Here is a 576,716-nt window from a genome sequence, read left to right as displayed (position 1 = left end):
AAAAAAGAGCACTAAACAAAACCAATGCAGCTCCCATTCAAAGAATGATAAACTAGTGAACTGAGAGATTGAAAAAAATTGGAAATAGGGAAGGGTAATCCCATACAGAGTGGTTGTAGTGGAGTCTGATGGGAGCCTATTCTTGATCTAATGCTATTTAATATAGGTTTTATAACCTGGACAGAAAGATCTGCATCTCTGGTGACGACGGCTGATGTAAACCACATGCATTTTCATATAGGCGTAGGTGCAGTTATGAATTTAGAAATAAATGGAGCGGATCAGGAGTGTAAGATGGGGGGTTGTACTCTGGAAAGCAGTGACCCCAAAAGAGGCCTGGCAGTCATTTCAGATAAATTACCTAATAAGTTGCTTTCAGTATAACGATTTAGCCAGAGGAATAAGCAGATTTCAAGAGCATCTGAACAAGTAGAAACAGAGAAATGGTATCATCCCTGCATACAATGAAATTATCTTTCTGTAAGTAAGTGTATTACCATAACACTGCATCCACTTCTGGTGTCCAGACCTCAGCAGGGGTTAGGAGGAGTTGGAAAGGTCCAGGAACGAGCCGCGTGCTTTCCCAGTGCAGGCTGCAGCAGCACGACCTGGTTAGTGTACACATGAGAAGTTTAAGATATGGCTGGACAAGAGCCTTTACATCCTGTTTAAGAAGAGCTTTCTGATGGCAGTGAGCTCCTTAAGACGACAGAAAAGCACAGGAGCTCCGGTGCTTCATCTTTATTAGAGAATTGGATGGGCCTGAAAACAGTGGGAGAAAAGTAAGGTGGGTAAATGGTTTTCTCTCTGCAGCCGGCTTAGGATGGACATGCAAGCGGTTGTGTAAACTCCAGGTAACTCTGAAATGGGCGTTTCCCATGATGGAGCCAGAAGGTTCGGAAACAATTGGGAGAGGTGTGTTCTGCCTCTCCACCCTCCCACCCACCCACATATACACATTCAAAGTAAAAGCCACTCTGTAGAATAGTGCTTGAGAGCAATGGCCACATTTCCATAACTCTGGGTAGGTAAACTGTACTGCCTTGAAAGAAATTCACCACAAAGTGTGATGCTTTTGCTACACAAAATATTTTTACTCAGTTTGTAATGTGCTGATGTAATACCAATACACCTGGGGATGTACAACAAGTGCTCTGGACCTGAAGAAACGTGCCTCAAAATTTCTCATGACACAGCCCAGCAAAACATTGCTAGTGTGGCGTTAATGGGATCCATACCAGACGGGCTCATTCATACCATCAGTGGTTTGCAGAGCTGCTTCTCGAATGACTAGTTAGTTGCTTTTCACAAAATAAAAATTCTTGGTTCTACAAGTTATTGTCTTATGTAAATGCAATAGAAGAATGGGCAAGAAATATGCTGCAGAAAGTAACAGCAAACAGACGTGGTGCCACGTGAGACATGCAGCTCATTTTAAACACCCTGGTCTTAAAGTACATTCGTTGTTTTTAATGATTATTTTGATGTGCAAAGGATGAAGCCACAGAACTTTGTTTTCTCTGGAGACAGAAAATCCCCTAAAAACTCTTGCCGAGAGCCCGGGCTTATTGCTCAGCAGCCATGGCCATGGGGAGGGACACACTGGACTCGCTATAGTGAAACAACCAAGGTACCGACCCCAGCAAAGACAGTGGCAGCCCCCGAGCCCTGCAAAGGGCTGGTGTCCCAAGCACACGCAAACTGATGGGTTACACCAAGCAGCCAGGATTTTCCCTCTGCTGCTAATAAAATAGGCAAATCGTGATTCCTCCGGGCTAATTTCTGTGTGATTCAAGAGCTGTAGAAACACGTAACACTGGAGCAGACAGAGAGGAGAACATATATGGCTGCAACCAAAGAGCATCTCCACTCAACCAGTCCCCATCAAACTGGAGCTAACAGCTTCTCTATTTTAAAAACAAACTGGGTTTTTTTCTGCATATGTATTGTGTCAGATGATAATAAAATATAGGTGTAAACAAGCCTGCATTGTCTTATTGTCCATAAATAAACACACAATAAGTTCAAAGTAGGGCTGGATTCATAAAGCAACACTCTGCTAATCTGTATTCGGGTCTCAAGCGTATTATCTGTAATTTACAACCAATTTAAATGGTATTAACAGTCTTCCCCTTATGGGAATTTAAATTTGCATCCTACCATTGAATTAAACACTGATTGCATATTTTCTATAGGGGACGTAATGCTCTTTGAAGCTTGTTTTGAATAATAAAGCATCTATTCATGCACATGGTGCAATGTGTTTCTTTGTCCTCCACGTAATTGAAGTAAAATGTGAGTTAAAGGGATTTTTCCTCTAGCCACAGGTTTGTTGATTACCATCTATTTTCATCTATTCAAGGTTTTAAAAAGGAAAAGAAAAATACAGTAATCTCTTCCTGCATTTGGAACCTCATTTACCACTCAGAGCTTTCCTGAGAGCGTCTGGGATGAACAAGCAAGAGGTCAAGTTTCAGCCCATCTTTGGAGGAGAAGAGGAGAAAGGAAAAAAACAGTCCCCCACCCTTCTGAAAAGACAACAAAAGAAAAAATAAATACCACAAACAAAAAGCAGAGGGAAGCAGACAACACCACATCTAACCTCCAGGAGAAAGATCTTGGCTACCTGTCAGGTAGCTGTTCTGCATACTGCCAGTCATTGCAGGCCAGGGAAGCTGTGGCGAGGATGACTTCAATGTTAAGGAAGCAAATAGGGTGAAATAACATTGTTGACCTTTTTTTGTTTTATTTGTAAGGGAGGAATAACTGAAATAAATAAAAAACATGACTTACTCCTTCCTGGATGTGAAAAACAAGCACAACGAAGGCCTGAAGAAAAGGATGCTGGCTCGCGGCTGTGTGGTTTGCAGGCAGCATGGCTGGCTCCTCCGGCCACAGCAACCCCGCCGAGGAAAGGCAGCCCGGGAGGACTTTGCCAGGAGTGGGTGACCTGGTGCCAGGGGTGGGTGACCAGCTGCAACAGGAACGGTGGAAATGTTACCCAGTGTGGCCATCCCCACCACCTTCTCCTGTCCCATCCCGCGCGGTGCCCGTGCACCCTGCCAGCCCCGGGGCAGCCAGGCGGGCTGCAAAGCTCTGCTCGCTGATGGTGCTCTGTACACTCAGCAAAGCGTCTACAGAAATCAAGTTCTCCACTAATTCTCCTGTACTAGGGTGCAGCTGCAACCGAGGCAGGGAAAAACCTCACCCACAGATTTTAGGAGATTTTTTTTTTTTTTTTTTTCCCTAAATGTGATGTTCATTTTCAGATGCAGGCAGGCCTGTGTCTAACCAAGCTGTAGCGGCGTTAATAGTTCTGATATTCATGATCCTGGCATTTATCCAGAAATGACAGAGAAGACAAAACATAGTTGATGTATTTGGCATTTGTGCAGTGATATAAGTAATGGTTTAGAGTGATGGTTTTTATTTTTCAGCATTGTCTGGTTTCTACATTCTTGAAAAAGCAGGGGCCGCTTGTGCTGAAACCCTAGTTTTCCTTTGATTCTTAGGATTTTCCGAAGGCTTCAAAAAATACAGAAACTACTGGAAACCAGAACTTCATGATGATTTGTGTAGTTCTCCTTCTTAAAAGGTGATTTTATGGGTCCTTGAGGAACAAACACTGCTTAAAAACTGCCAACTACATGTTAGGAAGAGGCAGGGAGAATTGCAGACCATGGCCTTGATCCCATTAGGACAAAGTGTCAGACAGCAACGATAACCGTATCTCTAGACTTAAACAGTTGCGCAAGATTTCTTTACAGGCTATCTTAAATTACTGCAGTTAATATTGTATTGGTGCTATAAAAGCAAGCACCACCAATGCTGCTGTTGCATACGTGGCAAACATCAAAGATCTCCATAGCCATGCCGCCTGGACATAGTGAGGAGGCATAGAGATAGCGAGGGACATAAACACTCTCTTTTTTTTTTTTGCTTTCCAAAACAGTTTCGTCATATCATGTGCACATGAGAGACAGCGGATGGTCCCTGGACACCTTGAGGGTAATTGCTATGTTGTTCAATTTGCCTCAAACGAATGGCTCAGGAATGATAAATGCTCTTTCATAATCAGCTGGGTACTGCCGGTAGGTAATACAGGTAGGGTACCCCGGATCGTGACCCTCTGCCAAAAAGTCATCCCCCCTCCTTGTATTTGCAGAGGCAGGGAGTCGCAGGGGGGAAGAAAGTCTATTAGAGGCAGGCACATACCCATCTGTGGGCTGCAGCCCCAAGGGCACCTTGTGCTAGCGCCGTGCCCTCGCTGTTATCTGCTCCGATAGCATGACACGGAGAGCCGGAGCAAGAAACAATGCCAACGGGAAGGTCCCGTCGTTGGGGAGTCTGCATGGTTCAGAAGAAAACATTGGCAATTCCTGGCACAAAACAAAGCTTAAAGTGAATTAGGGTTTCATGACTTCTAACCCCAGCTCAGGGAGAGTATGGGTGATGCTGGTTGCTCCTGTAGAGCTATTCACCCTCCCACCGCTGGAGGCTAATTGCAGCCTGCAGATGCCCTGGAGCTGCGTGGCTGCAAGCTGGCACGGCTGCCAAAAGCCCCCCTCCTTCTGCCTGCAAGGGGAACCAGGGTCTGTCCTTCCCTCAAAACAGGACGGGTTCATCATTTTTCAGAGAGCAGGCTCAGAAGGTTTTTGGAAGGCCTGGGGTGGATATGCCATATTCCTTCATTAAAGGCCAAGCTCTGGTTTGCTTCCCTCACCACATGTACTGCCCTGGCCCCGGAGGAGGGAGGTGTGTGTGCCAGGCACTCGGGGCAGCTGAGCAGTCCAGCTCACCTTCACCATTTCTCCCTGTTTTTCCTCTAGAAATCAAACAAGAAGTCAGGCCTGATTTGCTTCACACGTATGGTAAGTCCAAGCTGGGAATGATGGAGTGTTGTCCATCCGCCGGTGGTCCAGGACAGTGTGCAGTAAGTCCACTAGAGATTCACATTTTAAAATAGTTTAAACTCAGCAATCCTAAAAGAGCTGGCTGAGGAGCCTGTGCCTTGCGTCATGTTTGATACACTTTGCCATACTGGGAAAATGCCGGCATAGAGTGACAAGGTGGAAAAAATAAGATGTATCCTCAGGTGCAGGAGTTGCTGTTGGAGCTTCTTAGAGATCTATGCACAGCCGCTCCCCAGCGTCTTCGTTAGTGATGTGGAAATAAATATGAAATCACTGCTGATAAAATACCCGAAGAAAGGCGGCAGGGTAAATAAAGCTGAAAGGCTGGCTGAATCACACGGCCAGCTGCACCCAAACAAGCAAAATGGGCTTTACTGCAGGGAAATGGGAAGGAAAAGCACAGTCCCGAGGGTGATACTTGGGGACAGGGGAACGTGGCACAAAACACGGCGACCTTGAAAAAGCACTGGAGGTCATGGTGGAGCTGATAAAAATCTGGTAGACTTTTTCTCTTTCTAAACCATGGAGAATTTCTAAAACCCTGGATGAAACTGCGCAGGACGATGATGGACCGATAGTTACAGGTCTCTTCTAACTAAGATGGGATGCCTTGTGGTATTTCCCAACCAGGATGTCTGGACTGCCGTACAGCGATAACTCGGTAACGTTTATATGGGAGGTTGGCTTCAGCAGATCTGATGAGCTCTGCTGGCTTTAAACTTTATTCATCTATGAAATTGCCACACTGCTTTATAATCTATTATAAATAAATAAACAAGAGACAGGGCTAAGCTCCTGTAGCAAACCCTCCGCCTGCTTTTCAGGCCTCTGCAGCATGAATTTGTGTTTAAAAAAAAATAGCAGGACAAAGGTGACAAAGCAGACTCAAACATCACCATTACCATAGCAACAGTGGCATTAGCCTGACACAGCAGCAGAAACCAAAATACACCCTTGCACAGAATATCATGCAAGTTAGGAAATTGCTAGCCCTATATGGCACACAACATAAACAACCAAAATATAAATGGCCATAGCTTGCTCAATAAAATGACTCACCGCTATTTAAAAATAGGTTTTCTGTAAATAAATAGAATCTTAATAATCTGTAAAATCAATTTCCCTTGGCAGTAACAGCAGAAGAAAAAACAATCACAAGTTGTGTATATACCGAGAGTATGGAATAGCATCTTTGCCTGGAACCTGAAACTATTAAGGCAGCAATATTGTAGGGGTTCTCTGACTGCCCTTTCACCATGGCTCCTGCCAGCGGTGCATTCGGCAACGTGACTAACATCTGTCACATGTGGTTTGCTCTTTCTCTCGTCTGCTCTCCGGGGAAGAACAACGTGTGCAGGAGAGTATTTTGCATTGGGCTTCCCCCCCCGGCCCTTTTTAATGTACACGCTGGGCTGCGTTCAAATGAGGAAAGTTCAGGCCAAAGAAATACACTGTGCGCATGAAGAAAAAAAGATGTCTTAGTCCCCTGTGGGATTTGGTACTGCAGTCTCAGACACAAAAGGATGGAGGAAAGTCTCTCTCTTGCCCAGATAAGTTTAGAAGAGACAAGCTCGCTCAGCTCTGCGGAGTGCATCATGTTTGACAACTGTCCTTATCTTGGTGCTTTATGGGTGGGTTGAAGGGATGGGTGACAGGAGTACCTCCCAGCCGCATGGCCGGTGTGGCAAAGGGGGCGCAAAGGCAGGCAGCCGAGCCCTGGTGTCTGCACCACGCTGCAGTGGCTCCTCTGCTTGGGGAGATAAGGGGACCGACATCGCTGGGTGCAATTCCCACACAGCTGTGGTCATGTCCTGGGCACACTGGGCCAAGGCACTAGAGATTAGTACGGAGACCTTGAGGCTGACTGTTTTGTCTTTGGGATGCCAGGACGGAGGGCAGAGGAGAGAGCCTGATGGGCTTGCAGCAGGCTGGTTTCTGAGGCAATGCTGAGCTGCAGCCCCCTCTGTCTAGAGAGCTTCCTGCAACCCATTGCCACGTCCAGCTGGAAGCTGCATGTACAGGATGGGCCCTCAGAGAGAAAAAAGAAGGAAAAAACCCAACCCAGTGAAAACCAGTGTGAAATGAAATGACTTTCCACCACCTCTTCTGGAGGCAGACCCTAGGGGTTGCTGTAGGAGCCCCGGGGATGCGGTCCCCTCATCCCAGTAGGCAAGCCAATGGCACTGCTATCGCTCAGTGCTGGCAGGGCGACCCAGAGAGCAGCTCCCGTGAGCCCGCAGTGCCGCCTGGCCTCCTGCCTGCGTTTTCCCTGCCTGTGTTTCCTCCCTGCCTGACCACCCCTGAGCCCAGGTGCCGCTTGCATCGGTGCAACCCAACGGCTGCCCGCGGCGGAGGCCGAGCACGCGCGAGCAGCGCGGCAGGGTGCTCCCAGGAGGATGCGGTGAGCGTACTGGGGAGAGAGGTGGGTCCCGTCTCCCTGTACCATCGAGTGAGCCCAGAGCTGGAGCAGCTAGCCAGTCAAAAAGCAGCAGTCCCACCGACAAAACAAAAGGAAAAGTGGTAGTAAAGGTGGATTTCTTTCCATTTCAAATTATAAAATTGTCAGCCATCTTTAGGTGCTATTAATCACGCAGTGCCATCTGAGACGCTTTCAGATATGGTGGAATAGCAGTGACTTGGTCTGCAGAGCAGCCAGCCACCCAGCCAGAGCTCCCTGGGGGAAGAGGGCTCTCCTAATTACTTTAAAGGGATGAATAACAGTTATGCTGGTCCCAAACTGCTGAAAGCCAGACTCTGCCGGTGAGGCGCGGGGTGGGCAACTCCATTACCTTCACTAGGATAATGCAGACAGTACTGGGATAAATCCAGATGGGAAGAGGAGATATTATCCAGCTGTATCTGGCTGTTATACATCCTCTTTCACAGGATCCTTTTTTCCCATGTTACACACGTGCATATTTAAGTTGGTTACAAAACAACAAATGCTCTTTCATTTTATTTAAGTTCTGCTTCATAACCAGAGATCATTCCACTTCGTGTGTCTGACGGAGGCGGATCAAACGGGATTCAGCCCGCACAGACAGGGATTTATGCTGCCAGAAAGCGATGCTGAGAACAAGCCTGGCAGTGTTTGATGGAGGCAACACACACAACTTCTGCAAAAGGGCAATAAATTCATAACATATAAATCCCAAAGACATTTTTCTGACATAGCTATAGCTTCCATATACAGATAGGACTTTTTTTTAAAAAGTGTTAGCTTGACATGTATTTTTATTGTAATGAGATTGCAACTTATCACTTTTATTTGCAGTTACATCCTAATGTTGGTCAGATGCTCTTAGAAGCCAGCAGCAAAATGGAGAAAAGCAGGTCGCGAAAGTTGACCTGTAATATTTGCAGTAAGCTCCCATTGGTCACCAAACCAGTATCTTCAATGCTTCAAACAATTTCCATAATCAATTAATTCTGTGAAATGACTTTTTTTAGAAAGTAGATAAACCAGAAGCATCGTCCCTCAGGGGATATAAATTCTTTCAAAGACTCAGCCCTGCTCAGGGGCTTATTGCAGAGTGCTGCCTGCCCAGGGAGACAAATGCCATGTCCTCTTCAAAGTTACATGAAGATAATTTCGGCTCTCGGTCAGGGAATTAGGAATCAGCCCATCATAGATATTTAAGCTGCTTCCATCTCCTTTAAGAAACATCTGTTTCTCAAGCAGATTACCACAGCTGGTGGAAATACTATTTTATTTTAATCATCTAGAATAAAAAAGGAACATGAGCTGCCAGGGAAGGGAAGACGGTTGTTCTTCCCCTCCTCTGCATGGAGCACAGGAACGCCTGGAAGGGCTGACTGGGAGAAGGCAGCCAGCCTTTCCCAGAGGAGCGAGATCTGCTCCACAGGGATGCGGCTGCAGCACAAGCTTCCCTGTCAGCCACGGGTGGTCAGAGCCACTTGGAAGTGGAAAGACTTCCAAATGGAGAGTTATTTAAATCCCTTACAATTGCCTATTTCCTCTTTTTTTCTCCTCCGTCATGTCAGAGGTTGCCCACTTGTGCTCATCTGAATTGCCCTTTAATAGGCGCAGAGAGCACCACGGTTGGTGCTGCAGGCAGGCAGGCAGGGAAGGAGCCAGGGTAATGCCTGCCTGGAGAAGCAGATGATTTCCACCGGCAGCTGGTTAATGCCAAGCACCTCCTTGGGTCCCACAAGCCGAGGTCGCTTTTGTTCCAGTTGGCACTACAGCCACGGATGTAGGAGCTTCTGCGTCGCCTTTCCAATTACCAGGCCAGAAAAGTGACCTGAAAACCCAGGTTTAATTGACTTCCCTTTTTGCGGATCGGATGGTCGGTCGGTCTAACAAAGCCGATGCTATCGTGGCGGTTTCGGGGCTGCAGCTGTGGGCCCTCCAGGCTGTGAGCGTGGAGCTGTGCACAAGGAGAGGGTGGAAGAGAAACGTCACATTTTGGTATTGCTGCGGCTGTTTCCAACCGAGCCTGTGAAAACCAGAGCCCACATCGAGGTGCTTCAGTCGGGGCAGTGAAGTGGAGTGGTGGCAGGAGCATCTCCCCGTCCTGGGCCCTGGGATGCCTTTGGGGGCCCTGGGCATCACTGGGATGGAGGGAAGATGCTCGTTTCCCATTCAAGCCTTGGGAAATCCTTTCCCCAGATGTCTCAAATCTAAACCAAACCAGTACCTCGCTTGAAAACTGGGAGCACAAAGAAAGCCAGGCCCACTGCTCTCCACCTTCATACTTCCGATACAGGAGTTCAACATCACCTCTGATGTGAGAGTTTAGATTAGGATGCAGAAATCCACCTAAAAGGCTTTCTTCTGGTGTTGCATTGTGCTCCCTACCCTAGGAATAGTTTATTTGGTACTAAAACCATTTTTTTTACTGATAGGGGGAACAAAAGGTATTCCTTGAGCTCCAGACAGCGAAATGCGGGAGTTTGACAGGCTGGATATACAGCAATGGTGTAGTACCCAGCTTGCCCTGCAAAGAAATAGGTGAAGAACTTTCTAAATATTCCTGGTTCCTCATTCCTCTGCCAGAAATGACAAAAAAGGAAGCAGACACATAATTTATCCATTGCATACCTTTCCTTGGGGTTTTCCTTAGTTTAATATTTTTGAACATTTTTGCATTAATGTGCTCAGAATGTGGGGGGAATTTGCCACAGAGTTTATTTTCCAATTATTTTCTCCCTTTTTGTGGCTATTCACAGCTTTTTAAATGTATAATACGTTGAAAGGGTGCATGGCCTTGTAGAAAGGTGGCTGAGAAAGGAAGGGACAAGAGGACGTTCCCTCTTACCCACAAGCTACCACTATGGGGTGAAACACCTTTCCTTTCCACTCTGCTCCTTTACAGAGAAGAGAGACAGGGGAGCAGTTATCTCCAGTTTTTCCCCCACATCCCTCCTTGAGGAAGGTCATGTTCGGTGGCATGACAGCAAAGAAGCCGGCAGGGCTCAGCCACCCCCTGCACCATGGCAGCTCCTCACCCCAGCCAAGCAGGCACGCTAGCCTGCCTCCAGGCATCTTTCGGTGCCCGGTAGCACACTGCTGCCTCCCCATCCCCAGCTTGGGGTACATGGAGGCAGGGACAGAGCTGATGCCGAGAGACGAGTGGCACCCAGCCCCTCACTGCCCTTACCACCTTGAAACTGCAGCAAGTGGCCCGCCTGGTGTCTGGATCCCAGTTAAACCGAGTGTTTCATTTCTCATAGGGCCATGGAATAATTATTCAGGCTGGCAGGGACCTCAAGAGGTCTCTACCCCAAAGCCGGACCAGCTCTGGGGTCACACCAGGCTGCTCAGGGCTTGGTCTTCAAAACCTCCAAGGACGGAGACAGCACAACCTCGCAGGGCAACCTGCTCCACTGCCTGGCTATCCTCACGAGTGAAAGGCTTCTCCTTACACCCAGCCTGACCCTCTTGTTTCAACTCTTGTCCTCCTACCATGCACCACCACAGAGAGCCCAGCTTCATCCTTGTGACCTTCCTGTAGGCACCGGGGAGCTGTTGGATCCTCCTGAAGCCATCTCTCCTCCAGGCTGAACAAGTCCAACTCCCTCAGCCTTCACTTAAAACAATGCAGGGATGCAAAATACCAGCAAAAATAAAATCCAACCTATCTACAGAAACCCAATGGTTATCCTCTGGCATCTCCATCAGTGTTTTTCTAAACTATCACAGTTACAGGTATATTTTCAGCCTTCCTCAACCTGAAATCCTATGCTCCACCTTTGGATCTGTAGCCCCCACCTCCAACTTTCCCACCCAGCTAAGAACCATCTTCCTTTGAGGCTGTACAGCGAAGGGAGCACACTCCTGACTCTATTGCCTGCCAGACCCCATGGAGTAAGAACTGCAGAGGGGATCATATAATGCAATGCCTTAACGATTTTACATTTTTCATTGAGCAAATGTGTCTCAAAACTCAATTTTAGCCTGGGAATTACCAAGGCAGCCTTAAATGGTTGGCTTTTTGAACATATGTAATGACAATCAATCTGTTCTCAATCCAGTCATTATAATCTCATAGAGATAAGGAGGATAACACACGTAAGGAGGATGGAGTAAAGAAAGTATATTGGAAATAATCTTTAATTAAAAAAATAACCACCAACAACTGAAGTCATGTCAAGTGAACCTTTGGAAATGTATGCAAATAGATGAAAGAAGGAAAATGAGACATAGCTCTGGTAAGTGAACGAAGGGAAGTCTTTAAATGGCTTAATAATAGGAACAGGTTGGGAAGCAGTGAGGTTAATACAGAAATGACATAAAGCAGTGGGGGGTCTTGGACTAGATTTACTGTGCATACTAATTGGAGGACATTGAATACCAGATAATAGCTGAAGGATGGGGCTGCGGCTCTGTCAACATCCTCTTGTTCACAAAGGATGATCCGGCAGAATTTAATAGCTTCACAATATCGCTGAGAGTGACACTTTAATAGGTAACAAAATGCTGTATTTCAGCACCATGCAGAGGGAAACCACAAGAAAGAGAGAGTGGAAGGGGATGTCACTAGAGGCCTAGCTGACAGCCTCCAGATCTGAAAGCCGCACAATTTCCCCAGCCTTTCTCAGCCTAAAAAAGATCCCAAGCGTTTATCTGAGGTGATATTAAAGCAAGCTTTAAAATAACAGCACCAACAATTGAGACCACAAATGTCTTGTAAGTCTTTTAATCCTCATAACCTTGCGCTGACTGAGCTCAAGCACTAGCTCATTAAAACCTGGAAGTTAATTGGAGCAGGAAAAGCAAGCACTTTTTACTGGTCCTTACTGCCCAAGCTGAGGTAAGTGCAGAAATTACCCAAAGCAAATAGATTTGCTTTTTCTGTGGTAGCACTTTATTAACAATTCACACAAAAAATCACATAACAATCAGTGATGTAGGAGAAGTCACGGTGTGTGAGTGTAAGCCTCAGCTTTGCAATACTTAAGCTCTGAGTTACAAGGCAGACTGCTGAGTAAGGAAACCATTTGCTAGGAAAAGCACTTCATGAATTTTTTTTCATGTAGCTTTTAACATGCCAACACAGGAATACTGTTTATAGAGGTCAAGTGGCAGTCTCCAACCAGAAGCTTGATAGTCTTATGAAATCTCATTCCTTAAAATCAAAGTGTGGTGGCTAAGGCAAGGTTTGCACGGCTGAGGTCAGGCACCGGAGACGGGAGGCAGGGTGTGCGGAGGAGCGGCTGCCCCACTGCTGGCACTGGGGATGGTCGGTGGGCTCTGCTGGGCTGGCAGCTATGCCACAGGGTCAGGGGAAAAGCAGTGCCCACGGGGACTTGGTGGGACGTCCTGCTGAATCTCTGACCGCTCCAGTTGCCTGCAGACAGGCAAGAGATCATCACTGACCCCAGAAGCTTGTGCAGAAACACCCACATTTTATCAGCTGAATACGCCACTGGGCTCCACGGTGGTATTCACTAGATGTACGCTGACTGCCATGGGAGCTTAAACTCCAGGCTCACCTGTTGCCACCCACACCATGAGCAACTTCTGGACATCTAAGTCGGAAACCGAATCCCATCTTACCCTCCTCTCCTTGGCACCTTTGTTACACCGACAGTGAATTAATGCACTAGATACTCTTCCTGCCACAGCTCCCACTTCAGTGTCAAAGAACACGGTATACTGTTCGCCGTGTGGTGTTTATTTTTTTAAGACACAAAGCAGGGAGGCATGAGAGCACGTGTGCCTGTTGGCCTGACCTCAACAGAGCTCGGAGGTGTGCAGGGTGAGGTGTCACACAAGTCACCATAAATAAAGAGAAGGCATGAGTCAGCACCCGTCTTAAGAGGCCAAAGCACTTGCATCTCTCCCCATCCGCCTAAGAGGGAAAATAATCTTTTAAGTGATTTTTCCAGGTGGCCGCACACAGTGGGTCAGAGGGAGGAAGGCAACTCAGGTGGCTTGGCACCATGAGCCCCTGGCCCCTCACTCATCCTACTTCCTCTGCGCAGGATCGCCCTCAGATCTCTGTTACCTGCTGATTTTGAGGCATCCCTTGCTCAACAGGTGCACAGTGTTTTACTCATGAGGGGCATCGGTGAACTGGATGCACTCAGGGCAGCAAAGAGGAATGTTTATAAAAAGTAAATTTACTGGTGAAGGATGTGTCAGGATCGTGTAAAACACACTTGGTAAGGTACTTTGCCATGCAACTAGAAACCATCCAGCTAAAGAAGATCAGATATTTATCTGCCAAGGCACATTACTAGGATAAGGTGAGCATGTAATCTAAGCAGAATACCCCACACAATACTTGTTCAACCGGCTCCATTTGTGTGAAAGTGCCAGAGTCAGATAATAAAAGAAATGTTTCCTCTCAGCTTGGGTACAATTCCCTTGACATTCAGAGCACATCACCAAAACAGTTTTCCTCTCGGGTTTCTGACTGAGCATTGACTTTTCTTAGGTAACTGCAGCTGTGCCCAGACCTGTAAACACAAGCAGGGAGGACAGGACGGGCCAGGGAGGAATTTTTTCGAGGACATGGAAGGAACAAAACAAACACTAGAGGAGCAGACTGAATGAAACCCAAGCCCTCAGCCGTACCCCACAGCCTGAGGCTGGTTCAGCTGGGAGCATCACTGGGGGTGTGTAACCCCCCGGGGCAGCCCCACGCCCCCGGGGGACTTGAGGCACGTGGGTGTTGGGTGCCCTCTGCCAGTGACACAGGTTTTGTTCCTCAGGTCTGAGCTCTGTGGCCTCACCAGGATCTTCGGGTTTGATGTAAATTTTGGGGGTGCAGTAGCTGACAACCTCCAGGAAGCTGGACTGGATGATTTAACAGTTCCTTCAAGCCTTACACCCCACACAACTGGAAGACATCCCACAAAATCCTTATCACAGGCTTGTCGTGGGCTGGTACATTTACTGCTTATTACGGAAATGGCAGTGCTGATAAACTGTACTAGTTTTGGCGCCTGAAGCCGTCTTCTATCTGTGGCAAGATCTCATTTGTAGTTTCTGTAGCTGGGATCCATCCCAAGGGCTAAGCCCTGGGAGACAAGAGCAATACAGGGAGGGAACTGGGCCCAAAGTTTGGCTTTTCTCCCCCAATCTGAGATGCTGACACACTGTGCCCTTTGCAAGGTGCCCGACCTTCTCGTTTCTCGGTCAGCCCAGCTGCCAAACCGTGTAATAGCAGGATCTCACTGAGAGCCATATGTTGCTGCTGGGCTGTTTGGGGGAAAATTAAATTAAAACAACCCACGACAGTTGTTTTAATGCCATTTCTTGTTTGGTTGAAGTCTCGGTCCTCAATTACCATTACACAATGGGAAGGTACAAGCCTATGGTTTCCAGTAACTTGAGGGACATGCTGGACACGCAGGAACCGCCGCCGATGGGCAGCACAGAGACTCCCAGCCCTAGGAGAGCTCTTGAGAGCAAAACTGGAACAAGGCAGAAAAATTCAGGAAGAATAAACAGCAGCTTCACTTGCTTCAAAATTCAGCTAAAAGCAAAAATTGCAATGCACAACGTTACCGTAAACCTTCTTTTTCTCCAGAAAAACATCTTCAAGCCGGTGGTTAACTTCATTCCACAGATTTTTTTGCTCCCTCCCTCCCACTCCCAACCTTTCTCTGCATGTGCGGTTATCGCAATAGAGGAACATTCAATCTACAAGATTAAGCCTCACCCTCAGAAACCCTAATGCGCTGGTTATCACTGCTGTAGGACACGGAGAGCTGTCAGATTAGGGATTGAATTGAAAGCACAGACCAAAATTCCCGTGGAGGAACAGGTTTCTCCTCATAATGAGAAAGTGGGCAGAGCTCTGGGGTGTTTGTCAGTCTGAGCAACAGTGTGGACGAGGTGCGCAAAGTGCCCTGCACCACTGCCTCCAGCAGCCTCGACCTCCCGATCCTGCGCTTGGCACAGGCGAGGGGGACAGGCATGCTCAGTCCTTTGCTGAGAGTTAAGGCTTGAGAGCAGCTAATATACTAAAATATGTTTAAGGCAAAAGGAGAAAAAACATGTTTATTTGTTTTATGGAGACTGTGAGAACTAGGCTTTTATTTCCTGATAAAATTGGGGAATCCTGAGAGTACAAAGCCCTTTCCAGGCTGGGTAAGAGACCTTCACTTTAAAAACAAACCCCAATATCATAGTGGTGCCTCACACACATACATTTTCCTCCCATGTTTTTACACTGAATAATTAAGAGACACAACAGGAAGAACCCTACAGCACACACAGAAGCAGCTAATATAGCCAGAGCGATGCTTTCTCTCTAACGCTGTTTTACATACATCAGTCGTTTGTTTGCAGCCATTAATGTTAAGATCTCATTTGTATGACACTGTTTTATCTCTTCCCTTTTATTAGTACTGAAGCTGGATTTCTACGTGAAAGCACTCTCCCCTGTCGTTATTCTTGCAAGGCCCAATAATAACAATGATTTATGCAGCAGCGGAGGCATGGGGCTCCAGTGGCGGTGGTGCGGGTCCCATGCAGAGCAGAGCAGAGCAGAGCTGACGGTGCCCCAGACAACACAGCTTCTGCCCCAGAGGAGACCTAAATCTGCTCAGGCAGGTGTGCTTATTTGCAGACACTCGTCTGGGGCCGCCCTGGGGTGTAGGCGTGGGAAGGGCCCACAGCAGCCTCAAACTCCCCGGTGCAATGGGGGATGGTGGGCAGGTCTCCAGCATGTCTCGGGGACACTGGCAGGGCTTGCCTGGCTCCTCGCCTCCCTCCTGCCAGGCTGCAGGCGGGGAGTGCCAGGGGTCGAAGGGGGTACCCCTATGCTCCCCTCTCAGGCTGCCCCAGGTGAAGAGATGCTGCTTACGCTTGGGTCATGTCTCTTTAGCATCTGGGAAGGTTAGAAAGGTCATTCTTTTACTTTTTTTTTTTCCTTTCCCCCCCCCAAGATTCCATCCCTGCTAGAAGCTCCAGGCCAGGGAGGAGACACCTCTGCACGTCTAGTTCAGAGGCCCTTCATCTCGGAGCTGCTTTCTCAACAGTGCTCCATCAAGGGCAGCCTTTGTCTGGGCTGGGATAAAGGCACTTCCCTAATTAAGTTAGCTTAACCACCACTCGGGAAATACAATGTTCGCTAAACTCATCCACGGCCAGGCAGTGACGAGGATCGCAGCTATTCTGTGGGAATGGAGCACACGTCAATTATCCCCAGAATTTCAAAGCTGCAAAACCCAATAGTTTCCTTGGCAAAATCTGCCAGGCATGACATGACTGCTACTCGCGCTCCACACATTTCCTAATGCAAAGGATTGGACAACCTCAAATACCGTTTCCAAGAATAGCAAGGGCAAATGAACTGCAAATTACTAAATTCCTTTTATTGCTGGGAGCTACAAAGTAATTTAAATTAGTTTCAGTCTAAAGTGAACTGTGGGGCAAGCTGGGAAAATAAAATAAGTGGTGACATTTTAGGAACACCTTTTATGATCATTTAAAGAAAATATTTCATCTCACACCAAGGTATTTGGTAGTCTTAGGAAAGATACGTTTGTAAAACATAGCTGCTTTGTGTACATGCATACAGATAGCACATTTAAATACACACGTATACACATATGTATGCATTAACGTATAACGTAAACTGAATATTTTTCATTCACTTAGCACCTAGCCTTTGCAGAGAAAGGGATAGCAACTGAACCTGAGTGAGCATATGTTTTTACGGAAAACCACTATTAACATTAGGGTTTGATTACATAATGGTCTTTTCCTCTTTCCTAAGTTCTTGTCTGTAGGTGGGTTTACTGAGCGCATATAGGTAAAATAATGATCTTGTACACTCTTCGAACAGTTTCCTGCTCCAGGAACTACTTTTGGATCCCTGCTGTGGTTTTGATTAATGTCCTACCTGTGACTTCTGCAGATCTGAGCTGGTTTGCTTCTGCAGGCAAAGGAAAGAGAGGGGAATAAGCTACAGCACCTGGCACCGCATCATTGCAGCTAGAGCGGAGAAGTCATAAAATGCTCTGCCTTTTAATGAAATAGGATACAGGGACTAGACGCTTCCCCCTCTTGCAGCATCACTGTGAAAATAACTCGGTCATGCCGAGTGGTGTTAGCTGCACAAGCTTTGCATGTCACAGCTAGAGCAGACAGATAACAACAACGATAAGGATAGTAATAATAATAAAAAAAAAATAAGAAAATGGTTGGAAATCTTTCATGCCATCATGTTTTCTTTCAGTGAAGGGAGGTTAAGTCTTCAGCCAGCCAAAAAGCAAAGGATGGGATTTGTCCCCTTTACAAATAATGGATCAGTGGCCGCAAACACTGGATGCAATATGCAGTTGCAGAAAGCTTTCAGTCAAGTGGAGATAACTTCTTCATGGTACAAAGCACTTTGTGTGACCTCAATGTCCTAAATGTAAAGCAATACAGTGCTAGTGTCATAGAAATCAGACTGCTGTGGGGTGAACGGGTGAAGGGAGCGAGGATGTAATTTCAAAGGGGAACATTTGGGGTGATGGAGGTGGCAAGGACAAGCCCGTGCTTTGTTGGCTGGGGGGTGGGGGGGGGTGGGGGTGGGGTGGGGGGCACGTATGTTCGTTCATTTCACTGTTCCTGGAGCTTTAAACTGTGCAGTTTCTGTGCTGCTTCTTCCAGTGTAACAACTCACACGTTCCCCCTGTCTGGTACTTGGACTGCAAGCAGATAAAGATGGAGATGGGTGGGAGGAGGTGGACCGGTGCCTCCAGGGACTCTCCCTTGGAGGGGAACTGGCACAATATCCCTCTCTGGAAGCAAATTTGAAACAAGTAGAGGTGATATCAGGAGGGAAATGTTAGCACCTGAATAAGGCACAGGATGACCTCCACAGCTGTCCAGGAGGCGATGGTGGGGGTGTGAGGCAGCTTGTTCTAAGCCATCTCTTCTGAGAGGTTAGACAGAGTTCTGGATCGTGACATTAGGGGACATCCTAGTGGAGAGGGTCACAGCTTTGGTCCATGTCGCAGGCCTGGGGCTGCTGAGCATCCAGAGGAACTATGGACAGGGAGTTTCCTTCCAGCTAGTCCTTAAAGCCCAAGGGGGCCAAAGAAAGCCCTGCAGATCTTAATGGCCTAGGAGGAGGGTTTGGAGCTCTGAAAAACCATCTTCCCACCACAGGTACATTCCTGACAGACGGAGGTGCAAAGGGAGAACAGCAGCATGTGCAACAGCCTGACCGTATCCCCTTCGCCTGACCTCCTGTGGGGTGTTCTCACTCTCTGACACAGCACCGAGACTCCCAGTCCTGCCTCCTCTCTGCCTGTGTCGGCTCGTTGGAAGATTATTTCTTGATCTGTGTGCCTGAAGAAGCCTTGCTATTAGCCTACAAGCACATCAGCAGTGCTTCAGATGGGCAGGCCATGGGTGGAAAATGAATGGAGTCAGGAACGGGGGATCATAAAATATGCAGCTGAAGAGCACAGAGGCATGGCATCCCTCATTCCAGCTGAGGAGCGTGCTGGGAGTATTAAGGGGGCACAATGACCCCTCAGGTGGGGTGTTTTTCCTTCAACACCTCCAGGTGTGACTGACCCTGCGAACACAGCAGCCATTGATGGCTACAGAGAGACCAAGAGGGAGAGCTCCAATGTTTCCTCTGCTTTCCTTGGCTAGTGCCCGGTGACAGGCCAGGTGTCGTCAAAACGGGACATTTCGGGAAGAAGTAAGACTAGAAGAGCACAGGCTCTGTAGCAACCTTCTGGCCAGGCAGGAGGGAGTTTGCTTTCCCGTAATGCCATACGGTGCACGGGGCAGCCTGGACAGCCTGGACATTTTCAGCTGTGAGCTACGAGTCCCACTCTGCATGGCTCCTCTCTTCGCCCTCCTCCCTTCGGGCATGGGGACAGCACAGAAGCCAGCCTCACAGCTGACACCAGCAGATGTTGCAATGACAAAGCCTGGCCAAAAGCTTAAGAAATTGTGAGGAGCAACAAAACCAGAAGCTTTTCGAGTTAAGACCAAACAAAGGAAGACAGCAGAGGGCAATATGCTCTGGACCCATCATCAGGAGGCAGAGGAGGCCTTGGCTCATTGTATTATTACAATGTATTATTACATAATAATAATAATAGTAATACACAGAGAGTCAAAGCCTCAACTTTTGCCCAGGCATGTGTCTTGAGTGAGAAGTTCATGAGGAAGCCCAGCCCAAGAGATGAAAGAGCTATGGGACAGATGAATGGGGAAACTGGGAGAAAGGTATGAGGAACCAGGAAGCCCATGTGAAGAGGAAGAGTCACTGGGATTAATTTTAGGAAAAGGAGCTTAATTTTATTTTAGATGGAAAGGAAAATAGGGGATATTTGGATAGGAGTACAATTTTTTCAAGTATACATCAGTCTTGTGTATCAACTGCTGTAGAGCTGGGGTGAGAGGGATAGAAAAACAATATAAAAGAGTCTTTTTCCTTCTCTCTGAATGGGCCTGGTGCGCATGCAGAACATAGAATCATAGAATCATTTAGGTTGGAAAAGATCTTTAAGATCATAGAGTCCAACCGTAAACCTAACACTGCCAAGTCCACCACTAAAACATCATCTGAGCTACCTGTACCATGGGGGTAATGTTAACCCAGCTGAGTTACAGGCAGTCTTCACGTCCGAAATAGAGCAGACAGATGCTGCGATAAGAGATAAGCAGGAAAAACTGAAAAGAAATGTATTGGGATGTCCTCAGGGCACAGCACATGTCCTAAACCTGCCCTAACCTCTACCCTGACCCCAGAGTCACTGTGCTTGATGCTGTACTTGCAGGCGATACCCTGCTTGCAGGTTTGCAAAGCAGCAGCTTTATTTTGCTCATTTAAGGCTAACAAGGAGACAGGAAGGAGAGAAAAAGATTATGTGTATTTTGTCTCAAAAAATATTACTGATAGATAATGTAGACCAAAGTGCTTCTGATTTCTTACCAGATGAGTGGAAATACCAAATTCTTTCTGTTTTTCTGCCAGCCCTGGCCAGAAACACAGCGCCTTTGAACTCCCCCAAAACTGACTGCCCAGACAATCTTGCCTCTAAAGGAGTCAAATTGCACCTTACTAAAGCTTGGACTGAGCTCAATGACCTATGAAAAATTGGGCTCATAGGAGGGAGCTATTTCATAGAGCAGCCAGTTTTCGCTAACGCAAGTTGAATTTGTGGTAGCGACAGCAGAGATGGAAAATGCCACATTACAACTTCGGTGTCCAAATCCATCTCTCTGCTGCACATTACATTATTTGAATTTAGGCTGTCGTTCTTTTTTCAAAACCTGAGGATACAAGTTTGCTTTGGGAGTGTCTACGCATGATACTCCTAATTTAAATTCTAGTACCAAAAGTCAGTCAAGAGATACAGTGGAATGATGGTGTGTTTAGTGCTGAAGAAAATTATTCTACGGAGGGTAAATCCAGCTGCACATCAGGAGAGGATGCAATCAGAGAGAGCCACTTCCAGCCGAAACAGACCCTTCAGAGTTGAGAAGAGCGAGTGGCTGGCAATGAATAATTTGTCTGATGGATTGAGTCTTCTGTTACTACCTGTGGGCAGCAAAAGAGTGGGCTGCAGGTCCTTCAGATATACTTGATTATCTGAATGATATTGCAAATCTTAAATTCAGAGGCTCAATTGATTCCAAACACTGTTCTGCAGGTGTTCAATATTTGAAAGCTGCAAGCTGGTTGTCGTTAGGCAGAGATCATTGGACACCGTTTCTGATCCTCTGATTTCTGCCACGTTGATATTTCAGCAGGAATTATCATTCCTGCAAATGTAAGATTCATTTTTCACTACTCCTCAGGCACATTTTTGAAAGTCAGTTTCCACAAATGTCCATGCAAAAAAACCCCTACTGTATGAATATGCAACAGGGCAAACACAAGAGAAACCATGACTTATGTGATTCTGTTTGAAGTATTCAGGGTGTTATTCCTAGAAATTCTTTTCATAGTATGTACAACATTTCACATTAAAACATTTTGTTTATATTTTCATAGTGTTATGCTGGTTTACTGCTCTGTAGTAACGCTTATGCACTGAGGACAGGTAATTTTGGAAAGCAGGACAGTAAGGGAAAGTCAAACAGCCTGGAAAGAGTTAATGCTCTTAACTAATGTTCATTTATTGCTATTGTGCTTGATAGAAATGCTGCTTGCTTGCTTCCCGTAACCATTACGGTGCACTTGTACCTGTTTGGGTTATTGCGCCTGCAGGCCAGGTAGAGGCAGGTATTTGTAGTGTAGCTCGGTGACATGATCAGTGGTCCAGACTGATTTGGGAGGCTGAGCCTTCTGCCAACAGCCCTTTTTGATGAAATCTTGTTCTTCCTATTCAGGATTTTATTTTCATGCTCACTCTGCCCCTGTGGAGGACGCAGATCAGTGTGGGGGAGCCTGCATGCCAGTTCCCGCAGCCAGGAGGGGTGGTGGGGATGGGATGCTCGGCCAGCCAGGCTGGGCTGGGGTGCCCAGCGCGGGGGCAAAGCCGTGGTCTGGTCGGGCTGCCGCACGTGCCTTGGTGGGGTTAGTTAGTATTAGACAAAACCAAGAGGTAGCAATGAGAGGGCAGTCTCGAAAGGTTGCAAATGGAGGTCTCTCGAGTCAGTGCTGCCCTCCTGAGCTCCTGTGCTCTGCTTCTGAATTTGAATGTCATGATAAGATAAAAGCAAAAGCAGGTTTGTGTTAGCCTGAGCAAACAAAAAGAGAGCAGGTCTTTTCCATTTAAAATCCCAGCCAATGCAAAGTGTCTAATTTCCCCTACCCTTTTCGGGCTGCAGCACAAACCAAGCTATCTCAGCACGGTTGTTGACACCTACTGAAATAAAAATGCATGAAGTAATCTTTGCGAAGGTCACAGTGACCTCAGTGCTTAGCACAAAATTCTCACTTAAGCTGGGGTTTCTGGCACATCCTTGTTTGTAGCTAGGGAACCAGGCATTTTGCTCGATAGAGACATGATCTTCCGTTGGCTTTGCTCATTCCCAGCCTGACTTGGCTGTGCCAGAAGTACAGTTGGGCTGAAAAATGGCTGCTGATCAGACAAAGTGAATTCAAGGACACGACTCAACGCGAACGCTGAGAAACTGCTGCATCACTTTCGAACAAGGGGAACCAACTCGCGCTTTCCTCTTTGCCAAATTAAATAAGGAGCAGTTGCAAAGAAATGAATGAATCGCATTTTTGCTAGAGTGAAGAAAGTGGGGCAGCAAATAAAGGGTGATTTCTAAAAGAGTCTGGAGATTTTGAATTGCAGCAAGACTCCGGGAACCTAACCTCACTGCAGGTCGTTTCAAAAACTTCGTTGTAATATGTTCCTCCAACTGTGGTAGAAGTGGGAACAGCTACAAAATTTGACATCTCAAAACTTGGCTTCAGCACGGATTTTCCTTTAAAAATAAAGATTCATTTTGAATGGAGTGCAATAACTCTAATATTAGCGTTACCAGAACACTTAGGGCTAGTCTGAAATATAAAGTATTACGTGATGAGGATTGAAGTGGGTTTCTCCACCGACATGTTTTTCCACTCTTCTGAATATTGTGCTGCCATTGATACTAAGACCCAATACTACCAAAAAAGCCCCAAACTTACTTTGCAGCACTGCAAAAAGACAGTGTTTTAGGGCAACAGGGAAGGGAGCCCATGCTCACGTGCATGTTACGAAACTGCCCTTTGCTGCGTCCCACACACATCCCTGCCCTTGGTTGCCCAAGTGCAGGGTGCTCAGGGAAGAGGGCTGAAAGATGGTAAAAGAAGTGCACAGCCTTTCCTGCATCCCAAACAACAGGACCTGAGAGGTGAGGGACAGCTTTTCTATTGGATTTTAACCCTTTAAAAGTAGATGAAGTATGATGAAAAATGCATACAACACCTTCTTCAAACTAGGGTTTTTTTTTAACTTATTTAAAAAATACTATGTGGAAATTAGAAAAAAATACCCCCCCCAAATCTCTGTTTCTCTTGATATGTGCTCTGAATAATGAGCCCTGGATCATGTCTGCAGCTCTTCACCTTAGAAAGGAAGCGTTTAAGAAAGTCACATACAAAATATAGGATATTGTGTGCTGTTCCTCATTGTGATAAAATCCCATTAGAGTGACAAGCCAATACAATGTAACAGGAGGGTGTACAGTTATTTAACACAGCCAAATAACACCGAAGCAAAAGCAAAACAGGCTCGCAAAAGGGAGCATGGCACGAACGGACACAAACAATAAATGTGGTGATGAAAGCCACGCATGGACCTTCATGAAAAGGTGTCTCTTCCCCAGGTGCAGAAATGCTGTGCTGCAGCAGCAAGCCAAGAGCCACCTCACGGACAGGCCAGGCCTCCTGAGGGGCAGAGACAGCCTTGGCTGCACTGCATCTACCAGGGTCCTGGGTCAAGGCAGGGGCGTCACGTCTGGGGACCTGGCCAAAATATTGATTCTGCTAATCAAATTGTTATTTTCCAAATCACCAGCATCAGTGCAGAGAGGTCTGCAGCCCATGGGTGCAAACACCACCTGATAGCACCTTGGGATCATCTTCATCAGGATGAAACAAATACCTTCTCAGACCAGGTGAGGTTTCTTCATGGAGTTTGATGAGCTCTAGTTAAGACATGAACATCCAGGAAAAAATATGCCATATAGACTAATTACAAGGAGTGGCTAAGAAACAAAAACCCAGTCATTTTCAGAATGCATCACCTGGTGCTGAAGTGCTCAAAAGACCTGACTTTTTTTCAGTGTGTGAATTATTTCATCAAACTGATGGTTAATGCAATTCATTGACCAAAGCCATTCCTTCTGGTGAACGTAGAGCCATACTACTGAGGTAAACTAAACTGTTAAGATGACATTGTTTTCACAGAAAAAGGAGACTTTCCACAATTACAGCCAAAACCTATATTGGAAGGGAGCTGAGGCACCTTGTCAGCAAAATTCTCCTTTTTTTGGTTAAAAAAAATATATCTTACCAGCTACACTAATTAACATGCAATGAAGCTCGAAAGGCTGCCAAAGCATCTACAGCAGCACAGTGAACGGTCAGAAAACTCAGACAAGAACTTAGTGTTCCTGCCTCGTCATGCTTCTTTCCTCCACGTAGGTGGACAGGCTGAAATGGGCTGTGTGACCTCCTTCTGTCAGAAACTATTATTCATGTTATGCCACTAATGCCCCTGGCTAGCTCGTCTGCCAAATCTTACATTTAAAAAAAAAAAAAGTCATCGGGTCCCTTTCATCTCTGAGGACTGGCCGCTGCCACGGGCCCTGCCAAGGCTGAGATAAACACCATGCTCGGTGATGGGCCAGCAGGGCCAGCCCTGAGGTCCTTCTGGGGCTTGCAGTGGGAATTGCAAAGGGAATCACAGTGGGAATCGCACTGGGAATTGCAAAGTGAATTACAATAGGAATCACGGTGGGAATAGCACTGGGAATTGCAAAGGGAATCACAGTGGGAATTGCCCAGCTGCAGCAGGGGTGCGGGGGTCCCACCAAAACAGCAAGTGTAACTGCTGGTCCGTTGTGGCGACAAGGCTGGGCAGGCACAGATGCACCACTGCATCCCCTCTGGACACCTCCACACTGCCTCTTGCCAGTGTGTTTCCCACGTCGTGTGTCTCTCACCCTCTCACGCTGCTGGTGCGGCGCTGTCTCTTCTAGCACACCTACAGTAAGTCGAGCCATCAGGTATGGAGAGAGGGGCCCTCAGGGGGGCATTCTGGCTGGATGGTGAGCTGAGGGGCTTGCGTGTGATTTGATCCTTCTTCAGGAACCTCTGGGGAGCCCATAAAATTCGTTAGCATGGCTCTGAGCCTTTGCCTCCTCAGGGAAGGGGGTAGCATATGACTTACTGCAGCATCTTTGGTCCTGAGTTGGTGAAATTGGAGGGTAGCAGGCACTGCGATGAGCACCCATCATTGCCAGGGCTGGCAAGGCAGCGGGACGGCGTTGTACAGCACCAGGGAAGCCCTCTGAGCGGGGACCCTGCAGGAGCCGGAGGGCAGGCAGTGCTGCCCCATGGCCGGGCCACCCCGGGGAGGTGAGGGACCCCCCTGCACAGGGGCTGGCAGCCCTCGTTGGGACGATGCTCACAGCCAGCCCTGCACGCGCGACCCCACTTTAGCTACTGTCGGATCATCTGCATAAGCAATAATAAATCATTTAAAATTCAGGCTGGATACAGTTAAGCCTCCCACTAAGCACTGTATGTGTGGGAAGCGGGGTCAGGGCGGCCTTTTAAAAGGTGGTTGGGCTGGTTACGCTACCCTTTGGTGAAGATACATATTCTGAGCAGGAGTTAAAAGCAGACTTTGCTCAACGGCGAGGAAGTTTATGGTCTGCCATGGCATTTTGTGAAATGAAATAGAGGCCTACGTGCAGGGAAGAGATAACTTCAGGTGTCGCAGCCATCCAGGCTAGCAGAGGACTCCCACCTTGAGAGGTTAGCTTGCTCCCAGTGTTCCCAGTAAGGACACGTTTATCTTGTTTTCATTTGGGCTCTGAGTCAGGAAGGTAATAAAAAAATAACTCTTCTGAGTGTTCTTGCACTTTGTGTGTGTTTTTACAGGAATTTACAGACACCTGAAAAGGATATTTGCAAAATGACCTATGATCCTTAACCTGCGGTACACACAATAAATCTGCCACCCTAACCATTGCCAGCCTTTTTGAATGAATGGCTGCATTATAACAGCACATGTGTATGGCTACGGGGCTTTATATCTTATTGGACCTCATACTCCAATCAACATTTAAAAATAAAAGAAAACCTACATACAACTATCTACACATAAATTCTCTCTCAGTGATTTGGCTCTCCCTTCTCCCTCACCCCTTTCCACCCTGACTGATGGCTTTATTATACAAGGGACAGTAATAAACATCCTAGCTAAGCCAATGAACTTCTCTCACATGTAAATACCTCCTTGGAGGATACTAGGTATGACCAACAGAAGAGTAATGACTTTTTTTGCCCAGTTATTCAGTGTTAATGAAATAACTGGTCATCAAAATGTAGGCTTGGATGTGATAGATTCCCGGTTTGTATCATCTGGACAGCAAAACAGACTTTCAGTGGGAGAAGAAACCAGTTAGCATCTTTAAAGGGAAGGATGTTGCCAACCTCTTTGGGCTTAGGGTAGCACTACATGAGTAACTAACTAACTGCCTTTTGGATCATCAGATGGCCTGAAGAAGAATCTAAACATACGGTCAGATCAACCTGAAATAATTTTTACTTGTTTTGCCTCACCAAAGTAAAAACAAGAGAAGGTAATTTTCAATTCCAGTCAAACAAAGTAAAATATGCTGATTTCTGTTCACATCATAAAAGCCAAGGGAATGAAGGCTGGATTCACAAAACTGCCTGCAAAATTTCCTTTTGCCCAGTCCAGCTCAGGGAGCAGCCAATATATATTAGAAACTCAGCCTCACATCCACCTTCTGCCTGAGAGGATTCAACCTAGCTCTTAGGACCACGATCCAACCACGGGGCCCTGGGGTGCTCCAGGATGAGCTCAGCCTTTTCTGCTAAAGTTGTTTTTCATTGGTGACATAAATAATCATTAATCCAGAAAATTAAGAACTTCCTAACTCATTGGTTAGGCTCCTCTGAGAAGGAGAAGACCTTAGCAGGTTGGCCAGGAAGCAGGTCCTCCATTAATAATAATCTATTTGCTGATGGGACTGTTACTGACTTTCACTGTCTTACTCAATACATTTATTTCTTCCAATTATTCAACAAAATGAGCAATACAGTGTGCCTCTGTTTCCCTTGGCTGAGCTGAGGTCCCTTTCATAAACTCTCATTTCCTAAATTTGGCTATATATCTGATGAGTTAACGCACATACACAGCTATGCCCATACTCTTCTCACACGTATGCAGTGATACGCTGGATGCCCTGAAATCAAGTGCTATAAAACTACAGTGAAGAACATAAATAGGCAAAGAGAAGCCCTGCACCATCTGATTTTGTTTCACCTCACAGGGCTGTTACACTGACATTTTTTATTCAAGCACAATTTTGACATAATATTTTAATTTTAAAAACTAATAAACAGATGAATATTGTAAATAGCCTATGGAATTTTTTGAAACATTCAAACCATTTTTCTTGGAGACCACTGACGATTTTGTTTTGACTATCTACATATTTTGCATATTTTAGTATTAAAAATAATCACCTTGTAGGGGGAGGCTTTACCACGGCGAAAGGACTGACAATTGACCGCAAACGGTCACAGTTTTTCAAAACACAATGTTTCAACATTTCCCTGTCAAAAAACTTGGTGGCAATAGTCAATGTTTCCTATGAAACAGTCTGCTTTAGACAAAATCTGTATGTTGTGCCAAGAAACCATGCAACCAAATTTTTCAGCCAGCTGTCAAGGTCAGGCATACTATTTCCCAGCAAAGTATGTGAAGGAAGAAATCAAAAAACCAAGCATGCAAACAACTGCTGCCCATACTGAGCTGTACCTTCAGAAGGTTTGGCCATAGGACTGAAGAGACATCCTTATGCTCTGTCTGGGCTTCTGGTGCAGCAAAGGTATACTGGTCCACTGGTATACGCTGAAAAAAATTCAGGGGTTTAGTGTAATTTGTGCTGTCATATGGAGGCGAAAGCTGGCAGCTGCCCTGCCCAGCTTCAGGGCGCTGCCTCGGGTCCCTGTGCAGAGGAGCTCCCAGGGGAACAACGCACCCATCTCACCTCCAGCCTTTACCACCCCGTGCATTGCCTATGCCCCAGCATTTGCCGTAGTGCACAAGTGCATAAAAGGGTGGATGCAGTGCAACCCCCCCCCTCTTGAATTTGAGATATATACCTTGAGATGCGACAGCTTTCGTGCCCGTCCTCCTTCCACACAGGGTTGTAAGGGGATCCCCTTTCCGGCACAGAAATTAAACTCCGTTTTTAAGACATTCTCTCTGAACTTTAGGGAGGTGAGGAAGGGGAAAGCAGGGGAGGGGATGGGTGGTCTTGCAGCACTCGCTGCGGGGACACAGCGTGGGGGCCGGGCTGAGCACAGGGATGCTCCCAGCCTTCGACAGCGCCTTGCTCACTTTCCCGCTTTAAGAGAGGGGAAGCAGATGAAGAAACGTTTGCTGGGAAATAAGACTGAAGAAGAGATTTCCAGTTTCCTCTCAGCTTCCCTGCAGAGTGAGACTCTGAACACTGGGCCAGCGAGGCCAGCAGTGTGGAGGGGGCTGCGTGTGTGCGGCCCCTGGGGAGGGAGTGCTTCTGGCCTGGGTTTCCCAGCATGCGCTGCCCAGATGTGCTGCATCGGGCACGTCAGGATGGGGCTGATTTACTGCATCTGTACAGGCCATCTGTAGGGTAGGAGAGCGCCTGTGTGATAAACATCCCAGCCATGCTGGGCTCACTGCACGTGCACCGCAGAGATGATTTATTTGCAGGCAGTGGCCCTTTGTCCAGCATTTTTGGATGTCCGGCAGAGACATAATGCCAGTTGGGCTGCCAGAAAAATACCCCAAATCCTCAATCCTATCTATGCAACATTTCCAGGCAGAAAAACAGCCATATGCATGGAAAGCCACTGCAGTACTGCTGTCACCTTCATGCTGAGGGTGTATTGCTGGGACCCACTCCGGCAGCTCCTGCTTGCATAAATGGCTTGCCGAAACCACTGAGGAACCTCACTGGAGTCCCTGACTGCCGGATTTACATCCCATGTGTTTTTTCTTTCCTGGCTCAAGGCATGCATAACTCACTAGCAAACGTGGCTTGACAATGGCAGACAGAAGAAACAGCTATCGGCCAGCTGTTATTCGGCAGGGCCTCTGCTTCCCTCCCTAATTGGGATGAGGTAACACCCCAAGGTAACGAAGCAATCCGGGGGAGCTGTAGCAGGCAGCGACGGCCATACAGATCCCTCATCCCGCCTGCAGCACTGAAAGGCTTTTTAAAGCAAGCATTTTAAAATGCTGCGGGGTCCTGGCTCTGAGTGGCCGAGGATGTATTGCTATTTATAATCGTCAGGCGGATGATTCACGGCTTCGCACTTACACCATTAAAGGTAGCATTAGCACCAGGACCCTTTATACAGCAACATTAGCGAAGGCTGAAAAACACTCCTCTGAAAGGGCTTTGTCACCTTCCCTTGATCGTGAAACGGTCTTTTACACCAATCCCGTACATTTCAATTACCATACGCCGGCGTTTCTACCTCTTTCCCCAACTCATAAAAATCACAGCCAATAAACACAAATCACCACCTGAAGGAGTTGGTGCTTTCCTCCCACTTTAATATACTTGCCCATACTTCAAAGAAACCCGGAGAGATTCTCATATCAGCGGTGCCCAGGCTGCCTAGTTCTAGGCAAGGATTAGCCATGTGCGCGCTTGGAACAATCTGCTCTTAGTTTGCTTTAACATGGTTTTTATCCCTCTAAATCATGCTCAGCCATTTGACCTGACAGCAGGCTAATACATGACCTGTTTTGGGGGCGGAGGGTGGGGAAGGGCAGGAGATTTGCTCTTTTCTTGTTCAAAACAGAAAAACCCTGCCTGCATCTTCCCAGGTGAGCTCTTTTTTTTTTGCAGGGAAATTTTCTTTGTGTTTGCTCCATTCTTTCCCAATGGTAGCTATATTTTAAGATGCCAAGATAATGGCATGACTTCAAGGCTCCATGACAAGAAGCTTTAGCGGGAACTATCAGGGGAGAGACAGACGCCGCTGGAAACACATGTAACCCTGCAAAACAGAGGGAAGGTAACTGGCAGGCACTAGTAACAGGAGAGGGGATGTAAATATCTCGGTGCCAGACGTATCTTCAGCCTGCCCCTGTTTTTTGGGGGGCTCTGGCAGGGCTTCCTAGGTGTTGATGCAGCATCGATTTTGCCTGCCATGCTAGCAGGTGGGGAGAGCGGGCAGGCAGGAGGCAGGGGCGCCTGGCAGCAGCGCCGGCTCCCCGGCTGGGTTTTTCCTGCCCTGTCCCGGCATATTCCCACTGGAGGGCTGGGATTTGGACAATGCCAGTGCTGTGGAGCAGGAAAACAAAAGTTGCTTTTCATTCGGGGCTCTTGCGCAAAGCAGTGGCGTGGCGCTGTAAAACTTTCCAAGTGTTGCACGGGAGTTTAGCGTGTGACTCCCATTAAAGTCAATATGAGTCATGTGGCAAACAACCCCCCGAACACTTTGAAGATATACTGCAATTTATGTTTTTCTGATCCCCACTTAAAAAAAAAAAAAAAAAAGGAAAACTATTGTAGACCAGGACTTCAAGGACAGCTTTTCAAGAGCAGTTCTCTTTCCTTGTTTGCTCCTAGACATAAATCACGGCGGGAGGGAGTGCAATCAGTTAGGCTGTTAGTTGGTGATGGCACACCAATGACTGGGCAAGGGTGAAAAAAAAAAAGGGGTGTGAAAAAGAAGTGTTGGTGAAAACTATATATTGATTACTTAAGACTTGCACAAAAGTACTGACGGCAAAGAAACTTGGGTGGATTTCAGTACAATGTAAAAGCTTTCCGTGGAAAAGCTGAAGTGTTTAACAGAAACTGGGGGGAAACCGTGCTCCTGGGTCTGCGTCAGTGCCAAACCTCCCCGGGGAGATGGGTGATCAGGGGAGCCAAAGGCATGTGGATCTTGCTGCCCCCTTCCCGGATGATCTGATCTAGCAGGGCCACTTAGCTTCAGTGCCATGTTTGGGACTGGTGGTACCCGCCGTGTGTGCATCCCCCCAGTGAGGATGAAACCCAGCCCAGCTGGTGTGGCTACCTGAGAGCTCCTCTTTCCAGAAGTCCAGGCTTGAAGTTCGACTTGAAATCAGTGGGAATTTCCACCCCCCCCTTGCAAGGAAGAGCCCAAATGTCATTTTCCTCCCCCAGACTTGTGCCCAAAGCCCACCAGTGAAGACAGCAACCAAAAGACAAAGACACCTGAAGCTGTGGTTTAGGTCTCCAGCTGCTTTTCCCAGGGATCCAGATTTTTAAGTGACCAGCTGTAATGCTTACCAAAATGGAGATTTCTCCTTTACAGGAAATGTCAGTGTTCCAGCACTGGTTCCAGACCATATTTCTTAAAATATTCTGCAACTGAAAGAACCTAACAAAAAATTCCCCTTCATTTCAGCAACAGGGGCATCCAGCTGCTTATAGGTCCCTGTCCCAGCATCAGGCAGACTGGGGCATCAGAAACTCTGCGACCCTTGGCCCAGCATCCTCAGCCCCTTATCCAAAAATGGGGTCCAGGATCTTTCACAGGCCTGCTGTTGGATCATACAGGGCCCCTGAAACCTTTCCCAAAGAAAATGGTCCAAATCCAGTCATTTCCTTGAAAAGAAAAATAAAACAGCGTCTTCCAGCAGGAATAAAACATGATCAGAAATTGTTATGGTTTTTAGATATGGCCACTGAAACAGTCCCACAAACTCTCACTCTGACAGTGAAAAACTCTCTAAGGATGAGGTCTTCATCACAGACTCTGACTGCCTCTGGTTTCCCTGTGTTTCAATGCTCCTGACTGCCACTGAAAGCCACATTTTTGAGGGGAAACCTTTCAGTTCCGTACTGTACAGCCTGTGCCATAGCAAACAGGATACTGGACCTGAGCATCCCTGAAAATCAAGCCTGGTCATATCCACGCATCAGATTTGCAGACACTCAGCCCAGGATCACCCGTACCCCTGCTCCCGTAGCTGTGACTCAAGGTCCCCTCGGGCTCTTCCTCCTGGCTCCCTGCTGTCACCAGCGGGCCGAGGGACAATGCCTCAGCCAGAAGAGTGCCTGGGACATCACTTCCACATGTCCCATGCTGCAAAACCCTCCCTAGAGCCATAAATCCTGCCCCCCCAGCTCCGCCGTTACAGGGTGCCAGGAGAGGCAGGCAGCCGATGCTGCCGGTCCCCCCAGTGATGCCATGCCAAGGTTGCTGCTACTGACCAGTGCTCCCAGGTGAACATCACCTAAGTGACCTCAGCCTCCACGTCTTGGCACCCTGCAAGAAGTTCACCTCATAATGCTCCTCAAAAAAAATGTTTTTGCATCTCGCTAGCCCCTAAGGAGCCGCCATAAAAGGGGATGAAAGATTTATCACTGCAGCGGCAGAACGGCAGCTCAGTGAGTATTAAATAACTACAATAGAAGTAGACAGGATTTGTTTTGATGAATACTAAGGAGAACAAATGAAAAATTCAGTTTCCAGTGAGAACTATGCACTGACTGGAGTTAGATTAAATGGATAAATTAAATAGATTAAATGGAGAAAAATGGAGGAGTGAGAAGTTTATTGATATTTCCTTGATATTTTGTTTTGACAGTTTCAGAATAAATTGTTTCAGCGCATTATTTTGAGAGGATGTTTTTATTCTAAAATTCACCTGAATTGAGAAATACTGAAACAACAAATTGAGAAATACTGAAACAACACATCATATATCATCCTGAACCAAAGTGTGATTTTTTTTTTCTTTTTTTAATTTAGTTACTGAATTATTGAAAAAATAATCCATTCAGGTAAGACTGAGCAAAATCAACATTGATAAGAGGCCTGATAACGCAATTGCTTTCCACTCCTGTCCCCGCCTGGCCTAAATAAAATGTTTTCAGGAAATTAAAAACCTCCATAATAGCCTAAGTGGAATATGCTTCTCTGCACTCACCTCCTCTAACATTTATTCTTCATTTTATCTCTGCTTGTCCTTGTCTCACTTTTCATCTTGTGTGGGATTTTTTATAAAAGATAATTTTATTCCCAGGACAGAAAGCACAAGACTTTAATGATCAGCAGGTGAGAGATAACATCCAAGAGAAAATGCAGTGCTGCACTACAGTGGATTCACAGGGATGCCTGGGATTAGGTTGAATGTGGTTTTCTTGGCTAGTGAAATGCATCTGTCCAGAAAGTAAATGCATTTCCCTTAGTCTTCAGTGTAGCCTCTACCTTTATTTCCAGATTAGAAAATTCCAAGAGGCAAAATCAAGAGGAGCACACTTGTATTTTCCCATCCCAGTTACATACCTTTGCACATTGAACTTCCCAACTATTTCCATGACAACGGATTATAGACTGACACTTTTTTCCTCCATTGGCAGTGAATTTATAAACCAGGGATTTATGAAGTATCATTGTTAAGAGATGCATCAGGATCAGACAGACATGCCACGCGTTTCTGAAATAACTCACGCCTGGCTGTCGGAAGGGTTGGGGCGCTTTGTGAAACACTGTGCTTAACATTCACGCTGCCACTGCCGCGTCACTAAATATCGCCCGCTTGTGCTGGAGCCCCGGTAAGTGGCAAGCAGATACAGCGTGCCGTAAATCACTCGCTGTATCCTCGCTTTTATGCTTTTGTAGTTTTATTGCTTTACTTTAGACGCTAGCTGTTGTAACCGAATCAATTAAAAATTTACTTATCACGTATCACCCTTGGGCAGGGAACATGTGGGTACTCCCCTCCCTCCCCAATGCTGGGATGTGGGGCCGGCTGTGGGGACCATCTCCCAGCCCCATCCCGAAGCAGGGCCGACGGCATCCTCACCTGTGGCTCTCCCATCAAGGTGCTGAGCTGGCACATGGGGTCCTCGGGGCTACCCTGGGCCCTGAATACAGCCTGGAGCCCCTTTCTAGCTCCTGCCGCCTTGCCAGAGCAAGCAGAAGGCAAAGCCCAGCAAGCAAATAAGGAGCAGCAGCTGGAAATGAGCCCCATAGACCCCTGGTGAGCAGAGTCGTGGCCCCGATAGTGAAGCTGCATGGTGGCACGGGGGAGCCCCAGGACACAGGGAGCCCAGGGATGGAGGGACTAAAGTGCTGTTAGCCTGATGCTTCTCCACAAGTCACCTTGGTCCCAGCTCGGCTACACAGAGAAACAGTTCAAAGCACGAAGGGAGGGTACAACAGACGTCGGGAGGAAGGGCCTCCTTTAAAAGCCCTGGTTTGATTTGTAGTTCAGCAAGTTCACAAGAATGATTGTTCAAAGCAGAAGGAAAGGTTAACGTGTGAATGCTTCACCCCTGAAAACCTGGGTACCGCTCCTGATTATGTCACAAGTAAAAAATTAGATTTTTTCCAATACACAGAAAAATTAATAAGACCTTTAATGAGTCCATAAAAACATTAAGATAGCTTTAGTCACTTTCTTTTTAGTAACTATTAGGCTTGTACATTTTCTTAATGGAAGTGCAGAGCAAGAAAAGTGCTTCCTCATGAAGAAAAACGAGGAAATGGCTGCTAGAAGTGGAATAGTCAAGGATGTGGAAATGTTGCTGGCTCCTCCATCCATGTGAAGGGAGAGTTGGAGGAGAGTGAACTGCCAGGCAAAGGAGACTTGAATAGTGCAGGCACAGCTGAGACATGTACAAGACACTTTGGGAGGATTACTGGATGTTTCTGTATTACAATTTTCCTTTAAAAAATGGCAAACCTAACTAATGTAAGGAAAAACCATTTTTGTAGGATTTTCTCTTACTTGCCAATGAATGCTTATTATCTTTGCTAGGTTTATTTCTGTCTGGTTACATTAATGTTAGCGATGCAGATTCTCTCTTCAGAATGATTTGAGAGATGGAGGTAACAATCTTATTGCTAAAATCAAAGGGGTTTTTTAATACCGCAACAGCCTCCCTTGGAAAGAGCTCTTTGAGTCCAGAAATATCACACTAAGGGAGATCCTTTAAACTGCTTTCTGCATTTTTTTTTTTTCCCTCCCTTTTATATTAATTTTCAAAGTACTTTCAACAATGCTGACTAATAAGTTAGGATGCAATTCCTAGTGGTGGCATGCCACTCATCTGTACTGCTTGCTACCCTCTGCCTCCTGCTTTCCTTGCTATCTGCTAACCTGTTAAGCAGCAAGTCTCCAAGAAGCGTTTCCAGCCCTGTTGTGGGCAGCTAAATCCCCCCTGAGGCTTATCTGCTCTGTAGTGGAGCAGCCCTTACAACTCACTCCCTGTGCAAAGAAGGGCACTGGCAAGTAAGGGCTGGCTGCCACTGAAGCCAGGGGCAGAGCACTGCACTCTTGGGGACAGTTCGGGTGGCAGCAGGGGGTACGCAGGCTGTCCAGCTCCCCTGGATGTCCGGCTGGGAGGCGGACAGAAGGAGCAACATGACCTAGGGGCAAACCACCAGCTTCACTAGCAATTCAACAACACAGGAGGAGGAAACATCATCAGGTCTTTTCCTTCCTTGTGCCTTAGGAAAGGTGCTGACAGTGTTTCACAGTGCTCTGGGGACACAGTGACATTTCCAGATCTGCTGTTCAATTGTCACCTGAGCCCCCTAGGTGCTCTCCAGAGGCATTCCCATAGGGTCCCTCTGGGGCATTTCCACAGGCTCTCAGGTGCTTTTGCTGGGCATCGCTGTTGGGTCTGAACTACACATCCACAGCAGAGGCACCTGCCACTTTCCAGGGCATTTTCCTAGCCCAAAGCCTCCCAGTGGCCCAGTCAAACATGGGGAGCTGCACAGTGCGTGGGGAGCACAGCACCTCCCCTGAAAGCCACACCGGGGCTACGCTTTCCATGATCAGGGCTGGAGGGCTGTTCATGGGAGATGAGGAGGGATCAGGGACTCTTAAGAAAGCAAGAAAAAAAGGAGAGGCAGAAGTAGTCAAGGCCACCCAGGCAGGACAGAAACAGGTGGAGGGCTGAATGGTCCCTGCTGCCCCCCAGCCCAGCTGCCCTGCTCTCTGGGCACCCCAGTTCAGCTGCCCCCAGCCACAGGTCTCAGTGCCCTCTGGCTCAGCCTGCCAGAGGGGCAGGAGTGCGGCCGGCTGGGGCCCCAGGGACATGTTGCATGAGGAAAGTGACTACGCTCAGGGCAAAAGAAGGGGGTTGCTTTTGGGGGACGAGGTGAAATGGCTCCCCTGAGCACGCAGGCAATTGCTGGGGTCAATTGCATCAGGCACGCGTACGTGTGCTGGTGTGCCCTGCGGTGTCGGGCACTAACCGTGGCAGCGGGCTCGCCAGCCCTGGGTGCAGGAGGCAGCGGCATCCAGCAGCAGCAAGGGCACCTCGCGCCCACAGAGCTCTCACCCCATGTGCACGCCTCCTAGAGAAAGCTGCAGCTTCACTGGCAAGGCTGATCAGCCTCTCCCTCCAAAATTTTCACTGTTTCCATCCATTACAGGAGTTATTTAAGCAGCAGGAGCCCTGGTGCAGACATTCAGCCCCACACAACACCCCAGCAGAGCCTGCAGTGCTACACGTGGCCCAGGATACTGTGGAAGCCAAGTTTCTGTATCAAACCTTGTTTTCTCCACATATCCAGGAATCAGGGATACAACAACTCTGCACACATTTACAGGGCACCCCCTTCCTTACACCCAGTCCCTAGGAATTACCAGCATGGGCTTTCTAATGAGCAGGGTACAACAGTTCACCGTTGCTTTAGCCTGTGGCTCACACCTCCAGAGCCTGCTGACCACGTCCCACCCAGTCTGACAGAAGTGGGTGGAAGGGTGACCAGCAAGGTCAATCAGCAAACACCTAGCTCCGCCAGCACTTTACATGGGTCATGCCTTCACAGAGATGGCAAAGCCTGGCATTGGGCACTGCCAGCGGCACTCGGTTCAGATGTGCCACTTGCTATGCACCAAAGCGACCCTTGCTTCCTCACATTTGCCCTGCAGAGGTCACGTTAGCCCGTAAGGCCCTACCACGTTCAAGACCCCAGACATCAGAGCCTGCCTCCCCATGCAGCATCCTTTACCCCCTTGAGACAAGCAGCCCACCGCCACCACCCCATGCCGAGGACGACAGGCAGCGAGGCACTCAGGCCTTGCAAAGCGCAGCACCTGCAAGACTTTCAAACTTTGGCCCCAGGTCCTTGCACTGCCGCAGAGAGGTGGGATAAGCCCAGCACGCCACAAACAATTACAGCGAGGTGGAGGAGAGACAAGCACCGCTCGGCTCTGTAGCAGTCAGCAAGCAGATGGCTCTCTCAGCTTGCTTCAGAACTGAGCTCCAAGGCACGGAGGAAGGCCAAAACCCATCCACTTTCCTGGGGGCTGGGCTTTTAAAACCTGTGCTTTATGCACTACTGTAGTATAAATCTTAGACTTGTTCACTTTCCCGCTTCCAGGCCAAGACCCCTGAGCGGAGCTGAGGCAGCCCCCTGCACCCCCCTGGTACGCAAAGCCTGGCTAACACATCCCATCTGCCGCAGTGAATCAGCAAAATCCATCAGTATTTCCCGGCAGGATTTTGGCACCTGCTCACAGAGTGAGTCGACAGCCGAACCTGTTATTCCCCGCCGCAAGAATAATAAGCTTGCGTTTTCACAATGCTTTTCAGTGGAAAGTTTCCCAAAGCATTTCACAAACAGCACGAAGCATAGAAAAAGGGGCCGTTCCTGCCAAAACCTGAAGCGCAGCCGTTCTGTTCTGGAAAACAGCAACTGCTAAATAATGAAGAGAAACAACACAGAGCTTTTTAGGAAGCAAAAACAAATGGCTGGAGGAGTGTGGAAAGACATTCTGGAAACTTAGCTAGAATTAATTTGAAAAAAAAGCTGTGGATATGTAACTGTCTTGGCTTTAATTTTCATTTCAAAAGGCTTCCTTTTGTTATTTGTGTGCCAGTCATAACCAGGCTCCTGCTTCTTTGGAAGACAATCAGCAAAGCAATTTCTGCCTTTATTGAAAAAAACAATGCTGAAGAACATTTAGATCACTTAGATGTCCTCCAGTCAGCAGAGCAGCGGAGTCTGACGAGTGCTGCTCGAGGTACAGAAGGGAGTTGCTGGGGTAATCTCAGAAGCGATAGCAATTATCTTTGAGTGCTCACACAGGAACAGGGAAATTTTGGAGGCACAGCTGGGATTCAGGTCCAGGTTAAGGTCTCTGACAGTAGGTCTCCATGTCAGAGTCGGGTGCCTAAATTTCCATTTTCATCAGTAGAGACCCCGTCAATGGAGGGTGGGAAGTAATGTGCCTCATCCCAAAGTAGACACCAATGGGCAGCTCAGCTGAATTCCTCTCCAGATTATACACTAGCATCTAAACTTGCATACCTTGTGCCATTTGGGACTCCCTGGGGTGTCCAGAGCGTTCAGATGCGGCTGACATATGAGACATGGCCAAGGGTGCCTTTCTGGAGTGGCAGCTGGAGGCCAGGGCTGGACCTCAGGCATCTCAGGAGGCACAGGACAGCCATGCTTACCAAACCCCCTCCCACCTTGGATCCCTCCCATCTGCAATGGGAGTGCAGAAACCTCAAGCCCATGCAGACACCAAGGTGTGCACACCTACAGTTCACTGCCTTTGGCTCAAACTGCCTTCTGCCACTCAGCGCTGTTAAAGCTAGAAACAGAAGGACCTCAGAGGATTTTAAATGAAAGGCCCTCCCAGCAGGAAAGGGCAAGGAATATCTGAACTTCAAATATTCACGTGTGCTTGACAGCTTGAGCTCCAAGTAGGTAGTCGCAATGGTCTGACACTTACACACTTGGTGCCTACAGAATAGAGGCACCGATGAGACACGATGGAACAGCGATTACTGAAAATATTGCTGGGTTTGCAAGCGGTGCCTTCAATTCCAGTAGAACGTATTCAATCATTCTATCATTATATATTTTCCAGTGAATTTAATGTCAATAATATCTCATTGCACCTTGTAGGAATTGTGGATTTTTTTTTTATTTTAGGAAGAACGCTGCACCTGGATCTGTAACACTGCAGGAACAGCCATGTGAGAACACATATTGAATGCATTTTTGCATTTCCTAGAGATTATCAGATTATGGTTATCAAATCACAGGTTATGATTTAATTACTTTTCATTATCTGAGCTGCAGAGTTCTTGAACCTGAGAAACCCACTCCTTCAAAGACTAAACAAAAATAAATTGTTAAAAAATAGTATCCTCTGTAAGCATTTCTATAAGCCCTTCTGGAAAAATTCCCTGCACACCCCCAGGGCTACAAAAGAAACAAGTTTTACTGTTCAAGAAAAAACTAACATAACTTTCTGAAATGAAATTCTGAGTTCCATTCTGAGGCAGGAGCTTTATCCTGAAATGCAGAAGTGGGTTTCCACACTTCTGTGTAAATTTTTCTTATTTCAATAAGACCTTGCCTCCAATACTGCAGTAGATAAAGTACCTAGGAAAAGCTGTTTAATAACTGACAAAATGTCAAAGTACATTTCTGCCAAACAAAGAGATTTATAACGAAATGTGTGTTCTAGCTTTTATTTCAAATTCTTTATTAACATGTTCAAATATTTAAACTAATCCCAGGGAAAAAGGGGAACAGAGATTAGATGCCAAATTAATTGATTGGCTTAAAACAAAGACTACACTGAAAAAAATCCCCATCACGTGCCGCTTTGTATGTCTGCTTAACTTGTGTAAATAATTGCAGATGCAACTAATTGGCCTAAAATATTACCAACCAATAGCAACAGTGGAATAGCAGGATTCCTCAGAGATACTGGTTTGAGATGACCTCTCTTTTGCAAACTGCCTGTTTTTTGTTTTGTAGAATCATACATATGTAGGCTTAGCTTAAACCTCAGGAGGTCACCTAATTTTAATCCATCCTCCTGTTCTCAGGCAGGAGTGAACATCCATTACTGAGAGATGTGTGTCTTGTGTAGCCCTAAACCACTCCACAGTCAGTCTCAGTAGCCCATGCCAATTCTTAACAATCACTGCATTTAACCTAAATCTCTCATGTTGCAATTTAAGCTGATAATTTCTTGTTTTGCCTTCGGTCATGATGAAGAAATGAGCAACATCCTACTTGTAGCAAGTTTATACACATTTTAAGACACTCTTGAGATCCCTGTCTTCCCTTCAGTATTCCCTTTCAGGAAACAAACAACTCAATCCCTCTCTCCTGTCCTCCATCCTTCCCTCACTCCCTTCCTGCCTGCCATCCATCCATCCATCCATCCATCCATCCACTCACCCACCCATGCTGAATTTCCCAGACGTCTCACAACTTTCTTTTTTGTCCTTTGTGTTCTCTGTAATGTATCTGTATCTTTCTTTACCTGAGGCTCCCAGGCTTGGAGACAGTAACCAGCTGAGGCCTTGGCACAGTCAGATAGAAAGCTATAATGGCCTCCTCTGTCATGTATTAACAGGACACAGGACAAGGACTGTCACAGCTAAAGAGTTGTGTTGGTTTTTTTTTCACAACAGCATCACTTGCTAATGCACAGATCACTTATCAATAATTTAATTTGTTTTCATTTGATATAGAAGCTGCAGGTTTCTCCTGCAGGTGTGATATTTTTCATTGTCTTGGTTCAGTGCTATCTATTGATTTGAAGTGAGTTTGCTGGCCAGATATGTATCCCCTTTTCAAGGGTACCATTTAGCTCATGTCTCCCTAGTATTCTTATGAATGTAGCATGTAGAAATACAGGGAAAACTGTAAAATCCACACCTGCTACAGCTATTGTGCATCTGCTGTGCCAGTCACCCTGCCACAGAAAACCACCAGGTGGGTTTCACGTGTTTCATTTTGAAGAGAGGTATGATGGCTTGCCATTCATCCCCTAGTTTTCCTCTATTCTAGCATCATGAAGTGCTCCAGAGGAAAACTATCTGTGTGTTGGCTTTAAAGGCACTCACAAACGATGATGAAGAGCTGGGTTTATTAAGTCCTTGTTCTCGATCAGCAAGATTGAGGATCTTAATGCTGTTTTCCTACACCCAAGCTAGATGCTTCCACATTGAGGCTCTTGGCTGTTTTGGAGGGGAGACTGACTGCTGTTTTCCTTCAGAGGCAGGTGGTCCGATCCAGCCTGCAGACCTAACTCCACGCTGACAGAAAGGTCAGGACTGATCAAGACACAGTGAGGTCAGCCATCTTCCCCGTGTGCTGGCTGGAGGAAACATGTACCTCCATTCTAGATGCCTGGGGTACTTTATAATACTACAGGACTCAGCAAAACACAAACATCCGTTTGACAGTCTTGTCAGACCCACTTCAAATCCCACTTCAAATGCCTTGAAGAAGTTAATGCTGGAAATAGGAAAGTATGAAAAAGCTTAATCCAGAAACATGGGAATACAATGACGCTTTGGCAAAGAACCACACAACACATCTGGGGAAAAGCAAAGTCCTAGGCAAGATCAATAATTGTGCATTGTGTACCTACTGTAATTTCTAATGGTTTACAATGTTTTGACTCAGGTGGATTTTTGCTAAAGAGACGGGTTTAAAAAGTGATTCCTGAAGAGAGCCTGCTGGGTTATCTAGGCCAGTTTCTGCTGAGTTAGGAAACCTTGGACCTTATGAGAATATCAAAAGCTGGGTGTATGTGGATCTGAGATGGGAACCACAGTGAACGTGAGGCAGTGGGTTTACACCTTTTGGGAAGTGCAGAAGTGACAAAATGAGTCTTTAGCACAAGTGTCTAAGGAAAAGTGTAATTCCTTTATCACCTTCTCGAGGTCAGTGTAATCCCTGGAGTGTTCAGCTTGACCCATTAAATTTCAAATTAATCTTTCTTTGTTTTGGATTTTAAAATGCACTCTCTTAGGAAGAAGACATTCACCAAGTACTCAAAAACAGAGGCAAGCTCTGAAGTACAGTTTTGTATCGCAGTCTTGTAGGACTCAAATCTGTCTCCTATGAAAGTCAAGCGAGAATTGAATCCTGATCGTACAAAATAAGCATCATGAAGTGTGGGCTGTTCAGTGTTGCTGAGCAGTTTGGCTTTAGCAGGCTCAAGGGCAGCCTTCGCTTGCACTGGGGTGGTGAGGCATTAGATGGAAAAGCCGCAGGCTTGCTGCTATAGTAGGGCAGGGAATTATCCTACCCAGCCCATTAGATCTGAGATGTCTGTTTCAAATGAACTTTCCCATCACCTGCCTTTTTCCCCTCCCCTGAAACAGATAGCCATATAAGCATAAAAAATAATGTAAGGGAGAGAGAAACATTATGATTTAACCCCTGGAGGCACTTATCTTCCCATATGGTATAAAGTGCCTTGACAGTCACTTACACTAGACACCCACTAAAATCAGGCGATGTCAATCCTCTCCTTTGTGCTTTCTTTCGCATTTCCAATTGAAAACCTGATGGAATTCCACAGCCTGATAAATTTTAATGGATCCTTTCCACTGACTCCAGAGGCTCGAGACAGACTGACCCGTCCCACTGAGATGGCACACAACACCTCGGGCTGGAGCCACCGGACAGCTGTTCACTGTAGAAGTGGCCAGTGGAGTTTAGGACTGTACCTCCTGAGTGCTAGAGGTGAATTCCCTCTCTAGAGAGCCTGCAGAAGCAAAGATGTGAGAGTGCGGGTAGTGCCGGGGATAAGGGAGCCCAAAGTTCAGGGCCTCGCTTCACTTGATTCAAACAAGAGGCTTGAAACAAAGGAGTCATCTATGCTGTGCTGTGAAAAGTGGGGCGGAGAGCCCCAGCCCAACAGGATCTACCTCACTGCCAGTACGGGTGGGTTTTACAGCTGTGTCAATAGAAAGCTGCACCCAAACTGCTAGCCCTGCTGCACGGCGGGGCTTGCCAAGATAGGCACATCAAACGGGCTTGTGTTTGAGAGGAAGGTGTGCCCACAGCAGCGTTTCAGACCGAGATGGTCTAACTTCAAGTGTCCTTATCAAAGTGTCTAAAAGGCAGCAAAAGGTTCCACTCTTATCTAAACATTAGTGTTTATTACCAGCTGAGATGCTATAGGGACAGCAGGACCCCAGCTGGGCACAAGTCACCCACAGATGTGTTGCCACATCTGCCAGTCTCACGTGGATGTCTCAGACAACCTATGATATTGCAAACGGCTTTAGACACCCATGGTTAGGCAACTGTACCAAGCCCTGGATCGCCATTGATTGCAAATGGGAGCTTAAATATCCAGCTCACATAGGTCTATGTGACAATTTCAAAACAAATCACACCTATTGTCTCTACAGGTACTCTGGATTAGCCCCTTTAGGCTGGCTTTGGTACAGTCTGTAGCTCACTCCTTCGTACCAGCTAGAAATTACCTCAGTCTCACAGGCCATTGCCCTGAGTAGGGCTTTTGGCTGCTCTGGAGCCCCTCCATGGTTTGGGCAGAAATTCCATCTCAGAAGTGGCAGATTTCACCTCGAGATCTTTTGTTTCAGCAAAGCAACATTTTCTAACAGAAACTCCTATGTTGGAAAACTGCCATCTGGATTTCCTTGGAGATGCTTGAGAATGGCACTGATCTTTTAATGCAATCACTATGTTAGCTGTTACCTTTTTAATTGAGGGATAGAGGCTTGGCTTTTAATAGCTTTTAGAGGTTACTGCCCATGTTGAGATTGCCATCAGGACCAGTGCTCCATCCCTCAATTGCTCCCTTTACCATGTTGTTTCAGAGGGACACAGGAGCTGGCCACACACCCGGGTCTAATCTTTCCAACAGCCCCTTTGCATCCCCCATGGAGGTAGGGGTGGGGGAGAATACGCAGAGGCACTGGCTGCTTCAGTGGGCAGGGGCCTCCTGGAGGACTCGGGGGGGGGCTTGGGCAGAGGACACAGCCAAGGGACTTGTTTGACCAAGAGCTGCTCGGAAGGGATGACGCTCATACTGGCGTCCTTACTGAAACACCCAAGAAGTTTCCTTTTTCCTTTCAGCTGTAACCTGAGTGTTAACGTTGTTGTCTGCTAATGAACTGTATCTTTTTTTATCTTGCAGATGCCCAGAGATGTAAAGTTGCTCCTTAAACTGCTCTCGGATGAATAGGTTGGTAAGTGGTTACTTCCTTAGCACTTTACATTCCTCAGAAATCAATTATTTTTATTTCAGAAGCTGTGAATCCTAGAAAGCCTGTTCCTAGCTCAGAATTGTAGCTGAAAGCATCAGTACTCTAAATTAGGAGCATGATCTAATTGATTAGTTTTACAAAAATATGAGTTCCAAATTGAAGCAAGGTGGAAGCTTTCATTGCCTTGACTGCTTTAAAGCATGAATGTTTCCTTTTTAACATTGCTTCTCAATAAATATTATTTTTAATGAATTCCAGTGATGTCTTGTGCATCGCTATAATTTTATCAGACTACGCTGAGACATTTTTGTTTTTCTCCTTGAGAGGCTTGCATGGGTGTTCAAGGTATTTGATCTTCAGGAAGGGTGATTTGGGAGGCCATCTGATCTAATGGGCTGGGCACTAGACTGGGACTGTAAAGACCCAGGTGCTAATCTCCATTCTGTGACCTTGGGCAAATAATTTCATCTTCCTGCATTTCTCTCCTACCTTTTATCTTTCTTTAACACTCTTAATTAAGCCGGAGTGCTACAGATAATACAGATAATAACCAATTCTACCCTTTCATGAATTAGACATGCTCCTCTTAAAATGCCACAGAGGTTGGACTGTGGTGAATGTGTGCAATTACTTGTAGTAAAGACAGTGGTTGTTGCACACAACCTCCCTGGATTCGTATGAGCATCTGGATTAATTATATCCTGTCTTCAGTAATCCTCCAGAGAATGAAAATAATGAAGGGTAAATACCTTTTATTAATACAATTATGGAGTGTAATACAAAAAAAGCTGAATGCATCATACATTTCAGTAACTACTTAGTGGAACAGGAGGACACAACTGGAACAAATACCCTGTCCTCAGACACGCTCCCTGCTGGGCTTCAGCCGATGAGCCATCTTACAGGGAGGCAGAGCTGCCAAGCTTCCCACACCACCAGCAGCACATCACCAAACCCCGCAGGTTTTGATGTGGAGACACGACCGGGTAGCAATCTGTGGGCCCTGTGATACTGGGAATGTGCAGCGAGGAGCTCGAGCTGCATGCCAAGAGAGGTCATCCCTCGCCTGCCGTGATGCTTCAGACGGGGGGAGGACTGAGGTCTGCGGGCATCCCAGAGGACCACGAAGTCTCCATGAGCAGCCACGGCAGGCTGCATATTTTGGAGGGATGGAGGCAACTGCCAAGCTGCTGAGCCACGATTCAGTGGCTGAGGATGTGTCTGTGAAAGTCACTCAGCCATGATTAGGAAAGTAAAACCTTCAGCAGAAAATAATATCCCGGTTAAGCACTCTTAGTGCCTAAAGTAAACAGTGACATCTTTGTATTGAAAAAAAATCAGTGGGAGAAATCTAACCTGTGAAAGCCATCTGGATGCACACAGTGGAAAATGGATCACAACAGTCTGAGTGCAAGAGGATGTGATGAAAGGTATATTTTGCGTTCAAACAGATAAGGTAGACGAAATGTAAAATATCCAGAGCCCTCTTAATGCAGCGCCAGCATGTTTAGTTAAAGATCACAGCAGTCAGGCATTCAAGCACTCTGAGCCCCTCAGCAATGTCAATGCAGCCTCCTTGCAGAGCCACACCACCAATGGTCAGGGTGGTCTTTCCATAAAGTCAGCTCTCAGATGGACAACGTACAATGCATGGTTATTACCCGAGAACAGCTGTAGCAGCACCTTAAGGAGCCACTTATGTAGAACATTATTATCCAGGAAAGAATTGAAAAAAAGAGGCAGTGTCTATATAAAAGACTCTGGAGCAGAGAGACAGTTCTGCCCCCTGTCTTGAGTGCGGCGCTGCTCTGCTCTTTCATTCACTGAATACAATTTGCTGCATACAGTTCACTAGGAATATGTACGGTTTACAATATTTTAAGGAATGGCTAGAATTTCACCCTCAGAGGAATCTTTAGGACATAATAAGTTTTTCAGATTACAAAATGGGCTCTGTCTGCTTCTCATCCTTCTGGTAGAAAGAGAGAAAAATTAATGTATTTTGCAAATTGGAGGGGGGTGTCTTTCTTTTCTCCCTCTCAGCTTGTGTATTGCTAGAGCTTAAAGCCTGCAAGGTGAGAAATACACACTTAGTATCTAAAAAGCCATTTGAACAAAAGGGTTGGGCTAGACAAACTCCAGAGGTGCTGTCGAACCTCAACTATCCCATGATCCTGTGAAGAAGTGCACACTCTTGCTGCCAAATAGGTCCTACAGCTTTGCTATCCAAATGCCACTAATGTCAGCGAACCACATCAGACCCCTAGTCCAGTCATCTCTGGGGGAAAATATAGTGCATCAATACCACAGAACCTGTTGTGCTGTTCGTTGCTTATTTTTTGGCTTCCTATTATCTGAGCAGCAATTAAGGGAAAAGGAATTAGCTTCAAGCCAGAATTGGCTTAAATACTTTATAAGGGAATCAAACAGACCTTCAAAGTCACGCTGACATGTCTAGCTCCAGCCATTGCAATGCGTGCCAATATTTTACACCGTGAGCACTGGATGTAGCAACGGGACTGCTGGCTTTTATTTTTTAAGAAGCACACGTCCCCCCCATCTCCGCATTGTTATAAACCCTCCATGTCCGTGTAATTTTTATTTTCTGCTCAATTAAGTAAAACGTAGTCCCCAGCAAAATATTCAGAGTGTTTGGACTGATAACTCCTTACAGAGGCAATCACAGTCTTCTGAAGATAGGGAAGGAGGGGTGTCCCTGCACGTGCTTCACCCCCCTCTGAAGCAGACAGGTCTGCCTAGTGCTAGTCCTCAACTGTCTGCTTCCCAGCCCACGTCTAGGCATTCAGCCCCTTTCAGTTATCCCTCCTGGTCTCTGTAGCCCTCCAATGCAAAATTTCCAGGTATCTCACTCTCTAAATGCCTAAGGCCGACATGACCCTCAGGGGCAAGTCATTTCCCTGCCGGGAGGATAATGCGTGTTCACACACTATCATTTTCTTCCTTAGCCTATGCTGCTATCCTCGTCAAACACACACACACATGTGCGCGCGCGCATGCACGCATGAAGCTTTTAAAAGCAAAGTCAAGAATGAACCCTGCATTCACATCAAAGAACATAAAATACCTCGGGTTTAAAAAGCTATCAAAATTAGCATTAAACTGAACTGAATATGCATCAAGGAACAGCTAAGGTACCCAAATAATCCTAATTCTTATCCTGCTGAGAGACCAACCATCTGCCATCTCTGATTTTGTGGGCAGACTGCTGAAAATACATGCCACAAAACACTAGGTCTGTTTTTGTTTACATATATATACACACATATATATGTCTAGTCTACAGTACTAAATGTAGTGCTTTGTCATCATGCCAACCTTTGTATTTTTCATGTAAGTACTATAATTTTATCATCTGGGCCCATGAGATCGGTATATAGTAGAGCAGAGCTGGCGATGCATCTAATGGCACTGGGTAGTTCCCAGGAACAGGCCAGGTGCTTGGCAGCCTGGAGAAGCAGACGACGAGGAGGAGAAAGTAGTACCTGCCTCCTGAAGGACGGGTGAGGCTTTAAGCCACTGGCTGGCCTCATGAAGAATAAATGCCACAGGTCCGTGCTCCCTCGTAACGTTTCTGAGTTCTCCAACAACCTCCACCTTTTCGATCAGACCAATCCGAGCACGGCAAACTGCACATATGGCTTCAATGAAGCTGTGTCTGAAACGTTTTTCAGAGTCGAGGCGGCAGTGGCAGAGAGAAAAGATCCAGAATGACAAGACAGAGGCGGTAAAGAAAAGGAATCTGAAGGGTAAGGATGAGGCAATGGCATATCAGAGACTCAGGATCAAACTCTTGTCCTCCACATGAGTGAGGTGACATGTCTGCAATCATCCGCACCTGTGCCCAAGAGCCGTGCCTGAGGCCAAGTGCATCTCCCATCTTCATTGCTAACCTCCACGAAGACTTTTTGGCCTTGTCCTCTGGTGAGGAAGCCCTGCTGCACTGGTGCTGCAGAGTGTAAGAGGGCTGTGCCCAGAGGGCCAGGTCCTTGGACCCCCATGTTGTAAAGGCCTTTTACCAGTATGCAGCAGGTCTGACACCAGATACACCTCACTGCCTGTGCAACCTCACATAGCTGATGTGAAAGCACACAGAGAAACTTTATACCAAAGGCACAAGAAGAGCAGACTCGCCGCATGTCCCAGGGAAGGCTGCTCTGTGCATCGCAGCAGTGCCTAGGGGCCTCCACCGCTTGTAAGAAAGCCCTGTGCAGGCACGCACCTGACGACTGCATGGAGAGGCCCTGGACTCTCCGGCGACTATTTCTTACCCAGGTTTGCCTTGCTAAAGAAAGACCAAAACCTCCCTCTCCTCTTTCCTAGCTCATCACCAACCGAGCTGTGCTCACCCCACCTCCAAACCCCACTCCTAGAGCAGATGAAGCCTTCACTAACCTTTCTGCTTGGCCGCATATGCCGTTAAAGCCCCTGTGTGCTCACGTTGCTCACCCGGGCTTCCTTCTGTGACTCCAGGCTCACAAATGTTTTGTCTGCCAAGAAACTTGAAAAGGCTTTTCTGATAACACACACCCCGAGGGAAGCGCTGGGGCATCAGAGAGGGCCTGGCCTGAGGCTTGTCCGTAGCTTGGTGTTCCCGGGAGGCTGCAACCACCCTTTCAGGTGCAGGGGATCAGTGCTCTTGTAGTGCTCCCTGAGTGGCACGTGCCATCTCATGGGGAAATTCACAGTCCACAGTGGACAAATGGACCAAACCTTGTTCATGCTGCTATCTGCCGCCCCTAGCTCGCATCTATGCCTCTCTGCAGCATCGCTGTAGGACTCTCAGACAGCTGCTCCCACAGCTTAACACCAGGGACTGGTCAGCAGCGAAGCACAACACCCTCACACAACTCATACAGGGGCAAGCATCACCTCACAACAGACCCCTATCTCAGCAGCGAAGCTGGGAGGTACTAACAAACCGTGTTGGACACGTGTGTCACAGCCCTCACTGAATGTCCTGAGGCCATTTCCCTGCTGACTACCAGTTTCTGTGACATCCCCGACAGGGTTCAAAGAGCTGTCAGTGGGTGCGAGCCCTGCTACAAACTGACAGGAGCAAATTTTCTCAACCACAATCCACTTGGCCATCTGGGTTAGCTACTTCAGTGAAACAGGGTTACACAGGACATGGTTAAGAGGAGTCACAGGCTTTTGCTGGATTTCACTGCACTGCTCAGCCTCTGCTGTAATGACCTTCCATGCAGCCCCTCAGGGGTTCCCTCTGGCAGATGACACCCTTGCTTGGCCTCTTGGTGAATAGGAGGCTACTGTGACTGTCAGAAATGCCATTATCATTGAAAATTTTGGTAAGTGGCACCTTCAGCCAAGTGCAACAGAACAGCGACAAGTGTCTTCCATACTCAGATCCCTTCTGCTTCTCAAAAACTACACATGATGCTCAAACAACAGGGCCTAAAACATGCCCCACGGCGAGAGCACCTGCGCTGAACTCTGGTATTTTGGAATCACTAGGAAGTAGTGAGTAACACCATAGTGAGTAAGGTAGCTGATTAAGCTAACACCCCCTTCTTCAAAATAACCGTGAACTCTAGGCTGATGCTGTTCCAGACACACAAAGCCAGCCAAGTGTCAGCTGTCCTCAGCAAAATATGAAACCCGCTCACTCTTCTGCTATGCCCAGCGCATTGCCATATACCTGCCATGAATTTTCCATACCCAAACTCGTCAAGCAAAATCCATGCCAGCTTCAAAGCTGCTTCAAAGCCACTTCAAAGCCACCCTTGTGACTTGCATTCAATCTGTTTGTCATCAAGTTGTCCCCTGTCGCATGGCAAGCCGCTCATAGATGTGACGGTGCATTCAGGATGTCTGGTGAGAAAGGAATAGCCTCTGTTAGTAGGAACAAAGAAATATGCGATGTCAAGCCTCTTGTTTGTCCCCCAGATATCAGTCCACTCTGCATCATGTTGCTTTTGCTGAGCAGACTCCGGACTACCTGAGGCCAATACTGGCAGCCCGCATGGAGGAAAAGAGGCAGAAAGAGCCACCTAAATATGTGGCCAAATGCAGATGCTGACACCTATCGTCAGTAAATCGTTTCCGTCCAGACCCTGGAGGCCTGAAGACACCCAACACGGCAAATGCAGAAGCCCCATTCTTGCTCAGTGAAATTCACGTCCTCTGGAAAAGGAGGCCTCAGCAGTCAGCATAAATTGCAGCAGCCTGCGCAGCCTGCATCAGCTCACACCAGGGAATAAGACCAAAGCATCTTGGCATAAATCTTCCCTGAGATACGCTCCATTGCTTTTCGCTTGCCAACAAGGACGAGGGCATGGCCGTTTTGTTATCTGTCATTATCTGTTTTCATGTTCTCACAAACAAATGGGTAATATTCCCCCAGCAGGTAGCACTCTCCAAGGCTGGCCCCCGGGAATAGATGAATGCATTCATTGCGAGGACCTTTGCATTGAAACTGAACCCAGCTGATCTCTGTGGCGCTGGGCTGTAAAGACAGGCTAACAAGCACAAAAGGGGTCAGTGAAGTTATGCCAAACATACGCTGTGTAATTGATTTCCAGATTTGGTTCGCTATCTGTATTACCAAAGAACAAAGGAGGAGAAAGACTTAAAATATGATGCAAGACATAAATATTTCTCAATGCGATGTTTTAAAAAGTTTTCTGTAAGGCGTCATCTGCTCTTTAAGCCTTGACTATTATTCCATTTTCAGAATTTATAGCACAAATAATAACCACATTTTCTTTCTTTTAGAAGAATCCATGCAGGTCCTCAAATAGTTGGCTATCAATCTGAGGAACAAACATCTTGGAGATGGCTTTCCCAGCCAAGGCCTCAAGAGATAAGAGGATAATAACACTACGCATTAGCCCTAACCATTCCTGAAAGCCACGATCCCCCCGCAGACCCAGTTACTTCCCAGCATAGGGTTAGTTTCTTGGTAGCTGGCAAAGTTCGCTCCAGCAACTTGCGCAGCATTTCCTTCCGTCCCTTTCCCACTTTCTCAAGAAAACCGGGATGGAACAAAATAGCTTTTGAGGCCAGAGTCGATTGCCATCCCCAGATGCTTTACATTCAACATGCCATCTGTGTTTTGTTTTCTTGTTAAGAGGGTTTTGTAACAGTTTTTATTATCTACTGTAACTAGAAACAACAGCAGGAAATCGTGTAGTGCAAAGCAAGTATAGCGAGTGATTTGGCTTCACAATCACCGGCCATCAATCCTCCACTTGAAACCTCTCCATTGCGAGCCTTTTCCATCCTCACTTGTGCGTGTAAATGTGAGAGAGAGGGTGCAAGTGTGGGGCAAAAGCACGCGTTTGGCAGAAAGGCAGGAGATGGGTAAAAAGACCCCCCAAAAACTAAGGCATAGCAGGATTTAATGCTGCTGCAAACAGACATCATTTGCAGGCAGCATGCAAACTAGTTAGCTCATTGCACATTTTTCTGAGGGGGACAAACTTTTCTGCGTCTTTCGTCAGCCCAAGAGATTATCTGACTGTCCAATTTACTCGGTCCTGTACTCTCAGCAATTTGATTAACAGCTTCATTGATTAATAGTGATTAGTTTAACCAACGGAGTTAACCTCAGAATTAATGTGTGGTCAGTAATTTAAGTGACTTGTAAAAAAAATCATCCTGATTGCTGTTTTGCAGCCCATTTCCCATTAAATCTTTCTTTTCATTTGTAACCTTCTGCTTTCTGTACAAACCCACCATCTCACACAAACTCCGGTTTCAGTGTTTGTACTCCTCTGTATACGCTAAGTGGAGGAAAAAGGAGGAAGCAACATGGATTATGATATCCTAGTATAGGGTTATTGTAAAATTGCACTCGCTGCATACCAGGGAATAGGAAATTTCATTTTCAAGGGCTCCCTGGGGGGCTGAGATAAACTACAAAAGTCACAACTTGTCATAATTAAACACTCATGCCCATTACACACAAAGGAAATTATGCACATTTATCTAGGTCATTGAAACATTCATATGGCAATACTATACATGAATGTCCATTAATATCCTGTAAGAATTTAGTGAAAGTGTTCTCCCAGAAGCGATGCAAGGCTGTCTCGGATGAAGGTGCTGTAATAGCATGGAGGAGAGGGGGGGAGGGATGGGAACGGTTAATATATTTCCAGCAGGAATGCAAAAGTGCTTAGATGGGTATACCCACCATTCCCTCTCTGCCAAGGAAAGCATAAATATGTTAATTGGATAAGCTTTTCATATCATTATTCTATATGGTTATCAAGCAACAGTAATGGGAGTGGTTTAAAAACTGATAAACAACAAGTGTTGTGCCGTTTGGAAGTCGGCTTGGTTTGTCTAATGAAATTTGGTTTATTGGAAGTTGGTAGCTCTGAAAATATCTCCCACTTTTTCTCTCAGATTTGTATTTTGAAGATCTACTTGCTGTGGGAGTGTGTGTGTGGGCTGACAAATAAAATATTTTCCTATAGACACCGTTGTAGTAATCCATATTCCCTTTATTCTTGTCATCTCCTCGATGGTAAACTGTAGTAACCTCACCTGCTCTCCGGTACTTTCCAAAAGTCAAAAATGTATTTTTCCCCATTAAAAAAGCAGCAAGGATTGTTAGAAACAGCCCTGATGAGTTTGGCACTAGCATCTCCTGGGGAATTGATGGCCAGGTGTCACTAATGGCTCTCAGCTGTGCGTCAACACTCCAAGTCACTCCTAATCCCCAGGACCGGCTCTGCTCCTTATTGCTTAATTAGAACACAAACAGCTCTATGAAAATAACACTGATGGTCTGACTCAAACCCACAAAAGAAGATAAAATGCAGGAGTTAAGGGTTAAAAAAAAAAAAAAAAAATCCCAGAAGGACTAACACACAGCCATCTGTGTAAGTAGGTTTTGTTTTACAGCAAACACAGTTAATAGAAATGGCTGAAAATATATTTTTTCGGAATCGGATCTGTAGATGTTTTGCAGCTAAAAGACCTGCATTCAGTTGCTTTTATTCCTAGATTATGTTTTATGCTATTTGGACCACTGCCAAGTATGTGACAACCCTTGTGTGGGAAAGTGGCATGAATTTTAAGAATGAATGAGTAGTCCTCCAAGTGTTTGTGCCAGAAGCACCTCATTCACTAGTGGTGTTTGGCTTTTTCTTATATAAGATGTTTTATTCATCCAATCAGGAAAAAAAAATCTTACCATATGACCCATGAAATTAGTGCAACACAAAGAGTCATCAGGTAGAAGAACCCACAATTTTGATATTCCATCAAAATACTGGGCAAAATTCTCAGCCAATAAACATGTTCATAGGAAATGAGTAGTAAGTCATGAAGCAGTTTTTAATCCGAAAGGAAGTGAGTTTGTGATAGCATTTGAAGCGATTCCACTTTCTTTTGCTTTCAAAATGCTTTTCAAGCTCTGACATGTACAATAGTTTGCTGTTTGAAGAAGTGTCCCATCCCCAGCTCTAGAGGTAGAAATGTCTGCCTATAGAAGGGGGCTCCGAGAAAGCCAAATCAAATTAGCCATGTGAGTTTATTCTTCTAGATTCAAACTTTATTGTCAGAATTATCCAAGGGTCATTTTTGTGATTATCTATAATTTTTTCTGTGCGGACAAAGCAATCCAAATTAAGCCCAGTGCTCTGTTTAAAATACAGGGCTTGCAATGTATGTCTGACTGTAGGAGAAATTTCCAGACCTGTACTAGTAAGACCCATGTCTGAATGTAAATTCAAACACATGATTTTGCTTAAGACACTTTGTTCCAGCTGCCAAAGAAAGAATTTTTATTCTTTAGCTATTTGTGAATCTGGATATACACCAGATACAGTCCTACAGTAAGTAGGAACATGACCTTTAGACTTTTACAGAAAACCAATGCTAAAACGCAATTCAAATGATTGGTTTACAATGCATTAAAACAACCTTTCTCTCCCAAATTAGCAGATAACTCCAGACTAAGCCACATTTCCTTCAAGAGGATGCTAGTGAAAATAAAGTATTATTTTATAGGTTTTCATGGGTGTTTGTCACTTGAAAAAAAAAAGAGATGCAGCCATCAGTATTTTGAATGCTTTTGGAAGACGTGCCATACCTATTAGCAGTGCTATTATCCCCGTCAGCAGCGCTGCTGTGCTTCTGCTAAGCTGCCTCAGAAGGCTCACATACATACAATGCATCCTGTTTCCTCTAAAAAAAAAAATCACTTAAGCTGACTTCTGCTAATCCCCCTGGCCACACAGAGTGGGCTCAGTCAGGCTGGGGAGCAGAGCCAATTTATAATGTGAGCTATAGTACCTCTTGCAAGATAGAAATTCAGCTTCGCGTTTGGAAAGTGAGAGAGGGGGAGAGAAGGTCGGAAGGTGTTCACAGCTATCCTGGTAACAAAATCTGTGTAAGCTCCATACCGGCAATGACAGTAATAACACAGAGCGTCTACTGAGCAACATTAGTTACTCTGCTTTTTGTGTCTGTATGTGTAGCAAACTGGAAGTACAAGTTTTATCAATTCATGTGTATTAAAGACTAATGACTTTGTACATGCAGATTCAGAACTTTTGAGATGTGTTGCTTCATTTCTTTCAGCCAGTTCTAACTTTAGCCTTTTTTTAGCCTGAGACATACATTTTATATATTGTAAAGTACACCACAGGCTTGCATTATAAATTATTTCCCTAGGGTTTCCCTAGGGTAGAAGGGTTGCTTTTAACAAGATACTTATCCAAATGTGGCCATGTGCATTTATCAGTGGAGTGTTCAATTAATTGGAAACTCTTAATAGCCACGTAGAACCTGAAGCTTTTGTCCAGCTTAGCCTGTTTGGCTACATTTCATGTGCTGGCAAATAATTACTCTTTTGCACAAGTGGTACTGTGTGAGGAAAATTTCCCCAAGTGAGGGAAAAAAAATTAGTGTCCTCAATTTATGCACTGTATTGTCACCATTTGCTAAGCATGATGTGTTGTTAGGTGTTGATCTTGCAGTATGTCTCCACCGCAAAATGAAGTTCTGAATGTAGCATGGCTGGGCATATCTATGCCTCATTGAATCTACTTAGCCCGGGTAACAAGGGGAGTGAAAGGATGGTGTACGGGAATCAGAACGCTCAGCAACCCAATTGCCCTCCCAAGCGAGGCCTGAAGCCTGTTCCACTGCATCTTTGCTGCTCTGGTACATCTTTATAAGCACACCTTCATCTTGTTATGGAGACAAAGCCCTAGAAAGGGAGAGAAGGCATGACTTGTTTCTCTCCTAAGGGATTAAGGAAACGCCACCTCCTTCTTCTTCGCCTTTCTTTTAAATCGATATATGTACGGATGGGATTCCCTGGAGGAAACGTGACAGAAGCAGGTCTTCAGGAAGGAAGGCATCAAAACAGGTAAGTAGTAACAGCATGGTAGCTTTCCGCAGGAAAACTGCACCACATCCTAAGGGCCGTGGACAGAAATGGTGCAGGGGTGACACCCAGGCAGCTGAGTTGGGACGTGCCTGCAGGGTGGAGGCCACAGGTGGGCAACATAACTCAGAAATACAACATGTGGGAAAGGGCAAGGCTGTGCAGTGCTTCAAAAGTGAGTATAAGGCAACTCCAGCTGAGAGGAGTCCAGAGAGAGTGGCGAGGGCTGAGGCGACAAGCAAAGAGGACAAGCTTCACCACAGCACGTTTCCTAGGCTGGAAGGTGCAGTGCCTGAGCTGCAAGGCAGTTGGCACTGGGACTGGGATGGCCCTAGGATGAGCCGGCAGCTCTTGAGCACGGATCTGTGGGTTGCCAAAGAAGTGACTCCCGTCCCCCTGCGTGTCTGTTTTCCAAGAGCGTTCCCTGAGAGTTAAGATGCAGTTATAACACATACACTTATGCGCTTTAATACATCGTCGATTGTTTAAGTTATATCTGCATAAAATGAGTGTTCAAAATACTGAGTGGCTGTGTAACCAAGAGTTGAGCAGACCTAAACACTTCATGAAATACCAACAAAATAGCTGTAAATCGCAAGCTTAAAATGCCCTGCTCAATACGAGCACAATATTTAATCTTACTTTTTCTTCAGGACACACATCATTAACTGTTAATCAACTCAAGCTTCAGAAATCCCTGGGCAGTCTTCTCAGTTTTCAAAAATGCAGTCAAGAAACAAAGTACTTTTTATCCCACCCTCAGCAATGGTAACAGGTCCCAGAGGTGTCCAGGTGCAGACGACATCACTGCGCTGCACACCGAACCACGCTGCGCTGGATATACTTTGCCTGCGTTTTTACAGGACTTGCACAAAGCCCTCCAGGTTGACAAACACAACTGCTCCGCGGCACATGGCGTTACACGCACCTTGGCTGTCAATTAGGCAGGGCCTGGGAAGCTGAGCCAAGAAGCCGGCGGAGCTCGCCTGCTCCCATGAAGTCAGGGCAGGCGGATGCAGGCTCGGTGGGGGCAGCACGCCGCGCAGCTGCTCCGGCGGGGTGGGAGGCGGAGGAGGGTTTGCTTTGCAGAGTGAGCTGAGCTGTGGCATCAGGCGCAGAGCAGATCCCTGTTGCTGGAATTTTTTATTTCCCTGCTGGAATCTGACCTGGGAACGGTCGCCCTTTGTGCGCAGGGGCTGAACTCCTGCACCCCCACTGCAGCACCCTTATTTGTAAGGGAGGGGTTGCTGGGGTTGCTATTTAATTAGCCCGGCAGGATGTGCTGTGCGTTTCCACAGAGTGAGAGAATGCTGCTTTGTTAAAAAGTATGCTTGCAGGTGCTAACAGGAGTAATTGGTGGATTCCCCCCAGCATAATGTTTCTGCTGGGGAATTTCTGCCCTGGATCCTAGAGCCTCTCACATCCCTAAGTAAGTGCACTGTACGTGTCCCTGCAGCCTTGATTCTGCAGGCTCTTGCTCCAGAGTCTTTTCCCCATCTCTCTGATTTGTTGGGGATATTTATACAGCATGAACACAGTCCAGAAAGTAGGCTGCCTTCATCTGAGTTCGTGTTGTGTGCCAGAGACCTTGGCCACTTCCTTCCTCTTCATCTTCCTCCTCCTGCCTTTTCTCCCCGCTGTGTTTTCATTCCACAACTGTTATTGCAGGAGACTGCTGATAAATGTGCAGGCTCGGGAGTCAAAATATGGCAGAGTCTGCTCCACCAGGTGCAAGGAGCCCCAAACTGTCTGTGTGGGAGATACGAAGGCACAGGATTAGATATGCAGGAGGGGCACATACAGGGACACTCATGCTGGACTCCCCCAGCTCCAGAATTAAGCTTGGAGGAACTGCCTGGGCAGCACGTGGGTCTCAGCTGGCAAACCTGTGCTTCACCATATGGATGGACTAGCTCAGGTCTCCGTGACCTCAGACAACTCTGTACCAGGCTAACACTCGGAGTAGATGTGCCTGCCCGCCCTCTGCCCGTCATTCTGCTCTTGGAGGGATCTCCCATGCCCAGGGTCCCACCTGGTATATCCTCTCTCCAAATCCATAATGAAGGTGGAACTGCACTGCTAAGGGCACCTGCCCTGCCAGTGGCCCCTGGCCTCCAGGCCAAGCATGATGCAGCATCTTCTGCCCACGCTGCTCCAGGTTGGCTCTGTCTGCAGCAAAATGGCTGAACCCACACTATACGACACACCGACCTGTTCATCATCATTACGGGCATTGCTGGGGAGGAGGGGGCCAGTCTGAAGTGCACAAATCGATGAGAGAGTTGTGTTGCAGCCCTCCAGAGCAGTTGCTTTGTAGCCTGGCTCCAAAGGGATGTGAGGGGTAGGGATGTGGATGTGGCCTGAGGTGCCAGGCCTGCTGGGATAGCACTGGAGGACTGTGCAGCAGGGTCAGACCCGTTACGGTCTGGTCCACACATACTGTATGGCACTACCCCGGCATGTTACTCAAGTTTTGTCCCAGAAAGTTCAGGGCTGGCTCATTCCAAATGAGTGTCAGGCAGCAAACTAGCAGGAACCCCACGATGTCCTGGGCACCTGGCTGTGGGTTCAAATGAAGGAGCCAGGCTATGGAGCCAGCCATCTCTGCACCAAATGCTTCCATAGTAATGGCTGCTGTGTTGCTCAGTGTGGAGGGGGGAGCTGGTTTTGAGGTAAATTGGATCCAAAAAATTAATGACCTGGATGATTAGTACCAGGTACTTGTACTGAACCCTCATCTGAAGAAGGAGCTAGTGGAGGGCTCTGGAGGGCTGTGCTAGTTCTGCTGAAGAGAGGTGCCTGGTGTGTAGCTTATTTCTGTGTTGGTCCATGCCTCCTAGCTGCAGGCTAGAGGACATTACCATAGCTGGCTTTTATTTTTCCATTCTGGAGGGACCTTTTAATGAGGAGGCTTTGCCTCACAGACGTCCCCTCCTCTGAGTCAGTCTGGTGTAAGAGAAATAAGGATATGGCCCAGAGGGACTAATCATATAAATAAGATTTTAGGATCTGACTCAAGTAATAAATGAAAGACTAGCAATTCCGTATTATGAAACCCCAGCTGCATGAACTCTCAACTTCAGCCTAGCGCCTCTGCCAGCTTGCAGCTGGCTATCAGAAATCATTTCCACTTCAGTGAGACCAATGTTAAAATGTTCCCTTAATCCTTTTCCAAACTGTGCCCACACATTCTAGCTGTATTTATTTTTACTACAATTTGAACAGAAAAGGTGGCCTGACGTCACTCTAGGAAAAGCACAGTGTTCATTTGAACACTTCAGCCTGATGTCTGCCCTCCTTCCCACCCTGCAAGGCACGAGGCTCTGCCCGGCCCTGCCACAGCCTTGTCCTCGCAGCCCTGACCCGCTCGGGCATGCTGCACAGGGGCAGGGAGCCCAAAAGCAAGAACAAAAAATAAAAACAGAATGGAAAACAAAAAAGCCTATTTCACAGGTTTTAACCACCCATTTTGCCGAGGTTTGCGAGATACGGGTATGGCTGGACCTTCTCACCTTTTGAGTGTGTTGCAGCTCATTCATCAGGGGAAGATGGTGGGTGGCCAGGGGGTGGGTTTTGCTGAGCTGTGTTGGCTCACGTTCACCAGCTGGCCCACGCTTTCCGGAGAGGGGGAACAAAATTCTCCACCACCCCCGTCCTGCGAGCCCTAATCAGCGACATTTCAGCTTTCCAGCTGAGTGTGGCTTGAAGCGAGGAAGGTGGCGGAGGCTGGGTGCACAGGCACCCTGCTGTGGCTCCGTACCCCAGGCAAGTGCTGCTGGAAACAGCTTTTGGTAGAAATTTCTGGGTAACAGCAGCTGCAGGACAGCTGCTCCAGAGGCGGCTGTATTTCAGTGTGTGGGGGAACCATATCTATGTAGGCACGTGGGGAGAGAAGCCTTGGGGAAACCCTTTGGGGTGGGTGGCAGGGCAGCTCCTACGGCCACCAAGGGTGGCTGCCACTGCCCTGGGGCCCACAGGCCGGCGTGGGCACGAGGCCTGCATGCGTGGGGCGGGGGACGCTGGCACCACTGTTGCTCCTGTCGTTGTTCATAAGAATTTCACATGGCCCTCGGTAATGTGGGGGAAGCGCTGCCATTAGCGGGGTGTGGGGAGACGGCGGAGGCCAGGGGGCATGGGGAGGCCGGCCCCGCAGGCCCCCTTGTATGGCAACTGGCGAGACGGGGGGCCTGTGGGGGGGATGGCTGCCATAGGAACCTGCTGCTGGCTTTATTTTTCAACAACAAAAAAAAAACCTCCTAATTTCTGACGGGGGGTGTCAGTGCTGCAGGGGGAGGCCAGGGGGGTCGCCGCGGCTCCTGCTGGAGGGGGCAGCCGCCGGGCTGGGGGGGTGTGAGTCAGACCGCTCCCCCTCCGCAGCGAGGGCCGGGCTGTTTTGGAGGGACAGGGGTCCAGGCCAAGGTCGGCTCGGTGAGCACAGGGGCAGGAAGGACACCGCTGCCCTGCAGCTGCTGCAGAGGCCCATCGACCCAACCTGTCGGTGGACTGAGGCTGTCCAGAGAGGAGTATGGCTGCACGTGGGGCGCCTGCAGCTCGTTGGGGCACTCTGGGCATGCAGCCCTCTGCAAGCCTGGCTCATTTCAGTTGCTGGGAACCAAGGCACCCGCCATCATTAGTTCACTTTTGAGAAGTTTGGCCATCATGCATGGTCACAAATCAGCATCAGCGTATCCTCAAGTGCCAGTCCTTTCCTTCCCCAAAATCTAGGTTACAAACAGTAGGGTTTTTCAGCTTGTTTTAGTTGGTCCACATTTTCCTTCTTTTTCTTTCTTTTGTTCTTTTTCTTTTTCATTTCTTTCTCTTTCTCCCTCCCTCCCTCCCTTCCTCCCTTCCTTCCTCCCTCCCTCCCTCCCTCCCTCCCTCCCTCCCTTCCTTCCTTCCTTCCTTCCTTCCTTCCTTCCTTTCCTTCTTCTTTGTTTTCCTCCCTTCCTCCCTTCCTTTATTTCCCTCTCTCTCTTTATTTCTTTATTTCTTTTCCCCTTTTTTTGTCAAAATAAGCCGGGTTCCCTTCAGGGGCTATGCAGAACTGGAGACCTATTTGCAAGCCAGAAGTGTGATACACTGGCAAAGTTGCCTGTGGAGAAGAATAAACCATGAACACTCATATCATTGCTGATCTTCTTTCAATGGCTATAAAAAAATCCTTCAGATGATAGATACTGCTTTTTAATAAACCAACAACCCTCTCCCAAAACAACCTGAAAATAATTCAGCCTCTTACTTCTGACAAGCTATCACTGCTGTGCACAGAAACCCAAACATTTGCTGCTCAAGAACGTGCGGGGATGGCAGCACAGTGGCAATGGCTGCATGGCCATGCCACCTGCAGGGTTTTCTGTACTGCTGCTCAGGTTGGCCTAACTTTGCAGTAGAGCTGCCAGCAAGCTCTCCCGCCAGCTGCAGCACAGCCGAGTCCCAAAGCTGTGCTGGAGCTCGCCTTTGAGCACTGTGACAGCTTCCCCCAAAGTCTATCAAAGGATCGACAGCGTTTTAGGAATGGTATTGTTTCCGCTGAAGGGAGCAATCGGCTATTTCCCAGCACTCAGAACAGGTTCTCCTTCACCACCCTCATTATCCATAACGCCGTTAGCTACAAAGCAGTGTCTTGCTAATAACCGGCTTTTGCTTATTACTATGAAATTATTCTTCTGTGCCATATGCCATCTATATTTCTCTTCCAAAAACGTGCTAGGGACTCCATTAGTGGCATCCGCTGTTTATTGGGATCACAGCAAGCAGATAGTGCTTGAAATGTTCCTATTCACATGGGCATATCACGTTAGAATTCAGAATAAACTTCAAAACAACAACAGAGGGGAAAGAACGCTTCCTTTGTGCTTTAATATTCACTCATTTATTGACAAATGCAAATTCATCCACGGTGAGCTACCCCGAGGAGGCACAGCCACCAAACCAAGGGCACTAACACTAAACAGGAATTTCCCCTATGCTTATTTGCCTGTGACTAAGCCCTGCTAAAATGTTTAAAGAGCCACAACCAAAAGCAAAGCCATAACCATTGTGGTGCTGTAAGAGTCAATATCTACTGGGCAATAAGGAGCACAAAGACATTAAAGTGAGTCAATGCCAGGAAGTTTAAAGGGTCAGTACTTGAAAATTGTGACTCGAAGAGAAAGCTTCAGCTCTGATGCTCAACAACCAGCAAGGGAATAGTGAAACCTGGGAACGTTCTTCCTCCTGTGGAGGAGGGTGGGAGCCAGGCTGATTTACACCACAGCCCCCCCTTAAAAACAAAGAAACAGATTAATTCCACTGCAACAGTGTACGGACAGAGCTGTTGTCTGCCCTATTTTTCACTGGCAGATCTCCAGGAGGAAATTATTGTGGGGATCTTTGATGCTATCTGGCATCTATACACGCTCATGCATATGGAGAAAGCAAAAGGATTGCAACCATTAAAGTGGGAACCAAAGCAGGACGAGTCCTGAATAAACCAGGTGGGGGACTGGGAGGAGGATTTGGGTGGCAGACTGAAGTAGCATATGCACTCGTTTTTAAGACATATGCTCACAAGCAGACAGACATACACACACATTTATGAAAAAGGCACACTGAAAGAAGTTTATAAGCTAATGAAGGTTAGGAGGATATGCCACGGTCCTGGTTTTGGCTAGGACAGAGTTAATTTTCTTCCTAGTAGCTGGTATAGTGCTGTGTTTTGGATTTAGTAGGAAAATAATGTTGATAACACACTGATGTTTTTAGTTGTTGCTAAGTAGTGTTTATACTAAGTGAAGGATTTTTTAGCTTCTTGTGCCCAGCCAGCAAGAAGGCTGGAGGGGCACAAGAAGCTGGGAGGGGATGCAGCCAGGACAGCTGACCCAAACTGGCCAGAGAGCTATTCCATACCATATGACATCATGCCCAGTATATAAACTGGGGGGAGCTGGCTGGGAGGGGGAATTGCGGCTCGGGAACTAACTGGGCATCGGTCAACGAGTGGTGAGCAATTGCATTATGCACCACTTGCTTTGTATAGTTTAATTCTTTTAGTATTACTATTGTCATATTATTATTATCATTATCATTATTTTCCTTCCTTTCTGTCCTATTAAACTGTCTTTATCTCAGCTCACGAGGTTTTTTTTCCTGATTCTCTCCCCCATCCCAGGGGTGGGGGGGGCAGCGAGCGAGCGGCTGCGTGGTGCTTAGCTGCCGGCTGGGGTTAAACCACGACAGCCACTCACACACATACCCCAAGTGAAAGTTTCCTGTACTCTAAGCCCTGATGAGGTGGACACACACTTCCTGAACATGTCTCATAGTCAGCACGTACGTCCTCACGCTTGGCACGCACATTTAGACACCACACTTCTTTGCAAACTTCTGCCCACCCAGAGGCAAGTATTGTCTTCTGATGGACAAATAAAGGAGCTGGCTAGTCTTTGGGCTTCTCCCAACTCTTTCTGCACAGCTCACACAGTTCATAGGCAAGGTCTGCCTTAAGCCCTGGTAGAGCTCCACTGCCCAGCCTGCAGTTGGCTGGCCACTGAGCAAGCTTTGGCTACAGCAGAGCAACCTGACAGATGCTTAGTCGCTAACAGAGCCAGAGCAGCCATTTCGGTAGCTAAGTAGGCATAGAGAAGTTTGGATTATGTCTCATTTCTTCCAAATGACTCGTCCACCACCTCCCTATTCCCTTATTCCCAGAGACTACAGGGGTGATGATGAATGGCCAAAACCCTTCCAAGGAGTCCACCATCCTGAAAGAAAATCATGTTGCTGAGCAGCACGAACATAGTCAGAATGGGGATCAGAAGAGAGGCTCTGTTTTTTTACTCATTATCAAGAGTATGGTAGGGGATTTGCAAGTGCGTTTTGTGCCTGGGATGGTAAGCTCTGTGGGAGCCTTCAGTACACATCAGAATGGCAAACTACTTCTTGTGAATGAGTTCTGGGGGCTCATCAGGGTCTAAAGATGAGATATTGTGTCATTTGTTCACACTTTCTATCATCCTGTGCACAAACACAGGAGTACCAGTACCTAGCTTAATCTAAAAACTAGGTATCTAATCTAACTTAAGAGTCTTGGTTCCCTTCCTAGACAGTGAACAGAAACAGACACCTCCAGAAGGTGACTCAGTTCCCCTCAAATAGGTACTCACCAAGAAGCTGCTTTCTCTCCTTCCAGTAACAATAGAGGCTATTAAATATAAATAACCAGCCCAAGTGCCCAGCTTTCAGATGGCTGAAGTGGTCAGGCGAGGTGAATTCCACTCACAATATACAATATTTGTGTTAATTTTCTTGCTTTGTATGAAAACGTGTATCTATTATAGTGAGGGCATGTGAAAGCACACACACACAGGAGAGGAATGGACTTATTGTGCAAAGCTAAGGCATCTCAAACCTCCTTCCTCCACACTAGTGCTGGCCAAGGCACCCATCAGGCATCGAAGGGCTGTGACCACCCTGTACTGTGGTGCAGACTTGGCCGTGGAGGCTGGGGTGTTTTCCTGGTCTGCCTGAAATTAGCTCAGGGCCTGCCACAGAGACTGTAGCATTCTTATTTTGAAATATTTTCTTTCTTCTTATGTCTTGGTTTTGCGATAAATCAAATTATTTGGCTGTTATCTCAATCCTTCAACATTAAACAATTCATTTTAGCGTTAGGCTTTTATGATCAATGGAAAGCTCTTAATCAGAGCTGCCAGCAGTGCTGCTTTTATTTAAGGCTCACAATGATTAATGAAAATGCATATGATCTCAGTTGTGCTAATTTTTGCTAGCTATGCCAAGTACTCCCAACAGCCTGGGAGGGTGACCGGCTCTAGTCCACTTTATGCATCACCGTGGACATGCTGACTGAGCCCCACAGGCAGGGACATATCCCCAGCTCCACACCCACCCACCGCATGAGTGCAAACACCCGCTGAGGACCATGGGCTGTAGGGCTCTAAGTGAACCCAGGATCTGACCCTGAGAGAACCCACGTTACTGAGGGTAAGTCCATAAACAAAAAAAGGAAGCTCAGCTGGCAACCAAAGCCCAGGATGGGTTTGCACATCTGGTGAACGGAGTGGGAGTAAAAAGGAGTAAAAAATTTTTTAAATTGGATTTATCCATATATTCCCATGGAAGCCAGTGAGAGACTAGAAACGTGGGACATCACGTGAGAAAAAGTGCATTGTGTAAGCCCACTTCTGCCAGCTTGTGTGGCAAGCAACACTACTAGTATTAACAAGTAGAGGGTTCACTCACTGTAACCCAAAATAGCAATGACCAAGCAGCTCAAAATAACTTAATACCTCTTCACTGGATTCTTTCAAGTGAAAATTCCAATTTAAATTTCACCTGTTTCTTACTGTCTTTGGGAGTAAGTCGGTGAGGACAGAACCAAGAACAGAGCAAAGATGACCTTACCACTGAGTGAAGACGATGGTGAGCAGGGCTGGTTCTGCGAAGGAGCAACCCAGGATGGGTCAGACCACAAGTTCACATACATATACTGCAGCTGAACTCAACTCCTGATGGTGTTTGATGAATTTTGTCAAAATCTACTCTGGAAAGATGAAAAAATAACCGTGTCCTAAAAAGCCAGTGAACTTTGGGGGGAAAAAAGCACATTTGCAGCTACTGTGTTTGTGGGTACCCTCAGGTCTCTTGAGGCATTATCAGGTTATCAAGTTAAATCTGACCACTTTGGCATGCCAGCACATGGTGTTTTGTACTACTGCTGCTATATTTCCAAGGACACAGACACTGCCATCCATTAGTACGAGTCTATCATCTCCTCTCTGGTGTCATGAGTGTGTGTCTGAGTATGAGTCATATTGGTGTATGAGTCTATTCCTCTGTGGAATTCGAGCCTCATTAAAAAAATTTGAATTTAAAAGACAAAGACACAAGACCCATGAATGGAACAACATTCTGGTTTCCACTTAGACATAATAATAATAATAAACTAAAAATCATACAAGAAATCAAGCAAAATCAGAGGCAAAAAGTTTTAGAAGTAAATGGCTGAGTAGTTACAAGGCATCAGCAGATGTCATGCAGTCATTCAATGAAACTACCACATAGGCTGATCTGAAAAACTGGCAGGTCTTGGAGAAAAAAGCTTCTGAAGAGAGTAACACCAGGTCTGCAAAGTGAGAGAGAAGATGGGGCTGTATAATAGACAATGCTGACAGCAATTTGGGTATTTTTGTTTGTGCCAAAGAAAATTCATTTATTTAGCTGATTCTGTCCACTGACTTCATAGAACAAGGAGAAAAAAATTCACTAGCAATTCCTAGGGAAGATTTTTTCCATCAGGAAAGGTGATGATCAAGCATGTGAGTGGAAGTGTAAGTGGTATCCATGAAGAGCCATCCCTTCTGAAAAAGAGAAATAGTCTAATGTGTATAAAGGATGCCTTGCAATAAAGTTGTTAAAGCAAAGAGACAGGAAAATTATTCTCTTCTTTAAAACAGCTGGGCCACTGACTCGTTGTGTGGCCATGGGCAAGTCCTGGGACTTCTTTGCATCTCAATCACTCCAGCAGTTCAACTGGATGAAAGCAGAATGGATGGCAGTATGCTCCAATATTCAATATGCTGCAGATGCCGCTGCTGAAAGAAGCATTCCTGGCTAAATAAGCTCACAATGCAAACCCAAAAGAAACCAGAGATAGCTGGGGGCACCAGTGTGGACAGCAGCATTTGTGTCTCTTGAAGCCTTTGCACTGATATACGTCTTAATGGTCATACAAGCTTATAGCTCAAAGTGCAATGGATTGGATTAGATGAGATTTAAAATTGCTTCTATCCTGTTTTTCAGGTATTCTTTATAATAAATCCCATATCTCTCTGTGTAAAACAATATGAAACTCTGATTAGTTTACTGTACATGTAGCCCCAGAATGTTCTGATGTATACATAGCCAAACCTGCAAACATGCTGCTGCCTAGAACGGTCTTGAAATGGTTAATCAAGAGATTAACCTTATTTTTTCATATAAGTATACATAAAACCTTATTAATTATTCCTAACACAAAATAATTCTGCAAGCTGGAATCATTAAAATAGCACGTGACATATTTTAGGGTACATCCCTCTTCACGGAAAAATATCTGTTAAAGTAATAAATATTCTCTGCACTAAACTGAGGTGCACAGTAGACAGAAATATAGGTTAAAATCTTGTACAGCAATGTTGGCTTTGGGACCCAGTTCAGCACAGCGTTTAATTGTATGCAGGTACTTAGATCCTAATGCAGCAGAGCACTAATGCACATATTTAATTGCCACGATGACTAAAGACCTAAATAGGAATGGGATTACACATTTTTAGCATTCTTAGTAGTTCTTCATGTTCAGCAGATGTTTAATGCTTAATGTTTTACTGAGCTGGATCTAGGCTAAATTTATTAACAGAAAGGTTTTATATTTGTTCAGGAAATTTCAAGCGCCTTCCTGAGAAAGGTCAGAGTTTTTTAGTTTTTGAAAACACAGTGTAAATCCTGGAGATCCTCTGGGCTATGGCTGGAGAGCAAACTGTTCCACTGATTTTTGATGATGCTTTTGAGGCCAACCTGCGTTGTAGCACACGGAATCACTGCCATCTGATCACCTCCTCAGTGACTTATCAGAACAAATTAAGTGTCCAGGAGCGCGTACCAACATCACAAACTTGCAACTTCTTCTTCCAGGACCAACTTCCCTGAACGACCTCAGTGAGCGAACGGGCACTGGAGGACAGACTACCCACTTATCTCAGAAGATGAGCTTTCAGCAGCCTGAGAAATACACATTGCTAAGGCAGGGCGGAATAATTAGCATGGCTATTGTGCTGTACATGTTCAGGAGGAAAAAAGTAAGCAATGCTGGTGCAGAAATCAATAGAGCACACACATCATGGTTACTGTATGCAGTTCTGGTCAGTCTTTTTGTGCTGGTTTTGGCTGGGATAGAGTTATTCCAAAAGGGATATAGAAGAATTAGCGAAGGTAGAGAGAAGGATGAAGTGGGAGATCAGAAGCACGGGACCTCTTACACATGAAGAAGGACTAAAGAGAGGAAGACTCTTCTGTTCCCCTACAGTGGTATCAGAGATGATGGAGGCTATTTATGCCCGAGGGCTATATAACCACAGATGGCATGGGGAAGGTGGGCAGGGAGCAAATTTTGTTCTCTTACCACAAGAGTTAGGAGGCACTCCATGAAATAAACAGGCAGCAGATTTGAAAACCAACACAGAGAAGAAGCTGGTTTCATACTGTGCATAATTACAGCTGTGCAACTCATTGCCATAAATGGCTCAAAGCAACTGAAAAAGGGATTAGAAAAGTTCCCAGGGGAGAGTCTATCGGTAGTCTATTAAACTGAATCGCAAACACAACCTCCGGCTTCGGAAGTCTTGCAATAGCTGGCAGGTGGAGACTGAAAAGGTGTGCCAGGACAAGGGTGACACTGCACTAGCTTTTTTTTGCATACTTGTCCTAGGTGTCTGCTTCTGGCCACTGTGGAAGATTAGGTCTTGAACTACATAAACCTTTGGTTTGATACAGTATTTCAGGGAGGGGGTGGGAGTTATGTTCTTACACACCTCTTAGGTGAAAAGGGATCCCACCTCCACTCCCCCATTGCGGGACCCTGGGTATGCTGCCCCAAGAAATGGCAAGAGGTGGGGTTAATCTCCACAATCTCCTCTTCTTTAATAAAGCTGCTCCTAAACAAAGGACTGGTTCCTCAGGAAACAATGTCTCCCCACAGGAAAAAACCACTATTGTATGCTCTGTGGCTTCATTGTCTTGTCTTAAGATGGAGGAAAAAGGGAAGGCATGCCAACTCATTGCCATTTTGATGGAAAAACTGAGTTCACACAGACCAAGAGCAACTAAATTAGCATGTTGTAGTCACTAACTATGGTGACTTGGAGGAGGAAGCTGGTGTCACTGATAGGGGGTCCAAGTGTCAGCCCATAGGGGACACAACAGGTCTTCTGCATACCTTTCTGCACACAGTCAGGTCTCAGAAGGACATTATCATTGTAGATGCTTTCTACTCTCCTCATTTTTCTCAGAAAAGGCACCATCTGTCAGTGGTTTTTTTCCTAGCCTCCGAAACACAGGATTTTTGTGTGTATTGAGGAGCATTTTCTTAAAGTTGCAGCAGCAATAGCAACCCACCTATTTGGGCTGGTGCAACTGAGAAACACTGATTTGAAATAGGAAAGTCTATTATGAAATCAGGAGTTAAACTCTTGCCCAGGTAACAATGCGCTAATTTTGGAGGGAAGAGATGTGGCTTCAAGTTTTAAGTCAAGGGAGATTTGGACAGGGGGAGTGTGATGGTGGGAATGACTTACTGGTGCATTGATTTATTTGCAAAGTGCACTAACGTCTGATCTGAAGTCCCCATTCCAGCTTGGTTTCCTGCTCCTGCAACTGCTTCATTACCCCCTTCCTTCATTGAAGAGACGGGTATTTTGTGCTCTGCTGAACTGCTAAAGGACAGGACACGAGTCATCACAACTGAGCAGGTTTTGCCTCTTCCCACTGCTGAGCTTTGCTCCAAAGGAGTGTTACGCCAAGAGCTGTTGACATTAAATCTGAACACATTTTGCTGACCGTTGCAGAGTGCATGGGTGGCTGAAGCAGGCTCATAACTGCAGATTTCAAGAACAAGCTTAAGGGAAACCCTCCTTTGATCAAGAAAGGTGACTGCATACTCTGCATCCGATTCAAGCACATCGCAGGTGATTTACTCTGGCAGCACCGAGGAACCACATTTTCAAGTGCATGGCACCTGCGGTCAGGATGAGACTTTACTCAAGGATCTCAGCTCCCACAGAGGCACCCAAGCAAGTAATGCTCATGCTTTCAGCAGTGCAGGCTTTCATAGGAACTGAGCAGGAGGGGAGCTGGCTCCCCTGACATTTTGCCCCCCAAAAGCGCAAGCCAGGGCCAGAGAAAATTCTCCCGTTTGTTCAAAGGCCTGGGATCAGGTCTGATGGATATGCCTAGAAGGGGCCAGACGTCTTGAATCTCTAGCCATGTCTGTGCAAGCTCTGCCGGTCAGAAACTTCTGTCCTTGTCTAAACCGTGTTTGCTGGCAGTGCAGAGTGAAAGAGGTGTCTCCAATGCATCTGTTGCTGGCCCTGTTACTGTCATGCTTCCTACTCCCACTGCTGGTGTCACCATCTTTTCCCCGAGACCAATGCATGTGTAGTCCTCCCTGTGCCTCCATGAGAAAAAGCCATTTAAATCCTCTGAAGACTGAATGAATAGCACAGGAGCTCACTGAAAAGCTAGCAGTTTTTCTTTGGCAATTACATTAACAGGGTTTGGTAACAGAAAAAGAAAGATGCTGAAACATATTCTGATTAATTACTCTGTCCTTATCTGCAAGGGCAACAACAAAACCTTTCCATGCTGTGGGGCTTGTGCTCCTCGGGCTGTGACATGCCCAGACGATGCCACTTGCAATAGGGAAGAAGGGTCTTAACTTTGCTGGTGGGCCTAGAGGGAAAGCCATGTTTCAGGAAGCGTTACGGCAGGCATCCCGGCTTGAGGAACGCATGGTAAGGCTCTCAAGCTCACGACACTGTATTTAACAGCCTGCATTCTTTCCCAGCTTCGCCTTTCATTTTAACAGGAGATATTTTCTGTCCAAATAACATTGCTGAAGAGAGGCATAACAGATGAGAGAATGCTGTAGTGGTCTTGTCCTCCTGGGCAAAAATAAAGTGCAAAAGGCTTAGAAACCAACAAACAAATGAGAAAGAGGAACCTCCCTCTTCCGTTTCAAATAAGCAAACACCAGCAGTGCCATGAAAAACCAGCAATTTGAGGGTCAGCAGGAGAGAAAAAGGAAACCCTTCCTACCCAGAGATCTGAGGGTGATATGGAAATAGGTCAGAGCTTATTGGTATTCCTCCACGGACACACAGCGTGTACATTATCGAGCAGAAAGGCACTGCAGGGCTGGGGAGGGCAGCATGATCATGGCGCTCTGGGTGAGCTTGCTGTGCGCTAGCAAGTGGGAACAGGGAGGGAGCACACAGCAGCTCCTGGCTCTAAATCTGTTTTCAGGGGATGGAAAATCTGTCTGCCTGAGTCAGGCACAAGCAGCGCAGCTCCCAGGAGGAGCAAACAGAGAGCAAAGCTTGCTGGAGGCAGGATTTTGAAGCAGCCAGGCTGCGATTTTAACAGTGCTTTCTGCTCAACTAGGCGAACCCACCTCCGTCACAGCCCTGAATGGCAACATTTATAAGCATGGCATGAGAAGGGGAAGGTCACTGAAATGGCTGCTGGGCTGCATAGCGGTGTTGGTACCGGAGGTGCCAGGACTGCACTGGGACTTCATCTTTCCCTGTGTGGCTGTGGTCACATCCCTCCCCTGCTGACTTGTCGTGTGGCCATGGCCAAGCCCCATTGGCTTCCCTGGGCCCCCAAGAGCTTCCCAGCTGAGCTGAGCATGCCCCCTGCCACCAGCAGATGTTGTGACTTAGTGGGTTATCATGATAAAGGTCTTCAGGCAGAAAGACCTATCTGCTGCCACTGGGCTTTGGGTCCCAAAGGCAAGGGATATAAATCCCAGAAGAGAAGGTAGCTGTCTTCTGCAGGACTGCTTTTATGGCCGATGATAGCAGTCACTGGACCTGTAAGGCGTTGGCTTAGCATGAAATGCAGAGACCTGCTCCAGTCCAACACAGGCTTGTTCAGTTGCAGCATTTCTCACCACAGAAGGTCAGGGAGGCCTTAAAGTTGGCGAATATTTTTTCTCTTCAAAGCACACATTCACTTGAAAACAGCTCCCCCCCCACCCCCCAGCACACTTTAAAAGGAGTACACAAAGGGAATACACACCCTCCTGGTTTTTGTTCTGCGTGTAAATCCCACTCCCTTGTATGGCATTTTGTCCATCTGATCTGGATAGACTGGCAGCGCTTTCAGACAGGACCATCATACACCCTATACCTTGTAGTACCTAATTTGCTCACTCTCTGTGTGTAATGCTATGAAGAACAAAGGGGCATCCCAGCCTTACTTTGAACTCTTCATTCCCTTGTAGAGCTACAAGTAACGGCAGAATTCACACAGCCACAAGAGATGTGGGAGGGGACATTCCCTATGTGACCACACCACCACGGGGAGCTTTTGCTTGTTTGGGTTTCATAAGGTCCAAGAAAAGCATAAAAAGCAAAGCCACGTGTAAATATGCCCAGATGAAACCTGCCTTTTTTGCCCCCAAAGGCCGTGGAGGTGGGAGGCAGGCAGCGGTTCCTTCAAACTTCTTTCCTCCCATGTTTATAGACACCTTGATGCTAAGAGCTATTCAGTGGCCGATGCAACACCTGATCTGACTCCATATGGTTTCTCTTCACCATTTGTGTCGTTCCCTCCTAGATCATGGCCAGAAGGGCTAGACTTCCCTTTGCCAGCGAATGGGCTCCTGGGCAAAGCAGACTCTCAGCTGGAAGGATCATTTTATCCAGCTGTTCCTCTGTCCTTCAGACTGGGCACAGTGGCATGCCTGTCAGTCCCTTACTGGTGCATCCTTCCCTGGCTCAGTGGCATGCATCCAGGTCCTTGTCCTTACACTGCTTCAAACCCACTTCCCTCGAGGTTGGTAAATGCTCCTCTTCTCTTGTGACAACGTTAAAAGTGGGCGCTCCACATCCAAGATGTCTTTCACGAACTACCAAATGGCCTGCTAAAGTCTGACCAGCCCTGCTCACTAGTGTCTTGTCCTGATAACGCGAGAAGCTTTAATTTTGGCTGGTGTTACCTGGCACCTGTGGCCCCATCATTCATCCTAGCACCGCCCTGCTGCTTGGTAGTGACCAGGGTGGCTGCTCTCCTACCATCAGTGTGCTACCCAGGCTTTAAAAGGGGTAGTTCCCCATTCGGGGGCAGGGAGGGGGATCTCAATTGCCCCCATTTTCTCCATCCAGTAAAATCACTAGCTGGATTTCATGAAGAGCATGCTTTTGTGCCTGCGTGTCACCCAGCCGTGCTGTTCAAAGGAGCCAGGTGGGGGGATGCCTGAGCTGGGAGTAAGGGGGCTGCAGCCATGCAGGTGGCGGGCAGGCCCGGCATGGATGCCCGGGCAGAGGCTGCTCCGCTCTGCTGTGCCCCATCCAGGTTTCGGGCGTCTCTCCTTTTTATGAGCTCCACATTCCAGTCTCGCTGGGCTGTTGTTGACCACACACTTCGCTTTGTTTTATTTTTTTCCTCTTCCCAGCACACACAGCTTAGGCAAAAACACTTGAACATTTTGTCTTTAAGTATTTACTTCCTCAGAAGCAGCCAGCCTGGCACCCAGTCAGATTCCCAAAATAATCCAGTAACGACTTAAGTAAACTGCCTGCAGGTGTTGCCCAGCTGCTTCATTGTGAAGAAGCCTTGAACTCTGCACCGGCCCCTTAAAGCCAGGGAGGGATGGTGCAAGACTTGCTTTTTTGCCTGCCCTTACAGCCTGATGCTCTGCTCCTGCTCTGGGGCTGGGACACGGCTGCCTAACCCTCCTCCTCCTCCTCCTCCTCCTCCTCCTCCTCCTCCGACTGCCAGCTGCCACTGCCTTTTTTCCAATTGCACTCTGAGATCATCTTTAGCATTACTGTCTCTAAGATATTTTGCCATTCCCCCCCCACCGCAGACAATGGAAGAGGAAAATGAAGCCATTCACAGTGATTCCCTCCAGCAGCCGCTCCAAGCAGAGGAAGGGGGCACAGGCACAGGGGCCTGCAACAGAAACCTGGGAAGTCCTGTCCCCGTCCAAACCAAGGGGCCCGAAAAGAATGGGGTTTCCTTCCTTGAGCAAAAGGCATACGACCAGACTTGGCGTAGCTGATGGGACAGAGTTTAGCCCCAGGTCTATGCTATCTGTAACATACTCAGGGATACAGCTGAATGGTGCTGTGGACGTACACTTTCTTTAACCTACCTGATCTTTCGGCAGGGCGGTGCGGCGGCACCGGCTCAGGCTCGGTGCAGCTGTACCAGCCTGAACTCTTCCTGGCCTTCAGCTCACATAACCCAGCACCATCCTGCCAGGACTGGCAGTGCAAATTAAATCCAGGTTAAAGGAGCGCTGTAAGCTGCTGCAAACCTGCATTTAGCTACAGCTGAGCTGTAAACCTGCTCCTGCTGATGTTCATGGTAGGGAGCTGGGCCAAGGGAATAGTTTTGAGAGGTCAATCTCCAAATCCAGTGTTTAAAAAGAACTTTTCAACATGAAATTTTACACACGCCTGTTTGTGTGTGTCTGCATGCTATTGAAATAATGCTAACCAGTTGCATTTCTACATGCAAATAATTGATATACATGTTTTCTGTGCCTGTGCACATACACACATGCAGTCACCCACACACTGGGGGAGGGGCATTAGATTAAGCTGACTGCAATAAACATTAAGAAGCAGATTTGATAATGACCCCAAATATGGACCCGAAAGTTCCTTCTGCTGCTACTAATTGATCTAATGGATTTCATATTTGTAACCAGGCAGTGGTTTGTACTGTAAGTTTCTTTTTGTTTGCTGCTTTAGAAAAAATAAGAACTACTAGAACATAACACATACCATATTTGCAGATGTAATTGCCACGAAACGACCCCCCCCAAGCAATTGCCAATAGTGGATTACTAATAGTTTGGAGCAGTTGCACTTTAATTTATGATGGCAAGCTCTGGGGCAGAAATCCTCAGTCACTATGCACACAAATACAATGATATATACGCATATTAATCTATTTTAACAGCAACATGATATTCTAGATCCTCAATCAAATATACACAGCGCTGTCAGAAAGGAAAGCACGATTTACTTTTATTCAGGTGGGGGAAAAAAGATTTTGGGGGAAAAACTGAGACAACAGATTAGTGTCTGAGGTGGGAGTAGATCTGCCATCTCACTGTATGCATCTAGCTGCTGTGCAGTCTTCTCCCTCTTCGGAGGAGCATCCTTGCCTTCCTCAGCAATGCTTCGCTTCATCTCTGTCCATCCACACTCCCCCCCCCGCACACTGCTGTCCCTATTACTCCTCATTTCCTTCTCCCTTTGATCCCACCCAAGTTTCAGTCACTCTGCCACCCTTCCCACTTGAGAGAGAAATTTGAGTGAATCCCTCTCTCTTTTTTTTGAGATTGCCAGGCACAGTGGGGAAGCTAATAACACAGCTGCCTGTGCCACAGTTGTTCTGGCCACTTCAAAAAAAAAAGGGGGGGGGGGGGGAAGGGAAAAAGAAGAGAATTGGATGCTCTACAGCTCTCAAACTGGCACCTTTCAGGAGTGCTAAATGGTCTTAATAAGTAAATAAAATGCAGGCTATTTATCAGAGAAATCAGAACGGTACCTTTGCAGCTGTTCCTGTCTCTGGAGGAAAAAGATATAATTAGGTAGTTTTTTTTTTTTTTAATTAAAAAACCACTTAATTTGGAACCACTCCAGTCTGCTGAGTAAGCGTGTGTCTAGGCAAACTTTAAAATACATTTTCTGCACCAGATAGAAGAAAATCTGAGAAGGAGCCTCCCTGGTTTATTGGATGGGTGTGTATTGGGACAGGTTTAAAAACATTTTAGTGTAGCTGATGGACCATGACCTTTTAGTATCAGTTAAATCCAGATTTATTTTTTTAAGAGGTATGCTATTGAAAGGCACTGGCAGCCAAGTTAGAGAAGTCTGCCATAGTATTTTCACAGGATCATTCCAAGGTATTCTGTTGCTCATGCCAAGCAATAAAAGCTTTCTTTTTGTGCGCATTTCTGGACACCGCTGTGCTCTCAGCACAGGCAAATTATCTCCAAAAGGTACAATTTCACAGCGAAAACTATGTTTTAAACAAGAAAGTTTCACTTTTCTGTATTAAGATAATGAGACAAAAAAAGAGGACGGATTTACATGTGTTGTACATATAAAACGAGAGAACAGGCGTGTACTCAAATATTGTTTTAATTATTTTTCACTTGTAGTCCTCCATATGTTTGCACTGCAGTCACTGAACAATAGAAGAGCTCTCCTGTGGTTCATTTTACACCTGTAAAGTCCCCTGGATACAAATCAAGATTGCGTGGCCAAGTGGATAAAGTATCTGGCTTACCTTGCCAATGAATTCATATGCCCCAGGGGGTTAGAGAAGATGGGGAGAATATGAGGAATTCTATTATTTTCAGTCTTTAGCAGGTTTTCATTACTTTTACCCTTTCTATCTCCAACACCTGAGGAAAGAAACGCCCACAGCTTCAGGTCTTCAATGCAAACACTGCAAAAAATCCCTGCAGTGTCTCTGCTCCGTTCAGGCAAGGGGGGAGGAATCCGGGGCTCCCTCCATGGGTTCCCCCATGCTCCACACTCCGTGTGCAGGAGCAAGCAGGCATGCCTGAGCAATGCCCCAGCAGAGCCTGCTCCCAGCACAGCCTGGCCGAGGCAGTCGCCCCCCCGGCTACACAGCGTCAGGGAAAGCCGCACCTCGGGGACACTTCAGATTTTCGTTCAGCCCTGCCTGTCCCTTTCATACTGCTTCTGATGACCTGCCAGTTATCATCGCTACAGAAGCAATCGAGACGCTCCAGCACTTTTTCCCTACCAGCACACCGGCTGAAGACTCCTGGGTTTCCAGGCCAAGCCTTGCAACAGGCTTCAGAGTGACCTTGGGCACAAGGCACAGCGCCTATGCTGCAGCTCCCTCCCTCCGCAGCCAGGACAGCGATGCTGCCCGGCGCCCGCTTCTTACCCGCTCAGGTTGTGAGGGCTGCCTGGCAAGGACTGGCTCTTCTGTGCGTCCCTCGCCTTCTATAGCAGGCTCAGACCTCCGCTGTAGTCATTACACATTACCGTAATAGAAATAATTAGTGCTTCACAATCATGCAGATTTAATATGCCTGGGAGTCTGACACTAATATATCAATAGCATAGTTTACAGTACATCATTGGTATTCTTTGGGAGCCGTGACCTATATTCTGATATAAAGGATCTTCGAGGTTCCTTTGCAAATAAAAGTAAATGTTAATTAAAGCACTTTTCTTCAAAAGGCTTTCTTTAAAATGACCTACAATTCCAATATTTGTTTTATGGTGCGCACAGATAGGAGGATTCACAGTCTCACAGGAAATGTCATATGAATGTAGGAAGGAAAAAGAAAAAAACCTGTAAGGAGATTAATTCCCTTCTACAGCACATCAGAATCTAGACTTTGGCAATGGGCTACAAGAAGGCTGAAGTGAGAAGGGTACCTATTACAGATGGTTTATGTTTTTAACTGCAGAAAAGGTTTGGATCGGTTTTTGGTTTTAGTGAAAGGGGTGGCTAGGACATACAACAATGAAATGTAGTCTAACATTTGCATTGCTTTCAAGACAGAGGCTTGGAGGTATTTTATTTGCTCTTTCGTAAAATTTTCTCTCTTAAAGAAAATTCTCTTACATAGCTTATTTGAGGTTATATCTTTCTACACAGTCCTTTACAGTGTATTTTCAGTTACATTCACAATGCACTTCAGAACATGAGTTCCCATACAAAATGCAATGCCTTTTGCAGACATAAAAAACGTTCCTCTTTTTGCACAGAACAATTCTTTTTTTGTGCAGTTCTTCCAGTTAGAAGGCCTACTAAAGCTCGGCTAAAATATATGATCTCAGCGTAATATCCTAAGACATTCTGATCACCAACCAATGTTCTTGGTTTTATTAAAAACAAAACAAAAACCAAACCCACAGAGTCCCCAGGGAGTCAGACTCAGCTATTGTTCTTCCATTTTTGATGCAAGTCAGGAGATACCAGACAATACAAATTACTGAGTCACCACTCGCTAAGCTGTATTTGCTTAAACAACAGCTCTCCCAGCTGACCTTTCCAAGTTAGCAGAAAGCACATACAGACAAAAAAGTGCTCAGTGTTCAAAAACCCAAGTGCTTTTATGTAGCCAGGTATGCCGTGGAGCTGGGAAAGAAGGAAATCAGATGGACGTCCCAGTGGGGAACCGCTTGAGTTGGAGCTGACTTGGATGGGTTTGTTCTGCAAGAAAGTGGGGACAGAGAAGGGTGGCTCACGGCTACAGGGTGTAGGCAGAAAAGGGGGAGGCAGACCGATGAGGCCCTAGATAAATAAAGGAAATATCTACATTCTAGCACACAGGATACTTAAGGATAAGCAGGGCTTCCCTAGCAAACAGGCACATAGGACTCGGAAATTGATTCAGGACAAGGCGTACAGCAGCAGTCTGCTTCTTTCAGCACTTTTTCTTTATCCTGGAACTCACCAAACAGAAGATAGATTACACTTTATAATGTAAGCCTCCTGAGGGGATGCTGCTAAAACACTGTCAGCAGAAAGAAAAAAAAGTGTTCAAAGTGTGCATGTAGGGTTAGGGACTCCACATTTCAACTGATCTCCAGCTGGAGATGAGATGCATTTGCATGTGCTCCCCTAGCTGAAGACCTAATATTCATTACAAAAGCTATTTCAAAATAGTTCCAGCTTAATTTTTTTTATTCACACATAACCCATATGAAATTAAAAATTTTATGTAGCTACACTTCAAACAATCTTGCCTACCTCCAGCAAGATCTGCAGAGAGATTACTTTCAGTTTCATTTGGGTTTGAGTCAGGCCTTCAAATAAAGGCCAGAATTTACTTAATTACTGTAGTGCTGACGGGCTGTCTGCTGAGAAACCCTTTTGCACAAAGCATTGTGTATAGAAACAAAAATAAAGTGACCCCTGGCCCAGAAAGCTTACTTGTCATGGTTTCAGCATCCCTCTACTCTGTGAGTGAGTGGCTTTTGTTAATGATCACTGTCATTTTCCTGACATTTAACGGAATGAACTTTCTTTGAAGAAATTAAGACAGACACGGGAAACATCTCCATAATCCAGAGTACTGAAGATTACGTTTCTGCATTTTACAAAGCAGTTTGGATTCACTGGTTGCTATTGTGACCACATTCTTAGATCCCTGTGACAGAGGGGAAGCCGGGGCTTTGGCTCACATTCCCTCAGCAGAGATTTGTGGTAGCCTAAGGCATTGTCACTCCTCTTGGTCTTTCTGCCTTCACAGAAGTCAGCAGAAGAGCATTTGGGCAGGCATCTCAGCCATTGCTGTTCAGAGTCCAGGGTATTCTTGCAAGCTCACGTTCCTGTGCAGTGCAAGCTCCCGTGCCAAATTACGAACTGGAGTGGGTAACTTTCACGTTGAGATGAGGTCAGTAACCCCCAGGAAGAGGATGGAACAGCTAAATTTGCAAAGCTTGTCTGAGTGCCCACAACACCCATTTCCTACATTTGTTCCTTGCGATCATTTGATGAGCTATTACACTTTTTTTTATTTGAATGAAGCTCTCATTTGCTAACCTACACCCTGATCCTTCAACCATGTTTCCATATGTTAATCTTTCCTACCTTGAGGAGTCATAAATAGGATGGAAGTTACACACTCAGATGCTGTTTGCAGAATTGGGCCATAGGCTCAAGTATCAGTGTAATAAATTCAAAGCCAAGCAAAAGCTTGACTAGATTTGCTTCCAGACTAAGCAAGACTAGGTTTTGCCCTCAGTTTCTGAGAAAAGGCTTTCTTAGGACAAGTGCATATTTAAAATGAAATTGAGAACAGCCACAAAAGGTTTCAATGCTTGGGCTGTGGGGTTTTTTTACTTTTATAAAGAATATGCTATATTCGTTGTCTTGTCATAGGAACGGTATCTTTTACTGTTCCTACAGTTATAAGAGGGAAAAAAAAATTACATTCAAAAATAAGATCTCCATATAAAAACATCTCACTGGCTACATGGAGGAAAGTAAAGATTTTTACAGATATTTGCTTTTGTTTATCTCTGTTTCCAGTGAACACTGAAAGTGTAGCTCTATAGAACCACATCCTTAAAAAAAAAAGGGGACAAAATGTGCTCAGCTAGTACCTCCATGAGATCATACAGCAGAAAAATAATCCTCGCTCATAATCCAAATACATGGAAGGATGGAAAGAATGTTCTATGGAAAACTGTCTTACTGGAATTTAAGAAGAGGATTTCTGTAATGTGTGGAAAACAAATATGTTTTAATAGGTTGCTGCTTTAAATGACTGAATTTATTTCCAAGAAGGTCATGACCATAAAGTAGAAAACTAACTCTTCCTTCAGAGCAGTGGCAAAAGGGGAACAGAAAATAGCGACACTGAAATGTTGTCTTTGATCTCTTAGAGGAAGTGGCAGAATGTTGGTGGGGTTTTTGTTGTTGTTGTTGTTTTGTGGTGTCTTTTTTTGGTTTGGTTTTTTTTTTTTAACGGTTTCTTTTAAAAAAACCCTCTGTATTTTTCTCACTTTTCTCAGTTTGGAGTCAATAAATTATCTGTAAAAACATTTAAACAAAACCAATCATGTCAGTAATGCATTACTATTAATTTCTCAGTGTTTTCACCTTTCTCTGACAATTGGGGGAAAAAACATGCCTATGATGTACTTCATTTTCATGTCCCAAGCACCTGACTGCTCTGTTCACTCCTTTCCTATGGCCATTAAAACAAGCATAGTAGTATGCAACAGTCAAGAACTTAAAATACAATTTTTATTTTTTTTTTCCCCCAGTGTCAACTTAAATAGTTTTCCCTTTCCTTCTGAAATTTCCTGCCTGTGTAACTGGTAAGGGAAAGGAATTATCTTGTGGATCAGAAAACTAAGCCAATCCCTTCCAGCACATTTGTTGCCAAATCTGAGTGAAGATTAATACTCTGGGCAATAAGAACCAAAGTAGGATGCGATACAAAAACTGCTCTCAAAATCCAGCTTACTAGACCCATTGCTTGCAGACCCCTAAACATCCTCCAGTGGTAATGCAGACCTCAGAAAGCAAACTGATGCTTAATGAAACAGGCCTGCCTTTCTCATCAGCTTTCATGGTTCGCGCAAGTGAGGCAAAACATGGACTGGGTAAAAGAAGCGAACAAGGTAAATAATGTAATGTTGCATAGAAGCGGGTGTTTCACACAGCCAAGCAGATAGGAAGCTTGGTTGGCTACAAGGGGCCTGCTCCAGACGATCTTATTCTGGGTCCTTTCACCAAACCCTCAAACAGCCTTCAGAGTCAAAACCTCAGAGAGCAACTTGAGTAAGACAACGCTCTGGATTCCTACAGACACTCAGGCTTTGCCTATATGCAGTTTAAAAGGTGTGACATTGGCAGGCATTAACTGGCGTAAGAAGAGTGTACATCAAACAAGCCGTGTTTGCGGCAACCTGAGCTTTAACTCCTTTGGCTTGAACTAACTAGAAGCGTGGACTGCCTTCTGCATACTGAAAGGCACCAGTCAGCAAATATTGGACATCTTATTCTGTATTAGTCCACACAACACCTAAACTAAGCAATTTAGGGCATTCAATAGAAAAGACACGCACAGCATCCTATTAGCAGTATAGTTTTTCATCTTTGGTTAGCAACCTCTGCTCCCAAACAGATCTTGCAGAATTTCACATCTGGTTAGGTCCCTTCCTTTTCTCAAGTCTTTTTGGCACTTACTCAGTATGCTTTCACTGCCACGTCATTCTGAAGTCTTCCCGAAGCTAGAACGCCAGTTTGTTTCAGTAAGTTTCACCTGTCCAAGTACTTTGGGATACAGCCACCTCCCACATCTGAAAACCCCCTCAATTTGGGCTGGTTTGTTACTCTCTGTCATGTAACTGCAACCTTTCCTATCTCAAACTGGGCACCCAATGATATTTTTAAGTGTCTTCTGGCCTACAATACTGTTATACAGCCTTCTGAAACCTGATACTACAAGCAGAAGGATGTCCTTCTGGACAACCTGTGGTCCCTTTGCACAGTTCTGGGAATTTCTCAAGCCTCATGCACTTGCCTGCCTGCTGATGGCTCTGGAGTTCTCTTCTTCGATGGGGCTTACAAAGCAGATGCCACCCTTGGAAAGTTCACGCTAGCAGATTAAATGCCGAAGAATCTGCTAAGGCTGCGAGAAAAGAGGATGCTGATCCTGGTGTTCCATCACCCCCGCATTTTATTACTCATACAAAACTGTATGTGAACAGTTACCCCATGTGTTAAAGATTTACAGATGACATTAAAAGTAACTAAACCAAGAACAGCATCTCACTGAACAAACAAATGCAAACGCAAGTTAGATCGTTTCTAAATGGAAAGACTTAGCTTAAAATGATAAAGCTCAGCTAAAAGTGAAACTTCAGTTGTTCAGTGAGAGCACCAAAATCAAATTCTCAGAATGCATCGTTCTGCCAGACTATTTAATATTTCTTTCAGTCAGGGAGGTTTCCGGTTTCTCAGAAAAACTTCTGGCCCTCAGTAGGTGGTGCTGTAGCCCTTCAATCTACCCAGGAGTAAAACAGCCCTGTTTCCAGCGCAGAAGTGAATTTCATGGAGTAGTATAATCAATGTCACCTCACCACTCAGCAGGGGGGAGGAATCTACGCTGAACTTGTAAGTTAAATACTTACACAAGCTCATAGTTCGGATGGCATTTAAAGTCAGCAGTTCCCGTCTCACTTCATGCACAGATATCATCGTACCATATACTGAACAAAAGAAATCAGTGATTGTACAAGAGAACTGCCAAATTATCAAATTGCCGTATCTATAAAAAAATTAGAAATAAAGAACTGTACAAATATTTAGCCCTTTCTACATCATATTCTAAAATCCTGTGAGCACTTCCATCAAATGATCCAAACAAACACTTGAAGAAAATAGAAAATAATGGTATTGATATTGTTCCAAGGGACGAGTTCTGGCTATTAAAGCTGAACATGTCTGTGAGATGGGTTATTTACAACCACGCTGTGAAACGGGCAAAATTTTCGATCATTGCCCCGAGGGACACCAAGAGGCCTTAGCTGCCCTAGGCAGCCTGCCCCCATCCCTCATGGCCACCCCTGCGCGTGGGCCCAGGACCTCCCTGCAAGCACAGCCCTGACCTCGTCCCGGCAGGGCTACGCCGCAGGTTGGCTGTGCCCGTCCCCGTCCCCTGCAGCCTCCCTTACCAGGCAGGGGCACCAGGGCATCCTGGTCACAGTCCTGTACGAACCTCAAACCCACATCGCAGCTGTGTCTCTGCTGCTGCCGACAGGACTCCAGACCTGACTTGTTACCCTGTCTCCCCTGGGACTGTCGGTGGTCCCTGCCAGTCACCACCCCAGCCCTGATCAGAGCACCCTGTCGGAAAGGGCATGGTGCTGCCCGTGCTGTGGGTGCCCTCGGCCCCGGCTTGCTCTCCCTCATTGGGGGAGCGCCGCTCAAGCTGCTCCCTGACATTACGTGCAATGAACAACTACATTCATTTGTTAAGACAAGACCATGCAGTGATCCGTCTCACAAATGCATAAAAGTCATCCACACTACGACAGACAGGTAAGGAAGAATGGAAGTATTTCATGGAGACCTATCTCCCAGCTCCTACAGAAAACCCTCTGAGACCAATGAATGTTTCTTCTGTTCATCTCACTCGCTCACGTATCAACCTATCTTCTCCAGCAACGTGGGAGCAAGCACTGACAAATCTGCTGGAAAAGTTTCTGATCTGATCAGAAAAGGATCTGACACAGAGAGCTCATCAGTCACCCAATAGCTACTTCAAGGATCTAAACTTTAAAGAACAAAAAACCCCCAACCAACCCCCCACCCTCTTCATGTTGTAGAAGGAAGGGAAAAGCACTCCTTCGCAATTTTTTCCAGCTACTTTGGAAGTGCTATGGTGGAAACAGAATCATCAAGGTGTTGCTCTTGCAGGAGGGTTTATTTATAGGAAACAAGGATCTGACCACTAATACGGCCAGACCCAGTACTGCAGGTCTGACGTACACAAAACCTCTGCTGAAATCCGCAACAGTCGGAAGTGAGAACGGGAGGTTGGGATGGAATTTTGCCATGGTGTTTATTTCCATATCACTGCCCATGTCTAGGGTCAATCCTAAGATGAAAAATCAATGCTAAAGTATTTTAATACTTGTGCAATATATATAAAAAAGATATTTTCTTTTTGCATATCATAGTTATACATGTAATTATTAATATATCGTATGAAAATACTGTACGCACCACCATTCACAAGGCTACAACAGATGCATCAAGAAAGCATAACATTTTACATGTCACCAGGAAACAGGCACCAGAACCTGGACATGAACAGTACTACATGAGAGGGCTGTCAAGTCTGATGCCAGAAGCACCAGGTGAACGATGAAATATCATCTCGAATCCAGAGACGTCAATCATGCATGAATGAAGTGGCCCAGTCCTGCTGTACAGAAGAAGGACTCGTACTGCGTTAGGGACAGATATTAGGGCTACAAAGATGGAGGACAGGTGGCGAACTCTGTGTTTCGAATGAGCAGATTACCTTCCAGCCCTGTTTTATTCCCTGAATAAGGATGAACGCGGAAGCTGATTCCACTGCGTGAATAAGGCCTAGTCTACTAAAAATGCACCGGTTTAAAGGAGTTTCTTAAAGATTTTACTCAACTCCTACCCTTTTGTGGAAATCTCTGGTTCAGATAGCTCACACAAAGCTGTAACTGACAAGTCCAAAAGACTCTGCTTTGGTTTACTGAATCAGTTAAGGCAGTCTAAGTTTGGAAATCATCTCACCTCAATCAGAAGACCTCCTCAAAGCCCCGGTTCTTGAAAGGAGATCAAAAGAATCTTTTCAGATGAAACTACCTGAACTGTGCAAGAAATATTTAAGACACGTGTATGTAGTCAAGGAGCTATATGGTAGTTTTATTTGTAAAATACTTTATTCCTAACAGCAAAATACTGTAATTTTATTTTATAAAAGTTAGCAAAAATTGATACAGTTGAAACAGAAATGAAGAAAACTATTTCTACTTTTATTCAATTATTCAATTCTCTTTTCAATATGGAAGCTATAGGTATGCACCACACTAACAGATTTCAGTGCCAGACAGGTCATTCAATAAATATATCATTCTACCATTAAAATCTGTGAAGGACAGTGAAAAAGTTTCATAAAACTACTGAAAAAATATAAGCATTTTTGGCTTTTTCTGAGGTTTGGAACTACTAATATCTACACACAACAAAGTCCTTGGCATTTACAAGAACGATTGTATAGAACAGTAACAGCAGAATTTGTTAGTAGTAAACCAGAACGAATTTGCAGTACAACATTTCTAGTAAAAAAAAAAAAAAAAAAAATCAGAAATACAGCTTATTTCTTAAATCCTACAGAAGACTTCTGCAAGGAGGTGGTAGGGGAAACTTAAATTACTAATTTCGTATCTGATAAGGCCATTGCATATCCTAACTTGCAATAAAAAAGCTGATCCTATACGGTACATAATAAACACTGCCCATTTGTTATGAACAGAAGTTAAAGTGAGAACAAGTAACTTCACTGTTTTAGCCTATTGCTAACAAAAAACCAAACCATTAAACCTTTGCCTTGGAGAGGACAGATTTAGTTAAAGCTTGTTCTGCTATATACAGGCATAATTTTGGAAGCCACAGTTGCATCAACTTTCAGAGGCAAAATTGGTTCCCTGTGTCAGCCTTCTGAGAAGCTTCTTTCTGTGAAGAAGTTGGGACATCTGAGACTACGCTCAGACATAATGCAAGTGGCAAGGCAAGTTCACACACCAGTCAGCCAATACGCAGACAGTGAGAGGACTTTGTGACTGATGCTGGGAAAACGAGTAACAGAAAGGCATATACCGAACACTTCCTCTTTTGAAAACAAACAAAACAAAAAAAACCCAAACCCAAATAAATCTTAGTGTTGTGTGGATAGAAAGGAAAGGCAAGGGCATGAATATTTATTATTGACAATAACTTCTTCCTCCAACTAACGGAGGAGCCAACAAGGAGAGGTGCTTTGCTGGACCTCATACTCACCTACAACAAGGGGCTTGTTGAGAATGTGAACATCAAAAGCAGCCTGAGCTGCAGTGACCATGAGATGGCGGAGTTCAGGATCCTGAGGGGAGGGTAAAAAGCAGGCTCACAGTCCTGGACTTTAGGAGAGCAGACTTTCATCTCCTCAAAGATCTGCTAGGAAGAGTCCTATGGGATTAGGGCCCTGGAGAGAAGATGGGCCCAAGAAAGTTGGTTAAAATTCAAGGATTGCCTCCTGCACACTCCAGAGAGATCCATCTCAATGAACAAGTACGGCAAAAATGCCCAGAGGCCTGTGCGGATGAACAAGGAGCTTCCGGACAAACTCAAACACAAAAAGGAAGCATACGGAGGGTGGAAGAAAAAAACAAGTAACCTGGGAGGAATGTAGTGACATTGTCTGAGCATCCAGGGATGAAGTTAGGAAAGTTAAAGCCCAACTGGAATTGAATGTGGCCAGGGATGTCAAAGACAACAAGAAGAGCTTCTCTAAGTACATAGGTGACAAAAGGCAGGCTAGGGAAAATGTGGGCCCACTGCTGAATGAGACGGGGGACCTGCTGACACAGGACACGGAAAAGGCTGAGGCACTTTGACTGCTTTGCCTCAGTCTTTATTAGCAAGACTGGCCTTCAGGAACCCCAGGTCCCGGAGACCAGGGGGAAAGGCTGGAGCAAGGAAGACACACTGGGTGGAAGAGGATCTGCTCAGGGAATCCTTAAGCAAACTGGACATACATTAAGTCCAAGGGGCCTGATGGGATGTGCCCATGAGTGCTGAGGGAGCTGGCTGATGTCATAGCGAGGCCACTCTCGATAACCTTTGATCGATCAAGGCGAATGGGAGAAGTGCCCGAAGACTGGATGAAAGCAGATGTCACTCCTATCTCGAAGAAGGGCAAGGAGGAGGACCCAGGGAACTACAGCCCAGTCAGCCACACCTCCATCCCTGGGAAGGTGATGGAGCAGCTATCCTGGAAACCATTTCCAGGCACACGAAGGACAAGAATACCACCAGGAGTAGTCACAGCATGGCTTCACCAAGGGGAGGTCATGCTTGTCCAACTTGATAAACTTCTACAATAAAGCGACTGGCCTGGTAGATGAGGAGAGCAGTGGATATTGTCTGCCTTGACTTGAGGAAGGTCTTCAACACTGTCTTCCATAAGATCCTCACAGACAAGCTGTTGATGTATGGGCTGGATGAGCAGATAGTGAGGTGGACTGGAAACTGGCTGAATGGTTGGGTCCAGAGGGTGCTGATCAGCAGCACAGTCTAGTTGGAGGCCAGTGACTAGTGGTGTACCCCAGGGGTCAATACTAGGTCTGATCCTGTTTAACATCTTCATTAATGATCTGGATGATGAGGCAGAGCGTACCCTGGGATGTCCTAGTGGACACAAAGTTGAACATGAGCTAGCAATGAGCCCTTGCCACAGAGAAGTCTAATGGTACCCTGGGCTGCATTAGGAGGATGTTGCCAGCAGGCCGAGGGAGGTGATCCTTCTCCTCTCCTCAGTACTGGTGAGGCCACACCTGGAGTGCTGGGTCCAGCTCTGGGCTCCTCAGCACAACAGAGGCACAGACATACTGGAGAGAGTCCAGCAAAGGGCCATGAAGATGACGAAGGGACTGGAGCATCTCTCCTGCGAGGGAAGGCTGACAGAGCTGGAACTGTTCGATCTAGAGAAGAGAAAGCTCAGGGGTGAATCTCATCAATGCGTATAAATACCTGAGAGGAGGGTGCAAAGAGGACGGAGCCAAAAGGACAGAACCAGGCTCTTCTCATTGGTGCCCAGTGGCAGGACCAGAGGCAATGGGCACAAACTGAATCACAGGAGGTTCCCTCTGAACATCAGGAAACATTTTTTTACTGCGACAGTGACTGAGCCCTGGCACAGGTTGCCCAGGAAGGTTATGGAGTCTTCATCCTTGGAGATATTCAAAGCTCTCTGGACATGGTGGTGGACAACTGGCTTTAGGTGGCCCTGCTTGACCAGGGGGAGTAGATCAGATGACCTCCAGAGGTGCCTTCCAACCTCAAGCATTCTGTGAGTCCGAGAAGAATCACTGCAGATCTTTCAAGATTTTATGTTAACAAAGGCAGGATGACAAGTCTCTAGAACAGCAGCCTACCCAGACAGTAAAGGAAACATGCCTAGCCTTGTAGACCTGAGTATAACAAGCTACGATTATGAGCCTGAGAAGGCGTACCAGTGATGCTGGTCATCTCTGACTGCACACCACCAGTACAGCATGTGTCCTCAGTTTTAACTTAAGGACCAATGACTTGAAGCTGATGGAAATTATTATTTCTCAAATCTGAATCAGGATCCAAATCCTCTAGATGAAAGTTGCAGCACATCTGCAGCATCCACACCAGCGGATGAGTCATATGCCACTGAACAGCAGACCAAGCCCCTGAAGAAGTATTTTCTTTAATTTTCATAAAGAAAAAACAGAACCAACCATTGGACTGTTTGTTCTGGATGCTTTTCTTGTGCTTTTGCAGAGCTAAATCAGAGCAAAGAAAATATTACCAACTGTACTTACATTGTTGTCTGCCTCTTTCCTTATCCTACAACAAAGACTGCTATAGAAGGCAAAAAAAGTGAGAGATCTATAACAAGTTAGCTAGATGCAATAAAAAAAATATTTTTTTCCTTTCTGCATTAGATATTTTTGCTTAAAATATCCAATTGTCAAAGCAAATTTCATTCCTCACACATAATGAGATAATTTAGCTGGCTATGAGTCTTCCTCCAAGGAGGACCATTCTTTCCTCTCCACATTTCTATCTGCTTCTGCTGACTTGATGCGCAGTGCATCTTTTCAAATCAGTTTAATCTTTCAGAGTCAATGAATCATGAGAAGAAGGTGCTTTTAGGGGAGACCACATTGCAAATGCTACAGGGAACAGTGGAAGTAATTTCTAGGGAGCACAAATGCTACTTATACAAGGAGTGAGGGTTCCCAAGTCTTCTGCTAACTTTGGTCTCATGAAATAATACTATTTAGTGCTGCTGACAACTCAGTATAATAGGACAACTCAATGTAACAGGCTTCTATATGGGATTTACAAAAACGTGCTAAATTAAGATTTGAGACAGATGTTAGAGAGCTTCAGTCCGCGAGATTGATAGTGTCACTTTCAAATGGCTTTACTGAAGTGGGACTCTGTGGAGGACTCTTTGCACTCAGTGATGGCACTGCCAAGACTTTCCGGCGGATTCCAACTGTAGCCTTTTTATGGTCATGTCTGAGACTGCGGATTGTGCTGTTTATGGCAGCCACGCATGCCTTCCAATCATATCCAGTTTCCTTTAGATCAAAGGATGGATAATTCTCTTGAAGAAAGTCTAAAAATAAACAAGTATGTAATAGTGAGTTATCAATTATTTATGCAAGCTATATACTCTTTTTGGATGTAATTAAGCCAAAACAAGTGCATGCTACCAAAACAGGACAGCTATGCATATTATGAGGCTTGAAGAGCAAAGCTAGAGGGCAGATATTTTCCCTCCCCCTTTCTGTTTAATTTCAAAATGAGTAACAAAAGGTCTAAACATAAAAACAAAATATGCACAGAAAGCATGTAACCATGTATGTGGGCTTGATCCCTTGAAGTGCTGACTAACTTCAGCTTCTAATGTGGTCAACCAGAGCAAAGAAATCTCAGGCTCCATTTCAGAATGACCAGTATTTGGCAGGACCAAGCCCTCCTTCAGAGGATCTCTGACAACTATATTCACTAAAATGAAACACAGCAATTCAACATAACACAGCTGTAGAGGAACAACAGTGACAGAAAAACTGCAAAAGCCTGTTCCTTACCATATTGCAACAAGATCAGTAAACAAATACTTGAGTTCAGTAGCAATGGGATAAATAAGGTAACACTACGGCACCTTTCTCCCCTTCAGCAAGTAAAATGAGTTTTAAAAACAGATTTTAATTTTTATTTTTCTTAATTACTGAGGAGTGATTGTCCTTCTGAGCTTAGCTGAACTACATGTTTTCTTTAAGCAAGCCCCTAAAAGACTTAAATAAGCACCAAAAAGGAGTTCTCAGCTGTAATTTCAAATCAAAGGCAATACTATTTCTACTTCTCTGGTTAACATCTAGATTTACCTTAGTAGAATGAAAGGTATAGGTAGTTGATATTATGTCAATTTTGTTTTTCCATTGCTCTCACATCTAGTAGCAAGTAAAAATCTAATATAGTATCATTGTTTACAGTGGGTATTTTAACTTGTAGTTCCAAACCTGGAAACCTATTTTGCCAGAAGAGCATGGGTCTGAAGGAAGAAAATAACAGAGAGAAAAACTTGTGCTCTTGCAGTTAACTCTGCTCAGGGCGGGGGAGGGAGCGGGAGAGCACCTTAGGGTCTTTCATTCCCAGGATGCTCCTGTAATAAACTATGCTGACAAAGGATACACAAGCTGTTGGCTGAAGCAGCAGCCAGGCTCTCTTCCCCTCCATCCCCGACAGCAAATTCAAGAAAATGCTTGGCGTCAGAGCTACAGCACAGAACAGGAATTCCTATTACCAGGCCTACAGAGCCTTTGTACATGGCCCATGAAACAGCTTTCAAATGATGCCTTTTCTTTCACAGAAATTGACCAACTGCTGGGACTACAGTAAGGCTATGCAGGGCCCCTTCCCACTTTGCAGGGTTACATTCAGGGAGCTGATGCTGCCATCCAATCAGGCTCTGTTATAATGTTAAAGAAAACAGGGCCAGGGACTGCCCTCTGGCCCCAGAGCCAAGTGACACGGCCTGGCTGCAACCACAACACGGAGGACTTTGTCTCTTATCTGCTCTGGAGCCTATGTAGTGTTCCTGCAGCCCTAAGACACACTTAATATATCTTTTGAATGCTTCTTAAGCTCAAAATGTCATGACACAAAATATGTGTACTATGGGAGTATGTGGAGACATTTAAAGTGGCAAAACTTCCCAGGCTAGCGGTGAAGGAATATATACAGTTTGGGAAAGCCCACTCTTATGCATAGTCTTGCCATATTGGCACTGGTTTCTGGCATGCTCTGTCCCTCAAGCCATGCCCAGACATCACCCCAGAGAGTGCAAATCCTAGCTCCATTTTATTTAGCGCTATTGCTGTACCCTCAGAGGCAATCTTGCCCCACCTGCGGAGCTGCTAGGCTGCACTGTCCAGATCTTAACAACCCTTTCAATCTCCCTATACTCCAGACATGGAGGAGAAGCAGTTTCAAGATTTGTTAGGAGATGCACGTTGCAAAAAAGTGTGATGAATCACAGAATATCTCAAGTCAGAAGGGACCCATAAGGATCATCAAGTCCAACTCCCTGCTCCTTGCAGGACTACCTAAAACTAAATCATATGACTAAGAGTGTCATCCACACGAGGGTAACTAGTCAAATATGCAACCTTACCAACCCAGTGAGCACTATCCCACAGTGATGTCATAAGGACACAGGAGGAAGTAAAACCCTACATCAAGCCAGTGGTGTCAGGAAATGTTGAAGGCACTCCACTATTACACTGCCTGCAGCCTGGGATCCAGTCCAGTAAATAACATCCCACAAGCAAAACTTAAGAATTCCTGGCAAAGCATTTTGTCTTCAGGTTTCTCATAGAAAAAGCCAACTTTAACAATAAAAATACGACAAGAACACAGAAAGTTAAAGAAAAGGTGGAAAGATTTCTGTATTGCATGACCAAACATTTTCAAATATGTTGAACTGTCTCTTTAAGATACTGTAATAGCCATGGAGCAAATGGCCACCAAAAACTTGATGATCTTTGCCCCAACACCATTGTTTGTGCTGGCCATGCTTAAATCTTACCAGATAATGCCAACTTTTCTTCTGTGTGATAACCCATACACCTTTTCTACCTACAACCTGCTTCACATTCCTCCTCACTTGCTACATAACTGTTATGCTAATTGTACTGTCACAGTTCTGCTTGCTTTATCCAGCCTTGCAGGAGGGACCAAATGAGACTAACAGAAGACTCCCTCTCAGGAAGACACATGGATCAGTGTTCCAAAAGTCTTAATACTGAAGCGAGAACAATGCAGAAGGCAAACTGCTACAACTCCAATCATAACATACCCTCCCTCTGCTTCTGGAACAGTATTTGCAAATAGAATAAATTACACCAATTTCCTGAAGACATCCTGGATTCATGTAAGCTGAGGAAACTGCAAAACTGTCCATATTCCTACAGTGGAATAGGCTGTTACACGTTATTTGAAAAGATACACTTCAGTAAAGATTCGTTATTCAAATAGCTCAAACTGGTCTGTTCAAAATGCTGCCTGTTCACTTGGCAGCAGTCCTTATCCCACCTGTAGCTTCTAAACAACTAAATCATTTGCTGGGACTTTTTCTCTCAATGGAGCCTCTTGGCTGAATAGGGACAGCTGACCTCTGAGCCCTTAGAAGGGCAAGGCACTTGAATCTGTTCCCTTCCGATCACAGTCACTCAGGCTGTGAGGGACCTCGAGAGGTCTCTACTCCAACCTTCTGCCCAAGGAGGGACAACTCTGAGGTCAGACCAGATTGCTCAGGGCTTTGTCCACTGAGGTGTGGAAAAAGGATGGAGATGGCACAACCTCACGGGGCAACATGCTCCGCTGCTTGTTTGTCCTCATGGGGAAAAGGAGCCGGCTCATATACAATCTGAACCTCTCATTTCCATTTATGCCTGTGGTCTCTCATCTTCCCACATTCAATGCTGCAAGTAGCTTGACTCTAGGAGGAGTTTACTGAGAAGATAGATAGTGGCAGGCTGCTACTAGGTCCCCTTGGAGCCTTCTCTTTTCCAGACTAAATAAGCCCAGTTTCCTCACCGGGCAAGTGCTCTAGTTCCCTGTCCCTTTTGGTGGCCTTCCAGCTTTATCGATATCTCTTTCTTGTACTGGGGGACCCAAAATTGGACGCAGTAATCCAAATACAAACTCACGAGTGCTAAACAGAGGGAGATAATCCCTTCCCTTGATCTGCTGGCTGTGCACCTGTTAATACAGTCCCAACTTGCTGTCAAATGCAAATCCCATGAGTGTTCTCCACTGTCTCCAAGTCATAGATAAAGATGTTAAGTTACTCTCCTCTGGGACTGCTTCCATCTCCCACTGTGTTGCCCTTTCAAGCAGATGCCATGGAGACTGAGTTTCCTCATACAAACCAGGTTTGTGATCTGGAGACTTCCTTGAGTTGCTTAAATACAGCTTCATCTACTTTCTCTCAACTTGTTCCACTGCTTGCACTAATACCTGTCAGAACAGTTTCACAGACTTGTTTCTGAAGCTCCATGGTTTGTTCATAGGATACAAAGTTAATCACTCTCGTTAATTTCCCCACATTATCATTTGAACAGATATTTTCTCATTTACCTCTGAGAGCATTAATTCTGTTGCAGTCCAGTGGGCTCATGCCACGTTCAAGATTACCATATACATTGCTTTTTACCAGCACATCTTCAGTGAACATATGACGAATTAGGTAGCGAGCTGACAACTCTGGCCGAGACTTCCCCTTAGCTACATAAATGACTGAGAAAGGCAACTGAACATTGCGCCATGGACTTCCAAGAAGTTCTGGAAAGGATGTCAGAGAGAGAGAGAGAGAGAGACAGAGAGATTTTACTTATCCAATACTGACCATGCTTCAAAGTGGCTGTATTACACTAAAACTAGGACACAAAAAAATTCTCCCCAAAACTACTGTACTTGCTTGGAAAGACCAGAGCAAAACCATAACACTACAGCTAATACTAAAATGCAACATAATGCAGACAAATGTCCAAGTAGCCAAAAAACCCTGTCTGTTTTACAACAATGTAACAGCACTTCTGATATGCTTTCAGCAATGCTAACAGTGTAACCTGCATTATTAATGATTGCTTTCTAAATCGTCTTCATCTCATGTGAAAAGATGATGCTATTCCAATTACATAAGTAAATAAAAGTTCTGCTATTTCAATGGTGCTTAGATCCTGTAAGTGGAAACTGAAAAACAGTGAACAGTTTTTTAACTACTTCAACCTGACTCCACTGCAAACATTAAAACAAAACAAACAAACAAACAAACAAAAAAAAGCAAACTGTGTAGTAAATCAGGAGGTCTGTGGGATCAGACTAACAAATCTTGGGTGCAGGAGCAGATCTGATAGAGCCCCAAAGTGATTCTAATCAAGTAAATTATTTCCAAGGGCAACTAATCTCAGGTCATTTTCCTTGAAGCTCTCTAGAGGCATCACACGCTGTACATGGAATTTTTTCCAATCCTTTTGTATATTGTGCATTTTTATTTAAAAAAAGTATAAAGGCTACTTTAGGATTTTTATTGTCCTAAATTGCCAGTTTTACAGAAAAGTGTGGTTTTCTTCTGAAATTGCAATACCATTCAATAGATATTCTGAGCTAGCTTACTCCATTAAGGTAGAATATCTACCAAATAAAAAAAACCAGGGCAACTGTGAAATAATTCTTGAAAAATAATTATTCAGAGAAACTGAACAGAATATCTTACAGCTGAACTTTCCAGTCTTACAGTGGATAGTCATTATGGGACATGGGTAGATGCAAACATATGTTCTATTAGTCAGATAATGTTCTTGTTTGCCCCCATGAAGACTTACTATATATATACACCGTGACTGCCTTAAGATGGAAAGAAGAGTCACATAGTTCAGCAAATCCCTTTACTACACAGTTTCACCTCCAGTAGCATCTTCTGCCTCTCACTGACCATTTAAAATGTAACACAGAAATACCTAAGATGAAAATTTCTTAGTTTACCCATAGGTTCCAAAGACTGTGGTTTCTTGACCGAAGGTGCGTGGAAAGCCTCCGGAAACTTATCCAATCCTGAATTCTGCAACATGTCAGTTGTGGAGCTGGTCATTTTCTGAGAGTTTTGAGAATTGCCTTCACTATCTTCATTATAATTTAAATCTACACAATGAGATGTATCTGGAGTGTTGGCCACTTTTTCCTTCCCTTCAGCTGTCTCCTGAAACATTAAATGAGGTTAGCACATGCACGGGGAGAGCCTACCAGTTTTCCAATTAGTGTTCCAGTTCATTTCCCATTTAGTATAAATTAGATTCCAGACATTTACAATATAGTTACTCCTGAATTTCAATCATGAAAACCACAGGTGAAACAGATAGTAAATATTCACAGATTTGCACAAAGCTTTTTAGAAGCAGAGGTAAATGGAGTTACAGGTGTTTTGGGAGTGATGTTTCAGTCAATATAAAGTTGAAATGGACGGCTGGATGTATCTGAAGGAAAGCCTGCGAAAACAGTGCTAGCAGCTACATGTTAAAGCTTGCAATCAAATTTGACGCTACTTCTGGGCAACATTTACAGTGCTTTCCTTTTAGTATCCTGTGCTTACACATCTCTTCACTGAATGCTGGACACAGGAGCAGGAAGAGGCAGAGCAAGAGAAAGGGGTATGCTTCCAGTATTCCCCATATGGAACTAGTGCTGCAGTCAGCAGGCCTATGCTGAGCAATGCAAAGACAGAACCCAAGGAATTTCCAATTAGAGCACTCGTATGATGAGGAGTTCAAATAATTAATTTGACAAAGAAGCACAAACTTAGTACTTAATAAATTATCACCTTGAGACAACTTACTGGCTTTATTTTTGTTTCAGAACGTAAACAGCGGATCATAGCATTGACATTTGTGATACAGGTTTTCCAGTCTTTTCCATGCTCGCTCAAATCATAGTTTGGGAAGTTAGTTGCAAGAAATTCTGCATATAAAATGTAGAAAATTTTTTAAGCTTCATGACAAAAAGTGGTATTTAAAAAGTATTCTAATTTAGAAAGAGAGAAAGCTAAGAAATGCTTCACGTTTACTGTTCTCCATTTAGAAGCTTCAGATTTCCTGCTTTAAAGAGAGATAGTACACTCACATTTTGAAGCTAAGCAGCACTATGAATTTAAGACGTGCAGTGATACTTTTTTGAGGTGTTGTGAATAATGCTTTTATTATTACGCATTTCCTGGTAGAATTAGGGGAAAGGTGTCATTTATCATACTAACTTTAAAAAAACCCAAACAACCAAACACCCACAAAAAACCACCCACAAAAATCAGAGACGGGGTAATGCTGATGCTGCAACTACTTCACATGGCTTAAATAATCTCCCACCCTTTGAAGAGGAAGAAGGAGATGTATAGGTTCACACATATGTGCCATGGGATCTGTGTAAATGGCTTGACATTTTAAAAAAAATGCCCTCCCCATCTTCACCATTTCTCAAACCAACAAGAGAAGTGAACTTAAGAGAAAGAGAAGAGTATTTAAGAATTAGCAGTTAATGTTTGTCCCAAGTATACCATGGCCATAAAAAAACCCCCAAACCAAACAAAACCCGAACCAACCAAACAAAACCCACCCACAAAATCCATGCAACACACAAACACAAAATCAGTTGTAATAAAAAATTTAGAAACAATCGGCACGACTGATGAACATGAAGTACACAAAACTAGGAGAAATTAGAATTGTTTTATCCACATTGAAGAAAAACAAACATTGAAATTCCTGCTTTGTAATTCTCAAAACCAAAAGAAACAGCAGAGTGGAGCACATCCACAACCGCATTTAACAGTTCACCAATTGCTAGACAGTGATTAGCAGAAACATACAGAAAAGGACTCCTTGTAAGTTAAAAACTTTGTTAAGTATTAAAGAAGTAAATCTCTGCATTTTGAAAAGTAGCATACCTCTTATTGCAGCAATTTTGTTTGGATCCAATGTTCTGCGCCCTCGTGCACTCACTCCCATAATGCTGCACAACAATGTTTCCTTGGGGAACAAGACACGAACTAAGTAGCGTGCTGCATACTTTGGTTTAGTCTTTTGCCGAGCTTTCATCAAATAGTTTCCAAGAACTTTTACATTTCTCACTGGGTCACCAACAAACTCTTTTGTAAAACAAAAACATATAAAGAAAAAAAAAATTAAAAACCCAAGCAAGCTGTTAAAAACAGAACACTTTTTCAAACTCTTTCTCTTGACCTCTATGGTACTCTCAGTATATGTTCTCTACTACAGCTAATTCTACTATGTATTACTTATCTTTGCTCTTACAAAAGCAGGTTTAAATTGGAATGGTAACAGAAATACCTTTTTGATTCATGTTAACTGCCAATGCAACTAACTGAAATAACACCCCCCAAGAAAATACATTACACACATAAGAGTCCAAAATGTTCAGACTGGCCTATTTTACACACATGCGGATACCATGTATGTTTTCAAGACAACGACCCATGAAGAATGGCATATCCATACATAGCACTGCTGAATTATACACTGTTTACGAATTTGCAGATAGGTATCTGAGTATTTAACCTACTATTCATGCAGCTCTTCAGCTGTATGAACTTATTTTTTTAGACCAAAAGCAACCAAAAACTCATAGCTCAGCCTCCCACATAACTCAGGGCATTTATACTTTAGAAAGAAATGCATTAGTTTTAAAACTTGGTGCTATTTTATATATGCTTGTTTATTATAATGCAATGATCTATGGAATTCTTCATTTTCTGTGGAGTTAAGTATTTTGAAAGAAACCAAACACAGGAGGATTTGAGGACAGAAAAGATTTTTCACTGATAAAATCCTCCATAAGAAGAAAACAGGTATTTCCTTCACGCAAATCAGTTAAGTTGCTTTTTTAAATGCAAAACATGTATACAGGCATATGCCCCACTTAGCTTTACTGGCAATCTCTTTTGTCTTTTTAAACATATGCATAGCATGCATACATTACTTATGACATATACACAGGTTAAAAATAGATTACATCAAGTGTATCAAGAGAGAAAAAGAGGGCCTAGTCTTAAAAGAACCCAAGCACGTACTGTAAATCAAAGGCGTGTCATAGGCTATACAACTGTATATGCACTGCAGAGGTTTTTAAGTGATCCCTGGCATATGAAACATTCCTATGACCTTTGTTTCAAGAGTTTTAAATAGTATTCCATTATAGAAATGCTTGTAAGTCAGCCAGTTCTGCTCCTTTACTTTTGCTAAATAACGATAGATTTCTTTAGGCATATTTTTTTATACTAGCAGCAGTTTTTTAGCCTTCGTTTCTGAGTATTTATTACAAAGGAACTCACCAAAGCTAGGATTGATGGAGACTGAAGAAGATGGTAGTTCTTTACTAACGTTCACACTCCCAGATGCATTTCTGTAGTTCACCACCACAGCATTATTTCCCAGACTGGTCTCAGATGGTGCTGGCATTGATGACGATGCCACTGGTGAAGATGCAATGTTGACAGTACTTTCGACAGTGCTGGCTGCAAGATTTGATCGTGGAGAAAGGTCAGGCATCCTGTTAGTTGCTGTGTATGATGAATGCAATGAATGCGTAGAAACTATAGTGGGGAGTGGTGGGCTCTGCCTACGAACAGGCTGCTGCGATTCAAGCTGAAGACTCTGTTGAACACGTTTTATTGTGGAATCGACCTGAACATGGCCATTTTGTAAAGCAACCCTTATGACTGGGCTATGCCTTCCATGGCCTGGTGAAGAGAGATGAAGACTTGATTCCCTTTCCATGGATTTTTGTACTCTCATTTTTCCTTGGGGCAAATGACTGGAACTTCTGTATGTAAATCCAACTGGTTTCTGCAAATGTGATTCAGAAAACAATTAAAAGGTTAAATTAGACATATCTGGTCATTTTTTTCTTTTGCAAACCAGAAAGACTAGATTTTAGTAATTATGCTATTGGCAACAGACTCTTCATTGAAGTAGTCCTTGTCATGAAGCCAGTGCTATTACTCTTTAGCCTTCCCTCTACTTTCTTTTATTCTCACTTGTAGTTCCAACACTAAGAGTTTATCTGGTCAGCTTCAACGTTTCTTGAGTATTTTCCACCTGGGGTGCTGGCACAATTGCTTTCTAAAAAGCCAGAGAAATATATAATGAGAAAGGCAGCTTTGTAAAGGCTCTTAAAAAAAGCTCTGTAAAAAAACAATAGGCAAAATAAAATCTAAAATTTGTCAGCCGTTAACCCAGTCTGCTGAATTTTCAAGGGATGTCTCCACTGCCATGTTAGCTTCCTTTAAAACAAGAAAAAAACAATTCACTTTCTCTCCTGGCTGCCTTTTCATTCTTAAACATTCTCTTAAACATTCAGACCTCGTCTACAAAGGAAGCTTCCAAAGAGAGTAAGACAGACAAACTGAGAGATGGGCTATCCTTTCCACCACTTGGAGTACTTTTATTAAGAAACATATGCACCCTAAAGCATGCGTTCTAGTTCAAAATACAAGTCACTGAGAAGGAGCTACCAAATGTAGCTGACACGTGTGGGGTTGGGGTTTTGTTTTACTTTTCTTTTTGTGGTGGTTTTTTTTGGTTTTTTTGTTCACAGAAATCTGATTATATTCCACCCTTGTAACCTTTAAAAATCTATGACCTGAAGAAAGGCTTATGTGCCTGAAAGTTTGTCCATTTCTCCAGCTATTGGAGTTGATCTAAATAAAATAAAATAAAAAAAAAAGGTACCTTTACCACCAACCTTTCCTTATTTATATCCTTAGCCCATCACAGATACAACAATGGTACAGCTATAAAAAAATTCTACAGCATTCCTGATGGTTTTAAAAATAACATGCTAGCAGAACCTAAGAAAATGGTCGGCAGGTTGCATTTGCTAGCTTCCCCCTTACACCTTATAGCGATAAAAGCCTTCAAAAAACAAGAAAGCACTGCAGGTCACTTTTAATCTGAAAATTAAAGCAGTTACCATCCCACACAATCAGAAGGGAGAGTAAGAGTGCAGAGGTCACAGGGTCCAAACGTAGCTGACAAGACCAGTTTGTTCCCTGAATCTCACGGTTTTGGATGTGTGGACAGTACAAGCTTGGAGTTGTCAATAAAAACACATTCCCAAATAAAACTTAGTATCCTATTGATAACTGCCATGCACGAGAATGTCATCACTTTTACCCACTCTTAGAGCAAATGGCCTTACTGATGTCTTGACATGTCCTGACAAGCAGGATCACCTCTGCCACGTTAAAAGCTTTGCAGTATTGTTGACAAAGAAAGGTCATTATGGATTTTATGACCTTCTTCAAAAATCATCTGTTATGTTTGCCTTTTGAAGAGCATTGTTACAAGTACTAATGTTCTGTCTCCTTAGTTAACAGTGGATTGACCATATAGAAACAACATGGATAGCATGTACTCAGTATCGAACCTTCTTAAAGATTTTGAAAAAAGGCATTTCATTAAAAAAAACCAAACAATTCTATACCATAATGGATATGACAACAAACTGTTGAGATCTAAAAATCAGTTAGTCAGTTGAACCAGCCTGCGTGAGTGATGCATAAACTCGCTTCTAAATGCAGAAACCAATAAGACAGTACACCACATCTCATAAAGCAGCAACACCAATATACCCAAGTTTAAGACGTAACCTACGCAATTCCTTTCTGTTCCTTCCAATACAAACAGAGTTTTACAGCATCTGTCACATCCTGAATTTGGTGTGGGGCACTGGCCATTCTGTGCCCACTCGTCAATAACAACACAGGAGACTGAAGCAGGTGTATAGTAAGAAATCTAGAATAATTTAATTGAAATGGATTTTAAGTCTACTACTTTGCTACTAATTTTAACCTTAGTGAAAGGAGAGGATTTTTTTTTTAAATAAGCATCAGAGGAAGTGAGTGATTTAAAGGAAAAATAAATGTCTTAGGTCTTTAATACTCACAGGTTTGAGCAACAGTGGCCTTAAACGAGCATGCTGCATTTCTGAGACCTTCCGATGAAGCAGGTCAAATTTTTTATCCAATTTTTGAATGGCATCATACATGGCCTGACAACAAATGTAAGAGTGAAAACAGTATTATTTCACAAGAACCCAATTTAAATCTGAAGAAATCAAGAAAGTTCAATTAAGGGCAAAATTCCCTCCCTAACACTGGGTAAGATCTGTAGATAATACATGCATTCTGTAAGCATATTAAAGATCAACTTAGACACAAAATGCAAATAACAATGGTAAATATCACAGTAAAAAAGAATTCTCAGAGAAGCTTACTCTTGCAACATTAACATGGCTGGCACTTAAAGGCTGTTCTTCCTGCTTCCAGCAGATGTTTTATTTTTACCTATTTGGTATGGTTTTTTTTACATTGAAAAGCTACTGACAAGCTCTAAGGCAACTTAGGTATTATGATATGCTACTTGAAGTCATAATAAGTTTCCAAGTACACAAGTAAAAGGCTTATAGGCAGCCACCAAAATATTGATTTCTATATCACCAATGGGAAATATACTTAGAAAAATATTATCTGTGAAGTAAAAGTCCCAACTGGAATTGAATGTGGCCAGGGATGTCAAAGACAACAAGAAGAGCTTCTCTAAGTACATAGGTGACAAAAGGCAGGCTAGGGAAAATGTGGGCCCACTGCTGAATGAGATGGGGGACCTGCTGACACAGGACACGGAAAAGGCTGAGGCACTTTGACTGCTTTGCCTCAGTCTTTATTAGCAAGACTGGCCTTCAGGAACCCCAGGTCCCAGAGACCAGGGGGAAAGGCTGGAGCAAGGAAGACACACTGGGTGGAAGAGGATCTGCTCAGGGAATCCTTAAGCAAACTGGACATACATTAAGTCCAAGGGGCCTGATGGGATGTGCCCATGAGTGCTGAGGGAGCTGGCTGATGTCATAGCGAGGCCACTCTCGATAACCTTTGATCGATCAAGGCGAATGGGAGAAGTGCCCGAAGACTGGATGAAAGCAGATGTCACTCCTATCTCGAAGAAGGGCAAGGAGGAGGACCCAGGGAACTACAGGCCAGTCAGCCACACCTCCATCCCTGGGAAGGTGATGGAGCAGCTATCCTGGAAACCATTTCCAGGCACACGAAGGACAAGAATACCACCAGGAGTAGTCACAGCATGGCTTCACCAAGGGGAGGTCATGCTTGTCCAACTTGATAAACTTCTACAATAAAGCGACTGGCCTGGTAGATGAGGAGAGCAGTGGATATTGTCTGCCTTGACTTGAGGAAGGTCTTCAACACTGTCTTCCATAAGATCCTCACAGACAAGCTGTTGATGTATGGGCTGGATGAGCAGATAGTGAGGTGGACTGGAAACTGGCTGAATGGTTGGGTCCAGAGGGTGTTGATCAGCAGCACAGTCTAGTTGGAGGCCAGTGACTAGTGGTGTACCCCAGCGGTCAATACTGGGTCCGATCCTGTTTAACATCTTCCATTAATGATCTGTCTGATGGGCAGAGCGTTCCCTCAGCAAGTGTGCATATGACACCAGACCAGCAGGAGCGGCTCATACACCAGAGGGTTGTGCTGCCATCCAGAGGCATGTCAAGAGGTGAGAGAAATGGGCCGACAGAAACCTCATGAAGGTCAACAAGGGGAAGTGCAAAGTCCTACATCTGGGGAGGAACACCCCCAGGCACCAGTACACGCTGGGGGCCACCTAGCTAGAAAGCAGCTTGGCAGAAAAGGACCTGGGATCTCCTGGTGGTTATGAAGTTGAATGTGAGCCAGCAATGTGCCTTTGCCACAAAGAAGTCTAGTGGTACCCTGGGCTGCATTAGGCAAAGTATTGCCAGCAGGTCAAGGGAGGTGATCCTTGCCTCTTCTCAGCACTGGTGAGGCCACACCTGGAGTGCTGGGTCCAGCTCTGAGCTTCCTAGTACAACAGAGACATGGACATACTGCAGAAAGTCCAGCAAAGGGCTGTGAAGGTGATGAAGGGACTGGAGCATCTTTCAGATGAGGAAAGGCTGAGGGAGCTGGGACTGTTCAGTCTGGACAAGAAAAAGCTCAGGGGCGAATTTCATCAATGCATACAAATACCTGAAGGGAGGTGGCAAAGAGGACGGAGCCAGGCTCTTTTCAGAGGTGCCCAGTGGCAGGACCAGAGGCAATGGGCACAAACCAAAACACAGGAGGTTCCCTCTGAACATCAGGAAACACTTTGACTGTGAGGGTGACTAAGCCCTGGCACAGGTTGCCTAGTGAGGTTGTGGAGACTCCCCTCTTGGAGATACTCAAAAGCCATCAGGACATGGCCCTGGGCAACCAGCTCTAGGTGGCCCTGCTTGAGCATGGGGGTTGGACGAAATGACCTCCAGAGGTCCCTTCCAACCTCAACCATCCTGTGATTCTGTGAAAATGAGATGTAAATGGTGTATGGAGAAATCAACTCAGCCATGCCTTTCAGAACAAACATGGCATTGAAATCAATTGCATCCACATTTTTAATAATCACAGAATGAAAAATAAAGAATTTGAAAAAAACTAGTTATTTTATTGAAAGTGTCTGATCTTCAGTCAATCCCCAAGGTCAAGTTTTCTTTCAGATGTTAAAAATTCATGTTGCCTTACTAAAGCAATCAGGTATAAGCTTTTAAAAAGTATTATTGTAAAGGCCCAAGTTTTCAGACATAAAAGCCAGATAAATCAAAGCATTCAAAGTCCATCAGTTATTACTATACGTTATCGTGCAATACAGAAAGTTCCTTCTTCAGTGTTTCCAGGATTTAGCAACTCAAACATGATGTTTACAGACCAATTTAGACATACACTTTGTGCCATAACAGTATAAAGGAATCAGATAATAGAATATTAATCTAGTATTGAAGGGACACTGCCACCTTGAAAATACATATCAGGCACATGTCATGAGCTATTACTGCAAAAAACGCACAAGGACATTATAACTATATGAGTTACAAACAGGAAACGTGTCTTCAACTAACTAAAGCAATTTCTTTTGTTGATCTACAGCATAACTAGACAGGGAAGTTTTTAAAAATACATATGGCTATAAAAAAAAATTGCTAGATGGATTTGTAGTAGATAGAATTTAAAATTATTTTCAATTTTATCGAAATCAACAGTTAGGTTTCTATACGATAGCTATCTTTTCAAAAAATTAAATATCCTTAGACAAAAGAATCTATACATCTTCCCAAACTTTAGAAATCTCTCAAGGAAGCACTAAAAGACCTTAAATCAGTGTGGACAGTACAGGCATTATTAAAAGGCTTCATGTAGCCCTAGGGCAGATTTACTGGGAAGAGGGGATAACAGTGGGGTGAAGGAGATTGAAAGGGGCTTGTAGGCAGCAATAGAGGCTATAGCTTCTCATTAGCGCCACTTGCTACAGCACACATTCCCAGACTAGCAGCAAGAACGTTAGTCACACAATCTTAGTCAATTTTCTTCCACAGCATTGCTGAATATATGCTTAAGCAGACTTACAAGACATTAATACTTGGCTATAAGCCACTCACAAATTATCCTCCCTAAAGCATGGCCTGAATGTCTTTCACTCTATAGAGTACTGTGACTCGAGAGTCACATAAGTGCTCACCTGAAGAAATACGGGATGCTTTTAATTTTCAGTGCAGTGATTTTCAATCTTGCCAGCTACTGCTTCAGAAGTCAAAAGCAAAGAACTCGCCAAAACACCACCACCAGGATTTTGGCACACTCTTGGCAAGTCTCGTGTACTTTCAAAAGCTGGGTGTGTATGACAGTCAGATCTTTCCCATTACTGTGAAGCCCCTTCCCAATAAATCACTGGATTTTACATTTCATATTAAAGCTTAATATTTGAAAAGTATTCTTGCCAGCTATGGTGTGAAAAGTTCAGAGAATGTGAAGGAGATTATTTTTTCATTGAAAATATTGAAGTTAAGTGGGCAACTAACAAAACAACAACCAGAAAGGCTGAAGTCATAGGCTATCAAATATAGAATGCAAATCTTCCTGAAAATAACTAAAATTGTTTAAATGCCATTTCAGAGATAAAGAAAAAAAAAAAAATACCTGGCAATAACTGAGAACCTCCATAAGAGTTTTCTGCTGATCTCCAGTGTAGGAAGCTTCAGTGTAAGAAGCTTCAGATACAATACTCCCCTTTTTCATTAAAACAATAAAAAAAAGAGCGTAAGCTAGTAATATATACACAGTCTTAGGATATCACATTAAGCCAATAAATCCCAACTTCAAACTTCACGTGTTACTTTAGTCTACCCCAAAACATACATCCCCAAAGCAGCTTTTCAAAGTCAGTCAAACAAAAGAAAATTAACTTACACATTCATAGTCTGGTTCATACTCATAAATGACACTGTCACTATCTTCATATTCTCCTTCCCTGGTTCTCATCTGGGAAATAACATAAAGAACTTTATATTTTGAATTCTTTCATTATTCAAAACATTAAAACTACAGAGAGAACCTGCTAGGAACCCAACTTGGACACTTGCAGTCGTAGCTACATTCCCTCCCCTCGCTACAAAAGGGCCCAAGAAAGCAAGACTTAACACAGTCATCTCATTTATGTGCCTGTGGTTAGGTCATATGAATACTCACCTCATTTTTGTTTTAAGAGTATCTTATTCTGGTTTAACATAAACCTTTTGCAAATTTATATAATAATATGTATTTTCATTTGGTTATTCTAAGGCCAGAACTTTCTCATCTAACTATATATATACTATATAGCCAGGCTTATGTAATTATGAGACTCCGTGTAGATTTTTACACTAATTTAAATAAATCAATTTGAAAAAAATGTGTATTTATTTCAATGGGTACAACTCTGCATGCAGAAGCTGTAAAAATGTCTAAAAGACATAATTTTCTCACTGCTTGAAAACTGCTTTTAGACAGGAATCAACAGTGCCACCACCTGGACAATTCTGACATTTTTCTTTTACTGGATGAGAGCAGTTCCTGTCCACCATACATCACAGATTTCATGAGTCTGTTGTTGCTGTGGTTTTGTCTTTGGTGGTGGTTTTTTGTTTGGTTGGTTATTTTTTTTTTAAACCAAGTCATATTTAATCAGGTCTTATTTTAAAAAAGGAATGTTGGGGGTGTGGCGGGTGTTGCTTTTGTTTGTTTTACAACAGGCAGAATTAAACACAGTGGAACTGCTTTTACAGCATTAAAGACATCCCAACTGTTGGAATTTAAGAATTAAATATGGTGACATGAACTAAGCTTCAGACTGCCTCAAGTTAAAAATATATGTAGTCTGTCTTTGGATAGAATTGTTCACGGAGGCAAATCCTTATTCAACATTATGTTTGAACTCTTATTATCCTAAAATGCACAAAGAGATTTTTACTGAAAAAATAAGAGCATCTTGGGAAGAGCACTAACTTCCCAGGCATACATGGGAAATTAGTGCAAGTTACTCTCCATTGTACACTAGCTGTTGTTATACACATGTACAGTATCCAGCACAGCAAGGTTTTACTCTTGGTAGAAGCTTCCATGCACAACATGCATATCCTACCCACACTTCTTCACTGGGATTTCATCAAATGAGCATACAAAAGTGAAGGAAAAATGACATTCCCAATAACATTGAAACTGGCTTCAAAACAAAGGGCTACTGTTTGGTGAAACATACCACATTCTGTCCCACTAAAGTAGGGGCAAGTCGTTTTCTTTTATTATGCGAAAACACAAAATCCATTTTTTCAGGGCTGTGACCATTTCCTCTCTGCATACTTGCAGAATGGCTCATTTGTGATGCCACTCGTTCAGCTAGCACTGATAAGCCTTCGCTTCCTGCAAAAGTGGAGAGAAAGCAAAGCACATCAGCAGGTTTCCCATTGCATTAAACATTTCACTACAAAAAACATGCACAGTCACCCATTTGTTTACTTTCAAACTGCTTGGTTATTTGAATCTGTTTACTAGCATATTATTAAACACTTTTAAATCCAATTTATTTAGACGAGAAATTATAAATTATATAAATTATAAATTCAATTGAATATTCTTTCTTCTAAACTCTCTCCAGCCTCCATTTCATTTGCCTTGCTTTTCACTGTTGATTCTCTGTTCTCATTTCCATGTTTGATTGTATGAAGTCACAGAATTCAAAACCCCAACAAAACCAGTTAACTGAAATTCAGGCAATACACCCACAATGTGAAACACAGTTCCCATTTGTTGAGTCCTCAGCTGTCACTTCCCTACACTTACGGGTCCCCCCTGTTTTGTCACTGAAGCACTGTGCAACAAAAAAGATCTGCTCCAGGTATCTCCTCTGTTGAGCCAGTGTAGGTCAGGGGCTACCAAACATGAACTATCCACAAGTGGTACACAAAATGCCTCCGCTTCTTCACGTGTGGGCCTGGCACACAGTTAAAAAGCCATTACCACAGCTTATCACTGCTCCGTCCTAATTCTTTTGAAGCCCATGCGATTGCCAGACCTACCTTTTGACAAATATTAAAGGATTTTCACAGTTAAGAGAAAAGGCATATCTCTACTGCCAAATCTGCCTGTTCATCACTTAAGTTCCTCCCAAGTAAGAGGGGCTGCATGAGAAAAGTTACAAGGGTACTTCTTACTACTTTTGCAAAATAATGGAACTAGTTTCATGGCCCAACTGGAAAGTAGAACTAATATCTCAGAAGTGATGGAAGAGGAAACAAATCCAATGGGACAGGGACAAGCTAAGAGAAATACTGAAAAGACAACCGTTTTTCTTTTATGCACTAGAAGAGGAAGGGTCAGGGGCAGGACAGAAAAGTAGTAATATATTCAGTATGATGTTAGAAAAAAATTTTCTTTGTATTAAGAGCCCAGACAAATGTTGTAGCAGAGCTGACAAGATGCTACCTAGGCAAGATCTGTGGTAGATGTAGATTAGTGTAGTTAACATCATTTTGAAATCACAATCAATAACTGAGTAATAAAAATACATATGCAATTACGTAATATTTGTTCTCTTAGGTGAAGATTAAAACCTACCCTCCCACCCAGCTCCAGAGTTTGCTTCCTTTCCCAGATCACCTCATCCCTCTGTCCCCACCGCACAGATCAAGCTAGCACTCATCTCCTAGCACTAAGCATGCCCAGAACTGAGAGCCTGGGAGATGGCAGCACTCTGTAGGACTAACACCAATACAGGCAAGAGGACATCTTGAAAGTAGAAGGGCTGCAGGGCAGCAGGACTGACACACTGGCACAATCTAGTCCCTCAAACTTCAGATACTTTCTGCCACCAAACCAGAACGTCACTTCACCTGGAGAAACAAGTCCCTGGTTTAATTACATTTTAAACATATTACACTTATGTTAAACTAATAGTCTTTCTGATTAGCTTCCCAAATTTAGATTTAGGCACAAATATGATGACCTAAAAAAAAGTGCCAGCAAAAGTGATACCGAGTTTGTGGGCATAAATGGATAAGTAAAAAGCATAACAGGAGTGTGCTGCAGCAGGTGGGAAGAGACAAAGACCTACATCTGTATCTTAGTGATGTTGAGCTTACTCTGCAAGCTAAGTATCCGTAGGCAAGAAGGTATGAAACAAAAGTAAAAGAAACTAGTTTGGACAGACAGAACCAGATCTGAAGAAAAGGCACTGCCCTACAAGATACTAGCCTAATATGGTGGTTGAATAAAAACAATCAGAGAGAATTTCAGTTCAAAGAGTTAAGTTCAACAGTTATATTCAAGATAAACTTATGTCATGTTTTGGTCATACATCTTACTACACTCAATTTTAACTAGATGATACCTAATCCTAACAATCTACAACAACAGAAGCTGTAAGCCCAAAGATGACAAAACCATCTTTTACCTTTTAAAAAACAATCAATCATACTCACTCATCACAATTCCTTTGTTGATAATGAAATAATTACTCATGTCCTGAAACCAAGGTCAGCAACTGTCTATGACAGTTTCTTGGGCAGGAATTTTTATTTTTGTTTTTAATTTTTTTTAAAACAGAGACAAAACCCAAAGTAAACCATCCTCCTCCCCCAAATATGTTTTTGGGCAGAGATGTACAAAAAGTTACAGTATACTCTACTGTCAAGTAGAAGACCAAAAAGACTAAAGGTTCTCAGAAGCACCTGACAGCACTAGAAAACAGAGATGTAACTTGACTCTGCTGAAGAGAAATACCGATGAGATTCTCTATAAAGTCAACTGGCTGAATAATAAAAAAAAAAACCCCAAACCTAATAAGTGCCATCACTTAGTTACAGTCATTTTCCTTGCTAACTTGGTAATACTGCTACCGGACTTACTAAATGCTTGTAACGGCTATGATTAATTTTTGTCTGGGCCAATGGAGAATTGGGTAAGATTTCTGAGAGATTTTGATCTTGCATGTTAAAATAAATACAATAAATTAAAGACAATCACCAAAGGCTACTTACAGCTAATAATTTATCACCTTAAACAACCATCTTACTATCATTGCACATCAGTATCCCCAGTGCTCCACTAAATTACGCTGGACAGTTTATCTAAAAACCTCATTTTTTGGGTTAGGTTCTCCCATGCCATTTATTTTCGAAGTTGCTTGCTAATTCACTCCTAGGTATACTTACTTATGAAGTAAGTAAAAAACTGTCTTTTTAAAACATAACATTTCACCAGGTTCACTATTAATAAAGATCTCTAAAGTAATAACTAAAAAGGTCCCTCTTTTTAAATGCATTGCTGAGCGATTTCTATAAAGTAGCTTTCTAATAAAATATGTTTTAAAGATACGGGTAATACAGAAAGCATTCAAGACAGCAGCACTGAACGTACAGCATTAAAACTAGCCATGAACTATTAATCACAATAAAAATGAACGTAATTACCATAGGCAAGTTGAGCCACATGGTGAACAACACTGTTTACGTCAGAGTTTTGTTCCATCGACATGCAGCTTTGTGTGGACAGTCCATTTTCTCCATGGTCAATAATGACTGCTTCCACATCATCCTCAACATTCACAGATACATAATCTATTAGCATATGCAGAAAGAGAAATAGGTAAGACTAGACACCATTCTGCGTGTCAAATGACAACTGTAGTGCTTGTATCACATCTAGCATTATCTGAATTGTACCACAGGCTAACTTAAAACCAGTTTCACTTTAGCATCTAAATGCAAAGTCACTTTTAAACACATGCATTGAGGTTTTAACACACACTAGAAGGGAAGCAGCTTACTACTGCTTAGTTGGCAGGATTCATGAAACTATTCAGTACTCAACTCTTCCTACAGTGTCCAGCTTCAACAGGAACAGTTATGAGCCAGTAACAAGCACTTCCGAGAATTCCACTATTTAGATTCAAGCATATAACAAGACATATCAATTTGGTTTTGAAATCTTACTTTCATAAATAAGAAATGCTTAATACACTTGAAACAAATCAGTCTACAAATCCTAATTGCATATCTGTTATTCAGATCAAACCAAACATCGGCTCCCAATGAGATGCTGTGCAGAAACACTGAATGGCAAATCTCCAGTACCAAATTTTTTCCAATTAAACATACTACATCAAGAAAAATGTCCCCGTTTCAGAATAACTGTATTATAGCTATTATAGCTAGATCTGGTGGTTTTGGGAGGGTAGAGGAGGGAGTGGAATTTATTCTTGATGAAATAGATTAATGGAAGGAATCATACCATGAACCACTGAAGTTAGGAAATAAAACTTAAATTCAGCCAGCACACATGCATATGACACACTAACTATATGAACACATGCCGTATTTTCCACAGGATCTCTACCCTGTTCAGTGCACAGGACAGACTGAGCTCCAGGAATGAATCAGGGCTGTATGAGTGTAACAGTGGTCTGGTTCTTTGCTTTTATACAAACAATTCACAAAATCCTGCTGTCTTCCCTCTGTTCCAATTTCTTAAGAGACCAAAAGGTGGGAAAGAAGCTAAATTCCACAGGTCATAAAGTTTTCCCTCTGGCCAGTACTCCCATCTAATCCAGAAGAAAGAATACAGCAGGGTTTGGATTTGGCTGTCATCAGATTAGGAAAGAATTCACCAAACTGAAGGCGTGCTCAGAAACACCCATCAATTGCCATGCAGTCAAATAGCTGTGTTTATAGTAGTAAATGAAGCCAAAAAGCTAGCTGGGGCATAGTTGCCCTGCAAAAAGGAGTTTAGCTGAGTGGACATGAGCTGGGATATGCCACTTAGGCTCAGAGAACAGTTCTCGGCCAGTTTTAATTAGCTTTATAAAAGTAAGCAACAGGACTACTCATGAACTTAATTTAGGCACAGCTTTTAGCAAAACACTTCAGTGATGTTCACTAACTGAAGTTCACTGCAGGCTAACATGAGTTATTTGCATGTGTTGAATCATTTAACTGCCTCACAGGCACAAATTTTTTTGTTGACAATCATTCAGTATTCTACCTGCTTTGGGACAGAGTTAACTGTGAGTCAGGAAAAGTGCATCTCCAACGAAGCAGGTGGGAACAGAATCCTCTCTGCCAATTTCCCAACCAGTATGCCACGTTACTGTATGGCCTGACAAATGCCCTACTTACAGCTGGGCCTCTGCTGCCCTGCAATTATCTTTCGATCCCCAACTAGAGGAAGTGACACAAGTTGTACATTACCTGTGCAACCCTACAACGCACAGAATTTACCCGTATATTCATAATCTTTGCCACAAATCTCATGCCTCACTTTGGCCCACGGTAAATAAGGCAGGCAAATCAAGCCTACCTGACCAGCAACTATGTCACTCAAATCTACAGTAGACAGAGCAATGGGTATAGAAGAGGGAAAATTCTGTGGAACCAGCACGTAGCAAAGACAAAGCAGCTCCATCCGGACTAGAGGAAGGCAAGTATGATCAGAAGTCAGAAGAATTTCTACAACTGGCTGATACTGAAAGCAAAACTCACGTCTTCCATACCCTCCACCACCCTCCCTTAAATAAGTTTCAAAATCAGAATTTCAACAGTGCAGTGGACTCTGGGCAGAAAGTGTTTCCAAAGTCTGTAGCTACAGCAACTCACAGCTGGAGGATAAACATAAACGAAACAGGAAAATACAGAAAGGGAAAACACCTCACTTCCAAAAAATATCTAATTAATTACAACACATTTCTACAGTGATGTAGAAGCAATGCAGCAACAAGCACTAGTCTCTCAAAACTTTTAGCCTTCAAGATGGCGGTCAGGATCCTCCTCATCCACAGGGCTTCTAACTTCCATCACCCATTGCTGAACATGGCTGCTCTCATACAGGGAAAGGAAATTATTCCCTCTTCAGAATGGCACTCTTACATAGACAGTCAGGAAATTCTGAGATGAGAATACACGACCCATTTCCATGAAGGTTTATCAACATGATTGGTCACTGCAACAATAAGGAAAGCTGCTCCAAGAAACGTAGACCCACCTGCTTTATACCAAGCACTTCTTCCTTTTCCTAATGTATTCTAGTTGCCTTGCCTCTGAAGTCAGTGGACAAACTTAAATGTCTTTGCTTAGATTGACTACATTCATCACCAAGAGAATGTCTGTGCTCAAAAATATTTTGTTTAGAAGACTTGTCAACAAATATTAGCTACTTAAAAAAAAAGGGGGGGGGCGGAGAGAAGTAGTTCTCATCTTATAGTCCTATACATATCTTATTCAGGCAAGGGAAAACAACTCTTAATGTCACTACTGTAGTCATTCTTATACGTGAGGACAACTTCGTTCACTCAACCACAATCTTCGCACCTTCAAAAACTTGTGACAAAAGAACTCCAGCTATTTACTCATAATCTTAAAGAAACTGCAACTTAGTCCCGTAGGCAATTCTAAATATTTCTGATGCTTCTTAGAAGTGCTAGCAATATGGAGTAATACCACATATAGAGCACCAAACAATATTAAATACATATCTGTGTCTCTCAAGTAAAAACCACAAACTGCCAGATTCTGTAATTAATTTGTGCTCCTGAAAAAAAACAAATAAAAATGAAGCCATCAAGATATTTTTTACTTGTGACTTGAATGAAGATGCAACTGCATTTCTTGTGCCAAGTTAATAATTTCATTGCATTAATTAACTCCACTGACACAAAATATCATGGCATAGACAGACATTTCCGGTAAGTCTTGAAAGGAAATTATAAATCTAAAAAGTGTGATTAAGAAAATATTTTAGGTTTATATATTTCAAATAAGGCTTTTACTGTGACATGAATTACACATTATAGTAAGACTTACGAAATAGGCTGGTTTATCCAATCATTGGAAAAAGTTATCAGTTTAAGAGAACTCTGACTTTCTGTTTGAAAACTGAAGTGACAATAATCTAAAATTAGAGAACATCACCAAACTAATTTCCTTCTCAGACTCAAGGCATGCTCTGGGTTATATGGTATAGACTATGACTTATTATTTTCAGGAAGGCAGTAGGATATGCTATAATATAATGTGGAGGTTCATTAAAAAATGCATTGTACAGAAAGACAATTGTACACAGAACAGTGCTGTGAAATGACCAAATTAGAAACCCAAGATTGGAGGTGCTCCTTCTAACTTAAAAGCTGTTTACGTTCACCGTTTAGAATTCTTTCACCAGGAGCTCTTCTTTGCTTCTGCACACAATCATCAGGTAGCAGGTATTTGTAGAAAGTTAAAGGCACTTAAACTTGAGCCCAGCTTTCATAATGATTTACATGCAACAATGTCCAACTGTGTGTCTAACCCTATATCAGAAGTTACATTACTATATTAAATTACAGCTTTTTATGCAGCAAAGTAAAACCAAGTATCATAAAGAATTTATTCCCACTAACCAATAGAGAAATGTACTTAAAAGTAATTATGACTTGAAAATTTTCTCTCTTCTTTGGAAACTCTGTCATTTGATCAACATACTCCAGCAACCAAATGACTGCTTATCTTTCTACTACTGCTTGGTCACCAATCCCCAAATAGGACAGTAGTATAGGCTTTGGTGAAAAGAGCTGAAAACAGAAGAAAAATGTGAAACATAAGAATAAAAGACAAACAGAACCAAACTTGAACATAAAGAAAACTTGGGGGGGGATGACGACACACGGATGGACCACCAAAATAATTTAGAGATGGAAAGATGTTGATATTAAACATCAAGCAATACTAAAAACAAGCAAACAAAAAAACCCCCACAAAAACAAAAATCCAAAACCAAACATGAACTCGTTCAAAGCCAGAGTTAAGACAAACATAAAAGCCCAAAAAACTCTGTAGCAACTACGGATTACATACCGAAGCAAATCAAGCAAAGCAACCCTACCCAAACAAATAAAAGATATGCCAAGGAACTTACCTGGGTTTAAACTAAGTCACAAAAGGAGAGCCAGCTAGCATTAACTTGGACCACAACTAGATCCTGCTCTATTTATGGCCTGACACTTATGCTAACTTACACAAAAAAAGGAACTAACACAAGGGAGAGCACAAGGACACCAGTGTCAGGATGCCTTTCAGGGGTAGTATCATCCCATCCCAGCTTCAAGTAATCATTTGCATATTAACTCAATCTCATTGCAGACGTAACCAAGTTTTAAGCACATTTCTGCATACTATGATAATCAAAGCCACGAGCACAGAAATACAACCAGATCTGACGCATCAGCTGAAGTCTGAAGACAAGCTGACAGACTACTTTTCTTTCCCCAAGTACGTTACTAATTAAATACACCACATAAGCCAGTGGCATAAGGAAGGACTTGTACTGAGTCAGACATTACCTGATGAATGCTCTTGCTTATTGCGGAAACCGCAATGTAGTTAACCATGAGGTATGGAATGGTAAAAGGAGGTGGATGCGAGAGCTGAAAGCACTGAGTAGTACTAAATCCTATCCCAACCTCTACTACAGAGTTCCTGGGGGCTGCTAGCAAAATCACTAAAACTAAATCAAACTTCTCACAGAAATCCAGTGGGTTTTCTTCATTTTCTAAGAGCTCAGTTAGACACATCTCTTTATTTCTGCAAATATGATCTCAACACTCCCAGGTGCAACAGACACCCATGGAAGCTATGTGTAAGATGAACTAGATTTTATAAAGATGCTTAAATACTGCACTTGGAAAAATTGGGTACCATCCACCTCAAGTTGCATCCTTGAATTTAACATACTTCTGATAATTTTGTCCTTAATCTAGATAGGTTGTCACAGATCAGAGACACCAGAATACTCTACCAGAGATAAAATGCTAGCAACAGTCTCTGAACACTGAAATAATAGTTGATTTAGAATGCTGTAGTCAGAATTTGCATGACTGAAATTTGTAACAGATTAAGACAATGGGATCATATATTGAGCCAATACAAGCAGAATAACAAAACCAGATTTCCCTTGGCTTTAGGTCTCATATTTGGATTACCGAGGTGCTAATAAGATCAAAACTCAAGGTAAAACAAGTCTCACAAAGAGGGCTCTGATGTTTAATAAGATTTGAGCTCATACTGTATCTTTTGACTGAGGAATATTATTAATGACACATCTTTTCTATTGCTGAGGAATTTAGAACAGTCTTAATATTGGTTAAGATTACTGAGTTATAGACAAAGTCAATCAGGAGACCAAAAAATTGAGGACAAAGGAGAAGGAATAGACACTCAACGCATTACCCTGTACATCTGCTTAATCAGGAGTATATCAGGACTGCTATGCTCCCACCCTCCTACATCTCAATTCTACCCCTTTGCTTCATGCTGACACTTGTATAATTGCACAGTGAACTGCCCGAAGCCTAACCACACCAAAAATAAAATTATTTTTTATCCAGAAAAGCTCCCTGAACCATGAAGTCATACAAGGATATTGGGCATCTGAGCAAGAGACAACTGGAACCTCTTGAGAGGGTAGAGGTCTGTGACAGCAATGACAAGCCAAATGAACTTGAACTGATGTGCGACTGTATAAACACTACTCCTTGGAAGGGCAAGGTGAAGCATGTAACTGACAGAAATATACCTGTTTTGATCCTAAGTAAATGAAGCCCATATACCTCTAAGATACAGAAGTTGCACTATGCATTATGTCTTCGAATGGAAAGATCATTAGGTCAGGCATCTCACTTTAGGAGCATTACTCATCTCTGCTGGTACTCAGATTTTGCATCTGAGTAACTGCAGCACTCGGGGACCTGCCAGGGCCGAGACACCGCTGTTCCACAGCAAAGTCTTCCCAACGTTTTGCCACTACGCTCACCCACCATTTGAAGACTAAGGAAAGCAAAAGCTTCCCCCACCGCAAACCGTGCAACTGCCACTGTCACCCTCTGGCCCTACGCCATGAGGTAATCCAGCTGTGGCACAGCCACATCACTTCTTCTGAGCAGTAACTTCACTGGGCGAGTCCTGCTTCCAGCGCTAGCCCGGCACAGCCACGCACGGCTGCCCCTCTGCCCTCGGCTCAGCTGCGGAAGGAGCGACGCCGCAGGGGCGCCTCGGCGATACGCGTCCCCGGGGAAAACCCGAGCGCCGCGGAGAACGCGGCAGCCCGCCGGGGCACGTACGCCCGGCCCCGAGCGCCCAGAGGGGGAAGAGCGGCGGCTCCTGCCTGCCTGCCTGCCTGCCCGCCCGCCTGCCCGCGGGGACCCCCGCCCCCTCAGCCCCGCCCGCCCGCCCGCCGGCTCCGCGCCGCGCGCGGAAACCGTTAATGCTGCCGGCCCCGCCACCCCCACCCCACGCAGCACCTCCAACCGCCCGCCCGCGCGCTCTCCGCGCCTCGAGCCCCCACCGCCACTGACGCGGCGGCGACGGGCACTAGCGAAAGCCAATGGCGGCGGCTCGCTGCGCCGGAACCGGCGAATAGCGCAGGGCGCGGTGGGCGTGGCTTGGCCGGCTCGGCAGAGAGCGTTGGGGCTGTTGCGAACGATGAGGGAGCGTTCTCCGCGCTCCGGCGGCTCTCCGCGTCCCGTCTCCCCCTCCCTCGGGGGAGCGGCGGGGCGGGGGCGGCCGGGAGCCTTACCCTCGGCGGACATGGCTTGCTGGGGCGGCGGATCGCGGGGTCGTTCTCGGGCGGGTAGGGCGGCGGAGCGAGCCGCGGCTCCGGCACAGGCAGGTGTGGCCGGAATGCGGCGTTGGAAACGGAAGCGGGTTCTCCGACGTGAGCAACAAACTGTTTTGAACCAGTGCGGCTGCGCGCTGGGCACGGGGGCGCGCCTGGCAAACGGGAGCCGGGGAGGCGGGGGCAGTGCCGCCCTCTCCCTCAGCAGCCCGACCGCGCCCCGGGCCGCTGCCTCGTCCTCGGCGCCGGAGGTGCGATGCCGGGTGCCGGCTCTCGCGTTACGGAAAGTGACCCGGCTTTCTCGGCGCTCGTCTTGGTTCCGTGGTGCTGCCACACTCCCTGCTAGCCGAGGCCTGGCTGAGGGCAGCGAGTTCAGTTTCACGCAGGCTCCTCCATCCCCAGGAGGATGGAGGGCTGCCAAGCTGCTCTCTGAGTCTCTGCGGGAGGGCAAAGCCATGGGTAACGTCAGGTCTGGCCTCCATGGTTCTCAGACTGCAGAGCCTCTTGTGATCGACAGCCCCAGGTTTCAGCATACAATAACGTCTGGTTATCTTACCACACCATCAGATTCGGTTTTGGTTCTTCGCAAACCACTCATAATGGGAGAAATGCAGTTACAGAGGGGTATTAATGGCTGCAAAAGGTTGTCCTCACAGAACTGTACAAAGTCAGGTGTCAGGGCTCCAGTTCATACAGGAACACTGTAGGTCTTTGGGAGGGACAAAATGTAGAAATTTCAGCCTCACCTACCTATATTAACAATTTTGTGCTTTTTGCCCTACCCCACCTCCTTCGTCTCTGTACGCCAACCCCCTTTTTTTTAATTCAGGTTTGGGGATAGGGTGGTTGGGAGGGCCAGGACGCCCTGCCCAGACATCCCCTAGGCATGCTCACGCTCCCCTCTGGAGGCACAGGGACCTCTCTGGGGGAGTATGTTTGTGGAGGGATTGGAAGAAGATCCAGGATGGTGATGGGACCTGGTCTGCTCATGGCCTAGCGCAACGAAGTGCTGTACGACAGCCTGCAGGACCAAAGCGCAGCTTGGCAGCACCATGGAGATACTAAAGCAAGGCAACAGAAGGGCAATCCCTGCAGGTCCAGCCAAGAGCCCTACCAGGAGGTGAAAGAGATGTCTGGGAAGTGCTGTGCAAGGAGAGAAGATGGTGTGATCCTCTCTGGTTGTATCTTTTATCACATAACCTAATATTCCCCCACTAAAAGCTGGTCTGCACACCCACAAAGGAGCACGGAGAGACAATGGCAGGGGGACCCCAATTCGCACCCTGTCCCGGCTACTCCCAGGCCCATCCCAGGGGGCATCGTCCCATCATAGGCCCTTCTCCATGTGCCCAGAGGAGCGCAGGGGCACAAAGGCAGGTGGGAACCCCAATTAAGGACTCAGAGGAACAAACACCTTGTCCGGGCCCCTCCCCGGGCTGCCCTAGCAGAGTCTCATGCCCAGCATCCAGGTGTGAAACCCATCGAATGAGTCGACACTAGAGCAGCTTTCGGACTGAGGGGGGGTTGTTGCCTAGGGGTATGGGGCACATTATGGGGGAAGAGCATTTCAGGATGGCACAGGACTTACTGTGAGATGTTTAGGGGAGGAACCGAAAGCAGGGAAAGGGATGGATTGAAGTGAATTGGGGAGGAACAAGTGTAGTGTCATATTAAATTTCTTTCTGGCTCTTCCCTGGGATGAGAGCTCTCTGTTCTGTGCATATGTGTGTATGGGGGTCTGAGTGCAGCACCAGGAGTCAGACCACACATCGGAGGGCCCGTGTGCCTGTGGTGCAGCAACTGGAGTGAGTGCGGGTGTGCGAGTGAGTGTGTGAGCACTAGTGAAGGTCAAGCTGGACTGTCCAGCCAGTAGGTGAAGTGGCCTGGCAGCCAGGGGTGTCTCTAAGGGTGACACCATGGGGCAGTTGGCTGCTGGGGACCGGGGGAGTCCTGGTCAGCTGCTGGAGAGACCATGGTGTCTGGGGGGTCTCAAGGGGTGAGGGAGGCACGTGTGTGTCTAATGGCGAGACCGAAAGGGTGGTGGCTACTGAGGGATCAGGGTGTCCTGGCCAACACTGGGTCTGTGAGTGGCTCTGTGTCTCTAAGGAGGCAGCCATGGCGGGGGGCCGGCTATTGGGGACCAGGGCAGTCCCAGCCAGCTCTGCATGTTTTGGGGGGGTGGGGGGCTGAGATGGTCGGTGCCAGCAACTGCAGTGGGGCTGCGGCCTCAGGGACTCATATGTGCCAGCAACTAGGCAGACTGAGTGAGCCTAGCTGCTGGAAGGATCCACATTGTTCATTTGCATATGTGCATATAGGTATATATATTCTCGCTAGTGGACCTCCAACCTGCTCAGCTGGAGAGGGAAGCAGGATGAGGCTGTTGGTGCTGTCTCTGTTTGTGTGAGGGATGTGTGTGTCTGTGATCAGTGTGGCTGGTCACATATATATTTACATATGTGGTGTATATGTGGGCTCTTGTGTGTGTGTGCCTGATGGGAATACACCCTCAGACTCACTACTGATTGAACCTGTGGGCATGGAGCTGTGGCGGCCTCGCCTCTCTCAGGTCTTGGATCTGGCATGATATATTTTCCTCCAACATATAATACTCTGTTTTTAAAGTTTAAAGCTTATATCTGAAAGATTCAAGGCAGACAGAGCTACTAAAGATTTAAACACTGATACCTGTATTGGTGAGAAAGGCATAATGGCTATATAGCATGCAGATAATTGCTTATCTGTCAGAAAGCTTGTGTAAGAATTAGACACATATATAAGGACTATTTATAGACTTAGCCTTATTTCCTCATAAGCATTTTGAGAGAACCTGAAGGATTAGTCAATGCTTCATTTATCACTTTCTGATCTTCAGCAGGTTTTAAAAGCCTTTTCTCTCTTTGACATAGATAGCAAGGTGGAAGACCAGCATCTACAAGCCCCATCTGGAACCTAATCAGTGCAGTACATCCAGTTTCTTGCACAAGTTTCTTCACCAGAACACATCAGGATTTTCTGATGCTTTCCAGTTAAAGTACTGGGCTGAAAGAGCATTGAGTAAGTGTCCTGGTTTCGGCTGGGATAGAGTTAATTTTCTTCCTAGTAGCTGGTATAGTGCAGTGTTTCGGATTATAGTAGGAAAATAATGTTGATAACACACTGATGTTTTTAGTTGTTGCTAAGCAGTGTTTATACTAAGTCAAGGATTTTTCAGCTTCTCATGCCCAGCCAGCAAGAAGGCTGGAGGGGCACAAGAAGCTGGGAGGGGACACAGCCAGGACAGCTGACCCAAACTGGCCAAAGGAATATTCCATACCATATGATGTCATGCCCAATATATAAACTGGGGGAGCTGGCCGGGAGGGGCGGATCACTGCTTGGAAACTAACTGGGTATTGGTTGGTGAGTGGTGAGCAATTGTATTGTGCATCACTTGTTTTGTATATTTAATTCTTTTAGTATTATTATTGTCATTTTATTTTTATTATTATTATTTTCCTTCCTTTCTGTCCTATTAAACTGTCTTTATCTGAACCCACGAGGTCTATTTTTTCCAATTCTCTTCCCCATCCCACTGGGTGGGGGGGAGTGAGCGAGGGGCTGCGTGGTGCTTAGTTGCCGGCTGGGGTTAAACCATGACAGTAAGCTAAGAGTTTCCTGTAAAGCTCGAGGTGATGGGAGAATACCTGAGTAATAGGGAGACCAGCCAACAATGCTGTATTCAAAATCAGCTTTTATCTTCCCTTTATTTTTTTCTGCAGAAACAGAGGAACTTTAATCCTTAGAAGCAGGATAGTACAACCTGAGAAAAGCTTGTATATGCAGTGATGCTACTTATAGTATCGAGTTTATGTTATCACTAGATGGGCCTGGTGGTTGTATGCCATGTACACATACCCACAGGTACACACTGAAGCCTGGATTTTACAAAGACTTACAAAAGTCACTGGCTTCACATATGTTGTAAATAGTTACAATAATTTCACCTTGTATATATAAAAAAGCACTGGGTATATTTTATGTAGTCTAATGTTTAATCTTCTCTTCCACTGAGCATGAAAAAAATATGCAGGCAGATGAAAACCAGCTTGTGCCTGCCTCTACAGGCTAAGCTCTTCCTACAGATCTTGCTTATCTGTATTTCTGGCTTGGGAAAGGCACACAATACAACAGGAAATCATCTACATAATCATTAACTGCTTGACTGTCTGGTTAAAACAGATGTTATGCAAACTGATTCCCACTTGGAGACTGCTCTAAGACCACACCCATCGGGGCAATCCTCATATCCTTGCAAAGCATGATTGCAGATAGCCCAGCAGCATTCCCCAAAGCTGATTTTTTTCCACGCGCTCTAAGGCACCAGACCTGCGCATTTCAGCTTTTTTTTCCATACGCATCTTTTAAATACCAAGGACAGTGTTGCAAAGCTATTGACAAAATGACAGCTGAAACCAAAGTCTCATGATGCGCGTCTTCCCCTCCCCTTTTCCTGCAGGTATGCAATTTTCAGAGACATGCAGGGGCTATCATTTAAACACATAGCTTCCATGTCCTGACTTCTCAACCTCCTGATAACCAAACCATTTTAAAATAAAGTAGCGTTTGCACTTCTGCGTTTGTGTTCGTAATTTATGGCCTGCCTTTTGCCCACCGCTTGCTTTATCTGATAAGGTTCAGTCACTGGATTCTCTATGCCTTGGGTCTGAAGTGTTGCAATTTGTTTTGTTTTCCAGCTGAAGATAAAGTAGCCCTTTCCACTATTTTTCATCCCAGCTTCCTTTCTCTTACCTTTTTCTTACCTGTAAAAGACATGAGGCAAATTCAGCAGTCTTTATATTCTGGCAAAATTGTCCTTGTGGGCAAAATTCCACTTAATGACACTTTGGATACAGATTTCCCCTTACTCAGTTTATAAAAAAGTTGAAGAAAAAACACGACTAAATGGTTTGAAACGTGTAATGTGCTGAGGCTCACCTTTGGAAATAACGTAGGCTGTAGATTAGACTTCACATCTTGTTACAAGAAAGCAAAGAGAAGGTGTGATTTAATTGCAGTCACGTTTATTTGCAGTTTCTATACACACTTTCTAGGTAATCAAACTTTTCCGACACATTTTTTGAGAGGGATTCACAATGAAACTGTCACCGTTTTTACTAAAAATAAATACAAGACTTAAAGTGTTGCACAGCTCTAAAATATACAAAGGCTTGGATTTAATGTAAACTTTGAAAACATTTTACAAAAGAAACCATCTTTGCAACAATTTAAAAAGTTCGTATTTACAAATATTACAAAAATACAAAATGGATGCAAGTCCATAAACCATTGTCTTTTCTGCCAGCATGAACTGGTGCTAGTACCAAAATAGTTACACTGTAACCTTCTTAATTTTTTTTTTTAAATTCTTTAAGTCATAACCTACAGTATTTCTCTATCTGCCACCATTGCAGCAAATGCACTCAATCACTGACCTTTGGCAAAAGCAAACATATGCTTTATTTGCTACAACTATTCCATGTCCTCTATGCTGCCACAACAAAAAAAAAAAAGAAAAAAAAAGAAAAAAAAAGAAAAGGGAGAAAATGTTATTTTTTCAGAAAACACAGCTGTATAACTTCAGAAATCATTTCCATAACATCAGTGCAAACAACGGAACAGTAGGTTGAAATGACAGTTCAGCGGTTACCTGATGCATGTACTGCACCCTGTCTCAAGAGGTGAGTGACGTTCCCTTCGCTCTGCAGCTTGTCCTCTGGTGCCTTAATGGCACGCCTGCAACACGACAGGGATCCCCGCCATTTGTCTTCCCCTGACTCCCACGTTTGTTACGAACTCTTTTCTTCATAGTGGATTTAGAATCTATCTCTATTTGGGTTTCAGTCTGCTAAATATAAACTAGGAAATTAAACAAAAGAAGTAAGACTATATTTTAATGGGATTGTTCTGTGGCCATTTTGTATGTGAAGTATTGCCTCACCATGCCAGTCAAAAAAAAGTTTTTTAGTGTATATATATTTATTTATGGTCTCTATGAAATTATTGACTGGTAATAAAAAGTGATATCAAAGTCAATTCAGCTGTATTCTCTTTACCGTTTTGAATGACTATTAAACATGTTGTAAAAGTGCTCCTGGTAAAATTTTTAAGGAAAATAACTGAAGATGACAAACTAAGGATTTTCTGCCCAATATCTAAACTTCCTTTACTCATATTCTCCAGAAACTGGTTTGTTATATGCTAAACGTTTCCTCTTAAAACATTCTCATTCATTCACTTCACTTGTATTCAGACTTATTTTCTTAACTAAGCTACTAAGTGATTAGCCTTTTGTTTCCAAAACCTTGCTCCCATTACCTTTTTGAAAACTATTTTAGACTTTCAGATTATTTAGACTTCCCGATTTGCAGCCCTTCAGCTGATGGACCACCCCTCTTCCCAACGCACATACTACATGCACAGCGACTCTACCTCACACACCGAATGCAACCAGGCTACACAGGAGGACGGTAGGAAACCCTGGATAATATATTCCTTGTGGTAAGCGCTAGACGAAATCATACGTGAACCTTATGGGGAATAACATTTGGGATTTGTTAAACCATTCTGACTTGCTCAGACTCTTTAAAATCGTAACAGTTTTAGGTAGAACCTTCCTCTTTAAAACATGCTCTGCCCGCTTTGAAAAACTCTCAGCTTTATGCATTACATGATTAAAAGCAAAAAAACTGGTAAAAACCGATTTCACACATCCCGCTTCCCTATCATTTACTTATGCTTAAAGCCAGCTTTTAGTTGATTTCTTTAGTACCAAAATACGCTCTTTCTGCCATCCTACCGGACCTGTCCTACTGCACACCACATTCCTCCTCGCACTATTTTCTCTGCACTAACCTTTCTTCTTTTCCAAACCATATCCTACGGCAACCAACACCAACTGCATCAATTTTGGACAAAGAGGGCCTTGTTCTCCGAGTAGCACGGATGGGGCTACATCGATGGAAACCGTGGTGGCCCAAAGGAGAATCAGGCCTGTTGGTTTTATTCTGTTTAAAAATTAAAAGTATAAAGCGACTCACAGGTTAAGTTTTAAAAGTACACGTTCTTGCAGTTTTAACGAGAAAATTCAAGTAAGTTCAAGTAATTCAGCTTTTATTTCCCTGCCTTCATTTGTATCAAAGCAGCTGCTTTGATTTGTCTCCTTTCCCACCCCACCCCAGTCCCCCACCCTGTTCCGCGTTTCTGGTAACCCAGACAAGATCCCAACTGTACGTGGCTGGCACAATGAACCAGAGCTTTCCCCTTCCCAGCTCAGCAATGAATATAAATAATGCATACACATACCTATTTCCCAGCTACATTTTCACAGTGTCATTTTTGTAAATATTTAGGTAGCATGAATCTCATCAGCACAAAGAGAAAGCTTCACTGAAAACTCATCGCGGATATTTACTGATAAATCGAAAGCGCTTCTTGCATGCTTATAATTTATTTGTTTCCTTTACGAACCAGAAACTAATCGTGTTTAAAGATTATAGTTACCAGGTTATGACCGTGTTATGTATCCCAATAGCCTAATAGCAATATGAAAGTTAAGTACTATTTCTTCTCACATCTATCCTCTCTGAAGTGATCCCTGCAAGAATAAAGGCCCAGGGGAGGCTGTGGGATGGGACCCTTTGGGGCTTTGCATCAGACATGACTTTGTTCTGTCGGAAGCACGCTTGCCTTCCCCACCGATCCTCACGGTAACCCTCCCAGCTGCGCTTTCCAGTTAGCTTCTTCGGAGCTGCCTTAGAAAGACAAATGGTTACTTTAATCCCATCGCAGTCAGCCTTTCCATTTCCTTAGCTAAGGCAGAGAATTCCTCCTTTCCACTGCTCAATGTCGTCCTTCAGGCTTGTTGCACTGAAAGTGGTTATCGGTGGCCATGTGAATTTTTTATGTTTGATATGAAAATGGTATTCACAGAATACAGTTATTACATTTGACTTCTTTTGTCTTCTATAAACAAAGTTGTTATGCAGTAAATCGTTTGCCATGTCCACTTTTTGATAATTCTATTTACAAATTTTTATCAAAAATATGGTATTTACATATGTTTTGTTAATTTCTTCTAAATTTTGTTTCAGCTCATTTTAGTGTAGAAAAATACCAATCCTCAAGAGCATTTTCTATTTTTTTTCTCCCTAGGGAAGCACTACAGTGAGGGATTTGTTTCTAGATGGGCAGCTTCTGGGGAAAAAAAAAAAAAGTCACTTTTAACTCTATGGAAAGTGTATGGCCTTGAAATCTACAGTGACAATGGAAATGAGAGTGGGATAAACCAAATGAAGCCAAAAGAAAACAGAACATAGCGTATCTTCCTCCTTTTAGAAAATGTAACGTAATAAATAGCTACAGCTGTAGTCCTCTGTTTCCCCAGCGTCGTACAAACACAAGCATATTTAAGCATCGATATTGCCCTGCAATTTTTTTCTTTTTTTTTTTTTTTTTTGACTGCTACAGCATTGGCCTCTTATATTCACATCCTTACAGAGCCCAAGTGGTGTCGGCAGCCTGGCCGTGGCGCCCGCGCAGCCTATGCTGAGCTCTGAGAAGACCGATCGTCGTGGGGGCTGCCGTCCGAGTTCTCTGTCTCTCCTTCGGAGATGGCCTGCATCGGCGTGTTGTACAGCCTGCAGCGCACGCTGTACCGGCTGCTGCTGGCTGCCGGAGGCGCCCGCGAGCGCCCCACTCTCGAAGACGCCGACATGGGAAAGCTCTTGGAGGAGAATCCTTCCGCGTTGACCCTAGGGGAGCAGGGGGAGAGCGGGGACAACGCATCGGGGCTCACCGCGGGGGGAGACTCCTCCAGGCTTTGGGGGGCATCTGCCGTCAGCTCTCCAGGAGGCTTGGGCAAAATAGGACTTTTCAGAATTTCCGTGGCGGACATCCTGTAGCTGGAATCGGATCGGCTGCCCTTTTTAAGGAGCAGTAGTTTAAACTCCTCATTGGATGTGTTGGACTTTTTGGCATTCCTGTATATGAGCCCGGGGGACCTCTGACTGCTCACGGGAGTGCCCACGCTGCTGGCCGGTGGCACGTTGCCGACAGGCAGCGTGCTGCTGGCGGGGGGCTGGCTGCTAGTCCCAGACGAAGCTCTCAATCTGTTTCTTACAGAAAGGTCTCCAGAATCCTTTCTCCCGAGAACTTTCCTTTTTGATCTGTAAAAACACAAAGGAACACTCTTTCATACATTGTCTTTGTAGAATAACACTTAATGCTGGTCTGGAGTTTCACAGATTGACTGTGCTTTCATATTAGCTAGAGTTCTCATAATCCCTCTGTCAAATATCAGAGGCTAGCAGTGACTGATGGCACGTTAAGCCGTGATAGCTCCTGTGCAATGAATGAGGCACTGAGCCACAGAGTCCCTCTCAATATCACCCAGCTCTTCCAAAACAATGTATGCACAACCAGCTCTTTATAAAGACGACAGTGCATACAGAGTCTTAGGTAATAATAATACTCAGCTTAACCTATTCAATATCAGAAATCTGTAATTTCAGTTGTGATTGCAAATTTCAGCTGAATACAAAATACTCTAAAATTGAAGAGATGCCTTCTCATCATTCTCACTACGACGACTCGCTCACCAGAATAGAGCTGGTGGGCAGAAGGCAGGAACCACTGTGGGTAGTTTTCTTTGGAGACACGTTATGTTTGTTAGAGAGAACGGCCTGATGTTGTTATCTGTAAAGCATCCTACACATGCCATGAAGATACTCAGAGTGCACACCAGACCATAATAAAGCATCTTTTAAAAGCTGCCTTTTTTAGAAAACTAAACTCAATAAACTAAAGAAGGTAGTTTCAGGACAAGACTTAATCATCGAATAACCATCCTGCAGCTATTGTTAGTGGGTGACTGTGCAGGGCTGCATGTTACCATTTCCCATTGCCGCAAGGTTAGGTCACCTGTGAATGACTGCAAACAGATCCTCGGTAGTGCGGGGTTTGTTTGGTGACACAAAGACATCCTCAGCGTCAGCCTGCGACTCCTCGCTCAGCGGAGACATGATGGACTCGTCGCTTGGAGAAGACTCTTAAACAAGGAAAGAGGCCACGCTACGAGTCAGACCCCGCCGCACTTTGCAACAGCACCACCAATGCGAAGCACCAGCTCGGTTCACAACTGAGTGGCCGATACCACCATACAGACTTTATCCTCTAATCTAAACATCGTGTACGTTGCATGTTGGAGCCCATAAAAGGGGCACAGCTAGGGACCGAAACCGGGATCTCCCGTTTACTGTACAGCTGTGATAATAAGGCTCCCCTGTACCCAGGGTTAGTGCTCCTCCCTTTTCTCTTTTCAGCTGAAATGCAGCACAAGGGAGGAAATAAATATCAGAGAAATACGTTCTGAATACATTGAAAAAGCGTAAAATATCTTTGGGTTGGCTGGCCAGCTAACAGATCAGGGGGGCTCTGCGCTTAAACCTACAGAGGCAAGCTGACTTGCAACTCCAGCCTGCTTTTTGACTCCACTACCAGTCACATCCAAAGCCGCATGATCGGGTGTAACGCAGAAAGAGTTCACAACTGACCTTTCAGTGAAGGCTCATCTGCATCGCCCGCCGTCTCGTCCGCCCTGCCGTCATCAGAGGCACTTTTGGTTGGGATACCTGATGCGATATCGTTTTCCTGCTTGCCACTCACTTCGCCGAGTGAAGTCACTGCTGCCATCTCTGCTTCGTAGCCAATATTCCCAGGCACATGGTGGCTTACATCGGGTTGGTGCTTAAGCTGATCACTGACGGCTGCTCCCTCGGCCTGAGCTGGGCTTTCGCCCACAGGCCCAGCTTCCAGCCTCGCCTCGCCGCCTGCGGAGAGCTCTCGCTGAGCCTGCACTTGCTGAAGGTCGTGCTCTGTTTCTGCTCCCTGGCCGGGTTTCTTTGCTTCGTCATCACCTGTGAGGACAGCTGAGCCCTTCTGAAACCCGTCTGTGGAGATGGCACACCTCTGATTCAGAGTGCTTTCTGGCAAGCGCTCAGCGGCCAGGTGCGTTTCGTCCTTCCCAGGTTTGATTTCAACCAGACCCACGCTTGCTGAAGTTACAGCTTCTCGCTCACAGTTATTCTGCCCGCTGAAAGAGGAGCTTTTCTCTAAAGGCAGCTTTCCGGGGCCCGCTTCTGCTGGGGAAGCGTCAATGTACGACATTATGGCCTCCTCTGTGGAGTACTGGCGCAATACTGGTTTCTTAGCTAAGAGCGGCCTCATTTTGCCTGGAGAAACGTCGGTCGCCATCAAGGCGGTCTCCTGTATGCAGAGCAGGTCTGGGGCGCTGCCTTTCTGTTTCCCTCCTTCAGGCTTGTTGACTGCCCGGAGGTGGACAGACTTGAGAACGGAGGGCGTGATGGCGAGGGCGGAGGGAGGGCTGGGATGCAGGGCTTCCCCGACCGCGCTCTGCTTGCTGTGGCTGAAGGCATGCAGCTGGTGCCTGTGAGCGAAGGGCTTGCTCAAGACGTTGTGAAGAGCACTTAGGTCGAGGTGAGTAGGAGGTATAATTGGAAGTTCGAGGTCTTTGCTCACCGAGGCAGTGCTGTCTTTCGACAGCGGCTGCTGCAGCGACGACTTCCTCTCCGGTACTTTTGGCTTCCTCTTGCTTCCCCCTGGAGACAAGGGTCCCGAAAAGAAAGCGGTCGGAAAAGAAGAGGTGGGTGTCTCCGACTGGCTGGAGTACCCGCTGGAGGGTGAGGCTAACCCCGCCAGCTTCTCGGGGGAAGCCAGCTTAAACTCGTTATCGACGGAGGGGAGGGATGGGGTGGTGGCTCGTGACCCGGACTGGGACGTCTGGGATTCGGAGCTCTCCGGTGACTTGATGCACTCTATGACTGTCGTACCCGTAGCGGTGCTCGAATTGGACAAGGACCTGTAAGGATCGCTGGATTTCAAGTCGTTCAGAAGCCAGAGGTCTGCATAGTGAGGTTGTTCAGCACCTTCGTCTTTAAAGGAGGGGATATCGGCGGCGGCGAACGGAGTGTCCTTTAACCCGCCGTCGCTCTGGTTCGCCCAGGGGAGCTCCTGCTTGGCTGGCAGGTTGGGGCCTTCCACTTGGGAAGGTGTGTTTGAAAACTCAAGGGGCAGCTTCATCTCCCTGGCGGTGTGAGAGACGTGCTGCCCGCCACTGATCTTTGGTTCTTTCTTGTCAGGAAGGTCGGTGCTGCCCTCCGATTTCCTCAAAGATGAGCTGCGTTTTGGTGGGGCTGGCTTTGCCTTTGGTTTCTTCAGTGAGATGCTCTGCCGTCCCTGCCTCCTGTGGCTCACGCACTCCTGCCAGGCGCAGTCAGCCAGGCTGGAGGTCACACTCCCGGTCTGGCCGCTCTCGGAGCCCGAGGCTGCATAGTTGCAAATATAGCTTTTATTACCCTTGAGACCGCAGTCAAAGTGCATGGAGGTATAGTATCCTTCGGTATCCACAGAAAAGTGTGAGCTAGTGTCTGCCTTGTCAGAGGGGGTCTTTTCGAGGAAGCTGTCATAGGTGGCCATGCTGGTGAAGCTGGGGCATCCCAGGCTGTCGGCCTTTGGGCGCTCGGGGCTGAAGTCCTGGCGACAGGAGGCGTCGTGGTGATGGTGCAGGTAGTTCCACTCGCTGTCGCTCGTGTTGCTGTTGTTGGGGTCATCCAGTAAATCTGCCACAGTGGAGGTGAAGGAGCTCGCCCTGTGGCCCCTGACCTTGTCCACGTGGTCACCAAACTGCTCCGTGATGAAGACGCTGGAGTCCTCGTTGGCGTTGGGAGCGGTGTTGAGCGACAGCTCGGAGTCACAGTGCGAAGAGCCTGTCAGTGGAGGAGAGGCGGCAGGAGGAATGGTTTCGGACGTCTGGGAGGGACACGTGGAGCTGCTCCCGCTCCAGTTGCCACTGGAGGACTGGTGGTCATCTTTCTGGTCCATGTGGCTGCTGAGCAGGACTCCTGCTGTGGAGATAGAGTGAATGGGGCTCCCAAAGGTGTCTGAGTTGGACGAAATCTCGCAGCTGCCTGAATCGGCCATCCTTGACAGCCGCGATCTCCCCCTCTCACCGATGCTGTGTTCGGGGCTATGCAGGTGCTGAGGACAAGTTAAACCGATGGGCTGGCACTCTTGTGAACCCTGCTTGCTCAAGACCTCCTTCCCCTTTTTCGGGATCCTCTCCTGGCCAGCTAGGAAGTGCTCTGCTTCGTACCCTGCACTCTTGGCGGTGGCATCCTGATGGCCCTCGCTGGCCCGGGCACCCTCGCGAGGAAGGCTCCGCGAGCGGATGCGGTTGCTTACAGCGGCAGCGAAGACGGCATCCCCGTTGTCCGCCAGCACCAAGATGTTGCCGGCGGAGTGGGAGAGGGAGGCGACGACGCTCTGCCCCCTCTGGGCGCGGATCCGCCGCCGGGAGGGAGCGGCTATCAGGATTTCTTCCGTCTGACACTCCGAGTCTCGGGTCCCTGACCTCCTGCTGCCGGAGCCGGAGAAGTCTGGGTTTGCATGCACAATCACATTGCGCTCTCTCGCCACCGGCGACTCGTCTGAATCTAGGACACACGGAAAGCCGGGTGAGCGGGAGACAGCTCCACGTTTCCTGGCGCGAGACGACCCGCGGAGCAACCCAAGAAGCATTATCTGCTGTATTCTTTCTTTTTTAATCTTGCTGAGCATTGGACCAAATTTAACTTTGCTATAAAGAGTATATAAGGCAGACCTCATCCCGGTGAGGTGGGGAAATTCTCCTAGTCCTGCAATGTGATCTCAGTTCTCCTATTTCTGCAATGTGATCTCATGCGGAGCTAATCTTGCTGTAGTAAATATTAAGAGAAATATTAAGTTTTCGGGTTTTGTCACTCTATTTCAACTAATTAAAGACAGTTTTCAGGAGTGGCTGCTGGACAAAACACTCCGTAAGCTTCTAAAAATAATTCTGTTTTGACTACCTGTCTATTCAGAATTTCCATTATCTGCTTCTTTACTACCAAGAATATTTGCAAGGCAACAGGATCTTTCTTTCATAGGTTCTCTGGTTTCTTTTTCCCTATGATAAACACATTCCTTCTGCTTCCCATCAAGTTTCACGGCAACGGACCGAGATACCAGAGCCATCTCCAGGTGCAGATGAACAGTAAGAAATAACGATCCCGTTTGTTAGTTTCGTTTTGGGTTAATACCAATTTTACACTGGATTTGCCCTCAACGGAGTTGCTCCTAATTTACCTGGGACAAAAAGTGAGGTAAGCCGCTCGATTTCAGGCAAATATGCTTGGTAATAAAGAATGAAAGGAAGGAATCGAGGACGAGCGTGATAAATAAAAGGAACGTTAAGCAAAGTTTCCCGTAGGGTACCAGCAGCTGTCTCTAAGGCGGATATCCAACTGCTCATCTGAGTGAGTTATCCGGCTGTTGTGACAGCTCATCATCACTTTGCTGAGCAACATCTGTCAGTTCTTTACCTTAAGCTCCCCTCACGCAAGAAAAAACTTTCACTTAATCTAGTTACTTTTTATGCACATAACTATGGGTTCATAACAGAAACAAAATGGAAAAAAAAAAAGAACTGATTAACATTTACACGATAAGAGCTGAACACGTACATCTATATTACTCAGTAAGGCCCCCGGTCCGTCAAGGCCATATGGAGTAATATAGCTTCGCTTACTGTAGTAAATCAAAAAAACAAACCACATCATTCCCAAACTCCACAAGCATTTACGCTTTCGAGGTTTCGTTTCTTTGGAAGGCTGGCTACCAGCTCATATCACTGCAATTTAAGTTGGTTAGAAAGCTATCTACGGAAGATTTGTATTTATACTACACCTATTTCTTGTTGCACTCTTCTGGGGATGCCAGAGATGGTTTTCCTCCTCCTCAACTTTCGTCTCCGCTGTAGTACAGATTGTGAATGAACAAGAGAGCAGCGTATACTAGCCTCTCTGTCAAAACCAACTCCTGCAACCCATAAATAGGTCTCATTAGCCTTTAGAAATAGTAAACAAATTTTCATGGCTGGAACACAGTGGAGGTATGTGAGCTTGGATTAAGCCTGTGAATAAACATAAGGGAGCCCTTATGTAGCTCTTATGTAAATTATATCACAGTATATCACAGTTTTACATCTAATTCCAGCTCCCCCTCAGCAGCCTGGTCTGCCAAAAATAACAGAAGGCATTTAAAAAAAAAAAAAAAGAAAAGAAAAGAAAAGAAAATCAGGAAGGAAAATAGAGTTGAGAGCTCTTGGTAACAGGGCATCTTTCTTATAGCTATTTATCCATCTGTCATAGGGACAATGACAGTAACTTGTCTGCAAAGAGTAATCTGTTCAGCTATAGCCTGACTTATTTTAAGCAACTAAGCGTAAGAAAACAATTTAAGGTTATAATGCCATATTGCAGTAGTTGGGCGCTTCTTAGGAGACCAATATGCCAAGGGGGCTAACATTTCAAAAAGGAAGGAGACAGCTAAAATGGGGCCAAGTCCCTGTGCAAGTTGAGAGAGCATTCTTCGTGACGATGACACGTGGCCAAGGGTGACATAAATGGGCAGCTGCTATTTATTTGCATATGTCAGTAAGTGGCCTGATTTTCGCAAGTGCTCAGCACATGGCGGGATGCGTGGGAGTCCACTCTGGGAATCGGGTCACACAGTCAATCATGATCCTCAGTTTGGATTTAGGAGCCCAAGTTCACAGCCACATTTATTTATGACCACAGTCATACAGAATAGGCGAGAATTCCTCGTTTTCTTTGTTTCCATGGCATTAGCACAGGCAAGTGCCTTTCACTTTGTTTTTTTACACTGTGTTGTCAAAATAAAGTTAAAAGGAGGCCCCCCAGAAGACCAGTCCCCATCTGCGCTGGCTTTTTGCACAACTGTACACTCATGCTCTCTAAAGTTGACGTGGGACAGGTCGGAAAAAATGTGCCAGGTCCATAAAAACACTAACATAAGGATCGCTGGTACAGTGGTTTGTAATCTTAAGAAAAACGAACAAACTAAACCAAACAAAAGGAAAAAAAAATCCTGATAAGAAGCTCTATTTTAGTAGCGTATAATTATAGAAAACATAATTATACACAGACATACACGTACATATTACACTACATAACAATGTAAAACATTAAAAAGTAACTTTCTTGTAAAAGTTCTTCTTGAAATCTACTACAGTGAAATAGAGGCTTCAGACAGATGTCCTGTAACCACCAATGCCCCTGGAATAAGCAGAGGAAGAACTTTCTTTAATATGGAACAGAAGTGCTGTAAACTCCAACAACAGTCATTTTCAAAAAAGTGAACGTTTCTCAGGGTTGGGAGAAGCTTAAAAAACAAAAACAGAGAACTGAAAGCAAACTCTTTGAAATGAAAAATCAATATCAGCATCATTGCTGGTTTTCCAGCAACTGTGAGTTAGCCAAACATGCTCTGTGCGCCAGACGCATGGGGGTCATCTCTGAGAGGAAAGTGGAAGAGGGTATATCCTCCCCGTGACGCATACAAATTATTCCCATTAGTGCTAATGAGAATGATACACATAAACATCCAGAAGATTACATACCATTCTTGATCTGTAAAACTGATCAGTGGAAATTTGGTTCCAATGTATGGCAGGTGGAGTCTAGGCAAAAATGGCTATTACTGGAAAAGTTAACATTGGTCTCACACCTAACTCTCCTCTCAACTGCATTAGGTGACATTAGCCATGCTAGAAAGCCTACACCAGTTAGGGTCCTATATTGAATCTAGAAAGAGCATCATTTTAACACCAGCTTTACCTCATGGAAACACACCACACTATCTGTGACTTTCCACAGGGATTTCTATCGGCAGTGCCCAACCTGCGATCTCGACCAGCCAGCTCCCAACCTCCAGCCCAGCAGGGCCTATGCAGGCAGCTCTGCCGGCCGGCCGCCTTTCCTCCCGTGGGGCCCCGGCTGGCCAGAAGCACCGTCCCGGTGGCAGGGACACTCGCTCCTGGCTGCCGCCTCCCCGGGTGGGCAGAGCTGGTGGCACTGTGCAGTGTCACCTCTGCTGCTGGGGCGGAAGGGAACCGGGACCGCATTGCCGTCACCAGGAGGATTCATGCAGCTGATGGTGGAGCAGATGGGGACTTGTCACCGTGACACTGTAGGACAGACGTGCTGCAAGCCCAAAAGCCCAGAGCCCCTTGGCTGGGGGGCTGAAGATGGACTGTGGGCATACAGCCCTCCCCAGCACCATGGTGAACCCCGCAGTCTGTCTTGCAGGAAGGCTGGGCACCGCTGATAGACACGGGAAAGAGCAATGGGATGTGAGGGGCTGTGACCTCCCCCCCAACCCCCCAGTTACTGGGAAAATAGAATTAAATACAAATATTTTCTCTGGGGAATGAAGGCTAACTGAAAGCTCCCTGCTTTTTTCCTGATTGTTTATATTCAAGTCTATAACCATGAAAGTCAGCCCACTTTATGCTCTTACGTTAATCAAAACTTGGTGCGAAATATTATTGAGGAAAACTCAGATCAACTTTATGTTTACCATAGCCCTCTGGAAGGAGAGAAAGAGAAAAAGAGAAAGAGAAAAACAGCCTGATTTTTGATGCTGGAAATAAGTCATCTATCACATTTAATAAGTGATATACCTGCTGCTTCTATAAACAAATTCTCCTTCAAATAAATCTAGTCAAATGTATCCAAATGTTATAGAAATAAAAGAAAATGCCATTACTATACCTTCAGCATAGCTGCATGTAAAGAGATCTCAGAGCGATGGTTTGCATGCTACACAGTCATGCCTCGCATGTTTAAAGCACTGCAAATAGTAGCCTACATTCTCTAGTTTCTCTTCTCCTGCTACACATGATAATCATATGATTAATTTTGGTGGCTTTCTGCATTATTTCAGTCAGCTACATTCAAAAAGTTATTTGAGGTCTTTGTAAATACAGACTGTAGGTTATATACACAACAAAAGTACATTGTTTATACAGGGAACCAGTGTTACGTTACACTGTATAACATGACTCTGAAAATACGGGCCAAATTAATCCTAGATGCGGCTTCAGTGACTCCAGCGGTCATGCATGAGGGATGAATTTAGCCCACTGTCTTCCAGAAACTAAATCCTCAAGCTAGGGTCTTTGCCCCCAGACTGCATAATCCTGTGACTTCAAATAAATTAAACAAAATAAGTACTTGACCTCCCTTGAACCATGCAATAAATACAAAAAGAAATAGAAGAGATTTGTACCAGTGACATTGATGGGGATAATGCAAGAAGAAATCACTTGGGCATCTTGTTTCATTTTCTCCTCTGGAGTTGGGAGAGGTAGTGCTTTACTCCAATTGGTTTGTTTATCCAGTGTAGAAGGGATATTATGTATTGGATTTTTCGGCCTCTGCCCTAACATGACATCTGTATCTTCGTCCTCTGGTGGATGGGACTGCAAATGAATACATTCAAAATCAGTGTCTCCCACTCAGGCACACGAGGCTAATTTTGAAACAAAGCAGACACACAGATCAGAAATCAATTACAGGGATGCAAGGAGGAATCGTTCTAGCCAAGTCACACAGCACAAGCTATTCTCCAATGGAAAAGTAACATCCTGCTAATAGGAGGAAACTACCTCAACATACTGGAATTCAGGGTATTTACAGTGACATTTACAAGACATCTCCTCCGTCAGAAGGGGCACGTCTTGCATTCGTGGGCAGCCGTCGCAAGCGTGCCCTCAATTACCATCAGTGTTAGACACATGGGCCCTCATTTGCATCTGCAACCTTTTGAACACCCGAGTCTGCTGATGACTAGCGAGGACTGGCCCCACATAACCATTAGTTTGAGGACAAGCATCAGAAGGCCCAAAGCTTTAAAGAAGACCCCTCCGTACTTCAGAAAACCACTTGCATTTCATTTTTACAAACTCAGACCATGAGCAGACCGAAGTTGCAGCCACCCAGCAGCTATGTGGTGGGAAGCGGCAGGCGTTAACAGTGCCGGGGCGGGGGGACAGTGGCCAAAGAGAAGAGTAGCCACCACCAGAAGAAATTCAAAGGATTATTTAGAAACCATGCACATTTTTACAGCATGCTACGAGAAGCGCTAGGTACGGAAGATAAAGAAACGGAGAGAAAAGTAAACTGCATGGAAGAAACACAGATGGTTTGTTTTCTTTTAGAAGAAATAACAAATCCCCCAACAACACCCTGTCTGGCAAAGCCGCTATAATTTCTTCTAGTAAAAAAGAAATAAATTAAGTGCATTTTCATGTAGTGCTGGCTACCAACTCGGGTTTGGGGGTCTCTCTGTTTACAAAAAAAGGTTTCTGTTTTGTTTGGAAGGGACAGAGCGGAGAAACACTTACCTTTTTCTGCCTAATTTCCCTCCCTTTTTCCATTAATACATTCTTCTATAAGCTGTGACAACTCTTCAACCAGCCCAGGACGTCCATCTGCCTCTCGGTTTTTAAAAATGAAGTGCAATCCCTTTCAGGCCGGCTTTCTCTTCAGTCCTGAATTCCCAGCTGCTTAACTACCAGCCTTCCCCCTCATGCCTGCTGTTTACACTTCATTTGCCAGTTTTAGTTTTGGTAGCAAACACGGTGAAGATAAAATATTGCTCTCCGGCTCCTTGGCAGGGTGTTGAGCCGGCGGGTGTTGAACACGGCAGGATCACGCCTGGGCTGCCATTGTACTTCTGCCATTCCTCCGCCCAGGCTCCTCACAAATCCCAGGGGAATTAACCGTCTCAGGCTTGCCAAACAGCATTTACGCCCCGGCCCCAAAAAGCATTTAAGATCTTAACTCGGCAGCTACTATTTAAACTGTTGGAGGGCACTTACTTACCTCTCCAGTGTCACCTCCCGCAGCACCCCGAGACCCGAGATAACACACGCTTCCTCCTCCTCCCGCCCACAGAAAACCCCCTTTTCCCACGTAGGATTTCAGTCAAACATCGCAGCCTTCTTTCTGCCTGCAGCTTTTGTGCCGATCCCCGGCAGACGTGAATAGCTCATATAAACTTCAAGCACAAAAGACTTTGTTTCCTAGGTAACTCCCTCCCCCAAAAGTTTCATGCATGCATGCAAAAAAAAAAAACCCCTTGCACACACGCATGGACACACGGACGGACACACGCACATGGACACACACACACACACACACGGACACACACACACACGGAGGCTGCATTTGTTGCCGATTCCTCCCCTGGATGACAATGAAGCGCTGGACAAAGCGGGCGAAGTGACCCTGGCTGCCAGAGCTCCTCCTCTCCAAACAGTGGCATCACCAAATGGCCAGAGCATAAATACCCGCTGTCGTGCTGGCATTGCCTGAACAATTTCTTACCATTTAGGAAAAAAAGAAGAAAAGGGGCAGTTTGGCAAAAACATTGCAAGAGAATGAAATGCAGTCGCTAACGCTATCGAGTCTGTCCCCATTCAGGCCTTTTAAAGGAGGCGATAGGAGGAGGTGGCCTTGTGGCCACGAGCTCCTGAAACCCATCCAAGGTGACAAATGAAAGAGTGGGGGGAAAAAAAGGTCATTATTGTGTCTTACTGACATGAGAAAAACAGAAAAGGCTTCTTTTAGCGCAGTAAAGTTAGCAAGTGAAAAGCAAGCAAGAGAAAGGGTTAGGATCTGGAAGGGAGAAGAGTGAGACAGGGCTGTTAGTTGAGGATTGCTTGTTTTTCCAGTACCTTTCTACTCCAGGGGGTCATGTGGCAACACTCAATTGGGGAGGGCGAACGGGTGCTGTTAAACTATAAATGTGAAATGTAAAAAAAAAAAAAAAAAAAAAAAATTTAAAAACATACACAAAACGTTTCTGGTAAAAGCACATCATTTTTGTCTGGATAAATTAGCATCAGAGGCAAAACAAGCTGAGATTTCCACCCTATTTCCTGCTGATGGGTTTGTTCCCCAGAACAGACTACTCCTCTACAAAATGCAGCTCAAGCAACTGTGCCCACAGAGTGGTTTGGACCCCTGTGAAGTCTGTGCTGATTTTGCTTACTCAGATTAGACAAAACTGCAGTGAAATTGGTTCAACCTCCTTGTACAGACATGCTTAAATTGTCCCAAGAATGCCTTGTATTGATTTGGTAACTCAAACTGTGTACTGCCGGGAGCTGAAGCCGTGCAAGCTACATATCCAATTGCATTATAAATGATCTATTTCATAATATAAGGGAAATTTTTTGCATGAGGTATTTAAGCAATGGATATAAATAATGCTGTTCCTGAGGGTGATTTATCAAATACATTGATTGCTAAGGTTTTCTGATGTTATCATTACATCTCTAAGGTTGCGATCATTGTGTCAGGGTGAGAACGGCCAATTGGCTTTTTGTCACTTTTTATAACGCTTGAAAGGACAAACAGTGATGTCCACGATGTCCTGGGTCTCGCTGAATCCCTGCACCTCTGAAATCCTCTTCTGGCAGAAACGCTGGTTTGTTTGTTGCAATGTCCTGTTTTCAGAACCAAAGAGTGAAGGATGACTTCTTTTGAAACAGGAAATAAAACAAAAAAGGAGATAAAGAAAACAGGACTGTTCATCACACTGGAAAGCTCTAGCACGTGTTTCTCAGTGGGGGTTATTATCTCTCCCTGCATTAGTTAGCAGACCTGCCAAATAATCCTATGAATGTTTTTCCTTCCGGTCATTATCAACACCACCGTGATGGATGAACCACAAACCTCAGTTTGAAAGACTTTGCATTATATGGTCTCCTCTCAAAAAAAAAAGCTGTGGTGAGTCTCAAAAGGCCTAATTCTCCTTCTTGTCCTACTCTCTTCCTAGATATGCAACACCTGCTGCTTTGCCCTGGTCCCATGTGCAGGACTAAAACCACGGGAAGCCCCCATATGAGCTGCCCATAAGCCTTACAGGAGAGCAGAGGGGGGGAATCAAAAAAGGACTGTTCCCAGTTAACATTTCCAGTAGGTTAGTTTCTATCCAGGTCAGTGCAAAACCCGTTCTCCCAAGCTGGGAAAAGTCCTGTCACAGGAGAAACACATCTGTTCATGCAGCAAAGGCTGTGGAGATACATCAACCAGTTCAGTCTACTTTTCAGATACCCAAGGATGATTTTACCCTTGGTCCTCCGTCCGAGTTTCCAGTCACCTGCTCTGAGCAGATTGACTGCAGTTAATGGGATCAGGATTTGAACTGAAATTCAGCTTCCCCGTGGAAGGTGTCGGAGGATCTCTGGGGAGGGTCGAGACAGGGGGAGACAAATGCTGCTGAGGTGACAAGAGGATATGAAAATCTTTGCAATGTCCCACAAAGGCCTATGATGGCCCTAGTCAGCACACAAAGAGAAGAGGACAGGAGGGACCTCCCGCCCCGAGCTCCGAGCACAGCTACATGCACAAGCCACTCAGGGACAAACTTTCCCAGGAGAAACAGCAGGACCTCGACTTTGGCCTCAAGCAAGGAGTGGCTACCCGTCTGTCTGTCCTGTCAGTGCGGGGCTTTCCTACTTCCCCCGGGTGCCGCTCTGCCTGACACCTCCAAGAAAACACCCGTCCAGTTACGTGTACCCACAGCCATCATTTGATGTGCCAAAGTCTCAGGTCCCTGTTTAAGCATGGCAGGACAAACTTCCTAGGTAGGTTCCTACCATGAAGAGGTAGGACAAAAATGGAGGTGACCGGCAAAATTTCAGCTCCTGTTGTCACAGCGGTGCTCCTGAGAAAGCCGGTGCCACCACTACCTCACCAAGGGGTCCCGAGGTCACCCACTGCCTGCTCCCGCGTGGTACCCACCGCTGGGCAGCCAAGGCACACTGGCATATAGCAGCAGCCTCAACATTTTGACACCTCCACGCTGGGGGAGAGAGCGAGCTGCCGCTCTTCATATGTTCTCATTCACTCAGAAGACCAGAATATCTCTAAATGTCCTGAGTAAACACGTAATTAAGCAAGAAATTATTATTATATACCCAAGGCTGTTCTGGTCTGATGGGCAAATCTGCAGTTAGGCAGTTTTCAAAGTGAATTTCTTTTGTGTGGGTGTGCTTGGCAAACAGCAACAGTGATAATCAATCTGTTAAATACAAAGCTAGAATACTTTAAATAGGCATTTTTCTTTAATGGGCTAAGATTGCTTTGAAACCAAACTGGTGTGTAATTGCTTGAATAGGGATTTATTCTGCAGTCACTGAGAAATGTGAGCATCTTTATTTTCTGAGCTATCCCATCAACTTCACTTGCAGAGGTGCCATTGTGCTCGTGAAACTGCTTTGCAGTAAAAATCTTGGTTGCATATGCATGTGATCTGATTTCTCAGTGCTCCGCGTCTCTTCGATGTGAAAGTCATTGGTTTCTGTGCACTACAACAAAAAATTCAGATGTTCAAGTCTGAACTAGTCAACAAGGCTTCCCCTATAGAGGAAGAGAAAGCGGCATTGTCGCAGAACAATTCAGCTCACCTTCCTTCAGCACCTAATGCGGGGCGAGATGAAGCGACCCTGAACACTCTCCCCACTGATTTTAGGAAGAGCCTAATGTTACTCGCAGGTACCTAAGTCAGGACACATGATTCACCCTTTTAGCGAATGAAAATCTTAAACCCCATCAGTGCAGTGACAAAGGAGCAATTTGGCAGTCGACAAACTTGCCAGCCTGGCAATTTATGGGCCTGCCCTATTTACTGTCCCAGAGCTGGGATCCGGAGGAGGAAATGAATGGGCCAATAACAGGACAAAAATGCCACTTCAGCCCCTCTTCTGTTTTCCATCCCCCAAAGCTTTGAGATGCCCCTGTTGTTTGGGATCTTCAAGATACAAGGGAAGACTAGTGCAAGAAGCATCATTTGCATTAAATCATGCACCTAGCCTGCCTTACCTATAGTAATACCATTACAGGAGATACTGGGATTTCAAAGTTAGTACAGAGGGCATATTGAACACAGTGCAATGGCGAGGGGAAAAACATAAACGCAAGAATAAAGAACTAATTTTTCTTCAGGTAATTAAAGATGACTTGAGAATGCTAAAGCCTCATCAAGAGCATTTATCCTCAACATGTTTGTCAAATTTAGGCACGGCTGAGTTGATTCCTTCCCCCTCAGCTCTGTTTGGCCATGTAGGCAAGGTGTTGCCTCACAGGAAATCTCGGTGGCTGAGTCACAACCGCCAGCAGCACAGGGCCGGTGCTGGCAGTGCCGACACAGCCTTGGCGAGGGCAGGAGGCGGCTAGCAGCACAGCGCTATTCTCCAGAGGACTATTTTTGACTCCTGCCGCCTAAAGGTTGCAGCTAACAAAAAGCATAAGGGATCAATATTATTTCTGACTTTAGGCTTCTGTAGCACCAGGTGGGGGAAATTTCCTTCCCAGGATGACCTTATGAATAAAGCGGGTGATATTCACCCGAGGAGAGCATTGGCATGTAGCTTCACCATCCACAAGCTTCATATATGGTCCATTTCCAGCAGCAAAGAGAACATACATACAGGATGCTTTCACCCTACGTGAGCACAGAAATAATATGTACTTATTAACAGTACATCCTGGCTTCTTGTTGGAAAGCAATCATTCACGTACTGGGAAGGTAACATGTAGAGTAAGTGTGAAATAGCGTTTAATCCCACGTTCACATGGGTTGAGTACTGACTCCTGCGGCCCTGGATGAAACCTCCCTGTCTCCCTTTCTCTGCCTGTAAAATGGAGAGCCTGCTGCTTCATTAACTTACAGGAGTTAAGGAAAATGGTATTGATTTACATGCTGGAAAAATTAAAGGTCTGGTAAAAGGACAAGAAATACTAATAAAAGGTTAGCAGTTTTCCAGTGTTTTCAGAGCACAGTTGACTACTTAATTAGAAATTAATGTTCCTACCTATACAGCAGCTTTCTTATGCAGTCAACTGATGCTGAAGAGAAAATAACAGGAATATTTCTGACCATGCTATTTCTGCTGCAAAACACAACCCTGCTCACCTGCCTGCTCCCAACATTTATATTTCCATATGTTTCATTCTCCTCAAGTTTTTGTTTTATTTGCTTGTAGGTGTTTCCTTTTCTTTTGGAGCATCACAAATGCGATCTATTAAAGTACTGACAATCCTTTAACGATTAATGTACTTCTCCAATGTTTTGACAAGGTAAAGACAAAAATAAGATGTGTTTTCTGACAGAAGTCATACCACACATGGCATTCCAGCAGACGAAGGTACAAAATAATCATCCCACGATACAGGGCAGTAGGTATTAGGCTCATTGCACAAATAGTGCTATACAGGTTCATTCTGACGAATAATGCCAGGTAGGTTTTATTTCTAATAGCTACAGGCAGGATTTGCACACAGAAAGTGCATAGCCCAACTTGTGCCCGGTCCTCAACTCAGTTATTTTTTACTGAGGCTTCGTATGGCTTCAGCACAAAACTGTGTGAAAGTTAGTACGTTCAGTGGTGCTTCCCTTTGCTATACAAAGCATCCTAAAGCAGAGCATAGGGAATATTTTTGAAATGGTAGGGAGATGGAATAAAATTACCTGACGCATTATTTTCTCTTCACATTTGCTCTAGCTGAGGTCTCAGGGAGAGGTAAAGCCTGGCTGGAAAACAACCTCCTGCTTCTTATCCCTTAGATTTGTGCTCAGATTATAATTATGGACAAACTGACACTGAACTTTGTGCAACTGTGAGTGTGAATTTCCAAATACTGAGTTCCTTGCTCCATCTCCCTTGTTTTATTATAACAGCTGTGCCACGAGGGGTTTGAGCAAGTGTGGTCCCATGACATTCTGAACTTGAACACTGAGATTTCGGAGCCTGGCCGGATGGACTTGGGGAAACCAGAGAAAGAAATAACGCAGAGAAAATGAAAGAGAAGGCTGAAATGCAGTTGGAATGACACAGCATCTTCACACTCAGTGACTGGCCTCAGCAGTGCTACAGGCAGGGTTGTCATGGGAACATGTATAAGAAATATTTCCCTCATTTTAGCAAGTCCATAACTTCCTCATACTCTCTTCAGTTTATTCTTGTTTCTTTTTTTTTTTCTTTCTTCATTGGCAAAAATGCCTGAATGAATGATACTTATAAATGTGTTTGTTTGTATAGTTCTTCTGTGTAAAGAGAGGCTAAGTATGCTAGAGTTTTTCAGCTTTAAAAATGAATGACTGGGATGGATAGAAAAGTAAACTCAAGTCTGCAAAACCAGGAGGGGCATGGAGAAAGGGAATGAGGAAGCAATGCTTACTGTTTCTCACAGTCTAAGAACTAGAAGGGATCTGATGAAATTATGAGGCATCGGGTTTGAAACAAACAAAAGATACATTTTCATACAGATTGTTAAAGTCATTGTCACAAGATGCTGTTGAGGCCAAAGGTGTAAATTTGCTGAAAAAATGGATTAAACAAGTCTCAAAATCAACGCAGACAGGTTCCTTGGTGGCTATTATTCTCTGTTTGATCTCTGGCTCAGGAGCTCTGTAACCAATTTCTGTATGAAACTGGAAGGATAAATCACGGGACAATAAATGGCATAAACCATGCCTTGTTTTTATACTCTTTCCTGAAGGATCCCCTTCTCGCCTCTGGGCTAAGCGGACCTTTCATCAGACAAATCAGGGCAGTTCCTGTAACAAGAGTAGACTATAAAGCTAACTCCAAACTTGTCTTGCCTGGGACAGAAAAGATCCCATGTCATTTCTAGTTCTCTACTCCTTCTCCATGACAAAATGATCGTGTGATGGAACAGCCCAAAACGTCCCTCCAGACCCATTTACACTGGCATTAGTTGCTTTGGACTTGAATTCATTTGGTCTTTCTTGGAATTTGTGGGGCTTTGGCATCTTCCTCCCTGTAAAGACAGTCATGCTTAAAAGTGAATCTTCACCTGTTGTGCTTGATTTTCTCTAGCTTTACTGTGCAATATGCAAGATCTTTGGAAAAGCTCATAGCCACCTAATTGGTAGCAATAAAAACAGCAGCCAAAAGGTACAAATGTGGAAGCCTTGGCTGGTCTCAGACATAGGTGACCTGTTTTGCAGTAGCTTTCAGTAGTGATAGTTCTCACAGGTCTCACAGTGGTAATTTGAACATTTCTCAAAATCAAGCCACTTATTTCAGTACCTTAATGTATGCATTTAACTTAGATGGTCAGTTTGGAAAAGTCAGATCCTGTAACTTTTAAAAATTTTCCAGCTTCTCGTTGATACCTTTCGTAATTTAAAAGAAACAATCCCTTTCCTAATTCATAAGAAACACAGAAAGGGGCTTTTATTGTTGTTTAGTATTGCTTTCACCAGCATCTTTCCAATGCATCAGAAAAGTGGAATACACAATAGACTGCTATGCCATGAATAAAAATTCTTGTGGGATTTAACATCTTTAGTTCATTGTTGAATAGATGATACAATCGACTGGAATCAGATATCAAACATTACTGACAGTCCCTGAAGCAGATACGCATTTGCAGATGTCAAAAAGCTTATGCCAAAAAGGGCAAGCTAGCCAATAACAGCATTCTCAACTTTCTCTTGTAATGATATCATTAAGTCATGAAGGCTGGCACAATATCAATTAGCTATTCATTGTTGCAGTGTCTTGTAAAAATCTCTGATTAACCTTGTGCCAGACAGAGCGTTCATGTGCAGCTTCATCTTCCCTTATTCTCTCTAATTTTTAGGGTTGCCCCACGAACAAGGAGTTCTCTCAGAAATGGGTCAAGGCACTTTGAAGTACTCTGGCCTTGGCCTATTTGCAATTACCAAAGCAGAACATTGCCAGATGCCTTGAAATTGATAGGATGACAACCTCCAAGCAGCTCTTGTTTGCTCCTCCTTAGGGGAACACTGAACCTGGTCAGCTTCCAACAAAAGGCCCAGTATGGGTGGGCACAAAGCTTAATGTTTTCCCTCTTGAAAAGAAAAAGGTGGACTTGGTGATAAAGCCAAGACATCTGCATTCAGCATGACTTAATTTTGCCAACTAATACAGGACTCAGAGGGTTGTTCACTATTTATTATTATTTTGTGTTCCACAGATGGAAGTAATGTCTAAAACACACTGGTTGTTTTCCAAACACAGCAAAGATTCAGGCCTTTCGCCACCGAGTATGCAATTTCAAAAGACATGCCTTGTTCCCCATCTGATACTAACTAAGAGAGCTTTATATTCAATATATTGTCCAAACTATTATCTGTAACTAGTTCTGATCCATAATGTGGGGTCACCTCTCCTTTACGTTTCAATCACCCTACAACAGCAGTAGCTTTGATGATGACTTATAAAGAAGAAACAGGTAAGCCTGTTTCTCCTTTCTGGCTTCCAACTCTTTTCTATGCTGTCCCTTAACATCAGGGTATCTTCTTTCAGTTGAATCATAAGGCCTGCAAATTTAACCAGTTCAAAGCCTGCAGTGATGGTGATGCTTTCCTCAAAATTATCCAGAGAAGCAGCCAAAAAACCAGAATAGTCAAACTAATCAGAACCTTATCATGCAGTTCATGCTTTCAGATGAGAAACACAACTCTTCCTATGGGCTGGCTAGCTGACGTTTTTGTCCCTGGACAGATGCTTTACACTGTGACTCCTTTACCATTATAGTATTTCCATATGGTTAATATAATGGATTAGGATGAATGTACTTGGATTTTTAAGCTAAGTAGGTGACGCTTCAGTAGCTACACACTTATAATATGCTCACGGGTGTAGCATCTCTGTAGATGCCAATGTCCCTGTACCTGCAGATGCAGGACAGATCTATCCCTACACCAAGGGCTGGCATTAGACATATGCATCACTTAAAAGTCAAATTCAGCTCTGACCTGTGGAGTTTAAACTGGTTTGAGGAATGCAATGGCTCTTAGCACAGGGCAGAATGTACCTACTATGGCACTTTCATGGCCAAACACTAGGAGCCACAGAGGTACCGAAGTCCTGCTGAAACCAGTGGGAATTATGGATCCAATCAGAGTTAAATCTGTGGATCTGGTGCATTTCCTTTAACGGTGATAAATACCATATTGTCAACACTAATTTGATTTCAAATTAGCGCAGCAGTGGCAAGTCAGCACAGACATACATGGGCAGATCTTCAGCTGGAGTTCCTGCTTGGCTGGCTGCAAGGACATGTGTGAGACATGAAGCATCTGAAAAAACTGCATGGAGGTGGACACTGCAGAACAGGACCATTGCCCATACATACGTGGAAACTCTAGTTCCTTGTAGCTGGAGAAGTGCTGCTGAGCCTATCTGCACACACACGAGCCTCAAGCCAGCACTCAAAGCCCTTGAGTTCTTGGCTCCTGGCAATGCTAATGCCAGGGCTGAAATTACAGCACTTTCTGAAATTACAGGAGGGTCCTGGAAGTGCTACCTAAAGCAGGAGTGGAGAACATGAAGGACTGTGGAGGAGTGTGTGAATGAGTGCGTACGTGTGCTGGCCATGGGTGAAAAATAAGAGGTTTCTCAATGGAAATGTCCACCCTGGGGCTGGCTGCTGGAAGCTGCGACCTGAGTTACGCTGCTGACAGCCTTTAAGGTCAGCTGTGTTGTACCTGCACAGGCTTGGGTCGGGGCACTTGTGAAGCACTGTCACGCTTAGGTCCCACATTGCTAATAACGTGTTAGTGTGATAGCTGCAGTGAAAGACTTACTGGTAGCAAGTGCCGGTCCTTTATCGCTTGCCTCTTTTGGCTGCAGATTGCAGGGAAGGGAGGAAAGGGGGGAGCCACCACAGCGATGGGGCCTTGGACTTTTTGCTCTCTGTTGTCACCTCGGCTTCGATGTTCTGTTTTGGATGAGAAAGAAGACGTGAGTCTTTCAGAGTGTTAAAAACATATAAATATCTCTATTAACAGCACAACAGAGACACAAACAGGATGTGGACTCCAAAAATGAAGGTCCTCCTCTTCCCCACTGACCAGTATCTATGATCCCGGTTGGAACTGAAGAGGACAAGCAGTTACCAGACATCGAAGCCCCTGGAAGAGCAATGCTCATACAACACACCCCAGCGTGTGCACCGAAGCTGAATTCTCCCCAAATGGGATTTATACCCTTTATCCCAAGTGACAAAGGAGCTACCTTCTAGGTGCTTGGGACCTGAGTCCTGATTCCCAATGGGAACCTGCAGCTCCTGTTGCCTTGAAATGTCGAGCTCCAGTAACGCCTGCACTCTACCCATATAAAATGTACCCCTCTTGAGGAGAAAGAAGGAAATACAGCCCCAGGTAGGATTTCCTTCCCCAGCTGCGTGACAGCACCAGGTCCTGAGCATTGGTTTGACATCATGAAGGTTGTTGCAGCAACAGCTCTGTGTCCCGGCATGGAGGAGATCATCCTGGAAAAGTCAAGATCTCTCCACCCTGGGCCCAGAGGAGTCTTCCTTCACCATGGGCTCACAATATTCAGTCCTCTTCCAGCATCAGTCCCAAGTCTCTGAAACCTTCCAAGTGAATGGGAGAACGCTCATGAACTTCCCTTCTCTAACTTTAGGTGACAGTCAGATAATTACTGTTTGCATGGAATGCTGCTGGAAGGGGATGATGGATTGATCTGATGCACATAGCTACAGTCCAGCCAACAATGTTTGCTGCTAGCATAGCTGTTTTCTGAGCTAATGTTTAGTTTTAATTACTCCTGGTTAAATAGATAAAGAGATAATGAAATTCTGATAGAAGAAGTAGGTGAGACACAATAAACATGTTTAGGGTAAATTTCCGATTATAATTTCACTCCAGTATATGCAGTTATTTGGAAAATAAAATAAAGCAGCACATGCCAAGCTGCCTGCTGAACCTGCACAGCTGCCGTTAAACGTGGAGGACGGGAAGTTGCCAAAACAGAGATTTGTAACTTTAAAACGATGAGGCATTTTCTGACAGCTGCCTTCCCGTGCTGCTGTCAGGATTTCTCCTGCCCACAAGATGGCAGGCGGAGATCAGCCTGGTCCTGGGACAGTTGCAAGGCAGAGCTGCGAAGAGCAGAAAAGCCAGCTTCTGCTCTACTCCAACACTACTACTGTGATTGCAATTCGGCTGTATCGCTCTTTGCAGTGCTATGAAGACATACTGCACCCTCAGTGTGTTATTGAGCTAAAATCTGTAGAGAGGTTCAAATGCGGTAATTAATTGGAACGTTTTATCCAGCTAACAGATGCTCTGCAGATCTGAGTAATCCATTATTATTATAACCTGATAACAATAATAAATGAGCAAGGCAATGATAGCTGTTGGTGCAAAACACTTCCAACACAGGAGGCTGCTGCTGAACGTTTTAGGGGTGACCTGCATGGATTTTCTCCTTCCTTATGGCATAGAAGAAAGACAGGCTTGTTTGCCTACTTTTACGTGCTTCCCAGTAAGAATTTTCCCTTGGTTAGGTTCCCAGTGAAAAATGACCTTTCCCCATCTTTTGCCTTCCCTGTAGTGTGCTGTTGTAGGACCATCCAGACATTTGCACCTAGAAAATTCCCTTCATGGCAGGGATCCAGGAGCCTGGTTATGACCTTGATTGCTCCCGCTTCCTCCCTGTGTTGCATGATTCATTTTTGAGGCTACAGGTCTCCAGTTTGTTAGGCGATGTCAGGAGGTGTTCCCTGGTGTGGGGAGGGGACGCCTGCCCGACCCTTCCAAGCTGTCTGGGGTATCACCTGGCTTTCAGCTGCCACCCTTGAAGGATGCAGGTCTCCTCCAGTATCGTCCTTGGAAATCCCATGCAGACAGCTCAGTTTCTGTGGAGACTCTGTAATACTACTGAGCTCCAGTTTCAGCCCTTGGGAAGTTAAATCTTATCTGTCCTGGAGCTGAGGCATTGTTTAACATCTGTTTAGTGGAGGGAGACAAGATGGCCTTGTTGAAACACTCAGTGCCTCCATCCTTTTGGGGTCAGTGCATGGATTTGCTCACACAATTCAGACATATCCACTTTAATAGAAAAACATACAAAGAAAGAATGTAAAAAGGAAAAGTAAAAAGTCCTTTTCAGCTCTACTCTAGTAATCATAAACAAGCCGAAGAGGGCACAAGCCTTTTCTACTGCTAGAATTTCTTCAGCTTTATTTCTTAGCCTGAGTACCTAAGTCCCAGTGGATACCAGTGCCCACAGCCCTGTGCCTGTGCCTGAGCACCCTGCTGCTGCCTGGAGGGGACCGTGGAGAGGCGTCACGTATGTGGAACTGGAGCCGGAGCGTGCGCGAGCACCTACCTCTGCGCAAGGCTCGCAGGTGCTGCTTGGCGTGGTGGTGCAGCTCCTCCACGCAAGGCGGTCTGGTGGAGGGGAGGAAGATGTTTCTTTGCTGATGCCAAGGTGCTCGGTAATAGACACTCAGTTTGCTCTCTGCATCCAGGTTGGAGACAGCTGAAGGATAAAACCAGAGTGCAAGATAAGACTCCTAGCCTCTCTTACATCAACCTAGCTGAAAAGCAAAGGCTCTCGCTTGGAACAGCAGTGCCAAGAATGAGCACTGGGAACGTTACAGCACCTCTCCTCCCACCAAATAACAGTGACCATGATCTTCTCTGTGTTTCCACACCACGTTATACCACTTAGCATTTAGACAATGCCCTTTTGCCAGATAGCAAATGGCTCTGTGGAGGCAAGTAGGTGCAATGACACTACATCAGTGTTAAATATATGGACTAAAGGGATAAAAATTTTATAGATAGCAAAATGAAAACGCAAAGAAGCTACGCAACCTTCCCACAGTGACATTTTGAGCAACGGCTGAGGGAGGAATGGGTCTTCCATTTACCCATTCTCCTGCCAATATGCTCTTTCACTACATCATGTTACGCACGACTAATTTCTGACACAGGTTGCTAGCTCGTTGCCTTCCAGCGCGCAACGCCTGAGATTAACTGCTCGCCCTGCTGAGCGACTTTAACTGTCACCTATCAAAAGAGGTTCCCTTAATAGACAGGGACTTCTGAGGGACAGGAACACTTCAATTCCTCTACAGAGAAATCCCAGAAGTCTGCCTCTGAAAGTTTAGTGGAACCAGGTCCACTAAAGGCTTGAGAGAATTTCTCAGGAGCGCTGGGACACGGGGGAGATGTGCCCAACCTCAGCATACGCAGTAGCTAGCTTTCCAAGGGCCAAAGCTGGAGAGGAGGGCCATGGGGGATGCCAGCGCTCTGCCCCGGCTGGCCGCATGGAGCAGGCTTGTCCCACCTGTGCTCAGCAGCCCACGTAACGCAGCAGAGCACGTGGCACGTCCTCAGCTATAGCACTGGGCTTGCTCCTTCTTCTACAGGCATCGACACAAACAGTCTCTCCAGTCGTCTCCTCTTGTAACGCCAAGGAGCTGCTCCAGCTGTTTTGCTTACAGGACAGCGCAGCACGACGCAGGCGGGCTCTCTCACGCATGGGAGGAAGGGTGGTGGAGGTACCTCCTGGGGTTGCCTTCCCAGAGAGGAGCCAAACAGCCAGCATGCCTCGGGTTGGTCCCCTCACTGGCCACGTGCTCCTCTCCTTCGCCCTCATCTCTCTCAACCAGTGGGCGTCCAGAGGAGCTGCCACCAGCGGAGCAGAGGTGGCTTCAATCTCAACGCAGTCCCACACAACGCTGATGGCCAGAGCCCACTTCCACAGAGAATACTTCCAGGGATTTGTAACTCTGTGTTAGCGACCCAGCCTGTGTGCCAGCCCCCTTCTCCAGCCTCCGTCTTGCCCTCTGAGATGATGGGTATTTTGTGTCCGGGCTTTTACCACTCCAGGCAAGCGCAGCCCCCAGCCCTTGCCTGGCAGGGCTCTCGCCGCTTCCACAAGAGAAGGAGAAGGGATGTGCCACTGTTGTGGGACACCACTGACGGGGAGGCCAAGCCAGAGAAAGAGGTTGGTGACAGGATGTCCACAGCAGTATGTTATCTCCAGCCAAGGAACTAGCACGTTTCGGGGCTCTCATCTACTTTCTGTGCTTTTGCACTCTGACCTGCAGGAGCAGTTGCCCTTTTCTGTGGGGGAGTCAGTGCAACATGTCAGAGAGCTGCTCTCTGGTGGAGATGCTTTGCTCTTTCTGGCTTTGTTGCTTTCTTTAATGCAAAACAACATTCACTCAGGCTGAAGGCATACCAGTGCTTTGTATAGAGAAAAGAACTGGGAAAGTACAGTAGGAGAACGAGGGAGCAAACACAAGAGGAGAAACGTAGGAACCATGCTGCCACATGCAGGATGCTGACAGACTTTATCAGTTTCTTTGATAAGAAAAAAAACCAGTTCACAAAACTTTGTGGGTGTCATGATGGAAGTGGTGGTATAATATGGTGATAGATCTGCTGAAGTTCAGGTTCTCAGAGCTTCAGCACCGCCAAAGGGACCTCAAACTCTGTGTCCAGTAGGCAGCCTTGCTTTGCTTCTCAGTGGATTTTTGCAGGTGGGATTTCACTCAGTTTACAGTATGTTTGCAGTGCTGCTCCATGCAACTGGCCATGGTGTCAGTCCAAGGAATGGCACCAGGGTGAGAAAAAAAATTATTGATAGTGGGGGGGTTTGTAGGATGAATGACGGCAACCTGTAGGTGTTTGTTCATCATGAGGATTTACTAATTAAATTATCAACATTGTAATAACATAATGTTGCCAAATCGCAAGCAAAGCTTTTGATGGCTTGTCTGTCTGTCACCACTGCAGTAGGTGAATATCTCACTAGCATGAGCTGATTTTGTATGTCCTTTACCCCTTGAGGGTAAGGAAGCACTATGTCTGTTTTACAGACAGGATACCGAGACACAAAGCAACTAGCCGCCATCCTGCTCTGAGCCGCACTGCCTCCTTGGGAAGCTCATCTCAAGACAAAAATTCGTAAGTGATAGTAACGATACCCACCCATTCCTTATATCGCTGAGGATATGTGATATTCATGATCACAAATTGTACCCTGGAGGCTAATGAAATGGCAGGCACAAGCAGTTCCTTCCTACTCCCAGAAAAAAACTGTCTAGACTGAAGCTCTAGTAGTTGTCTCTGATGGAGCTCGGTGAGTGGAAAGTTTTACCTACTTATGAAATGTTCAGACATTTCATTAGACTAGAATAGATTTTGCTGCAAAATTTAACTTGCAGAAAGCTCTTCTGGCTTTAGCAGCAGTGTTTTACAAATAAGAAGAGTAGGAGTTGGGTTAATATACTTTGTGTGAGACTTAAAAATGAAACCAAGCTAATAATACAATTCTGCTATGCACTTGCTGTTGTAGACACACATTGCTGTTCACAGATAAAATAGCACGACCTCTTAGCCATCCAACAAGTCTCCCTAAGCCAGCAAACCTGGCAGAGCTGTGCATAGTGCTGTACCAGAAGAAAAATAAAGCACAAATACATTGCTTACCTTCAAATGATAGGGCACTAAGAAGCTTACAGTACCCTGTGCCATGGCCCCAGCCAGCGCACATCCCTATCTTCTCGCCTTTCCCTGCAGGAACTCTGATTCGCCGTGTGAGGGAATATGCCCCACCGACACCAAGAAAGCAGAAATATTGCACAAGATGCACTGAACTGAACAGTCCTTTAAAATACTCAAAAGCTGGAGTGGATTTTCTAGGCGGTCCAGAAGAGAAACTAAAAGAGCTGGCAAAAAAGCCATGAGGGGATGAATGTTCTCAGCCTGTGGTGGGGGTGAAGCTCAGAGGGAGGGAGAAGCACTGGATAGGGTAGAGGACAATGCTGGCCCAAGGACAAATAAGTGTAAACCCACCACAAATGCAATTAGGCTGGATGTTTGAAGAACGGCATCCCAACCTCAGAGCTGCGAAGCTCTGGAAAAGCCTCCTGGAAAGGGGAAAGAGAGGGAAAAAGCTAACCGGTAAGTGAGAGAGCCTGCATCCTTTCTGAAAGGGATTACCAGATGTGATTGCCTGCCAAAAGAGGGACTGGCTTCCATTTCATTCCTTGCACATCGTCCTTTGCACATGTCTTTCCATGTCCTTTGCACATTGCCTGTGCTCCTGCAACGGCATCTTGCCTAGCCCTCACTGTTTGGGCATGGGCCCCTGGGAGCTGGGCACCATTGCTGGGAGCTGAAGCCAGAGGATGCAACCGCAGGAGTGGACCGTGAGCTTTCAGGACCACTGAACGTCTGATTTTCTGCACAGGGCTGAATCTCTTACTTCCGCTAAAAGAAAAAAGCCAACCCTGTGGCGGGGTAATTCAGCAGTCAAAGACCACTGGGCTGAGATCTAGAAGACCTGTGCAGTCAAAGCTTCGCCATATGCTTCTGCTAAGAGCCTGGGTTAAATATTAACACTCCCTATGCCTCCGTTCTGTAAAATGGGGATAAGGTATCTCTTTCAGCCAGCACTTGCTTTCACTCGGTGTTTTACACTGCAGGCTGTTTTTACAATGCCGAGCCTGCACGTGGCTGTAGCCCCTCAGCATCATCGTAATACGCATAATAAATAAAGCAATACAGAAACTGTAAAGCCACAGTCTTTAAATTATTAACAGCTGGACACCCCAGTGAATGAGAAAAAAAACCTGTACAGATGTAGGAAATGCTGCATTTCAGGCATCATATATAGATTGTTAATATATTTTTAGTGTGCGCTTTGATCAATTTAGAATATACAAGTGAATCATATAAACGATCATGTTCATTTCATTCCCGAGTAAAAGTAATTGGTTTTTTTGTCTTGTGGGATGACAAAACGACAAGAGACCACATAAATGGATTCTCCATTGCATTCTGTGAATCCATTAACGTTGGCTGGTTTCCTGACAACCAATGTCAAACAGACCTACCCTAATGGCTGTTCTCATGACAAGATTTTTGAAGGTTTCCAAATAGCTGTTTTATCGAAGCTGATCATATTTATCATTTATAGACCCTTCTCGTCTTCACATCCTCTCATTCACTCTCCCTCCCTCCTTCAGCAAAGCAGAAAAAGGATCCTGCTATAGCAGAGCTGGATGTGGATGCTTGAAGGTTGTGCGGCTTTAGTGCACTCAGGCGTGGTTGTTCTAATAATAACACCACAAAGGCCAAGCAAGAAAGATTTCTGCTCTATTTATTTGATAGATCCAGGGGTTTCCTCCCCCAACTCCGTCTGCTTCTCTAGACACTTGCCTCCCCCCTCCCCAGCTCCTTCTGTTTCTCAACTTTCTATTATTTCTTTCTGTATTATAGTTGCCATTAGGTGTCGGGGGGGGGAAGATAATTTCCTATGTTTCCTGGTTCAAAGAGAAAACACGATTTGGTGTCAGGTGTGAAAAAGCGTGCAGCCTGGAGGGGATTTGAGCGGTGAGCAAGGAAGGTGCCTACATGCTAAGGGACATAGCCCAGAGCTGTCACGCTGTGAATTCCTGCACAAGCAAAGCTGAACCGGCAGCTGCCGAATCCTTATTAAAGTATCTGGATTACAAAAGACAAAAACCACAATTAAAAAGGATCAGACTAGTGAATAAGCCTATTCCAGAGCCCAATTAGTCTTATGAGAGGCTCTAATGACCCAAGCCCTTTGCAGGAGGCAGAGGAGCTGGGGGCTGTGCACCCAGCAAAACTCCACCGCTTCTCCCTGCGGCGCCGCAGGGGTGCGGGATGCTCTCGAAGGCTGCCGTGGCCAGCAGCACCGTACCAGGCTTTGCTCGGGAAGCCCTTCTTCTCCAGCATTAAGGTGGTTGACCTGTCATTTTAGCAAATGCCATTTTTTCTAGCCATTTCAGGTAAAAATGGTGGCTTTTTTCTTGTGCGATTCAATGTCATAAGAGAGCTGTCTGTTCACCCAGCTTTGCATAAATAGGCCTATGCCAGCAGCAGCAGCAGCAGAGTTCAACCTGATCGAACTCTTGCACACCTACTGCCCAGGTCAGCAGTGAGCTACTGCCTGCTAAGTTTGTGTGCAAAACATCACAAGAAAATTAATTCTGAGGAAGACCAGATTATCTCAAAGACTAGGCAGTCTGGCAACACATCCAACTTCATCATGCATTTTAGTGTGTAAATGTTTCATTGAGGCAAGTGCTGAGTCTGATGTGAATTTTATTTATAGCCCTGAATGTCTCAAATGTATGCTTCCCCCAAGTACTCATGTCTCCACTGTAACACCCAGGGGGTTTAAGCCTACAAGGCTGGTAAAAATCTACAGTCGCTTCTCTGCTGTACATGTCCCACATTTTGTGCAATGCATCAGCAAGCTCGGTACTTTCAAAGCAGCTCCCTCTGCGGCTGCTGTTTCACAGTGATGGCACAGAGGGTGCCGGGGCTTACCCAGCGGGGACACAGGAGCCCAGAGCTCCTTGGAGGTGGGACAGTTGCTCTGTTTTCTACAATTGCGCTTGCTCCCAACCGTGCACACACCCAGACATTTCCCCGAGCCTTGACCTATTTGCCAATGGCAAACCCCACCAACTGGAACCGCAAATAGCTATTTGAATGAGCTACCTTCCCGTCTCATCTTTATTAAGGACTGAAAAATGCCCGTGCAAAGGGAGTGTGTTGGTGGGGCTGCTGTTCCTTGCAACTAAGGCTACTGGCTCTTCAGCATTTTCATCACCCAGCTGAGCAACGGCAACCTTGCCATAACTTCAGTGACCATACCTACAAGCATGGGCAAGCACACAATTTCCCTCACACCTCTAGATAAAAAGTACCACGTGACTGGAGCCAGAAACTCAGACATACCTTGGTGCCCTCGGGAACCCTGTTCACCCTGGCAGGGGCAGGATGCCATGGTCTTTCCCCACCAAGGAGAAGCAATAATTTCTGTCCATGTCAGTGCCAGAGCAGCACCTGACAGTGATGGCTTTCTCTTCTGAAGCCCTTTTGCCAGCGGGGGCGGGGACATCAGATGACAGGAATGGGACAGGCGCTCTGGCCCCTTGGCACCGCAGGGGCTGCTGAGGACACTGCCTGCGCTTCCCTGTCCTCCTCTCCCCTGGGCAGCTGTGTGCGCTCCAGCTCCCCAGGAGATGTGAGAGCTGAGCCAGGTCCTACCTGAGCTTGACAGAGCTTTCTAAGCATGCTTCTCACATAAGGCAAGAGATGCTCAACTCTCAGTGAAATAGAAAACTGCATGCCAAAACATGTCTCCTCTTCCTCGCCCCTCTTGTGCATCTTTGGGATTTGTTCAGGATCTGGATGGGATTCCCCCATCCTTGGTCACACCTTTTGTTCCTGCTTTCCTGGTGCACTCTGACATTTGTGAGGGCACTATTCAGTGTGGACATTTCCCTTTCAGTCCTCGCAGCGCCCACTGTCACAGGGCCGTGGGTGACTGACACCCCATTTTGGGTGGTCTGCTCCTTGGTTCCTTCTCTCTGGGAGCCCATACTGGAAAACATGGTTTGTAATGGCTCTGTGCATCATTGTATCTTATTATTGCTATTATCAGGGTGATTTCTGAGGATTTTTTGCCCTGTGCAACCCGAGTCCAGGATGGATGCGAGGAGCAAATTCCAGCGGTACAGGCCCTGAAACATGGCTTGGGTGACCAGTCTGGACCTGAAGCCTGGATCACCACATCTGTCCTGCCACCGGCACTCGCGCGAGCAAATCAAAGCCAGCACGACTGCGTCTACACGGGCTGCAGCTGCCCTCCAGACAAACAGGAGGGGAGACATGACAAAACAAGTTAAGTCTTTAGCTATGTGTGGGCAACAATATGAGCACAATTATTATTCTGTTCTGCGCTCATGGACGGACAATTTAGCAAATCTTTCAAACTCAAGCAACAAGGCAGAAACCTCACCAACAGCAGAAACTGTTGAGAAAGACCATGATCTTTTATGCTTTTTGTATTGTTTTATTTCTTGCCAATACAGTGAAACTTCTCACGTTTCAACCACGGTTTCTTAGCGCATCTCTGTGACATTTTTCTGCCTTCCATTATGTCACACATGGAAATAACAGCTATTCAGGAGAAAAACGGACAAGTGGACAAAACCCCATCTGTATTTGGCGTTCAGTTATCTGGAAAGATTAAAACACTGGAAAGCATATGATTTGGATGTCATTTCCATGTGCAGATCCTTGAATTTTGCATTTACCTGGTATTCAGTTGACTAGCACAACAACAGACATAATTCAAGAGGGCTGGGAAGTGTGTGGTTCTTATACATGTAAGAAGATTAGGCTGTTAAGCAATATGCACTTATGTGAAGAGTACCACATGCTAATCCCATTCTTGGCTTTGCTGCTTTCAATCACTGCTGGTGGTGTTTGAACATATTTTTAACTGCTTTTCCTAACTCTGTCAAATAAGTTACGGCGGCCAGAATGGGACTTGGTATTTCAAAGTATTTCAAAGCTGTCACTGCAGGATAAACAATAACCTCTCAGAAATACACAGTATTTTATACATTCAAGCCTTCATTCCTGTGAAGTTTCTCTAGCCAGTGATTTCTTCCTCTCCTTTTATTCCTGTTCTCCAGTCTATGTTTTACACGGCTGGGAGAGAAATTTCGTGCTCTCAGCTACAAAATAGCGGCAAACGTAGTCACAGACAGCAGGTTTCCATTGGAGGGTTTCATTAATGGAGTTGCCCTTCTCACCCATGAAAGGTGAATGGCATTTTTATTTTAGGCGCACATGTCTACATATTATACATATCCATGAACATGTGCAATTGTGCATACACCCCCACCCCGTCACAGCCAGCTCTGCAGCAAAGAAATCCCCCCCTGGTGCACATCTCTTCTAATGCATGGTGACAGAAAGCACTGGAGGGAGTGCAACATACTTATCTATTAATAAACATCTGAAATGTTCAATAATGTATGTGTAGCCATGGTGTTTCTATGGTCCTTGTTCAGTCAGAGATAGCACGAAGCCCATCAGGGAAAGCAGGTTAGTAAGCAAAAAAGAAAAACACCAATAAGGTCGGGCTTTATTCCCAGGACAGCTGAAGACATATGACTAGACAAAAGTTTTCCCGGTTGTGTCTGTGTATGCATAAAATTAAACATTTAGTCCAATTCTACAGCTTCAGAGACCACAACCCAGCTGGGAAGTGACTCATGCCCCAGCTAAATGAGTGGAAGTGATACAAAAGGCAGCATTGGTGTTGCCTGCAGGGCAATGGTAAAGACGGAAGACAACATGTGAGTCGTGCCTGGCAAGCTTAAGGTTGCTGTTGGGTCAACTACTCTGCAGGATGAGTACATATTTATTTCAGTTTGCTACCATGCTCCATGAGAAAACAAAAAGCTAATTAGCCAGCAAAATAGTGAAGGTATAAACAGTCTTAAAGAAAACCCAAAACCCCCAAACCTAACTAGTTTAAGGTTACTGGACCTAATGGTAAGGATGGCTTGTTATAGTAGAGATGACATGACATCACACATCTGCACACATATATATGTGTTTGTGTACAGACATACCAGAGCATGTAACTGAAATCAATGTCTCAAGAGAGCTCTTTCAATCCTACATGCTTAATTAGTTGAAAGCACTTCTTTCAATCTGACGCATTGTCAGTGCTTGTCAACACAGATTTCTTCCCATGTTGACCCTTCACATCACTCCCACTCTCGATACGCAGCAAGATAAAGTCTCTTATCTCCGGCAGTGTAGTGTGTGGTCTCTATAAAACACTTCGTAAGCATGCTTTTAGACATCCTTTGCAATTCTCCCTCACTGCTCTGCTATTTTTCTCCTGTACTGGCTCAGCCCAAATCACTACTAAGCTTGCCCGAGTTGCTCCAACAGGTCACCATAATGCTCTCCCTTTATCACACAGAAGTGTGTGATTCACTGTGATGTTGCTCTCAGATCAGTCACCCTGATTTCACACGCCAGCACTCAAGAACAAAGCTTTACAAAATTCATTTACTATTCTACCTGCCTTGGTTAATGCTCACCTTTGGGATCTTGTGAAAAAAACACCCTCACATTCCCCAGCCTATAAACATTTTTGTGATAGGTCAAACAGTGTTTTGGCAGCGGTTTTAATGTATCTTGCCTATTCTCCTACTCAAAACATTAAATTCCCCCGCATATTTCTATCTGAACATTTATATCTAAAGTGGTCATTTCCCAGTCATAGCCTTTTGAATCTATGCTGAGGATAGACTCTCTTTTGAAGAAGAGCAGAGGCTCGCACATTGCAGCACCTATTTCCACATCAGCATCCACGATACAAACAACCTTTTCCACGTTTGTGGACATGCAGCCCAGCTGTAAAACACCGGGAGCCTTGAAAAAGCACACTGGAAGATGACACTCAACACAGAAGATGCTGTGTTTGGCATGTTGGAAGATAAGATTCAGATGACTTATTCCAAGTACAGCAAACATATTTCCGTTTTCCTTGAAATCTTCATAAACAACAAACTTCCATCAAAACTCTAAGAGTTAGTCCCCCTCAATCTCTGTGCCTTCTCCATTCGGCTCTCAGAAGTGGCATTTAGCACCAATTACGGCAGTGGTGCTGTGATGCACGCACCTGTCTCTTGGACTGCAAATTGAGGGCACCAACTTATTTCACGCAGGGCATCAGAAGGCCATCAGCGGGTGACAGCGTTTTGTTTACTACTGACCTACCCTTCATTCAAGATGACAACCTGCAAGAAAAAAAGCCCTATAGCCCCACCGCTTAATCTTGTTAGTCCCTGGTGTGGCTCCCCACGGGTAATGACGAAGTCACTGTGTTGGAAGGGCAATGCATATGCTATAGCGGAAAAACCCTATGAAATGTGAAGAGCAAACCCAAACCAAAGGCACGGGTTACATTTTGTATCTAGTATAAAAGTGTTGAGGATGTTTTTCTGTGAATGGCTTTCCTCACTGGCGTGAGTTTGACCCTCTTGCCTTCAGCAAACTGCATGGGGAAGCCAGTATTTGAGGTCAGAAGCTGCTCCCAAGTGAAAAACAAGACTGAAGAGCTTACACAGAAAATGAACAAGCAGGGCCCCTCTTCCCTTCCACTGGCACCACACGTAGGCTGAGAAATCAAACCCCCAAAAGTCAGGAACAAGCCATGTGTTAATAGTAGAGACGGTGGCTCATATTTCACACTTCTTCCTCCCCATCAGTCTTTTTCAGCATGCTTGGCTAGATGCCCTGAACGCCACTTAACTGCAAGTTGAGGTAAGTAGCAACAGTTTCTTCCAATCATATTTAGTAAATACTATGCTACTATTGCTACACGTGTTCCTCCGAATTACTTACAGGCATCCAGGGGATGACAGAAAGTCAATCATCTCCAAGGGACCAAAGGCAACTCTTTTTTCTTCCCCTGAGGAAATATTCTTGCTGCTCCTGCAGCTCCACCAGTCCTTTCCTGCAGAGGGACTGAGAGACCTGGCTCTGTCTCAGGTCTCTAATTGCTCTTGAGGTCATGCCTGCCCTGTGAAGCTTCCTCCCCATAATGGCAAGGCAGCTTGTTTCTTGGGTCAGGCAACAAAAATCACACGCACGACTCCATGAGGTTACTCCCGTGCCACTCTGATGATGGCCCAGGGTTGGCTGGGCACAGAGGTGTAGTTAAAGATACAACCAGTTCACTGTGTAGCTCCTCCTGGGTCCTTTCAGTAAAATTCTTCCCCAAACTCAGTGAATACCCAAGTCCTCCATCACCAGCCCTCTCAGATGTTCCTTTTGGCCCCAGCCTCCCAAGTGGTTTACCTGAAGCCCAGTTTCGGACAACTGGCTATAAACTGGGCTTGAGGAGCACCCAGCCCACGAAGGGGCTCTGGGCCAGGAGCGGGGTCTTATTCCAACACTGTCAAACAATATTGTTCTCCAGTCCCACTTCTGACAAGATGCTTCTCTAAAACATTAGAGCAAACAGAGCTGTAAGGGTTCAGAGAGCCACATCGAGAAGCCAGCTAGCTTGGCTAGCTGACTTGCTCAGTTTCACTTGTTGAAACAATACTGAACACAGTCCTCGCTGCCTTGTAAGGGGAAGGAGAACTGCCTGAATATATAGATTTTTTTTCCCTCCTTCTTTACTTTCTCAAACGAATTGATTTTAGTGAAGAAACCTGCTTAGGGATGGATTCTTGTTAGCCTTGCAAGGGGGGAGAGAGAGAGAGTATGGTACATTTCCCTCCTTCAAGCCCTTTGCTCCCTATGCAAAGCCCACTGCAATCTGTGGTACGCCGTAATTGCACAAACTGCAGTGCGTGCAGCAGCACCACATGCTCGAAAAGGCACCGCAGGGAAACCGGGGCTGGGGCTGGTCCCCTCCAACCCGCCCTGCGCTGCCAAGGACATGTCCCAGCATCACTCCCCGCTGGGGCTCCAGCTCCTAGCCAGGTATTGCAGCCTCTCCCCTCCAGGTTTTTGGGCTCGAAATTAGCCCTTAATCCGTAAAGCACAGACACATTATGATATATGGAATGGACTGTATTACTTACAGTACTTTCTATACACATGTATACAAAGCCACTGAGATACACTGGATTACTTTTTAGAAAGAACCCATCCAGATAGCGTTTGGAAACTGTCTGTCTTTGTCAGTGATATTGTACACCTAGACTGCAGGATGAATAACTTATGTCAAGATAAGTTATTTTCCCACTGTTATTATTATTTGAATAACATGTTCTCAGCTTGCTCACCTTAGGCACTAATATTTTTTTCTGCGGAGTTGCACTGGTTTTTTCCTACTGTATTTTAGGTCCTTGCTTACCTAAATGGGTCCACAAGCCTCAAATGGTAAACGCTAGCTTGAAAATTTAACCAAGAGGTGAGCATTGTTAGCTGTGTCCCCTTGCATGTCCCTGCAGAGGATGCAAACCTGTTACCATGCCAGCTAGGGAGCCCCTACAGCTCATGCTAACCCGCTAACCCCCACTTCAAATTGAGACATCACAGCCAATGGCAACTAGCACATGAAATGCAGCATGAAAACATTTAAGCTAAAATAAATTTTAAAACAGTTACTTCTTGTAAAGTGTCATAGGGTGTTAATAAAGATCATAACATAGACTATCCTTTATTGTTATGGCTAGTATGGCTTTATGAGCTAAACCCATATCCTATTGTTTGTACTCACATTTATATTATTAAGCCACATACTTATGCAGAAAACCTAATTGAGTTCTGATGGGATTTCTGAAAAGCCACAACTGCTGAAGAGCTACAGGGTTTGTCAGATGCTGCCGGGGTGTGGACCACTCTCTGGCAAGAGCTGTCATCCAGAATATAATAGCAAACAGCAAATTCTTGCACATTTGTAACTCCTCTGCCTTTGTGCTCATCTTGGACTGAGTACAAGGTAGTTTTCAACACATTGACTTCAGCACAGCAAGTACACAGAGTGGCAAACAATTCCTCGCTTAATGTACATATAAAATGGTTACCTTTTAAGTGTGGCAGACATTTTATTATGACCATGTACTGAGTACTGCACATGAAGAAGAAAACCAGAAGACGTGGTGAAATGGCTACGTTTCGCTGCATCCAGTCAAAACCAGAGCAGAAATGTCAGGTGTCAACACCTACTGGTAACTATCAGAAATACCACCACGGAACGACACTGGCTGCAACACTGGACAGGAAGGAAGCCTTCAAACTCTCGATTGGAAGCAGTGATGAAAATGAAATAAAAATACTCTGCAGGAAATAAGCTGCAGGAAAAAAATCCACAGGAAAAGAAATTAACCCAGGAAATACTTTCAGGAAAGGAAAAAGGAAAGGAAAGGAGGAGAGGGGGGAGAAGGGCATTGTCATTAAAATTATCATGCAGAAAGTGTAAGTAAAAAATGGGGCCGTCGAGTAGCAAACAGTGTTTGACCTTAATGTATCACATATCGAGTGGAATGGTGAATCAGGGGAGAGAGCACTCCTGGGACACTTGGATTTGTTCACGAGGAGCAAAGTTGACAACATTTCCAAGCATAAAGAAGCAGACAACGGAAAGTAATCACAAAAGTAACTTTCCCCAGGGGAGATTTGTCTCCCTGGAGAATTTCGGTAGCTAACAGATAGGCTCCTCACTGATTTTGAATACAAATGAGCCTCAGAGAGCTCTGAATAGTCCTCTAGAAGAGCCTGTCCCCCTCTGTTCACTGTCGAAGGACCATGAGAAGACGGACTGTGCTGAGCTGGCATGCCCCAGCACCACCAGGCACCAAGAGGGGAAATGCTGCCTTTACAGGGGAGCAGGATTGCCTGCTCGGAAACAAATGTGAGTCTGCAAAGCTATGGAGGGGTTCCCACATTTACTCGTTGAATATATTTAATGGCAAAGTAAAAAACCAAATTTGGGTCACAGCCAAGCAAGCTAGCAAGGCATAAGGTGTCTTAATTCAAAAGGTGAGGCACTGCCCAAGAAACTGAACAAATACATTCATTTTTATGAAGAGGGGGGTAAACATGCTCAGAAACGTGACACAATAAGCTGGACCAGGTGTCCAATTTTGCTGTCCTTGCTCTGTCCTTTCTGAGTCGCGGCTCTGCCTGACTTCTCTGGACCCTTCGGCTATGCCAGGACATCAGGTCTGGCCCTAATTACCTCCCTCCCACTTTACTGCCTTCTCCTCTCCGCCTCTCTTCTTTCTGTGTGGATTTTCCAAGCGGCGTTAAAAAAAGAAGTGCTGGAAGAGGTGCCAGACTGCTCTAGAGGCTGAGATGCTATACAGGCTGAACAGTGAAAGGCAGATGACACCCACGGATATACCCCAGCCCTGATCTGGCAGGATGCTGTCTGGGGGGAGGTGGCAATCAATCTTCACATCTTATCAACTCCCGTAGCATCTGCCAGCACAGGGGGAGGGGGAGCCACCCCAGCCAACTTTTTTTACAATATGGATATTGTTCGTAAAGTCGGAGACATTTTATATACAAATATAGATCAGTTCACAGCCATCTGCTTATTTTCTATGTAGCATCTGAAGTATCGTAAGGGTGTTACAGAGAATATGAAAACAAGCTCTTACCTCTGCCGCTGAGCTTAAAATAAAAAAAAGAAAAAAAAAAGAGAAAAGAAGAAAATATAGGAGTTGGTATGCAGTGAAAAGCAAAGAACTGAGACGGCATCTTCAAATGCTGGTTGCCTGGGCTGCTGTTGTTTGGAGACGCAATTTGGCCAGGTAGGTGGATATGCTGGCACATCCCTGCTCTGGCTTGGGGCAAGTCACCTCCTGGCCTTCACAGCCATCTCTCATCCTCCCAGGGACCTCCTCGCCTTTTCTACGTTCTTTCTACCTTTGTGTCATAAGGGCAGAAATCATCCTTTACACTAAGCATTTACACACACAATAACAGGCCCCACAGTTCATGTGCTAGTCCAATAATACTTTATTGGTGGGTTTGTTTAGTCTTATATTCTTCCAGATAAAAGTAGGCTTGCTTATTCCCTGCTAGGGCATGCTCTGCACCTTTGCAGATGAGCTGTGGTTTGTATTGCCTGGGCTGTGGTTTTGGACCTACAGGCCCCTGCAGCACAACCAACCTCTGCCATTTACAAGCAGCTCCAAAATGCTGTACTGGATCAGTAATGGGTGGTTCATTATTCAGAATTAACCTGCCATGGCCAGTAAAGAAAAAAGAGCCAGCCTGACGCCCTGGTTGATTCCCACCAGAGCCCAGACCCACAAGGCACGGGGAGATGCACGAATTCAACGATCATCTGCCAGATTCATTACCACTTGAGGTTTTTTAACTACTGCTTTTAAATCACAGCTAATTCTGATCAATCAAGATTGTTCACCTGACTTGCCTGTTTGACAATTTCATCTTCATGTTTGTTCACATTAGTAAGTATTGATTTCCTGTGGGATGCAGTACATCTTCACGTAGTGAGCGAGGGTGAGGTCTGCTTGGCAATGTTTCTGTTATGCAGAGTTATTTCTGAAGTACAGGTATTGACATACTTAACACACTTTGATTTTATCCAAAAAATGGGATTCTATGCAACAGCACAGAAGAAAAAATATCTAAAAAGTGCAGCCACTACTTACCTATGAAAATGGTGTTAGGCAAAGATTAATTTGAATGCTTTTCATTTGGGTTATCCTTTTTCCCTTCTATTAGCATCCTGATTCCTTTTGTCTTTGTAATATTTGTGCAATAGCCACACTTAACAAATACTGTAATACTTCTTCACTCTACAAGGGCCAGAGCAGCCTCCCCACAGTTAGTACAACTCTCCCTATTTTCTGCAAACTTTTACATGTACTTCTAGGATGGAAAAGCTACAACAAAACTTCAGCCTGTCAGAAGAAAATATCTAAACTTTGAAGATCCTCATTTTGACCTAGAAAACAATTTATTTTGCAGATACTTCCACAGGACAGTGGAATAATTTTCAAGCCTTTAAGAAATTCCAGTTCTATCACTACTGAAGTTACAGCCACATCCATGATTACTTAAGACTAAGGGAAATATTTGCTAAAGGGATGGCTAGAAGATACTCATCTTCCTTCCCCTTTGATGCTCTTCTATCTGTGGACACTCAATGAGTGTAGGATGATGTTGCTCCAGAAGCACTGCAGCTAGAACAAAGCAATGATAACCAAAGTGCCACACATCACTCACAGAAATAAGCCTCAAAGCAGGGTCGTGGGCAGAAAACACTTTCTCATCCCATTCATGAAACACTGAGACAAATACGTGCCCAGAGCTGAGCTTATTCAAGTAATCCCCAAGGTAACATTTTGTATTCAGAAATTCTTTTGGGGGGGGCAAACTGAAATGAATTTGTTGCCTACCACAGAAAGCACAGCTTTGCAACAGCACCATCACTGTCTAGTCTGTGACGATTCATCCTAGCAGGAAGAAAAATGTCTCTTCCTCCAGCCAACTCCACACTCAGCCCAGACCCCCATGAGGCAAAGCCCCACCGAACCACAGCTCTAAATTTTCCAGACGTGCCTTTCGGCTGCTGTCATCCCCAGCCACATCAATGGGGGCACAGATCATCAGGTAATTAATCCCACTTTAACGTGATGAAACCAGGGAGACTTGGGGCTAGCTGTCCATTGGGTACACATCTCAGTGTTACCTAAAATTTCCAGCCAGGTGCCTACCTAACGTAACGCTGATTTTACGATTACAGCTGATGACGACCTGAGTTTCATTCTGAATTTTGTACTAGTAATCTTGCATTTGGACTAGATGATCATGGTAGGTCCCTTCCAACTGAAAATATTCCATTCCATTCCATTCCATTCCATTCCATTCCATTCCATTCCATTCCATTCCATTCTACTCTACTCTGTTCTATCCTATCCTATCCTATCCTATCCTATTCTATCCGATTCTTTCTACCAACATGATGCAAAATGGTCATGTTTCATGCTTCTATTTTTATATCTAAGCTTCAAATTCATAATATCTCCCAGCCTGACAACTCACTGCATGCAGGAACTCTACATATAGATGTTGGGAGGTCTTGAGTGGTACAAGGCAGTGTATTGTGCACACGGGCTCATTAACCTCTGGAAATAATTCAGGGTCTAGCTAACTCCAGCTGTGTTATCTGGGGTCATCTTCTGCTCTCAAACTATGAAGGTTCTTTGGGTTTTAACGCAACAAAATGACTTTTGTCTTTCTACCATACATTATACTGGCAAAGCGGCTGCAGCCATGCTGACAGAACTGCGTTTTAGCAGTTAGCCTACTCCTCACACCCCCACATTAATCAAAAAGACACGTTATGCTGATAAATGGTAGTAATAGCTTTGGCTGGCACAGTTTTACTGGTCAAAGATCACACACTTTTCAGCTCTTTGTCCCATACCTTTGCACAAGCAGAAATGAGCAGTGAAGAAAATGAGCTTCAGTGTGTTCATTCAGACTTGTTATGGGGAACACAACCTTTTAGGTTCAGACTACGTGAAAGGGATTTAAAAGTGTGGGACACTGCTGCACTACAGTTTTTACTCCTAGCCTCGTTGACTGCAATTTCCCCCACCTTGATCCTTCCCCACTTGACCTACTGAGTAAATACTTCTTCTGCCCAGGAAGTATGAATTTCCACCCAGCAAAGCTGAAACCCTTTTCCTGGGGTCACAAGCTCTTCAGGGTTGTTTTGTGTACCAAATCCTATTCTGATAGCCCATGGACCACAATTCATAATATAAACAATGTTTATTGCATCTCTTGGAGGTATCACCAACTGCACAGTGCCTCTGTTTAAACAGCAGCTGCCAGAAGATGAAGGCAGGGCTCTGCCTGACTCCAAAAAAGTTTCCGGTAATCCCGAGGAGACTTCACTGTGATGCTGGCACCAGAAACAACGTGGGGCTTGCAAGCTGACTAGGCCATGGAATCACCTTCCTCCAGAGAGGGTCAGAGCCTGCAATGAGGCCAACCCAGGGCAGGATAACTGGTTTGGAAAACGAGCAAGGCTGACTGAAAGGATCAGGGCAGAGAAGATGACTTCCTGAAAAGTTACCAGTAGGTGTAGGTGTTATGAAGAGGCACCATAGAGCACGCTGAAGAAAAACTGTATGAAATGTAAAATTCGCGCATGCAGTAAGTAGAAACCCAATGCAAGCTCAGAGAATGGACTGGAGTAAACCAGACTGACACATCAGCCAGCCTTCGAATAGGCTAAACACTTTTTGGTACGTTTATGCAGTGATGTACAACTTACAAGTTTATTTATTTTTTAATTTTGCCTCATATGAATAGGCACCTGGCGCTGCCAAGGCAGAAAGGGACAGTAGTCAGTCATATGTTGAGATAGAAACAACTCGAGATGAAAGATTTTATCAAACCTGGGAGAACCAGTTTCCTCTCAGGTATTCGTTGGACGAACCCAAAGCTCAAAGAGTGAAAAATTACCAAAGGCAGGTTTAGGCTGTAAGACAGAGGACAGTCCTGGCCTGCTCCAAAGAACCAGGACTGAGCCTTCAGTACATGCCAGAACTGGGGATCCCGAGGCACATTTCCAGGACAAACATTCTTTTCCCAAGGCACTGCAAGAGCCAGGCTGGAGACACTGAGTCAGCAACCGAGCCTCTTCTCTGGCCAGTCTTGAAGCTTACAGCAAATCGCAAGATTTGGACTGGGGCATAACCCTGCAGTTTTGGAGTTGTCTGAGATTGGCATCACATGTCCATGCACATTACGGAAGAAAGAAAGCACATTACTGCGTGTGCAGGTTGAATTTGAGGAGACTAGGAGACTACCATTTAAGTACTGCACACCTCATGTTTAAAAGGCTTTTCAAGGTATTACAGAAGGGGTTCAGTCATTTGTCTCGTATTGCAGCTGCAGCGTCTCCAATGGACTCTGCCTTCCCAAAATGCTCATTAACCCGGGCATCCTGAATCACATCCGCTATATCTGCCATTGAAACTGCACTGCTCTAAGTCAAGTCCCTTTCTTACAGACCATGACAGAACATCTTGAGAATAAAATTTAGTCACCAAAAATCTGGGAGGAATTCAGTTCAGCAGGGAAGTAAAACCATTCGTTTTGATGAAGCTGACATACCACCAGAACTTTTTTTTTTAAATTGTTATATGACACGCTCACTGTTTCACAGTTAATTGAAAAAACCATAAAGTCACAGAATTGTTCTGATCTGTAGTAAAAATACAACCATGTGCTACAATTAAGTCCCTAAACCACTGCTGAACAGGGTATAATAATTATTGCAGGCTTGGCTCAACATTTGGAGTTAGACATGGGGAAAAAAAAGGCTTTGGTAGGGTGGTGCTGAGAGAAAGAGTCTGGGACAAACTAAGTGCAAGGGAAAATAGATCCGTCCCTTACCAGCCTCCCTTACCATGCCCATATTTGAAGCAGGCAGTCTAGAGCAGAGCTGTAGCAAGGTGATAACACAAACCACGCACTGGCCTCGCTGCTGGCCGGTCGCACAGCAGAAACCCTGGGAGACAGGCGTAGGATATCGGCTGGGTCAGGGCAGGGCTCAGGGCTGCAGCATGCCAGAAGCACTGGAGATGAACCCCTCCGAGGTCTGCAAGTGCTACCACAGCACAGGCAGTAAATAATACCTTGTCAGCAGGCCACATTATTGAATAGCAATAACTTTCCATAATAACTAATTAGTGTCACATATAGACCAGACACTTAAAAGAGAGAAAGTGCTATAGCTCTTCTTCCTTCATCGAACTGCAGCGCTGAGGTCGAGCTTTACTCATCTGCTGGACTGGCACAGGAAAGTACCTGCACATGAGCCAGGACCTTCCCTTTGGCAGCTGTGGGTTGAATCAAGCCGTTTGTCACCTCTCCCACCTCTACAGTGCCGTTACTTCTGCGGCCATCCTGCCTGGACAGCAAGTCTGGTGTATTTGGTTATCCCATGCTCATCCCTGAGACATCCTCCAGCTCCCGATCCCCAGTGGGGACCTGGCTCCATGAAAGGAGGCTCCCAGCAGCACCCATCTCGGGCAGGGCTCACACCTCCCAGGAATGGGCTCAATCCTCCCACAAAGGCTCCTTGGCATCCCCGAGACCCTGGGAAACGTCAGGGAGGGTTTATTTTGGCGGGCTCAATAACGTGGGCATGGTCAGCACTCTATTCCCCCACTTTTCTTGTGCATCAAACAGGGGGACATATCTGTGTCGCTCCATGTTGAGCATGTCACCTTTTCATTCATAAAAGGCAGCCTGTATCTTTAATCACTTTGCCAGAATAATAGCAAAGAAACAAGCACTTGATTGCCTGTGTTATCAGACACTATTGGAAAAGTCTAGATAAGGATGCTGAACAACCTTGGCTTATTAGTATTCCACATGCAAACGCTTCTCCATAATCCAGAGTCATCTGTATCCCGGCAACCCTTAAAATTTCATTCTCACTGAATTGCCAGATCTTTATCAAAATATAATTACAGTCTTAATTTGGATGATAAATTTTGATTGCCTGTGCTGTGCCAAAAAAAAAAAAAAAGTCAGGTACCCGAGAGCTGAGATACAACTGTGAAACGTGAATCTGCATATTCTGACATTGGTGCGTCACCTTTCCTCTTATCAAAAGTTGGGCTCTGATAGCTAGCAGTGAGGTTACGTAGGGGTAAATAGGCAGGGACATGAAAAACTAGTCTTCTGATGCCATCAAATGAAATTTGTGCTAAAACCAGGGAGGAATTTGAAATCTGCAGCTGCATACGAAGATTATCACTATTATGAAGATTATATACTATTATCATTATGAGGTGAATGATTTGCAGCACTGCTGTGCAAACCTGGAAGAAAACACTGGTCCTTCCTGAAACAAGAGGAGATTGTGCAGAACATGCCTTTTCTCCCATTCCTTTTTTTTCCCCTTCAAACACTGGCAGAAAACAGCACAGTGTTTTATAGTTATATCCAGAGGGTTCTCAAAACGCAAGGGTCACAAAATGGCTCCAGATTTCAGCAAATTGTTCTAGTGTTCCTCTTAAACCTAACCGACAGCTTTTAAAAGCACTATTAAGAACAGCCTTTGTGGTTGATTCATTCCAGCAAGATCTTCTGGCATTAAGAGCTTGGCTGTTATGAGGCTGAATTAAAGGGGTGCTGTTTTCCAGCAATGATAGCAGAGTCCTATGTATATAGGCTGCCACCACCTAAACACCTTGTGTCTGCACACTTCATAGGGCACAAAATAGCTGTTCCTTCACCTACGTGCTTATGTGAGCCAACATCTTTTATTCCTCGAAATGACTAAAGATATTAGGATTCATGCACATATCACAACAGACCAGAATCATCCGTCTTTACTATGTGCTGTTATAGTGATATATTATATTTGACCCCACTCCCATCTGCAGCAGATGCAGAATCAACCTCTACATACAATCGTATGAGGATACAGTTGGAAATTCCATCACTTCGACTGAGCATTATTACCAAAGACATGCTGCTGGGTGGGGAGGTACTCTTCTACCTTCCAAGAATTGATATGATTACAAAGATTTTTCCAGACTTAAACATGTAGCCTAAAAAAAGTATCCCAGAGGAATATAACCACTGCCTACTCTACCAACAGAGCCCAAAGGAGAGGAGACAGCCCAGCAGGCAAGCCATGCAGGTTACCTAGTTTCTGACTTATCAGACTACAGCAGTCCAAACCCACTTCAGTTTTACCTTGTTGAAATGCCAGGGGGACAAGATAATTACTTGGGTGACAATGGCATAAATGCAATTAGACGCTTGACCTTAGTGTTTCTTGGTCACATGCACAGAATTGAACTAATTGCTAAATTTGGGACTGGGAAGTTCTTCTTGTCCTCCTCCCCTCCATACACACTCACAATAAGTTATTTGCACTTTCTCTGCAGCCCTGATAAGGATCTTTTCCTAGGACAGATGTGATCTCATTCCTTGAAAGCGATTTCCTCACCTCCTGTGGGGGCTTTGGGTACCCAGCCTCAGTCCTCTTTGTTACCTACTTCTGTAACTTTGATCACCATTGCATGCACCATAAAATACCTCCTTGACCCACCTGTTAGCTTGAATTCACTCCCATGGAGCTTATGTTGTCCTCCCCTGAGAATACCATGCAAGGTGAGAACAACTGGAACAGTAAGTAAATTCTACCACATAAACATACAGAAGGATTACACTGTAGATTGAAAGTCATACTGTGTCAGAGTTACAGTATGAAAAATGTGCTTTCTCATGGGCAGCAGTCAACTACATCACTCAAGTGAAGTCTGTTTCCTTCATGCTCCACTGCCCCAGCCCTCTCCAAGAGACCACTCCAAACCAAGTGCAGTTTTGACCAGAGTCTGGTGTAAGCAAACACAGTTGCCAACTAATGATAAGACCCAAAGCCCACTGAAGTCCAGAGAGATACTGCAACCTTTGCAGTCACTTCTGTGCACTGGTTCCCATTCCCTAACAATCATGCCCATCACTGACACATCAGTAATGCTTTTGCTGACAGTAGCAGTAGAAAGTTTTACAGCTGAATGGGCTCAGGCACTGAACCATTCTTGTCCCCTTGGTGGTAGGTCCTCAATGGGGCTAAGTCATCCTGCAGTAGAAATGGAAGGCAGGAAGGAACCATGAGAGAACTGTCTGGTCCATGACTTTTCCAGCCCTGAAACACAGCTAAAATGTTACAAACAGCAAATGAGGCACCCACCCCCAGACACAGAAGATGCTTCCTATAGTGAATTTTGACTGATGTGTGATCGAACCTGTCCTAAAAATGCCAAAATACAAAGCCAAGCGTAATTCCACTGCTCTAAGGTGGACTGAGCATTTCTAGTCCACCCCACCTTTATTCTTACTTCTTCTTAAAAAGCCTAAAAGAAGGACATCCCATAAGCTCCGTAGGATGCCTGTCCCAGTGCTTTATTTCTCTGCACTTGGAAAGGTCTTCCTAACCTTGCCTGCTGCAAAGTCAGCTGGTTCCTAAGGGGGAAGGCTGCAGAAGCGGGCACACCGGCTGCAGTCACATGCAGCTCCCCTCTTCTTTGGGTAGCGGACTCCATCTCTAGTGCCATGAATTTTCAACTTCTCACCTCAGATGAACTGAGCTGAGACAAACAAGCCAGAACGAGTGCCCTGGAATACTCCAGGCAGGGGGCAGGGGGAATATCTGAGCCTCCAAAGGAGGAGGATGAATTGATGCCTACTCCAGATGCACAGTTCTTTGCTCTCCTTTTTAAAATGCATTAATTTCCTGCTGGTGAAGGGTGCCACGCTAAAATCAGAGGAAAACAAAGTTGCCTATCCACAGCAGCAGATTCAGCCTAGCGCTAGAGAGATGGAAAGCTTCCATATGCCATGGTGACTTGTTCAATACAGCCTGTTATCCATTCCCTCCACCTGCCAGGCACACTGCCCTCACATAAGCACCATCAGTGAAGGCAAGCATACATCTGGATGAAAACCACACTGACAGGAACATGTCATTTTTAAAGCCTGGCTTTTGGGTCTGGGTTACATATTCCAACACTAAGGCTAATGTTGGGAGGACTGGCAGAAGAAAGAGGTTACTAGATTTACTCTCCCTCTGCACCATGGCGTGTTGCAGGGGGAGGAGTTCAAAATGGTCCCTGTGATGGCTGCCAGCATCTTCATGACAGCTGGTAAAAGAGAGGCTTATTCCTCCCAGATACTCTTCAGCGAGAGCTTTCTCAAGGGGAGCAATGGATTCCCCAAGCCTTCATAATCATCAGGAACCTCCTGAAGGAACATTTCATATTCAGAAGGTATCACAATGTTCCCATTTCTATTCTGCCTCTTTCATTCTTGAGCCCGGATCTCCCATCTTTGAGCTCACAGTTGCCATGATAGGCTACAAGCAGAAGGTATGTGGCTATCACATGCACGTCCCAAGTTCCTAGTAAGCAAAACTGAGGTCTGGCTTCCTCAGCTATCTCTGATGTTCTCCTGGGTGAGAAGAGAAGCAAGTCTCACCATTGGCAAACAGGAGCCCAGAGAGGAACGTTATGAGCCTTCCACAGCCAACTGGACTCTCGGCATTACAGCCTCTGCCTTTGGACCAAGCAGCATCACAACAACCACAAACCCAAACTGTGCCAGTGATACCAGTAGCTGAATACTTGGAAATACAAACTGGGGATGCTCTTCCCCACCTGCCATTTTGGCTAAGCCACTTTACCCTTGATGGACCTGTCTTGACAACCTTATTTATCTAAAAATGGCTTGACTGCTTCTGCTGATCCCAGGAACCGGCGAGCAGCATAACCCTCTGTGCTGCCGACTGTCCACAGTGCAGCCTGGCAGCCCACTGATTTCTATGAAAGACAGCAACAGGGCAAGTGCAGTGGAGGGAGCAGCACGCAAGTGGTTAATGCATGCCATGAAGAAATATACATGCATATACTGTCTCAAACAGCCAGAATCTCTTATGTTGACATTTTCCATTCAGTTCCACTAGAATTAAAATGCTCATAATAAAAACCTGGCAATCATCAAAAGCAAAGAAATTGTCACCAAAGCAAGATTCATTTCTATCTATATAGTTGACCAGAAGTCTTTCTGCCTCTTACAAGCAACATTAAATGCCATCCATTACAGCAACAAATGCCAGCCGAGTCCCTTTCTTTCCACCTGTGATTTTAAAAGTACATTTCCCGTGCAGAAAGCTGTGTGCTTGGCAACCTCTGCATCTCCCCTCCTGACAAGTAGCAGAAACGCTGCATGCTAAACTCTCTCCTGTAATGACATGGATTCCCACACCAGAGAAAAATTCTCAAACTACCCAGGCAAAACTTCAAATAACCTGCAAGGTATTTAACAAACCAGAGGCAAAAGCGAAAGTCAAACCCTCAAAGCATACAGAGAGAGAGAGAAAAAAAGAAATGCCCTCTGCTTGACCCAAAATAACAGAACAGTTCTGCATAGGAAAGAAAATGAATTACCATTGTGGGGACCCTCAGTCATTTAGTCTCCAGTCAAGGCTGAGAGCCATTCTGAGACTGCAGGTTTTTCCTCTAACTTCACTCCCCGGCTCTGTGAGGAACTAGTTAAAAATGACATCACTGCTCATACTACCCTCCTCCCCCTCCCCATTCACTTGCTAAAAAAGCTGAGGCTGCTCCTCTCCCCCTGCATTGGCTCCAGATTTGGTCCTCGCTCCTCACCAAGTTCCAGGTCTGCAGTTTACCATGCGGGTCGGTGTCAGTGTGGGACGGAGGATGCACCGTCTCTACGCGCTCTTACAGCATCCCTGCTGGCACCCGCTTGAGAAATAAAATAGCCTTTCCCTTAAGAAATCAGAAGAGGTCTAACCTCGCGATGTATAATGCATTACACAGCCAGCTCCATTTACAGAAGGCAATCAAAACAGTCTTCCTCTTGAAGCAGGAGGGAGAGAGACACCCTCCTAGGGGCTCTGCCTTTTGCCTCGTCTTCCTTACAGGAGAGGACCCTCTCTGTGGTTTGCTGCATCCTCCTTGCATTAGGACTGCAATCTATCTTTTTTTTTTTATTTCCCTCCCCCTGAGCGTGACATCATCAGACACCAACTCTACTTCTGTAATAAAAAAGGATCCCGAGCAGAGCTACCTGGGACGAGGTCACCTGGAGGACCCAGGCGATGCTGGCTCCTGAGCAATTGTCGCTTCTTACAAAATACTCTGCTCTTACACAGTGTCATCTGGATTTAATAACCCTGCGCTTGCTGCAGACCAGGACGCCCAGGTGCCGGGCTGAGATCTGTCTCGTTGCTATCCCCGCTGGCTCCACTGGCATCAACAGCGAGCAGGTACCTCTGGAGCGCTCCCCTGGTACCCACGATTCACCTCACAACTCCATTTGTTTCCCTCCCCTAACCGCTGGGAAGGATGCTGCAGCAAAATCCCTTGGCCAGCACTCCCGGCTGCTACAAAGCAGCCAGGCTGCGAGCACCCAGCGCACAGGCTCCCAACGCTCCTCCGCTCTCCGAAGCTCCTCAGCCTAAGCACCGCTGAAGGGAGCCTCCTAAAAACACTGTCATCCCTGACTGATGGCTGCAGGAGCCGGCAGCTCATGGCCGAGCGGGAGGCCAGCCCCAGCGCAGGGCCTGTTTGTTGCCAAGGGCACCCGCCGACTTTATTTTCCCTACCTGCGTTTTCTCTCCCGGGGTAGCGCTGGGGCTTGTGCTGAGCGCTGCCCATCCCCGAGGCGGCCGGCAGGCACCAGGGTGGCCGGGGTGAGCCCCGCCACTGCCACCGGGGTGAAGGACGGACGGCGGCTCCCGGGCTCCGCAGCCTCCCTCGCGCGCTCCCATGCTCAGGGCGGCAGCCGGCAGCGGCGGCGGCAGCCACAGCACTGGCAGGGGAGAGGAGTCTGTGTGTTCGTGCATATGTATGACATATGCCTTCGTATACCTATCATATACACACAGAGCTACATGCAGATATAAACACAGACGTGCGTTCTGCATCTTTTACTGCTAACAGCAATGCTGCAGACGTATCAAATACTGCACAAGTAACAGGACCGATGGGATAAGGCTGCATTTGCAAACGTGCTCAGAGCCATTTGTGCACTACCTGTCTATACAGCCTGCACACAAATACAACCCTTGCCACTCTGTTGATTACAGGTGAGTTTTTGACATAGGGCTGTAAAAGCTTCACGAAACTCATGCAAACTCCTCTAAAAGGTATAGTGGTCTGTCACACACACGTCATGTAATGGTACTTCTTTGCATGCTAGAAATGTCTTACATGGGGTGGGACTGCAAAAGTCTTTCAGCAATGAAACCCCCAGCAGCCCTCTGAATTAGGAACATGCCGGTGCATCAGGTCCCAGAGATAATCCCTGCCAGAGACAGGGAGCCAGCGGGAAGTTGAAGGAAGTCAGTAAAAATCCTGCCTCAGTGTTTATTCATAACTCCCTCCCCCTTCTCTCCTTCTTCAGAGCTGTGTTTTGCATGTGGGCTGGTAACATGTTCCTATCAAACACCAGAGCCCTTCTGAATGAGCCAGGGTTGAAAACCTGACATCTCCTGTCAGCTGGGACAGAAAAACGTTACACACTCAGCAAAGAGCAAGTGGTGTTACCCTGGGATAGGATTTCCACTAAAGAGTCTCCCTCTGCATCTTTTAGCAAGTGCCTGGCCCTGCAGGTCCCCTTCTCCAAATCACAGCCCTGCCAGGCTGCACCCATCTTCTCCGGGCGTGCAGTAGGCACACGCCTCTGGCACGGGCAGGAAACAGCCCGAGACTGAGGAGGGATGACTGTGGTGGATAGGGATGTGGGACCATCTTTGAAGCTCCTCTGGTGTGAACCTTCAGATAAATACAGAAGAGTGTGTCCTCTGCCACCACTCATTAATCAAACCTCAGTTTTCTCACCGCTCTGATAGGGATATCATAGTCATTAGCAAAGGAGGATTCTACGTACACGTAGCAGCATCAATAACATCTCTGGAGTAACATCGATTATACATCATATACTAGATCAAAAGAGAAAAAAGCAGAAAGCGTGCCAATTCACCAGATAAATCTCCATATTTCCCTTCTAAATGAAATGTGTTTAACCCAGCTTCTTAAGGAAAAAAGGCAAACCTGCTGCCTGTCCCCTGCATCCCATCCCCATAATTTTTGAGTTCCCTGCCCAAATTTGCCAGAAAAATTTGATTATGTTCTATATAATTAAGTTCCTACAAATTTTAGGTGGAAAAAAATTTAAAAAAAAACCAGATCAGTGCCACTCTCATTGAGGACAGCCAGGTAAAATTCAACTATTGCACTTTCCACTGGGAACCTACTGGCTGGCTGGCCCTGTGCTAGCGGTGGTCCCCTTGCCCTGGGAGAGGGAAGGGTGTCCTGCGGCTTTTCTGAGAAGGCAGAGAGTGTTTCAGAGACTAAAGGACAAGTCGACAAATCCACATGAAGTCCTTACTTCTTTGTTTTCTTTGGTTAATGGGACAATTTGTTTAGTGTTTATGTTTTCTCTTCCTAAATCTGCTTCTCACGGGTTTATCAGCACTTTGGAGCTCAAATGCCTAGGTATTTTATTCCCTGAAGAAACCTTTGAACACCCCCTTCTCATTTTACTTTGGTTCTCCTAAGCAATGGCATTATTATAATCTGCAGCCAGGAGCGTTCACAGACCGCCGGTTGTAACAGCTCCCAAACCCGACAAGTTCCATGCTCGTTCCCAGTCGTGAGATGTTTTTGCAGGAAAGCAAACAAATCCATTCCTGTAAGAAAGAACAGGCAAACAAAGTGCGGGATTGGGGGGTGGAAAGAACCCAACATAAATAAATGAGGGCTGAAACTACATCCAGAGCTCCCAAAACTCCCAATCAAAGAGGCAGAAATCCTTCCAGCCAGAAGAAAGAGGAGCTTGCCCACCTCTCCCATCATTTCCCCTCATATTATACTGATATTAACTAACAGTTTCACTTGGCGAACACAGATTGTTTCAAGTATTTGGGTGACTGAGTTGAAGATCAGTGCTCAGGTAAATGAGCATCAAGTAGCAGCACTGCCTTAATGTATGCATTTCAGTGTACCTTGGGGTACCTCCAAAGTAAATGGGGTAGAATATGCTCCATATTATATGAATTCTCCACTTGCCTTAGCAAATGCACCTCGTTCAGGTTTTCCACTATCTTCTTTAATCTAGCACTATGCCTCCCACGAGCACAGTTTAACAAATGTATTGTATCGTATAAATGGGTGTTTCCCATTTTGAGAATCATTCAGAGGTGAGCTGAGAGTCCCGATCTACTTTTCTGCTTTGACCAGTCTTTAAATGCAATCAAGTCTGGTAACAGACACGAAGCAGTCAGCAGATGAATGTCACACATCTACATCCTCTGCTATTTTTAACATTACAGAGCGTACTGAAAGGAAGAACTGAAAGTCCTCTTCTTTAATGATGTCCCTGCAATTTTCGAAAAAATCTAAATACTCTTCCATTCAACCCAAACTGTTACAAAGTAAATCAAGGTCACGGCTGTCTGTCACTTTCCCAAATTACTCTTGAGTAAAGACTGCCCTCAGCCAAATAATATCAGTCTAAATAGGAACTCAGCCTCTCCTGTTTCATTATCCCAGGGAGGTTTCAATTTCAAAGCTGACTTGGACTACATAAAAGTTAGCTTTTAAGCAGGAGCAGTGAATATTCCTCCCTCCCCGCTATTTTACCTTCTCAAGGAAAGAAAGAAGAAAATAAGACCCAGTACCAGTTCTGCTGACCTGACGCAAGAGGAGGAGGCAGAACAGCATGGCATTCCTCTGAGAGGAAATCTCAGTGCCATTTTTTCATTGCCTATTTTTCCTCCTGCTCCACTTGACTGCGTGGTACCCTAAAAACAGGCTGCTCCAGCCTGCTGCTCCCGTTTCAGAGGAGCTGGCCGTCCTCAGAGGGGGCAGCTCTGAGCACCTCACCATTTGACAAGTGACGACAACTCGATTGACCCTGGAGATCCTTACTGGGGTTTTGCTGCTTATTCAGTCAGGCCCTCATAAACAGACACAGCCCAGCAAGGTGCAGCTGGAAAGTGAAAAATGGAGACAAAAAGGAGGAAGGAAAGAGAAATTTGGAAGGGAAAGACACGAGAAAGGAAGCTGTGGCGGCTATCGTGATTTTCCACTTTCCATGTACCTGCCATACAGGTCGGATGGCAGGCGTACACTGGGCACACGATACAGCTCATGTGTTCACCACATCACCTTTGCTGCACTTAATTCACCACTGCTGGATTTCATGTCCCCAGCAGGCAGTGGCCTCAGTGACAGTCATACTTTGAATTCCAGCCTCCAAGTCTTCACGCCAGGCTCCTTGCAAAGGCTGGTGTTGACTTTAACATTCCTCTTTTAAGGTTTTAAAACTCTTACGGGAATAGCCTTAGCATAGCTATTCCCTCTTTCTTTTACTTGCATGCCTGAAAGGCCCGGTTGCACCGTGGGCCTGTCCCCGTTTTGGCCTTGACAGCCAGACCAAGGGCACTGCAGCCCTATGCCAGAATCTGGAAGCAGAAGCAGAACAGGGGAGGGTCTGTCTTGCACCTCCCAGTTCCTCTCAACCCTGACCTTTCCCCTCTGTTACTGCACATCCCTGTCTACCCTCGGTTGCACACTCTGGGGCTACGAAGTGAATGTTGCAAATTCAGGTAGCTGTTGACATCAGGGGAGGAGAGGCAAACGGGGGACAAAGAGCAGTAAAAAATAATTATACAGTAAAAAAATAATTGTACTGTAATACAGAAAATGTAGTATATTTTGGACATGCTGGGCTGAACAGTTCTGACGAGGCAGGAGGGGAAGTGTCAGAGTTGGAGCAGTGGGGAGGGATGATGGGACGCAGCAAACACACTTCAGGGTAATAATATCATCTTGAAAGCCTTTCCTCTTTTGCAGTAACTGTACTCTGGGCTAGTCTTCTAGCTGCCATCCATGTGAAATGGGTGTTTCTTTGTCACAAGCAACATAAAACGTATTGCAGATGCTTGTAGCAATGGAAAATATCAAAAGTAAAGTTCCAGAAAATGCAAATGGTAATAACTAATAGCACACTCACGCCTCCAAGTGAGATAATCAAAGCCGTTCTGAAGGGTTCAGATATGCACTGTCCATCAAGAAAACCACTTGGCTTTGAGAATCTCAACTCCCATCTTACTATACTAGGGTAGAGGGAGGTCTCTTGGCATTTGGGAGGCAGGCAAATGGTATTTCTAGGAGACAAAACAGCTCATGTATTATTAAAATAATTAAGAACTAGAAAACAATGTAATACAACAAAGATGCATCTTGAGGTTTTTGAGGACAGCACTCGGAGGATATCGCCACCCAATGGGATTGGATTCCACTATCAGGTTTCAGACCATTCCCCATACCCATCTGCATATGTAGGTACCTTCACGTGGCCACGGACCCACATTCTCACCCTCACTGAATATTATGTTAAAACCAGAAAGCATCAGACTGATCATCTCCTCATTGTGGTTCTGTTTCTTAAAAGGCTGCATCAAATAGCAGGCATTTTTCTCACACAACATAAAAAATCATTTTTCAAGGCTACAACATCATTGACTCAGGGCCCTTTCATAACATCAACTCACAAAGCACAACTCTTCTGCTCTCTACAAGCCAGGCCTTTCTTATATTCAATTGTATGTCCTATATACTGTCATTTCTTAAACCAGAATTAATGACTATCTGATAAAAGACAAGTGCTGTTCCTCCCCAAGTTTTGACATGTGCCTGTCATCGTGGACAAGCACTGCTGCCGGGAGGTAACTTTTGGCTGAAGCACCTGCAAGGTGTGCTGTGAGCCTTGACAACACCTTCACAGCTGTCTGTCCTTCTTGGTGTCTGCTCCTCTTCTCCACCAGCGCTCTCCTTTCCAGAAATGGGGCCATGGCATGCAAACCAGACTGCAAGGCTGGTTTGGGCAATTGTTCTCGTTTTCCCATATTTTTAGTATTGGTTTCACCGCAGCTGTAGCAACTACGCATGTTGGAGCTAACAAGGGAAAAGCTTCCACAGCTGTGTTGGAAGATTTTAAAACTTCCCTGCTGCTCCTTAGGCCAGTTTGTTTTGTTTCTAATGCAGATAATTTTTAAAATTTTAAAATTATATTTGAAAATATCAGGAGGACACAGGGTTAATTTCTGAATTTAAGTTGTCTGCTGTGTGTATTTTGGGGACTCGTGCAAACAGTTAAAGGTACAGCACTTCAAGTGTCACATATATATATACACACGAAGTATACACACATACATATATACGAAGTCACTATGTATATATATGCATGTAAATGTACTATATTTGACTTGGTAGTTCATAGCTCCAACACCAGGTGCGAAAGGACTTAACCTGTGGAAAGCAAAAAGTTAATCTTGGCCGCCATCGCTCCTCCAGCCCCTGGAGCATCCGCTGGAGCTGGGAGCGGGGCTGAGGCAGGGCTGCCCTGGCACCCGCTACTTTGCTCCCACAGCTCCGGGGCACTGGGCTCCCGGGGGGCTGCTCCAGCCCTGCGTTACGTGGTCACCCGAGGGAGAAAGCGGCCCCTTCCTCTGTACAATGCCATCCAAGCATGGGGGAGCTTGGTGGCAGCAGCAACATGAAAGCCAGTGCCTCACTTCTCTAGGGCACTCCTCGCAAACCGGGCTTTCTGTGGGGGGCTTTAAGGAGTGTCTTTTTCTTGCCGCAGAGAGGAGAAGCCCTCCTGGACCCATTTCTCTGTACCTCCAGGCTACCTGGGTGCGCAGCCCCTGGGTGGCCGACGAGGAGAGACTCTCCTTGGGGCTCCCCGCTCTGCCCCGGGCTGCCCAGCTGTGCTGGCACCAGGGGACAGGCACCAAGTGAAGGCCACCAGAACTAGGTCTGCTTGCACCTTGTTTATAAAAGGCCAGGTCCTAAATATGCTGTATGTAGCGGTAGCTACAAATTATCAAGGTACTTGCTGGTGAAGATTATTACAGGTTTCTGCTCTTCTTCCTACCATGATTACAGGGTGCTGCTCAGCCACACACACACACGCACCATACAAGCAGCTTTCAGCCTCGTTTCCTACAGAAACAAGCGGGATGGATTCCCACTGCCTGCTGCCTCCATGGCTGCGCCTATCCCCCTCCCCAGCCACCACAGCCCCGCTGGCCAACCCGGGCCAGATCCGCACAGGGTAGGTGACACCGGGGTGCAAAATAACAATTCAGAAAATTTTTCTCACAGATTGAAGAAATGATGGGATTTTCCACGTCACCCTCACCTAGTGAAAACTGTGTTCCCCCAGGTCTGCAGCAGCGCAGTGACCATAACACTTAACCTAGAGCACAGGAGACACAGGCAAACTCTCATCTCCTTGGAGGGATGCAATGTTGTATTTCCTGCCTACGAGAACAGTGTGTCGTCCACTGTGCGATACACTACTGTGGCATTGGTTTTCAACACTGATCCTGGTTTGTTTTGGAGTCTCATAAACTAAGAAGAGGAGGCAAAACTTTCTACTCACCAGGACATAAAGTTTCTTTCTCCTAGTTTAACTAATACATCAGGCTATGAAATGGAACATGGATTGCCATGGAACCAAAAAATAAAACCTTGAACTGAATCTTGGGTCCTTCCCTGGGTGACAGGGAAACTCTTTACTGTTTACTGTTCCCACTATCCTGTTGCGTTTCCATGCCGCCCCAGGGTGACAGGGTGTGCAACCCATGTTTTGGGAGAATTATGATGTGGTGTACAAGTCTTATAATGATAAAAGATGTTGTGGAAGGATCAGTATATTTGTCTGGTCTTTTATCACCAGAAGCAGAATGAAAGTGTTTCTTAAATAGGAATTGTACTAGTATAAATATTTTGGATTCATAATGTAACTTTCACTCACAACTCATTAATTAAGAGATTTGGATATGTGGCTCCATCCATTTCTACGTAATCCAATAATGCCTCAACTGCCATGCTATTTGGGTACCAGCTGCAAAATAAGGATTGCAGAAAAGGATCCTCTCATTGACCCTTCTTTTGCCCAACAGTGCATCACTCGCTTCATTTGTCTGAAGCCTTTGCTTAGCCACAGGTGATCATGCTGGGGTTCTTAGAAGAACTGAGCTCTGAGTTAGGTGAGTTTAATATTGTAACTATATTACGTTTATTGTCTCTCACTAGCATTTCCAGCCTTCCCCATCCTTTTTCACAAGATTTTCTTCTTGTTTATTTCAGAAGAACTACTGACTGTGTCATAAATATTGATGTTTGACTTAATATATTTTGCTTTTAGCTTGGCAACTCTATATTTCTGCTTGCCAGGGCTTTGCTTTTCAAACAGCTAAAGACACAGTTGTTATAATATAGATTAATAGCTGCTTGGAAAGATGATAAGGTTTTTTAACATGAATAGAAATACAAGTCACATTCAAGTAACCTACTGCCTAAAATAGTAACCATGTCATTGTCCTAGCACAACTTGTATCTGAAAAGCCTGCAAACCATCCAGCAAGAACTGCCCTATTCTGACCTGTTAAAACAAGGCAGAACTGCAATAATCTCATAGCATTTATCGTGCACTTTGCAGCAAGCTCTGCCCACAAACCCAAATAACAACCTAGGGAACTATCACTCTGTACTGACTGCATTGGCACGAATCATTATTACTTATCTAATAATTAATATCACTTGATGGAAAAAGACTGAGGAGTCTGATTTTCAGTGCTATACTTTCAGTGCTGCCTTCTTGCTTTGATATCAAGTTAAACCCTGAAGATACATCTGCTGAATTTTACTGACAAATTACATTCATCATCTATGTGCCTGTCTTGTCAAGAGTCTGAGATGTAATACATATTAAAATACTACACATGATTTTCCTGTTAGAGCACTTAGCACATACCACTTTTACATACCGTGCTTGATTTCCAAAATCCAAAACAGCGTGTTTAGTGACCCCCAGGGAGAAGCCAAGCTACGGGATTAGTGCCCTTTATAAGCAGTGACCACAAAAACAGGAATCCAATGGGAATTATCCCCAAGTGAGTTTGCCATCTGCTGCCCCAGGAGAACCACCCCAATTCCTTTCAATACACACGGAATTTAAGACGATCGTGGGAATTCTATATTTATTCCTCCATATCCGTTTGCTTCATCCGTCAGCTGCGAAGGATTTGATCATCATTTGCCCTGTGAGCTAGGAGTGCTATATTTGTGCTACGACCAGAAAAAACACCAGCCTGCAGCGGTGGGGCTGAGCCGTCCATCTGAAGCTTGTGGCTCTGCTGCAGAGGGCAGCCAAGGAGGTGGCAGGAGGAGCGAGGATGGACACAGTCGTGGCAAAGGCAGGGGAGAAAAGAGCCTGGAAAGGGTACCTGCGACCCCATATTTCTCAATCTTATCGCAGTTGGCTATGTGTCTCTAAAAGCTATGCCTGCTACTGAAATCTCCCTTCCAGACTGAAAGCGGGAGGAAGAAAGCACCTGAGCATGTGTCTTTGATTGAGGGACAAGGTGTCTCTTCTGACAAGCTTTGACCGCCCGCTGCTTTTAGCTAAAAAATAGCTTAAAAGCTCGGTGTCTGGGCTTGCCTCAGTGACAGTGTGAGGGGAGAACAGTTGTATTTCATCCCTGTCCTCGTTGCTGCTGTGGGAAAACGAAGAGAGGGACGTACATAATCAAATGGGAGAGAGAGATGAGTTGAACTGATTCCACGTGCTGCCCCTAACAGCCTCAAACAGCTCAGAGGAGGGAGAAAAAGGAGAAAACCTTGAGCCTTCATGTCCTGGAAATAAATGGCTGCTTTTTTTAGAGATGAGCAGCCCTAAGGCGAACTCCTTCATAGGAAAGGCAGACAGTCTGTGACAAAGGTTTCTCCGTGAGAGGCCACAGTGGTCACCTCCAGCTGGAAAAGGTGCAGTGGTGAAATCCCGTCCCAGCCGGAGCCAACAGCAAGATGCCCGGTTGCACCTGGACAAGGCCAAGGCTGTGGACACCCCAAGTGCCTTCTATATATCAAACGTTTGAATCGGTGCTAAAAATGCTTAGTCTGGAAGACAGCAGCCTATGTGGGCAGGCTGGCAACTGAGGTAGATGTGTGCAACAGCAGTGGCAGGGCTACAGTAAGCAGCGGTGGTAATCCTCTTTGTGAATCAATCTTTAAAAAGCCCCCCCCCCCCCCCCCCAAAAGTTTGCACAGAGCCATGTGACACCATGACAACATGCAAGGGAATGTCATCGTGCAACTATTTTCCCTGAGTTTCATTAGACAGTCCTGAATTTTGTGGAAATATTGATAGGCCAAGGGAAAAGCCCAAGTGCCATTTAATTTTGGCAGATGGAAGAAATAATGCCTTGTACAAAGCATGATAGCTTGATGGTCTGCTGTGTCCCTTTTCATCAAGGACCAGCTCCCAGAGGCAGTAGCCAGGACAAAGCACACGTCAAATACAAGGAACCAGAACAGCAGAGAGATTTTATGATTAAATATGTACAAGGGAGAGTGGAAGTGGGGGGAGGGGGGGATGTACATAAAGTATATGAAGCAAATGGTGCAGAAGAGACAGACACGGCGATACAGAACTGCCTGATGTGAAACTGAAACCCAGGCTGCTGGGGAGGCATGACCTACCTCATTTACTCACCACAGTCTACAATTGGAAGTCATCCCAATAATTTATCTCAATTCCTTACTCAACTACATTGCTATTTGATAGGAAAATAGCTTCTCCCTGCTAGCATCTATGAGACCTGGCTAAACTCCTATTCATAGTAAATCTGGGACTAATTTTATTAAAATCCTTCCTTGGTTGTTGCACTCTTCTTGAAAAATATTGTGCCAACAGCTACATAGATAGTATTAGCTCATACAGACCTAGTGCCTTTTGATTTGGTATTGGCAACGGTGACTGAAGTTGGTTAGACAGATGTGGTTAGGCTTTGCTGTTTGTAAATGAGCAGTGCTGCAGACTGCCTAGTTGCTTTTCCGCTTCTACCCTCCCTCCATTTGCAAACACCCCGGTGTTCAGCCACTTTGGCTGACTTAACATGGGTCAATACCTGCCCTGGGATGGAGACCCGCCGAGCCAAGCCAGTCTTTGGCATGCTGCTCCAGCTGCCTGCTCTATCTGCTGTGCAAGGTTATTGCACAGCGTCCATCAGGTAGGAACACAAGATACCATGAATGGGAATTAAAAAAGGTAAAATCATCTCTCTTTGACAGCATTTAAAATCTGTTTCCTTGGCCCTTTGAAATATGCTTCTCACCAAAGCTCCCTGTTCAAACAAAACCAGTGCCCTGTACAGTGGATTGGTCACAGGCATCTTTGTTCTGCACCCACACAAAATTAGAAGTGACACTTTACTTCCATTGCAGGCCAGACATCAAGCAGAGTCGTGTCCCCACTTAACAGTTTATTTAAAGCCATAGCTGGCTTTTTAGGGATCAAAGAGAAGGGGGTATAGGAGGGGGATGCTGTTCAGGGGAAGACTGGGAACAAAACAGTACAGTTTAGTCATACGTGTCTTTGACTGCTTCATGTTTGCTTTTTAAATTGCTGAAATGTAATGTGGCAAGGAAATTACGTAAAGCACGAGACACCGAGTGGTGGCCTATGAAGCTTTTTCAGTTTGTTAGTACTTTAGCTCTCTGCAGTACCTGTCACAAAGGTAAGGGATTAGACTGGTGTCAATCAGCACTGTCCCACTAAGGGCAGCCGCAGTGGGAAGCCAGGCTAAAGGCTCAGAGGGCTTCACAAGCTGAGGGTACAAAGCACCATTGGGATACAAAGCACGCTGTCAGCATCCGAGCCCTGGGACAGGATGTTTGGAAAGGGCATGTAGGTTTTTTTATCATGACTTGGACTCTCTTTCAAAGGAATCCCATTTAAACCAGAAACAGGGCTCTGTGCATGGCCAGACTCTCCAGAGCCGGCAGCTTGCCTCTCCCCAGATCGGTACGTCTGTGTTGCAACCAGCTGGATGCCCCAGCCCTCTCCCCCTCCCTGTAACTGGGTTTCAAGTTTACAAGTATCACAAATGAGTTCATTTCCCCTCATTAACTCTCACAAGTAGTCGCCGCTCCTCTGAACTCTGTATTTTTCTGCCCCCAAATCCCCTGGGAGCTGCTGGGGCTGAAAAAGCCCTTCCCAACAAGAGCGGTTTCGGACGGCTGCCCAAACGAGAAGAACGAAGGGGGCCTCATTAGACCGGACACGGCACTCACAGAACGGATGAGGAGGGGGATTAAATCAATGGAGAAACTTATAAAGCAGAAATCTGAGCAGCTTCATTTTTTCAGATAATTGTTTTCAGCAGGTTTCCTATTCGATACAAGCCTCAGCCAAAGTGGTTTTACAAACTATTGATCTCATGCTTCCAAATGCAGTTTATTCCTCTCTCCATCCCAGGCCTCTAATTTTCTTGCTTCCTCAGCAGCCCACTAAGTCCTCAGACTGACAGCTGAGATCCTAGGCTCTCCTCACCATCAGTTATTGCTCCAAATATGCATCGTGGCAACCTTTTTGACCCTAGAAAGCCCTGCACTAAATGGCCGGTTTGAAAACCTTACTGCACCCACTGCGTGCCAGATGAACTTTTGGACTGTCTCGGTGACACTTCCATCAGGTCTTCTGCCACGCACAAGGCTGCTTTCCTAAACCCCACCTCCCCTTGTATTTCCTTTCAGTCTGGGGTTTCTCTCCCTCTTGTTCTGTCTCATATGATTTTCATACCGAAGGCTCACATGGACGTTTTCTCGAATAGCAGAACAAACAACCCAAGGCAGCCGCACAGTTAAGGTGAGACTCGGCACAGGGATATTAAAACAGCATGTGCATTTCCCTCCAAAAGGCAGCACTGAAGACGTAATAACGTCGAAGGCTGAAACAAAAATACAGAAAGTATTAGAAGGCTAGGTGAAAGGACTTTCACCGCTTCCCTGTACACGACATACACTGTGGAGAAGCATTTGTCATCCACTGCAAAACTTCCTTTAATGACCCTTGGCTAGTCAAATTATAACAAAATGAGAAAAGCAAAAATAAATCCAACCAAACCCACCATATGGATACGTTCATTCTTGCGACGAGGCACGTTCCAGTGATCGAAATGTGGATAGCACGTGAAGAGGTCTGGGCTTGGGTCCCAGCTCTCACAGAGGCTTTATATATGATCTTGAGCAAACCACTTAGGGTGGGATTCAGTTGCTTAAACAAAGTTGTCCAGTACCATTTGAGATGCCCTAGGGTATCCAACACATCTGTACAGGGCTGGTCGACACAAAATAGGACCCTGGGGCAGCAGCTGGAGGCCAGGAAGGATTTAGACACCTGTACTGCATCCTGTACTGCTTTCTGAGTGTCTGCTAGAGATACCTCATGCAACTTTCCAAGCCTCGCAGCTTCTAAGCTAATGCGCCCATTACCCACCTCTCCTGAACCCTGGTGTCCTGTATCATCAATGACAAGCTATAATAATGACCCATACATTCCATTAGAATATGGCTCTTTTGGTCAGCTTTTTGACTGAAAAAGCGTATTTTCATTCCCCCCTGCCGGCAACAGTCTGGTTTTTGCTCAAAGTGAAGAGTTTAAAGCTGGTTATGCTCTACCAGGATGGGCACAGGCAGTTTATGCCATCTAGTCCACTCACACTTGGCCTTTGGGCTCTATGCTACGGGCCCCTTTGTTGGCCATGAAAGCTGCTGTCACCTCACGCAATGTAACGGCCCATTTCTTGTATTTGTCACTGCAGTCATCCATTGGGCTTTATTAGGAGTGCGAGGCATAAGCTATTAAACCCTGTATGGAGACTGCATCGTGATGTGTGACATTCTGCAGCATTTGCCAATCAGCTGTGATGTCACAGTCTCTCAATATATATAATGTCATAGGCTGACCAGTCACTACATGGAGATGCTGGCCAAGCTCAGTGCGAGGCCCCATTTAAGTATTGGTCTGTTTTGCTGCTTTGGGGAGCAGGGGGGTGGGAGCTCACATAGCCGTTCCCTACAATTCCTGTGCCGGGATCTGGCCATCCTGTGATGTTGGGAGAGCAACTAGGGGCTAATGACCACAAACGCTTTAACGTGGTCCAGTTATTACAGTGCACTGAAAGCCAGCTGCCCAGAAGAGGATGGAGTAGGTTTATGCCCCCACTGCTGAATTTGAAAGAGTAGCAGCAGCCTTGGCCATATCAGATAAAGATTTCTGATATCTGACCAGCTTCATAGCTTAGGGATCCACCATTGCTCCTGCTGCTTGTATATTTGCTGGGATGAGCCTTAGATGTGAAGCCTGCTTTAAGTCTGCCCCACCACAATCTTCACACCTTGACAGGACACCTTTAAAGTTGCTTTTCTTCCAGCAGTGTGTTTTTGGAACAGCTGGTGCCGTATTTAACATGCTAATAATGCCAACAACCATCACAACAGGTCTTATTCCAGTAAGTGATTGCATCTTGGCTACAGACTGCAAAGCAGCCAGAGAAACCCCATCCCCCATCCTGCTGTACTCATAACAGCAGATAACCTACCCCGTTATCTTCCCTTCTCGGTACCACTGCTCTCCCTTGTCACCCCGACCGCCTCATTTGCTCTATTACCCTCATGCCTCAGGACCTGTGCTGTGTGAAGCACAGTTTTATATTCCTCATCGCTGGAATTGCATCACTTGGTAACAGCTGTGCCTGAAGCAGGCTCCAGCCAGGCTCTGTGCTCCCTGGCCCAGGGTAGCCCTCCTACCAGGTGGCAGCCGGCGGGGCTGGGAACACCCTACACCCTGCAGCCCAAAGCCAGGGGACTTCAAGCAGCAGGACTCCCTCTCCCCCAAGGGCAGTGCTGCCCACAGGGTTTGCCCAGGGACTGCACTGGGACCAGAGTCACCGTGCTGGCAGATTTGCATTGGTCTCCCAGTCCCTCCCGTACAATACCTCTGGAGAGGTCCGTGGGCCAGTTTATTTAGTCCAGTGCAGTCAATTCCTCATGACAGAGAGAGCCTCCAAACTCCCCAACACACTCAACAAAGTTGGCATGTCTGTCCCCGGGTGTCTTTACAGCGTTGAGCATACAACCCCCTCCCAAAATATCAAGCCTTCATTCCTTTAGCGCTTTTCCAAGCCCAGCGAGGCACACATGCATGGGTGCCACCAGCCCGCCAGCCATCGCAGGTCGGGCGGCAGTGCCCTTGCTTCTCTACGAGGCCAGGGCTGGCTATCATCTCCTCCGGCCACGGGCTGGCTGTTTGACTGTGTACGCTCCGAGCAGGCTTTACAGCACAATTGCATTTCAAAATTCATCACCCAAGCCCAAATTGCTGGCGAGTCTTTCAGAGACAGAAAACTTTGGCAGTTGCGGTTGTTGGTGGCCAGAGGCCATTCCCGGTGAGTGTAACACAGACAGGGCGTTGGCTCTCACAGTGATTTACTGTGCCCTCAAAACGTAAATCACAATTTCCTCCTGGCTACTTGTGGATGTAATCATGTAAGAAGGGGAACGAAGCATTTCCACGGAGTCCTCCTTTCTCCCAGTTTGCAAAAGCATTTGTTTCCTCCATCTCATCGATGTCTGACATTTGTACTTCACTTGTGCTGTTGAGAAACTGTGACTGGGTTTTGGAGTCCAGCCCAAAGTCAGGGTGACTGCTGCACAGTCCTCTATTTCTGTGCCTCTGCCGTACCATGAGGTGCACATGGGTACCACGTCCTTTTCTGATAGCGTCACAGGGGTAAAGAACATAAGCAGAAGCACTCGGGACGTCCATCCACAGCCACCTCCTCCCAGGTCTGATGCCGCTACTGCCCATGCTTCACCCTCAGGTTCGTGCAACCTGTGCATCCCTGCTTTAGGTGAGTGGAAGCTCTGTCAAACTAGGGGCTGTAAGAGGCATCCAAAGGCCAGACACGAAGATTTCAACAGGGGAGAGGATGAGTCCGTTCCTCATTTACTGCTCGTTTATGAAAGTGAGCGCAGATCTGCCAAGGGCAAAACTGAGAGCATATCTAACACTCACTGGCTGAGATGCCCCGAGCCACCAGCACCAGGATAGGCACCTGGCTTCCTATTCTGCACCTAGCATTAAAAAAGCTCCAGAGGCCACTGTGTAGGGGGTGAGGATACTGCCTCAAAGCCCCAAGGAGTAAGAGGACTGCAGCTGGGGCTCCTGCTGCACAAGGATGGCTATGAAGTGGAGATCTTCCTCCACACTGCCCTTTTCCTCAGACACCAGCCGAGCAAAGTGGTCCCCACTTCGTCCTGCCCATGCCCTGCCAGGCGTTGCACAGGCAGCACAACTGCTGCCCTGCTACCCTGACTGCATTAATACAAAATCCACTGTTACACCAGCTGCTACTAGCTCTCTGCTCCAACAACAACCAAGATAGTTGGCAACAGCAGAGCAAAATATCAGATCAACTGTGTTTTTGAGGGACTTCGTAAGAGGCCAACAAAAGCAAGGACGTTCAAAGCTCTCAGCTAAGCATAGCAAGAGGTCTCGGTGGAGCGTCAGATGACGAGAAACAGATTTGCTGCATTACATAGTCATGTCAAAGGGCTGTGCTGGAGCTTTAGCTGACGGCAAGTCTGAATTTCTTTGCACTCCCTGGCTTGAGCCAGACAGAGGACCCTGCAGCCTTGTGTTTCATATTTTGCCTATCTTTTTTCTTAATTTCATTGATCAAATTCTGATAGCTCTCTTACTTATCTTACTCCAGACTGGCCCCACCATTTTTGCCATGGGGATGACTTTAGCACAACTACTGGACGAGTAAGGCATCTCTTGTCATGATTAAGGGATGGTCCAAATTGCACCAATTAACATAAAGATGCATTATTAAATGGTAGGTAGTCATGGTACAAACCCTTCATGTTAAACCGAGATGCAGTTCTTGCTTGGTTTGGAGCAAACTGATTTTAAAGGCCTTTTTTAATATGGGGAATTTGACGAGCACATGGTATTTCTCTCTTGCCATTTTATGTTGTTTCCCATGAGGACTCTCTATTCCATAACAAAAGTAGATTTATCCAAGAAGCACAATGTTAATAATTTCTAAAATCACTATTTGTTCTGGAAGACAGTCCATAAAGGCAGCTACTCCAGTGTAGCTATCATCAGAGCATGGCTGCGTTCGCTATACATCAGTTCCACTTCCCCAGGAGGACAGAACCTATCCCATTCCTCCTGAACCCAAAATGAGCTGCTAAAGAAAAATATCCCAGTCTGTCTGTCCCAGAGTCTGCATCCCTTTAATTTAATTGTTTTATAATTACATCTTTATTTAGCTGAGAACATATTTTTGACATACACAAAGACTTAGAATTGAGCTCAGTTGAACCAAAAAAGTCCCTATTATACAAAACAAAAGTGGCTTCACAGGCTGTTTCTAGTTAAGGGCGCACCCACAACAGGCTTGCAATGACTTAGCAAGTAATATCGGCAGAGATGCTCCAATGTTTGCGCTACCATACAAATACTCATCCACACGGTAAGTAGTGGTACCTGTAACTCAGGGAAAGCCATTAAAAGTGGAAAGTTTTAAGATGAGGTAAATGGAGACCACTGAACACAGAGGTGGGGGGAGGTGGCTCTACTGATGGTGGGGAACCTGGTAATTTACCATAATTAGACTGTATCTGAATCTCCCCAAATCCTGTTTTTTCCCGATTTAAGAGAGTGAGGCATATTTAAGTTGTATGTTCCAGATCTGTGGAGTTCCTGGACGTTGCTAGCAGGTGTTGCACACCGTTACACCAAGAGACCAGAGAGATTGCTCTCACAACATGAACCCATTAACAACAGCAGCAACATCTGGAACAGGACATTGCTTTCTTGAGCCATAGGACATCATCACGTTTGGGGAACTTGTACCATAATGCCAGATTGTTGAAGACATAATTAGAAAGTACTTATTTGCTTTTCATTACTAATTAATAGGGGGCCCAAATATTCGGGGGAGGGAGGAATGGGACGATTTCTGTAAAGAAGGTACCCACAAAGCTAGATTACATTTTATAAGGCTTCATTTGCACAAATAAAACACTTGGTTTCATAAACCTGTCAAGGAGCAGTTCTGTATGGACTTCAGTGAAATGTTGCAGAGTGCCACTGGGAGGTGTCACTATATAGCAATAGCATCAGGCCAAAGAAAAGAGCTGTGTTGAATACAGCAGAAGGCACATGCATTATTTCCAGGGGGACTATAAAAAGGGGTGGGTAGGTGTGATTAAGTCATTAACACTTGGATGCCTGGCATTTTTGTCATCGGGTGCCATCCATCCACTGACAGTGTTTTAAGACAACCAACCCTGGCCACAGAGTTAAGTGATATATGTTATTGACCTCCCCTTTAATCCGTTAGCATTTGCTAGTAATACAGTCGCACGTGCATACACACACACACAGAGCCCCCAAAGGCTTACGCATTAGCGTAATCTTTACCAAGCATCGATAGATTTGACACTAATGAGGTTTAACAACAAAACCAAACCCTAGCCTGCCGACCCTTCAAGTTATAGACAAAAGTGCTGAAAGAGCTAACTGCCTAGCTAAACACATCAAGCCTCATCCTGCTACTCCCTCTCTAGCCCTCTCTCCTACCATCTCCCTCCCTCCGAGCATTTAGCTGGATCTCCCTTATTAAACTGATCTGATGCAAAAAATGTTTGACTGAATCTGCATTTTGCCCGGGGACTTACTCATTTATTTATTTAATTTGGTGCTTCATTTGACAACAAAAAAATCCTGCTCAGTCTGCAATTTTTTCTGCAAGGAGCAGACAAATAGAGCTATTTCTCCATGGTAGCAGAACTGAACAAATCAGAAAGGGTTTACAACCTTCTTCTACAGATTTTATCACCAAACCAATTAGGTGATATCAGTGCTGTCATTTAAAAAAAATAACGGAGACTCCCACCCGGCTCCCACTGACGCGATGCAAGGAGAGGAGAAAAAATAAATAGAAGTGTATCATCAGCTGGCTTTGAAGGCTGGCTGAATTTCAGATAAGGTTATTACACGAAGACCAGTCCCATCTTTCTCCACTGCCCAGTGAAGCTATCTGTAGTCGGTTAGCAGTGTTTGACAAACGGCTAACATCCACCCATTAACCACCAGCCCTGGGGAGGAGGCACAAAGCCAGCCGAAAGCTGAGTGCGACCCAGCTCTGTGCTCCCGCCCCGCAGCCCGCCGGCTGGCAGGGGAGGGCTCCTGGGACTTCATGAATCCCCCGCTCGGATAAGTCTCTCGGCCATGTGCAAACAAAAAATAAAATCATAAAAATGAAATACTCAGGCAGGCTTGCCAACTCGTAGAAAGCAAGGACAAACACTGAAAAGTCTGAGCACTCTGTAAATCAGGTTTGATAAGAAGTACCTGTTACTGAAAGTTTGACTGCATTCTTTGGCTCTGGAAATGGAAAAAAAAAAGGGAGGAGGCATCCTTAAAATGAGGTGCGACTGTGCAGGAAAGCGAGCTCTGCTCCGCAGGACTTTGGGGAAAACATCTTCCCTCTGCCAGCGGCGCCGGTGGGGAAACCCTGGCAGAAAAAGGACTCTACCTGCACTCTTCAGCCCACAGCAGCTCAGGGCCATAGCTGCATGCTCTGCTAAGCCTCTTAGCAAAGCCACCCGATGCCCAAGGGGCTCCTCTGTCCTCCATGGCACCCACCGAGTCCCAGCCATGCCGGGACGCTGCTATGCTCACCCCAGGGGAGGAAGGGGCACGGGGAAACAACCCACCGGCAGGATGGCAGCCCCGGCCTCTGCACGGCCTCCTCGCTTCCCTTCCAGGCACACAGATGGTCCAGCCCTGGGACTCGGTCCTCCTAATCTCCCCACGGCCCAGCTGGGTGGCAAATGGGAGTGGGGAGCAGTAATCCCCCCGCTCCTGCTGGCCATCATGTGAGGGGGTTAACACTTTCCTGCCCCGGAGAAGCTCAGGTTTCTTACTTGGCTTCTGCTCTGGCTTAACAGCAAAGATATTGGGAAACATTCCTGCCATGGTTGGGAGAGGTGGGAGTGTTTAAGAAATAACACTCAGCAAGGAGAAAAATCACGACTGGTAAAATTTGCTAGGAAGAAAAAGGAAAAAAAACCCACAGATGTGATTAAAACCAGCCGTTTCTCGCCAGCATGCACTCAGCAACTCCTTCTGCCCGAGCCCAGCCGGCTGCGACTCGCTGCGCATCGGGCAGTTCCCAATTACAGCAGACACGTGCCGCTCTCCTGGCCGGGTCAAGGCCAGCAGAAGCTGACCCGACGTTGCTCTGCTCACAAGGCTTGGCATTGCCATGCCAGACACCGAAACTGCAGCAAGGAGGGACAAATGACCTGCGCCTCTCTGCAATACTTCCTTAGGTTTCCTGAGAATTGTCAGCTGCGTACTTCCAGCCTCTTAGCTTCTGATCCCTCCGTCTGGAGGTGATGCTGTGCAGAATAGCAAGGAGGAAAAAGTCATTTTCAGCTAAGGAGCAGTCCCTACCCCAAACCCACCGGCTGTTCAACAGGCTGCTCCATCACGTAATGGCAGCTCTGATGTTTTTATCACTGTGCAGCAGAGAGAAACAGTCTCCGGCAGCATTCCTATTTTCATTTTCTGTGGGTCTCCATTTGTTCTCTTAAAAGTATTTCTAATTAAAAAAAAGTCCTAACTGCCTCTTCTAGTTCACTGCGTATGACTGTTGATAATAGTAACTGGGTTATGACACATGGAAACCAAAAAAAGAGAAAAGGTGGGAAAAGAGATTTAGGGAGAGATTTCAAAGATTTAAAAATAACAACGGCGATGGTAAAATGAGAAATTTTCTTCTCCGCCTGGGGAACCAGAAAGGCTGTGATTAACGCTCGAGCTCCCCTGGTCAGGTTACCCACCTCAGCGATTACAAGAAGAGCTGAGCGGTGCAGCTCGAGTTCAGACGGGGAGCTGAAGCATAGCAGAGGCTCTTTGATGCATTAAGACAGCCCAAGTCAACAGCAGGTCTGGCTGTAAGGCAGGCAGCAGACTTGGAGAACGTGACCTACATAGGGGCTTCAGCCTCCCAAGCAGCAGTGAGGGGAATCAGCGGCTCATACAGCCACGGACATTTCCTAAAATACTTGTAATTGCGGTACTCGCCGGCTGCTCCGTCCCCTCCCTTTGTGTGTAAGTCCTGGCACCGAGAGGGAGCAGACGACAGAAAAACAGATGAAACATTTCTACAGGGTTTTATTGAGGTATGACTTACGAATGAGCGTTTTCATTAAAAAAAAAGAAAAAAGGTAAATTAAGCCATGCATTTATTCAAATCCCCTGCTCTGATCCCAAGTCAGGCACAAAGCAATGTTTCCTTCCCAAGCCAGCAATTTTTCCGTAAAAATAACCTCACAAATGGAAGGAAGAGGTGCTTTACATTTTATTTTCTCTAGGAAGTAATAATAATTTTTAAAGGGGCAATATACCTCCAGCCCTGTTTTTCCCTTAAAATGACCCCAAGCTGCACAGGAAAAATATTTGCTCTCAGTGCTTGAACAAACCTCACTGAATTAAGTTTTTGTTGTTAATGGCAAGGCTGCTGTTTATCTGCAGAGAATCAAACCAGATGTGGAAAATAACTGAGCGTTTGGTGGCTCAGCAGCTCGCCCTTCAACCTCGGGGAGGAAGCCCACTGCCTAAACCTGGTCAAGGTCGCAAACAGCCCTAAAGCCTTGGAGATGGCTGGGTTTGTCTGCCACGGCCATTGGCGCCCAGCCGGTTCCCGGTGGGGGTCGGGGGGTGAGAAGCGGGAGCCCTGGATGGGCTCCAGAGGAAGAGCTGGGTGCTTTGGCACCTCTGCGCCCTCCTCAGGGAAACTTTCACATGGGTACAGCCAGCTTTGAGCTTGTGACATTATTGAGGGTTAACAAAAATTTTAAAAATCTGTCATTTCTTTGCCATCCCAGAGAAAATAATGTGTTCGACCCAGTAAGATCGGTTGTGAAAAGCTTTTTTGTGCCATCAGAAAATTCCCCCAGACTGGAAAGATTCAGTACGTGGAGAGCACTAACGTGGAAACCCAGCAGTGGCCCACAGCAGGAGGTCAGGGCGGCCGCTCCCCGCCACCTCCCTCCCCAGGAGCTGGGCTCCTCCGCCGGGCTGCACCTCCCATGCCACAGGGAGTGGGGCTCTCGCTAACGAACGGGGGGAACGCCAGTACCCCCAGCAAGATGCACAGCAATACGGTTCCCATATGGCCCCACAGCGGCGTTTCCGAATTTTAGCTGATGTGCGTCAGAAAATGTTTGCTTTGTGGCTTTTACATTTGTATTAAGAACTTTTGCAGGAAGAAAAAAAGTAATAAAAACCCACTCGTCACGTTTTCTGACCAATTCTATTAAAACCTTTTAATCGCATTTTTGACCACAGAAGCAAGAGGAAGCTGCACCCTCGAAGCACTTTCCCTATTTTGCACAAGAGCTTTTCAGCCCGTCCCAATGAATACCCGCAGCATTAAGCACAGCCATCTGACAGAGTGTTTGAAGCACAACAAGCAAGCAGGGCGAGAGGCTGAAGAGGCGACTGTGGGCAGTGCGTGCCAAGGGGGGGTACACGACAGCCTGCTTTTCCACTCCACCGCGACCCACCTCGCCTCGCTGGGGACTCGCTTCCCCCTAAAGCAAACCTGAGCCTCGTGAAGGAAACACCTAGGTGGTGGGGAAAGGTGGCTGTGTGGATCCAGTAGCCCTGCTCCCTGCAGGAGATCTAACTGGGCTAATGAACATTAGCCCTCTTCAGGCGTACTGAAACCGGTCCCATGGGAGGCCCAGTGGGAAGCTGTCTGCAGGCACACCCCGGGAGATGCTGGGGAGGCACAAGGCTCTCCAGTGGCTCCGACGGCTTGTTTGTATCTCTCCCTACACACACCTCTGAACGGGATGATCAACTGCAAATTTAGCAAAGGGCAAGTTTAGCAAAGGGCTCACCCATCTCCCGCTCTCTCTTCTTGTAGCTCTTTCCCTATGAACGGATAATACAGCTCTTCATTTTCTTCATGGGATGGCCAACAGGTACTGATGGTTTAACCCCACTGTTCCTTTATCCTTAAATAGCCAGGCTTATATTAAAAAAGTGTAATTTCTTGAAACAAATTATGTGTTTTGGACAAACAGCCAAAATACAGAAAATGGAGAGCGGTATTTCCATGCAGCATCTCTGCGGCTGCTAAGTAGTTTCCACTGGAGTCAGCCTTGCTAGGCTTTCACATGGCTGAGATAAGGAGATGTACACTCTCCAGTGAGGGACCAATCCTATCACATGCACCACAGGAGGCAAGGGCAGCAAAGTCACATTATGTCCCATCTGATAAGGCTGTACTGATGGTCTTGCAAAACTGAATAAACACCCTGTTGATCTAGTCATATTCATCAGAACATACAAGTTAGCATTAAAAAATGCAGGTGGATTAAATATTGCTGCAGCATTGCAAGAAAAGCGCGTGCAGGTGTTATGCAGATTTGCATGGGGCTGTCTCTGTGTGTATGGAAGAACTGCTGACTTATAAAATCAGGTTGCCTTTGTAATGCCATGCACAGATCTCCTTCTCTCCCCTCCCTGGAGAAACCAGGATGTGAAGAAGCAAAGCTTTCTTCCTTGATGTTTCCTAACCAGGCCAGATCACTTTGGAAGATGGCCAAAAGTTAATTTAATATTCACCGCTGACCTGTTTTATTCCTCTGAGGTTTCAGTAAAAAGTTGGGTGAAAGCCTTTTCCTCTGTTTGTCTGAAAGTGCGCCACCGTTAATGCCAATCCCTGAAGCACAGTCTGCAGTGCACACATAAATGATTTATTCAGAGCTACCGCTACTTACTTGCTCCATCAACACACTCCTGCAGAAACTTGCTAGCTGCTGCTCAGGTAATAGTCACTGGCAATCTCAGCAGCATCAGGGAAAAAAAAGAATAAACTGCTTCCCTTTTATTTTAACACCCTTCTTCACGTCTCTTCAGAGTCATGAAAGAGATTTGGAAAACAGGTAAGAAATACCAGACTCCCAGCTCTCCTCCAGCTGACTGCATATCACCGTGCTGCTTAGAAGGGAGATTATGCAGCTGTGTAATCTGCAATGCAAAGCTGAAACCCTCCTGCTAACCAGCAGTACCTGTCTGCGGTTCAAAGGTGCTGTTCTGGCTACTGGAAGTAAGAGAGGATAAGGGGAGGAAACTGCAGAGGCAGAAGAGATTTTTTTTTTCTTTAATAGCACGTGAAAATGTAAAACGAAGTGCAATAAAGAGTGCAAATAAATTTGAAGCAAGTGAAAATGGTGATTTTTTTTTTTTTTTTGCAGGCAGAGGCATTGTGATCAGGTGTTGCTAGACATGCTGATCGCAGCTGCCCCTACAAAAGTCATTTTTTCACTGAATTAGGAATTTATAAATACTATACTCACAAGCGCATGTGTTCACATGCAGGATCACTGATTACCTGTGCAGTAGATTCTGCTAGACAGACAGACAGACATACACAACTAATGGCCATCAGTCCAGAACAGCCCTATTGACTTTGGAAATTGCCCTAAATATCAAGCGTATGTTATGTGTCATTAATCCTCTTAGCTTCCATTTTCTACAGTAGGAGTTGTGAGTGTTCAGCTCCTTCTCAAGCTTGGCTATGGAGGAGAATATATTTCTGTGCTTGCCACTATGTGCTCAGATACCTAATTTAAGTTACTGGTTGTGACAGGGACATTGAATTTAAATTAATGATTCTGGATTCGGTCTTTCTTCAGTGGAGGGACAAACTGCTGTGCTGTAAATGCTGATGTCCCAACCAGCAGTAGTCATTAAAGATCTTGATGATATGTTTCACAAAATGACTACTGGTCCTTTTCTTCAAATCAAGCTGCCTTAGAAGAACATGCCCTTCTCATTTTAATTGGAAAAACTATGCTGAAGTTCCTGGACGTGGTGTTTCCAGTAAGCCCTGGTACGTATGTTAAACAGCTGCACTGCTACTTCTGCCTTGATGGCCTTTCAGACACGGCAGTTTTAGGCAGTGCATCATGCTGGATAAAAGGTGCTGTACAAGGTGATGTGTCATACATAATTTGATACTTGCAAAATTGTATCAGAGGCAGATTTTCAAATGGACTGGAGGTGCATGCTGAAGGGTCCTGATGGATGCTTTATAGGATATGAATATATACGTATCCATATAGATAAATTCCTCTCAAAGGAAGAACACATTTTCAGCTACCCATGATTTCAGTGACACTTAGGTGACACATTACAGCACTTCTGAAAACTCCCAAGAGGTAGATATACCTCCATGGGACTAAACCCTGTTGAAGACCTGCCTAATAGGGTGAAATTCAGCTCATCTAACACCAGTTGTCTGAAAGTGAAGTGCCTACCCCAATCCAGTTGTCCAGACTCCTCTGAGTCAACGGAGAGAGACAGCCACCTTTGGAGGGCAAGTCCGGTGGCTTACCTTGGACGCCTCCATCGCGGTGGAGTGAATACCCACCTGCAAGCGTCTGCCGCTCTGCCGTGACTCTGGAGCGAGCCCGGAGCACCCTAGAGCAGATAACTCACTTTTAGGGAGCTGCTATTAGACAAGATGAATCCCAGCCTTGGAAATTAGCTGCAGTCTTTTCCTCTTTCTCCTTGTTTCCTGGCAGAGATCCCTGTTGGGAAGGCTCTCAAATCCCCAAGTCCTCAATTTAGGCTCCAGGGAGGGAAGTGTCTGTTCCCACACCACTAGCACTGTTCCTCCTCCTCCTCCCAAATCCATTTTGCTCTCTGAAAGATGAATTCAAACAGATATATTCAATATCCAGAACAAGTAGCCAGGCAGCGCATTTCTGTAGGTACAGAAACTTTTGACATTTTGGGGGGGTCTTTTCCTCACAGTAAATAAATAAACTTGCAAGGCAACTTTTGCAGAAAAATTGAAACTGAAAACTGATGATTTGTCTGTTTTTTCCATCTTATGAGACTAACCTCGACTCTGCGTGCCAAACACCACTTACCAAACAGCTCCCCTGCTACCTGCACGAGCTCTGGTCCTTGCGTGAGGGCTCCCAGCGAACACGGCCTCAGCAGCTAACTTGCTGCTGACACAGAGCCCAGCTCTCCTTTGATTTACAACCTCCTTACGCTGCTCCGATGCAAACATCCTGCAGCCCAACATTATTGAATAACTCGTACGATCTGTCTCCTGTGATTTCCATCAAAAACACCTGGCCTAAAAGATTTTCACAGATCATAAATCTGAGGTTTTATCCGGATTTCTCAAGTGATGGTGAGCAAGACATTTGCACCTATGGGAGCCTGTTGAAAACTTCCTTCAGCAAAAGATGGTTTTTGAAAGGAATAAAGATTTTCTTATGATTTCCAAATCAATACCATCACTTTGGAGGCACACTAAAGGGAAGGTGTTTTGTTTCCACAGAAAAAATTCCTTATTAACGAAGACATTTTGCTTTGCTCAAAAATTGCCGTGGATGAGAAACAAATTAAAAATCTCTTATGTCATCATTACCTAACGTTTAATTAAGTAAGCAATCCTTCTTTACCAGAAAGGCAGCAATCTATATATTTTGGACCAAAAAAATGCAGACATTTCAACAAGTACAAAGTCAAAGCAAGAAACTGCAGGCACACAATAGCAGCTAGTGGTTTTTTTCTGCCAGTGGTGGAAACGTTTCCCTTCAAATATCGAACAGTGAATTCACTTCTTAAGGTGAATAGTTCAAGCGATAAAGGCACGTCGGATAAGAAAGCAGAGGACAGAGAATCACGCATGCACACGTTAACCGCAAATTATTTCATGTAGTGTGACTTATTTATACTGTACATCAATAAAATAACAACTTTCAGCCCACTTAGTGACTTTTTGTGTAGGGACAGAAAGCGAGCACACCTAAGTAGGCAAGGAATATTCAGGTTAAACGTACAAATTATTTATACCTTGTAGTTATTTTGGAGGAAGAAGGGTTGGGGGAGGAAAGGGAAGAAGTAGAATGTACTTCAAATAGCATTATTTATCATTTCCTGACTAAATATAGCATGTGTCTCAGGAAAAGATTGACTTGGGCTTTCCAGTCAGTAGTGAAGGGAATTAACCCATGCTGCGTTTGGCATAAATTGGTAAATCCTTCAAATATGATCCACACCTTAAATTAAAATCCAAGCTGAGCTGCTGGAACTGGATGTGAGGAGAAATGTTCCCCTTTTGATGACAGTTTGCCTTGACAAAAAATATGATTTTCCCTTAACATTTGCTAACCTCTGAGCGTGGGGGAGGACGACCCATCCCCTCTTCAGCCATCAGCCAGCTGCAAGCAGGAGACCCACATCCAGATGTGCCAAGGAAACTAGCCCTGGATGATCTAAGTTCGAACAAAAGTGAGCCTCCAAGCTCCAGGAGACCCAGACACAGAGCAGCATGAGGCCCAGGAAAGAAACTAACAATTTCTGAAGCTGTGAGGCCCTGCATTTGTGTAAATCCTGAATTCCCCCATTTTTTTGGTGGTGTCTGACCTTTGCCTTGCCTGCCTCCACAGTCTGAGCGAACAGAGTTGGCAGTGCTGTTCACGGGAAGGATTAAGCAGGAACACTATTTCAGTATTATGTTCCAGCACTTACCTCAAAAGCTGTGCAAATGTGCAAAATAATATGTTCCATTAAGTGATGAAAATTCACATGAAAATTGAAACAATGACCCCTTTGGAAAAGCAACAAATATTTCACAAAGCAAAAGCACACTCGCCTTTGCACTTCCAGCACCAGACTTATTTTACAGCCCTCAGAATCGACTCCGTCATTTATATTTCATCAGCTATAGCACGCTAGGGTACTATAAACATAATCCAAAAGAAGCTGCCAGCTCAGCTTCCAGAAAGCAAAAAAACCCCACCCCACCAAACCCAAGCCCTGCTCCAAAGGGAGACACAGAGCGATCATGGGGTCTGCTCCTAATAGAGGGAGAGGCGAGTGCCTCCCTCCCGCCGGAGACAGCACCCATTTCCAAGGATTTATGGATGGGTTGCTGCAAAGGTCGCAGGACAGGGACTGACATCTCTGTGCTGCAAAGAGAGACAGGCAGACTTCTCAACTGCCTCGACCGAGGATACTTATCTCATTTTAATCCCAAATTTATTCCTGGCCCCAGAAATCACTGCTGTTATCCCACATATGTTATTACAAGTTATATACATCAAGCATGCTGAAATGAAAGCCTAAGGCTCCAGACAATGTTCTTTCCAGTGCAGAAGTTGCTCCCACGTTATCTGAAATAATTTGTACATCTGGTTTTCTGTCTTCTCTCCGTTACCTGTTTGCCCATCAGCGCCATCCATGTTTGCATTGTGATAACTTGACAGATACACAAACAAGTAGCAAAAAAAGGTCTTGAGTATTTATAGTCTTCCTGTTGTTCTGGTGTTACGTTATCTGGTCTGCCTGCCTGGAGAAAAAGGAGGCAAGGAAGGCTGGATGTCTTGGCTAATCCTAACCTGCTATCAAGCTTTTCTTCTAAATCAGCAGTTCAAATGCAAAGTCAGCAGTGACCGGTCATCCTTATGACTTGCTCCAGCTCCCTTGCAGAGCTCCTGAAATGCTGTTAACTCTTACAAAATACATACCTCCTTCAGCAGAAACCCTGTTGCAGCGTGACTTGCAGCCATGGTCCAGAAGCCAGGCACTGAACAGGCATCTGCTACCACATCGCTTCTATGGTTATCACCTGCGTGGGGCACGTGGGCCCTCGGAAAGCTTCCTCTTGGAACTGGTGTTAGTAAGTGGTGCAGGGCAAGAGGAGCTGGTCTGCAGAGCCAAACATTGCTGAGGACCTCACGTCCACAGGACCTGCGGTTTGGGGATTTTTTGCCCCCCCCCCAGCTCTCACCTGCCCCATGGACTGCGTGCCTGCTAGCAGAAACGCGCTGGCCATCCTCCTGGGACACATCTTCTGGTTTGGTTTCACCTGGAGGGTGAACTGCTGTGCCCGGCATGGCTCCACGCCGCAAAGCAAAACCCAAAAGGGGACCATGGGGAGCGCCCTCCTGGACCGACCTCTGGCATCCGGGACGTGGGTCGGGGAGGAGCGGGGCCCCTCGCTGCCCCCTGTGCGGCCCACCCCACCACCTCCTCCCCTCCAAGCATGGGGCACGCGGCGAGACTGCCCGGGCACGCGGCCTCGCTGCAGCCGAACACGCGCCAAACGTGGGCCGTGCGTGCGGCGGGCGAGAGCAGGCAGGTCTCGCCGCTGCTGCTGCAACCGCAGCTCTGCCCGTCCGCTGGAGCAAAGGCAGCTGGCTCCCACCCACCGCCCAAATTTCACACGGAAACACAGTCACGTATACATGGATGCCACTGCTATCCAAAATACGGCCATAAACAGCATGCAGGCTACGGCAGGTGTGGCAGGCTCTTCTGCCATAAATAGCAGAGAAAATGCGTCAAGCTGTGACTCACGCACGTATGCTCACGCAGGGTTTTGTCCATTGAGCCTGGAGCTGCTCTAGTATTTTCAGTGGAGTAAACCAGAGATGGTACTGGCCTAAGAGGCTCTATGCACACTGATTTCCTTCGGTTTGATGTGAACCACTCCAACAATCCTATCTTTACCATTCCATTTGGAAATTATTGCACAGCACAGGAAAAATCAGGACGTTTTTCCCTTTGAAGAGTTGGTGGTTACTACTGTGAGTAATTCTTCTCCTGCCTTAGTCTTTACATGTTCTACAGGTGCAGACTATTGCATCTCCTCCTCGGCTGTGGCACTGCCAAGCAAGCCAGGTTTACTTCTTGCAAAGCACAACTGACAGTCTAGCAACCTTCCAGCTCCATCTTTGTTGCCCTTTACTGAACTGTAGCCAAATTACCTCTATTTTTCAGGCAACTGAGGGATCAGAACCAATCGCAAAATTCCAGTTACAGATTGAGTCTCATGGAGACAGGAATTACTGTCTCCTTCCCTGGGACCTGAAGTCTCTCCATAACACCTTACGTTTTAAACCTTCTTTGAAGCCAGTCAGTGAAGTGCTGCCCACCTTCCCACATGCTCCTTTAGCGCAACTGTGTTCCACTTCAAAACATCAAAACCACGTTTCATGTTTTTCCCTAGAGCTTAAACTTGTGTTTTAACAAGTCAAATCTCACTTTGTTATTTTCTGCTCATTTTTCCAACCTGGCAAGGCCTGCCTGCCTCCCTGTTCAGTACTGCTCATGGTTCTCACTGGCTTTTCCAGTTCTTCCCAAGACAGTGTCACCTCCAAATTCCTTGACTGGTGTTTCAGAAAGGAGCCTTCCTAATAATAAGTAAAAATAGAAAAGGCAAGGCAAGGCAAGGCAAGGCAAGGCAAGGCAAGGAAAGGAAAGGAAAGGAAAAAGAAAAGACCAGATGCAATAAGCCAGCGACGCAAGTTGCAGAGCCAGTCCAAAGTGGCAGACTTTGCCATCTGTGTAAGCACCAACCAGATACAGAATAAAGTGAACACAAAAGGATTATTTTTTGCCTAGAGAAAAAAATTAGTTAAAGATCTCAAAACACATGGTAATGTCTCTGCTCCTCCCAATAGCAGGCATTATTCACTGATCTTTCAGGGAAATTAAGGCACGGAGATTTAAAGGGATTTGCCCAAGTCAGCATGGGAAAAAAAATTTCACACAGAGATGTCCTGAGTTTTGTTCTGCAAAAGCAAAACCCCATTTAATATACAGATATATATAGTTTGATTCTAGACTCTGGTATCAGTGTTCTCAAGAGTGTACTGCAGTTTGATGAATTTCAGCTAAATGTTCAGGAAAAATGAATATCTATATAACATCAGCAATAGAGAACCCACAATCAAACTCAGTTTGGTTTCAGAGACAAGATTTCACTTGCAATGTCTCATCCTATTTCAAGCAATTTCATTTCTCTTTCTAATTGCTGTCTAGTTACACAATCCCCCCTCGTGGTACTAAGTTCTTAGCAAGTGCTTAATTAACAAAAACAAAAATTACGATCTTTCTTCCTTCTCAAATTGTTAGTGAAATCGCTTCACTGACGTATTTTCTAAAAATTAACTATTTCTGGTTGGTTGTGTCTATGCGTAATGAAATTAGTAACTGCAAAGAATGTGAAACAAAGCTAAAGAAAATGAATGAGTTTTGAATTTAATTTAAAAAAACCCTGACATTTCTTTTCATGTATGGAACTAAGAGCAAATAATTTAGTTCTGGTTACCAGGGTTTGACTTAAGCACAATCTCCCATAACAAGTACAGTGTATTTCAAAATAATGTAGCCAGTTAAAAAAAAATAATAAAACAACTACAAAGGAAAGTGTACTTCATTCTCACTGGACAAAATAATCAAGAAGAATGACAGTAAGAGATGATTAATATTCCAGATGGTAGCACGGTCTGTAATTAAAACACGATATGCCAAAAGATTACAGCCAAACAAGAAGCCTGCCCTCATCTGCTTCTTAGTATTACTAATTGTACAGTTATTAGGTCAAACAGTGGCCTTTCCTCATTATACTAATTCCTTTATTTGCTGTGGAGCTCCTGTCTTAAAGCCCTAGACACCAGAAAACCACTTCATGCCACGAATAACCTGGCAGAGGCAGAGAGGGGCACTTGTGAGTGACGGGGACAGAGATGCATGGACGGAGGAAGTGTATGGCATGAAGGAACCCCTCATCTCTCTTCCCTTCAGATCTCTTTCTTACAGCCACCAAGCCAATGCTTGGCCAAAAATTCTTCTCTCGGTCTCTCTCCCACTCCAGGGGTTGCTTCTTCATGCAGACGGGGGTCCTGGACACCAAGTTTCTGGGGGGAATCACAGCCCAAGGTCTCGTAGGGAAGTTCCTCCTGCGAGGAGCGTATGGTCCCAGAGGTGTCTGGGTGCACAGCTAAGGGGCTTGCAGTGCCAAAAGAGCTTCTGTCATCAGACAGGCTGCACCCCACCGTGCTGGTTATCTTCTGTAGTGCTTTGCCGTAGCACTGAACTGGGTCCCATCAGTGCTCAGAGCCTGCAGTTCTGGAGCAACCTCTCCCCTGAAAGTGCACCAAAGTCCCCCATCCGCTGCACAGCAACATAAAGCTGAACATTTCCACTCCACCAAGGCAAGCCTGACCCCGCATAGATGAACCAGCTGGGACCTGCTCACTAAACGTCCTTCCTACATCTGCACAGACACACACTTAGGTTTTCAACAGGCGTCGTATGCATGAGATGAAGGACGTGGGGCAGTTTGTCCACGTGGATAACATGCGTACTACTTGAATACACATTAAAAACATTTCCCCACTGGAACTCGGCATTTTTTAACTTCAAACACATGCTGTACTTAATCTAAACAGAGCTAAAAGAGAATGTGAAGAATTGGATGTCTTTCAAAGTCCCAACAGCCCAGCTTTTCAAATCTCAGACCACCCTTCATCTGATTATTTGTGGGCCTAATGAAGTAATTGCAGAGTGGCAGCCTGATTTCCTCGAATCAAATGTCAACAGTCACCAGTCTCCAGGAGTTTCCGCAGCTTGGTAACACAGTGACTCTGCAGCATGGGGGCCCGTACATGTTTTTCATATTAGGGAGCAGATGGAAGCTGTAATTCCCTCTAGAGCGAAGGGATGCCTTTCAGCAAACAGTAGTAGATGACATGCTCATTTCTGGAAATGTTTTCCGCTTCGATCCAACAGATCAATGGGTTGTGGTGGAGAAGGAGCTGAAACAGTCAGACACGGTTGGACAAAACACTGCAGAGGGGATGGGGAAATACAACGACCATCTCATAACCTGCGAGTCTGTTTATCTGGTGCTCAGCACGGGGACCTGCCACTCCGTAATGCCAACAAACTTGGTTACAGTGCCCAGGCAAAGAGCTCTGCAAAGCTGCTTGGCTTTTAGAAATGGAGACCACATTAGCACTGACAGCATCATGCTGTTTCTCAAGAAATATGCCATTTTTCACTAGGCGGGCTTTATGGGTGATCTAACCTTTCTGTAGAGAAGACGTTAGCACAGCCACTGCAGCGGCAGGATGGCTGCGGTCTCTTTGCAAGTTTGCCTGTATTTAGAAGGTACAGAGTGCTTTTTCTTGAAGTCAGAGGTTTTGCAATCCTGCCTGCAGTAGGGTCAAGCAGCCTGTCAGCTGTCTGACTAAGGGAAGTAAGCTGCAAAATACAAACCCTGATTACTCCTTTAAAATGAAAATACCCAGGCTTACTGTCTTTTAACCCTCTTTCAGGCATGCCTGTTTGTTCTGCCAGCAAGGCAGCCGCTCGGCAAGGCAAGGAGCACAGGGGGCTTAAAGCATCCTCTGAGCTTGACAAGGAGACTCTCTCACAAAGAAAATGCTCGGGACTTTTTAATTCAGCCTTTGCAATGCAGTATCTGCCAAGAGTATTTCCCCACCCCTCTTTCCCTTACTCCTAGCAAGGAGAGACCAAAGCCTGCCCTCAAGAAAATACACAGGTAAAATTTAGAAGAACATGAACTAACAAAGGGAGAATAACTGGAAGACTATGAAAATACAGAATAATGTGGCTTACGGTGGGATCTACACCGCTGTACATGTTTAAAAGGTGTACAGATTTGTTTCTCTTTCATGATGCTGATTATATACATTCCCAAACTCTAAGGGGCTGTTTAAAATCTCATCTACTGCATAACTTGGATATTTCCAACACCCTGAGTTTTCTGGAGTATTAATTTTAGTGCTCGTGCGCGCCAGCTTAGCCCATTTCTGAGCTATACAAGATCCCTCTGGCAAACTCTGCCACTGCTTCAGCTCTGACCTAAATCTTCTCGGTTGCCTAATTCAAAGCTTCTCCTGCCTGAAGATTGCCCATCAAAGCGTAGATGCCAATCTATACACTAAGAGGCAGAGAAGCACCCTGTGACAGATCGAGTTCCTGTTCCCAGAGGTGAAAGGCCACCAGCTGGGAAAGCTGTCTTTCCTTCCTCTCTCCTGACTGACAACCGTCAGCAACCAGCCCTCTAATTCACACTGCACCGCAGGAACTAAATAAACAACTGCATTAGGCAATTACGGCAATAAATGCCTTCTTTCTTCCCTCATTTCCACTACCGATTTGTTGTTGGAGGCAAAAGACCACCTTGTTGGAGTGGCTTAATTTTTTTAATTGCGAAATAACCACCTCACTGACAGGTGGGTTATAGTATGTGTTTAAAAATCCATTTAAATGAACATAAAGTCAGATGGGCTGTAATGTAATGCAAATTTGAAAGTCTGCTTTTAATTCTGCTGAGCTTTTGCCAAGCTCAGGCATCCTCTATGGCAAACAAAAGATCCTTTCCCATGAAGCCAAAGTGTGTGGGGTTTTTCATCCCATTTTTATCCTCAAACATTTAAACTTTGAAATCGAGCTTGCCCAGCGTATTTAAGCAGCCAGGAGTTTGCTGCTGAGGCCAGTCCAGCAAGCCCAGTGGTGAACGCAAGGAAGGGAACCTGTGATAGCAGATGTGCTATTTAACTATGCCCTAGCTATATGCTGTGCCTTTAGACAGAGATTTGCCTTGTACACATAGGTAGATCTTTTCCACGAATGGCATTATCTGATGATAAGGCCCACACCTGATTTGATTAGAGGAATTTCACTTGAAACTGGAAAATTAAATTCTCCTGGCAGTCAAAGGCAAAATAACTCAGTAAGCTGACAACACATTCAAAATTAATTCTGATTTTTAGAAGAGATATCTTTTGGCAAGGTTGATTTTCCTACCAATTTGACTTTTTTTAAACATGCAGCTCACTATTTATTAAGCAATATCAGAGGTTTGAAAATCTACTGAACGCTGTTGAAACAATTGAAACATTCAGATACATGAGGAAAGTGTGACGTGGTACTGATTTATTTAGCGTGAAAACAGATTTGTATCAAAGTAGATGTCTACAGCTGAAAAGCCAAAAGCATCTGCAAATTTACACTCATTTCTCTTCAGTCACCTTTGTGTGCATTATAGCCACATTTAAAAATGGGCTCGTGCATGTATTTTACTTATATTTAATAGATGTATAATTTCTCATTGTAAACGTTTGTTTAGCTGTTTTCTCGTGTGTGTTGAGACACACATGCAACTGAGGGTTGACAACCCCCTGTTTCACAACCCAAGCATTTCTACACACGCCACCTTGAGCTGCAGAGCATCAGCATGCTCTCTGCTTGGAATCCTGAGGGAAATGCAGCTCCCAAATGAGGCGCCTGAGCCACGCAATGCAGCGTGCCCGAGAGGCACAGCCCCGATGCAGTGCCATGAGCTGCCCGCAGCAGTTTCAACGCCTCCTGCTCCTGTCATGGGCTGCTGTTAGCACAGCAAGGAGAGTCAACAACAAGAACAAAGTTTCAAACCAAACCATTTGTACAGAAAGGAAAAGGACAGGCCAGAGACAGATGTTTAAAACCTCATGTCGTATGGCCATGGATCTGTAGGATTGTCAGTCACATCTGCAAAGTCTGCATGGCCCCTCTCCAAAACACTGCCCTCTGCAAGTGGATGGGTATTTGCATGAAGATACAAGGCCTGTCTTTGCCTCCTGTAGCAATTTTCTCTTAGTGTTTTCCACCAAGCTTGGTACATAATACGTGCAAACGCAGGAGCACGGGCAAGTCCCTCAAGGGAAAAAGCAATCCTTGGAGCAGACAGAGGTTTAAAAGTCTCCGGTTTTGAAAGGCACCGCAGCAAAAGCAGGTGCTTCCACTCACACAGACAGGAGCTAATTGTAGGATCGGTTCTGGCCTACAGGCTCTTTTTTTTATGGTTATGTCCATAAAGTCTTTGACTGCTCTCTGTAGTTAGTGACCGCACACACAAAGAGGTCTTTCATTAGCAGCGCTCTATAGGAAGCCAGGGCACCGAGTAAATGATACCTTAATGTTCCCTTTCAAAGCCGGAGTGGTTTGACAATGACGCTTGTTAGCGTACCACCGTACGTTCCTCCTGCCCGCCGTCCTCTAGCTTGCAATTGAGCTTACAAACATCTAATATTTAGCTAGCCCCCAAAACTTTGGCAGTAATTGTTTATGAGCTACTTTGGGAAGATGCAAGGAAACAGCTATGTTTGAAGAGCATGGCTCCAATTCCATGTTACAGCAAGTGCTCATCAACCACACCACCGCTGAGAGAGGCGCGTGCACCCAGCGCCTCCAGGGACCGAGCCCTGCGGCCGTGCAGTCAGCAGGCAGGCAAACCCAGCAAGAACTCAGGGGTTCAGTTTATTTTCAGGGCAAAGAATTACCCTTCTGCTTCTGCAAAGTCCAATGGGATTTTTAATGTTCAGCCTTAGGTGTGATGCTGGTTTAAACCTGAGGTACAAGTCAGCTCTGGCTATAGATCTCTGTTCCCACCTGCAATATCAACATCTGTGACTTTGTGGCCCAACAGAGACAGTGTTATTCACTCCTGTTTAAATGACTACTGCAGCTTGCTACTTCTGTACCAGAGGTTTCTGAGTCTTTGCTCATTAAATGCGAAGCAAAGAGAGAAACACAAACAGCAGCTGTCACAAAACCCTATTTTTTCCATTAAATGTGTACACTAAACTGAACTATCTTACTGACAGCTGATGGTGGAGAAGTTACCAGCATTACAGCTGAAAGTATCAGTAAGTATGAAACTGAGCATTGCCAAAGCCTACAAAGCCCCTTATGAATTCCAATTAGCACATTAAGTGATAGCATGTTAACTGGCAAGGGAAAATGTCCCGTTTCTGAAAGCAGGGGGGTTTCTTCCCCATATGATCTGCTTCCCTCTGGAAAGGAATCTCTGTTTACCCACATTAGTTAGGACAGAGTTGTGTTTCAGTAAGTCAGTCCTATTTTTACAAGGAAGTCCTATTTTTATAAGGCACTGTACTTTTCAGAGACTTCATATCAAAATCCATCTTCTTGGGGGAGCAGAAGCAAAGGACTGCATGAAAAACAGAAGGCAAGAATAACAAAGACTACACTTGCTGAGTCATGTGCAAGGCATGTTTACAACAGCAGACCAAATACACCTCAATATTTTCATCATTATTCAATTTGAGGCTCTGCTGATATTTTACAAAATGCTCTTAGTTTTGACAACTTAGATTATTAAGGGAGATTTTATGTAGCCAGCCTAGTTTGAATGATATGACTACAAATGCTTGAAAACAAAACACCAAAAAAAAGAAAAAAGGGAAAAAGCCCACAAGTGAATACTAAGTAAACATATTTAAGTGAATACTAAGTAAACATATTTAGAACCATTGAAAAAGAAGATAATTCTTCATCACTTCTTCCATGGATTTTAAGTTGCATACTATATAACTGAAATACAGGCTGATGGAAATGTGATATAAATATTTTTATTTTAGTTCTGGGGAAAAATGGTGGGGTTTTGGTTTGTTTTTTTTTTTTTTTAGCTTGCAAAATTAGCATTCACAAAGCCAGACAGCCAGGTGTTTTGTCTGTAAGAGATAAGCATCTCATCTCTCTCCCAGCTTTGTTTGACAGATGAGCACTATCCTATCACTTTCAAGGTATATCAGCCAAATTGAGATCTTCCAGCTGCACCCTTTGGAGCAGATCAGTAAAATGGTGCGTGGGAAGTATACATGAGTAAGGTAGTTGTCTGAAGCATCGTTGGAGATACTTATATTTGGGAAAAGCTAGCTACAAATATATGATACAGATCATCCTAAATAAGGATTGGACTGTAGTTACATGGCCTATTTTCTGTATCAGCGAAGCCAGCTTAGGAAACTCTTGCTTTCCTTTGTCTTCCCCCATGTTCTCAGCTATGTATATGAGGCTTTTTGACATCTTAGAAAGGCAATAGTGACCCTCTGGAAATCCTTCCTTTCCACTGACCACAGAGGAGCCCAGATGATGAGCCTGCACGAGGAGTCAAAGTGTGAGACAGTTAAAACAAGGTGATTATAGGAGTTAAACCCTCAGAGGAGGGAGCAAGTGCTGAGGCTGTGCTCTGTTAGGCTGTGAACTTCTGGTGGGTCCTTCCAGGTAAACTAGTGTTGTATGTCAGGCATTCAGCACTAAGTCCAGACTCTGACCTGAGCTTTAGTACTGCTAGCAGAAGCCAGCTGCCAGCACGCCTTACTTCCTTGCAAAAGCTTTAGCGTGTGCAGCTCTGCTCATGACCTGGCGAGTAGATGGGAAATCTGGGAAATCTACTGAATTTCAATGGGCAACAGGAATGCCTATGAAATCTTTGTGCTCTAAGACCCATCTACAAACCACAGGAGACAGTGCTGTCAGAGTCCAGATGACAGAACTGTGGGTGACCTAAGTCCACGAGAGATTGGCTTTTGATTTCACTAGGACCAGGTTTTAACTGGGCTTTTGTCATGACATAACCAGATCCTATTATATTCCTTATAACTTTCCAACTGGCTGTGCAACATTTGTCCTGTTGAAGATATCCCGGCGCCTCAGCTAGGAGAAGGCATGATGCTCTGGTTCTGCCCTCATTTGCACAGGCTCAACACTGCTCCCTACTATGTCCCATTCCTCTGTCTCACCCTTCATCACTGTCAGGATGTTCCTCAGGCTCTTTTTTTCCATCTTATCATTTCCCTGCAAGCCTTGCCTGAAATCTTTATCATAACACCTCTTGATATATCTGAACCACCATATTCTTGTCAGATGTTCTGGTCATCCAGAATATGGCAACTTGTGCCACACTCCTGTGAAGTGACACATCTTCCATGTCTTGCTTTGACAACTCAGCACTGGCCAACTGAAGTCTATTTTTAAAAGTGCTAAAAATAATTGTTCTTTTTGTTGTGAAAATCAGGATTAAACTGCTCTTCTATGCTCGGAATGTGTAGGGTTTCCTGGAGGGAGTTGGAGACTCGCTCCTGCAAGGCTATTTTTAGAGCATCCAAGACAAGTTCCATAAACATGTACTAAACAGAATTTTTTGCAAGTGGAAAGCAGTGCTTTTTAGCACATTTGGTTCCTTCTTTTTTCTGGGTTAGTGTAATTTGCTGTTGGAACTTTCTCCACAAAAGGGAAGAGACGGTTGGTGGTAACAAGTTCTCCATCACCTCTCCACCTTTTTTCCTCTACCCTTGATGACGAATTAATGACTCCTGCATTTTCAAAGGATATCCCCCCCCCAAAGGTCTGGATATTACGAACTCAGGGCTACTTTATTCTGGAGTATTTCTGACAGTCTGCTTCCCCCTGGGAACATGGGGCAAAAGGCAGTTGCAGACTGGCTGCAGCAGAAGCGATCGTACTGCTCTGCTAATACCCTGCTGAGCAAGGGGATCTGTGAAAAACAGGGGACCAGGCGGATGCCTTTGACAGGCTGATGGGACTTTCTTCTCAAGTTATCGGTGACTGTGAGAGGAATTCCATCTCCTCCTCCTTCCCTACATTTGAACTATACCACTGTACTAAATAAATGTCCTGGGAAAGAGCTGGCGCTGGCCACAAACATCTCTGCTACTCATGGGCTGATGCTCCAAAACTCACTTTTCAGAGAGGTTGCATACAGAGCTCTTCTATTTGCTCTTTCTTAGGGGGATATTTTAAAATTATTCTCCAGGCAGCAGCAAAAGCAGTAGCAGATTATGCTAGCCTCCAACTTAATGAATCCTGTAAAACAGCCAAGTGGTTTGTCTACAAAACATTTTGGAACTAGAAGCATCCAGCAGTACGTGCAGCTTAGAAAAGGACTATTTTCCTAACAAGCTTTCCCACAGCAGTGTTGTCAGTTCTCAGTGCCTTTGTATGCCCATGGACCTCCTTCGGTAACTTTGGCTGCCTCATACTGCCATTCTCCCCCTGATGTTGCAGGCTCCAGCAGGGCATCCTTGAATACCTCAGAACTTGATGATACACAGGATAAAACGCCTTCATGCCTTTCGCTGGTAATTTCCTTCATTACACAAGCTATTTGCCTGGCCAGCTGGGTGTGCTTCCCTCCAACACCTGCGGTGCAATTCTCCTGCTGGTTGCAGGGCACTGAATCACACATTTCGTAAGGGCAATTTCTGCTTTTGCAACTGGCCCAAACTCTTAGGAAGGATGCTGGTTACATCTACAAAGGCAAGCCATGTGGTGTGGAAACTCCCTTCCCATTCAACATTTTCCAGTGTGGACATTTCCCTTCTAAACTGGCCTGCTAACATTAGGAGTGAAAGGTGAACCGCTGCTCCTAAGCAGAGACCTTATGGGTATATCTGTGAAGAGAAGGTTTTGAAAGTTGGTCATCTTCACATCTAGAGTTCCAGTTTAAACAGGTGATGACTGAAGGAGTGGAAAACAGTGGTCAGTAAATATAAAAATAAATAGAGATAGCAGGGTGAAAAGGAGGAACAGAGATTAGAAATGTTCACTAAAAATGTAGTGGCACTAGGAGTTGGGCGCACATGCAGGATTCAGCAAGACGGAGGTGGTGGAATAGTTTGTAATGGATGTTTTGACTTTTGTTACTGACTTTTATATGAATACAGCATCATTAGGAAATTTTGGCCAGTTTTCACATCCCCATGGTGCCATGTGGAAGACCAGAGCTTTGATTGTGAGCACTTGCCCAGCGTTTCTGGAAGGCTCCTGCTCAAGATCTGGTAGAAGTCAGAAACTTTTTCATATAGCTTCAAGGTATGTTAAGGAGTCTAGGGACATCAGGAAGTGATGGGCAGAGAAAGCTGTTGTATGGTTCATGGAACAAGCCACTGAACTCTCAGTCTCCTCCTGTTTATTGATGAGGACCCCAATGACAGCAAGCTGTATGGCAGTACTTTGGAGTACGCCAATAAAAAGATATGCATGAGGGCAGCAGGAGGGCTGTTCTTAATACCTACATTGTTTGCTCTTGCAGTTTTTTTGTCCATTAGTTAAATACCTGAGTCACAAATAAGGCAAGGCTTGGGTTGGGTTTTTTTGGTTTGGTTTTTTTTTTACATGCACACCTTATTTTCATATTCTTTTTTTTTCTATCCAGCTCTGTAAGCTTTTCCTTTTAACACTTCTGCCTCAACTTTTGGCAACACCTGGATCACATATTTAATTTGCTTTTTATCTCATCAGCTTGTTAGCTTTAAACAACTGACACACTCCGTCAAAGGAAAAGAAAAACCAAAATGAGAACCCTATTAACCTCTGCTACCCATATAAACTAATTAACTCTAACCCCTCCCCAATTATCCCTGGAGAGGGGAACTGCTTTTATTAGCTTCCTGCTCTTTTTCACCCCTCCTCTCCGTGGCTGCTTGCCTTGCTCTTCAGGAGCAAGGTGCTGACATGCCCCCATCTGCGGCTGCCCTGGCAGCGCCAAGGCCTCTGCAAGTGCTGGGCTGCTGTGGGATGCTGAGCCCCACATCCCTGCTCGGCCATGGTGCCCTTCGGGTGCCCGGGGGAAGGGGGAGAGGCTGCTTTTCACTACAACTCTTGGTCACACCTGGTTGTTCAGTCCACAGTCAAGGGTGGTGACCCTTAGCTTCTGACCTTGGATTACGTTTCAGGTTTTAAACGGGCTTCCCGTCTGCTGATTAAAGCTTGTTTGTTCAAAGCAAAAGGATTAAAAAGAGTAATTATAATCCTGCTAATTTATGTGATTCTTCATGCTAAACCATGCCTGCATGCATAGACATCTGTGAGCACACGTGCCTGGGACGGTTTTTGTGTGCGTTTGTTTTAAACCCGTGCCAGCAGCGAGGGAGACAAAGATTATTAACTGGCTGCTGTTAGTCCTCTCTGTGCCATATATATGTCAACACATACCATCATTCTTCCTTTTTCATTAAGAACTAACTAAAGGCAGTGAGGTATTTCAGTATGCTAAGCTCTCGCTTCTGAATTGTTATTCAACAAGTAACCTGACGCGAAAGGTGAGAGCAACTGTGGCTATCCTATCCAGCTCCACGTAGCTTTTTGGTCACAATTACACATTTCCAATGCACTGTATACCAAAGAGAGATACTGTGCATGTGGAAGCGAGTAACGTGGACTAGCATCTGATTGTATGCAGCTGAAGGGGCTCTTAGCAAGAGTCTAATAAAGCAGAAGGCAGCAAGTAGGGGCAACACTGTTCCACACTTGCAGAAGAGATTGTCAATAGCAGCTCTGGAGCTGTAACCATCCCAATCAGCATCACGCAAAACAAATGGATCAATTCAGAGCTCAAAGCGAGAGGGAGGTACAGGGCTCCGGTCTCTTGGCACCCCCCCCCTCAGTTATTTTGTGCCAAGGAAGGTGTCAGATGGACAGTCCTGGAAACTAAGCTTCTCTCTGCAGCTGGACAGGGCGGACAGCCCATTGCAGACCCAACTAAAACTCAAGGCGTGACTAATAGTTACCTAGAGGGGCTTTGGACTCAGTCCTAACTTGATCCAAAAGTTGCTTGAGGGACTTCTCAACACGCTTCATGACCTGGACCAGGAGAGTTGTTTGGACTAGGATTTGGCAAAGCCCCAGGTGAGCCAGTGACCAAACTGGGGTCTGTGGTCCCTCTCCAATGAACGCTTACAGTGCACCCAGCGCTGCAGGACACGGATGGGGAGGGCCCAGGCGGCCATGGCCAAAGCATAGGATCCGGTCAACCTCATCCTAACAGTGTCAATCATAAAAATATCCATTTCTCTAAAATATCCAGCTAGCACACTTTGAGGGGAAAGAGGTATTATACTGTTTTTTCTCCTGACAAATACTACAGACAGGAACAGGCATCTGGGCAGGCTCCACAGAGCCCACAAGGTTTTGCTGCTGGTTTTGTTGCCTTCCCATTACCAGCTGAGCAGCAGTGCTGCAGAAACCTGCCTTGCCTTCCTCTCTATAGGGATGACTCAGGTTGATTCCTGAGGTGTGTCTGGATGTATGACGCTCTAGTATTACCACTTAAGTAACTAAAAAAATAAGGAGTGAATCTGACGTGCAGGCATTATAGAAGTGGCCCGCATTACAAGGAGTCTAGCTTTGATGTGCCATCGTGGCTAGAGCAAGTCTCTACCCACTCGATCTGTGTTGGTGAATTTGAGCGCTTTTCTTCTAAGGATGCAAAACTGATCCAAATCCAGGTGGTCCCCCCAGCTCACGTGAGAGCATCCCTTGGAAAAATAACTGCTAGCCTGTCCTCCTCTGCTTTCTTTCTCTCCTGTTCATGTTTCCCCTTTCCTGCCTCTGGGACCAGCCCCATGGTGCTCAGCCCGCTGCCAGCCAGAGGTGCTGTGGGAGGGAGCTGGGTGGCCACCGGCGTGGTGTTACCATGTAGGATGACCCCAACTGCTCCCCATGGTGCCTGCCCACACAAGGCTCAGCACGCTGGTGGTGCCGGGGTCCAGCCAAAGCAGCCCCTCTCCCATCCCCATGGTGGTCTCTCTCGCAATGCATGGGCTTTCCTAGCTTGCGCCCGCAAGATGAGTGTCCCCATCTTTTGCTCCTCGCTGTGACTCCATGTGAGAGTGCAGCAGTAGTGAAATTAAGGCAGCAGATTAGAAATGCTAAAAATTTTCAGTGCTCTCTCCCCATCCTCCTCTTTGGGAAACTGCTTTCAATCACTTTATGTACTGAAAACAAACATGAAAGGAAAACTCTCCTCTGCCTTCAGTTGTCAGAGCCAAAACTAGAATTCCCTGAGCTCTTTTCAGAAGTGCTAATATTCTCCCCTAGGCCTTCATTATATCGCACACAGATCTGCAGTCCTCTGCATACAGACAGTATGGGAGGGAGAGAGGGAGTACAGGGAGGGAACAGCATTGAAAAGTTGGGCCGTTTTATTTATTTATTTATTAAAAATAAAACCAAAAATTTGCCAGCACCAGTGAACAGCAGGTCAGAGACTGGAATAAAAAGGGAGGCTTTGGTTCCAGCGGTAATCGAATGGGCAATGTAAGGTCAGTGTGACGGGGGCCCCTGACCCGGCTCAGAAGGAATATGGCCAATGTGTGGCTGGGCCCTCCTCCTCTAGCCTGGCACTTGCATAGCTCAAAGCAACTGAATTATGTTTCTGTAGGTAACCAGTTCTCCTTCCCTTGTTCCCAGCGGGGGTCTCAAGCTTCTTCTGCCTGCTGCGACAGAGCAAAATGGTGTGCTCCCTGCTCCTTGTGCAAGATGCCCAATGCATAAATTTCCTTGCTGTTCTCCCAGCAAACCATTTTGATCTTGTCAACGGCAGTTCTGCTTCCAGGCTCAGGAATACTGTTTGTTTGAAATTTGAAACTGAAATTTGTTCTAAGGGAACAAATAGTCTTAAAAGTTGAAATTCCAATTGGGGGCCATTTGTGATATTTTTAAAATCTGGGCAAACCCCCAAATCATCACTAAATTTCCCATCAAACAAAAAGGAATAACTTTCGATTTGATCAAAATCCTGTTCTCATTTCAACAACAGTGGAAGTGCTTTGTTCAGGTCGCATTATCTTATATCGCATTACTTCAGAAAAATGTTTCTTCTGAAAGAAAAATTATTTCCAACAGCAAAAGGAAACCATTTGGTAAGATGAAGTTTAGAATGAATTTTTTAAAATTTACTGCACTTCAGATTTATTCTATCCAATAAAATTAAATTGCAATTGACAAATTTTGGGGAGACTCTACAATTTTTAGGAAATCAACACTTTCAACTGGAAAAAATATACTAGGAAATTTCTGAGAGTGCAGGGCCAGCTTCATCCCACAGTTATGGATCCTACTGTCTTGCTCATGCAGTTACAGATCTCATTCTCTTGCTCATCTCCGTTTTTAACCTATTAATAATCTGAACGAATCCAGCCTAGGCCTACCTAAAGTATAACCTGAGACGGGAAAGAGAAACACATTCAACAAACGCTCTTTTCTCCTCAATGAACAGTTTTGACAGCCACGATGACAGCATAATATGCATATGCAATGACTGTAGATAATGGGTTTGAAACAAGAAGAAATGATCTTCTGTGTTTCTTAACCTTTCACAACGTCCGTGGTTTCACTTGTACTGAGCATCCCACCTAACACCACTGTCCGTGCGCTGACGTTGTGCAAGAAAGGAATTTGCTCTGTTGCACAGTATGAGTTTACATTCATAACAAAGGGAGTTGTGAATCTCATCTGTGGCCAAAGGACTTGGAAGTCCAACCTCAGACTTGACAGAGCCCCATTTTATCAATTTGTGAATAAATTTCCAGGCCTACACAAACTGGGTGCTCTTGGCTGGGCCTTTACCAGTGTAGCTCATGCGACCTCAGTGGGAAGATGCCAGCTTTTACCACCTGAGCATCCAGATTAATATCATGCTACGACTACTCCTAGTGAAATGAAATAAAAGTTCAAAGCTAGACCAAGCTTTACAGCGACAGCCGAGAGTGCTCTGATGGCAACTCTGGCAGGTGGAGCCCAGGGAGGTGGGCAGAAGGAGACCTGTGCCTAGGTCCCAGCTGCTGGGGTCCTGTGCCCACCTTGCCCACCTGGGCCAGCCCTCTCTTCCCCAGCACCACTGGAAGGGGTTTGAAGAGGGACCCTCGTTTGAGGAAACCCTCCTTTGGTAGTGAGGTACCCAAAACACAGGGTAATTCAACCCAAATGCCAACCGAGGACCAGTCAATGGGATGAGCAGCCAGCGGGTGAAATTCCTCACTAATTCTCATCTCCTGTCACCCACTTATGAGCCCCTGTATTTTTTTATAGCATATTACAATCATGGGTATTGACTAACAGCAGGACTGGAATAATGCCAGCACAGAAATGACATTTATAACACGCTGCCAGTAGCCATCCACATCAGCCCCCTCAATTTTTAGATCACAGTTTACAGCAGATAGAGCTTTTTTGTCTCTCACTTTATTCACACTGCCTAAAACAGAGAGAGAAAGGGAAAAAAAAGCTCTAAAACATTACTGTATTCAGCCCTTTAAAAAAAAACAACATGAAGCACCATTCTAGTCGGGTTTCTCAAACACCCTGGGAAGGCATTAACCCTACCATACCATTGCAGGCATATGACGTGTATGGAAATGAAGATTCATTTGGATTTCACTTGCTAGCCCAGAACATCTTTTGGCTTTCTCCAAAGTTATGTGAGTAAGATGAGTCTAAAATATCAGTGTCAACACTACAGCACTGGGAACAGAGACAGGAGTATGTGAATTGCTGGCCTGATTTTAGCCAAACTTCTCAAACAAGACACACCATGAAACATACGCCTACGTTCATAGCAAGGCACCTACATCAGGCCAATAACAAAGTTTTCCAAGCGCAGAGCATCTTTCAACTGCCTCTAACAGCCCTGTGGTTAAAAATTAGATCAACTGCTTCAGTGTGCTATATAAATGCTAGGATATCAAACTAGAAGCCTATCTTTAGGATGAACCTTCCACTCTTAAAAGTTGAAAGTATTTTTAGTGTCATGTCTCTTGAATCAGTGGGTTCTACATATTAGAAAGTATTAGGATAAACAAACTACTTTGAAAACTGGTATTTTGCATACTGCTTGCTGCTGAGCATCTAATAAGAAAGCCAAGTTTGTTCACTTACCTCACTGGAGTAATCCTGAGAAAATCAATAACGTAGTCAAGATACAGACATGCCATTCATATGGAAACTGTAGTTCAGCTAGAAGTTGAACATGACATCCCTCAGGCTGTTTTCCAAGGCCAAAGAATTTTTAACCATTATTATAGCACTGAATGCATGCCATGCAACACATGTAATACACCCCTACCCCCCCCCTTTTCTTTTTACTAGAGACAAAAATCTCTCTGAAGCTGAACAAATAATGAACTATATTGTTTTCTGATCTATATTATGCCCAGAATATTAACCCTCCATCCTCGGAATATATTCAAGACATGGGGTGTCAATAAAACAACCTGCTTTTTTTAAAGGCTACTCTTTGGCATGACCACCTACCTAGAGAATTTGCCTCAAATGATCCTAAAGTACTGATTATAATTTTCTCGCTCTTCTGTTAGATCAATTCTGGCAGACAGCTGCTCTCAGCTAGTCTCTTCAGTGTTGATTAAGTTTGCTCTTGTAGCTGAGATACAACAGAGGTAAAGCTCATAAGGAGAAGTAATTTCTTTTCGTAGATGGAGGCTGGCTCCGGACCGAGGTGAAGTGGATGGTCTCCTAGGGCAACACACTGCTTGCAGAAGTGAAATGGCCTCGGTCCTTCTACTGACCTTGCTCACGCCAGAGCCCTGGCAAGGCAGGGTGACTGCTGCTTCAGAAAAGCAATGGGCAAACAGGTAAGGTATTTCCAAGGAAGGGAGCGGGAAGCATCTGCTCCCACTGGTGGAGTTGCTGCTTTCAGCCCTCCAGGGTCCACAGGGGTAGCAGATCTGCAGATCTCCCCATCTCAACTCTTCACCCAGCTTTGGCTCCCCTTTTGCCACAGGCCTTTACTTTTGAAGCAGCAAAAATCATTTTTGCCTGTGCTGCTGAGCAGCTTGAAACAGCAATGTTAATTAGTCCCACAGACCAGATTTAGAAAAAATGGACAAGCTTTCAGGCACTCAAGTGCTTCTTATTTGATTAAGCTATTTTCTGCAAGTAGAACACATTCAAATAACAGAATACCCTTTAAAATGGGCAACAAATCCAATTAACTGACAGGATCTGAAAGGACAGGGCAAGGAAGGGGAGATAAGGTAAAGTAATAAATTGCAAAACTGAAGAAAAGCCCTGCATAAAATGAGCGTTTCTCAGTGTGAAAGGAGGGACACAGGCAACAGGAACGGTTGCTCTACATGTTATGACCTGCTCAGTAAAAGCACTACTTCATATCTGTTTAACAGGTACTAATGGCAACTTATGGCTGTCCAGTGGGTTCCCAACCAGTTGGTATTCAAATTTAGAGGAGTCTACATCATCAAGGGTGGAAGAAGCTGAAGCTGGATCTCAAAGTCAGTCTAGTCTCATAGCTCATACAAACTACCTAATGTGCTATCACATCCCTACTGCAAGATGTGGGCAGCATTGCTGAGGACCCACTAAAAGGAAGCTGTATAAACAGTGCTTCAAATGCTGTTTTTGCAAGGTCAGCATAGGGTAAGCTAGGGTGCAGCATGCACAGACACCCTTATTGAAACAAAAAACAACTCACTTTTTTACTGCACATAGTACACAGCTTGCTACCCAAATGGAAAGGTCAAAAGTCAAGACGTGATTGATACTCTTCAAGGATGCCACAAAGGAAAAGAGGCCCTGCTCTTAACCACGGCACCACGGGCCCAGCAAGAAGGTTTTATTTTCCTGAGGTTGAGGGTAAGATAACTGTGATGCATCCAGCTGGCAAGGCTGTCAGAGAATTTCCCCAAGGCAGAGTCTGAGCCTACAGACTCCACTGGGCAAGATAAACAGATGTACCAAGCACATACTGAGATCTCCATGAGTATACTAATCACGCTTTACACCATGTCTAGGAACAATCCCACTAAGGTTTATTGCATGGATGCAATGACCTAGATAGTTGCAAGCAACACAGTAGAAGGCAGCAGCATTATTCTGCTAGAGTTACCGGCAGGATGCCACAGCCCTATGAAATCACCAGGTGCCAGGTATGATAAATGAGTCTGGCTCTTTACTGTTAGGTATAACCTCAGTAGAGTAAGAAAAGAAGCACACTGAAAGGGGACAGACTCAGGAGAAATACTAAAGAAATCATCTCAGCATATCTTCATGTCCTTATGCCAAAATCTCCTTCACCCTTCAGCATCCTTCTTCTCCTCCCCACAGCCAGCCACTGGCAGGGATAAAATAATCAGGTTTATCACATGAACATTATTGGCAAGAACATCTCTTTGGAAGTATACCTTTTCAGCAAGGCTAATTGACTGTTTCTAGGATTGAGTGCTTTTTAAAAGGAAGATGTGAATCTGCTGCTAAAACTGAAATTAAAATAATTCACCTTTTATCATCTCTTAGTATGACAGCAGATAGGAAAACAACAGGGTCAGCAACTGTCTCCATGCTGAAAAATTCATGTTTCCTGATCTCTCCTTTGCTTTTTACCTTCCATGTACCTGATAATTCTGCTCAGGGTCTGCTGAAGACAGAAGATTATTAATCTGAAAGTTGCAATCCCTTAATTAATGCTAATAGACACCCAAGAGAATCCCATCATAATTAGTGTGGCTCTGTTAAAGTACTGGAGAAAACAGACTACTCTACATGTAGGCTGCTGTACCATCAGATTGACAAGCAAAATGCAAAACTACTTAAAAGCAGCATAGGGCTGAGTCCTGCTCCATTTCCATTCATGTCACTCTAGTGATGCTACCGTGACATACAGTGGTGTAAGCCCCATAATTCAGTGACGAATCTGTTTTAGTTAAGATTCTGATTTAGTTAAGACTCTAGGCCCTGAGAAGGCAGTTGTTCCTAAAACACCCCAACTGTGCTGGTGGGTCTAGTACCAACTCTGGCAATACACTACTGGACCAGAGCAGTGACACAAAAACAACCTGAGTTGTTCAGAGCCAATGTTGCACTTTCGCTTGTCATTGATCTGCCTTTTGCTCATTAAAAGCAATGGTGAAACTCATCCTGGTTTCCATAGAACAAAATCAAGCCCGCGTATGATGTGGCTAAAAAGCCACAACTAGTTGTCAGTGTCTATTAGTGCTGCACAGTATCTACATGTAGGCAGAAATAGATTAAATTTTATTTTATTCTATGATACAAGTGCTATGTAGAGTAACATATTCTCACAACTCAATGGGCTACCCCTTCAGTTCTGCTGCCCAGGGCAATAGTCAAATCAGCACACAGGAGAGACATGCCCGGACATTAGACACCCATGGAGTAAGTTACATATGCTTATATTCTGCAGGGGATTCAGAGCATCAGGAAGAAGGCCATTCAGGATCCCAAGAGAGCCAGCACATTCAGAATTCAGAAAGATTAAACCCAGCAATGACAAACAGCTCCAATGAGTATTTTTAAATGGCAGCTTGCCACGCGAATGGTGAAGTGCGGATTTTATTAACTAACTTTTAGTTAATTTACTGTCCAGTGGGATTCAACAATCAAGAGACTGCTCTTTTCATGTGAGTTAAAATACTGCAGTGGCAAACCCTAGGTAAGCATATTCCCACTGTGTCTTTTAACAGTGTCAAACAGCTTGAGGAAACAAAAAAAGAAAAAAAATAAAGCAGACTCTCTAAGTTGTGTCAACCTTTGACATTGTTCCTGAATCCTCCGTAAATGCTGTGGTGGAAATCCTCGCCCCCGTGGCAGCAAGAAGAAGGCTCTTCATGGACTCCTGGAGCCCAGACTCCACTTGCACTCGGCAATACTTCCACTTTGTTACCCCATCCTTCCTGCTTTTCTTGCTTTCTCCGTCTGCCTCTGTCCTCCCCTTTTAGCTCACACATTAGTGCCATCACTTCCAAATTAAAAATTAAAGACACTAAATCAATACAAACCTCAGAGCTAACAATCTGTGTCCAAGCCTCATTGTTCATTCTTCTGCCTTGCTTCTATTCCTCTGGGCTCTTGCTTTTGTGGTTTCTACTTCTCCCACGTGGGGGATCATTTATGCCAAAGGTGCCAGATTATTACTAGGAACGGTACACCGGCTCTATTGGGAAGAGCTGAAGAACTAGATAACCTGTAAGCAAGTGCCCAAACGAAGTGCAGGACTGAAGAGGCAGCTGAGCTTTCCCTGGTCTGTGGGCAGAAGTTCAGTCTCAAATGAAGAAATGCTGCAGTTGTATCATTCTCAGTCCTGCAGCAAAGATCAGCTTCCAGATAAAACAGCAATTAAGGGGTCTCTCTAACTGGCCAGAGATAAACCTTGTGTTTTTCCTGCCAGAAGAACACAAGCATTGGTTCAGCATTTGGAGGACTTGAGATCTAGGTTCAGTTCTGTGTTTGGACAGATCCTTCCCTAATTCCTTAGGGCAAGTCACAAGGAGAAACTGAAGACTGTTACTTGACTACATATCATATAACAGAAGACACAGAAGGACCTAAGCTAGAGAGAGAAGAGAAAATGTCCAAGAAGAGCTTTGTCAAGCCCAGACAGCAAAGAGAAGCTGAGGCAGTTTGGCTTCTATTAACCAGTTTAGAATGAGTCAATTCTTTCTATAGTATCTATCTATCTATCTATCTATCTATCTATCTATCTATCTATCAGTATATATAGTATATATGTTATAGAAAGGATATATATACACAGTATATATATATGAAACTATTGATGTGTTCTTAAAAAAATTAAGACAGTCAGCAACCCTACAATAATAAGCAGATTATTATTATTATTATTATCCAAACCTCAAACTTCTAAGTTTTTATTACCAAGAGTGAGGAGATATATTTTTTTAAGAAATGAAAGTCACAAAGGGTGTGCCTGTCTCATTTTTCTTCTGCTCCAGTTATATACAATGCACAGCATGCGGCGGTTATCCGACAGAGAGATTCTTCAAGTCCTGTACACCACAATGGTGAGTTTGAAGGAGCATGCTACAAACAGCATGGCCTCAATTCAGACTTGTTTTACTAATGCCTTGTGTCTATTTTTACAGCCTATTTGAGAATTCCTTGCTCTACAATGGTGACATAGTTTTAATTTACAGCAGTCAGACTCCTAGCAACGTTGCTCCCAAGCAACCAGCATTTTGACCTCTGCACTTTCGGATGCTCATAACCTCTTAGAAACTTAAAAAAAAAACCAGCCACAAACCAAAAGGATGATCATCTGCAGAAGGGAAAACTTAGGCAATGTCTGTGGCTCCCTCTCTGCTCTTGTCTCCTAACACATCTAGAAGAGATGCTGTTCTCTCTGGGTGCATCTACATTATTGTTTTAGCTCACATCAAGTGTATGGTTTGGAAGCAAATCTACCAATCATTCTCACTTGCCAGATTTTGGGTCACATCACAGAGTGGGAGATTTTGAACTGGGGATGTTTTCTTACATTGAAATTAAATTTGAAGGGGTGCCCCAAGAGTGCACTCAGTGTTCTCCAGCCACTAATGGACATTCAGCTCCCTGGTACCAAACCAGAGTTAGTCCACAGTAAAATCCCAAAATGTATATGGTGTGAACATCAGTCCTCAGCACCATCTGGTCCTCTCCTCTTGCAGGGTACTTACAACTTGATAATGTAGTCACAGCCTCTGAAACTAGTTTCTGACTTTCCCTAGGGTTTCCTTGGGTAGGGTCTGCTGTGCCACTGCTGGGCAGCAAGCCTAGTGCTCCATCTGCAGGTCCAGGGTGCAAAGCCACCAGCATGCAGAAAGCCTGGCTGGCCTCTTCCTTCCACCTTCCCTCACACTCCATTCCTGGCAAATCTGCCTCTCAAATCATAGCCCTTAAATATGACTTAATGGAAAGAGAAGTTGTGGAGTCTCCATCCTTGGAGATATTCAAAAGCCATCTGGACACAGTTTGGGCAACTGGCTCTAGGTGGCCCTGCTTGAGCCAATCTTAAATGTATAGCTCACACAGAATCAGAGGAACATGTTGTCATCAAGCTCCCCATGGAAAGAGTGTGAGGGTTCCCAGGGCTCGCAGAGTAACCCACCATAACTGTCACGAAAGGATGCTGCTAATCCTGGGAGTAACACTAAGCTTGCTCTTCTACAGCTGAAAACATTTGTCCTTGAGTGGAACATCTCCCAAGTCATAGAAATGCCATTTCCATAGAGATACGGTGCCCAGGGATCTCTCCAGCAGAAAATCAAGTATTGCAGCCACTGGCAAGCAGGGTGACTCCCTGCCTGGAGCTGGGCAGAAGCCTCCGCCAGCTCATGCTTCAGCTACTGCACTGCCCTGGGGGGAAGCCAGGAGGGACGGTCGCACTGACCTTCCCTATCACTAACGCTACAGAAAGCGTGGCGGGAAACGGCACTGTAGAAGTGTACGCACAGCAGGGTACTGAGGGGAAAATGCAGATTAATTAGATCACAGACAAAAAAGAATGGTGAGCCATTTATTCACGGTCAGTATTTTTGAGGAAGGGAAAACAAAACAATTTTGGTTATGGTTCAGAAGAACAGTGTAAAACTTATTGGAGGTTTGAGGCTAAATATCTTCTAAATTCACAATAGGATTTTTACAGAGGTCAAATAAATTTTTTAAAGACAAAAAGAAAACGCAGGCTTAAACATTGCAGAAAACCCATCATTTTGACTAGTTACAGTAACAAGTGCTGGGCTGGCAATATCCTCCAGCCAACTCTTTTTGTCAGAATTCATCATAAAAAGCATTTCAGATGGCCCCTCTGCAGCTTTACAAAGCTTTCAACAGAAGCTCCCTTTTGTGAACTGCATAACCCATAGGACAGCACAGCTGCCCAAGGAGCCTTCTTTATCAGTCACACACTGATACGTGGACATCACAAGATGGAAAGCTCCACATGGCTCAAAAGCATTACAGTGAAAATAAAGGTTCTTTAAATATACGGAGAAGCAGCAGAAATGGTATCTAAACCATGTGTTATAAATAAAAGAAATACAGAAATAAAGCACATCTTACCACATGCTTTCACATGATGACTTTTACTGTCAACCATAAAGTTTTGGTCGGGTTTATTGCATGTAGTCAAGAACCTTCAGCTGGATTTCTAAGTGTGTCAGGATAAGGCCAAGGCCTTCAGAGTGTTTTATTTACTAATTAAATGGATGCTGGTAGGCTGAGTGCCAGCCTGTGCCATTGCACAATTACATTAAAAGGTCTGGATGATGTAGAACTTTCATCACCCATTTGGGATTTTAACAGGCCGTTTCGCTTTCTTTACTAGTACCAGCTTATTACAGTAGGTGCTGTCATTAGCGTTCAGTCAGCCAGAGCTGCATTTGCAGCCAGTTCGACACGAGCATGTGCTGTTGTGTATTAACTAGGGAAGTGCTGAGTGTATCATGTGACCCATTTTCCTCAGCTCTGCAATTAGCAACTTTACAGAAGTGTCTTCTGAAGACCCGAACACAAGTTAATCTTCTGGGGGAAAACAGTAAAAGAAACAATCAGCAAAACATTTCAAATGGGATTTAAGATAATGCTGCCTAAACCTGGAAGGTCTTGCATCTATGCGATCGCTTTTAGGATACTGGCAAAGTACCACGTCTTTGTTTCTGGAATAAAAATTCCAGTGGAGTACATTGCCCTTCATGTTTGCATCTTTCTTTCTACATTTTGGAAGCCGCAAAATCTGACCCAGCATGTCTGCGTGCCTTATTATAGCCTGACATCACCCTCATAGCTATAATTTGAAAGAGAAAACTTGTCATTCCCAGTCAGATACCCACTGCACACACAACATTTGCTTCGTCCATCGTTCAAAGACCTACTGAGAGCCAACTGTCTGAAGTTTCTCCAGAAGAAACTTTTTTTCCACTGTGTTTGTGCAATATTCAAAATGCCTTTGCTGCTCTGATCGGAGTTGGAGAGAAGTGGCCTTCAGACGACTTCCAGTGATGTGCTTATTTCCTATGTCACTAAAGGGCAGACTCAGCGAGTTTGCAGTCCACTTTCCTCCTGCACTTGGTATCTCCTGTGGCTGGGGTGGACCTAGCTGATAGGAGACTGCAGGCTCAGGGACTCCAGCTACACTTAGTCTGGCTGGAATTGAACCTACAAACAACTAGATTTCTCCCAACAAGCTCGTCTATGAAACTGGCTTTTGAAAGTAATTTTCTGTCAATGATGAGGGAAGATGGCGAGGATCAGCTCAGGTAAGCATTACAATTTGGAGTCTATCCAAATGAGATCAAACATTTTGAAGTTCTCCTCTTGTTGAAGTCTCCATCAGTTCCTGAAATTTCTGGCAGTTGCTTAACGCCTTCTGGCAGTCTCCCCTTCAGCCACAAGCACACAATATCCTTGGGGGTTTCATGGAAATTGCTTCTTTCTAGTACACTCCCAGGACTACTATCTTTTAGTCAAATGAGAAATGCTGTGTGATGAACTTCTCCTTCAGTTCCAGCTGAAATCATTGAGCAATGATTGAACATAAAACCAATGCTTAAATCCAAAAGTTAAATAATCTAGCTCAAGTTTTTTGTAACAGTTTGGTGCAAATTAGGTTGGCTCCCAATTGTGTAAAGGCTGGCTCAATTCCTAGATTTTACAGACACCTGTTAGCAGCCATTAGCCACATCTTTGGATTTTACTTCTAATACAATGGCATTATTCCAAAAAAAATCCTCCAGCAGGTAACACAGATGGGCAATCAGCACCTACCAACCAGATCAGTGTCAATACCATGTGCGATAACAGCTAGAATGAGGATTCACTGTGTTTATCTGACATGATATTCTAGCTGACATATAAATTTAGTTAATCTGACACTCGGCTAACATTTCCTGCACGAGACCTGTTTACAGCAGGGATACTCAAATGGCAGAAAACCCTGTCCAGGTCCAGGTGGCAAGTGAATGTCGTAGAATCAAAGAACAGTTTGGGTTGGAAGGGACCTTTAAAGATCACGTAGTCCAACCCTCTGCCATGGGGGGGTCACCCAGCCATTGTAGAGGTAACACAATGTTCCCCAAATTCCTGCAGAAAACTCGCATTTCTCACTGCTCTCCTGCTCTCTGAGGAGCAGCTGCAGTTAGTCCCCACAATCCCAGCCATGAAAGCAGCATGAGCATGGGCAGAGCTAGAACCAGCATGCCGCTTCTCAGCCCCAGCAGAATTAACCAGAGGACTTAAAGTTAACTGTCTTGGGATTAGACAGAGTATGGAGCAGCCTTGATGAACAGCCACACAGTGAAATCTAGGTCCTCTATTCCTTGAGAAGAACTTGTTGATGTCTAATGATATGCAGGAACAAGACCACACAAACTGGTAGTCCACCTGTGTAAAACTCTTCTTCAATCTCAAATTGCTTTACAGATGTTCATTAAGCCTCAACCCCCTCCTCTGACATTGGCTGTATGCCCATTTTGCAGATGCCCCAGATGAGGCATCGGTAACTGCTAGCTGGAGAGCAGTGAGTCAGAGGAAGAATTCAGATTTCAAATCACTACAGTCACTCTGTGATATTCCTTTCCCTAGAAAACCTTTAAACTTGAGCCATACAGAGGTCAGAAACATAAATTATCAGACTTGTTATTACTTCTAGGCATAGCTCCCAAGAAAAGCAACAGGAAAAAATCCTGACATTCCTTTCCTCCTCCCTACCCGCCCTGGAAGCCACTGGCAACATCCTACTGAACTTAATGTAGCCAATACTCTTTGCATTATCGATTATGACTGTCAAAGCTGTGTTGTCATTAGTTACAGGAGTTTTTGTGATGTTCAGATGTGTACTTAAGAAGAGGGACTTCTACAGATCAATCTGTTCAAGACCAAGACATTGATACTCTATGGTCTCCTACATAGTCCAGGTGTTACTAAAAAAACAGATAATGACCGAATAATAAATTATCTAGATCAGGAGTAGAAAAGCTATGGCTGCGGAGCAGCTCCCATACCAACACTGTATCATCTGCCGGGCCATGAGGCTATGTTGGTCTTGGGGCTACTCGGTAATCTGAGTCCCTTGCTGTGACCAGCCTGAAGCTGATGCCACCAGGTCTTCAGCAAAGGTGCGGGATGATGTCTGTTGTCTTGCATTTGCTTTGATTGTCTTTAGCAATAACATTCATTCCCCCACAGGCAAATGTTCGTAGATCCGTTCAATGAGTATGTCTTCAAGGCAATTTGCTAGTAGCCTGCATTTCCATAAACTGCAGCAAACATCCTCATAAGGCATCAAATAAGAAAGACTTTGGATATTCAAGATGTCTCTTTGAACCTGAGCAATGACTACTGCCACACATGGACTTCTTCAACATGTTTTATCCATACTTTCTCTTCTCTGGGTTTTCTTGTTACCCCTCTCCCCTTAAAACATTTCCCTTTCCTTTTGGAGAAATACTCTATTAGCTTAACTTTTAGAGATTTTGGGCACCCATAGTTATTGCAGACCAGGAATTTTAGATGTTGAGCCCTATACTGTAATGATGCTTTATAAGAATAAAACTGAAGACAGTCTACCAAGCCTTCTGTCCAGCTCACCACTACTACAGCAGTGTTCCCACTAATAAATTAACTAATGATTCCCATAATCCATTGATGAACTGTTCCACAGGGACTCAAAAAGGCATCTAAAGGTAGCATTTTAAATCTATACACAGATATATTATTATCACATAATATATATCCTGCAGATTGGAGGATTTACCAACCAGTAACCAGTCTAGGTACCAACCAGTCTAGATACTGCATTCCCTGTTTTGGGCAGTAAGGGTTTTAAGAGGAGGCTTTTTCCCAGGATGAAAAATCGCTGTAGTAGTTAGATTTAAATTTTCTGAAGAAACGTACCTGAATACAAAAATGAGCTTGAATTCCCAGCTGGTATGTCAGCTCAAGCTACCAGAAATAAGACCATCAGTGCAGTAAAGCAAGGACATGCGCTGGCTGAAGGGCACATTTCCAAGGACGTTAGCAGAGCTGGTATTCAAATGGAATGGTCCTTACTCCCATGGCAACCACAATTTTTCTCTTTTGAAGCAAGGAAGTTATCACCCTGAATGTTCTGCCTAGAAAAAGATTCTTCTAACCTCATCCAAGGGCCACCAAAGCCAACAGAAAGATTCTTCTATCGGTCAACTGGTTTTCTTATTTCTAGGGTTTTTCAAATATGTTTATGAAAGGCAGTGCTCACAGCTTTGTGGGGATAATTTCCAGTCTGCAACCTATCAGAAACAACAAATTAAAAGGAAGCATCTTCATCGCCTACCATTCTCTTATTTTAAACAAAAACTTGCCTGTGCATGTGGTTAAAATACTATCCATCCATGGATGTGGTATGCCCCACTTTGCAAAATAGCTTGTCTCAGTGACAACAGCTGTGACAAAAAATTAAATGTTCCAGGATGAAGGCATTTCCATCAATGATCTTCTGTTTAAAATGGCAAAAAAGATTTTGTGGCATTGTTCTTGTTCTTTCTCTCTCTTGCTGTCTCTCATCTGGCTGCTAATTTGGGCTTCCCAGCAGGCCTTCAACAGAGAAAGCCAAAACCAGGGGGTAGATCCTCAGCCACTGGATGTCATTGAGCTCTACTGAAGTCACTGAAGCTGTGACAATTTACACCAGCTAAAGATCTGCCTGCAGGGCTCAAAATGCAGTCAATTGTTGTCCCTCTTTCCCCTTCACCACGCAAACAAAATCTTATATGTCTTGTACGGTAATTCACTCCATACTACTGGGAAGAGGAGAGAACAGAAAGGGAGTTCCCTAGATTAAACGTTTGCTATCTGAGGCTTGGATAGAAACCCACAAAACTGTGAGCAATCAGAATGCACCACATGGAAATGATGATGGAAAACCCCAGTGAATAAACATGCCAGCAAAGCCTGTCTCTCAAGAACACATTATTGTAGGTTTTCTTTTTTAAAAAAAGAATTTGGTTGTCGCATTTTTTTTTAATAAACATTTTCTTAGTTTCCTGTATTCTGATTTTTCTCTTCTCTCCATAAATTTCTCCCCTCCCTCTACAGCCCCATATGTTCAAAAGGGAGACGGCACATTAGCAACCGGGCCAAGTACAATTGAAGAAGTATGCAGGCGCACAGAGCAGGCTATGGGATGAATGGGAGGAGCACCTCATTTTTTTCCTTGTGGATCATCTGGTTAGCATTGAAACGGAGCTGATGCGCTGTACCAAAAGTCCCGCTCACCTAAGGGCAGGTTATAAAGTCACCAACCAGTGCAGCAAACTACAGTGCACTCAGTCATCTGTGGGCAGACCAGCTGAGCTGCCTGTGCTGCTCCAGCGTGGGTCCCACGGGAATTACGGGGCAGAGACAGCACTGTGCAAACACGGCTCTCTGCTTGCAGGGTCAGGCCAGCCTCAAGCGGGACCCAAACCAGCCGCTGCCTTGTAAACAGTGGGACTCAGAGTAAGTCCCAAAACCCTGGCAATGTCCTGAGTGCATGCTGGTGTGAGATAACAGCAAGCTCCACCTGACTCACCATCCACTTCTCCCTCTTCCAAGGTTCTGGTTTCTAAAGGAAGGAAGGAAGGAAGGAAGGAAGGAAGGAAGGAAGGAAGGAAGGAAGGAAATCCAGGTGCACACAGGTGTCCCTCCACCAGGGGAGACACTCTGCAATCTAATGTCATTCCTAGTCTGGGTCATCAAAAGACCAGGACCTTTGGGTGCACCACCAAAGGAATCTCCTCATGTAGCAGCCACAGGGAGTCCTTGCCCCTATACAGAGTTTAGGTACCATAAAACTGAGTGAGCAGAAGTGACGGGATTTATTTCACCTGCCTAAAAGTTCAGCCTAGGTTCTTTCCCTAGTCAAGGGAAACATGCACCTCCCCAGCAGAGTTCATCCTGCCTATTTTAGGATGGGCTGGCTCACTCTTCAGAGGTACTGGTCTTTCTCCACTGTCTATAGAGGACATCTTAGACACTTTTAGACAGCTAAGAAAAATGAAATGATTTCCACCCAGGTGTCAAAACTGGCTCCTTCCATTCTTGCAATTTGACTGATATGATTAATCAGTGAAATGAACTGACTCAGGATAATATTGAAGAAAAGGGATTAATAGGAGTCAAGACAAGATAAAGGAATCCAAGTTCTCTGCTGATGTAAAGGAGTGAAATTTATGGTTACTATCTGTACTGTCATTAGAAGAACATTATATTTCTATAAAGAAAGCTTTGTATTTCAGTTCATGAGGTACAGAAAATGTGTCGATTGTGCCCAAAATGCCAGCCTAGTAATTTCCAGTCTGGTAGTTTTGACAGCCTTAATGAACAGGCTCAGCAAAAAACAAGGACTGGAATACGGAGATAGCTATACTAGGTGGACTGACAGGCTCTTTGAGAAAGACTGTGGAGGACCTGCCCTAAATATTCTTAGCCATTCTGTGCTAGTACTTCCCCACTTTCTTAAGCATGAAATTCACTTACATATTCTAAAAAAGAAAAAAGCGGGGGGTGGGAGGGTTGAAGAATAAATTGCCATTTTTAGTGTACAAGCATATTTACATAATCAGGGCAAAAACCTGCATTTTAAAAATGCCCTAAATACATATTTACATGAGAGAATGCAATGATTCCAAAGAGGCTGATAATATGCATTTTAAGTATAGCTAACTACATATTTACACAACCAAGACAATAATCCCCATTAAGGATTTTTTTTTTTTACATTGCCACATTAGAAAACTGAATAGTTATTAATCCATACAACTCCACATTAACTCCTAGATACCACATGTCCTCAGGGCATTGCAGTACTAGCAAGCATACGCCGAAGCCTAGAAACTTCCTCATGAGGAAAAGAGAGACTCCCTCTCTCTCTGGGTTTTGCTCAATTATCAGTTGTCTTCCAAGAGATCTCCTGGAACCACAGTTTCTCTGCTGCAAGCGGTATCCTGCTTGAGTCACTGCTGAGCTGCACCAAGGATGGGAGTAAACACTTTTTAAAAATCTCAATTCAGAACGGTATTTCTGAATGAACTGTGCCTACACAGGCACATGTCCACTCGGCATGGTCATTCCTGAGTGCAAATGCACGCGCAGCAGGGAATCCTCTTTTCTCTCTTGGCAGGAAAACCCGGTCTCCTCGGAGGCTGTGACAGAGGGCACGCGGGAACGTAGAGCTTTGGGTGTGACAAGGCAGGGGGAGACACGGAGACGGAGAGAACAGGAAAGGGTCTGTGCTCTCACCAACAACAACCTCTCCTAAACGATTTAATGTAGTGAATAGATGAATAATACAAAAAGGAAGCTTGCTTTCCCTCCTCCATACCCTGTGAATTTTCCCCATCAGAAAATCCCATCTCATTAACAGGTTGAACAGTATTTTTATATATGTTTTTCCCTTCCCTTTCCCCAGCCTCAATTCCAGTGACACAGGTATCAATGAGTTTCAGGAAATGAGAGACACTAGATTTTGTTTTGTTCTGGCAATTCGCCATCTATGATCAACACAACTACTTCAATGTATCTGTGGGCACAACATTTTTTTTTAAAATAGACTAAAAATAATGAATTATGAAACATTTTAAAAACTAATGCATGCTTCACTTTAAGCAGCTGACAAATTCATCTGCTCCTCCTCTCCACAGGAAAACATATCTTCCCCAAAATATCAAAACCCTAAAGACAGTCAAATACAGAGCTTTGACTGGTGTGGAAGGACAAACATCCATCATCAAAAGAACTGGCTGTCTTTCACATCTTTTCTGTATTACCCCACTTCCCCACAACTTCCAGCCCTACCCCATCGGCAGAATACCTGAACTCCCTCCAACAACGCACCCAGCAGCATGCCTGCCATCTGGTACGTGTGCTTCATTCTCCCCCTTATCTGCTCTCAAAGGGGAAAGCCGTGTATGCAGTCAAGTGTTTTGGTAGGGTTTTGTTTTGGGGGATTATTCACATTTTCAGATTTTCAGTCTCTACACGAAGACAGGCCTCCTGGTGAAGCCCTTACATTAGACTGCACATGGGCAGAGCTTGGACGGGCAGGTGCAGGAGTCACTGGTATGTAGGAACCAGCCCAGACAACTAGCTGTGACACTGTTCTTGGGAACAGTCAACAACCGTGTATCAGTCACATCCGTGATGTTTTTACAGCACCTTTTTTGGCTGGTTGAACTTTCTTAAGCATTTATTTTGCCTTAGCTGACTTTTGCTGCTGTTGTTCTTGGGCTCCTCACGATACTCCTTGCTTTCACCTCACTGGCGAACTTCCAGAAAAAAATTTCCTTCTCTGACACGTGTCCATCTTGTTCTTGTTTCCTTTATACTCCTTCGCACATTCTGCTATTGTACCAGGTCCAGCTCAACAAGCCCCATCTCCACTGATACCAGCCTCAATCAGCTGGGAATCCAGTAGCAAAAAAAGACCAAACATGGGAGGAGTCATCATTTCAAGGGTATTGCCTCTTCAGCATCTCCAGCCACTGCCAGGGTACAGGAGGACGCTGGGAACACAAAACAAATTCTCATCCCCTACCTGAAAGCAGCATCACACTATAATAAATAGCATCACAGGACACTGGACCATGAAGAAGAGAACACTGCTGAAAGATTTTAAAGGGTTTTACCTCCTTCTCAAAAGAAGTATGAAAAAACAAGAAGTCTGGCTCTCAGCATAATCTATGCTGCCTGGTAGGCAAACATTTTCATAAACAGTTGTGGTAATTTCTTACTCAAATTAAGCAAACGATAGTATTCACACACAAAAACACATGCATGCACGCACACCACCTGAGGAAAGCTCCAAGCTGTGGCTATCCCTGATCATTGCTTGCAGACATGAAAGCTGTTGCATAGCCCTCTTACAAATATTTCTCTCTGCCACAGACCTGCTGACCTGAGCACAACTAATACATGGACATCAGAACGGAGACAGCACAGAAAATAACAAGCCTCAGCAGGGTCATCAAGGGAAAAGATCGATCAAGAAGAAAGTTAGGCAGCCAACACAAGTGGACCGAGAAAGCAGTTGTGCTTTCAATAGCATACGTTTCTTGGGCCATAAAGCTGACACTGGGACTGCACACTTGCATTCCAACCTGACACATTTATTGGAGAAGTAGAAAGCTAATGTTGGCCTATTAACAATTGCTGTCCACTGTAAATCACTGCAGGACCTCCCTTGGAGCATATTGCCTCCCATTTATCTCACAGGCATCAAGGAACCCTTTGCCTTCTTCAACTCATTGTTTGGCCATTAAATCAAAACATTGCCTTTCAGGGAGAGGACTGGTTCACAAAAGCCAGAGTGGAAGACAGACCACTCCAATACGAGGTTCAAAACGTGGTTGGAGGATATACCTGACTTGATCCCAACTTGCCATGAGTTTGTTGCAAAGATTTGACTTCATTTTATTTCCCTTTCTGGAAAAAATTAGCGCTCCTAAGGTTCATCAGTGCTCCTGGAAAGCAAGTACTACAGAAACCAGTGGCTCTTCATGATAGGATACATACACAGATTTGCTACGGTTTGAAATGAATGGAGATTAACAGTTTAGCATCAGTTTCCTATGAGTTGCTTGGATACAATTTTTCCTGCAGAGTTAATATAGGACTAGAACGGCAGAATTTAATGCTGTAATTATAATTTTCATAATCTGGCTTACGCTGAAAAATTGCAAGACTGCTATTTTTTTTAACTAAAAAGCATCCTTTAGAATTCCTTTATTTTTCAGGGGAAGACGAACTGATAAACAATTGTCATGGGAAATAGGAAGAAAAGTGTGGAGATGAGATATTTCTATACACTTTCTCATCATCTGAACTCCAAGGACTTGGTCAGATACGTTCCCTGATAAACTCACTCCTTCTGTGGTCAGTGTCCTCTTCTACTGACAAGGAGCAAATGTGTCCCACTTAGTCACGCAGTAGGAAAGAGCAATAAGCAAAAAGGCAGCAGTGAAGTTTCTGTGGGAGAACACAGCGTTCACAATTCATACCACAGCCGTGGTCCCGTGGCAAGAGCCCACCCCACTGCCCGCACCGTCAGACAGGGGTGGCCCAGGTTTGTCTGGGAGAGGAGGGGAGCTCCCCTCAGTGCCGAGCAGGTGGGAATCCCTGTTCTGCAAACACCGTGGGGACACGAGCCATCACACCCTCACCCATGCGGGAGAGGATAAAGTCCCACAGTGTCACCCTAGCTCATACAAGAACAAGAAGAAGCCAAGAGCTGTGGTGTACGTGTAAGGCCTGAGGGCCCGGAGTCAGGCATGCGCTTAAGCATCTGTCTGCGCCGAGGTGCTGGGGCCAGACTGACAGAGATGGAGCAGCCGCCCGAGAGCAGCGTGCACTGGTGCAGGGCGGGGGTACCCGCAGATGCAGTCTTGATTTACTCACAGACTGCAAACATAAACCAGATATTTTTATGTTGTTATTAATGTTAACCACAAAACTAGAAAGGTTCTGCGCAGCCAGTAAAGATAGCAGTGTGAAATCCAGGAGGGCCAAGCCACTACAGAAATGTGAAGTTGTAGAAAAAGTTAATAAATTTTGGAGGAATGTTTCAGGCTTACTCTGTTTCCAAGGGACCCGGAGATCCCCGCGTGCGTAGCTCACGGGCCTGGCCAAAGGGAGCTTGGACAGACTTCAAGGGAATTCTGCAGCTATCTCTGTCTCCGCTGCCAGAATTTTAATGGTGCCGTGCAGCAAAGCGCTGCTGTCGATTGACAGAGGGATGGAAAAACAGATTAGATGCACGCCTGCCTCTGGGAAAATGCAGTGCAATCCAGGAGAGCCTCCCACCATTTTGATAAAGCAATCCTCCTTTTGAAAACTGGTTTCAAATCTCTTTTAGCCAGGGTGGACAGGCAACGACCTGGGCTCCCTGACCCTGTCATGCCACGGTGCTACCATACCATGAAAACAGAGATTCCTGTAAAATCCAGACCTTCTCATAGAACCAGTTTAAAAGCAAACAAGGAAGAAAGATATTTCCACCCCTTGAAATGATTTAGGAAACTGAGAACTTAAAAGGAGCAAGCTGATATAGTTGTGTTCTGCCGTGTCAGCAATATTGGCCTCGTGAAGTACGCTTTTATTTCAATGGATCCAGTAAGTCTGAAACCTAATGTGATGGTTACCTGCTCCATCATTGACCATGTTAGGCCCTGCTTGCCTCATACTCTTCCCAAAGCAGCAGTTTCCAACTTCTCTCACATCAAGAGAGTATCGCATTGTACTACCAAGGAGGTACTTGTGGAAACGATAGAAGAAATGAAGAGACTTGGTCACAGCTGGCCAGAGCCAGGGCAGACCCGTATTTCCCTGCTCACACTCTGGGCCCTGGTTACTCTTTTTATGGACGCTCTTTGATGCTGTGCACACTTGGCCTTGTTCTTTAAGACTAACACTTCCATGTGCCGTTGGATCTATCTGTCTGAAAAATTAAGTACAAGTTTAGGAGCACATGGAAACACAAAAGGATCTTCAGAAACTACGTTACCAAGAAAAGAAAAAAAAATCAAAAACTTAATCTTAGCAAATGAAAAACAAAATGTGAAAAGGAAAAAAGCCTGTGCTTTTGAGATACTGAAAAGGGGAAAAGGCAATGAATAAAAAAAAAGAAGTTATAAATAATTTTCCTATTATTCATGCAATACAGCTGGATAAAAAGTTGTTTAAAAAAGGTCTTTTAAATGACTTACAATGTGCACAGCTAAAAGGTTTATTTTTACCTTTCTGGTTTTAGATAAAAGTTGTTTTGCTGATCAGAACAATTATGCTTATAATGGGGAATAAAAGGAATTGGTTACCCACAGATACACAAACGAGTGATGCTGGAGGTACAGTCACCACGCAGTGTTCTGCTACTTAAATTGGTTTTATCTGTGAATTTTATTTCTCCACAAAATGTATATACTTTTTTTTATTAGAGGCTTTCCACTGACCTATGCAGTTAATACTTATTTTTACAAGCAGGAAAGCTTTCTGTTTTTGGAAAAAAAAGAAAAAAATAGGGACTACAAAAAGTAAAATACAGGCTACAATTTACAGCTAAAAAACCCAGAAAAAGTAATATAAAAACTTGGGTTAAACACTCACTTTGCTGTTGCTACCAATGGGAAATGCTGTTGCATGCAATGATTTGCGCTATGTTCATCTCATGATCTGTGCTATGTTGAAAATCCACCAGTATCCGCTGTTGCCAGAAACAGGGAAGCAGATCACACGCACTACTCACTGTCACAAAAATTCTTATATCCCTAGAAGATTTTATTCCACTGGTATGATATTGGAAACTTCTTACACAGTGTCTATCCATAAGGACTGCGTTTTAATTATCCCTCAGAAGGCTGGCTGGAAGTTGGGTGTCTCAGTAGTTTTGCTTGCTTTCTTAACATTGCCTTATTGCTTAAGGCTGTACAGATCCCTTTGTAATAACTGCAAGCAACTAAACTATGGAAACTTTATCTCTTGGAAAAGAAAAACAAATCAAGATTTGGGTTCAGGATGGCTTAGCAGAGTGAATTCTTATTCATAGTCCTCACATTCTTGCTAAGGCTTCAGTTTATTGAATTCCCTGACATTTTTCTGTTGCTCTTTGATTAGTAAAACTCACTCTAGGTTTCTAGGGCACTGCTGAAGCACATGTTCTTGCAGCATCCGTGCTCAGCGGTGTTACAGCATGTGGAGAAGAAACAATGAATGAGTACAGTAGAAGAAAGAGAGGGGCAGTACAGAGACACCAAGTCTTCCCCGGCATCTAAAGGGAAGTAACCTCTCACAATGAGGTTGTCAAAGAACTGATCCCACAGGTTTATCCTGATTTCTATGTCAAACAAGATTCTCAATTGCTCCTCAAGTAGCAAGGATGTAGCAGAAGAAATGAGAAGGTAGTGAGGTAGGACCACCTGCCCTGGAGTCGGCTTTGTCTTGGCTTTCATGGAGCATGAGCTGCAGAAGCACTTTCTCTTTTTATACCAAATAGGTTCCCAAAACGAAAATAAGACTTCCAATAGGTCTTAATAACTCATAGGCTTGAGCAATTCTGGCCTGGTAGGACGCTGAGGAGAACAGCAAGTACTGGGTGGCAACCAACATCAGAGTTAGCCATGGTAATCATAGGGGCGTGTCAAAGGTCTCAGCTTCTTCACTTGGTGAGAGCATAGTCTTCATTTTGCAAACAATATATTCCTATTCCCCACAGTTGTAAAGGAAATATTTACAAATGAGCCAAAGAATAGGTGTCTGCCTCCACCTGTAGGAAGCCTGCAAGAAATTTTTTCACAAGGTGTAAGCAGTCCCTGTTCATCTTAACCTCAACCACAGCTAACATGTGGAGATGGCAAAGGAGCTGGGCCGTGAGGGTGCCGTGTGAGATACATGGAAGGTTCCCAATGCCTTAATTAATCCGTGACTCATGACAGCAATTTAAGTGTGGCTTCTCCAGCTCAGCTTACAATATTTAGGCATGAATATGAGGGGGCAGTGTGTACTACCATAGCCAATGCTGTAACACCAATAAACCAGAAGACTCAAGTTTCTGGGCTGTCAATTTGGTAATTTGTATTAACACTACATTCACTTCAAAATTAATTTGAAAACAAAGATAATAAGCCCAGGTAATACTAACTTTGGTATGTTACAGCTTATTAGGGAAGACAGAGAAAACGAAACTGCACTGTGCACAGTTGGAGGTCCCACAGGATCCCAAAACAGGATCCCACGGTGCCTTTTAAAGCAAATTGTTAAATCAGGACTATACATGTCACTGCAGAGCTGTCAGATGATACGGTTCCCAGGTTTCAACATTCTCTCTCTCTTTTGCACACAAGTACATACACAAATACTCCCACAGATTCAACAGAGCTCCTGCATACACCTCTGCCAATTGCTTGCCTGCATATGTATGACTTCCACTAAACCTGGCATGAGTTCAGTGAGAAAAAGAATGTATTTCTCTCTGTGCCATAATGCATGCGGCAGTGCTTTCTACCACTGCCTTTTGTTGTTTATGAAATATTCAGTTTATGCGAAACAATTAGGAATATTGAAAAATGAGAGGGGAAAGAACAACGGGAACAAATATATTTGTCCATGACCCTTTGGAAAAGTAACATTTAGAATAAAGAACAACAACACTCTCCATTCTGAACTCAAATGAGTCCATCAGTCATCTAAAATAACAGGCTATAATTAATTAATAATATAATGAATTAAATTGTCATAAGCTTACACTAGAAAATTACTTAAACACAACCACAAAATACAGAAGGGTGGGGAAGGGCTGGGGTGCAGGCAAGCCAGGCTCCTCGGATGAAATCCCCTCCTCATTCAGCAGCCTCCCACCAGCTTCAAGGCCCTGATTTCTCTCCTGGACTCTCTACCAGGTTTTGCTCTCAACTCACTATGCAAGATCAGAAAAATTTCCAACACCTCCATTTCTGCCAAAGAGGGAAACCAATCACCAAATTCAGGCTACTGTTTGATATGCTATGTCTTTGGTTCAGCACAAGGTGTTGTGGCTATTTTTTAAAGCAAGAGTAAGAGTCATCCAAGGTATTTTTAGCCTCCTAGAGGGATGCAAAATGCCTTTCACCGCATTAGGTTGGAGGAAGGCTTGTCTTGCTGATGAGATGCTGCATGAGAATACCTGTGACCTGAGCTGAGTCCCTTTGTCCCCCATCCTGCAAGGATCACTATTAACCAATAAGGCGAATACACCTTTCTCCCAATCTTGAGAGATAATGTCATTTTATACTTTGGGAAAAGAATTAAGTGATTATGGCATGCATGCCCCAAAAGACACTGCCACATGAGGCCCTGTCATGATGTAAAAACATAAAATTATTTTTAAAACTTTGACATCTTCCCCTTAAAGGACAAATGTCCATATGGGTAAAATAGTGCTCTAAATACTGTGGGGAGCAGCATGACAAAAGAGAGGGAGATGAGGAAAATGACACCTGTACCCTGACCGTCTCTTGCCAAAACTTGGTCTCGTTCCCCCACTCATGGGGATGGGCTCCATCAAGGTGGGAGTGGGACCAAACAGAGTAAAGGGCCCATGCAACGGGGCAGCGGCAGCAGGCAGGAACTCACACAATACACAGGAAAAAACAAACCCAGCGCACTCTAGACAATCACTGGTTTTTGTTCTTACAACAGTTTCCTGAGGAGGTGGGATAATCTAGTATTTATCATCTTTGAAGACTTCAGGCTGATGGGTGGTTAAGTGAAACTGTTAGAAATGGCATGGAGCCCAAACTAAAAGCATGAGGAGACGTCACTTGAAGAGGTCTGCTCTGGATTTGTGCAGCCTAGCTGTCACGGCGAAAGATAAGGAAAACCAAGAATGCGTCTTCTCTGACCACAGAGATCCTGTAGGTTTCATTTCTCAATGGCGCTCCAGAAACAATTCTTAATCCTCACTCAGGTTTGAATCTTCATTTTTTCCACATTATTTCCAGCTCCCCAGAGAACCTTGTCTTTTCAAATCCCTCCCTTTTTCATGAGGATTACCTCTCCCTTGTTGTGGTTTTGAAGGCATTCAAATCCAGATACGTAGCACGGTGGTTTGAAAGGTTACTTTCCTGTTTGACTGATCGTTCTTGATCCATTACCCTCCTAGCGCTGCCCAGTGCAATAGCAATAACATTTGTCAAAAGTGGGAAAACATCACAAAACAAAACATAGATATATCTATCTGTAGATCTATTATATAGATTTACTACAATGCAAAATAACTACCAGTATAATGTGCTCCCAAACATAAATCCAATATGGACATAAAATACACACCCACGTATACTCCTCCTTTCTTCTATGTGGCCATGTTGAATAGACTGGAACTGGGCAAAAAAAGAAGCTTTTTTCCTTTTGCTATATGCAGTTTCCACAAAGGTCCCCCAGCAGAGCAGCGGGGGGGACCTGAGGAGTCATGGCCAAAGCGATGGGGGTGACTGTGGCAGGGGGTGTTCAGAGCCTCATTGCCACACACCAGATCCCATCAAAATACACTGGCCTGCTGCGGAGGGGACCTTCAGTCTCTAAAAGAAATGACAGCCACTGACATCTACTGCCACCCTGCATATCTGAAGAAACATTCAGCAACCGACTGAAGGCCCAGTTTCGTGAACTGGGGTTTTATGTCCAAATTCACCTGACCTAACGTTAGACATCTACCTCATGGGCTCAGGTGAGAGTCACGGTCACGTTGGCCCCTCCTGCAGCTGGATGTGAGGCACTTCCAGAAAGCAGCTCAGGTCTTAAGGCAAGGGTGACTGCAGTGCTCATTTGGGACCTTGTGTCAGGTGGGATGAATCCAGGTCTTAATGAACAAGTCCCTTTGTCTAGCAGTACCTTTTGAAGATCAAAGGACTGGGAAATCCTGGACGGGGAAATTGCAACTCCGCACCCACCTAACATGAATGTCCAGGGTGCAAAAAGGCTACAGTAAATCTCTGACTTTTTTGTTCCTTGGTTTATTCTTCTTGGCTCTGGCCTACATTTCTTGGAAAATTCCTCCATCTCTCTGTTGGCAGATCAGTTCTACACTTGTCACACATGTGCTGCTTTAGCAGACAAATAATGGAATTTTCCCCACAAAGCAGTAACATGCTATAGAATGAACATTTCTGACTTTTTAAAGCAGTAAAAAGTCTCTTATTCAACCTGTTTAATAGGTTAAAATTTTGTATTAAAAAAATAATCAAGTATGCTTTCCTTCCCAATCTCTCTCTCCCTCTTTTTTAATCTGATGTTTTAACAGTTTCAGGATCAGGGAAGTGGTTATTTTTGGCATAGTATGTAGAAAGACAATCTTGCAATAGTATTCTCTATCACATAAGTGCTCAAATGAACAGAGCTTTTAAACGATTAATATAATAGCAGTGAGATAACCCTGACAACTACATCTGATGTTTGTTAACTGACGATTATTTCTTTTAAAGTTTTAATTGGGCTATGTTAATTGGATGCTTTTGTTCAGTAGACATATTTTGTATCACAAAGTTAAGCCAGGTTTTGTTCAGCCAAACTGTAAACATGCAATTAATCACAGAAGAACATGGACCCCTCCTTACTCTTGGAACACATGAACCCTGAAAGTCATTTCCACGGGGTTTTACTCCCTAAAATCAAGTGGACTTATATGGCTGAGGTCTTGTATAATGTTCTGAAAACTGAGTGATGTCTCTGTAATTACCATGAGCTTGCACAGAACTGGCAAACCTGTCAAGAGCCCTTCTTGGTACAAATACCCTGCGTACTTCAGCAGGAGTGTCTCCATGAGAAATGGCTGACAAGAACGGGGCTGTGGCAGCCCTAGGTTTCCCTTGCCTGTCAGAGCAGAATATCGCCTTGCCTGTGTAAAGGAAGGCAGCAGCTCTGCTTTTGTGCCAAGGGGGTCTGAGCCACTCAGGAATGGCTCTGCCAATGTTTATGAGGAGTCTCTTCTCATAGCACTGTGACCAAAGCCAAGAGGGTGTTAACACACAGAGGGCAAGAGAAAATGTACTACCATGTCACCTAGATCATTCAGAGTAAGATTGGAAACCACCTTTGGAAAAATACTGCCAGAAAGGCTACACAAGCCCTTTCTGCTTGGCAGCTGTGTTAGTTAATGGCATGGGGAATGTGGGAAGTGACCGGGTCAGTGCCAGTCCCATCCACCCTGGAAATGATAGGGAAATCGGAGAGCTTCCCATCTACTATGATACATTTTCATGGTTTTGAGTTTCAGCTTTTTAGCTTATCACCCTTTCCTTCCTTCCTTCCTTCCGTCCTTCTTTCCTCTCTCTTTCTTTCCTTCCTTCCTTTCTCTTTCTTTCCTTCCTTCCTTTCTTTTCTTTCTTTTTCTTTCTTTCTTTCCTTTCTTCCTCTTTCTTTCTTTCCTTTCTTTCTTTTTCTTCCTTTCTTTTCTTTTCTTTCCTTTCTTTCTTTCTTCCTTCCTTTCTTCCTTTCTTTCCTTTCTTTCTCTTTCTTTCTTTCTCTCCTTTCTTTCTTTTTCTTCCTTTCTTTCTTTCCTTTCTTTCTTTCTCTTTCTTTCTTTTTCTTTCTTTCTTTCCTTTCTTTCTCTCTCTCTTTTCTTTTTCTTTCTTATCTTTCTTCTCTTTCTCTCTTTCTTTCTCCTTCCCTTTCTTTCTTTCTTTCTCTTTCCAAAATTAGCTAAAACTATTGCGTAAAAGACACATACATAGGTCATTACAGTAGAACCACTCACTGATCCTTACCTATGGAGGCTTTCCAGAGCTCTGTACAAGTTCCTTTTTCACAATGAGAGCACACAGTGTTGTGAAAGAAGATGAGAAACCACAAGAACAATGTTATTTATGGGAACAACTTCTACTTTTGCTTTAGAATAAGAAGAGGTTTTAATCTATAGCTGTGATGTAGAACTACATCAAATATGCATACGTAGTACCAAGGTACACACACACACACTCAGCACAGACCAGAGCACTGTCATTTTCTGGTAGACTGAAATTATGACTGTACACAAACGCCTAGTGCATTGTGTACGTATAATAATGCTTTTACATGAGTGGCTACATAGCTATATGGAGAATAGCTATGTAATGTCTATTCTCATTACGTGGTAGCTGTAAAGCTCATTTGCACTGAATTAATTAAGTTGTTCCTGTTACAGATTCATGCCAGCAGGAGTTATGATTGATTAAAAGTAGTTCCAGCCATGATCTCCTTGAACATATGTCAGAGGTCTGCAGCTGAGTGCCCATGTAAATTAGAGTACTACAATTTGCCTTTCATTAGCCATCAGGTTTTGGTTTGAAATGCCCCCGAGGAAACTATGACCTACTCTATGATCTGCAGAAAACACACTTTACTCCCATAGGCCCAGTTCAGGGCAGTGTTCAGCACAAGCCTGGTTTTAAGTTAGTGGATACACTGACTTGTCTAAGCAGAACTACTCATGAACTTAAAAAGAAGTCATGCTCCTGCACGTACTTGCTGAACCCAGAGCTAAAAGTGGATCAGCCTGAGAAACCAAATACATACTCCATGATCACTTTTGGACATCCAAAGGCTTTTTTTACATTTTAACATGGGCAAAAAGACAAATGACAGACATTTGCAGGGGACTAAAATCCAGAATTACTTCATTCTTGATACACAACATGTCTTCCAGATTTCCAGCAACAGCCAAGCTAACTGCTTGAGCGCTAAGGACCTTGGGCAGTCACAGCTCTCTGGCAGTACCATGATGGAAACCACACTAGGACCATGGACATAGGACTCCCAGACCATGAATTGAGTGGGGGGACCCAAACCAAGCAGGAAGCCTCAGAGCCCTTGGAGATCTGGTTGAAGAGCTGGGTCTGACAACAAGGCTCCCTCCACAATGACGATGAAGATGCCAGAGGAACCAGCTGGCTTGGGAGTCTGGAAACCATGAGGTCCATTTCCTTGGGGCAGAGTATTCAGTGGGGATTTCCTGGAGCTGAGGATCCCAAAAGCGCTTGCACTCCCCACTTTGATGCTGTCTTTCAGGCAGATTTCTAAGTTGCTGGGCAGGTAAGTTGGCAGTAAGCCTGCGAGGTTTCTGAGAAAACCTGGCTGGCAGGAAAGTTTCGAAACCTGCCTGACAGGCAAGGTCACATTGGAGCTTGGGGGAAAGAGGATGATTGACAGAAAATCAGCTGAAAGGAGCATGTTTCCATATGATGTTTTACATCTGAAAAAATCAGCATATTCTAAGATAAAAACATTCTTTTGGAAAATTTCCGTCACCTCTACTTAAAAGGCTATCATCTGCCACAGTCTTGCTTTCAGCCTTACAGAATTGGATCACCGTTTGCTTGCTGCAGAAAGTCCCAATTGTAGTAATTTCTACAGCAGATTGTTTCTCCGAGCAAGCTTCATTTGGCCATGGAAAACGATATAGTATTTAGCTCCACCACAGTGCATGCTACGTCAGATCAGAAATACGATAAAAGGAAAATATTCCCATAACACAAAATACTCTCTCTTGAAAACAAAATCTGTAGGATACATAGGTTACACAAGGTATGTACAACTGAGTGGTAGCAGTCCTGAGACTCCACTCCGCTACCTAGACTTTTCTTTTTCTCCATTAAGTTTTGCATGAAGAGCTCACCCTACCAGGTTGTAGTGGTTAAGAAATACCATTGGAAAGAAATCTGCCATCCAAATTTTAATAGGGTTTCAGCCACTTCAAAGCTGTTCATTTCTAACAGTTTTAATCCTTTCCAGCCACTAGCTGTCTCCCTGCCAAAGTCAAGTCAATTAGTTAAGAAGTCATTAGAAAAGCCCTCAGATATGAAAGCCGTGCCTTGAAGTCCAGCTCTTTTGTGGCCTCTCTCAAAAAAACAGGGCTGCTACTTTGGCACGGTTTCAGCCCCTTGGTCTACCTGAAACACAAAATCAGCCTGACTCATCTGCTTCGTCTGATTGCATCCTCAGCCACTGGAAGAGGCTTTCTCCCAGTAAGCAGATGAGCAAGTACCAGTAGAGCAGCAGCCACAGCTTTCATGCTGGTGACTGAATAACGAACCAGTTGCTTCAGCAGACCTGCTGCAACAGTTGTGCCAAATTTTTAACGTCTTCAGGGATGCTGCTGTGCACTAGCCTTGCACAAAAGCCTTGGTGATCAGTGGCAAGTTCAGTCCTAGTCAATTCTCCATGCCTTGAGTCAGCCCTCACCCCAGGGCCAAACGATGTGTACTGGTTCATGACTGCTCTCAATGTGGGGTCTAGCGATTTCCCTGCCAAGAGAAATATTTGGCTTGTTTCTGACTGGAGCCCTGAATGCAAACACTTATACCTACAGCGTGGGTGAAGAGCGGAGCCGTGCCCCAGGGCAAAGCAGGGAGTGAACCAACCTGACAGCACAGAAACACCCAGTGAAATTTATTTTCATTTTTGGCCCATCTTCTCCAGTGAGCTTATCTCGTGTTGCCATACAAGCTGTAACTCACGCCAAGACTCAAAATTTTTGCACTTCTAGGCTTGCTCTGAACAGAGTCAGGCATCCTGATGGCAGCAACACCTGTCGCAGGGGGGGCCACCATGTGCACCGTGCTCCCTGGATATCCCACGGCCGTGACGTGCCAGCCCCAGCTGCACCGAGGACAGCTGGCACCCACGCTGCTGCCACGCTCACGGCTGCCAAACGGAAGGGCACCCCTTCCTCCACAGCGGTGAAACATGGCATTTGCTGCTGACGTGTCCCATCTTCTCACCGAGCCACACCTCGGCGAACAGCACAGGGGGGTGCAAAGTAAATGCCGTCTGTAACATGCAGCCTTATGTGATGCAGAGATGGTGCACTGGAAACTGTTTACCGGGTCCTTTTACTAAGCCCATTTGCATCCTAAGGCAGGCTGTCATCAAACTTGGCATTGCAAAATAGAAACTGGCAGGGACCAAAGGCAAGAAGCATGCGCCTGCTGCAAGTACTTCCTCACACATCCCCGCATTTTGCATTGCAGCACAGCAGCAAACAATTATATCGAGCAACCAAAAATTGCTCAAATTACACATATTTACCCCTACAGTAAGTCAGAATGGGAGTTGATTCACTCATCACTCCAAAGAAACTGGATGGAGTGACTAATGCGGAAATGATCATAATTTTCCCTGCCCTTAATTTTGAAACTGAATTTAAAAACATACAATCTGATGATGGCAAAAGATGGGTTGTAAATATTTTGATATGGCAGCATGAAAAAGGAGGCTGAGTGTTAAAAGACATCATAGCAAGAAGCAGAAAGGGATGCTTTTACTGCACTTGCAATTTTCACATGGATTATGCGGCATCGGAAAGATATTGTCAAAATAGAAGAAATTTGGTAAATAGCAAAATGAGCCAGGGCTAGAAGTAGACTTAAGTGAAAAGACTGGGAGAACTTCCATTTCTGCTGCAGAAATGGTGAAAAGATAAATCTTCAAATTGCAAGTACTGTAAAGTGCAAGCAAAAAATAGGCTGCACCACAAGGAGCGGACACAAAAATTGCTCTCTGCAGCTTTACTTTGCAGTTTGGGCCAAGCAAGAGCCAATGGAGGCAAGCAAACAAGTGCTTCTGAGGCAAAACACCGAGGAGATACGGAGTTGGTGCAAATAACCTGCCACCAGGCTGTGGCGTGGGCGAGGGTCCCCTGCCCGGCGGGGGGATGGGACGGCTCTGGCTCCGCGCTGCATGCCTGCCCCGGGGGACGGGGATGGCACAGCCAGAGGACACGGTTGTCCCTAATCTTCTGGGAGATGAAAAGCTGGTGAGATGCAGGGAGAGGGGGCGGGGGGGCTGCCGCTTGCTTCTTGCCTGCTCCGTTAATCAAGGTATTCGCTCCTCCAGCATGGCGACTGTGACCATTCTGCCAGGAGTGATAAATCAGGGGGAGGAGAGCACGTACCACCCGGCCACCCGTGCTGCCATCCCCCACGCCAGCCCCTTCACACCTGCAACAGTGCAGGGCCCGGCCAGGGCCCCACCAGCCACATTTCGGCTCCCCTCCCTTGCCTTGTGCCACAACAGCAATGCAGAGAGGGTGGCTTTGGAGGGAGGTGCGAGCCCCTGGGGCCAGGGTGGGCAGAAGGACGCGGGGGCAGCTGGTCACTGGGGCTGCTACACCGCACTTTTGGGCAAGAAATACACTTTGCACAGAGGAGCAGCCATGGGGAATGGCGAGGAGGCAGAAAGAACGGAGCTTGCTCCCGTGCTCTGGCAGCTCATTCACCGACTGCACAACAAGGATCCATCTCCCAGATTTTGAGGCTCCACTACTAGGCTCTGGGAAGAGCTAAAACATCCTCCTCCCTCCCTCAAATATCCACATGCTGGTATTGGCAGATTTGGAAGAGGCAGGTGGAAAATGTCGTGCATGTGGAGGCACAGGTACCCATCATCACCTCAGCATCACTCTGTGTGCAGTGGATGTTTTCCAGGCTTTTCTGATGTCCAGAAATGCTAGGGACAGCTGCTCACAGTGAGCATTTTGCCCTGAGGCCCAGGACAGCTTGTAGCAACCCCGGTACCAGACCAGGACACCGTGATGCTAGCTGCTAGAGGACCAATGAATGTATACCAACGGTGTAACACCATGGTGATGATGTGAAAGTCATCAGCCCTGTGCCCTGGCTCTGGATTATTGTACTGCTGTGGAGGTACCCTGGGAGATGATGTAAGATTCCTGTTATTCCAAGCAACGCTGAGAAACAGCTACGGACGGCACATGGCTGGGATGACAGGATTGCAGAGCTCTTCAAAGGCTTCACGATGCCATCTTGACCTGTAGAGAACCTGATGTTTCAATGCCAACTTCATTAAGTGTACCTCTGTTTTAGATAAGCCCCCAAACAATCTTTTTTGTGTGTGTTTTAATTTAAGGGAAAAACATCTGGCTGCTAACGATGCTGTTGTCATTGGAAATATAATTAAGACTTTTGTTTTCGTAAACTAAAAATAATGGTGAGTGGTATTCAACAGCCTGAAATCTTTATGCTGCATGTATAGAAGTCATGATTTTTCTAACGAGATGGCTGTTTGAAGTGTGTTTGTATGTCTATAAAGAGAGCTAAATAGCACATATTGATGTTAATTGCAGAGCTGACAAGTTGTTCTACCCTGTTATTACGTTGCCCCCTTCCACATGATCCCAATTCATAAGTGATCTGAAAAGTTGTTTTGTTTGGTTTTAAACAGACCTCCTTTGGTGAGGAAAAGCTCACTGTGGTCTGCAACTAACCCTGAGACGGAGCTCACCAAAGCGCAGCCCTTGCTCGCAGCCTACGTTTCGGCCTTGGAGTGGCTCTGGCATCCTGGAAGTGAAGTGGATGAGATGATAGAAAATGCAACACTTCAAACCTGTTATCTGCCCTGTGCAAAATCCCATTCCAATTGCCACCCACTTCTGGGAACGGTCAAACTCAGCTCTTTGTCCAGTCCTCAGAGAAGGAAAGGAAAGGGTTGGGGAGGTCTGGGGTTTTTACAGGCACCATCACTGCCTGTAAAAGCAATACAAACGAGGGGCTCAGCTCAAGCTCGGTTGCAGGCTCTCTACAAAATGGTCTCCCGACATTGCAGCAACACCATGGCTGCAAGAAGTCAGCTGACATCTATGAGTCTCGAAAAGACAGTGGATGGTGACAACTGGGGCAATGCGTGTAGGTTTCTGGACCCACAGACAGACTAGCATTGGGGAGCAACAGTTTGCTCGTGGCCAACTGCCTCTATGGCTGTGAGTCAGATGAAGAGTGTGATCACACCCGAAAATCCACTCAAAGTCTACACTCATTAGAGAGTCGGTCTGCAACTGGGAGAGGGCAAATGGACCAGCAGACAGGGATGGCAGTACTGCTAACATCTTAACTATGCTGCTGGAAAACCTGGGATTAGGAAGCACCATAGGTTCTGCGTTTCATCTGCATACTGAAAAGCTGTAACGTAAGTGGGCCACATTTCCGTGTTGAAAGCTGAAAGTCTCACCTTATCACATAAATGCACAAGCTGGAGCGTACAGACATTTGTCAAATACCACAGGATTTGCAACAGTATCCCAGCTGGAAGTGCTGGGCTCATGAGGCTCTCAGTCCATGCAAGAAAAGGGATTTTTAGTTCATTAGCAGGTAGCTACAGGAAGAACTACTGAAGTGGAAGAATAATTGTCAGCGAAAAAAAAAAAGATGGCAAGAGGCCACAAGAGAAAGCGAAGGTTTCCACTGCTGAGGAAGACTTCCTGCTTCTTGCTGGACCAGAAATTTCACAACTTCTGCCTCTCTCAAAACATGGCAGAACTTGTGTATTTTGTCTTGTGTGGGACATTGTGTTGACAAAAACAAGCACAGAAAAGGGGCAGAGGAAAGAGCTACCCACATGTTTTTCATGATCAGAACTGTCTTGGCTGGGGACACTGACATCTAGGTGAGACGCTCCGCCAGTGTTTTATTTACTCTAGCACATTTGCTCAGTAACGCAGTTCCAGGAAGATTATCCTGCTAATACTGAAATGGTATTTTCCCTGGTTTGCCCATTCCTAGTACACAATAGCACATTGTCAATTATAACCACACTCTATATATAGCTTGCCCCATACTGTTAATGGATACAGACTGAGTGGGGTTTTCCTTTTCCTTCCCTTGGAGAGGACTTATTTCACAGGAATGTTTTCTCCTTATTCCTCTTGCCCAAACATGAGGCTATGTGACTACAGATGCCGGCTGCCTGGGGACCACAGCTCCGACGTGAACTCACATGCACTTCAGGGATGAGTATCCTTTCCGTCTGTTTCTTCGCAATCCCTGAGGAAACGGAGAAACCTCTTTGCTTAACACAATCAAGACAGAGGCTAACATCCATCGTGTGTGCCATCAAGGAAGCCTATCTATTTCATCTCTCCTCTGACACAAAGGCAACAAAATGCTGAAGAGGGTCAGGTTGAGCGGAAGAAACAGATCACCCTGGGCTGCTGGTACAATTACAGTGGAGAAAACACTTTCATTGTGTAGTGGTATGTACAAAATCCTGTGTGATAAAACCTACAAAACCAAATAAAACACAAACCACTGGAGGGGCAAAGCACCCTTACTTGTTTGAAGGAAATTGCTCTACTGACGGGGAAGCACAGAGGAGCTGGGACCTTCCTGCGCTGTTCTGGTGACTGCCTTTTGAGCTAAGGAAGCTTCAGCTTGCCAGCGAGGGCCACTCTTCCTTCCTTCGGGTTTTTTTTCCCCTTTAGAAATGCTTAGATGCTTTTTCAGCATTTGGGGAAACAAAAACTGGCTTCCACACGTGAAAGGAGAAGACGTACTCCTGCAAAGTGATGAGCATGTTCAATTCCTACTGACAGAACTGGCTTTTTAAATAATACACTATCTTTGCTGACTGACACATGTGCTGACAGGTTATATTATTTGAGAATGACATGCGAGGAAGTTTATTTTACCATAATCCAAACAGACAGAGTTAAGGTTAAATGTTATTGTTTGGCTTTTGAGAGATTAAGTTTAGGAATTTACCATTCTCTTGATGATTTTTTTATTTATATAACATGTCAAACCGTAAAGCTTATCAGTATATGCAGTCAAACAAGATACTCAGTATACAGAAGAGGGTGATGTTATAGCTTGTGGAGACGATGACAGTTTCCTTTTTATATTCAACAGACATCCACCTGGTAGTGCAGGACAGATCTTCCATTCATTCAGTCAACTTAGTTAACAGAAATATAGATGAACGATGCTTAGCTGTAACCAAACTCATACTATCTTCTATGGCAGGAGCCACAGCAACCACTTGTGTACTGCCAAGGGTTTGGTTTAAAACACACACCTACACTCTGCAGCAGAGACCCACCAGTGGGAACAAACGTAACAACACTCCCTCCTGCAGTCTAGGGAGACACACATACAAGAACATGACAAGGGCGGCCAGCAAGGTGGCTTGTCTCTAAAACTAGTTGACCGTGGCCATGTCCCATTGAAAGGAAGGCTCTCCACAAGCTGTGAAAGTGACGCTCCTACATACACCCTCTCCTTATGTACACATGCCCCCCTGGCAGAAGCAGGGACAATGGGGAATCATTCGATCAGGGCAACACAAAGAGTTCTCTGCCCTGTTTCTTCTCGGTCAGCGAGCAAGCGCTGTTGTTAAATTGGGGTTTAATGTATAAACTGCCACTCAGTTGTTTCTGATTGTCCAGAATGTGTCTTTGTTTAAACACATAAACCTCCATCTGGTACCCATTACCGGCCCGCTTCTTCATCTTGTGCATGGGTAACTAAACACAGAAGCTTGTAGGGAGGATGAGCTCGGCTTGTCCACATGGCCCCGCAGCTCCCTCAAAGAGCCAGCCGGGCAGCCACAACGGTCCGCTTGCCCAGTCAAGGATTCATCTCCATTGCTAAAAGGGGACAATACGTTAACGTCAGCGAAAGGCTGGCTCTCCTTTGCCCAGGAAGCCAGATCTCTGAGACAGGATTAGCAGAGAGCATGTTTCAGACAGGCATGTTTTAGTAATAACAAGGAGTGATCAAGGGCAGAATGACTGAAGCGGGGTGAGCCCAACCCAAAAAGGCTCAGATCTGCACTCGGAAGTCCCAAATCTGGACTGCAACACGTGTTTCACAGAAACCCACCTTTTCTCTCACACATGCATCTGTAGGTGTCTATGGTTTGCATCATCATTGTAATAGAAATCCACATATTGTATTTTGGGTTCACACTCAGACATTTGCTTGAACGGGCTAACAAACTCCAGCCTCCAGTTCTGCCAGGTTCAGCAACCTTCCCCTGTCCTTTCAGAGGCTGAGTTTCATGTACCTGCACCAATTACTTCTGAGCTGCACAAATCTTACTTCGAGACGGGCTTGTGGAACAAAACCCACCCCAATCCTATGCTCACAAAAATGTTTCTTTTCCAACCTGAAAAACATCAACCTGATTATGGCTCTAAAAAATGTCTGTCTGTTGTAAAAGTCGCAAAATGAGACAGGTCATCTCCATGTTCAAACTGACGCACACGCACATATTTTTTTTAAAACACTGCATTTTATATATTTGTAACCAACTGTATAAACACCTACCCTTTGTATCCTCCTAAACTTTGAGTTGAAGCTCATGCTGTCTGTCACAGAAGGGGACACTCCCATTTTTCCTCTGGCCACCAGTGCATGACGAGAGCTTAGAAAAGCTGGCTGCTCTGGGAGCACTGCACTGGTGCCCCAGGCTTCGAGGTCCTGTCGGCTGATGAGACAGCCACTCCCCTGAAAAGCACATCCCTCTTTTGGCTGTACCCCCACCTCCGTTCCCCCATGTCGGGAGCTGACAGAGATCCACACAAAGGCTTTTGCAGTCTAAGTCCACACGCTACTTTCAGAACTTCACAGGGCATCTTCACAGTGGCAACCACATTCATACTGGTGTGAAAAGAAGAACGGGGGAGAATGAAACTATTCAGAATAATGTGATTTTAAAGATAAATGACAAAGGGCAAACCCCACATTTTTGCAGTTTGCCGGCTGCTCTTCTTCCGAGATAAAGGATGACCACCATGTTAATAAATCATGTTGAGTCTACTGTTTCTTTCTCTTAGGATAAATTCAGTCACTGAAACTCATCAATTTCTAAAGTCAAGTGAGTTTCACTAATCATCCCGTTGTCGTGGATGGGAAGTCTGTTAATAACTTCTAAAATGACATTTTGTTTCAAAAATCAGACCCTAAGCATTCAGAAGATTGGCTTGAACAATTCATAATGCATCAGGATATTTTTTTTTATTTGGCTTCTATTTTTTTAGACACTGGGGGATGTATTTTCCAACAATTCTCTGCAACTACAGGTGTCTAAAAAGTTAGAAGAAATCTCTGATAGTTACCACCTTAGAAGGAATGGGGGCTAAATAAGGGTAATTCAAAATAAGAACACTCAGCAGTGTTGCACTCAGTTGTGGCAAAATGCGTAAGGCCAGGACCAGGACTCTGCCCACGCGTAACCTAGAGATTTCATTTGATTAGCTGTCGCACATCACTTTGTATCAAACAGCTCATTTGGCTATATTTATGGTGACAAACGGACACCTGGGCACCAGACACTCCAGGCCTTGGCTTTTACATGCTGCGAGTGTGAACACATGCCTACTCAGACTCTGATGATTTTCTTAAAGCACCAGTTCCTCGAGTCAGGTCATTAAGTGAGAGTCAGTGGTATATTTGAAGGAAAATAAAATGTTTTTAGCTTTCTTGGTTGCAGGGAAAAGCTTACACCAAATAAAGCTAAGAAATCTGAAAGCAAATTATTTTGTAAAAAGTGTATAATAACCATGCTAAATTTCTGGTCCTTGAACGACAGGTGTTGGCAAAACTGATGCAGCCAATTTACTGGCAAGGATTCTGACTCCTGTGACGAGCTTCATGAAACACTTATGGCCATCAAAGGCTGAAGTGATAAATAAATTTATCATGACCCACCATGCACTTTCTATGAGATTCTGCTCTCCAGTTCTCCATTGGCAAAGACAATCCACCTGCCGTGTTTAAAACACTGCAGTGAGAGTAGGCACAGTGCTGAAAATAATGCAGAAAAATCTCGCAGCATGTCTTGAACCTGTCTACCTGGAATTACAGATGTCGGAGGAAAGGAGGTGCAGTTGGTGCACCCAGTGTGCCCAACAGTGGGGACACAAGAAGCCATGCAGGAGCAGTCGTGGGGAGCCTGCCCCACAGCACCCCAGGGTGTCCGTGAGGGGGGCAGACAGTGACCCACATGCCAGTCATGCCCTCAGCCCCAAGCCCAAGGAGGCAGGCCAAAGGCATAGCTCTGCACCACAGCTCCAACGCTCGGCGCTCTCCCTGGTTTGTACAAAGCCACGGCCGTGTTTGATGTCACATCGACCAGACGCAGTCCTTCAAACACCCGTGCCTCCAGCTCAGCAAGGAGCACACAGGACCAGGACTTTGTGTTTCTCTACCTGCCGCTTACTTTGGGGCTGCCACTCGGATTCCCAGGAATTGAGGATGTTGTGACAGACATACACCCCCCCCCACACACACACATTTTAGTCAGCCAAGAAACAACCGCTGCAGAAAGGACCTTGTCTGTTTTTAAGGAGTGCACTAATGAACGTCCTTCTCCAGAAACCAATCAACAATAGCAGTGGTTTTCAAGGCAACCCTTTGCCTTTCTGTGCAAAACTGAAGCTGTTGCACATTGTTCCCTCAGAGCGGAGTTTGCAGGAAAGCTTTTATGGACTGGCTGGTCATCAAAATGGTAAGGGAAGAAGAGGAAGGAGCCATGAAAAATACTCATTTCTAATAAATCCGAGATGGTTTCACATCCCTGAGGCAGACTCATGTTGGTTTTGGCGGGCACGACATAAAAAATAACATTGAGTCTACGACTCGTGAGCAGTTTCCTGCATGGGCTGTGGATTTGCTTTGTTTTCTGTTGTTATTATTATTGTTATTAGATGGAGGTTGTGGAAAAGAGCATAGGTGTGTGCAGGGGGGTGAAGTAGGAAAAAGTTAATCTGTTGTGTCATCACTCTTCTAATTCAAAGCGTAGAAACTCAGGGGTTTTTATAGTGTGAGGTCTGATAATGATAATCCGGCACCACCTGAACAAACAGTCTGCGGGGCAGTCCATACCGCAGCGAGCGGGAAGCGAGCGGTCCTCCGCCTGCTCTCTCCTCCTGCTCTGAGAAAGCTAGCCGTGTGAAAATGGGAATGGGGTGCACGCCACGGCGCCCGTCCCGTCAGCTGGGCCAGGGCACACAGGCACCGGATGATCCCAGCATATAATCAGAAGGCTTCCTCGCAGAGAAAAGCCTGCTCGAAGGCTTGCCTGAGACCATGCCCTCTGCCAGCCATGGGTCCCAGGGCAGCCTCCCCTTTTGGAGACAAGCATGTGTCTGAAGAGGAACGAGCCTGTTAAAAGTGTTTGATGTCCTCCTTGCATCAGTGTTTACCAAAAAAAGGTCAGCAGCAATAATGTTTCTGTAACAACTAGTACCTACGAAGGGGAATGACCTCAGCTTGGGCCATGGAAAGACCAGGTTAGAAAGTACTTAAATGGACAGATGCTCTCAAATCATGTGAGCCTGAGGAAATTCATCCAAAAGTACTTAGAGAAGTAACAGAAGCAATGATTAACAGGCTCGTTAATGATCATCCCTGAGAACTTGTAGATGGGTGAAGGCCCAGAGGCTGGAAAAGGGTAAGCATGAATCCTTGCTTTAAAGGGGGGAGGAAAGCAGGAGCAAGGGAACTCCCAGTAACACCACGGTGGAGGATGCTGCCCATGCCCTAGAAGACAGGAATACAATTCAAGTTGGAAAAACAGTCTGAAAATAACATACTATAATTCAGTTTGGATAAGGGAAAGCTTCTACACGAAGACTGGAAGAATCAGCAGCACTAATACATGACAGGGAACCACTGGGCCAACAGCAGTTGTACAGGAGGGGAACCTGTGGGTTATAGCAGAGCACAGGGGCTCTTGTGTTGCCTGACTTAACCCCAGTCTGATAGCTGATACAGGAAAGGACTCTTTGAACGGGGCAGAGATGCTCTTCCATTCACACGGGGAAGTGAGTATGGGAGGAGAACACCAATGAGGGAAGGTGGCTAAACTTACCTAGCCTCTGAGCCCAAATGGCACCCAAAGATAGACAAAAAGCCTGGGGAAGAAATGAGACAATAAACTGAGGATGACGACCCTCCGTCCAGTGTTGAAATGAACTCTCCAGCCTGGTGTGTCGCACTGTGTCCTTTCTCTACTCAGTTCTCTCATGACCATGTATCCCAAAGGACTATCTAATTTCATCTCTCTCTCCAGGAAGGATGAACAAAACAGATGGGAAATTCAATAAGCCCAGTGGAATCTAAACAAGATGCATATTAACTTGATCACTCCATCACTAGCTTGTTTAGGTTCAATGCTTCTTTAAGGGTTCCATCCTCCAGTTGTGTCAATCTACACAGCATACTCCTCAGGACAAGTCTTTGTATTGGCCAAAAAAGCATGCTTTATGCATTTATATATCTCTATTGTATCAGTGACACCACTAGTGACATCATTGTCCAGACATGTCATCAAATCAATACATTCAGGGATTTGGGGTTTATTTGTTTGGGAAAGTGAAGGAGAAAAAGAACAGCAGACCAGAAATGAAGAAAATGCGGTGCCTTAAAGATTTCCATGGGCAGGTTTTGTCCGAGATGAAGGACTGAAGAATTAGCAGTTAAAAGAGGAATCTCAGAGGAGCAGCTGTGCCATGTCATGGCAGCGTAGCTGCTGCAGACATCTCCGCAGCGCCAGCTGAGAAACGGGCAGCCTGCACTTCAGGACTCTACAGAAGGGGGTCTGCACCATTTTATCATTCATGATGACGTGTCTGATGTGTTAACATGAACAGGAGCAGCCACTTCATAAATGGAGACTACTGTATCCCAAAGACTCTCCCCAGTAAATCACTGGCACTGTAAATTACCCCACTATAAAAAGCTGGAGTTTTACAGGAGCCACCAAACTGATCCCACTCCCTCTCTGACTGCTAAGCTCCTGGTTGCTCATCTTAGTTAAGAGGGGAAGAGAGGCAATACTGAGCCAATGTGGGTGAAAAGCAGTGATTTTTAGTTAAAGAAAAAAAACAAACCACGACTCCTTCTTCTTTAACTCAGATATTATACAAGCGAGAACCCAGTACTTCTTTCACGGAGAGCTAAAGGCTGAAATACATAATACAGTCACTCTCTAGGTCACCCCGCTGGTAGATCACCATACCTTGAAACAAAACCATTAGTAGAAAAGGGTCTGGATTTGTAGAAAAGCTCCATAGGAACTCTATAGTTTGGGTGTGAACCTCACAGGGCTGAGGAGCTGGGCAAGCAGCATCACAGAAGCTGAGAAACCAGACAGAAAAAACACACAATTTTGGTATGAAAACCAAAAGTAATGGAAGGGATGGAAGTTCCTGAAAGGTTTAATGGGACACAGAAAGAGCATAAAGACTCTAAACTGTGAAAGTTCTCTAGATGAATCATAAAATTAGGTAACATAAAAATGAGATACTACCCACAGACAGATGGGGCTAAAGGTGTACTCAGCTCACAGTCTGAAACTCCCCTTGGCGCAAACTCAGCTCAGGTGGCTTCACTAACCCAGCAGAGTTCCTTAGGTTATCGTGTCTCATCTCCTGTGCACCACAGGACAATGAAAGCCATACAAGTGTCCCTAGGCTGGGGTTGCCAAGTTGCACCTCAAAATAAAACCAAGTCAAACCCCTAACTGTGTCTCTTTCCCTCTTCCATATGAAACACAAGACCTCTCACTACTGTTGAAAATGCAGGAATACTTTGCTCCCTAACTTTTTTTTCACTGATCTATGACACAACATGAAACCTGGTATTTGTAGCACCAACCCAAAAGTTGTAAAATTGTTATCTTTTCTATGATTGACATTGCACCTGGATAACCACCTCCCTACCACAGAATTTCTCTAACAGATATGACCATGCCAGCAGCCATGTTACTGCCCTCAAGTTATTCTTCTTTATCTTGTATTTTGCATATGGGTATGGACTTCCTTTAAAGAGGTAAGATTTTTTTTTAATTTGGCCAGAAAGAAGCTTTTCCTATCTGCTCTCCAACAACTGAGGAAAATTCTTTAATTTTTTTTTTCCCAACTTATTTTCTGTTCTAAAAGATGAAAGCAATAGCCTTGAATCAACAAGGTATTTAAGATCATGCCCAACTTTAAGTACATTAGTAGTTTGACTAATTCCATTGGAATGAATTTTGTGTTCATGGTTGATCATCTACACCTTGATGAACCAGGGCTAAGAGGTTTATTTTGATGGGTACCAAGTACTTGCAGACAAATGTAGATGCATATGAACTCCCTACAACCAGAGACATGAAACAAGTCGGCCATTTTCAGGATCCTGTATCTGTTAGTCAACTCACTCTTGAAGATTTATTTTTCTTCTTATATAGGAAAAAATCTGCAAGACCTTGCAAACTGGTTATAGTGGAAAAGAATCGAAGCATGTCCCTGTGGCACATTTTTCCCTCTCATCCCAGCCTTATTTAACCCAAATATGGGTGAGCCAACAGGCAATGATGCACTCCTCCTGAATGCCACTGTCCTGGTTTCGGCTGGGACAGAGTTAACTCTCTTCTTAGTAGCTGGTACAGTGCTGTGGTTTGGATTTAGTGTGAGAATAATGTTGATAACACGCTGATGTTTTAGTTGTTGCTAAGTAGCGCTTATCTTAAGCCAAAGACTTTTCAGTTTCCCATGCTCTGCCAGCAAGCAGGTGTGCAAGAAGCTGGGAGGGAGCACAGCCGGGGCAGCTGACCTGAACCAGCCAAAGGGGTATTCCATACCATGGAACGTCATGCCCAGTATATAAACAGGGGGGAGTTGGCTGGGACGGCTGGATTGCGGCTCTGGCAGCAGTCAGTGGGTGGTGAGCAATTGCATTGTGCATCACTGGTCTTTTCTTATTTCTTTTTTTTTGTTGTATTCTTTTTCATTACAATTATTATTATTCTTAGTTAGTAGTGTATTTTTATTTTTACTTTAGTTATTAAACTGTTCTTATCTCAACCCACGAGTTTTACCTTTTTCCTTTCCTCCTCCCCACCCTGCTGGGAGGGGGGAGGGGGAAGCGGCTGCGTGGTGCTTAGCTGCTGGCTGGGGTTAAACCATGACAGCCGCCTATGGACTCAAGATTTTTTCCCTTTAGTTTCTTGACGATTATGGAAGCTTATCTGTGCACGGTCCTGCTTCTTCCACAGAAACTGTCAGCTGTGTCCGATAGCCTATTTCAGTTGCGATAACAGCTGCTCCTCTCCTCCCTGCTTCCCCAGCCTTTTCTAAATTGCAGGAAGGTTCCTGTGGTTTACTGGTTCTCCCAGTACTCAGAAATTGCTTTCAGTGTCACCGACTATTGTGTCTAAAATCTATCCATAAAGAAGGAGAAAACAGGGAATGGAAGAAAACAAAGAAGAAACAAAAAATGCAGTTAGTGATGCTGCTCAATTTGATCCTCTCAGGAAGTGTTCTGTCCTAGAAACCAAACCAAACCAAAACAACCCAACCCAGCGAAAGAAAACATTCATCATTCCTCAGATAAGATCACAAAACTTGGGGGAAGCTATGCTGTTCCTCAGGGCACAAGCTGCAGTCAGCTGGGAGGAGCCGGGTAGCAGATAGAAATACGGGGTGCAGGTTTCCCAGGAGGCTGGGGGTACAGCGGGGCTGAGCCAGGCGCTGTTTGCCTTTGCACCGAAAGCAGCGCCGAGGGCTGCTGTGGGTCCCAGGCACTCTGTCTCCTCCGCACCTAGGGCTCCCCCCCGGGCTCCCTTCTGCACCCCTCTGCAGCACGCTCATCCCCGGCTGCCGGCGACAGCTTCTGCCTGAGGGGCTCCCCCGTCTTCGAAGACACTGACTTTGTGTTTTATAGGTCTGTTGCAGGCTTGAGGGCAAATCTAGGGAGAAGGCCTATTTTTCCCATTTTTTTTGTCTTTCTCCTCTGGCTTCTGGGGACTTGGAGAAAGAGCACCCCTCCTTTCGAGGGAAAGCCAGCAGAGAAAATGATACGATCTCGACTGACAGGATTTGAAAGACTCAGTCTTGGCTAAAAGACGACAGGAGAGGGGAGAAGAAAATGGCCGTGCCCCTGGTTTTATAGCTTGTGCTAACCTATGGATATTCCTGTGGGGCTGAGCAGTGAATTATAAACATCTTTCCCACTGCACGCTTTCCAAGTCCTCCTATGGGAATAATGGGTGAGGTAAGGAGGTGAGGAAACTGCTACCAGAAAACTAACTACAACTGCCCCAGCCAAGTATGAAAATTAAGCTTTCCTCTCCACTGCTCACCTAGATGCTGGTTCCAACTGGATCTGGAAACATTATGGTCTTACAATTTTAAAGGAAATTGTTCCATTGTGGCCCAGAACACTCCGGGAGCAAGTTCAGTGGCTGGGTGTCACATCTGCTGTTAGCTGAGTGCCAGAAGATTTTCCTCTCGCTGAAAGTACACTTCTCAGGGTTTTAAACACCAAACTCACAACCACTTCCCCTCCTTTCCTAAAAAACGTAACAGTTTGAAAAACGGTGTGGTGTGCTGGGAAGCGATCCCCAGATCCCACCCCAGTGATGGGCTACGTTTTATGGGTGAATTATCCTTGAACATGCAACTGGCAGCGTCCTCTGTGAAATGAAAGAGACTACCTTGAAAAATAACATTAAACATTTAAACGTGCTCAGTACTGCTGTTCTGTTTCCATTTATTCCTTTCCCTGCTCTTCCTCTTACTTGTGCATGTCCATGCATGGAGTCAGCAAACCCCAGGATGGAGTCTGTTGTAATAACAGAATCAGCGCTCGCCTTCCTCCCAACTACAGAGGAGACAGTACCTCTTTTGCTATTTCTTACCCTAAAGCTACTAGAACAAACACACCCACTCATTGTCTCCAAACAGGGCCAAAAAAGTAGTATATAATCATATATGCTGGAACTAAGTGCTCCAGGGGCAAATAAACAGACTATTCGATGCATGGCAACCTGGAAAGCAGCTGAAATGAAAACGGACATTTGATGCTAACTTCTGGGTTTTTCCCCCTTATCAGGGTTGGCTTGTACTTCTGCTGCACCCTGGGAGAAGTAGCTGTGCGCCGTGAAGATAAGCCTTTGCAACAGACCGACCCACGGCACGTATTCCCAGGTCCTCACAATGCCACATGAGCGCTGAGGAGCTGCTTGACATCTCTCTGCCTTTCCTCCAGCTTTTTCTGAACAGCGGAGGAAAAGTAACTTGGGGACGGAGTCACTGACTCAGTTTCACTCACTACGAACATTTTTACTAGTTCCCATGGAGTACCAGTGAGGGATTTGGTTTTCATCTATCTGTTTTCCTCCAAGTCATCCCAATGTCTTCTTCCCAGGTCATCTGCCCTGAGAGTCCCACATTGAACATGCTATTAAGTCATTAAAACATATACATAGTAAAGACCCCTCTACCGTGCACCTTCATGGCTACAATGTCCCCTGACTGAATAATATGGCTGTCTCCTCAATTTCTACCCGTAAATGGAATCATCCCTTGTGGCTTCATCTCCCCAGGCTTTTAGAGCTCTGCATAGCCACCATTCTGGGATGCAAGGCCAGCCACACTCAAAACCCTTAAAAAATCTCAAAAAACCCGCTTGGACACACAAACACACACTCACATATGAATACTCACAGGTATGCTCCAAGTATTCAGTGTCTTAAAATTCAGTCTCACATATAGCCAAGCTAAAACAGGCCAGTGTATCTCCTCCCTCCAACTCACCAAAAGCTGTGCATACATCAAGAACATACATAGGTAAGAACAGAAATCAAAGCAGTGCATGTTTCAGAGGGTCAGAGTCTGACACATGAAAAATCCTGAACTTTGTGTATGCTGCACATATTTAAACTCTGTAGGCTCTGAAGTGAGTAGGAACTGACAGAAAACAGAGCCAGCACCAGCACATTTTTTGACAGCAGTGGCATTTGTTTTATACCTCATTGGATTTGGAGGTGGGGGGGAATGAAAAAAGGGGAAGATAGGAAGGTAGAAATAAAGCAAACTGCTTGTTATTTCTCAGGACCATCCACAGACCCGTTCAGCAGTGCTCACGTTTGCTCAGTTGCTGTGCTGCAACACGCACGACCTACATTATAGCGCCAGGTGAGTGTCAGTGTTTTCTCCTCCGTGGCAGGATGGAACATGCTACCCTTAGAGATCCAGGCCCTCCACTTCTGGATAAGCTGGGTGATCCAAGAGACGAGCAGTGGACATGCAAAATGCACATGTGAATTTCACTCACATTTTGTTGGCATTTTTAGGGAAATCTCGTCTTCTGTGTATTTCTGAAAGTATTATGTGTGACCAAGAGGGGTTGCACCAACGTGTGAATTCACACATTTCACTATAAGGGAAGAGTGTAACTGTCAGTAACTCCTCTCCACCTCCTACGTTCACTTTCCCAGTGCCAGGGAGCGCCCCGCTTTGGGTCCCACCACAGGCAAAGGCAATGGTACCAGCTCCCTGCAGGCAAGGCCCCTTGCAGTGGGATGGGTTCACGGCATGGCACCTTTGGTAATCGAGTTCTTGCACCCCATTTTTGGGCAGCTGGCAGGATAGGGAATCTGAAAAATGGCCAAAAGCAACACCTAAACTGGAGGAAAGCTCCTGCACACAGTAACCCTTCTGACAGGTGATAACCAACCTGCCCGCAGACTGATGCAGGATGTGGATTTGTTCACAGGTGAAGTTTTTAGCCAGCAAAAGCTTAATGGGAACATCTACAAAAAGGATGGAAGGAAATTAATCCTATTTTGTTACAGGCATCCGCTTGGAATAAAAGCTTTATCATATTTACAATGAAAGTGGAACTAAACTTAAGGCTGCAAGGTCTGTGGCTGAACTGTGGCTGCCGAGGTAGCTCATTCTTTGAGAAAAAAACCAACATCCAGCAGCAGCTGTGAAAACCATAGTATGAGAATACTCACAGGGCACAACTAAATGCAGTGACATTCCTGGAAACCCCTGCTGCACAAGAGCAGACAAGCCACAATTATCTATATAAGCATGTGGTCAAAATCCATGCCACAAAACTAGGCAGAATTTCCTATATCATATCCTCTGATTTTTTTTCCCCCCCCAGAAATGAAGATAGAAAATGATTGATAAAATTTACTTAAAGAAAGTGTCTTCTTGCCTGCAAAACTCACAGCGGCATTTTACAGAATTGAATAAATGCCACATGCAATTGTCAGGTGGTATGGATAGGAAATACATTCAGCGACCAATCTAAACACTTGCATGAACCTGTCATTCATCCAATTTTCTTTCTCTTCACCTTCCCCCAGCCAAAAAAAAAAAAGACTTAATATATTGCAAAAAGGTGTAGGCTCTATTGCATTAGACTAAAACCAAATCCTTGCTTCTGTTTTGGTATACTTAGCACAGTTTAAAGCTGCCTTCTATGATTTTTCGAAATTCAGATCATATATTTAAATGAACATACTGTTTCAGAATTAAAGGTTGAAAAGTTTCACTTAGCAAATCTGAAAATGACATATTTTCATGTTCACAAAAATACTGCAATGAAATGTTTTGCCTTTGTTAAACCTTCACTTCCTCCTCTTTTCTGTCAAAAATACTAGTCAAATTTAACCCGTTTTCTAGAACAATTTCAGTACCTCTGAAATTACATTTTAGGCAGAATGAACCATGTATTGATAACACTACCCCTTGCTGGATTATCACCTTTCTTAAGACAGTTCTGTTAATAATATAACAGCAATGCACTTCGTCCATTTTTGCTGTTTTTTTTTTAAATTATTTTGATCTTCTCTAACTTTCATGAGGTACACCTGCATTTTTGTGTCCTGATCACAAGTGTGCTTTGGAAGTGAATTTCCTTCTCATCCCCACGCACTGTGCCTTGGTTCACATCACAGAGTGCTGTGGGAGTGTGCAAACTGGATTTCTTTCAGTAAAACCAAACTGCAAGATGTGCTTGAGGAACACATTTAGCAGCATGTTCCAGCTGCTAAAGGGTGTTCAGTCCGTGGAGCTGGAACTGGTGAGCCCCTGCAACATGCACAATGTGGGGACAAGTCCTCAGCACTGACTTTTTTTTTTTCTTTGTGTGCCTACTCCTCCTGCCTTGCACTACTGCCGTGCGGGCAGAGCCCAGAGTCCCCCAGGGAATGTCTCTTCTCAGCTCTCGACATGCTTTACAAATGCGGCTCAGGGTCACCATTCCCACTTTGCACATGGACACAGTGCGGCTGGCACAGTGCATTTAGGGTTGGTATTTTCACAGGTGCTTGCTAATTTTGCAGATATCATGGCTGGGCAGGCACTGAAAGAAACTCATGGTAGGAATCACCCAGCTTGGGGGGTCTAAAAGCTAGACCTCTAAGTCTGAGTTGGTCAAGAAAGGGAAACAGACACCTTCATAAGGTAATGCATATCTTGTCCACCTTAAACACCTAGCACACAGGAGAGGTGGCTCTTCCATAAACAGCCACTGACCACAACAGAAGCCAGATAACCAGCTGAGATTTAGGTGTCTAACTTTTAAACATAGAGCAGAAGCCAGAAGGTTTTCAGATAGTCCCTCAAAAGAAAGGTTTTCCAGCACAGTGTTGATCAGCCACAGTGGACAGAAACTCTCTGGATCAGACTCACAGACAGGCTGAGGCTGGAGAGCACATCTGGAGAGCGTCCAGCCCAGCCCCTGCTCAGGGCAGGGGCAGGGGCAGCTGCAGCAGGCTGCTCAGGGCCGTGTCCAGTCGAGTTTTGAGTATCTCCATGAATGGAGCCTACAAAACCTCTCTGGGCAACCGGCTCCAGTGTTTGATTACATGCATCATAGAAAAGATTTTTCTTTTCAGATGGAATTTCCTGTGATTTCAGTTTGTCCTGTCACCAGATACCAACAAGAAGAGTCTGGATCCATCTTCTTCTGATAGTCAGTACACCAGTGGTCAGATTAAATTGAGCAATCTCTCTTTAAATGTGGGAAGATACTCGTTTGTTCTGGTGATCAATAAACCCTAAATTAATACATCCCATCAGATTTTTCTGACTAGCCCATTCAATTCCATGACAAAGTCAAATAGCCATTTTCTCAAGTCTCAATATCAACCTCCAACTGCTTGTGTTTAGAAACTTCACAATTACAATGTTTATTCATGTTTCATAACCTCAAATTCAGTGTTGAAAGATGCAATGAAGCACCAATAAACTTCTATTTATGCAGTTAAAGGTTTATTGCATAACCCATTCCAATTTTCATGAGATTTTTGCTCATAAATTTCTGCAATCCATTTCATCATTGATGTATGTGCACAGAGGGAGAGAGAAAGATGACAGATAGACAGTAATTTTTATGCTTAGTCCTGTGTAAATGAAACTTAAAATTCAAACTGACTTTGTAGATGCAAGCTGTGAGATTCACGTTATGGTTGAAAATGTGTATGCAGAGACACATGAGATGGTGCAGGTGTGAAACTGTGGTGCACCATTGGGCATGCATTTTGAATTTTTATTTTCTTTCATTTTTCTTAAGAGTGTAATCAAAGTTTATGTCCATATCCATTCTTCCTTTGACAAATTATGATTCCATCAAATTAAATTGTGTGTGTGCATCTTCATCTCTGTTCCTCTCACACATTACAATCTAAAAGCCTGTTTCTGAAGAGAAAGAAATCCAAAGAGTGCCTGAGAACAGCTCTCAACCAACAGGAATGTAAAATGCACATGAGGTCAAACTCTTGTGGCTGTAAGTACGATGGATGTTGGGTGCTTGCCTCCTAGTAGTAGTGATTTAAGAAAAGCAGGGGTAGGGGCACCGAGGCAAAAGCTGTTCTAATGGTTATAAAAAGGTTTGCTTTGCAATGTGGAAGCCACCTGCCACAATGCGCTCAATGGAACAAACTCCCTTCTCATCCACGTTCACGAAATCCACTCGATTTCAACCTGGATCAGGTAGGCAAGTCTTGTTTGCCAACTGTAAACTGCAAGTTGGAGCAATACAACAACATATGGACAAAATGAAAGACCCTCTAATATGAATACCTTTTTACTGGATTAAAAGTTGCAACATATCTCCTGGCTACAGTTTCCGTGAAGGGACTGAACCTGCCAAGAGAAAACCTCTTCCAGCAACAGGGCAGGCCTCATCCAGCCTCAGTACCTGAGACTGGGACTCTTGCCAGCATCATGATTATGTCAAACAAATGGATGGATTACTGACCGTGCAATGATGACACAAGACAGGCTTCCCTAAGTGTATTCCCTAAGGCTTGATGCTGAGTTGAGGCCAGACCCCTGTTTCAATGATGGAGTGTTAGTAAATGAGCTTGCACCTGCAGCGAAGAAGTTGCACATCTGAGGATGTTCCCTACTGCCTGTTTTCACTCCATGTCTAGGCCAGACCAAAATATACTCTGTCCTGTTCCCCCCTTCTCCTAGCACACACACAGACTTCCATGGAAACCAATGGATCCTAGTCTGTTACATGCAATTATTTATGAAAATAAAAATCAAAGTAAAAATTGAAGGCTGGAGTAAGTCCACATAGGAGCTGAACTAAACCCAGGGTTTCTGTGAAGTCATGTCCCATGAGCAAGAAGACCTCAGGACCAGAAATCAATCCACCAAAATTTGCACAATGAATACTGGTCCTAGCTCTGAGCAAAAATGAGAGGAAAGGCTCTTCCACTTCTTCCTAATTCCCTCTTTTCTCCCTTTGTCTAAGGAAGCCCAGCCAGCTGTCAACAGTATTTCTCTGGCAATTTTCTAGTGAGCTCGTAACCAAAAAGACAGCTAAAAGCAGTCATAAACAGCTTAATGCTGGTCCTAATTTGCCAAGTCTTGGAGTGAGTGATAAGGCTGTGCTCAGCCTTCTTCCCGTGCTGAGGCTGCCAGGATGCTCAGAAACAGAAATGGAAGTAGTGTTTTTTATTTGCCTTTTTTTCCCTCTTTATCTTTCAAGCAAGAATACACTGTTCTCCAAAAAAGCAGCAGTAACTACTCCAGCTTATCTCAGGTGACTTCGCCTTCCAACAACATGGTCTTTAATGCTATATTTAATGCCAATTCTAAGTTCTGAAACTGGATTTTCCTTGTAAACCTCCATAGCTGAAGCAAAACAGAATGCACTTCAGAAGCAAAATGAGATCTGCCCACACAAGACCTTTCAGATGCCTTCAGTTGCTCCCCTGCCTTTTTATCTATATCTTTAACAACGTAGTACTGTAAAGTGAATATTATGTGATAATGTTGAGTTTTTATAAGTCAGAGACTTTAATGGAAGTTGTTGGCAATATGCCCAAGCAGGCAGAGGTTTCTGTGCTCAAACTCTGAAACCACACTTGACCATTAAACACCACACCACGTCAAGGTCACATTAACACCTTTGACTCTGGAGACCCACCATATTCTGTTGAAATGAGCACGGCATATCAATCAGTTGGGATGCCCTCCTTCTTCCCGATCTAATAACTATTAAACTCTTGGCAACACGAGAGGCTTGGAAGCTTACTGGAGAGCTCTTGGGATCATATCACAGGAAAGTAGGAAGGGCTCTAAAGAGAGCTCCTTGTTTGGTGTGATCATTGAGGGAATGACATGGGCACATTACAAGCCTTCACTTCTGTTTTACAGAAGCAGATGGACCTTCCCCATGATGCACAACTTTAGAAAGCAGCCCTTGCCTTACTGCCGAGATTAGTTATCTCAAAATAACTACCATTCTGTTTATAAGAAGATTTGGGACTAGAGTCACTGATAAGAGTCTGGCAGTGCAAAGCTGTCATAAACATATTTGGGGAAACAGCGCACAGCTCAAGCATCCTTCCCTTTGGCCAAGTCCCCTCTCCTGGGCATGACTACCATTTCAACTTGTGGGTAGCCAGCAAAAGGCAGAGAGGACCTGAGGCAAGAGACAAACTAGATCTTGATCAGCTCTAACTTAAGTACATAACGGGAGCCCATATATTTTTCCACTGACACTTGCACAGCCTCATTGTAGGATCTCACCTTCTAGTACTGTTGTTTTTGTAAGACTCTAATACCCTTTTTTACCTCTTCAAAGACAAGATGATTGTTTAACTCCAGCATCCAGATGCAGGTTTTGAGATCCCCTATAAGCTGTCTCTGCCCTCAAGAGTGACTGTCAGCCTCTGCTCCATGGGAGCATCACCAGCCCAGCCCCTGAACGCAGGCAGACAGCAGCATCTGGTTCTTCTGGCACACGCATTTCCAGTATCTCTCTGGGAAACTAAAGTGTGCCACAGGCTGGGTTCAGCATACTCGCCACCAGTTAAACCATTGCATTGTAAAAACAGAGATAGAAAATGCAGCATTTTTACACACTAAATAACATTAGGTGACCCTGGAGACTAGCTTTGGAAGAAAATGGCCTTTAAAGCTCAGTGAGATGATATTTAGCTTCCAAATGGAAACACTATTAAGAAGAAGTATGCCTAATGCCCACAGAAACCAAAACGAAAGGATTGCCCTGCCAGGCTGCATGGCAGTAGTTCTGAGGCACCACAGATAGCTAGGAAGTGCTCACCTTGCAGGACGAGGTTGGAAAGAAGAGGCAGTTGCTGCTACCCTTTGCTCATAAACTTATTTCTCTTCTATCTGCTCTCATTTTTCAACACCGCTTTAAAAAAACCTACTCCCAAATGCCCCATCATTCAAGCCGGCAATACTCTTTGCAATCAAAATCAAAAAGACGAGATGGCAAAATAGCCTGTTTTCCTGCTTGCCAGCATCAGCTGCTTTAAAAGAGTAACTTTTTTTAATTCTTCTGAAACCTTGTATCTCTGAAATACCAACTTCCCTGGAAACACTTTCTTTCACTTGCTTCTCTGACAGGGGTAAAATTACTTCAACAAGTATTTCTCTGTAAGAGATGAAAACCGGAGATCAGTGGGATTTCCAAGGTGGTATTTGGTGCTTTTTCTATACTGAACTGTGATACGTAATTTCGATTTGGGCCTCTCCGAAATTACAAAGTTATTTGTGTTCTTTGATACAGTAAGGAGTAAAAAATAAATCAAGTCATCCAAGAGAATATAGGTAAGGACTTATCTGTACAAAAATGTGATACATAAAACAATTCCCAGACATCACATCTGAAATATGCACATGTGCATGCACTCTACATATTCATACACACATTTACGAACACACACCACTTTCCCAGTTAGCCTAGTAGAAGTCACAAAACCTAGAGGGACGTAGGACTATAAAATCCCACAGTCCTTTAGGGGTAAGATTTCCAAGAATGCTCTTAAGCTAAGCTCTGCAACAGAAAAACCAGTAGGAACTGGGGATTTGTGAACCTGTCTTACAAGAGGAGGCTAGGAGACTTCAGCTTTAGTCTTGCAAAATGAAGGCTGAGGGATTATACCGGTGCCTCCTCTAAATTCATCCTGGAGATAAAAGCCAAAAACAAAGGCAGGCTATTGAAGTTGGTTCAAGAATAAATGGTTATAAACTGGCCAAAGTTAATTTAGGCTGGAAATTAGAAGCCCCTAAGTTTTAGAGTAGTGAAATCCTGGAAAGTCTTCAAAGCAACTCAGATGACTTCCTACATTGTTGCTATTTCCCTTAAAGTCATCTCCTGGCTAGGTATGGCCAACCCTTCCACTGGCAGAGTTACAACCCTAGTGACACGCATGACTTACTCCATCACCAGGGCAGAAGAAGATATCTTGGTGTCTTCAAAAAGAAGGATTTTGTTCCAAGAGGAAAAAGCATGCTTATGAATGGCTGGGCTGGCCAGAGAATATGGCACCCCTCAGTTGTGTTTGGTACCTTGCTGCTCCAAGCAGGCAGCTGTGTCAAGGCCTTGCCCTGGCACCTTGCTCGCATGCCTCTGCCCCAGACCTGTGTGCTTTGCCCGCAAGAGGCACAGATTTGCTCCCTGTGTGCACCCCATGCTTGGCTTGCAGTGGCCATGGCCACTCACTTGGAGCAGCGAGAAACCAACCACTCAACCTGCAAAGATGCCTTCTCTAACCAACTCTGGTCATTCAAAGATACGATTTTACCCTTGGAACAAACCCACAAATTCCTTGCAAGCCAAAGCACGCCCACAGAGGTACAGGATTTGCTTCAGTGCAAATGGTGAAGGAGAGATCCTAGCAATTTCCCTGGGACCTCGTTATCCAGTGAAAACCTGCTCAGCTCATCACTAATTCCACAGGTACGAGGGCAACGCCAGCCCATTGGGATTTGACCCTTTTGATGCTGAGAGTCAGCAGGCAAGCCTGCTTTCATTCTCCCAATTTAAAATGAGGGCTGCATCCTTTCTCTCGGGGGACCGAAGTCACCGCTAAGCCCCGCTGACTCCATGGCACCCGCACAGGCAGCTCCCGCGCCGGGCCGGGAGTGTTGTCCTGCCCCTCTCCTTTCAGCAATGTGCTGGCAGCAGCTTTACTTTTGTTTTGCCGGCTGATCCCTCCATCTGCGCAGTGGCTGGGCCCATTCAGCAGCCCTGCGCCCGTCTCCCACTGCTCCAGGCCCCGGCACCGGTGCGGCCATTGTCTCTGGAAAAGCAGTCAGTCTCCCCAAACAAAAGTCCCCAGAGCTGGGTAAATCGTTCTGACATCAGCCCCGCAGCAAAGGCAGCTGAACTTGGACTTTCCCCCCAGCCACACTCTTTAGGACTTGTTCAGCCTTGCTGACCTCACGTCAAATAAGCACTGAAACAAAGAGCATCCTCACCCCAACATACGCTTAAACATCCCTCCCGATCCACGCTGGGACCCATCAAGAGGCTGGCGGAGCTCGAAAGCTGCCGAGCCCTTCTGGGCTGTCTCAGCTTGAAAATCATCAAACAACAATGCAGGAAAGGCCCTAATCCGCCTAAGGGTCGCATTCCCAGTGCACTGGATGATTTCCACGTAGGAAAATTTCCACAGTGATTCCACAATATCTTTACAGCCACGTACACCAGAGACGGGAGGCACTGCACCCTGCACACCCTTAAGCCACAACAGCTGATAACTGATCTGCAACATTTCTGTGCAACAGCATCCCTGCGTTCTCTGCAGCGATGGATCAGAGCACAGCCACACAGCCTCAGTATGCTCAACCTTCATTTCTTCTAATCAATATGGAAACATGGGATGGAAGATGAGGGTCTCATTGGCAGACTGCAGTTCTTTTTTTAAGGATAAAAAGAGAAAAAATGTAGAGAAAGGAAATATTAAAAGTTTTGACTGTGCAAAGGGACCTGGTTTTCACTTGAGCAGAGAAGAGAAAAGCACTGAAAAAAGATGCAGGAAAGACTTGTTCTGCATTACAGATGTCTACTTAGACTTCTTCTTTTCTTGACTGGGAATTTTTGTTAACTTCCACTGCGATGTGATGTAGGGTACCCACTTGCACAGGACCTACTGTGCCAGTCAGGTACAAATATATAATGATCACCTTGCTGCTGATACGGGATTGAAAATTGAGGAAGCGAATGGATTTTACAATGAGAAACAAGAATTTCCAGCCAAAACGAGATAAGCATTAGTTCACAGTGGGGATGGAAATAGCACCTGCCCTTACACAAAAATGTATAATAGACATCTACATGTACAGCACAGTTTTGATGGAGAGAGACATTAGACTAAATCTCCCCCATCAAAAGTTTCCTGCATGGCTCAGGACAAGTCATTTATCTCTGCTGCATACATATCCCTCCTCATCTCCCAGGACCTCTGAGAGACCAAAGACCTTAAGAGCAGCGACATATTCAAAGGCTACAGCATCGAGGGCCACGGGAAGCACCTGGACCATGTACAGAGCAGGTCAGGGCCCCAGCACAAGGCAAGTCTCTCCTCACGCTGTGCTGGTGAAGCCTGTCCAGAAGCCCGAGGAGCTGAGCTGGCTTCCTCTTAGCTACATCACCCTGCGCCACTGGAGACACGGATCACTCATGGATCTCAGAAAGAAGACAAGTCCTGAGGATCACTGACAGCTAGAGATGTTTAACTAGCAGTTAACCAAACTAACAGATCTACTAAAGCCACTAACTTCCAACCAGATCCTCGGGACTCTGAAATACTCTCTAACTCCATTTCTACAACAGGTCTGTGAGATCTCCCACGGCCACTGATGCAATCATCCAGGAGCAACTCTGTGATGCCTCTGCCATTGAAGGCCACCAGACCTCCTACTGCTAGATAAGGGAACTGCGGAAGACCCAAGCTCCCATTTCTCCTGTAGACACAGCCTCACTTCTCATTTCAAACTGCCTACTGTGGCTGGGGGGCTTCTCTATATATTTTTCTGCTATGTGCACTTCATGACTGATGGCCAAAGCATGAGAGAAATGAGGTTCTGAAGAGCCCACAGATCCACTTTTCCATGTAATACATCAAAAACATAAGCAAATTTGAGCATCCTTAAGTGAAAAAGTAGTCACCAGGCTGGATTTTAAAGAAGAAAGAAAGAGGAGATTCATTAACTCAGACACATTCAAAACTAGCAAGGGTCAAGACTGCCAAGTTCATAAATACAGTTTGGTTTGGTTTACCTAGATACTATCATCTCCCACCGTAGCCATTGAGATTGTGATGATACTATTCAGCCACATTTATGAAGCTGTGATTGAGAATTAGGTAATATTCTCCAAATTAGGAGGAAAAAAAAAATTACAAAAGCCCTCATGGGCTCACTAACCCTTCTCAGCCAAGTACATCAGCCACAAAAGCCTCTTCAAGCTGGTGACAATAATAACTCGAGAATTCCAAGTACTTCATATTTACAAAGTGACAGCTTTCAAAAAAGAAACTTAGAGCCCTCCAGGGGTAGAGAATAGTCTGAAATATTTCCTCAATTAGCCAATTTAGCTTTTCTCTGACTTCCTCCTGATGTGGCCAATGTAAACTTACCCGTTTTCTGCTATTTTTTCTCTTGGAGAGCATCATGCCTTACAACACAAACATGAAATCCCACAATTCCAGTTGCCATTGTGTTTGGCATCTTTTTTTGCCAGGGGTATTTTTAGAATCATAGAATCATTTAGGTTGGAAAAGACCTTTAAGATCATCGAGTCCAACTGTAAACGTAACACTGCCAAGTAAACCTAGCACTGCCAAGTCCACCACTAAACCATGTCCCTAAGTAAGTGCCACATCTACACGTCTTTTAAATACCTCCAGGGATGGTGACTCAACCACTTCCCTGGGCAGCCTGTTCCAGTGATTGACAGCCCTTTCAGTGTACGAAGCTTCCTACAAAATGGTGGCTTTGGGTCATTAGTATGCCAAGCATTTTTTTTATTTATTTTTATAGACAGTTCACCTTCAAGTTTCTTGGGGTTTTAATGCTGCTCAAAGGCTTCAAAGAATATTAGCACTTTCAGCATTACTTACTTGCGTGATTTGTTTTCATCCTCCATAAAGATGAGAGAGGACTTTGAGTGTTTTCTCTCTGTGTCTGACAAATGTTAACAATGGGTATTTGCATAAGAAAGGCTCATGATTTATATTTTGATTTTCAATCTATAGTCAAGATAAGCCTAACCAGAGATCATTTTGGGAAGATAAACATTTATCCCATTTTTCTTTTGACAAGCTGAAAAACACAAAAGTTCAGAATATATTAAAAGGGAGGATGCAGCCTTCCCACACTAAATTTATAGACTACATTATCAGAGCTGGCCTTCACATTTCCTCTCCTCCTCCCCTTTTCTGTGCAGAAAATCCGTAGAGCAAGGATCTTGTGCTCTTTTTTTCTTTTAAAGCTCTCAGCACTTGGTGGTGGTGTCTGAATAATTAATCATACTACATTTGTATATGGTTATGCATGCAGAACTATTTGTACCAGAAAATAACAATATGGACATGCACAGAAACCATGCACACACTTTTGAGAGATTGCCTGGCTAATGGCAGCAGAAACACAGCCTATGTGTTCAGTTTTGTCTTCTTAGAAGGAATAAATAACTTAGCACTCAAACCCCTTTATATGACAGTGGTATTATATTACTGGTACCATAAACCCTAAGAAGAGTTCAGACTCCACAAGAAAAAAACACGTTGTGGGCAGGATGATACATTGTTTTTTCTTCAACCTTTCCCCTGGAAAAAATAATTTCACAAGTCTTTTCTACCTATTTCATTTAAGAGATGCTCTCAGCAGATAAGGTTAGCACAGTACATATGTCCTTCTCCAAATCCTCACTCATCTTCCTTACTAATCATACCTGAGATTCAGCTGGCTGGTCATGCCTAGCATTCATTCTGCATGGCTTACTGAGTCTTTGTGGAAACCACAGCTTCAAAGTCATTGTTCCTTATGGTGTTTTTTAGCTGCCACAGCATTTTTCCTGTGCCCACATCCTTTACCTGCGGGGCTTTTCCTAGCAATTGTGATTTACGCTGCTCTGTTGCACAGCATTTTTAACTGTGGGATTTTGCCCTACCTCATTCCAAATGCTCAGTTCCTACCTTCATCAGTTATAACCAGCATGCTGGCATCTCACCCACCTCTTCATCTGACAGCCAAACTACTTACTCACTCGAGCTGGCGCGCTCTGCTCCCAGATCCTGCACTGTCTTTAGGATAGAAACAGCCATTCATGGGAGCATCTCTTATTTCTCCTCTCACCTCTATCCCCGCACCCCAGTGTGAAGCTGACGCTTCAGCACTATTCCCTTGGGTATAGTGTTACAAATCCACTCTCTGTCAACTTCCCTATGTGCCATAGTGGTTGTATGGAGGTTGCCTTGTAGGGCATGCCCCAGCAAGTCTCAGGGGACATACATGAGATCTGCTGGAGTGATCTGTGGCTCCTATCCAGCCTGTGTGCTCCGGCTCCTTGGCACAGCAGAGAACGGGAAAGGACGGTGCATGCTCTGGTCGTGCCCCAACGTGGAGTTTGGACACTGCTGTGGCACGCACCCAGGCACAGATGCTGGGAAACTCTCCTGGGTTCAGCAGTGCAGGCATTGCATTGGACAAAGGCTGTCATTGCAATTCATAGCTACTCTGCTTGAAAACACGAGACTGAAGATTATTAAATGCCTCTGAAATACGTGCCACCAAGCGTGGCATTCCTTACTGGCTGCCAGGACAAACAAAACCAAGCCATTACATTAACATCTATATCTCCCAAGAGTGTTAGACATTGGCAAAGGGTGATGCTAGGGAAGGGGAGGAGGGGCTGGAGACGCAGACAGGAGGGAGGGGAGAAGTCTTTCCTTACATACAGAAATAAAAGTAAAGTCTCAACCAGAGCTTGTGATGTTGTCCTTTCCGTGACCTCCTCCAGCCTGTGTTTACCAAGAGTATTGCGGAAATCACTCCAATTACTACACACTCGAGTAGAAGGTTTTCACTGGCACATAAGCACGCGTGTGCCGGAGATGCCAGAGTCACAGCTTTCCAGACTAATGTAGTTCCCAAATGTGCACATCACTGCTGATAAGGGGATGAGCAGTGGGGGAGGAAAAACGCAGGCTCTCGCAATGCAGCTCTTCAGTTCTTCAGCCTGAAAAAATGCAGTCTGTCTGTGGGGTACACTCCAGTAGCTCGAGTGTCTGGGTAGCTCTTCCTGCCCCCGGTTTCCATTCCCCTCTCTTGCTGTGACTTTGAACGCTCTTCCTCACTCCGCTTTTGAGCGACTCTCTTCCCCCTTCCCCAGCCAGCGGAGCACAAGCCACCGGTACCCTGTTGTTTTACAGTGCCCACCAGGCTTTGGCTGTATCACGCACTGGAAGAACAGCTGTTGCCTACTCTCACCCTCTTGCCAAGCAATGCCTTTTGCTTTTCCTTTTGTTGAGCATTTGCAAGTTGGAGGACCCCTCTGCAAGCTGCCTAAGTGTTAAGTGCTGTGGGCCCCGGGGACGCATGACCCTGCAGAGCAGCAAACATCCTGCTCTGTACCTGCTCTGACTACTGTGGAGGTGGGTGGATTCCTCCAGGACTCTCTAAAAGGTTGACAACTAACCTGGGAAGAGGTAAGGGATCAAATTAAGTTCTTAAGCGGACTGTTAAATTAATTGGGTTACAACACAGGAGAAAAGAAAGCCAAAGGCAAACAAAAAAAATAACCTTAACTCTACTCAGGCACGATGTTCCTGAATGGACGAAGAGATTTAGAAAATCTGCAAAGGTACAAACATGTGAGAGGGTGTAAGGTCTCATACCAACCTTCTAGATCCTCCTTTATGTCTCCTTATAGTTACTGTTTGGCTACATAGTCAAAAAAAAAAAAAAAGAAAGAAAAAAAAAGAAAAATAGTCTGTTTAGTGGGATTTCATCTTTTTATTTCTGTAAAAATAATTGTTATTAATGCTGGGGAATTTCTTCATATGAGGACTTTATCCTCAATCAGAGGCACCTTTGAAAGAAAAACTCCTCATCTATGAAGGTAGGATGAGATTCAGTAAAAAAACTATCAGATACAGATAATCCTTCCAGAAAGTATAGCTGGCTATTGCTTTTCTATCTAGGAGAAATGCAGAGTTACAGAACCAAAAATTTATGATGTTTTTATATAGGTGGCTGTGAACAAGTAACATCTTGCAAGCCTTAGAAAATTCTTGCTCCACCTATGCAAGTAAATTTCTAAAAGAGCAGCTGCATACACTTATTTTTTGGAAACTCGGAAACGAGGGACAGATTGAACCCATTCAATTTTAACAACCTATTGGAGGTATCTCATAGGGGTCCACCAGAGACCTGAATCTCTGCCTCTGTCCCAGTGGTGGTGTGAGGGAGAGTCCAACAATGGAGCCCAGGGTGACCTCCTTCTTCATCCGGGCTCTGCAGGGCAGCGTTACAAGTCAGGTCAGATCAACACCAGATCCAAGTCTGCAAAGACTTAATTGAGTAATCAGTCTTGGCAAAGCTAGCAAATGCAACAGCTCCACTGAAAGCAACCAGCTGTCCTCCAGGTGAATATCCCAAATAACCTGAGCAAGTGTGGTGGGATTTAGCCAAATAGGAGCATTAATATTAAATCTTATTTACGTAAATATTACATATTACTTGCGTAAAACTTTGCATCAACAGGCCTCTGGTTATTATAACCTCTCCCTGCGCAGTCTACCCCCTGACTAAACTTAGAAAAAATTCATTTTAATGCAGTACAATATGAACAGCCTAGTCCTTCCTCCAGGAGATACTTCACATGTCAGAGCACTTCATATACTTGTTACCAACAAGCACAGGCCCTTTTAGTACAAGAAAAGTACTTTGGCAATAAAAAAAGCAACAGGCGGCAGCTACAGGCACTATTATTTAAATAATAGTGACTTCAGAGTCACCTTTTAAAAGGTAAAATAAATAAATCCTTACTGCAAAGCCAACATAGCAAAGCATTGTGGGCTTTCCTATCTGCAACACCAGAGCAAGACTTGAGCAGTTTTGGGGCTCTGGAAAAGGAAGTCGCTGATAGATACAAAGGGCCACCAGACAAAAAATGAAAGTAGTTAGTGCATGAACTAGCAACAGAGGGAAAATGTGGCGATTTATTTGACAACCCTTTCTACAACACCCCAGCAATCTGATAAGTGGTTGGGACTTTCCTCTGGAAAAAAGGAGGAGTCAAGTATGACTTATTTTTTAAGGATGACGTGGAACTAAATCTCTTTTCCTTGATACTGCCAAAAGCCCCATTATAAAAAAAAGCAGAAAGGCAGCAGCTATCTGTACAGGGCTGCAAAAACTCACTCACTCACTCACTTACTCAGTGATTTAAAAACTCTAAACCTGTTTTCGTAAGGATCCTGCAGGGATTAGTCCATATGTTGTAGGAAAGGTGGTCACACTTTTTCTTGGAAACCAACTGGTCAGCTACCCTTTTATGGCTACGGCTGCAGCGAGAGGAACAACACACCATGGCCAAATATGGAGCCAGGCTGAAGCTGCTGAAGCCATTTCTTTCGTTGGACCCAAGCCACTGATTCTGCTTTTTTATTGCATGTTGCGTTTAGCTAGCCCAGATGTAACGAAGGCATCGAGATGCAGGAACACCCGTGCCTTCCCTTCAAAATATTTCCTCTGGAAGTACTGCACAGCCTAATTAAATAATGACATTTGCAACAGGAATGATAACGCAAACATTAGAGCAGCATTTCAGCTTACATCGCACCCCTCCTTGACAAGCAGCCCAAAGTAGTTGACAGTATGCAGAACATCACGCTGTGCTAGAAGACCTGATGTGCTCAGAAAAATAAAACCCATCCTCGGTTTGTGCTGCAGTGGAGGAAACAGGCAAGGAGCTCTCCCAGGAGTCCCCAGACAAAGCTCTCCATCACCTGAACCTGCGCAGCGGTGTGCTGAGCCGCCTGCTTGCCTGCCTTCCAAAGGCAAGAGCACCTGGCAGCATATGTATTTAAAGGCAATAGCGCTGCTGAGAAATAAATGCAAAGCAGGGCCACTCAGAGACTCGCAGATCACCACCGAGACATTATTTGGCTCCTGTGCGGCTCAGCACCATGCCCTGGCTGGAGGCTGAGCACTGGGGTTTGGCTGGGGCAACGAGGGGGCACGTGGCACTGATGGGTGGCAGGTACGTAAGGGGGCTACTGGAAACGTGCTCGGCCAAACTTGCCAGGCACACCGGGGAAACTGTTCAATAGTGAATTATATGAAGTCCTGGAAGCAAAATGAAGCAACTAAAAGCAGCCGGGCTCATCCAGAGATAACTCGGCCTATAGGTATAATACCTATCACCATTCCTTCACTTCTATAATCAGCCTGAGGAAGGAAATTAAAAGCAAACAAGGAGACACAAAAGCAGTATCTCTTCATCAAACAAGGAGAAGCAAGTGAGAGCAAGAGGCCACAACTTCACAGTTGCTTTTCCCTGGCCCTGCTTCTCAAATACAGCATTTTGTCCCCCTCCATCCCCGCCTTTGCTCTGCCTTGTGCTGGCACAAGCATTTGCTCAGCTCTGCGGTGAGCCAGACCAGGGGAACTAATCCAGGCTGAAACTAATCTAGCAAAAATGGATTACAGCACAGGGGCAGGAATGCATGGCCAGTGCAGTGGGAAGGGCAAAATCAGCTCCCTCAGCAGCAGTATTCCGAGGGGTCATCTTGAACCGGCTGCGAACGATGGTGTTAGCCTGTACCTGGGAGTGCAGCTGCTATCATAGCAGGAAAAACAGTTCGTGTGGCCACAGGCACGCGGGGACTTTAAGCTCTGTGGCTCGGATGCTTGCTAGTGGTAGAGACAAGAAAGCACAGAGCTCAGCACATGCAGCAGAGCCTGCTTGACAAGGTGGGTAAATATTCAAGCAGTTAGCTCTGTGCTGATGCCGCTACACAGTTAGCCGTGATTTAATGCCAGCTCCGGTGCGTTTGCATCCATCATAGTCGCCACAGAGAATTAAGCACTGCAAGTATAGGTCAAGAACTAGAGCTGGTCCTGTTTCTTCAAATTCAAATTGATGTTCCAAATGCAAAAAGCAGCAGGAATTTTAATATTGTTTTTTTCCATTTCTGCCATTTGTAAATAGCCTTTAAGAACACTGAAAGGAGCACTGCCTCCCTAAAATCAGTCACAAGAAATTATTTCCTTGTATTAGCCTTTGATCTCCCTCTCCAGGCACCTCCGATTTAAAACAGCATTCATTTGTGGTATAACCGTGTTGGCTACCAAGGAATTACAGCAGAAATGAGATAGACCCACCCGTAATTAAACATTGCAGTGTCTCCTTCACTCCGCACCCTCTCTGCTCGTGCCCAGCTCAGCTCTAAGGCACTGCATTGCTTTCACCAAATCCAGGGCTGAACCGGTTGCTGGCAGAAACCAGAGCAAACTGGGGGCTGTTAATGAGTGCTGACTCGCAATGGTTTCTCAGGAGCCATTACGTTGTCAAGGCAGATTCAAGCGCAGCGCTCTTCAGCCGCTGGAATGCACTATCCCTCGCCTTGACATGCTTCCTGCACCCGGCAGAGCCAAGGGGAACTGGCATCAGGCTGGGCTGGCTCCATACCAGCCGAAAATGCCCCAGAGCTAATATTCAGTTGCCCTGATAGGGTGCATTTAAGACCCCTATGTGCTCCTCTAGCAGTTCAAGGTGACCTCCGCAAGGAAGGTCACTGTAGTAAACGTCATCCTTGACAAAGGACTGGGGCTGAGGGGGTGGGGGGGTGGGAAGAAAAAAAAAAAAGAAGGAAGAAAGAAAGAGAATTAGAAAAATGAATTTTCTAGTAATTAGTCTGCAACACAGTGTAAGTAAATGATAGTTAATCCTAAATTAAATGCCACAGAGTAGACAGGACTAAAAAGAGAGTGAGAAAGACAGACAAACACACACACACACACGCGCGCAAAGGTTTGCAGTTAACTCACAAGTGTACCAGGCTCTCTCTGCAGAGTCGCTATGGAAGTAACAAACACGCCATGCCAGGGGTGGATGACATGTTCCTGGTATCTCAGAGGAAGGTTTGATTCTGCTATCAATTACACCACCAGAAACTTCGAGTAACTCCCTTTACATCCGTGAAAATGAGATCAAAACCAGGCCCAAGGTCCCTGCTCCACAAAGCTTGCTGTGTACTGTTGACAGTTAAAATGATGAGCAAAGACATCAAACCTCAGGGATAGAGGGAAAAATAAAGGTGACCAAACAGCAGGAAAAGGGGGTGGGGGAGAAGAAACACTCTTAGGAAAGCAATTATAGCTTCCCTTTCATGTTTCTTTCTTTATGTTTAGTGGAGACCACGGGTGTTTTGCTTTTAAAAGCCAGGTGTGGCAGTAGGAATGGAGAGAATCTGAGCAGAGATTAATGGGAGTTTCAGAGACAAAAGGAATTAACTGACTTTCCTCTAAAAGCTTTTAATGATATTCAGTCCAGGCCAGTCTCCTGACTTCCCAGGGTTGATACTAGGCTTTGGCTGGCAGGAAGGCCTGTGGGTGCTGTCCTACCCTGTCACACAGATGAGGCTCTTCGTTTAGTAAAAGAGCACACAAAAGATACTATGCAAAGGGAACTGGCGTCGCCATAGCTTGTTCCTCAAAAAATCTGCTAAGCCTGGAAACATAAACCTAGGGGTTGACCTGTACTTCCATTTCGAATTGCGCAGTCTCCTTTGGCAGGTACAAACTTTCCTAACGCATGCATGTGTGTACGTGTATTCGAATTTAATTTTGGACAATACCTTAACACTTCAGGCTGAATGGCAAAATAGCCAAAATCAGAAACTGCCAATCACTGGCAGTAACGTAGAAATGCAAAATATGCTTAATACTGTAACTCCTGGCTTATGGTGCTGGGACTTCACTGGGTACCAGAAGTCATGCAGGAATGGGCCAGAAATCCTCTGAAATGAGTAGGGAATGGAGCCAGCGGGGAAGGCCGTTTGCTTTTGCTGGTAGTAGGGACACTCTCCCTCCAGTCCGTTTTCAGGCAACCAGGAACTCACCCATGAGGGCTCTTTGTAAAGGGGCGCTGCACAAATGTGAACACACTTTACCTTTCTGCACCACATAAATCAGCAGGAAGACGAAAAGCCCGGCTCGCGGCCTGCCCCCACTGCTTGCCTGGGGCTCCCCATCCAGGGGGGCCGGGGCAGGCAGGGCTGAGCCAGCACAGGTGGCTCCTGCGCTGGAAGGAGCCCCTCTGCATTGTCCCCCAGGAGGAGACCCCTGTTTGCAGGGGCGTTCCTCAGAGTGCTGGGACCTGGCAAAACGTTTCTACCACGTGGTGCTTTTGGAGGTGCAGTTGAAGAAAAATGAAGGCTCTCGGTGAATTCGTAATCAACTGAGACTGCCGCATAAGGAGGGCTGCAGAATTCAGCGTCACTTTACCAATACGCTGACTAATAGCCTTGATTAAAATCCTAGGGCGCTTTTTGTAGCACACAGGAGCATTAATTCCAGTTCAGTTAATTACCTGTGCCTAAAGAAATTCCACTTGCAGCTTCAGCCAGGCCTGAAATTCTTTGCCTTCCCTCTCAAAAAATGGTGCTGTATACAAACACACAGTCGCCCCATCTCCCTGGGATCCAAGGTCCTCTCTGCCCCTTCCCACTTCACTCAGGAGGCAGGATGACGCCTGTACGGTGACTCTAGATCCACAGATGAAAGACGCGATACAAGGGCAAAAGATACGTGCTGCCTCCATGACCTGATTTTGTCCTTTTCCATTTATCAGATGTTGGGTTTTGTAGCTTATGGCTGTTAGGGCTTCTTTTGTAAGCACTGCATTTTTAAATGGGAACTCTCGACTGCGCTGCAGTGGCAGCTGCCATTTTGCATTCATGTGCAGAGAGCGAGCCAGCGAAGGAGCTCTGAAGAAGAATTCACATCATTACTTCTTTTTTTCTCATTGTTTTGCTGTTGCATTTAAGTATAAAATAAAGGTCATTCTGACTGAAAGGACAGAATTGCTCTACGGAAACATATAATGAATGCGCTGGATGTAAAAAGGGCAAACGTCCTTTAAGCAAAAACACAATTCGAATTATATTTAAAAAAAAAAAGAAAAGCCTTTTCATCCTCAGACAGTTTCTTTTTGTGCCTAGTGTGGGTCAAGGCTCAAGGAATTATGAACTCACATGAGCTGCCGCAATTGCGGCAGAGGAAATACTTCCACTGCACAGGAGCTGCTTTCCTCTCCGAACTTCCCTAGTCACTAAGTGAGAATTTTAGGAAATGATAGAGCTGTAAAATTTGGAGAAAAAAATTACTTTTGCATGTTGTTTGACCTGTTTCATGTGCTGCTCAAACCTAAAATAATTAAGTATCTCCAGTATCTCTATAAGCCTGTGAGGCTTATCCCTATTTGAAGGCTATGGAACTTACAGAAGGGAAATTAAACACAACAAAAGGGAAGCCAGTGGCAGAAAGAGTTTCCGAGCGCTCCTGAATGCCAGCCTAGGGCCTGTTGCCCTACCGGTACAGACAACATATAAGCTGACCTAAAGAAATCATTCGGCCATTTTGTGTTTTCTGCCAGGTGAGCTCTGCAGGAGGAGGGTGCAGCCCGCTCACAGAAGGGGGCACAACACTGCTCCTCCGATGGTGGAATGACACCCTGCAGCCCTCTTCCAGCAGCTCTTCTTTGCATCGCCACGCACGGAAAATGAAGACCTTATCCGGTGAGATACGGCCCAAACCTATACCATAAAACCAGCAAAGCTCCGTTGGCAAAAAGCCGGGCTTGCAACAGCTAAGCTGTTTGCAGTGTGCTTTCCTTTCTAGCCTTTCCCATCTCATCCCCTCCAAAGACATTCCCAACTAAGCAGCAACTGCTTGTTATGAATCAGAAAACGTTGGCGTCACACAAATTGTGGAAACTGCAGTTCCATTGGGTGCAAACACTACGAGACATCGTTGCAGGCCAGGGGCCACTTATCGGTTGCAAAATATATTTAAAAACCTAGTGTATATGTGCACTGAGTAGAAAAGCAAACGTGAAACCTGATCAGCCCAGCCAAGAATTACCCTGGAGTTTGGAGAAACCCATTACAAAACTTGTGAGAACAATCACATCTAAGCATTATTATGCAAAACTGAGTTTTCACTCAACACATTATGACAGCTCTTTCAAAAAGAGATGCGTAAAGACAGGTAAAGGAAGGAAATTAAAACAAATGGGAGTTTCAGATCATAATAAGAGGAATGGAGGAGAAAGATAAATCCTAACTGGAAAGAGGTTTTGAAGAACGATAATAGTAACAGTTCAAGTCCCATCTCTACTACCACTTTGGGGGCAAATCATTTAAATCTGTCTTATCAGTTGCATATAATGTACCACTTTTTTCTCTATTGGCATATTCTGAGGATTAGTGTTTGTTAGATTCGTTTTCCATAAATATAGTGCAGTATCTATACACTCAGAACATAATCCAATTAATACAATCATGCATACACATAGCAAATGATTGGAAATTTCAAAACACATAGACTATGCAGCATTGTCTGCCCCAGGCAATCCAAAAACTATGACTTACACTTCAAGCAGGAATGGGAGTAATTTTAAAATCTCAATTTAAAAAAAAAAAAAAAAAAAAGAAGTTTGGAAGATTGTCTTGAGGAGATCTTAATTTACGTTCTGCCTTTTGAAACTTTAGGATTCCTGTTTTCCAGATTTTCGTACAGCCAGGAGGATTAACAGATGCAGCCAGAATCTGAGACTGAGAACTATGTCAGGAATTTGAAATAAATCATTAATCTCTGACAACTCGAAAAGGCTGAACTCAAGTGACATCCTCATTTATCTCATTTTAAATACGTGTCACTTCCAGACCCCCGACTGGGTTTGTGCAGACCCAATAATCCCCCATAGGTGATTTCCCTAATGAAAATGCAACATGCAGCGGACACCAGGCACCAGTTGTGATGTCCATACCATTGTCAGCGGCAGTGAACTGCTGGCAAGCACCGAGGTCGGGGTTACCAACGACCCCTGCACCATCTCTTGCCCCGTCACTGCCTCACCGCAATACTCATTCAGGCAAAGAGAGATAAAAAAGGGCAACCACGCGGATTTCCTAAAACTAATTTTCAGAGGGGAAACAGGAAAAGGTCCCTGCAGATGCTGCCACAAACCAGGATGCTCTCCTGCCAGGGCTCTGCCTCCCTACGGGCTTTATAATCCAAACGGGGTTTTTTAGTGCACGGCAGCCTCACGTTTGCAGGTGCTGGCTGCGGGGCGGATGCTTAGCAGGTTGCTCTGCCAGCGGCAGCCCTCTCCTCGCGTGCCAGCAGTGGCAATTTGGGCAGGGTGTCTCGCAGCGCACGGGGCAAACACAAAATTTGGAGCAGCCTGGAGAAAAGGTCACTCGTGGAAGCTTTCAGCTTTTGAAGTTTTCAGCTTTTTGCCCTGAGAAGCAGGAGCGTGCTGCCAGCCAGGCTGTGTGAGGGCAGCGGGGAGCCCGTCGGATGGGGCCCTGCCCTCGTGCTGTGGTGCCTCAAAAGCTCACGCCAGTGCCCCGGCTGGGTGCCAACGATCGGCTGAGGTCAGTGGGGCTATGAAAACACACAGCAGCAGAAAATCTGCCCCTCTGTGTTTCTTATGCCCCCCTTGCAGCCCCACTATATTCATCATCCTCTGCTTTGAGACCGATCTGTTAATTACGCAGTTCTTACAAGGTCTGCTCCCATCTTCCACTGAGTCACAGTCAACGTGTACAATAAACAAACAACCAAAAATAGGTAGGACGAGATCTCGACTGTACATGCCACCAGCTGGGGAAGCAGTCTTTTCAGCATAGGCGATCTGTAAGCAGCACTGAGTAGGTATTCCTGGGGGGGTGGAGAATGCACAGGCTGCACTCGAGTTGCTCACGCCAACACAAAGTATGGTGTTACTACTTCAAGAACAGCTTGGGAGACAGTGCTCCTTTACCTCCATCCCTGCAAATACTACTACCAGGAACATGTTACTCAGTGCTTCCTTCAGATTCACTCAATATAAGCTGTGCAAAACACACCTACTGACACACTGATAGGAATTTTAAATTCTTCAGCATCCTCTCAAGCCCTTAACTCTGCATCTGTCTGAAAACATGAAGAGTCAATCCTCTGCCTTTTTTGAAACTGCTCTTTTTTTTTTTTTTCCCCTGCCTACAGATTCCCCCGATGTCTCCATTTATCAAAAGCCCTTTTTCCTCTTGAGGGGAGCTTTAGGAAACTACTACTGCTGCTATGGAACATGCAGGTTCCTTCACTGCTCCTCCTGCAGCTCTGCGTTTCTTCTCCCGGGAAGAGCAACATCTGCAGAACTGCATACTAGTGTACATCGACCCTCACCATTTTAGCTACGATATCTGCTGCTCTGCCGAAAGCCTCAGGTCTTGGCATCACCTGATTGCAAGAGACCCTGTTTTGATTTAAAACTAAGAATTTTTCTAGCTAATCTCACTGTAGATTAATAAAAACACTTCAAAATGTTTCAAGATTTAAAAAACAAATAATAATTTAAAAAAGTTAAACAAATCTCAAGTGACTTGACTTCTGAACATCTGGGGCTGACAGCAGAGCGGAAGAGCTGTCTGCACATTGTCTCCGTATCATGGCAAGTGCTCCTGCAGGCCCCATGAGCCAGGGAGCTCAGCATCACGACAATTACAATTACTACTTTCTTGTGAAATTGAGAACTGAACAGAGGTACAAAGAGATTTAAATAGCATCCGATGAATCATGTGAGAAAGGTAGAGCCAAGCTGCAAAACATCCCCTCTCTTCTTGGCTCCCAGCCTAGGGGCTCAATCTTACCATAACAGTCCTTCACAGATTATCTAGCAGCAGAGCATATAAATCTCTTTTTATTTCAAAGCAGTAGGTAATCAATACCCTAAATAAGACAAAAACACGACTCTCTTTAGAAAATTGCTTTCTTGATAGAAGACAGGGAATAAATATTCCTAATAGGTACCTACTTGCTTTTAAATAATAATGGCATCAGCTCAGTAATGTGAGATGCCTCAATTAGAGCCCCATTGTGCTATGAGATGTACAAACAGGTCAAACTGGTTCAAGCTATTCTTGTGATAATTTCCAAAAATAAAGAACAGAACATGGGAAACCATCAAAATGCTGAATGTGAAACCTCCTGTAGTTCTGTCAGACATCTTGAGTTAAGAAATCCCCAGGAAAAAATGAAGCAAACTGCTGGGACAGGCAGTCCATTATTTAAAAAAAAAAAAAAAAAAAAGCACTGAAAACTGATTTTGCATTAATTCTTGTTTCATGGGTTGCAAGGATGAAAGGCGGCAAACGAGTGTGATTGGTGAGGTAACTCCCTCTTTGGACAATGCACGCACACGCACACACATGCACATACACACACACACTTGCCATCTTCCTACATACGGTAAAGAAAATCACTCGGCTTTGATTTTCATAAGTAATCAAATGAGTCACATCTAGCCATAAATTAACATGATTAATACTGAAGAGCAATCCACTACTTTAAATTTGCCCACTGGCAGTTGCACACACAGATATTTTCAGTGTTTTTTTAACATAATTTTGCAAAAACGAAACCACCTCTCATTCTTCAGCATCTGAGATACGAATGAGAGGTGGTTTGCGCCAGCAGCTTCCAACATTGCGAGACGGTGTTGCCCAGGTCACTTTAAAAACGGGTTTGAAATATGACGATGGAATGAATTTCCAAACCTCCTTTGATTTTGTTGCTAATTACACAGATACTCTGACCCTCTTCATTTTCTCCAAAGATAGCTTTGCATCCCCACTATGTACAGTGAGAGGTGTAGAGCCTTCAACACTGTACAACTATGTACAGCCTTCAACACGGACGGCTCCAAAGATCCTGGAGGTTTAAAATACAGCAGCAGCTCAGGGTTTAGCTATTGTTATGATGAGAACTGATAGAAATTTTTCCTCTGGAAAACAACTATGCAGAAAACTGGGTTTCTGCTTAAGGAATACTTTCTACTAAACTTCTGTTTTCTGTTGAAAAATGTCAGTACACTAAATCCTGTAGAGTACAGGTGTTAAATGCTTCTGCAGTGAACCTGGGGAACTATTTCCATGTGTTGCTTATGCTCTTGCCTCGGGGTCATGTCCTGCATCCCTCGCAACGCCACATTAGGTGCCTGTCCCGGATGGGCTGTGTCCCTTTACCACAGGGGAGCCATTGGTTTGACCAGGCTAAAGAGAAGAGCGGAAGCCTGAAGCACCTATTAACTGTAAAACTCACAAAGTGCCCTGGCAGTGTTTCAGAAGCAATATATTCAGGTGTTAGGGAAAATACTTCATCAAAACCTCACAAACTTCATATGGGGAAAAAAATCCCTCCATTTTCAGGTCCAATTACCATCATGAGAAGCTCATGTGATAACAGTACCAGTGCCAGGTGAAAAGCAGATAGGAGGACCTGCTCTCTGCCTGGGGGAGTTTGTGATCTAAGTATTTCACCACTGTCTGCCAAAGTAATATGCAAAGGTATGGTAAAAAAGATGTAAGCAAATGCTTCCAATTTGTATATCTGAAATATTATTACGAAGTGCTGACTCCTCTCATCCAGTGCCTCTCAGCTGCATAATTCTATGTAGAAAACAGGGTTAAGGAGTGTCTTCAGAGCCAGGAAAAGACTTTACTTACAGATCAACTGCAGATTTCACATCTAAAGTATGCTTGGTAAAAAAAATGAAAAATCTGCAGGCAGGGTTAGCAGGGCCAGTGGAGCAAATGAGTCAGAGGGCAGTGTGGAAGAGAAACATGCACATAGGAGTAAACCAGCAAGGGGATAAGGGGGCTTGAGCATGAAGGGGTGAAACAGAGGGAGCCATTCACAGTGGATGGCAATGTGGCTATAGAGAGGGAGATGAAAGCAGCACTGCTGTGGAAGAATAGTGGTAGGTTTTAGGGAGATGGGTAAGTTCTGGGTGAGAGATGGGAGCCTGGCCAAAGCTTCTACTGCAGATGGTTTGAGACATGAGAGCAGGAGGAGCCAAAGGTGATCAAGGGCTTTTGGTATGAGGGTCAGGCTGGTGAAGAAGCAGGATGGTGAAGTACAGCCCCGTGTTTCCAAAATAGGTACCTTTGTACAAGCCTCACTGCAAAACTACCTCCAGCTTTCCACACCGAGCTCAAGCAACGTTGGCCTCTCCTCAGCCACCCATCTGAGCTTCAGTTTACAACACTGACATTTGGGCAGTTGTATTTGGATTGTAAGGTGATAGGAGATCATCGCTGTACGCTCTCTATTACTGTAGTCCTTGCAATGCTAGCAAAAACAGCAGAGCTTTTTCTTTCCCCAGGGAATGCTTGACGTTAACTTCCACGCCTTGCAATGGCTCTGCAGTCAGAAGGTCCCCTGGGTTATGGGGATCAGACCTACAAATCCTCCTCCTTCTGCCCTCCTGGCAGCGACCTGCCAGGAAATGCCGCCTCCTGACAGGTCTCCCACCCAAAGACTTATCCATCACTAGCACCCATGACAGACGTGAACCACACGGCCGGGCAGCGGAGAGCAGCGCTGCTGGGACTTTCAGATAGCGATCACCACAGGTTGGTGGGCAGGAGGTTCAGGAAGAAACCTCTGCGTTCCAGTGCGGAGATGTGCCAGAGGCACATCCAGCAGCCCTGACCTCCAGTCAAGGAAAGAAAGAGAGAAACTTGTAGCAGCTTTGTTCAACAAGAGGCTCTTAAATTAAGAATTTAAGAGAGCCTTGGGTCTATCCTAGCAATGGAAAGGTCCAGCTTCGTCATCAGATCTGGAGAGACTACAGCAAAACAGAAGCTGGTATTTTACAGAGGGATCTGCTAACTCCTGTGTCAATCCACGTGTGCAGTTACATAGTTCAAAGGAGGAGAATAAACACAGGCACCTTCGGAGAGGAACAAAATGACGCCACCACCATGAAAAACCTTTCCCGTGAGTGACTTGGTCCTTTCCCGCTCCTGGCCCTGCTCCCTGAGGAAGGAAGTGCCGAGTAGCTCCGCCGGAGCAACCAGACTATATCACAGCTTCCTCTTCCATGGCTGAATTCGGGTCATGCCTCCACGATCATTAATCCTGGCTCTTTGCTCTCAGTACACATTTGATCTGGATCAGCCCAGGGCACATAATCACATTTAAGATGAATTAGCTAGAACACATGATATGGAGTTTATGCTGGCCTCACGCCAGCTGTGGGAGGACGAACGACACTCGATCCCGCATAAAGCCTGCCAGTACAAAGTTACCCCGGTGCTGTTTTTGGAACAAACATGAACCGGCAGAGCCACATCGGTCCCCTGGAACCAGCCCTGCACACAGACCGGTTGCTGCGTTTTTGATGCAGTTACTCTTAGTCAGAGGCAGACTGACTACGTCTGACTTAATTACAAAGTCAGGGTAATCAGTCTTACTCTTAGTCAAATCACATTTCAGATCTTACAGCAGAGCTGGCCCACAAGTTAGGAGGATCTAAATTCGCCTAGACCGGGTGTAAACAAACACATGGTGCCTCGTTAGCTTTGTCTCCTTCCTTGCTGGGTCTGCTCAGGGCATGTCCCACGGTTCTCCAGTACTAGAGCAAGCAAAGCCACGCTCTAACTCCTCCCTCTGCATTTTGGAAACAAACTGTCTTACCCTTTTGGGTACATAAAAGAAAACTAGAAGACCGTCTCTTGACACACAGGTGATTTAACCTGTGACTTTACTGTTGAGTTTCTGCACCATCAAACTAAATATGGGAGGAGGAGGCGGGATGAGAGACCTCCTGTCCAGTGCTTACTATTTTATTGCACCAAAACAGTCACCGTCAGCTGCTATCTCTGCTTGAAAATATGTTCCCAAAACATCTGCTGTGCATGCGAGTGATAACCATTTTAAAATATCATATATTGTATTACTTTAATTGAGCTCAACATAGTAGTTAGCTCAAGTACAGAAAACTGGCGAGTGTTCAAAGTGGAGCGCGTATATAGACAGACGACACAATGCACTGTTTTCCTGCTAATGTCTGGGTGACAATATCTACACATGCCATTCCAACATGAGCTTGTAAACAAATGTTTTCATATTCAGATTAAAAATAGAAGAAGTTTTCTGAAACAACCATTGCACAAGTTATCTTCTACTAGTTGCAATTAAATTGTACTCAAACTTCTTGGACTGGATCCCTAACGGATAATTGGGAGGAAAACCATAAAGTTCTAGAAAATAAAAGCCATAGGTGCCTCACACAAGGATGCTCACAGAAGTGAGATAGTTTGAGCAGGGCCCTGAACAGCAATTCTGCCGTTCTCCTTGTGGCAATGAAGGGAACAAATGGAAGAGAAAAGCAGAGACACAACCTGGCTCATCTCCTGGCCTCCCGCTTCGCCTTGTCCTTTGCCTTAGTTTCCTTTTCCCTAGTAGGATAAATCATTTCTATCCTCCATCTTGAACCACATAATTCTTTTATTTCTAAGATGTGATAACATTTCATTATTCCTGCCAGTTGTAAAAGAAAGCTTTCAAGGACCTTGGTGAAACATCTTCTGTTCTAGCCCAGATGATTCATGAGATAATCTGTTCTTAATATATACAGACCTAAGCCTGTAGCGCTTAAGTTTTAGATCAGCATAATATTCATTCCTTGCTGTGACTCAGTGGAGGCTGCAAGGGACGGCGGAGGGGAAAAAAGAAAAGTATTTTTATAGCAGGTTATTTTTATTAGAAAATAGTGTGTTGTATAAAAACAGCCTTATTGAATTGAGGTGTTCAAAGCAATTCCTGCAGAGTAAGATTATAGTGAGCAGAGTGCAGGTGAGAAGGTCAGAACTGCAAACTAAATGCAATTTATTCCACTGGTGCAGAAACCTAGGAATGCACTCCAAGGTAATCATAAACACGTGTGATACAAGTATCTCACATGCATAGATGTACATCCCACCACACAAATCTTGAACTGTACTCAAAGGCAGTAACGACAACAAACATAGTAAAAAGTACAAACTTTTAGTCTCCTCACAAAATCGTATGTAACAGATGACTTCCAGCACAAGTGACGAGAACAACTACATGGCTAAAAAGATTTAAACTCATCATAAGTTTAAATAAAGCATTTACTGAAAAAAGGAAAGCGTGCAGAAAAAAGGATGCGTTTGGGTGTGTCCATTTGAATCCGTAGTAAAGCCCAAGTCACAAAGGAGATCAGCTTGAAAATAAAACCCAGGTGGTACATTCAGCGTACATAGGTGAAACAACAATACAATGCAGTGGAAGTAAACAGGTATGGGGATTAAAGCCAATGCAAAGGGGAAGATAAGCCATCTGTAAGCTGCCCAGGGAAAACAATGTATGAGATCATACTGAAATTCTAGCTGTTTGGATGCACGGAAACCAGGTGAACCATTTCTGCAGAAAGAATGATCTCACGTTCATTAAAGACTGAGCTCTCACTGGCCAGTTGCTACCTGCTCCAAGCTCATCTTGGATTAACGCTGCCCGCTACAGACATGGGCAAGGGAACGTGCAACAAGGGAGTCTCATTAAAAGCAGAATTCATCTGCAGTGCTTTGAAAACAGAGGGGATGAGGATGGGGAGAGCAAGAGCAGTAAGCAGTTAAGTCACCAAACCACCTAGTGCAGTCTTGTATTTAGTGTGAAGACCACACTGCTCTATATGCAAAAACAAACTGTCCACCAGCAACTGTTTTGACCAGTGGCTTTAATAAAATGTAGCCAGCCAGAAAAAAACACATTTATATATATTGACTCCTCAATAGTTACCCAAGATCAAAGCAAATGAAGATAGGAGGGACTGGGAAAGGAGGTTTTTCCCCTTTATTCTGGGAAAGGAGGTTTTTCTCCATTATTCTGCAGCTCATTCTATATATTTTCTGAGTAGTATGTTCTTGTCCATACCAAGCTCATGGTTTGTCATCTCTAGTCATGCTCAGCCTTCCGTTTTTCCAGTGGAAGCTAGACGTGCGAGTCTTGCCAGCATAGATGGCATGCCCATCAGCAAAAGACTGCACAGACTATGTTTGCTCCACTGGCATTTTATCACACTAAAATAGCTGTGAGCCAAAGAAATCCGAGAGTTATGTTAACAAAAATTTCTACTCACCTATATTTTCCCCTTCTTTAAAAAGAAAGACAAAACAAAAAGACTACAGATGCAAAGATCAACACTGCAGAAAAAGGCCCAAAGAAACCCAACACATGGTAGGTTTCTTGAAAGAACAATCCCTTTCTCTGAAGAGCATCTGTAGTATAGTATGTCAGTCAGAAACTGGAATTTCCTGCAATTAATCAATTTAATAAAAATAATTTGACAGCCTTCCTTCAAATGCTGCACATGGTTTGGTTGCATTTCTGTTTCTGGATCTTTTGATCAATCAAGGAAGAAAACTGACTGGCTAGACTTGCTTTACTGAAAATGAAAGATGAACTGGGAAGCTCATTTATTTTTGTTGGAGAAAGAAACAAAGACAGACAAACTGACCAACCAGCCAAATCAGGCCACTGGCCAAACCAATTATTTGTGTCTTGCCAGTCATTTCACTCCACATTCGTTCCTCTAACAAAACTAAGCAGCCCATTCATACAGTTATTTGCCTAACAATGATGAGGCAATCCAAATTCTTCTGGATTGTTTTCAAACAAATTTTGAATATAATTTTATATTCTGTTAATTTTTAAAAAGAATGAGTTGGATGCTTTCAGGCCTCCACACTTATTAATACCTATTAAACAACCAGAATTAAGCTGACTCGCAAGAGAAAATGTCTTCTCAGCTGATGGAGACATAAAATTCGGCATTTCTGGCTTGCGGCTGGAGAGGAAAGTGATTTCCTCTACAAATTATGCTTCAGATGTTCCACTATCCAAACCAGAACTACACAGTGAGCCCAGGTAGGGGAAGATTGAAGAACGGGACAAGATCCTACCGGAAACAACTAGAGGGTTTGCACTTGATTTATGGTCTCACAGCCTGAGAACATACCTCACTAGTGCTGCTGCTATAGTAACGAAACCAGACTGGTATGCAGGTTTGTGGTAATAATATCTGTTGAAAGAGTTTTCTCAGTTGCACATTAATGCTTCTGCCTCTTTTTTTTTTTTTTTTTTTTTTTGCATATCTCTAAAGGAGATCAGTATACAAAACCAAGAAATGCAAAATTGGGGGAAAAAAAAGGTCTGTAAAGGCTTTGTAAGGGAAACACATAAAACTCTGCAGTTACTTCGCAGAGATTAGGGACCAAAATGTTAATGGTTATTTGGGAACCTCCTAGGCATTTCAGCCACCCTTTGGGCTTTGAAGAGCCTGACCTGGAGGCACAGTCCCCCCAAACTCTTAGAAACATCAGCAGCTTTCTAAGTGAAGCAGCAGTGAATGGGAACTGAGGGGAAGAGAGCAAGACTTGGTTTATTTAAGGCCAAGTTCATCCTATGGCACCCGTGACTCAAACCCTTACATACCTGCTTTTCTTTAAATGCTACAAGCAGCCCCCGCTCATGCAGTGAAATCAACAGCAAAACTCCCGACACCTGTCTATATGAAGTTATCTGTGTGCTTTTGCTCTTATGTGGACAAAGATTAAATCCCATTTATCATACTGACCTATGGACTGAAAAGAAAGAGTCTGCTGTTTGGCCTTGATTCAACAATTCCCCTTATCCAGAGAAGATCTCCTGTACTTGGTGGCAGTATGTGCGCTGCTCATCTGAGATCTTGAAAATATCCCTTAATTACCACAACATTAAGGGTATAGAGGTTAATTAAAAAGCAAGTGAGGACACTCCATAAAGGTAATTCCAGTTACTCTGACCTGTAAAGGCATGCAATGCTTTTGCTCTGGGTATTTAAAAAACAGGGAAAGCAGTTTAGTTAAATATTATCATGGCCTCTTTAAGAATATAGCGTTTAGCACAGAAACATAGGGGCATGCTTTCGTTTCTAATGGAGCTAAAATGGGACCATTTTAATCTAATATTTCAAAGAGAGTCATGAATTTGGGAATCAGTGAAGAATGGCATTTGTCTTTACTTACATGTTTTATAATATATATTTTCAATATTTTCTGTTATGATATGAGATAATCGATCTGTCACTTTATTCTTTCATTTCTATTCTCTGTTTCTGTAGAGCCACAGGGAAGAACAAGGACCCTCCACACTTACTTGGCGCTGATGTCTCACCCACAGCGATAAGCTGAGAAAAGTGAATCTTTGACTCACTGAAAAAGGGGAATGGAGACCCATGCAGCTGATCTTTGGTTCAGTTCCTCCATACAGGCCACCAGCCTAAAACTCAACCAATGTGAAAAAAATACCTTTCATGGACTATAGATCATTTGCACATAAGAAGAGAGGAATAAGAAATGGCACGGCTTTCTGAAGTAGGAAAAAAACCCTCCAATCTGGCATACAGAAGAGGGAAGACTCATCACATACAGGACAATTTACCTTCTTCATCAACAAGAAACACAGTCTCTGCACTGCAGGTTGTTTCTCCAAGGCCAAAAAAAAGGTACCAACACTGTTCCTACCATCATAACTGCTGCAATTCAAAGAAAGGAGCCATCCACCAACACATGTCCGTGAAGAAAACCCAAGGCGCTGCATCTTGGTGCAAGAGGTCTGAGCCATTTCTGCAAGCTTTTTCCCCTTTAATAAATAAGGGCAGCCACAACATTGCTCCATTTTGAGTACATCAGTTTTGGCCTTTGGTTTTCTGGCAAAGCACCAATGTACCCTCTCAGTTATAAAAACTTAACATGCCTCTGAGATACCAACTGGTTTGGCAAGGTGAATATGGTCTAAGTGCCCATTAATGGTCAGCCCCCCTTTAATGAGACTGAGCAAGAATGGTGATAAAAGAGGGGGTAAGGAAGATATTATACTAAAGTACCCTGAGTCTGGCAGAAATTTTTAAAGCTAAAAGTGGCACTCTGACTTCTTTCCCCCACCCCCGAAAGAGGTCAAGAGCCAAACCAGGAAATTATAGAGCAGTAGGATTAACATCTGGCACAGGAAACCTTTAAGAGATGCGACATGAGAACACCTGGAAAGACAGTTTGATTAAGGACAGCCAGCATACATTTAGACACAGGAGGTCATGCTTAACTAACCTGCTGGATATCTTTGAAGATAATGCTGCCGTGGCAGATAAGAAAAACATGACAGATGCTGTATAGCACACTGAGGTTAGATTTTTCAAACAAAGTTTTGACAACGTCCAGCGTCAGAGATGACTAATGGAGACAAACAGAAAGTTATAGATTGCAAAGTAAAAGGACGGAGCAGTGGCTGTGGAGCAAGAAATAAAATAAGATATTGGGTGGGGGCTTTATACTGGGAAAAGGGTACTGAGTGGAGGGGTCAGATTTACAAGGGTTATCCCATCCCACTTGCCCCAAACACCGTCTCCGTGTCAGCATCTTCCAGACAAAAACGTTCTCATGACCTATGCTACCTTTGATTAGGGCTCTTATATTACCGAAGCGATGAACAATGGCCTTTAGAGTCGCTTTTGGTTCACAGTACCAAGTTTGTACTTGTACACTGATGTCAATACAGAGACACTGAAAAGAATATCTTCACACGCTGTTCTAGCTCTCATGTTAGGAAATAAATCTAGGCTGAGCACAGTCAATGCAGAAGAATTTGGTTCACTCAGCAAATGTAGCTCAACACAAAAAGCACAAAATAAATTAATCCCTGAGAAAGGAATCAGGCAAAGCTGTATATGCTAAGTACCATAACGACATAACACTTTGTAGAGGTAAAGGATTTTAAGGGTTGTAGTGGAAAAAACATAATTAAAGCCACCGATATATGGCAGAACATCAGAGAAAAGGAAAAAAAAAGAGAAATGGGATACAAACTTGTGTTAGTAGAGATACAGCAATAACAACTAGAAATCAATGGCTTGTTCTGGAGATGGAGGCTTAACAGATGCTCTGTATTAGTCACTATATTACAGCGAGAATATTATTGCCTCAGAGGGTGCAAGAGCAGGGCAACAAAAAGTGAAACCAGATCTTGACTCTTACCGGGCCCTAAATTATTAGGTGGGTGAAGTGAGGGCATGTTACGTTCATTCTCATTGGAAAAGAGAATACTTTGATGTGACCTAGTAGAAGATTTTCAAAATCATGAAAGGGGGTGATCAAGGTAACCTCTACCAAGCTAGAGTGGAGGAGCAGGGGGAAGGAAGGGAAGGGATGTCAAAACAGGCTGCAAACATTTCAAATAAAACAACTGGGAGTAAACAGGGAAGTTGTGAGGCAGAACTGCTTCAGCTGAAGGGTAATAAACATGTGGAACAAGTTACCAGGAGAGGCAGCTGAAACAAAGGCTATACATGAGCTCAAAAGACACCTGGACTTGTTTCAAGAGAAGAGAGGGATTCGGGGATTTTTGTGAAAACCAGAATGTTGGGATTAAGATGCACTGTAAAACAGCAGGTATGCCGAGCCAAGTCGGGGTGCCTAAAATTGTGCATACTGTCACACACTGTAAAGCAAAATTCCCTGTGTTGCTGCCACACCTTTACCCTGGAGCCACAGTTAAGAGAAATATCTCCACATGCAAACCTCCTTCCCTTCCCTTCCCCTTCCCTCCCCCTTCTCCTTCTCCTTCTCCTTCTCCTTCTCCCTTCTCCTCTCCTTCTCCTTCCCCTTCCCCTCCCCTTCTTTTGGCCAAACCATTTAAACGGAGAAGAGCTCTTCTCTCAAATACCTCAAGTATACAAATAGCTCAAGGCTGTAACAAAGGCAGAAACGAGCTGCAGGAGTGTCACAAGTCCCACTGACAATGACCTCCTCAAGCGCAGGCTACGCCTGCCGCTGCCGCTGCTGCTGCTGCATTGGTTGCACGGCCCCCCGAAACGCCGGCCGAGGTGCAGGAGGAAAGGAGCGACCAGAAACAACCCTGTGCTCACTTTTCAGGGGGAACTTCCCAGGTCCTCAGCCTTTCAAGCCCTGAAACGGTCAGAAGGTTGAAGAGGCAGGTTCCTGCAACCCCAAAGTTGCCACAGCCCCGGGTGGCCACAGACACAGCTGAAGCCTGCTAATGGCGGGGGTCTGCAGGACTCCCCACTGCTGAGGGTCCGTTGCAGGGACCCTAACAGCTGTCTGTTTACCTGCCTTCTTTATTGCATTTTGGTTTAAAATATGGAAGAAAAAAAACTGCTGGGCATGTGCACTCTAGAAAGATAGGCGCTCACCACTCCCATCCCAAGGCCAGGATCCGATCAACTCCGTGTTGGGCATCAGCCCAGAGTAACTTCCCTGCAATACCAACACCTATGTGATGCAGTTTGGACCAGAATCATGTCAAGGTAAGCAGGTTAATTAAAACTGGGTAAATAAGGATCTTAACTCTTCCTGTTTAAATTCCATCCTTATTTTAGAATAGCCACCTCAGAATTAGCTTCAATTTTGTTATGAGAAAAAAAGTAGTGCTCCCTGGTTTAGAAATTTACACCCACCAGTTTAGCTTCAAGCTATTTCTTGTGGATGAGATACAGTGTGCAGAAATTAGGTGACTGTTTTGGAAATGTTTGCGTGCTTCTAATATGGAATTCACCACCATGGAAATATTTTTCACCACTTTATTTATTTGCTGTTAGTTATAGAAACATGTAACCCTGGGACTGAAATGGGTTTTCTCTTCTGATATTTCTTCTTCTATTACCTGGCACCCCGATTTCTTACTCAACCAACAATCATTGGTTCCTAGCATTTATTTCATTTTAATATGTTATAAAAAAAAAAAGCAAACATCAGAGCTGTTCAGAAAAGCATAAATAGCAACGTATCGCAACTGCATACAAGAGGAAGAATAAAGTAGATGAAGAAACTGTCCTGTCAAACATGAGCATCCTGTCCTAGCTACAATGATAATAACAGAGACAGGATTTAGAAGAAGGCACAAGGTAAAAAATACGTGTTTTTTTAAAATGTGTAACTGTTCCTTTGGACACAGCTTAGCTAATGATGCTACCTTCAAATATCCTTCGGATGGGTGTGTTTATCTCCTTCAGCAAGTGCTGAATCCAAACAACCACTTGTTCAAAAGCCCAGTCAGTATTCTCCTTCCCCCTGCAAACCAGAGCTGTATCTCCCAGCTTGCTTTCCTCAGGGTGTCCGTAGTATTTCTCTCCAGGAGACCTGCTGTATAATTCACGTCAAGTGTGAAAGTCCACCGAGCTTTTCTAGTTTGCAAACCTCGCACAAAGGATTCCTTCTCCCTCCTGATCACACCCAGCTCCCCAGAAAAGGCCTTTAACTGGTTCCAGTCATCATGCCATCACTGACAGGGATAACAAATGGAGACCTCTGGGGAGGGTTAATATTATTAGGCAGGGTGTGAAAACAGTTAACGCAATTTGGGGTAATGACAGACCACATTCCCTGCAGGTGTAAATGGAGTTTTGACCATTTATGGGAAGAGGGAATTTGGATTTTGGAGCGTGCTGTCAACCCTGCCAGCCTCCTCCACATATGCTCCAGCACTTACTATGGAAATCTCCACAAAGACCATCTTTATTTAGAACTGTAGGCAAGTCCCTTCCAAACCCATCCATTCTTTCATTAGAAAGTTCACATCTGGGTGATATTACTGAGATGACCAGATTAAATACCCATGACTCCGGTTGCCTACAGAAGACAACTGGCATTACTCAGGCCAAGAGACAATTGCTAAGGAAACCGAATGATGGGCTGTGTCACACACTCTTTTGTTCAAATCTGTTGCTCTGGAGTAAGCAACTTCTAGTAAAAATGTGTATTTTGCATTTGTTCCCTGTTTACAACTGATTTTCTTCATGTCCAAGATTTATTTAGGATATGTCTTTTGACTGCAAGGACTAGGAGACTAATTACAGTTTTCCTGTTTCAATTATCCATTGATAAATTATCTTGATAAACATGATGACTATGCTGCGCTTTGCACAACTAGGTGTAGCTTGTGAAATGCTCCTTCTGCCTTTCTAGAAGTCATTCTGGAAGAGAAACAGGAAGCGTATCTCTAGTTTAAGCCACTGAGCAAAACGAAGGACATATAAGTGACAGATGGACTGACAGAAACATTGTAAAACAAGATGAGAAAGATTAAGTGTAAAACTGCATAGGTGGGTCACTATCAGTTATACCCCAGGCTACTTTTAACAAACTCTTGATGATCTGAAAACCAGAAACAGTTTGATAAATACTGCTGTGAGACAGGTGCCTGGGCTGTAATCTAAAATAATCAGATAATGTCCTCACCACAATTTCCATCAGTAACAACTGCTCGTATCCAAATACATAAAAGTATAAATGCACATACATATATATATAGTTCCAAACTATTAATCTATTTTGAAAAAGAGGAGGAATAAAGTTTATTGTTCCATATTGGCATAGCAACCAGCAGAGAAACACATCGTGTACTCCACATGGCAGGAGTGCATAGAGCCAAGCGGTTGTGATAGAAATAGGAACAGGCAAGGAGCCTGCTGAAAGGCAGCATGGGGCTGGGAGGCTGGGAGGCTTCCCCTTCCCACCAGTCTCCATATCGTTTGGTCCCAGCACAGTGAAGCAGGTTACATGCGGATTTTTTTCCCCTCCAAAGAAGCCTCTACAGCTTTATCATAAAGGAAATATAGCTTGGGTGAATTAGTATCACCCCGGCATACAGCAGAGCTCTGAGAAGGTGGGAAGAGTTATGGTTATAATGAACTGCCTGCACCAAATTTTTTGCTTCCCTACAGTAAGTGTCTATAAAAAGCTCTGACTTCCTTTTAAAGAAAATAAAAATGAAGCACAGAAAACAGTCTGTTCTTGCTTAGATGCATGTGCAGGCTGATGGCCAAGGACAGCAGTGAGAGCAAAAGCCTTATCAAAGTTTAAAAAAAAAAAAAAAGAAAAAAACCCCAACAAACAAACATGTCCCAAGATAGATGCTTAACTGAGCCCGCTGTGACACAGTATCCGAGTTCCTGTCCTTTCCCACTTCCTTCGCTGCTTATTTGGGGCTTGACTGTGCTACGGTCTTGCCTGTCCACCCAGGGGAGTCCCAAGGGATGTGCTTTCCCACTCCTCTGCACAGGACTGGGAGAAAAGGTGCGGGAAAAGGAAAGCTGGAGCCACCCCATTCCCTTGCAAGTCAGCAGGCAGCGAGGGCAGGAGCAGACAAGGTAGAGCCATTCCCTCTTGTGCTCTCCAGCCCGCCACCCCACGAGCTGTCTGGCCACGAGACAGGGAGCAAACACCGCAACATCCTCCCTCTCCATCCTACCTGCCACGGCACATGGGGAGCAGGAATGGGAGGGCTGGGGATGCCTGGGGCTGTGCCTCCTGGAGTGGGAAACAGCCCCTTGCCCCCAGGGAACTGTTGGGGTTTTCAAGGCAGAAACCTTGTACTGCAACTAAGGCACAAGTGGTATAAATAATCAATGTCAATAGAGGAACTGCAAGGGAAATGTTGTGTTACAGCAAATCGGCACCTATGTCCCTCAAGAAAAGACTGCATGAAAAATATCTCCCCTATTTCTTAACAGGAATAACAAAAAAGTACATTTAATTTTACTAGAGCAGTAAAACAAGCATAAGTACTCTCTCCTCATCTTCATAGTTAGCGTTTTACAGAATGATCAATGCCGGCACGTCCCCTTCTCCCGCATGTCCCAAGAGATAGTTTAAGGAACCTTTTAAAATGAACATTTCTTCATTCATACACAGAATGCACATTCCAGTGCTGCTGTACAAATGCTGTAATGCCAAGAAACGACCATACGGTTCTCCTACTCAGGCTGCTTTTTTAAATGGAAAACAGAGTTTTATCCTGAAGTGTCTGCTTTTGGCCGACATTTTTCAATTTTCATAGAAATCTACCAAAGATATTCTGGCATCCAGAAAGCAAAACAGTTCAGTTCTGAGCTAAAAATTGAAGTTTTCCACTTGGAAAGACTGACAGATATTGTTTTGATGTTTTGATCCAAAATAAACTTTCAGCTTTCCTGCAACAAGACATTGTTTGGTCTTGACTCTTGCTTTAAACCATTTTCCTCCCTTCTTTCTCACCAGAGCGGCCCATGACTGCTTGTCTAAATACTTCAGTCTCTTTCCACGACCCATGGTCTTTGGCTAGCCCACGTAGCTCTGACCACACAGCAACACCAAGGCATTCCCCTCATGCACATGCAGGCCGTGATGCATCAGGGGGATGCAGGCCAGCTGGAGAGCCTGGTCAGCAGGCTGGAAGGTATGGGACAGGAGATAAGCCATTACCAGAAAAGGCAGCATGATTCAATAAACATAAGTAATTGTTCTGATTTTCCTGATGGAAATTGCTTTTATTCCTTTGGGGAAAAAAAAGGGAAGCTTTCTTTGCCCTATTCCCTCTCTCCAAATTACATCACCTCAGCCCAGAAAACAAATGTACGTAGACACCTGATTAGTGGGAGTTGGACATACAGGTATTTTTGTGCAGCTGGGCCTATACTCTTAAGCTCAGTTGCAGTGCTCCCCTTTATACACATCATATCGCGTTGCACAGTAATGGGTTAGGGAAGGGATTTCCAGATCTCCCTGAGAAACCAATTTAGTCCTGAAGGCAAAGAAGCTGAATGAATTCACGTTACCTCAGACTACACTAATTGCACTAAAACTGAGGACTTGGTTAAGAAACAGTACGACACAATTCAGGTCTTCATGACAAAGCTGCTTCTAGATTTCTCTGCTGTTTGTACACTTCTGTTGTGTTATTTCACCTCTCCCTGCTCCAAAGGACACCAGAAGCTGCTGAATGACTGAGAAGGAGGTTAGTCCAGAAAACAAGAGCCCAGTTCCGCTGCCCAAAGTGACCCAAGTGTCCCAAGGAAGTTACAGCTCATACAGCTCATGCAACGGTTCAGCTGTCATTAGATTAATTCATGGGGAAGCTTGACAGGCCAAAACAACAATGCCTAGAGAACAAGGGAGGCTCAGTGTCCCCCTCCTCCTCTTCCCCCACTTGTGTCAGGCCTGCTCGTTATGTCTAGTGGTGGCAATTAGTTTCACCAGCTGCAATGTACACACTCATGGAGGCAGGCACTATACAAACACCGCGGGAGCAGCTCTCCCAGCCCTTCAGGGCACTATGGCTTGGGATTGTGTAAATGGATACGACAGACCCTGCTGGGGGAAAGTGCAGAGAGGTGAACCAGCTTGCCCAAAATCACAGGGTAAATCCACGGCTTGGCCAGACCTAGGATACCAGTCTCCACCTCCTAATGCCCCGACCACAACGGGACTGTACTCCCAGCAGGAAGAGATCGTGGGGAGGGCAAGTGTTTCATGGGACAGTGCACTCCCTTCCCTCCCAAAGCACATCTCGTCTTTGTTAAGGCCATCTCCCATCCCAGCTCCTAACCCAGCTGCACCACAAACTCCAGGCTGGCACCACGGGACCTGGGTTCCCCCTGGCAGGGACAGCGCTGGCACTGCAGTGCCCTCAGGGAGCCGGGGCAGGTCCCCAAACCACTCTCAGGTAGGTCCTCTAGCAGCCACTGCAGGGTTAACACAGAGCCACATTCACATTTCGTTTCCTTGGTCAGGTCTTCTGACACTTGCTTGAAACCTGGGCTCATTTGGAAGACATTAGGATTTTGGGTGGAGGCGTTGCTCATGCCCTGGACCGGCACTCAGAGCTTTAGCTTTTCGTTTCAAACCTCTAGAAGCAAGAGAGATGGGATTTTCCCACCCCTTTGCTTCCTCGTAAAAGTGTTTTCTAATGACTTTTGCAAAGCTGGCTTTGCCTGCAACATGCAGGTCTCCTCCCTCGGCCGTTTCAACACGCAGAGAAGTTACAGCCCTTCACCTGCTCTCCGCCCCGACGCCTGTAACACACGGCAGCCGCCAGCGCTCCTGCCCTGCCGCCACAAATCTTCGGGGGAGAAATGAGCCGGGTGGGAGCCGGGCAGCTGGAGATGAAGCGATGGAGAGACGCGCCGTGCTGCCTGCGCCGGGGGCTGTGAGAAGCGGGTCAAAGCCCGGCCGTCACGCACCGCCCGTCTGTGCCACGCCAAGGAGAGAGACGCAGGAGGCTTTCAAGGCCAGCGGGTGTTGCCTTCTCAGCGGACCGTGACATCGGTGCTCTTTACAGGCTTTATTTCACAACAGCATAAAAGAAGCAGAAGGTGGGATTAGAAAGGAGGACAGAAAGACAGTAAACTATCTTTTATTTACACTGAGAAAAACAATGAGAAGACCGGAGGGGAGGATCCAGCCTTCCTAACACACATGGCTTAACTCCTGGAGGGGACGGGGATGACCTCCCTGAGAAACACCCACCTCTTTCCAATGAATACGCAAGGAGCCCCAGAGGACTGCTTCGCCACTTGCCTAAAACAGAGCTGGGTGGGTCGACGCCACTCTCATGCACTCCTTCCAAGTATCCACTATAAAAGGCCTTTAGTCATATTAATCCTCCTGCACTGAAGAGTGCAACATCTCATCATGTGAATGAAGGCTGCAGCATAAGGCACATATCTGTGTTGGCTGAAGTAAGGCTGCATGAATAACATCAGCTCTGGCGTTTTCCACACCTATTTTTTGCAATCTTAGTTGTATTCTTTCAATAAAGACATTTGTAGTTTTGTGCTTTCCAGAGTTTTGGGGTTTTGGGGTTTTGTTTTTTATTTAATGCATAAGGTATTTAACAATAGATGCCAGACAGGAGCCTCAGTCTAGTAAATCGATGGATTTTTTTGCACCCCATTCACAGAAAACTCCACCTCCAGAGCTGATCAAACCAGAAGAGGCAGAGAAGACTGGAGAACTGTTTGGTTTTCAGCAGATCCCTCCACAACAGGAGAACAGAAACTTCCCGACAGGCTTCACTTGGGATCACTGCAAAAAGTAGATCTCATGTAAAAGCTCAAAGCCTAGTTGGAGAGGAGATGACTTTGCTGTTAGGGAGTGGTGACACGGGGCTGAAGTGGTGATACACAGTGAAATTACCAGGTGGAGGAGAAGAGTGAGACTTCCCCGCAGGCCAGCACTGAATATTAGCAGGCTGGTGTAACAGGGGTTGTTGTGCTGTTCAGATAGCTGAAGGGGCACACGGTGCATAAGATGAGTATCTTGTACTGTATCTCAGTACATATTTTCCTTTACAAAACAGTTGCTTGCACAGTTCTCAAGTTTTTTTGTTTATTCTGTAGGTTTCCTGGGGTGGCAGAAAGGCACCAGTTTACTTGTTTTTAAACTCATGCTTCCTCTGAGTAAAGCTGGTGATGTTTATGACACTCAGTGCTCTACAGGTATTTAGCAGCTTTATGCAGTGCAACAGGCCAGTGAATAATTTGCACATTGCTACGGTTAAGCCACTTCAAACTCCATCACTGGTTGAACTCGTGGTGAGACTTTTGCCTCTAAAGTGATAAAGTTTTAAAGTAAGTAATTGCTTGTGCTGGAGGGAAAAAAAGTAGAAAAGAAACCCCAAATCCATCTTCTTTGTTTGTCAGATATTGGTACTCTGCTTCATTTCATAGCCATTATGTTTTCAAAAAGTAAAACAAATAAAGAAGACTGCAGTGAATGCCAAGGTCTAAAAGAGATCAATACAAAGACCTGCCTAGAACAGACTGTGCATTAGGACTACACACAAACAGTTTCACTGACCTCCCTCTTGAACCCTGTGTTTTGGTAGCCACCTGCCTTAATCTGTTTAGCATGAAAGCAAGCAGTGAATCAGATTCTTAAGCCACCATAAATGCGTGCCAGTAGAAGAAAACATCAACAGTATTTATTCTTGACAGAAATCCTCGTATCAGGAAGGCAATATAGCAATGGCACGAAGAAAACGTATCAAAAGCAGATTTGCTCCCCTCATCCTCAGATGCTAGAGGAGAGGCTTACAGGTTATCCCAGGTACCGCTGGTGGCTTGTAGGGCAATTCCCTCTGGTCCTTGAGTGCCCTGAATGCTTATTCGCACACTGGTCCATCTCCACCACGCTCGTGTGACATAAACGCTACTGCAACTGGTCCTCAAAAGTGTTTCCAGACCATTGCTTCAAATAGGGTAGGGTCTAGCTTTAGGAGTTAAATTTCAGCATCCATGTGTCTTTGCTTATCATTCCCTGATAGAGAAGCAATGTTCATTGCTGGCTGAAGCATGCATCAGGTCAGTGTGTGGTTTCAGACACAGCCCGGTGCAAAATGGGGCACAGCTACCAGGGTCGCAAAGGTTCAACAGCAACATTTCTTAGATTAAGGTTTTCCTTCCCCCCAAATCACGCACACAAATCAAAACTCAAGAAGACAACAGAGTAACATTTGTACTGACTAGCATTTTAACCCAAAGGTGACAGCAAAGTACGGAATATGTTTATCCTAAAAGACAAAGATTACCTAGTAGGAGATGGGGAAAGGACTGTAAGACAGTGGAAAGCATAGAAAAGATTCAAGCAGAGGAGAAAGATGTGCTCTCTTTTCATCCCCTAAAAAGGCAGTACATGCAACAATTTCTATGACGCAGACCAAAGGCTCTCCTTTGCTTCACAGAGTTTGAAGGAATGGAAGAAAAAGCCAAAGAAGAAATGGAGCTCCTCTAGCAGCTAGCAGTGCAAGTGTTATGCCAGGGTGCCTTTCAAGAGCTGCCGCACTGGTATCCAAGCATTAATTCCTCTTCACCACATCGCAGAGAGCCAGTGGCGTCTCAGCAGATTCCAACTTTACCTTAGCAATGCCCAGCAGAGCAGCTGCACTCCAGAGAGCATCTCGCTTGCACGTCCCCGAGCTGTCAGTTCGCAGCACATCACTCCCGCCATCTAAACGGGAGGCGAGCAGAACGAGGAAGGCTTACAGTGACCTGCCCAAGAACATTTTCTGCAGACTGGAAATCCCAGTCAAATCTCACCCAGTCCCATCATAACCTCCCACAATCAAACCTGACAAGGAAAGCCAACTACAGAAGGCATTTCAAGCCTCACCTGATCTCCCAAGAGGAGCTCTATATGCTTGAAGCATTTTGATGGGCTTCCTGAAATGCCTGCCTGGCTAAAGTGACCTATAAATATCAATTTACAGCACATCCTCTATTCCATTTGCCTCAGTTTTGGAACCCAAGTGCTGTATTTAATGTTGGGGGAGGACCCCAGAACAAGTCAAATCAGGAAAAGGAGGTGGACAAACGAAGAGCAGAAGAGCTGGGACTAGCTACTAATCTATGGTAGAGGTAATTATTATCATTTGAAGGGTATGTTGGCAAATATGTTATGATGGGGACTATTAATCCTTATAATCATCTATAAAGGTGCCTCCAGAGTAGAATTGTCTTTACTCATTACCTCTATACCTATGAACCTAAAAGAAGGGATAGGAAACAGTCAATTGGCAAAACCGTGCTCTCTGAGCTGTACAGCCGATCCCTGCTCCACCACTGCCCAGCCCCACGTGTGTGTGCCAACACAGACAGCAGAATGCTTTGTACACAGATCTGATCCTTAGCACAGTATCTTCTGCTAATAATAAAGTAAGAGTCATTTGAGGACATTAAAACAGGCCAGTCAAACAAAAAACCTGGGCTCAGGTTCTCAGGCACTGGAAATCAGTGCAGCTTCAGGGATACTAGTCAAGTTACACCAACTTATTCCTGCTGAAGGTCTGGTCCATTGAATGCTAACACCATCCTTGGGTTTTACTTTCTCTCACTGGCTTCAGGGAAATAGGCTCAATTTTTTAAATAAAGACTTCCTCCTCATTGTCAAGCATCTGCGTCTGAATTCAGTGAAAAAGGAGCAGCAGAAAGTATTCACTTTTCAAACACACTTTTATCATAGCATATGCAAAAATAAAAATGTAAGGCTGTATATATATATATATGTATGGAGAGAGAAAAAAACATCCCATATATGTGGCATATGACATATATATGGCATATACCATACACATACCATATATATTTGCATGCATACAATACACATACACACACACGGTATATACACGGGCCTGCGTATTTGTATGTAGACACTCATGGCACAGATGTCTGGAGAGAGGGCAAAGAGAAGTCTTCACGCAGTCCAGACTTTCAGGCATGGCCCCCCCAGGCACGAGGATAAATGCCTCTCAGTGGCCTTGTGGAACAGAAAATGTTTCTTTCTGTGGGGTTAGCTGTTGCAGAGCATTCAAGCAGGCATTTCCAGCCCTTCCACATCCTCCAGTAAGGTTTCCAGACAGAGCAGTTCTCTGCTAAATCCTTTGAATTTTCAGAGTTCCTTCAGTAAGACCTGACAGGTCTCACCCCATCAGATTTCATATGACTTTTTCCATAGGCAACAAGAGCAGGGGAGCCACGGCAGCTCTCTCACTTCGGCAGCAGCAGGTACACCTGAGCAGGTGTACTGGGGGACAGCCGCAAGCCAACCTGCCCCAGCCCCACTGGAGTCTGGGTCACCCTTTTTGCTGGTGCCACCATTGCCACCATGGGCTTGCACATCCCTCCAGAGTAGGGCTGAGCAAGGACTGGTGAGAGCAGACGAGCGATATGGGGGTTAGCTGCAAGCACAGGACCTTACACTGAACCCCAGGTGAGAAACTCCTCTAAAGAAGGATCTACCCTCAATGAATGTTTTGTTTGTGCCTTCTCTTTGTGCTAACATGGCAAACTACATTTATTTGTGTATTGTCAGCTGTTTTGAAAGGGAAGCAACAATTACAACCTGAGGAATTTCTTTCCGATCGTTAAGTCTGTTCTAGGAGAAGCAACGCAGTCTGGGTATAACGGAGGCTCCCTGTGATGTGTGCCTTTCACATCCATATAACGGAGGCTTCCAGCATGTGTGCAAAAGTCCATTCCCTAGAGCAAGAGAAAGCCAGCTCCTGCATGCTTCCCTCCCCCTGAGTTACACACTACTTCAGGCATCCTCGTGCTGCAGCATCCCAGTGCAACAGTGCTTGGGATGCAAAAAGAGAATAAACACAAGGCAGTCATGTACAAGGCACCTAAACATATGCCCACATTGGAGTAGCCTTATCCTTCATGCCTAAGATTAAATGCTTTGCTCAATCAACATTTCAGAGAATATATATTTTTTCTTTTCCAACAGGAAAGGAGAATATCTGTTGCTTCTTTCTCCCCAGTGGCCTTCTGCAAGCAGCAGCAAAGGTGTCCCAGCTCGGGCAGACCCAGGTTCCCAGGGATGCCCCTCTTATCTCCCACACAGCAAAGAGGCGGCGGGGAGCGCCAAAAGGAGTGCCAAAGTTTGCCTTTCCCTTTTTGAAATGTCAGCACTCATTGATCACTAAATCACTTCAACAGCTTATTAAGTAGATGTCACAGAGAGTTACTACCAGTCTCCTACTAATTTAAAAATACTAATGGGGTTTTTTGGAGCGTAATTTCTTTCTGAATGACAAATACTCCCCGTATTAACACATGAACATTTTGGACCCCACTAGCCAGTGTGTGAGGCTTTTGATAATACAAACCACGCATTTAGTAGAAACTTTAACACTGCAATATGTTTTTAAGGTTGCTCTATAGCTTTTTTGTCTTATTTCTTTATCATTTCAAAGGATCCCCTCCATTTGGTTTTTCCATTTGCAGACAAACTGACATTCTTCTGATATATATTATTCACAGGTTCATGTCAATACCAGCATAAGCAGAAGCTATCAATCACTTCTCTGATGATAGCAGTAAATAAATAATGCACACTTTAAACCTTCAAAGCACTGCATAAATATCAGTTTGTTTTCACAACATCCCTTTAAGCATTGAGGTAAGTAGTTTAACCATTTCACTAGGCACCAGCTCAGATTCAAGAATGGCTTAAGACCCATATGAATCATTTTGTATATTACCCACAGAAGACGTACATTCTGATACATAACCTATATATACAAGACTGGGAAAAGCATATTTCCCCCCCCCAAAATGAAACTGAAGCCGACTGTTTCCCATTTTAGAAGAAAGCCAAGAAGGATTTCCATAGCAGAACCGCCACGCAGCATTGCTGGGCTATGCTGCCCTTCCCTTCGGATACTGAAGGCTTCTGCTTCCCCACAAACACGGGGGAGACGGGAGACACCACTGTCTGCTTTCCCCTAGTGCCCTCTTTCCCGCAGGACATGAGGCTGGAGCGGCAGCTACACATCTTTGTGGCACCTGCAGACAAATGCTACCTGTGCTCTGCCACTCTCCCACGCAGGGACAGCACATGCCTGCCGCAGGGCACAAAATGAAATACAGGGGGAAAAAAGCTTTTTTATGGTGAGGGTGGTCAAACACTGGCACAGGTTGCCTGGAGAGCTTGTGGAGTCTCCATCCTTCAAGATACTCAAAACCCAGCTGGACACGGCCCTGAGCAACCTGCTGCAGCTGCCCCTGCCCTGAGCAGGGGTTGGGCTGGATACTCTCCAGAGAGGCCTTCTTGCCTCAACTATTCTGTGTCTTTTGCATAATGGAGTTGGGATCCCTCATTGGGACTGCTACATGCTCATGCAAAATAAATACCAATGTTTGAGGATACCAAAGCACTTCACTGCCTTTTACTTTTCTGTGGGTACAGCTAGAAATGTCATGCCCATGGCTAGAGATGTCATCAGCTACCCACTCCTGCAACAAATGCTACAGGGAGCCAGACATATGAAACGAAAAACATACACAGAGGACAAAACCAAGACATCTGATTCCAATATACCGTGCAAGGAGCGAACGGGTGTTCTCTGTGTTTGGAAGCCTTTCAGCTCTAAAATAAAACTACTGTTCATTTTCCAACAAAAGACTGGGATTAAGTATCAAACTTTTTTCTTATTTTTCTTTTCTTTTTGTTCAACAGCTATCAGCCAGACTTCGTAGCATTTTTCTCCCACAGTTTTCCTTCATAGATATAAAAGCTTCCTGCCATTACATCTTTGGTTATTTCACATCCCATTGATCATTCTGCCTGTCCAGCCAGCAGAACAGCAGCAAAGAAGCAAGCAAACTAAGATAAGGCTAGATTTTTGCCCTGGAAAGCTGCAGCCCTGTGCTGCCTCCCCTGTGTTCTTCTCTCCCTTTCCCCCTCCTTCCCGTATCTTCTTTCATCCCTAGAGACATTTCCAATAGCAGATAAATCAGCACTTTGAATTCTTCTTCTGATGTTGTAACAAGCTGGCAACTGGCAGGACATGTTGTAGAGAGACACATGTGAATACCTAAGTCAGAAATAATGAGATTTCTCTCTCATATTCAGCGTGAAATGAGAGGCAAACGACATCACCGCTGAAAACAGAGGAGTGCAAGAGGAGGTGTGGGCAAGGGAGGTAGAAAGAGCGGATGTCTAATCCATTTTGCTTACTACAGTGGATTTCAGAAGAAAAACTCTCTCACAGGCAGCACCCTGGGAAACACAGACTCGGAGGGATGGGAGAGTCGCAGAGTACATTGTCTCAAATCCAGGCAGCTCCACCCTATATCCCAAGGACACGTCCCCCGTGGCCAGGCACTGCTGCGCGTTGTGGCCAAATGAACCAGCCCTTCAAATAAAAACATAAGAGACGAAAGGAGGAAACAAAAGAGAAAGCAGATAAAAGGTCCCAGTAAATCAATTAATGCAAAAGTCTGCTTCAGTTTACAGACAGCACTGGTAATTGCTGTGTGTGTTGCCTGTGATGAATAGGGGCTGGTTACCATTGCACGATTCATACTTCTTTGCGCGGCTGGGAACCGGCAGAACGCTGATCTCCACTGAAAGTCTTTAATTATTGTTAAATTAATCAGGGCAGAGTGTCAGCTCTGGGTTCATGCTTAATTGTCCCATTTTCTTGCAGCCTCAGACTCCCACCTTCCTCCCTTATCCTCCCACCCCCTCCCCAGCCCCTGCGCATGCATCGTTTTTAGACTGGTCTAGCACTGGGTCCTGTTTACACAGCAATGAGCCACACAAAGATTTTTGAGATCCTGCATTTCCACTACTTCAGGACTTTGTTTCTATGAAAGCCACAATGTAACACAAAACTTTGGAAAGCAGAACTCCAGACATACTTAAAACCACAAGACAGGGGGTACAGCTTTTTACCACCAGTGCAGAAGTCAGAGATATTGTTGTTGCTGTTACTACTTAACACTTGGTGTGCAACCACTTCCCAGTCGTGATCTCATTCTCTGGGGTGGTAGAGAACAAGGGGCATCACCATCTTAAACCTTTTCATTCACACTAGGGATCACTCCACTGAACATTTTTTTGTGTAAAACCAGCATAAGCAAGATGAGAATCTGGTCAAAAATGTTTCTCTTTCTGGTGTTCAGAGTAGAGGCCAAGAGACTGTCAGTGATTAAAGATGACTTCCACATCTTTGGAAGACTCCTTCCCAAAGTCTTAAGCCCCTAGTTTCTCTCTTGTCTGTCTCCCCAAAATGCCGAAGGATTAGTGGGATTGGACTAGGATATTCCACGCAACTTTCACAATGTTAAACCACAAGTATGTAAAAGATTACAGCAAAGAAGGAGACTGTGCTCCATCAATAGAGAGGATAGGACAAGAAGTAATGGGAGCAATTAAGGAATAATTAAGTTGTAGTAGAAGACATCTAGGTTAGGTGTAAGGGGAAAAAAGTAGTAAGAGCAGGAAAGGACTAGAATAAATTTCCTAAGGAGTCTGCGGGATCTGTCACCAGGGATTTTTAGGAAGCAGATAGACAAACAGTTGTCAGGAATGATGCAGACATGGCCTGAAGACATTGAGGTAGTCGGAACGACTTCTTCCAGCCCTACCGTGGAGAATCAGGCTGGGCTAAGGGGAGGGTAATTACAGATGAGCAAGGCAGCAGCAGGGATCCTGAGGACCTGCTCAAAATAAAACTGCAGTGGCAAATGCAGTACTCAAGGTTTGGCCCTGTAGAATTCTGAAAATCACTCCCATCCGTGCTTCAGTGTGGGTTCAGCCTTTACATACAACATAAACGTGACTGAATTTTCCTTGATTCTTGTAATGCAAACATATCATTTACAGCAAAGTCCAGAAAAAAGCTGCATTAAATTGAACAGTTTATTTATTAATCAAAAAGCATAACCCTCCCAGCAGCCTGAGTTCACTGCTTTCCATCACTATGCAGAAAAAGTTAGTTACTTCTATAATGCAACCTGCATAACATAATAGCACTGCTTTCCTTTCTCACCCAACTGAAATGATCCACATGGCAAGACACCAAGGGAAAGGCCTGAAAACCAAAGCTGTGCACAGCCAGCATAAGCAATATTTCACTGTTCTTTTTTAGCATAATTTAAAGAAGACTTTGTAGAGATTGCTGAGAAAGTTCCTTCACTACTTCTAGGTCATTGACAGGTGAGCAAGTTCACTGTTTTGAAGAATATATTATCAAGAGATGCCCAATCTAAGTTATCTAATGCATCTAACGCTGTGGAGCTGCTCAAAAAGAACTTGGCCATGAATCTGAGAGCAGTAGAAAGACTTGAATTCTGAAATCTGAGGTAGGATCCCTAGTCATTCATTCCTTCGTATTACCATATGACTTCTTTACTTTTGGCTTCTCACCGATAAATGAAAAGCCTTCAACCTACTGAAGTTAGGCTGTATAAGAATACATCTTAGCATAATTACATTTGACAAAGAACCACTTTAGATAAAATGTGCTTGTATCACTATATTGATTCTTTCTTACTTCCTAAAAATGGAGACAAATTAGCAAGTCTTTATTATCCTAGAAAAAGGCATCTAGCATTTTATTGGCACTCCCATATTTGCTTGGCTCAGTTTTACATTCATCAGGGGTGACATCATTTACATATTTTTATTTGCATTAGAATGGCAATCTAGGATCATTGTGCAATCCCAGCAATATGTATTGCACTGCACAGCTCTGATCTCCCCGCTGTGCTGGGAGTAAGGAATCTAACACCAACATAAGTGATGCAATAGTTTATCTTTACATAATTGACTGCTTTCAGCTCCTGATGCCTTATTTTGGGAGGGCTGGGGGAAGGGAGATGGTGGGAAAGAGAAGGACAAGAAGGAAGAAGAGGGACCACAACGAGATTCACTCCCTCAAAAGAAAATGTCTTTGCTTTTTATCCAGACATGTAAAGCAGCAGAGTTTATTAGTTAAAATTGGTCTTTAAAAGATATGTTTCAGTCAGCCAGATCCTTTTTCCTCTGAAGGGCAGATATGGATCTACTTCAGAGATGAACGTGTCAGGGTTCCACCGTGGCAGAGAGAGGGCCTGTAGCAGGCACTCCCACAGCACTGTCTCATCTTTTTCTTTTCAAACTCAGAGTCACAAATTCCTTTGTTTTCTCTTCAGTCCCCAAACTGCTCTAGACTAAGCAGCCCAAACAACTCCTGGGCTTCAACTGCCTCATTATCTTGGCTTATTTTTGTTCCAAAGATACTTCTTCTAAAGAAGATGGGCCCCCATTGAAACAGCATTACATGTATAATAACAGAAGCTCTCTCACATGTGTGCATTGTATATACCACGTAATTTTCCAAGGGTCACTACATGTCTTACCAAGAATGGCGTTCGTTGAAGGTTATGTAATCTTTCTTTCTTACTTTTTTTCCACATACTAAAAGATCCCTTTATTTCACAGATAGCTTTAGCTGAGATGTTATTGATTACTTTTTATCTGTGTGAAACTTGCATAACAAAATCACTGGGTTTCATACTATCAGGAAAGAATGAAAGGACAGAGCGGGTAAAACCAATTCTAGGTGCAGTGCAGACCAAATCAGGACAAGATTCATGAGTTTGCTGGCACTTATTATTCTGCTTTTCTTGTCCATTGTATGCATCATAGCGTTATTTCTGAAAAATGTTCTTAAAGTCTTTTTCTGAGTTTGTTTACCCCTGGGGCTAGTATTTTGTACTGGGATTTTAGCTCTGCCAATAGAAGAGTCAGCTAGACAGTGTGTTAACCAATCCTCAGGCTCCCGTGCTTTATTCCCCAGATGCCTCTTTACACTGTAGCAATTCCTATGTTATTGTTAAATAATTGGAGGTGGGGAAGATGTGAGAAGGAAAAACAAGTTACATGTATTGGCTTCCAGAGATGAGAAGGTAAAAGATAGTTAAACTTCTCCCAGATGGATAATTTCTTAATTATCTGTATAGATTTTCTGTCTGTCTTGCTATTGCTACCACTGCATCTCATTAGGAGTTGTTTAGCTTCAGACAGTCTCACAATTGTTGTTTCTAGATGCTTTTGAAAATTACTATAATTTGTTTGTTACTTGTGTTAAAAAAGGCTTGAATTATGAGCTTTTCCAACAAATGTTTACCAAGTATTACAGAATCCATAATGAAATTTCATTCTGTAACACTTGGTGGTTTTATTTTTTATGAGGTTGTTTTTTTAATAATCTGAAGCATAACAACCCTACCAAACAGTTAAGCTCAAAGTACAGCTCTTAAGAGTTAAGTTATGGTTAGCCTAGAGTACTGGAAGTAGGACTTCATTAATTCGCGCCGTATGTTATTACAGCTTATACATAGCAAATCATAGCCATTAGTAGCTGAAAGTTATTACCTGAAGGCTAAGCAGGATCTTGCCTGAAACAAGATGACAGTCTTGCTTGACCTTCCAGGACCATGTGTCACGTCTCCATGCCATAAACAGGTTACACCGGGTATACCCAGAAGGGAGGTCAAATCCAAAAAAAACTTTTTTCTGCTCCCACGAGACAAAATGTGCTTCAGCACTCTTCGGTTTGGAGAGTGGAAAACAAGAGACATTAAAATGCCCTCTTCTGGCACCACTTTTCTAAAGTGGAGCCTGAAACGGTGACCAGAGGGTCTCCACTGCCCTCTTTACAGCTGGCAGCACTTGTTAGCAGTGCACAAGGTAACAACAGGTAACACTGTAGATGGCCCCAACCTCCTCCTTGAGCCCAAGATGGATATGAACAGCCCTACCGTGAGGTGCCTGAAGGGCTACGACCCCAGACCTTTCAGTGGGGAGAGCGGAGTTATTTGTCACATTAGAATATCACTTTTCCTTCTGAGAGTACTGTGCACATTTATTTTATAAAAAAACCCCACCCTTAACATGCTAGAAGGATCTAGGAAAGGTATCATTCTTCTCTGTTTTCAGACTGTTTTGCTTGTGGACTTGACAACAAGAAAATGTGACTGGCCTTTTTCACTGCATGACAGAAGGTGCGTGCTCTCCGCAGGCTCTACAATAGGATGCTTTCCAGAAACAGCAGCAGCAAATCTGAGAGCAAAAGGCCCTCAGGAAGATGAGTAATGCAGAGAGTAAAGGGAGGGATTTCTGTGGCACAGGGCCCAAACTGCAACTCTTTATGAAGATCAGTCGGGTTTGGATGTTACTGAGCCTGAACGGAGAATGCCTCCGTGTATGAAGAAAGCGCCCGCCCATCACTCATCGCTGTCCCTAGGGAGCTAACTCAGTCATCGGGCTGTCCAGTGTCTCTGCTGTAGAATTTGGTGTCAAACCACATCAGCCTGAAAACTGTATTTCTCTAGGCTAGCACTGACATTCATAGTTCAGAAGAAAGACTGCAGACCTGATTCATCCTCATTTTATGCCACAGCAGTTCCACTGAAGTCGGTGGAGCTGCACCAGCGCGTAGCCGAAATGGGCCCGGCTCAGCGGTCAGGAAGTGCCGGGCTCTCTCCAGACAGCTTCTTGGGAAGGGAAGCTCCTGCAGGGCTTGTGTTCCCACCACGTGGGCAACAATGGTGCTTCTAAGAGTCTGCGCACGGGATGTTTGAAAGGGAAAGATTCAGTTCTGTGGGATGTATAGGCCCAGTATGAGCACTTCATGTGGATATCCCATGCAGAAAAAAATATGACTGGCAGGGCACCGATTTATTTTAGATAATAACATTGCTCCATAGCCACTGCATTTTGGTTGTGTTGTAGCCTCTTCAAATGGCATGTTCTGGAAATCACTTCCAGTGCTGCTTTTCATGTTAGTATTTTGAATTATTAAGCTAAGTACTTTGAAATCAGCCCTGCTGTGAGCCTCTGTGAGGCTTGACCAGGTGACCTCCAGAGGTCCTTTCCAACCTACAGTTTTCTCTGAATTTAAGACTCTGAGATTATTTACTTCTGGTACTACTTATTCTGCCAAGGGTCTGTTTCAAACCAGACTCTAATCAAGCTCTCCCTGCCATAACCCTCTTACCACAAAGTGCTGACTTTCTAGTTACTAACAGACTACTAAGTAGAGTGCATTACTGCAAGATCATTTCTAGCCCCACTCATCTACGCCAAATCTGCTTCCAAATCTGCTTTTACCACTTACATTTCTTTGTGTATGGGAGTCCCTTGTAATTGCTCCTTACTTAGACATTCCTTACACCTGAGAAGCAACTGGGATTTTCCAGACTGCCCTCATTGATTTCCCCAGTGCTTCCATATGGCTTTAACACCTCGCCATTGCTGTTATCTCATGGTAAACGAGGAGGGCCTGATGGCAGCCAGAACACTGAAGCAAACTTAATTTTGTTTTGTTTTTTTAAATTAAAAATAAATACACTTACACACTGGTATGGCCAGATATGTGGCGATGTCTCCCTCTGCTCCATACAGTGCGTATGTCTATACACACCACGTATATGTAGAGCCTGTGTAAGTAGCATTCTTTCCCAGGAAAAGCCGGTCTAAGCTGCAAACCGACACACCCTGTTCCTCTCTGGATACACCACTCAAACGCAGACAAATTACAAATGTGAACATGCTATATCATTCATGTTTCTCTTGGCGCTTCCAAAGATTTTTTACACAGCGTGCCAAAAATGCTTCTGTCAGTCAGTATCCAGCTCCTCACCACCACAGCAAACGCCGAGTGATAGAGCGGGCACAGATTTATCGGGTGAGGATGGCAGGAGCAAGGGGCTAGGACAGGCTTCACCCCCTCCACTAGTAACGAGCTGCCTGGCCCACATTTCTCCAGTTACTCAGCTGTCCTCTCACCTCTACCACCCGTATTCATTTTGGTGCTGCAAACACCCTGGTGCTTTCCAAACAAGCTGCCTCTGCCTGGCAGCATTGCTGGAGCAAACCAGTTCATTTGAGCTGGTAATCCTGTCAGTCACTATTTAAAAGACGTTCCAGTTTTGCAGTATATAAATTAACCTTGACACCTACTGCAGCAGTACCTTTACTTTTCCTGCACATCCAGCTGCGCTTGATGGGAGTTAATAACTGCAGGCAGCAAGAAAAGGACACTGCTTTCAGGAAAAATCATGAGGAAGAGCTTTCAGGGGACATGAAGATGTTCCTTGCAGTGCAGAATTTTGAAATGAGCTGAAAGTCAAATACCCCAAAACACTTGTGTATCCCTTTTATCTTTGGTGCTCAGCCCTGTGGCTTGTTGGACGTGGCATCTTTACTTCTCCTGCTTGCTTTGTGCAGGAGTTGTATTTCAAGGCATCAGACTACTGAGGGATATTAGTATAAGGTAGCATTTGTGTAGCCCTTATCCTAATTAGTTGTGTTTCCACATGTCCTTTAATTCACCCAACTAATCCTAGTGATAGCGTGACCTTTATCTTTCACCTCCTTTATCACACTCAGCAAATGAACTAGTTCCCATAACCTAGGCCAACCATTACAAATAATCAGCCAGGACTGAACTCTACAGCTTTTGTCTGCAAAACCAAAATACCTTTGCTTTGCCAAATTCAAAGCAGAGCTACAATCTAGGAATCAGCTTGTAATGTATTTGTAGCAAATATTTTATGCAAATTCTGGCATTGTTTTTTTTAATTAAATATTCCATCAGATATTCATCTGTTATTCCAGACTTTGACTAACTTGACTATCAAATAATATTCTGCAAATATTTGCCACAAATCATTGCATTATATTTGAATGCATTCTAATATAAAAGCAAGCTGGAAGAAAGCAACCACCGGCTGGAGACATCACTTGTGTTTGGGCTGCGCAACCAAATCTAGCCCATGGGAAAAAGATAAAGCATCAGGTCAGGAGACTCTCCCCTGTTTTACTTACCACACACAGCCTACGTGGTATTAGCAAACAAACAGGGCAGTATTAAACATGAGAAAGGAAGATTTCTGTGCTTAAGCCCTGAGCATATCTCCTGTGAGGAAAGCAAGCCAAGAAGGCAGAAAACTCAGCAATCTGCAACTTGGGCATTATCTGGTTCACCTGGAAGAGTGGAGCCCAGACCTCTCCTCGGGGTAAGGTGCATCGTCGGCTAAGGAGACAGTCAAAAGCCATCGCAACAGCAATGTGACATGCCAAGATATGCAACCAGACCGCAGGCATCCCCTTGCTGTGTATGAGATATAGAGTCACCAGGAGCTGCCATGCACCTGAGCAGAGGCTTCCTGGGCTCGCCACCAGCGGGCTTTGGAGAGCAGCTGCAGATGCAGGCTGCCTTCCCCCACAAGAACTAATCCAGCCTGGAGAGTGCTCCCTTAGCGGGGAGCAGACCTGGGGCCAGGCTCACCTCCGCAGATGCTTGTATCTGCCCCATCAGCTACATATATGCTAGATTTTTCCCCGTAACACCAGAAGTTTGTTTTATTGGTCTAAGCAAACTAAAAGAAGAAAACCAAAAAACAAACCAACCAAAAACTCAAGAGCACCCTTCTTCTCCATATTTGCACAACAAACTTGGCGATTCACCATGGCACTAAACAAGATGGTGTCAATAGGACCAAAGCACACAGAGACCGGTGACCCACGTCAGCAGCTACTAGCCTGCCTGGAGTGGCCTCCGAAACAGGCATCCTCCCACTCCTGCGCAGCCCGGCTGCAAACAAGGTCCATTGTGTCTTTCCAGTGACCCATTCTGTTTGCTGAAAGCTGAAACAGGGCCAGTAGCTTTCCTGTTGGCATCCCAGCCCACTTTTCGGCTGCGTGCCTTGTTCTCCCCTCCTCCCCCCAGCCGACCAGCTCGCTTAAACAGCCAACAACATTCGTTTGGATTTATCATGCAGTTATGGCCCGAGTCCAGACTCGAGCTGGCAGGATCAGTGGAGGACCAGCATCGTCCTATTCAGCTACACACAACCTATTTGTCATCCTTTTGGGAACCAGTGACTCAGACGTAACTTTATTGCAGCCTGGCAGCTGGTGGGACCAGGCGAGACGTACAAAGAGAATAATGCTGGCACCCACTGAGCCCCGGAGTGCGGAGCAGAAAGCCTGCCTGCAACCCTCATTCAAGCCCTGGCATAATTAAAACAACATTACCATTCTTGGTGGCAGATTTTCACCTTCTGTAAACCCAGACTTTCTGTGAGTGTTTTGTTTTACCAATTTACTATGTCTGAAAGTCAATGGATTATAAAACAGAAGAGCAAGTTCTCTTCCTTTCTTTTGTGCTACAGCTATTAGCAAAACCACTGGAGCCTACCTTTGGGGCTGTGCATATGGTGGATGCTTGACTGTAGCCTTGCCAGCTACCAGGGAGACAGCAAATCAAAGTAAGACTTTACTCTTTTGCAAGGCTTCAGACAAGATCTTTTTTTCAGATGCTATCTCTAAAGGGGGCAAGTGAGAGAAATCTTATATTTATTATAGGCAATCTTTCCCTCTTAGGTTGTGGTTTCAGAGGAGAGCTGGGCAGCCCCATAGGCTCCCTGTGTTGCCACGTTCTCTCCTCCTTGCCCTCTGCCCGCTCCCACCCGCTGCAGTGCCCTTCCAGTCCTGCTGATACTGCTGGTTCCGCAGGTTTGCTGAGCCCGGACCAAGGAACTCATCTGGATGGTTGAAGGGGAGAAAAGAAAATAGTAAGTCGCCCTAAGCAGAAAGCATTTGCAGCCTGTTTGCCTCCACGCAGCAGTGTTTTGTCCAAGGTACCTGCTCCTTCGCAAAGAGCCACCCCTCACATAAGCCCTACAACATCCCTGTAATGCTCTGCAGAGAGCATATCCTTCTGGTAGCTTTGCATATGCTCTAGCTAGAAATCCAGCTCTTCTGTATCTTCTCAGTTACCAAAGATCCAACCAGTACCAAACTACAATATCTATGTTTCTCCATAAATACAGATTTTAGCCCCGCCTCAACACTGCAGTACAAATAGAAAAGGGTAAGGGAAGAGGAAACATTTTCAGGGCAGTTGCAGGGGAGAAACTAAACACATCTCCCTCCTTTTCCCTTCCCAGGATGCAAGACAATGCTGTTACTACATCCCCAGACCTATCTACATGAGTGTGCAACCAACGCATGCCCCATCCACCTGAGGCAATGCCCACTCCCGGTCTAAGCAACTCTGGCAGCTGATCCCCCTTCTCCTCACATCGCTGCTCGCTGTCCTAACCCATCCCCCAGCTTCAATTTTTGTCTGCTCTTCTACAGGGAATAGCTCCTGCGGTTGTCTCAGCAGCTGCTCTTCGCTTTCCCAAGCAGCAGCAAGAGCTAAATTGACCTAATTCCTGCTTGTTTCCCTGCCACCCACAGAATCTGAAATAGCAGCAGTGAAAACTGCCAAGGCGCTCGTCAGCGGCTGCTCTGCCGCAGCGCGGGACCGCCTCACGTTCGCTCCATTTTCTGCAGGTCTCGCAAGGGTTAGAAACTTTTTAGACTGCAAGTTTCAAAACCTGCAAAAGCAGCGGACAATTATTGCAGACAGTTCCTTAGGCAGCCTCAAGGACAAGTGGATTTTTTGTACCCTACGGCACATCCTCAGCAGCATTCTTTATACGGCAAACATCAGACGTATTTGTTTGTAAAAATCCATGGATAAGTCTCCCAGCTGCTGTCTCACCTCCTTTTCAGATGTAGTTTGGATTTGCGGTCAGGTTTGGACTATTAGGCTGCTTTTATTTTTTTCTTTTAATGAAAGCTGGGTCAGTCTTGATGATAACTTCAGCAAGGATAGGACTTAAACTTGTATATGTATTCTGTAGTGAAATTAGCTGTCACCTGCCAGGCAATCTGAGGGACCTGTTACTGCTTCATCAGAAGCAACCTCCCTTTGCTGAAGTCCACAGTCTCAGCTAGTAAAAAAATCATATAAAAAATGGTTCTTTCCCTCTCATGGCAACACACTGCAACAGCCCAAGCTGCACAACTGCCCCCCAAATTTAACAGGCTACAAAGCGAGCAGGAGTGGGAACATTTATGTTAATTAGTGTGTGGAGAGGGAGCCAAAGATATGTTAAGATCTGACACGGCATATGGGATCCGATAGCATGTCATTAGAGGTAGAAAGCAACCCTTCCCAGTGTAGCTTTTCAGCTGCTTATTAAGGCTTTCTGTTCAAACTTTTAAGTGCACAGGCTGAAATTCTCCATGCCATAATTGCTACTATTCTGGTAATTAAAGCTTGCTATAATGCAGAGACACAAGGGCATTTCCTAACTTCTGAGTGTGTGCTTCTGCAACCTTAACTCAACTTTTTTTTCTAGTAGCAGCTGAAGGAGGAGGAAGGCTTAAGTCTCTAAGCCTGAACATGAGTGAGGCTGGCATTCAAGTTCTCCCAAACTTGACAAGCGCCAGTCTACATCAGACAGGGATGTAAACTTTACCAGAACGTATTTTCTGTCCTTGCATCTGCACCGGGTTTTTATTGCTTTTGAGACTCAGGGCAGTCTCAAATTTAAGTAGAACTCCTATATCAGTCAGACAAAAGACATCACAAAAAACAATGGTGGCCAAGCACTCTCCAAATAATCCTCCTTCCCATACCTTTGGCAAGGGGAGCTGTTACCAGTAGAAAAAGGCTCATAACTTATCATAATAGGAAACATCCTTTTGGATTCAAACTGAATCAAATGACACACTGTGCACCATTAACTAGGCCTGCAAATATTTGCAGGATAGTGAGAGGGCTTTGTTCTAACTAAACCTTGAGTCGTTCAGATTTCAATATTTAATTGAAGCTTCTGTAGGTATCTTGCCCACTTCCCTATCCCAGCCCTCATCAGCACAGTGACCAATGAATATCATTCACTTAAAGCTTGCCAAAGCTTCGAGTAAGAAATTCTGGCACTGCTTAGACTCTTAGGAAACCTCAGAGCCAAACAGCCTGTGTAATAACTATGAAAATTGTATTATTAGCTTCTAAACAGAAGCAGCATGACACTCCGCAAAGGAAATACGCAGGCTGTCAGGAGCACTGAGAGAAGGTGTCAGCTACAAATTAATGGCTATTTAAACATATTATTTGTTCCAAAGTGTTAAAAATGAGATTTTTAGCTCTGACGGCAGAAAAAGTGGTGGTGTGTCAAGTCCCACATCGGCATGCCATCTTTCCCAGCCGCTGCTGCCAGCATTTCAAAGCTGTTGATTGGTACGATTTAGAGACTCCCATGGGGAAAGGAAGCCTCAGGAGAAACAAAAAGAGGTTTTATTCCTTCCCCTTGGTTTAGTTGAGGCAGAGACATTGCACTTCTGGCTCCGCTGACAAACACACATGATTAAAGAAATGAAGGCAGAGGAACAGAGATCGACTTAAGTCAGCACAGATGGACGACTTGGACACAAATCTAGCTGATGGACTCCTATTCATTGAGAAACTGAATTTACAACTAGTTAACTATGTGTTGGCTCAACTAAGCAGTACAATGTGGCTTCTACATCCTAAACTTAGGGTACTGCAGACTTCCAAAGAGTGCTGTGAAAGCAGAAAGGCCCTCGCAATCTGAAATTTTTACTGCTCTTCCCATTTTGCCCCTTTAAAATTTACCACCTCGAAGAAGCAGAGCCTCTGATATGAAACAGCCTGGGAAAATAAATTGGGAAAGCTAAAAGCCAAGCCAGTGGCAGGCAGAAATCCCTATGTTTTCTGAAAGAGGCACTGTCTTAGCTACCATGCCACCTCTTTTTTGTGGGGTGGGTATGTGTGGGGAGGAGTGTGCTAACCATTGCTATCATAGATGGAATCAATCCCATACGTGCTGCCACTGAAGATATTTGGGGACTAGAGGCTGGTGCTGCTAAGTAGAAATACTACTGAAATTTTTTCACAGCACTTGCGAAGAAAGAGAGCAAGTGTGGCACACACTGGTACCGCACTGCCCACAGGTGAAGAAGGGACCATTGATTTTAATCTATTTGAAGAGCTATCTGTTGAATCTACTGCAAACATATTGATGGAGACTTGTAGGTCCAAGGTAAATAACTTGCCACACCCAGCCACAAGAGTGGGTCGGCATAGTTGGTGCTTGGCATGGCATGAAATACCCATATTTCATGTCAGCATTTCTTGAAAAATCTTCCTGCAGGTCCCTGAGCCTTGGAAGATGGGGGCAGGAGTGCTCAAGGAGGTGGGACATGCAGAGCTTCAGAAGAGTTAGGCTGGTTTCAGAGCATCCTACCACCTGGGTCTCATCGCAGCCACAGCTTGGGTGCCTGCAAGACCAGGCTACCAAGGACGCAGACCTGAGACTTCCCTGGTTCTGGCTCCCACGTGCCTGCTGGCTAGGTGGGGAGCTGGCAGGGAACGAGGCAGGTTTCAGATCCTGCACTGCAGAGAAAGTTTTCTCGGGAAGCTGCCTGGTGTCTGTCAAAATCGCATTGTAACCAACTCAGTTTCACAGACTCGTCTGATTTCAAGTTGGCATTGTCTGATGGAAAAAATGCTGTATCAGAATATGCCCAACCAACATGTCTTAATATAAAATGATGAAGGACTTTCTCTGAGTCCACTGTGTCCTGGGGCAGGCTATCTGCAAAGTCTGGGCTACTCCACATATTTCTCAATGATCTTTTGAGTCTGAAATCCAATGCCAACTTCAAAATACCAGCCTTTTTAAGCCATTTCTGTCTAGAGTTCTAGCACCAACCTTTTGTACTTATGGCACAGCTCCTTTATCTGGTCAGAACCGCTAAAACATCACAATATTGGTGGATCCCTGACACTATCAGCGTTTGAAAATTAAAAAAAGAAAAAAGCACCATATGAACTCAATATGCTACCCAATGCCAAACAGTAGCAATCCTAGCCTAGTTACTTATTCATTTCTCTTTTCAGTGAATTACATCTTTCCACAAAGTTGCACAAACCTCTCACATCAATCTCAAACTCTCACTAAATGTCAGTCCACGCAGAACTTGGGTGCTGGGAATAACTGAGCTGATGAAAGGATGCAATGGTCTGAAGTATAAAAGAAGAGGGCCTGGGGATGAAAGGGGAGACAAACGCAGGCAGCCTGCACTGGCAAGCACTCCAGCAAGAAATCACACCGTGAAAGTTAGAAGGGGAGTTTAAATTAGAGGAGGTACTGTTATTCTTAAGGTTTGTAATCAAAAGCTTGTGGTTCCAATTAGGAAAGCAAAGATGCCTGGCCAACATGCTATTACCAGCTTTTTGGCAGGCAAAGCCATTTACAACAACCAGGCTGCCTCTCCTGCACTCAAGTATTTGTTTTTACATTCAAGCCTTCTCAGACTCTATAGCTCTTGGAACAGACTCCAGCCACACTTGTAGAGGGCAAAGTCCATATCAGATGGATCATCAAGCAGAACAAAGTGTTATTACTTTCTCAAAGCTGCTATTCAGTCACACCTCTTACGTTATTTCTGTGAAAATGAGGGAGTGATTTCAATTATTATGTATGGAAAGAAAAAGAGACTGAAAATAGGAGACGAGTTGTTGGGGGTTTTTTTTAACCTTCAAGGCTGAAGTTCATAGTAAAGCTCCCCAGAATAATGCAAAGCACCTTCCTTTTGGTTGTGCTCTTCTACCTGCTGACCTTTGGAACGTGTCTGGGAGCACCGCAGTGCTGTGCAGGTTGTTGAGTGTCAGAGGTGTTTGGTTATCCTGGAGCAGAAACAAGGAAAGGGTGGGATATTCACAAAGACTAGCATTTGCCTAGGGAAAACTGGGGCTCCTAAAGTCAGGCTCCTGCTCTGCATCAGCCACAGGAAGACCTCTTCTCTCTGTCTCTCTTTCCATCTTGCTGTGTCTTGATCTTCAGTGACTTAAGTCCCTTGGGTGATCGGTGGGTAAGCTCCCTTTCGAGTTTCACTCTTCTACACAGTCTCAGCCCAATGCAAAACTGCTTGTGTTCAGCAGAAAATTTCCTCCACTTTTTTTTCCATGCTTACTTAAAGCTCCACTTCATTATATTTACTGGTATTCTGACTTTAATAAATAATAATCATATGCTTCTTGGAGGCTCTAGGCATCTTAACGCATAATTAATCATACAACCAAACCCCATGAGCCTTCAAATCATCATTAGAAAGAAAATCTTCCAGCCAACCACCTTGAAAAAAAAAGAGATCCTTTCTCTCCCTTAATTGGTCTTGGAAGCACAGCCACAGCTCTCTCAAACGGATGTCTTTTGCACCATACCCGCAGATCTGGGCTCAGACCAAACCAGGGAAATAAATTCCAGAGATGCACAGCCCCCACTGAGGCACGTCCTGCCAGCACCCATCTCTCTCTGCAGCACAGTCTGTCAGGTTGAAGTGACCACGAGGAGAAGGAAGAGGGAGAGAAAAAAAGGGAGCACCCTTTCTCCTCAAGTCAAGTAAGAATAAATATGGAAAGTGATACTTCAGGGATAAAACATTACACATGGACACGGGCATCTTCACAAAGCTGCTGTTAACTGATGTGCACTTCTCCTAAAGGTGGAAGTGTAAGAGTAAGGCTTCAGAAGTGCTTTAACTCTTTTTCCACCCAACACCTCCTTAAATCTGGAAAGTTAAACTCAGTCTAATTTCCTTTACAGTAAATGTCAGCCTTGATTACAGCTGGAGAGTCAGCATGTATCCCTAACAACAGCAGAAGTTTGCTTCTGGTCTACTCAATAATATTAATCATACTCTAACCTAAATGAGCACCAGGGCCACAGGCTGAGGGTCTTCTCCTGCCTTGGCGGAGCTCCAGGTTAGCTCTGTCCCCGTGTACTGTGGTAGCTTGGGACTCAGGGAGAGCTTGGAGAACTTCAACCTCTCTGCCGGCCCCAATAAGCAAAGAGAAAGTACAACCCAACCACCTGGGAGCAGCAGCGTAATGTCCCCAACAGCCGTGGAGCACGTGGTCAGGCTACCCTCACTGCACCTCCCATATGCCCCCCTGGACCCAGCCACAGCCATTGGCAGGTCCCCATAACACAGACGTGGTGCAAAGATCTGCAAGCGCTGGTTTTCCCAGTTAGTGACTCCACAGCACCCTCCCAGCTCACTTCATTCACCTGTGGTCCTTGCCATCGGCTTGATCCCATCACAGGGCTAACCCCTGCGCACTCCTAGCAAGTAAGAGTAGATAGCTTAAAAGACAGCTTATTTCCTTTGTATTATTAAAATTCCCCTTCAGTTTTCACTTCTGCTACACAATGAAGTAAAGTCTAATATGTAATGGATTACCGGCAGGGCAGAAGGAGCAAATAGCTAACTTATTTGTTTTAGAAGGAGTACGCAATAAAAAAAGTGCCGCCTACTGTATTGTGCCCATGAACTTTATCCTTCTGACTAACACACAGTGTCCAAGAAAAATTTCCTGCTCCGAGAGTCTGCGACCTGGGACTGGAGCCCAAGGACTCCCAAGAAGCTCCAGCAGCCTGTAACCAGCTGCGTCTCCCGAGGGAATGGCTAACCTGGCAGTGGTTTCCCTTACACTAAATCCTTATTGCTTTAACAAGGTTGCCTGGAAGTGGCTTGAACAGAAGAAAAGGGAATGATGCTCTGATCAAGTGACTCATAGAAAAAGGGAGGGAGGTCTTAAGATACTCTTTGGAAAGGATTTCAAAGCTGAGCATATTGTTCCAGGAAATGTTTACAGACTGGAAAAGAGGAAGTTTTGTCTTTCATTGGCTTGTTCTGTTGCAACATGGCATGTTTACCAAAAATCCGTAAAGAGAGGGAAAAGAAAAGCTCCCTTCTGAAGAAGAGCTGGGCAGGAAGCAAAAGGAGTGCAGCTCTGCCAGTGGGAACTCTGCTTTAAAGAACCAGCCAAGAGGAGAAAATGAACTCTGTCCTGGCTCCACAAGGCACACTCGTACCTCAGCCCCACAAATGTCTCAAAAAAGAACAAAACCCAGAGTAAATCAGAAGAGGCCAGAGCATGAGGAGTATACTCTCACTGCAGTTTTTAGGGCCATACCCACCACATACTATTCACTTTACAGACACCAAAGATGACAGTGCTTGTCCCTGGAGATGTTAGCGGTGTCTGGAAGATGGAGCAGTTAGAGGGAGACTATATTTGGGTTTGTGGTGGGGTTTTTTTTGTTTTACAGATCGAACACATTCACAACAACCAACAGACAAAGTAGGACTTTATGGATGCTCCTGTGGAAGGGCTCAAGAAAATCATGTCATGTTTTAGGTCAGTGGCTCCTGATTTTTTTACAGCTGAAACTCCTTTGAGAAAATGGGCAGTGACCTGTGCCTTCCTGTTTAGTCCTTCAGTTGCTGCATTTTGTCCTGAACCAGTGTCATTTCATTCCCCTAATCCACTCGGGATATCCCCTACCAAGATCTCTTCCCATCCCCTACCAAGAGGTTGCAAGATCCTCCTTTTGCTGCCACCAGGTTTTTGCCAGCAGCATCACCCCAGAGGCAGAGCTCATGCTCCTCTCTGACCTTGCAGAGGTGCCAGGTCCCAGGGCTGTGAGACAGCCACACTTAAGCTGCTCCTCACTCTGACCGAGCTCTTGCCTCTCCAAAGAAGTGTTGTCCTCCCACTGGAAAGAGCTGCAAGAACAGAGGCCTCTGTGAAAACAGCCCAGCAGAAAGTAAGGGCTGAGAGAACAGGGTGGATGTCCCTCAAACTGCACTGTCCCCCCTGCTCTGAAGCCTCACAGCATCTCCTCTTTTTCTCCTCACACTATAACCCTGGCTCCAAAAAGGAAGGGAACAATTTCAAATAGGCTCTAGAGCTTGTTGAGAGGGAGGAGAGCAATGAAACAAAGGCTCATCATAGGCCATGACAGCAGAGATCAACCCAATACCCATCAAAGGTGAAATGATGTTCATTTAGAATGACAAAAAGACAAGGAGCCTAATCCAGAAGGAGTGAAAGAAAGTTTGGGAAGAAGGTGAGCATTTCAGTCCCGGAGATGTGTGCCGGAAGACAACAGGAGATGCAAAAGTAATCTTTTTCATGCTCAGTTCTTTTTGCAAACCATATATATTCATTTTCTTGCACTGCAGGAAGCCTAATGAGGGGTGAAAAAAAGGTACTTTGTTCTGCAAACCATTTTTTTACGGAACAGAAGTCCCTCAGATGTCAACACTACTCCAACCTCTGGACCCCTAAGTGGACTAGCTTTTGCTTTGGAAATGAAGGGTCCCTGCAGTTCAGTGACTTAGACATTTTGAAATCCTAACCTATTTGACAAGATATTAGTCAAAAAGCAGTGCCAGAATGTGTGAATTAATAGGACCCATATGTAACTGCTTAATAGTAACCACTCGCTTAATCCTGTGTAGCTAAATTGTATAAGAAAAGAATTAGCCAGTGACATCCACTTAGGAAATACGATCCAATCGATACTATGATTTCTTTTTAACTGCTGAACTGGTTTTGACACATATAAAAATGTGGTTTCAATCAGACCAAATTGCACCACAAAAAAAGCCTTGTAAAGAAGCCCAGACCTGTGGGCTTTAAACAATGCACTGAAGTGAAGAACGTTCACAATGGGATTGAGACTGGGAGCATGGGGGGAGGAAATAAGTGGTCCCTCAGTCATTATTACCAGCCATGAGATCACACAGACCTTTCATCTTATATTATCAATCTCCCTTAGTGCCGGACTTACAATAAAATATGTAGTGCTGGGCAGAGCTGTAACAGGAGGAACAGTCAAATTCCCCTTGCTTTTCTCCTCCTGATTGCCCTCATTTACATTAACTCCTCAGCAAACAGTAATAGCTAATGGAGCAAGACTGTTACAGTCCTGGTTCAGTGACATTGGCTAACTGGGAACGCTAAAAGGATATTCAGAAACACAGACCAAAATGATAGCAACTGACACTTTAGCCGTAGTGAGAGAAAAAAAAAAAGAAATAAGAAAATAAACCCCCCAGACTAAAATATCCCCCACACCAGGGCCACTGCAGTGTGCGATTTTTATGAAGAAACCCCACTGACCACAGCTGATCTGATTTTCTGTATGTCCAAACGGAAGCTGAATGAAGCTTCCTCCTGGCGATGATCTCAATCCAAGCCCTTGACCCACCAAGCACTGTAATTGTCTTGGCTCAGGCAAGAGACGGCCCCTAAACAGCATCCCACCTGCAGTTTTAAGATGGCATTTCATTAAACTGAATTATCTTTGTGCAAAATGTATAGATTAGCTCCCGGGCTAGCTCATATTCATAAGTACACACAAGCACCAACGAAGCCAATCGGGTTTGATCCCATGCAGGGATCAACAGCAAAGCTAACTGAGCCTTCACAGACCGACCGAGAGTAATGCATCTTCTGTGCATAGAAAAGTCAAAGAGGAAAAACAGGGCCAGAAAGAGCACAGACACTGAGCAGTGGGGGGGGGGGGGGGCGGGGGTGTGTGCATCCGCGTATTTGTACGCCTGCATGCCTACCTTGTGCTTGCAGACGACAGAGAACAAATATGGCCATGAGCTCTGCACGCATACAAAGTGCTTAAAAATCATAAAGGCTATGGCAGTCCATGGGAAACAGGACCACCTCAGTTTTAGAGCTGAACATATCATAACGACCTCAAGAAATAGGCTGCCACATTTCCTCAAACAGGTTAGTACTTGTTTTACAGCTTCTGGCGTTGCTGCTGTTCCCCCTGGAGCTGCCCCAACGGGTGCTGAGCCCGACACCTGCAGCCTTTGAGGGAAGCCGGCCCCGCGCCATCCTCAGGGTGCAGCTGCATCGCAGTCACTGCCTTGTCACACGTACGCCTCACCAAGATTTATGCTAACTAGGCTTGCGTCCTCGTAGTACTCTGGTCGTAGCATCAGGGTGCTCGAGTGAAGCTGCCTGCTGCGGTATTTGGCCAGCCTTTTCAGGCTGTTTTGCAGGCTGCAAAACTGGGGTTGTGGCAGGCAGACAGCTATCGATACCAATACAGCTAAAGACTTGGCTGTATTTCAGTATAGTCCCAGCAGGCTCTGCAGACCGCAGGTGGTGTGGTCCTCCTCCTCCCTCCAAGTTAGAAGATGAAGCAGTTAGCACTCAGCTACTCAGCCTACCAAACATTAACTTTCCCAAACCATGTCAGGATCCGAGTTTTGTTAAAAAAATAACAAACTGCTGCTTTTAAAAAGCTTTGAGTTTCTTGGCTATTTCCTTTCAAAGGTCACACGGAACAGGTTTTAAGATTCAAAGAACTGTTTTCCTTTCAGGATACTGCCTGCTAGCTTCACAGCTGAGGGAGGATGGATAGACATGAGTGGGCTTCTTTGATTTGCTTTCTGAAATAAATATTCGTTCCCACATATCTAAGTCAAACATTAACACTAATGCCTTCCTCTAGGAGCCCATAACAACGTGAAAGGTGAAGGTGCAGATTTAGAAGAGTCAGCTTTTAGAAAAAGACAAATAAGGTGATGCCAGCAATATCTCAGAGAGGTCTTCACCCCTTTGTGCAAAAGAAGTCCCAGGTCACCCACCTCTGTACTATCTAGGAGCAAAGAACAATTTCTCTGTTGCTTTCATCTGTTTCTTTAGTTATATTGTTCTTTATTCATATGCCCCTCATTGTCCATGTCAAGATGGCAAGCTGTCCTGAGAAGAAGGACATCTTGCCAGTTAGGATAACAAAGCTTTCACCAGAGAAAGGATGTTCACAGACATCAGCACAGTCCAAATCCCGCCCCCTCTCTCCAGAAAAAATGAGGCAGGAGAATCGATGTTTCAAGAAGCTATTTTTGCCCTAACGTCAAATGTTCCCTCTGTGTTCACAGACTGTCTAGCACAAAGCTGAGGAATCCCCACAGCTCATGTGGGAGGAAAGGACTGGGCTGGGGCACATCGCCTTCTCTGCAGGTACAACAACCTCATACAAGGGGGAGAGAGGAAAGAGGTTCTGCAGCTGGACGTGCCACACGGGCTGCTGAGACTGAGCACGCTGCACCAACTCAACTTCACAGAGCTAAGCCAACATACTAATAACTACAGAGAAAAAAATCCCAGTCAAATGTTCGCCAAAGCTCTTATAAGAAGTAGGACCTGTTCCAACAAAGATTATTCCACAACTAGCTCAGCCTAGGCGCAGACTGATAATCTGGTGAACTGCAACATTGCAAGGACAATCCCTCTGTTTCTGAGCATGGAGTTACTAAAGCTTCTGAAATGGCCCATCAGTGAACCAATACTGATGTTAACCCTGTAACAGCATCACAGCAATAAAAATAGAGCAGGAATATCAGCGGCTATGCACAAAGGAGTACAAAAGGGTGAAGAGCTGATGGATTTATTCATATTTATCTTGGGTGAGCTAAAAGCAAATGTAAATTTCAAGCATGCTCCTCAGCTGCATCTCATCCCTTCTAACCTTACTCATTACAAAAATCCAAATACAGTATACTGAGCTTAGAACTTGCATTTACAGTTCGCTGGTCACTGCATTAAGATCCTAAGTGCTAGCAAAACTCATGTATGGTTTTATTTATCAATTTATACATTTCAATCATAGCATAATGCTCAGAAGAGAGATCTTCATTTTTGTACAGCAGGCCACAGATGATGTAGGGGGACATTTTTCCCTCTGCTCAAGAGAGTGCAATATACCACCAACAAATCCTGCAATAGTTTCCTTGAGAAAAGGCAAGCTATACATGCTTGGTACACATTTAAATGCTTGTTGACATGACTCAGTCCTTGAACAGTCATCTTCCCGCGGATACATCTGCTTATGAGAGAGGCCCTCTCCCATTGCCTTCAGCCACTTGTCACCCTACTGCAGTTACCAGACACTCTTCTTCCTCTTCCCTACTCCATCCTGAAAGGTAAGCAGCTCCCTCAATTGCTTCAGGCAAAAATCAGCTGCGTTAGTTTAAATAACTTGGTGGTTCAAGCTAAGCCAGTCCCTCTGGGTTTTAGTTCCTCTAAGACTTGTTCTACCCAAAGTTTCCATAATGGTTTGACTACTTCAGCTGGGAGTGTGATGTTATGCCTGTAAAATTAAAGTGGTAGCACAGATGTAGTTACACTGATATAAAATATTTCACAACACAGTAATTTATTTCTCCTTTGTGCTGTGAGTACCTGTAGCAGTGGAAACACTTTTTCACTACCACTAGAACATCCATGTTCATCCCATGTGAACCTCATGAGGTTCAAGAAGGCCAAGTGCAAGGTCCTGCACCTGGGTCGGGGCAACCCCCTGGTATCAATACAGGCTGGGGGATGAAGGGATTGAGAGCAGCCCTGAGGAGAAGGACTTGGAGGTACTGGTGGATGAAAAGCTGGACATGAGCCAGCAATGTGCGCTCACAGCCCAGAAAGACAACCATATTCTGGGCTGCATCAAAAGAAGTGTGGCCAGCAGGTCAAATGAGGTGATTCCGCCCCTCTACTCTGTTCTCGTGAGACCCCACCTGGAGTTACTGCGTCCAGCTCTGGGGTCCTCAGCACAGGAAAGACATGGACCTGTTGCAGTGGGCCCACAGGAGGGCCACAAAAATGATCAGATGGATGGAACACCTCTGCTATGAAGAAAGGCTGAGAGAGTTGGGGTTGTTCAGCCTGGAGGAGAGAAGGCTCCGGGGAGACCTTATTGTGGCCTTTCAATACTTAAAGGGGGCTTATAAGAAAGATGGGGACAAACTTTTTAGTAGGGCCTGTTGCAATAGGACAAGGGGTAATGGTTTTAAACTAAAAGAGGGTAGATTCAGACTAGATACAAGGAAGAAATTTTTTACAATGAGGGTGGTGAAACACTGGAACCGGTTGCCCGCCCAGAGAAGTGGTAGATGCCCCATCCCTGGAAACATTCAAGGTCAGGCTGGACGGGGCTCTGAGCAACTTAACCTAGTTGAAGATGTCCCTGCTCATTGCGGGAGGGTTGGACTAGATGACCTTTAAACGTCCCTTCCAACCCAAACTATTCTATGATTCTATACCAAAGAGATGATGCCATTTTAAGACTCCTGCTTTCAAACCACGATAATGAAAGCACTTCGTAAAAAAACCCAAAAACCCCACACCCTGCAAGCAGTCTTGTTCAAATGTGGTCTGCCTCAGCCCTTTGTACTGGCTCCCGCTCTGTATTGCAGTCCCTGTGTAACTCAGCAGCTTCTTAAAATGCTCTCCCATGCGCAGCTGCAGCTGTCGCACAGCTGGCAAGGCAAAGGTGGTGATGAGCACAGGCGGCGGGAGCCCTCACTTTGATGGCCTCCACCCCCTCCTCCGAAGCAGCGGGACCACAACCCCGGTGGGTTTTATTCAATGCAGCCTGCCTTTCCCCCTTTCCCGCGTGCCGAGCAGGCGCACTTTCCACCCCGCAGCACAAACATAGGCAGCATAAGAATGAAGGGGCAGAAACCAGGGAAACTTTTCTCCTAGGCTCTCAGTATCACTTTAAGAGTCAATTTATTTGGGGACACGTGTGAGCACATGCTGTTTGGACCAAAGAGAAGTTGGTTGCTGTAAGCAGGGCGTGTGCACGTTCAATAAAATGAGAGCAAACCCCTCTGCCAAGAGCAGTGCCGGATACACTTGCCTACCAGCAGGCACGAGAGTGGCTCGGAAGGATGCATTTTAACGGGGTGAGAAGATGCTAATGCGCCATTTCAATCCTGGCATCCCCACCACGGCTGCCAGAAAGGAGCTGCCAGATGGGACTGTGGGGAATGCGTACAAATTACAAATTTTTCTGTTGATTATCCAGACAAGGCGACCCATCCATTTCATTGGAGGCTTCGCAGCCGACGCTAGTGACTTGGAAAGTAAGGTTATACATCCTAAGCCATCCAGTCTGGCTTTTAGATTTTATAGTTTTTAATTTAGATTCTCTTGATTAATCCTTCCATCTTCCTTTCCTGCTGTGCTGGAAACTGTAATATATCATGGGCAGAAAACAGAAGTGAGGGGGAGGGCAGGAAGGGGAAAAGAACAACAAAACTACAAAAGTGATCAGGTCGGCCAGAGCAGGCAACAACAAGAAGAATATAAAATGTCAGCAGTAAAAGTAGAGGCTGAAGGGACCAGCAGGGCAGAAAAACAAGCAGTGGGGTGTAGAGGTTTTCAGCAGAAGATAATCTTTAAAACAACAAATCAATTCAAGGCATTGTCATAAAATACTCCTTCGTACAGAGAGTAACACAACCCTCCAAACATGGGTGGAGAATAACATCTTCGCTCAAGCTATAGCCGTAGTTACCCTCTAAGCTTTTCCACAAAGGACAGAAAGGGAAGCTGAAGTGAACTGGCCAAATATTGGCAGTGAGTAATAACTCCACCCTGCCTTTTAGCTATTGGCAAGGAAATGAACAGCCAGCAGAATACAGCGGATTTTTATCAAAAACCAATTTTCAATACATCTGTAATATTAAAAAAATAATAGATTTAAATTTTATAGTGGTAGAGACCACATTACTAATCAAGCTGGTCACCCTCCAAGAAAATCCAGTAACCATATCCAGTAACTTTATTAATTGCATATGGTGTTTTTCTTACAGCCTAAGCTCCTGGAGTCAGGTGATTGAGTGGAAGCTAAGATTATAATTTTAGTGAGAGGAAAGGAAGAAAAGGAATTAAAAATTAAACCTTATAATTGTAAAGAAGCATTTAGAGATGAGCAAAAGTTTCAAAGTAGAGAAGATTTTAAAATAAACCAAATGCATTACTATGTTTAAAATCTATTTGTTTTTTAAAATAAACATCCTAAACATGTTTTAAGACTAGATTTTGACTATCTGGATGTTGCAACTCACTTCAAATAGACTAATAAGGTCAAACACAATGAATCTGTTTCTCTGGACTTCTTGCCAGCTTAACATTTCAGAGCAACCTGCAGCAATCTTCAGTTTCAGTATTTGGACCCTCTGAATTAAAAGGAAACAGCAAGAGGCAATGCTCTAGCCACCACCCCTCCTTACAGACTCTCGGATAAGGGACCACTCTGAAACAAATATTTTCTGTGAATAGTCCAAAGGAGAGAAATGAGAAAGATGGGATATCTAAAAAAATTACCTAAGAGTACAAAGTGAAAGAACCAGCATTGCTTAGTCTGAAGAGGGGATGTAGGACAACAGTCTTCAAATATATAAAGTCTGCTGTGGAGAAAAGAAAAGTCAGTTTTCTATGTTCATGATGAACAGGGCAGTAAGTAATGGGCTTACATCATGGAGAAGAGAATTCCAGTTGGATAGCTGGAGACACTTTCTAATGATAAAAATAGCAAAGCCCTGGAACAGGCTGACCATGAAGTCTTCAATATCAGAGGCTTTTCAACATAGGTTAAACAAACATCTTCGGAGAATGACATTGGTACAGTTGATCTGCCTCAGGGCAAGAAGATGGACGGCATGATCCTTTGAGGTCCCCTCCAGCCTGAGCTGTCTATGATTGCATGAATTTTAACAGTTAGACTTGATGATCTTTAAAGGTCTTTTCCAACCTAAATGATTCTACGATTCTATTAATTGTTTATTAAACTAAAACTACTTATATTTTAGAAACTCTGTGTTTTACTCTGCCATACAATATGAAATAACCTCTGAAAACAAGTTAGTTTGTGGGAGAAATTTCCTTTGCAAATAATTCCGCTTCATAAAAAAAAGAGGAATTTTCTCGTTTCCTTCTTTAAACTGGTCTCATTCCTGTAGCAAGGTGAAAGGCCTACAGAGCATTCTTTTTAATGAAAACAAAAGCTTAAAATTACTACTTTCTCCTTCCCTAATCTTTTGTCTGTTTTTCAGATCACTTGTGGATGTCTTACTTGCTCTCCCCTCAGATGCTCTTCGTCGTCACAGCAGTTATACTACAAGGGAAATCTTCCCCTTAGTTTCATTTCCATCTCTCTGCTACGCTATGACAGAAAAAATGTCCCACTTGCATATGTAGCTGACCTTCCCCCACCTCACACCTGAGGATTGATGAAGCCTCTCCCTAAAACACTCTCTCTAGATTTTGCTTGTATGGATGTAAAGGAGTAAAACACAAGCAGATCATCCAGGCAGTGGTAAATAAGATTTCAGAATGGGAATATGCCACAAACTCATCCCACTTCAAGAAGACAGTCAGGCAATGCCACAATACTCACGCCCAGACAGTGATCTGCAATCGTGACTCGGCCTAGTACACAGGAGCGTTTGCCAAGAGTAGCATGAACTGATGGCATGATCCAGCAAAACCCCTCAAAGTTGGCCAGTTCTCCCTTTACAGGATTACCCCTCTCCTCCCCAAAACCTAACAAATAAATGAATCTGAAAAATTCTCTCATTTATAAGTTCAGCCCAGCTCTGCAACATCACAGAGGCTGTATCAGTCTTTCTCTCTCTTCCACTGAGAAAGAAATGGAGGGCCAAGTGAATTCTCTCCATCACGACACACTGGTATAGGCAAGTTCTCTTCCCAGAAGTGCCACCTTTCTTTTAAACACGCTTGTGATGAGCAGTAAGGGAGAGGATGCTCCTGGACAATGTGTCAGACTCAGCTCTACCGTCCCAGGCGAAGTTCTCGTGGCATCAGCTAGTGACAGTGGTCAACAAGACTGCCATCAAAATGTGGGTGGCATAACGGGACAAGGGATCAAAAAGAAAGGATATGTGGAGAAAAATAATGGTTTAACATAAGTAAGAAGAGAAGATGAGGAGCAAGAAGGTGAAGCTGTTGTATTCCCCACCAGACATGTGAAATGGTAAATGCCAGCATCTTCACAAGTTCATAACAAATCTTAGTCTGGGAGCAAATAGTTTGAAAGAGAGTACTTAGAGGTTACAAAAATATGGTATGATGCATGAGGGATTATAAAAGCAGAAGATCTCCCAGGCATCCACGCTACCTCCCAACCAGTCAGGATTATTTCCCACTGTTCATCAGTAATGCGTTGCACTTAAAATAAAAAAATTGTTTTGAATACAGTTATCCTTATTGTAGGGCTCCTGAATAGCTAGGCTCACAGGGGAAAGAGTGAAGAGATTTAAACAAATTAAGTGAGCAGAAACTATTATAGTGTTTTTCAATTGTTATTAAAGACTTCTGCATCCTACTGTAATGAGCACCTCTGATACCTGTGAGGCAGTAGCTGCTCTTTGGAGGACAGTACATTTCTGACAAATGGCTTCTTGAGGGAATATTGAAACAAGAGACCTGAAACAGCTCTGTTCTGTCAAAGGCACCATACTGACCAGATAAACCTCAATGTTTTCAAAGAAATCATTGCATTCTTAAGTTGCTGAAGCATGCACTAAAAGTTTTCTGAACAGGGTGTGCCCTTTTTGGCTCTAACAACTTTTAGAGAGCCCCAAGGAAGGTCTCATGCCTTTCATTTATATTTTTGTAGCTTTCTGATTAAAATACATGCCTGACCTAAGGAAGTGACTAAAAAAAGCTTTCCCAATTAATGTCACCTGCTAGATCAGCAGGCATTACAGGTTATCAAATACTAAAAACAACCTTTTAGAAATGCAGAGTTGGCCTTATTAACCCTACAGAATGGAAGTACATGTGGGTGAAAAGATTACTTCAGTGAAATAATGGGAGCTTGGCTTTAACTTCAAGTGATTTTCCCTGAAGCATTTCACCTCAGCATCCTTCTTCCACTGGCCAGGTACAGCATTGGCAAAGGTCACTGCTCTACCTCCTGAACTGTTTCAGCCTTTTTTTTGCAGGCACTATCTCTTGCAGTGAGACTGGTGGAGACAGAGGATGCAGAAGGGTGCTGCCAAGCTAATAACTAACTTTGGGGACAGTCAGTGCAGTCACACAGGAAGGAGAAATGCAGCTTCATGGTTTGTTTTGCTGTTCTCCCATGTCCCTAGGTCTAACTTATTAACAATCCCTCTGGGTTCTCTCTTGAAAAACTTCAAGCAGTTTTTCGTGTCATCCTCATGCACAATAGCAAAATGCTGCAAGTTGCGCAATATGGGAAAGCTGAAACAAGCCTCCTCTCTTCCTTACCCTTTTCAGCAGCTTTGATGTCTGCAGAATGGGGGGGAAGGTGGGAGGCTTGCTCCTCCACCTTGCTCTTGTTTTGCCCTAGGCCTCCCGTAAGCTACCAACAAATATCAGATTGCTGGCTCAGCTGGAGCATTCACTAAACAAGAGATAAGGATTACTTACATAGGAACTGTAAACCCATCATCAAAATGCCTATAATTGCAGGAGAAAACAGCTGTCCAAAATGTGGAGGTCTCAGCTGAGTTTTGCCCGCAGCCACAGGGCTCTTGCTTTTCACCTCCCTCCGTACTTGTTCAAAGAGAAGAAAAAATCCACCTTTAGCTCAATTAGTGGGGGCCATTTCCTCTGGTAGTCATCTGCCAATTAACCACATAAAGTACAAAATCCCAGATTGTGAAAGGCTTTCAAAGGTGATGCCTCTGGTACAAGCCTTGCCTCGCTACCTACTTCTGCAGATAGTGCAAAGTGCTTCATCTCTCTCCCTTTGCTCTCTAGTTTGGCTTATCTAAGGTCTACCAGACACACGCGCTTACAAGGAGCTTTTCATTAGAAGCAGGGCTTTTGCCAAGGTACGCAAATACAAGAGCAGACGTAAGCTATCTTTTCCCCAATATTGCCTCATTGCACTATCCCTCTCTCCATACTCTACCTTGCTTTCTTTGCACCCAACAGTGACCTAAGCTGTTCAGCTATCAGATCTGGACAAGTATTTCCAGCAACTCATAAAAGCCAAAGTCAGGCAACAGCCCCTGTGCTTTGGTATGTCAGAAGTGCTTGATCTCAGTAGCACGCCAGCCCACCTACGAGTAACAAGGAGATATTTTTCATATATTTTCATAGAAAGGAGGATAAATGGAGGTTCACGCCAGATAAAGCAGCCATCTCAGCCTGTGACTGAGTCATGACGGCTTCTTTAACCATGATAGCATGGTATTAAGGAATTCTATCTCTGTGCCTCTGTCTCTTTCCTCTGCAGTTTCATTTTACATTTAAAGCTCAGAGTTTTATTATTTTTTCTTTCTTTAGCCATTATAAAAACCATGGATCATTTGTACCTCTTGAAATCCCCAGTGACTGGTACAGTTTGTCCTGATCAATGTTGACTTTAAGTTGTTTTGCAGAAACTAAGTAAATAACAGACTATGAACAGAAAGGGCTAATTAAAGAGGACAGAGAACCTGAAGGCTGCAGAGGTGGCTACTGGTCAGATGAAAACTGAATCTCCAGGTTTAAAAACATGCATGGAAGCTTATAATAAACAACTGGTTTATGCCTGACTTAGATAAGGGGCTAACAGACCACCAGCGCTATTAGTGAGTCAAGTTTCGCCTCCACTCGTCTGAAGAAAAGAAGATGTCATTCCTGGCCAACAGTTCACTCCTTGTCCTGTTCAAAGCAATGACAGACTGACAGAGCTGCGGTGCAGGTATGCAAAGAGCAGAAAGCCATCCAGAAACAGCCAACATCCTCATACTGTATTATATGCATCCATCATATGGCAAGATAAGAAATGAGAAAGCAACTTCCTGTGCTTGCGAACAAAAATAGACATTTGAGTTCGGTTATTACAGCTGTAGTGTTCTCCCACTCTCAGCTCTGTGCCTTTTTTTCCATACCACCCACAACACTTGGAACAGCTTCCAATTTCCTTTTTACCTAATGCCCTAAATCTCCGCAGAACCTATTTTCCCCTTGAAGCCTTCCTACATCTGCCAGATTTGGCCTAGTGTCTTTGCACCATTTCATGGCCAAATTGTTGTCCTCGTGCTGGTAAACTAGCTGGAATAGGGTTGTATTTCCTCCAGTGTTTGTAAAGCGCTACATGCATTTATGCAGTGTTGTATGCAATAGGAATCTGAGAATTGACTTCCCGCATTACGTGCCATCTTCCAGCACGCGCTCTCTAGATTTCATTACAAAGAGCCCTAATCCTCACACAGTCATGCCTAAATCTGTCTGCTGCTACAGCTATGACACCAGCATGGCGATGAAGCAGCTGTGTGGGGGGAGTCCAAAAAATGCAGCAAGCTTCTTTTTGTTCAACATACATTTTGTCTCCCTCACACTTATGTTACTTGCAGTAAAGCCAATAATTCATGGTCTCAAATATATATATATGTTAATTTTGCTGTTAATGTTATTATTAATGTTTAATTAGTCTTTGCTCTGAAGATGAAAAACAGTGAAGCACATAAGTTAGGCTCCTGCAATTACTGTGATTGCACTCACAAAACCAGCTAATTGCACTTGCAAATTACAACTTAGCTATTTGCACATGTACTTCCGCAGTCTGCCGGCACCACCATGATAACTGTGTAGAGAGCCTGGAAAAAAAATAGGGTGAATTATAGTAATTCTGTGGACCGTTATTGGGTCTTTATTTCACTTCCTACACACTAGGATTTTCTGATTCTGTTCCCATGGCACAAGGGTTTTCAGATGATTGCATCCCACGATGCATGTGAGACCTTGAGCTGTTCCTGGGGCTGTGGGCCCCGAGAGGTGCCGTTGCTGTGTCCCTCAGCCGACGCGAGCAGAGAGAGGTCTCCAGGTGAGGCAGTGGGCACGAGCCTTCCCTCTCCGCTGTCGGCTCTAAGGGGCATTGCCTCCCCCCTTCCAGGTGTGAAGTCCAGCTGGCTCACCCCCTCTGTGGTGCACCCACACCCATGGAGGGCGGCTGGCCCTCACCCTCTGCTTTCAATGTGCAACTGTTCCCTACTGTTGTGGTGGCCCAAAAGCTAAGTGTGGGCTGAACGAGTTTGGTGAAGCACAGAACAAAGCTCTCAGACACGTCCTCTGCAGAACTTCATATCTTGGGCTAAATGACTGTTGCAAAATGGTCTTTTCGGCATACCCGTTCATGCTTTTCAGTCCTACACGGAGCACTCAGAAACCCCACCATATCTTTTAGGGAGGTGGTGACACCGAGGTAGCTTTGGCCCTTACCCCTCCAATCACACCGTGCCCTCAGAAGAGAACTGAGCATTTGTACTGTGCACAGGTAGCACATCTAATTGCGCAGAGCTCCCTCTCACCTCTATCTGGCAACACTCAAACCTTTCACACTGTCGCAGCGATGCAGAAAGGACTAGACCTGTCAGTAGCCTCCCTGAAGCAGTGCTGGAGAGAGTCTGCAGTGTCTCTGTGGCACAATTCATTCATATTTGACCACCTATTTGACAGGACATTAATATAAGAGTTAATGGTTGTTAATTTTTCCTGATGATTCCTTATGAAATGCACATGACCTGGATGTCTGAAGATAGCAGGAACAGAAGGGTTGATCAAGACTCTTTTTCCTGATGAGCAGATTTCAATACGTCTATTTTGCAGCAGTCATGTTCTCTAACAGCAGCAGGGCCTTTGAATCCTTTCCCCTCCCCCTCACAAAATTAAACATTTGCTTGTTTTTCTAATCTTGCTATAGACAGCCTCCACAGGTCACGCACAGAAATGAGGACACGATATTAAAATCAATCTGCCCCGCATACTCATTTAAGTGGAGGGGAAAAAACAGAGCCACAGAGCAGAACTGCAGGACTGGAATAAAAACCAATAAAGTGCCCCTTTTCTAATTTCTCTGAAGGTCTTTCTAGAGTTTTATTCCCAACAGTGCTCCTTAGATGCCTTGGTTTGCCTGCAGAAACACTTGATATTTCTGTAGTGCAAATCAAAGTGAATTAAACATTAAAGCATTGCGATAGCATAGCAGGTCTGCTATAGGAGCGAAACTGGTTAACATGGCACTGAAGTTTATGAAGCAGTGGACTAGACTTTCCCCCTCCTCCTCCTTCCTCAGACGTATTTACTTATTTATTAGTTCATTCATGCATCCTTCAGTGCAAAGCAGAGAAATATTCTTCCAGTATAACTCTCAAGTTACATTGGTCTGGCACTTTGAATTTTCTGTATATTGCATGACACAGTTACATACACACAAGCTGTGGGACACATTGCATTCTGATGTGTCCTCGTAGACAGTGCTTTCCAATACTGCATCATTAAATGCAGCACATTAACTGAAGGATCCCAAACATTCCTCAGAAGAGGAATCCCTCTTCCTTTAATGGAAGGCTAAGGGGTGCATAACCATCCACTGCCTGAACACCATTACCACCAATCTTCTTCCATCACAGGGTATAAAAAGCATCAAAGAGATGTCCTATTCACAGGTGAGACCTTGGAGCACCTTGCACTGACTCCCATTCTCTTATCTGACTCACAGGGGGGCTGGCAAACTGACCGGAGACGGCAAGCCGTTTTCTGCAGTCAGCTTTCTGCTCGGCTCCTTCCCCTCCCTCTTGACCATACACGCTCCCTGCTTGCTTTCCCTTGGCCCAACCTGCAAGATTACAAAATGAGAGAGAAGCCAAGGACTTGTGAACACCAAGGGGAGCAGGCACTCGCACAGGTACCAAAGGGTCTACAGAAACCGACTCCACATTCAGACGTAAGGAAGAAGAGTTTGGCATCTGCATTAAGAGATCCAGGAAACCAAACACAACCACAACAAAAGCTGGAGCTTAAGGAAAGAAATGAAAGAAGTAATTCAGAGGAACACACTAGAAAGCCAGCAAAGAGAATTAATTCTTAAGGCCAACTAAAGGGAGAGACTCTAGCCAAGGCCTTGACTTCCATATAGTAGAAATCTGCACTTCAAATTAAGCCCAGAGGAAGTTTATCCACTGGAGCTGAATAATGAAACCATCATTCAAAATTATTTCATGTAACTTTTGTGGTTGGTTGTTGGTTTTTTTTTTCCAAGAGAGAAGCTGCAAGGCAGTTTAAAGCTCAACTGTATTAAGGTTCATGGGGGCTAGGTCATCTGGAGGAGCTCTGATTCCCTCTGGGCGTTTTGATGATTCTGACTCCCCTCCCACACATTTCTGTTTCCCTCTCTCAGCACGTCACATCCATGGCTATCAAGCCCTGACCAGCGAGGGCTAAGCAGGTGAACATGATTCAGATTCCATCCTTATTCTCTTTAGAAATACTTAGTAGGTTCTCTAAAGATGCTTTTGATTAATTACTATGCTGGACAAAAAGTTCAAAGCCTCCTTTAGCACTGGTGAACCCATTCCTTGCCCTGTTTTCAAACTGCAGACATTAATTTCACAGCTAACTTTACTTCAGAAGGATGATTTTGCATAATCAGAGAGATTGCTCCAAATCTCCATTACGCTCCCCCACCAACACAAAGAAGAAATGAAACATGCATATGTATCTGGGATCATCACCAGCTGAACACCTCAGCCAAATAACATTTAGCCATGTTCCTGAAGAGAAGGCAGAGTACTCATACATAGATCCCCACTGTCACTAGGATCAGTCCTAAAATATACTATTTTAACACATGGCCACATCGGAAAGGTGAGGTGGGGGGGACATACAAATATCCCAGGTCAGTGTCTCTTTTTATTTCAACAGATAAACATACAGAACTGCACAGGCAGCAAGCCAGAAAGCTCATATATAACTTTGCTCAGAAACTGGCAGATCAGGCTCCTTTTTTCCCCTATTATTATTATTTTGAGGAGAAAGTATTTTGGAGAGCCAGCATTGAGGAAAACGAGCATCAAATATGCTGTAGTAGCTATACTAATGTGAAGACAGGATGATATTTTATATCTTAAGTTCATCTGCTCTCTTTCAAGTATTCTGCATGCATTCTCCCTCCATCTTCACTTTCTTTTGAGAGCACAGCCACAGCAAGTATGCACTATCAATTATTTATTAAAATCCCTGGCTGCTTCTGCTCTGATTTCTGACTATAAACATGAATGTGCCTAGTCAAGATGAACGGGTACATCATTGATTCAAACAAGTGCTTCTTTGATTGATAAGCAGCTTAAATGGCCTTCGCTGCCTACTTATTTTGATTTACATTAAGTGCCCAAACTCCCCACTAACGTCAGGACCCCTTTGACCTAGGTATTAGCAAACATCTATGAAAAGACTACCCCTCCCCTAAGAGTTTCATAATCTAAACACCCATGAAAATTAGAGATACAAAGAGGTGAACCAGCCAGCTCGCCACCACAGAGCAGGCTAATAGCCAGGCACAGAACATAATCTGTATCTCCTGCCTCTCAACAGGGATGGTGGCACCTTGCCACATTGCTGCAAGCTCTGCAATAGCTTTCACCAATACTGCTAGTGATTCAGGTTGACCCAGTGAGGCTGGCTCTTCTCCACTGCATATGAGAAGCTGGAGATCTATTAAATACTCTCTTACTATTTCTTTCTCCCTCTCACGGGTTGGCATTATCCCTCAAGAGAGGTTCTGCAACTAACAAAAAAAAAAAAAAAAAAAAAAAAGACGATGTTCTATTTGCTTAAACAGGGGATACAAAAATATAGAAAAAGTGTATGTATAGAGATTTGAGGAGAGCTTGTTTAAGCCTGTATCTTATCAATCTAGGTATTTAACTTTGGTTTTGAAGTGTTCTGTCTCTGAATTAAGGTTTTGATTGACAGGAAATGTTTGGCTTTTTTCCCCTTAAAATAAATTCTGAGAAAAGCCTGTATACTCCTCTGGTAAACTGCTGATTTAGAGAGTAACAAGAGGATAATAATAATCTGAAACCACCCTCTCTCAAGAAAAAACAATAAAAAAGCAAGTATCTCTATTCCCCAAGACACCGATGTGTGTAGTGTGACTAGTCCCCTCTTTTCACCCCTGTAATCATTGCCCTTCTCAGCAGAGTCAAGGACATGAATTTTTACCAAGCACATTTCAAAAGGCCTCTAGATGTCCTACCCTCCTGAAGGGCAGCAGCTCCCTGCACACATGAAATTTCTGCCGAAGCGCAATTCCAGCTACAGGTTTATGTGCCATTTATATGCCTGCACCGGGACCTACCTCTTTTTTTTCCCCTCAGGAAGCACCCCAGGTTTCATACTCTTTCCTTACTGCATTCCTCTTCCCTTCCATTGCTAGCATCCTAACCCGCCACACTAGGCTCAAATAATACCTGGCTACTTTCATTTGCAGCTGTAATGCTTCATTGCATGTTATAGCACATGCAGTTGAACAGAACTAGGTGGAACTATACCTTTGCTCTAACATCACATAGGTGACTTCCACAGACCAAAGCACTCCATATGTAAACAGTGGAAAAGCACCAAGAAAAACTCAGGTCCACCTTTACCTCAGACAGGATCTGTTTTGCAGTGTAGTTTTGGCATAAGTTTGAGTGTAAGATTTCTCACCCTGTTTATTTTCAGGAATTACCCAGCTATAAGGCATTTTGTATTGGGAAAATCTAGCTTAACAATGGACCACATGAAAGCATCTGGTTAATACAGCAAAGGCCGCATTTTGCTGTCAGTAGTTCAGATACTCAGTGCAGAGGGACAGAAACATCAGAAGCCTCATTTAAATTGCCCTCTAGAGAAAACTCCCCAAATTTGTTATTTAGAACAGCATAACTGTGAGATACACAAAACATGCTCCATATTACAGTATTACATGAGCTAATGGAAATTATTTGCAGGAGTGATGGTGGAACTGTTTGTTCCGTTGACTGCTACAGTCTTTGTCACCATGGCTTTCCAATGCTGCAACTCGCATTTAAAAATACAAATAAAACCATAAAGGGCACTAGACACACAAGGACCACTATGGCAGGGTTTTATGATTACAATGAGAAACAGGAAATACTTTGGTAGGGACAAATCTGGGAGAGAGTGGAGGGAGAGTTTTAAATTATATGCACACACTTTTCAGGGATGCAGACCTTTTTAAAGCACATTTCTAGCCTTCCGTTATTGAAAACCTTTTAAAATATTCAGACATGATTAGATCAAACATTTCCCTACAAAGTCCAATGAATGAGGTATGGCATTTCAGCTGTCTGAAAGACATGACTGCAGAGTGAAGCCTAGGGGAGGAGAAGAGACTTTAAGCTTCACTGACATATACTCCATATAAAAGGCACGCTAGGCAGACTTCTTGGGTCAGTGGTAATCAGCAAGAACATTAAAGCCTAGCTGTACTGTAACCGTGGAAAAAAATCTCTTTTATTCTCTAATAGCAAAAGCAGTCACAATGGCTGTGGTGAGCCGCCAAGTGCGGGGCCACTTACTCTCCAGCCCTGTCCTACTGAAGCCAATGGTGCTACAGCAACTACACCAGGGAGTGAAGTCGGCTTGCCAGAGCCCCAAGACACCAGCATGCTCCTAAGCTGCGTAGGCACGCTCTGTTTTTGCACCACCTGGTTAGAAGACAGCTTAAGCAGAGATGGATCTCACGAAAATGTTCCTCCTCACCAAAAGCATGCCAGTGAACATAAAAGGGCGCTGATGATTGGTAATTGAACAAACACGTCACCAGCCCCCTGACTTGCACACTAAGGAAATCTGTTGCATTTATGAGGTGCTTGGTGTTGCTAACATCAGCTGGCAAGAGGCTCACGTCCCCTGCTCAGGTTTGTATTCTTTTCTCCTTGCTCTGTTTGAAATTCTTCAGCTGTTAAAAGCAAGACTGTCTTGCTGACTGTCAAGTCATTCAAATCCCAGATTTCACTTCCCATTAAAACAGCACACGATGATAAGAAGCAGGTCCTTATTTTACCCCAGCAGAGATTTTCCCTCAAATTAATCATTCACGCTATGAGCAATTAAAGAAACTGAAATCTATATACAGCACTTGGATAGATACTGCACTTGAGTCTATGTAAATAGGCTCCAGTGCTAGATGGTCTGCTGTTTGAATGGGATTTAAATTATGTTATGATCAACTGGAAATCTTACTTGGATGACAAACTCAAGCACAAAAAGGAAGCCTACAGAGGGTGGAAGCAAGGACAGGTAGCCTGGGAGGAATACAGAGAAATTGTCCGAGCAGCCAGGGATCAGGGTAGGAAAGCCAAAGCCCTGACAGTATTAAATCTGGCCAGGGACATCAAGGGCAACAAGAACACCTTCTATAGGTACGATGGTGATAGAAGGAAGACTAGGGAAAATGTGGGCCCTCTCCGGAAGGAAACGAGAGACCTGGTTACCCAGGACATAGAGAAGGCTGAGGTACTCAATGACTTTTTTGCCTCAGTCTTCACCGGCAAGTGCTCCAGCCACAACGCCCAAGATGCATAAGGCAAAGGCAGGGCCTGGGAGAATGAAAAACCGCCCACTGTAGAAGACCAGGTTTGAGACCATCTAAGGAACCTGAAGGTCCACAAGTCCATGGGACCTGATGAGATGCATCTGTGGGTCCTGAGGGAACTGGCAGCTGAAGTGGCTAAGCCACTATCCATCATACTTGAGAAGCTGTAGCAGTCCAGGGAAGTTCCCACTGCCTGGAAAAGGGGAAACATAACCCCCATTTTTAAAAAGGGAAAAAAGGAAGACCCAGAGAACTACAGGCCAGTCAGTCTCACCTCTATGCCCAGCAAGATCATGGAGCGGATCCTCCTGGAAACTATGTTAAGGCACATGGGAAATAAGGAGGTGATTTGTGACAGCCAACATGGCTCCACTAAGGGCAAATCATGCCTGACAAATTTGGTGGCCTTCTACGACGGGGTTACAGCATTGATGGGTAAGGGAAGAGCAAGTGATGTCATCTACCTGGACTTGTGCAAAGCATTTGACACTGTCCCGCACGACATCCTTGTCTCTAAATTGGAAAGACATGGATTTGACGGATGGACCACTCGGTTGATAAGGAATTGGCTGGATGGTCGCACTCAAAGAGTTGCGGTCAACGGCTCGATGTCCAAGTGGAGACCAGTGACGAGTGGCGTTCCTCAGGGGTCGGTATTGGGACCGACACTGTTTAACATCTTTGTTGGTGACATGGACAGCGGGATTGAGTGCATTCTCAGCAAGTTTGCTGATGACACCAAGCTGTGTGGTGCGGTTGACACGCTGGAGGGAAGGGATGCCATCCAGAGGGACCTGGACAGGCTTGAGAGGCGGGCCCGTGTGAACCTCACGAAGTTCAACAAGGCCAAGTGCAAGGTCCTGCACATGGGTCGGGGCAATCCCAAGCACAGATACAGGCTGGGCAATGAGTGGATTGAGATCAGCCCTGAGGAGAAGGACTTGGGGGTGATGGTTGACGAGAAGCTCAACATGACCCAGCAACGTGTGCTTGCAGCCCAGAAAGCCAACCACATCCTGGGCTGCATCAAAAGAAGCATGATCAGCAGGTTAAGGGAGGTGATTCTCCCCCTCTACTCTGCTCTCATGAGACCCCAGCTGGAGTACTGCGTTCAGCTCTGGGGGCCCCAGCACAAGAAGGACATGGACCTGTTGGAGCGAGTCCAGAGGAGGGCCATGAAGATGATCACAGCGCTGGAGCACCTCTGCTATGAAGACAGGCTGAGAGAGTTGAGGTTGTTCAGCCTGGAGAAGAGAAGGCTCCAGGAAGACCTTACAGCAGCTTTCCAGTACCCAAAGGGGGCCTACAAGAAAGCTGGAGAGGGACTTTTTACAAGGGCATGTAGTGACAGGACAAGGGGTAATGGCTTTAAACTGAAAGAGGGTAGATTTAGATTAGATGGAAGGAAGAAGTTCTTCACTGTGAGGGTGGTGAGGCACTGGAACAGGTTGCCCAGAGAGGTTGTGGATGCCTCCTCCCTGGAAGTATTGAAGGCCAGGTTGGATGGGGCTTTGAGCAACCTCGTCTAGTGGAAGGTGTCCCTGCCCATGACAGGGGGATTGGAAGTACATGATCTTTAAGGTCCCTTCCAACCCAAACCATTCTATGATTCTATGATTCTATGACATAGGGCCCTTTCCCAAATTTAAAACATACAACTTTAAAATGAGCTTCATTCCTTCAAAGCAGACCCCAAATAACTAGACAGAGCCTCTTCAGAGGTTGTTCTTAGGTGTGGCTGGCTTAAAGGAGGTTTATATCTCTGTGAAACTTGCATTAAGAAACAAAATCAGAACTTCACCACAAGTAAGGTAGAAGAGAGGCTATAAACACCTTTCAGCAACACACACATCCTTGAAAAGAGTTTGGATACTCCCTCCTCCTGCTTAGCCTGTCTGCCTCATCACTCTTGACCTTAGTCAAGAGGCCCAATGGGCCCAAAGCAAGTTTGATTTTAAAGACTATTGACAGACTCAGGAGGAGAATCAGGAGAAAACTTCATGAAGGGCTCCCTTGAGGAAAATCCATGAAGCCTTCCATTACACGGTGAGGACCTGCTCCCACTGAGTACCCAAAGGGTCTGGCTCCAAACCCTGCAAAGAACTTGTAAGACCACTTTGTATGTAGAGTCACAACTTGTGTCTCCCCCCAAGCCATCCGACAGGATGATGCTACAAGTGTGGATATTTGCCTGCTTGTCCTGCAGTCTTCATGGTAGGTACAGCTACTTTTAGGAGGGAAGCAAGGAAGCAGTCACCTGGCACTCAGTGTGTGGGGAAACATCCAGGCAGACACACACAGCTAAGGAATGCAGTAAATAATTCAATATGAAAAACAGAGGCCTGGGTTTTAGCATGTACCTGGAGCTCCCACAACTCAAATTCTAATAGCACAGGCTCAAAATACAGAAACGGATCATGGAAAATAACAGGAGACAAATCCAATGCTTTGCCTCAATGGAAGTATTTCCTAACTTTTAAGGAATGATAAAATGACCTATATGCACTGCAATTAATGAACACCTTTCCTTTCCTCTGTTTCTGGAGCCAGAAAGCCTGCACACCATCACAACAACATTACAGGTCTCATTTTGTGTGTGTTGTGAGCATTGCTATGTAAGACTGAGTTCGTCATTTCATCCTGAAAGTTCTCTGTGTTTTGGGAAGCTACAGGCTGGTGTTTGTTACCCGTCAGGACCAAGGTGTCAAGCATATGATGCTGCTTCTTGAGCAAGTAAAGAGGCTCTTGCTGGCATAGAAGCAAATGAGCAGCTTTCCCAGGAGTATTTTTACAGGACACCAGCTCAATATTTAAAAAAAAAAAAAAAAAAAAAATCAGTCAAGGATTATGTATGATGACAGCTGGAGAATGTTAAACATATTTTACTTTAGGTTTGGCAGGGTTTAGTAAATCATGATTTAATCACGCTCCCAGGCCATCACTGTAGGCGAACTCTGGAAATGCTCAATAAGACATAAAGAAAGGATAAACAGAAAAATGGAAAAGACATTTTACCAGGAAGGACACAGCCATTTGTTATTTAGCTTTGGAGCGAAACAAATGCGAAGTCTCAGAAAGGAGAGATGAGAAGAGATATGAAAGAACACCATGTCACCTTCCTCCCTCGATCATGGGCATGCTTCAGCTGCAAACCTGGCTTGGACCTCTGGGTGGGTGTCCCCACCCCATGCACGGGCAGGCACACACACACACACAGCTGTAGGCTCCAGAATGCTTTAATGTGAACTGCCCATTCCTTACTGTAATAGGACTTCAATGTCAGGAAACACTGCCAGCTTTTTCAATCAGCTAGTCTGTGCATAAGCCGAGATAAATTAAAATTAGTTCCATGCAAGTTTTGAGGAATACTGTCACATGCTTTACTGAAGATTAAGGGACAAGTCAGTGAAAGCTGTGAAACTGACTTCAGTGGCACAAGGTTTAGCTGTCTAGGCACTGCATTTACCTTATTCAAGCAATTTTAATAATCGTTATAACTAAGCCAATGCTCTCATTTATTCTTTATTAACACCACTTGCTCATTTTTTGTGGTTTCATTACCTCCTAGAAGCCAGAGGTTTATAGATTCTGGGCCAAATTCAGAAGCAAGGCTTGTAAAACTGATCTAAATTATACTTGGGTAAATTATATTCTACAAGATCTTCTTAACTCCAAAAGAAATGGGAAAACAAAATGTTAAACTGGAGGTCAAAGTGATTAAGTGTGATTCGTTGCACAAGCCACACCATCTTCTGCCCTCCTATTAACTGCTTGAGTGAACCAAAGAACACAAGATGATCCATACCAGGTCAGACCAACAGTCTGTCCAGCTCAGCACTCTGTCTCCAGTCCTTTGACTAGGCTTCTAGATTACAGGACATCATATTACATGGGATTGCGAGATAGCATAGAAGCTTGCTCCATCCACTCCACACACATCTGATATGGCAGCACCTCCCAAAAAATAAACAACGGCACCAGCAGTTGACCAAGGCAACGTACAAGAACATGCCATGACTTTTCTCCAGAGCACCCCATTTCCAGCAATGTGGCCCTCTGGGATTTCCTGGAGTAGAGCAGATGCCTCTGCATTTATCAGTAGATCTCCCTTCCATTAGTGGATCCAGTTGCTTTAGATTCCATGTATCTTTTTAGTATCCCAAAAGTTGAGGTGAGGAGCTCCCCAGTTGCTCAAGGACCCACCTCACATAATTTTGAACTTATCACTTGCTAGTTTGCTTTTATGTCCCCAACATCTCTCTACTGTACCCAACTCTTCCGGTTTTCTTGGCGACAAACTATAGTAAACCAGGGTTCCAGTCAGCAGCTTAATAGTGTAAATTTTACATGGCTTTAAGTTCAACATTTCCTCCTTAAATCTTTTTTTTAGTATTATTTTACAAGAAAATAGCATAAAAATTAAGAATTTGTTTTCAGAATCCTTTTTTTCACATACTTGTGACTTTTTACATTGTAAATGTTTAAATTGTGATGTAAACATTTTAAAATCTTGTTGTTTTCTATTCTTCATGTCTCACGTTTTTATAAGAACTTCACAAAAATTTTGGAGTTTTCAGTAATAAAATTTCCACTCTAATTGTCCAATTCTTTTTCCCGACTTACTACATATCTCCCTGTTCTTTGTGAAATCACTGTTTCCAAATTTTGCTGATGTAAGTGAAGGAAGAAAACCTTACCTAGTGTCTTTTCATTCTCTCCTTTGCCTTGAAACAAACTCCTCTCCCTTGCTTAATCACATGCATGTTACAAAGAAGAAGAAAGTTATACAAAAATTTACAATACAAAGAAGTCTGCCAAGCATTCTGTTTTAAAAAGGATAGCGTGAGACCAAGTGGAAAACATCGGTTCTTACCAACACAGCTAAAGCTCCTAGCAAGAAGCTAGATCGTCTTCAATTAGTTTTATAAAACATTCATGCACAGCTGCTTGATTACTTCTAATGGTTTGGCCAGAAAGATTGTTCTTAAAATCCATAGGAGTGAAGGCTTGAGGGCTTTCTTACCTATGTGAGAATGATACTTTTTCAAGCTTACTTTTATTGAACATCTAGACTTCACAACTTCCAAAGCAGGATGGCATAGTTGGCAGAGTACAATGAAACCAGTCAAGGAGGTCCATGCAAGCACAGTTCATTACTAACGGGGACTGCAGATGGGCCATGCTTTGAAACTCAGATACTTGAAACTTAAATACAAGGAGCTCACAAGTCAGTTGTGACGGACTTGCACATTAGCAGTGTAACAAAAATGGCATGTTCACAGAATATTATCTATTTTGCCCCATGGAAATGCAGGTTTCTAAAAATGAACAATCAAATGAACAATTTTAACATGCACTCAATTTGTCCTGTCTTGGGACTACATGTGCTGAGTCAGATTCCTGCTAGGAACTGGCTGGGTTTCTGGAAGGAACGTGTTAAAGACTGCAGTGGAAGTTAATCCTTTACATTTAAACACATTTTAAAGGCTGCTGCCAGCCACTAAGATATAGGACAACACATACCATCTTTTCAAAAGGGAAAACTGGGAAAAAACATAATAAGGAAAGGAAAAGCTACAAATCGCAGCCCCCATGTTAATCATACTTTGGACAGCGGTGGCAAGGAGGCTGAAACACAAACAGTCTTCATTCAGAATTAAGTCAGTTTTTCACTTCAAAACCTATACTTCAAAAATCAACGTGCTTACACATTGTCAGGACCTAAATATGGTACTTCCTGCCATTGTGAGCGCTAAGCAAACGGCTTCAATTCAGATACATAAGCCGAGAGAGTGTGTACTGAAGTCTTTCCTCCCAGCCTGTGGCTTGTGGTGGCTGCAGGAGCCCCGGGACAGAGAAGATGACCTCAGTGGGCAGCTCTACCCCCACCACATCCAAAGCTGGGTACCAGAGGCCCACGCCACCCGACAGTAACAACGGCCCTTGTGGGACCGCTCCTTAAATCCTTCTGTGTGGACAATGGCCAAAATGGCATCACTGCCAAAATCAATGGCAAAACCCCTGCGGACACCGGTGAGGCCAGGACACTGCACGGGGCGCCTGCTGGGAGCCAAGACAACAGTGCCATTGCTTCAGCCACCTCAGAGGGAGTGGGAGACGCCAAAAAATTTTTAAAATGAAACCGAAAGGGGGATTTTGCTGTGAGGTGTTAAATTAAAAGAAAAGAAAACTCCTTAAGAGAGTGATAAATATCATTCTCAGCTTTTATCTAAGCATCAGCTCAAAGTATTTCCTTCTTTTCTAATTAAAATAGAGATTCGAGTGCCAGAACAATGATCTCTAGTCAAAGACTCTCACAGACGGAGGGATCACACCAACTCATTTCCTACTTAAACAATGAAATCAAACCAAGGTTTGGGAGACCAGCGTTTGTTGCTATTATTTGAGCTGGCACCACGCGTGCTCTGCAGTACTTTGATGTGGCTGCCTTAGGCAGCTCATAACAGGAGTAATAACATTGTAAAATATAAACAATCCCAGCTAGCAGTTTGGGAAAGGAGGAAAAAAAAAAGAACAGAGCCCCTGTTTTTGCAGCAAGAACCAGCATACTGCCTTCTCCACTTGCGGGGTCTGGTAAAGCCAACCCCAAATTTTAATAGTGCCAAGTCTGTGCTCCTGAATGTGATGGAAGGGGAGATTGGTGCCAGCACAGAGACCCCCCTGAGCCAGGCAGCCATAGGTGCTGGGCACCCCCAGCCCTGGGCACCCCCCTGGGGATGGGGACAGGTTGAGGCCAGGCCGGGATGTGGGCCCACAGGTGGGCCCAGTTCAGCGGGGCCCATGGCCGGGCAGGGCAGGGTTGTGGGGAGCTGGAGACCAGCTCTGCTGTGGCATCACTGGGGCAGGGGCTGGCAGCCTGGGAGGCTGACATGGGGTCTTAGGCTGTGGGCAGGGTGGGGGCAGCCCTGGGGGGCTGACATGGGGTCCTGGGCCGTGGGAAGGGTAGGGGGAGCCCCAGGGGGCTGGGCAGGGACAGGCAGGGCTGGGGGTGCCCTCAGGGCACAGACGCTAGGACTGCACACTTCAAACCCAAGACGAACGCAGTCATGCCATACCCCAGAGTTACCGCAAGCGTCCCCCTGACTGGCAGTTAAAGGGCTCTCCTGCTGACATGGGGGCTATAAAAACTTTAAATTGCCAATGAAAGTGATAATCATGAAAAAAATGTAAGTGCTGAGAAAATATTGCTCACATTCCAATGAACCCCTGACACATACGAGTAGATCATTTTTAAACTCATTTACTGCTTTTCAAGTGCACGTTGCAATGAAAGTGAAAGAAGTGGGCATTGGAAAGAGCAGCAGAGCATACCTAATGGCAGATAAACGCACACATCCTATGCAGTGTGACCAGCCAGGCATCCATCCTCTTAAACGAATGAAAAGCACAACAGACATGCTGACCACTTAGGAGTACCACTATTTCCCTGATTCTGCACCAGTTCCCTTTTCCCTCCTTGCGTTTCCTCCTTCCATTGCCATCCTGATCCAGTGCCTCTTGAAATTAGCGGGCTTCCTGCTACTGCTTTTAATGGCCTTCAGTCAGACTTGACAACATTTAAGGCCCTACCATTACGAGCAAACCCCACCAAGTAACGAATTTCCATCATGAGATGTGATATGCATGGGAAGGCATGGCCAGCAATGCTCGGAGACAAGGCCTGCCATACTTGAGTTGAACCAGGAGATGGAACAGAATGACTAAAACCACAGAAATCCCAGTTTAGCAAGGGAAGACATAGTCTAATCTTGAGATGGGAGGGCAAAACTGACTTTGTTTTAATAACTGCCTTTCTGCTGGGGACAAAAAAAAGCAGCACATGTCACAAAAGTAGAATAAGGTTAATGTTATTAATGCTAAGAAGTAGAGGGCTCCAACTGAATCCAAAGTGGTTATTGTTCTTCTACTATCAATCGCTGTGCTAAAAGCCTTTTGTATTTTAAAGCCTGAAGCCAAGCTCACAAGCCTTAAGATTCATTAGATCAAAGGAAATCATTTATAGAAAAACTGACAGATTTAAGGACATACCCAAACATATCTATTTACAGGTCTAATCCCTAAGGCATTGATTGTATTACTCAGTCTGTACATAGACAATGGTATTGGTGGTGGTGTTGCTCCAACTCTCTTATTAAAATACATTCAGATGGACACCTAAACATTAAGAGTTGTGTTTTCTAGAAGTAAATTTATATCTAGCAAAACTAGACAGTATTCCTCACTTCCTTTATCACATTATTTCCAGATAGATGGTATGCATGATATGAAAAGCTGGTCATAAAATATTCAACCTCTGAATCATAACATGAAAAGTGGTTTTAAGTAAGTCTATTCAGTAGCTGAAGAGTTTACAAGCTTTAAAGAAGAGTGTTTTGGAAAAAAAAAAAAAAAAAAAAAGATGGTGGCTCCTTAACATTTATCCAGATTCCTCTCATTCAGAAATGAGTTAGCAGGAGGAATGTCAAGAGAAAAATATGTAAACACTGTCATATGCATTGGCCAATTTTGAAAGAAAAATACCTCAATTCCACCAATTTTAACTGTTATTCTTCTACAATTTTTCACTTTCTTTGCAAAAATAGAAGGTACTATCACTGCCAGGTATCACTACCACTTCCAGATTAAACAGCAAAATCTACCAAGCTCTCCTCTGTAAAAATAGAGAAGAAAAACTATGGAAGCAGACAGTGAATGCAGCAGCAAAAATCCTTTGAGTAGGATGGAAAACTGCCTCTTTATTGCACTTACAGAAAACATAGCAATATGCCTATCAGGAAGTCCTCTAGACAGACAACCCACCATTTATTTATGTTTTGGATTTATTTTAAGGTGCTGAGATCAGTTCCAAGTAAATTCACCTTAAAAGGGAGACCATATGCTAATCTCTGTCCATTATTGCCAAGTCCAAGTATTTGAAGATCAGTAGTCAAATGCCCTTGGCTCCTAAAACAGAGTCTGCCTACATATCAATTAGATAGAAGTACCAGGGCTGTGTGTGTTGTTTTTTAAATGGTAGTTTAGTGCTTTTCATTTACCTTCAGGGCTGTGAACCTCTAGAGTTCAAAATACTAATGTTTACAACCAGACAAGCTAGTAACTTGCTTCTTTTTAAACAGGGAGAGCTGATGCTCAAATGAACATATGACTCGAGTTTTTGGCAGTCTAAGATGGTCAATAAAATCACAGAAGTTGGCAACACTGCCTACAGTGTGAGCAAGCCATGAACCAAGGGCAACAGTTCATCTACCATTTTACAAGTTCCCCATCCATCAATGTTTTTCCAAACAGCTACTAACAGTACCTCTCAAACAGTACAGCCTATGCTAGCACAAAACTAAAAAGATTAATAAAATAGCTGTTAATTGCATTCAGGGACAACAACATTGTAACAAGATGAGGACAAAATGCTTTAGCTTCATTTCCACACTTAGCACAGTGTACACGGCACACTGCATTTCTCTCATGCACAGCTTTCACTTAACCGTAATAAAGGCCTTATAGGGTACCCTTGGCTTCACTGTTTCGCTCATTCTCATCTTTCTGAGGCCACAACCTATTCCTAGGCTACCCACTTTTTCCCCACTTCATGCAGTGACAAAGGGTCAGAAAACAATCAAACTGTAATTTCAATGCAGATGAGACAAGCAGTAGGATTACATGCTTCTTTTTTACTGCAAAGCAATCTCTCCTAATGCTTCAGTGTTTTGAGTACAAAACTGTTTCTCTGCTTGCAAAAGAAAACAAACATACAAAAAAACCCAAGGAGAGGTCACTCCATAGGCACAGAAATCTTTGGGACTGTGCCACAGGTTGTGGAGTGGCCATACTGGTTCACTATGCCTGTCCCACAACAGCAGACCTCTCAAGCATCTTCCTTCCCAACAAGTGGAAAAGCCCTGGGTCATGTCATGGAAAAGGGGATGCATCCCAGAGACTACGTCACTTGTTGGGAGAGGTGTCCCAGCCCTCGGCTCTGGTCTGCCACTGAGCAGACTTGCCTTTCATTAGAAGTCTCCTGTTAGGTGGCGTAACCCCAGCTGCATCACAGCAATCCCCTTCCACCAGACCCAACTGCTTCCAGTACATATGGTCGGTCACAGGGTGCTACTGAAATATGTATGAAATATAGACCTGGCTGCTAGGAAGCAGCAGGCAGAAGTCAAGCGTGGGGGCTCAATGTAAGGTAAATACCACTCTGCTCCATGCTAGGCAGAAATCACACAGTGCTCTCAAACCACAGTTTCTAAAGCCAGGGAATTCAGGCTTTCTCCAAAGCAAATACATTTGTAGCTAGGAATTCCACATCTAGCAGCACTGCCCCTGGGATAAAAACAAGATAAACATGGTCCCTTCACCAAGCTTGGAGGAGGTAACAAGGTATCAGTACTGCGAGGTAGCGCAGAACCAAGTAGTTTGATATTCTCACTCCTAAACTAGATGACCTTCGCCATGCACACAGTACACAAAGGAGAAAAGTTAGCATCAATTTTCTCAGCAGTCCAATACAAAACCATAACCATGCTAGTTTTTAAGAAGAAATGCCATCCAAAGGGGCCAACTTCCAGAAAACAACGGCAACCCACACCAAACATATACGACCCTGTGCTAAAAGGCTGCTGCAGAGCTTCCAAACCCCACAGAAGATCAGTTCAGGTCCTAGCCTGGCTTTAGGCCTGCACAAGGATGCAGTCCCACTCCCCGTGCTTGTTATCGTATTCCAAAACTGGCCATCAGACTTCCTCAGCTAAGAAAATTTGCAGACATTATCCTCACTCCCCCATCACTGCTGCGTGCAGCCTAACAATCTCCCAAGCAAAGGTACCTTTTGAGGGCAAACACCTCCTTCTCAAAGGCCCCCCCACGTGTCTCCTGTCATCAAAATGAGAAACCCACACACACTGGTGACTGACTGCCAGTTGGTGGCTGTTCTGCCATGGGACATGTGGTCTCATAAAGGAGTTCAGGCCATTCAGGCTCTAGACGAGCAATTCCTAGCTGCATACTGCAGCAAGTTGCCACGTGAACATCACTAACATCACTTTTGCCTCCATGCCAAGTCAGGACAGACACTTTCTTCCTGCAGTATCTCCCAAAATGTTTCAAAAGGCAGGTCACACTTAAGGAAATCCCCAGCAGGGCTAGAACCCCACTTTATCCAGTTCTGCATCAACACGGGGACAAGAACACAACTGTGAAAGAGTTAATCCTCCCAATGTGGGTATTTTTCTTCATTTTACCTTAGCTTAAGTGGGGTAAAAGAAGGCAATTCTGCAGCACAGGTATATGCTAAGCCAAGTCTACAAGGACTAAAGCATTTTTATCTCCAAATCATCCATTCCACAAAACTTGTTTTTCCACACGCTTACAGTTAAGGTGATTTGTTTGAGCTTAGTTGTTTTGTTTGGTTTGGTTTTTAACACAAAAAATGCAAAATTGTAAAACTGAAGGTTTAGGAAGTCATTTATATGAAATAAAGTATCCCGCACTGTTTTAATTTTCTTGCTGATATTCACATGGGTTCCTCACAGCACGTTTGTCAAACATTGCCCTTTACATTAAGGCTTTGGCAAGTATAAAATATAAACACAGGCTCTATAAAACCATATTCACAGCACAAATTTACATTTATAGCACTTAATATAATTAATATATAGGACAGCGACAGTAGGGTGCATATATTCTATGTTTTCTTCAGTTGCTGAAATTGTAGCAAAAGCACGTGATTTTGAACATCTGAGGGTAAAGACATAAACATTAGCCGCTTTGATACAGATAGGAGGAGGCTTGTACGTCCTGAGCTCGTGAGGCTCAATAAGAAAATAAGTAAAATGAAACAAGTAGCCCAGTTTCTCAAGAAAAGAAAGATAACACTGTTCCCAAGCTCAGTACCACTGATTAGCAGAGTATACCCTCATTTACTGCTACTGTATAGCCTAGACATACATAGGCAAGCTCCATAATTAGTGTCCTCTGTTATAAGGATAGAGTATACATTCATGTCAATGGAGGGGAGAAGAAGAGGGGTGGGGGAAGATACTTTTTCCATATAAAAGAAGCTACTGTGTTTCGGCGCCTTGCTGCAGACGGGTTCTGTAGGTGGCCATTTAAACAACAAAGGAAGTTAAAGGGTTCAAAACAGATTTCTGCTGCTTAATACCCAGAAATCTGCATTTTTAAACTCAGTCTCCCCGCTGTGCAATTATGTATGAATTTAAGGCTAGTCGTTTTCTTACAAGAGGCTGTGTTGTGCAAGCGGGAGACAAAATCAGGTCACTCAATCATGAGAAGTAAATTTCCCCCCACCAGCCGTTGTACTCCAGAGAGAGACAAAGAGGCAAAGGCAGATTTTATTCCCTCCTCAGACTAGTCCAATTTCTAATCATACCCTTCAGAGTTTTGAATACCCCTTCCCTTTCCCTTCAGACCCAGGGACTAACATGGGAACCTAATTAAACCTTAAGTAGTGCTGTGTAAAGACCAACACTGTGTTAAGATTTGACTGAAAGAAAAGATCAGCCAAGGCTGCCTCTGTAAAATATACAGCCTCTGCTTAAAACAAGGCACCTGCCCTCTCTGAGACTTCTGTGTCTATTCCAATCTCCTTCTCTTTCTCTTATTTGCCTTTGAACACTTCATTTAAAGTTGTTTCTTTCCTCTGAGACATTTTATATATCCACTCAGTGTGTTCACAATGGTCCATATGCATTGGAGGTCATGCCCTTCCAGAGCAAAAAGCCTAGAGAAGAAGAGACTAATCAAAATTGCTGTGCTTTGCCCCATTCCTCACCTTAGGACCCCTCAAACTGTCAGCAGAAATTCCTGCAATTTCACCGTAGCTTTGCACAGGCAAGAGAATCCACAGCAGCAAAGCCTGACCCAGGATGCAGCTTCCCTCACCCACCCCCCCGTGATGAATGTCCACACACAAAGAACAGGAATATTTTACAACTCTCCAGAGAAAAAAACAACCTACCTCTTGGTGTTGGACCAGAATTCAGTATTAGTGAACACCTCTGAGACAAAATTTCTATTGCTAAAACCAGCTGATTTCTCATATGCTTTCACAGAGAAACCAGTAATTAGGGTTAAGGCTTTTGCCAGAAAGACATGGCAAAGGAATTACATCAAGCCTAAACCATATGGCTATGCGTGTTTTTCATTTGCTTCCAAACATCTTCTGTGTGATCACGAACGCAAAAAGGTGTTCAGAAGAGCCAATCTGGGAAGAAATGACCTCCTTGACTACCTTGGAGGAGGTTACTCCCAAACCATCCAGCAACAATTGCTTCTATAGGAAAGATACGACCCAGGTCCGCCAGCTTTATTTATATATGGCAGTTCTGCTCTGTAAACAGTTCCGTTACACAGCACAAATTCAAAGTGTCACTGTCTCACACAGGTTGGCTCTTCCAGGGCTACCAAACAGTGTCTTATTTGCTTTATGAGCATTCATTTTTTAGTTTCTGTATTAAAAGTAAGTACTATCAGACATTTCTATTTATTAGGCATTTTAAAAAATATCTATTTTCAGTGACCACACATCAACAGCAACTATACCTTGTTAATCAAAGCCTATTTGCAAAAGAAACTGATGCTGTACACTAGAGGTTGCAAAGCTCATTCTGTTTAGTTCCAACACATGGAATATATTGCATTAGATCAAAAAGGAAAAACAAATCAGAAAACGTGTTTTCCTGCTCTGATTCTCTAACATAGCCCACAGTTTCAACCCTGACCCAGTGTAGTTCAGTGCTGAAGAGCTGTGGACTAATTCATGGTTAGTGAGTCAAGCAAGAAAATCAATCACTGGATCACAGTAGTATCCTTTATCTGCAAATGAGAAAAAGCCTGGGTTTTGCCCTTTCTTTCCATATACAATAAAATACAAACGGCTGCAAAGAATCTTGAAAGAGAAACTGAAATGTGTGAATAAATCTAATAACTGAAGATATTACAATTTAAATATATGGATGGATAGATATTTAACATGCATGTACGTATCTATGGATGTTAGAAATTACAGCTAAGGTTGCCATGCTCAAACTGTGTTAAAAAGCACAGTCAGACAAGCTGCACGCTTTCCCAGCTCTCCAGCTCTTTGCCTTGCTGGGGTCACAAGGCTATTTTTTGTGAGAGCGGAAAAAGTAAAGGGAAGGAGAATTTTGAAAACAATCTTTTTTTTTCAGCCTGATTGGCCCCTTTTCTGTCTGAAAGAGGCACTAGTGCATGGTCTACTGAAAACAACCTTTTTCTTCACTAATTTTCTTCCTAACTTATGGGGGAAGTATTTTTCTGCCTGCACAGGGCAGGTATCATAGACTATGTTTGGAGGGAAGAGAGATCTCAGGTAGCCACAGAAGAGCTATTAAACATTTGTGTATGACTTCTGCTGAAGTGTTCTCCTGAAATAAGAGCAAACTCCAACAGTACAGGCCCAACTGCTGCTTCTTGAGTAAATGTCCCTCCAACGCTAGCTGGGGGCCTGCATAACAATCCCTCTCTGAAACCTTCATCCTCCAAGCACTTAGCAAGCCTCCTTTTTCTTTGAATGCATTTCAAGGTCTCCTCTTCTCCCCTGCTCAAAGTGCACTGGGCAGCTTTTCCATCAGCCCATTTTTGTAAGAAAATGAAAGTTACTCACCAACTACGTATCCATCTTTTCCCATGTGATATGTCCTACTCTTGTTGAACCCAGTGGTCCCCCCAGCAGCGAGGGAGCCTCACAGCTCAGATGCAGGCATGGCACAAATGAGGGGACTAAAAAATTAAGCTCTGCCAAACCTATGCTAGCTTGGGGACTGCAGCACAAACATGCATCTCCAGACACAGAATCAGCAACATCTAGCTGGGCGTATTAACGCTGTGGTGGAGCCAGCACTGCCAAAGCCAGAGGCAGGGACAGCCTGAAGGATAAGGAAAGCATCAGCTGTGCTAGAGGCAGCTCAAGGAAGGAAATGGTAAAGCGAGGTGAGAAACTGGACCCATCCAGGCCCAGGACCCACTCAAAGCTGTTTCACGTGAGGCATGTGACTGCAAAAAGACTGGGAACTATTAGATGGAAAAATAAAAAGCAAGCCCAATATTAGGAGTTCGGATGATAAAACCTTCCACATGGGACCCGTGCACCACTGTTCTTTCTGTCCGATCTCCTGTTACAAAGGACTAAAGTCACAAAACTGCTCTCAGATCCCACGTATCTATAGTGAACTAGCTCCTCTTTGAATTCAATTTCAGCAGGTATTAAAAGGCAGGAATTTCTCTTTCAGCTCTTGTTAGTATTTTCATCACATTTTGGAATTTGTCTATCATTTTTATCTTTTGATTTAGAAATGTTAATAAAGATTGATGGTCTCCCTGAGGAAAAACAGGTGAGGAGATAGCACAAGTTGGATTATATCATCCCAATAAATCTTCCTTTCAAAACAAACACAGCTTTCTCTTCTTGCAAAACACTGCTCTTTAAAGACCGTACTTTGTTTTTTAATAAAGAAAAAAGTCTTTCAACTGTGTTAACGATTAGCAAATGAATATGGCAGCTAACCAAGATGCTCAGGCCTGTAGCTTTAGTCACTTATCAGATTAATACACATAAATGAAGGATTCTGTAGTCTTCACTTACAATGGCTGAAGTCATCAGGATTAGATGGCACAGTGAGGAAAGGCTGCAGCACTGAGCCCGGAGAGATGGGGAGGACGGAGAGAGAATTGAGGAGAAAGGAGCTCCCAGAACACATACACATAAGGACACTGCTGTCTGCAGCCTCCTTTGAGTGGTGAATGATACAGAGAAATAAAAGAAGAGTTCAAGAAACAGCTTATAAAAATAATCAGTGGCATGAAAAGATCTACAGATAGAAAGAGACTGAAGAGGTCTGATGTGTTTAATTTAGATATAAGGGCACATGAAAGAGGTACACAAAGTAATGAATAGCACAGAGAAAGAACTCCGGGATTCTTTAATCATCCAGCTTTGTAATGCAAGAACAAGTGGTATTCAGAGAAATGAAACCAATTCCAGAGAGTTCCCAGGCAATGCACAGGTAACCTGCAGAGCTGCTGGCCATGCTTCATCACTGAGGCCAAGAATTTAGGAAGAATTAAAAAAAAAACAAACCAACACCTCCCCTGCTCAATTAATAGTAGCATGTGCAATGACAACATACAGAGTGAAAAAGCAACACGTAAGAAACTGCTGCTTCAAGGGACCTGTCAAAACCGAGCCTTCCTTCTCTAGGATAAAGCTTCATGTGTGGGCAGTTGTTACTACTTTTTACTACAGTACTTCTTACACTTTGCTTGAACCATCTGGTACCAGCCATGACTTTTCTGATCAAAACTATTTTCCTGAGTATTTGAGGATTGCCATGAGGCTCATGGTAGAAAGAATACTCCTTCCCCCCCTGAGCCCTCTCCCTGTGCTACCTCAGCCTGCAGCAGCCCAGGCCTGCGATGGGGGAGACCCTGGGCTGCTCCCAGCACTTTTATAGCAGGAACACTAACATTGCCATGTGGTTGTTTCCATGGCCCTGGAACACCTCCATGGAGGCACTTCATCCCCCCTCCAGCAGCAGCAAAGCTGAATACAACGTCCCAAACTGGCTGTCATCCTCAGGCATTTTCACAACTACTGGAGGGGGTGTGCACGGACACAGCTCCCCAGCTTTTCTTAACAGCTGATAAAATGGGGAAGCTAATGTAGGTCTCCTGCCACAGGCCACAGCTGCGGAGTCCTCCTCATGCTGCAGAATCAATTTAAAAAGAGTCTAGGTGGACACAGGGCCAGTGGTCTGGGCTCATTTCCACAGTTGAAAAGAAAACCAGGTTCTTCCCAGGGAAATGGGCAGAGGAGTCAATCCTTCACCACATCAGCACCGGGGAGCAAGGAGCACGGGGCAGAAGGGGCACCCTTGGTACAACTCAGGCCATAAGCAATGGGACAGCTTTTGCCTCCAGAGGGCAGAAAAACATAAATGGAAACAATCCAGCCTGCTGTGACTGCTCCACATGCCCGCTCCTTTTAGTGAGCTCCCTCAGAGAGGGAAAGAAAGAAAAAAACCCAGAAGTGATTCATGAGGGCATGAAGCTTTGTCCGCCTGAATAATGAACTAACGGTTGGCCTTGCCGACAGCCCCATGTCCTTTTACAATCTCATCAGTCTGCGCTTTGTTCTCAGGCCCTGCTCAGCCATCAGCTGAGGAAGTTCATCTGTCTCAGCAGTATGCGGTAATGATAGCAAGGGTTAAATACCACTTACATGGAGGTACAAAAGGCCAGTATGATTTTATATGAGGCCAGACAGCTGGTTTGTATAATTCCAGATTTCACAGAGCATTTTCTTTCCAGTGCGTCCCCTTAAAAAAACTTTTCCCCGCGAGTTAATTCTCTCACTGGAGAATGCCAGCGCAGCTCCAATTATCAGTGAGACAATCCAAAGCTAAGTTCACTGTCAAACTTGGACCCGGGCTAAGGCTTCAAGAGAAAAACTCTTACAAAAGTCCTCACCATGAAATCATTTAAGGACAGGGTAGAGAGTTTGTTTTGTGTCTATCCTGCTGGGGTTTTTCCCCCAAAAAACCTTACCGCTCTACGTTTCTGAAAGTTTCCAGATAAGAACATCTGTTTTTAAATAATCTCAGTATTGCTTTGGAGTTTCTACAGTGTACAATGACACAATCAGCTGCTTTTTATTAACTTATTTGTTTGTGCAACAGCATTGGTGAATGTTCATCCATTCATCGCTGCACATCAAGCAACTGGGGCAGATCCAGTAGCAGGAGTGTTCAGTGCTTGCCAATTCCGGTACATCAGCCCTAAGTAGTAGCTGAATCATGCTTGCCTTGCCTGAGCAGGCACTCACTGAAGACAAACACACACAGAGTTGCTTACTGAATCTTCTTTCCTCCATGTTTTAACTGCCAAAAAGTGAGCTGAAAACATAAGTCAACAGCAAGGCATTCAAGGTGCAGCTGAATCCTCCTTCCCCTTACTCCGTCGTTGCCAAGATTCTCCCAAATCATAGAAAAATGCCCTTTTCCAGGGATACCCCTGCAACATGAGTACAGGATGGAGCTGATCCATGAGGACTCCTGTGAACATATTTTACACTGTCATGTACAGCTTTGCGAAGCTTTGAAATACCTTCCTAGAAGCTCTTGGGATTTCTCACAGAGTGCGAGCTGACAGTCTCTGACTGCTAAAGAGCTGACGGGAAGGGGCAGAGCAAAGCAGGGTCCCAGTTTGATAACATGCTGTGTGCCCCTCACCTCAGCTCACTACTTGAAGCCTTTGGTACATGACCCTCCTGTTGAGGATGGATGGAGTATACTAGGCATCACTATCCAATCCACAGGACAACAGGGTAGGAGCAATACTGAGACCCGCAGGTGCAGGCTGTGCCACAGCAGCCCTTGAGGACCAAAAATGAACAGTTTCATCATGTCAACAATGTGCATGTTATCACAAAAGGGAGAAAGCCCCTTCACTGTGCTCGGTCTCACTAACAGCCTACTAAAGGCAAGTGGGGTCTGTCTGCTCTGTAAGTTTTCCTAATGGCTCAGAGCAGTGGAATTGGTGCCTATCCTCTTAGAGGATAAATGAAAAAGCATGGTCCTTGAAGCTTTTAATCATGGCACCTCGAGCTCTTAAATGCTTCAAAGACTGGATTATAGAGGGGTACACAAAAGAACTAGAAAATTCCAAAGAGTCCAGTCTGATCTCTGCAACTACATATTCTGTAACTACCCCTTTGACAGCACTATCCTATCTGATCTGATTTTGACTCTTTGCAATAACTGGATGTGGACAAGCTTCTTGGCTGCTGTGTATGATGGAGCGAGGGGGTGTTTCAGTGAAAGGCAGGTCTCAATTTGTCCTACAGTGCCTGACGATCTTACAAGCATGCATTAAAAGCAGTTTTGAAATGTTTGGACCAAAGGACGATTGCCGTCCCTGCTGGAAACAAAAGCACCTTGTAATCATGCCACAAACCAAGAAGTTTTATAGCAAGCCCTCTCCTCTACAAGTCTCCCACTGTAAATCCAAGAATGGGGATCTCCACCTCCACTAAAATGAACAAAGCTGTAGATCTGGGTTTAAAAGGTAAGGGGGATCTAATTACACTTTACAAGCCACCTGCAGATCTTGAGTAAACTACTAGTTAATTGAATCATTCTTCTGAAATTTTCTTTAAAGAAAAAGAAAGATACTGACTCATTATGGTTTCTTTGATGCTTTCCAACACAAGCAGCTATATGAAGAAAGCAATTTTCCTTCCCTGGGTCCTCCCCTGTTTGTTTCCCGTAGTGTCAGTCTGCTCCTGTCCGCTTGTGCCACAACACTGCTTATCCGGCCCGCGATCTCTTTTAAAGACACGGCAGTTCTGATGAAATGCCATCAGCACTACTAATGAGGTAGCTCTACTGTCATGGGTGGGTAAGCCAAAATGATTTCTAATGTCTACCCAGGCACAGTGAAGAACTACCATGTCAAGACACTGCTTGTGACTACCCCAGCCTCTACTAGCATTTTGGGAAAGGGTTGACTCCTAATACACTCTGCTCTGGCCACATCCCCTCAGGAATCCCAATCAACGTTCGCCCAAATTCTTTTATGCTGGAGCATCTCTTTTTTGAGAGACTTCACACTTATATGATCATTTAAATATTCTTCTGCAGGTGAATGGTATCTACACTGCCTCTACTGTGCTTGTGAACTATGGAGGAAAAGGAAATATTAGTTTAATAATGCACTAAGGTGATGGTAACAAAAGCAAAGCTACAGCTTTCCATAACATTAGATTTACTATGTTAAGCTTTTAATACTGCAAGAGATTAGCAGTGACAGATTTTGTTGTAGACTAGCAAAAGCTATTGCAATTCTTGCAACTTTCACATTAATCACATTTAAACGTGCTGCTAACAGATGGGCATCATGGAGCGCTAGGTCTCTCACAAGCCAGTACTAACAAAAAGCATGTCTAGGAGATCTTGTGGCTTCTACAGTTCAGAGAGATTGTATATGCAGACGCTTTATTATTGTTTTTGTTGTATATTATCTATGATTATTAGAAAAGCTCAAGTTAAATAGATGACAGACTTCAGCATACGTGAGTGGGAAGGGAAAGGGAGGGGGGCAGAAAGAATCAAAACAAGACCACCCACACAAAGTTCCTCTAAGTCCACATTTCACATGCATGATCATGAATTTTCCACTACACAGGGAAAGCCTTAGATTCTGCACTGCAAGTTTTCCTCTGACACTACTACTCGCACAAACCTTTTCCCAAAGCCCAGACGCCAGCCCAAGCTGTGAAAAGTGAGCTGCCAGACACTAGCCTGGCTGGACAGAGAATGACAATCTGTCCTCCCCTTTCATTAGTGCAGATGACAAGTTCAGGTGGCCCTTCCTGACTGAAGCTGGGAGAGCACCTGAAGAAAACCGCAGCGTTAGCACTCAGCAGCCAGATAGAACATATCAGACATTTATTAAACTTCCCAGCACTGTTTTTTAATTAAATCAAGTCCCAAGGTACAACCTCATCTTTACATGACTGTAATTAACCAGGACACATTGTCTGTAATGTAAGAAAGCTCCATCTCCTCCGTAAGCCAGGCCTCAAAAGAAAGATTGGCAACTGCAAACTTAGCCCAACCTAAGGTTAGTCCTCACAGGGCAAGAGCTGCAGTTCTCTGTAACAAGAAATCCTGCTTGCTGAAGGAGGACTGGAGAATCCCACCTGGGGGTACTGCCTTCATCAGGAAGAACCACACGGCACCTGAAAGTGTTTGCCCATGAAGGACAGAAGCATTCTTGAAGTGGAAGGGTCTCAGCCTCGCAAATTGCTTGTCTTTTACAAAGCAGGTCTGTGTACGTGGGGTACCTGTACGGTACCTGTCACCACACAACCCAGCTCATCCTCACTGCTTGTGTGATAACGCCTCTGAGGAGAAGGGATGGGCTGTCACCCTGCCACAGAGCTGAGGAACAGAGGCCTACAGAGCCCATGGTGGTACCCACTTCACACCATGACATTTGCAGAAGTTAAGGGACTCATGCAATCACGCAATCTAGAAACTTTCTCTGCTCAACAGTGAGAGACAGGCTCACCTTCGAATGGGATGGGTGGCCCGAAGTTTAAAGTGCTAAAACTTGGTGATCTGAATCCCACTAACAACCTTCGCCCAAGCCACCATGAGAAGTCAGCAGATGAATCCAGGTCTCCTAAGCACTAGTACTTTAGCCGCTGGGCCCTCCTCCTCCTCAGCTCCAACCTGCAGAGCAGAACATCTTCAGCCCACTCAGGAGGGACTCAGCACCTGGATGGGTCTGGGTCTCCTCTACACATCTACCAGCTATTTACAGACAGCAGCTGAGTCCACCTAAAAGCTACCTGCTATGTTTTCTCATAAATGAAATGGTGCACACATGGCCCATTGGCAGAAAAATAAACAGAAAAAATACTGTCCTTCCCGTGCCACTTTCCAAACCGTTGGGAGGGCAGCCGCCCTGTGGGCCCTGGTCCAGGCAGGGCTGCCTCTGAAGGGGGTAAGGTCCCGCAGCTACGGCCCGTCTGGAGTTTCTGCCAAACCATATCACGCCCCATGGTACACAGTGGTTGCTCAGGACGGAAGAGATAAACTCCTGTCTGGACAGTTAGATGGCAATTCAATCTTTAAGCTAAGGCCTATACTGTAAGACTTATTCCAAGGGCTGCAGTGGTATTGAAAACATTTCACAGGCTCCATCCTGGCCAAGCGCAGCTGCCTGTGAGCAAGTTTCAGCGTCACTCAGCCTGTAGCACCCTGCTCTAACACATGCCATCGTGCCCATAAGGCACACAAAGGAATTCAGTGCTGCTCCACGATGGAAATCTTCCCTGGCAGTGAAAAAGGAGACCCTGGTGTCTGAATACCATCCTAAGGTAGCTCTTCTCACAGCTTCTCCAAGGATAACATGTACTCCCCTTCTTTTTGTTTCTCCCCCCCGCAATCATCTCCCCACTACGCATACACGACACCATCCACAGTAACATTACAGAAAAATGACTACCCTAACTTTAATGTTTCTTCAGCAGAAATGGAGAGTGAAGCAGAGAAGGGTACTTAGGGACCAGCAGAAAAATAATCTCTTTTTGATGCAGTTTGTTCAGGACGAGCCTGATCCTCAAATTCAGGCCCGCTGGATGTACAGGCCAGAAACATTGGAGTTATTTCAAACAAGCCATGTTGTGTAGTACAGCTTTTACAAACACTGCTTCAGTGAGTGGTCTTTCAGGAATGACAGAGACTGCTTCCTCACCCACTCCCTTCCCGCTGCCGACTCCTCTCCCACGCACCGACACCATCCTGCCGGAGGCTGCACAGCGCCCAGGTAGGGCAGCACGAGCTGCCCGCCAACATTACGCATGGGAACATGTTGCCTTGGAAAGCAGCTAGGTTGCAAAGAGGAAGCAGAGGAGAAACGTGAGCCGCTCCGCATCCCCGAAGCTGCTAAGTGGCATATCAAGGAAGGGGAGAAGAAGGGGAGGTGGGAGACACAACTCACTTGCTATAAATGGCATACGAAAGCGGGACAGAAAAAGGCTGCAGGATGGCAGACAGATCTCTGACATGGTTTCCTGGTCAGTATGAAACCAGGCTCCTCAGACCCCAAACTCACAATGAGAGCTGCAGAGCCACATTCCAGCGTCCACAATGCGCTTGGCTGGGACTGCGCTGGCATGGGGCTTCCAGGGAGCTGGGGTTCACGTGACACTCACAAATGACCACCACAACTCCAAAACACAGCAGGAAAAAGCTGTACAGATTTGAAAGAAAAATTCAGGTGGGCTTCCACAAGCCCTACAAGTTTGTAAAATGTTCCTGTAGTGCTATCAGGACACAAAGTAGTAGAGAGAGCTCTGTATTATGCAGATGAGAATATTATTGGTATATAATTTAACATCCTCATACCCAAGGAATATGATCCGAAAGAAAAAACAAGAACTACTTTGACACAGCAGATGTATCTTGGACAAAGAAATATTGAAGTATCGGCCAAAGTTTGACTCAGTCAGCTCCAGCCTTCAATACTACAGCACTTAATTATGCTATCCAGCATTTAGCTCTAGGGCTCTGTCCATCTGGCTCACGCCACTAGCATCAAGAAGCTACAAAAGAGCAGACTGCAGCAAACAAGGTCAGTATGTGCCAACTTCTGTAGAGACATATTTAACAAGCCCAAGGTTGGACTGTCTAAAAAGGGAAAGAAGGCAGGGTAGACATCTCTTTTCAATAATAAATACAACACATTCCTTCAGTGACTCTGCAAACTACACGGTAGACTTGCATCACTTTACCTTTCACTTACCCATCTGTTCTCTTGGAAGAATTAATTTCATGAACTTGGCTGAGGTTTTCTATGTTTTTATTTTATTTTTCAACCCTTGCTGTAATATAGCAGGGGCAGTTCATTCAAAAGCAAGGGCTTTACTCTTGCAAGTACAACCAAACAGCATAATTCCCACATCCCCAAGCAAGATGTACTTCACTTCTGGGGCAGGATCACCCATTACATCCAGTAGAAGAGTTTCCATCAATACCATCACAACCTCTCGAGTCCAAAGTAATGTTCCACTGTGAGAGAGAGGGGATGGAAAGGAAGTGAACTCCACCACAAGATGCTTTTGGATGAAGATACAAAGTCAAAACAAGGAAAGAACAAGAGACATCAATTACCTTCCATTTTTACCTTTGTAATGAGAGCTGTAGTACTGAATATTTTCTCCCTTGTTTGACCAGGTTGCTGCTAATGCGGCTGTAAAATTCTTATCCCCTTTATTAAGCTTTTCTAACCTCAGTGACCAATATTATCCTGTCCAATCTTTCCACTGGTCTTCCTCCTTTATCTAGCTATGTGTTTATGTATCTAGATATATAAAAAGGTCATCTTCTTCTAGTGATACACAGAATTTTGAGGAAGAAGATGATATCCAGCCCTCTTCTATTTCGACTATTGTTTATAAAGGTCTGCACAAAATTGGGCACACTCATTTATTTTATGGTAACAGAACCTTTTAGTCTCACAGTCCAAGATGCTGCTTATCAGGTCAGATCTACAGCCAAACAGGAAACAAAATTCGAGAAAGGACATAAATAATCACCCCGAGCTGCGATATTTTGCAGCTCCCTCTCATTTCCTTTAACGAATCGCCATTCCACTGGGCTCTTAGGAACAAGCAGATAAATGAAAAATACTTCTAATCTGCATTAATAATTTGTGTTAAGTTCCACTTGGGCAATTTCATAAATGAATAGCCACATTATAGCTGCTGAAGGTAGCTGTAACCCATTCACTCATTTACAGACCCAGCACTGGTCAAATAGGGGTACTCATTTCCATAGCGTACCTGTAGGCAGATGATTTTATCGTTGGATCTGATATAGAATTGCCCTGTAAATTTTGCATTTATTGACAGAGGTCCCTAAAAAAGTTTACAGTGCAAACCGGCTAAATACCCTGGGTTGTACTTTGAACAGATGGCCAAGTGTCAAGGGGAACTCTGAGCACAGGTCCTGCAGCTCTGCTTCGGCCTCTCTCCTCTTCTGTCAGACACGGGCGGTCAGCCTCATCTGCAGTCAACCTGTGGTCAAGGCTGCCATCTTAGCTCACCTCCCAAGCGCTCCAGCTAGCTTTCTTCAAACAGATGTGGTCCAGAGCACTGCAGTGCACGGTGCACATGGCTAGCAAGTGCGCATCTGTGCAACATGGCTATCTTACCACAGCCCTGCTGCCTTGCTGTGCGGGGATGGGTTGCACAGCTGGCTGATAGCACATATATTGCTGCCTGGGTAGCCCCATGCCACAGGCAGTGGCTCAGCCCCACAGTCCTGCCCTGGGCACGTCGGCTGGCCCAGGAGTGAGCAAGAATGAAACTGGAGACATCTGTGTGTGGGCTAGCATTGCTTTGCCACTCTGGCTTAAAAAGGGACAGCTTGCAGGTTCTGGGAACCAATTCACACCAGCTAACGTCGATGGAGAATTAACGGTAAATCTTCAGGTGAGCCTCCTAGTCTACATTGGGAGCATTTTGTCCAGAACACAGCTTATCCAACCTCTGTCTGGGCACCAAGGCTGAATCAAGCCTGTGGCAGCTGTAACAGAGGCCAAAAAATATTGCTGAAGTCACGAAGCAGTGATACTTATTTTAGGCTATTAGCAGAGTAATGACAAGATGATTGCCACAAAATATACTTCAGCTAGAGTGCAATTTGAAAGTAAAGGAACTTAAAGCAGTGGTTTTAATGTGCCAGGCACAATGAATGCATTTACAACATCTATTAAAAGCAGGTTATGTTTGGGGGAGGGGGTTAATTAAATCTTAGCAGGTTATCAGTAGTTTATTAACCGAACAAGACAGCATCACATTAAAGATAATCAATGGAGAATAAACCACAGTCGTAAAAATTAATACTGTTCACTCTCACAATGAGGGGGGTTTGCCTTTACCATTAACACAGAGGTAAAAGCATAGCTGCATCCCCTGTGAAACCGTCATGAAAAGAGGAGCAAAGGATAGGGTGGCCCAAAAGGAAAGTCATTCAAGGCATAAGTTTCCAAAAGAAAGATTAAAATTGAAAAGAAATAATCAGTAATTCTAGAGGGGAAAGAGGAATATGAACAAGCAGTTTTGCAAGCAGCGGAACTAATGAAGCCTGGTTTTCTCCAGCTTTTATGTCATGCAAAGGATTGACTTTCACATTGAAGAAAATGTGAGCTCCAACTGGAGCACTTTTTTTTATTGGGTTGGAACATTTATATGGGATTCTTTCCCCAGCGGATTTTCTAGTGTCTAATAAAGAACAAGCCCTTCCTTCAAACGCGGCAGGAATAGTCTGTCCTCTCCTTTACCTGCCAGCCTCTTTTATGATTTCTACACCGTGGCAATGTAGTTGAAATTGTAGCTGAATAACAGATATAAAATTTCTGAATGGCTGGTGTGAGATACACAGGCATGCCCACCCCCTCTCCTGCTATACACGCACAGAGTGTGCTATTCCTTAATACTTGTTTCGATAAGAAATCAGGCTAAAAATGGTGTTGTCAGAATAATCCATCCTATGGGGAAAATTTAACTTCAGCATGCTAACTGTGTGCAAGACTTCAGGCAATTTGCTGCAGAGACCAAGACTTCAGGTTCCTGCAGCAATACTTGTTGCAGGGGAACAGAATGAGCATGGGAGGGGAGGCTGGATCTCTTCAGCATGCTGAGATAGGAGCCTCTGTGATGTAGTTAACTGCTGGGGTATAGGAAGGCCAGGGGAGCTGTGTTTAGCACAGCCCAAACCAGCAGAAGCTGCGCTGTGCAGCCAGAAGAGGTTTTGGATAAGTATGAGAAATTCATCCCCCCCAAAAAACAAGGAGGAAAAAAAAAAAAAAAAGATGCTTGCATTCAAAACTTGGACTGTGCAGAGCTATGTAGCTTCCAGGGTAAGAGTTGGGCATGTGAAAGTCAGTGGTCAACCCATGACATATGCTTTTCTTTTTAAGAAATGAATTAATATACATCTCTTGACTATCCTCCTGTACACAACACTTCACCAAAAGTCACTTCACCAAAGGTCACTTCACCAAAGAAAAGGCCATGCCTATGCCAAGAACTGGCCCTCTTTTTCCTGCAAGTACGTAAACAAACCTTACAGGGAGAAAAAATGGAGCTGGGTAGTACCTGCTCTTTGGACCCACTCTGATTTGTGTGATAAGTATTTAATCATAATTAATCTCTCATTTCACTTAAAATTAAATCATCCCTTATCATATCTCACTAAATACTGGATGCAGTGAAACATGTATATGCTATCTTACAAAAAGTTTGCCTGTCAGCATCACAGTGAGTTACTGCTGCTTATTCTGAGCTTCATCATCAGTAAGTTCTGATTTCTGCAATCACATGCAGTCATAGACCATCTGAAGAGAACAACGCTTGGTAATAGCCTTTTTGGGGGGCGGGGGGGAACAACAACAAAAAACAGGCAAAATTGAGCATGCACAGAGAGCCCAGTTTTGCCTTTAAAGCAATCCAAAGCCTGTGCACACAGAGGAATTTTTCAGTGCAGCCCGCATATTTCACTCCTAAAAATGCCCTGATTCCGCAGCCGCTGATACACACATCTTCAAGGAGAAGGATCAGCGCCTTTTCCCTCCAACTTGCCCTCCATCCAGGCCAACTTAAAGGTCTTTTCAAACATTGTCAAGCTAACAAAAAAACTTTGAGAAGGCAGGGGGAAAAGCTGTGGAGGCCTGAACAAGCTATGCATATTTATAGCACAAACACACCGCCCTATGCTCATTCTCCTTAATCACATGCACACGCTAGCAAGACGGCTCCTCCGGACTTTCTCAGGGACTCGGTCTGAGCGGCTATAGTTCAAAGTCCAACTGCCTTGGCAGCTGAAAAGAAAGAGGAAAACCACGGCGGCTTTGTCAGAATTACAGTGATCCTATTAAAAAAAAAAAGTCATTCTCTGCTGAGACTTAACATGGCAGTGCCACGCAGCACTCATTGAATCCAGCAGCATTTCAAGCACACAGCTCCTGGTGTAATTAAACCACAGTCTTAATTAGGTTCCCATCACTATTGCTTTCTTCCTGCCTTCAGCCAAGAAGGTATAAGAAAAGATTGTCCAATACAGATACTGCAATTTAAAGTCTTGAGTTAAGAACACAGTGGGTGTATATCTGCTATAAAATCTACCCTAAAAACATGCCAGTTGTTAAACTAAGCAGTGCATTAGAAGCAGTTAGATATAATGAGAATGTAAATGGAAAGTATTCTAGGGAGATATTTCAGCTAAAACCAGCACACACTGTATGCTATCTTTTATTTTAATCATGCTCTAAGGCCTGCCTTTTTGAACTTTTTATAAATTCTGCTATCTCCCTTTGCAGTTACTTACATATTGGTATATAAATTCAAAGACGAGAAGCAATTAGGAATGAAGCAAAGACTGCCTCTCTTGATGCTAATACATCAAAGGAACTGAAAACACCTTCCCCCTGCACACACACTGGGTAACACAGAGAGTTTCTGCTCTTCACAGCCTAATAGCTCAAGTAGTTCCAATCGAGAGTCTGATGTCAGCCTCTGATTACATGGAGATGCCGAGTGATTGGAAAGAGCAGCTTTTGAAAATCCCAGCTCTCTGACTCAGAAGACCACACAACCCTGCAACGATGCTTTTAAAATGCGTATGTGTATTATTCACATCAGCTGGTCATATTTTTTTTCCCCACTTTGGGCATCGTAACGTTGCTTTTAAGCGTTCCCTGGGGGTCTCTGCTTGATTTGGGTACAACATGTCTAGGCATGTGTGAAGGAAATACGTCAGATTAGGGGCTTTTTTAAACAGCCGGTGCTCCTCTGCACTCGATCTCTTTTGCTATCCAGTTTGGAGAGAGGAAGAGCCAGTGCTGCCTTTTAAACAGCCACGCTTAAGAAGCATGCCTTTGCCAGAATGGGGAGGAGAGGTTGGGACCAGCTCATGCCAGGGAGCAGTAAGGGCTGGCTTCCCCTCTTTTCTCCCCACCTTTGCGTATGTCTGCCAGACCAGCCATAATCTGATCCTTGAAACTGAAGCCACAGAACAGGTAAACCTATGTAAGAAATGTCAACAAAACCTGATTCTACTGATCCAGAACAGCAGTTGAGTGGCACCGTTACAGTGGATATTTATATTTGCTTCCTGCAAGTCCTTCCCTCAGTCCAAGGACATTTGAGAACTATGCAAGAGTTTTGTGGAAACACTCCAGGCCCTTCATCTTTCATAAAGGGAAACTACCATCTTTTATGCATGTGAATCAACAGGTGAATGACCTCCCCATGCCTTCAGTAAGTTATCAGAGTCCGCTTATTTCTTAACCTCCAGATCTCTCCTGTATCAGCAGGGGAACTAACCAAAAGTAGGAATGACTCCATTGATTTCACTGGAACACTCATCTTGTGTTTCCGTATGAACACATACATTAAATTATAAAGGCTTTTAAATAGAAGCATGTAGTTTTAAAGGGGCTGTGGGAAGTATTTCTGTTAAACCATCAGATCCACAGTAAGTATAAGTCTCTTACGGGCCTGATTCTATCTTCTTTGCAGTTTTACTCCTGTGTAAAGGAGACCTCATTGGTCTCAAAGGAGTTAAGCCATTTCCACCAGGATTTCTAATAAACCCACTGGAGAGCCTTGTTTGGCTCTTGAGTATGAGCCAGACAGAAGTTCCGCTAATGATTATGAGATTACACAGCTATATAGCTGCAGTGAGGTGGGAATCCAGTTTTGAATATGTTTGGATATCAGGCCTTTTGACTGGCAGGCTCCCCATTTAGCAACAAAATGCCCAACAACAGTTCAAACCTGTTACATCAGTTTAAGTACTAGCTGTGGGATGAAAAGCAAGGACCTGTGGAACGGCAAAGGCCTTCTATACTATACCGATGGAAGACCAAGTAAATGAGAGTTGGCAAAATTTCTGAAGATTTACATCTACATAACAGGGAATGGCTTCAGAGGAAAACTACAGCTGTCTGCTATTCATCTGTTACCAGGCTGTGCCAGATAAAGGCTAGTGAGTCTACCTGAGCAATGGGCTCTCAGAGCCCTTCCGCCGAGAGTCTCGCTGACCTCAGTGGGACAGCGCATTTCACACTCCGCTTTTATCTGCAAAGAGGCCAGAGTCTGCTTTCCACAAGCCAACGTGACTGAAGGTGACAACTTCCAAAGCATTACATCCCTGCCAAAGCCACCTGACAAATTCCGTCCCGTTACCTTCTATCACGTACTAAATGGATGAGAAAAAAATCTCTCAAGCCCAGCCTCTGAATCGTCGTGTTCTTGTGTAAAAGGTCTTCTATTGCTATTCTTTAAACAAAGATAAGGAATCTTTCTCCTAAATGACAGTACTCTAGCTAATGTTACAGTAAGGTGGGGATGGGATCCTTACCTGAGCAGGTTTTTCTTCCCCTGTTCCTTTGTTGTTCTGACAGCGGTAAAGGTAAGCAGGAAAGCCAATGCTTTGGCCTCCTGCTCCTTTCGACTCTGCTAACTTGCCATCAACCCTCTGCATTTAGAAGAAGCCAAGCACTGAGGAAATTCTCCAACTTTCCCACACCCACAACTTGGGTTATTTGCATTCATGGGCAAACTACAGTCAAGTGCACCAGAGAGGCAAGTTCTCTAACACAAACGAGTACGCAGCAACCAGCACACCACCAAAAAACAACACCTGGCAAGTAAAGCCAAAAGCCTTTCTCCTTTTCCAAAAGGACAAGTGAAGAGACTGTGTCATTCCATTTGGGCAGTTGCAGGACACAAAGCTGAAGGCGATGGATTACTACATCCACCGTACAACTCTGCTTTTCTTTGGAGGTTTTATTCTGCACCCAACAAGGATTTGCCAATTAATATGATTTCAATGTACAAAGAGAGCTCTGAATACTTCCTTGTGCCTCAGGTCCCCCAGGCTACATTAGTGTGTACCTCTAAAAGTGTAACTACCCTGACACTTAGATATGCTTATACACTATAAAGCACTATAATACAGAGTTAAGGAAAGCTAGAAATCTGTTCTGATTTGTCTCCAGCAGCATTCAAGATATTTTTATGTAAATGTATCCAATCCATGGAGGTCTACAGTTGTGCCTCAGCACAACAGAAAATCCATACAATGAAAATTGCACTTTAAATTCTCTAGGATTTTGTGAAGCTGGGATAAAGTGCAACACTTACCTACCCAACTTGCACTTACTTCTTTTTTCTTTCAAGATGGCACCTACTCTTAAGGTCTTATGTACCTGCCTGAAGATCTCTGCAAGGATGCTCACCAACAGTTAGCCTGGGACAGCCTTACGATTCAACCGTATCCTGAGATGGAAGCATTAAAGCAACAATTGAGACTTCAGCACGTTAAGTCAAGGAGGAGGAAAGGCATTATCTAATGAGCTTTGGGTCCAACATATGTTTTGTAAAAATGGTAGGATTGTGGCAGAAGGCACATAAAAACCTTACAATTGATTAAACATTTCCCTGCAGTGCTCAAAACCCAAACAGAAGAGCATTATATCAGTGTGTAAAAACAAAACAAAGCAAACCAAAAAAACAAAAAACCCCCCAAGCCCCCAAACCAAACAAAATAAAAACAAAACCACCTAAAAAGCACAATGAAAGAGACTAAAACTAAAAGTGAAACTAGCCAGGCTGTTCTCGGTAACCGACTTCAATCAAACAGAATAAATTAATGCAGAGCCTAAAATGATAAAGAATCAGCTCACAGCTGTCTTTTTTAGCTCAACACTGGCACTTCAGGAAAGAAGAAAAACCTACAGGGGAGCTCACTGCAGAGATCCGGGGGCCTCTGAAGAGCAGTAACACGGGAGATCCCCACACTTCTAACCAGCTGTATCACTAACTGCGAGCACGGAGGAAAATCAGGAATGGAAAAGTGGAGCAATGAAGATACAGCAGGCAATCGCTGGAAACGATACAGCTTTTAGAAAGATTGGCTACTGGTAACACATTGATGCTTTCAGAAAAAAAGCCTGGAATGTGTGGAATTCTCCGGGATGCCAGGGTGCAAAGAGGATCTCGTTAACTAAGGCTTTCAAAATCTGCTGCCCGGTCATTGCCGATTATTCAGAAAGCAAGATGGCTTACATCATCAGTTTCTGAAAAGTACAATATTCCACTTAGACTGCCAGATCTGTAGTCCCCTGGACTGAGAAATCATCTTTCCAAATAATAACGGAGGCACCAAGTCCCAAGTCTACACACAAATCCAGCACTTCTCCTACATTTCTGTATTACCAAGATAATCAAGCATCTAATAATAAAACTGGGCAGTACCACACTGCTCAGTTCTCGTGCTGGTAATAAGAAAACTCTAAGCAACAGCCAGACTGACAACAATCATGTTATTCCCACATGGTTCTGCTTTAGAAGCAGACCCTGGAGCTGCTCATGATGAAAAGCAGTAAAGTACTTGGAGTGGCAGAAGGGCAAAGTAGTTAGCTCAGGAGCTGAGCAGAAAAACATTTCTCACCCTTGTTTCTCTTCCAGTCAGAGGGCGGGAAAGGATTCATATTTGCAAGATGCTAGCTGGCCAGAGGCTTATAAGAAAGATAAAAGGACAAGCAGCATCTGGAAAGGCAGAGGTGAGGGACCTTGAGTTTTTGAAGATGACCTGCTTGCGACTGCCCAGAATCAGTCCTTTATTGTGCCTAACAAGATTTTCCAATCACACTCTCTGAACAGTGGCAAAAACAAAAGAGCAACACATAGGTAAATACCTTTACCAGTAGCTCAGCAGAGGAGTTTAAGTACTTTTCTTAAAGCAAAGCATACCCAGTCTTGCAAATGTTCACCACCTTCATAGCAACAGAGCTGAGAATGTTAAGGCCTCATGAAAATGACAGCGGTAGTGATAAGCATTACTGGAAAAATGCTGATTGTAATTAATTTCAATTTTCTGTTAATATTCCCTGAACCCAACATAGATGTTTTATTTGAATACAGCAATACATAATTTTCAGTGTAAAATACACCATTACTATGTGAAATCATATGATATGCTATTTTCAAGAGAGCTCCTTTCCTGCTCCCCCTCCCCTTGGTATCATCTCTGCGATTGCCAAGGAACGGCATTCTGGGCAAGTGATGGGGGTAGGGAAGCCCCTCTGTAACCACTGGCTCCAGTAGCTCCCGAGATGGCGTTAGCCCGTTATTTCCTTTTCCTCACCCAGACTGTGCCTTCACAAGGGAATCTTGGAATCCAGCTGGCTTACGAGGCATGGAGAAAAAGGCCTTCCAATGTCACAGCTCAGTATCTAGGGCATGTCTGGTAGTGTTATTCACAAATCACTGTGCTGCATCTGTGTTAGAACATCAAGAATGTCTCACTGTGGCAAGATAGCCTACTAGTTTTAAACTGAGTACTTAAAAAATGTGTGGTTGGGCTGCACTGTCGTGGTGCTAACATACCAGTACATGGCATGTCAGTCAATGCGCCAAGCAGCCCAGCACCTCCAGATTCCTGGTGTGCAACAAGTTCAATGCGACCATTACAGCCATGACATGGGTGCCAGGGCTGCATGCCTGTCACCAACTTGTTCCATGTGGTGCAAGTCCAAACCTCCAGCCAGTTCTGAGTTAGTCTTAGATGTGCCATTTGGGCTGGACAGCCAAAAGACAGCCCAGAGGCCACCTCATTCCCATGTTTGCTGCTGGTGGTAGAAGTCAGCATGCCTTAATGTGATGCTGGTAAGGTCCTGGGCAGACCTGTGACCACCTGCAATTGCTCTCTTGGTTTAAAAAAAACAACCGGGTGCAGTGACTTGAGTGAAATACAGTCAGGAGTGAACTGTGTAGGTTCTTCATGTTTAAAACAAACATTAGCATAGTCTTGCTGAAAGTAATAACGAAGGAGGAGGTGTCAGCCCAGAAAGGAGAAAGCACGCTATCATTATACACTACAGCGAGGATGGGCAGTTTCCTGCCAGGCAGTTTCATCTGGCCCTTGGGAACACTGAGCAGTCCGGAGGCCAAAGGGAGGTGTTGCTGTGGATGTGCATGGATTTGGGGGATGTGAGGAGAAGATGTGCAGAATGGTGCTGTTCAGCTCCAGGTCCCAGTTGAGATGTTCAGATATAGCACTGTGCAAATGCAGCTGTGCTGGTCCAACACTGGATGGGGAATAAAAGCAGCCGGCGCACGCAAAGAAGTTGACTGCTTATGCCCATTGGGCTGGTGTGGAGACTTTCACCTTTAAAGCACATGTGGCACAGCGCTGCGTGGAGAGAAGCGATGAGAACTGGGGGATGTGCCTGCGAGCAGCTGTAGAGCTGGAGGCAAGACACACACCTACTGGAGGATGGGTAGTGGCAAAGCCGGGCATTGTGGAGGAGCCCTTGGCTGGCCAGACCGAGGGACATCTGCCGCTCTTATCAGCAGCACTGCGCTGTACATTGTACTGTATGCAGGGGGGCAGAGGAACAGCAGGCAGACATGGGAAAGATCATGACCAAAAGTCTCTCCCCTCCTAAAGAGAGAAGGATTTAAAAGAAAACAGAACACCACCAAAGAAGTGGATTCTGCATTTATCATCACAGGGGTAAAGCCAGACTCTCTAATTAAGCGCGTGACATAACTGTGCTGTAATATCAAGGTTTTGCACTGTGATTTGAAAACAAGCTGCACTTGCACAATCCAGAAAGAAAAAAGCTGTACGGATTAGAAAGACTAAGCTCTGCTCTCACTTAGATTAGTATATACCCACAGTTACACGGCTCAAAAGACTTACAGATGAGAATGTGATACAAGGAGTTTCATTTCCTCAGACAGTCCCCTCACTACATCGGCCAAGCCTCCTTCTCACCGCAGTTTCCAATCACAGCCCAGCACTCTGCTCTGATTACACACTCGTCCTGAAACCACAGAAAGCCTCCCTCGGTCTGATCTACCGTTGATGTATATTAATATATCACCAGCAAAGTCACTCTACAGCTGCCGAGGATGTAGTTTAAATACTGCTGAATACTTAAGGCTTGATTCTGTTAATCAGTACAGCTTCACTGATCCGAGAAGACTTACTTATATTCCACACTGCTCCAAAGGGGAGGAAACCCAGAGCACGATTTTTTAAATGGCACGTTCATTAAAAACACCTAGAAGAGGGCATGCTCTCATCTACCCCGGTGTACATTCACTTCACTGTACTCACTGGAGGTACTCGGGATTTAGAGGGGAACAGCAGAAGGCAAAAACTAAGCCAAATACCCCTTTGAAGCCATTGCTTTTCCTAAACCCGATATTAAGAGGACAGGATCGACACCAATCTCTGCTATTCCAGACTTCCAATCCACAGCCCTACCTATCAAAAAAACACATATTCACAAGCGTTTGGGAAGCGTATGCGCCAGTGAGAGTACAAAATCATTACACTGCTATGAACACGAGCCAGATTCAGCAGAAATCAGCAGCTGTTAGGGCTACGGAGCCTGTCACCGCTTTTATAGTTTGGGTGGAGAAGAAGCAGGATTCAAGCGCTTACAGCTCGTAACACAAGTCGCATATTGCCTTGATCTTTTTCTTCCCTCCCCTCTCTCTCCCCCCCCCCCCCCCCGGCACTTCAGAGCCACTCTTTAAACAGAAAGAAGTCATTAACCAAACTTCCTTATTTTATGGCCCCGAAAGCTGGCTAACGACGAAGCAGCTTTATTATTTCTACTTGAGAGCTTAAAATTTCGATCGGGAAGTCAGAGACACTTCTAAGGGGAAGACAAATCTGTCCGGGAAGGGGGACAGGCCGGCAAAGGGAGAAAACCCAAAGATGCCCGGCGGCGGGGGACCATTCCCATCCCCATCCCCAGCACCCCCCGGGCCCCGCAGACCGACCTCGGCCCCCTCCCCGGCCAAACCCTTGGCTGCAGAAGATGCGCCCCGAGAGCCCCGCCAGCCAGCTCCTTATGTAAGGCACAAACCACTGACATCATCCCTCCCGCCGGCATCGCCGCGGCGCCCAGCGGCGCCCACCGACCCGACCCGACCCGCCCCCGCCCGCCGGGGCACGGCCCGGCCCCTTCCCACCCTGCCGTCGGGGCTCCCTTCACACGGGCTCCGGCCCCAAACTTTGCTCGGCGGGTTACCGGGGGGTGGCTTCCCCCGCCGGGCGCCCCGGGCCGGCCCGGGCTGCGGTGCGCCCCATCCCGCGGTACTTACGCACTGCCTCCTGCTTGGGGTCGAGGCCGCGCACAGCCCCCTGGAGGCCGGCGATGCGGCCGTGCAGCGCCCGGACGCGGCGGTGGGTGCCCTGGATGTCAGCCTCGACCTCCTGGAAGAGGGTGCAGGCGTGCCGAGCCACGTCGGAGAGCTGCCGGAGGATCCGTGACAGGGCCACGTTGCTGACCGAGCAGAGGTCCAGCACCATCAGCACCGCCGCCGCCTCCCTCTCCCCGCCGCCGGCCGCCTCTGCGCCCTCGCCCGCCGTCCCCGGCTCCTCCGGCGGCGGGTCCCGCGGCGGCGGCTCCGCGCCCCAGCTCTCCTCCAGCACGGAGGCGGGGGGCTGCCGCCGGCACAGCCGCTGCGGCTCCACGGTCCGCTTGGCGAAGGGCATGGCCGAGCCCTCGGCCGGGGCTCTCCCGGGCTCCCGCGGGCACTGGCGGGGATCGCTGCCCTCCTCCTCCTCCTCCTCCTCCTCCTCGCCGCCGCCGCCGCCGCTCCTTGCCCCGCCGCCGTCACTCGCGGGCGGCCGCCGGCGGGCGGCTCATCGCCTCGCTCCCTCCTTGCGCGGGGCTCCTGAGCTGCGGAGCGGCCGCCGCGCCGCCGAGCATCCGCTGCCGCTGCCGCCGCGGGGAGCCGGGGCGCATCCGCGCCGCCTCGCTCGCTCTCTGGCTCTCTCGCTCGCCGTCCCGCTCCGGCGGCGGGTGTGAAAGGGGGGGGGCGAAAACCCGGAGAGAGGAATCCCGCGGCCGCGAGGAGGAGCGAGCCGCCGAGCCTCCCGCCCGGGAGAGCGGCGGGGCGGGGGGCGGGGGCCGGGGACCGGGGCGGCGCCGAGCGGCCGCCGCCGCGGGGAGGCGCTGCAGGGCCCGCCGCGCACCGGCGGGGGAGCCGCGGCCCCGGTGCGCGGGGTGCGGGGAGGCACCGGGGGCCGCTGTCAGGCGGGGGCCGCTGCTCCGGGAGGACCGCGGCCCGGCCGGGGCGACTCTTCCTCCGCGCCCCCCGCCCGAGCCCGTCTCCCCTCCGGCGGGAGCACTGCTCGGGTGCGAAGAAGAAGAAGAAGAAGAAGAAGAAGAAGAAGAAGAAGAAGAAGAAGGAAAAGATGCCGAGAGGGGCAAAAGGGAACCCAAGTCAGCAAGGCCCGACTGCTGGAGGAGGCTGGTGCCTGCCCACTGGTGTCACCTCTCGGGGCACCGCGGAGGATACGGCACCCTCCGAAGTCAGGTGGATGCACTTGGGCACTCGGCTGCTTAGGAGGTGTCAGGGAAAACTGGGTTCCTGTCAGACGAGGAGCACTGTTTCTGATGCAAGACAGCTGAGCTTGCTTACATACACTCCTGAAAGTTGAACATGCCTAATGAGCAGGCATGAAATCTGAACATAAACTGTAAATTATTGGTGGTAAATACGCAGAGCAGATACCACAGAAAGAGCTACCGTAAAAGGAGAGCCAAGCAGCTGCAGATGCAGGCATTCCACAGTTTGGAAAAGTTAGCTTAAGTTTGCCCACTTGACCTTAACTTGTCATCCTTGCACACATGTGTTGCGATACAGCCTGTCATTACATGACCACATACAGGCAGCTTTCAATTACCTCTGGTCAAACAGTCTGAGTTGCAGATACCTGTGCCAGAGAGACCATCACCACCAGCCCAGTGGTATGCGCACCCTGGGCTCTGCCGGCACAGTGACCTGCCCTTGGGACAAGCTTAGGTCCGGAGGGCGCATACGGTTCCTTTCGCAGAGCTCAAAGTCTGAGCTGATAAACTTTTCTGGCGCCGCTGCTGGCTTTTGGCATGGACAGTCCATGTGCCTTCACACTGTGCCTCTGGGAAGGGGAACACACCACCGCGCAGAGTTAGCTCAATTTTCTAACTCGGCTTGAAATGGGCAGCCCTGGCCCTGTGCCCAGAGGGGGAGGAGGGCACAGAGCCTGCCCCTGCCTGCCCCAGTCTCAGCACCACCTCCCCACCCCTCCTGGGGGGGCCTGAAGTTCGGGTGCGACCCAGTGGGAGCAGGCAGGGATGTGAGAGCTGTCGCAGATCTGGGGGCAGTGCTCAAGCAGTACTAAAAATATTTCTTGGACCCAAGCGGAGCCGCTGCTAAAATCACTGGGGCATTTGTACCCCATACTCCTGAGTTTCTTCTGCAGCAGGGTGGCTTTTAGCCCTGGTAATGGACCATGGACTGTACTGCTCTTCCTACCTGTGGGAGTCGTGGCACATTATTTATAAGCCACTGAAAGGTATTCTAATATTTCACTTGAGATTCATAAAGAGGGAGGGAGTGGTTAAGTTTTAATGCTCCAGAAAAAGCAGCAGCCGTTGAAACTGGTGTGGGATCACAAGAAAAGGACCACAGGAATCAAACCTGTTGGAAACCACAGGAGTCAAACCTGTTGGAAACAGCATTATAGCACTCGCCAGGCAGGGGCAGGAGCTACCTCTGAGGAAAGCAGCTCAGGCACTCGTCCTGCCTCTCTCTCAGGCACCCAATGAGCCCCTGGCTTGGGTCATGCATAACAGGTAAAAGTTGCAAGAGGGAGGATTTTAGATTGTGCCTTACCACAGCCTCCCAGTTGCATGTAATGTCTGACCAGCTCGGGTAGAACAGGAGCTGTGCAGCTCTCAGCCTTCCCCTGAAAACAGCGCCTTGGTTCCTGCAGTGTATCCCTACTCATCCTCAGCAAAGCTACCAGAAGCCAGTGCTTGCTCTTCCTTTACTTTTCCCAGTCTGTTATTACTACTCCACATTACCATAGGCTTCATGGTCTCTCTCTTTGTCCCAGGCTTGGAAAGGTACAGGTCACCTTAGGGACACTACTAGTCCCGTGAGAATTGTGTGACTTCTGTATGTAGCAGCACGAGACACACACAGTGCCAAAGCCACATGAGTGAACTCGTTTAAAGGGGGCAGGTCCTGCCAAATCTGTGCATCTCCACGATAGAGAGCGTATCTTCATTTTGGAGGTCTTGTTGCATTTCTGTCCTTCCCTCCATGAGTGTAGATGTTGCCCTTTTTCTTAGCTTTTCATCGCAAACAGAACAGACTCCATACACAGCTCGGGTGTGGGACGCCGGCACTTTCCACCAGCCAGGTGGAGATGACATCTCCACTTTCTTTGGACAGAATACAGCTCCTACCATTGCAGGCGCTGGGGGGTCAGGTAACGCCTCGCCCCGGTCATGCACCTACTATATGTTTTCCATCAGTAATATCAGGTGGTACAAATCCAAATTCAGCAGCTTCTCACCTGCCCCCAGGTTTGCTCTTGGTGTGTCTGTTCAATAGCAGAAGTAGTAAGTGGGGAGCAGTCCCAAAGATTAACCTCAGCCTCACGGGATGGGTGTCTGGAGGCTCTCTCTGTAGCAAAAGAGAGGAAAAAAATCTTCCATGTGGGATTTTGAAAGATTAGCGTTGGGCCTCAGCTCTGAAGGGCCCCTCAGAGGGTCCTGTCCCTCTGCACTGCCTGCAGGGGCAGCCCAGGGAGGATAGCTTCCCTGGGCTGAAGTTAAACCTCAAGACCATTCCCTGGGGTATTAATTTGTGAACACATCAGCCTGGACCAACCTTCCGCATCACGAAATTTCAAGAAGCACTTACAGACCTTGGAGATTGAGACATGTCAGAAAGAATATCAGTCATGAGCAGATAAGTGTGTGAAACAGTTCCCTATGTATTTATTTATGGCAGGAAAAGCCTCCTGTTGGACTCTACTGCTTTCTTGCATGTGCGTGAGCTGTATTCCCTGTGTCGGCTGCCGTAAATTTAGGTTGGGATGATGCTGTGGATGACATTGGCTTTCACCCATGGCAGTGAAAGGCTGCACAATGGTTTGCTTTAGAGACACATACAATATGGGGGTGGAAGAGTGGGCAAAAAGGGTAAAAGAAAGGTCCTTCTTGATCTCTCACCGGTGCCGCTGGTGGTAGGCAAGCACCTGGTCATAACCCACAGTAGCTGCTGTGCAGCTTCCCACCCCCATACCACAGCTGTACTCATCCCCTGGCTTGCATTTGCTGCTGATATCCTTGCTGAGGTGTGATTTTACAGCGACACCAGCTAGGGGATATTCGTGCTGATGGAGGTAGAGGGCAGGACCATTGGCAGATGAGAAGGAATGTGGTTCCCTGCTGCAGCCAGCTGCAGGAAGCAGGGAGGTGAGATTAGGCAATCATCTCACCCAGTTTGGCAGGGCTGCTCTGGCCTGCTGCAGTATGTCTTGCTCTGCAGTGCCAGAAAGGGAGGAGAGGCTGATGAGTGCTGTAGGCTATTGTCATTTCCTCCTCTTTCCATGGCTGTCAGGAGGATGCCTTTAGGCATCATATTAATGAAGTTGTGGCCTTTTGACCATAATGTGGCATCTGTCATCGCTGATGTTAGCCCCCCCTAAGTATATCGCTTATTTATTCTCAGCAAAGATGTCACAGACAGAGCATTACCAAACCTGTACCCACTTAGGCTAGGAAAAAGTATCCTTGTTCGGAAACTCCCTTCAAGGTTCAGCTGCCATTCTGCACTGAGACCCAACAGTGACGTTCATTGATCACACCAAGGCCACATTAAAGGTAAAAACCCATAAGGCAGGAAAGTAGCACAGTCAGGGCAGTTCACTGTGAGTCTGGACCTGCTCGTTTAGGACTCTCAGCCCTGCCAGTTTGTTTCAGCAGGAACTTGTTAAGATCATGTCCAAAACATGGGATATTAGGATTTTAGCTGGGAAATACTTTTGCTGAAGAGGCTCCCTACGTTTGAGTGGCTTAGTCAGGCAAAAGGCTGGTACTTCAGCTTTTGACAATATGTCCTATGTTCCCCAAAACACTCTTCTGTTCAGGACACAGAGATTATTTCCTCCTTCAATGTGATGTGGCCTTTGAAGGCAACACTGCTAAGGTACTGAGGCACACATCTTCTTACTTCTAGTTCCTGCTTCCATACGACTTTATTGGGACAAACAGCTATCCAAGTGTTGACAAAGCATGCAAGAGACCACAAGTCTCTTCTAGGAGCTGCTACATGAATAGGTATGGATATGTACCGGTATGAATATTCCCTGTTCATCCTTGCCTCCACAATCTCTCACAATACGCAAAAATACACTGTTGCTGCCTGTTTGCCATCACCACTAACGCTGTGCAGTTTGAATTTTCTCTTGTCCTCCAGGCCTGGGCACCCTTTTTCCTCACTGCGCTTTAAGAAGAAGAATTTTACGATTCTCAGTAGAGCTGTTTCCCTTGCACCTCCTGGTGAGGACGTGTACGGGCATTAGAGCGGTGAGTGTTCCTCTGCGTTAATCTCTCTCTCCTGTCCAACTGGATTTCCCCAGGCAGTCGTGTGCTGTCACCAGCTTACACTGATCCAGCCCGCTACTGCTCTTTCTGGTAGTTGTTAATACTTGTATTACCATAAACCTTTTCACTCTTAAACTATGACCCCACTGTTTTAGTCACTGGTTTAAGTGGGGAAAATGCAGGGCCTGCAGGAGTGCATGTACCTGTAGCAAAAGGAATAACTGGACTCCACATGGTGCTGCAAATCATACAGTGCAGGCAAAACAGAATTAAAAACCTGCAAACTAACTCCCTTTCTCCAAACTCTCTTAATTATAGTTGTTATAGAGTTTGCTTGTAATCAGAGTAGGGATGACATTTCAAACTGAAGAGTGATTATTAAATTGACACTTCCTTTAGAATGTGCCTGAAGTCAAGGCTGACATGCTAATTGAATTTTATTAGTAAGAAATGTCTGTTTTAATAAGGAAACTTCCTTATCTCTCTAGCAAGTTCATGTTAAGCGCACACCTACTGAATGTTTTCCATCACTACTACCTGGCGTTGCTAGTCAGAAAAAAACCTTATTGGAGCATCCCCCTGAACAGCAAACGCTGTAATTTCCTTGGATATCGATATTAGTTTCACATTCATACATCCCATTGACTGCTAGCACTGGGAGACGTCAAGGAAGGCAAAAAGAAAGCTGTTTAAATACCATTATCATTTAAGCTTTTAAAAATAATAATGGTTAAGAATGTGCAATAAATCCAAGACCAAATCAAAATGACGTTGGGAATTGCTGGCAAACTTCAGGGTCCCCTAAAAAACATTAAATGGTTCTGACTGCTCTAATATGATGCGTGTAAGTATCCATGCCATTACCCTAGAGAATACTGATTCTCAGTTTGTCATCTCAGAAGAAGGGAGTTGTGCAGAGGACGTTTGGGATGCCTTTCCTAGACTTCATACCAGAACACAGCACAGCAGAGTAACTGTGCTGCTGGAACGGCCTCCAGCTCCGAGCTGGACTTCAGAGAAATTAGGCTCTACCGCGTGGGCTGTGCCGCCATGCTTTAGGAAAGGGCAGGTGGGTACTTCTTCAGATGTCAAAGCTCTGAAACTAAAGTCAGGCTCTGTTTTATATAGGAGAGCTCTGTTGGGGCAAAATTGCCGGTGACCTCACTGGAGCACAGTGAAGCCTGTCTCCAGCCTACGCAGGGAAGTGGTTAATTCGATCTCTGCAGTCCCAAGTGGGAACATTCAGGATGACAAAAAGTTAACAAAGGTGGTTATTTCTTAAGAAACCACGATAAAAGAAGAGGCAGACAAAAATAAACTGTGTTCTTTACTAAGAAATATAATCCACTCAAGGGAAACAAAAGGGAGAAAGAAGATGTTTTACTTCCAGTGTGAGATCCATCTACCCTCTTTGTTGCTCTGACTTCTTAATTGCACTTGATTTGATAGCAGTGGGGGTTTAACCTGCACATTGTGGGTATTTTCACTGTTCTCTTTAATTTCGCCTGCTGGCATCAGGTGGTTTGTGCACATCAAGCCAAGTCTGCAGTCTTGGTTCAGGACTCAGTTGACGTCAGCTGACATTTTGCCTGTATCAGGACAGCGGGAGCAACACTAGTGTACAGAAAGGAAGGTTTATTGGGAACAGAAGGTGAAAACCCCATCATCCACAGAAGATCATTTATTCAATATTAACAACACACGTTTTTACACTTCCCAAAATAATTTGGCACGTGCTGATTGCGTGCTGAATGTGTCCTAACTCTCTATCATACAGTCTAAATGTGGAAGTAATTTCAAGTTTCTGTATTCTGGTGTCAATCCAGCTTGCAGTTCATGTCACCAAGTCGAGGCCAGTAAAATGTCACTTCCACTCCTTACGCTTCTGGTGAGGAGCTGAAGAAGGAGCCACTCTGGGAAAGGCCAGGTCAGGTCAGTGCCTCTGCGCTTCCCACTGCTTCTCCCAGAGGGGAGGAACTTCAGTTTGGTTGGGTGGGTGTTCACCTCACCTGTACCTTTCTGTGTTGTGGCATGACCTTATCTCACTCGGCCTGGATGCTGCTTGGAGAGCTGGACACACTGAGCAAGCTAGCTTTGCATTTCTGAGAGAGGAGGGTAGGTCCACATCGCAGGTTTCCTTGCAGCGCCTCATGCCAGCCATCCCCTGTTGTTTTTAGGCAAGCTCCTGCCGTTGGGCTCGCTGATGTGGATTCCAGCAGAGGAAGAGCGAGACTGAATCAGGCTGGTTTCACCTTTCTGGACTAGTGAGAGAGAGTGCGTTAGGGTATTTCAAGCTCTGGCCTAGGATGTGCAGACCATATTCCAGCTCAGTGTGGCAGAAGTTTAATTTATCAGAAAGCCCATGCTCCAGGGGTCCAAAATAGCAAAAAAGGGAGCAAATCAGGTTTGAAGACCATTGGGGCAAGTAAATGCAAAAGTTCATGCTACCCTGCACGTACTCTTTCCAGCTGTACAATTTCCATTATGAATAAAAGTTTGTCTGCCAGGAGTAACTCTTTGATTTTGAAAGAAATCAAAATAACAAAAGATAAATAATTACTTAGTAGGTGGGCTAATTCCTTCTTCCATGTCTTTGTCCACAACGGAGACAAAAAGAGTAGCTTTACGCTCAGTGGCTTGGCAGTGCTTCCAACCCTTCACCAACAGAAGGGAAAGGCATCCTAAACATTAATATTTTAACTCTTACCGTAAAGCAGCAAAGGCTAGCTCGTACCCTTAGGCAGACTGACTAGTTTCTCCGCGTGGCAGTACCGGTGCTGGAAGCAGAGCCAGTGGCCCAGCTTTTAAGAAGATTCTTCATCTGATATAAATCATTTTTAGTTGGACACCACTTGTGGTCTCATCATGGCCAGTCAAATCAGCTTCCTGTTTTGTTTAACTAACTAATACTTTAAGTGCTCTGAAAATGCACCATAATAGGAAAAGTCTGACGAAGTAACTGATTATCGTTTCAAAGGAAAACAAAGTTTATAGAAGCATAATTAGTCGTCTGCTCTTAAACCAGAAAAATATGGTAGAGAAGCTGAAAAGGTATCTTTGGGATTTGAGAGAGATACAGAAACATGTTAAATAATGGCATGTCATTAGACTCTGCATTTATTTTAAGGATAAACAGAGCTATTATACAGTTACCCACCTTTATGTCTACTCTTTCTGTGTTCTGCCTAATGGGCTCTGTTCCTTGTGTACAGAAAAAAACCCAGCCCTATCCTGTTTACAGTTGAGCTGCAATATACTTAAAATTATTACTTCAGATTTTGTACATTAAGTCTGTCTGCTGGCAAGAGGAAAACCCTCTCATATTATCTAATTATGGCTTCAAGCAGCACTAATGAAGAAGTGGCGCAGGCTGGGGCCTGTTCTCTCTTCTCTGGAGGCGTCGACAGCGAGTCTGTGGTTGTGGTCGCACAGAAACGGGGAGGGAGGCTGGGGCTGCCAGGCACAGCAGCGTGCAGAGTGAAGTTTAGCACTCAAGAGCGCAAACGCGGAGTTGGGTCCACATCCCCGACGTAGGACTGCAGCCTTGATTCACGAGGCTGGGACCCCCATCGACGGCTCCTTCCCGCTCCGCCCTGGTAGCCTCAGCTGGGATGTGTCTCGGAGGCAGCCGGGCTGGGTCGGGGACGGAGCCCTCCGTGCTTCGGAGAGGTGAGGCGTGCAGCTGCGCCAGTGCAACCGCAGCACGTGCCTACAAGCGTATTCCTGGCAGTGGGCTGCGAGGCGGGGCGAGGAGCTGCTGCCCAGCTTTGGGAAAGTCGTGTCTGGTCGGTGGTGAGACTCAGGTATATATCCCCCGGAATCAAATGAGCTACCTATACCGATGTAAAATAAGGCAAGGTCAGTGGAGACTCATGCTAGACAAGCCAGGCTATGTACTCATGGCAAGGACTGAAGCATGGCATGGAGATCAGTGGGCTTGCTCGTTTAGTATCAGCAGCAATTTATCTGTAAAACCCACTGTAAAAGCCTAACATGAAAGTCACAGCTGAGCTCCACGCTGCCGTTCCTGACCTGTTACAGATTCCAGAGCTAACTAGTTTAGGGTTAGCTGTGCTAATTTTGTAAACACTGTTGAAACCGTGGCATGGGCATACATGTAGTCATATAGAGTAGTGCAGAGAATAGGATACCAAGGAGAATCAGAAGAAACTCCACTGATAGCTGGCCTACATGAAGAAAAAAGAGACCCAAACTCAGATATGAGTTAATTGGCATTTTATTCTACATCTCATTAACCTCTGGGATGGACAATCCAGCAAAGCTGTGATTTATGTACCACAGATACACTCAAAGGATACTGCATAACTTAGCGTTCTGGCACTGTGAAAGTTATTTGCAATAATGAATTTTTTAAATTCTTTGGAGAAAAGTGAGTGCATATTCCCTTCCCCCACCAATTAAAAAAAAAAAAAAAAGAAATTGCAGAGTAACATTCAAAGGCTCATTAAAAGCAGCCAGGGAAAATAGATTACGGCGACTTCAAAGACTTACGATACTGGTTAAGAATCAGCTCTCTTTTTCAAAGAAAATGTTATTAGCTAATCCTTGAAATTTGGTTTTTGGCAGATGACACAGTATTTCCTGCAGGTGCAGAAACAAGACAGTATTAAAAGAGTTTTGGTAATGCACAAAAAACTTCCCAACTAGACTTATGGTTCCATCTGCTCAAGCCAGCCTGAGTGAACTCCCTGATCCCTCGTACATGTACTGAAATGTAGCAGCATTTCAGGAGACTCTAACCTACATGAAGCTGTGTATCATCTCCTTTACTGAGAAAGCAAGTCAGTTAAGGTAATGTCTTTTTTTGTCTTTTTAGGAGGAAAAATAATGCTATTATCAGTAATACCGGGGGAACTAACAGAGAAGCCAATGCAATGCGTAGCAGAAACAGTGTCTACACATAGTTAACAATTGCACTAATAAAACACCATGAGCATGCAAACAAACATCACTCCCCACCACTTTCCTGCTTACATCAGTATGGAGATGCTTTGACATATTGTCTCTTTTAAGATCTTCTTTACAAGGTCCCTTGTGTGTGTTTTTTCTGCTTTATCCATGGCTAATCCCAACTCCTCCGTTAGTTACAAGTCCCTGGTTATTAAAAGAGACAAGGCCAGCCACATCTCTCTCAAGTGCTTTGTTAAGCTGAGATTCTTTGGCTTTGATTTAAAACCTGGCTGTCTCACAATGACAATTTTCCCACTGAGACTTTCACCTAAAATTTGGCCCAAAAGATGCCCAAAGCTGTCTTACTGTTTCCATGGCAACCAATTGCTTGAAGTCAAATAACTGGGCTTAAGATGCCCTTAGTAGTTAGTAACGTGAAAAGGAGCACCGGAATCAATAAGGGATGATGGTGTAGCAGCAAAATTTGCAAGGAAACTTATTCCCATTTTCTAGCAATCTAAACAGTTGTTCTGTTGCTATTAATTTTCAGATACAGTCTGAACGACGTTGCTTATAAATTCAATGCAGAGACATTCAGGTGTATGAAATTCAAAACATGACACAACTGAAGTTCACAACTTGTAGAAAACAGACCATGGGAGCTCATTAAGTCTATCATTAATGATAGAGACCCATGTCTGTGCGCATTAGGAGACATAAATGTTATAGGGACACAGTAAAGCTTACCACTTTACTGAGTACTTTGTACCTGCCTTGAAGAAAGTATTTTGAAGTGTTCTTGAGTTCTTTAATAAGGTATACAGGCACTTGCATTTGCTTGTAAGAGACAGCTTCTTATTACTCACAAGTTCATTTTCTGAAGTGTATTTTGTCCCCATACACAGCATCAGATATACAGTGCTGACACCTAATATCAGAAAACTTGACACAATTACAATCGTTAGTAGAGCCACATATGTATCTACTGCAAAAGAGCCACAACTTATCACACTGAAGAGTTAAACTGGTTCAAAAAGGAGTATTTGTTTGTCTCGGATCTCAAGTCAGTCTGCAATGAACAGAGAGGTGAAGAGACAAGATAAATATTTTGGCCAGGGTGGCTTGTCTGTTTTGAATCAGCACCTAGAATAACTAGGTATTTTCCAACACATATTTTTAATAAGAGCTCTCTGAACCAGCTGGGAGAGCTGGGACAGGAGGTGGAGTATGGCTGATGACACCAAATGGGATTAATGCAGCATTATTAAAAACAGGCATCACCAACATTATACAACTATGTGTCAAAAAAACCCCCACCAAATCAAACACAGGCACAAAACTCACCTAGGTCCACATTTAAGCCATTGCACAAATGTCTTGATTTTCAAAAGCTTCTCTTATTGGCTTTTATTGCTCTAATTTTATTGACATTTACGCAGATGTGTCAAAAAGCCTGCTGAAAAGTTTAATCCAATATAATACTGTTCAGAGAACAAGAGGGCTCAGGAGATTTAATTTTTTTGTTAGAAGAGAGTTTTAAAACAATTTGGGTGTTACGGAATATTTATTGCTCGAAGAAAAATAACCCAGAAGTTAGTAAGTGAAATAAATGTTTCTGGAAATAAAAAGGCTACGTCTTGAGTGCAGGGCATCCAAGCAGAGCTGTATAACTTATTACAGTTCTCATTTCTCTTGCACAGATTTATTTCCCCGCAGGTGACAATAAAACGATGTTGGGTGTACTGCAGGATCCGCCCCCCCGACACAGGCTCTTCCCTGTGGGCAGAGGCCCTTGAGGGCAGGTGAGGTAAGGAGTGGGGAGAGAGGTTGCAGAAAAAGCACAGTTTCGGGGGTACTCTGACCCTAACGTGAGTCTCTTAACTGTGATTATAAACATAAGAAAGGTATCTAGAACCCCGGTACTCGCTCTTTACTTAATGTTGTGGGTCAGTGAGTTGTTCATCTTGCTAAGACCAGAATGGTGCTCTAAAAATGCCTGTATCTGCCCCTGGTTTATAGAGGCACTGTCTTCCTAGCTTGGACATCTCAGTTACAAACCAGCATCAAGAGTCAGGTGGAATGAATCTGGGCCCCAATATCTCCCTTTTGGGGCAGGATATGCTCACAATATATCTCAACACCTTCTGTATTAGATTAGTGATATCAGTGTTTCCAGTGAACTTCCTGGAGTCTCTTGCTCTTCTCATCTGGAAGGCAGAGAAAAAATGACCCCTGGAAGATTTTGAGGGAGCATGAGATATATGGGGGAAAACATCAGAAGAGGAGAGTGGCCACAGTGAATTATAAAAGCCACAGCGGTTATAAAGTACCTTGCTGACTTTACCCAGTCTAAGTAGGTAGGAACAGTGAGTAGGATAACCAGTTTACAGGAGGTGGTACTGAATCATCATGTATGATTTTTTGCTGCATGGAAACTTGCGAAGGCACTATAGCATCTATTCATCACCCATTATGTTCAATAAGAAAACACCTCCCTGTTCATCAACTGGAATGGCAGTTCAATTGGATACTCTACCTGTAAGAAAGATGTCAACACCCTTATCCCAGATCATTGTACTTGAAGCATTGGCTAAGAGTTTTATGTGGATTTCTCCATGGCTGCTATAGTATCTGTTATCAATTTTAGTTTCCAAATGATATGTGCTTATTGCTACTTTAATAAAACTCTTGTCTTAGGAATATTTACTCTTTTGCACCTATCTTAACAGCAGCCAAGGCTGTACAGCCAAATAAAAATGTTCCAACTATCTGAATAAGAACCAAGAGCACTCCCTCTGGTTCTTTACAGCGTAGCCCATGCTACCCACACTAGGCTTCCTTCTGTGCAGGGGCAATGATGTTGCAATGAGGCTGTTGACTGGAGGATGTGTCAGGACAGTGTTCAAACGAGTGATGCGGGCCCAAAATATTTAGGACTACACTACTTTTGGAATTGTATCTACTCTTTTATTCAAAAAAAGCTTTGATAATCAATCAAGAGGAAGGAGAATCACAAGGAAAGAAGTACATTTTTCAACGTTGCTCCTACAACTTTACCTACATTTGTTGCTATTTTAAAATATGTCACAATACTTAAAATCTGACCACAGGCAAAATGTCTCAACAATATTGTTTCTGCTTCAAAACTAGATGCAGAGTTCCAGTCCTGTGAGTCTGCCTTGACAAGCATACAACACTGAGCATTGTAAAGTAAAATCAAATTGAAGTGGCAATTCAGAAAAATCCATGTGCAGAACACATTAAAAATTCACTGCAACATCACTGATCAAGTATAAGGTCTTAGGTTACACGAAATGAGTTACTAAAGCACAAATTGTTCTTGAGAGCTACTTATCTTGCTCTCCATAATTAATTTAATACCTTAGATGAGGAGAACAAAGGTTAAGGCTTACTCTCCAATGGGGGTCACTGTTGAAGAATAGCCTCTAATTTTTCTTCTAAGGAAGTTCAAACATCCTAAAAACGCTGGGCATAATCCATACAGCTCATGAGAATGTACTGGAATTTGATTGGAGCTGTTCACATCAACTGTCGAAGTGAATCCTGTGTAAAGGCAAAGTGTGTGGACCATAGGAAGTAAATTATCAGGTAATTAACACTCTATATGCATAATAAAGAAGTGAAACAAGAAAACGGGAGGGTGGGGAGATGTGTTTGACCTCAGATGAGGCTTGGCCAGAATGCTCTTGTCATGGAATAAGGAGTTACCAAGGTCAATCAGCAGCCCTCCTTCCCACCAGGATGGCATTTAGAAACCTTCAGGTCCTGGTTATCACATTTCATGGTTGCAAAGCCTTTTCACTCAAACTTGCCTTTACTTTTAGTAGAAATGGAAAAGCAGAGGACCTCCAGGGTGCAGTTTGGAGAGGTCTCCACACAGCCCAGACCCTCCCACAGTGGGGTCCACCAATGGAGTAATGTCCCAGGGGAAGGAGGGAAAGGTTTAGGAAATGGGCTGTGCATTTCAAGGCACACCTGCCCCCTTGTTCTCCAGCCTTCCTGGGGTTAAGGTTTTCCCAGCAAGAACAAAAGCCTAATGCAGCTGTGAAGTGAGAAGCGAGTGCCCACATTTGGGTTGGCATGGCATGGGGCTACATCCCTGTGTCGGTGTCACGTGGCACGGCTCTGATGACTTCAGTGGTGTCAGGCCTTTTATCCCAGATGATTGTCCGAGGTCGCCTTATTAAACCCTTGATATTAGGAGCTGGTAGACAGCCACAAGCACTGGAGGGGAAGTGCTATGTCCCTGGTGGCTTAATGGATCAGTCGTTTAATAATGATGAGCAATAAATGAAATCAGTACTCTTGCCTTTCTATATAGCTAGGCTGCTTTTGTACCAGCAGACTGGCCCATTGACTGTGCTTTGGTAACATTAATGTAGGGTTGTATCTTCACAAGTATCACTTAAGCCCTGAATCTCACCCCTTAAAAGATATTTACTACTATTCACTGTTGGTATTAGATTTCTTACTGAACCTGCTTCCATTCTGGACCAAAAACTCCCGTAAAACTGAAAATACCCCTTTAGAGCAGCACCACTGTTACGTGATATGTTGTTTCTCAACAGCATGATCTTTATACCTGGTCGTATTCAGATTAAAAAGCTGTTATTACTCTCTGCTTCCAGAGGACAGCAGCAGCAGCAGCAGGCCTGGGACCACAGGGGACAGATAGAGTTGCAGGCAGCCCTTACATACAGACATCTACTCTTAAAGGCATGGTTTTAATAGAACAAAATAACCATACGTGCTGGGTCAGATCTTTTTCTCCCATAAATCGGAGTGACGTCATTGAAGCTCTGCCATTTTTAATGGCTAACATCCAGCTCAGAAACTTTAAAGCTGTAAAATGGGGAGCAGGCAGCTGTCCCCTCCACCCGGCATCAGGAGGGAAGAAGGGAGGAGGTATTCGAGTAGTAGTTCCAAACATGAAGATGTTAATCCCTGCCTGAAGGGATTATGAACTTCAGCTTTTTACAGTTCAAGGAGCAGCCCCTACCACTGTTAATCGTCCCAAATAACACTTCCCTGGGAACAGGTTAAAAGGTCTGTTGGTTTCAGGGAGTACGTACTTGGTGCTTCAAATAGTCCTACCGAAGTTAGACGGAGTCGGAGACATCCGAAATGCAGACATGGCATTTCCTACCTACCACAAATGTTTTGTGTATTTTTTAGCCATTAGTATTTGTCAAAGTCAGCAACTCCACAATACAGAGGAAAAACCTGGAGAGCAGGAGAAATGCAGTTCATTTGTTCTTGAGCTGGGACTGAGCTCTGCCTTCTGCACCACACTGGTTCGGACATGTCCGCACATGGGGCATGCCTCCATCTGGTATCTGAAGAGGAGACTCTTTATTAGCCGCAAGCACAAGAGAGATCAGGATTTCAGGAAAACATTGAGAGATCTTTAAGAAATCTCATCACTCTGAGAAATTAACACTATGAAGAATCAGACTTAAAACTGTCATTTTTAGAAATGGAGTCTCTGTTTAAGAGGAAAACTGCTGGCAAAGATCATTCAAAACCGAAGTATGTTCATGTAGCTGTAAGCCTCATGCTTTGTTTAATGCTTGCAATCTCAGCATCTTTGCAACTGCAAAATACCAGTTCTTTCACTTTTGTGCATACCCGTGTCCTTTCATGTCCTTGAACCTCCTTTCTCCATTGCATCTGACTAAGAACTGAAGTATGTCAGCCAACGTTCACCCGTGGTTAAATACTCTTGGTACAAAAGGGAACATTAATCGTAACACAAGGTATTTCATCTGGAGGACTTGGGTGTGGTGTAAGGAGAAGTTGTATATGACAAAGACAAAAGAAAATGCTCCTTCTACCTCACCTGAACAGATGTAAACATGTGACTTCATGATGTGCTTCTGTTGCACTCTGTTATAAAATGAAAGTTGAACATTTCGTTCTGCTCCAGTTTTAGCACCATCTCCACAGATAATACAGAGCACTTCACAGACTTTTTGAGAAGATCTTTTTTTTTCCATAATGTTTATGGAAAAAGAAATTTGTCACACTACCTTGCAAAAGGCAGTTGCTTTGTTGACCAGATGCCAAACTGAAATTCAGACATGGATGGCCAGAAATAAGATTTACTTTAATCCTACTAATCCTGAGCTGTTGATTGGTACAAGGCACCATTACAGCTGGGTAAGCTTCCCAGGCTTATCGTCTGATTCTGTTTGGAGTCATGAGATCACTTTGGATTCTCATTTTTTCCCTTGTAAAGGGCAACGTTGCTGCCTCATGTTCCATTTTCTGCTATAAACAATAATGAGCAAAAGAAATAATGGACCTGTGCCAGTAAATGCAGAAAACTCAAGGCAGGTGGTTTGCTGAGCCTGGTGATATGCTCTGCCAGGGAGAGTGGAATAAGAAGACGTGGGCCTGTCCTCAAGGAGGTTAGCAGTCTGCCCAGTTAATTATAGGGTCTTCTTGTACTGACTTCAGTGAAGCCCCAAGCCATCTTCAGAAGCTGAAATCATGCTTCTGGCAGGAAGGCTTGGCTTTGTTTTGCCTAGGGGAAGAAGGGGAGAAACAGGACTCCTGAAACATTTTCCGATGTATTTGAGGACTACCGGAGAGCTGGTGGGAGCCTCTTGATATTTCTCTTCCATCTGGAAGCAGCCAACAGACTTCCATGGGTCTGTGGATTACAAGGTTGAAAACCATTCTAGACATGAAGCACTGACCCAGTCCCATTAGCAGCAGCAACCTGTGCACCCACAGAGGTGTACTGTACTCAAAGCCTGAACGCTCACACTACCTAGCTGAAGAACGAGTAGGGCCTTTACAAGAAGGCTGTCTCTTGACTAAACAATATCTGCTTCGTTTATTTTTTTTAATATGCTGATTACGTTGTGTGTTCCAACTTGACAGAGCTGCCTCACAGTCCAGAACACCACATTTGGTTTGCTTTATACCTCACTGGGATATTATCTGTATATCTGCTGTCTGCATTTAAGATCCTCTGGAAAAATTCCTGCCCTTGAAGCTTATCTAGTTGAAGGATAGTTAGAAGGACACAGATCCCAATATATCCGATGTATCCCATGTTGCAATGTTATCAAGGTAACACCATCATGCCAACAATGCAATTTGAGTTGAAACAAAAAGATACATATTCAGTTTTAGGCTTAACTTTATCTAGGGACTTGTAGATAAAACTTGAAAGGACAGCAGATGAGTAACAAAAAGCTTCTGAGTTGTAGTTTCACCTAGAAAGAAAAGGTAAAAGTTTTAAAGAGGTGAGAACAGCTGAGTTATGTTGATTTTTACTTTAAGATGTCTTCAAGGTTTTACGCCTCAGAGGGTTTTTTGAGACTGTGACTGTCCGTGTTCATGGCATCCCTGCAATGGAGCCTGTTCTATTTCTGAGGCTTATAGGTGCTATGGTAATACAGACAATAGCTGGCAGTAAGCAACACAACCTCCTACACCCAGTATCTGTATAAAGCAGATGATTGAGAACAGCTCTTATGACCTCTTTTAGCAGTGGATGCAATTAATTTCTTAATATTTCCCTGTAGTCTCACAAAGAAGCTGAACAACTTGGAAATACGAACCGGATAATAAACATGCGTTGTTGATTCATCTCAGCCCTAAGATGTTATCCATCATTTATACTGAACATCTTCATACATCTTAAAGGGGAGTCTCTTCTTCTGCGGGTGCCCTATGTGTTCTGGAGACCATGAAGTCTTTCCAAACAGAATAAAATATGCCACGCCACTGTCGCCAAGGCAGGACTTAAGAACTGCGTAACTGAGGTTAATTGCTCTAGCGGTGGGATGCGTAACATTGATCAATGTCTCTATTTACTGGTCTCCAGCCTACCTAGCTCTTGTCAGTTTCCAGAGGAAAAGGTAGTGATTTATCTACAGAAGTATTATTTGCAAAACTATTAGCTCAGGGATTGAAAGATGGCTGGCTGTCCTCTCCAGAGTCCTGCCTCCCCGAGGCAGGTTGTGATAAAACCCACCTTTGGAGAGTGCTACCTGGCAGAAATGTCAAATGGAAGCAAACAGGTGAGAAGCAGCAGCTCCCAGCTACCCCAGAGTTTGGGATGGAGGAGGTAGAAATGCCTGCATCTGTGAGAAGCTGCTTGGGGGGAGCAAAAGAAAGTGGCATCCTGGCCCATACGTCTTAGCTCCCCAAATGTGGTGCATATCTCCGCTGCAGGGAGTAGGCTCCTCAGAGACAGGCGGCCTACACCTGCTTGTAGGCCTGACCCCGTGCTGCTGAAGTCGGTGGAAATCTCTGCATTGGTAAGTGCAAAGTTGATTCCAATGGTAGGAACTAGATGGTGTTAAAAAGACAAAGAGCATTTTAGCTGCTGTGGTTAACAGAGCAACAACAATTTTCACTATTAAGAGACTGCCCTATAATACTGGAAAAGACATCTCTGAACACCCTTTGTTGCAACAGTATTGTACTCGCAAGGAATTTTTACCATGGGGTCAGGGAATTGCTCCAGCAAGTTGACTGAACTTCTTTTAAAATTGCTCTCCTAACGACTTTACTGGTGAGCTCATTCTCCGCTTGGACAGTGGGCATCTCTGCATCTGTTCCCATCAAGGCATGGGCAGCTCAAAGATCCCTCTGATTGTCCTAGCTTCTTGACTTCTTATTATATACAGCTTATGCTTCTGACAGTTCACATAAACAGTCTTATTTAAAGCAGACCTGATGATCTCTTAATGCTTTTCTAGGCTAAGGTTTCAAAGGACTTTTCTCTTTAATTTAGTTTATGGCAGCACTGTATGTCACAGCTGGTTTTAATGTATTTTTGGAGACTATATGGAATCAGTACTGGAGGTATAAGGTATGTATATCAGATGGAGCCATAGCCACCATTCCCTGGCAAACTGTTAGATCAAATGAGCTGAATCTCCTCTACTTTATTGCCTAATTAATTCTTGAACGATCACTGAATTGTAGGAGTGGGAAACTTGCCAACTTTGGTCACACTCTGTATTGGGTTATGTCAGAAAGGATTGGAAAGTGAGGGTTTTCTTTAATCTGAGCTCACAGAGGGAAACTTCTAGGTAGGTGGGCAGGGGCTTCTGTGCCTGCTTGCCCAATTGAATAGCAAGAGGAAGCAGCTCTTCAGCCAAGGGTCAAAATCTCCAGGGAGGAGCAGATCCCACTGGGGAGCAGGACCATGAAAGCGCTCGCATTTCTTAGTGCCAGCTTGCTGCTAAACAGGATGGGCTTGATTATCTGCAGCCGGGTCTTCCTTGGATGACTAGATCTTTTGTGGTTTTTGCAAGCACTACCAGAAGTGGGACAGCAGATTATTTGGAGAGGTAAGTCATGGGCTGCTGAAGATGGAGTCACAGCACAGAATAATTTGTCTGAGAACTGACCCTGAGGAATTCAAGAAACAATGTCCTAGGAAGAACATTGTTGCTGGCAGGGTGGTGTTAGACACAGGACCATCAGTGAAAAACTTCTTTTATTTTCCTGGGGCAGCAATTTCCCATTTCTGAGGCTTTACCCTGATTTTAAGCATATGAAGACTGTTTTAGGCATGTGGCCATATGACAGGTTTATTGCCTACACCCTCCCTCTGGAAAAATAAAAGCTATGCATTTATTCTATGGCCATGGGCCTTCAGGAGCACCTGACACACTACCCAGTGTGCACAGCTGGAGGCCTCACTTCTGCACTGCTTTTCTGGGCCATGCTGATCTACAGGTGGTAGCCCCGAGGTCTGGGCAGCCTTTGCAGTGTGTGCTCTGTCTGGATGGAGCTGCAGCTAAAAGCCGCTGAAGTGCTGTGCAAGGCTGAGTAGAAGGGCTGCTTTCATCTTTGCTTTCTGTGCAAGCCAGCCTGGGTACCAGAAGTAATATGATGGGAGTAGCAGAGCACATACTGCCTTGGGTACGGAAGTGACAAGTCCATAGCTATCTTGGGTATCTCTGCACAGAGCCACATCACGTCTGTTAGCCACACCTTGAACATCCCAGCAGGAAAGAAGTAAGAGCATACACAAAAACCAGTGGGGTCAGACCAGCCATTCACCTATCCCAGTGTTGTCTCCAACAGTGACAAAGGTTGGAAGTGCCAGTCAGGGAGAGCATACAAGCCTGCCCGCTTTCCCTTCATACTCCCAGCATCCACACCTCATGTATTTAGGATGCCAGAGGGTACATCCCAGCCTCCTGCCTTTAGCATTTGTATATATAACTGCTGTCCATGAATGTGCCCAATTTGTCTAAGGCAATAAGGTGGAAACGTTGTTGGCAAGGAGACCGGTTCATAACATGTTATGGATTTTGCGGCTATGCTTATTCCTGGAATGAAAGATACAGTTGAAACCTTATGAATGAATGTCACCACTTCCACTTAATGTGTAAATAAACTCAGGTCAGACCTCACTGTGAGTTTAATTGAGGTCAGTGACACAACCTGTTTGTTTTAATGAGTGGAATAAAATGGCCAGAGGCTAATAGAAAACTCAGGATCTGAAACTTAGTGGCTGTTTTACATTCGGATGGCAGGCAGTCAGTTTTGAACTGCTATCCTGGGCATTAGGGAGCTCTTCTTTTCCAGCAGATTGAAGCTCCTGGACAGGAGTCAGTTGGAGGTGTGGGAGCTCAGCACTGCAGTGAAGACCAGCAGCAGACCCAAGGCAAAGACCCTGAAACAGTACTTAGGCAGACTTTGTTTTTCTGACTGTTTGTTGAGATGCTCATTCGTTCCCAAATGGTCTCCCTCCAAGTATCACCATCCTTTTCCCTGGCACTTGGCTTCAGTTCTCATGCCACATCACTCCTATGCTATGCAACCCTCTGAGGATTTGATGGTGATCTCCTCAGAAATAATGTGGAGTTTCTCTGTGTGCATGGAAACATCCCACCTGGAAGACTGATGCTCAGAGAGCATGCAGGCAATGCCTTCCTTCCAGTACCTTGACTCACGTCTGCAGTGGTTCCCTGGGAGCCACTTGCCCTCAAAAGCTGTCTCTGATGGGCCACCAAAGCAAGCAAACTTCTGCAACTAGCAAAACTCCTGCAAAATGCCCCACTGTCTTTTCTGGAACAAAAGCTTTCATTAAAAAAACCCAGAATGTAACAGCACAGCATGTCTGAACACATGCTAGCAGAGTTAGACCCCAAACAAATAAATGGGAACCATAATGCAGAACAGCACCACCTCATGCTGTTTACCATTATTGCAACAACAAACACCTCCAGTAGCTTTTCACTGCTCTCATCCCTACATGACTTCTACGATTCAGGGAAAGCCATTGAGAAATACAAGCCTGTTTCTAAGTAAACGTCTGTTGGCCACATAGGGGTTTATATCTCCACTGGTCACATTACCCAGGGATCACAAATCAAAAAAAACTTTGAAAACCATGGTCCTATTTAAACCATATTAAAGTTGTGCAAAACCAGAGCTGTTCCAAAAGCCCCTCTGGCATCCAAGGGCCAGGTGGTTATGGAGGGGGAAGACTATCTCGGTGATGCTCTTCTACCTTGGCCTCTCCAAGGGCCAGAGGGAGGAGGAAGCTGAGCTCCCCGTGCAAGAGGGAGCCCATGGGAAGGTGGGTGCTCTCCGAAGTATTTTTGCCTGCAAGAGTGTTGCCCATGGGAGCTCATGATGAAAGCATGAGCATAAATGTGCTTGTTCTTTCACTGTCATCATAGGAGAAGCTCTTTGTACGGTGGATCTAGGGAACGCTGGAGACACCTATTTCCCTTCAGTGTTTAATGTACAAAATGAACGGAATTGGTTTGTTCTTGTTGAAATATTGACTCATCAAAAATTGCCACAAGAGCAAAACTCTAACTCTTCTGGTATTTTTGAATGTAGTTGTGAAGTCTTTGCACAGAACTAATCCAGACAAGGACAACATTAAATTAACCCTAAAAAATCACCTGTTTCTTTTCTTACCACATATATAGGAAAGTCCTCAGGAAATAGCCATGCCCCTTTAAAGAGAAATTAAATTAACATAAGACTATTCATATGAATAATGTAAATCATATTAATTTACAAGGCTGCTTTTCATACTGAATTCATTTGTCCGTATTTCCAGAGTACTCAATAGCTTCTCATTTCTTTTAACATTGCATGTACTTAGTTGTGGATAATTTATCCTTGGAGCAAGGGTTAAGGAGCCCCACTCAGAACCAGTGTCCAGAAGGTGAGGGAGAAATGGCCAGGGAGGCCGAGAGCTGCAAAGTGAGGTAACGCTAATGCCCCCACCCCAGGTGCCAAGGGATCCTGCTCTGCCATGGTCCCCCACTCTATCATCTGCAGAAAAGTAGGGTGAAGGGAGGCGGGCATGTTGTGCCGTGGCAGAGCAAGGAGGCAACGCCACAGCAGGCAGGGCTGCCAGCCATGCAGGAGACACCCTGCCTGTGGCTCCTGCAAGCAACTGAAGACACCCCTCATCTTGCACAACTATGGGCACTGGTGCAGCTGGTCTCATGCAAGCATCACTGATGGAAGTGCCCAGGACTTCTTGCCTCCCCAGTAAGCCCGGTCCTCTGTGGTTTGTGTTGCGATAAGCCTCCTTGGACAGAACCGCACGAGAGCACCATAAGTGAGCTGGCGCACAAGGAAAGCTTTCATTCGGGGAGCATTTATTAGCTTTGGCTGCAAAGCTCTCTCATGTGCCTGCAACGCTATAGCCTTCGTCGATAGATACAGATCAGTGTTTGTATGCTCAGCACCTTCGCTTGCATCTGAATTTTTTCCAAACCAACAAAGTTACACAGATCTGGCTGATATGTCTGAAGCTTATAAACTTCCTCTTTTCTGCTCCCGCCTGTAATAGCTGGCTGCCGGTGATTAGTCTGCTAATTAGCAAGGGTGGACCAAAAAGAAAAGAAAAAAAAAAGTGCTTTTAACTCAGAGACATAACCCCCAGGCATATAATTCAGGGATCACCATCTCCTAAGAGAAGCTGGTTGCCCTGCAATACATGTATTTATATTTCACATGGTGTGCCATCTCCTGCACATTCTTTCCAAAGAGTTAAATACAGCAGAAAATTATACTTAATATTTTAATAACCTTTAACTGTGAACCCCTAGCCTCACTACCGTGTAAAGGAAGAGACCCAGGACAAAACCACTTACGGGGGAAATTTAAATTAGCTATGCAACTTGCTCAAAATTATTGCAGACTTACAGCACTTTAATGAAGACAGGCTTGGTTCCTTGGGCTTGTTCGTACAGAGCCACCTGGAGTTATAAAGCTCCAGCAGATGCAAACCCAGTAGCATCTTTTCTACCATACACAACCCTGCAGTGCCACCACAGCCTTCCACACTCATGGTGGCACTGAGCTATATGAACATTGTTTGGTTTGCAACTACTTTTCCCCCCACTAATGACCAGCCTCAAGATGTAAAATTCAAGTGAGAGGACCATCATACTCTGAAAAAGCTGAATGTCCCTTAATTCCCTGAGAAAAGGACCCCAGATCAGACCTGTAAGGCTCTCCTCCCCTTCCTTGCATGTTCTAGCTAGCAGGAAATCCAGCCAGAGCTTCGCAGCCCCGTGGAGACCATGATAACAAGGAGGCAGAAGTCACACGAGCAGCAGCCACAAGTCCTGGAGGACAACTTTGGACCCTCGGTAGAAAGGAATTTCTTTTTCCAGGGTCCGGTGGACTCTCAGAAGGACCATCCTGTGTCACCTCCTGGGCAAGGAAGCACAGCAGCTCTTCATGCCAACTTCTCCTTAAGAGCTGTGTAGCAGGAAGAGGATAAATTTGCTTTCCAAAAAGCCTCTCCCTCCTCACGCTGGATAAGTGGTAAAAGATGCTGCGAGAGGAGTAGGAAACAGAAGTTATGTGGAGCAAAGGAAGTGAGCCCTTCCCTGGTGTCACGAGCAAAGCTTTGTGGGTCTGCCAGGTGAGTTTCAGGACTTTACACACCCGTATTTCTCTCTTCAGGCTCTGCAGATGGCCGTACTGAGATCCCAGAGGCCAGCACACCACATTCACAGGGCTGCAGCTAACAAGCCACCCACTGAGCACAATTTGTTGTCGGCTCAGTCCCTCCCATTTGCATTAAAGTTTTGTGCCATCACAAGGCCTGAGGACCCTCACAGGGAGATTGCTAGGCATAAGAAGAAAAAAAAATACATTTAAAATAATCACCGTCTTCTTTACAGCAACATAACGTGCAGCCTCTACGGCTCCATGCATCTGAGAGCTAATGGTGTTCAGAGGGCACATACTCAGGACACATCTCTAGCTCCAGCTACTCTCCCTGCTTCAGGCAGAAAAGATGCAAGAAGTGCGGTTCCCATTAGCAGGGTACCCCTGGAGTACCACACAAGCACATTCCTCTCCATCCCCTCGAGTAAAAAGCGGCCTCCAGCCTTTCACTGTGTCAGCACAAAGAGTAATTCACATGCATATGAATGCATTTGGCTAATCATAGTGTAGGGATAATTCTCTGTATATAATTACATGCTGTACTAGGCAGTTAACACTGCAGGGATGTTAAGGTCTGCTTATATGTAGGAAGGGGGATGGAAGGTTATTATGCAATGTTCACAGGGCAAACAGGCAGTTTCAGGCCTTCTGGTATATTTTGTGTAGACACTGAGTCGAAATCTATATCTAACTCAGTGCAGTCCTGATTAAAACCAAAAATAGCTGTTGCTGGTAAGATTCAATTTAAACTCTATCCCCTTATCTTTGTCAAAAACTTATGTCTTTGCATGGAGATCTCCATCATACTGATAGCCGAAGCTGCCTGGCTTGCTGGATTATTAATGTCTGGTCCTACACACCATGTTCACTGTCTCACTTTCAGAAGTTCTGAGCAGCTGTATATCTCATAGATGGCAAGGGATTAGCAAGTACCTAGTATCCCTGAATATCATGACAGTTTTGTCTGGGGTTGAGGCTTTTCTGAAATCTGTGAGTGAAGGAGAAATACGGAGCCCTTTGAGTAGAAATAAAATAATATAAACCCAAAAACAGAACACCCTTTTCCCTATTTTTTAAATATATCAAGTACATCCAAAATTGAAGAACAGTTGAAAAGGAAAAGTAGAGCAACATCCTTGAACTAGGTATCAAGCAGAAGGTGGAGAAAGCAATTCACAACACTGGGGACACAAGATACAGGAAAACTCAGAAGTATTAGCAACTCAACAGCAACAGAGATCCAAGCAATCACAAAATACAAGGCTGGTTTCCAAAGCTCAGGAGCTGGGCTAGAAAATTACGAGATTTTAAAAGAATAGAAACTTCTATTCCAGTTTATAAGCCTGGAGAAGATAGATACACCAATCTTCTTTTGTTCTAAGCTATTTTTTGCTCTGCTGTCACCACAACTAGAAGCTTAATTCATGCAAGTCAAGTCTGAAATTCTTGAACAATTAGTTGGCTTTCTAAGAGACAGCAAATATTAATAGACTCATGAGAAAGTCTTATGAACTGGCAAGGCTGAATCAGGAACTCTTAATGTCAGAGCAAACCCAAACAGAGACAACATGAATTGCTGACTGAAGCCAGGGCGAATCTCCCTATAAATCCTGCGTGAGCCAGTGATTCTCTGTGTGACCTTTGGCAAATCGTTTGGTCTTGGTTTGTTCCTCTGTCTACTCAGCTGGAAAACTGGGTTAAAAAAAAAAAGAAGCAGGAGCTGACCGAAAACTAGATGCTGAGCATGAGCTAAGCCTTTCCAGGTAAATAAATTATTTTTAAATAATTATGATAATACAAAATGTTCAGTATATCTCGTTTTGCTTTATGTATTTCCTGCTGGACCCAAGCCCAGTTACCCCAGGAGGATGAATAAGACGACAGTTGAGAGGAGGGATCTGGTGCCAAATCAATAGGGAGAGCCATCAATCCTTGCAGGGAATATCGGAGACAACACTGTGATAACAGCGAATCCCACACAGATTTCCAACCCAGCTCATGGCTGAGGCCGAGGCCAAGGCCAAATGGTTTTCTCCTATGCAGAAAGGGACAACGAAGCTACTGGGAGACCCAGGAAAGCCCCTGAGCTGATCTCTGTGGGGCTGGGAAGCCCCACAGGGACCTCAAGGCAAAATCTCCCATTGGGTTGGTTTGGATCCTGAGAACTGCTCCCGTGGTTTCTGCCAGACGACAGGCAACTTTCTCTATATCCCTCCTCACTCCAAAATAACTCAGATTCGATAACTTTCCAGAGACACACTGCAGAAGTCATTCGTTAGAGCTAGTTTTGGGGAGAGGTTGGGGACATATTCCAGAAGCAAGGGGCAAAAGGGTTGCTGGTTTGGGGGTTTTGGTTGGGTTTTTTTTTTTTCTAGCTTTGATTTACTGCTGAAGTTCACTTACTAGCATTTATTTACTGCTGTTGGCAGGCTGAACGTGCATGCTGCCTAACAGATTTATCTGTAATACTGCTGGGTGGTCACTATGTGTTGTAAGATTAATTGTAAAGACTCCTAGGGCATTTGGTACCAGGAAGTTTAAGCTATTTAAGTAAAATAATTATGCATTTTTCTCCATGGCCCCATCCATCTACACTCTAGGGAAGTCAGGGTCTGTAACAGACCAGCGGTGCAAGTCCTCAAGCCATGGGGAGGAGCAGTGGCTATTGCAGCGCAGAGGAGGCTTGCGTACCTTATCAGCTCATTCTCCAGGCTCAGCAAGGCAATGCAGTGCTGAAAACTTGTGCTGCTGCTCCCTTTGTTCCTATGGGAACGCCACCGCTATGGGCTGTAAATATTTCACTCTCATGGATTTCCAGACCTACTGGCTCTATTTAGCCACCGGTGAACATGCAATAAGTGGCTGGCGTGGAAACTCATATCTAAGTCCTCAAAAGGATCTAATTCTTCTTTTGACACCTAAATGCTATTGATTTCTCTTAGTTTGATTTGGAGGCCAGCACAAAAATCCCTCCTGGGATCTGTGCTTAAAAGCCAACGATCAATGAGAAAAGTATAGTTAACTCTTTAACTGCTCTGGTCTGAACTGAGCTTTTCTTCTTGCCCTGCCGCTGTGGTGGGTGTGGGAAATGTTCAGAGAAAGCACTGAGTCGGCACTAATCCAGCACATGTCTCCGTTTGGGTATCAGAGGTCAGCGATTTGGGCTGGGAGGGAAATTGCTGGCTCCCACCCCTTACGGCCATCCGGCAATCACCAAGAGCTATGAAGTAGAATCACAAGACTTTCAGTGCTTCTCTTCTTTGAGCCACGAACAACACCTGCAAAGTCAGCAGTGAGTATTTTCATAGAGGGAACTCCACTGGCTTTGCAACCTCATGGCACGACGCTTACAGCCGTGGTTGTACCTGCCCAGTGGCAAGACAGGGGCTACTGGGGACGCCGCATGTGATCACACCCATGTTACCGGAGGTTAGTTTCACCAGTGAGGAGGGGTTAATGGGAGTCCCGTTCCTTTGCAGGGTATGGTGGAACAAACTGAGCAGATACGTACGGCAGAGTTAGAGTACTGGTAATTATTGTGTTTATTTTTTTAATAGTTCTTAGGGTGAGGAGACAACTCCACTATAGAGAATATTTTTATACTGATACATTTTATGGATTTGCACTGAGTGAGAGTGAACTTACTTGCCAATTGAAATATCAGTTTTAATAAAGCTTTTAGGACTTTGCCAGTTTAGGAACATAGGGTGCCATTTTTCTGGGGTGTATAGATTGCTGGCTGGGATTTTTTTTCTTTTTATACTTCAGTGACCCCTTTTTGGCATTAGCATCAGCTTCTCATTTCCTTACAACTGAGTGGGCAATAACAAGAGCTTAGACACACAGGGACTGCTGCTAAACTCACAGGCACACACAGCAAGCAGAAGCTTCACAGTAGAGTGGCTGGACTTCAGACAGCAAATAACCCCCTTCTGGGTTTCTAATGCTCCAGCTACAGTACGAAAAAGCCAAGTGCCAGCTGAAACCTGTAGAAATGTCCCCTTTCATTTTTTCTTCCCAGTCTGACCCTGTGTTACACAGTGCTTGCACAGCAGCCCATCGAGGATGAGGGGGAGCTGCTGGTTTGCATCTGGTGGCTCCCAAATTGGCCGGTGCCTGGGATAGCCCAGGCTCCTCCAGGAGCTGCGAGCTCTGGCCGTGCAGCTGAGAAGGAAGAGTTTCCCACCCTTGACCAAGCTGGCGCAGGGCGATTAGCAAGCACACTGGCCTGTTTGCTCCCATGCTGAACAAGCATCCCAGCATTGCTCTTTCTTATTCTCTTTCCATAATTCCCCTTTCCACGGACTTCTCCAGGTTTCTCTGCTCCTGTTCCCCTATACTAGCAGCACCGCTGCAAATTGGTTCCTTCTCTTTTGCCTTTCCTCTGCAGTGGTTTCCTCGCTCACTCTGCAGCCCTTGCAGCCCTCTCAAAGGAGTAGATCTTGCTCACTGTCCCTGACAGTTTCTTTCTCCATCAGCAAGGCACACTTGCTGACTTTGAGCAGGTTTGGTAGGCTAACCCTTCTCCTCCACAGCTGCCAGGCCAAGACCAGGGTGATAACACAAAGGTTATCATCACACATGCACACCCCCTTTTTTTTTTCAAATACATACAACTTCTACTAGATTTCAACACTTAGGAACCCGTCCATCAAAGGCAGAGCATGGGCAGGAGGGTGGGAAGGCAGCAAAGAACTGAAGCAAATGTCCTTTAACCAGTCCTGGAGACCCCCACTTTATTCAGGATGGAGCAGACCTAGAGTACAAGAACTTTTTGGAGGTCCCTGAGCAGGAAAGCAAGGTGAGATCTCCAGTGGGCAGGAAAAGCCCCTCAGCAGATATGTGGACTCAGTAACTTCTGACTTGTTGATCTATGGAAGGACCTGCCTGGTCCATTCCAGGGGCTGTGGGAGCAAATCTTACTTCTCCCCCTGACAAACTGACCATGCAGATTTTCTGCTGTGCAACAAGATTACAAGCATTACCTCTTAGAGGTGGGAGAGACTTGCTAACCCCAATGAAAACCCTGAGAGTCCACCCAGGATTAGGATGTCTTAATGGCCACAGACTAGCTGGCCCCAGACTGTCAGAGAAGAACTGTCCCAGAGTGTCCCAGGGGCAGACTCTTCTTCACCACATTACCACGATCACCTCTTTCTCCTCTTCTTCCCCACAGACAGTGCAGTCAAGAAAAATGGGGTGACAAGGGGTGCTTTGTTCTCTCTTAAGTGACAGTCAGCCCCAGAGCTGCAAGTCTCCTCCTTCTCCTGTTGCAACTTTGGAAATAAAGGTTCAGTTGACTGTACTGTTATCTGGGACAGGCTGAATAATCAATGACTGAATTGGAAAAAAAGCTTACAGAAAGAACTAGCCTTTTATTTTCTTTTTTTAATTACAAAATGACATTATTTGATAGATTCTTTCACGGATGTATCTTGCATCAATTTTAGTGGAAGTTTTGAATGAATGAGGATTGCAGTAGCTGGCTCATGGTAACCGTTGCATTTGTAACAATATTAGTGCCAGCAAAGCTGACACTTTAATGGCAGTTACCACCTCTCATCAGAAAAAGAAGTCATTTTTCTGAAGTGTGTTTGTAAATTCAACACATGGTAAAGTTTCACTCTCTGCCTTTGAGCACAGTGGTTAGTGATAAAAGCAGATCAGAAGGTGGGGAATACAGAATATAGCTCTGCAATAGCTCAACTCCATTTTCCTTTTCTTCTTTTTTTTTTTTTTCAGTAAAAGGTGTAGATATTTTTCACAAGTGGAAAGTTGCCATTGCCATTTTTTTTACTGAAAGGCCTTTTTGCCTCTCTCAGCAAAACTTGAGCATTCTTGTCTGTAAAAATGTCACATTTTCACCTAAGGCAAATTCATGGAAATTTGCAAAGATTTACAACAAGCAGCAAAGTTTTAATTTTCATGAATATGCCCTAGGTAAGAATGTGACATTTTTACAGAGAGGAATGTACCATTCTCCTCAGCAAATGAGTATTTTCCTAACAAAATAGCAGTTCAATTTTAAAAGCTGCCCTCAATTACATTTTTTAGAGCTACAAAAGGAAAGTTTAATGCACCCATAAACCCCACTCCTTTCCCATTTTGCCACAAACAGAAGCTTCTCAGTTATATAGAGAGTATTATTTTTATTGTTGTTATATTTAGGATCCTTAATCATGGATCAAGACCCCATCGTGCTAGGCACTGTATAGAGAGAAAACATAAGGCTGGTTCTTGCTTCAAAGAGCCGAGCCCCCATAGCAAGAGGCAACAGCATAGGGGAGCGTATGGAAACGAGACAACAGATTATCGGCAAAAGAGGTTTAGAAGTTGACGTACCGCAACCACTTTGCCTCGTGCTGGGAGAACGGAGTCACCACCTATCAAATTGCAAAACCTTTGAATTCGAGCTGAGGATTAGGGACGGACTTGGAAGGATCTTGCTCAGCTGCAGCAGCCAGAAAAAGATGAGGTGCTACGCCATTAATACGAAATTTTCCATTTGTCCTACTGTCAGTCGGATAACAAGTTGCTTATATATGAAGATGGGAGTGATATAAAACACCAGGACAGAGCATCAGAAAACAGAAAAGGATTCAGGGGTGACTGTGGTGCAAGAAACCAACAATGTCCTGCTACTGCAGAAACTGCAAGCATTATGCTGGGGTACAGCACCAGGACCACCATTTATAAGCTGTTTGACACACCTTTTGTCTATTTAGTGCTGCTAAGGCCTCGGCTGGAATGTTTTGTTCAGTTTCAAGCACATCTTAATTTTTTTTAAGAGAATGAAAAAAAGCTATGTCCCAAATCCGGTTCTTCAAAGTAGCAAAATCAGTTAGAGATCTGGCAAACACAATTTATGAAGTAAGACTGAAGGAAATGCGGTTGTTTAGTCTAGAAAAGACAAGACTGAAGGGAGACAATAACAGTCTTTAAATACATAGAAGTTATCTGCAAATATGGGGGAATAATTTTGATGATAGGATGGGAAATAATGGGCTTTGATAGTCGCAAAAGAGATTTAGGATAAACATGAAAAAAATTTCTAATAGTAAGGATGATTAAGCACTAGATAGATTGGCTGGGGAAACTGTTACATCTCCATCATTTTTTGTTGGTTTTTGAATAAGAGCTTAGGCAAACATCTGTTGTGAACAGCTTAGGTACAAGCTGATCCTGCTCTTGGGCAGAGAAGGGATCAGATCTGTGGTAAGCCGTCGAGGTGCTCTGAACCACACCAACCACCCTGCTGGAGCTGCATTTGCCTGTGGGGCACAAAAAATCCCAATGGGACTGAGTGGAGGCACGGGTGAGAAACTTTGAGACATGCTGGGCAAGACCATCTCTCACAATCCTTTCAAAAGTAGTTTGAAAGATTTACGGCACGTAGAGTGTAATATATCCTTTGGCATGTATTATAGCTAGGGGCCTTCAGCGTGTACATACGCTGGAGTTTAAGGAAGTCGCTAGTGATTCTCTGAGTGCTTCAAAGTTTGGTGCAATCTGCAGCTTTTTGAGAACATGATGGGCACCCGCCCTCTGGAAGCCAAGAAAAAGGCTTTCGGACTTTTTAAAAGTTTGCTCTTCTTGGGCACCCAGAGTCACCCATCTCTGCAAATTCCAAGGCACCTCTGCTCCGCAGTCTTTTCCAGACCAGTTTGGGGCAAGACTTAATCAGCATTTGTGAAAAGAGATGATTGCTTTAAGAGAGAGCAGAGAAATGGCAAGCAGGAAGCGTGGTTGCATACATTGATGAGAAGTACAACCAGTGAGGCTTGAGTACAACACTGAATCCAATCATAAAAGTGCACAAAGAAGAGATTCTGGAGACATGCAGAACAGCCAGGAGCTTGTGCTCTCTCAAAATTTGTTCTGTGGTTTGGAGATTTGGGTCAGACCACCCAGATCAGAGGGAGTTTGAAATGACAAGGGTGGGAAGCGGAAAGACCCGCACCACAGCAAATGAAACCCTAGAAGCGATTTGTAGTAAGTGCCTCAGTCTTACCCGCCTAAAATCCCTTTCAAGTGGAGCAGGGAGAGAGACTATGGCTGCGACAGCATCCTGCTGCTTCAGTGGTGGTAGGTGCTGCTGCACAGCTTTGGAATGGGCATGTCGGGAGCTGAAGGCACGAGCAGATGAAAAAGTTTACCCAGATACTCTGCAGCTTTCTCCTGTGATACATAGCTTATCCTGCAAATGGGGCAGAAGCTATTTCACTGTTATTGGGGTAGGAGCACACACGTGGGCAAGTACCAGCGTGAAAGAGATGCTGTAAGGTGTAGTCATTAAGCCTTCTGACACCTTGTCTGTTCCTTACAGTATGGTGGAGTATTTAGCTCTACAGTGCTTGGTTTCTTCTCTTTGAGCATTATGACTTGACACATGAAGACTTTACTCCTTGGAAAGACAAACAGTCACCTTATGGTTCAGCAAAGAGAAGGGATGGTCAAGAGACAGGTTGTGATGCAGAAACCACTTTGGTTCTTGCCCTGCCATTCCTGCTGCCAGCTGCAGTCGCAGCTTGCTGTGGAGACAGTTAAAAGAAATATCTCATTGGCATCACACTTCTGCAAAAACACCTACTTAACCATCCTGGCATCAGAGATGCATGTGTGTCTTCACAACTCTCCTGCTAACGCCATGGGATTTGCCCAAGACCAGTCTTGGAGAGTGAGAGCAACGATCTCCCATTGCCTCCACGAGACAACAAAACATCTGGAGAGCATGCACTCAACACCTCAGCCTCTCATCTGTAACGCTGCTCCTTACCACGTGTTTCTGCCCAGAGAAACAAACCATAAGAATGAGCCATACAGCCAAAAAGAAAAAAAACCTCCTAACCCATCTCAGACCTGTCTTGCGTCAGGAAGATGATGCATGCGGGAGCTTTCCTTGGAGGTGCTGCCTTTCTGTCTAGTACCAGCGCAGCTCTGGTGACAGACAGGACAACTGGAGAAACATGAATGCAGGCAACAGTGGGAGATTTTCAGAAAGTACACCCACACAGGGACCAGATTTCCAGCAACCAAAGCAAGGGCGTGTGTGCAGCAATGTGAAGCAGCACTGTGGATGCTGTCAAGTAGATTAGAAGTGGGTGGAAGATTTATCTCTGCGTACACAGACCATCTGAGTTGTCCTCCAAAATTTTCAGGGGAAGTGTAGTTCCCTACCTCTGAGGAAAATGAATAATTTCTACAAGATGTGTGTTTTGTGCTTGAGCTCCCTTCTTTCCCATAAAGGACAAATATTTTTTCCTTTTCCAGGAAATCATCTCTTCTCTTTTTTTTTTTTTTTTTTTTGGGGGGGGGGGGGGCGGCGGCAGTGCAGACCAGAAGTGATCAGCAGAAAGCTTGTCCAGTGGAGAGGAGAGGTCCCTATAGGAAATATTTTTGCTGCCAGGTGGTCTCCTGCTTCTCAACTTTGTGAAATGCCTGAAAGACCTGGATAGATGTGCCAAAGGTACACATATGCACATAGGAGAGAAGGGTGAGTGGAAAGAAGGCAAAAGAAGAGAATACATTTTTTTTGAGACAGATTTTGACAGGAAAACACTCTGGAAGTCAGATTGCCTACGAAGACTGATTCATTTCAGCTTGAAGCACAAATGTGGTTGCTAGCCTAATCCCCACAAAGCCACAGAGAACTTCCACTAAAGAGTTCATTAGGCTTTGACAAACTATATGCACCAGGCTGTGTGGGCTTGCTGGGCTCTCCTGAGACAGTGGAAAGTATTTAATACACAGGCAAACGTCTTAGAAGGGTAGGTATCCTTTCCTCATATATTTCCACGTAAAGCATTTTTGAACAATTTATTCAGCGTAACTTGTTTATTTCCAAGCTGCCATGTAGCTCCCAGGAACAGCTCTGACCTTGGCTAAGGGTGGGAAATCAAGGAACTCGGCTCTGAAAACAGCCTTCCCAAGCTGCTTTCAAGTTTGGTGGTGCGGTTTTAAGCAGGAACTTCCCAGTTCGGTGCCCATGTGGGAGGGGGGAAAAAAAAAAGCATGTTTCTATTCACCAGCTCAGCCCTCACAAAGTATTCCTGTGTTTCCTTCCCAGGGAAGTGCCTAGGGAATTAAGAGCTTATTTTCTTAAGGGGTACCTGCTTCAGTTGGTTCCAATGATCTATTTTCACCTCCCTTTTAGGCAGGCTAATTCACTTCATGCAGTCAAGGGAAAAAACAACAATCAAATTAGATCATATTATCAGCATAAGATAAAATAGTAGTGGTTTTATTTTTTTGAGCATTTTTATCTCAATGGCACAATTTGGAGCAAGTCCAAACACTCAGAAATTCTGTAAATTTGCTTTTAAGAGCCCAGCAGGGGGTTTTCATGGAAAGTGCTCCAGTGTATGAAAGAATTTCTGAACAGCCAAGCCCATTTACTACAAGATTTAATGTGATTTTTTGCAGTGTGATTTGTGGAAGTCTACGTTTCTAGTTGCTACTTCCCACCATTATCTTTTCATTAAAAAATGCAGGAAAGTTTTCCTTTTTAAAAAAAGTTATTACACTAAATAGCAAAACAACCAAGCCTTTAATAGGATTGTTGCTCTAGCTTTAAGGACTTGAAGCTTGTGGGGAGACAAACATCTTTTATTAGAGCTACTGACAGGCCTTGGAAAAACAGACAAGTCATTTTGTCAGGCCTGGAGCAGATATCATCAAAGCCTAATTCTGTTTGGCCTTAGAGAGCATGATAAACTATTATTTTGATGAAAAAATTATCATCCCAGGCCCAACCATGAACTCCCGTGGACTTCTATTAACAAGCTGTGCTCTTAAAAGCTCATTAGCTTTTAAATCCTCCTTTTTTAGGCTCTGGTACAACGCAGCAAGCTTGTCTAACTTGCTGAAGTATCCTCAGCCACTGGCATGTCAACTTGAAGCTGGAGGAACACCAACACTCTGCCACAGCGATGAGGACGAAGAGCTTTTGCAGTGGCTGAGCACCATGCAAAAGCCACGTTGGCCCATGTGCTGCAGGGTCATGCTCCTCTCTTGGCTTCCCACAGCTTTGCAGCCCGCCATGCGGGTTGGACCCAACCCAGAGGGGTGGACATCTCGGAAATCCAGTCCTACTCGTGCCATAAAACCAGGCATCCAGGAGATGGAGACATCCTGGCAATGTCCCACTGAAGAAAAGGCTTTGCGGTTTCTGCTCAGCGCAACCACAAATTCCCCGTACCCCTCGATCAGGGCTCGGCCCCCACTAGGCACCAAAGGATTCGCAGCTCGGGCCTCAGTAGCAAAGTGTCCTTCATGAGCCCTCCTGGTCTCGGGAGCGCAGTGCCTTCCTACATCTATACCACAGGACTCTAATTAGGAATTAGTCCGTTAGAGACTGCGATCTGTAATGTAAAACAGTACTTGGCTTTCAAACCTGGCGCTTGCCCCGCCATCCAAGCGGCACGACTCTTTTTTTGGCTCCGCTGCTGCAACCCTGTGGGAGAGCGCTGCACAGGACATGGCCCCAGCAGCTTTCAAGTGCTTTTTGGCTGGACACCAGTGGGTCATCACACTGCTGGTGAGGTATGTAGGGATGGTGTAGTCTCCTTAAGGACAATAGGAAAGAATGCCTTTTCACTGTTTTATTCCTTGTATACATACATAAAAATATATCAATTGTTTTACATTTAAAAAGGTTGATTTTTTTTTTTACTACATTGAGAATTTAAGGATGTTTTTAAAAAAAGTCATTACTTCAAATAGTAGAATAACAAATGGAGTCACTGCGGTGGGAGAGCAGGAATGATAATCTTCAGGCAGTGCAGAAACATGGCAGCAACCATCACAGGTTTGCCTCAGTCCCTAGCATCAGCTCTCTCCAGCTTTCACCAGCCCTGGAAAGGGCAGGGGAGGAAATATAACATGTCATTCAAAACCCGTTTTTTACTCTGAAAGATGTCTGTAAGTATATAGTGTCTTCAGCTACCAAAACAAAATCCATCTAATCAATAGCTTACCTTAAACTCATTAGTCACAAATATAAAAAAATTTAGCAAATAGCTTCTTTTTCCTTCATGAGGCTCTAGCTGAGTATTTTTCCCTATCATTGCACACAGCTGAGAAAAAGCTGGGCTACCTACTCTCTTTCATGGCTGTGAATATTGCCAAAGCGGTAAGCTACCCTCCAGAAGCTTATAAGAAAGAGGAGACTGCCCACAACTCCCTCCTCTGTCACTGTGCAAAAAGCATCCTTCAGAAATCCTCCAGCACTCAGGGACAGGTCTGCAGCCCCTCAAACACACATGCTGACAACGCACGGGCTTCAGCAGCTGTGCACTGGGGCTTTTTTGGGACAAGAGGGAAAAGGTGCCTGGTCCCACCAGAGCAGGAAGAGGTTTCATCCAGCCCTCCCAGCCAGGGAGCTGTCGGGTCCCTCCTACCCCTTGCTGGCACGGGCTTGCTCTGCACCTTGCAGGGCTTTAGCGTGTGGCTGAGGAGTTTTTAGCAATGTTTGCTGGGGTATCGAAAGCCCAAGAGTGGCATAGCTGCCAGGGATGATAGCCAGCTCTGCCACAGCGAGGGCCAGCTTGGCCATTCGCCAGGATCATAAGCAAAGCAGTTAATTTGCATCTAAATTACTTAGGAATTTAATCAGAGATTAATAAACAAAGGTTTCTGTAATTATTTATACAGATCGCAGCAACAGAGCTTCGCAGAACACAGCAGCCAGCATCATTTGCTCTTGGGGCTGCAGAGAAATACAGCTGGAAAAGAAAAACCCACTGCTCTGCTGAAGCCAACTTCTCCATGTGCAGCTCTTGCTTCAGCAGTGGCCGGACCCCCACTAGAGCACAGGCTCCCTCTTCTCCTGGGAGACAGGGAGCTCTGCCTGCACCCCCGCAGCTGGGTGTCTCTGCCGGGCCCCTGGCAGGCAGGATGCCACTGCTGCCTGCAAGCGGGGCTCAGGCCTGAATCCTCTCCTCCTCCTCCTCCTCACTGGGAGCCACTCTGCTTCAGCACGGCCCTGGTGGTCTTGGGCTGCCATCCAGACCCCCTGAATTGCCACACTTGGACCCACTGGCACAAGGTGACCCTGCTAAACAGCCCCCCACCATAACAACAACCTTCGCTGCTTCTTCATATCACATCAAGAAAAAACCCCAACGCATCAGTCTTCACTGGCAGAGCATCACCTGCCTACGCCGTGCCTTTGGCAGCTGGAGAGGCACTGGCACAGGGCGTGCACAGACTGGTGCCCGCCAGGAAGGGTGGAAGAGGGGAAACCAGCTCTCCTCCACAAACGCTTCGCGCTGAAATAACACAACGGCTCAAGGAGATTTATACTTCTCCATATTAGCCTTAAATCACACAGATTTGTCAGTTGGTTAGTCCTGTTGATTTCCCCCTTACACCCTCTGGGTTTTTTGTCTTCATGCATGCATATGCTGCAGTTTGCTTAAAAAAAAATTAGAGATTGGACTTCAAGTTCTCACAGTAATCTCAATCATTTAGCTTTATGCTGCTATAGTTAGTCATATAAAAATAGAGGATTTAAAGTCAATACTGCCTAGAAACTGCTGTTGATTACAAGAGAAAGGAAAAGGGATCTCTCTCTTACTTAAAGAAATGCAAGACCAAAAAGATTCCCTGAGCACAGAGGTGCTCTGTTCTGCACAGCGACATCAGTACGCTTAGCAGAGCAAGGTCAAGAGAGACTCCATTATACAATAAAGCAGCAGCTCACTTGTCCCTGTTTAAGCACATCCCTAGACATTGCTAAAGAAAAAACCTGCTCTAGCAGGAAGGTGCTGGAACACATCACTAGCATGAAGGACATGGGTGTTTTTCCAAGAAACTTGAATTGGACTGGGCTTTAAGTTTCTTTTCCCTCAGCAATGCTAGGCAAGAGCAGGCACAGCAAGACTATTTTAGCTTACTTTTTGTTAGTGGTTTGCAAATGGAAACTCAACAGCTTAACAGTTTAACACAGCTGGGGATATTCAGCTTCAATGACTAAATATGTCTGAAAGATGTCTTAGCTGACTTGGAGGATTTTACATTTATTCTGCCCAAAGACTTGCTGTAACACTATTTGTCACTGCAGGTAATTGGCCCTGCTCAGTCTCTGCGTTCAACAAAGAAAGGCTCCATATTTTCCTGCCCATGGGTGAAGGAGAGAGTGTTTCTCAGTCCGTCTCGGTGATGGCTTTCAAGATTTCTTTTCTAAGGAAAAAAGAAAGCAAATAAGTTTACAGCTGCTTCTGAGAAGGCCTTCCATGCAGGTACAGATTCACAGGGATGAGCAGAGTTGTGGACAGGAGGGGAGAAAAAATTACTTTAAGAGATTTGCAGTTTCTCTCTCCCATTAGCAAGTCCCCGTGCATCTCTGGCCACACAATACACAATTTTTCTCCCCTCCCCACTCCTCCTGACCTGTTGAAGTTGTACCTGTCCTTACCTTCAACAAGCACCTGCTACCAGCACTGCCTTTTACCTCTGAGACTTTTCTGTCTGAGCTAGCACATCCCGGCCTCCTCCCAACCTCCTCATCCTCCTGGGGCACCAGAGGGCTGATGGCCCTTCCTCATCATCACTCATTGCCGCACACTGAGCACATGGTGGGTTCTGGCTGCAGCGCAGGTGAGGATCATTCCTAGTTCAGGTTACTCTGCTGAGGGAAAATCTCATTCATCTTTCTCACTTCAATGTGCTTAAGATACCGTACAAGCACCCTCTCAAAACCTTCCTCTAGATAATTCTTTGCAGCCTAGTGGGGTGCTGGGTAGGTAGGGTGGAAATAGATGGATGAGATGAGTGGAAAAGAGCAGCCAGGACCTCTGGAGGAGCTGACAGAGGGGCTGCTGCCTGGTACAGTTGTGCACTAGGACACAAAGTTGTGTCTCTTTCTCACTGCTGAAGACACAATTCAGTTAAAACACCCATACTGTCTGCTCTGTGAAGAATTTTCCAGGTTATAAAATCCCCAAAAGTTCAGGTTGGAGGGGGCCTCGGGAGGTCCCCTGCTCAGAGCAAGTCCAATTAGAAGAAGTTGCTCAGGGCCATGTCCAGTTCAGTTTTGAGTGTGTCCAAGGATGGAGAAACCACAACGCCTCTGGGCAGCCTGTTCCAGTGCTCAGTCATCTTCTCTGTGATACTTTTTCCTTGTATCTGATCAAAATTTCTCTTGCTGCAATCCGTGTCCATCATTTCTTGTCCTTTCCCTGTGTTCCTCTGAGAGCAGCCTGGCTCCGCACCCTCCTATTCGGTAGCTGCAGAGAGCAAATAGATCCCCCTCTTTGCGGTTTCTTTTCCAGCTGTCATGGTTTAACCCCAGCCAGCAGCTAAGCACGATGCAGCTGCTCCCTCACTCCCCCCCCTCCCAGTGGGATGGGGAGGAGAATCAGGAAAAAAGGTAAAACTCATGGGTTGAGATAAGAATGGTTTAATAACTAAAGTAAAATATAATACTAACATTAATAATAATGAAATATAATAATAATAATAATAATAATGAAAAGGAATATAAAAAAAAAAGAAGTGGGGGGAGAAAAAAAACCAAAACAGTGATGCACAATGCAATTGCTCACCACCCACTGACCAATGCCAGAGCAGCGATCCGCCCCTCCCAGCCAACTCCCCCCCGTTTATATACTGGGCATGATGTTCTATGGTATGGAATACCCCTTTGGCTAGTTCAGGTCAGCTGCCCCGGCTATGCTCCCTCCCAGCGTCTTGCACACCTGCTTGCTGGCAGAGCATGGGAAACTGAAAAATCCTTGGCTTAAGATAAGCGCTACTTAGCAACAACTAAACCATCAGTGTGTTATCAATGTCATTCTCACACTAAATCCAAAACCCAGCACTGTACCAGCTACTAAGAAGAGAGTTAACTCTGTCCCAGCTGAAACCAGGGCACCAGGATAAACAAATCCTGCTCCCTCAGCCCCTGCTCATACAACAAGTGCTCTTGCCCTCACTATCTACCTTCATGGCCCTCCACTAAGGTCTCTCCAGTGTGTTGACACCTGCCTCAGATTGGAGTCCAACACTGGAGACACAGTTCCTCCAACACAGTCTCTCCATTGATGGCTCCAGAAGTGCCAGTGCCTCTATGGTAAGGGATCTTGCCACTCGGTGCCTGAGAAGGGTGCTGGGGCAAGGAGAAGGCTCTGGTGGAGCCAGTGGAGATGTCCCCGGTACAGGCTGGAGGCAGCCCCCAGTAGACCAAGAAAAGTAATTATCTCCATTTACTTTTTCCTTGTTAGACCACATCTGGAGTACTGTGTTTAGGGGCCCCTGATTCAGGGAAGTCATTGATGACCTGAAAGGAGTTCAGCAGAGGGCTACCCAGCTGGAGCATCTTGTCCTGTGAGGAGATGCTGGGAGACGTGGGCTTGTTCAGCCTGGAGAAGGGACAGCTTCAGGGAGACCTTCCAGTACCTGCAAGGAGGTTACTGAGGAGATGGAGCACTTTACTGAGGTGCACAGTGGAAGAACAAGAGACAGTGGTCTGGTCCAGCAGAAGCAGGTGCCATCATCTCCCAGAGGATTTGATGTGTGCCAGCCCTGGGCCTGACACCACTGGAGGGCCTGAGGGAAGGAGACCCTCCAGCTCCCATTGGGACTTCCTTTACACACCCTGGCATCAAGGGTTGTTATTTTACTTTTTTTTTTTTACAGGGGACTGGGGGCCATTAGGATCCTTGTGGCCAGGGAGAGGAAAGAGCTGTACCTGCCCCCCTGTAAAGATAGAGTCAAAGTAGGGCACTTCCTCTGCTACTTCAGGGCTCATTCTTTGTTACTGAAGCACATCATGTAACAGTTTGCAATTAAAACCATCAACGGCATGGAAGGCCATACCACAATAGCTTTGTAGTCAATTATTTGATTTATAATTAAACATGTAGAATTTCAGCTTACTGACTAGAAAGTAGGACAAGTACTTTCTGTTTGCCTGGTTCTAAAAAAAAAGCCAGGAATCCAGGCTGCAGTTTCTATAGCATGGATAATTTCTCTCCTCCAGTGCGGGCTGTCTAGACAATGAGCAGGTTAGAACAAGGTAAGTTTTGGGATGCAAATTTTAAGTATTACCATAGCAACAATTAGAAACCCCAAAATAAACAATCAGCCAGTGGCTATGAAAGCCCCTGAGCCATCTGGGAAAGCAAGCTGGGTAAGACACTGAGAGCACTGCAACACGTAGGTCGGATTGGCGCGCTCCCTCCACGTGATGACGTTCTCCTGGAGTCATCAACGCTGCCGTCAGCTGACACAGCACGGTAATTTTGCACAGTGAGCCAGCGCTTCGAATCGACCCTGAGGACAGCAATTTCCAGCTACTTTTTCACTCACACACCAATGCTCTGTTGTCCACCCCTTCCTTCCCTCCCCGCCTCCCCCTCGGATGGCAAGGAAGATTTGAAGGTGGCTCTTGTGTCGGACTCCTCCAAAGGACACGGCACTTCTGTATTTGTCCGCTCTAAAATAAAAGACAGAATAAAGAAAAGGCCAGATATGTGACCGTCCTCAATCTGACTGACGCACTGAACTTTACTTAAACCTCCAAATCCTTGTGGTTCTGGGGCCAGCCAGCTGTACCGTCTCTGCTAAGCACATCAGGTGCATCTCCGTGGTCAGGCCTTGCAGTTCTTTGGCTGACTTTCAGGTTTTATGCACATAAAGTGATATACAGCCTATTGCACGGGCATCCTGTGCACAACATGCGGTGTGCTAGTGCTAAAACCAGTTTTTACTCAGCTGATGAGCAGAGCACTATACTGGATCTAGCCAATTCATGCCGTCTTCTCTGAGAAGTGGTAAGCATATCTTGAAGGCTGTTACACTTCCCTAACCACTTCACACAATTAGTCTTGAGGGCCTTTTTAGAAAATTTCTGTAAAATGTACTCTCTCCACTGCTCTCTTGTATGCATTAGATTACATTTTTCTCTTCCACAGCTTTGTAAGAGGCCACTAGAAACTCACAGACTCTCTGCCTCCACCAGGCATGCCAGGAGCCTTATGAGGGCTGCCAGCTCCCAGTTCCTCTGGGATTTCCATGTTCATGTAATGAGAATGAATGCTGAGCCACAGCTCATTGTCCAAGATCCCAAACATCTGTTTGTGGGATAGAGGTTTTGTGTATCCATACGACTTATTCTAAAAGTGACTTTCATGTGAACACAGTGTCATTTGTGCTCAAGACTTGGATTCTTTTTCTGCCCACAAGCACCATGTGGAGTGCCTATAGTATCACTGGAGCAGCAGAAAGACTTCAGGTTGTGCATGGCCAAATGTGCATGTATCTGATGTGTTTTCATACCTGGAGAGCAGACTTCTTAGCTACCTATGTAGACAAAACTATCATTACCTTTCCCATAGTATGGCTTTTGAACATCTCTGTTACTTATCCCTGAAAAACATTCACCTTCAGGGTCATGATATGACAGTGAAATAAGACCTGAGTAGTGAATATCTGCCTTTTCCACCCCTTGACAGTAGAAAAGGGGCTTTACTTGGTGATGTGTACATTGGGGCATTTGTATGCCCGCTTGCCACTCTGCCTTCCTACAGTGATGGTGAACTGTTCTTCATAGACAAGGCTACCCATCAGGTCATCGGAAGAACCTACCTGCTTGCATGTGATATTTCAGGAAAGTGAAGGAATAATGTTTCCCAGGGGATTGTTTCAGCAGTGAGGTTTCAGCTTGATCAGTAACAAGTACACCTTAGTGCAGAAGTAGCTCCTGTCTTCTCACCAGCCTAGCCCAAGGGTAGTTTCCAAAGGCTTGGATTATTTTGGTATCACAGTGGTTGCACATGCAGAAAAGGCAGATTCCCATCTTGAAAAGGTTGCAATAATTGGCCGTATACCTCGCAAGGGTTCAGTGGAGCTCAGAGGTGTTCAGCTTATGGGTCAGGTTGCAAGACTGGAAAATCAGTGACATTTAATAAATGCCAAACAAGAAATACTCTTTTTGTGGGTCGGTTGCAATTAGCATAACACTAAAAATACTCAGCACAGCTACAATTTTCATACAGAAAAGCAAACATGCACAGAGTAGAAATGACTGGATTTAAATGCGAGAAAACAAAAAAAGGAGAAATTGCCACCTATAAAAACATACATTTCACTTGATGCATTCTTCCTGCTCAAGCCCCATTCCTGAGCAGACAGTCAGCAGTGGATTTTTTTCCCTATTTTCATGTTCAGTACACAGAAACACATGCTCCGTAACCACAAAGATCAAATGGTGGAGTTCTAAATAAGGGTTATGTCCAGTATTACTACATCCACCAGCGACATCAATTGTTAAAAATAAAATTAAGACCATTTAACCATATTTTCCTTACTTTGTCATCTGGCTATTTTTCCCAAATTAACTTTTGAGCTGCACAGGGCAGCAGTTTAAGTATGAAGCAACCAACTGGGATTTCTGTATGACTAAATTTTTTCCCCTGGGGTCTGGGAAATGTTTGCATCAGCTGTTGCCCAATCATGCCTGCCTCCCAGCTAGCACAAGGCCATGGCCTCTTGCTGAGGAGGGGGAGATGTTCTTCTGAGCCCACTAAACTGGGCATGAGGTGACTCAGAGTGGCATGGAAAACTCTTCTTCCTCCCAAATCATTGCGCGGGCCTAACACTGTACCGAGCATAGTTATTTACCTCTCTACAGTGGAAAACACTATTTTTCCATGCAGGCCCAACTCAGCACACAGTGAGAGGAGCTGCAAAATGCAAGGCTGCTTTTTTAAGCAGCTTAAAAGGGAGATGCAGCCTGAGCTGGAATCTAGGTCTTCTCCCCAGGCCTCTTCCTTGTGCTTCCTTGTGAGACAGGAGCATCCTTTTATTTTTCAGACAAATACCCAGAGCACCAGTGGAGAACAGAAGCCCCTGGCTGGATTTCAGTCTCTGGAAGGAGACTGCTGCCACGTCTGAACTCCGAGGAAGGCCGGCATGCTTAGGCAGGCATTTCAGCCAGGCGGTAAAGCTTCTGCCTGGCACTGCAGTGTCACATCAGCGCACTGTGGGGACCATCTTACATGCATCCGTCCAAGCAGCAACCATGTGGGTTTTACTGATATACATTTGGTAAGACAAAAAAGTCAAAGAGAGCTTGGAGTTCACCTCCCAACAGCGTGAGAGTCTACCCCACAGTGCATCCTCCGGTGCTTTGTCCAGCCACGATTAAACCATACGGTCGATGGCGTGGGACTGTGTTGGCAGGACAGAGCAGGGGTGCCCACAGGTGCTGACCGCAGCCAGCGATTCTGAATGCTACTAGCCACCACCATAGTACTGCCCTTCACCTTCCCCCCACACCACCACACTTCTCCCTCGCTAGCTTTAGGCTATTTTGTTCGGCAGATGGACAGGAGTATTTTCTGCTGTTTTGCCTCATTAACGCCCCAGCCCTCCAGTGAAACACTGAGAGGTTTCCATTCATCACGCTTGCCATTTCACCAGCTGTAACCTGAATCCATGACCGCTGGCAAGTACTGAATGTCTCGGGTTTGCCCACTCACTTTCCTGTGGTCCGTAATTTCTCACGTGTGGACGGCAGTTGCCTCCTTTACGGCTCCCCATGCGTATCTCTAACACAAGAGCTGATTGCAGACAATCTCTATCTGGGACAGCCTGGAAGGCAGTGACCAGCAGCCGATTCCTCCCCAAAGCTAGCTATGTATTTTCTTTTCTGTGGCCAGTGTGCGTGAATCATTTCCCATAGCCAGGTGTCTGAGTCTTACCCAGCATGGCCTGGCTCTGTCCCAACAAGCCAGTGCTCTCATTTCAAATCTGAGGAGAAATTTGTCTCTGAAAGCGTACAGAAAGCCCAGGTAGTTCTCATCAGTAATTGGCACCAAAAAATGGTTGTCTTTTTTCCACGAAGCTTGCTAGATGTCATTACTGGAACTTCATTTCTAACAGCCACACTGTTGAACATTGAATGGCATGTTAAGAAGTATTAAAACTAATGCAGCAAGTGTCAAAATCCAGTCCATGTCGCCAAGCCTCACACCTTGCTTTTTCATTATGTTCATTCACTTGCAAAATTCACTTGCTTATTTGTGGGGAGTGTGCGAGCCATTAGGGAGAATTAAAGGGGATCTGCTGAAACTGAGAAAGAAAAGCTTAAGCATCGGCACAGAAGGGAGGGAGGGGAACTTCTGAGTGTTGGTTTAAGGCTGCGTAATTAGGACTGCACATACTCCTCGGAGAACAGAAATCATCTGGAATACAAGCCTGCAGTCCAGAACCAACCTCATCCTGGAAACGCCAGTCTCCGCCGTGCGGTTTCTCAGCCACAGTTAGGGTAATTAAACCTGCAGACTCACGAGCATGGTGAAAGCGGGGAAGAATTTGTGGAAAGGAGAGAGCCGCTTACATTTTGTTATCGCTCAGCAGAGGTAGTGAGGGATTTAGGCTGATTAGACGCGCTGCACCTAATCTTTCATTCCCTGGCACCTGCCTCTCGCAAGGGCTCTTGTCAGATAATGAGGAGTGACACACGGTGTGAAGTGCCAGCCCTATCTAATCGACACTGTCATCGCCACTGTCACAAAGAAGCACTATGGGAGATAAATTTAAGCCCGACTGGTGTTTAGAAGGATTCGGAAGCTGTTTGTTGCTATTTTTATGCAGATTCTCTAACAAAGAGGCTGGAGGAGAACTGCTGAGTTACTGATCATAAGAAACAATTCCAGCTAATTAGTGGTTTTGACCCGTATTAGAAAAGCATGCATTTTTTTCCCTGGGTGATTTAAAAATGCATCTTGCAGGCTTTAGTCTGATGTAGAGGACTTGCTGTAACTGCCAGACTTAGCATCTCACTACCTGGTTTTGGGATCTGCCTTGTGCAACTCTTTTAACTCTTTGTATGCAGCTTCCCCAAATAAGCTTTGGCTTTTCGAAGGTCAGATATAAACTCCATTTTGTGGCACTGTCTGAGCTCACATGAGAACATGTACATAACAAAACAAATGCATGAGTGGGCAAATTTTTCCTTTAAGGACTGAAATTTCAGTTTGATTCTTCCAAGAGATTATTATAAATGACTGTGGGAAAATGATGAAATGCATTTGCATGTAGAGTCCTTTCATAATACTTGTACTGAGAAATATAATAAAAGGAAAATAATTCCCCTTTTGTCTCTATTTTCTTGCATAATCCTTGGTGTTAAAGCTGTGATTGTAACTCTAAGCCCTTTTCTTAACAATTGCTAGTTATAATGCGCCAGCCACGTTTGCACAGATGATAACCTCAGACCTGGTCATGCAGAGGTTTACACCCACGTTTAAACTCCTGTACTGTGAAAAGCCTCCTCAACTTAGAAGAACTGCTCCCTGTACAGAAAAGTTGAGCCCGTGCTTGAAGTCCTACAGGAGGACTGGAAGTCACGACCTCTGAAGCAGTCTCATCCAGCTCAGCCCTGTATCATCTGTGCAGAAACCTCCTTGCTGCCTGACATTTGCAGAAGTCTACCCACACAAAAACAAATGGCACAATTTTGGCCTCAATGTGTGGCAATTTAAGATGAAAAGTTAGAAAATGTTTTCACATTTATTTTTCCCTAGCCAATGAAAGGACCATTTGACTGTCTATGGTGCTAACATTCATTAGCATTTTGGAGCATATACAGCTTTTACTTTGTTTGCAATGAGTGCAATCATTGTTTAAAGGACTGAGAAGTGAAATCCTTGGAAGCTAAACTCTGTGGGCTCTCTCCAGCCCACAATATCCCCCCACATGTGTCTGTAGGACACGGTGCTGCAGTGGCTGTGCTCTGTTCAGAAGCCCTCGGTGTGGGTTGCACTGGGGTTACCCCGCAAATGCCTGGGCCAGCAGCAGGGCGCTTGCAACTGTAGGAATATTATATCCATCTACACCCTATTGGGAGTGTCGTGACTTGTAAGCAAGGGCACCAAGTGAGACACTACCCTGTGATCAATGTTACACCAGAGAGTAGCAAAAACCCACCTTTGAGCTAGCCATGCTTTCCTGTGGGAGACTAACAAGGCTCCCAGTAATCCTCAAATCTGAAATGCAGTTTTTCCTGCAAGCAAATGAAGTACGTGCAGACTACATGGGCTGTGGACCAAATGGGCTGTTCTGCTCCAAGGCCAACAACCACATGGCTTCTGCGGCTGCAAGTCTGAAAGTCCAAAAACATTTCTGGGACAAGCAGAAAATCAAACCAGACTCTCAGAGTGATGAAGTCTGTTGGCTGACCACAGTCGGGGGTGGAAGCCCTCTTTGTCATCCCCACTCTCACCTGCAGCATCCGAACTATGATTCTGGATGGTGAAACCCTACTGTTGAGCTGAGGTCCAGGTCTCTCTTCAACCAAGCAAATGTTTAAAGAGATGTTATCAATTTTGTTTCAGTAGAGGAAAACATAGAATGATTTTTATTTTCTGAATGTGTGTTTTCTGTTGCTGCATAACATTTTAAAAGAAATATTCATACAGTCATTTTTGGTAAATCTATTACTACAGAAATTTTGCATAAAAACAGCATGCAAGCTCTGCTCCCACTCACCCCAGTCAGCGACTTCACTGATTGAAGACTAAACACTGATCACCAGGTCAAGATCAACATGTGGATTTTGGTGTATTTCTTCAAAGAAATAAGTTACAATCAGATTACAACCAGATTACAACACACAGGCCTCTGTAAGGCCCATAAACAGATTCTCAGTCCCTCCCTTGAGAGAAAAGAAAAGCAGAGCTGTTGTCAGCAGACTTAAATTCCCCGTGCAGGAATCCCTACCCCCCAGGAAAATCCTAAAGGTTCCAGAAGCCAAAATGCTTCTAAAAAACCAGCTCTATAAGGTAGGCTTGCTGTTCTCCCTTGTGTCTCCCTTGTGTCTGGGGTATGTTCCTAATTACTTAGAAATAATTATAATGTCATAAAGGACCCTCCTGCATGTGGCGGAGAGGTGGATGACACCACATACACTGCCACTGCTCTTCTCCCATCAGCTGGGAGTCAAAACACGTGCCATGTCCCACAGGGCTTACAGCCCTGCGGGAGGCACGGCACCGTGTGCCAGTGGCTGTGCACTGGCAGCAAAGGACCACCTAGGAAACAGAGATCCTGTTCTTATGCAGATGATCCCAGCGATAAATGAGGAAGGGGGAAAAATAATAGAGTCAGATTAGTATTAAATTAAATAAACTCATTGTCAAAGTTCAACACGATTCATCTGTTGGTCTCTCAGTCAACTTTATTCAAGGCCTTCTTAAAGTTCAAGCACCTCCTTTGTGACTTGTGGCACATCTTTCTATTGGAAGTGAACCTGAACTAGAGCCATAGGTAGGATTGTCCTAAACATTGTTGAAATATGACATCATATGACTGAAGTATATCCTGACATGCTCAAGCTTTAGGAAATCCAGGTTTCTTTGCATTCCCTGTGGCTTTAGGCACAGCTCTACTGTTCTTGTCCTTCTTCACTATTTTTCCAGCATGACTTGACATAAATATGGATGTCTGGTTATTTTTCCACTTGGGCCATGACGTCGCAGTTGATCTCCACTTGTTAGTTTGCAGGTGGTTAATTCCAGCTTAACAAAGGTGACCAAATACATGTTTTAATGAAAAATAGCTCTGTACTTTTCAGAGTTTATCCTCCAAATCAGACTAGAGAATTAGGTCAGCACAAAGAAATGCATTTGTAATATGTTGTGTGATTTGTGAGCTATGTCTTGATCTGTGCCCATGTCTCTACAGACGGAATTGCATTTGGGAAAAATTTGGTCCATAGCATATCATTTACTCCTCACAGAAGAAGAAAGGTCATTGAAAATGGAATCCATGTTTATTTGTAAATGCAGAGGTCAGCAGGTGGGGAAGGCAGCCCACGGCAGGGGCTAGGACTGACCAAGCACTCCCCTCAAATACTCACAGAGCAAAGAAATCCTCCCTGCAAGCAATCTGTTAAGAACCAGTAAGCTGAAATCTGTGTATGAGATCCCTTCACCCAGACTTTTTAGAAAAACTAGCAGCACTGGTTACAGCTGGTCCCCGTCCCCGCCCCCCCCCCCCCCCCCCCCCCCCCTTTTTTTTTTCTATAAATCCAACCAGGAGACTTGAGTGGGCAAAGAATATGAGCAGTTGCTTTCGACAGGAGGAGATCTGTATGGTTGCCTTCCAGCTATGGGGTAGAAATAGGTGACAGTGGCATCTTTAGCGTCTGGTACGAAACTAAGCTGTTCTCATCAAGTAGGAATATTCAAGCCATTCCCCTGGAAAGATAAGGAGCTGTTCCTGCACTCTTAGGCAGAAGGAGGAGCATGATTTAGGCACAGGGAATCCAGGTCCAGGCATTCAAAGAGAAAATGTGAGAATAATAATTTAAATGGATGTTAGCACACTAATTTGTAAGTGATGCTTTCAATGAGCATAGTCTGGTTCAGGATCACAAATTGCAGCTGTGTATACAGGATAAACTGAGAAAAAGGCAGGGGACTTCTTTAGAAATAGCATTGCTCTCCTGGAAGAGTCTCCCCATGTTTGAGAACATAGTCACAGCGTATTCCAGATGACCTCACCAAACCACAAAGTTTATCTCCTTCCCAATGCCAAACGAACAGACTGAAACGGGTGCTGTACTTGTGTTGACATCCGTGGAGGCCTCATTAACTAACTCTTGTGACTGTCAACAGAAAAACTGAGGCTGGATTTTCAGTCCTCTGAAATGGATTTGTTTCTGAGAGACATTCCGTCTCCTCAGGTCCCTCCACTCAAACCTCAACAGTAAAACAAAGTGGATTAGACAAGTGCAGCCAGCTTCATGTGCTGCACTCTTACTTCTGTGGCAGAGGAAGAAACAAGGATGTCTTGGTGAAAATTAAAACACTTCCTATCATCCCCTTCATCTTCTCATAACGTTTTTAAGACTGAGACTCTTGGCTCCCAAAGCTAGCTAGCTCTCTGCACCACATGCTACCTTGACAGATGCCACTGGGTAAGCCTTACCTCCCTGTCCACCTTTACTAACACTGACTACTGGGGACTTGCTGTCCCTGTATGGTTTTTTTCGCAAACTATTTTTCTTCTGTAAACAATGAAAGGCCCAAAAAGCTGAATGATTAGCCCCTTGCATGGATGTTGTCATGCTGCTGATCCCTGTGGTGAACAAGACGATACAGACCACCAGGCTCAATTGGAAATCAGCACTGAAACAGACTGAACTGCAGAAGTGTGAAAGTGCAAAGGACATTATGAAGCCAACTGCAGGGGTTCATCAGCTGTAGGAAAAATGAGTATAAAAGGACCAGAGCTGCACTAATTTTGAGTCAAAGTTTAAAGACTTTCTCAGCCACTTGCAGGGACCAAAGTTGTTTCTGCTGCCTGAAAAGCTGACTCATCCCTGGGTATTGCTGGAGGGTCCTTTGAATGGGGGCAGTTTTAAGATTAGTTTCTGCAGGGGGAAACAACCTACAGCGGAGACACAATGATCTGTATGCATAATTTAAAAGGGGAGATTTATGAGAGATTAGTGCAGTCTCCTGGTTTTACACAATGTATGCAATTAAATGTCAGATCTGTCAGTGTTTACGTCTCCATACACAAGCAGAGCATCACTTTCCTGAGCTGCTCTTTATCACTTGTATCACACTACCGTGACTAAAAACAATAACATGTGGCTAGCCAGGCAGCCTATTGGATCACAACACATTAAGGAATGGGATCAGTCCTTTCTTCTGATATACTGATTGATTCCTGTGAAGGAACATCTCACCCTACAGCGACTGGGGAGCAAATCAACAAAGGAACATACTCTCCTCAAAGAATATGTACATCCTAAAGTCCTGAAATATAACTCCATAGAAACCTACATGCCCCCATTCGCCAGTGAGTTAAAATCTGCATCCTCTTGTGCCCACCCTTATATGTCTCATCAGAACTGAACAGCTCACACCCTTTTAAGACTGCCAGACTCTGTGTTCCCTTGCTATATCTCCCAGCTAGCCCTGCCTGGCATGCCTCAAGCAAATTTATGGGATCTAATCTGCCCCAAAATCAGACAGTTTGTGCAGCTGAAAATGACAATGTTTTTACACAGTAGCTGATGAATTATAGCAAAGGGTCACTTTTTGGGGACCACCCCCAAAATACTGGAGATCTGCATTCAATTCTGTCCTCAGACAGCTTGAGGGAATCAAATTCATTCCTATCTTGAGATGGATCATGCAGGGGAGAATAGCTCTTCTCACTGCAGAAAATTTGGAGTTTATTTGGCCAGAGAAAAGAGGATCCAGGCCCTGCTTCAAAAATTATCTGTAAATTTCATAAAAAATATACCCTCCCCATGGCGAGGGGGTTATTTTTTCCTCTCTTCCTCACCTAATTAATATTTTTTTATTACATGCAAAGTGGAACAGCTTCAAGCTTGAGAGATCTTCTCTTGGAAGTACTTTCTCACTGAGTGGTTCAAGAATACTGTTGTGGTTTAAATCTCTTCAGTACAGGAGGGAGTCCCACATCCTTAATAAGATCTTGTTTCATCACCAAACATGTCCTATCGGTGATGGAAAGAATGATCTCTTCTTGAGTTTTGCAGAAAGACTTTCAGGCACTTATCGCTAGGAGAAGGGCTGAGGAGTCTCAATCTGAAGGCTGAAGTTAACATCTCTGAGAGAGGCAAGTGTAAGACTTGCCCCCTCCATCAGCTTTCACACTGGCAAGAGATATGTCTCTTTGCTGATAAAAATCTGAGGCTGGAAACTGAGGGGATGGGTGTCAGTCAGCTGCCTCAATTCCCTTGGGAAGACCTCTGTATGCAGAGCCTGCGATGGCCTTCTGTGTCTCTGCAGGCACTACGGACCAAGGTGTTCCTGCTGGTGCACATCACTGCTTAATTCACAGCTTTGGGCAATGCTGTTACCTTTCCAAGCAGTGTGGCAATGGGGTGAAGGATGGGATTTGGAGTTTAAAAGATGAAGGCGTCCTTCTTCTTCCTGCTCAGAGGTACTCCCTGAGTGCCCGTCTTGCTGAGGTGAAGGATGAGACACACACGGCTCTTCATGAATGTCATTTATCCCATGCTGAATTGTCCCTCGGCCAGTGGGCTTCTCACTCTGGGATGTGATGGCCACCAACTTGATAGCTGGCCTCTCCAGTGCCCTGCTTTGCCTTTCTTCAGTACTCACTACAGCATCCAGCAAGACGGGCGGCTCTTCATGCCACACACATATCACCTCAATGTCTATAGGCTGAAGCTAGTGGGAAGTTGCCACGGGCAATAGGGAGGTTGCCTGCATCTCCAGCTCCCATTTTAATGACCCACTTGCGGAGATAAAGGCACCTGGCCTGCAGGTGCCAGGTCATCTTCTAGGAAACTGCTCTCCTCACAGTGAAGAAGGCAAAAAGACACAGCAGCCTTGCAGCCCTGAGATACAGTGTCCTGGTATTGGCACAAGGCTTCTTCCAATATGAAGGCTGGCTTTGGTCTTCCTTACCTAGGGGATCAGCCCCTAAATGTGCAACTGGGCTCACATCCTAAAATGCTCCAGAGACACCAGTAGAGAAAGGATCTCAAGGAAAACATGGGTAAATATGCAAGGTACCAACCCAGGCAAATGCTGTTTTGCCTGTTTACTAATTCAACAGTAACATACTCATATTCTGTACCAGCTGCATGCTGCCAGATGACTTAGCAATATTTTCATGTTAAAACCCTTATCTCATCTTGCTTAGCGTGCTGGCTTTTGAGAAGCGCTTCTGAAGTGCTGACCCTCCTTATATATGTTGCAGAAAACCTAATGTCTCACCAGGATGTCCCTCATGCAACGCTGACCCTTGGCCCTGGTGAACAGATCCGGTGAACAGATGTGGCCAGTAATGTAGGAACCAGCTGTGGTAGGCTACGAGATACTAACCAGTTTTGTCCTCCCTACCACCCCTCTCTTTCCATCCAGACTTTTTGAGCCTCAGCAGTGAACACATCAGAACCCAGAAGGATATTCATGTAAGTCAATGGGATCCACTGCGACTTCCTGCAGTGGTTTGTGCTGCACGCACATGTGCTCCTGAACGTTCCTGCGCTGTAGCTTGTGTGCTGGGCTTGGGAGGGATGACCTATGCCCAAGAAGTACCTGTTTCCTCCATTAACTGGAGCCTGGTGTGACTGGCTCACACTGTGGGTTTTAGTCTTTATTCATCTTTAGTCAGATGGATTACATCTGTGCTACCTAAGTTAGATATCTAGCCACTAATCTCTGCACATATGCCAACGGAACGACGATGAAGTGTCCCATTAACTCCAGCTGGCGTAACCACGTATGCCAAACGAGACATGTGAAGAAATTGTTGCAGGGTTGAGTCTTGGGAAGATAAAGCAATGTGGCCTGACTTCCCAGAGAGTCTGCTGAGCGCTCAGATCTTCTGTTGAATTCAAAGGAGCTGTAGGTTCTCAGCACTTCAGAAAATCATATTGTGCCAGATTTTTATAACAGAATGATGCCATGCTGCACTTAAAAATAAACATTTTCCCCCCTGCCCCCTCTCTGTGTCCCATTTTAACTTACTTGTTTCCACAGGATTTTATCCATAGCTTTCTCAGTATGAGCAAAGGAAAGAAAATGCAGAAGTTTTAATTAGAAAGTAATCTTTCAACCTACAATGTAAGCGAGGCTTTAAAACCCAGCAAAAAATGTTGCAAAGCCTGTTATCCTTAGTTACAAAATAAATATGCAAACTATGTCACCATACTCTTCATAAATATCTTTCAGCTGTTCTTTTTAATAAAGAAGAATATGAACCCTTCTGTATTACTCTGAGTTTAAAGTAGCTCAAATGTTTGGTCTACCAACTTTGACAATGTCCCTTTAAGTTTTCTGATTTTTGTGGAAGATCTAGCCCTGGGGTTTTTTGGCTTAGACACAGTACTTGTCAAAACCCTTCAGACTCTCTTACTGAAGTGGCTGATGCTGAGTGGGTTTCTTTTATTATTATTATTACTCTTTTTTTTTCCCCAGAATGACCTTATTTCCAGCTCCAGTTTCATGAGAAAATGTGATCGTGTCAGAATTTTCCTTTGGAGAGAATTTTCATTTTACGGATCTGACAGATTTTCAATTTCATGCTTTGATTTGAAGTTTCTGTGATTCTTTTCCTCTTACATTTTAATCTGACAGCCTGTAAGGCTAGGGAGACCTATTCTCGAATAGTTAAAGCAAAAGGTTTTGCATCAGGAGATCTGGGTTCTATTTCTGGTCTAAGCTCCAGACTTGCTATGTAATTTCAGCAATGTGAATATATGAGTGTGTGCATGTGTGTGTCTGTGTACGTCTGCGTGTCTGTGTGTATTTTGCTGTGTCTTGTCCTATAAATATATGAATAGGCATTTAAATAGACAACTGTATGCATAAAAGGCAGTAATGCTTACCTACTCTATTTCTATTAATGCTTTTGGGTATTTTAAGCTTCCTGGCTGTGAAAGAAAAAAAAGATACTAATGTATGTGAGCATTACAGGATCAGTTAGCATGTTCTCTTCAGCAGTTGAATTTTGACGTATTTAAAACTGATGTTGCATTTGCCAAAGTTTTGCATGTCTGCACATTTATGCAATATCCTAACCACACTATTACTTCAGTGAACATGTAGGGAGGGCTGCAGGCTGCATAGATGAAAACACGTGACTTTTGCCTGCAGCTTTGGTTTCTGCTGAGGTGGTTCCTAAAAAACAAGTTCAGGCTCCCTGGTCAGTGTGGACTGAGAGGCATCCCCCATGGAGGCTCCAGCCACTGCCAAATAGGCATCTCAGAGAGCACATGAATATTGCCAAAGTTTCCTATTCATGTGATGGAAAGAAATTTAGGTGCTTCTGTTCCGTAGAGCGTATCTCCTTGGGAGACCTTCAAAGGCATGTACTTCTCCATAGGGAAATGAGGTGGTTACTTTAAAAAGACTATTTCATTAGGTGCCAGAAATGTAGATGCAAACTACAAGCTTATGTTGGCTAGATCCCTATCATAGAGATGTGAATATTTGACTCTAAATCTTCAAGAGACCTTCATCTGCTCCTCATCTGGAAGCCATTAATATTTTTATATTTCTTTATTCATAGGTGAGGAATTCCTCACTAAGAAAGGCTATCTGAAAATTAAAAAAAAAAGAGGTCAGTCCAAAATGGATGACAGATCAAACTGCTGAACACTGAAAATACTGCTCCATGAAAATTGATTATCAGCACTCCCGGCCAGGCTCAGCCGCTCTGTGCTTGCAGGCTGTGTCATGTATTTGTAATTGAGCCCAACGCTTCCCTCTTCCAGCTGTCAAACAGAACTGGGAGGGGAATCTGGAAAGCCACAATTTTGTTTTCGCAGTTCAACTATTTTCTCATTCATGAATTAGATGATAGGAACTATGGGACTATTTACAATTTGGCTATTACCTGAAATGTGATCTGTGTAATTGGGCATATCATTCATATTTATTCTCTCTCAGACCAAACAATTCCAAGACCATAAAAGAGGTTTCAGTCTTGTCCCACCACCCTTGCCAGTGAGACTCCCCAGGTGATCACTATCAGATGTGTTTTCACATGATTTTCATTTTACAGATTCATTTTCTGGCAACAAAAAGATAGGAAAATACATCTACTTGAATGTTGGTGGAAAGCACATAAAAGGAGATCTGATACTATAAAAGAGAATTTGCTATTGTCTTCAAATACTGTTTTTTATCAGCATTTGTTCATTCAGAGGTGATCTGCATCCTGCTCATGCAGAGCTTATCAGATCTGATGAATGATCTGATTCGTTTTCATTCATATTCATTTGAAGGAGAAAAATAAGCGTGTAAGAAGAAATGTGGCTCTTCCATCTCTGGCTAAATACCCAAAAGAACAAAAATTTGGGGCATGAAAGAGACTGGTTCAAGTGCTGTCAGGACCTGAAAGCCAAAGGGGGTTGTTCTTGGTCTTGTGGAGGGACAGTAAACTCCTTTTGGTATGTTTACACGGTGTCTGCTACAAGGGGCTAGAGCATAAGGGCAAATGGTACACTATGAGAGTAATACTCTTTAGTGAAAGGCATTGCATCTAGAAAGGGATATAAGTTGAGAGGGAAATAAATTTGGAGAAGGGTGTGAAAAACATCAATTCACAGAAAAATGCACACCCTTTTAAAGTTAAAAATGCTGTGTTTTAACTATGCACTGTTTCAATAATACTCTTCTTTAAAAACAGATATCAAAAATGGCTGCGACACTGATAACCTGTTGCTAGTATTGGTGTCCCTGTCTCCTAGGGAGGGAGCAGATCCAGCAGCATCCTCAGCTCTTGGCAGGGATGCAGACCTATGGTAGAAGGAGAGCAGTGGCATAAGCATGGCTCTTGGGGGGAACTTCTTACCCCTCAGTTAAGTTAAGGAAATTTAGCTTCAACTGGGGAGGTGAAAGCTATCTCACTCTTGCCAAATTTAGCGCAGGACAAGGGTACAAATATAGGTAGTTATTGAGAGCACACGTATCTCGTGTTTTTACAGTAACTTACTGCACTGTAACTACCTGAATAGTATGCTGCATATGGTAACAGACTTAATTATGCTACTTTATTTTTCTTGAAATATAGTCTCTTTCTGGTTTTGGTTGGTTTAGCAGAAGTGTGGGGAGGTAGCAAGCAGGGATGGGCTTGCAGTGGGAGAGAGTTATATATGTGTCTGGTATTTTTAGGAATTTATTTCGTATTGCAACCTTTTTCTCAGCCAGCTATTCTTACTTCTCACTGAACTGTGTTCAAAAGGCCAGGTAAGCTGGGTGTGAAGAATTCCCCCCAGAGATACTGCAGTTCCCCAAGCCTTGATGTGCCCCACACGTCAAAAGGTCTGGGTGCTCAGTGTTTGAACAGCACTGCTCACTGCAAGGGACACCCTTCCCCTCCCATAGATGTGACCTGTTTAGTCTTGTATGGCACAGGAAACCCTTAGAGAGCCTTTTCACCTCCTGGCAATACAATTGCAATTTACTGGTCTCTGGTAAGACCTCAACATCACACAGAATGACCCAGCAGCCTTTCAATTAGAGGAATGGCAGATCAACCAGCCCTCTTTTCATTTCCCCTTCAGTTCATTCCCTATGCTTCCTCATCACCATCTAAGCCTTGATGCCTTTGCTTGTGGAAGGAGTTCATTGGGTTCACTTCTTAAAAAATGCATGTCTTCCAGGAAGGTCTGAAATCCCAGCCCATACTCATTCCTCTGCAGCAGGAACTTCTGCAGGTCAAGCACTGGGTTTTTTGCAATACCAAGGACAGACATCTTATGGGTGCTATTAGTTTCAGGGACAGAGTTATTTTAAGAAGAGCGTTGCAATGCTGCGAGTATGGCTGCCCATGCACAAGTCATTATCCTTTTGGGTAGGAGTGGTATCACTTAATGTTCACCATCAGTAAGTAGGGTGTTTGCTCTGAGGGAGCCACGCGCCCTCTCTCTATGGTCAGTGGAAAGATGGTCATGTGAAAGGACAAGGTTCCCTTTTTCCTCCATGGAGGGATGAGTGTCAGGCTGTCACAGCAGTGCTCTTACGATGGGACGCTAAGGCTAGGTACTGTGAGCCTGAGAGGCGTGCGGAGGTATGCGAGAGTATTAGGTCTGCCACAACGGGGCTGGGGGACAGTCCCTGCAGATGCTGGGGCAAACTGTCCTGCCAGCAGTAGCCAGTGTTCCTCTTGAAACTCGTTATAAAGGGGGGTCCCAGCATGAATTACTGTGTGGGCAGTGTGGATGATGAGGGGACTGGGCCCTGACAGCAAACTGGGAAGACATGTGATTTGATAGCACAAAGGCACCTCAAGTTGTTGGGACAAATCATCCTTTGGAGGCTCTAGACACAATAAAGAGAGCCGAGACAGCCAGGCAGAGCTGTACACCCCGCTTTCAGACAGCTACGGCTAGATGAGAGGAGCCCCACTGGTGTCTCAACCCTTTCCAGCCTCCACAGGTTTGATTTCTCTCCTCTTTTACTGTGTCTGCTGGGAAACAAGCCAAAGCCACACAAAGCTGGATCTGCTCCTGATGTTCCTCATGTTCCCACTGTTCATCTCCAGGGCTTTGGGTTGGCCCTTCAGAGGAGCTGAGGCCAGCAGGGAAATTTGGAGCTTGATCAGCTTCCTAAAGGGGAGAGTTTGGATTCAGGGGGTTGTTTCAATCCCATCCCCACCAATGTTTGCTAAAATAATAAAAACTCATTTCTTTCCATTAGCTCGACTTGCATTTGCTATGTTGGTGGTCTCTTTTTCTCCCCTTTCTTAAAGTTTTTCCTTATAAATTTAGTAAAAACAAATTTCCTAGATTTGCTGAGTGATTCCATTACATTTCCTGACCACTCTCTTTCACATCTGCTTTACCTGTCTGCCTCTATTCCTCCATATCCTGCAAGGATCTTTAACGCACCCCGCTGAACCCACCCAGCCACAGCCCTTCAGTGTTTCCTTCGTAAGCACTGAAACAGGCTGAAGTAGGCTTGATTATTTGACAGAGTAAGGCTAGAGAGTGTCCCTCTGCTGCTCCAAGAGAAAAATCCCTTTCCCTGACACTCAGCTCTGATTTACAGCTCCTGTCCTACGTGCCCAGCAGCTCCCCGTCACCTCTCCCCTCTCTTTAGGTGGCTAGTTTCCAGACAGCGGCTCATCATGTCTGTCTTGAGGTACCTTACAAACTAGGAAACTCGTCGTGTCATGCTGATGGATGGCATTGGAGGTGGGAACGGCGGCTTCCCCATGCCCCAGGCCCAGGTGGAGGTATGCCATTCGGAGATTGGGGTGCAGACCCCCCTGGGACCTGGGGCTCGCTCCCTAGAAAGGTTCGTGCCGCTTCTTTTCCCTCCCTGGAAAACCGTGACCTACCTTTCTGCATCTTTTTACTTCTCTCTGGCTGAATGCCCTTTCTTAACCTTGCAGGAATGTGAATGCATACTAACCAGAGGGGATATATAAAACATGTCAGCCTGTACATAATACCATGTGAAGGCACTTACCTGAGACACTGGGGCATGAAGACTACAGTATGCTGCTGGGGAGCAGGAAAATTTATTGGCGGCTTTAGGCCTGACAACCTTTGATGGCTGTCAGCGTGGCAGGGAATAGAGGCAGAGATGGATTTGTGCTTCACCCTTGCCTTAACTACCAGGAATTTATTGTTCAATCATTAACTTCTTACATAGAACCTCCTTCCTCCAAAAGCTGCAGTTATTACAGGGGGGAGAAAGCCCTTTCTGCCCTTTCCTTGTTTCCTTTAAAAAAAACCCAAGTTATATATCCTGTGGAGTGTTTGTTTTGTTTTAAAAGTCTCTGCAACAAGAGGGTAAAAAGTGTCAGAGACAAACCAGCGGTTGTTTTTTGGTTTTCCTTGTTTCATTGTGTTCCAGCTGACCAGCTGCAAACTTTTTTTCGTGCCTTCATTGTTGTTTTTACTGTCAGTGGTTTTACTGCTTGATTTCTACTCAGACATGGCTTGCAGGTGTACCTGTAGTGGTAAATCAAGGCTGCCCTTGGCTCTTTGATCTGGGTCTTCAAATAATGAAACTGAGAGCTTATCTCTCTCTTTTATCCAGGTGGCTGTGTACTTTGCCAACGCTAATGAGTCCAGTCTCACCGAGGAGACAAGCTGTAGGTAACTATTGTCCCCATTTAAACGGAGGTGCACAGAGGCTCACCCGGCACAGCGAGGGAAGGCAGCGGTGCTGCCGGAGCAGCACACCCAGCACTGACTGACAGCACAGGCTCTCTAAACTGACTCCCTTTACTTTGATAACGACATGGGGAGAGCGATAGCAAGCCCTGGCAGGTGTCATTGCTCCTTTGTAGATGGGAAGACCGGTCATAATAATGAGAATACTTCATGAAAAAGCATGCTTCATCTTTAAAGCGCTTTAAAAAAGTAGTTCTATAACTTCCCAGGTACATACTTAGCCCTATGATCACTGCTCAGGCTTACTGCAACGGCTTATCTGCTGTACTCTCTTACTAATTACGCCCAGAGCTCAAGACCTTTTTCTCCTGGGAATTAAGGATGTGCATAAAAGACAACGGGAGCAAGCCAAAAAAGAGAAAGAACTACAACATCTCCCTCTTAAAAATTCACCACCTGCATTGTGCCCCGTCTGCTGTAGAGCATAGCCTGTGGAGCATCCTGGTGTACAGGAGACAGCAACTTCACAGCTGGGGACACAGCAGGAGGCCTAAAAGGGCTGACCTATCCGAAGCTGCAGGACAAACCAACACGAGAAGTAGCTGGGTTGCTGGCAAGGGGCAGATCGTTTTGGTGTAGCTGTCCAAGCTTGCCTACTGAAGTGCAGGCTCATGAGAGCCCCACCGAGAAACGACACAGAAGTCGGTTCTTAGAGATCACACAATCTAGCAGCTGTTCAAATGCAGATGGTTTCAGATCCACTGCTGACATGCTTTTCCATACCCTCCAGAATCTATAATTCCTATTTTAAGAAATGATAGGTTGTATACTCCTTCTTGTTATGGTGCGAACTGTGCCCAGATACAGCTTAATGCACAGCTGTGCTTTTAGCTGGAGGGTATGGTTTCACAAGACACCTTGAGTTGAACTAATAACTCATGGCTCTGCTGTTTTAGCGGGCCAAATTGGCTTATCTTGCAATCAGACAAGTGCCAGAGCTAGTGCAAGGAGAGTCAGGGAGGTGAAGAGTGTGTGGTGCGGACTGGGATCTGGAGGAGGGCATAGCGGGGACCCAGGGATGGAGGAGAATGGCCTTTCCCCTCCTGTAGCAGCAGCTAGCTACTAATTCAGCTCATCCCTAACCAAGCCCTTACTGACCAGAGACAGATCAGACAGCAACAGTGTCTGGACAGCTGAGTCACTTCTACAGCTGCAGGGGGAAAGCTTCTGAAGGCTCTCATGGCAAGCTCAGTGCTTCAGGCCATCGTGGTGAGGACTCAAACAGTAACCGCAAGAGAAGTGTCAGCTTGGAAGCCTCATTACTTGGGAGAAAACAAAGGCAGCTCTGCTATCAAGCTCCCACAACAGTATTAGTATTAGATTAGTATCATACTCCCACAACAAGGGATGTAAGTTTTAATGGGTACACTGTAATAAGTAGAGAAAAATAAGGGAAAGAAAATATGCATTCATGAGCCAAGTTGGTTTAATAAAGTAATAAATATTTAATGAATGATGCTTTCAGAACAAAACCAAACAGGATCATGGAAAGGTGGGAGAAAATGCAGGTACAACAGAAAAGAACCAGACTGCTGTGAAATTCCTAAGCTGGGTCTGAGGACGGGAAGGTAAAGGGAGGAGCTGCTCAGAGATTTCTACTGACTTCTGTCTCTAGAGTGTCTCATAAAACCCCACATAGCTCAAATTATTTCATTCCAAGACACACATTATAAAGACAAACCTGTTATTAATGGGAAACTTTCCTGATATGAAAGGCAATATGACGTTCATCTTGTTGTTGCCATATGTCTTCTGAAATGACAGCTAAAGACAGCTGAATTGCTTCTCAGTGCTAGGCAGTGGTTACTGACTAAGGAGATTTTTTTATTGAGAAAATTATTATATTCCTTTCCATGATAATAAAATTCTTCATGACACTCATTAAAAATGCTAAGACTTCCCAGGTAGCCACTGTGCCCTGCCAGGAACATGGTGCTCTCCTGGTGTTCAGGCAAGCGCAAGAAATGTGTAGAGCTGGTTGTATATTTTCAACATCTTTGCAATCCTCCTTTAAGAACTTGTGATTTGAATAAGCCCAGGAGTGTCCTGATGCTTCTGAGCTGATTCTTGTGCTGCTAATCTTTGCTCCACTATTTTTAGATAATTTTCCAATCTGCCTGCTTTTCAGTTACGTATTTGCTCAAAGTGACGGCTTATTTATGTGGTCCGGGAGCGTTTGCTATTTGCCTCAATATGTCGGTCTGAGCCCTGCAAATGCTTTCTGACTTAAGCAAGCTCCAGTTCCCCTTATCGTTTGCTCCCTGCTGTGGGAGAGGTCCTTGCAGGGCACACGACCGCCCACCCACGGGGGGCTGCAGGAGGAGGGCACAGCTCAGCCCCCTCCCTCACCCCCTGCCACGCACCCCCACTGCCTGCTGATATAATAATAAATAGTAGTCCTTATGGTTTCAAATGTTTAGAAAGAGTACGTGCTCCTACAGTAAAAGCATGAATGCATTGTCAGCGTACAGCAGTGCCCCCGGCCATGACTGCAGGAGGTCCCCGTGGCACCCAGCAGAGGCCAGGGCAGGTGCCCTGGAGCAGCTACAACCTGGGTTTTGCCACGTGTCACCTGAAGATAGGCACGCAGCTGAGGCCAGTGGGGGCTTGTGGGCCCAGACCCACTCAAACCCACATTTGTGCAGCTTTGCAATAAACAGTAGCAAGGAACGGGGTGAAAATTATAATTTCTTTCCAACTCTGTTTTACTCCTCTCCGCCTTAAAATAGCTGTGAACCAAAGACCAATGGGTGAAGCCTGGTGGGTGCAGGAGCCAGGCTGCCGTGTCCTGGCCACCTGGCCCCGCAGGTGCTTTGGTGGCTGCATGGGACCCACTTCTGCTCCCAGATGGAACAAAAACCCCATCAAGACCAGCAAGCTGCCCTGCTACCACAGCCCTAAGGGAGGGAGCGGGGACATGGCGGGGGGCATGAGCCAGGGCTGGGGGGGACGTCTGTTGTCCTTTTCACCATCTGAAGTGCTCCCAGACCAAGAAACAAAGCTTTATTGCATTTAAAGCTTTATTACCTTAAATAGTTGGAGGGATTCAGGGCTGCCTTCTAGGTTTGAAACAGGGACTCCTCAGGCTGCAGCCGGCACCGGGGACTGGGAGAGGTCAACCTTAGCAGTGCCGCTCGTTGAACTGGCACGTGAGCTGCCAGTGGTGGATGACATCTGTGTTGCCACTGCAAAGCAAGACTGCCATTTTGCTGTGAAAAAAGCAACATTTCCTTACACAGGCAGGAAAGTTTCACCTTGACTCTAAACTAGGACAACTCACTTGATGTTTGCTGGAGGAAATACAATGAAAACAAACCTGTGATGGCAGAGAGATGGGCTGGACGCTTTTTGCCCCCATCTCTGAGTCTATAAAAGTGAGGAAATCTCACTTAGCGTCACATCTGAGCATCTCTGTGGCTATTCACTAATCTGTCAGGTTTTGCTCAACGAACAGCACTGAGTTGTTTGGCCGAGACAGTTCAAACCCACCCTCCTCCTCTGGTGAAGGAGCTGAGAAGCAGCGGAGGGTCGGGGGAAGCATATTTCAGCTACAGTGCAGCAGTTTGTGTTTCACACTCCCATGCAAACTGTGTGGGTTTGCACTTTTAGGAAGTGGGGCTGCCCTCGAGGAAGAAAGAGAGGTTTATCTGAGCTGGCGCTGTGAACAGCACTTGGCTGCTATAGCTGCCACTTTCATTTAAGGCCAACATGAGCTCACGTGCTTTACACAACTGCAGATGCTGTGGGCGTTGCAAAAAAATCAACAATTGCTGACAATATATCTACGGATAAGCCCAAACCCAAGCTATTCCTTGAACTTTGAACACTGAGCTCCACTGAAGTGCCAAATGCTATTTATACAGGATACAGGCAGAATTTTAGTTCTAATTTAAGCTAAAGTCTTGCTTAAAAATGGATCCAAAGTAGCCAGTTTAAACCCCTCAGTAATTTGTTTATTTTGGGTTTCTTTCTTTTACATTTGTGACTCAACAACCTGGCAGCAAAAGGCCTCCATTATTCTCATTATACAGGGCAGCGTGTTTAAAGAAATTGGACCCAATTACATTGGTTATGTTGATCTTGCCAAACTACCTCTTCCAGCAAGAAATTACGTAGCCAAGATCATTTCTGGGTGATAAATATCTCTCATTTCCTTCAAAACCACAAGTGCCTTTTGCCCAGAGAAGACTGGCCAGAGCAGCAGGATTGTGAGACCAGTGAACCTCCATCCTCTGACCCAGCAGCCACCCTTGGTGGGCTGCCTTGGGCACCTGTCCCCCTCGAGGGTGCCCAGGCCACCCTTCGCTGTGGGTCCATGGTGCCGGGAGGGTTATGCAGCCAGGGCTCACCACCCACTGAGACCAGACCTGCACCTGACTGCAGGCCTGGGTGCAGCCTCTGGGAGCCCCAGTTTCTCACCTGGTAAAGCAGAGGGGATAGAGCTTGGTTCACCTTCAGGACTGCTGGGTATTCAGGTACTACAGTGACAGAAGTCGCAGGAGCAGATTATATATTGAGAAAGATTTGGTTGTCCGTAGCATTACCACCTCTCTCTGCCATATGCAGCTATCCCCAGACTGAGAACAGGAGCCAGCAAGGACACACAAAAACCTCTGAATGGTTTTTACCTTACCAGTAAAAGCTGGTGCTTTACTGTATCAGGTCAAGCCAATGTAGCAAACCCCTCCAATCAAACATGACAGGTTGAATGACAAAACAGTGTTTCTTGGTGCTTTCTCAATATTTTAATGTGTGTATATCAGGGCTTAACCTCCACACATGGAGCTGCTCACTGGAGATTATAGACTCCTGCAAGAAAGTTTACTGCAGACCCCCTTTGTCCCCGTCTCCCCTCTGTTCAACCCTTACAGCCTCCTTGCTCTTTCCCTGGTAGCCCCTTTGCCACCTAAACCTTTGCAGTCTGCTCTCCCTGCTCAAATACCTCCTGCTGTCTGCTCCTATCTGCATGGCATGGAGTCTGCCTCAGGGCTTTATTCCAACAGCAATACTTCTGTCAAGGTGTGGTTGATCTGGGAAGTGGGTTACACATGGAAATGTCCCCCAGAGAGCAGAGTTTCTTGGTTTCAGAGCATGAACTTGGCTTCAGAGAAGCTGGGTGACCCCTGATATGATGGAGATTTGTAGAAATGGGTGTGTGTTTTTAAAGAGCATGGAGGCTGTTGGCATAGTTATTTTTGTTCCTTGATCCCACGATCCCGTCTCAGGGCTCATTTTCTTCTCTCTTTGGGAAGGGAGTCCCACTGTGGGAGAGGCTGTGAGCTATTGAAGAGAACTGGAAGAGGTCAGCTCAGCCTTGCCTCCCAAGCACCCAAAATACCCAACCAGTTTCCAGAAGATGACTAATATCAGGAAGGTTAGTCTTTGATGGGAAGAAGAAATGAGGACCATGAGAAATGATGCTGTCAAACAGGATACTTCAGTATTAACCACGGGCGTCAATGAGTCAGTCAAAGAAAAAAACAGGAATGTAGAGAGCCGCAGAGGACAACTGCTGTCAGCTGCCAATGGCAGAGGTCCCCAAGCTCTGGTGGCACGTGCAGCACGCTCGCAGCTGGGAAGGCACCATGCTGTTCCCAAAAGCGCTCTGTTGCAGGGTGATAGGCAGCGTGGTCAGCCCTGGTTTGAAAGCACAGGTGGTCAGGAGCTGCCCTCGAGCTCACACACGTGTTCACACGCTCAAGCTCATTTGTCCACTGCGGGGCACACAGATGTGCAATGCAGATCTGTGGGGTGGTCGCGGGAGGCTGGGGAACATGGACATGAGCTTTGTTGCTGTCTGTGCGAAATAGACGTAAGGGAGGTAGATAAAATGGGGAACAGCCATTTCAAACACCACCAGAGTCTCAGTCTGTGGATTCAGATCCAGTGCTGTCTTCAATTACTGCAAACCTTTTCCCTTGTAGTCTCGGTTCTGATGTAACTGAAAGGACACCATCAACCACGCATTGTTGCCAAGTCCTTTCTTCCCTTTTTTCCTTTCCCTTTCCCTTTCCCTTTCCCTTTCCCTTCTCTTCTCTTCTCTTCTCTTCTCTTCTCTTCTCTTCTCTTCTCTTCTCTTCTCTTCTCTTCTCTTCTCTTCTCTTCTCTTTGTTTTGGGGGTTTTTTTGAGCATTCATAGGCTTCAAGGCTTCCTAAGTTTTCAGTTAAAACAGGTTCTAATCCAAGAAGTAAAAACTCCCTATGGATTTATAACTCTAATAAGGAAAAATGATGGAGCGCCTTGAGTTAGCAAACCCTGCCCCATGTACATATGTGTTGGGCTTGTGTAGCGGAGGAGGGGCTACAGGGGTGGCTCCTGTGAGAAGCTGCTAGAAGCTTCCCTGGCTCCAAGACGGACCCACCACTGGCCAAGGCCGAGCCCATCAGCAACAGTGGCAGCGCCTCTGGGATAGCATATTTAAGAAAGAGAAGAAGACTGCTGGGACCTGCAGCAGAGAGAGGAGTGGGATGTGAGAGAAACAGCCATGCAGACACTGAGGTCAGTGAAGAAGGAGAGGGAGGAGGTGTGCCGGAGCAGAGATTCCCCTGCAGCCTGTGGTGAGATGGCAGGCTGTCCCCCTGCAGCCCATGGAGGTTAACAGCGGAGCAGAGATTCCCCTGCAGCCCGTGGAGGACCCCACGCTGGAGCCAGTAGCTGGGCCCGGAGAAACTCCATGGGAAAGGGAGCAACTTTCTCCATGGGAAAGGCCATGACTCCGTGGGAAAGCCCACGCTGGGGCAGTTCGCGGAGGACAGAAGTGCGTGGAAAGGACTCGCGTTGGAGAAGTTCATGAAGAACTGTCTCCTGTGGGAGGGACCCCACACTGGAGCAGGGGAAGAGTGTGAGGAGTCCTCCCCCTGAGGAGGAAGGAGTGGCAGAAACAACGTGTGATGAACTGACCGCAACCCCCATTCCCGTCCCCCTGTGCCACTGGGAGGGGAGGAGGTAGAGGAATCGGGAGCAACGCTGAGCCTGGGAAGAAAGGAGGGGTGGGGGGAAGGTGTGTTTTTAAGATATGGTTCTATTTCTCATTATCCTACTCTGATTTGATGGGTAACAAATTAAATTTATTTCCTTTTTTTTCCCCAAGTTGAGTCTGTTTTTTGCCTGTGACCATAAGTGGTGAGTGATCCCTCCCTGTCCTTGTCTCGACCCACGAGCTTTTTATTGTATTTTCTCCTCCCCATCCCGCTGCGGGGCAGGAGTGAGCGAGCGGCTGCGTGGTGCTTTGTTGCCGGCTGGGCCTAAACCAGAACAACATGCAACTCACACAGGTAGCTACTGACAGTTCATCAGGATCAGCAGGAAACGGGCAGGTGAACTGGGAGGTGGCGGTGGCCCATTTTCTTGTGCAAGCTGAGGGAAATAGAAAATATTGTCAGAGAAGAACATCAAGAATGAGGGAAAAATGAAACTTGAGCATCCTTTCAGTAGGCATGACTGGGGAAAAGAGCTTTTTAAAATCCCTAGTGACCTTTGGAGATATCCAAATCGAGAGCAATGAGGGGCTGAGGGCAGGTGGTGGGCCAAGATAGGGATGTGCCAACAGGCTGAGGGAAAGGGAATAGCCATGAGCCTGCTGAAGATCATAAAACCCTGACTTCACCCTCAATATCTGTCCATGCAGACAAATCAACAGGCTTTCATTTTCAAAGCCTCTCAGATTCAGGTCCCTTTAAGGTGCCCCATACTGAACGGGCAAAATGGAAAGAGCTAAAGTCACAGGCTGCTTCTGGGAAAGACCAAATTTATCTATTTTTAAAAAATCTTATTTTGAAATTATCTGTAGTTTTGTCTACTGAGGATTGTTCTAATGTTTTAAAATAGTCATGGTTTGCATTTTTGGAAGAAACAGCATCAATTATCTTTTATTTAAATTTAGAAACAAAATGTAGCTTTCCTGGTCCTCCAGTCAGCACTAAATCAAGGAGGATTAAGCAGTGTGCAGTGCATTTCTCATTCGTGCCCATTTGGCCTTTTTTTTTTCCCTAGAAGGTTATGGCCTCTCATCTTGAGCTGACATTACACACCAATCATCACCATTGGTGCTGAAAGCTAGGCTAACATTTGTGGCAGCAGCTACTTCTCAACTAAATCCCCATATTTACCTTGAAAAATGCCAATCATCCTCCAGTCTCGGTACCCAAACCCTGCAGGACTGGTTAATGGCAACGTTTACCAGCTGCAGCAAAAGCATCATCTGAGCAACCTTCTTCCTGGAGAGGCAACTCGGACAGCAATGGCAACCCATGGACCTCCTTCCCTTACGGGAGCCAGGAGCTAAGGACTGGGAGGGGTAACTATTTTAGGTCTGGAGACACCTGACTTCCTGGAGCCTCACTGAAAAGGGGAAGTTACCAGAGGTGATAACAGTCTGATCGAGGTTCTTGCTGAAGTCTCCTGTCATCTAGAGTTTATAATTGAAAGGGGAATTTAGCCTTCTATCTCAAGAGGCTTGTAAGCTCAAACTAAATTTTCCAACAAATCCCCTAAGTTCTGCAGAGCTCCAGTGTAAGAGCTGGGGAATTTGTCAGCTAGCTCACTGATGTGAAAAGAAAAAAAAAAAAAAAAGAAAAAAGAAGGGTTTTTAATAAATAAAATACAAACCAGAGTAATAAAATAAGCATGGTAGATTCAGTGTTATTTGTTTTTATATTAATTTTATGCTGCCTCCACAAATTCAATATACCACAGCTTTGTATATTAAGAAAACATGTGCAACATGGAAAGTATTAAGGAAGTGTTGTAAGGGTTGCGTTAGAGGAGGGTCGTTACTTTTGGCTGTCTGAGAAGCTGTCTGGAGTCAAGGAATGTGTGTGTCAGCTGATTAAGACCACAGAAGTGATTAGTGAGGGAACTGTTAACAACGCTGCATGTCAATGCACATATTTAGGTTAAGGAGTTAATTGCCTCTCCCAAAATTGTGGTTTCAAGACTTCTGTAGACCTGGGAAGAAAACCCAATAGCAGTTTGCACTTGATCCACATTTTTCGAATTTCATTTCACAAATACAAAGGCTAGGCACGTCTCCTTTTAATTCCTGCTGAGTATTTTAATGTTGAGATAAATGGCTAATTCTGTGAAGAATGAGGTAGCCATGAACTACACGAGCGTTTACCCATCACCTCCCCTGTTTGCTACAACTTTTTGTTTTCAGGGAAACTTTTCCTTGATTTATGAAGTGCACTTCTCCAAGAGCTCAAGTGCATGTACAACACAGCACCTTCCACTGAAGCGCTGATGTGCAGCATCCACTTCAGAATGCCCTCATCACCACTGGGAACAAGCACTTGCCATCCCCCCCATTAAATCATCCTCTTCCCACCCCTCACCTGTAAGCCTGAAGGCATAAATATGGTCTAAAAATGAATAGATCAAGATTTTATAGGCTGAAGGAAGAGAAAGACCTCTTGTTGAAAATGCTTTGGTGTCATCATTTCATCTACATGTGAGAAGCTGGAGCACCTCTGCTTGGCAGCACTGCCTGGACCCACCCTGGGGGGCACTGGATGCCCTCCATCCCGGAGGGTGCTGCCCAGAGAGCTGTCCTGGGGGGCCTGAGTGCCCCTGGCAGCCTGATCTGTCGCCTGGACCTCAGGCTGCCCACACCAAACCCAAGCCACTGCTCTTCAGCTGAAACACTGAAGTGTCACCCCGTGAGAAAACCAGGTGGGCTTTCACGAGAGGAGGTCCCAGGCCATTTCCAGCTTTTAGAGATCCTCCGGAGCTGTCCCCAGCTGGACCATGGAAATCAGGGGTGAGACACAGGTACTTTCCAGACAAAATGTACCCACACAAGGCAACTGCTACCTACTGTCCCCCACTGGCGCTGCTGGGAGGACTGCACCATGCTAACCCAAACTCGGGGTGCGCAGGTATTGCTCACTGCGCTGCAGTGCGTAGGTGAATTAAAACCAACAAAAGTCCCAACTGAACAGAGGAAAAATAAATGTTTGTTCAGGTCAGCTGCTCTGATCTGCTCACATCTTGCTCAGCTCCCCATACGCTGCAAGACAGAGTGATACATGATAGACATAATCTATAATCAAGTGGGTTTCTTCCTATAGATAACATGCAGGCACAGTCAATCCTATCTTGGCTGAGGCCAGCTGGCTCTGGGTGAAGCCGTACCCTCAGCCAGCCTTGAGTAAATTACCTTCCCCTCTAGCTCTGGGGCTGCAAACAGCAACCCATGCCCCTGCACCGGCTCGGAGGCTGGGAAGCAGCAGACGCAGGGTGAGATAACAAGCTCAGTCAGTGCCTGGAGAGAATCAGTCTTTTCAGATGATAGATGCTGGGAGCGACGGCCGTGGCTGCGGACACTTTGTGTCCCTGCCAATAGCTACTTAACACAACGACGAGTTCTTGCAAGAGTTAGGCACCAGCAGGTTTAAACAATAGGCAAGGTCCTCCGTGACCTCAGCTAAATCTTTAACCTGAGAAGAGGAGAGCAGCTTTGGTTTGCACAAGCACCTACAGATTCAGATGTTTATTTCCTTTTTTTTTTTTTTAACAGCTGGGCTTGTCTTCTCTAGATATGAGGTTTTCTTGAGATATTCTGCATTTAATTATCAGCTGGGATGGAAAGCTTGCAAGCACAGCTGTTATTGCAACATTTGAGTGCTTTGACTTTCAGGCCCAGATGGAATGAACTGTGCAAAAATGAGAAATCAAGAGTAAAGCAAACTTTCTCAAACTTTCAAAACAACTCGATGTGAGAAACAGGCTGGGATGGATTAAGCATGCACACGGACCGGCTGAGCTGCTGTGGTGATGAGTCACGGTGCTACACTGACGTGACACCATCCCGCGGTACTCTGCCTCTGCAGAAATGCCGAGGGAAAGGGCTTCTCTGGCATGTGCGGCTTGGAGCCCTGGCCTGCCATAAATCTCTCTGCAGGGCTGGGTGAGGATTTGGCTCTGTCCTTATTTGGTCAAATAGCCTTAATTCTTTTCATGGCTGGAACCCATCATAGATAATGGCGTTATTTGCAGAAGAAGGTATTTGGCTATTGAGTGTAGACGTGGGGGACAGTATGGGCTCCTTGGCTTGGTTGCCGAAGCGGTGCCATGACCGTCACTGCAGGCAGGCATGTGTGTGCACGTGTGTGTGTACATGTGTCTTCCTGTCCCCACGACGTCCAAAAGGTTGGACTCTCTCTAACAAGGTGACTGCAAAACACAAGCATGCGCTCAGACGCAACTTTTCTTTTTGTTTGCTGCTGAAACACAGTTTCATGACCTTAGAAAGTTTAAAAGCTTTTGTTTGGGGGAATAGAGTTAAAATAGGACACCTGCCTCACAGGCCTCCTCATTCGCTTACCCTTGACATTACCTTTCGAAAATGAGAAGAGTGCTCGGGCACTGTGAGGGTGCAGTTAGGGTCCCTCTGGGTGGCCGGGTTGTCCTGTGCACTCAGCATGGCAGAGGCCACCTGTATGGCAAACAGGGACCTGCCTGCATTCACAGCCCAGGCCAGCAGCTTTTGTTTCATGCACGAAGCTCACAGCCAGGGTATTCCTCTTTCATGCCCATCCTTTCATCAGCACTGGCCACTGGGTCGTTGCCCCCAGCCAGCCGTCAGGCTGTGCCAGAGGTGCCGACGCTGCCGGGTCTGGATTTGCAAGCCAGCAGGGAAGGTGGTGCTGACGATGGTTTTGGTGCCATCCTTCACCTGCAGTGAGCTTGTCCCAGGCATTCCCAGTCTGTGTTGGCATTTCAGGATCTGGGGGGCTTCCCTTTCCCACCCCCTCCTTGGGGCACCTGCCCAGCTGGCCCCTGCCGGCCCCCACACTGGGGCAAGACCTGTCTCTCCGGCAGCACATGCATCCTCCCTTCAGCGGAGGGAAGCGCTCTGGGCCAACGCAGAGAGGCTGATGATGGGGCTCACCTCCCCTCATGCCAACTAGTTAAAACCAGGCATCTTTCTAAGGTCTCCATTTCTGGCAGTCCTGCTCCCCACATGCCCACCACCCCCACCTCGTTTTCCACCTCTACTGCCCTGGTGCCAGCACAAAAGGCCTCACAGCAAGCCAAAGGAAGGAATTGGTTTGGGTTAAAAAGACATGGTTTTTGCCAGGTTGGAGTTAACTCATTTCTCTTCCTTGATCCAGCTGGCAGCAGGGCTCGCAGGGCATTGCCAGGGTGGGAAGGAGCGGCTGCGGGGCCCGGGAGGCAAGAGGGCAGCCCTGCTGCAAGGCGGTTTAAGGCACATGTGCAGCCGGGGCCGCAGCGAGGTGCCGGGAGGCCTCCTGTGCTCACCAGCATGGCGGCACTGCAGGAGCTGCCCTCCAGAAGTGCTCTTCTCTCCCTGTTAATGCAGAGGGAGCCCAGACGACTAGCTGACACCAGAGCTTTAACTCTTACCCAGGTGGAATTAAGCAAGGTTAACCCCACCTCTGATGGCTTCCCGAGGCTGCAGAAAAGGCTGCGGCAGAGAAGGATTTGAATCCAGATTTCTGTGGCTCATGCCCTAATGCCTGGACAATCTTTCCTCTCTGGGGGCAGGCACCTGAGAGCCAGACTCTCATCTGCAGTGTCAGTGGCAAATAATCAAACACCATGACAGTAGAGACAGCCTCAAGCACTCTTTCCTCTCAGAATTAATCAGATTATTTCCTCAGGATAATATTTTATTAATGTAACTGTAACCCATTCCATTAATACCTTTATTTACGAGCGGCTGCCTGTCACGGGCTTACGCTGCCATGCACTGTGCAGGATGCTGGCTGGCAAGGTTCAGCACCTGCCCCCAGTCGCCAACATCAGGAGAGGTTTTCCAGTTGTCCTCACGCTAATGCTGAATAAAGTCCAGGTCTCCCTATTTCCTTGTCAGCTGGTTACAGAGAAGGGGAAGGGTGTCCTGGCTCCCTTTGGGGTGCCAGAGAATCCAGTCCACGAGCTTAAAGGAGTGGATTTCTAGGAAGGCAGGATTTCAGACAGCTTTGTGGAGCTCTCCCCGTTGCCTGTGCAAGAAAATAATCTCTTTGGCTGGCTCATCCCGTATTAGCTTCCCAATTCATCCCCCAGACTCTTGAGCCAGGGCCGTCCATACTTCATTAGTTCACTGAGCCCTGTTGCACCTGCCACATACATGTTATTAGGTCACTGCTGATTAAATAATTCAGTCCCTCTGAAATGACAGTCCTCAAAAAAGTGGGTTATGTGCTGAGGCCAATCCTGTTTGCCTCAAGGAAGGCTGGTTGTACTGGCCAACGGTGTTGGGTTGAGAGAGATTTTTGATGGAGGAGAAGGAGTTGCAGTAACAGGCTGGCTTTGTCAGAAATATAGGCTGTGATCTCTCTGCCCCCAAAGTGTTTTCAGGACAAAGATCACTGCTCTCCTGCCTCTCCAGGGCACAGAAACAAGAATTCAGTTTCATGAATTTTCCCTGTAGAAACACTCAGCTAAATACGATAGGCTGCTGCCTAAACACGAAATATACACAGGCTAAAATACATAAGCAAAATACAGCAAGGAATGTCTTCTAATTTCTTTTATAAAGCTGGATATGGTGGTAAACACAGATGTGATGTTCCCATTTCTAATGGGACAATATTGACCTTGTATTAATCAGAGAATCACAGAATTGTTGAGGTTAGAAGGGACCTCTGGAGATCACCTGGTCCAACCCTCCTGCTCAAGCAGGGCCACCTAGAGCTGGTTGCCCAGGACCATGTCCAAGTGGCTTTTAAATATCTCCAAGGATGGCAACTCCACAACCTCCCTGGACAGCCTCTGCCAGGGCTCGGTCACCCTCACAGTGAAAAAGAGTTTCCTGATGTTCAGAGGGAACCTCCTGTGTTTCAGTTTGTGCCCATTGCCTCTGGTCCTGCCACTGGGCACCTAATAGTCCAGAACACTCTGGCAGTCTTCTCTGAGAAGGTAAGCCTTGGTGCTAGAGGAAAATACAGCTCGTGTATGTTTACTCCTTTATGGTGGGCCCTTGGAAGTCACAATTACTGAACCCTCTGCCGATAGAAGGACCTTTAGAAGAGAAGCTGGAAACGCTCCTTCTATTTGTAGCAACGGTAAACCAACATCCAGGCATGTCAGTCTGGCAGCTTTCACACTCTGCGCTTGATACCAGAGGCAGGACAGGTTTGAGTAAAATATTAGCCATTTTGACACTTCAGATATTTTGATTTAGAGTAAATAAAAACTGTGAAAAATAATGATGTACTCCCTGAAAAGTTTTTTATTTGTTTTGGAGAATGAAAAGGATAATACCGAAGCTCTTTGAGGTTTTTTAATATGGCTATTACTTACATATTGGATACAACGCTTTAGGACGGCAGCAATGCTGTTACGTGTGTATCGACAGCTGAACAGCACTGCTGCCTATTTGCTCTCTCCGAGTATTGACTGTATTTCTTAAAGCTCCAGCTGCTGGAAGCAAGGGATTAAAAAAAAAGTAAGCTTAGCTTTAATTCTGAAAAATCTGTGGTCAAGCATTAAAAAGGCGCCCTGAATAAAGGTTCAGGAGCCAGAAGTCACATTAAACAAACTTCCCATTTTATTTTTAGTTCTCGCTGGTTTTAAGCCCACCTTGTGATTTTGAAAGCTGGATTCATAAATTTCAGTCACTGGGGCTTGTAACACCTTGGCCAACATGACACAGGGAAAGTGAAAATCAAATCCTTTTAGACAAAGTTTTTTTTTCCTACTAATTTCTTAAGTCCCTAAAGAACCTCTAAAATTTGATTTATTTTTACCACTTGTGATGTGTATTGACTTTTGCATTTCACTCAACTTGGACAATGAAGAGAGACCAGTCTTTCTGAGTATTGTGGCTACTGTGACCTGCAGAATTACTGCTTTAAACCTTCAGCACCTGCCTACAGCAAACTTACACACGCAGCAAGCAAATTCACATTCCCCTATATGTCACCCACTTCCCATCGTATTAAAAGATGCATAATGAAACTATTGTCGCAAAACAACAGCTACTAACACATACATCTAGGCTGAGGATTAACATAAATAACTTGTGCCCTTCTAACAGATGAGAGGATTATATGGTATCCTATTGTGTAGGCAGTAAATAATCAACCTGATTTCTTTTAGACAAAAGCTAAATTTGAGGCCTGAATTATTACTTCTTCCCTAATGATAAAAGACAACTGCATAAGGCAAAATGTGCAGTGATGTCTGAGCACAAAAATGAGAGCAACTCTCAATAGGCTTTGCAAAATTCAAAGAGGAGCAATAAATACTCCTATTTAGGGGAAATAAAAATTGAGATATTTATTAATTTTATTAAAACTAATTTTGATATCTCACTCCTCTCCTGCCTTTGATCCCGCTTCTTCTTCTTGAGACTAAATAGATTAGACTGCTGATGAGACACCTCAGGATGTAAAATTACCTGCAAAATTGTCCTTCTCCCTGGGAGCTTCCCAAGCCCAGGCTCAGAGTTACCATCACCATAAGCTGCAGAGCAACCCCTGAGCTTGGGATTTGCATTCTCAGGAGATGCACACAGCAATGCTGTTATCTGAGGGAGCAGAAATCAAAGCACACAAGGTCAGAGGACAATTTTTATCTGTCTGAAGAGTCACTTTTTTTTAGCACTGTTTTTCAGGGAGATACAGGCTCTCAGTCAGCTAAGGCCTAAGGTTTCCTCTCCAGCTCATGCAGAAACTTTTCCATGCAGTTCTCTGAGAAATGCATGGTTAGAGAGCGTACCTGCTATGGGGCAGGGTAGCTCACACACACACTTCTGACAGTTAAAAAAAAAAATTATGACTTTAAAATGATGCCTCAGGTTCAATGCAAGCACCGAGAAGAGAGAGTGAGAGACAGAGATTCACACCTTCTTTTACTGACTTGTACAGTGTTGTTTACAAATTCTCAAGCCACTAGGATGATCCCACCCTTCCAGGATGCCAGCTGATGTTTGCAGGGCTCCCAGATAGAGGAAAAAATAAAAAAGTATAAACTCCTGGGTATCATGATGCTGTATTTTACAGAGTCACTGCTTTAGAAATGAGGTGACAATGAAGTGGCTTCAGTTTTGGCTACCCTATTTCAAAAAAAAAATAAAAGGAAGGAGGCAGCAAAACCAACTAGAGACAAAGAAATGTCTGGAAAAATGCTGAACAGATGGGAATTCCTCTGTCTATACTGGAGAAAAATAACACAGGAAACGATAAAAAAAATACATATCAAATAATGAATGGCAAATGGAAAAGTAAAGCAGAAACTTCTGTAAATACATTTGTATAGAGGTTATACTGCTGAGCGTGTATTACAGGTATTCCTCTCTCTCGATTTATAAAAGAGAGAAATTGCTGTGGTCAAAAGTGAAGCAGATGCTGGCCTTGAGCAGACTGCAGCAGTCCATGATTCCGGTTCCAGAGATGCCAGAAGAAACACCAGCATGTCAGCCAAGGCAGTGGTCATCCAAAGTCTATTTACTGAACCATTTTTGACAACTTTGGGGTTCTTCCCTTTTCCTCCAACACTTTCTGGCACTGCCCAATGTCAGAGTGACATCCTGGATGAGATGGGCCAACCTGGAGCAACAGCTCCGTGTGTTCTGCATTAGTGGTGCTATTAGTCTCAAATATTATTTCTGTAACTTTTCCCAAGCTCTGTCAAGCACCCTCAGGTTTCTCTGCTCAAAGTTTGAGCCGAGTGCACGTTTCCACAGACCGTTTCGATATCCAGCTTGCAAAGCTGCAAGTCCACAACGAGACGATCTCCACCCAGCCGATACGTCATGAAGAGGCCCCTGCACTTCATCACCTGCAGCCAAAGCCACCTCCAGAACCAACCAAACCAGAGCAAAGTCATAAACCCAACCATACCTTTGTACGCGAGAGCAAAAGCATGCCGAGTCCCCCAGGCTATGGGCTGAAAGCAGGACCGGCTGGTAAGCACCTGCACTCTGCTCAGTCTTCCCAGTTTGTGCAAAACCAAGCAATCGCAGGGTGCCAGACAAATTCAGAAAACAAGGCGATGAATCAAACTAGAGGGAAGAGTAAGAAGGTATGGCTGAGGGTCTAACCCATTAAAATATGCATTAAGCTAAGTTAGCTTCATAACTAAGGTGAGGGAGATCAAACTGCATTTTTCTTCCTCAGATTAGAGCTTACCCATGGTGGTAAAACTCAGACCAGGAGGAAGACACTGCTGGTCTGCCTCTGCCTCAGCCCCTGCGGTCCAGCACTAGCCCTTCTGCCTGCCACACTTGACACAAACGCCCATTACTTATTTACTCTCACTTTGACATAGCTCCATGTGCATTTAATGGCCAGCTCTAATTGGCGCATGAAATACCTGCAGCAGCAGTTTGAAAGGCTGTAAGAATAAACGTACAGGCTTAAAAATATGTGTTACTATTTGCACTAATGTGGGTGATTGGAGTAAATAGGTTGGGGTGAAACATGAAGGCCAGTTCCAAATCAGAGCCCCCTAAAAGTCCTGGGATGCCTGGATCAAAGTTCCCGACTGATGACTGTTGCAGTAACAAATTCAGAAAGCGCAGTCCTGAAGAGGCACCTTCTGAGTAACACAATGTCGTGGTTTAACCCCAGCTGGGAACTAAGGCCCACACAGCCGCTCACCCACTCTCCGCCGGTGGGATGCGGGAGAGAATTGGAAGAGTAAAAGTGAGAAAACTCATGGGTTGAGATAAAGACAGTTTAATAGGTAAAGTAAAAGTCGCACATGCACTTCCATTCACCACTTCCCACGGGCAGGCAGGTGTTCAGCCATCTCCAGGAAAGCAGGGCTCCATCATGCGTAACGGGTACTTGGGAAGACAAACGCCATCACTCTGAACATCCCCCCCTTCCTCCTTCTTCCCCCAGCTTTATATGCTGAGCATGATGTCATATGGTATGGAATATCCCTTTGGTCAGTTGGGGTCAGCTGTCCCGGCTGTGTCCCCTCCCAGCTTCTTGTGCACCCCCAGCCTCCTTGCTGGTGGGGTGGGGTGAGAAGCAGAAAAGGCCTTGACTCTGTGTAAGCACTGCTCAGCAATAAGGAAAACATCTCTGTGTTATCAACACTGTTTCCAGCACAAATCCCAAACATAGCCCCATACTAGCTACTGTGAAGAAAACTAACTATATCCCAGCCAAAACCAGCACACACCCAGATATTTGGAGAGCAATCAAATCAAGAGCTTTTTTTTTTTTTTTTTTTTTCCTTTTTCCATGTGCTATGGTACTAAGCACTGGAAACAAACTTTTTCCCAAGGTGGGCTCTTTTAATCCCAGGAGACATTTTGGCTGATAGCTTCAAGTGACTGATGACTCTGGCAGCACTGGTTTCTCTGGCATCCAAGCTGAGACACCCAAAAGGAAGTTGCTTTTCTGTCAGTGGAGAATAGTGCCTCCCAACATGGCCCCCCCGGAGGGCTAATTGCTTTTGGAAGTGCACACCTCCATCACCCAAGGTGATTACTCTGAAGGGAAATTGCTGTAAGAACTCATTAATGAAACAGGAAGCCATTATTTCTCATTGAGTGTACGGTGTCCTTTAGGAACAGCACGGGGCTGGGAAACAAGACCCAGGTGAGATCATGTGCTGGCTTTTTCCTCTCAGATAAGAGCATGAAAACTGTAGTAAACAATGCACGTTCCGTATCGGTCTGCCGAACACCGGTATGCTGAACACCGGTATCGCTGGCTTAACGCACCCTAAACCTGTGACAGACAGCATGAACTGCTGAATTCCTTAAGTGACCTTGGAAGGGAATAGCTCGTGTATCAAGTGGCAGCTCTACATCCAAGCCTCCTGGAAGCGAGGTGTCCGGCAGAGCTTTTTTTAAGCACGTTATTCTTTTGTGCTGGGGTGGAGCAAGGTGGTGGAGGTACGCTGACTTCCCTGCTACCTCAGAAGCACGATTACTTTTCTTGAGTCACGTTTTCCCTCTGTTGTGGTCCCACCAGAGCTGACATACTGCCTCCTTCTCCGCTTTCCTCCTTGCTGGGCTCTGCATGCCATTTGCTGTCATGGGGCTGGACACGCCATCATTGCTCTACTACCGCTCATCTCCGCAGGGCAAGGAGGTCCTGGTGGAGGGCTTGTGGCAGAGAGACGTTACCTGCGCGTTTGCCGGCTGTTATATCTGTGTTTCACTGAAGACCACAGCACAGTGATGAGGAAGTTCCCTAGATGAACCAAGGATGGGAAGTAAAAAAATGACATTTCCTGCAGGAGCAGCCTAGCTAAGGAAAGAATCCCTCTCTTCCTTCCTCCCTCCCTCAAAAACCAGACTAGATGCAATATACAGCCTTGGTCTTGTCTAGCCCATCACATTTCTGATGCAGAAAGCATCCTCAAAACGTCCTCAGATAAAACGTTCTTCCTACCTCATGCTATTTAAATTAACAATCAATAAACATAAACCAATTCAGGATTTAACCAGCAATACCGATTCGGCATTTTTAGCAGGGCAACTACTGGGGTAACGCAGCTGGGACACAGCTAATGCCACTGCTTCCAGACATGTGCCCGAAACGGTGGGCACCAAGGGAATACTGGGGACTTGAGAGCCTGCTGCAAGCCGACCTGACGTACCCAAGGCCTCCCGATCCAAGGTGCATTTGTGTGAGGGCACGCAGTGCCCGGGGGGCTGGCAGGGGAGGTAAAACAGGAGGAGCAATGAGACCACCAGGTGAAAGAGCTCTGACTCAGCTATGGGCTACGGACACCCAGGGATTTTGCTCATTCATTAATTTTCCTTTACTCTGCTTTGCCACAGAGGCCATGTAAGCATCCCATCTAAGCAGGCATGCTTGTGAAGCAGCGTTACCTTAAAAAGAGCAGAAAGATAAAAAAGGACTTTTGTAGCTTCTCCTATTTCTTTTCTTTCCCACTTCCACTAAGAACTTTTTTTCTCGAGCAGGAAGATGCATCTTTTAATTTTTAAATACGGAGAGCCAATCTAGATTTGCATGAAGGCACCCCAGAGTACCATCTAATTGGAAAAACTAAGAATGGAAGAGCCATCTAAATCCATCCCGCTGCCGATGCAGAATAGCTCCCTACAGGATATTTACAAGTTTTTAACGTCTTGGCCTTGTGCCTCACGTGCACCAGAGACATACTTGTAGGCCAATAAAACATCCCTTGTCATGGCTTAATGCTGTAAGAATTAATTTATCACTAATTATTTCCTCTTTTAAAGCCCTTCTCTTTGGATAGCTGTGACATAATTCTTAAAAATCACACTAGTTAAAGAGCAGAAGTACACCGTCCCCTCCAGCTCCCTGCCCACAAAGGCCAACTCTTCAAATGTTTTCCTTTTCTCCATTTAATTTCAGCTCTTGCAGTTGATGAGGGGCCGAAAACACTGATTACGGGGGCGCTGGGGGGAACGGCTCGAGTCTTCTCACTGCTCCTGCGTGGGCGCCCTCCGAGCAAGGGTCTGCTGGAGGCTTGGAAGGGCTTTTCCTTTGTGGTGGTGCCATCCAGGTCAGAAAAGGGTGTACCTCTTCAAGCTTAACCACAGAGCTAAGTCTGAATTCTGACAAAGCGAGGCCTGACAAAGTAAAAATGAAGTTGTGACTTAACTGAAGCCTAAGGAAATATGATTTCACTTTAAATAAGTCTCTCTCTGTCTCTCTTGCATATACACAATCCCAACATAAGTGATTTCATCTTTCACAGTTGAAGGTCAGCTATTTCAACGCTGTATTTTTTCCACAGCGAGTCACAGTTTCTGCTCTCCTGGCAGATCTGCACAATCGACATCCTAAATAAACCACAAAAGCAAGGCAATTTGAAGTTATTGGACGCTTTTATTTTAATGTAGCACCCAGCTCCATATCACATACATTTTCCAAAATTAGACGGGCATAGTATAGAACACTATACATTTTGCAGCTTACCACGTGGACAGTCTGCAGCTGTGAAAACAAATTGCTTAAATCTGGCTATCTACTTTATAAGTTAAAATTCAAATATTTAATAGCCTTAGGGTATTTTTTTTAGATTAACAATGATAATGCTTGCAACATGATTTATATCAAAAAATCAGTAAGAGTAAACCATAATGCGTATGTTTATAGCACATTATCATGAAGATAACTGAAAAAAGCTTCAAAATACATCATATCTTCTCAAAGGTACTACATCACTTAGAGTATTTTTTTTTTTTCCTGAAAAAATACTTTTACTCTTTAGTCAATAAAATATGCGGCTTCATGAGCCTGTGTATTTTCTTGTGAAGGACCATGTGTGCTGAAGGGCTGATGGTGCTGGAAAATGGACACCCCTGATTCCCTGCCTAGCAACTTTTACAGGCTCTCTTTCTCCTGATCTGGAAGCTCAGCTGGGAGGAAAGCAGCTTATACACCACCAAAAGGCAATTTTCATATCATGCCCATCCTAAATGCTTCCTGTGAAGGGTTCCAAGTCCCAATTGACCCTTTGGGGTCGTTTTACTGTGCAAGTTGTCACCACCCCATGCTGGGTAGCCCTGGCAGTGTCAAGCTGGGACTGTCTGGATGATAGCCGAACAAGTTCCTCTCCCTGATGTGGATACAGAGTTCCCAGCAGCAAAACTACTGCCACGCACGTAAAAACAGTTTGGAGATAATCTTTTGAGTTAAAAAGGATGTTCACGAACTTACCAATAACTGGGCTGAATCACTGACATTTTTGCTATGTCACCAAAACTCTCTGGAAGAACTGAGAACTGTCTGGAAAGAGGTGGTAATGTTTCCACTGCATCCTAGTATAAAATTAATAACTAGGAGAAGCACATTGATCATTAAGGATTAATGTTTGTTCACAGGCAGTTTGTTTAAAGGAATGCCTCTGAAATGGAAGCTGTTTGCCTTGCTTAATTACCAGGTCATTATTTATATTTAAAGGCTCAAATAAAAATGGCTTGATCTGCAAAGACAACCAGTCACTACACTTAGCTGGGCATTTTTCTTTTTTCACCACTGAATTACCATGTATTGAAAAAAATATTTCATAGAAAGGTATCAGATGATATGAACATTAATAGATCCATAAAGAAATGCATGATCAAAAGGAAGACACATGAGTGCACACTTACACACCGAGGAAGACCCTTACCTGCTCTGCCTAGTCTTGTCCTGCAGACAAAAATATTTAATTGTCGAAACCAGAATAGCTGCAGGAAATTGAAGACTTAGAAAGGGGCACCAGGCTCATGGTCAGCGCATCCTCTCAGATGCAAGGAAGCTGTGCTCCAGCTCCCGTTTGCACTTTTACTCTCTTGCTGGGCATGTTCTGCTCTGCATAAATACCTACAGAAACGATGCACTGAGGAGAGTGAGACCTCATGCGTGGGCAGCTGCTCCCGCTCCTTGGTCAGGCTGTAAGCTGGGACAGGCAGATCCTAGTTGCTGTTCTGGGTCAGGCACGTCAGGGGCTTAAAGTTGATCGCTCTCCTGTAGCTCAAGAAAGTGCCCTGAACATTGAGCAAAACCGCCTGTGAGGTTTCCCTTTCTGACCAGATGGTCTGTCTTGGGTCTAGGAGCATCTCCCATCCGAAGTTTCAGAAAGTAGAAGTTTCTGCAAGAAATTATGATTTTGCTGTACCCACATTTTTCCAAAGGAAAAGTATTTTTTAGAGAAAATCTGTGATACTGGATTTAGATGTGAATTTTGACCAGCCAGGCTCTGTTAATAGTAGCCATGAGCGTGGGTGCATGGAGCAACTGCCAGAAGCACTGTCTACAGCTTCATGATGCCTTTTCCTCTCCCTCTCAAAATGCTAACAGCCTCCCAAAACCAGACACACTTTTTCATTTCGCATGGGCTATCATGAATGCTTAAATACTGAGACATACAGAAGAGTAACTTCCTGCATCATATGTATAACACACCCACATTTCTCCTTGAATATTCCACTTTACTCCCTATGTGAAGTAGTGCACCATCATCACAGCTGGCATTTCACCAAACAGAATACAAATCAACTCACATTCTAGGCCTGGAAGCTGAGTGGGGCATTTGATTGCAACCCTAAAAATGCACAGATGGTTAAATTTTTAATTTATTAAGTCCTGTGGTAGAGTAACAACTGAGTAAATATTTCATTGTTGCCTAACCAAGTATCCTAATTTCCAGTGAATGAAAAAACTCCCTGTATGTTAGAAGGGAGACAACTGAAAAAGACATATAAAGCAGACTTTTCCACTCTTCCTTTGAACAGCATCTATTCCATGAATAACCCACGTGAGATAAATGGGGGATTATTCTAGAGGAAGCTCCTATCAAACAGGAAAAAGTCCTCCACTGCCTTAAAAATGCAATATGCACACTTCTTTGTAATCATTGAAAAGCTTTCCTTAAAAAAATCACCCATAAAATAAAAACGAAACATGCCACATAATTATTTCCTATCGAATAGTAGGGGCTTATTAACCAAATGACAATGTAAGAACTAAAAAGCAAACAAAGAGCAAGCACTTAACCTCATTAAAATCTCAGGAATGACTCAGTGTTATGAACATATGGAATAAATGATAACTTCTGAACAGTACCACTACTAGCAAGAGGGCAGCGGCTGTTTTGCAGCTTCCCGAAAAAGTTTGCAGGTCTCGCATTTTGTCACTGACCAGGAATGACCATCTGACCCCAGCTATGCAACAGTCACACAAAAGAAGTCCCAAATCCAGAGAAAAGGTTGTTGCTTGTTGACATAGTGATGTTTAGTTGAATCGGAAGCAATGCGTTACAAAAACAGATTTGCAGTAACAATTCTGCAAATGCTTATTTTTACCTTCAGACTTCCGGATCCATGTCCTACATCCCTATCCCTTGCAGCAAAAGTAGGCTCTTTCCCCATCACTTTAAACATTCCCGTTGATGTCTTTCTTATCTCTCAACAAAACTTTTGGCTGTTCCGATGTCCTCTGATACCCCACTGCAGCCATTTCATGATACACCCTGAAGGGAGGCCTCCAAGCTGCTTCAAACCTGCTTCTCCTTCCCCTCAGCCCCAGGGCCATCCTATAGCTACACGGAGAAAGCATCACACCAACAACGGTAAAAAACTGTTGCATTGTTTCCGCAAGGCAAACGCGTACACTTAAATCAGGTCAGTGAACAACAGGATATGAAACATGTGCAGTGACATGTTTAAGACAGGTAACAGGTAGGTGACACTCCCTTGCAGTGAAGCACACATCATATCCACGGAGGGAGCAGGGCTGACATGGTTATGTCTGAAGTCGTCCAATCTAAGAGTATTGGCCCAAGAAATAAAGCAACATTAGTTAGCCAGCTTCCATTGCGAGAACTGAGACCGAAGCCAATGACCACTGCATCCATGGAAAAAGCCCCACGGGATTCAGCTGGCCCTGGATCAGACCCACATTAAAAATTAATCTTTGCTTCTTCATTTAGAAAATAGATGGGCATTAGCAGCTTCATCCTATCAGTAGGATCTCCAGCGAGGTGCAAAGGAACCTTAAGGAAAGCCTGCTGTAGAAGGCAATTATTTCCATCACACATTTTATAACCTCATATATAGCACTTTTGCTATCTTTCTTCTTTTGGAAATACAGTTCTTGTACACGTCCTTAAAACAAATCAGCAGCTATTAAGACAACAAAGCAGACTAATACAAATGTACATAGAACAGCTTTTATAAAAATGCCCCGAATGCACTTAACCTCTTGTTAGAAATACACTGTTGGTTAAAAAAAAAAAAAAAAAAAGAGGAAGGAAAAAAAGCACTATAAACCAGTGATCTCAAACATGCTAAAAGTATGCAGAGACACTGGCAGTTGCAAGCAAGTGATCAAACACTGGTGACAGGAAACAGTTATAGCTCAAAAAACAGATTTTTTTTTTTTGTAATTTCCAAAATAATTAAATTTTAGTATTTTTTACTCTTCTCTCATATGATTTGAACTTATAAAATACAAGTTCTCTAACATTAAAATATATCCATGACTGCATAATAAACAGTACTAAGAAAATAATTATCTGACGTGTGATTGCGGATAAGGACTCTGTAAATCTAGTGAGTTTTATTCCTGTAGTACATTAAAGCCACAGGTACTCTACCATGATACAATCCTACAGGAATCAGTAACATCCAGAAGTCCATCTCAGAGGATGAGTTTTAAATTTAAGCAAGAATTCAGGAATGCTGTACCTCTTCATGATCGGGGCAGGATGTGCTGCCGGAACGCATATCAATCAGGAATTCGTTACATAAATAAAATACTCTCACGTTATTAATTTCAGTGATAAACTGCATTTACACATTAGGCTGGGAAGAGCGAGGGAAGAAGGCGAAGCATCCCCCCGCTCAGAAATATCCAGCAGTCAGATATTTGTTTTCTGTACCTTCTTCACCTGCAAAGGCAAACGTGCGCAGCGTGGTGATGGGAGACCCAACAAGCCGGTCCTCCCCACCACCACCACCTTGGCAGAAACCCTGCTCAGCCGCGCCGCGCTCCTCTCCTCGCAAGGCTGTCGGGACGCCTGCTCCGCTCTTGCCGCTGCACGGCGGTGCGGGAAGTCACAAGACGGTGACGGGACGTAGCTGTTCCAGCTGCGTTTCCAAGGCAATTCGTTCCTTGTGAACCTCCTGCAGGAGGGAGAGATGCGCTGTAACTTTTGGCATGCTCGCATGCACCGCCCCGCTCCAGTGAAGAGCAGTCAGGCAAACCGCTGGCATTCACTGGAGGCTCGGGGCTCTGCTGTTTAAGTAACTCTCCTTGCGGTCTCAAAACACCGTACCAATGTCACACGACCACCCCACACAGCCACCTACTGCCTCCTCCTTACGGCGGGGCAACAGGGAGGCTCAATCACTTGCTCAGGCGATCATGGAGAGGAGCAGTCATCCACTGGCTAGTGAAATAGCTTGGGATGCAGTGAAGCTGGCCACAATTGGCCATTTTTACCAAAGAAAATCAGGTTATTTTGAAATCACATTTCCCTCAAAACTGCTTTTTGAGAATTTTTGGTTCACACAACCAACCTCGCTCCTTTTCGAAACGAACGAGACTTAGCCTTTCTAAGACGACACAGGCTTTGCAATCTACCTCTTTGGCAGCTGCAGCAGGAAGATCATCAGCCTCGGTCAGAAACTAACTGTGAAGGCTTTGGGGATCAGCGATTTTGGGAAAGCCTCTCCTGGTCTCGACGCTGCCCGTGTGTTGAGGGGCACCCAGCTCTTGCTGACCTCCCATCAAAGGGCTCCCTGGCCAGTGTGGGAGCCTGGCTGACCTATGACTCCTCCCAGCTTTGGTACTCCATTTGGGCAGGCTCAGAGCCCCAGCATGGGAGTGTACTTGAACACTCCCCATGCCTCAGTGTACGCTGTGCCTGAGGGGTACCCGTCAAATCTTCTGGTCTCCATAAAAACAGCAAAGCCCTGCTCCATCAGAAAGCTTCCAGGCAGCAATACAACTTGAAGGACAAGTTCAGTTTTCTGCTCGTGTGAACTTACACAAACCTCTCTGTCTTTCCACGCTTCTTTCACCCTGCTGTAAAATACAGGTAACAGCATTGGCCTGCTTCGTGAAGGTCAGGGAGTTTAAGCATGCTGAATATAGTGCATGGAAGTTAATAAGACCTGAGCCAAGGAATAATGGCAGTGTGCTGTCATTAAAAGCTTTCGTCCCCATGCTTATTTCAATTGCTGTCCTATATTTTGCTGATTTCAGTACACAGCATCCACCCTGTATCTCTCTTGGGAGATCCTTGAAAAGCAGTTAAGAAATTATGTTAAGCAAAGTTGAACATGCAATCAAACTTTCACCCTGACTGAAGAAAAACTGCAACTGGGGGTTCACCTCCCTTTCTAGACAAGTGTGTCCACAATATGCAAGGAAGAAAAAGCTGTAGCAGATGAAAAACTAAAGTCTGTACTACCTTTGGACTAAGACAACAGAAAAATGAGAACTGATATTTATAAGAGAACAGCCCCTTGAGAACATGTTACAAGACAAGGCAGCAGACATTAAAAATCAGTGTTAGGTGTTCACGTAAAGCATGGTTTAGCCAGTCCATGTATACCAAATGCCTGACTCCAAGAGACAGTTATGTAGCACAACTGATCAGAAGACAAGAAAGCTACGCTTCAGTTGCTCTTCTGCTCTAGGTGACACCATCACATTATCAAACTTTTCAGAAAGACAAAGTTCACCCTTTAGACTTACTCTAACTGCTAGTGGAACTGTAGGCCCATAGCTTATAACTTTTCCCAGAAAGCCTCATCCTACCCACACGTACAGTACAGTTATTCCCTTCCAGAAAGCAGGAAGCAACGCAGTAGGTCTCATCTGAGAGGATGAACAAGATTCTCTGCTGGAGGTGACATGTAACCGATTGCAAGGAGCTTTGTCACCGATTTTCAATGCATTCCTTACCTTCAGCTGCTGCTGGAGTTCACTGTTCAACCTGGCGAGCACAGCATTGGCTTCTTTGTTTTTTCGTATAGCAGTCTGAATAGCCCTTTTCTGCTTGGAAGACTGTCTGCCAGACAGATAAATACAAAACATTTCAATTAAGAGCCTCAACAGTGGCTGATGCCAGAAGACCAGCCATCCATTTTGTGCGTCTGTACTCTACACACACTGGACTACACTTCAAAGACAAGGTACAAACTACAGATCTAAGAGAAGAAAAATGTAACACTGAAATGAGATGGCTGAATCAGGTAGACGATTTGAAAATAAAACGGTCACGCTTGTTAACCTGAATGACAGAAACATTTTAGGCTGTCTCAATTATTTCAAAATCGCTGCATTCTGATTCAGTTTAAGAATAATCCCTGCATAGCTGTGATTATTGCAGCATCTTTGCATTAGCTGTTTTCAGACACTTGTAGAGTTTAAAGATTCAGGAGTGGTTAACAGAAAATACAAAAATCATTCTGTGCGGAAAGAAAGGTCATCTGCATGAAAATAATGTCTCAGATTTTTGGGGGCACTGCTGATTCTGATGTTTCTTTACTTCAAAAATTAATCTTTCTTTCATTCAAAGCAGTCATTTCCACCAAAACCATCTGATGTCACAAACAGGAACAGATAGATGGCTTATGGACTTTCCTCATCTCTTTTGCTGCTTAAATAAAAGATTTCTCTCCTGTTATTATTATTATTATTACTCTATAGCCCATGGTAACTGATCTGGAGGAAATTACAGTTGGGCAGACAGGTACAAAAAGAGACAGCTCTGTACATAAGGACCAATCTATTCCAAGAAACAGAGGTAAGAACAGGAAAAAGGAAAGAAAATACAGAAAATACTGGCTGAATATTCAATCCCTTTTCCAAACATATTAAAGTTTTACATGAGGCATCAAGAGCTCTTTAATGACAAATTTGATCTAAAACAGATGCCCTATTTAAATAAGGTCCATAGTAGTACACAGTCCCCATTAACTCTTCTCTCTTAACAGACCTGATGGCACTGATCTTTGCAACAGAATGTGTTTCACAGCACAGACAGGTCTTTATGCTGTTCTCTTCCAGTGAACTATCAGTTTTCTGCTTCACTATTTTGCTTCAAACTACTCTCCATAGGCTATAAAGTAATAATGATAGGAAAAAATAAAAAACAGGGCGATACACCTCCATGGTCATTTAAACACTTTAGGAAAGATATAGACAAGACAGGATTAAGTTGAGATGCTAACAAATGCGGTTATCTTTCTTTGAACCACTATGGAATATGCACTCCCAAAGCACAAAATAGCACTTTAAGGGCATCCTAGGAGTCTTATTACTTATTTTAATCTCCAATTATGCAGCACGGATTCAGTCTACTGATAAACAGTTTGCCAAGAACCGCTCAACTGACTTGGGCAGCTTGGTTTTGTTTCAGACTGAATCAGATGTCTTTGCAAGGCTTTGGGTGAAGGTGGGCTATAATGTTTGCGCACTGTTTCAGTTGAGGGAGATGTATACATCCAATAGGGCTTCAAGTGCCTTCGCTTACCGTTTGTACAGCCCCTTCTCCACTGCTATTAAATAAATATATAGTGAAAACCCTACAAGTCTTTGTTGCTGACAGCTTCAACAGCTGTATTTATGAGACCAAACAACACATGCTGGGTTTGGCAATTATCGGATTATCACAAGTGGTCTATGGCTCAGCTCATACCAGTGGCGAGCTCATTTCCAACCTGCCTTGCAATGAAGAAATATCACAAGGATATGACCAATATTAAGCATTTCATGACTCAGTTTCCTGGGCATTTATCTGGTCGTATCTGTCCACATGAATGAGCAAAATTCCAGAAGATATGTGCAAGGCAAAAACACACACCCACAGAGCTAAAAGGAGTTGTGTTAGAGACGCTGGTTGAACAGCCAGGCTTGCTCTTCAGACATGTCTACCAGATACAGAAGTAGGACACCTTTGAAGAGACTATCAATCAGATATTACCAACTGATACAGTCACTACAGACTTAGTCTGTATTTGAGAAGACAGACGTAGATTTCAGAAACCTGTATCTTCTGAAGCATTCTCAAAACCAGAACTATTAAGCACAAAATTATGCAAAGAGGAAACCCTGCCCACATCAGATCTCATGGTGCAGTTTGGTGTGCTTGGTACAGGTTTTTACTTTTGGACTGGGAGGTGAGGCTTGACTGCCGGCAGAGAAGAAGTCACATTTATAGTGGGAGAAAGCTCGGGGGTCTCCAGCCCCTGCGCCTCCGTCCGGAGCTTCCTGCGGGCAGGTTTGGAGGGCGGCTGAGCGAGAACAGCCTCCTGCAAGGGAGAAGCACAGCAACATTAAGTCAGGCCGTATGCATCCCGTCATGAGGCTGGGGAATACTTGTGACACAGAAATTGCTGACAGCTGGCCTAAGATTTCATAATTTAAAGAGCTTAATTCAAATTTGGTAATAGCCTCTCAGGTTTCTGACTTTGAAAAAAGGAACAATAACTCCTGCAACGCCTTAATGAATGAAATGATTATAGTGGTGTTTTGTCTTCATCTGGACGACATGCTCTTCAGAACTGGATTGTATAGCTCTGTGTGCATTTGGGAGGGGGCAGGGGGAGGGGTATAAATACATATACTAGCCCCCAGTTGACCCAAAAGCATTAAAACCAAAACAAGATTTATTTTTAATTATGCTCAGTTGGTAAGAATCAATAATCAATCACTTGCATCCCAACTTACTACCTCACCCATCTAGCATGGAGTCTCTCCCTTCTCCCCTCCTCTCTTACATGAAGCAACACTGAAAATAGCTTAGAAAGACAAATGTATAAAATTATCCATGCAAAATTAACATGTTGGAAGTGTAGGAGGCTAGTTATTTCTCTTGATAAGTTTCATCGAAGAAATAGTCTTGTTTATAGGTAAAACAAAGAGTCTTGGCTTTTTATGACTTCAGTGGTAAGAAGCGTTTTCATTATTTAAATTAAGACATCCTTTCTTTTGCAATGAGAAGTAGTTTTAATGCCTTATAGCTGTTTTAAATCTAAAATATAAATATATCATTTTCAGTGTATTTTATTATTAGATCTCTTTTACAAGGGATGTAACTATTACTGCCCCATTTCATGAATGAGAAAGCTAAGACTCAAAAAGATGAAGTGACTTGACAAAGGTTATACATTTAGTGTCACAATCAAGACCAGAGACCAAATTTTATTATCACTTGCACAGCGCACATTTTACTGGGCCAGACTATCTTCCTTACTATGTTTTGGCCAAATGTTAATAAAATAAGAAAAAAAATTAAATGAGGAAGCATTTAATGACCCAGCAATCATAAGAAAAAGACCCAACACTGTAGTAAGCAGCCTGACTCAGCAGAAGAGACTATGAGTGATACAGAATGAAACCAACATAAGACCACCAATAACTAGTATTAGAGGGATTACAATTATTAGAGGAATTAGAATTATAAGGAAACAAGGGGTTTCAACATTAAAAAAACAGTTCTGCCATTACTGGAAAAAAAAAAATCTAAAAATATCATGAGATCTTTTGATCAGGACATCAGCGCTACACAGATCTCGGATAATACCATGCTCTGAAATCCTATGCATATGCGCAGCTCCCTGCAAATACACAACATACGGCAAGTGAGGAACTTGCATATGCCTTCTACAACTATAAACTGGTGGGATGCCAAATGCACAATCCCAGTCTACCTTAAACTGCCAAAAACCTACCAAATCCACAGGATAAATCCTTCTTCCATTTCAAATGCAATACTGGAAGAAATGATCCAATACCTAAAAGCAGAGCCCTCCACAGGGGCTCTTTGGCTGGCTGCTGTTGCACCAGGCTTTGGAAGGTGGGTCAGCACTGCGCCAACAACCTGCCTCCCGCACCCCACAGCCTGGGGCTTCTCTGTATTTTAGGGATCCAGGTGGGACAAGGGCGAGCATGAAGTAGGTGAACCACAAGGATTTCACTTCCCCAGCAGGGCTGCAAAGCAGAGCAAGGAAGAAGTGGAGCCAGGCTAGAAGTAGCATGCAGTGAGCACAAGCGGAGCAAGAATGCTGCCCAGAAAGCCCTATCACATATAGGAAATGACACTGGACATTTGTCTGTGCCCCCCATTAGGGTAAGAAGCGCGATGATGTTCCCTGGGCAAGGTACGTACTACATACAGCACCTGCCAACTGTTCTTGGTTGGGCTGAGCAAAGGTCTTGCAGGTGCTCCCTGGCTGCAGGAGGGGCCAGAGCGGGGAGGATCTGCATTTGCCTCCTATCAAAACCTGTTCTGGCTGGGGCTGGTGGAAGGAGGCGGTGGGAGCGTGACCAGGAGCGGGGAAATGCTCACAGCCACTGCTAAGGCCACTCCATCCCTAAGCAAGGCCCTTTGAAGAGTGCCACTGCAATTTCGGTGCTTACTTTATATAAATGATATGTTCATACAAAAACACATTAGAAACTGCACATCTTGAGCAAATCTCTCCCAGTCTATGCACATTTAGTGGCAGATCCTGACCGCTAGCAAACAGGTGTGTTTACATCAAAACTGAATCCGCAATAACTGGAAGCAAGAATTGCATCACAATTTGGAAGAATTACAGCGAGACAGGGGTCGAGTACAATCAAACTCTTTTTTGTCTTCCCTAAGGCTGCACAAGCCCCTATTGATTTGAAACAAATGGCAAGCTGCCTCTCTTAAAGCACATGCATCAATGTGTATGTACTAAGAGCTTTCTTAATGATTTATCTCAGCTGATGTCACATGCAATCCTGGTTCTCTCTAGCGTCTTGACCTCCAGAGAAGGTAAACATGTAAAAACGTAACCCTAACCCTCCGTTTAATTGCTTTAAAACTTAAAACAACCACATTTGTTGATGAAGGCAAATCACTCCACAATGATACCACGTGTGCAGGTCTCACCTTTTTTGCTGAACTGTTTTCTTCTGCCTGCGATGGGGGTCTATTCATCTGAGGATGTAATTCAACCTCAGATGGTTGCTCTGTCTGCAACAACAGATCAGTCATTGCTACACCCAGAAAACAACTAGCAGTCACATACAATAAAGTCAATGAAAGGAAACGTTACACACAAAAGAAAAGTTACTTTAACAATTCAACAGTAGGGGAAATGGAGATCTAGGGTGACAGCTGAATGGATGACATATGTCTTTTGCAGATTTTTCATGAAACCATTTTCTTGCATTTTATTGTGCTAGGAAAACAAGAGAAAAGTTTTTCTGTGAAGCATTAGGAACCATGTCTCTGAATGTAAATGACTCAGAATTTCTTCTAGAGTTACCCTTACGGCCTAAATACTCAGAGAAAGACTAAGGGGGGTGGATAAAAGCTAGAAAGATCTCGGATGCGCCCTGTCACCTTATTACCTCCTGAAACTGATGAACATTCATTGGAGTAAGCCTCTGTCTTTGAAGTGTGCAAGGCTGGAGTGAGAAAGTCTGAATTACATCAAAAATTCCAGCAAAGTTACTGAAAACACAAGTCATAAAAGCAGCCAAATAAATCTTCCCTCCTCCCTTCTCACGTTTCAAACAGAAACCGAGCTGAACACACACAGGTCTACACTTCGGCAAAACAAAACACCCTCCCCCCAGCATATCTGACCCAGCAGCAAATTAAAACAAGAGGGTTAATCCCTTGCTTTGCCTCTCCTGAAATCTTCCCGCATCTTTCAATTTGCTTCACCAGGACAGGGCACAGCACATCAGCTCGGGGAGGGCGGCAGGATTTGGAGCTGCCTGTCCCCGGGCGCGCAGCAGCAAACACGGTACAAACACGGCGCGGCTGTTTTCTGTCCGGAAGGTACGGGCTGGCTCTCCAAGACGGGGAAGGCAGGCAGGAGCAGGAGGCTGAGGGCACGTGGCACTGGCAGACGGCCTCTTCTCTTTCCCAACTTCTGCCAAGTTGGAGCCACGCCGACGACGGCCCTCAGGCAGGAGAGGCAACCCGCCATCCTGCTGCCTCCTCAAAAAAAGGCTCGTTTCTACACAGGTGAAAGCTTGCGTTTAAAACCAAGTTCAAGGCAAACCTCAAACTTTTGAGGGCCCAGGATTTTAGCCATAATAATAATACTAACAACAACAATAACCTGTCCCACACTGAAGAACCTAATTCGCTGTTGCCAAGAGGTTTCTGCACAGGCCCATCAAGCTCTGTAGCGGTCACAAGTTTCCCAATGCTTAACCGTAAGTTAAATAAAAATGACAGAAAGCACAGAATTTGGTATATTTAAAGAGGAGGGACTTTTTCATACCACTTCCATTTCTTCCATAACAGACACAATAAGAGCTGTACAGAAAGGTGCAGGGGGAAACGCGGTTCTGTCAGGTTATTGCTGTTCTCCAGCCGTACAGTGTCGAACATGTGCACAGAGGAGGCAGATTTGGGATCTTTTCTTAAAACACATGTGAAATTCCTTGGGAGAAGAGGAAAAGGTGTTCTGGCTGACAAGATTTCTCTCCCCTCCCTCTTCTAAGTGTGTTACATCTCTAGTGTTATCTGATGGTTAAAAAAAACCAACTCACTCTGTAATTTTCCAGTATTTGAATATTAATATCTTAAATATTTGGATTTTAATAACTATTGGACACTAGCATTTGAACTCTGGAAAGCTTTTCATGGGTTAAAGTGCTGCTTCTGTAACTGTAGATTTCCAGTACAAATAGGAAAGTGAAATGGAAAAAGCAATCTTTTTTTCTGTCTACAAAAATCAAAGACCTTTAAAAGTCCATTTAATGCAACAGAGCATTTCTTTATCAGGAAGCTGAATAGCCCATAACCTCCCTGATTTCTACAACCAATTTTTATATATTTGAAAGAAATGAAGGCTCTAAGCACTGGTAACAGTAGCCTGGCAAAGTCCATGATGCTTTCATGAATGATTTGGGGATAGGGAAGCTCAAATACCCAACAGAGCCACACGATAAATTTGGGCCCAAACCACATCACTTTGACAAATCATTCATTTAGGGACAGCAAGAGTAAACACAGTCTTTCAGAGAGCCACATAAGACGCATACTATAAACTCCTCATGGTATAGCTTTGCTGCACAACACAGAGCAATGACAGAGGTCTACGAGAGCCAGCTCTTAATGACCTCTCTTGGACAGGGAGCACTAGATACCTCCCTAACCTGGCCAGGCGGGCAGTTTCTGGTGCTCACACTCTTGTTGGAGTCTACACTAAACCTTGCATCAAAAGCAAGAATATATTAACCTATTCCACAGAATGAAAAAGAAAGGAAACCAACCCCATGTTATTTATATATAGATAAAACGCAGCTTTTCAAGAACCAATGTGTTCAAAGAAGTAACTAAATAGACTGGTACTGTACAATGTCAATTGCAAATAAGCAGGAAAATTGAAATCACAGTAAGACTTGGAGGGGAAAAAAAAAAAAAAACAGACCCCAAACTTTTGCAGAAACACTACCACTACCACTACCACCACCCTTTTTTTTTTCTAATGGTCTCATTGCAGGAGAATATTGTTTTAAACTGAAGGGAACTGAAAAGGGGAAAAAAGGGTAAACTTTGTGTTCTGGTGGAAGCAAATATAAATTGGAGTGCTGATGCCAAAAAGGGTAAGATTTCAAAATTTCCAACAGCTTGATATCACAGTTCCTACTGAGGCAAGATACATTTTTTACTAGCTGAGTGCTGTGATGTGGCTGTCAGCCTAACAGCTGTGGCAACCGCTGTGCTGCAGGGCTGTGGTACCCGCTGGCTGAGGCTGGGCCACTGGGCCGGCCGCTCCTCCCCGCTGCCAGGATGGCAAAGCTCAGCAGCCAGCGAGGCAGGAGCTGGCTGGAGCGGGCAGGTGGTAAAAATAAGTAAATAGTTACATTTGACCAGAAAAAAAAAAAGGGGGGGGGGGGGAAACCCCAAACCCAAACTAGTTCTGGTGATGCAGCTCATGCATAATGAATAAAACCAAGTGACTGTCGTGTCCCTAAAGTGCCACCTAGTGGCATGTGGGACAGGCCATTTCTGAGTGCTTTGCTTAGAGGAGAGTACCAAAAAAGCAGGTGCCTGCATTATTCAGAGCATGCAGACTGAGCCTGCCCCACCGGGTGGGGAGACAGCCGGGCTCGGCACGGTAAGCCCTGGCTCTTCGGAGAGTCTCCTTTCCCTCTCATGCAGAAGCCAGCTCTACACATTAATGATCTGCCGTCAGAGCTACAAGTTCTCCTCTATGAAAGATCTCCATTCCTTAGAGTGCCGTGCCTCTGACACAAGTGCCCAAGCGTAAAAAAAAAAAAAAGAAAAAAATCGGTAAGCTGTTGCAGGGGATTTTGTCCAGGGACAGACAGCATTTAACCCAGGCAAAAATCTTTTGTTAACTGCAACGTGCATCAACGCAAAGAAGGTTTGCTGATTCAGCTAACACAACAAAGTCCTCTAGGCAAGGCCTGAGAGGCTTTACAAATACGTTCGCAAGCTGATGTCTCCCCACATTGGCCCCACACAGATTTTAAAGGAAAAACAACTCCTGCTTTTTCTTTTGGCAGAGGGATTCTTCACAGATTTCCTTCCCTTCACTGATTTGGATGTGGGGTGAAAGCCAGTCCCTGTAGCTTTTGGGTCATGGGCAGAGTGAGACTGGCTCAAGAATACTCCAGTCCAAGCTCCTATAGTGGAGTGTAAGAAAAAGGCAATCAATCAGGAGCAGCTCAGGTGGGTGCCCTTTAGTTCTTCATTGCTTTGATATCATGCTTAGTATAATCTTTGGGCAACTCATTTCTCATTCAGAAACACAGCAATAAACTGCCTCCTTCCATCAAAGCAATAAATGTCTTAAAATTTTCGCACATCTTGGAAACTTCTCACCTTTATATTAGGGTTTAAAATTCTTCACCACTAGTTTATAAAACTGAAAGATTATACATTATGCAATATGGTCTTCCAAAGGAAAATTCAGTTATAGTAGTGTAAAAGTGCTTCAATGGAAGTGTCTCGCTCACGTCCACAGAACAGAGTAAGCTACTGACATAGGAAGTGCTGCTGTGCTGGCTGGTATGGCTGCATCCACATCCAGGGTTACAGTAGATGGGCAAAGAATATCCTGCTCGCGTGCACTACCAGCAGTGCAAAAGAGAGTTTGCAGACCAGGCCTAAGAGTATCTTGATTTTGGGAAGAAGAGTAAGTGACCACAGAAAAGAGCAAGACAATGTCCTACTCCAAATCTCCTGAAGAGCTTCTCTTTGCAAAGACCAAAGTCCACTTATTAACAGGCAGTATGTCCTTTTTCCCCAGCACAGTCTCCTATTTTGTAGGAATAGCCATACCCTCCTCATTCTTCCAGGCAGAAGACAAAACTGGCCAACAAAGTTTCTGTACGACGGCCACGGCCAGAGACCAACCTGTGGCCTACGGCCAATATTGAGCATTAGGACAGATAATTCCTCATTGTTAAGGAGAGCATTAGGAATCGCAAGTGCTCATTATTTCATCGCATGATCCTTGACCAGCCATTCATAATCTCCTCACTGCTCCATGTGACGATACTTAACAGTACCTTTCTAAAAGAATATGTAACGCTCACTTAAGCACTAAGTGCTTTGAAAGCCTGAGATGAAAGATTTTCATAACTGTAAGAGAACGCATTACCTTAACAACTGGTTCTTTGCTTACATTTTCAGTTCTTTTGCTTTGCAATGCTCGATTATATGTAGATTTCACACCCTCTTTTCAAGACAATCCATAACTGATCTTCCAGAACAGAAGGTCTACGCAGAGCTTTCGTATTTCTGTTACCTGAGAGCCTTTTTGCAAGAGGTGAAGTATATATTCAATCTTTCCCACAATTCAATCTCGCTCCCACTTAGGCTCCAGGCTAACTTTACACATGGAAATAGTCCCATTGTAGTCAATGGCACTACTGACAGAAATGAAATTATCTCCGTGCATTCACTGGAATAGCCCATAATCGTTACCTATGCAGTGCCACTGCTTAGCTTTGCAAAAAAGTATTGAGAACAGCTTATCTGTAAGAAAAAGTAGGATACTAAATATGCTTAACGCTCAGTATGTGCCCATTGCAATCTTCTATCATCTCTACATAAGTTCATTTAAGAGGTATTTTGCTCCTTTCTAAACATTCATATTTTTGTGCTTAATGCCAATTTCTAAGAAGTCAAGATGTCTCAATTCCAGTTTCTGAGAGTCTTGTGCATCCCACACTGAATCACCAATTCTTTTTATTGCTTCTTACAGAAACTGAAAATGGTAAGACAGAAAGAAAACCCATAGGGATGCAAATGCAACAAGCTGCCAGGGTCTTAGTGTGCTGCCTGCTTTCTCAGCGCTGTGCAGCGCTGAAGTTTTGATAAGCTTTTTCTTTCCCCGAGCTATCTGAGGGCTGGTGATAAGGTTGAGGAAAAAAGGCAGTAAATACAAACAAATTGCTGCAATGTTCAGCCCATTCGCAAGGAAAGAATAGGACACAGATGGAAGCATTAACAATCTGTTTTAATACTCCACTTCCACAAAACCAGATTAACGTAAGCTAGAAAGGAGTATGAGCATTCCATAGAGATATAGGCATTGGATTCTCAGCTTTTTTTCTTGTTGTTTTTACGATAACTGTGAAGCCAAATTAAAAAATTATTATAACACATTTTAATTAAGATACTCGCCCTTCTTCTACTCTCCCAGGAACCTCTTTAGAAAGGATTTTATGGCATCCATCAACTATTCCCCAAATTCAATTTTAACTGTGCTACTTTCCACCACTTCTTAAACCGTAATTTATTTTGTCTGGCCGTTTTAGATTTAATATATAATTTTCATGAGAGGAAGATAATCCACTTATATTAAAGTGGCAGATGGCAAAAATCTTTCATGTTATAGAAGACTTTCAGTTTTATTACAGTTACAGTCTTCTTCGGTACCTATTGCACTGACGATACAACATATGTTATTCTGCAGCCAAAACTGTGGAGATGATCAAAAAACCCACCCTCTTCTTGCACAGTGGTCGTAAATGCAAGCTAAAAACAGTATTCCTTTGGTTTAATACAAAATGGTTGTCTGGCAGAATACCATCATGTACACAAATAGCGTGCTGCCAAAAGCAAAAGCTTCACTTTTTTTTTTTTGTAATTTTTATTTTTATAACAAAAAAGTTCCTTCCCCTAAAGCTCCAGGTGTCCTGCCAGCACTTGAAACTCCTCACACAATTTTACAGAGTAAGGCAGCACCTCAGTTGGCTGAATATTTTCTCCAAACAATCTCGTAACAGAGATAAGCAAACCCTACGTCATCCTCCCTGTATCTCGGCTTTACCCAACGACGCTGGCAGTGGGGGGACCCCCGGACCAGCTCCCAGCACGGAGCCTGCGCGTGGCCAGCCCGCTCAGGAGGCTGAGAAGCCTCAGCAGGACAGACGGGCGCCCTTCCCCACCTCGGCGCCGCAGATCAGCATGGGCACACGTAATTGACGGTTACAGACCCAGCCTGAGCGTACCCCATGCTCGCGGCTCCCCGCGGATCCAGCAGGACTTGGAGGCATGTTAGTAGAGACAACTTCTTGAACTGGGTCCCAGTTTTCACTTGCAATTCTGGATGATGAATGGCCAAAAAGCTTCAAGGAATTATGAAGTATCAAGTAACATTTGGAGAGCGGAACATTTGTTATGTTAAAAAGAATAATATCTTCGCTTTCCAACAACGCCAGGTGCCTGTGACTGGGCAGGGTGACCCACCATCCCTCACAGCACTTTGTTTCCAGGATTTCACCAAATCAATAACATCTAATGGTAACAATGGCCACTAAACTGACAGCCTAATTCTGAGCTCATATAACACAGTGTGATTTTAATATTCAGAGCTGCACTGTACTCAGGATACTTCAATTTGATAATGTTAACAGCTGCCTACCTACTCCACTTCACTTGAACACTTTGCCTTCACCCATAATTTTTTCAGTGTCTGTCAAAACTGCCAGCATGGAACCGGTGGGAAAACCAGGTCCCAAGGTCTCCAGAAATAAAAGTCCAGCACAAACCAGTGTGAATTTACAAAACCAACAGGCTTAAAATTTAGACTCTGGGAAAAGAGACTAGGAACATCAGTTTTTTCAGCCAAGATATACAGGATTTTCTTCCAGTCCCACTGTTTTCAAATCCCCTTATACAGCACAGGCAGGACTGAAGATACGCCTTCATTACTGGACAGGAAGGTACCGAAACAGAGTAATTTAAATAAAGGAACGTTGATCTAATTGGGCAATGTTGCAGACAGTGAGCTGATGTTGGATAAAATCCTAAAGTTACATTTGCTCTTCAGTGTTCATCTGTAATTCCTATTAACATAAATATGTTACTAAATCTCCCACAGTAAGCAGCTGTGGTAAATGACTTCTGTAGGCTTAAAAGCCAACAGTAATAAAGTATTATTTTGTTTTCCATTAAAAAAAAATAACAACAGAGGCTTATATGAGATGTGCATACACGTTTGGTTCCAGTGGAGTGTTATTCATGAGCACCCAAAGTTATTTCCTATCTGAAATCTGTGTCACTGCAAATCAGCTACATAGCTATTGCCTTCCTATTGTGATTCTTCCCACCCCCACATTACACAAATTTTCTATGTACAGCCCTGGGTCCGCATAAAAGTTTTGGGGCCACCTTTATGCCAGTTCTCCTTGATGACTTAAGTTTACCGTCAAGTTAGGAACACAGGATCAGGAAAAATTACCCAAGCCATTGAATCCAGTCCTCTACATGACCAGAAAAAACCACAGTAGGTATTTCAACAAGCTACAGGTTATCTGTTCTATATACCGTCACTTGGGGTGGGGGGACAACAATGGGGATGACACCAAAAAACCCTAAAAACTTTAAAAAACTTAAAAACCAAAAAAATTTTAAAAAGAAAAGTGGAAAAGCCGTAACTATAGCATGGCATGGGAAGTGAGCAAGAGAGGTAAGGCATTGCCAGTGTCCTAAGTCTGTACAATAGCTTGCAACACATTAAATATTCATGGTCCGAAGAAATAGGGAAACTGACACAGACAAAATTATCCTTAAATCCAAGCAGCTACTGCAGACTTGCTAAGTGTGAGATGTGCTACTAGGGATTACAGAAGGTGTCAGTGAAGTTACACACAGGTATATACACAGCAGTAAAAGGAAAACACTTTAAAATAACATATTATCCAAAACAAAATTCTAGTCTTTGTATAAGCCTGTTTCCATACATAACCTTTCCAAGTGCCCTTCAGAGAATTTAGGCAAAACTTGAATTACTTTCTTTTTTTAAAAGGAAAGCAACATGAACTGAGGATTCTTATAAAGCATTTCATACTGCATTTCACAACGTCTTACTGAAAACATCAATTCAAAAAGGCTCGCAGCGCAGAGAGATATGGGCTGGAATTTGGGTTAAAGGATCATAAATTGGAGATAATGGTGTAGCCACTTTATGTAAACTTGCCTTTTGTCCATCTTTATTTATTAACTTTATTTACAGTCACCATAGGGACCTCAGATGAAGGCACCACTGCATTGGAGAAATGTCTGGTGAAAGCTCTGAGGAAAACTTGAGTACAGTTCATGGACTGACACAAAGTCGATACAACGCTGACTTTGGCAATGGAGAAAAACCCCAAGGAGAGAGATCTACCATAGCCTTTTAGAGGCAATCAGGAAGAAAGAAACGCAGAGTTAATCCACCAACTCTTAACACCTGCCGTACAGGTAAGAAGAGATGGAGCCGCACCTGTAAAGGTGTCTACCCACCAGAGGTGTGGAACAGCAGCAACCCAGAGCAGAGAAGCCAGCCCTGCTGCTATTTCCCCATAAACCGGCCAAGTCCTCGCACGATCCCAAGACACGAGCCTCCCACAGTAAGCCTGTGCATCCACTGAGCTCTGGAGTCAAGGCCACAGCAGTATTAGCTCTAAGTTTTACCTTGTGCTATGCTCACCCAGTGATACAGTCCTTCTCCCTCGTTATTCAGCTGACTGCACTATGGAGGCAGAGTTGGACCTGGATGTAATTTAATAAGTTTGTGATATGACTAGAGATATTTGGCACACTCTGAATAACCAGTGTTTCAGTAACTTACCGAGCTTGAATACTTTGGAGGTTCTGACAGGAAAAATAATGTTTTCCTAAAGGCTGAAGCAAATTCTACTAAAACCAACTGCAACCCAGGACCAAAGTCAAGATGCCATTTCTATATTGCTATTGATTAAGCTCACAGGAGTTCTGCTCCACTGAAATGTAATACCTACCCCTTGATACCTCTCTTTTATGCACTTTGGCCTTTACATCCCATGAGCCCTTTAATCTCACTCTAAAGAGCCAACTGGTTCAGACTGCTTCTCAGCCATCCATAGAAAACTGTAGTCCTCAGAAGAAATTATTTCCCTCTCCTCCTCCATCAACCGATTTCCAAAGCTGAGCCAAAATAATCACACCATGAGCATACTTATATGGTGCACAGCCACCTGAAATATGTGGGGTTCGCTTCATTTCCAAGCTACATTTGTCATTCACAGTGCTTAACTGCAGGCATATAGCAAAATGTTCCAGCAATAAAAAAGGATTTTCAATAACATTGTTCAAAAATAAGTTAAAACAGAAATTTAAGAAGAGTTTGGTAAATCTTGAAACAGGAAAAAGCTGAATATGTCATTTCAGCATCATGGCTTTTCTTCAGTTTTTGATCCTGCCTCAGTTTTGAAAGCAGATCCCTCCCTCCAACTTCTTCATGCTCTTTAAATCAAAGGCCCCACTGGACTAATGTAACCCATATGCTTACTATTGCTTACATGCTATTCGTAAGGGTCAGCTCAGCTGAATTATGACCCCATCACACGTACTTCCCTACTGTCTGTTACCTTTATCACAGAAAGGCACACTTGGAGATAAAATAAACAATGTGATGAGCATGAAGGTTATTATGTTTTCAAGAACCAGTTTTATGTACCTTTTTGCTAGACATCAGAACAAGAATATTTTGATGAGATATTTGATTAAATATCTTTAAAAATCATCAGAAATAAATTAAGTAAATGTAAGTGATGCATGTAAGCAAAGCATCAGCTATATATTTATTACTGAGTAGACACAAAAGCCACTTTTTTTTTCTTTCAGAAACCAGACTTTTGTATTGGAGAGGATTGGATCAAGAATTTCACATGAGAATCTTCTTGTGTTTATCATTTTAGAAATGTCCTACATTCTGCATGGCCCAGTGTAGGATGAGCAGTTGGTTCAGTATCTGCGATGCGGTAAGGAAGCTGCCGGACACGCGTAAATAAATCAATGTCTCTCCTCACTGCCCTGCTAAGGAAACGCAAATCTATCATAGGACAAGAAAATGAACAATTAGCAGAACCTTGCTTGAAAACAACAGGTTTTTTTCCCCAAGAACAGGATTTGTTATATTTACTGCTTTTCCCGATGGCAGCGAGAGGGCTTGCACTGCATGGAGCCGGCGCACTGTGGCAAGTCCGGGCTGCGGCAGGCGGGCCGGCGGGGGCCGCAGCAGCAGGTGCTGCAGCACAAGGCAGGGAGGCAGGGAGCCGCGCCGCGGGATCCGGGGAAGCCAGAGGGAAACACTGCTCTCCGGGGAGCATCAGACAAAGCAGGAATGTGATGGGTGCACTAAGGAGCATGTGGTGTTAGCAGTATGGCATTAGCCATACTGACTCGAGGGAAGCATGCAAGCTCAAACCAGAACGCTCTACAGTCTTCAAGATAGAAACCAGCCGCACTCGGATGCTAAAAAGGGCTGGGGAGAGGAAGAGAGCAACAAGCTGCTGGTGGAGCTGGGGGTGGCAACAAGCCTTTTATCATTTCTACCATAAGCACTGTGCAGCAGGAGGTGTTCAACAGCAGACTTCTAAGAGTAGATCCAAAACTCAAGTGAGGACTGTTCCTGGCCCAAGGAAGGTGTCTCACCAAGTTTTTATATGTAATGGGCTGTTAGCTCCCCTGTGGACTTGTTTTCTATTATACACTTCACCTAAAGGAGTAATATATGAAGCATACTGCTGCCTAAGACTTAACAGAGCCAACAACATAAAAAGAACAAGACGCTGATCCTCCATCATTTCCTAAAACACGAAGACGTATCTGGATGCAGATACGCATGATTTAGTCAATTTGCATTATGCTGTGGTTGTGTGATGCTCTAAAAACAAACAAAAACTCATCCAAAAAGCAAAACAAAAGCACACCAGTAATGGTTTGAAACTTAATAACATAACTGACATGGCATTCGCTTCCTTTCAGCATTATTTTTTAAACCCATGGGTGAAATATACTCTTACATGCAGTGGCTCCTTTAGCAGATGCCCTCTGAGCATTTGAAGCTCGAGAAGCAAATAGCAGGTATCAAGCCCATGCCCTTCAGGCATGAAACTCTTATTAGTAGACTAGCCTCACTAGCCTTTAATTTACAGTTTTGTCTAGTGGGTGCATGTCAGCTCCACTACAAAGAGATTTAATTAGTCTGTAATTTGACACTGCAACACACCAGCTAGACAGACCAATGAAGAAGGACATGTATGGAACTGCAGAGCAAACTGCAGATTTGCATTGACTTGGAAGCAAGAACAACTGCCACGTCCAAGCCAACTTGTGCTAACCACTGCAACAGTAACATAAATAAGCAAATAATACACAGCAAAGTGCTAAACCTTTGTCCATACCTGAGATACGGAAGGTCGAGGGGGCAGTGCAGGCGGTGGTGGGGGCAGCCAGCCAGACCTCACAGCTGAACAGTGAGAAAAGAAGATTAAAAAAACCAAACAAATAAAACCACATTAATTTAATTTCAAATAAAACCAGAATTAATTTCCATGATAATTCCTAGTGAAGAGGCAGTATTCAACATTTTAATAACAGAAACCAAACTTGATCTTTATTGAGCAAACCCTTGTTTGAAATAACTTCATGAGTAGCGAATGAGCAGTGATTTAATTGCTGTAAAAACCCACAATGTTATGATAAAAAGGAGAGATGGAAGCCAGTCAGCCACAAAAGCTGTAGCTAAAGCAATTCAATTCTAGTTAAAGAACCCCAGAAACAGGGTCTACTTGTCCTTGGGACTTTGCTCTTTGTCATTAACTTTGCTGCCTTTTTTAAAAGTGATGCTTTAGCATCCAATGCAGACATTAGCGTTCACTCCAGATAAAACACACTATGTGATGCAGTGCAGCCTTAAAAAGAAAACATCTGCCATGGAATTAATAGGACAAAAGCCTAAAAGAACAAAAAAGAAATCCATTTATTTGGCTTTATGTTTTGTATTTGCATGTTATTACTCACTGGAGGTATTTTGGAGGGAGGAGGAGAAGTAAGGGGAAGAAGACGAATCCTAATGGTTAGTTCAGGCCCCTTTAACCTAATGCAATGTCAGCTGTTAGTTTGAGCCAGCACAAAGGGAGGGTAACAATCACATAGGTCCAGCCACTGTATTTCTCAGTTTCCTTAAAATACCTAAAACCCATCATGGGACAAAACTACAGGACAAATGATGGCTGCCAAAGGCACCTGCAGAGAGGAGGACTAGGCTAGCACAGAGACACCAACCAGGACTGGTGGGAGTCCTTAGGTGGGTTACCCTCCCCAAGCTCCTGTCGCACTGAGTGCTCAGCACTTGCACTGGCAAAGATACCAGACAGTCCATCTTGCACTAGTGGTTATTTGTATAGCAAAAAAAACCCAAAACCCAACAATATTAAACTTAGAAATGCCTTTTACCACAATAATGCTAAGCAAACAATTATATTTATACACTTTTTATTTCCATGCATATTTTAAAAGCCACAAAGACTATTACAAGCCTTGTTATAGCTTATCCATTTACGTATTTTATACACCAAGTCTAAAAATGCCTACATGGTTGAAAATATGAAGACAAAAGATATTAACCATTAAGGACAACAGTGACATGAGAGTAAAAATGTGTGGGTGAAAACATTGAGAACAGTCATATTGACTATATACAGCTCCAAAGAGGCTTATAATACACTGGGGTTTTTTACATCTTCTGTATCATCATCTCTGGAATCAAAATGAAGCCTAATGTCACTGCACACAATGCCAAAGAAAGAGGTAGAACAATTAAAACCCAACTTAGGTTAAGCAAGGGAGCCATTAACACACCTACAGGTGTAAGAGAGATTTGAAAAACCATGGTCATTAGGATCCTTTCTCTTGCATTTAATTAGTTCTGTTTATAAGACCACTGCAATACCAGTATGATGTCGTCACCACATTCTCCATCTCTTCTGCGCAACTGATCTTTAGAAAGGAACAGTGGAGTAAGAAACCTTCCTTTCCTTTAGCCTGAACTTCAGGTTATTACTTCATTTATCTGAGCACTGGCAGTGGCTTTGGCAATTACGGCTAGTGACAATATCTGAAAACACCATCTAACCCAAACTCCAGCACTCTGTAGGTCCATCAGCTGCACGCTGTAAGAGCGGACAAGTACATATGCTCAACATGATACGTTTATCTTCAGGAAACCTTGTGGGAGCTGTGCTGTGACGCTCCATGGAAAACACCTGCGTGCACCTTACCTTCCCACCACCACCAGTGATTATCCCTGTAAGGGTATCATCTCTGCTCTCCAAACAGTTCTAATGTCATGGGGGAGCATGAATCACGCACACTTCCCAACGAGCCCTCGGCAGCCCAAACATGAAGCTATGGAGTGCACTGCTGCCATGAGCATGGGGGTCCCTGGGAAGGGGCACGTGGGGCCGGAGTCAGCGGTGCTGCGGGCAGGCACCAGCCCCAGCGGCTCCCTCGGCCCTGCCGAATATACGTAGCCCTCTCCAGGGCCCATCATTTTTGTATTTGCTGGTTTATGCTCCGGTAGGCCCTCAAAAGCTTTACTGCAAGAGCTGTAAAAGCATTGAGAACTCGCCTCAACTTCAGCTCTAGAGGATACAGCACTTACTGTCCTCACTCCCTGATTCTTCAAACCCAGCGATACACCTAGGAAAGCAGCAGTGTAGTCTTTATGCAGAAAGGCGCTGGGCTTGCTGAAAAAGCATCTCCTGAAGTGTTTGCACACACTGTGAAACTCCACAAGTCTCCTGGGATTTGTCCCACAAAATTCCAAAGGAAAAAATAATTTTTCCGTAAGATGGTCAAATTAAAAAAACCACCAAAAAAACCCACCCTCAAAAAACTGCTTCTTCAGCTTTCAAAATACACAATACATGAATTTAGCATTAAAGAAGTTAGATGCTTACACCATGTGCATTTGACCCAGTTTCCTCTCTTTAATCCTGCAAATTCTAACTTAAGCTACTCATGAAATATTCATAAAATTCCTGCTGTTGCAGAACATCTTTGGCCTGTTGTTAGAAGGAAATCATGCTTATGTGAGCACAATTACTAGACAAAAGTTAGCTGACTTTTGAGGACTCATAACAACTTACAAAAAAACCCTCACCTTTTACTCCCCACAGGGCACTGAAAAAAAAATTTAATGACAGATGCTGCATGCTTCAGCCTTCTCTAGTGTCACTACCCTAAAAGAGGGCAATATTAACAGATACTCATAGGTTTTTATGTGTATCAGCAGGTGACTTGTAATATTAGGCTATTCCAGAATACCCTCCTTCCTGGGAGACCGCCCCGCACAGATCGGCTCTTGCTGTTAGAGATGGCATCACTACGTTAGCTCTGAAAGCGAACACAAATACAGAGGGAGGTCTGTTTCCAAAATGAAAGCAAGTACCCTGGGACTGAGCAGCAAACAGACAAACGTCGTATTTCCAAGCGCTCAAGCTTGGATAAGCTGCATGCCATTGCTCTTTGAAAACAAGTCTGCACACCCTGCACAAAAGCGGAGGGAGCTGGAGGGAGCGGGATGGGCCTCGCACAGGTTGCCTTCTTACTGAGCAGCTTGCTGGCATTCAATCCAGGGTGAGCCACATAAAGCAAATCTCAGAGATAGCACTGTGGAAAGGCCATACAGGTACCACTAAAATAGATTTAAGTATATCCACTATCAATATCACATGTATTCCTGTAAATGATAGCATTTTCACGCACTAGTTACTCCCACAAAGATAGTGATAGGGCTTTCAGTTCAAAAATCATGGCTCTTTACTTAGCATGTTTACACTTCAAGGCAGATTATCTGCATGGAAAGCTTCCAGGACCATTTTTCTGCCCTATTTTGGCGATCACAAAGGTCTGATAGCACTAACAGGACACCACACTAGATAAAAAAAACAGGTTTTCCAATCTGAAGCTAGATTAATATTTTAAAACAAACACCAGGCTGTAACTGTACACTCTGAGAACAGGCTATGCCATCCTATCTGGCCACGCTGCTTTTCCTCCAGCCTCCCTAGCAGACAACACAAACCCTCAGCACTTTCATTACCCACGGTAGTGAAAAATAACAATCATGGTGACCATCCAAATAGCTCCTTTACTTATTTGATCTAGGAAGAGGAGACCAAGCAAAAACAAAATTAGCATAGTCCTGTCAAACCTATGGAAAGTAGGTCTTTAGCTCACCAGGCACAGCAGCAGGGGAGGATGTCAAAATTAGGGTGGGACAAGTTTGGGCCCTTGGGATCCTTTAGAGCAACCTATAAGAGCAACGTGCTGCACCTCTCCCACCCAATGACAGTCACTCGTCCTCTTGTTTCTTACTATTGAAGAAAACTGCCATAATACATGGAGCTTCTGGATGCATGCTATTTTTTAAAATTAATTCATATTGGAACAGCAGCATATAAAACTACACTTCCTGAAACATTTCCGTGTCAGGTATTTATTTCATTTCCATTCTTTGCAGCTGTCTTCGTTCTTGGTTTTACATGTCTATCACCTTACCCTGGGTATCATCTCAGACAAGTTAAAGCTTTGGATGAAAAAAATGTACTCCTTTTTCTCATCTGAATTGAATACGTACATAAGCAGCGTCCTGAAACAAGGGTGGTTTTCCTGGGTCAAGGGCCATTTTGTACCTTTCTAGCCAAAGTGAAACTAGATACCGCCTACCAAAGGAGGCTGACCTCATCTCACGTCAAAACTCTACACACCTTTGATCCCATGATCAAAAGGGCACCCAGAGTTTGGTCGCTCCTCTTACTTCAGTCACCATTCCCAACGGGAGAAAGAAGCCTGCATTTCTCAGCTCACACAAAGGGTGCAGCCCTAACCAAATCCAACCTAAATCCAGGCTGACCTGGATCCAGATGGCCTAAATCCAGGTTCTTGCTTCTGTTCTGCCTCCCCACCACCACCACCATCACCCCTTCTGCAATTGGGTGGGGACCATCCAGGGACTTAAACTGGGAGAAAACTCCGATAGGGTTCCTCAGTAGAGTCTGGCTGATGTGTTTGGTATTTTTCAAGTGGATGCTACAGCACTGTTGGATCAAGGGAGAGGCTGGTTGCATGGCAGATTTACATCAGTTTACGCTGCTTCAGAGCGCTTAGCTCCCAGCTCAGGTTTAACAAAAGATCAATCAATTCATTTTATCAGGAAGCAAAGTATCTGCAATCCTGAAAACAGTTCAAAAAAAGATAAGCCAACAGAATGAATTATTCTTCAGTTCCCCAAACTACCTAAGGCTTCGGTTCCTTACATAATTTGGGAAGCTGGCTTTTTCACCGTTCCTCTCTGATGCCATTTTGGAGAGTTTTTTGAGATACTTTTCCTGCTTCTGCTGCCAAAGGCAGACCACAGAAAAGTTCTATGTCTAAGCTGGTTTCTGTTTACCTCCGTCTTACAAAACTTCTGTTCTTGTTCACTGAAACTGGTACTTGGATACCCATAATACTGATATTGTTCTCTGCACTCCTTCATTTATTTACATTCCTGACAACAGCTTAAGGTGATTGTGAAATAACTGTTTTTCAAGAGATCTGAAAAAAAAAAAAAATTTAAAGCTGTTGTCAGGAATGTAAATTTCATGAAGGATTCTAGTAAGGTGGTTGTGAAATTTCTATTTATCCAGGGATCTGTTTCAATAATTCTTACTAACGTCTCCTCAGAAGGTAATGACAATGGAAAAAAAGATTTTAGACTCCTGATATTAATTATCAGGTTTGTACAAAGACTGTAGAAAGCATCGCCAGCACCAGAATAACCTCTCTTCTCACAGTTAGTTTTGGGAACCTGCTCAGCAGCAAAGCTTCATGCGTCACGGCAAGTGATACACACACCTGATGTCACAGACACACTCTTGTTACAGGTATGTTTCATGTGCTAATCATACAGAACATCATTCGTACCTCAATTGCGTGGAAAATTATCCATGTACTTTCCAAGTAATTAGGAAGAGATATAGCCAGACCTTAAGCAATTAATGCTTCTGCACTACGAACTCGCAGCTGTGACTTCATTTAGGACACTGGTGTGCTTATATATTTGATGGGTCACTTTCAAATCAAACAAGCAAGATGCTATTAAAGGTGGTTTTTATGATGTCTTTTTTTAATGCCCTATCCACGAAATTCAGCATGTTTTATGTAAAAGCTGTAAAACAGATTTTTTTTTTAAACACCTATTTTCTGTTTTGTGTCATATATCCACAACATCTGTATTTTTACCTTCCTGCCCCTCATTTGCCCTAAACCATTTCATTTTCTAGTTCCTGTTTTCTCTACCCCTTCCTTTTCTGCGTGTTTCTATTTGGGGACTCTTTCTCCCTCCTCCCTCCCCCCTTAAACGAAACTATTCATGACTTTGTTCCCTCTCACTTCACGTTTAGCTTCATTCTCCACCCACAGGGAGGCACAGTCCCTCCACCTACCTCCCACAGATCCATGTTCCCAGAGCTTCTCACCTCCGGAGATCCCGGTGGGAGTGCTGGAGGCTCCGCTCCAGCACTTGCCGCCTGTGACCATTTCCAACACAGATGAACTCAGAGCAGGCAGACGGGAGCCGGGAAGAGCAGTGGGCTGCCACCCACCACCCCTCCACTCCCACCTGCGGCTCAGATGCTTCTTGAGGACATCTGCATCTCCAGGGTCTCCCCCACAAGGGAGGCAACTTGCCCCCTGCCCCCCAGTTCCACACGAGAAACAGAAGTTCCTCTCTTGTTTAACCTGTAAAGCTGTTCTACGATGGACCAACATTTTTTCATGGAACGGAGAAACTCACATGGGATCATGAAAATAGGTCAGTAGGGCTGGTAGGGCCAGTCGAGAACATTTCAACCTTAACAATTTTCAGTAGAAAAGAGTTTTTGGATTAAAATTTCATTTTTAACAACCTGCAACAGAACGAAAACCCACTGTAAACCATTCCTCAATCCCAGAAAGACAAGAGCTAAGATTAGAAAAATGGGAAAAAATAATTTAAAAGACGTTCCATTTATACAAATTGTCAAGAAACAGTTACACTTGAAAGGCTGGTAAGATTTACCCCAGTTTGCACACGAGTACTCTCTGGACTCAGCCCTTAGAGACAGGCATAAAAATTTAAAAATCTAAAACTGCAGAAATAAGTTACCCCATCAGATTCCTATCATGTAATAACCATTCATCCATTTATGTCTTCACTGTTTTCTCCAGCCTATTCAACCTTAATTATGTCCTTGTCCAGTTGGGCAAAGAAATAAGTTACATAGTTGTAAACACATAAACCCTTCATAAAAAATTCTAAAAGGCTGAGACGCACAAAACTTCCATTCAAATCAGAGGGAAGACATTCATATTTTATTCAGAATAAGCTCAGTTCAGTGATCACATATATTCTGAAGGGGAACAGGACTAGAAGAAAACAGCAGGAGCTGAGTCCCAAAAGAAAAAAAAAAATGTATTCTCTGCTTCAAAAAAATGTTTTCTCAACATTTATGTTAAGAAAGCATTTCACAGTATTTTCATTGCAGTGATACAGTGCCGGAGGAGAGTACCAACAGCAGCTCAATTTTGTGGTCTCTATGGTTTATGCGTAAAAGGCATTTTTAATTTAAATTGCAATTGTTGTTATAACCCTTACAACCAAAGATATTAACTTGACTCTGCACTCTTAACTCAATGAAGCTGGCAACATTAAAGCTCTTGTATACTGTGCAAACGATATTCAGCGAAATTGCATATTTTGCTAATGGTATTTGCCATTATAGCTATTCTAAAATAAAAGTCCTTCGGAATTGTCATCTTCCTAATTTAATGTTTTGGTCCGATTAATAAACACAACACAGTAACATGCAAGACAGCATAGTACTACAGCATGAGTAAAATCCAGCCCTATTACCCAAGAAAGAAGCTGGATTTTACTAAATCAAGACCAATACAAGAACAATGAGAGGAAGGGGTCCTGAAAATTAAATTCACTGTGATCTAAATTCAGCATAAAAAAGGACATTATTATTCTAGGTTCCCCTTGTCACTTCGGCTTTGAACCAAACAGTTAGTTGAGAAATCTATATTTATGGTAACACAAACAACATAACCCCCTGCATAACCCCTTAAAAGCTTGCCTTTAGTACCTAAGACTTGCAGACAGCTAACCTCAATAGATACAGATATTTCCTAGCAAATACAATTAACCATAAAAGAATACAGAAGATAATGCAGTAATCATACTTATCTGTTAAGTTTAGCAGGTTTTTTAGTACCCAGTTCCATGTGCCCAAAAGGGAAAGTCACCTACACTTGGCTCACTAAGCTAAAAATATGATGTAGCTGAAAACAGATTGCTGGAAACAGCATTAGGGCAACTATTTGGACCTGTTTGTATCAAAATGTGTATGACAATGGAGAAACAATAATTTTAATTCTCCAAATCCTCTTTCCTACACAATTACAGAACTGTTTTATTTGATACGTGGACTGAAAACATTCAGAAATACATAAAATTTGGCTGTGGTTGGGCAAATATGAAAAACCAAAGACATCTCAACACACACTATTCGGAAATCTCCACACTTGGCAAATAAAACCCACCAAGTCTGTACGCTCAAGGAAAGGTTGTGCTAACTGAGTGAAGTAATGAAGGTTTGATGAAGTAAAGGAAGTAATGAAGAGCAATCCTCTTCAAAGGTATGAAAAAAGAGGATAAAATGTGATGCTGAACACCAGTCTTCCTCTAGCACTAACAAAAATGAAAGGGTACAGAAAAGAAGTTTGTACGGACTGAGTCTTATGATAGAAATACCACTTTAAACTGCGTGGGAAACACGTATATGAAGGAATACAGAAGTGATGTGGGTACACATTTATATCACTTACGGGAATGCTGATGCACACCAATAAACCTGTTCCCTTGTTCCTTTTCTATGAACAATACATTGAGAGCAGAGGGGACATTTTCTGGTTTGGCAGCAATCACTAGCCCAGCACAGATAAGTAGAGGTTACCGATCTGACTGTAGTTAGGAAAACATCATCCATAACAGAAAACATTGCACTTACAATAAAATGCTAGTGTGTTTCCCCCTTACCAACTGTGGTACTTAACATTTTAAAAGAGAGAAAAACCCAGAAATACTAGCCCCACATTGCTGGCTGAAACCAGCACTCCCGAAGGAGCAAATGCAGGTTACAGTATTTGCTTGCAAGCTCACTAAGAAACAGTGCCTGCATTCCACGCGTTCTTCACTGCAGGGACAGTCGCAGCAGGAGGCAAGTTTCAAAAGCAAATGAGCACTGAAAATCTTCAGTTAAAAATTCATTTCTAAATAGTTATATGGTTGTTTTGATGAATTACACAGAGATATTCAATCTTCCTTCCATATCAACATGAAACTACATTGTTTATGACAATTATGTTGTTTCATCAAAGCAAATTCTCTTTTCCAAACAAGTATCCTTTGTTCTACAGAAATGTTAATTAAAAGAAGTTATGCAATTCAGAAATGAAACAAAATGCGAAATAAAATGTATTTCAGAGGCATCTGTATCAATCTAACAAGACCCAGGCTGCTGTCACTGCCTATAATTGCCCAGAAGTAAATTCTTTAGTAGTTGTCACGGGCAGAAAACGTAACCAAGCAAAAGGCCAGAAGACAACGGATGTATTCTTGGGTTATAATACTTAAGCTGAGACTTGCCCCAGTCCCAGAGTTACCCCAAGGCAGACCCTAGCTTACTGCTGCCATTGAGGGTAAAAGGTGGCTGGGGGTGTTGCTGCAGGACCCCAGCCGGCCGGCAGACCCCACGGGCACGCTGCACCGGCCTCCGAGCTGCGGCAATTTTGGCCCCCTCAATATCTGCTCCCTCACCCAGACTGCAGGACAGACGGAAGGGAGCACGAGGAGCCCCAGAGAGCAATGAATTCTGCAAACGACCTTTGTGAACAGTGCAGGAAAGCTTTGCGGGCCACAGGCTCCCAGGTCTTACTCTGGGAGGTCTTGGCTTGTACCTGACTAGACAGCGTGCTAGAGAAGAAATGAAGATGTAAACCAGGTCATGTATGTATTTAAACTGACATTTTTGTTTCTACTTAAAACCTGCTGTTGTCTTTCCAGGAATGCATAAAACCCAGCCAAGTATTTTCTTAATATGTACATAGGCCAAATGCCAGAGATTATATATTCAACAAAAAGAAATACATTGAGAAGCTAGCGGTACTGGATTCTTCTCAGATGCTAACGTAAAGACTACATGATTAAAAAAAAATATAAGAGATTTTTGTCTCTTAACATCTCTTAACAGAAATTCACATACGGACATTTCAGAAAGTGGGGCCTTTCAATAAGTTCTCGTGGTTTTTTTATGTTTTTCCTGGGTAACACTAGTTACAGCGTCCCAGAAGTGTGTAGCTATGGAGTATGAATGAAGGCGCCTCCTTCAAGTGCAGTTATTCAACATGTTTAAAGAACAGTTTCTGTGGCTAGTACGTTGCTGGACATCCCAGCCATCACGGATAAATGTTCTCTGTGTATACTTGCCAGGAGAGGGGCATCATAAGATGGTGGCAAACATGATATAGCAGCAGTAAATGAAAAACAAACAAAAACGCCCCCCCAAAAAACAGTGCCCACAACAACAATCTGCCACAGTCTTTGGCTGAATTTACCTGAAGAAAAGAGATTTTTCTTTTTCTGTCCTTTAAAAATGAAATAAACAAAAAAATGCTCCAAATCACTGGTGGCTTTACAATTAAAGAATTGATACCTATAGATCAACATGACCAACAAGGAACTGAAAATAAAACTCAACACTACTGAGCACTCCTTTGCAGGTGTGGGAGCAGATTATCTACCAAACTCACAAAATCAGGATTATTTCTGAACAAGAATTAGTAGGACAAAAACGAAGGTACTGAAATGGGATTATTCTAATCATGCTGGATATACCCTGAAAGCTATTAAAATGGTTGATTTTACAGTCTGGTTTTCTGTACTGACACTAGGCAATACGGTGGTGCTAAAGGGATGGTCATTCCAGCTAAGTTTTGTGGTTCAGCTGTGACAATGAGACTATTTTTGAAAACCTAGAAAGGAAGGAAGGAAGGCAGGGAGAAAATGTAAAGCAACTATTCAGTTGAGAGTACATTAGGACAGAAAGTAATCAACTGACCTGTGGATAGAAATACATATTTATGCCAGGCTGTATTATCCCAATAGCCAAGAAACCTAAATAGTACATTGCCACCATGTCATCTATATTGTAAATCTGTAACTCTATCATCTGATGGCAGATGGAAACTATTCTAACTTTATTTTTTATACTGTCAGCAGAAATAAGAATACAGCTTGTTATTATACAACTGTGTGCAATTTACTTCACAAAAACACGCACACACACTTTCTTTTTGGCGAGGCTCTTTGGTTTAAGGTGACAGTGCTCAATCCCTCTGTCTTCCTACAAACCATCTTTTTAGAACGTGCAAAGCGCACCTCAGTAAAGAGTTTGGCTCCAAAACAGTGACCACTCCCTGAGGAAGAACTGTCTCTAGATGAAAAAGGTTTCCAAAAATGATGATACTGGAATTTCTACTGAGAAGCACGATCAGTAGAGAAAAGGATGAAAAAAAGTGAGGTGATCAAAACAAGAGAAGTGGAAGAAAAGAAAGCAGCTGTATAAGATCACATTATCAATAGGATGTTGCAGAATATCTACTCTTCGGGGCTTAATGACAGGGAAGAGCATGCACATGTTTCTTCATAGAACAAAGAACTGAAAGTATGACTTCCAATGCAGACATTTCACTTTAAAGCAGAGCAAGGTAAATGCACCATGGTACTTGGGCGTGCTGGGATGGGTTGATTTAATCCCCTCCTTCTGATGATGCAGATTTATTTGAAATGGAATCCTTCTTCGGGGTGGGCTACAAATTGTTTAACAAGTTCTTCCTTGAATTCCTCAGGGGTACAAATTCCTCCTTATTCTTTCCCAATGAGTATTTACATTTTTGACACAAAATAGAACAGCTCCATTAGAGGAAGACGACCACCACAAATACATAGCATTGCCATCAGGGGACATTCAAGAGAGCAAAAAATGACAGGCCAACACCCTGCAGGTACAGGAGGAAGGCTGAAGCTCTGGGAGACCTTCCACATTTCTGCAATTTGGTAGCACACTATAATTCAGGTTTGTCAACGTGGAGCCAATTTTTGTTCCAACTATAAATAGCCATAAATTTGAATCAAATATGATGAACAGTTTTAGGATGACCAGAGCACTTTCTTTCTTTGCAAGCGATCAACTGCCTACCGTTACTTTATTGCCCCATTTCCAGTGAGGAAACCCTCCAAAAAGTATTGATAGGAGTTACCCTTTCCTGCACTCACTATAACACTGTCAGTTTGTTAAGTTGCCCAGAAGAAATCGTTACGTAACTTCAAAAGTAATGGTGACTTTCAAAATGATCCATTCCAAAAGCAAGATGTTACTTTTCATTCACAGCATGACTTGAGAATTTACATTCTCCTTTCATTTGTGTTCCAAGAGAAACTTAAATCTAAGTTTATTTCCTTCCAGTTATACTTTTTATCTGGATTCTGAGAGGATTTGCTGCCTTAGAAAATGTGTACTTGGCTCTGTTTGGGGTTTTTTTTTTTGATGTATGACGACATCAAAATTGGAAGCAACAGATCCCTGAACAGGAACCACAGTCAAAGATCAGGAATTGCTTCTCTGTGTAAGGCAAAAAAAAAAAAGTTTATTCCTATTGAGTTTCAGGGTTCAGCACACATAGCAGGACTCTTGAATTCTGTCTGGTGTTTGCACAAAAAAAAGTCCCATATAGCAAGAGGTGAAACTTTCTTTTCTACTCCAACAACCACATTAGAGAGCCCAGTTAAAACATTCCTTGACACGGTCAAACCTTGCCTTTCTTCTGAAGCATAAACATGACCATGTTTAACCTAGTCATTGAATCAGATGATTGGTGCGCACCACATAAAGCTCTGGTCTGGTTCAAGGGCACTGCTAAAGCACAGCGATGCTGGGTGACTGCTGCCCTGAACAAACAGCTCCTCTTTCCACCGCTCACTGGGCAAGGCAAAAGGACCATTCAAACACCAACGCGCTGGAGAGTGGTTTTCTTTCAGTTCACTCCAGCTACTATTCTACATTTTCTTTCTCTCCCCTCAACATGCACCCGTGTCAAAAGAAATTACCCTTTCTTTTTACTCAAGGAATGGTTTCTGATTGCCCCCACGCATATGGAAGACTTCAATATCGAAAATGTCTGCACACGAGAAATTTCATTTTCTCCTAGTTTAAACATTAAGGGTTTTCTTCCTGCTTCTGAACTACAAAAAATAAATAGTAATAAAAATCAAATATATTGTAGTTACTGACGAGAATTGTCTAAACAGCCAGACTAGTTATAAACAGTCAGTGATGACAGACTACCATATGTTAAGCTTCCCATTATCGTGCCAGAAAACGTTATAATCACCCTAATTATAGCAAGTGATTTTTCCCTCAGTGGCAATGTAATGCAAGAAAGTGCAACTTCTTCTGTTCTGTAGTGTGTTACTGTCTATAGCAAAGGCAAGCATATGCACTTATTGTCAAGCATTTGTGCAAACAGATCAAGTTGCCAAGTATGCAGCTAACCTAAATGGTCTCAAAAGAAGGAAAGAAAGCAAACTTTACCTTGTGTGTTTTGTTGAAATATTTTGTTCAGATCCAAAGAGGAAGCTCTGGAATGTGATTTCTGTGGCCTTGGAGGTGGAGTAGGGGGCTCTTCTCCCTTTTTCATGGCATCTTCTATTGATGTGCTAGAATAAGACCTAAGGAAACACAGTAGGGAGGAAAAAGCAGAAAATATTTTATTTCAGAAATTCTTTTTAAACAACTACAGTGAATAGGACCTAAAAATACACTGACCAGAACTCAGGTTCATGGTGGGAATTCCTTGCCCTAATGACTAAAAGCTCCCCCTTATCATAAGACACATTTATTTGGCAACAGAGGGACCTACACGCCTGGAGAAAGTAACGAGTCATGCTTACAGGGCTAGTATTTTTTAAGGCCTTTTATATCACAGCTTCAGGCCTTCTTACATAACTTTAACTGTCAACAGGATAATTGGAGCAACTATTTTGAATAAACCTGAGTAAAATTCCACAACCCCCCACCCCACTCCTTACAGTTTCTGTTGCCCTTCCCAACCGCATGGGTAGTGTTTATACAGGTATAGCTTCAACCTACCTCTTGCAAGCACACATTTTGTAATTTATAATATTCTAGCCATTAGAATAAATTTTTTACAGCAAAGAGTCACCAAATTCCAGAAAAACTGAATGGCTCCAAAGTGACCAAAACTGGTGAAATACATGGCTCAGTACATCTTTCCAGGCCCTTCCACATCACATTAATCCCAATGCGGTACATTTGCTAAGAATTTTGATTTTGCTGAACAGTGTCCAATATTTTTCAGCTGTTGTAGTTACCAGTTTTTCTGCAAGACTGAGAGCTTTGTTCAAAATGAGCACTGACAATATGAGATGTTACACTTACTGTAACACATTATGCATGACAGGCAAGACCAAAAACACATTCGAGTAGAACAGAAATAACTCCCACTAATGGGAAACGGATCATTTTTTTGCCAAACAGGCTGTTGTTAGAAAACAGCTCTTTAGCGGGACAGACATTTGGCAATGCTGATCCTATGTTTTCGATGTTAACTTTAATAAAAATAGGAGAGCCGTAATTGCTCCAAAATTTACATGTTACACAAAAACCTCTGCTGATGCTGAATTTTTTGTCTTGGTAGAATTTTGAATTCCATAGCCTTATCGTATCAAACCTAACTCAATCCCCCTGAAATAAATGGGAAAGCTTTGAATCAGGATCTTAAAGTTTTATACTTTTACTTTCCATATTATGTGATGTACGTTTTACTGGCATTAAAACTGTACAACCTAACAGTTTGAGATTTTTAATTTTTTTTTAAAGATTGAGTAAGATAGCAGCTACCAGGCAAAAATACGCCTGCCCCAGCAGTGCCAACACAGAGCCCTGTGACAGTGAATCGTTGCTTGCAGCAGGCAGACCTAGCACCTAAAACTCAGTTAAGAGTCAGCAGCTAAGAATCTGCACAGCTTAGGCTAGAAAGCCAGGCTCCAGAGCTGAGAGCTGTAACAGACTCGAATCATAGCCTCTGGTGGTCAGGCACACCTGAAGACAGAGACCCCTTGAGGTTAGAGAGCCGTCCAGGCTACGCAAGACAAGCAGAGCAGAAGGTCTGAGTTCAAGGATGTGCTCAGGCATCTTTAGTCTCAACTTCTGCATTGAAGTAGTGACATACAGTCAGATGTGAGACAGTCATATGTGACACAGTAGTCACATTCAAGTGACTTTTTTCAAACTTGTTTAAGCATTTGCTATTTTATGCATTTTTGCATGAAATACTTCTTAAACATTTTTTGCGTATTTGCAATTTACGATTCAGTAACACAGCACGAAAATTTAAAACAGTATGAAAACTAAAAAGCTTTGGCTAGCAGCAGAAAAATAGCATACAAGGCAGTTCAGCCTTCCTGGATGTAGGTCCTAAGAACAGAGGATTTCAACCTTCATTTATCATGCTTATAGCTGACCCTCTCTTATTAGCAGGCTTTGACAAGCTTGTAAGGAGGGAGCTCCTGATTATACTCTCATTACCTAAGAAAAAAAAAAATGAAGCCCTCTAACTAGCACCAAAAAAAAAGTTTGACGGTGAATGCACGATATGGGTATACACCAGAACGGTGAACAGCCAAACCCAACACGTAATCCATTTATACACAATATTCTCTGGAACAGGTTTCCCTTTTCTTTCAAACATCCAAATTCAGCAGGTATCATTTCTAGTGCACAACAGTGTAAGTCCGCAAGTCCTTCCATCACACACCAACCAGCCGTAGTCAAGCACACGCACGCCAACGACAGGATTCACTCACCCACATCCGAGAGCTGAGCTACCACTGCTGTTTCTGTGGGACCATGCAGTGTCTCCCTCCATACGCAACCACTGTGCAGGTTTCAACAGCACAAAATTGCTGAGAACGTTCCCCGCAATGGGGTGGTCCCTGCTGTCCCACCACGATGTCCCTGCGGCTGGGCTGGAGGCAGTCACCACCCTGACAAGGCAGTGGGGCTGGGCAGACAGGCAAAAGTCCCAGTGCCTTATGACCAGAGATCACAGGGCCCTAGGGCAATACTTATGTAGGGTCTATAGCTTACAGATCCCTCCTGGTAAATCTGTCTGATCTGAGCTGTACTTCCAGCTGTACTCCACCACAACACCAATTAAAAAAATATTAAAAATGCAACACCAGTTCTTATGCCTTGTGTCTAACACCAGAGGAACGTATGTCTTCTCCTGAAATGGAAATGAAAGCAGTACCTGGATCGTGGTCTGGCTTTAAGTGCATTAGATTCCTGAGCAGCTGCAACAGAAAAATAAAAAGAACTGGTAAAACACTATATTTTAAATAAACGCCTTTAGCTGCAGAATCAATGTTCATTAAAAATGTGAGTGTTGCAAATGTGGATGTGAGAGTGTGCTCATCTCACATGAGCAATGAGGATTGATTTTCGCTTCTCCTTCCCCTTTGTTTTTGTAGTGTGTGAATGTCCTAAGAATTCAAAAGCCCACATGTAGTCAGAGCTTCACCTTTTAATTTGGTTACCAGAACGCAGGAAAAGCAATAGGTCTGACAGCTCTGACCTGTACTCCTGGATATAGTCGTGACAAAGCAACGTAAGGAACAGCATAAACTTTCCACAGAAAGCATGTTACTCCTAGTCCAGATACCTATTCGTTGTCCTGCTTCCCAAAGCACAAAGGTTTATGTCCTTCCTAAATACTTCAACTAATTAGTATAAACGTACATCTTCTTACTACCCATAAAAAAAAAATTGACACATCAGGTTGAGACTACTTTGACATTGGGAAGGAAAGATATTTGAAGGTAGAAAGCTTTACAGGCTACGTGTTGATCAAACACATTTCTATCAATGTAAAAATCAGTTTCTTTTATTTGGATTAATTCCAAATATCCTGCCACATGCAGGTTTTGTGTGATAGGAAAACAACAGGGCTGACTTATCTTCTCTGGGTAATTCCTCGAGGCTGTTCCTTGGTTTACATAGTCTTTTTGTGACTTTTCTGTTACTCTCCTTACTAACATCAGATAATTTTGAGAAAACATATCTGCGTGATTGCTTTCAAATTCAGCCCACTGAGATATCCTCAAGGTATTACAGCAGCATCAACGATCCCAATGCACACACAAAGTGAATCCTTGTATTTTTCCCATTATTCTGCTAATCAAGGTACAACACTTAAGAGAAGCAAGGGGGGGGGGGGCGGGGGGGCGGAATTGTCAGAGTTTCTAGCTTCCTTCAGGTATATGCCTACTTCCAAGTCAGACATTTATCACCAGCTACTATACAGCACTACCTGAGAATACGACAGATCCTACAAAACAGGGAGCAGGAGCTACCTGTGGTAGCAGCTGGCAAATACTGACTGTTTAGTGGCTTGCATTGTACTACTGCATAGACCCTCCATAGACGGCTTTAGGCTCACAGAAGACAAGTAGCAGCATATGGCACCTGTATAGCCACACACTATTTCTCCATAAAAGAAACCGCTTTTAGGGTCACACAGCGCTAGTTGGTGCTTTGGATGTAATAAACCCAAATGCAGCTGGCAGTGACACAAATGACCACTTATAAACCAAGTTCTAGTAGATCACTGTCACCACCAAACTGGCTCACAGTCATTCCAGATTTCTGTGCAACAAACTCTTCCTAGCAACTAAAGAGGGGAGAGGGAATTATTATTAAAATATGCAGTGGTGATAATCCTCCTCTCTCTCTGTGTCAAACTCCCAGAGAATACAACTTCAGACACTGCTTCCCTACAGCCATATGACCCAATTTTTCCAAAGCTGAAATTGCTGATTATTAAATTACATGCACAATTATTAAATATATGCCACTTAGAAATAAGAAGTGTAAATCCTTTCCAAGCTAAGCCATGTTTAAGAACCTTCAAATGTTCCTTCTTCTGTGGAGACTGTAACTCTGTTCATACTTCTTTTAGAAAGCCTTTCGTTTCAAAAACCTGCAGGTAAAACTGATATTCAAACTCTCCAAGGACATATTGTTGAGGTAAACAGGAAAGCACACAAGGAGGAGAGAATCCTGAAATGACTACTAATAAAAAAATGACAACAATAGAATACTACTGCCAATGATTTTCTTTTAAGCTTTTGAAAAATCAGGGAATTCAAGGCTACAATTACACAATACCCAGACTTAGCTCTACCTTTCAAAAGTAGTAGTATAATATAAAAAAAAATTACAAAGCAGGTAGTTCATTATTAGGACATACAAATAATTGTGGCAGGATTTCCATAAAATGTGCAGTTATTTTGGTACACTCAGTCTGTGCGTACTTTGTGTTTGAGGTGCAAGTTTATACACATACACGACATAATAATTCAAGACAATACAAAACTATTTATCCAGTTCCTGAGTTTTCCATATTTCTATTGCTATGGATACATAAGCCTAACTTACATGAAACTGATAAAAAGTTAAAGCTGTTGAGTAAATTAATTACATTTATTATTTAAAAGTTTGTACGATCACCTTTCCTGAATTTACATAAACAGCCCAAATGAACAACCAAAAAAGGATGTAAAATTTCTCCCAGTTCATCCCAACTGAGTTTTCATCCTGAAGGTTAATGATTACAATGACCTTTCAGAATGGTGACCGATTCTGAAATAACCACTCAATTACTGTGCTGTATCTGGCCCACTGGACAGATAAACATTTTTACTTCTAACATCAATCGTATCATGCAACCTGAGAACGTCCTCGCTCAAACCCTCCACGTGCAGGACAGCAAGGGTGAAACCCCTACAGTGACAGGACTCATGACAACGGGGTGGAACTCTGCCACTGTCTCCCTTGGTATACAAACGCAGCAACACTGCTGGAAGAGCACAGCAGCTCTGGAAGACCCCCCTGACTAGGAGATGAAAGACACGGGGAAAAGAGGTCAGTGGCAAAGGAGTTGTGCAGGCGGCAGTAGGTTTTTTTCCTAAGCACACCGAAGATGGAATTGCTGAACTGAAAATAAAACTCTCCCGGGGTGCTCCTGGGCAAAACCAGGGGGGAGGAGAACAGAACTGGAAGTCTTTCAACCACCCTCCTCTCCCCCTGAGAGGGAAGTGTAAGAGCGTGTGTGTGTGAAGGAGAAGCAGCGATCATTTGAGCACAGGAGCTGAAGATAGGAAATCTGGCAGCTGCCAAGTGTTTGGGAAGAAGCCAGGAAAAAAAAGAGTTGGGAAATGAGGCATGCAGCTGTTGAGCAGCCATGAATAAATCGAGCTATAAGACAAAACTGCTCTGACAGACATGTGGGGTCAGTTTTCTTAATCAAGGATATCTTCACAAGTAAAAACATTTATGCAAAAGGAAAAGAAAACAAGTCCAGATTTTAGCTTGACTGGGACCAAGGAGGGCTTGCAAACACTCTTACCACTCTAGGAAAGAGATTAACAAAGAGGAAGGCAAGGGAGGTTTGATGAGCTGAACTGAATGCATGGGAAGTTTTGTGGAACAACTAAGCAATTTTGACATATGCCGTTCCAGAAATAACATTTTCCAGTACAATGGGAACAAGGAGTGTATGTTGGAGTTGGAGAGAGAAAAATCAGGGGTGGTTTCAACAAAGAAATGCCCCCTGTATCAAAAGCTTACATCAGTGCTGTAAGTGCCACCAGGTCTGTGTTTCTAAAAGGCTATCTACCTTTAAACTCCTTGACAGAAAATATGAAAGCTCAGTTCTGAAACGGGCTGTTTCAGAATAGTTACTGAACACTTACTCCATACTTGAGAAGAGCTTTTATCAAGAGGTAAAATATTCATGCTCTGGCATCTCATTTGTAGTACAGAAAAACAAAATTCAGACTCCTTACAAAACGCTACGTTAAAAACATTTCCCACACATGAAGAATGCTCATACGCTAACAACAAGGGAAAGCAAGCAAGAAAACATTTTGACAACCTGAAGTACTAATTAAGATTAATTTTGCAAGTAGTAGTCATTATGAGGTAAAAGCCAATTTCAGTAGTAAAATAGTATGAGAGCAAAAGGATCTTAAAAAAATTTAATCAAATTACATTAATTTAGGCCTACTGTGATATAAAATTATTTGATCAAAATTCTAATGGAAGTAGCACGTTAATTTTTTTCTTACCTGTTTTCACAGTCAAGTGCTGAAATTCCTTTGGTATCGTTTTGAGAGCAGTGCTTACTTTAAGAGCTTAAAAAAAACCAAAACAATGAGAATTACTTTAAGTACGTGCAGGTAAAATCTACAGGTTTTTATCAGCTCTGAGAAAGGAGCATCTAAACTGGTATTAGTTACAACATCTAATAATGCTAAACATACTCAAAAAGAAAACAGAAGTAGCCAAATACCCTCAGAACACCCAAGCACTCAAAAAAGTAACAATTTTTAAGAGCACAAGAGTCAAGAACAGAAAGGCCTATGCCCAAATTGCCAAACAATCCCAAATTTGGAGAATTTGGGCGTTTTGGTGTCTAAATCCACGGACTTCTGTTTCAGAGATGTAGCACACCCACAGAGACAGCAGCTGGTGACACTTGGCAGAGCTGGGACTCATCTCTCCCAAGTTACAAACCTGGAAAGCCAGGGTGCACAAGAGACTGGCTGCTCCTGGCAACTGAAGCCCCACCAGCCTGCCCCAGGGAATGTCATACGGCACTGACAAAGCCAGGGTTAAAATTTAGGAAATCCCAATCTTTGCGCTTATTCCCCTTCCACTGATGCCTACTCATCCTTTATTAATTACTTTCTTAAGGCATTCTTAATGCATTGCAGCGTATTTTAATGTACTGTAATACACAGTATTATTAATGACCACTTGGAATGAAGTCTCTCATCTCCATCTGCCTTTATCAAATAAAACATGTGGAAAAAGTCTGGTTCTCATGATCCAGTTCTATTTACATTATCTTCCACATTTAACTATATTATAACCTGACAGAGTGGAGCTAATTTACTTGTATAGTTTTGAAAATGCAGGAAAATTTGCTTCTACAGTCCTGAACTACAGGTTCTTGACTTCTGGGGAGGTCTCCTCAGTCAGGAGAGCAATCTGCTCTTTCATTTGTCAAAATAGCAATAAATGGTAGAACAAGAGCATTTGTTCTTTGGCTGAAAAGATAGGAATCTGTCATAAATACAGCAAATCTTCAGCCCTGAAGGACTGCATGTACCAAAGCAGCTTCCCATCTGACTTAACATGTCAGCTACCAAAAGCAAAACACAAGTTCTTCACCTACACAGGGAAGAAAAAAAGATTCCCGAAGTAAAACGTAAATCTGTCCTAGACATATGAAAGCAATAACACTCAAGGTTCAAGTCCTGCTCTTGTCCATTATGGATTTTACAACAAAACAAACCTTGTCAATAAAACATGAATTTCTTGGAACATGCTGACTTGTCAAAATGTTTTACAAACCCCCATCAACTCTGACAACCTTTCTGTGAACCAGGGACGCTGGGAATCTGCCAAACTCGGTCACACCTGAGTGCGGAAGGGGATCCGGGAATGTGGACTACCTGGTCTCACAGCTCTGATGCAACCTCAGCATGTGGACAGCTGGGAGGTCAAGATATATCATTTTTTTTAATTAATGTATAATCCACAGCTCTGAGAATAAGGCAACCAAATACCCACAGCTGTTTTGTTTCCACAGCTGAGGGACAGGGACAGCAAGCAAGGACCTGAAAGGTCAGAGAAAGGGCATATAAAAGGGAATGACTGGGTGATGATCCAGCGCCAATTCTGGAAGCCCTAGTAGCTGCTGAATGGAAAAAGAAAAAGATCACTTCAATTTCACATGGCTTGCTGCTGACGGATTTCAAGTGAAATAAATGAATATAGTATTTTCAATCCAGTTCGTCCAAAACTTTTGTTTTGCGAGAAAATATAGGGACTTTTTTTTTTAATAGGAATAAAAACTAATTTTGAAGTGTTGCTATTTCCTGCAAAAAAGGAAATCCAAAATTTGGCACAATGTAGTCTTTACTCTTACAAAATTCCTGATAACAACAATTACAACTTTGTTAAAATAAGAAGTGCAACATTAATTGCCTTAGGACTAGACATATTTTAGAAGGTGCATTTCATATCATTCGCATATGACAGAACTAATTTTGAAGCAAACACATCCATTTATTTGTCTTCAGCTCAGCTGCTGTCAATGATTTAAAAGCAATGTCTTGCTTTTAAATCTATAGCAACACATAGCCAGCTTAGAAATTAAACACACCATTGCTTCTGTCAGCGAATATATGGAATTACTAATAACACACAGAACTTAATCCATAATGGGGGAAAAAAGGGATTTATTTGAATACCTTGTTTATCATCTTTCTTTGCATCTTGTAACAGGGCAGAGTTATCAGGTACCTCTTCAGCTGATGCCTTCTTAAAGAAAGAAGATGTATTTATTATACTGATTGGCATAGCACCCACATTTCCACAGTCAAATATTTAAGAATACAGATGAACACAAATAAAGGTGATATTCTCTCTTGCACCACGATTTGCTTTGTAAAATAAAGCAGCATAGAGGACCTTCAAAAAGACAACTATAACTCTGCTTTTCAAGGTACAGCAGTTCCACATCTGAAATTAGTTTGAGAAGCACTTCAACAGTGACTCACAAGGAGCTAAGGACTATATGTAAGGAGAGACTTCTCACAACAGAGCAATGTCATTCTGTGTTTTCTTTTCTCTTTGGGTGTAACACTTGTGTTAGGGTTGAGGAAACCTGCTCCAGCCCCTTCACCAGTTACAGTCTCCATCAGACCAGTCTCTCTAGCCAAAACTCAAGCCGTACTGCAGAGCCCAGTAGTTCTGCATCTAAAATCTTCCGGCTGAGGTGGCTGATCCTTGGACTACTCTTTTCTTTCAACATGCAGTCTTTGAGATGGGAAAAACAAATTACATCAGCATGTCTGCTGGAGGCCCATTCAGGCCTCCAATGGGAAAACAGGGAACTTCTCCCCAGTCTTATTCCTTAATTCTTTATTTCAGCAGCAGCTTGATAATACAGGCATTTGTTGTTCTTGTAACCTCTGCTGCGTAGCTCACAAGAAGAAACCAGGAATAAATTCTACTACCATTATGTGTAAGAACAAGGATATACTCTGCAGCCAAAACAACAATAAAGCAAACGTCAGAAACCCCAAGCTTCCCTAAATGCTAAGTGATGCTGGTTTTTCCCAGGGAGCACAGAAGAGGTTGGGCCTAAAAATGGCCTGAAATCCACTGGGCCTAAAAAAATGAATTCAGAAACATAGGTTTTGCAGACATTTAAAAAAAAAAAAAGCAACAAAAATCTCAAGTCAGTAATTCAAGAAGGCCAAGTCCAGAGGAAAGGGCTATCAGATCTGTTTCATAAAGTTGCACGTGGGATTCCCCAATGCTTCTGAGGAAGCAACATAGCAAAAACATGGCTTGAGGACTCTGAAAACATTTGTACAAAAACTTCACATCCCTAGCTAGCCCTGACACTCTAAAGTAAAGAGCGTCAGACTAAAGATCTAATTCAGTGCATGCTTGAACTGATGCAATGACTCTCACAAATTTCAATTAACTGTGAGCATGATATTTCTGAGGGCGTTTAGAGCAACCCCAGCCAGTCATTTTATGCATATAGTGCAAAATATTGTGTTTTATCTTTAAGCTTTTGGTAGTGAGAAAGTGGAAAAGAGCCAAAGGAATGGAAAAAAAAAAAAAGACAAGAAAGGAAAAAAAAAAAAAAAGACCGGAACCAGAGTGTGAGACAAAAACTCGAGAAGAAAAATGGGAAGACAAAACCTCCTTGGTTAACAAAAAGCAGTCACCCTTGTCATTCTCGAGCATAACATTAGCAGTCTTTGTGTGTTTTGCAAGTTTAACAAAGCCTAGCATTCAGGTGACCTGTCTTCTGCCATTATTTTCTTTATGGATGCATTCAAGAACTGTTTCCATTGTATTGCAGTACTGTAGTTCAGCAGTCACAGTAAAAATGGTCTTCTGAAATTAAATTAAACAGTCTGAATGGATGATAGGGGAAAAAGAGACAAAGACATGGAGATAATGCATAACTGATTGCATTGATAATATAGTATTTTTAATGTAGTGATCAAGTATCTAAACTATATTTCCTCAAGTAGCCGAGCTACAAATTAAATTGCAATAGTGAATTACTGCACTTCCCACAGAGGGAGATGAATGGGAGATGAATTACTGACCTTCCAAATGATACTCATTCAGTGTATTAATTCTGAACATAAAAACATCAGTTGAACAAAAAAAAAAATTCAAGTCAAAATCATTCTCAAATCAGTTTTGAGAAGAGATTTTATAGTCCATTAATCTTGGATAGCAAAGGACCAAAATAACAAGGCCCTGAAACAAACCAATTGAGAGCTTTGCCCTGCACGTCTAGGACCCAGACAGTGAAGAAATGGAGCAAAACCAGCCAAACAATTGTGATATAGTCTGGAAACACTATCTGTGCTTAGCCAGCAGGCAATCATGCTACAGATTCTTCTTCGTTTTCAACCTAGCCGTAAAACAAACCTGATTTTGCAGAACATCCTGCCACCTTGCAGAGCCTAGGAATGGAGCAGAAGATCCAGCTGTTCCCCCAAGAACATTATCTGACTACAAAGTCAGCACAGTAATCTGCAAGTTATTGGCAGTTATGGTGAGAATGTCTCAGGAGGAGAGCACAGAGATAAGGCAGAGGAGGTCTGAAAGCTTAACTGCTGAAAATCAAATTAAAAATTAAAAATAAAATGGGGGATTTGTTGCTTGTTTGGGTTTTTTACATTTTGTGCTGTATACCCTCTACAGCTATTTAATTATTACTACAATATTCCTACTATTATCACCTCCACTGCAGCAGAAAAATCTAAAAAGCAAAAAACCACACAATTTAATTGCTTAGGAAATCATCTCCTCCTAGATTTATTCTTACGCTGCACATGCATTCAAGGACCACAAACAAGAAGAGCCTAAAAAACAGACATTTAATAAGATTATAAAATTGTATTGGTTAGGTTACTGAAATGACATTTTATTTCTAAGAAACATAAGATGACTCTGAAAGCAAGATTTCTGAGCTTTCTGAAATACATAAAAGAACGTTTTAATCTCACAGTCCCAAAGGCTGCGCTACTACAGAGCAAACTTCCTCACAACTCTGCAATAACCAAAGACCACTTTGCATATCTGGGTAATCGCTTGTGAAGCCAGTATCCTAACAAAAACAAGGACTCCCTAGACCACATACTAGGGAGTAGTGAAGTGGATCCTGAAGTAGATCCTGAAGTCAAGAAGCTACATAAACAGAAGCTTTTTACATAATTATATGTTTATTTATATTTTTAATATAATTATATATTATATCCATATCTTTTTATATATATGCATGTGTATTTGTAAATGCACATGAAAATACAAGTGAAAAAGAGAAGCTCACACTCAGGGGTCTTGCCTACTGACAAAAAAACATCCGAACAGGGATGTGACAGTTTTTAAGCAGAAGACAAATAATTCTCCCTAAAAACAAGTATCTTAAGCTGATGCAGTGAGTTAACTCAAATACTCAGTCGACTCTTACTGCAGTCTGGAAATGGAATTATGTATATACACACATACACATGCTGACATAAGCGAATGAGTTTTCAACACAAATTGCCTTGAATTTTGCCTCTTATGCTTGTTTAAATCGCAAACCAATACGTGTACATGCTAATGAGGCACACTCTCAATGGACTGTTGAGCTTTGCCACACAACTGCACTGTGAAGAAGTGCTAGCGCAGCGTGGCCTGTGGCACAATCTCGCAGCACCCTGCGAACCACCCTCCGAAAATAAGGTCATATGCAAGGGACAAGGCTGTTCTGCTACAGTAAAGGACCTGCCTACACTGCCAACGTACCAGCAGCCCACACTGCCAGAACAGCAGCGCTGCTTTCAAAACCCAGTACGACTGCTGTACTTTGGCCAAGCTGCTGTACAAAGAGCAACACCACCCAGAGAGACCACATATATTTTAACAGTTCCAGAAGATAAACTGGATGTTCAAAGCGTTGGCTCCAGCATTGCCCAAAGTGAACATTGCAAGTTCCATAGCAGCTTAGGAGAGTCTGGTTGGTGGTACCACTACCAAGCTGAATTTGATGAGGGAACAGCTGGGTTCTGACCCAGGAACTCCCCGGAGCAAGGCATAGGGAAGAAATAGCTGGTGAACAGCCTCACTGAGCTGCCATGACATAACATTACTTTTTAACTTGGAAGCAGTGTCAGAAGGGCCTGTTCTTGCAGTCAGTCTGCCATTTGATCCACTACCTTAAATACTAAACCCTTAAATCCCACAGCATATATATTCAGAGTTGCAATATCCAGGCACAACTCAGTGGCCATGGTTAGTTCAGCTTTACAGGATCTTTAAAGTTTCGTTTTTTAACCTCAGTGATAAACTCTTCTCCTTAATTTAGTTTTGCTTGCAACAGTCTTCCATTACAAGGCTGGTATCTGTTGTGATATTGCTACAATGGATCTCCATTCTTCCCTCAAAACAGTCTTCTCGGCTCCTTACAATTACTACCTAGACTCTTACATGGTAGTTCCTTAGACTATGAAAAGGCTGGATATTAAAATGGAGATTGAATCACTCAGAATAGAACTATGCATGTCCATACTGTACAAAATCTGGGATAGTTCCAGCCTCCAAAGAAGCAAAGTACAAGGCATCAGGACAAGCCAAGACATTTTTCTTATCATCAAAATTGGGGGAGCGAGTGTGGAAATGGAGCACTGTAAATGGAAGAAACACTCAAGAGCTACACCATCAGGAGTGCCTGACTAGAACAAGGTGTGCGCCTGAAGCCTCACATTTTCGACCAATTCAGATTCAGGAGATATTTCAACTGAGCGCTGTCCTTGTGCCACCACCCCTCCTGCAGCATGGGCTCTGCCCCTCACCGCTGGCTTCCAATGCCAGAGTGCCAAATGCAGCCCCGTGGGACATGAACAGGTAAGGTGTATTTCTCTGCAGACTTCAACATCGCGCAAGGCTGGAGTCCCTTGAAGACTACTGTGAACTCTGTTATGTGGGAATATCTTTTGAAAAGCCTGTCAGCCCTTTTCACACACTGAAGAAACTGCTGAGAGAGGGGTTTGATATGGCTTAACGGGAAGCTTAGAGACACCTGAAGTCCTCTCAGAGACTCATAGTTCTGCTGCTATGCGTGCCACTGTTATTGTGAAGCTGGCCTATTCCTCTGCACGGTAACTACCCTGCTTACGGCTTCTCACCTCCGTCCGACTGAAGTCCCGAGTCTGCTGACCACCTGGCAATGACTCAGAATAAGAATCAAAGAGTGCACAGTCACGCATGGGCTTCAAAGAAGCTGCAGGGGAAAGAAAAAGAAAGGGGGTGGTGGGGGGGAAACAACAGAGACATGCCAAGTCTTTGGTTAATACACACTTCTTAAAAACCTGTGCCAGCATCATTTTGCCCTTCATTTCTACATATCAGAACTGATCTGTAAGCCACAGATGACAAACACCATGAGGAAAATCTATCTTGTATTTTGAATAAGTCAATGTCATGAAAGGGATAGCATGTATAACTTCTGTTGTAGAAATAATTGTGAAATTTGGGAGAAGTGATTCTTAGTAAACATTAACTGCCAAACAACAACCGTTTATTTACATTTTTCCTCCTCACAGTCCAGTATCAACTTAGTTGGCCTTATAGTTTATATCTTGCTGTCTTAGGAATGTTAAAGGTACTTACCAAACCTTCAACTCCAATTTTTGACATTTTGAACACTGAAAAGTATAGTAGAATCTACATTATACACTAAAATTGAAGGCCAGCAAAAAGCAAGGACACTAAACACAGTAGATGCTGCAGTACATACCATCTTTAACTAAACAGCATTGACAGCAAGGAGGGGGGGGAGGGGGGGGGGGGGAAAAATCAACTCTCAACTTCTCACAGGAATATTCACAAGAACCTCATTTCTATTCCACAAGCTCAGGTCCTTCTGCTGATAGCATTCTGGGATGACTTCCTCTGAGATAAATCTGTCTTAACAGCTGGAAAACAGCTCCTCTTAAAGATCAATATATTGAAAGGCAGAATAACCAGTTCTCACATAAAATTTCTAGTTTCTGCCTAGCATCTAGTTTTTCTGAATAAATTAAGCTCTTGCAAATCTGTCTTGATTTACAATACAGTGGGTTACATACAGGGCAAATAGCTTTACAGATTCTGTAAATTAGTTTTAATAAAAACTTTCAGAAAAGAAGGTGGTGGGTCAAATTGTCAATGGAGCTGTGCCAGGATAGCATTTGGACCTGCTCTTGTAGTTTATAGACAAGCCATAAAACTAGCAAGATCAATTCATTCTTAAATGCTCTGTCTTATGCTCCAAGTCACTTTATTTGAAGCTTTAACACTCTTATCAGACGCAAATATTTCACTTGAACCAAATTCTGCCTCATTCTGAAACTAATAAAACAACCTAATGAAAAACAGTTTCCAGTAATCTTCATCAGGTTCCCAACAAGCCAAAAAAAAAAAACAAAAACAAACCTCTAAGTTTCACAGAAATCAAATTATGAAAACATGAAAACAAAAAGTTTCTCTTGAAAATTTCTTTTGACATTTTAGGTAAGTGTATGAGGTACTTGCTTACTTATCAATGCTTTAATTTCAGAAGTTGATACAACTAGGGCTCTGCTTTCTTGTGATTCATGGTGTTACAGTGTGTTGAGATGTTCTGCTTTTTATTAATGCAAGTCTCTCAAAAGACAGATTTCTGAATCCTGACTGGGTAGCAGAACGAGCACGAGACATTTTCAGACCCTCAAGCTAACCAGAATTAGCATACTAGCTGAGGTATTTAGAGTGCCTACAACTAACAATTAGTCCTTTCACCGCTTCCACGTAGATCAGCTTGAAATGTTTGGTTGCGTGCAACACCATGGAACAATAATCATCCAAGAAAATGGTAAAGACCCCAGCGCTGAAAGGGACAAATTAGGGAAAAAGAGGACTCCCAGGGAACAACCACAGCTTACCATGCTCTTCCTCCCATTGACATGATTCCCTACTACTAGAGATAGTTATTTCCATTGCAGTTTTACCCAAAAAGGCTTAATGTGAAGACACACCAACAAGAACCTGCGTGGAGGAGCTTACAAGCTAATTTATCGTGAGAACAGGCATGAGAGTAGCGAACAAAGTGGTGGTCCTGGAGGGAACAGGGTAGTTGTAATTATGACAAGAGAATGTAATTAGAGAGACTAAAAGTGATGAAGGCTTGGAAGTGCAGGTTTTACAGGAGCTTCTCGCTTTGGATATGAAGATAGTGGATTGTAAGGAACATGACTCCACCAGAAATTACTTCACAAATCTGATACAGGGTGAAGATTTAATTTTCCTAACTGCAGCTTGATTTGCTCTTTTCCTGTCTTTTAATATATTCAGTGTCATCAAATAAATGGAGATTTTATTAGGTCTTAAATATTATCCCTTAGCACTGTAATTATCATCTGTGATTAATCCTCCTTGCCCTAGAAAGTCGTGCACATTTTTTAGATGGAACAGTATATATTTCAATGTTCATTTATAATTAAAAGAGACATAACTGAAGGGAACAAATGAAAGGGCAGGTCTCTCACTGCACATTGTTACTGAGGTATGTTATATTTTGGATTAATTCATCCTTGTGCTACCCAAACTGTAATCCCCCCGTCATTACTGCAAATTACTTCTAGAAGAATCTGTGGATTACATAAAATGAATTACCAAAAAATTCAACCTTTGATACAACCGGTAACTGCATCTAACAAAATATATTAGTATAGTAAGTTCTAAAGTAGTCAGTATTGTCTTCAACACATCTTCAAGAGGCAGATACTTAAGGGAAAAATCATCAAAAGAGTTAAAAGTCATATAAGTCTTGTTGGATTATCTTTGCTACAGGTCATTGTCTGCCACTTTAGCTATAATGACACCTGAAGCACACTGGAGCAGAGGCAAACACTTAAGAGGCAGGTAACTGCTACACTTTGCATCACTATTTTGTGCTTTTATACATTTCTTCTTCAGCAATCACCTCGTAAGCACAATTAAAAAAGCATGCGTTAAAAAGCAACTGGAGAGCCATTACGCAGCGTAAAACCCCGTCCTGCCTGCAGGATGGAAAATGAAACCTGTCTTACATGCACGTTGGGTTCCTGAGGTGGCTGCAGGAACACGACCTGCCGCAGGGACGTTACCTGCTTGAAGGTACTCGGGCAGCAGGGTCTCCGGCAGCGTCTCCGGCAGCTGGTAACCGTTCTTCCTCGCAACCACGAGGTGGAAAGCGGCACAGAACTCCGGGAGTGTCAGCGCCCCGTCACAATCCACGTCGCTCAGCTCCCTGCGATTACGACAGGCACACGTTTTGCAAGCCGTTACCTCAGGGAAACATACGTGTGCAATCATAGGGGAGACAGAAATGCAACTCTGAGAAGGGGTATTTTAATACAAGACAAGCATCTCTGTCATTTGCACTTAATCCTAACTTGTACATTTGTCTCCGGGAAGATGAAGCAAGCTAATTTTCCAATACTGACTTGTCGCTTTTTTCTTTTTTAATAAAGTACATTTTTTGTTATACATCATACCATACAATAGGATGGTATGTATATATTATAACATGAAATACATATCCTGTACTTCCAAGGGTGAAATTAACTTTCCAATGGTTGGAAGCACTTTTGGCCAATCCCTGCAGGATCTTAAACCAGTTCAAGCAGAGAAAGTTAAAAATGGACTTCAGCAATGGTTACTTAGCACATTTGACTAGCCTCAAGAAAAGAGCTAAATTAATGCTCTTGACAAGTTTAAATGTAATTGTTAACTTCTCACTAAAGCGGTTCTCTCTAATTCTAGGATGCTTCTCAAACACTAAAACTGGACTTCAGAAATTCAAGAATTCAATTTTATAAATTAACTCCTTGCAAGAACTGAGTAGTATTTTATCAACAGCACATGTACTAAAACAAATAAACATGTAACTTCCTACTCTTTGAAAGTAATGAGCATTTTTCAAGTTGTTGAGGTTATAGTGACAGACTGAAACATCCCATGTGTTTAACACAGCAACACAACCTGATAAATCACATCATCGCAAAATTATAATTATCTACTAGAAAGGAATACTTTTCTTTAAATTTTGCACAGAGAACAACTTGTGTCAGCAATAGAAATAAAATGCATTTTGTTAACATATTGGGTTAATCCATTCTTTTTAAGTAATCTTAAATTCCAATATTCACTTCCCCCAACACTATGTTTCTTCAGTTGTTTTTTTTTTTTTAATCTTCACAACTGGCAATCCGCCTTGAAAAGATTCTAGACATATTCTTTGACCCCGACAGATGTTTAGGCTCTTGCAAACTTTTCTTCTCATCTCTCTTCATAAAAGCGTATATAAAAGTAAAACCTCTATCAGTATTTCTGATCAACGTTTAAAACTGTTTGTTCTTCCTATCCAAGATGCAAGGATGACACTGAAATACAAAGCACCATGTTGTTTATGAAAATATAATAGAATCCTTGTGAAATTATATCATGTACAGTTCCATCCACGATCGTTTCTAAATAAGCTCATTAAAAGTAAGTGTAGTGGTTCATTAGAAAAGCACTGATGAATTATGTAGTTGTACTTAGTAAAAATTAGGCATTAATTAGGCCTCCTCTGACAAAACACAGCCAGAAACATAAAACCAACAAGACATCTAAAACATTCCAGAGGTGCTTCTCCTCTGTGTCATTTCATGAAAAATGTCAGTTTGTTGAGCTAACGATGCTGCTTACAATATACTTAAGAACAGCTCTCAGTTATATCGCTGTTCAAACCTTCCCAGTCCTGCTGAGTAGGCGAACATCTCTCCAGAAAACAAGCGTGTCAGGAAGATCAATGAGCACCCTGCTGCTTGGGCCTGAAAGTGATTCTGGAGATAAGAGCAATAATTATAATTGAAGACACTTTTCAAAATTTAACAAGAACTCTTGAATTAAGCATCTTTTAAAAAAACAGGATGCACATCCCCAACACTATTACAGTACTTACCAGATGTGAGAAAGCTCTGGGATGGGCAGCTTTGATTTTGTGAAGAAATTCTTTGCCACGGAACCTGTTGGGAAACCGTGCCTTATCAACCGCTGGAAATTAATTCTCCAATTATTTACCTTTGGCCAGGGCTGCTGCGCCAGAAGCAGCTGGCTACTTTACGTCTGAGAGACGCTCAGATTAACTGGATGCTAATATAGCTGTTGGACCATTTGTCTCTTGCCGAATAAGTGACAGAGAAAGCCAGACAGAGCTGTTGACCTCATTTCCCCATTCCCTCCATATGGCAAAAATAAATAAAGGAAAACACGCTTTAGTACTAGTGATTCTAACCAGCACCATTAGTACGTCACCAATGATGGAATAACAGACACAAATGGCTCTGCTTCACCCAGAAGCCACGTGTGTGGCAACACAGTGCTGTAGTGTCTGCACTGCTCTACCAAGACGATGCTTCACCATGACTATTCCCTGCAGTGGCTCAAATTTTATGAAAAAAAGAAAAAAACCAGGAGATTCAGATAGCACATAGCTACTGTCCTGTTGCAGGCATCCTCACTGACCCTGCCACAACAGCCCTTCTCATTCTTCTCCCAGCCAACAAATCCACTTCTTCACCATCCCATATGCACAGGCTATCAGGGGTACCCTGGAAGCCCTTCCTGGATACAGGCTTACAAAACATAAGGCAACATAAAAGCACAGACTTCTAGGTCTATACTGCTCTTCCCCTTGGGCATTCAGGTCAGATCACCCACTGCAGTACATAAGAAAAGCTGTCACTGGGGCAGGTCCAAGACTCACCTAGCGCAGCAAGTCCTCCCCAACACCGGATGCCCAGAGAGGAATATGTGACCATGACAAAGCCACGTAATAATAAAGTAGCTCCAGAATACCCCCCAATCTCTGACCACCTGCGATTCAGGAACTTTCTCAACCAGGGGTAGCACTTAAGTATTCAATAACTTCTGACAGATTTTTCAATCACGGATTTCTCAAATAACTTCTTAAATGTGGACAAACCTCTAGCATCTGCGTCACCCTGCAGCAAGGACTTCTACAGCTTAATTATTTTAGGATGTTGTGGAAGCTCAAATTTATCATTTATAAACAGTAATTTTGGATACGCAAGGACTGCCTGAGAATCTTGCTCAACATAAAGGAAAATGCCCAACTACCCAAGAGGCTGTATATGCATATATACGTGCATACACTGTTACAGACATATATAAGTCTGTGAGAAAATACAATGTTGTTGAACAACAATTTTCTCTTTCAAGCAAATTATATGAAGGGGACTTAACTGAGGCAAAGAACTGGTGAAGCACTGATTTCTGTCAGCAGCAGGTAATTTATTTAAACTTTTGGCTGGATCCGAGCCTCCTGAACCCCAGTAATACAGCAGGGCTCAGTAAAAACGCCTCAATTTAAAACCTGTGACATCTTCCTTGCCAGACCAACTGTCTCTTCCTGCAGTGACTCCTCTCACAAGTGGCTTGCTCCTCCTATTCAGGATGGAAATGCAATCTCAATATGCTGTTAACAATACTTTTACCATGTGTGTGCTCTCCAGGATTTGCTTTTAATCACCTAACGGTCAAAATCTCAGTCCCTCAGAGCCATAAATACTCAGGCTTGACCACACAGGACAGTTAACTGCATGCTTCACTTTCATCACATGGACGCTGACACATTTCTGCTGGGAAAGCAAGCACAACCCTAAGGGGTTTTTTAGCTCAATATGCACTGCAGGTGTGATCCACAAATATAGGGGATCAAATACAGAGAGTTCATTTTAATTTTTACTGAATCACCAACATTTCTCCCTTAGATGTAATTATTTTTCTAAAATCAGGATATTTAGGAAAAAACGTAATGGTCACAGTGTTGGTTTGCTCTTTGAGTTGTCTGCCTTTAAAAAGAAAATGCAATCAACTCTTTCAACTCACACCAGAGAGAAAAAATAATTAATTTATCTACTTAACACTTCTCACCTCTCAGCCTGGTCCTTCTACTCGACATGCACGGTGCTTGGTAAAAATTACCTGAAATAAAGGAGTTCAGGTCGGGCTGCAGGGACCTGAACTGGTTGATGTAGTAGTCTCGCTGCTCCTCCGTTATCCTCCAAGGGTCATCCGAGTAGTGGGTGCTGCTGTCCTGCTGCTCCCGCTCCGCTGAAAGAGACTGAAAGGAGGGACACTGGCACCGGCCGCAGGCGAGGGGCCAGAAGGGCACTGGGAACCTCAAGAAACCAGATTCACTCTCTTCTATTAGCAGACACATATTTTAAAAAGACAAGAAGCAGAAACAGCCACGCTGATTACCATCCCACTACTTATCTGTTAAAGCTGAGGCTAATATTAGGTATCTTTACCCAGGCAATTAAAGGAAGTTTTACACGACCAAAGCTAAAAGAAAAAGGAAATCTTACTACTGCTGACTGCAAAAAGGAAAGTCCAAGTCATACTTTATTACCTCTGGATTCATTTTGGGGGTTCATTTTGGCTGCCATGCATTATAACCCTGAACTGCACACTGTACACCTGAAAAGGATGGAACCAGTAAAGGACCTAAAGCTGTATTTATGCAGCATGGTGCATGAAAAATTAGCTTTGCTAAGAAACTACGTATTTAGTCTAGGAGTGGTGCTGTAACTACAGAGCGATACCCTTCTGGACCTCTGCTCGGCACACATTATGCCAAGCCAGGGAGACATGCAAACCCCTAGAGACCTCCTCAACCTTCTGTCACTTCCCACACTTTAGGTAAAAATCCTACTTCAGGAAAAAGAATATTCTGGAGGAGAAGGACATTTTATCCATTTTTGTCTTTGCTTTCTGATTGACTTGTTTAAGGGAGGTTGGGTGGTGGTGTCTAGAAGAGGGCTGCCGGTACAATTAGTGCCTTTGTTAAACTGGAATGACTTAGGATACAAGATTTAGGCCTGGATGACAACACTCTTAAAGAGGGAGGGCAAGAATGAACAATAATCAGGGCCCAACCAGCTCCACAACCCTTTCTCTGACATACCTGTCCACTTCCTAAGAATCAAACGCAAAACACCGGTTCTGAAATACATCAAAAGATCCCCAAAACAAGCAACATCATAAAGCTGTAAATTAATTTTCATTTCAAAGTGCTACACAAATGCACCCAATTTCATTTCAAGTTAGCACAAATTATGTGACACTACCTGTAGATCTTTTCCTGAGGCTCAGGTGACATTTTATTATGGGTGTGGGGTGCTAAGCACCAGGGAAAAGGTACAGAGTCTCTGAGTCTTACTTATTTAGGAGAAGCTCTCCCTTAGGAGAGCTTTCTCCTTCCACAGGGCAAACTACCTGTTTGCATAGTCAGTGCACAGCAGGCATACTGGAACATCGGAAAGATCTGCTTTTGCAACCAGCAGCAAAACATAGGACCCATCTCATAAAAGCAAACAAATATCCAGAAATTCATTTATTCTGTTTGAGATGAGATTTAACCAACTAGGGTGAAAAAACAGAATATGCAGAATATTAGGCCATAAAATCTGTGCATGTGTTACAGATGGCATTCTAAATCAAGCAGAAATCTCTGTGAAACCTCATATATTTTAAATGAAAATGTTTTACTTTTGCTAGGATAACCTTTTTTTTTTTTTTTTTTTACTTTTGAACTGAAGATTTTCAGTCTAGTTTTCCTATCTATGCTATTTGGCGGTTCTCATTCTACTTAGCTTCAGCAATTTAATTAATTGGATTATTTATTTTAATTTCTCCTTCCCATCAGCTTTGGGTTTTTTTCATTTTCATATACTAAAAAAGCACACTTCAGCCTCTAGTCTAAAAACACCATGGAGAACACTTTTTACTTTTGAAGTGAGAATTCTTCTGCCTTTTTTTTTTTTTTAAATTTCTCTATTGTTTTATTAGTAGTACTGCTAAAGAAAAACATGCAATTCATTACCCGATTAAGAGTTGAACAGGCAAGTGCAGGTTTGGCTCCATAATTCCCTGATGATGGTCCATCTTGCTGGTGAGTAGAGTGTCTGACTTCATAAGGAGCTACAGACATTTAAAATAAAGTAAATAAATGAAAGCATAATCAAAAAGATTCCACTAGGCTAAAGGAATAATACCACAAGGTCAAGAATATAGCTTGTGAACCTAGTATCATAGCATCAAAGTCCATTTTGTCTTCTGCAACAAAATTCCAGCCACATACTTGTCTTTCACATTACATCATTCTTCTTCAGACATTACTGATAGAAACTGTAAGTTATATATTACTAGAGAAATCATTGTTCATCATGTTAAAATATATATTTATATAGCCTGTTTATACATTTTATATACTTATAGTCATATATAGCACAAGAATGCATTACAAATAAGAAGAAATAATTCAACTGAGCTGCAAAAAAATATGCTTCGACAATGCTATCAAACAGTAAATCACTAATTTTCCATATACTCTTCTTCCCCCTTCCCTAATTTCTGTTGAAAGTCAAAATACATGACTCACCATTTCGCATTATTTGGAGTAAAGTTAGTAAAGAAAAGAAATTACTTCTTCTTTTGCTAAAATAAGTCACATTCCAAATATAGTAAGCGGTGACATAACAGCACATTTAAGAACAATGTTTTAAAAATAGGTCAAGTATGCAAACACAAAGGCAACTCACTTGCAAACTCTTACAGAGCTGAAAACTGCTGCTGCCAGCCTATTTAAAATGTACCACTACAAAGACAGTCTGCATTAGATATACAGAACTTAAAAGACTCTTGATGAAAAGTGAGACGAAGAAATCTTAAATTTTTTCAGCTCAGGAAGACCTTAAAAATCATACCCCTAACTCCCTTGCTTTCCTGAGTGGTCTTATCCTGTATTGGTATCTATTTTTATGCCTGTACAAGTAACTTCTAATTTCAGAAAAAAAACCCACAGGAAGGAAGTTGGGAAACATACAGACGCCCTTGGAGAGGAGATTTAAGCACAAGGCCACTCCGCTATGTGTTCGCTACCAAGAAAGACTTCCAAAACTATCAAGAAAACAAAAGAGTATATAGTCACGGTTGCAGTGCGAAGGGCTGCCCTTGAAGACACTCTGTCCAGTTCCAGGGTCAGACTCGCGCCAGCACCTCCTGCGCACACACTAACGCGGTGGCTTTCAGACCCACCCTTTCGAGTGCTCTTCACAAACCTGGAAGGGTCCTAATCTTAAAGGCCAGGAAGAACCAGTAGGTCACCTAGCCTGGCACTTGGTACAGCATGGGCCATAAAATGTTAGCCGCTTACTGCCACTGAGAACACATTTGGCTGAAGTATCCCCACTGGGTTTAAAATACAAGACATTCCCTTTCTGGAAAACAGAGTAAATTCCCTTTCCCAAAAATAACCATAGTGTTCTACACCTCTACGATTTTATCACCTTAAAAATTCAAGCAGTTGAATAATTGATTTTAGAAGAAGTTGACAGCTAGATTGGACGCTGCTGCCTCTACTCACTTTGCACAGCTGCTGACTCCATGAGAAATTTCACTGAAGTTACGACTGCAACCAAATTCAGAGGGAAAAAAACCCAACACTCAAAATACCTCCCCCCCAGCACTGACAGATCTGGGACAGAGTCCCAGAAAACAGCAGAGCACACGACAGGTAACACGGTCAGCTGCTTCCGATGGCCGCCTCCTGCCTGGCTCCTCGGGGTGTGGGCTATCTGCCACACGTCTTCTTCACTGGAGCAGGACATGCGTTGTACCAGAAGACAACCTCGCTAGTGTTGCTTATTTCGGAAGTCAACCATCACTGTTTTGATCAGTTATGCCAAGGGTGGGGTGGGGAAAAATCCCATCTCTGAACAAACAGCAGTCTACCTAACCAGCAAATGAATGGCTGTGACTCAGTACTGGTATGATTTTCACGTGAAGGGCACTTGGTAGCGTTGAACACATTCTTATCATGGCTGTAGTGAGTTTCAAAATGTTGTAATAGCTCTGTTTTTTCACTCATTTGTAAACAAGGACAACAGCTAAAGGACTAGCATGCTCCACTCCTCACTCACTGCAAACACACTAACTGCAAGCAGGAGGGATGATGGAGGGATAGTATACACCAATGCCTACTGTTGCCACCGTCTTGGTCACCAGATGTTGCAATTAGGAGAGCACAGGAAACTTACTATTAACAGGAGCTTGTAAAGCCTTAGTAAAACTGGCTTCTGACCCACTACCCTCTTACTAAAATCAGAATGTTTTGCCACCTACTCTAATGGCAGTGAGATCAAGGACAGAGAATCTATGCAGTGCCTTATTTTTGTCTGTTTTGCCTAAGTTACATTGTGGGACTGTTTTTCTATTCATGTCCTATTGTCACTTCCATTACAAAACCAGAGAGCTTATTATCCTTTCCTGCAAAGGAAGGTTCACTGCCAATCTGAAAACTAATATAGCAGCTACTGAAATCAGGAGCAGGCTTTTCTTCCCCTCTAATGAAACCAAAAGCATCATGCACTCTGTCACTAGGATATATTGCACACAGTCTTGCCAGCGATTAGGTATTAGCATTTATCTGTGAGCAGTGACACATAAATCTAAGTAATTTACCAGAAAGTGAACAGGATTGAGCAATCAAAATAAAATTAGATGACTGAATCGTTTTCCAAAATACAGGTCTAATTAAATGTTAAAATCATTAGGCTGATTGTCAGTTGCATTTGAAATCTGGATGCCTCTAAGAAATAAAAAAAAAAAAAAAAAAAAAAAAGAATTGAATACAATGTGCACATCCCAGTTTTTATCCTACCTCCATGCTGCTGCTCCAGCCCACTTCTTGATTTACCATATCCGTAACTTAAGGGTATTCTCTGGTAAGTAGATGGAGAAGCAGGAGGTGAGCAGATTGGAGACATCGGTGGAGACTTGGGTTCCTATTTCAAAAACACACCAACACAAAATGGAATTCTGAGATGATAGCAAAACCACCAAGTAATCCTGCGTGGTGATCTGAACGCGTACAGCCTGATGGACAAAGACAAGGCAAACACTGTAGTTCCCTGAGGCCCTTTATTTCCAAGAAAAGGCTCCTTAAAAAACAAAAGTTGGTAAAGACAGAATTTGGTATTGAGCCTTCTAGGTGTAAAGCATGGCAATGCCACAGCAAAGCTTTACAATGAACAGCTTAAGGTATTTTACTTCCAAAAGATGCCTGAAGCAGTATATGTAGGATGCTTAATGTGAGCGGGTATCTTTGAATTTATGTAACACGTAGTTAGGGTGAGTGCATTCTTTGTGGAAGAGCATTTTTCATATAAAACACTTAAAATATCGATTTGCTATTTTAAGCACTCTGTGGATTTGTAGGTACTGGGTATCTATCCTACAGCTTTCTCTTTACCTTGACTTACAGATTGGTTAAGAAGAGGATGTGATCCTGAAACAGTTTACTGTGTAAAAAGGAAAATATAACACAACACAGATAACCTAGATGGAGCCAGGGGTTCAAGGGCAGCATTCTGCTTCAGTATCACTACACACAGGCAGATAGGCATACGTGCTCTTCTTCCTCATCCTGTTATTCCACCCATGTATCTTGTCATCAGCTCATTCCTGTTGGTTGACCACAAGCTGGGAACGCCGTTACTCACACCAACGCACCGTGTGATAAATGTGTGCGCACGGTATGGGAAGATAAAGCACCTGCCACCAGGCATTTACAACATGACCTGATATGGTACCAGAAGAGAAGGTGCCAGGCCTGGGGAAAATTATCAAAATCAAGGTTGCACTGTGAAGCCACTTGTATCTGAATAAGTGCTCTCAACTCTCCTAAATACAGGTAATACAAATCTCCCTTAGACAGCTTTATTAAATTAGCAGCTCAGAACAACAGATGCTGGGACGATGTTTCACTGAGGACAGAAGAAAAGCAGATTTCTTCTGGACTGCTCCTGGGGGAGATCAGAAAGGAAGAAAACCTGGTGGCCTTATCCCACCCAGAAACAGTGGCTCATGATTCAACACCTCTTCTCCAACTGAATATTTCTGTAGTGACTAAGGATCATACTGGCCATGAGAAATTGCTTGCTTTCCTGTTCTGTTTCACAGACAGATTTCTATTTGCTGCTCCTCCCCTAGTCCTCTCCAAGAAACAGCGCTGGACCGAGTAGGAGGACAACACTGAAAGAACTTATACAGAATATTACAGGGCTGACAGCTTTATACAAGCTCATATAGAGAAATTCCCTTCAGGGATGCAACTGGGATGCATTAAAATCAGAGCACAGCCCCGATAGGGATTATTTGCACGCCAGGAGTTCATCTCCTGTCTAGTACTGCAAAACTGAGTAAGGCCACGTGAGGGTAATCATTTACAGGACTGGACCCTAAAGGACGATGCATAAAAACATATTGACCTGAAGCAGACAGGCCTGTTACCTGTTTGTCCCCTTCATCTGTTCTTTTGTAGGAATTTTTTTCCAAAGTTGCATGTGGAACCTGAAATTTAACTCCATGGAGTTCTGCTGGAGTCCCGTAACGTACTTCACTGTCATTTTTCAGCGCCATAAACCGCGGCAGAGGCAATTCTTCATTAAAAGAGAGAAAAATTCAATTGAGACTACATAACATGAAAAGTACTTTAAGCAGTATCGTCTTGTAAAACCAATGAAAAGTTTATCTGTAAGAGAGTACTATTTATATTTTGCAACATTTATAAGTGTGGAACTCCTGTGATTATTTTATGTCTTAATAAAAATGTGCATGTTACACAAAGCTACATTCACTAGCTTAATATATAATCTCTCCACGCAAAGAGAAAGAAATAAGCCTTGTGCATGTTATTAAAGCAAGCGGCAAACTCATTTCCTGCCTTCAAAACGTTGTCTGTAATGAAAAGAATAGTTTCCCACAGAAACTGTGGGACTGATGAATTAATCAGTCAGGATCACAGTATCCTCAACGCTGCCATCATAAATGGAACAAATTAAAAATGGTAGGGTTCAGAGATCACGCCAAGGCCTGGTGAGATGACCGTGTCAAAAGGTCCCATGTCGCATCTGCTCTGCAGAGCAGAAGAGTGACACTTTGTCACTCTTTAAGACGATTCACAATTATTTTGAAGAAACACCATTTATTTTTGTGCACAGTCACCCTGAAAGATCAATACAATTAAAATTTACAGAACGCTCAAAACTGAGCAAAGCCATATATCACCTCTGTAATCATTTACACCTACAGCTACTACTAGGAAGAAAAAGAAATCAATTGGAGTTTGGTGCATGTTACTCACCCCACTCTAAAGGCACTCATACATTTCAAGAGAAAATATAATTAACACTGGAAGCGTTTCAGTAACAGTAAGCAAGCAGGATATCAATACAAGGACTGCAAGTACCTTTCTTCACTGAAATTTGTGGATTATTTGCAGATGCAGGACTTGTAAAAAATACACAGTAAATCTCACGTAGTTCAGGTTTCTAATTTAGTTTGTTGGGTATTGTTGGGTTTTTGTTGGTTTTTTTTTTTTTCCAAATTAACATCCTTAAAAAGGACGGCAATGCAAGAGAGAGCTCACAACCTGTCTGTAAGGAAAACTGACAGACAAATCCAGCCCGCCCCACTTCACCCCTGGTTTAAACTCCCCTGCCAGCGGGGCACTGAACCGAACCATGCCAGCTGCATCCCATCCCCTCCACTTGGTCGGCAGCTCTGCACCGCGGGAGCTCAGCTCACGCAGGTCTGCACGTGCTTGCCAGCCCGGCTTCCCCCCTGCAGGATGGGGCAGACCTGGGAACCCCCTCCCTGTGCCTTGTAACGTAGGTGAATTCTGCATTTCGTTGCCCTGAGCAGGGACAGCAGAGCAGAAACTGCGCTGGGAGCAGTGACCCGATTGCGAGGGTATGGGTAGGTCCTGCCTTTCCTACCTCCTCTCTGATCTCGTGGCTGGTTGCAGTGCTGCCTTCAGCGGGATGGTGGCAAGCACTCTTGCCCAGAGCACACCCTCACGGCACGGTTCAAACGCCCGCCTGGGATAAGGGAGCTAAGAGTTCAAACCTGTTCAGGCTCAAGCCCAAGTGAAAAGCCACGTGTTTTGAAGCCTGAGCCCTGCTGAGGCAGAGCATGCATCACCAAGGCAAGAACATCGAGTTCCTTCCATTTAGTCGCTATCAAGGTTTCGTAGCTAAAAGGGATCTGCTTTCTCTCTTCATCGCTTGAGTTTGATAAGCCTCTTTTAAGAAGCATTCTTCTCCATCAAAAATGGTACATCTAATATTACTGTCGATTCATTGGGAAGAACAAAGCTGTTTTAAATTACATCTAATACACGTTTTCATGCCTGCTGATAGGATGCATTATGATTTTGTCACCATTACCCGTTTATTTCAGCAGGATTATTTGCTAAAACAGATGAGTGTTGCAAGCTGCCCTGCACAGGGGGACCCCTGACCTGCCCACGCCCCCCACAACATGCCTCCACCCGAGCAGCTATCAGCTCCCACTCTGCACAGCTGTCAAGATTAGAGGCTGAAGGTGAGAGAGAAATGCAACCCTAGCACTGATCAGCTGTCATTTGTGCCATTCCTTTGGTAATGCCTTTTCCAGAGGGGGACGTCATCTCAGCTTTGCCATACATGTAATTCACTGCAATTTTCTACCAGTCACTTAGAGAATGTAACATTACCTTCTACTCTTCCTCTGCTCCTCAAAATACAATTGTTTCATAGACATGTTAGAAGACAAGTTTACCACCACAGAGAGCTGACAAGCATTAAAGAAAGTGAAAAACAAGTGCATAGCGCTGCAAGCAAAATTTGCTACTTACCATTCTTAATGCTCTCAATCCGTACTGGGAACCCTGACTGCGCTGCTGCAATTAACTTCAAAGCAATATAAAATTGAGCAGGACCAAAATAACCCACACGCTTGGCTCCACAAACTTCTGTAATCTACGAGAGAAGCGACACGTTGTTGGTTAAATGCATTTCACTCTTCCAGGGAATGTAACACACTAAACAAAGAAAAAATTCTCTAAAAATGCAAAACGCTTGTTGTATTTAAAGTTCTCTATTAAGCATATTTGTTTCAACTCAGGACATTGCTGTCTGATCACATTCCCCTTAGTATACCAGAGACAGGTAGGTAGTTGTTAAGCTTTCCAGAAGCGTTGCTGGGTAACACTGCTATCCTAAAACAACTTACAGGTTTTCATACTACATAGGATTTTAATAGAAGGTGAAACGATAACTTGTTAAGTACACTGTCCAGTAAAACATTTCCATCGCAGAAGCTATGGTATTCACAGAAAATTGTACTTAGTATTAGCCCTTACAACAACAGTTCAGACAGTTACTGTAACTGGAACATAAATGCAACACAAGAAATGCCCCATCGCACGGCTTGAGCGGGACGCTTTTCTTTGTGAAAAAACCACTGTCTCAGCACTGAAGCTAAATTTCTATATATGCTTCACTGTTTGCTTCACTCAGCCACCTCTGTGAAGCAAACAGCTCCACGTTCACACGCTCAGACAACAGCTAAACAAGCAACAGCTATCAGCAGGTTTTAAGCACAAGCGCCAATTCTCCCATGCCTGGAGCTCCCAGATGTTCACAAACAAACCTCAGCCGGTCACTGAGGTTAGAACAAAACTCCATTCGCCCCAGAGGTAAAGGGAAGCCCCAAATTGTTTTCCTGAAATACACCTAGATTAGCAATGTCTCCTGGCTGGCGAGGTGCACTGCCTGCGTGCAGGACGACAGTAGAGCTGTGCCAGTTCTTCATGGGTAAGTGCTGCTCTCCAGAAAACTCCGTCCGTGTCAAGCTACAACAGCATCACAGAAACTATTCCCATATCATGTGTATAAACAAATAGCACAAACGAATAGTCTATTTCTTCTCATTTATTTTTATACATATATACACACATACACACACACACACACACACACACAGAGTGGCAAAATGTCAGGTGAAAAAATTACTGAAAAAACAAATGTTTTGGAATGGTAATTCTTACTAATCAAAGAAAATTATCTTCAAGCGAACTTTTTCTTCTCTGGATGTGGCTTCTGCTTTGACTGAATGAGCTCTGGCTTCCTTCTCTTCCTGCGAGTTTTGGAGATGCATGGCTTAATTCCTTGGATCACAAGATGTATCAAGCAGCTTGCTTTTACTGCTTGATCAAAAAGGAGATTGATTCTCTGTATGAGGACAGCTTCAATTAACCAGCGGCATTTACCATCCCCTTTCCTCTACATACCTTTTTTCTGAAGTCGCTCTAGCCTTTTTTTTTTATCCACACACTTTCCCCCCCCTCCCCGCCCCTCGCCGTGTTGCTGGCCTTACTCCTTTTATTTTCTGGTGGGAACGCAGGGCACTTGGCACATGTCTGAGATGGATGGTGCCAAAGCATGATTTAAAAATGGGAGTGTGCCGGAGAGGGAGGAACGGGTGGAGGGCAACTCCTTGGAGGAGAGCTGCCCGCCTGGGGCACGGGAAGGTGCCAAGCACATCACATCCACCTTGGCGGATGGCACTATGCAGACCCCAGTGTTGCAGAGGGCTCCCCACTGCCACAGGGAGCAACACTGTCCCTGCGGGGTCCCGCGGCACCAGTGGGTCCCCCAACAGAGGCCTACCGGGGTCCCATGGCAGGAGCTGACACCACAGGTGGATGCCCACTGTGCTGCAGGAGCAGCGCCCGGCTGCCTGCCTGCCTGCAGCATGGGCATGCTGCCAGGACAGCCGATCACAGTACCAGCACTGTTTTGGAAGGGCTGGGCAGAGCATCGGTACCATTTTTGAACTCCAAAGCAGGTTCTCTCCCCTCGTCCCTGGATGCTCCTAATTCACTCAGTCCTGCTGCCCACACCTCCCACTCCTGCACGGTCCTTCCCCACCGGCAGCCCCAGGTCTGCCCGACACAGTGGCACAGAGCACAGTCAATCAGATTTGACCCAGGACACGAAGCGTGCACCGCAGCTGCGGCCCAGCCGGCTCCCCACGGGCACAACCGCCCAGGCACGCCGGAGCCCAACAGCTCCAGGGACAACGCTGCTGTGGCAGGTACGCGCGAAGCCCCCAGCCGGGGGCTTGGTGCGCATCCCAGGCGCACAAATTCAACAACCTGAGGAGAAGCAGACGGAGAAGGGGCACAACCAAGCTGAAATTCAATCTGGGTACGCAGCCCTGGTTTGTTACGGGAGAGGTTTGTTAAACAAAAAGCCAGCGCTGAATAAGGCAGTTTGCAAAAGCTGGGCACCCGCCCGCACCCAGGCCCTCCCGTGGGGGGGTGCAGGTGCTCACCTCCTGCGTGTCCCACAGACAGTGCCTGGGATGGCAGCTGCTGTGGCGCAAAAATGGCACGCCAAATCCCTGGGTGTATGAGGGGTGTTACCCTAGAAGGATTTTTCTCCTCTTGGGCTGCTTTCCTGCCAGGGCATCCTACGCTTGCTGGCACGGAGCAACAGCGTTTCCGCGATCTGCGTTTCCTCTCGCTGGCTGCTGGAAAGATGAAACACTGAGCAACTAGGACTTTCACACAGGGATTTGTGATGCTATCGTCTTCCTGAAGAGATACTGAGAGTTAGTTTTCCACATCTTTTTCTATACTTCGAAATACGAAGGTTGCTGAATGCCGTAAATGCTTTGCTTGCTCCTGATATGGAAACATGAACATTTTATTCCGATCAAGCAGACTAAAAATTTTTATCAAGGATACACCGTCTCTCAAAAATACGTTGTTGTTTCTCGAGCACACTTACAGCCAACCAACCTGAAACTGCCTCTCTGTAATTTTGCTCTTTGGTGGTAACAACAGAAATATATATTGTAGGCACAAGCTCATCTGTGTTATTTGTGCAACTAAATCCTGATCTCTTTGTTAATGGCCAGAGCAAAAGATGCAAGCTGACAGAGCAGCCAAATTTATTACACAATTAATTGTAGGTATTCATATAGATTAATTGCAGGTACAGGCATTCACTCTTATCAGGTTCCTTGTACAGTTAAAGGAGAGGCTCTTGGGTTCCTTCCAGACAGCATTTTGTACTACCTACATCAGGACCGTGCTTAGAGCTGCTAACGGGAGCAGCCCCTCTCTCCAGCAGCTTCAGAGGTAGGTGGTAGATTAGCCTTTATCCAAAATTAATTCCTCAGAACATGCTGCCTGCTCGAATTTCCACAGCAGCTTAAACTGAATACTGCATTATTTTTTGTTTCCTGGTTTTACCTTTCACAGGGTCAGTGCACATAGCCTCTTGATGGGCAGATTACATTTAGTGATATGCAATACTGAAATTAAGCTAGTTTGTGCGATATACTATTAAGAGTCTCCAAGATCCATCTGAATTAAAGGCATTGTCTATGAATGCGATACAATATTTTTTCAAGCTGAAACTAGATTCTTCCTCTAATAAAACAGAGAGCACTTTGGAACTAAGTATATGAAAATATCCCCTGAAATACAGGGGAAACATCAGTTCTGCTTTCATTCAACTGATGTTTAAAAACAAATTCTTTCTATCCTTTACTGTTGTCAGTTTGGGTTGCACACTTTTCAGCAAGCTAGCAAGGAAAGAACTGATATTTTCTATTTGTGCACTACTAAACTGACACACATGTAAATCAAAACAACTTGCATACCTTGATACTTCAAGGGATTTTAATACAGAACTATTGACAGTCAATTTTCATTGCAATTTTTTTTTTTAATTCTTCAGCAGAAAACTGTAATCCTCCAGTGACAGCTGAACATTGAAGAAAAGCTTAATGAAGAACATATTGGAAATAATTTTTCATAGTGGCAGGTTACAGATGTTGCTTGCCAAATCTAACCTCAGGATGATAAACAGAATTAGTCAAAAATTGATCTATTCAATGGTTTGCGAAGCAAGAACACAATGCTGAGTGGACTAAAACTGAGTTTAAATTTACTGCAAGGTGTAACTGCTTATATGAAACAATTTCACAGGTCATTTGCCAATTACGGAAAAAAGTTCATTTCACACAACATGTGAAAACAACATTTCTCTGAAAAGGATGGAAAGCTGTAGTGTCTAATCTCATGTTTGTTCTCAGTCGGTCCTGGAACGGCACCACTCAGTTCAACGGGATTTCAGCAGGTAGCCTTAAAATACACGTTCTGTACACGAATCGCACCACCCTCCCTATCAAGCAGCCATAAGAAGGGGAGAAAGAGCAAGATCTGGATGCCTGCATACCCTTCTAACAGGCCAGAAGTTTTTCTATGGTTGTAAAAATATACTTTTTTTTTTAAAAACAGATCTCCAATTCATCAACATTAAAATTTAAAATGTAGCTACAAGCTGTTCAGAAGAGCGGCTCTCTTAACTTACTGTTCTTCATGTGAACTTCTAATAGAAAAGCTTTACATCTTGAGATGCTGGAACACAAAGCAGATTTTTGTATTTATTATCCACTCACTGCTCTGCTCTATCGGCTGACAGTGAGTGTTATTTTTGTAATTGCTCCTTGAAGACATCCCACATGAAGCAGCTTTTCTCAGCACAATCTGACATTGTTCCAGCTCTCCCCAGTTCCCTCCAAACAAGTTTCCACTGCAGCCTCCAAAAGCACTGACCTCTCAAACACCCTGGGCAGGTCTAATTTAGATTGCAAGAGCTAAACTTCAGGAACTGAACATGAGCCTAGAGCTGAAGTTTTGTTTTCCATAAGTAGAGAAAGAGGTAAAATCAGAAACAACTATTCCATAATCCTATGGACAGGCTGAGATGACCATCCTGCAGCCTCAAGGGAAAGGTTTTCAGCTGTAATGCAAAGGTAGAGCTGGTATTTTTGCTTTTTCATTTAGCTATTAACGCTGCTACGGCACCCTCTGTATCTAGCTGGCACGCAGTTTTTGTCTGTTCTGCCCCGCTGTTGCTACCTGCCACGTAGATGGTCACTGCTTGTCATTTGTGGGCAAAGCCAGCCCAAAGGCACTCAAATCTCTGTGCGGGTTGTGAGACTCTGCGAGGAACACGTGTAAGCTGAATGCATATTCAACTCATTCGGAAAGAAAAAGAAAATGAGCATCACTGGCTCCTACGTTAAAGGACATTTTCTCGCTGCACCTTCCATCCCAGCCCAACCCCAGAAAGCACAATTTTTTTACTTGTCCTTGCTCAAGCTATAAGGAGGTAGAAAGATTTTCCAGTTCATCAACTGCTTCTGTGTTTTAAGGAACACGTTGAAAAGCTTCTGCCGTTAGCCGATGCACACCTCACCCAGCACTCTCCGGAGGACGACCAGCCGTGACGCCACAGCTCAGACCTCAACCACGGAGCAACCCAGGCTCCCTTCTGGATCAACCACCTTCTTATAGCTGTTTCAAAGACAAATATTTGCAGCAGTGGCTTATCAACAACTTATCTCGAAATTGTGTCATGCATCTGACCCACTTTACCCTTTATTTTTAATTTGTGTTTACAGAGTCTTTGATCTGCTTGTTACAGACGAGTTTTGCTACATTCTTAAACAGGTATTTCTTTCTGAACAGATCATTGTTCAGATATCTGTAACAGTACCTGGAGCCTGGGGCTATGTATCTACCTCTTCATTATTTAAAGCAAAGTAAGAAACAACACATCCTGGATCCAGGACGATTACTGCCTGGAAAGGCAATAGGAAGAGGAACATGCCGGAGCAGTTACGTACCCAGCTGTACAGGGGAAGAGGCTCTGCTATGGATTAGGTTCTTTAGCTCTGCTCCTTTATATCAGTGGTATTTCTGTAACTATTTATTTTATTCTGTCATCTTGTCTTTCTAAAATAGATAAAACATCTGTTTTTAACTTTCTTAAACATCACCTGAAATGCTTACTAAAAATCTAGCTGTTTTGAGCAAGCAGGGTTCCAACATCTAAAACAAAAGGAACTTAAAACAGCTTAGTTTATGGCACACAAGACAACACATACATAGTACATTTTGAAAGACCTAATTACAAAACATTCTTATCATTGAAGCTCTGCATGATCATCGCTTTACATTAAAGAACAACATAATTTTAAGTCGCAAGGCAAGCTACCAAAGCTTAGCAACTTCAGTTAACACAGCAATAAAAGCAGCAGAGAGCAACCACATCTGTTAGGCAAAAACCTGCTGATAGCACTGCCAGGGTTTCCCCAAACTCCCTCCTCCTGGCACGACCCAGAACCACTCACATCTGCGTGCACCGGTGCTCCACATGCCATTGCACCTTCGCACATCTAGGGGGAAAGCACTTCACTTCAGGAACAGGGAAACACTTTTCCAGCAGCTCCGAGCAGAACATTTTATGCCAACACCGAGAACTACCAGGGTTATGATTCAGTGCACATTTGTGTGCACACACACGCATGCAGCCATGGATAGAACCGCATGACACAAACACTAAAACCATTTTCAAACAACTCTAAGTCTCACATTGAAGCCTAACAGCAAAAGTATTTTATATACTAGAAAAAGTTGATTCCTGAGCAGAGGTTTAAAAAAAAAAACAAACCAAACAAACAAACAAAAAAACCCCCAACCCAAACACAACTGTTTTCAATCAGTAAAGAGTCTTGTGACCAGGCAGGCCAGGAGCAGGGCAGTCATACTTTGTCAGTGCAAGGGTCGGTCAAGTCCTCTCTCTTGTACCTGACATCAGTCAGCTGCACATGCCTACAGAAACTCAAGCATGCAAATCATGCAGTGCTTTTCTTCAAACAGGAAGACTGGCAATGCCAGCATACCTCAAGTTACAAAAAGTATTGATCTGAATTGTGCAGCTACCAGGACATGTGAGTCAGCATTGTTAATCAAAAGATTTCAATTATTAAGGAGTGTTGGCTAGAAAAACTCTGCCAGGGAATAAAGGCTGCTGATGCATGCTAACACTTATAAGCGTTGAAGTATATCTGAAAGAAGTCCCATCTCCTGTGCTCAACCTTTTGTCTTTAATATACAAACGCTAGTGAATCTTTTATATGCATGTGACATGGAAAAGGTGGACTTTCATCTGATGTCAATCTTATTGGAAGGTCTAAGAACCACCATTCCTGAAAAATATCTGACAGTCTCCACGCCAAGTAAATTATTTTCACGATAGCAGTGCCTAAAGAATTAGGTCTGAGGTTGTTATATAAATTTGCTGATACTTCATTCTGTCTTTCCTTTGAAAGAAAAACCTAGCATCATCTTCACTAAACACATGCCTTTAGGAGTGTGTAAAAAGCCTGCAGGGGTCAAAGAGGTGAAGCAAATTATTTTCAAAACCTCCTTGCCTTTTTCTTCTCACGATTTGGAAAATGAATGCTCCGAGAACAGCATTCATCCACCTAGAATTGTTGTAGCTGTGTTCCATATTCACTAGTTTGTATCAAATTCATATAAAGAACTATCCAGGTCAATAAATACAGCTTGTGCTGATAAATTTGTATAGTATTATGAGTGAAATTTTAATAAAGCTTATAAGACTTGCAACACAAAAATAAAAAGCCTGAAAACAGGTTGCTCCAGATTTAAGAACTTGGCATAAGGATACCAACAAGCAAACCGGATTTTTATAGAAGTACTAGTCCACTTATTCACCAAACTGCTTCACATTCTTTGTAGGTAATCAGTTCCTCAGCATCTGGATATGGAAATGCAGATATTCAGCAGGTCACTCTCTGAAACGCTGCACACACAGCCTTGCCAAAATCACTGTTAAGACCTGAAATCCCATGGAAATCTGCAGAGTACACAGAATTGGGTTATGGATGTTTTATCTGCTTTTCAAATCTTACTGTAGAAGCAAGGGAATAAGCATAATGTCCTAAGTAAAATGGCAAGTACAGAGCTGTCACACTGCCCCATCCAAACAAGTAGATTGCAGGAAGCTTCCACAGGGCTTATCTGAATTTCTTCTGATGCAAGTCCCTGCCAAGAGCATTTCATTCTCTTGGACATGAGATATGAGTTTCATAAAGCCCATCCTACAGATGGTTAATACTATACATTTTGTACATTGCAAATATGCTTCTTTAAAGGCACTAGTCATTCCAAGGATTTCTGTTCATTTTCCTGCTTGTCTCTTCTCTTCCAAGAACGTATCTAGGGACATAACACAGAGAAGGTCCAGGACGTGAGAGAAGAGAACCCAGACCCTCCAACTCTTGCCCGCTCAGTGGAGACATTATCCTGAACCCCCTTACCTACCAGCAACTGACATTGCAAGAGGAGCTTGATGGAGGCAGGACAGAACTATCCACACCAGAATTTGGCCAGGGCTGGCTCTAGGCCAACTGAGATACGTATCTGCTCCTAAAACTTTCATGTTCTGGAGGCTGAACTGAAAATAGTATCTAAACCTTACTACTATTGAGAGCGAATGGAGAGTTCCTCTTTAGCTCAAGTGGAAACGCTGTTTTGCACAGGAGCTGCACCAGCACCCTGTGAGAATGAAGATACAGGATGATCACAGAAACGTTAAAGGATAACACTATTTTTATCTAGGACAGATTTGAGGGAAAGGTAGTAAGTATATCCTTGTGTTTTTAGCATTTTAGACCACTTCAGCAGCCAAGTTGATAATCATTTCAAGGAATACTTTCTACAAGCAGCATTTCCATTAGCATATTTTCATCTTGAGAGTACATTTTCACTGACTTAAAATATAGCACTCATTTATAAGCTTGAGTTCATTATTTAGAATGACATTTATTATGAATTCCAATGTATTTCAATATGCTTACTTTTCAAAATCCATTCAAAACACTGTAAATATATACAAAACTGAAATTAAATGTAACTTGAAGCTCAGCCTTAACAATCAAACCTTTGCAGGAAAGGTTTCTGCAATCTGTCCAGGCCTTTTTTATAAAAAGGAAGAATGGTGTCCTCGTTGCTGCAGTTCAGATATGGATTAAAACACATACCCTGAGTTTTAAAAAAAAAAAAAAATTGAAAACACTGAAATTTTGTAACAGAGCATGAAGCCGTTTATAATGCAGGACTCCTCAAGCCTGCTTAAAAACATTTGACTGAATCTTGCAGTTTGTTATTCATACAGAGAATCCTTATCCTACCTTTTGTCAAATGTCAGAATCTTAACAGCATGCCACGGACTGAGAAATCGATGATTTTTTAGGGAAAAAAAAAATCCCCACTGGTTTGGGTTGAAGTAATTTTGTTTGTTGAAGTCAAAATCCAGTTTAAGTATTATTTATACAAAACAAATGTGTATTACAGAAAAATCTACTTAATTTTTATACATCATGAAGTGTCATTAGACAGGATTTACCTTACCCTCTGAAGAAGCTAACCTCAATTCTTTGTTGCGACTTACACTTCAATAAATGAGCTAACTTACGAAGCTCAGCAATACAATTCCGCTTTGTTCGCAGGTTAAAATATCATAAAAAGCTTCGGTATAAGTAACACAGTTTGTGAAAACACCTCCCCATCACCCATAAAGAAGCTCACCAATCTCACCTAAGGCACAAAAAGTGACTTGAAATGGCTGAAAAAGTGACAAGCTTTGAGCTTAGCAGTAAGGAGATAACATCTCCTGTGGACATACCATAATGTTTTATGGATAGACAATGAAAATATCTTCTCAAATTTGGAGACTCTTTTAGCACCTAAGGAAAAACAATGGAAACAACTGCTAGATAAACACTAAAGTCAAAGTACAATGAGGAAAACGGGCAGAAAGGCACATGATCTCCTTTGCAAATGTATAAAAATTAACTGCTATCAGAAGTCTCTTTTGATACTTCCACTGTTAAACTCAAGCCAAGGCTACCCAAAATATGGACCTTTTCAGTTAAATCTTTCTTTTCTCATTCGATGGCAATGTTTAAAGACTTCATTCTGTCTGAGTACACTGCATTGCTAGGGCTGAATCCCGGAAAACAAAGCTATTTTAACTTGCCATCACCATTGAGAGGTCTACAGGACTGCCTACAGACGGTACCGCAGTCCGCTTCTGCTGCCTCTACAACAGCTGCCTTATTATTTCCACATTTCTTTGCAACTACAACAAGGAAATACTTCAGGAGTTTCACTCTCAGATGCTATGCCAGGATAACTTTACGATCTGTTCCATTTGTAGGCGTTTTCACAGCTGAAAGCATACCAAGAGCAACCAACAGCAAACCTCATGACAATTACTGTTATCTTTACATATCCAGGCAAAAACATTTCTCTACTTATTTTGGAAAGTGAACAGCCTTTTCTTCTCAGCGAGTGCGCTTCTACTTATTGATGGGATGCAACCCCTCCAGCCACCATTGCAGTCCTGATGCACCCAGTCACACGTCTCAGCCAAATTAGATGTAAATAAATTCTTCATCTCGGATCATAATCAAACAAGGCACCTTGCTCATTTCCCCTCTGCACGGGGACAACACACTCAGCTGCTGAGCCCCACGGGCCACGGTTTAACTCACAGTACATCTATGGAATCAAATTGGTTGTAGATGACGAGATCGAACACAGAGGATACCTAAAGTTGATGAGAAAGATTACAGAAGAACATCAATGTTTACACTTTCACATTTCAGTGACAACTCACATCACTACGGTACAAGGCCTGTGAGGAAATTCAGAATCTTTCGGCTTTGAAGTTTCTGCGTAAACATGAATTTCTGCCGTTTGAAATCTAGAACACAGGATTTTACCCCAACTAATGAGGTAGTCTGGGAAACTAAAATGCCATAGGCAGAGATGGCTCAGACACAGCCACTCCGGCCACTGGGAGAGGCAGTAATCAAAACTCTCCTCTCGGCCATCGTGAGTATTTTACCTCATTGTGGCCAAGCTCTTTTGGCCACAAGCAGCAGCAGCACCGCCAACTGCAAGCACGTTGAGCCGTCCTTCAGGTTTCCTCCCACAAACTCTTACAAAATCCTTGTCCAAAGCTCAAGAGACACCTGCTTCTCCTTCCCGCTCTGCCAGCGCTGAAGCCCCCCCACAAGACCCTTGGCAGCTCAGGGGACAAGCAGCAGGGCAGTACCCGAAAGCGCTTGCCCGGCCGCAGACCTTCCCCCTCTGTGGGCTCACGTCCCCAGTGAGGGTTTTCAGAGCAGTCTGGAAAGCCCCTCACTTGGAGACACGCAGACAAAGGGTTAGACAAAAGGTTAAAGCAAACGTTGCTCAGCTTTGCTCTAAAAAAAAAAAAAAAAAAAATATGCGATTAATTGATTCATCTTTCCCATGACTTTTGGGACAAACCCTTTAAAATGCAGGAGAGGTGACCGCCTTCAAAAATTAGTGAAAGAAATAAGAGCAGTCTTTAAAAATAAGCAGAGGTGGTGACTGTAAACTGAGCTGAAATTTGAATTTTCTGCAGATGCGCTGCGGATAGGTTGCATGACTGCCATTAGCTCCGGCTACCCACGGGATCCGCAGGCCGCCCTGCCGAAAACCCGCTCGGCATTGCCACGGCTGGTTCCCAGAGAAGGCAGGCAGCCCAGGGCCAGGGCTGGGGGACAGGCAGGCTCCTGGAGCACCTCCCAGTGATTCCATGCACAGGGCATTCCCAGGGCATGCACCTGGGAAACATTCCCAGACCTCACCAAAATACAGTGACCCAAACCCAACCGGTGACTGATATGTAGCAGAGCTGGCCAAAAAAATCTAGCAGCAAAGTTATTAGCTGCAGGTTTCTGGATTTCACTGCAGAAAGCCTGGCACATGGATCAAAGCAGGATGGCCTCTCCCATACAAGACTGTTCACAGCAAGATTTTTCTACAAGACAAAACTCAGGTTAAGCCCTCTGGATCTATTTGTTTTCAGTGAACCATGGTTCCAGTAAAGAAAAATAAGAAGCTTTTCTTACACATTGATGTCTAACATATAATTTATATCATTCACCTTTTATCATCAGATTTTTTAACTCTGGCCAGTGCAATACAGATGAGTGCTTAAACATTCAGTTCAGCAGCACCTTTATGCTTGTTTCCATTAGCCTTTCCTCCTTAATCTTTAATTGCTTAAAACACCTGTAAGACCCAAATATCATAATATGCAAAAATAAATAATACAGCACTTAAGAATCACAGCTCTCTTGCAAAATCTTCCATAGTACTACACAAAGAGATTATTATCCAGCATTAACTTTTAGCAACATGGGTTTAAAGATTCAGCAAACTATTTAGCAAAACTACTCTCACTTTTTTTAAAATCCAAAACCACTTATAGAATCAAATTTTGTACATTAAAAAAAGGAGACCAAAAGTCATACAGAGTGCTTTAAATTATGCCTTTTCCAAAGTCCCAGAGGGACCAATTGATGAAGCTTGTTTTCCAAGTCTTGGTAGCAGAGTGAAGATTTGTGCAATTTAAAATTAATTGACATGTTATTAGGAACATTGCACTCAACTGAAATGGGCATAATTCACTGACAGAGAGGTAAGTCTGGAGTGAAATTCTGTAAAAGAATTTTCTAACCACCAAGTCAGTGGCAATTTGTGTGGAACAGCTGAGGCTGGTTCACTCTGGAAAGACAAAAGTCACTAATGGCGCAGCCTATTTCTCATCTATCACAGATGCTGCACGATCCATCACACATCACTGCCGCAGCGCTTTCCGCTCAACTTTTCTCTCCCGTCCTCAGATAAAGATAATGATAGCATAATTTGCGCTTGCAAGAGACTGTCAAAAATTGCTTTGGACTTCTAAGACTTCAATCAAATACTGAAAGCATCTTTTTAACAGCCCTTTCTCCACACAGGGTATCTGCTGCGCTGCACCAGGGAACTGCACAGGCTTGCACAGCTGAGGGGAGCAATCCAAAGGCTGAGATTTGCAATAGGTATGCAAATCCCCATTTAATTTCTAAGTTCTTGGCACAACTTTCAACAAACATTTATGGCTCAAAATAGCAAATTAATAAGGAAGAACTTAACACATTGGGCAGTGAAAAGACTGCTGATTTATTTGACTCTGAAGAGACGGGTAAAATGGAGAGTGATCTGTGGCTGCTATTGCATGCTGATTTCAGATCTCCAAAGGCAATCACTGCAAGAGACATATACTACTATCTGCAAAGCAAGAAGGAAATGTCCAATAAAGTTTTAGCACTTTTCTTCTGATAGTGGAAACACCACACACACTGATTTTAAGAAAGATTTTCACTCTTTTCTACACAAAATACTACAACCGTTTCAAAAATAATTCCTATGTCTGTGCTTCCTCCTCCTACACATTCACAAGTAACATTTTGCCATTTTTGCACTAAGCAAATGAAAGCTTCTATCCCTGCCTTTCATTTCCACAGGCCAATTTTATGAGGATATGAGCATAGCTATTTGTGATCCAGGTCTCATTTCACACAAGGTACATGAGCTAGTGCTTATCTTTAAGCCTGCAAGAAATCCTCCTGCAATCAAATGGGACAATTCAGAAACCGAGCATCACCCATATTTGAATAATATCTGAAAACAGGGCGATCAATCTGCATTTGCCTTAGGAAGACGTCTCCATGCTTCTCTTCACAAAGTCTGTTGTGTTGCATGCTCAGTATTTACAGTCTGCTTTAATAACAGCTATATTAAGCAATTATTTTGCATTGGTCCATTGTTCAAGGAAAAGGAGCTCAGTGGAGATGAACTGGGAAAGAGTTGGATGCACTGGGAAAGAGTGGCCATGTACTGGTTCCACCCGCAGCTGCTGCCGAAACACCTTCTCCAGCTCTCAGCACAGTGGTGTGTGCAAGAGAAGCTCACGATCCATTTGAAGTGCTGAATTATTCAGAGTTTCTCATTTCTTTGGTCTTAATGCAACAACTAACAACATGCTTATTTTAATATACCCCCATTATTAGGACAAAACACACAGCAGACAAGGTATTTAAAAATATTAGCTGCGAGGCTTTTATGACTTTCACAGGACTTTCTGGAGTTAATCTAGAAAAACAAAAAGACATCTGTACACATTACTACATATTAGAATAAAAAGGATTTGTAAAAGCTTGTCACATGCAGCTTTTCTAAATATCTATCCATTTTTAGCATTATTTTGCTTCAGTATTGAAAATTAAGCCTATGCACCAGGACAGTGAATGAACTATTTAGCAATCATTTTTCCTTTCAATTGCTTTATTTTCTTTCTTGTTCTTTAACACTGGTAAGTTTTATATTTAGGCAGAAGTCTTCAGGCAAATTATTGCTTAAAGTAAATGAAAGCTGGATACCAAAAACTGAGCTTGTGTTGCGTGCCAATTCATGTCTTAAAGGCAGCAGCCTCTCTTCCTTCTCCTAACCCTCTGCCTTACACTTTGCACAATTTCTGCCCTAAATGAAACAGGAGTCCTGAAGAGCAAATAGTTTATCATGCAATTAAACCCTACAACACATTCACAAAAGGGGGCCAAAGTGCAGCAGCTTTAAAAAGAGCAAAATCACAGAAGATTTTTAATAAACTTATATTTTAGTAAGCACGTACTCTTTGTATGACTGAGCTGGAAATCCTTTTCTTCTGTAAGAGCTGTACAATTCAAAAGATTTCTCTCTCTGAGATTCACATTAAACAGCCCTATGCAAATTCACTAGGAAAGCTCATGGGCTGAAAACCCCCAAGTTTCTTAACTGCTTTGTTAGTTTGGAGTCTAACTGAGAACAAGCAAAAGCATTAGTACTTAACAAATACATACTCTTTCCCCTATTTCCTTGCCTAAACCATTTGAACTCCTGAGAGTGCAGGAACCGCTTAAGCTTTTAATTCCCTCCGTGCTTTTGCACAGGGATCTGTTGGCTTAGTAGACTTACAAACAACCACTCTGTTAAGCATGAGAAGCAAGATAACAAGGAAAGTCCTATTTCCAACACTCCCCTTCACTCCGCTCCTACCTAACAAATATTGCTCTACCTACCTGCTGCTGCCCGGCAAGAGTGTTGCCACAGAAAGTGGCAAGAACTTGGAGTGTCTCAAGTTTTATTTTATAGTGGGAAGTTAACTTTCAGATGTTCTTACTATTGACAGCTTACAGAAGCAAGTTTAAATATAACAGAAAAATATTAAAATAAAACAGAAAAAAACATTATTGCTACATTTCTTCACTTGAAATCTTTCAACTGTGGCTTAGTTTTATTTTGCTGTTGAAACTAGGTCTTCAGTCAAAAAGTGGGAGTGTTTTTTTCCACATGTGAAGACTTAAAATAAATTTAGATTGCATTTCATCACTGGTTTGGGGGTAGGCTGAGGGGAGGAAAGAGGGGAAGAAGAGTTGAGGGAAGATTTTTTTTTTTTTTTTTTTTTGGCCTTACAAGTTGCTGGGACTTGCATAGGGGCAGGGGAGAAATGCCAGTTTTACATCTGCTCTCCTGTATGACCCATCCACCAAGTAACCAAAAAAAATACCTCCATCGGTGACCTGCTTCTCACCACAGTTGTGGGCTCACTGCTGACGAGTGCGAACGGGAGTTTTGTCTTTCTTCAACGTCTTAGCCACACTAACTTTCTAAGAAAATTGTTCTATAACACATGTATAAAGCATTCTCAGCCTCTAGAAACAACAATTGTTTCAAGCAGAAAAAAGCTCAACACTTTTACCCACAAGCACTTTTTCTTCTGAAAACAAACTAGTGTATAACACTCTATCTGAAAGAGTCGCAGATTCTATAGAAAATGCTACATCAAGGTAAAATGATTTTTAAAATAACCTGTGCTACAATGTTAGTTCTGAATTAAAACAACTTGCCTGCTCTAACTAGTAACAAGAAAATTAAATACAGCACTGTGCATTATACAGTTTAAAAATGTAAACTTCCTAATTCTCTGAAAAGTTTCTGGTGAGTACAGATTCTTAAAATATTGGGGGGGGGGCCCTTTTGTCAACATGTATGGCAGATACACTGCATAAATTCACTACAATTTCAAAACCATGTTTGGGATTGACATCACAAATAATTCTGAATCTCTGCACGGTACGTACCTTACTAGCATAAAGGAGGTATTTACTACCAACAGATAAAATAGAGTGTTGAAGAACTGTATGCCTATAGATTCAGGTGATCTTGAGGTACATACAAAACCAGGTGATTTTAATTCTGACAAATGAAGACAAACTGTGCTATCTTTTTCTCCCAAATAAACATCGAGAAATATATGTCTACTGTTTATTTATATCTTCCTTTGTAAACAATTATGGAAAAATTGTGACAATTGCAAATGTTCATTAAACAGCAAAAGCATGCAAAATACCACAAAAATAACACGAACAGTTTGGGAACAACAATTTTTAAAATTATTTTTCAGAAAAATAACACTGATTTCTTAAAATAGCCATGCCCTTTTAGAAACCTATTTGTTTACCTGTATGTTTCATTCTTCCAGATTCAGAAATATAGAAACCCTTTTGTTCACAATGAACAAGTCATGCACAAATGATCCAATTAAACTACAGTTTATAATGGAATATATTTGTATTCTGTACCTTTCTTTTTAATGTCACAATATTTGGGCACCATACCCTAGGCTCTCATTGTTTTTAAATCCCTCAGAACTGTTTTCGTAATAATAATTCTCACAACACTGAAAACCTTTGGCGCCATACTTCAATGTCAAAAGGAATTAATTCAAACTGAAAGAATACAAAACCTTTTGTCCTTTACATAAGAAATTTTAATGAGGTGTATAATTTTACTTATTGCACATCAAGAGTACAAATTTAATTCGGATTGCATAAGAATACCAGATTTGTTTTTTTCCAGCTTGCTAAAAAAGCTGGAGGCATTTCCATGGAGTATTAACCTTAAAAAGTCTTGACACTCCCCACAGGAAATTGATTTTCTACAAAAACTCTGGAAAGGATTCGACTTGGATTCCTGCACAAGATATTTACAGCCCATTTAGGTCCAAACCTACAATACGGCCCACAGATGAGAGTGCAGCATATAAAAAAAACCAACACATTGAACAAGTTGGCGTCTAATGAAACTTTGAGAATAGAAGTCCCAGAGGAGCAGAATGGAAGGTAACAAAACAAACCATTCAAGAATTTAACATTTTTTCTAAGTCTCCTTATTAAGCATTCGGTAATGAAACTGTATTCACAGTAATTGCTGATCTTCTATAAGTCTTGACAGGCATGTAAGATGGCAACCATCCAACTTATCTTGCCCCCATGAACTTCATATATGGCTCGATTTTCAAGGAATGAATAAGAAACATTTCCTACTCAACAAAACATTTACTGTGAATTCATTCCCTTAGAGAGGAGCTAGGTTTTTGGTTTTTTGTGTTTGGTTTGTGTGGTGGTTTTTTGGGGTTTGTTTTTTGGGGGGTTTTTTTTGGTTGTTGTTTTTTTTTTTTTTTTTTTTTTTTTTACAGAGTTGTGCCAATATTTCCAACGAGGGCCCTTTGAAAACTGGCCTCTGATAAGAGGCCTTCTTTTCTGGTCCACAACCAAGGTTGGTTTCAGGAGCAAAAAGCGTACGTGACCACAAGAGGAAGCCACTAGCAGTAGGAACCATGTTTTCAAAACTAGAATTTAAAGGAAAGAAAAAAAACACTGGCAAACACACCATGCAATACAATCCACCATTTCAATGCATCTGTAGGAACTCTAACTTCAAGCCTGCCTTGGTGGAAACTAAGAAGTTTTTATGAACATCAAAATCTTCACGAATTCTTTACAGATTAGCCTGCAGGGGCGAGGGGGAGGTCTCGGGGCAGGCAACGACCCCAGACACAATTCACTGATGGACAGTAAAGATCCTGCAGTCAGTCAGTGCGTTTTGGCTGCCTTGGGGGTTGTGGTCAGCGGCACCACCGGGGCACACAGCAGACCCGTGACCGGGTAGCACAGCCCTGTCCATAGGGAGGACCTCTCCTGGCACTGCAGTTCCCCAGGGGCCTTTGAAAACATACCGGCGTGCCTCAGGCGCAAGGGAGTCCCCGCTCAGAGCCCAAAGGAAAGCCACACTGAAATTCCCCCTTCTCTGAAGAATCACGCCCATACGGCTTTTATTCTTACGTCTGATGCGACCATTTGTACTGTTATCTATCTTACTAGCAAACGCTACCTCAAGATTCTTGAGGAAAAATTTTTCTCTACTGTCATTTTCCCCAAGACTCGCTGCAGAAGTGTGCAAACGTGTAAATGACAGTTTGCAACATTAAACTAAAAGGAGGCACGGTAACAGTTGGCTTGAAAAGGGAGAGGAATAATCTGTTCTTCATATCCGCTGTGGATCGGCCATAAACAGCATAAGGCTTAAAAACAACCTTCTTAAATCTAAAGGTAAGGCAGCAGTAGAGTACATTGCCTATAAAAGTTACAGATTTATCACCAGGGATTAACAAATCGCTCAAGAATAATACAGAAATGGGATTTTGCTGTGGACAGGAGAGGGTGTCTAGGGATGGTCCGAGGTCCTTTCCACGCCTGTAGATAATCCAGCCTCCTATAAAGATGAGGCTGATGTGATCACACTGCACCAAAGCCTCTTCCCAATACTTTTCATAGCCTATTAGCTTTGGTGTCCATTTGGTTTGAAAGAAGGGCAGAGGTGTCAGAGAAATGCACTTCCCAGCCTCTGATTTTCACGGGTCTTACCAGTATCGCTGACACAGCTCAGCCCCTTCTCCGTGCTGACACAGCCGTCAGGTAGCTAGTCAGGGCACGGGTTGTTTCTGAACCAGTTAATGTTTATGCTACCACTGGCCCATGAAAAGTGCTACGCAGTGCTCACGCTGCCACTTGCCTTTTTCCTATGGAAAAGGCAGTGTGCAAGGCCAGGAGCAAGGGAGGGACGGCACCTCAGGGACAACTCTTAGGACAAGAGTCCTAAGTACTGTAAGACCAGACTGTGTCCACTGGTCCCTACCTCAGTTGCTGTTTCATGAAAAAACTACAGAAACATCATTAACTTTGAGTGGCACCTAACATCTACAAAAACCTCAGACATGCTTTTGCTGATTATCCTTTCTTTTATTCCCTGCCACACCTTGAAAAGTAAAAATGACAATCAGAGTCCCGTCTCACTGTGCAGCCTCTCTTACCGATGATCAAGCCCTCTTCCCTTTCCTCTTCCTAGATCACTCCAGACTGGTGCTCCTCCCCACCAGTTTCTTGCTCTGAAAGTAGCAGAGGCAGTAATGAAGCAAAGGGCGGAGAAACGTTCAGACCTCGCTGACCAGGGCTACAGGGATGAAGGTGTGTATGGCCCATTGCTCGTGTCCTGCTTCTCAGCAGAAGCTCAGCCCTGGTGTTTTCCGAACATGCATGAAGCTCTCTCTAGACTGGGCAGGCTGGTTAAACGCAAGCATACAAGATCTCACATCCTGTGAAATTATTTTGCATTCCAAATAGTCTTTCAAACAAACCACGTCACAAACATTTTGTTTAGCTTAAGACCTCAAACACATTTACAAAGTCAAAAGGTACATGGTCAAGCAAAGTTTGGCTCATAATCAGATATTGTTAAATAATTTTTTCCAAGATTTAGTATCAGCAGAAACGCTTCTGCAATGAGATGAATGGTGGTGTTTGTTATTTTTAAATTCCACTGGAAACAGTTGTGCAGTTTTTGTACAAGTATTTCCCTGCAAGCATTTCTGTCATGAAAGTTTGAAAATAGGTAAACTTTCCTTCCAAGTTGAGAAAAAACAGTGAGCAGAAACATAGCAAGAAATTAGGAAAAGTCTACTACTCATTTTTACTCACAATAAAAACCACTGAATTTTATAAAGATAAACATGCATAAACAAAAACCTGTAAATACTTTCAAAAGGTGACATGATCCTCTTAATTAACAATGGAATAGATATGGAGATAATTAATGAGATATATCCACAGCAAGAGAAATATTGTGTGTTAAGACATAACCTCGCTGTAAAGGAGAATCAGGCAGGCAGCCTCTCCTGCGCGCCAGTGCAATGCAGGCAGTTCCTGCACCACAAGCAGTGAAACTTCCTGAAGGGAAACCGCTGCTAAGTGATCTAGACTTGTTAAACACGAGTGAAGAAACTAATGCCTCCTTTCACAAACAAATGAGGAATGAGCAAATGGCAATGAAGTTGGATATTTAATTTAGAAGTAGCTATTAATTGCGACATGCTGAGATGGCACATTATGTGTGAGGGGCTCACCTGCTTGTTGTGCCAAGTATAATCCACCTGTTCATCTGAATCCTCGACATAAGATGAGACATCACTTGGGGTGACACGGAACCTGAGCCTAAGTACAACTGGGGGGGGGGGGGGGGGGCGGACACAGAACGGGCATGTTCTCTCTAGCTCCCGGGCAGATGGCAGCCATAAAGGCTGGAAACACTAGGAGAAAGTACTGGCACAAAAGGAGCAAAAATAGTACTGGCACATCGTCTTCAGCTTCCTGGGGAGTTAGAGGGAATTTATAGGACAGAGAGGCAAACAGCTCCCAAAGCCCTGCAGCAATCAAATTTGGGCTGCAGCTACCTGCAGGTATGCAGGTGCAGGACACCCTGCAAAGCACTGCATGAGCAAGGGCTGCATGCAAACAAAACACAACGCCTGGCAAGCCCTCAGGGGACTACATTAAACCTCTCAAGGGCAACGGCATATTTAATAGCCATATAAATGAGAATCCATCTCCAACATATCAATGTCGAAGCACTTGTATTTTTCGTAATGCCAGAAAACTAAGGAAACCAAGGAGGTGATAGGATTCAGCTCTAGTTTAAAGGAAATTTTCTCACAGTAGTACATTTTTGCAAGATGTACAATTTAAAAAAAAAAAGCCCTTAGTAAAGCTGACAAAAAGAGCAAGAGCACATCCCTTCCGTTTCTCTTCCCACTATTTATTTATTTCCTGGCAGATGCAGAGAAGTGCTGAACCAGCAGCTCTCTTGGCTGGTGGAAGTCGCCAGCTGGAACCAAGGGGAACAAAGAACAGCCCAGGTGGAGCTGCGTGGGAAGAGATGGGGGGGGCAAAGAGGGTCACAAAAATAGCGACACAGAGCAGATACGGAGAGACTTGCCTTCCCCTTTTGCTCCTCTCCACTCACTATCACGGTAACTTTTAAAATGCTGTTCTACATCCACCTTTTATCTCATGCCCACACCACTATTTAATAACTACATCGGTTCTAATAAGAAGTTGCCTTTGAGCAGCAGAACTGACAAGTCCCAACTTTCTCTGGACCCTTGTCTTGAGGTGACATTCCTCTACGGATTCTTTAACGTTTAACATGGACTGAGTTCACTCTAGGACCTTTCCCTCAGCAGGAAAATTAATAGGGTTTTCTTTTACCAAATGACTTAGGTCTTTCACATAACTCTTAGGAATTCTTCAAAGTCTCTCCGTTTTCTTGAAATTTTGTTGAAATAGTTAACAAATTCAGAAGTTATTACTGGGCTGAATTAACAGCATCATTGCACAAACCTCATCTATTTCGAAAACCAGGCCAAAAAAAACCCAACCCATGATATGGGAAATTGGCAAATTTTAGATTACACTAAGAAAGATGAAGTGGAATAAGCAGTAATAAAGGAGACCATCTCATTTTTGTGCTCATTTTTGAGCTGAAACCACATAGCTATGTAGGAAATGGCAAGACCTTTGAGGAATATAAGTTCGTGGTTAGCCATACAAAGATAACAAAAAGACCATTAGTTGGTAGGTCATTCCCAGCAGGAGATGAAACCTCGCGTTGCATAAAGAGCAGGGTGACACGTTAAGCAAGCCCCTAACGGAGAGCCAGAGGAAGGATGCCTTCCCTGTAGTGTACATTACACATTCAGAAACTCACACACATCTTCAGCCATTTGACCATTTAACGGTTAATGAGACTGATGGGTGTTCACACAAGGATATAACTAGCTTTCACATTCTGCTTGCAACCTTGGTAATAAATGAGCTACGGCTGCCATGGAGGGGTAAACTGAGCGTTCCTGTTGCAAATGAGTACTTCTAGCATGACGCTTGTAGCAATTCTCCCAGACAGATCACAAGAAAAGGCTAACTCAACAGAGAATGAAACATATCATAACAAGGTATTAACAGCACAGACAGGCGAACTTCTAATAGAACAGAAACATCAGCAGCAAAGCAAAAGAAACATTTTATATTTCACGGGACTGAAAAGTCATTTTAGGTTAAAATTCTTTGAGCATTAATTTTGTGAAGTGGTTCACTATGGCAATGTGTATTAGCTTATGATTGAAACCCACCTTTCCTTGAACATACACAACTCCAGTGTGCTCTTTTGTTATAAAACTATAGCCCTGGCCATTTTACAGCAATGGTGAATTGGTTTTGAAATGGCTTAATGCTCTTCTACAAATGAAAATTGCTGTACAATGTTGCCTGCAAGACGTGTTGTCTTGCAATAGCCATCAGGAAGCAAAGCAAAATGTCAAGTATTTAGAGTTGGCCCAAATAATTTCACTGCTCCAAACAAACCAAGTACTCCTCTGTGCTCTGTAGAGTCACATACAAATCACGCCACTCAACTAGAGAATGCTGTGGAAACTGTAGAAATGCTGTTTTGGGCAAATGCCTATTTGACCATAGGACAGTCCTGCAACTATCTAAGGCACTACATAGTACCAGAATTCTCCATATAGAAGGGAATCACAAACATGAAAAACTAGGTAGCACTACTAACCAATTTCTTTAAATGTATTTCACATCTACAGCCCCTGACATACTGCTCCTCTTTCTGTTCATTAAAATATGTCAAACTCCCACATACTGAAACTTAAGTTACACTTGAGTGATCGAGTTACTAGAAGGACCCAAATAGGGGGTCAAACTGTGGAAAGACTGTGCCTGTCTCAGTATTAATTTGGTTGTTACTAATATTTGCACTTAGACATTGCCAAATAATTTAAACTATATAGTACATTAAAAAAAGATTAACAAACTTATCCTCTACTTTTGCCCTTTTGGATGTTTCCCCTATGCAGAGGTATTTAAGACTTGTCCTTCAGTATCTGAAGACCTTCACCCCAATTCCAGAGTGCCTATTTTCTTGTAAGCCTTAAATTCAGTAGTTATAGTGAAATAAAGCGCCTTGCTAGACTCAACTTAAAGTCTTACCTCTTGCACACTTCCCCTGCAATCAAATATATGCATGGTAACTAATGCAATCTTTGAAAACAGCTAATGAGTATTTCCTAAGGAGAACTATTCCTTCAGAGAATATCCTCCTCAAGGACAGTCCTGATTTAGATTAGATCAAATAAAATATATAATTACTATGATACAGCTTGGGGTGGGGGGAGGGAGAGAGAGAGGGGAAAATAAGCAACTGATAACTTGATGTGAATAACATTAAGAATTATTTTCCTGCCGACATCAGCACTGCCCCAGTGCTGCTCGCTCTTGTCCTGAAACAATATTTGCTCTCGCCAGTGAACCCGGGACCTGTCACGCTGTGAGGTACCAGGTGCTGTAACATCGTCACCCCCAGGCTCCCATCCCGGTTCCTTCCTCTCACAACACTCAAAACATGTTTTGACAGCCATGACTTCACAGCTGTATTATTTTACAAGTATACTGTATCTCCAGAATAGTAATTTAGTGCTGTTTTCAAAGTTCACGGTTAAGCGTGGGTAGCAGCAGGTTACAATACAAGTGCGAAAAACCCCCAAGCACACTATTTGTTACAGTGGTACACCTTCGTCACACACCAGGTGTAGAAAACAGAAAGCTGAGGCTCTCTTCATTTCTAACTTTGGTGGCATCTCATGAGACACTCAACCTAAAAACCGGGTAAGATTTTGGCTCTGTAATTTTTTGTTTGTTTGTTTTGTTTTGGGGAGGTTTTGAGGGTCATTTATTTGCTTTGGGGCTGGCTTGGGTTTTGTGGGGTTTTTTTGCTGTTGACAGGCTTTTCATGAGAATACTCAAGGACTCTGTAGGAAGCTTGAGACATCGCCATAATTTTAAACCTTACGGTATCCCTTTTTAAATGTTACCAAGTTCTAGCCTGTTTCACCTTCTATCTGCAGCAGACATTTATATTTATAACCTGCTCATCACCATGGTATCTAATGCATCTAATAAAAACCAGAAACAAGCAGCTTCCTGGTTTCTCCCTTTTATTACTCAACAACAGAGAACAGCAGTTAACAACGTAACTGGGATTTATTTAGTTTTGCCTTCTGATCTTCTCCCAAACCAGATATCCCCCAAAACACACACAGGCCACCTGGCTGACTCTCTCAAGCTTCTTCTCCAATCTGTTTCACAACCACTGCTTGTAATGAGATTCACTGCTGTCCTGCTTCTCCTACCTCCCAGCTCCCTCATCCTCAGGTAAGGTTTCCACTTGTCTTACATTCTTATAATGGGAAACTAGTTTTAGCCTATCTGTTCTTTATGCTTCCTACCAGAACTGTAAGGGATCCTGTGTAAGTCCCAGAAGCACAAAAAGCTGCTGGGAGGCATGAATGTCACAGTTACTAAACCCACAAAGTAACCAGGCCAGTAATCTAAAAGTCAGCCCACAACGATCTACAGAAACATACCCTCACTTTGGAATAGCCTTGTATTCTGTTTCTTCCTCTTACTCTGTTTAAGAAGGGAACTACTGTATTTTGGGTCCAAAGGAAAATTTTCAGGACCCCTTTTTACCATTAATACTGAATTCAGAGTTTACAGAAGAGAGGAATATATGGCCAGGAGATAAGGGACATGTCTACGTAGCTAAATAGGAGAGCATTTCTAGCAGCTACAATTATCTAGGTCTTCCACAAATTCCAACCATGATAGAAAAACTCATTCTTCAGAGATTTAAACTATTTGCTTCTCACTTCTCAGAACAAGAAATAATTGACAACTCTGCATGGCAGATCTGACACTTGGTGTCTCCCAGTCCTTCATCTTTTATGTACTTCAAATAGTATCAGCAGAACAAAAAAAATGAGAGATGGGACATTGTGAAAGCAGTGGCATAAGTGCTTCAAGTGGCTAAAAATCACAAGAGTTAGTATCCAAGAAGTGATGAAGAACACACACAGAAACCTTAACAAATCCTCTGCAGCTAGATGGCAGCCACCAGATCTAGTCATCTTGAACTAGACTAATTGAAAATACTGCAAAATCTTGAGTTTCTTCCTGAAAAAAACCCACTCAGATTCCAACGAGCCTTTCAAATTTCTGCCAGGAAATGAAACATTTTGTTCCAAGTTGCCTTAATACAAAGGTACAATAGAGTCTCACGGAAGCTGTAGTTTTGATGTTTCATACACTTGCGATTCCTCAGCAGATGACATGAGGCACCACGGTCTGCCTTCTGAACAAGCTGCCTGGCCACCATCATGTCCACACGTAACCGCAGAATTAGTCTAACCAACGGAAAGGAACAAGGGATGATGTACATAAACGACCTCTTTCCCAAAATTTATGTATTTAAGATGTCACAGTGCTTTAACACCTAACCAGTTCAAAACAAAGTGTTTTGATTTAGTTTAATAAATTACACCTTTTTAAACATTTCCAAATCAACTTGGAAGAAATTCTGGCATTTCCCATGAAAATGTAATTCTGGGTTTTGTTCCGCTTTGCAGACAGAATGAGACCCTACTAATGCAGAAGAAAACAAAGACTCTGTGACATAAGATGCATTTTTGTTGCAAACAGAAATTTCTTACACATTTATCTCCCATTTCATCAAAATCATTTTTTTCTAAAAAGAGCTTCTTTCTTCAGTAGTTACTGTGATGTGATTTTCCAGACTGGCTACCCCCAAAAAAACCCTGGATGCTCCCTGTACCCATGCTATTTTATTACATTTGGCACGTTTCCCAAGCAAACACCCAAAACATTATCTTCTACAGTTGTGCAGTTACCTTAATCAATATCACAAATTAAAATCATTCTTTAGTTGAGAATAATGGATTATTTTTACAAGATTGAACAGTTATCAAAAGACTTCTTAACTGAAGGTGGGCCGTTGTCGCTAACTCCAATGCGTATGGTGTGTGGAGAGGACACTTCCTGCCCTTCCTTGATCTTATACCCCATTTACCTCTAGTTTGAATCAACACATCACTTGGAAAAGCAGCTTAATTTTTTTCTCTTCTACATCACTAAACAAAACCCTAAAATTATCACCATTTCACCCAACATGCTTGCACCTTATATGCTGAAATGCATCATTCAGTCAGTGAGAACCTACTTGTTTGCATCTAAACCAAACGTTCATTCTCAATTCAGCTAAGAGCACAGGACTTCAAAGCAGTAACATCAGAGTCAAAGACGACATCGTCTCCAGTGCCCATGCACAGTACGCCAGCATTTTATATCACAACTTGTATTTGCATTTCTATCTGTACATAGTAAAGGAAAAGCAGCCTATGGCTATTACAACATAAAGGTGTTCTCACAAAGGCAGCAATTATTCAGAGAAGGGAAAGCAAAAAAAAAAAAATTAAATACATAAATCACACTATTGAGTTCATTTTGCCTCCCTCCCCACTGATTTTTATTTTCGGCATTTGAAACCTCAAGTACTTCACCTTTCACTGCTCCACTGCTGTTACTGCTGGTAACAAAATAATTCTGACTGTATTTGTTAGCCTATAGCAGTCATCCTGTTTTGCAAATGATTAGACACATTGTTTTATTCTGAAAGACCATCATCTTAGCTTTCATAGGACATCATTGTGTAAATTATGCCAGAAGTAAATAATGCATGAAATGTGAAACGTTACCTATGCCAAAGCTGATCTAATGTTTCTTGGTGTGGAAAGAGAGACTTTAAGAAGAAGAAAGGATTAAAAAAAAGTAAACGAATTTGAAAGGCTCATGCCAAAAAACACTTGAAATTTATAATAATAATAATAAGGTAACGCTACAGACATTTGCTATTGAAAGTAGAATTCAGCTTCATGACTCACACTGTAGTGAGTGAGCAAACACCATGAGCCATGTTCAGACAGCTTAAATTCAAGCTCAGCCAAGTGTTTCCCATTAGCTGACTCTGAATTTTCAGTGACACCAAGCCAGTGGGAATTACGAGGCCTGAATCCAGCGTTTCAGGTATGGCCCTGCTCAAAGGAGTAGCTCCTCACTACCTCCTGTCAGAGAAGAGGACCAAGTGAGGTGCACGTTCAGATTGCAGGACCATGCAGATGCAAGGGTAAGGTACTAGAAGAACCATTTGCAGCTTTTTTGGATGGGGGAAGACAGCTCAGGGCAGAAAAAAATCCAGAGATCAAAAATAAAGAAGCAGAAGAAAACACTGAAGATGTGCTTTGGTGGTGAGGCTACCCAAAGTTTCTCAAGACCCATTGTTTTTTTTAAAGACCTTTGCTAATTATGCTGCTGTAAGTGGGGCACTCTTGTAGCTCTGCTCATTAATTTATGTTCATTAGGAAGGCCACTGAATGACTCATCCACGTACAATGTCAATTTAGCAAGCAGCGTGTAACCTTGGGGTAGTTTTAAGCAGGCCTAGTCCCAACTGGAGAGAGCCCACCACACACCACAGGTGTGCTCTGCACGGCGTGACAACCTGCTGGGGGGACGCTTGTCAGAGACAGCTTCTTCAGCACTCCTCTCCAAACGCACCACCCAGTCTAAAACAACTGGCAGCACGAAGCATCTTAACCTTCATGTTTGCAAGGCAGATTCATGGGAGAAGTAAGTTATTTAAAACGTTATTTAAGTCCGAAGAGATAAGACCCTACTTTCATTTTTGGTTTGTACTGGAACTATCTAGTTATTTTTCTAGATAAAGATCTGTCTCATCAGTTGATCATCATTAAATCAAGACTTTGTTTTTAAATATGGTAACATTTCTGGTTTTACTAACAAGTAGCATTTTAAAACATATTTAAGCAACCACGTAGCTTAATATACATCTTCATTTTTATTTCGTAAGAAATTTGCTCTGTTATCATCTTTAATAAGAGATACATCTACTTGTGCAGTACGTGTGATATATGCAAAATTAAATTTAGATGAAAACTGCAATTCATTTGAAAATACACAGACCATCTTCATCTGCTAGAAAATGAAAACCACACATTTCTTATCTATACAAACATTCAGAAGTTTATAAAAACATGTTTTGTCTTTTAAACACTTTGGCAAATAAACTAAGTATAATTTGCAGTTAGTGATTTAGCTGATTATTTCTGGTCACTGTGTCCTACCAGATGACAGAACGAATGGATCTCATCCCCCCACATCCTGCCACCTCGTAATCGTATCTAAACTACAGGGGGGGGGACGACACCAAAAAAAACTTCCCAACAGAGAGTGGTCACCAAATAATGCTCCTGAATACACTGGAAAAAGAAAATATTCCCTCTTTTCAGGAAGAGGGGATTACTATTTGTCCGCAGTTAGTTTTCTACTCCAGCAACCTTTTCTAGTTAATTATCCACTAACTCTGCTGTTCAACTGTTTGATTGTCTTCAAAAGTTGAACTAGCACATATTGCTCATTAATGTTTTATTTTAACATCTAAACATACCAACAGTATGGTAATACATCAAAGAATCTTGCTTTACAAATATTATATCAAACATATTTCTCAATTCATAATATTTTAAATTTAAATAGGTTATTTATCCTGATTCCTTGTCACAGAAATGCTTGTTCCATCTTTCATGAATCTATCTTGGCTAAGTTTTTCAGCTCAGCTAAATTCATGTTTTCAGAGTTTATACCAACCCTCTTTTGCGGGGGGTGTCTGTGCTAGATTCCCCCACTGAAGTAGGTGAATTCTGTGTATTATATGTTCTTTGCAAAACATATTGTGGACAACATCAATCAATCTGTATATAAACATCACGATACTGACAGCATATTGCTGTAGATACATGCACAAGTAAAAGAGGTTATACTCAACTGCTTGGTGAACCCACTGCACTTACGCAAGTACGATGACAAAACCACTTATTAAAAAAAAAAAAACATTCTTCATCATCACTGCTTCATACTGCAGCAGTCTCTCATGATGAAAGTTATTATTTTCATCCCAACGGATCTTTTTCCTCCATCCCTCTTGCAGAATTATTTGAAATCACTGGCACAGCAAAGCACTATTTTATTGGAAAATAAACTAATTAATTCATACGTGGTTGTAATGAGGGTTAATTACTGAAGGCTGCAGGCCTTGACCAGGCTAATTCTGACCATCCCACTGAATGTCTGTGACAAGCAGGTCTAGGAGCCTCTGGTTTTACAGAGTGATTTGAAACAGACTTGGGAAGGAACAGCTTCTACAAATCTTCTACTGTGTATCTCAATGTTGAGGCACACAAAACTACTAATCTTGTAAGTAGTGACTACTAAGTGATAGTTTAAATGACAAAAAATAGTTTAAAGATGTACTAGGACCTCAATTTTTTTTTTTTAATGGAATATATCATCAAGATTGCTCCGGGTGAAGTTTTACCCTTTACTTTGGTATAATTTAGATTTTTTTTTTTTTTAAATAAATAATACTACTATGGTTTTTACACCTGGATTTTGCATATTCCTACTTACATAAACACAAGTTTGCTTGTGACTCTAGAAAGGCAATGACAGTTTCAGGGACTGTGGCCAGAAGTATTGATGCTGAAACATCAGTTTTCCTTCCCTCTTCTTGCTGTACTGCCTACATGAAGTTGTACCCCCCCTTTTGTTTCTTCCTGACTCAAAGAAATCAGTAGGATGTAATTTCTCCATGTGTACTCTAACCTAACACCACTTTCTGATGGACTTAATGTTAGTCAGACAGCTAAGTCACATTTCCAGCACTAGCATGATGCCAAATTCTGTCAAGGGGCACAACAGAACAAATTTTATCTTTAATAAAGTAACGGTAAGTCCAGACTTTCCTCACAAGTTCCTATTTTAACTGCCACAGTTCTTATTCTTTTCTGCCTGAGGCAGACAGTTAATCCCACCCCAGCTATCATGCAGGTACTAATTTACGCTTATGGAATAAAAAAAATTACTGGCCTTTTTCCAAAGAAATATCAACTTAGAATTTTTTTTTTTTTTAATCTATTCGCACTTCTGCTTTTTGAGCACACAAATACGGTTAAACTGTAGAGTTGTAACTATAGAGACAAGTCACAATAAACACAAGTTAACTCACGAAGCCTGTGGAAGAAAAGCAAGATTGCTGGTCTGTGTTCCCTATTCACGCAGAGCTGGAAGAAGAGTCCCAGCTAAAAAATGTAGCGCCTGTGTAGCTCCAGCATCATACAATTAGTACTTGTCATCCTCAGACCTCAAAATAATGCAGTGTGTTCGTTTGCAGAGGAAAGAATGCGTTTTCTTAAGAAAACTGGATCTCTGTGCTGATAGCGCAAGTCCACAAATAAGATTAAGGTTTATAAAACTGGGAATTAAAGATACCATCAGACAACCAAGTGAGAATTAATCAAATAAGTCAGAAACTAATAAAAAGAAATAAGCATTTCAGTGTAAATCTTAAGTCCAATCCTGCTCCCTAATTTCTTAAGACAAAATCTTCAGAGACCACAGTGATACCAACAAACAGTAAAACTAGCACAAGGTACCTCTCTTTTGCTGATCAGTAGGCAATGACTCTATAAAACACTATTTTATCCGAAATCCATGCAGACATCAGCCCATTGATACTTGGCACCCGTAACGAATGCACTTTGGTGTCCCGGACTCAAGGAGCAGAGGCTGCACTCGCTGGCAGCCAGCTTCAAAATGGGGTCACAAATTGATTGCCCAGAATGAGACAAGGCAAAACAGCCGTCGTCCACACCTGCGGCACAGCGGTTAGCGTGGAGTACTGACATCCCAATGCACTCAGGGAGTGTAATCAAACAGATTCCTCCAAGGAAAAGGCCAGAAACCCCAGAGACAGTTTGCCCTCGTGGGCATGCGAACCTGTTGTCGTCATCTACTGACGGCCATCAGCGGTGCCTCCTGCCCCGAGATGCAGTCACTTCTCCCTTCTTCCCAACGGCCAGCATACCTCTGCCTGCCTTCTCCCCTCGTAAGAAGTGTTAGCGATATTGATCTATGTAACAAAGTATGCTGTGGGATCGCCTTTGCTTCAGCGATATTTTTGTGGCCCCAGTGAGTTCAAAACATTTATTTTTTCAGGATTTTTTTTTTCTTTGCACAAATTCAGTTCTTTCTCCCTTTATTAGGGGCCAAAGCATAGGGAACACCATTTTCAACTTGACCAACATGGGTAAATATAAATCGGGCTGATGCTGTTGAGTTTCTTCTATTTCTGACAGTCTACATAATTGCACGGCGCGGGACTAGTCTGTTCCTTCCTCCTTTGACATAAATATTGTAAAAAATAAAAATAAAAACAATCTTAGCATGGATCTTTCATGCAAGAGATTATAGACATTTTACAGAGTTACTTTAAAAGCCCCTGGTGAAAGATCTGCCACAGGCTTTGTGCAAGTCTAAATAAAATCTTAATGGTTCTGTCTTTAACCACGCTATATGGCTAGTCGAAGACTTTCAGTACACGGGGGAGGTACGATTATACAGTCTGCAAAAACCATGCTGTCCTGTCCCTGTCGTGCCCTTCTCCGTCCTGTGAAGTGTCTGACATTTTTAACTTCAGTGCTAACTTCAACCGTTTTTCCAGAACTGAAATAACTCTTGCTGAGTTCATTCTTCCATCCCTTCTTTATGGAAAGTTAAATAGGTACAACCTCTGCTGTACCCTATTGCCCAGCAGAATGGCTGGCTTTAATGAGTCTGGGTGTAAATGAATCTGTGTTCAATCGCTTCAGTCTTAGCAAGACGCGGGACTCTCGGGTGCACACCATCTGCTCCTACTGACCAGGCTGCTCTTGGATTTTTTCCATTTATTCCAGCGTTTCCTCTTCTGGCACATGCTCTCACATTCCCTAACTGCTCTCTGTTACCTAGCCTCTTTCATCTAAATAACCTCTTGGATCAAGGCAACTAACCTTTAAACCAAACAAAACCCTTGCCTCTTTGCTGTTTGGGACTGCGCGTCACTCCTTTTCCCGCAGGAACTGACATATTCAACAGCAGTACTCCAGCCGGGATGCACCCACATGATTTTTGTCTAGACTGCAAACCCTGCCATTACAGTTAAGGAAGGTGGAAGGAGACTTCCCGTAATGCTTGCGAGCATCTTCCTGATCAACAAGAAATCTCAATCAAAGACTGTATAAGGAAAGGCTCCTTCTTTCTCAAAGATTTATCCCACTTATTACAGAAGTACAAATCCCTGAAGACAACAGCACAGGTTCAAGACTTTGCCGTGGCACTAAATGCCAGTTCTGGAAGCATACTGATCTGTAAAACCGCTCCTCAATGAATACCTTGGGGATAAAAAGCTGTAAATTGCACATTGCTTACAAAACAGTCCATAGCTGCCTCTTGTTATAGCCCATGCAAGGGCCAGGGAACGGTGTTAAGTACCTTCTGGACTGTACAGGCTCTGCTTAGTAGAAATCCAGAACTGGTTTCCAATCCAAATCTCCCCATTTCTGAAATGGCAAAAGTCAGCATGACCATTTCTCAGTTGGTCAGTAGGGATGCCTGCATAGTAAGCACTAACTGTGACAGATGAGGATTTTAAAAAGCATTTAAAACAAAAAAAAGAAAACTTTCATGGTCAACAATTACTTCAAAGAAAACATGTTATCTTAACCCAAATGAGCTGCCTCTGCCTAAAATGGGTGTTCCCTGTACTAGCAGAAACCATGAACCTCTGTGCCTTGTTCCCGTAATTGTTAGAATGGGTTTTTTAAACAGAAACTATTAGATTGCATTTTTGGAGGATGATAAAAGACAAAATATCAACAACTGTCTCAAACAATGTTGTGGGTTTTTCCCTATCAAAACATCCACATTTCCAATTTTTTTTTTTTTTAAACACATTACATTAATTCATTTTTTTCTTAAGTCCCAGTAAATGTTAGTAAGAGTACCTGACAGCGGTGGGTTTTGAGGACAGGCGCTCCAGCCGTGGAGCAGAACACCACTGTGATTAGTGCATATAAACAAGAGGGAGAGGGCAGGAAGGAAGAAGAGAAGCAGCCCCAGATCCCACAGGCCTTATTATCTGAATATTCCTAAAGCCAATTACAGGCTTGTTTCCCAGTAACATTCTCCTCACAGCATAAATATACCTGGAAATAATCTAAAATAGTAAAAAACAACAAGAACATAAAAAAAAAAACCCAACATTTCCAGCCTTAAGTCATACATTACTATCAAAATGACCCCCAAACCAGACTATGATAATAATATGATAATAAATTTCACTTAAATGACAGGGTAAGGAACTACATAGCAAAAATAAGAGGTTTTTTCCATACTTCTTTGGAAAATGAAGTGACTAATACCAAAGTCACACAAATTTACTAATAGGGCTTTAACAAGTTTCTTAAATATGCCTTCTTATTTGAAATTAAATGCCCTCTTCTTCCTCTTTGCAAAAGACCTACTCTTGGTGCTAGATCTATGCGAAATCTCTACTTTTACCGCTCAATTCACCTGCAAAACCAAGGCCACAGTGTGGCTCAAAATGAAGTAGTACTACAGTGCTCAGTAACATTTTTGTTTTACAGATCTGGCAAATAGCGCAAGTAAGAGAGGAAAAATATCCTTGAAATATCATCATTTTCGTTCAGAATCACCTGTGTAACATGAATTTATATCAGTCATTATGAGATGACCTGACAGCTATCAAGAAAGCAGTAGAGAAGCTGAGTACCTTCAGGCGGTGCCCAGGTATAACTATACTTCAGCTCAATTTCAACATAACTTTTTTCTGCTTGATAAATAAGGACTAGTGAAGAACAGAATTCCTGTAAATAAAATAAAATAAACAGGAATACCCCACCTCTGTTTAGTTTATTGTCAGAAGTATTATGCAACTACAGTGCCTTAGTCAAATTACTAATCCACAGGTGGAGAAGACCACAAGTCCGGTTCTTCCCTTTCACTGGAAACTGGATGGCACAAGCCTTCTCACACCCTGACCAAGCTCCTCCTCAAAGCTAAGGAGGGTTTTGCCTCATAGCCTCTGTTGGGGACCTCTTCTGAGACTCTGCTGCTCTGATGGTGCAAGAGCCCCTTACTTCCTACCGAAATGGATTTGCTCTCAAGAACAGACATATAAACACCACAACATCATTTTACCTACAGATTTTTCTCACTGAAACAACACTTAAAAAAAAAAAAAAAAAAATCAATGTTAAGCCAGGAATTAAAACACATCGCATGTCCTTTACAGCTCTGCGAACGCAACTGTCTTTATGATATTCGGGGGCCCTTTCGAGGAAGTTAATGACATTACCAATCTGACCCGGGAGACCGCATACGGACGCCAAAGGGCTACGCACAACCTCACGCCCAGTCCAGTGACTCCGTGTCAAAGCACGAACCAGCGGCGCATCGCCTATCCCTAACACACAAACACCTGGAAGGAAGAAGAAACGCGACCGCTGAATACCGGCAGTATTAGCACCTCGTCTGAAAAAAAGAAAACGGACACAAAGCAGCCCCAGACACCGCCATCCACGCCGCTGCGGGGAGAAGACGTGCCCCGCTCCAGCGGCGTTCCGGCGCCGGCACCGCTCTGCTCCGCCGCCCGCACCGACCCGCGCTCCGCGCCCGCCCCAGCCGCCGCGGACGGAGCCGCCGCTCGTTCGGGGCCCGCGGGCAAAGCAGGGCAGGGCAGGGGCGCCGGGGCACCGGCCCGCCGCGCAGCCCCTAACTTTCCGGCGGAGGCAGCGCCAGCCCCTCTCCCGCAGGGCTGAGGGAGCGGAGCGGGTCCCGTCCCGTCCCGTCCGTCCGTCCGTCCGCCCCGCGTACCCCGCAACTTCGGGGCGAGGCGGCCGCCCCCCGACCCACCTGGTGCAGCGTGTCCGGGGGCAGCTGGGAGGCCCGGAACAGCTCGCCCACGCTGCTGCCCCCGGCGGCCGCCTCGGGGGGCGGGCAGCACCGCGAGAAGAGCTCGGAGTAGCGCTGCTGCTCGCTCTCGCTCAGCGGCAGGAGCAGACCCCCGGTGCCGGTAGCGGTGCCGGCGGCTGCGGCGGACCCCCCCGCCGGCCCCTGCTCCATGGCGGGGCGGCTGAGGCAGAGCGGCGCGGCGGGGCAGCGGGTGCCGCGCCGCCGGGGGCGGGGGGAGGTGGGGCGGGCGGAAGGTGCAGTCCCCGCCCCCCACCCGGTGCGGGCGCCGCGCCGGCTCCGCAGTGCCCCGGCCGCCGCCGCCGCCGCCGCCGCCGCCGCCGCCGCCGCCGCCGGGAGCCGCTCCCGCCGCCTCCCCTCCCGGCCCCGCCTCGACCCGCCGCCCCGCCCCGCACCCAGCGGCCCTGCGTGGGGACCCCGCCGGCCGCGGCCCCGCGTGGCGGCGGCGTCCCCTCACGGCTCCCCCGCGCCCGCCCCGGCCCTTGCCTGCCGCCTTTTTCTTTTGGCTTTTTTTTCAGTTGGTTTGGTTTTAATCTTAGGTACCGACCGCCTGCGCTTGTCACCAGCCCCGAGATTTGGGTGCTGCGTGGGACAGAGCATCGCCATGCCACAGGGCAGACCCACGGGCACCCAGGGGCCCAGCGCCGCCGGCGGGCGGGTGCAGAGGCGTCAAAACCCCTCACGCGGCTGGGTGACCCATCTCGCCCTGGCCCACGCCACGGCCACCCGGTGCCCATCTTTGCCATGCCCCTGCCAGCCCTCCTGGGCCTCCCGCTCCTGCCCTGCTTTGGGGAGTGCTCACGGAGCTCAGGAGTACTCGTTTTTCTCCCCAGAAACGATGGGCCCTCATCAGTAGCGTTTCCAAAAGTACCACCTGCTGCTGAAAAGGCAGCATGGGTGCTGCACTAAGGAAATGCAATGATGTAATACCCTGAAGTGAGTCCTAACGGATCAGCCAGGGCAGCTCAACAGAGAAGCCTCTCACCATGTTCTCTATAGTTTTTGCATTTAACATGAAGGGCAGAGAGCCCCTTGTTCATGGAGACAAGATTCCTCTTTATTACTCCTCTGTCAGCAGTGACACTGTACATGTTCCCCTCACAGGTCGAGCACCACCTTGGAAGTCAGGCAGGTCACCACCCAAGGCGGGAGGGCTGGGTACCTCCCAGCGAAGAGGATGTTTGTGGGTCTCGCGCTGGTTGTCAGAGCCTTTCCTCCCAGCAGTTCTTTGGGGCGCTTCAAGGAATAAGGGAATCAGCCTGAAGGTGATCCTTGTGAATGCCGATGACCCGCGGAGGGGTCAACAGTTCTCTTCACAGCAGCTTTGGTGCTGAGATACAGCCTGGCCCAGGAGAAATCAGGCTACCTGCTGTTTGCTTGCAGTCCTGTACCGTTAGCAACATGTGGCTCGTGTTGTTAGCCATGTTCCTAAACACAAAACATTTAGGAGGTCAATGTGGTTTAATTTTTATATGCTTGTTTACTATTAATTCTGGCAAAATATAAAATCCAAATGTAATAATTTTACATAATGTTTTTACTAGAAAATATTAGGTTAGGGTTACTTCATTTAAAATTGCTATCAGTTTAATTTATGTTCTGTAAAGCCAAAAAAAAATTTACTAGCTCATCACCTCTGTCCTTGTTAACTGTCCTGGTTTCAGCTAGGACAGAGTTAATTTTCTTCCTAGTAGCTGGTATAGTGCAGTGTTTTGGATTTAGTAGGAAAATAATGTTGATAACACACTGATGTTTTTAGTTGTTGCCAAGTAGTGTTTATACTAAGTCAAGGATTTTTCAGCTTCTCACGCCCAGCCAGCAAGAAGGCTGGAGGGGCACAAGAAGCTGGGAGGGGACGCAGCCAGGACAGCTGACCCAAACTGGCCAAAGAGCTATTCCATACCATATGACATCATGCCCAGTATATAAACTGGGGGAGCTGGCTGGGAGGGGGAATTGCGGTTCAGGAACTAACTGGGAATCGGTCAACGAGTGGTGAGCAATTGCATTGTGCACCACTTGCTGTGTATAGTTTAATTCTTTTAGTATTACTATTGTCATATTATTATTATCATTATCATTGTTTTTCATTCCTTTCTGTCCTATTAAACTGTCTTTATCTGAACTCACGAGGGTTTTTTTTCTGATTCTGTCCCCCATCCCACTGGGTGGGGGGCAGTGAGCGAGCGGCTGCATGGTGCTTAGTTGCCAGCTGGGGTTAAACCACGACATTAACCAAGACCTGTTATCTCTTTTAAAAATCTTTTTAAAACTACTTTATCCTCTCCACACCATGCATCTGTGCCTCCTTCTCACCTGCACAAAACATGCAAACCTTTAATTCCGCTAATCCGAAATGAAGGTCTGTGCCAATGTGTGGAACGCTGAACGAGTTGATAGTTGCAGTTATCGGTGGGTGAATAACTGATGACTGTGTTTAAGGATGGAGTGTTATGGAGAAATCTTTGCTCCTTTAGGGATAGTGGATTGTCATGGTATCTTCTCATTTTGAAATGTATTGTTTGGAAGGAGGGCAAGTATATTTCAGAAACTGAATCTTGTAGCCCGACTTAAAGTGGCAAAGACCTGCAGTAGCTCAGAAAAATTCAGTGAGTCCTCTTGAGAAGGCTCCGCAGAGCAGAGAGTGAACGACCCCTCGACTGCTAGGTTCTTCCCCTGGAGAGTCCTAAGATGTTGCTGGACCTTTTCTGTATCTTCAGTCAGGTAGAAGATACTAGTCAGAGGATGTGGTACCAGCTATGTGGAGATGACGTAGGACTTCACCTAACTATTGCCATATTTAACTGTATGACTTTCATGAAAATAGAATAATATCTTCAAACTCGCTTATGGAAGAACAGCTGCCTTACAGCTGAACTTGAACAAGAGACATGTTATGCTGACAAGCAAAGGAAAATACTGTCAACAATCTGTGCTAATTGTCTATTTTCCTGTGCCTGAAGATGCTCATTGATAACTGACCAGCTCAATACTTGTGACGCTAATGTCTCATCACAACAAATACTCCCTTCTCCAACACCCCAGCAGACACCGTTTGGCCTTTGTTGATGTGTCAGCCTCAGTTTTTCTAAGTTTTTCTAAGGTGGACCATGGCAGGAAGATATTGGAAACACCCACTGTCCCAGAACACAATCATCTGTCTTACCAGCCACACCTCTTACTGCAAACAAACACAGCTGCTTTTTTTTTTCCTTTGGACAATTTTCTCTTATTCCTTGACCTGTAAAACTTGCATCCCACTCTCATCAGAAACGACACAGTGGCTGTGTTCAAACCCAGTCTACCCCAGTATTGTAATCTCCAACATGTCGTCTCCAAGACACTAAAGAAGTGAACCCCTACAAGCTGAGGGAGGAGGCAAGGAAATCCATGCCTCTTATTTCTGCAAAATAAGTGTGAGCTTATAGGTGTAATAGGTGTGAGCTGAACACCCCGTGGGCATGAGCACACCTTTGGGGAACACAGGGGTGCTCAGGTGTCTGCCTGCTGCCTCTGAACTGCAGGCATCCTTTGGCACTTAGCAGTGCCAACCACGTCGACTTACTCTGCTGAACCCAATACTTACGGGGACCTTTAATCCGCCCGGGGTGCCAGAGCCACTTTCTCTACAGTCCAGCGCGCCGCAGTTTCCTCTCTGCGCAATGGCATTGACGGTCCTTGCATGCTTTAAAGTTCTTGTGAGGGTACATTAGTTCAGACTGAGAGGCACTTCGTGATACCAGAAGCTATACAAGTATCATAGGAAGAGAGTTTCAACCTTCCTGTTTACAGGGAAGTTGTGATGTCATTACAGGTTACAAAACTTCCCTATAACTGAGAAACGCTATGTATCAGTCAGTCAAAACAGTTCAAGTATTTATTGTTTGCTGGAAAAAAATAAAGTCAGTAATGTAAACTGGATTGAAATCTGACTTATCAAAGTATGGTTTAGATCTGTGTGTGGTCCTCCTTTCCTCCTTCCTTCCCCACCCAAATAATAATGCGATGACTTACTCTAAACCCAGCCAGCAGCAGTCCTGCAAACAATTGTGTGATCACGTGTGGGAGGAAGACCAAAGTCGCAGTTAAATAAATAAATAAATAAATACTACTTCCTGAGATGTGCTAGTAGGAATAGTAGTAATATGTATGATAGGTATGTTTTTCTTCAGGATGAAATCATCGGTATAAATTGTCATGTGTAATATGACATATAATACATAATCACCAGTAGAAAATCCCTCCCAATATTTTAGTATTTTGGGGATTCTGGGAACTATTTTCATTTAAGCAGTACAGCCAAGGACCAGTCACTTGAATTTGTACGTTATTTCACTTATCTTAGGGTTCAGATCATGTCAAACTTGCCCTGGCCCAAAAGGCATGAAACCTGGCTGGCAGCTGCTTCCTGTTGACAATGAAAACACCCCGCATATCACCAGGTGAAGCTTCGGAAACACAGGCAAACAGTGGGCTGGAAAACCATAATTTAGCTTTTCCCAAATCAGTTTGAGTGAATCTCACCCGTTATTCCTAATAACAATTCTTTTTATTTACTCTCTGCAAAATGAAAGAAGGCTTTGACGGCAAGCAACTGGTGGGGCAGGTTTCCCAGCCACAGCATCAGGCGTGCTTGGACTACAATTGACAAGCTTGTAGTTTCATGTGCCGATTCAGCGTGCGAATACTTTTATTATTCTTTACATTGTTTCTTGCATGATGTTCCATCTTGGAAAAAAACGAGAGAAATGGTTAATGAACTGTAAAATGTGATTGCCTGTTTTCCAGCTTGTTAATACCTCTAATGTATTAAAAACATCCAAGAAATAGTAGCTGTTTCCTAGCTCTGCCCTGTTCATTGTTTTCAAAAATTAGATGGCATTGTAGGTGAAAACTGCCTTCTCTGAGCAGATTGTAGAAGATGCAGTTCATGTCAGTTTTTTCTGTAAGCGACTGAGTACATAATAGAGAATAACAGTTGGTGTCATAAAATATTCGACAAATATCCACATATTTATTATTTGTGTGGGAAGGGAAGGAGAACCACACACAGATCTAAGCCATACTTTCATAAGTCAAATTTCAATCCGGTTTACATAATTGACATTATTTTTTCTAGCAAACAATAAATACTTGAATTGTTTTGATTTACTGATATGTACAGTTTCTGAGTTACAGGAAAGTTTTGTAACTTATAATGATATCACAACTAGCTGTGTTTAAAAGAGTCTTTTTACAAAGTCCTTTTACAAAGATTTATGCATGTAGCGTGAGCTTTAGTAGCATAAGGCTAAGCCCATGCACATATCTTTGTAAGAGCAAGGCCAAAAATAGCATACTGTTTTTTAGGTAACTTTCCAGGAAAGTACAGCCTCATTTCCATTAATTTCTATCAAAGCCCCTGGCAGTTTATTTTTTTTTAAATAATGGCTTCACGTGAAATTGAAAAAAAAAAATTTTAGGTGCACATTTGTTATTTTTTTAGTTTTAGTTTTGAAAGATTATCCTCTTATATTCTGTAGATCCAAAAGGTCACTCAAAAAACCAAGCATTAGAAAATGTAGTTCCTCTATCATTTGTGCTTTAACTTAGGAATTTCACAAAGCCTTCAGCAACTACCCAAACACCCAGTTTCAAACAGAATACACCCAACTTTACCATATTGCAGGGCAATGGTTCCTAAAGATCATATCATCAGCACACTTGAAAGCCTGAACCAAGAAATGCTGCCAGGGGAAGATCCACATGATCCTGGAAGTCATATGTAGAAAAAATAAAAATAAATAAATAAAATAAAAGAGGGACCTATGATTGTCTTCTCCCACAGACACAAGTTAAAAGATAGATCTTGCAATGTATCCTGAAAGTTAACTGTGTTCTCATGGACAAGGAGGGAAATGCGTGTTAGGCAGAAGGGGCTATTACAAGAGCGCAGATTATAATTAAAGAAAATCTCTTAGGGCTTCGTGAGGCAGCTAATGTTCCATCACTTGTTTCTTTTAACAAACTGTTACTGGCAACCACACTCTTAAGTGGAAAATAATCACAGAAAGGCACAGAGACATTAATCATTACAATGAAGCCATTAATGCAAAGCAAACCACATATTTTCCATTTGAAGAAATAACAATTAAGTAAAAAATCACTGCACGTTCGCTTTTCCGTGTGTCCTTCAGCTAATTTGCCCCTCAAAAAATTTGCCTTCAGACTTGGAAAACAATTCTAAGAAGTGTTCAGTTATGAGATAACCTATTGACCAGAAAGTCAAGCAGCATTGACCATTTCAATGCTGCTACCGCAGCCTCATGCTTCGTATGCAGTTTTGACCTAAATAAGTTCCCTTTAAGGCAAATAGTATGCCTTTATGCCATTTTCCTAGTTACATTTTAACACAGCAAATGGTCCACCTTGTCCTCTAGTTAATTTCATGAGCTCAATATAAAACACAAGCAAATCAGCTGCAACACACTACAGCTTCTGCTCTTAGCACAGACAGCAGAGATACACCAACAATAAATTCTATTTACGACTGATTTTCCCAGACCAAATACAGCTACAACAATGTCATTGCAATTGCAGAAAGTATCGTGGCAGGCATTTTCTGCAGGAACACGCACCGTGCCATAAAGCTTGTAACCTGCACGTGACAAAGCTTTTCATTCAGCATCAGTTTGAGAAGGGCTGTACTTTCACCGCATCGCTCGTTATGCAAAAGCCGCTGTAACTGCAGCCTGGCCTGCAATGTGACAGCAACCTCCAACTCTCAGATCTCCCGGGCAAGGATGGAGAAACACGCAGCTGGCTCACATTCCCCAGCAGCCAGAGCTGCATCTCCCTCATCTGCAGCACTGCACCATGGCCTCCCTACCTCTTCACAACCTCTCTCACAAGGCAGGGTTTGTGCGGAGCCGGGCAGCTGCGCCTGGCGCAGGGCGGTGGAGCAAGCGCTCAGGCAGCAGGGACGGGCTGGGTGGCAGAGCTCGGAGATGTGCCAGCCGCAGCCCGGTTGCACAGCCGCTACACCATCATGCGGGAACCTCCTTTCCCTTCTCCCACCCCTCCAAGCTCACAAGAGGTACTTGGGATATCGCTTTCAAAGAAAAGAAACCTGAGAGACCTGAGTGGTGTTAGTTTGGATCAGGCGTTGTTTCTCAGTAGCACAGGAGAAGGTCGCCTCGTTTTCTGGTAAAGCCCTCCTATAGCAGGGACAGCCCCTGACCGTCAGAGCCTCTGAAGCCACAAACAGGAGACAGCACAGGAAAAATAACACACTCCACAGCTGGACTCTCAATGTCACTGCAGCCCAAACATGACCAGCCTGTTCATAGTGAGCAATCAGCAAGCAGGGGAAGGTACCACGGAGGTAATTTATTACCCCTCTCTCACGTAGAAGGCAGAGCTGCAGAGCTGAACACAAGAGATCCCACACGGATTAGACAGCTTGACCTGGGCCACAATAAAGACAGAGCACAAGGTGGTGTACGGCATGTCCCCAGGAACAGCTCTCCCCTTGGAGACTCTTACAGTGTAGACCAAGATGCTCTTCCCAGACCCCTCTTCAAGTTTTGTTTCCTGCTTGCAGACTTCAGGAGGGAATAGGGCTGGCTGACCACCTCCGCACAGAGTACTGCCAGCTTGCTTCCTCACTCACTGGCCTTTGCTGGTGCCACAGCAGCTTCACCAAAGTTATTCTTCATTTACAGCAGTGTGAGAAAAGAAATGGCTTATATTCTTTGCAACTCAACGTGCTTGAAGTCCTTTACAGATTTGCTGTGGAGGTATCTAAAGCCAGAATTTAAAAGAGGAATAGGATCAGGCCTAAAATAAAGGTTAGTCTGTGCATATGTACATTTTATGTTATTGAGCCAACATCACGTCGATTACTATATGAAATATTATATTTTTAGTTACATGTGTTCTTATTGCCAGTATTGACTGGCAAAGACTAAATATTGTTAGAATACTATTTGCTTTGCCATTTATATATGTTCTTCATTTTTTCCCCCAGTGTAAGAATCCCAGGCAGTTGACAGCTGACATATTATTATTCAGTATGGAGATTAGATATTAAATCTCATCATGGTGGAGAAGGAAGGTGTGTGTAAGGAAGATAAATTACAGTCTTGTGACTGAGGAGTGTATCTTAGTGAGACTCAGAAAAAACTGGTACTGCTCCTACCTTTGCTATATTTGCCATGCAACCCTGCAGACATTCTTTGTTAGTAGTACAAAGAAAATATTTTCTAATCATACAGCAGTCATGTGAGATACAGGCAATTGTTGGGCATTCAGATGCTCTGAAAGGGTGATGGGGAACAAATAAACTCAGTGTAGGACTAACAATCAGGAGATTATTCCTGACTGACTTTGGAGCAATTTCAGGTGTGATGGCAGTGACTAACAGGGAATAAGTTGGTGAAATGCAGGACTTGATTACATGGTTCAGAAGTTATTTCAGTTTTCTGTGCAGACAACCAGGGTCCACAATACAGTTAAGTTCAGAGATCCCATGCAGGAGCCAGACCCGCTAGCTTGCAAATCAAAGCGGTACAGCTGCCCATGCCTGAGCTGGCAAGCTCAGGTGAAGGCTAATGGCTAAATTACCCTTCTGGAGTCCAAACTACCATCTGTGAACGGCACTGGCCTGGGCTGTGGTGACATACCAGCTCTTTGGTGCTAGCTACAGGATTTCCAGTGTTGCTCAGCAGACTGTCACGTAGATGTGCATCAGGAGTAGTTTGCACATGGGACAAGATTGCCATGGAGCTTCCCATGGGGAAGTATGGGAATACAACACCTAGATGGAAGAATGATCAGTGGCACAATAAAAAGGAGAGATCATGTTTTAGAAGCATCTTTCAAATAAAAGAAGTAAAGAGCATCTCCCAAGCTGCCCCTGCCCTATTTCACCTCCCTCCTTTGAGTGATCCCACTCTTCCCTGCCCTGGCTGTGGCTGACCTGAGACCTTTCCTATCATGCCTTTTCTCATCCTCCTTGCCAGTGACTTACCACTGTGTTCCCTATCTTCCCTTGCTGGACCTCCCCCCACAGGTACTTTCCCTCCTCTTCCCTGTCTTTGCAAGTGCTAGAGGACTCTCTTCACTCCACTTCTATCAGAGGATACAGCCCCTTAGATTAGAAAATCCTGCTTGTGTGCCCAAGTGCATCATTTGGAATCTACGGCTGATGCCACCTTTGAATATTCAGCTCTAAATTGCAGCAAATTTGTAACACTGGACATCAGCCGGGGCAGGACAGAAAGGAAAGAAGGAAAGATAGAGAAAGAAAGAGAGAAAGAGAGAGAGAGAGAACGAAAGAGAGAGAAAGAGAAAGAAAGAGAAAGAAAGAGAAAAGAGAAAGAGAGAGAGAAGAGAAAGAGAGAAGGAAGGAAGGAAGGATAGAGGTCTGTCTGAAAGGACATCTATGCATAGAGGTGCAGGCAGAGTTTAAGCTCTCAGCCTTTCCCCCAGGTTAGCTGGACACGAGGCGGTTGTGAGCAGGAAGCTGCCTAGGTGCACTGGTGCACAGGTTCTCCTGTCTGCTGTCTCGGTCAGCTCCGAGCGCAGCACTGAAGAGCTCATGCCTGCCTGCATGGATCCGCCTGGACGTATCCTGTGTCTCCCCTTGTCACGCAGCGCTGCAGAACAAAGCGATAGATGCAGCCTTTCCGTTTACTGCTCTGGGTGTGGTACATCAACCGCTCCTGGCCCGAATATTAGAAAAAGAATTAGAGTTTGGCCACAGGATGTGTAGCTACTCTCTTGTGCTTCGTCAGTTAGAAGTTTTACAAATATTTCCTACAACACCACTCCAATTCTGCTCCTAACCGATATTGCAATCCCCCCTGTTTGGGTGCAAGAACACCGCAGTGAAGCTGAGGATTAGTCTGTTCTAAAAAAGCACAGCTAGAGAAAAAAGGTTTTACAAAAGATTGCCACTCTAAATTAAAACTCCTAGGGATGTCTGGTGGTTTTGCTTTTAGATATGAA

At 44.4% G+C, this 576,716-nt stretch overlaps 2 protein-coding genes across 2 annotated transcripts; both read right to left on the bottom strand.

The window, feature by feature from the left end:
- Positions 1-124,568: 124,568 nt before the first annotated feature.
- On the bottom strand, positions 124,569-385,560 carry NHS (NHS actin remodeling regulator). The gene is made up of 9 exons (XM_050904539.1): positions 385,167-385,560; positions 148,204-148,356; positions 145,653-145,786; positions 136,738-136,800; positions 134,286-134,478; positions 130,881-131,012; positions 126,650-129,607; positions 126,018-126,144; positions 124,569-125,263 (listed from the first exon to the last, which is right to left on the bottom strand). Exons 1-9 carry the CDS (start codon positions 385,558-385,560, stop codon positions 124,639-124,641), a joined length of 4,779 nt encoding a protein of 1,592 aa, XP_050760496.1. The 3' UTR covers positions 124,569-124,638.
- An 84,064-nt stretch (positions 385,561-469,624) lies between these two features.
- REPS2 (RALBP1 associated Eps domain containing 2) lies at positions 469,625-566,879 on the bottom strand. Its single transcript, XM_050906189.1, has 18 exons — positions 566,670-566,879; positions 531,745-531,868; positions 529,359-529,507; positions 527,728-527,851; positions 524,890-524,987; positions 522,987-523,125; positions 520,942-521,005; positions 519,101-519,243; positions 516,122-516,216; positions 511,163-511,232; positions 508,970-509,035; positions 505,093-505,135; positions 502,353-502,489; positions 489,015-489,079; positions 477,250-477,333; positions 474,492-474,637; positions 472,287-472,392; positions 469,625-470,497 (listed from the first exon to the last, which is right to left on the bottom strand). The coding sequence occupies exons 1-18, from the start codon at positions 566,877-566,879 to the stop codon at positions 470,429-470,431; spliced, it is 1,932 nt and encodes a 643-aa protein (XP_050762146.1). The 3' UTR covers positions 469,625-470,428.
- Between the last annotated feature and the right edge of the window lie 9,837 nt (positions 566,880-576,716).

This window comes from Gymnogyps californianus, chromosome 1 (genome assembly GCF_018139145.2).
Source record: "Gymnogyps californianus isolate 813 chromosome 1, ASM1813914v2, whole genome shotgun sequence".
NCBI lineage: Eukaryota > Metazoa > Chordata > Aves > Accipitriformes > Cathartidae > Gymnogyps > Gymnogyps californianus.
Note: the sequence above shows the minus strand (reverse complement) of the source record. Positions and strands in the feature narration are given on the sequence as shown.

Bases quoted from the DNA above. Each gene is read 5' to 3' on its own strand.
- NHS (XM_050904539.1), bottom strand. From the start codon at position 385,560: ATGCCCTTCGCCAAGCGGACCGTGGAGCCGCAGCGGCTGTGCCGGCGG. The intron at 145,787-148,203 runs GTAGGTGCTCGC...CATCCAAAACAG, and splicing joins CCTGCGAGCCTTGCGCAGAG to AACATCGAAGCCGAGGTGAC. The intron at 126,145-126,649 runs GTCAGTTGTGAA...TCCTTGTTTAAG, and splicing joins AGATGAGCCTTCACTGAAAG to AGTCTTCTCCAAGCGACGAG.
- REPS2 (XM_050906189.1), bottom strand. From the start codon at position 566,879: ATGGAGCAGGGGCCGGCGGGGGGGTCCGCCGCAGCCGCCGGCACCGCT. The intron at 524,988-527,727 runs GTAGGATAAAAA...AAATGTCTGTAG, and splicing joins GCTGGAGCAGCAGCATGGAG to CTCCTTATGAAGTCAGACAC. The intron at 505,136-508,969 runs GTAAGAAAAAAA...TTTCTGTTGCAG, and splicing joins GCACTTGACTGTGAAAACAG to CTGCTCAGGAATCTAATGCA.